A 576,716-nucleotide genomic window follows, 5' to 3' on the forward strand; every position below is an offset into this window, starting at 1 on the left:
GAAGGTCATTGTGCCACTCCAACCTAGAATCATGATTGTCCTTGATGAACTCCTCAATGAGGCCTGTGAGGTGCTGGGAGCGCAATACATTCGTGGCCGATGTGGCCGATGTGCTTGGCAGGCTTGGTATTGGGCCTGCAGGCCTTTCCGGAGTGTCTGCAAAGGAAGTGGATTCAGGACAGGCAGGCTGTAATCCTTGCCCTGTGAGCCCTGGGGTGTCACTCTCCCCGGAGTCGCTGTGTGCGACCTGGCTGTATGATGGTGTGTCAGGGGTATGGGCAATGTCATTGGTATCCTCCGCGTTGGCTCTGGAAATTGATGGTGGGCTGTCTGGCACATCGAGGAGGCACATGGCTGCATGCTCCCCAGCCACACTTGACTCCTCTGAGTGCAGCGTGGGGCACGTGTCCAGCGGCACTGCAGGCATGGGTAGCGGTGCAGGTGGGGGTTGTGCACCCTCCATGGGGGTTGCAGGAGCAGGTGGTGTTGCTTGTGTTTTTCTCCTGCTTGCAGGTATAAGTTGGCCCCTGCCTCTGCCCTTGGAGGTACTGGCCCGGGTGCTTTCCTGGTCCTCGCTGTCATGTCCGCTGCCTGTGGGGGGGGGAGAGAGAGACGGCATGAGCAATGATTTGGGTGTCAGCATTTGTACATGCCTATGGTAGCACAATGGGATTGCAGCGTTTTGTGGACATTTGGGTGGTGAGTGGGACAGTGATCTGGGCTTGGATGCTAAATGCATGCAGATGTCTGGGTCACTCATGTTGGCGGCGTACTGTGATGACTCACATTCACAGTGTTTACAATCACTGCCCCGTGTGCCTCACAGATTCGGCCTCTTTGTGTGGTATGGGCCATATGGGTTACAGCCTTGCACCTGACATCAGACTGGGTCCCACTTGTTACGGCATGATTTCATGGGGGGGGTTGCCCAACCATGACTTGACACCTTGCCCAGCCCTTGGCAGTGACTTACATTAGGAATGCATGTTCTGTCTTGAATCATGACACTCACCTCCATCAGCGGATGACGCTGCACCGCACTCCATTTCGCCAACCCCTTCTATGGCTTCTGTGCCCATCAAGACCGCGCACGTTTCCTCCCACGTCATCATTTTGATGGGGGAACCTGGCCCTCCTCCTGTCTCCAGGGCCTGACTTCGGTTTGCCGAGAGGATGGCCCGCACCCGGAGACAGAGGTCATCCCACCGTTTCCGGCAATCCTTGGTGGTGCGGGGGGTGTTTCCTACGGCACTCACCCTCGGTGCTACCAAGGCCCAGATCTCTTTCTTCCTGACGACGGTGGGCCTACGCATATCACTGCTGAATACAGTGTCTGCATGTCCGTGCAGGGTGTCCACCAGTATCTGGAGCTCATCCTGGGTAAAACGCTCCTTTCTTATGCGTGCGGCCCCCTTTTTTAGTGCTTTAGGCATGATGCTGGTGTCGAATGCCAATTTCTCTCTTCAGTATATGCCTCCGGGTCCTGTATGGAGAGGATGGCAATGGATTGTGATTTTAAAGATGGCCGCCGTGCTCCTTCCCGTTCCTGTGCGGTGACGTTTTTTCCGGTTCCGTTCTTTACCGGTGACCGTAAATAGCGGGGACCGCTATTTACGGTCACCGCTGATTACTCCATGTCGGTAGTGTTATATACGGTGCATTTGTTGGCGGTAAGGGCTTTGGGGGCACTTTTGCGGCATGGCGCTAACGTTCATTACCGGCGTGTCATAATAGGTGGATTTTTACGGTCTAGTGCCAGCACGGAAAAGCTCTTAACGCCATGCCGGTATTCCCCTATACTTACCGCCCAACTCGGAATGACCCCCTTTGTGTGTAAAGCGTTTTACTAAACAGAGGGCAGGAGGTCGATCACTTTCCTTAGCTGGCTCCCTCCTATGGAACAAAATCCTGCTCCTTCTGGCATTGAGCAGGACTTTCTTAAATTCCGGAAGCTCCTCAAGACTTTCCTTTTTACCTCCTCCTTCCCACCTTCTCTCCTCTGCTAATCTCACAGTTGCTGTGATTGGTGTACGGGGCCCTTATGCATCCTTGGGGCCCCTGACTTACCACACCAATTGCCCCAGATTCTGTCTACACTCAGTACTTGTCTCGACACACCCTGGAGGCTCGGACTTACACACAGTGCAGCCCCAGGCCGTGTGGCACTCACCATACAATGCACTTCAGCTGCTGCTCACCCACGAGCACAGACATTCAAGTACCTACCGCCTCTGCCCTCTCCCTTGCTGCACTTGCATGTTCTGAATACTCACAAGACATAGTAGGTTTGTCCTTTTTCCTTTACCCCTCCACAGTTTTATAATATTTTGTGTTTTTTATTGTGTTTCACTCCCTTGTTCCCTCCCTTTGCCCTGTGGGTGCTTTAAAACAGTATGTACTTGCAGTATAAGTGCCTTACAAGCGAACAGTAAATAAATAAATAAATAAATATAGTAAAACCCTTAAAATTCAGTGAAAATTCATCACTTGCATTTCAATCAAGTCCTCCTCAGACAAGAAAATGCATCACACAAACAGTGATAGGGGTAATGACAGGAGAGGGCCAGGGAGCAAAAAAGCGTTATTGGGGGAATATCGGGGAACCCCAGTGGAATGAGTAGTTAAATGACACTGTATGTTTAGTTTGTTGCCATTACCAGGGGTATATATCGGGGGAATAGCGTGGGAATGGGGAAAGAGTGAAAACAAATAATTTTACACCTGCAGTGATCACATCTCCTAAGGGGGGGTCATAATAGGTCTATGGTCATGGCAAGAGGGCCCCAAAGAAGCCTATTGGTGCAACATGATCAGTAGACAGGGTTGATGGCCATGGCCACTGGCCATGACCAAGGGACTTGAAGAAATGTATTGGTGCAACATGTACAGTGTCGGGATCACTGGCCAGGGCAAAGGCCATGGGTAGTGGGCCCAAAGAAACCTATTGTTGCAACCTGGACAGTGGCCATGGCCAGAAGCCATGACTAGTGGGCCAGAAGAAACGCATTGGTGCAACATGTACAGTGTTCACGGTTGAAACCCGAGGCCACTGGCCACTGTAAAAGGCCATGGCTAGTGGGCCCCCAAAAAAACTATTGGTGCACCATGTAAAGTGGCCACTGCCGAAGGCCATGACTATTGAGACCTGAAGAAACTGTAGTATAATAAAACCCTTGAAATTCAGCGAATACACTTTAGTTAGGTGAGAGTGAAGGTGATAAGATTTCACTTGAAAAATACAGAACAAAACCTTTGTTAAGGTGATCAGATTTAGTGCAAAATCCCTGAAATTCAGCAATTGCATTTCAAACAAGTCCACCTTAACTATGCACCCCCTCTTACTCAGCGTATGACCAAAATGATGACATCACTGAAACCTCACTGAGGACTTCAGTAATTGCATAACTCTCAATAGTGGAGCACAAACCCCTAGGCTGTGTCCATGGCAGCTTTTCCACACTGCACCAGAGGCAGGCAGGGACTTTCTTTTTCCATCTCCTAATCTCCCCTACAACATCTAGAGTATCAAGTCGAGAGTTCTCATGTCCTCTTTATATTTATTTATGCGGATTTGTAAAGCGCGCAGCAGCCCAAGGGCATTGTGGCTCTTGTTACATACATATCTTAGTTACATATACATGATCATACAATGGTTACAGGCAAGGTGATATTGTACATATTTACAGGAAAGGTTTGAAGATAGTTACATTTTACTGCGTAAGGAGTGAGATCTTGAGTTTCCTACGAAATGCAGGGGGTGAGTTTTCAGCTCTGATGTCTGTGGGTAGTGCGTTCCAGGATTTGGCAGCAATATATGGGAAGCCTAAACCACCGGCTTTAGCTCTATTGATACGTGGGATGTGTAGTTGGTTAGTGTATTGTGTCCTGGTGGGACATATAGAGGAGAATTTGGAGATAGTTTCAGATAGGTAAGAAGGTGCAGAGAGAGTGAGGAATTTTTGTGTGAGGGTGAGGATTTTGAATGTGATACGCTCTTTGAACGGGAGCCAATGAGCAGATTGTCTGGCCTGAGAGATGTGCTCCCTTCTTGGAATGCTTAGGGCAGCAGGGAGAGCATTGTTCTGTGTGACTTGTAGTCTGTTTAGGTTTTTTTCCAATGTGCCTGCCAGAACGGCATTGCAATAGTCTAGTTTGGCTCCAATGGTTGCTCTAGCTATTGATAGGCAGTTGGGTTTGGATAAGTATGGTTTTATGGCGTTAATTAGTTTGGTGGTATGTGCAGAGGAGGACGTGATCACGCTAACCTGCCTGGTCATGGTTAATAAGGAGTCTAAGTATACTCTCAGGTCTTGATGGCTGTAGATACGGGGATGATGGAGTTGTCAATGGTAAAGTTGGCGTACGATTTATCAAGTGTGGCTAAGGTGTTCTTTTGGCCTAGTATCATGATTTCTATCTTGTCCCCATTGAAGCAGAGGCCATTTACCGCCATCCAATGGTGGAGTAGATCGTATGGAGTGCCTTGGCGTCTTCGTAGTATGAACCTGAGAGAGGTAGAAATACTTGTGTATCGTCAGCGTAATTTGCATATGTGATACAATGTGAGTCAAGCTTGTCGAAGAGGGGCTTTGTGAACAAGTTGTTTAGTGTGGGTGCTGTGCAAGATCCCGGAGGGACTCGACAGTGGATTGTGGTGGGTGTAGCGTTTGCTATATCCAAGAAGACTTTCATGGCTCTTCCTTCGAGGAAGGAGGTGACCCAGAGAGCTGCTTCTTTGGAAAAGTTAGCTGAAGATGTAAGATGTGATGTGAGAGTCTTATAGTCAACCAGGTCGAAGGTGGCTCAGAGATCTAAGAGAAGCAGCAAGGCTGGATTTCCTTTGTCCATGATTTGGGTGATCTGATTCTTTAGATCCACCAGAGCTGTTTCGGTGCCGTGTCCTTTCCGGAAACCAGATTGCCTGGTCCCTAGGATGGAGTGGGTTTCCAGGAAGTGTTGGATTTGGCTATTAGCGGCTTCGTGCAGTAATTTCAGGAGGAAAGGCTTCATGGTTTTTTATCTGTAGTTGTTAGGTGTAGAGGGTCGGGAGTCGGTTTTTGGGCGGTCCCACGCATCTTTGAGGCTGGCCGGGATAATGCCTGATTCAAAGGAAGCATTGATGAAAGCCGTGAAAAGTGGAGCGAAATGGTCTGCACAGTCCTTGATGAGCTTAGGTGGGCATATGTCCCCTTTGCAGGGGGAGGGTTTAATGTTGTTGAGTATGTTTATAACTTCTTGTTCAGTGATGTCCCTGAAGGACAAAACAGGTTTGGTAGAGTTCATTGAGGCGGGAGTTGAGTTGGTAGGTTTGGACCCCATCTGCGGTGGTCGTGCTTTGCAGTGGTCCTTGATTTTCATTTGGAGGAGGTCAATTTTGTGCAACATGGCAGATTGGATACTAGCACACCATGCTTTGTCTTTGACTATGTCATCAGGTGTGTTGGGTGGGGAAATGAGCTCATTGAAAATGGAGAAGGTTTCTTTAGAGTGCGATTTAGCATTGGGGATGAGTGTGTTGAAAGCGTTAGCTTTGGCTATGGTGATGGCTGCTTTGTATTGGTGGGAGATTAGGTTGAAGTCATTTTTGGCACTGTCACTTGGATTGGTTTGCCAGTTTTTCAGGGCTACTCTTTTGCACGAGCGCAGTGACTGAAGTTCTTCAGTGAACCAGGAGTTGGAGTGTAGTGATTTCTTTTCTTTTTTGCATTCAAGTGGTGCTATTTCGTTAATGGCTTTAGTGATAATATCCTTGTAAATGTCGGCTTGGGTGTTAGGGTCGTTGGCGAAGGGGGGGTGCTAGTTCAGGGATATTGAGGTAAGGGCGCAGGTTATCCTCGTTGAGCTTCTTAGAGCTTCTCACTTGTGCTGCGGTAGCAGGGGTGAGAGTTTTGTGGCTTTTGGCAAAGGGTATAGTGAATTCGATGCAGTTGTGATCGTCCATGGCAAGGTGGTGTTAGAGGTGATAGAGGTGAGGCAGTTATGGTCTGCGAACCAATCTAGGATGCGGCCTTTGGAGTGTGTGGGATTTAATACTTTTTGGGTGAATCCTAAGTCATTAAGTTCCTTGGTGAATGTATCAGCAGGTTTGTCTTTCTCATCATTGAATCCCCAGTTGAGGTCTCCTAATAGAAGGGTCTTGGTGGAACTTTTGATGTTATTACTGAGTATATGGATGAGGTGTTCTTGAGAGACTAGGGGGTGGCATGGGGGGCGGTACAGTACGTGGATGTTGATGGTGGTGTTTATAAGTATATATACATATACATTCGGTGTACAGCGTGCCCATGTGTGTTTTTGTATAGCCTGTAAGTTCCATTGACAATAATCAGAACTCGCCTTTCCTGTCACTTTGTAAAAGCCAGTGCCCGTTATGTATGAAGACCTCCTGAAAAGACAATGACAAACAATGCATTTGCATAAGATCTAGCATTTAAAAAGGATTGTATAACAATATTTGACAGAAAATATGACAAGGTAATGATAATTAAAAGCGATGCTTATGTTTTCAGAAGTACATTGTTGCTCTATCAAAAATTGAATATCGCCTGACGATCCACACGACGAGAGCAAGACGAGAATTTATTGAAATTCGCATGTTCCAAAAAGATACATTTTTTGCGCTTTAAGAATCTAAAATCCGTCGCCTCTTATTGCAGAAGAAAGCAATTTATGGAAATATGTTGACAGCAATGCAAATTTAGGTCAGGCCTTTATGGTATTTGTCTGTCTCTCCTCAGACTTCCCTGCGCATTTATGCAGGGCAGAGGTTCCTTGCTGTACATGTCATTGCAAGAATGATAGCCCAGTTTAGCATATATACATAACATCTGCATAGCTAATAAAACTGACAGACATTGTCATCATTACGCTGCTCTCTTCAGTGGGAGAATTATGGGCCGGCATGTGGAAATCCCATGCACAAGCGGTTGCAGAGCGCAGTATGCTGAGAAGATAAAGATGCTCGCCTGCATGTGTGATGCCCAAGTGCAATGTTGCTATTTAAAGTAGCTCACTGATGCTTGCTTCTGGGACACAGCTCGAGCGCACTAAATCCAAATGAAACAGTTTGCAGAACTTCAAGGAAAGATTATCTGTACACTGCATGTAAAGATGTTTCTATTGCAGTTGAACATTAATCAATATCCCATAAAGATGAATAAACAACACAGTCAGGAAGGATAATGCAGAGAAGAAATTCGAGTTTTTCTAGAGATATCAGGTATGTTTGCTGCAGTAGACCCTCTGTTTCACCCATTTGCGTCTTTGCGTTAAGGGATATTAAACCAGAGATTACCCAGTTTGTGTTAATCACTGGCGTCTATTTTTTTGGTCGCTGCAGAGAGTCATGAATTGAACGGAAATAGAGGTAGCTTCCCTCTCACCTCTTGAAAGATTTCAGATAAATTGGAATGACAGAGTTGCAAACCTTACACTTCCATTAGTGTAAGGATTTTGGCCACCATCCGGGCTCATATTACAACAATTACGGCAGAAGCACAACGACACGTGTGCCTGTTTCAGTAGCCTTGTGGCCAAGTTACTGGAAAAAAAAAACGTGCAGTGCAAATGTTTTTTTGCTCATTCGCAAATGGCAATTGTGCACGCGTTGTTGGATGTGCACTGATCCGATTTTTTGTGGAAATCCAACCTGACGTGTTTTGGAATTAACATAAACGTGTGATATTACATACTTTTGCAATCAAGCTGCATTGATGGGTGTTGCTTATTTGCACCTCACACCAGACAAGTCTCTGAGCGCACAAACTCGGCACATGCCTGCGCCCATTGCTGGGTGATACACCCTAACTTTTTACAAAACACACAAAACAAATGCTATTTTATTGTATTGTGCACGGCTAAGGCTATGAACATGTGACTGGATAGCGTTGACAATGACTGGATAGCGTTGACAAAAAATGTGTGTTCTGATTAAACATTGGGCTGATTCATGGAATTATTTGCGCCGAAAAACGGGGATTTGTGTGCCATTGTGCCCGCAAATCCCTGTTTAACAAATGGGGATTTGCGGCCAGAATGGCGCACAAATCCCCGTCTTTCGGCGCATATAATTCCATGAATGTTATATTCACAGAAATCCATAGAGTTTTGATGTTCAGTACAGCAGCATGTGAGTATTGTGCCTTCATCTATTTGGGGTAAATACTGCTCATGTGCAAGAATTAAAGTCGTGATGCGTATTGATAAGCTGAGGTGTGTGATAGAATGATCAGCATTCAAGTAGAAAGCTCAGTGTGTCAGAGTGTTAAGCACTTGTTGCAGAGATGTGTATTTGCATTGAGAAATCCTGACTGAATGCGTGCCCACTCATGATTTGCTTGAGAGCAATAGCTGACATACACAGAAAACAATTGGTAATGTCTTGTCAGATGTTTTAGCACACTGAAGGAACAGCACACATCTTTGGTGTTGCGCTGGTTGATTGAATGCCTTACTCAAGAATAACTTAATCGAGGCCAGTAACTGACACACAGATGAATTCGAAGTTCTTTTCAAACGTATTAACACACTTTCTGGTGAGGGCAATTCCCTTTCGAGAGTTCCGTTAGATGGATGCGCACTAATGCACAACATTGTTTAGTGTAGAGCTGACATGGGGGAGCATTTGAATTTCTTCTAAAATGTAGCATTCCTAGAGGAAGAGGAAGATTGCTCTTAAAGCATCGTTTTCAGTGTCTTGCAGTTGATGACGTGTGCAAGCTCTCACAGCAGAAAACTAGCGAGTTTTAAAAGAGTAGTCAGGGATGTCAATGTCTTTGTTTGTGTGTAGCCATAATCAACAACAAATAAGATTCCCTCCAAAGAAACTGCCACTATTGGGAAGGGTTACGGAAGGCATGGAAATGTTGCTCTGTTTGTAGCATAACCAGCTGATTCTGCAATAGTTTGAGTGTAGGAATCATGGGTATAGCATAGTGCAGACACAAGTAGAAACACGAAGAAGAACGTGGAACATGGGTTCATCTACTCATGGGCTTGAAACACTGGTTGATGTGACTTCTAGTGCTTTCTCTGTCATTATTGGCTAGGCTGTGTCTGAAACGTCAACGTTACCAACTGAAAGCCGACCTCCTCTAACATCTAAAACAAGTGGGAATTTGTTCATCAAAGAAAACTTTGCTTTAAGGTTAATGTGGCTCCATTCCATGCTGTGGAACGAACGCGTTGAAAATACACATTTCAAATGGTCAAAACTGCACAAGAGTGTTATTTAAAAATACATTTGCTTGAAGATGAGAGGGAGGAATGAATGACAGACACTGGTTAGTTAGCCCCAACAGTCAGTCTGAAATCTGGCACATTGTAGCCCCTCTTAAAAAGTGCTACTGAATCAGGTACAGTGGATCCTCATGTAGCATGTGTTTATTTCCGGGGCCACTTGCTGATACTGCATTCTTAACATGCGAGCGAGGTTGTAAAATCTCTAGCAGTAGCAGAGGCACTAGTCCACAGATGGTGGAGGCATTTCAGAGTGACACATGCCGGCTAAGTAAGGTCAATGACACATTAAAGTATGTCTGCTGTGATGCTGCAAATGCCTTTCGGAGGGACAGGTCCCTGTACTACCACTTCTCGGTGTGTGCTCTCTTTATGTACTCTCCCACTGAGTTCCAGCCTGGACCTTTGGTAGTGAATCTCTTCATGTTTTTCTTTTGGTGAACAATATCCAGGGGATATCCATAATCCATCCATGGGTGGGGGTACACCGGTTTACCCCTTATGTGTGTTTTTGGGCCACTGTGTGTTGCCCACCCAGCATGCTGGTGACAGCTACATGCTGACTTGGCAGTGGCTCTGTGTGTCCTCCCTTTTTGTGACACCAAGACCCTGCATCAGAATCAATGAATTCCCGAAGAAAGGCAAGATGTTCTGCTGTAGCCTCTTGGTTTCTATTGAATTTACACCTTGTTTCCCAAAGTTTTGGGAATCCCTGACCCTGTCCCCTCCCCTGACTGGCTTTTGAGTGGATATACCATATGTGATTCTGGGGCTGCCTCCTTTCAGACTGACTGCAGCCTTCCCAGGGCTGTGTGTTGTGGGTAATTGTAATAGTAATGGGTTATTTATAATGTGCTTAATACCCAGAGGTTTCTAAACGCGTACCCGGGGATTAAACCTGTATTACTCCAAGTCGTATTGCTTCCAAGACAAGCTCGTTGTCCCTGAGCTATCCTCTGAGCTAGACATTCCCTTGGGGTGGGACCTGTATGAATGGACATTAATGGAAAATAGTGGGTATATGACTTGTCACTCTTTGCCGCCAGGTTGGTAGGAAATCTCTCTCGTGTTGCCTGTCGCTCTTTGGGGATGCCTTAAGGAATACAGATTCCTTAGGAGAAACAATGCAGTTTGAAATTGCACCCTGAGCAGTGAGTAATATATCCCTTTTGTCATGCAGCTCAATTAGTAATAAGTCCAATATAGCAGATTACCTGTATGAATGGAGTCTCCAGTGAACTCACATTCTCTGTTGTGGATGTCTGGTTTTGGCTGTATGACACCATTTTTAGCATGTAGTTAATGTCTGAATGGGAGCTATCAGAGTCAAAGTCGCCATGGTACATGTTGATGGAGGAGGAACTGTAGTTGTTGGTTGTGAAGTCAGCCCAGTCACTGTGGAAGTTGGATTATATTTTGGGAACTGTAAATGAAGTGGAAAAAGATGAGGTGTGAGTTTGATGGAGGGGAGAAATTACAGAGAGAGTGCTTAACAAATGTCTGAGGGTATGTGGAGTTGCAAAGTGTGAGTGAGTCTTTATATAAGATGGAAATGTCACCACCTTGTTTGTGTGGGTGATCTCTTTGTTCGATTAGAGATAGTGCCGGTGAAGCATGCCAGGATTAATAGGTGTTTGTTGGGGTGTGTGCCATGTTTCTATAAGCAAGAATATATATGGGAAGTGTGTGCTAATGAGTTAATTGATTTCCTGTATGTTAACAGGTGCAAAGTGGCAGCTGAGAAGAAGGCAGGTGTATGCAATTTTTTTTTTAATGGAGTGTGGTGTTGGATTTAAATTTAAATGTTTGTTTTGTGCTTTGTGTGAGGCATGTTTTGTGGCACTCTGTGGCAAAAATGGGCTAAGAGGGAACAACCAATGACAAAAGGGAAAAGATAATCACAAATACCCTTAGCTCTCTCAGCCCTTTGCTCTGAGCACCTGGGTGATTGGACATCATGTGGGGTGCATTTAAGGCCCTTAACAGAAATCCCCTCCACCTGAAACATCGCATTTAAACCCTATCACTGAAAACAGCAGTGCTTTGCTTTCCCTGTCACCTGAATGACATGAAGTTGAACACTGCATCCAAACACGGCCCTGCATGCTTTTATTTCATCTGAATGACAAGAAGTTATACACTGCATCCAAAAATGGCCCTGCGTTGTTTTATTTCACCTGAATGACAAGAAGTATGAACTGCATCTAAAAACGGCCCTGCTTTGTTTTGTTTTCGCTAAATGACATGAAGTTATGCACTGCATCCCAAAAACGGCACTGTGATGCTTTTATTTCATATAAGGGGCAAGGATTTCAACATTACAACCCGACACAGCTTTTGCTTTCCATTTCATTTGAACAGCAGCCCTTGAAACACTGAAAACAAAGAAAAACAAACAGCTTTCTCATGTGTGAACAAGAACAATTACTTTGAAAAGCCACTGTGAAAGGAAAACTTTGCTCGCAAAGAAATGCCAGGGAAATATGCTGTGCGGGGGTTGACTAAGCAATGTACATTATGTTTCCACCCAAAAAACTTCAATAACCTTGGAAGTAGCTCATTATACCGGAAAAAATTGTTTTGGGCTCAGGCAAGAAACTTCTGAATTGAAAGCCCTGCTTCCCACTGGAGGTTGCACCTACTAATGAATCATCCCACAATGACATGTGATGTACTGAGGGTGTTATAACTCCCTGCTCTGCCAGACTTGAGGGCAGGGGTTCAGGGATTTCAAGGAGAGCAAGTGTGGCTGAAACGTGACTGGGAGGTGTGAGCTCCTTCCTGCACCAACTACCAAGAACAAAAAACTGACAACTTCAAAACAAATAAAAACTTCAAAGTTGGTCATCAAAATCTCTGGTCACCAGCTGTGGGAGAAAAAGCGCACCACCCACAGAATGGGACAGATCTTCCCAATTGACATTAAAGGACTGATTACATTTTTAGGCATTTTTGCTGCAATTAGAATGAAAAATAATGTTGTTTTATGCTATGTTTTTATGTAATTTCCAGGCGGTGCATTTTCCTAGGACTTTGGGGACTGAAATGGCCAGTTAAGACTTGTTTCTGGCTGCTCGGAAGATGTGACTATTATGAGATTTGATGGAAAGATGGAAAGATGGAAGGTGAAATTAGGAACATGCTTGATCATTTGCAGAGTCATAACTGTTATACATTTTATGAAAATGACAAAAATGTGCCAAAGGGCCATGCTACCTCATATGAAGATGGCGATAAGCTTACCTAATTCCCTATGACCCACTAAAACTGCATCTCTAATGCATATGTCAGGGGCAGAATAGTGAAGTTAGGAGACATAACTGTTTTTTGTCAAAAAGTGGCCAAGAGAACAAAGAAGGGTAATAAATGCAAATAGACAGATGGTGCTCTCTTTCCTTGAACCAATCATGCCAGGGAGCAGAGAGAGGAATGGTAAACTGTCCTATCCGAGATATAGGGGTAATTATAGAGTACTCCCCGTAGATTGTAAAGGGCGTGATGTCATGTGTGCTATATAAGGGGGGCTGTACTAGGTATAGGACACAGGACAATCCGGGGAGACAGGAGAAGGAGGATGGAGAGGAGGCAGCTGAACCATGCCATCTTTGAAAGTGCAGTGACCAGACCCCTTGCCTAGCTGTCCACAGTGTCCTGAGATCCAGCTGGCTTTCCAGAATCCCAAATCAAGGCAGATGCAGTGACAGACCCCTTTGCTGCTGTACTTGTGTCCTGAAGATCCAGCTGGCTTTAGAGATCATAAACCAAGGCTTACTTTGTAAGTAGCAATTTTGATAATCAGAAACCAAGCTTACTTTAAAAGCAAATTCAGCCTTCCTTTTTGTAGCATTGCACACAGTGAAACCCATTGGAAAACTAATTGAAAACCCAGTTGAAAACCCCACATTGCTAGTGTAATTCAGTCACCTTCCCATAGAAGAAACTGTGTTTAGCTTGTGTATGTTTGCATATTCGCTTTGGTAAATCTCTCAATGAGGGTCATTCCGACCTTGGCGGTAGGGGGTTAATGGCACCGGTAAGCATGCTGGTGCCGTTAACCCCCTATCTCCCTATTACGAGGTCCCTTAGTGGGTCCCATGTGGACTGGCTGTTTTTACCAGTCTGTTTTAGCGGGACCCATTAAGGGACCATGGAGCTAATAACGGGCCCACAAATTGCGGGCCCGTTATTAGCTCCTTCCCCATTCCATTGAACCCTATGGGGCTCAATTGGGAATGGGGAATGGTTTTCTGAATGGGGATTTACCGGGTCCTCCAAGGTTGGAATGACCCGGTAAGTCCCCATTCAGTGAACCCGGACACGGGTTTGGAGGCAGCCATGGTGCTATTTGCACCATGGCTACCTCCAAACTTGTAATGACCCCCAGTGTCTCTGTAAATCCTTAGCCTATCTTTAAGTAAATCAATTAATTCTCCATTGAAATTCACAGTTTGGTAAATTGGTTAAAATTTGAAATTAACCACCTTGTCCCTGGTGTCTTTCTTTAATAATTATAGTTATTAAAGTGTTTACTCAAAAGAATTACCTCCTTGTAACTGAAAACCGAGTTTGTCAGTGTATTGTGTGCATTACCCCACAACTTCCTATCTGCATCTGTTCTGTTAAAAGCCCAAACCATAGTCCTATTGAGAGCAATTCCTTTTGCCCACAAATCTATCTTTTATGTGTCCCTGTCCTTATCATTGAAAACCAATTTTCATATTCTGAGCTGTATCCCTTCCCTGAGATGCCTGCCATTGTAAATCCAGAGTAAAAAGAATTCCATTTGCCATTGTATTTTTCCTTTTGCATTTGCTTTCTCCCCAAACTGATTTTCCTACTTTATTTCTATGTTTCCCATGTGTTCTGATTAGTAGTCTCTAAGCTTCCCTATCTCCTCAAGTGTAGCAACACGAATTTCCCTTCATTATGTCCCTCAGTAATAATCAAAATTCCATTCTGCCATTTTGCTGCAAAAACGGGTTTTCACTTTCTTTGCTGACTTCCCATTTGGGGGTGGTGGGCTATGATCCAAATCCGATTTTCTCTCTCTATCCCTAGTCCTTGCCACTGCCTTCCATTAAAAGGAATCAAGTTAGCTAATGTTTGTGGGGGTTGAGTGTTGCGGGGGGAGAGTGCTAAACTGTTGGTGTTATCTCTTTCTAAAATTGCTCTTTTCTGTGATGCCATTAAAGATTGTGAAAAATGTAACACTATACCTTAACCTAATTGTTTTGTAGAGATTAGTGCACTGTGTTACTACATTATTGGCTGTGAAATTGTTTGATTTTCCTTTTTCATTAAATAATACATTAATACATATCTTATTGATACACAGCGGCCTGATTCCTGGTCCATTGTGACAAGGAGTGTTTGTGGAGGTTGGGTGCGAGACTGGTTGGAAGCCTACTTAACCAGAAATAACCTGTTGTTTATTAAAAATAAAAAGCGCTTTATTGTAAGCCACATTCATTGTCAGGGAAGGAGTCCCTGGTTGGAGTGTGCTTTGTATTAAAACCGAGACAACCCTAAGGAAATCGCTTACATTCTAAAAGTAACCCAGAAGTACTAAGATCCATTGCATTCAGTGATTTTGTCCATTGGGTAGGCTGAGCGTAACTGCACAGGCCTAGCTTGGAGCTGTAAAGACTGCTTTGTTCGCAAGTTCATTCTACATGTGGCTGATTAACTTGATCATGCTGATTTTATTTGTGACTCAAAATGTGTAAAACCCTATTAAAAACTGTGGTTTTTGGAGTCCATGTGATTCTTTTTACTCTGCCACTTTCCTAGACGCCCTTTGAAGTGATTGAGGGGTGACAGATGAAACTGCCACTGCCTGCAAATGAATAGCATAGAGCTCTTTGAGTCACCTGTGAAAAGCTCAACTCGCTCAAACCCAGTCGCAGCACTTTCTGCTTCAAACTACTATTTGTGCCATTGAAGAAATTACAAGTAGACTGGCCAGCACTATCGAACCCGTACAAAAGACAATGGACTAGCCCCTAAAAGGATTAGCTACGTTCACACTATGGGACATCATTGCCTACTTTAAGAAGACATGTCTGTGTAACTATTGTTTCATGTGCTTGTTTTTTCTGTATGTATGCTTGTTTTTCCTCCCTACGATCATTTATGCCCAGAGTTGCCAACATATGTACATGTCTGCATTTACTTTGCAGGTACTTGCTGGAGAGCATATGGTTTAGGGACCACTGATCTCCCTTGTACATTTGCAGGGCAAAAGCCATCTCATCATAATGGTATATTTTGGATGCTGATAATCTAATCACTGTTTGAGAAAGGAACTCAGTGCTTACAGTAAGCACTTGGTACTATGTGATTCAGATAATCATTGGTGAGGCATGCAGGGCTGCATGGCATAGTTCTGCCAGTTGGTTAAAGGCTTTATTGTGGGAAGGAGTAGTTGTGACAGCAACATTTGTCTGAAGGATTATAGGAGTGGAATAATTGTGGAGAACATGGGTTTAAGTGAAGATGGCCTTTTATATGTGAATAGTAATGTGGATAGTTTGTATCCTAGTTTAATAAATAGGATGGGCTCCGGCAGTGCTTGGTGGTGACAAAGGCATTTTTCTAAATTTGGTAGGTTAAACTTATTACATTTTCTGAAAAACTGTTATGAGTACTCCACCTGTTGGCCTATTCATACATAATAATAATATGGGCAAACCAGGTTCTGATGCACCTAGGAATTGGAATGGTAAGTGAATTGTTAATCCTACTATGAATCGCTGCGTGTTGAGGTGTATTATAGGCTAAGGCCAGAGCCTATGTAATAAAGTAGCAAGAACATGTATACAACAGCACAACCGCATTTCTCTTAAAACAATCAAAATACTCACTGGCAACAGAGAGGAAAATATTGTTCTAATGTGAACAATACATATTTGTACATCTAAATACAATATTGTAACTGTACAGTTCCATTATATGGACCTCATCCTTGTCTGAGCTACAAATGAGCGTGACTTCACATCTTGTTGCAGCTCATGTGCTCATACAGTTACAAACTCTGAATCTGGACCTTGCCTAAGCCCATACAGTTACAATAACTGGCTTTGGTCCTTGCTTAAGCACATACAGTTAAAACAACTGGATCTGGTCCTTGCCTAAGCCCACACAATTACAATAACTGGCGCTGGTACTTGTCTAAGCCCATACAGTTACAATAACTTGACCTGGTCGTTACCTAAGCTCATACAGTTACAATAATTGAAGATGGCGCTTGCTTAAGCCCCTACAGTTACAATAACTGGACCTGGTCCTTGCCTAAGACCATACATTAGCAGTAACTGGATCTGGTCCTTGCCTAAGCCCATACAGTTACAATAACTGGACCTGGTCCTCGACTAAGCCCATACAGTTACAATAACTGAAGCTGGTCCTTGCCTAAGCCCATAAAGTTACAATAACTGAACCTCATCCTTGCCTTAGCCCATACAGTACAATAACTGGACCCGGTACTTGCCTAAGCCCATACTGTAACAATAACTGGATCTGTTCCTTGCATGAGCCCATACAGTTACGATAACTGAAGCTAGCTGGTCCTTGCCTAAGCCCATATATTTACAATAATTGGACCTGGTCCTTGTCTAAGCCCATACAGTACAATAACTGGACCTGGTCCTTGCATACACCCATACAGTAGCAACAACTGGATCTGGTCCTTGCATAAGCTCTTACAGTAACAATAACTGGATCTGGTGCTTGCCTAAGCCCATACAGTAACACTAACTGGGTCTGGTCCTTGCATAAGCCCAAACAGTAACAATAACTGGATCTGGTCCTTGCATGATCCCATACAGTAACAATGACTGGATCTGGTCCCTGCAGAAGCCCATACAGTTACAATAATTGGACCTAGTCCTTACCTAAGCCCATACAGTTACAATAACTGAAGCTGGTCCTTGCTAAACCCATACAGTTACAATAACTGGACCTCATCGTTGCCTTAGCCCATACAGTATAATAACGGGACCTGGTCCTTGCCTAAACCCATACTGTAACAATAACTGGATCTGGTCCTTGCATAAGCCCAGACAGTTACGATAACTGAGGCTGGTCCTTGCCTAAGCCCATACAGTTACAATAATTGGATCTGGTCCTTTTCTAAGCCCATAAAGTACATTAACTGGACCTGGTCCTTGCCTAAACCCATACAGTTACAATAATTGGATCTGGTCCTTGCCTAAGCCCATACAGTAACACTAACTGGATCTGGCCCTTGCATAAACCCAAACAGTAACAATAACTGGATCTGGTTCTTGCATGAGCCCATACAGTTACAATGACTGGATCTGGTCCTTGCATAAGCCCATACAGTTACAATAACTGGACCTAGTCCTTGCCTAAGCCAATACAGTTACAATAACTGGATCTGGCCCTTGCATAAGCCCATACATTAACAATGACTGTATCTGGCCCTTGCATAAGCCCATACAATAACAATAACTGGATCTGGTCCTTGCATAAGCCCATACAGTTACAATAACTGGACCTGGTCCTTGCCTAGGCCCATACAGTAACAATAACTAGATCTGGTCCTTGCATAAGCCAGCTAACACATGTGTTGACCCTTCTCTGTCCTTTTCAAGGCTAACATTGGTAAGTGTTATCCTTTAATTCACAGGTTACATTCCAGATAGTTAACTGGTTGTGTGCTCGCAATGTGAAATATTTCTCCTTTGGAGAAATATAATGTGGGGTCACTGCAGCCTATTGGCCACCTGCATAATGATTTCTCACGTTCAGTAAGGGTGACGTGTTATGAACACCCCTTGCCTCATTAGGCGTTCCGTGTGTTTTCATAGCCTTGGTAACAGCCCCCAGCCCTCGCCGAGGCCCTCGCTTCACTCGGGCATACCTAGGCTTGGGCTGGCAGGCTGTTTCTGGCCATATCCAACCCTCACCCACAGCGCGGGTGAAAGCCAAATTGTATATTGCTGGTACCTCATCTGTGCAGAATCAGCCTCTATAATGAATGTGGCAATATAGGGAATGTGCCATTAATCTACCATTGTCCATATATATTTTTCTATCTTGAAGCAATAGAAAGTTAAATGTTATACAATTGTTTTCATTTAACACCATAAAAAGTTATTTTGTCACTTTTGGGGCCAAAAAACCTATTTTGTGTTACCAGGAAATAGCCACTGTCACACAACCTGCATCATCTCCAACAGATTTTATACCATATTCCAACTTCGAAGCAAACACAAAACTGTATACTGCAACTTGTTAATTAAAAATATGGCGCTGCTATAATTAACAAACTGAGTACAACATAAATGTTGCACATCTTAATCCCAACACATTCCTTGAAGCTATACTTGAGGAGGCTTCTATCTAAATGGATCAGATGTATGAGTCAGTTAAATGGGTCACTCCATTACTGAAAAAGAGTACCCAGCATCCAATACTGTCAAAAAACTACTAGCCCATAACAAACATCCCAGTCTTGTTCAAAATCCTAGCTAGAATGGCATATAAACAACCACAGGTATTCAGAGAAAATAACATCCTAGCCACCTGACAATTCGGTTTCAGAGCCAGGCATGGGACGAAAACGGCCCTGCTGGATCCTAAGTCTATTCTTATAGGCATAGTGGAATGAGGGCATCCTGCCTTGCCAATGTTATTGGACCTCTGAGCAGCCTTCAATATTGTTGATCAAACCGTTCTGGTGGACAGACTAAAACACCTACCCTGCTGCTCTGATGTAGCAGCACAATGAATTGCCTCTTTCTTGAGCCATTGAACATCTAAAGTGGTGATAGAGACCGCTCAATCATTACCAACCATCATCACTTGTGGAGTGCCGCATGGATCATGCATAGCACCCACCCTGTTAAAGATATATATCAGACGATCACTTGATCTTTTGTATTTCCTGGGTGAATAATATATACAAACTATGCGGATCACACCCAGCTTCTCCTCGAATAGTCAGGTAATTACACACATGATTCTAAGACCCTGAACGTGGTGTATGCCATCCAATCTTGGATGACTTCAAACTACCTGGCACTCAACAACGAAAACACTGAGCTGCTCATTGTTGCTTCAGGGCACCGGCTAAAGAAACTGGGTCCCGCGTATGACTGTTTTAGCACTGCAGGCACTGAGATCACTGTGGCTAGATGTGTAAAGCCTCTGGGCGTTCACTTGGACACGGAACTATCGACGAAGTCTCAGCTCTCTTACATCCCATCTTCTTGTGGTTACATCATCAAGCTTCTGAATCAAATAAGGCCTTACTTATTCATCAGTAATAGATCGCTCCTGGCCACTGCTCTAGTTAACACAAGGCTTGATAACTGTAATAGCCTCCTTACCAGAGGCGTGCAAGCGAATCTCCACTCCTTGCAATCATTCAAAATGGCACTGTGCGTGCCATTGACGGTCTATCCAAATGAGATCATGTAACAACAGCCAGAAGGGCCTTAAACTGGTTGCTGGTCAAGCACACGATTACACACAAGCTCCTGTCAATCTCTTAAAAATGCTGGACATCCATTGCCCCCCAACATCTCACAGACTGCCTGAGTGTAAATTAGCCAAGCCATAACTTGCACTTCAATGACAACCACAAATGGGGGGGGGGGGCACGTTTAAATTTGACCAAATTTGTGGGAGTAAGCTTTGATGTACAAGCACTGAAAGAGTGGAATACTCTACCACTCATGCTCAGAGAATCCCGATCTCTGTCAGAATTCAAGAGATCCGCAAACCCACTTGTTTAACCTCAAACCAGGTTGAGGAGAACCCACTTTTATAGCCTTCCTCCCCCCTGCTCTGACTCACTGATTTTACTCTGTCTTTGTCTTGTCTATGTCCCAGATTGCTATCTGTGCACACTGATGCCCATGGGCATGTAGCGCTTTACAATAAATAAATAAATAATAATAATAATAACAATAATAATAATAATAATAATAATAATAATAATAATAATAATAATAATAATAATAATAATAATAATAATGACGATATTAACAATGTTCATTTTGTAATCATAACAGTACAACTATTTTGAACTTACTATAAACATATACTTATTAGTTTAATACACAAAAGTAGTGCTAATGCTGTTGTAGAAATATCTATTCCAACAAATGGGAATCATTAAGTATGTGGTTGCAGTAGTATTGTGGTAGCGAGTTGTCATTTTGCCGCTTACACCTTTTTTTCACTGTCCGGTCCATGGTCATGGATATTTTCCAAAAACTTGGTACCGGATCTTCATTGTAGAATTTCATGTGGATTTATATGTAATGTTGCCAACTGAAAACCTGTGTATTGCAATAAGGTGATGCTGTGAAAGTATGGCGTGACTGCATGTACAAAACCAATATGCTGTTTTATTTCTCACTATGTTCAGAAAGGCCTGTGCCTTGTTTTTAGGAAGGGATGAGTGCCATTTGAGGAAGAACAATCTGGGAGTACAATTATAAAGTGAAAATAAGTCACACAGTCCCATGCACTAGGGCAGGGCTCTGCAATCTTTGTCCCTTCAAATGTTTGGACTTCAACTCCCTTCAACGCTAGCCAGCATATTCAATAGTGAAGGATCCTGGTCCAAAACATATGGGGGCCACACGATGCAGCTGGCTATAGGGCTGGTTAAGGACAAGAAAAGGGTCATTTGTGAAGGCACCTGTATTGGGCGAGAGAGAGTAGTGTGGGAGAGTACTGAGAACAATGGGCAGCATTCCGAGGTGGGCGGTAAGGGGTTAGAGGCACCGGTAAGGGTGCCGGTGCCGTTAACCGCTTACCACTGTATTACGGGGCTGGTTTTACCAGGCGCCCTTAGTGGGAGCCGCTAAAGGACCAGCATGCTAATAACGGGCCCGTTATTAATGGGCCCGTTGTTAGCATGGTCCCCATTCCCAATGAGCCCTATGGGGGCTCGAATGGGAATGGGGATGGGTTCCCTGAATGGAGAAATACCGGGTCCTCCAATGTTGGAATGGCCCGGTAATTCTCCATTCAGGGAACCCGGACCCTGTATGGGGTAAGGGAGTAGCCATGGCTCTAATAGCACCATTGGCTACTTCCAACCTCAGAATGAGGCCCAATGTGTATGATGTAAATCAACAATGCCATTGCAGAAATGTGCTTGGGCACTAAGATGTGGATGCTGAAAAGTAAAACTTCTGTTGTCACAGAGAAGATATGTAGGCCGCTAACTCATGGGCCCTCATTAGGACCCAGGCGTTAAGGGGTTTACGGCGCCGTAAACGGCGCCAACCCTTAACGCCTGATTCCAAGGTCCCTTTGCGGGATGGTGATTTTAACGCCTGCTTTTTGCAGGCGTTAAAACCCATGCCGCAAAGGGACCTTGGTGCTAATTACGCCACCGTAATTTATGGTGGCGTAATTAGCGCCTTTCCCCATTCCCATTATGCCCTATGGGGCAAAAATGGAAATGGGGAAGGGTAAAATGGGAAATGGGGATTTACCGCCCCACTCACCTTGGAATAGGGCGGTAAATCAGCCAACCACCATGGCGTAAACATAGTTTACGCCATGGTGGTAAGGGGACGACCCAGGCGGTAACTTACCGCCTGGGTCGTAATGAGGGCCATGGAGATCAGTGAAGAGGTTGAGTACTAGTGGAGTCTGCCTTCTCTGCAGCAGTGATATGCAGTGCTTTTGATAGTTATTTGAAATATGAGCTGATTCACAGTGGACCCTCTTGCTTGGACCACCTTGTTTGGACACATGTGGCGGAGAAGAGTCCAGACATTCTAATTGTTTAGGAGCCTGGAAAGCTCACTTTGCTTGTTTAATGGTACGATCTGGATCAAAGTGTAACTTTCTCCTTGGCCTCTTTGTAAGGCAGAGGTCCAGAAGCACATGCTGCGGTAAAACACAGAATCAATCTTTTGCTATTATGGCGCAGCACTTGATCTCTACTGGTTGCAGTTCCACAAAGAAGATGGTGCGTGGCATGGGTTTTTCTTAGTTTTGGTCAGCACTGGGTCTTTATGTGTTAGTGGGTGCCAGTCAACAACATAATATTAAAAGAGGAGTATTAGGTTCGAGTCCACTTCCTGCAAAGAAATTAATGCTCTCTCTGTGTCTATGTCCATAATTTGTATAATGCAAAATATTGTTTAAAACCCATTTAGTAATGGTTGTTTGTAATAACTTACTTGAAGTGCCCTCCCCCACAACTAAGGTTTACAATCAATAATATCTCTAGAGCATAGAATCTTGACAGAGACAAAATATCGAATTGACCAGTGAAGAAGGCAAAGCAAGCAATCTGTACTCTCAAAAGTACAGGGAAAATACAAACCTTCCCCAGTGATCAAACGAGAATATCGTGCTATAATGCCAGCAGTTTGTGCCACCTCTGTTCTGGAGAAGAGTGATCCATTAAGCACACATTATGAAACCCTCAATCACGTGACTAAGATTATGATTGATCAGAAGGTTCGCCGCTCAGCCAATGTGGCACAACCACTGTCTGTAAAGGCAACGAAAGAGACATTCTTCTGCCCATTATTCCCAATGACAAGGTTTCGTGTCACACCTTTATTGGCTAGAATGTGCTCAACTACTCTCTTCAAATTGGACTGAGAGCTCTTTAGTTAGACCAACCCATTTGAAGGATGTAAATGTTTTGGAGGGGGCAGTGGGAGATTTGAGCAGTTTTGGCGTAGAATGTACCAATTGGGATGGAACAGAAGCGCAAAATGCATAGCCTGTAAATGAATCATAGTTTAGAAATGCCCTGGCTCACTGTGAGGAAGAGTAAATGGTTGACCACAGAGAAGACAGTAGTTGCTTCCTGTGTGGACACTTATAAAAATGACATTTATTTGAAGTATTGTAAAACCAATTTTTAGCCACTGACACTATAACCTGTACTTGTGCTTTGGTTCACATTTGGAAAGTTTGACACAACTCCTCTTACAAGCTGGCCATACAAACTTTCTTAAATATGTACACAGTCACCTTGCCTTACATTTTCCAAGCTGATGCTTTGTTGTAACAAACTGTGAAATCAGTGTTTTTTTCACTGGAAGTACTCCGCGAAGAATGCAGGGCTGCAGGAAGCCATGACCTAACTGCTCTTGAGAGGAAATGTGTTCACAAGCCACTAATCGGCTTTCAGAAAACAGTCTTCACTCTTCTTTATGTTATGAAGTAATTGTAAAGGTTGTATAGTGTCTGTGCCACCTGCAAATTCCCCTCTTATCATTGAGTCTGAACTTTCGGAAAATAATCAGTGAACAATCAGCAGCATTCCGGAAATAGGTTGGTCGCATGTGTTAACGAGTCCGCTATTGTTTCATTCCCAGATGACAATGTAGACCTACTTAAAAAGTGCTTTACCAATGCAAGGTCTTGGTGCATTTTTAGTTTACTGAGATATAAAAAAAACACTGCCATGATGCTGAAGTCTGGGAGAGATAATCCTATGCTCTGTGCGCGCGCATTCTATTTTATCTTTAAATGAAAGTTCGGATTTTGCATATTTAAGATTCAGAGCTATGTGAAAAAAACTGTGAGATTTACACCGAGGACCATGCACATAAATCTCCTTGTTTAGATTAGGTCGCGTTTGAAATGGCTTTTTACCAGTAATTAATCATTCCTGTGAGTTTATATATCTGTGGGTATTTCAAATAAATTTGATTAGCTACCGGTAATTATACTTCAGAACGAGCATCCGCGGAAATAGTAAAATATATTCCTTTGTGATGTGAAGAGTGAAAAGGTTTCTGGAAAGCGTGGCGGATGCTCGGCACTACACATCCGCCTCTTTCAGTTTTATTGAATCTTTCTCATCGCTGATGCTGAGGTGACATTAGCAGAAATAATTAGAATCTGCAGTTAGAGTACAGCATGATGCCAGCGAAAACGGGGCTCTGGCACGAGGCAAGCGAAAGATATGCGCAGCGTGCAGCATTGTTATGTGAGGCTTTCATATCATTTAATAAGAGGTCTCTCTCCATGCCAAGGGATACTAATAACTGCTGAGATGCCCCTGCAGTGTCCATTCATTGCCCTTCCGGCTTTCTATTAAAAGTATAAGGTCTCTTTCGGCCTCCTCCTATGAGTCTCCACACACTCAGAGGCGGGTACTACGTCTCCCATTCCCATCTTTAACTGTATTTATTTTATATCAACAAGGACACAGGTATTGGCTTAGCGGGAGCATCTCAGCCCTCTCCCTGACAAAAGTCGGAAGTCAGGGTGAGGGCTGCACTTCAGCTGACTACTGTGTGGAAAGGGAGTGCTCCACTGCTGGCTATCCACCACATGTCAGGCAGGAACTAGGAAGCTATCCCTGCTTCCTGTCTATGTGTACTGCGGCAGCTGGCGGCCTGGAGTGAAAACAGCCTGGAGCACAAAGTGCATGGGAAACATGTAAGAACGCTTTTTTATAATAAATTTGTGTATTTCTGTCTGTGTGTGCGTGCTTTTCTGTGTGTTGGATGTTATTGCGTATGTATGCATGTAATCAGTAGGAGTGTACCGAACTTCGGCTTCGAGTAAGTATTCAGCCGAATTCTGGCTGAAAAAAAGCTATTCGGCTCTGGCCGAATAGTTTCTTGCTATTCGGCTCTTGCCGAATACTTTGACATTCTCATTTGAAGACAATGCAACATGAACTCAGAAAGGCAAACATAGACTTCAATTTGCAAAACTGAATAGAATGAGATCAGACAAATTGCTATCACAAAGCTGAAAAACATCTTATGGGCCTCATCATGAGTTGGACGGTAACGCTGGCGCTAATAGCGCTGGCGCTATCTGCCCTACCGCCAAACCCACCGGCGCTATTGGAATTCCCCATTGAGCCCATTCGGGAATGCCCCATTCCCCATTGGGCTCAATGGAGAAATTTCGCGCTCATACCGCCGGTGGATTTCCCGCTGGTGGTATGAGTGCGAATTCTCAGCAGATTTCCCCCCAGCTCAGAGCTGGGGAGAAACCCGCCAAGGCCATGATCTGGCAGACCCTTAAATGCGGCGGTAATAGCACAACCGCCGCATTTAAGGGTTACCGCCAGACTCGTGATGAAGCCCATATATTGTAATCTGCTCTTTAGGGCATGTTGTTTTCCAGATTATTAGACATAAAAGGTGCTCATCTTTTATACTTACCCTGCAACAATACAGGACCATCTTTTCTTTTGGCAAATGTTAATATGCAATGGGCACTTTTTTTAGTTGGATAAAAGCAAACTGAAAGAAATGTGCATAGATACTTTCAGTTCCTGTCATGTCACTCCCCATTGCGTACGTCATAGTCCCCCTTTTCTTTTTTTTAAGGACTTGAGTCCGGAGTTTAACATTATCTGATATTTTATCAGGAATGATAAGTTGCATATGTTTGTGTATTGGCGAGAAGGAGTGGCTAGGATAAGTGAAAAGTGAGCAGCATTTGTTTGGGTGGGGTGAATAGTTGTGAGATGGAGGTTCCGCATTTCAGATTTCCTCTTGTGTCCTGCTTGAGCCAACATGAACCATTTTATACATTTCTATGTGAGCTGCAAAGAAGTTTTGAAACTCGACCTGCAACTGGACAGAGAATGAAATGCATCTGATTCACAAAGGCAGTTCTTTTGCATTTATGAAGCCTCCTGCTTTAACTGGCACTGAATATGCAACAATCTTCTGTACATTTGGTCCTTTCATTTTGGTTGAATCTGATTGATTTCTGGCTTTTATACTTTAAATAAAGATGCTACATTGATTCCAAAGAACAGAAATAAAAAGTATAGAATGCATTTAAAATTGTGCTTTGTTTTTCTAATAAGTGTGTTTTTGAAGTTTGGAACATGATATATTAAATAAAGCAACTATTCGGTTTCATATTCGTCTTCGGCCAAATAGTTGACCAACTATTCGGTATTCGGCCGAATACTAAATATGCTATTCAGTACAGCCCTAGTAATAAGGCGCACAACGCAATGGAGCTAATCCCCACCACGAAATGTGAGCTGAGGGGTGGGGCTGAAGCACAATTAGCTCAATGACGTTTCACGCCATACTTTTTTGTTAATCAGAGAGGGGGAAAAAGCCTTTCCTGAAACAGGCAACTTTAAATTTATTTGCACAAACTCAGCAACACTTTAAAGCTGCTAGTTTCAAGAAAGGCATCCCTCACCCCTCTGCCTAACAAAAATCAATGGACACATCACCCCCGTCCTCACGGATGTGTACCAACATTATATGTTCTTTCACATCTGAGGGGAAGGGTCTGATGTGCACACTTGCTTCTTGTTAGGGAGAGACATGAGGAAAGCCTTTTCGGAAACTAGCAGTGCATATTAGCTCATTGTGTATGTATGTATGCATGTGTGCAAGGAGTGTGTATTTAATGGTTTGTATGCATGTGTGCAAGGAGTGTGTATGCAATGTATGTGTGAATGAGTGAGTGTGTGTGAATTAATATATGATATAAGGGGGGTTGGGTGTGCATGTATTAAGTTTACATATATGCCAACCCTGTCGATTTAGGTGGGAGACTCCGGAATTTTTGATGAAAAATATTGCTATTTTTTTGCTTTCTCTTGCCTAAAATAATTAAATCCCCAATGCAATCCTAAGGGGAAATTCCTGTCTCCCGCTTCCTGTTTCAAAATCTCCTTCCCAGCTATTCGACAATGATGGTATGTATGTTTTAAATGAGTGAGTGAATGTGTAATTGTGTGTGTGTGTGCCTATGTGTAATGCGGGCTGCTACAATTTGATACTTGGGCCCCACACCAGACAACCCTTAGCGTAGAATAAATGGGGTGGAGCCTCCAAGTTTGCCACACACATTTTCTAAAGTGGCCCCTCCCATCGCCAGTTAGCGCCCCTCAAAATGTAGGTTTTGCTGTGCCCCAGTATGTAATGAATGTATGTATATATATGAGTGTGTGCATGTGAATGGTGTGAGTGCACATATCGTATCACTGAGAATGCAGTGCGTTTGACTGTTCTAGGTGCGTATGTGGAGAATGAAGTGTGAATGTTCTGGGCAGTCTGCACATATGACAGAAGGTGTATGGGGGTGAGTGACTGGTGGGTGAATGGATATGAATATGGGTGTGCATGTGTTCGTGAGTGTATATGAAGCGCTGGATGGAGGGCTCAGGGGCCAGGCATGACATTTTCTACTGGGCATCTATGATAAAGCAAGTAGGAGATAGCAAGCATGGTAAGTGTTATTATGTTCCTTGACTGGCATTTTTGTGTAGCCAGTTTAGCCATTTCTTACTGTGGCATGGCAATTATTTCCAGACATTTATGGTAAAACATGCAGTTGGACATGTTTTCGTATTGTCACATGGCATGTTTAATGGCAAAGTCAAAAGGAGTATGTTTTTACGTGAGCTTACTGGCATATATTGATAGATCCAGCTTGGATGTGATTTTTATACTGTCATTAATGGATCATTACTGACAAAGATGAATATGTTTGTATATGGTATACTGTCATATATTGGTGCAGCCAGGATGGAAATGTATGGGCACAACCAGCATGTGTTTTATGCTGAAATATATTGTGTAGTAACGAATCATGAAAATGCTTTGGAAAGTGCTTCTCTGTACTGTGGGCAACGTGCATTTATTGGAATTTTTTATGAGTTATACTACAAAACATATTGTAACTGTCAGGCCTTTTACCCTCTGTTGCACAGCAAGTGTTCTGTATAAAGCACCACTTAAATACATTATTCAAAATGTTTCTCGGGAAGTGAAACCCCACACAATACACCCCCCCAATAAAAACAAAAATCAACATACACCAGTTGTGGTGGGTTCATTTGGGTGCCAGGGGCCAGGCACTTCCCCCTTGTTTCTACTCTGGCATGACCATCATGGGCATTGCTCATATGTGGTGATCCACGCTGGCCCAGAGTGTGGGACAGCCCCTGAAAAATTGAGGTGCTTGCGGGGAGGGGCCCTAAGAATGGCTTGCATGTGGGGCCCCCATATTTTGTATTATGCCACTGCGCAAAGTCAGGGGAAAAATGGTGGGTGCAACACCAGCGACTTAAACCTCTTTCCTCAAAAGGTATTGTAAGGTTGAACTCTAATGGTGGAGGGAGATGGTTAAAAGACTGTGGGTATTTATTTAATTAATAAAAAAAACACCTGAAGGGGATGAAAGGGAATTCACGACACCTGGTACTTTACAAATATATGTCAAATGTATAAAGGAATGGCACCCACATGAAGGTGTGGGAGGGTGACAGTATTGCATATATTTTGTGAGTCATTTAGTTTAAAGAGAATGAGAAGGGGAGTGATGACGTAGATGAGGAGGTTGGGAGTAATTTTCTATTTGAATCAGTTGAGATAGGCCATAAATGAAGGAGCGATCGAATGGGACAGAGATAGCGAGAGATGGGCCTCATTACAACTATTGCGAAATGCGTTTAACGGCGCTGGTAATGGTGCCGGTGCCATTAAACGCATTCTGCAATATTACGAGGTTCCCTCGCGGCACCCGCTCTGGACGTCTGGTTTTACCAGACGTCCAGACCGGGTCCCGCAAGGGGACCAGGGAGCTAACAACGGGCCAATCATAATCGGCCCATTGTTAGCTCCCGCACCGGGTCCGGGCCCGGGTTCCCTGAAGGAGGAATTTCCGAGCCCTCCAAACTTGGCATGGCCTGGTAATTCCCCATTCAGGTAACCCGGACACGGTTTTGGAGGCAGCCATGCCCTTATTAAGGGCATGACTGCCTCCAAAGTCGCAATGAGGCCCATAGCCCCAATGCAGGAAGACAGGTAACTTGTTATTATTTTGGCAAAAACTGTTGTGTTTATGTCCCCTTGGTTTCCTTTTGCACCCTTACAAAACATACCTGTGAACACAGCTTGAGGGGAGAAACGAAAACAGGCTTGTGGGGGGGATAAAGGCAGGGGAGAGAGGACAAACGTACAAAAACTGTTGATAGCTAGTTCTCAAGCCATTTTTATTATACCCCGAGATACTGAGTAACATTATAAGGCAATTTGACCTTTGCTCCGATTGCAGTTCTTTAGTGGTAAACATCCCCACAGTTTATAACTATCTATTGATGCATTCCGCCCTTCCACTATTGCTTCTTCAGCCAACAGTTACACCTGGCAACATCTACAACTGACAGAGCATTCCACATTAAGAGTCCAGACCTTACACAAACTGCCTCTTACTAAACACAATCTGTAGTTGTGTATACCATAAATCTCACTAATGACATCCCCACGGAGTACATTGACATCATATGCATCACTGAAACCTGGCATTTTGCGTACTGATACCATTTCCTTTCTGACCAAGCCTCCTGCCCCCATGCTTCTACATCCTGTGCACTGTAAGGAATTCCCCTTCAGGTGGATGTGGTGCTATCACCCATGACTGATCATTATCCAAAACAAGATTTACTTCAATGACTGCCCCTTCTACAGATAACACTGTACATCATGTCACCACAATATTAATGACTGCTGCAATGTTCTTCTCATCTTCCCCTTACCCAATGTTGCTTTGTTAATGGCCTGGCCACTCTCATCACCCCACATAATGTAGCTTCATCGAACACATGGTGATGAGCAACATGACTATATGTGGGGAACCAGCTCCAACATTCCTCTTCCCATGACGAATCACTCAGCATAGATTCCCATTTTATATCATGGCTGGCATACTCATACTCCCACAGCCTGGGCCACAACATTGATGCACTATTCGCCAACAATGAGAATGTCTCTGTCAACAATTCCAGCACTATTGACTAATCAGATTACAACCCCTCTACACCTATCCTATTCCAAATCCCATGTCAGAAACCCTACTATCAACCATCTCAGTTGAGAACTATTATCACAAAAGACATAATTGAAAACCTTCAGTGAAATTCCTATACCATTGAAGAACCGTAACTCCTATAATTATCTCTGCCTTTTGCCATTTTACCACAGACAATGCCCACCTATTATCACTTGTTTTGCTTGGAGACAAGCATTTTATTGCTCACTGGGTAAATCCCAGCCTGCAAGACCTCCAAAGGAGGAAAAGGATGGAAAAGGATGAACACTGGAAAATCTTACTGATGATACAAGACAAAGCAGCACACTTGTGCAGACCTCTTCTGTGTCTATCAAACGTCTGAATGTAAGTAATATTAGTGCAATAAAATCATTGAGGTCAAAAACAATAGGCAATGGTCTTGAACTAAATGTTACACCTTTGAAAACCTGTGGATGCCAACAAAACATGTCCCTTCCCAAAGGTTGTATGACAATTTACTAGTATTCACCACTCTATTATCTGAACTATTTTGTAGAATATCTCAAGCAACATCTCATCTCCCGCATGTCTTCCACTTCCCCAACAAGCCACAATTCCTGCTTATTTACATGTACTCCTCTCCCTGTCTGCTTGCCATCACTTTCAGAAGTCAACTTCAGAAGTCAACTGCATTCAGACAACTAGAGTAAAAAGGCTGTCAGTCTGTGATCGCTTGTCTTCATATTTCAATGGGCTTTCATGAAGCAGGATGCTACAAATTAGCAGGACACAAATGCATTCCACTATGGACCAAAGACAACTGTTTAGTGGAATTTCAAGGAGCGAAAAAGTTGGTGTTCTAGCATGGCACTTTTTTCTGAGGTGCAACACAAATAGAAAAAAAGGTGACACCGTAGATTTGTTTGGTGTGGCTTGCTGTAAAATGTCATCTTGCTTAAAAACGTGATAAATAGGTACCCATAACGTAGTATGTTGCTATCACTGGCACTGTTATATGGAAGGTTGTGATTTCTTCTATTCGAAGATGTAGAAAGCCCATTTAGAAAATGGTGTATGATTGGATGGATGTCAGACCCTTTAGCTGATGAACATATGAATAATCTGATATAATTCCCACTTTTGTTGGGCCAATGAAAGCCAAGGATGAGATCAAACTTAATCATAACCTACAATTTCCAGAGATATCTAAGATTCACTTAGCCAAGAAAAGTATCCAGGAGATAAGCATCAGGCCAGTTGGCATTGAGGGCAATTGAATAACAGAACCAGGAGATACTTTGCAAAAGATTGTACTCAATTAACTTTCTATTAACTTTCTACTTGCTCCTTGTGATTGAAGAGCCCTGCAATTCTTGCCATTGGAGCTAGTGAGTTTGATCTCTTTGCTGTTACTTCCAAGTTTTGCCTTGCAGTGTCCCATGACCTTGTGTGCGAGTTATGGAAAGTCAGTCTAGTGAAGATCATTCATTACATGATTGTTTGTTGCACTGGTAGATTTACCACAACTCAATTAATTGGCCTGTCAAATCTAATGTGATTCACAAGGATGAACTTGCTCTTGGCCCAGGCAACCCTTAGATTCTTTAATGCATCCATCCTTTATAGAGATCAGGATTCAGTGCAACTTGTTAAGATGGATTTCTCAAATCTGTCCTGGTGAACAGATTGCATGAGGCCACCCTAGTATAGTGAACAGGGGATCTCTGAGAGGTTAGCCAAACCCAATTAAGTTAAGCATGGAGGTTGGTCAGAGCTTAGTCTCAGGAGTGGCGAATGAGGTCAGGGGTACCCAATGAGTCCAAACTGTGAATATACAAGCATACTATTTTATAGGCCCAAAATCCCACTAGGAAAATTAATCAAGCAGGTAATATTTTCACACAAAACTCTGAATATAAAACATATATACAGTCAGGTTATAGAATCACACACAATTCAACTATATACCTGAAAGGGAAGGGAAGTAATTATGCAAAGAGAGAACCGGTCCACAAGACTAGAAGGATTCCTTTTATGAGTCCAATTCCTAAGTGGAATGAGGTCTTTTTCCCAAAAGTCACAACGTTCTTTTAGGAGAGGGAACAAAGGCGGATGATTTCTTGTGGTGGTGAGAAGTGTTCCAGAAGACTTCACAAGGAATTTACAGTTAAGTAAAGTACTTTTTCTATCAGTTAGAACAGCTTTTTAAAGAAATGTTTAAAAAAGCAAAAGAATAGAATAAATCCAGTAAGGATTGTGACTACTCACCATCCCTACTCCGATTGGCCGATGGAAGGTCATATTGGGGGTCACTGTAGGTAGGTTTTCTTGCTGTTGGATCCAATAGAAGATGCTTTGGAGCTGTGGGTGCAAGAAAGATTCCAGTCATGTCCAGGAGCTGGGTTCAACCCTTTCCAAAGAAGAAATTCAGCAAGCACCAACAAGGCTCTTCAGTAAAAGCTAACATATGGGGAGAGGGCCATCTCCAGCGACAAACACCGCACAAGAGCGACATCAGCGGTCTCTCCATTCAAGAAAAAGACCAACTTCCAGGACATAATCCCTTCGTGCTGGAAAGCTGACCCTTGGCATGATGATGACTTGTAGGACTAGCTGGAGAATACCGAATTACCAGATAAAAACATGGAACTGCAACACTTTTGGTACAGCAGCCCAAGTCAGTCCACTGGGTGGTCCATGGACACTTCTGAAGGCTCCAGGCTACCTGATCATGAGCAGGCATCAAGAGTGTTGGGTCCCATCAGTCCAAGGGGCTATGTACCGATGAGGACCTTCTGGGATCACGTAGTTCAGCAGGGCTTCACCAGGACAGTTGAAGAAAAGGTCATCATGTTTCTTCAGAAGTTGTCCTTGGGTCTTCAGTCGGCTGCACAACTACCCAGGATACTTGGCTCTGTTTCTGATCTGCAGGAATCCTGCAAGGAATACTCTCCTTATCCCCAGATGATTGAGCAAACTGAGCATAGAAAGGATCTGAAACACTCACTCAGCCAGGAGTGGTACAATCAGGGACCACTGTGGATTTCTTTCGTGCATGCACACTAGACTCACTGGCACCAGTTTGTGGATTGGGACCATACAGTCCCAACACCCTTCCTGGGTCCACACACAGCATTAGCAGCATGCAAGCTGAAGGTGTCATATTTGTCACAATTGTCAATCGTCAAACCTAATTAAAAGGAGATACATTATGGGCGGTATTAAATGTATCACCGCTGATTGTGAGATGCCTGTTTTGTATATATGTAACTGATGTAAAATTCTCGCTCTCTTGCGTCCCTCGGGGTCTGGAAACACACGTTGTGGGGCGTGAGACCCAGTTGGCCAACTGAGACTATTTGGTTTGCAATAAACCCTAGCTTTTGGGAATACAACCTCGTGTCTGGCGTATCAGTTCGTGTGTGGTGATTGTGCCTTGTTTCCATACGCGAGGGTCCCCTAGGGGCCCCTTCAACCTGAGGTGTGAGCTGCCAGCTGCCTGCCTATTCCTGAAAGATGGTCTGAAATCCAGCTGGCCTCTTGAGCTAAGAACAGAGATCTCCCATGTAAGTAGATCTATCCCAAAGCTATCAATTGTGTGGGGAGCTACCTGCCTCAATCCATTTCCATTAGTGGGTGGGGGAAGGGCAAAACTGGGTAGACCCTGACCACATTTGACTAAAAATATATCTCAATTAATTCCTCATAGAAAAAGCCCTTATCCATTTAAATTGAATTGTGCTGGGAACTACCTGCCTTAATCATGTCCATGTAATTGTGGGTGTGGGGGGGGGACTGTGTAGACCCTTCACACATTTAATTAAAGTTAATTCAATTAATTCCCATATAGAAAATACCACGGGATGAGTTTTGTTACCATTTGAATCTAGCACATTTCATACCAAATGTGTTATAGCCATCATTGTGAATAAACTACTTGAATGACTCTATCTTTCAGAAACCCTTGACTTCCTTACAGAAGGGGTGTCTATAATCCCAAAATAAGTAAAACTCTGCCATTCAAGTTCCTTTCCCAAACCGTGCCTTTCTAATAAAAAGCCAAAACGATTTTCCTACTGTATTCCCAGCCCCTGTACCTTGCCGTCAAACTAAGGGGTCATATATAACTGATGCCTGGGGATGAGGGTTGCTGGGATTGTGATAATCTAAGCAATCACTGTGGGCTTTTCTTTTAAAACTATCTTTTAATGTGCAAGGATATTTTATGTGTGTTTTGATTTTAAGTGTTCAAATTCAACCTGTGTTTGTTGTGGTAGCTGAAAGTCTATTAAGAAATACATGTCAGTCAATTAATGCGAGTAATTTGCATTTGTGATTATTGTGTTGTGCCACAGAGTTGCTGCTGGTGCTCTCGTGTTTGTGTGTATATAAATATACACTGTTATTTCTATACACCGGCCTGATTTCTATCTTATTGGTATTACAGATGGAATTATTATGTGTATGCGCATTATAAATGCCATATCATATCACATCATATCATATATCTGCTGAATGAGGTTATTCAGGTTGGAGGCCTAACAACATTTTAATCTGCTAAGCGCTTTTTTGCCTGACACCTTCATCAGGGTGGGGGACTCCCTGAGTTGAAAGTGACATCCCAATTAACCGTGACAGTATCCAAACATGGCAAACGTGAATAAGCATACTAAAAATAGAGAAAACATTTTAAAAATGTATCTCCTGCCATTCCATGTGTAAGAGTCAAAGGTGATATGGCATTTGTAACGCGCCTATACACAAGTGTTGCATTGTAAGATGCTGTGTACAATGTTATAAAGTTACCAAAGAAGGAAAAAATGTGGAATGACAAAAGATAAACATAGTTTGTTTCCCAGTACTGACAGTCCGAAGGACTAGTCCTTTTCCCCATGCTAAAAGATTAAAAAGGCCAGGAAAGTGACTTCTCTGTAAAAGTCAGGAAAGATCAAAAACAAAAGCAAAACGCTCGGGAGTGGGTGGCATAAAATATTGAGGAAAAGTTGACTAAAACAGAAATCTTTCCTAACACAACCTTTCAGTGAAAAAGGAGGAATATTTTCATGCAGCATTGAAACTCACTGTGTAGAAAAACAAGGTGCCATTCACCTAACTAAATTCCCCCAGGAGGCGATTTTGTTTGCCATAAACTTAATTTTACTGGGTTGAGCGAGGGGGCAGGAAACAAAACAGATGGACTTTGTCAGATAAAGCATCTAACGCATCCCACATTTGTCAGAAAACAAGGGACCTTCAAGTATGAGACAAACAACAAATTTCGAATTGCTCATGGGACAGTACATGGAATTTAGCGATTCATGGTTTCTCTAGGGGATCTTTTGCAGAGACCACTGTCTCTAAGCGTCATAGATGCCCTACCAGCCACCACTGTCTCTCATATTTATAAACTCCATACCAAACGATTTTCATTCCCCTTTTTAAGGATTCAAAAATGGCATCGGTGCAGCCCGAGATCCCGATTGTGATGGCTGTCAGAAAGGACAACTGTGCAATTTCACTGCGTCACAGATTAAGGTTTCCATCACACATAATGGCACCTTGAAATTTGGCAGATGTCATTTGAGTTATTGAGGAATACTCGTCAGATGTTTGAAGATCTTCGTGTTCACTTATTATGGTCCACATTATAGCCGGTCAAGTGGCACAGCGAGTAGAGCGCTCGCTTTGACATTTGTGCAGAGCCTGCTAACGCAGGTTCGAATCGTGGCGGGCTGATTTCATCCTTCCGAGGTCGATAAATGAGCACCACACACCGTGGGTAATAATAAGCAGCGCTCAGATACCTGAGGTTTCGTAGCGCTATATAAATGCCAAATTATTAGATGATTCTCGCCAGCATTTCTGGTAAAATTTAGTTAAACTGTATTTATTTCCCAAAAATGCAGCCAAAGCTTATGCGTTAGCGAGTGCATGCTCTAAATTGTGTTGCCCTGAATGTATGTTCACCTCAAAGGCTCATACTGCATATTTAGACAAATATAACATTAAGCCCATTGCTAAGTGTATCCTGACAACTGTAAGGAATTGATGGTGAAGGTCACTTCAGCAGTAGTGATGCAGGTCGTGCTGCTTTCTGACCAATTTCTAGCTTTCAAAGGATTCCATGACATTTCATTTTAGGTTTCTAAACATGAGTTGGGAGATGTCCTCACCTAGGGAGAAGGCAAAGTCCAGTGACAATACCTTTACAGTGTTGGTGAAAAACATACTACAGCATGAAACACTGCTGTTATTAGCCAAAGCACATCGCGCTCTTCACCAAGTAAAATCACCTATTTATGAAGGATTTCTTCAGATGTTAAATGAAGTGTTAACAATCAGACGAACAACTGATGACTGTAAAAATTGCACCTTTGAATTACATGGACGTTAAAGTACATTTGAAAGACGTGCGTGTAGTGTTATCATATGAACCAAACAGCAATCTAGATGAAAGAAAAGTCATTGATATCATGAATCCGAGTAGCCTGGCAACCTAGGAAACATAGGATTTCCTGATGTTGTGTTAGATTTCACACAATACATATAACATTGGTAAAGTATTGACTGGCAACCCACAAACACAAATTGCTGCACTTGATAACGTTGGCCATCATAACAGATTCAGGGTGTGACGGATGTAGAGCTCTGATCCCATTCCAAAATCCCGCTTCCCTCTGGCCTAGTCAAAACATGGGGATCCAAAAGGTCGGAAGTGAGAGGGTCCACCGAGCCAGGCCCATTTCAATTGGACCAACTTTCCTGTTCCCTAAAGGAACACGCCAAGGCAAACCAATACACAGTCAAATCTCCCCTGACGCCGACAGAGAATGAGAGACCACTATTCCCTCCTCCCTCTCACTCCAGAGTATCCAACAACAGCCATTGCAATAAGACCACTTTCCCTGTTTGCTGGGACAGAGGTCAAGAAAACCAAAGACCTAGTAGGACCATGTGGGAGCATCATCCCTGCAAAACCTATCCTTTAGATACAGTAGCTGCAAGAAGAAAACTGTCTCTACCCCACACATAAAGACAGAAGAGAAATCAAAGAGAAGAACACCTTTGCGCTGCATTTAGCAGCAAGGCTTGCTTCCAGCACCACTTCCACTGCTGTCCAAACTAACCAGGAACCCCAGGGCGAATGTCTCAGGGAAACAAATAAAGAAAAGGCCCATGCCATGTAAAACAGTGCAGCATCAAACCCACTGAACCAGCAGGTTCTTTAAGACATTGTAACACTCTAAAGGGTGGATGGGGATGAGGAAATTACTTAAACATCAATAATAAAACTGACTCAGGATGTTGGCAAAGATGTTAGCTGTTTTCATAACAATTATCTAAAACAGGGAGTACAATGGACATCATCGGATGTCATGCAGTAAGATCTCAACATATTTCATAAGAAACACACTTATATGCTAAAAACTTGTTATCAATGACGTCATACTGTGTGGCAAACTAGGAAAACATATATTGGACTGTGATTGGGTAAAGGGAAACATCTAGGTACACTTTCTATGAGAGTTGGTGTTGTAATTGGGTCTCTACTGTCAGGTGGACAACTCTGCCCACTCCTAGTGCAGGTCATTGTGCACGTCATCAAATACACAATGTCTTATTGGATCTCTAAACTATAGGGCTCTTTGATACGTGGCCATATATAATTGGTTGGCAAGCTTGTACCCTTCTGGAATATTCCACTCATTAGCAGCATGCAAGCTGGTACCCCAGGTACTGGTGGGTCAGACTTGACCATGCATCCTGTTGGGTATTTTGTATAGATCTGGGGCCTAGCGGCATGTTCTTACCGCCAAAATGAAAATAATTCAGTAATAATCGCTCTTTGCATTCAGATTAGATTTGGTATATAGTACTGTAGTATACATACATTATTTAAGCACACTGATACATTTAGTTGTATACATTATGTTGGTATGCGTTATTGTTGGTATTTATGGGTGAGCATAAATCCTTTGTTTTATATATGTGCCCACAGTATCCAGAACCCCTTATTTTTGTTTAGTTTGTTCGTGTGATCACTAGAGAGACCTCAGGCTTGCATTTCAGAAACACCACATTTCCAATTGGAGTTCCACCATGGGCTGTTCTCACTGACTTATCTACGACAGCAAGCTATATGTGGTATTTATCACCAACTTATTTACGTTTGGTGAGCTATGTCCAGGGCCTCTCTTTCTGCCGACTCATAGACCTTCGGCAGCAGGCTATTTCATTTTGTTATTATTATGTTCCATTTAGAAAACACACACACACTCATATACTGAATGGATTCATGCACACAGCTACCGCCATGTCTTATCTTTTAGCAACTTTTAAAAATGACAATTGCACTGTGCAAAGATCTTCCCATATTACCAGTGTTATAATGATAGATGCACAAAAGACAAGATAAAAATGAAACACACTTCCCGCCTGCTTTCAGATAATTTTTTTGTATTATAAAACCTGCATTTCAGCACGAGCTTACTCTTTTTTTACAGAAATAAATGGAAAACTCACAGTAACAACATTATCTGTAACAAAATGAAAGGAGAGTGGCGAGGAACAAGAATTCAATTTGCAACATTAACATGTTGTTAAAACACAGGAATCTCCTCTCCTACTCTGACTGAATATTTTCGCACACATACACAGCCCCCACACTTCAGCGAGATAATTACCAGGCTTGTTCAGCATGTAACTTCTTTGGCTGGTCGCCTTCTGGAGGGGTTCACCCAGCAAGGACAAGCATTTGTTGTCGCTCAAACTGGGGCTTGTTGACTGGAAATCCCAGTCTCTGTAGCAGTATTGATTCTGCTTTAGGAATCAGGCATCCCCAGCTATCAACCCAGTACTTCTCCGAGCTGTGTCAAGATGTTGTCCCCTCGCTTCTTTCCCGAGATTATACATGAAAACTCTGGTTACCTCCTACCAAAGGATCCTAACCAATAAAATTCTATCATGTCCTATCCACCCTCTGCACACAATATAAATCTTTTAAAGTAAGCAACTGTAACAAAACTGATTTCCTGCTATTCGAATCATTGCTTCCTGCAAATACTGTGGACAAAGCAGCACAGAAAAACAAGAAGAAAACAAAATCTGCCCACAGTCTGAAATGAGTTTCAGCCTGCCTCATTTTGCAGTGGAGAACACATTATATTATTAAGAAGTTAGAATCATGTTAGTACGGTTAATTATATTAGTTCATTAATCTTCAAATGTGTCTCTTGCAACATAGGCATTTCAGATGAAAAGAAAAAAAGAATTGTGTGCATTTTGAATATGAAAAATAAAATGCGCTTTTAAATGAGAAAATGTTTTTTTTTAACCTGTGTAGCCTGTCTTCATTTACATATCCATATGTTGCACTGGCAACACATAGCTTGAAGCAATTGCATCAAACCCATGCAGTGGCGCTGCATAAAAAAAAATGCTCAATAACACATGTCTTGCTGTACCACATTGTAGCAATGCACCAAACCCATGCAGTGGTGCTGCATGAAAAAAATGCTATACATTGATCCTGTGTAGTGGCGCTGTACTCCAAAAACACACCAAACAATCCTACAATCCCCACCCAATTAGCCCATCATCTATCATCATTCAAGCTGTCTGCCATGAGAATAGTCTTTTGAACTTGGCCTTGTGAGTATCACTGCTGCTGGGAATAACAGGGAGCGTGAGCATGGCTTTATCTTCTGGTCTCTGTGTAGCTTGCCCAAAGTCTATTTCATCTGACCATGTGACTGGAGACGTTTTGAGCTCCTTCGTTGTATTTAATACCATTAAATGAATACAACTGGCACTCATTGTCCTTCCGCCACACCTTAACAGGACCTCAGTTCTCGCCTTCTCGCTCATAGTATCTTTCCACAATAGATAACCAGTTTCTTGGTTGCCCCAATCCTTGTCACTGGACCAGGGAAACCTTTTCGATTCCCCTTACATCTCCAGCCAAGCTTATTCTGCTGTGCCACACTTCAAGTCTTTCCATTCAGAGGGTTTTCAGTTTTCTAAAACACGATGTGGAACTTCCAGATTCCTATGCATATATATATATTTTTTTATTCTTACATTTGTAAAGCGCCACACAGCCCAGAGGCATCGGGGCACTGTTGCAAGATAATGACTTAGTTTTGGTGCAAGGAGGGGTAGATAGAGGAGGTTACATCAAGATCGTATCTACCCCTAGCCTGGGAAAAAAAGGACGTTTGACATTACATCGGTTGTACAGTTGACAGGGCCCAAGAGGGGTTTATACAAACAGCATCGTTTTTATTGCTTTCCTGAAACACAGGTGGGATTTGATACCTCTAATCTCGGCAGGTAATAAGTTCCAGTTGGTGGCGGCGAGGACTGGGAAGCTAGTGCCACCTGCTCTGGTTGTGAGGCTTTTTGGAATTGCTAGGCGGTTGGTGTGGCTAGATCTAGTTGGTCTGTTGGAGGGGGGATCAGAGAATCTCTGCGCAAGGTAGCGTGGTGCTGTGTCCTGTCGGCATCTGTGGGTGAGTGCCAGTGATTTGAAAAGGATTCATTCCTTAACTGGAAGCCAGTGGACGGATTTTCTGGTGGCTGAAATGTGGTCTCTTTTCGAGATTCCTGTTGCAAGGTATATATACCTTGGCGGCACCGCCTTCACTATTCACTATGTATGGCCAACATTATGATTACTTTGTCTACTTGCGTTACTCCATCTGTACAATTATAAAATGGTTTTCATTTCCTTCCGTGCTTTTCACGTGCAATCTTTTTTCACATATGTAAGTTTGTCATCAGATTCTATATGGTCTATCCACCATCTTTCTTATCACCTCTTATTAGGCAGGAGTCTTTTCATTCATCTGTCTTCACATGCTCTTCAGTGATCCTTCCCAAGAGACTGTCAGCTTTTTGTGGATACATAAAGAATGGTTTTCTTAATGGATATTTTGCTTCAAAGGCTGCTCGTGTTATAGGCATTATTACAATTGTTGCCTTTATCAACATTTCTGGTTCCCAATAGATAGGCAAGTCAGGGGTGGGACTTCCGGTAGTGGCTTTTGGCTCCTCCTCTACACCACTTACACAAAACATGTCAGAAAACGAGAAATACAAGGGAAATAATCACAGAAAGTGCATGGTGAAAAATCCAAATTAGCCATCAGGCCTTTTGAAGACTCCTTCCCCCGTCTGGAACTGCAAAGCTTCATGTTCATTGACATACATCAATGGCAAGGAATAGCTGACCCGTAGAGCCAATTAGGGAGTCTCTATCTTGCCCATGCACTATAAAAAAGGGTCTGTCCACTTATTGGGTGATACAGGAAGTAGGAGTGAAGGTGAATGTTGAAGGAGGTTGAGATAAAGGAGTGGAAGGACTTGAGACCTGGACTACCAGAGCGGGCTGAAGGGTTCAAGCCACTGGATGGGCCAGCGACAGTTTAGGAGCCATAGATAGCAGATGTGCCAGAGGGTGCTGATAGTCCTATCAGAGCTGGGGGACCGTGAAAAGCTAAGGGCCATGGGTGAGATGGGGGACCTGAAAAAGCTCCTAGCCAGATAGTGGTGATGGGTCTTAGAGAGTTGTTGTAGAGAGCTCAGGGGGGCAGTACAACTGAGTGCCACCGGAGAGCTGATTGGCTGGAAGAGGTAATAAAGCGAGATCCACAGATTGCGAAGAGGCCTAGAGAAACTTTAGATCCATAGGAATCTGAGGAACCTTATACTCTTTAAAGAGAGTTTAGCAGAATAACCTGCCCCAAGGTTGGGATCTGAACACAGGGTGAGAAAAGCTGTAACTGTGAAAGCATGCTGTGCACTATACCCATGCAAAGTGAAATGGGTACTACATCCATTAGAAGTGATTGCGTCAGTATTTCCTTTAGAAGTCAGTTTGGCACTATATCCCCTACAAGTGTGCTTTTCACCACATCCATGGAAGCTGAAGCAATTGAGACAGGCACTGTAACACTGGGAGGATTACAAGAAGCAACATGTGGGCCTTATGCCTGAGGAAGTCATTTGAGTGAAGAAGTTGTCAGTGCGCTATATAGCTCTGACCATGATTTGGAAGCAAAGAAGAGTGCTGGACATTATAATTCAGACACTGTGTAGTAGTTAAGATTTCCTAAGAGTGACCAGTATCGCAATTGGATAGAGCCTTGTTACCGTTTATCCCAACCCCATTTTGTAAAATGTTAATGTAGTTTTTGAAATGTACTGCATCCGACACAAGGAACACAATGATTGTTATTGTCACATTTGCAGGAAATTACTTGTGGACTGTCAGAGAAAGAAGGGGACCTGTATGACTATAAGGTAATTTTGAAGTGCAGTAATACAGGTTCAGAGTCATATTCGATGAATGGGGCAGAAATACATTGCAGTGAATCATATAATTGTACAACAAATAATGCTTTACAGTCAATTTCTTACAACATGCGTTCTTTAATATAGAGACGAGATGGGTATTAGCCAATGCATTTCGGACCATAAAAAGTTCTTCAGAGACAAAACATCTTTCAAATAGTTTCTTTTCTTCTTTTTTATTTTTTTATTTATTGCTGGTTCGGTGTTTATTTGACATGGTTTGCATTTGAAGATGTTTTGTCCCTGAAGAAGGACTTTTTATGGTCTGAAGTCCATTGCACAATACCCATCTAGTCTCTATAATAAAGAACAAATGTATTAAGAAATTGACTGTAAAGCATTACTCATGAATGCTAATGGGTTTTTAGGAGACATCAGTATAAACTTTTGATGCTGACGCAGTTGATTGCAAGACTGCAAGGGACCACCCTGCACCTGGGGGCTTTGCCCCCTGGTCATTTTTGTTGTACGAGTTTTGTTCCACTGAGTACGACAGTGGTTCCCGTCTGGTCTAAATACCTTGATTTCGCTACAGATTACAGTGTATTAACGTGAGGTGGTGCCCGCCTACCCAGTGTGTAAGTCAATAACATAATGCAAGAAAATCTTACAATAATAAAATAATATAAATCTCTCAATATTTATAAGCCAGTTTGATAGTTACATTGAATTTGAGCACCATTATGTCTTTGGAGGCCTCATATCTGAAGGTGTGCCCTTTACGGTGTCTGTAGCTCATCCAGTTAGGGGCATCAGTATAAAATACATGCCATCTACAGAAAGTGGACAGTAATTCACCCGACTGGGTGGTAAAGCTTGGCCTCAGTGGGGATTCACGAGGTAAGACCACCCCTCTTTAATGGGTGGTACAAATGGCCTAGTGCCCATTTTGCACAGCTGAGCTTTTTCTGCCAAAGATAAATGCAACTAACAGGGATGCACGCCATATGGATCCTCTCCATGGAGGGGGCATTTTTGACTTCCTTGCAGGTGTGGGGAAGAGTCCCTCTGGACTCCAACATGCCACACATCTCCTCAAGGCCCACAGGGATCCTCAGAAAGCATGCCCAATTTGAGAGCAGCTACTTGGCAGGTTTGATTAATTTGATGCTGGCTTTATTAAGTAGAGACTGCATTTCAACCTGGCAAAACTGGGGGTGGTGCCAAATTAACATGAGGGTGACCCATGCCTATGCAGCCCCACCCACTTCACAGCCAATGGCAGTACCAGTAGTATTTCTAGATCCTGCAAGAGAAAGCCTCTGCCCGATAACACTAGACTTGTGCTATGGGCAGTAGTGGACTGCCCAGCATTAGCAGGGTTACACCCTGGTGGGCCACAGCTGCCCATTTCTGTACTGAGAGCCCAGTGCAGGACCTGACAACGGGGTTATCTGATTGCTCTGTAAAGATAGTCAAAAATCTCCCAGCACATCAAATACAACCCCGAGAGATGGTTTAATGGCCCAGAATGTCGAAATGATTAGGAATATTTCCTTATTGTCATATTTAGGATTGTCATGGCACTGAGGTTAAGCTTTCTGCTCGACTCTGTTCAAGGTTAATGAGTTTAATTGTTAGCACAGCATGGCTATCTCCATAAACATACATGCATTGCAATACCTAAAAGCTCCTCAAATCTACAACAGCATGTACAAACGAATAACATGGGGAGCATGAGAAATCAGATGACTGCAATTGGGCTATGCAAAGGCTGTAATTTGCATACCCCACAGTAAGTACAAGTGAGTTTGTTTGTTTGTTTGTTTTATTATTTATAATGCGCGATCATACCCTAGGGTAACAGGGCGCAACAGTTACATGAATGTGCGAAGCTTAGTTACAACAATGTTAATATTTACAAACAGGTATTAAATACAGGTATATACAGAATAGGTCCTGTTGCAGATGGAAGGTAGAGGTATAAGAGCAATATAATGATACATATGGTTTGTTGACAACAGCAATATATACAGGTGGAAGTGATAATGAGGTGAATGAGTACAGAAGTTCAGTAAAGTGGAGGGGGGTTCAGGTTGCAAGGCTGCTTTTTAGGTTTAGTGATTATTCGCTTTCAGCCACATGATGGTGTTGGTGCTGAAATGTTGATAGGGAAGATCAATTCTCAGTGTGGGAGGTAAAGAGTTCCACAATGTGGCTGCTTTCACCGGGAAGCTATTACCACCGATGGTGGAGCAGTTGAAATAAGGAATAGAAAGTCAGTCTTTGTATGCTGTTCTGGAGGGTCTCAGGGAGGTCTGTCTGTGGAATCTGTTGACCAAGTAGATAGGCGCAGCGTTGTTGAGGGATTTGTGTGTGAGTGACAGGGTTTCTAAGAGTATTTTGTCATTGGTAGGAAGCCAATTGTTCTGTCGGCTACTCTCAGAGATGTGGTCTCTCTTAGCGATGCCTAATGCCACTCTAAGGGCATTGTTTTGTAGGGTTTGGATTTTTCTGATGATGGCTTTGGTGGACCCTAGATAGAGGATGTTGCAATAGTCGAGGCACGATAGGATGAGGGCTCTGGCCAAGGTAGTGCAACTAGTATCAGATAGGAATGGCTTGGCTGTGCGGATCAATTTGCACGTGTAGGCCGTGGAGGATGCTAGAGAGTTAACCTGTTTAGCAAAGGAGAGGATTGCGTCTAGGTAGAAGCCTAGCGTTTTTACCTCTTTTCCTACTTTGATGCAGTTGCCATCGATAATGAATGAGGAGTAGTAAGGTACTAGTTTTTTTTATGCTAGAGGTGGTGCCCAGGATGATGAGTTTCGTTTTATCATCATTCAGGCCATCCATGCCTGGATGATGATGTACACTCTATTCACCAAGGCCAAATCTGTTTCATAATCCCCAGAAGGTGGGAGGATGATCTTGGTATCATCTGCGTAATTAGTGTAGCTGATACCGAGATGATCCAAATCATCGAAAAGGGGCATGGTAAAAATATTGTACAATGTGGGCGAGACACAAGAACCCTGGGGCACACCATAGGTGATTGGTATGGGGTCGGCTGCTGCTGTGGGCGAGAAGACCCTCATGGTTCTACCATTTAGGAAGAATCAAATCCAGGTAACAGCTTCATCGGAAAAGTGGGCAGCTGTGTGAAGGTGATTGCATAAAATAGTAAGGTCGACCAGGTCGAATGCTGCTGATAGGTGTAGGATGAGGCAAAGGGCAGCTTTGCCGGTGGCTCTAAGGTCATCGACTTGGGTCTGAAGATCGATGAGTGCTGTCTCAGTTCCGTGTTGAGGACGGAAGCCTGATTGTCTGGATCCTAACAGGTGGTATACTTCCAAGTGTTTCTGAATTTGTACATAAGCAACCTTATCCAGAATTTTTAGGAGAAAAGGTACTGTCGTGATTGGTCTTTAGTTGGTCGGGTGGATCGGTCGAGAGTGGGTTTTTTCAAGAGTAGAAGTACCCAAGATTGATTGCCTGATTGCCTGGGTGTGATATTTTCTGTGTGAAGAATCCATTCGACCTCTGCATGGAAAGGGCTATGGAAACCAACATCTTTCCCACAAAGCTAATCTTCTCTGTCATGGCTGTCCCAAAAAGATAAAACAATGCGGGGTGGGAGGCACTAGCGCGTAAATATTTAACTTGCTAATATTTCTTTTTAAAGACAAGGGATATTCAAAAACAACTTAGAGTTCTGAATTAACTTCAGGTGCAGAGGGGTAAAAGCCACAAGGCCACTCGGGGCAAATTTAGACACTAGACAAACAAAACCATGAGTTTCCACACGGTAACCCCATATGCGCTCCTCACGGGATAATATCCCTTAGGTAATTAGAGCAATTCACTATGTCATAAATAATTAATATGCATAGCTCTCAAGTAGAGAGCAGGTGCTCAATCATAGTAAACTTGAAGTACTGGCAATGGAGCCAATATGGTAACTCCAAAAATGTTCCAAACAAAGCTATAAACATAGCTTTTTTTGTTTTAATACAACAAGAATAGCGATTTTCCAAAACACGACAAAATTCACCAAATGTTTTCAAATAAATATACAAGTAACTAGTGTTTACATCATTCACACTAGCGTTTTTATGAACTCATTAAAGTCTCTGAAACACATTCCAAATAGCACCATTAGATTCAATCATTTGCCAACACGTTTCGGATTATCACAGAATCCATCCTCAGGGCTAAGGTAACTATTTGTTCCCGTTCTTCATAATGTTTCACAGTTCAGATCTCTAGAAAGTAACAACAAGATATAATCACTAATAATTAACATACTGGACCTTAATTCAATCACTAGCAATAAAGGCTAGAACACCAACCTTATAATCCATCAACAATAGGTGTTGTCAATTCGTAGAACCAAACTTTACGGGACCTCAGTGCACGACTGGGACCAGTAGCAGGTAAGCGTGGGACTCTGAGTATTCCAGTATCCTACGGGGAGGGAGAAAGTATGCATATATTAAATAGGGAGAACCTAACTTCATGCGTAGTGAATACCTCACTACAAACTCAAAGCGACTCCTAGCACAACATAAAGACAAATAGGGTACAGGATTTAATTAAATCAAACCTACAGAGGGGCATCTAACCAACTACGTCTCATCCCCAGAGTGAACAGTCAAGGCTGTGCAACACAGAGGGGCATATAAACTTTTGCATGGAGCGGCCAGGTTCCACCTAACCTGGGTCCGGAGACGTGCAGCCGAGTAGCGTAATGGGATTTAGCTCGATTTGAAACTGGTATCCACCGGTGTTCCAAAAAAGTAACGGGCGTTCCGAGACGCTCGGATCTGGGCGTGAATATAGACCCATCCGACAATGACAACACTATGGACAAAAACGTCCGTGTGTGTACTCACCTCGTAGCGAGTGCGATGTATACCAAAAAGACCAGCCATCCAGCGCATTCGCAGGGGGCTGTCTGTGCCTGTTGTTTGTAGGTTTCCACGACGACGCCACGCATGCGCAGCAGTGTGACTGGCCGCCATCTTAGAGTGGGCATATCCCCAGCCGTATACAACCGAGTGTGTGCACCATCAGAATTATAAAGCATAAATATTCGGGGCGATGCGATTGATCAAAACGGCATCAGATAACGTTGATACCGGGTTAGTGCCACTTCTTAAGGGATAATTATTGGGGCCGGAAGGAACCCTTAACCAGCCCATAGTGTATGTAATTGGACGGCACTTAGGAGTGGGCAACAAGGAAGGACGCAGAAAAAAATCTGCTCGGGTCCTCGTAGCCACAAAGTTAAGCCGGGCATAAGCCCGGAGTCTATGTTAGGCAAAAGTGCCTATCAGGGTAATAAGGTGGGCATGGGGAAATGCAGAACAAGATCTGCCAAAGACCTCATGTCCGCCGGGTTCTATGGAAAAAACCCTGGCAACGAAGTTAATCTAGACAAACGGCACTTAAGGGTGGGCAACAAGGGAGAGTACAGAGTAAAGTCTGCTCATGTCCTTGTGGCCATCAAATAGAGCTGTGCTTAGGCCGGGAGCATATGCTGGGCAAAATGCCCGATAAGATGGTAAGGTGGGCAGGTGGGCATAGGGAGATGCTAAGCAATCTCAATGCCAAGGCTTGTAGAGGTAAAGTCCAAGTGAGTAATAACGACCCAAGAAAAGAAAATAGAGGAGATCCCTATTAGGGGGTAGAGTCCAGATACACTGCCGGTTCGGGAGCACCAGAAATGGCGCAACCCCGCCGTTCACACTCTAGAAGTTGAGGATCCGCATACCACTTACTCAAAGTTGATCAAATTCCTACAATTATCTCAATGTTCTGAAATTTTCGTAGACAATCAGATAAGGTATTACATAGGCAAAAGACAATTCTGTCCGTAGTCTGCCCCACTTGTGTCCCCCACTACAGATGTCCAAGAGGTTCACAATCTGATCAATCCAATCAACCGCCTTACATTGTATTACAGAGCACAGCATATCTCATGATTAAACCGGAAATAATTATTGAGTGCAATTCCCCAATGTTGATATATGTTTGCATAGTTCAGTTTCAACCAACCATAATTTTGAAGAAGCTCCTAATCTGAAGCTTAACAAGATCTGCCAAAGACAATATCCAAAGAGATACTTTACTTACCCCTAAACCCCGGAAGACCAATGAGACTCTCGTATATGTCACTACACACTCTACGCAGAGTAAGAGGATTAAGAAGATCATACAGAAACATTGGGCAATGCTACAAATGGACCCGAAATTGCAAACACTCTTTCCTCAAACCCCCACGTTTGCATATAAGAATAATAAGGCGCTACGCAATAGCCTTATTAAAGCAGAAATACAGAATCAGGGATCAGACAAGAGCACATTTAGGGGCACGACACCCTGTCTGAACTGTCAACATTGTGCTAATGTTATTAAGGGAAACAGTGTAAGGCATCCACACTCAGGGAAACCCATTTGGCTAAAGCATTCCTGCACTTGTGATGCTATGAATGTAGTCTATGGCCTCAAATGTCCCTGCGGTCTTTAGTATGTTGGGATGACCACGAGGAAGGCTAAGATACGTTGGACGGAGCATAAATCCAATATCCGCACCAAGAGTCCAAAATCACCGGTAGCAACACACTTTACAGAAGCTAGACACACATTGGCCCAATTGAAATGTGTCATATTGGAGCAGGTTTAATTGGGGCCAAGGGGTGGTGACATCACAAGGAAACTTCAACATAGAGAGATCTTATGGATTGAGCTGCTTGACTGTCTTAGTCCAAGGGGCATGAACCTTGAATTCAATCTAATGTGTTTTGTTTAACTACCTGAAGCTTCAGATTAGGAGCTTCTTCAAAATTATGGTTGGTTGAAACTGAACTATGCAAACATATATCGACATTGGGGAATTGCACTCAATAATTATTTCCGGTTTAATCATGAGATATGCTGTGCTCTGTAATACAATGTAAGGCGGTTGATTGGATTGATCAGATTGTGAACCTCTTGGACATCTGTCGTGGGGGACACAAGTGGGGCAGACTACGGACAGAATTGTCTTTTGCCTATGTAATACCTTATCTGATTGTCTACGAAAATGTCAGAACATTGAGATAATTGTGGAACATAAGTGGGTTAGACTACGGACAGAATTGTCTTTTGCCTATGTGATACATTATCTGATTGTCTTTGTTAATGTCAGAACATTGAGATAATTGTGGGAATTTGATCAACTTTGAGTAAGTGGTATGAGGATCCTCAACTTCTAGAGTGTGAACGGCGGGGTTGCAACATTTCTGGTGCTCCCGAACCGGCAGTGTATCTGGACTCTACCCCCTAATAGGGATCTCCTCTATTTTCTTTTCTTGGGTCGTTATTACTCACTTGGACTTTACCTCTACAAGCCTTGGCATTCAGATTGCTTAGCATCTCCCTATGCCCACCTGCCCACCTTACCATCTTATCGGGCATTTTGCCCAGCATATGCTCCCGGCCTAAGCACAGCTCTATTTGATGGCCACAAGGACACGAGCGGACTTTACTCTGCACTCTTCCTTGTTGCCCACCCTTAAGTGCCGTTTGTCTAGATTAGCTTCGTTACCAGGGGTTTTTCCCTAGAACCCGGCGGACATGAGGTCTTTGGCAGATCTTGTTCTGCATTTCCCCATGCCCACCTTATTACCCTGATAGGCACTTTTGCCTAACATAGACTCCAGGCTTATGCCCATCTTAACTTTGTGGCTACGAGGACCCGAGCAGATTTTTTTCTGCGTCCTTCCTTGTTGCCCACTCCTAAGTGCCGTCCGATTACATACACTATGGGCTGGATAAGGGTTCCTTCCGGCCCCAATAATTATCCCTTAAGAAGTGGCACTAACCCGGTATCAACGTTATCTGATGCCGTTTTGATCAATCGCATCGCCCCGAATATTTATGCTTTAGAATTCTGATGGTGCACACACTCGGTTGTATACGGCTGGGGATATGCCCACTCTAAGATGGTGGCCAGTCACACTGCTGCGCATGCGTGGCATCGCCGTGGAAACCTACAAACAACAGTCACAGACAGCCCCCTGTGAATGCACTGGACGGCTGGTCTTTTTGGTATACGTTCGCACTCGCTACGAGGTGAGTACACACACAGACGTTTTGTCCATAGTGTTGTCATTGTTGGATGGGTCTATATTCACGTCCAGATCCGAGCGTCTCGGAACGCCCGTTACTTTTTTGGAACGCCGGTGGATACCTGTTTGAAATCGAGCTAAATCCCATTACGCTACTCGGCTGCACGTCTCCGGACCCAGGTTAGGTGGAACCTGGCCGCTCCATGCAAAAGTTTATATGCCCCTCTGTGTTGCACAGCCTTGATTGTTCACTCTGGGGATGAGACGTAGTTGGTTAGATGCCCCTCTGTAGGTTTGATTTAATTAAATCCTGTACCCTATTTTAAGGTGTCTTTATGTTGTGCTAGGAGTCGCTTTGAGTTTGTAATGAGGTATTCACTACGCATGAAGTTAGGTTCTCCCTATTTAATATATGCATACTTTCTCCCTCCCCGTAGGATACTGGAATACTCAGAGTCCCACGATTACCTGCTACTGGTCCCAGTCGTGCACTGAGGTCCCGTAAAGTTTGGTTCTACGAATTGACAACACCTATTGTTGATGGATTATAAGGTTGGTGTTCTAGCCTTTATTGCTAGTGATTGAATTAAGGTCCAGTATGTTAATTATTAGTGATGATATCTTTTTGTTACTTTCTAGAGATCTGAACTGTGAAACATTATGAAGAATGGGAACAAATAGTTACCTTAGCCCTGAGGATGGATTCTGTGATAATCCAAAACGCGTTGGCAAATGATTGAATCTAATGGTGCTATTTGGAAAGTGTTTCAGAGACTTTAATGAGTTCATAAAAACGCTAGTGTGAATGATATAAACACTAGTTACTTGCATATTTATTTGAAAACATTTGAATTTTGTCGTGTTTTGGAAAATCGCTATTCTTGTATTAAAACAAAAAAACCTATGTTTATAGCTTTGTTGGAACATTTTTGGAGTTACCATATTGTCTCCATTGCCCGTACTTCAAGTTTACTATGATTGAGCACCTGCTCTCTACTTGAGAGCTATGCATATTAATTACTTATGACATAGTGAATTGCTCTAATTACCTAAGGGATATTATCCCGTGAGGAGTGCATATGGGGTTACCGTGTGGAAACTCACGGTTTTGTTTGTCTAGTGTCCCAAAAAAGATAACCTTGTCTGGAAAGCCAGATAAATAGTAAATGATCCCAACAAAAAGAGAGAGATCACCTGTTTATATGCATAACAGAGGTGGAAATCGGCAGAGGACAGGGATCAGGAAAGCCAGAACATAACCAATCAGCACCAGTAAAACCTAGTGAATTGGTAAAAGAAAGGGAGGTGTGCCTATCCCTGACTCCCACCCTCTTCGTCCCCACGAGGTGGCTTGCAACCCAAGCTCAATACTGGCAGTTATTGGCCATATTTCACAGAGCCTGAACCACTCAAACTTTTGAGTCACTATGATTGGTGAAATTAGATCCTTTTGCATTATCTGGGTGTGGGCCAATTGAAATCTTTGGACAAATATCTGGCTGGAAGTGAATCTGAAATGACTTCTCTGCAGTTGAAACCCACCAAATGGGTGTGACTTCGGATGTATAGGGCTCGATTCAGAGACGCGTTTCAGAATGGCGCAATCCCATAGGAAACGCTCTGTGAATCAGACCCATAGTCTTCATGCCCAAAACTTAACTTCATAGGTTGCAATGCTTCACAATGGAGAGCTGCTGCTGCTGCAGTAGGAAACAGACTCCATCCACTGTTATTCCTCATTGTAGGACATTATATCGAGCAACTGCCCATTAATATAACTGCGGCATGCCCAGGCCACAATAGCTGCCACAGTTTAAGACATCTTTATTATTACTGCTAAAATAAATCAATCTAAAATGGCTGCCCTCGCATTGGCACATCTGAGCGTTGCTTAGGGATTGGCAGGAGATCAGAGCCATCGGGCTGTAATAACATTTTGACAGCGTGTGCCTTCCACGGTTGCTCGAAATGTTCAGTGCATGTAAATGGTAAAACATTAGGCAACTGATAGCAGACTTTTTTTTTGAGTGTTTGATACTATTTCAAGGGCCATCTTACATGCAGCGTTATGCTTTTTTTTTAACGTGGGTACATTTAGGTGTCCAGCTCTGATTTACGAGGGGAAAAAAATCAAAAGAGAGGTCTCACAAATGTTTGCGCAGTAAGAGTCATCCATCTCGTTGCCCAAGAAATTAATTGAGACCAGGCCAGGGAAACAAAATAAATCTGTGCTCTGAATATGAGTGGAAGGAAACTTAACAAATCAATAAGTAGTGGAACATGTAGAAGGAGCCATTTATCATGGTCACGTGAGTCCAGCCAGCTGGCTGGGGAGAGTCTGCTGGAGAGAAGTCAAGTGCTTTTGGTAAAGCAGGCCTCGCTGCAAAATTCGATGCTTCACTTGAGTCGCAAACTATTTTAGAAATGAAGCCTTCCCTTTTTATTTGAGAACATTAAAGAAAACAACTTTTCATTACATTTGATAGGCTATCATAGCAAACAATTCACACTGATGACAAGTAGAGGCCTGCAGACTTCTAGACATAATTATTGTAAACATGTATGTCCAAGTTGGCAGGGTGTCTGGTCAAAGTTTCGACTCAAAAGGGTCGAATGACAAAAGGGTCGAGTCAATTCGACCGAAAACAAAAGGATTGATTTTTTTTAAAAGTATAGCAAAAAAAAGGTGTTTTTACACCAAAAACTGGGTTTTGGGGGGGGGGGGCAAAAAAAAAAAATTCAACCCTTTTTTTCGGTCGAATTGACTCGACCCTTTTGTCATTCGACCCTTTTGAGTCAAAACTTTGACCTATAACTAGTTGACAGTTTAGAGAAGATAGAATTTGCACAAGTTTTAATGCATTAGTTATTTTTTGTGAAGGCTTACAGAGTTACTGAAAAAACCATGGGAAAAAAGCATGGGGCCCTAAGATTTACTGGCATGCAAGAGAAGTGAAGCAGCCAATGGGGTGGCTCAAAGCATGGCCTGAATCTACCGCTACAAGGCAGGTTCGTTGTAAGTTGTGCACTGTGAGAGCGCAGAGCCCCATAGTGTTTCATGTAGTGTACCGCTGCGATAGCGTGTGCGTGCACCAAAATTCACGCCTGCAAACATACACTTCGTGACCGAAAAAGCATCACTATGCTCAATGCATAGTGCCGGCCGCCACGCACATGATAGCTGTGCGACAGCTCAAGTAGTCAGTTATGAGCAGCGGAGATGCTAGTGTGCATGTGGGAGGGCACAAGCCTGCCTAGCAGTCAATAGCAGTGACCATGTGCCCAGGCCCCATTACCAGGAAGACTCGGCGGGATGGTTGGGTCAGATGAAGTTGTGGCCCCACAGATGCCTCACACAGCAAGTAAGATGGGAGTATCATCCATACCCATATCATTGAGACCAAATGGACCTTATGGACAGAAAGACTGGGGCTATATTTGGATACTACTCATGACTTTGAGGCTGACGGTAGGGGGTGCATAAAATATTTAAAAAATTCAGCCCTGGTGACGCTTCATACCAAGAAACCAGGTGGGTGCTAAATGAATACTTCCAGCCAGGCAGGTGCCACTGGAACCCATTCTTGCTCGGGGTGCCTGACTCCGACAGTTGGCCTTGACAGCCGTTAATGTGGCCCATTCCCCACACAGGTGGAATTCATGGGCGAGCAATGTTAATGCCTAGCATTCAGAGGGAGTAGCGGGACCAAACATGTTAATGCCTGGAACATCTCGATAGTCAAGGGGTTGACCACCATATAGTGGCAGTAAATGATAGCTATCTACTCACACGAAAGTAAAGTCATACACGCCTCACCCGAAAGCTCTGTGTTCATCTACTTCAAGCATTCATGGAAATACACACAGCTACTGAAACACTTAATGCTGTGCATATTTTTTTAACCTAAAATAGAGGAAAAATCTGGAAACAATATTTGTGGCAAAGTTCCAAAGGCCACGTCTTGAATATTCTGTTAGTTCTAGAACCTTCAGATGGATAATGTATCTAACTATGAAGGGAGCAAATGAAGTACCATGCTTGGTTCAGCTGCTTGCTTCTGGAGTTTTATGATTCGCACAATGTTGCTTATAGTTCCCTATGATGGATGTAAGATTTTAATATTGGTACAATTCATGGAGTTTCAATCAAAAATACCATACACAAGATCATAAAAATGGTCAAAACAAACCCATGGGTGCGTTCACAATTGGGAATTAGTAGTAGATTGTAGTCAGTCAGTGATGTAGATCACAATGAGACAAATAACTGGGGGGAACAAGACACGCCTGTTAGAATTATGTACAATAGATATATGATTAAATGTATTGTAACATGGCTCTGCAAGAAAGGAGGGCAGGTTGTGTTAGTTGGATAGCAAGAAGGGAGATGCAGAAACATTTGGTGCTGATGGATGCAGGGCAGAAGTACATGTGTTCCGATATGAAAATCTCTATGTTGGTTGTAGTGGTTACCGACTGGGCAGATTAGACATATAGGTAGCCCCCGGATTGTGGAGTGCAAACATTGACACCATAGTTGTTGATAGAAGATGAATAGGGGCTGAATATGTTAAGTACACTAAGAAGTCTGGGAGGTGTAAGGATACAAGATGTTGGTAGTGAGGAGTTAGTCGAGGAATGAGTGGGGTGAAGAAGGGGGCAGTGAGTGTGTTATTGCTTTCTAGCCCCAGGTTGTAGATTTCACTAATATTAAGTTACGGGCCAGTATCACACAGCACAGGGTCCATGAATCAATTTGGTTTCCCACAGATGGCAGTTCCAACTGTTTAGAACATTGCTCGTCATAAATTAGCCCACATTTGGGTGCAACATTTTTAGTCATTTGCTATTATTTTTTCATTTCTTTCACTTGGGTTGGTTGAAAAGCCAAGGCTTAAGCTGTTTCCTGAAGGTCTGGTGGTTCACTTATAGTTTGCGTAGGGTGTTGCACAGTTTTCTGGCCAGAACTCAAAAGGAGAATTCTGCTTGCCATTTCTTGTTGATGTTGTGTACTAGTACAAGTGCATCTTTGCTGGACCTAAGTTCTATAGTCTCGGGAGGATAGCTCAGGGGCAACGTGCTCTCCTTGGGAACAAGATGACACGGAGCACATCAGGTTCAATCCCTGGGTCAGCGCTTAGAAACCTCTGGGTATTAAGCGCATTATAAATAACATATCATAGAGGGAGTGTAATGGTGAAACTTAATTCTAAAGGATAAAGGGCCCTCTCTGGGGTATCAACAGCGGGCGAAGCACACGTTTTTGTAATGACCCTTTTTGAGGGGAAGTCAGTGGAGAATACGTAATGATGGCATGATATGTTCAAATTGCTTGATTTTAAGAAGTAGTCTTGGTTTTGCATTTCAAACTCTTTGAAGTTTCCTCATTAGGTAATCAGATCATATGGAGTGAAAAGGTCTTTATCATTTTTGCAAATATGAAAATGACAAATTTAGAAAGACTGCTCTGAGAACGCTCATCTTAACTGTCATGCCCCTGATGCGCACGAGTGTGCGCAGGAACTGACAGCCAAACCGGGATGGTCAGGGGAAGGAAAGTGTTTGTTTGCGTGCCTGTGTGTGTGTTATGGGGTAGTGTTTGTAGTGGGGAGGGGCAGGGGAGAAGGTGCGTGGCTGCATGTGTGTATATTTGTGTGTATTTGTTTGCGAGTCAGGGTGCTGGGAAAAGGTGTGTATGTGTGCATGTGTGTATTTGTTTGTGAGGCAGGGTTTGGGCAGGGGAACAGGTTAAATGGGGGGTCAGGGGTGAAAACCCCTGGATTTCATAGGTGAGGGGGTGATGTATTTTGAATATTAAAGGCTGCACCAAATCATCTGAAATAAAACAGGCTTTTTTGTGTCCAGCCTTTAATATTTGTGATTATCACATAGAACCAAACAGAGAGACCAAAATAGAGGATTTTTGCATAGTCTAGTTTAGATAGCATTAGAGATATTCTAGTCATGCCCCTGTGGGTGAATGTTAAGTAAGGTAAGATGAAGTGTAGCATGCTAATTCGGGAGAAACAGGTTCTGGTGATAGTTCGGACCTCTGGATCAAGAGTGAGGCTTTTGTCCATTGTTGTACCAAGATTATTTACTATGGCCGATGGGTTTGTAGTAGGACTATCCTCATACAGTCAATAGTTTTATGTGCAGCTGAGGAAGCAAGGTCCCAGGCGGTAGGAAGTATGCCCTATTTCAGGCATATGCACGTGAAAGGAGGTGTTATTTAGTGGAAGGTTGGAATGACGTTATAATTGTGATTTTCTTGATGTTGATTGGATAGTCAGTAGGCAACATGAAGGATGAAGGAGCAGAGGTAAGTGGTAGCACAGGATGTGTGGGGGACATAGAGAATAAAAAGAGCATTGGAGTGCAGGTCACGAGATGGGAACTATGAGAAACATAACAAGGAAGATAAGGATGTGGGACAAGCTATTGTACAGCTCTGAAGACTAGGTTTAGAGATTTGAAAATAGATATGTGGTGCATACGTATTGGTGGTGGTGTGGGGAGATGTGATGTGACATGTTAAGGATGGGGACCCTTAATGCAAAAGGGGGTGGTGTTTTGAGCATCTATATGAATGCTGTCATTATGGTGATACACTTGAAGTTGCCGGTAGGGAGTTCCATTGATAAGAAAAAGAAAGATGAAGCAGCGGAAGTGCGAGCCAACACAAGGTGGGTATGTAATGGGTGGAGTGACTAAGCAGGGCAGTGTAGTGCAGAGAGAGAGATGAGGAATATTGAGAAATAGGGTTATCCAGATATGGGAGAAATCTGAAGACAGGTTGATGATGCATGGAGATTCACTGGAAGCAGAGAACATTTGAAAGAAAGGGATGAGGATGTTATACAACAGCGTTAGTTACCAAGTTGATACTTTTATTTAGGCAGCAAAGGAGTAGAGGGAAAGACTCAGTATAAAGCTAAAACAGTAGCATATGGCTGTGGAGCACAAGAGAAGGGATGATAATTTTAGTAGAGTGGTAGATGAGGTTGGGGCTACTCACGTAAGGATTTGGTGGAGCTTTAGTTGTGAACTACAAGGCTGCAAGACATAGGAGCAAATTAGAACAATTTTGTAGAAAGGAATATAGGAAAGAGGTTTGAGGAGACGTTCAGGGTTAGTGTTTTAGAGGTACATGATTTTGATTTTGTAGGATATGAAACTCAGACATAGAAGTATCCATCACTATCGGATGGCAGAACGGCAATTTGAAATATGTGGTGAAAGTTCAGTGTTGAATGATGGCATGAAAGCACAATCTGGGTGTCCTCAACAAAAAGGTGGTAGGCGGCCCAAAGGAGATGATGAGGTATGGAAGGAAAACAGTAGCATTCAAAGAAGAGATACTTCTCTATGACGGTAGGTGGACTTGCAGGTGCTTGTGTTTCACTGATGGGTATGATACGTAAGAAGTGTTCTAGGCAAGAGCAGAGCCCGCAGAGCAACACCGAAGATGGTTTGGTGGAGAAACTGGTGGTTGACAGTTCCAACATGTTTCAGAAATATCATGATTGAAGAGCACCTTGAGAAACAAGTATTAGTGAGAAAGTTGAAGACATAGATTTACAGCGTTTGATTCTGTTGAGTATTGGTTGATGAAACATCCTGTGGGGGGGTGCAAAGTGAACTACCACTAAATAGTTGGTGAACTGTTTGAACAGCACACATTCCACAATATTTGCATAGTGGAGAGAACGAGGGAGAGGGAAAGAGAGAGGAGAGGGGGAGAAGGAGGAGAGAGAGAGAGAGAGAGAAAGAGAGATCGAGAGAGAGAGATTATATTTGGCAGGGATTTCGGTTTTGAATGCAGCAAATGGCTTTGTAAGTTGGGTACAAAACAGATATTTAGAATCAGATGGGAAAGATCATAGTCACATGAGAGAAATTCGGAAAGGTGGGTAGGTAGGAGCTGATAAGATGTGCAAACTCAGTTATTAGGTCTGGTGAAAAATGAGGCACAGATGCACTGGGAATGCCTGGTTGAAAAGTACCAGCTTAGTGGAGAAGGAGGCGGGCAGGTAGGGTATCTCTTAGCTTGGAGACCTTGTATGAAAAGTGGAGAGAAGTGAAAGAGTGGGAGATTGAATATGTTTGGAGGGGGTGTGGTATGAAAGGTAGTGGAGAGTTTCCTTGGTTGAGAGCATAGTTTTGAATAGTTATTGGACCTAACAATTTCAAATGCTATGTAGAGAGCTACAAGGTAGTTCTTGTTGGAGGCATGGAGTACCACAAAGCAACCCACAAACGTGGAGTGGCATAGGTGGTTCATGCTGATGAATCTCAGGAGTGATCCGTGTTCGGGGGCAACATAGAGTCGAAGTGCAAGCTGGATAAAGGTGTTCAAATGGAGATTTAGAGCAGAGTTTAAACCATAGAAGTCCAGAGTACCTGGCTTTGGCTAGATAGTGATTCATGGAATCAGAATGTAATGTCTAATTTGTAAGTGGGGATGAAAGTTAGAGAGTGAGAGAAGAGGGAACAACGGCATGCAGAATAGAGTTGTTTCATGGGGAGGGACCAAACACGTTTTTATGTGAAGTGAGGGGAGGTGATAAGACAATATTTCCCAGAGAGTGCTCTGTCATGTATGTGTTTGCTGTGTAGGGTGGCCTATAGATGGTCATAGAGGATGGAGTCCATTTAAAGGCAGGGATCAAATGAGATTATATTAACATTGTTATCTCTCATCAAGGTGCTGGTGGACTTAATGGGCGGGGAGGCAATAAAGGTTTTCATGGGGTGATGAGGCACAATGAGGTGAGAGTGGCAAGCTCAATGGCAGTTAAGTGCTGTGAACAATACCATGGGTCCAGCTATCTAGATTTTGAAACACTGCTAAAGGTGAATAGAACCTTTCATTTTAAACAAGTGCCACATTTGTTCCTGAAAAGGAGTTTTGTAAGTATTTGGTGTAGCGATGTGGCACACTTCCTATGAGTTTCATCTTTGTTTGATGAAGAAAGTTCATGCACATTTCATAACAGTGGTATATTCTGTTGAAGAAGGGTGAAAGCCATTCACAATCCAGGGTTTATCCAGGGTGCAAATGTTGTTTTTTTTCCTCTGGAGATTGGCTGCACAAGCAACACCAATCTTGGGGTGGGCTGGTGGGGGGGAGATGTCCGCAACTGAAGGGAAAAGAGACTAAGTCCCTTTTCCATTTCTGTGGTGGCCAGGAGCGGGAGGAACACCGGGGCCGAACTCAAAGCACTGGTCCAGCATGTAAGTGGGAGAGAGGTTCGGATAGTTTGGTGTACTGGACAGGTTACCCACCCCACATTAAAACATAAATAGTGCCAGGGGTCTGGAAACAGTGGGCAGAGATTGTGTATTTTTGCAGCTGTTTCCAGCCACCTGATTGGCTCATCGCACTTCTGCAGGTGCAAATATAATTTTCAGATGAGACATAGAAGTGGAAAAAATGTACTGGATGAGCCCTACAGATCGAGAGAGAGTGGCTCATGTGTGTTCATTTTTAAAACGTATTTATTATATTTTATTTGGTAAAATTCATACCATTTTCCAGCATCAGGCACTTCAGTAGCTGTTTGTGAGAGGATGGGTGCACTTGTCGATATGGAGGGGAGCATGACTGGATGGGTGTGATTGTGTATATAAATAAGTTTGGATAATGGAATTTGCAGCAATGTAATTTACGTTCAACTGTAGGATCCATTTTATATGACCAATGTTGAGGGAGATTTACTGGATCCTTGTTAAATTATCCTAAGGGTGTTTTGTCCTCATGGTGGAGTGTGCAAAATTTGCAGTATCCCGTTATTTATTTCAGGTATAGTTTATATAAATAGTACATTTTCTAAAAAGGTTTAGATTGGACAGGTGATCAGCTTGGGGATACGTGTTCTGCACATATTCCTCTTATCTGTAAAAGATATGGAAACTATTGTGAGGCAGGTTGTGCAGGGATTGATTGGAATAGAGTCTTCCAAGCTATTGATATTGTTGCTTATCTTGGTCAACTCATTTATTAGAAGAGAATGCAAGTAGGGATCACTGAAATGTTAACAGTTCTTTAAGTTGTGCTAAGGACATCCAATTTGATCCTGGCACTTAAGAACACATGGTGCTAATCATTGAATACACAATATGCACTCCTATTTGTCCATTCTGCAACTTTGTCCAAGACTTCATTTTGAGAGGTCATATTTCTGAATGGACTTCAATCCCTTGGATCATAAAACAAGGGTTGTCAGTTAAATGTAAGTATTAAATTGCAAAGAGAAGCCCATGTCCATTTCCATTTAATTGCAAAAGGTCCCGTCCATCCAATTTCTATTGTTTACCCCACATAGTGAAAATGAAAGGCACAATCACCATTTTTAAATGTTTCATGCAATAAAGGTGTGCCAGGAGGCATTTTGATGCATTCATATGGATGGTACCTGCTATTACCAGGTGGTAACATCTAGCGAATTCCACAAAAACTCTCTGCATTAACATTTAAGAGACTGGCTTGTCAATTTGTAGAACTGTGCCACTTGACTTCATTTATCACAAAATATGTTTACAGGTTACAGTAGCAAAAGCCAGGAACTATAAAAATATATTAATAAAACATTGGCATCTGCTAACAATGGATGACGCACTCAATACTTATATCTCAGCAAAACTCAAAAATAGGACTCTGACCCTAGGCAATGTTGAGTTAGGCGTTTTAGGTCCCAAAATGGGAAGGAGGTTCACACTACATAATTTATAGTAAGCCATAGTGCAGCTGGGTTAGATGAATGTTGCAACTAAATATGTGTTCAAAGTGGAAGAATTGAAATGAGTCCTACTTTGTGTTTTAGTTGGACGCATTTTAGAGTCACAGTAAGCAGCAACATTAGTTGCAGTAGCATGGATACAATGTATTTTGCAAAGTACAATTTGTAGCACTGAGAAGTATGTAGTGGGGAGCTTTATGCATGCAAGAGAGGAGTTCATTGAAGGGGAAACTAACCTGTGGGAATTCAACAATGGTTTAGACAACAGACACATTTAAGGTTTTAGGAAATATGGGGTTCATTGTGGGAACATGAAGACATCGCACAAGGCAGGTATTACCTACTTGGAAGTCTTAGTAGGCCGCAGAGCCCCTGATTCACAGTATGGGTATTTGGTTGGTTTGGAGAGCTGGATGACCTAGGTCACGGAAGGGGGTAGGAAACAAACCGCATATGGGCCCTTGTGATAAAATCGCAATGGACTGAAGGTGAGAACAGAATAGAAAGCCATTTGTTAGATTTGTATGGCAGGATTGGGTTCTTAGATGCAAAGTGTTTTCCCTGGGAGCATGAAGGCTTGTTTTTTGATGGCTAGAAAGGTCTGATTACATAGAGGGTTACATTGAGAGCTAGTGGTTTATGGGCTTTCAGGTAAATAAGTAGAATATATGCTAAAGGCTGTATGACCTGAGATGGCAGTCACAAATAGGATTACATGAAAGAATGTGGGAAAAATGGTATGAGGTGCCTGGAGAGTCTGGGAGGATAAGGATGTTTACTGCTTGTTCAAAGGCATGCTTCTTTATTTCTATCCCTAGCCTTGCACAACCACCATTTGGGTTAATGTGTTTCTGTTAGATGGTCTGAATAATAAACTGAGATATTCATGAATGATAAATGTATTACGTGGAGTACATCATAACTGGCTATGAGAGAAGATCACATGTCAAAGGGGTTGTACTTTGTGAATGTATCCAATAGGGTGTTAGAGCTATGTGGATTCAATTACTTTGTATTAGAGTTAGCCAATGGAAAGTTGGTGGATGACATTGTAACACAATATTTGTGATCATGTAAATTGTCTAACTGGGTATACAAACTGTAACTTTGTTGTAATTCCTAGAGAATTAAATTTGTTTTCTGCTCCAAGGAACTATCTAGCCACTCCTTATCGTTAGCATGCAATAAACTTGCTTTACTGGCAAAAGCGCATTTGTTTCTTTGCGGAAGCCATTTGTTTCGCATTGGAATGTTGAGACACTTCCTTTCATCAACAAACTATGCCCTAGTCATATGAAAACAACAGAACATGCAAGAAACTGGTTAGAGTCGGTGCAACAAACACAGGGTTTCAACAAATGTGGGCACTGCAGCATGTTCCTATAAGCACTTGACAAAACACAAAACTACGTTGTGATGAATTTCTATACAATACACATTAAACCATCTTGAAACTGTTGGAGTAAATTTGTAATCTATGCCATTATTTGTGTATGTAGGAAAATGTATTTGGGTACCATAATCCAGGAACTACATGTCATAATATGAGATCACGTAAGCATGTTGTGCACTACCACTCTTGCAGCACTGGAATTAAATGCACCAAAATGAATGCAAAAAAAGACATTACATGTCTGCCAATTGACCATGTTAAACAATCTACAAGAAGTGGCAAGCTAACTAACCGTAAGGATATTGGAAGCCAAATATATCTATAATTCCACTCTTCAACTCTGGAGCTCAACAAGGACAGTGACGTTTATGTTTTTCTTTAACATTACAAAATCCCCCATTATTTGAGATATGTTTGTGCATATGTGTTCCTTTCTGTCATCAACCAAAAATATGCATTATTTTTCCACCACTGACTAAATGTCTTTTATCACTCTGAACCAGGCAATTAGGATAACTAGGATCCTTAAAATAGGACATCAGCATAGTTATTTCTAAGGAAATGTAAACTGTTGCCCTTCGAACAAGGTACAATATATCATACCAAATAGAGATTTCATCCACAAAAAATACAAAATATATTTGCTATATAATACTATAATGTCTAGAACACTCTAAAATATATGTTTTTGTTCATGATAGCATCACTTCAGGAGGAATAATCCAATCAGCAATAATTGTTTAGTCTAACAGACTAAAAGGTGTTGGTAATTTACAATTCGCAATTGTGTTAACATATATTATTAATGTGCACTTGTGAGCCTTGATTTGAAACAGTGATTGATATACATTCAGCTGTCTATAAGTAACTATATATTTTGTGGAAAAAGTGGGTGGGCAAACCAAACCTAAAGTAGAACGATGCGCTTGCACCATAAATTAGGTAAACGGGAGGCTGCAGTGGACTGGGTATTGAGGATACCTTGCCCAGGTATACCACTGTAAAATACGAAACAAAGAAAACACCACCTGGTCTAAACTCTTCACTGAAGAGATTTCCGCAACAGCGAAGCTATAGAATTAATAAGAAATAACACTTGCAAGCCAAGGTTTTGCCTAAACAACCTTAAGCCTCAGATGAAGAGCAAGAATCGCTCGAAACACGTGTCAGGCTGTTTTCAAACCACAATAAACCTGCAATTGGAGCAGTTTGTAGTATCTTTTGGTGTTGGCGCAGCAAGACTGGAAAACCCCCCTTCTTTGTTCTATATATTTTGTGTTCTCATTATGGACCAAAATCACTGACAATTTGAGTGAGAGTAATTGTCTAAAGACTTTGTTTACACAAGACTTCAAAGACAGCATGTGATGATGTCATGCTTGGTGTATAAGATGGTTCTCAAAATGGCATCATGAACAAACACGCAGAACTCCAAGGGTAGGAGTACACGGCCAGATGAAACATCATCCACTTACATATACAAAATGAGTAAGTACTCTACAAAGCTCTCCCCTAATTTACTATTTTTTCATATCTTAATACTTAGTATTCCAACTCACTAAGCCTTACTAATCATTTATATAGGAGAGAGTTAAGCCATCTTGAGCAGAATTACAACGCATGAATGTGCCGAGAACAGCATATCTTTATAGATAAGGACTCAAACGTGACTAAATAATATTTCCCAACAATTCCATTGCTAAACAAGACTCTATATACTATAAAGATCATCTCTTACTATCTAAACATTGAATAAATAACAAAGAACAGAAATAGATGTCTGAAAACTGAAAGTCCTTTGCTTACTACTCACAAAGACCACAGATGAAACATAGTCATATTTGGGTGAGCAGATATACTTGAGAATGGCGTCAATCAATCATTTCAAACCAATGCCGCACAAATAGTTTACTAATCTGTTTTATTTTTATGTTATTAAGAGGGTAATTTATGGCATAATTGTGCGCCGAAATTTGTGGTGCAAGCTGGCGTATGCATGAAAAAGCTAGCGCATGCGTGCAAATCGCACGTGTGCAATTCATGTAAGGCCCTACACGTATTTTTCCTGGGGTGTGCACCAAATCCACGCTTACCTTACATATCATTGCGACTTTCCAAACGCGTGCGCGAGAGGAACGGGGAAAGCGCACAACTTCTCGCGCACACACCTGAAAAAGGGGAATAACATGGGGAATGGGGAACCACGTGTGAAAATGTAGGCGTAACGTGGGAAGTACCGCTGGGAAAATCACGCAACGCCCACACTCTAGTGAACAACACCTATTCATGGAATCGAATAGGGAAAACCTGCACACGTCAAAACACAGGCACACGCACAAATACGTCTGCCACGTGAAAGCAGGCGGAAGCACCCCCGTCCAGCATAAAAGTGCACACAAACAACAAACAAGCATATACAGCTACGATAAATGTCCCATTCCTCGCAGCAGTGATCGTGGGACACCGCAGGAGGAGGAGAATAGCCAGGACCCACATTTTTATTAACAGGACCAGCCTTTTTGGGATGCCTAGTGACAAGGTCTATGGCAGGTATAGGTTTCCACCTCATATCATCCTAGAGCAGGTCACTGAGTGGGAGGATGAACTCACATCACCCATCCTGTGCTCCCAAGCATTGAGCCCCTTGGAGAAGGTGCTCAATGTACTGCATTTTTTGGCCAATGGGTCATTTCAGCAGACAACTGCCATAGTGGGGGGCATCTCACAGCCCACACAGTCATGTTGCCTACACCAGGTGTTGGCAATCATCACTGCGCACCTCTCAGTCCGCAGGCACATATACATGCCCAGAACACCCGCAGAAAGGCAGGCTGTGGTCCTGGACTTCTACAGGTTGACACACTTCCCCAAAGTGCTCGGTGCCATAGATTGCACCCATGTGGCCCTAGGTCCACCTAGGGCTACTGAAAACTTCTACCACAACCGCAAGCACTGGCATTCCATCAATGCGCAGGTTGTATGCAATGCCAAGGGAATCATCACCTCTGTCTATGCAAACTATTTAGGGTCCACCCATGACAGTTTCATATAAAGACTGTCCACCCTGAGCCGGGCCCTGGAAGCTGCAAAGCATGGCAACACATGGCTCATACGTGAGTACAAATGCATGTGCACATGCATGCATGTCACACACAGACAAATACACAAGCCCAACTAATGACAACTATTATCACCTTACCAGGGGACAGTGCCTACTCTCTGAGCACCTACATGATGACACCAATATGTAACCCCACCACACCACCGCAGGTAAGATACAACGCAACCCATATTGCAACCAGGGGCATAGTGGAGCGCACATTCGGAGTGCTCAAGTCACGCTTCCGCTCCCTTCACCACTCTGGTGGACAGCTACTATATGCACCCCAGTAGTGTGCAGGATCATTGTGGCAGCATGTGTCCTGCACAACGTTGCAACATGGCAGGGCGTACCAGTGGACATGGTGGTGCTCCCACATCCCCAACCACATGCACGGCTGCTGCGCATGGGAGGGGACAGGGCATGTAGCGAGGCAGCCCGTAACCAGCTTGTGGCCACATTTTTCACCTAAACTCCAACCCCTGCGGAGTGCACACAGGCCTGGCATATACCAGGTGACAATTGATGGTGAGAAAGGGACAGTTAACTGTCACAACCCTACCACCCTGGGAATGTGTCCTCGGAAGTGCCACATTGTGTGCATCCCTAGCTACATAAACACAACCAATCCTATGTGACCAAAAGGAACACATGCAAGGTGAATATCCCCCCCACCGCAAAACAGGGCATGAAAGTACTGGCATGCCACCCAAATCCTCTCAACTCCCATGACCCCCCTCTGCCACACCATACCATGGTATGCAACAGCAAAACATCAAACCATATGCACAACACATGACAGAATAGTCATGAAGTGCCACGTGAGAAATGTAAATAGGCACCAGACAATTACACCTGACATGGAATCTGAAGAAATGACTGACCAAAACCTCACACCCTGAAAATTGTGCCACAAATGCATGCCACCAGTGGTGCAAACAGCAAAAGTCAGAATACCTGTTGCCATGCACAATAGACAGTAGCAAAGTGGCATTACAAACACTGTGTGCTTCGTGTGTGTCCCCTGCAACACATCGCTCACCGGACAGCACAGTGAGTGTGCATTGCATTGGGAAAACCCCTTGAGCATCATGAAAAATAAGTACAATCAACCAAATAGTACATACACTGTCATGCATGTACACGATCAATGAATTGGAAGTGAACATGGATTGTAGGCACACAGCATGCCTGAGAATGCAATCTGGGTGCACGTGTGTGCATGGTGTCGCCATAGTTGGTGTGGGGGTGGTGTTGCCTAAGTGTTTGTGTCAGTAAGGACAAGCATCAAATACACGCATGTGAAATGAAGTGAGCCTTAGTGTCCTGTACACAGCACATGTGAACATTGCACTCAAGGACACCCCCTGTGTGTTAAACCACACCGATCCCCTGACACCTCAAAATCAAAACCAACGCGCGGAGTCTGCTGCAGAGTCTTTTGGTTGCGGTTGCGAGAGGACTCTACAGCTTTTGCTCCTGAACCCTGTGAGGACCTGCTTCTTGTCCTATTTTTGTTTCACCTGCTTCCACCTGGTGCCTTTAAAATACCCAGAAGACCGCGGAGCGGCCGCGGAGTCTGCTGCAGAGTCTTTTGGTCTTTAGGCTCTGCAGGCTCCGCGGCACCCCCCCAGAAAAGCCACCTACTGAATCATTCAAAGACATCTAAAACCTCGCAGATGACCTGCCTCTCATCACGAGCTGAACGAGCTGAACAGATTGTCCCGCTGTCTTTGGCGGCAACCCACTGCTGAACAAGACACAAACATCTGATCCCAACCCCTCTTTCCAACAACCATCGATACAGATTGTCACATACACCCAAAACACTGCTGCCTGCCCCGCGGGAATTCAATGCCGTGACAGGCTCCCCGACTCCCACTTACCCACGCTCTCCATCACTGACGCCGAACTTGCTGATCGACTCTCTACTTGAGCCCCGTCGCGACCGCTGACAGCTGCGCTGTCCCCTCGTGTGCCCGCATCGGCTGGCCTGGAGCTGCGCCACTCCCCTTTGACGCCGGAGCCTGCTCGTGCCTGGCGTACACGCGCCTCCACTCCACCTGACACCGAACAGAGTCCTCTGCTGCTCGTGCTTTTGCGGCCCCGCCCCTGCCACTCAACGTGCTGTCTCCCGGCGCCCGCAGCTGTACAGCAGCCCCATAACGCCCTATACCAGCTCGTCAGGACTCCGACGAAGAAAGAAATAGCACAACCGACCTCGGCTGAACGCCACAAAGAGCAATCTGAAAGCAGCACCCGCCCCAGAAAACAGGCAAACGCGCGGCGCAGCAGATACTTGTCCTCCTACCCAATTTCGCAGCAAATGCTGCCCTAAAAATGCTTTTATCCAAAATCCCCTCCTTTTAACTATATAAAAAGCGGGGGAGAAAAAAAAAAAAAATCTCCCCGCCTCACCCCCTAGACCCCGAACATTACAGCACCAAAAGAACAGTCCCAACAGAACAGAAAGAATATACGCCAACGCCCCAGTCGACTAATCGAAATCTACAACAGACAAACTGTAACTCGACCTACTGCAGAAAACCGTCAGGAACAAACATCTATCTACGCCTACCGATCAGGAGACCGAAAAGGTTCGACCCTTGGATCCTGATCTGATCTCTACCGACTAACTGAAGTCTGTAATAGACTACCTCCAACTCTACCTACCGCAGAAAATCGTAAAGAGCAAACATCTCCCTACCTCCGCTGATCAGGAGACCGAAAGGGTTCGTCCCTTGGATCCTGAAACCTCAACCCTAACCGCTCGAGAGAAACAAAACGATCATACAACCTCGTACCATTCGCCGATCAGAAAACCGAAAGGGTCCCGCCCTTGGATCCTGAAAGCGCAACTTGATCCTCTTCAGAAGACCGAAACGAGGATACACCAGCGCAGCCTCGCTGATCAGGAGACCGAAAGGGTTCGGCCCTTGGATCCTGAAAGCGCAACTTGATCCACTACAGAAGAGCGAAACGAAGATACACCTGCGCAGCCTCGCCGATCAGGAGACCGAAAGGGTTCGACCCTTGGATCCTGAAAGCGAACTCCAAAAAAAAAAAAAATAAAAAAAATAAATCGCGGAAGACCGCAACGAACATACATCTGTGCACCCTCATCGATCGGGAGACCGACAGGATACGACCCTTGAATCTCAGACGACACACCATCTAACCCAGCTCAATCTACTACAGTAAGCTGCATAGAACCCTGCTCTCGGCCCCAAAACAACTTGACCGCACCAAATATCAAAACGTTTGAATTAGACAAAGACAACAGCAGCAAGCCCTAAGCAGGGGGCCAGTACTCTGAGAAACCAAATAGGAACCTCCCAAAACTTAAGTTTAGCAAACTACAACCGGGAAATAATGACAACAATTCGCACCAATAAACAACACCCAACTCAACGCCCAAAAACAAGACAAACAACCAAGACCGTGATCGCTAACACCACGGAACAAGATTCACTACAGCTAACACTGGAGCAATCCTTCAAGAAAGTGACATTGTACAAAGAAATCCCAAAGTCCCTGACACAGAATTCTCATTCTAAACAGAACTCGGAAGACATCAGAGACCAAAATCTAGAAACGGTTAATCCCACTGTGACATCCCCCCGACTATTAGTGGAGTCACACAGTACAGTAGAAAATCAGCAAACTATCTCAACTGGGCTAAATAGCCCGGACATTAAACCTCAAGCTCAGAATCCAGCTACAGAAACTGGACAACCCACCATGTCTGTACCATCATTACCGGCTCTCCAACTCGAACTTGAACAGCAACTGATCAATCCTTCAATTGTTCTGAACACAAACCACCAGCCCACAACACAAGGTCCTTCAAACAACATGATACAAGACACCCTGACAAATCTTATAACCAGCAACAAAGAACCCATGGAACTTACAATCAAACAGCTGCAGACAACCACAAAACAGGAACTAACACCGGACAAACAAATCCGAAATCAGCAATCCATGGAATCGAAGAAACCACACGAAATAGATAGCAATCCTCAGGAAATTGTTAATAATCAAGAACCAAAACACACAGCTGACCCTGTCGGCTCCAAGCCAACCTCAAACTGCCAACAAACTGAACAAACACAAGACTTAACTACAAAACCAGCAGCTCCAACACCAGACCAACAGAAGCAAAAAGAAAAAGCAAGATTAGCACGACTTGCGTGGCTTAAAACCCACAACTCCGTTAAATCCACCAGCACAGTGGAACCAACAACATCCAAAACAAGAAACAAACTGGCAAAACTATCACTGGACATTACCGAAATTGAGTCAATCATGACTACTGCAGAAAAAATAAAAGAAGTATTTGGAGACCTAACAGAAGCAAATCAAATGCAATCAACATCAACACCATGTATCCCCTATGGAAACCAAAACAAGCAGATGAAAAAAGAACGGCAATCAGAATTGGATGAACGCAAAACTGCCCCATCACGGTTCAACTTTGACTCGGATGAATCCTACTATACCCCAGACCCAATAATCAAGAACCAAAAACCAAAAGACCCCCAACAGAAAAACGACAACCACGAACAATCTGAAGAAGATACACACCCAAGAATCCCAACAACAATGTTAGATTTGCAAAATATGCTCATCGCAACACTTTCCCAGTCGATGATCCCCTTCTTGAAACTACATGAAGATTTGAAAGATTCAATAAAAGATCAAGCGACCCTTCTAGCGCTAATCCATTCAAAACAGATACACATCGAACATTTTGTCTCGACAGTGGAATCAAGACTGACAATAGAAGCAGACGAGACACACCGGTGGCAACAAAGACTAGCTGAGATCGCAAGAGGAGACCGACAAGAGAAAACAAAACTTACAGGAGAACTATTGCAGATGCTCAAAGAACACCATCATCAGCAAGCAACCAGACCGAACGACCAACGCCTACAAAGCCCGCCGTTTCTAAAATCGCCACAATTTCCAACTCAGACACAACAACTACCTGAAACCACCTCGGACCTTGCCCAACAAATACCAAAAGAATCAAGTCAAAATATTACTAACAAAAAAACAGAAATCATTACCCCAAGCAACATAACAAAGAAGCCAAATGAAAACTTTCAGATTTTCGAAAAAGAAAAAACAACAAATGAAATAAAATGCACCCAACAGAAAAATAACAAAAAACGACAAACGGGCTCGCGAGCGTTTCCAAGAAATATAAACCAGAACACCCAAATTGCTCAACAATCAAAGAAGAAACTACCAGTTGCCAACACACAAAGTATTCAAGTTCAGCTAGCCCAGACAAAACTCAAATTAGCGCAACCTATCCCGCCACAAGCGCCGATCGACGAGGAATTGCTTAACATGACCACCCATGAAGAACAACCATCAGAAAACAATCAACAGTCTTCGCAATCAATAATCCAGACGAGTTACATAATAATCGACGAATACGCCTCAATCCTTGACCAACAATCGAAACAAAATCGAGACAACTCTACTGTACTCTCCCTAGAAGAAATCTCAATGATCTCAATGGAAAACATCTCAACAACCACAACCAGAGATGAAGCCTACGACCCCATCTCGTCGATCTCGATAACAACAACACCACAAGACTCCAGTCGACACAGCCAGATTCGACCAACATTTGTCAATCCACTACGACAAAATGAAATATATGAAATCCACATTGAAAATGCAAATAAAAACCTGGAACCGGTAATTCTAAATAGAACAAACCTACTACGCCTTTTTGGCGTAATACCTCGGCTGAATAAACTCATAACAAAAGACATTGCTCTGATAACCTTTAAAGACGATCGGAACTTGGACAAGATCGTCATAGAGCTCCCGGACCCCAATAACCAAGAACTCATCATATCAACACGAAGACAATTACACAAATTGGGCTTCTCATGCTGGGCCTCAACATTCACAAGAATACCAAGCAAACTAAAATATAAAGCAACAGCAAGTTACGAAGGAAAAAACATTGTCCAAAGGAAACAAAAACAGGCAACTGACGATAGATACTCAAATCGTGCCTCAGAAGAAGCAGACTCAAACAGAAATAACAAACCCAACAGAACAAGCTTTGAAACTCCTTCACCAGACATTGCATCTATAGAAGACTCAATAAAAAGCCAACGACCAGACAGAGATGCCCACGCAATTAAAAGAATCTATGACTTCGAAAACACCTTTTCAGAAACAGAATCTACAGAATACTCAATGAACTCAAACTCATAACAATTAACAAACTATGGATTTATGTGGTCATTGTGCTCGTGGAACACCAGGGAAACCTACATCTATTCACGGACACAGCCGCTGAAATAGAGCAATACCAATTCATATGCCTCCAAGAAACCTGGCTCAGCGATCCACCGGCATGCGATGGTTTTATCACATTCCTAAACCCAGCTATCGTACAAAAACAAGGAAGACCAGCTTCAGGCTTACTCACCCTAATCAAGATAAACCCTCACAGCACAGCAATACTCTCCGAGAATATAAACCCTTGGATTCAACTGACCACAATAATATGTACAAAAAACCAGCAAAAGCGAGAAGACAAAAACAATTCAACAATCCTAATCCTAAACCTCTATTGGAACCCACTAGCAATATCAACAGATACGTTCCTAGACGGAGTTTTCATCTCAATCGATGAGGCCACAACTAAATACCCGTCATTGGAAATAATAATATGTGGCGATCTGAACATCAAGTTATATGATAACAACGGTGGCCTCTTAAAGCACTCAGATTTATCGGCAAATGCAAAGAGATGGATAAAAGAAACCACGATACGCAACCTACTCCTTCTAAGTCAAGGGAACACTTCGAAATCCTATACACCAACATGGAGCAGAGGTTCATCCCATGCAATCATCGATTATATATTTTTATCTGAAAAACTTCACCAATCAGTCACAAACGCGCAGACGATATTAACAGACAGGAGCGACCACAATCAACTTACCGCCCACTCTGAAGCGACATTGGAAAAAAAAGAGTCAGTATTACCATCTCCTCTATTAGAACTAAACGGAACAACAACAAGACTGAGAATCCCACAAGCATCCCTAGCCTCATTACCGGAAAAGTTTCTACAGGCAAGTCTGACAAATGCTCTAAAAATCGACTACGAATGGATCCTAATTCCGTTCCGACAAACCAGTAAAAATCGCCCGCAGAAAGACCATCGACATTCCTACAACCAAGAAAGTGCCGAAAGGAAAAAAGCCTTAAACCGAACAATAAGACAGTTAAAGAAAACTCCAGCGCTCGATACCTCAAACCAGATTAAAATTCTGAAAAACAACCATCGAAACTGGACTAAATCACAAAAAAGTCTCATTTAGCAAGCAGATGCAGAAAACATATTGAAAATCCACAAATCCCACAATACAAAAGAACTTTGGAACTTACTCAATGACAATCATCAAAAACAGCACAAGCTTACAGCTAATGTAACCCAAGAATAATGGATAACGCACTTTACTACCATTTACGCACCACGAGAAACAGATCAACAGAATACACATCCCACAACAGACCCAACATGGAAAGTACACGCAGAATTTGAAGATTTCATCCTCCTGATTAACAAACTCAATACTTCTAGAGCACCAGGCCCAGATGGACTATCCAATGCCATAATCAAAGAAGATCCTAACGCTTGGGCAAGCCTCCTATGCCACATCACAAAACTGATCAATAAACTGCACAGAATACCAAACTCCTGGAGAACAGCAGTAATTGTACCAATCCATAAACAAGGCCCTAGAGAAGACCCCCAAAACTTCCGACCGATCGCTCTGCTCGATCCGCTAGGAAAACTATTCGCAGCAGTACTTCTAAACCAACTCACCGCGTGGGCCATAAAAAACAATAAATTCTCGACCAGACAAACAGGATTCACGGCCAATGTTGGAACAAACCTCAACTTGATATTACTACAGGTAATTAAACATGAAGCTATTAACTCCAACTCGACAATCTATGCAGCATTTATTGACCTAAAAATGGCTTTTGACGCAATCTCACGCGAAAAACTATGGTCGAAACTTAGAACATGGAACTGTCCACCTGATATCCTAGAACCGATTATTCTGCTGTATTCAAAAACCACGATAAAAGTTAGATTGTCGAGACAAGGAGCTACAACATCTGCCATGCCAACAGAAAATGGACTCAAACAAGGCTGTCCTCTCGCAGCGACACTCTACAACTTGTTCACTGCTGATATCGAAGAACATCTAAAATCACATAAAACCAATCCCCCTAAAATCAACTCGATCCCAGTCCCAGTCATGGCATACGCCGATGACATTGTGTTACTAGACAAAACACCGACTGGGTTACAAACGACACTGGCAGACCTAAGCCATTACATGAAAAAAAACGAACTAACGATCAATACGGAAAAAACAAAGACAATGACTCTCACCAAACCATCAAAAAAAAGAACAAACCAGCGTATCTTTACGATCAATAATGTCGAAATAGAAAATGTTACTTCGTTCAAATACCTATGGATCACAATAAACCAGTCAAAATCAGAAGAGCAGTGGATAGACAAAATCGAACAAACATCTCAAACGCTATCAAGACAAGGCTGCCTCCTTCACAGAAAATACGGCAAGTTCTCCTTCAAGCCAATTATCTCCTACTACAGACACAAGTACATTCCGATTCTGACCTACGGCACTGAAGCAATGTTGAACGCTCAGAGAGTCAACTGGACAAAATATGAAGCGGTTTTCTGGCGCAAAGTCCTTCGACTCCTGCAAACATTTCCAATGCCAAGAATACGCTAAGAATTGGCAACTCAATCAATTGAATCAGTCGTACAATGGAAAAGACTAGATATTTTTCGCAAAATACTGACAGACGGGAAAACTCCAGCAATTCAAATACTGCGACATAAAGAAAACACCTTCAACACGACAATATTGCAAAAATGGAAAGATACAATGAGAAAAGAAATGGATAGTGAAAATATCACAGAAGAACTGCTTATACTTCGTCCACAAAACGCAAAAACAAAACTGCTGCACAACGACTGGATAAAGACCATCCAACAAAAAAATACCTACAAACAGAATCTACATTGCACAAAAGACAATAGGAGAATCCACGAACCACCAGCCTACCTGCAAACCTTTCCAGACCAAACCATTCGAACAACATTTCTAAAAATTCGCCTAAACATTCTTCCTACAAAAGCATACCTATCTACAAAAAGACAGATCAAGCACGAAGACAACTACTGCAGGTTCTGCAAAGACCAAAAAATCGAGGAAACCATATTCCACCTCGTCATGGAATGTAATGAACTCGCCTCACAACGCAAAGAATTCGGTGCTTTTTTTCAACTTTCATCGACACAAATGTGTACGCAAGAAAGATGGACCGCTCTCCTCAGCGGCCACAACAACAAGTATACTTACACAATTGCTCTCTTCCTATCTTCCATACTCGAACTAAACAAACAAAATTAAAAAAGCCAATCCAACTCAAGCAAAGGATGAAAAAGTTTTCAAATAAACTATAGCATCAAAAAAAAAATAAAAAAAATAAAAACCAACATAGGATCAGCCATTGACCAGGAGAACATATCATGTACAGAGTACCCCACATCGACAATGGCAGACAGTGAGCAATCACTGATTCATTGAAAATCCTTATAGTGCCTACACACAAAGTGCACCAAAGCGCCTCAGGGAGGTAGGGAACAAGGGAGAATAACAGTACCTTCCTACAAGTCTTTCAAACAGTCCAGAATGTGGAAATGAACAATAATATCAAAGTACATAGGACAAGTACTTGTAACAATAAGGGAGAGTATAGGGAGGGAATGTGGTAAAACAAAACTAGCATCAACATTGCTATGCCTGACGGCAATAGTTGCAGTGCAGGAGTCACATAAGGAGGGTGTGTGAGGGAAGAGGAGGGAAGAGTTGAGGAGAGTAACAAAACAAGTGACAAACTATGGAAGGTTAATGAATAATCAAGATAGTGCTGGGGAGGGAGAGAAGAAACACAGAAGGGAAAGGGGGAATAGACGACCTGTAATCAGTGGTGGAGGGACTGATGATAAAAGTAAGTGCCAAAATAAAACTCAAAAAGGTAAAGGTGTGGGGTGGATGAACGGAGGCAGAGTGGGAAGTATCTGCAAAGAACAAGTGGCTATGCATCACCATGCCTGATGGCAATTGGGGTAGTGAAGGAAAAAGACAGACAGAGGACAAGGAGGAGGGGAAAGGCTGGTGGAGAGGGAGAGAGATGAGAGAAGGGAGGAGGGGGCCAAGGTGTAAAGGCAGGAAGGGGGAGAGGGGGAAAGAAAGCAAAGGAGACAGAGGCAGACTGGCTGGCGGCAGGTGGAGACAGGCAGGGAGTGGGGGAAAAAAGTGGCAGGGGGCAGGTGAAGACAGGTGGGGGCAGGGGAGACAGGGGGACAATCCAGGGACCCAGAATGGTGGTCATCAGGGGTGGACAGGGGTAGACAGGGCCTCCATTGTAGGCCTTTGCTAGTGGTAGCAGGCTCCAGCCTCCTGGTTGGCCGGACTGTCACAATGGTCAAGTGCAACCAATGGGGTAGCAGGTCCAGGCCACAAACATGACAGTCAAGTCAAAAGCAATGCCGCCATATTTCAAATGTCACAACAAAACACCAGGCAGGGCTGCAAGGGAAGTATCTGCAAAGAACAAGCAGCTACGTATCACCATGCCTGACGGCAATTGGGGTAGTGAAGGGAAAAGACAGAAAGAGGACAAGGAGGAGGGGAAAGGCTGGTGGAGAGGGAGAGAGAGGAGAGAAGGGAGGAGGGGCCAAGGTGTAAAGGCAGGAAGGGGGAGAGGGGGAAAGAAATACACACAGGTGGCAGAGGGAAAAAAGACAGTGCAGAAGGGGAGGGGTGTGATGGTGAAGGGGGAGACAGAGGGAGACTAGCGGGGGGCAAGAGACACAGGAGGAGACTGGCAGGGGCAGGTGGAGACTGGTGGGGGGCAAGGGAGACAGACGGAGACTGGCAGGGGGCAGGTGGAGACAGGCAGGGTGCAGGGGAGACAGGGGGAGACTGGCAGGGGGCAGGTGGAACAGGCAGGGGGCAGGGGAGACAGGGGGACAATCCAGGGACCCAGAAGGGTGGTCAACAGGGGTGGACAGGGGTAGACAGGGCCTCCATTGTGGACCTTTGGTAGTTGTAGCAGGCTCCAGCCTCCTGGTTGGCCAGATTGTCACAATGGTCAAGTGCAACCAATGGGAGGGGGTAGCAGGTCCAGGACACAAACATGACAGTCAAGTCAAAAGCAATGCGGCCATATTTCATATGTCATAACAAAACACCAGGCAGGGCTGCAAGATGTCCAAAGCAGGGGAAGCAAGGAATTGGGGGTCGTTGAAACGTGTGGTGACAAGGATAACTCAGCGTGCAGCGTTCATATGGCATATCAAAATCACTGTAGGGCAAGTGTCCCAATGCAACATTGTCAGCACACAGACCCCTCCCACCATAAGTGTGTGTTACACAGCAAAAGGGTGCATGGTACCGCCTACAGCAGGAAGTGCATGAACATAGACAGTCAATTCATAAGAAAATCATAAGCAATATGATGAAATGCACAGTCAACAGAATACTCACCAAAATGAAGTGCAGACATGCATTGGAGAAGCCATCCGTAATACCCACTAGGGGTGTACACACAAGTAGGACTGCAGTCAGGCCACAGATATGACAGATGCCCAATTCCCCTGTGTGAGATGCTGTCACACCGAGCCATCCTTGCGAGCCCATGGAAAGGGGAAGCAGGAGTAGCATATGTGTCAGGACCCCAAGCAAAACACATACATAAGACAAGCCTGAATGGGCCCTGCTGGAACACACAGTAGATGCCTTCAAATGCCATAAAGCACCACACAGTCACATGAATGCACAATAGACAAAATAAAATAAAAAATCACTTGCAGGAAACCAAAAAAAGAAAAAAAAATCACAAATGCCCACATATGGCCCATGGGTGTGGGGTGCACCCAGGAGGGGGGAGTTACAGGGTACACCTCAACACCCACATGTGGAGATGTTGAGATTTAAAAAAATCACTTTGCTCAGCGCCTGCACGGCCCGACCTATGTGGGAGATAGGTTGTCATCGTCACCCTCTGTGTGGAAATTAGAAGGTGGACACGGTACAGTTGCCTCACCACGCCTATCCGTGCCTTGCCCCTCAGCGGCAGCAAGCATGCGGGTCTGGTAAGCCAGGTCCTGCATGGCAATGACACGTAGGTTTGCATGCATTACCTCACGAGTCACACGTGCTTCCTCCTGCAAGGACTCACGTGTAAAACAGAGTTCTGCCTGCATGGCCTCACATGACATACGGAGTACCTCCGGGCTTGCATGGAGTTCAGCTAAAATGGTTCTTTCAAGCTGCTCCATCCTGTCTTCTGCCCGCCTACTGTCGTCCATCATGACAGCACCCAGAGTAGAACGGAGGGTTTGGTGTTCAACCCTCAAGACTCACGGTGTGCCTCTGCCTGAGCAGAAATTGCTTGACGCAGAGCCACCATTTCAGCCCGGCCCGTCCTGTCAGAGGCCACCCTGCCCAGACTGAGTGAGGGGCACATGGACCACATAGCCTGCTGCTGGAGCTGCACTTGCCTTTCAGGGCAGAGGATGGAACGGGCCACACTTTCCATACCTTGAGCCATCACCTCAACTGCTCCCCCCTGTTGCTGTGCTATGGCAATAATGGCATGCTCCCAATCAGTTGACACTGGTAGCGCACGGCCACCGCATTACCAGAATCGACACCTGCTGGGCCCAAGGAGCCGTGGTCCTTGCTGGGTTGGTGCCACCCGCGGCTGCAGGACTGCATCCCTTCGTTGACCTGATGCCCCAGGAACATGGCCAACTGGTGTGGAGTTGACCCTGCACCCGTAATCCATCACAGGCGGACATTCCAACCCTGCTTGGCCCCCTACTGCAGGTGTCATGGACAGAAGATCATCCAACATAAGATCACTTACCAGCGACGAAACGTCATGATGCATATCTGGCTCAACACAGTGGTCAGAGGGTACATCAGAGCCTAACGCAGAGTCCGCTCTGGACACAATGGCCTGGAGCACCAGTGGGTTCTCATGGGCTGTCACCCCACGACCACCAGTGATGCCTGGATGGCCTTGTGAACTGACCACTGCGTCTGGGATCACATCTTCATCTTCTGCCTCCAGTTCTTCATCACTTGCAACATAAACAAAACAAAACAACAACATGCATGTCAGTAGCACATATCACACACATACAGATCACAACATTGACAGCAAACACATGAAACAGACATGTCACATGCAACTCAAAGCCCAACATGCATCCAGTGGCATTGCAATTCAAGGGTATCCCGAAAGCAGAACAGGATGTGTGCAAAATGTGAAGCCTACACATGCATTGCATGCTGCCCATCACCTGCATCACACACAACCTCTAGCAGGCACATATCCAAGGCAGAAATGAGAGATGGCAACAAAGAGATAGCACGTATCATAAGCCCGTGGGAACACACAAATAGCCACAGCTGGCAATCATACCAAACACATCATGACACATGTAACATGCATGTTTACGTGCAGCACTCAACAACCATTGACTATGCAGAGCCATGTGTCACAGGAGGCACCTACGCTACTGTGTTTCGATACAGTGAAAGGAGGGACATGGGTACATGCATGGCAGGTCACTCTCACACAGCAGCATTGTGTTGACATGTTGAAGGGCTGAACTTGGCACAGGAGTGGGTTTGTGCAGTGCAGTACATTTGTAACCCCTCAACTTCCAACATCAACACGTACGTAGTGATGTCAATCTCCAAACATGACAGCAGTGTAAGGGCAATTTCAGCCATCATGTGCAAATGGCATGCACCATGTTGCATGGATACTGTGAAATACCCACCCTCTGGGCAATAGCAGGGAGGCATGGCAATGAAATGTTTACCACAGAACTGTGCATTGGCAGAAAGTGTTTGCATGCGTCTATTGCATGTCGTCAGTCAAATGTCACTACAGAGAAGTAGACATGATGCAGGACAGATGAGGAACCATCATTAGTACACCCAAGCATGAAGAAAACACAACACCAGTTGAAAAGAGGCAGGGGGCCTGCAACAGGGGGAGCCATGTGCATAAAACAGATGTGGACACCCTAAAGTCGTGCGTGATGACACACAGACCCACAGTGAGCATGAAATGACTGTCCGAATAACATGACACTTGGATCATCCTGGAGACATGCTACAATGAGCAGGTGGTCAAGGACACCTAGGGGCATACATGGAATGCACATGGAGCATGAATGTGCACACATGTGCATGGGGAGCCACTGCCATCAGCACAGTCAGAGTGAGACACACTGCACCAAGGACAAAGGATGTATATGACATGATATGACATCTCATCAAGATTGCCCTCATACACAAGTGGCTCAGAGCGCAACCAAAGGGAGGGGAAAAAGGGAAAACAAGGAAATGAAAACAACAATCATACTGGGCACAGTGACATTTAGAACATGCAAGTGCACGGAGAAGGGATAAAGGGCTGAAGTTGCTGGAAGGGGTAGAAGTGGAACATGCCAAACAGAGGAGACCAAATAATGAAAATTAAGTCCAAAGATAGAATATGCATTCAAAAGTGGTAGTGCAGCCAGCAAGTGGCAAGATCATTTGGATAGGGCAAATTTGATGAGTGCAGAAGAAGAGTGGGGGACTGTATGGATACACATATAGGACACATTGCAATTGGAGGCCTGGAGGCAGTGCAGCAGGGAGGCACAGTGAGCAGGTTCTTGTGCCCGAAGGACAGAGGGTGTCGAGGTGCACAGTGCCAAGAGAGGAAACAGTTCAGCTGGGGAGAAGAAGGGCTAATGCAGGAGCAAATAGGAAGGTCTTGAGGTGCTTCCAAAAGTAGAGATGTTTCTCCTCAAATTTCAACGTGGCAGGTAGGCTGTTCCAAAGGGAGGTCCCAGCCGTAGACACAGATCTGCCCCCAGCTTGTTTCTTCAGAACACGACTGACCCAGAGGGAGTGTGAGGCAGAGGACCAAATGACTCAAGAGGGGAGGTATTGGCAGAGGGATAGTTGAAGGTATTTTGGACCCAGGCCCCAGAAATCCTTGTGCACAATGCAAAGGGTCTAAAATTTCATCCTTGCATCCACTGATAGCCAATGAAGGGATTTCAGAGCTGGAGAGATAGGATCCCAGGGCTTGAGGCCAAGGACAAGTCTTGCAGTCCTGTACTGGATTAATGATAGAGGGCGGAGTGTGGAGGCCGATAGAATTTTGAAAGAGCCCATCACAGTAGTCCAACCTTGAGACAACCAGAGCTTGAGAGACAGTGAGCTTGTAGTTGAAGGAGAGGAAAGGCACAGTACCCCTGAGTAGGTTAAGCAAGAACTTAATATATCTCAAGAGAAGTCAGAAATGTGTACGGAGAAGGAATGTGTGGAGTCAAAGGGGACCCCGAGATTGTTGGCCCTGCAGGTGGGGGTAGGAGGAGGTCCTAGGGAGGCCGGTCAGTGAGTGAGGGGAAAGGATGGTGAAGGTGTACCGATGAGACAGAGATCATTGGCAGTGTACCAATTTCAAATGGCAATGAGGCTATCAGAAATAAGGGAGGGAGAAGAGGTGGCCGAGAGCAGCCTGAAAATGAGTTGAGTGTCATCAGCATAGCACAGGAAGTTGTAGCAGGAAACGAAAATTAAAATGCAGTAGGCGAGAGCTGCCAGGTGCTGTTTGGAAAGCCAGGCTGAGAGGTAACACCCCTGGTGAACACCACAGGTAGAGAGTGACATTCATGAAAGGAAGGACCCAAGTTGTAGTTTGGAGGGTCACACACGCCTAACACACATGTCATTGAGTAACATGCATCTATGCTCACTGGAAGATGCATCATAATCCATCCTCTCTCCCACTCCACGGATTTGTACTTCTAGGATGAACTCTGCAGCAATCTCTTCGTGCTGAGTGAGTTCTTCCTCCTCTGGTGCTGGCCCACCACCAGTCACCTGAGACATGGAATAATTGGAGGCACACTTTTGTTTTGCACAGCGTCGGAGGTCATTGCAACACTTGTAGCAGTCCTGAGTCGGGCGCACCTTGAATCCAATGTCTGTCACACCATCTGCAACATGCTGCCAGTGGACCCGACGCTGGGGAGACATTGAATGGCACTGCGGGCCCACAAGCATATCGCGTCTGTGTGCCGACACGTAGTCCACAAGGAAGTCCAGTTCCTGCTTGCCAAAAGGCTTCTTCCTCGACATGCTGGAGGCTGGAGCCGTGTCTATGGTCTCAACCTCTTGCGCAGGAGCACGCTTCCTCCTTTTGTGCGGTGGTGCTGACCCTGAGTGGCCAATGTGGCCCTGATCAGTGGGGGCAGCATTACTGGTGGACTGGACCAAGGGAGTGGGTGTTTAAATGAGGATGGAAGGTCTGGCTTGGGTCTGACTCAATGCCGGGGTGGTGTTGGCTTTATCTGCCCATGCAGTTACCACCACCCGGCTGCTTGGGGCAGCAGATGTCATAACTGCCCCAGAAACATGTGCCACGGTCACAGCTACACTGGACACACGTGACCCGCACCTCCTGACAAGATGGAAATTGTCCAGGGAGTCCTCATCGCGCAACGCAACATGCGCTGCCAGACCCCGAGCCAGGGTGGTGGTCTCCACAGCTGCACCTGCAGCTACCACCACCGGTGGGCCCGTGACAGCAGATGGAAGTTCCCATTGGTTCATATGGGCGCCAGGTTTTGATGCAACAGCTGCATCTCCAGGAGCCACAGGAGGTGGTGGCATGTCTGCACCAGCATGTGGCTGGGCATCCTGCCCCAGTGGGGAACCCCTGCCTCTTCCCCCTCTGTATCCACTCTTGCCACCCTGCACTCCCTGTCCCCCCTGGTCTCTGTGCCCATGTCCCAACCATGCCCAGCCCTGGGAGGACACCCAGCTTTGTCACACTTAGCCTTTGGTGGCCTCACAACCATGGCACAGATGGTAAATAGCCAATGGGAGGTGCACTCAACAATTGTCCTGGGCAATTGGGTTGAAGGGGGCAGGGTAGTGGATGTAATAGGTACCCCTGTGCTCCTCCAAGGCTGTCTGTTACCCCTGGGGAAAAATGACAGGTCATGCAACTCTCAGAACCCTACCCCAAAAATAAATAAATAAATAAATAAATAATAATTTGAAAAAATAAAATATAAAAAAATAGTCCAATTTCAAAAGAAAAATGTGCACGCGACCCTGGTAGCCCACGTGCATGGATTTTACCTCCAGCAGTACAGTGTGGCACCCAGGGACACTAAAAACACATACCCGTGGAACACGCGGGTTACTATGACCTCAAAAACGGTATGCGATGCACAGGTGGAACCACAGTGGGTAAAATAGAGTATGTGACTCACTGCCTGCCTTGCGTGGAAAAAAAAGAAAAACACATGCGTTTGTGCGCATAGGCAACACCCCGCCAAAGGAAGAGGTACGAACTTCAAACGCTGTGAAGTGTCCGCGTGTGAATCCAGAAGAGTAAACAGATGCGTCCGTCTCCACAAACAGCACGTACAGTGGACTGCTTCCCTGCTGGACCTTTAACCGGTGCTGAAGGCAACGCCCGCGCGCGTAACGTCACTGGCGCGCTTACATGCTAAGGCCCTTTCCTCGAATTACATGCATTCAAACGTGGATGTGCTGTTTTTGCACGTGCGGATTCACTATGCATCCGTACCAAGGGACACGCCCATGCGCATCACGTCACTTATGCGCTTACGCACTAAGGCCCTTTCCTCGGATTACATGCTGACGTGCTGTTTTTTCACGTGCGGACTCACCCTACATCAAGCTGGCCACGCGACAACACACGGAAGACCATGCTCCGGCCCAGAAGGCATTTTCCTGCACCCAAAGCCCCGGGGAGCCTCCTACGAGCCATCTGCTGCTGCCTGCTGCCAACAGTGCCCTGCCATTTGGTGTCTGCACATCAGTCATCTGCAGGGGTCCAGTTGCTGTGACCACCCCTTCTGGAACAGAAGACTCCCGACTGGTGTTCCATCACTCCACAGCCCAGCCCCAGGACCCAGTTGCCTACTCACCCCTGCCTCGGGGGTTGCCATGTCCGACACAACACCATCCGTCACCAGTGGCAACCCCCCAGCACAGAGGCAAAGGGCTGCCAGCTTCACTGACAATGAAGTTGGCATCCTGGTGGAGCAAGTGCTGGAGTATTATGATGCCCTCTTCACACCATCGCGCGCCGACAAGGAAGGAGGGAAGAGGATCTGGAAGGACATAGTGGGTGCCATCAACGCGGAGAGGGTGGCACCCCGTGACATCAAACACGTCCAGAAGCGCTGGGAGGACTACAAGTCCAGGACTCTCAAGAAGGGCCAGCGCCTCTTGGACGCAGCAGATGCAGTGGTGTACCAGGTCCACCTTACCACCCAGCAGATGAAGGTCCTGAAGCGCATTCGCCCACTCCTTCATCACCAGATCCTCAGGATGCAGGCCCGTCTGGAGTCGAGCGGTAAGTGCCCATGCATTCCCGTTTAAAACACCAAAGGAAGAGGGAAAACATGCTCTCTTGCCTTCTGATCAAGAGGGATGTAAATGACTGGAAATTAATAAATAAAAAAGAGACCTTCCAGACTGCAGTTCAATCTAATCCTATATCCGAGCAAGTTGCAGTGTGGTGGTAGTTAGCTACTTGGCTGTATGTGTGACATGGGTCATGTATGGATGCGTGTGTGCAGGGACATGATGGTGCTGCATGTGAGTCCATTCAGGCGTGACCCACATGGATGGTGCATGTGTGAAAATGCATCATGCGCAGCAGAATGCGGAATTCACACATGTATGCATGCCTGTGTCTCTACTTGGACATTTTTGGGGTGTGAGAGATGGGTGCTGCTTTCATGGACATGCATGGTGTACATGTCCGTGTGTCTGAGTAGTGTGTGAGTGACTGGTAAATGCCATGGATGCATGACACATGTTTATGACGATGTGTTGATTCACTGATACAGCCTAGTCATCCGGGATATACGGGGCCAGATGCATGACCCTCCAGTGATGTGTGTGCATGTGATCAGCATTTCCCATGATGCATGTGAGTTTCAGCCCACCATTGGATGTTTCTACGGTGCCTTGGACATGGATGCAAATGTTTGTTGCATGTGCCACGCCTGTTCCTGCATGTGTGTTGCCTGCACTGACCCATGTGTTGTGGAGGGACATGATGGAAGTGAAGTTTGACAGTGCCACTCATGTGTTATTGCTTTGTGTCTAGGGGACTATTGTACAGTACCCTGATGCTTGTGTTCAATGTCTACACAGCGGCGAGTGAAGAAGAGGGCGCTGTGGAGGAAAGAGGCAGGGATGCTTCCACCAGCTGGCGTCGCAAGGCCCAGTCACTCTTCCAGGTAATTCTATCATCCAGGAGCGAGGAGACTGGTTCCGCGTCCGCCACTACGGCTGCAGCGAAAGGGGTGGTTGAGCCCCACAGGGACTGGCGATGGCGGAAGATGGTGCAGTGCCCTCCAGGTTGGTGGTGTGTATGGAGGAGGAGGAGGCTGCTTCAGAGCCGCACATGGGGCCTGGTGGGGGTGGTTCCACTGGTGCAAGTGGTGCAGTCCAGGGACAGGGACAGGAGGCAGCACAGGTCGCCACGGATGGGCCTGTGCATGTCACTGTCCCTGACACTGTGACTGCATCACCATGCACCAGCAGGGATGCCCTGCCCCAGGCCCGTCCGCAGGTAGGGGGGAGGTACACATCATTTGGCACTCCTCTACCTGTGGACGTGGGGACCTGTGACAGGATTGAGTCCATCCTGATTGGTGTCGCGTTGTGCACACGTGACATTCGTGATGACGTGCGTGCTTCCTGGAGCGACCACGCACGTCATCACAAACAGATGTGTGCCAACGTGACCCAGCTGGGAGGGCTCATGGCCGGGGGTTGCCTCCATGTGTCGCACTCTCTTGCGGCCCTCTACTCCTCTGTGCACATTATACGCCAGTCGTTCTCCATGCGTCTTCCAGCCCATATGCCACCAAGGCCCCCTGTGGACCTGCCCCAACCAACGCAGCCAGGCTGGTGGAGATCCCATCCCTGCCACAGTCGGGAGTCAGAGCTCCAGCACAGGTTGTCACCCCATCAACTGGACCCCTGGCAACGAACAATGTTCAGGCACATACAAGCAGGGCACCTGCACGACAGCCCCGGGTGTTGCCATCTACCCGGAGGCATTCATGGTGGTGGCGGCAGGCAGAAGAAAGGCAGCGGCAGGCTAGGCGTAGGAGGCATGATGCTTCGGGGCCCTCTACATCATCGGGGCAGGCATTGGCCAGCAGGCAGGAGGACCCAGCATTGGGAGTGTCTTCCATGTGGCAGCGGTTGGGCCAGCGAATAGATGCAGAGCGGTGGCGGGGGCAGAGAGGGCACGGCTCACAATGGTCAGGGCGGAGAACTCCATGCACTGGGCTCTGAGGCGGGCTGAGTGCCTCGAGTCAACTCGCAGGGAGTTGGAGCAGTCCATGGCTGCATCCCTGCGAGACCTTGGGGCCAGGGATCAGGCCGCCTATGGAACATCGACATGGAGTTCAATGATGCCCTGGCCCGGGACATCAATGAGTGAGCTGTCAGACTAGCCCACCGCCTTTGTATATAGTTATTTAGGTTTAGGTTTCATTAGGTTTTTATTGTGATTTGGAGTCCACTGACTTTGCTCCACTTTTTGTATATAGTTGTATTTTAGATAGGGTTTTAGGTAGGTTTTCTTTTGTTTTGGCATAATGGACCCTTCAGACTTTCATTTACAATTTTTCCGGACATGTACCTACTTTCTTTTTTAGATGTTAACATGGATTAATGTTTGTTTATGCTTTTCAATTTATGATTTTTTTCTATGGACTTTGGGTATGAACCACTTATATTTTTTCATGTTTTTGATTTGTTTTCTTTCCTTGAATTTGACTTTCTTTTTCTTATTGCACTAATTATTTCTTCATTTGCATGTGTGGTTTTCATTTTGTCATTTGTTTTACTTTTTAATACATTTCATAATTGAACATTATTGGTGTGGTGTACTATGAGTTTTTTTGTGCATTTGTCCATGAGCATTGGCTAAGTCATGTGTTGCCACTGTGTGGCTCTGTAGGACATTTGTTTATGGGCATGTTGCATCTTTTCAGACTATCATGGAATAGGTAATTTACTAGGGAGTGGGTGCAATGGATCGTTGGGTGTTTGGACTGGGGGTGGGGGTGCGGGATTTCGGTTGGCATTAGGGCCATGGGTCTGTATAGTTATGACGTGGTGTTTGGGGGGACATGAGTCGGGCCTGCTGGCAGGTGCTTGTCAATGGGGGGGGCATGAGTCGGGGCCTGCTGGCAGGTGCCCGTCAATGGGAGGGGCATGAGTCAGGGCTCCCAAGTGCATGGCGCATTGTGGCTTGCCTGCAGGGCATGGGGAGGGTGGATGGACTGCCTGCAGGGCATGGTCAGAGTGGATGTGCTGCCTGCGGGGCATGCTCAGGGTGGATAGGCTCCCTGTGGGGCATGAGGAGGGTGGATGGGCTGCCTGTGGGGCATGGTCAGGGTGGATGGGCTCCCTGTGGGGCATGGGGAGGGAGATGGGCTGCCTGCGGGGTATGGGGAGGGTGGATGGGCTGCCTGTGGGGCATGGGGATGGTGGATGGGCTGCCTGCGGGGTTGGTCAGGGTGGATGGGCTGCCTGCGGGGCATGATCAGGGTGGCTGGGCTCCCTGCGGGGCATGGGGAGGGTGGATGGACTGGCTGCCTGTGCGGCATGGGGAGGGTGGATAGGCTGCCTGCGGGCATGGGGAGTGTGAATGGGCTGCCTGTGGAGCATGGGGAGGGTGGATGGGCTGCCTATGGGGTATGGGGAGAGGTGATGGGCTGCCTGTGGGGCATGGGTAGGGGTGTAGGGTGGACCCCTTTGGCGTGGTCTGACAGCAGGGGGTGCATGTGGGTCCTCACCACACAGCTGCGTGAATCTGGGGGTACGGGAGTGAGAATTACACGCAATTCCGCTTTCACGAGCAGGGTACACGTATTCCGAGGGGTGCGCTGGGAGCTTTAGACACAATTTCGCTGGCACAAGCGGGATACGCGTATTCCGAGGGGTGCGCAGGGAGTTTTACACACGATTGGCCTGGCGCGAGTGGGCTACGTGTATTCCGAGGGGTGCGCAGGGAGTTTTACACGTGATTTCGCTAGTACGAGCGGGGTGCGCATATTCCGAGGGGTGCGCGGGGGGTTTTACACACTATTTTGCTGGCTCGAGCGGGGTATGCATATTCTGAAGGGTGCGCGGGGAGTTTTACACGTGATTTTGCTGGCGCGAGCGGGGTACGCCTATTCCGAGGGGTGCGCAGGGAGTTTTGCACTCGATTTTGCTGCCGAGAGCAGGTGTACGTGCATTCCGAGGGGTGTGCAGGGAGTTTTACACATGATTGGGTTGTCGCATGAGGGCTGAGTGACGTTTTTAGCGCATTTTCATGGTTGGGGGCTGTATGGTGGTTCACTGGCCTTTTCGCCATGTAGGGGATTTGTGCAATGTTTTTGGCACACGGGGCGGGGTTGGGGCCGTAACTGTTGCTGCTGCAGGGTGGCTGCACCACGCTGCACCACGGCTGGTTATGGATGTTTAAATCCATGAATACGCAGTGCGTCAAATGGGTTTTGGGGCACGCGGCTGGCGCAAGATGGCACACGGTCCCTCTGTGCGCCAGCCGCATGCGCCACTTTTTGCTTGATACCATGAATTACCCCATTTGTCTTTTGTCATTTGCTTCTGTTACTATCTTCTTGTTTATTGGACACACACATTTTATTTTTAATACAATCTTGGCTAAAATGTTTACTATTGCACTACTGTATAGATGAGCTATATGTTAAAGATTAATTACAGTTCAATAGGAATTTATGGACTAATTTCTTCACAATGGACTAATTGTTTTAGGGAATTTTGCAAAGCCAAATGTTTTGTATCATCCTTGATAAAGCCCAGTAGGCAATACTCGTGGCTTTTATGTCGGCGCTGTACACACATTAAGATTAGAAGGTATTAAAACGCGTTATGAATGTTCAATTATTCTTCCATTTAATATTTTACTTTCCAATTTTGGGCGCATACCTAAGAAGGCCACAGCATGTTTGTACACCCCTTCCATGGCATCACATGGTCACCATAAAGCAGCTGCATTTTTCGGTTAATTTGGTCCTGTTCCAAATCTCCACCTGATAAATTATAACAATCCCATTCATTCACCAACTTTTACCACCATTTGTATTAATTGGAGAGACCACAAACGTGACTCATACAGTGCTAAAGGTAGGCATTATACACGAAGCTTGTCTTAACACCTTTTGCTCTGATATGAGAGACATACCTTTCAGCAATGCATTCCCACTCTGCCTGCAAAAACATCCGGTTTAAGGCCTGGCTTTTGCACCTGCCCGAAGCAGGCAGATTTCACAGGAGTCCATTGCAAATGCCTCTGGCAATGGTAAATTGCGATCGGATTGTAGACTTTTTCCAAGATAAAGTGCAAAACATGTTCAATGTGGAAAACACCTTGGGCCCGCTTCATGGAATTTTTGTAACGGTTCAAAGTGACTTTGCACTGCTGAAAAATGACTTTGGACTGCCAACACAAACCCTTATTCATGGAACTGTGCAATGTGCATTTTTGCAGTGCAAAGTCACTACAAAATCATGTTTGCAGTGCAAATGCTACACACAGGCGTATATTAAAGGATTCCATTGGTTTAACGTCAGCGTGAAAATATGATTGTTGTGTGAAGCTAGGCCCTTTTGCAGGTGATAGAGAAATGCACGATGGGAACGTATGTCCCATTCTGTGACCTCAGTGGTGTTAAAAAAGACATAACACGTTTACGCCTGTCTTTAGCACAGTTTCAACCCTCGGTTGGACTGTGAAATGTGTCCCTTTCTGATCACAATTAACCAATCAGGTGGCAAACATTTAGCTGAATAGTTGCATTGTGGTTGTATCACAGGATGTTCACACAATGTGCTCTAGTTTTAGCATTTCCCACTGAATTCGGCTTAGTCATTGTTACATGGCACCCCTCCTGGGAGCATGGTAGCTCCCATGCTGGTGTAATGGGTCACATGGCAGTGGCCACGTGACCAACCTAATAAAAGTGACGAGCCGCTTCCGGCTCGTCAGTCGAGACCAGCAAGACTCCGTGGTGTGTGTGTGTTCTTGTGTTAGCGCCATGGCGGCGCCCCACCACGTGCGCTGGGCCCAAGGAAGGGGCCCAGCTCCAGGACGGTGCCCCTGCTGGGCAACGCCGTCCGGACGGTGCCCCTGCCGGGCAACACCGTCCCTGTGTGTTTCCCTGGCCCTGTGAGTCGGGCCAGGGTGGCGACCCCGGCCTGGGTGCCCCCAGAGCCGAGGCCGCGGTAAGCCGGTTGCCAGCCGGCCATGTGTGGAGATCCGGTGTCCCGGAGCGTGTGGGATGAACCCCCTCCCCTGATCTGGCGGCGTGATCGCCGCACCTGTGTATGCACCGTCGGGTGCCACCCGACCCGAGTATGGGGCTGCCCGGTGATCCGGAGCAGCCCCCAACAATGGCGACGAGGAAGTCGTGCCCCGCGTGCTCCCGAAAACGCATGCGGAGGCGGGCCCATCTCCAACTGGGCCCGCAATGGAGGAAGGCTGGCAAGCTGCCCGCCCCGTCCCCCGTGGGAGACAGAACAAGTCGGCAGCTGTGCTGCATGGAGGAGAGGTTGTGGCCTGAGGGAGGCGCAGCGGCTGCCCCCCCTCTTTTCTCCCGTGTGAAGAAGGATCTGCGGCGTCGGCCGCGGGCGCTGCTGCTCCTCCCCCATCTGAGAAGGAGGGATGCTCTGCGCCCTCAGCCGCAACGGAAAGTACAGAGGTGGCGGGCCCAAATTCAACGGGTCTCGCTAGAAGGTACAGGGGGATGGCCCAAGTCCAAATGGGGCCTCAACAAGACAACAAGGATGCGGGCCCAAATCCAACTGGGCCCGCAAAGGCAAAAAGGGAGGAGCCGCTGCCCCCAGCCTTGAGGAAGGGGATTGCCGGCAGCGTCGGCCGCACCGAGCTGGTGGAGTTGGCCGCCGGAGCTGCCCCCTCGTCCATCCGGGGGGAGGAATGCCCGCGGCCTGTGCTGCAACAGACAACAAGGATGCGGGCCCAAATCCAACTGGGCCCGCAAAGGCAAAAAGGGAGGAGCCGCTGTCCCCACCCTTGAGGAAGGGGATTGCCGGCAGCGTCGGCCGCACCGAGCTGGTGGAGTTGGCCGCCGGAGCTGCCCCCTCGTCCATCCGGAGGGAGGAATGCCCGCGGCCTGTGCTGCAACAAAGGAGGACCAACACACGCGGCGCCTGCCGCATGGAGAGGTGAGTGGCCCCTCCCCCAGCATGCCCGCTGGCCGCCCACCACAGCGCTGCTGCCCCCATCCGCCCGCAATAAAGGAACACATGAGGCAGGCCCAAATCCAACTGGGCCCGCGCGAAAAAAAAAAAGAAAATAGAAAAAAAGAGGAAAATCACTCCGCAGCGGAGCGTGTAAAAAAAAAAGGAAAAATGCGAGGATGCAGGCCCAAACCAAATGGGGTTTGCAAATGGAACAACAGGGGCGCTGCCCCTCCCTCAACCGCGACACGGAGGGGAGCTGCATGCCCCCACTCCCAACAGAAGCCGGGCCCATCCTAATCCGGGCCCACGATGATAAAAAAAAGAGTTGATGCGAGCCCACCACGAACTGGGCCTGCAATGGCAATAAGAAGGGAGCTGCTGCTCGCCCCGTGGGGGGAAGCCATCGAAATGAACATGTGGGCATGCAAGACCAAGGCGCCCTCAACCGGAGTGGCTGACTGCCCTGTGCCCCCTCCCGAGCAGCAAGGAAAAGCAGGGGCCCCAGGTACCACCCGGGCATGGTGGTGGTGGATGTGGTGCTTCCACGGGGACGGTTGCAGCTCTTTCGAGTGCTTGTGCGCCCCCTACCCGGTTGCCCACACATCCTGCCATGACATCTGCATTCCAGCGGCACTCCAGACTTGTGGACTTCACCGATGTGGCCCCTGGACTCTCCCAGGTGCGGCTTTGCCGGTCTCTCGTTGTGTGACTGGTGTGTCAGTCCAAGGCAAACACCAGCGAGGACTCAACCCGGTCTCCTACGTCGTCGAGGGGACGAAGAAGGACGGTGTCACCAACGCCCCAGGAAGACTCGGAGCCGGCAGGCCCGTACGAGCCCAAAATGACATTGTTGGCGGGATATGGAACATGGTGTTAGTAGCTCTCATAGGTGTTTTGTGATAGTAAAACCACTCACCCAGGTTAATAAAGGGTGTGAAGAATAGCAGAGTGGTTATAGTAGTATTAGTGTGGGTTTGGTTGGGACTGTGGGTTTCTCTTGTTTTGTCGTTATGGAAAAGGAGGAGTGTTACATGGCACCCCTCCTGGGAGCATGGTAGCTCCCATGCTGGTGTAATGGGTCACATGGCAGTGGCCACGTGACCAACCTAATAAAAGTGACGAGCCGCTTCCGGCTCGTCAGTCGAGACCAGCAAGACTCTGTGGTGTGTGTGTGTTCTTGTGTTAGCGCCATGGCGGCGCCCCACCACGTGCGCTGGGCCCAAGGAAGGGGCCCAGCTCCAGGACGGTGCCCCTGCCGGGCAACGCCGTCCGGACGGTGCCCCTGCCGGGCAACACCGTCCCTGTGTGTTTCCCTGGCCCTGTGAGTCGGGCCAGGGTGGCGACCCCGGCCTGGGTGCCCCCAGAGCCGGGGCCGCGGTAAGCCGGTTGCCAGCCGGCCATGTGTGGAGATCCGGTGTCCCGGAGCGGGTGGGATGAACCCCCTCCCCTGATCTGGCGGCGTGATCGCCGCACCTGTGTATGCACCGTCGGGTGCCACCCGACCCGAGTATGGGGCTGCCCGGTGATCCGGAGCAGCCCCCAACAGTCATGTGATCTATGGAGGCATAATGGAATCAGTAGTGCCAAGCTCCACCAGTAATTAATAACGTGCTGTTGTTTCTATAACGTTGTTGGTACTGACAGATGAACTACTTAACGTCCAGATAAAATGCATCACAATCAGTTGTTTACTGAAATGCCTTTGTGCATCAACATCGCACAACCAATGGTTAGCTGAGATGTTCTTGGAAAAGCATATTATCTTATGCCCATGACACCTAATAGTTGTTTTTGTGACCTGTACTGTTGGTCCGACTTTCTTTGAGCGACCCTGATAATGTGTGTCATTCGGCGCCTTGCAAATACGTGCATTCTCATCGTATGACGGAAGTAACAACATGTTCGACAAAAGGAGGAGGAAATCACAGCAAGCAAATCTGATGCTCTGCGGCCCTGTTGCCTTTTCAGAGCCGCCATTTCCTGAGACATGACCAAATCTGAAGATTGGGGACGTCCTTCCGCATCTAAATATATATGTAGTGTTTTGCTTGACATGGTTTTGAACTGGTTTATTTTCCATAAATGTGCTGCCAGAAGAGATAAACTGTTGAATCCCTGACACAGCTTTTGTTTTATTCACCTAACATCCGTTTTCTATTCAACAAATAATATCGGAATCAATACGTGTATAACACTGAGATGAGAAAAACACTGAAACAGCATACGTTTGAATGAAAACTAAATGAAAAGAGTGTTCTGAACGTCCACTTATTAATGGCGGAATTTGAACCGACGGTTTGAGTATAGGCACTAGTTTGGTAGATCGGTGTTCATTGTGAAATGTTTTTGATTAATTAAAAATAGATGAAACACTTCAAGACATGTGCCAGTGTGGAAAGGTTGAAAGGAAAACGTGTGTGAACGAAGAATTTGTGAAGAGGCAACATTTAAGTGGAAGGGCAAGCAATGCCATTTTATTGAAGCAGATTCACTTCCGTGTGTAAAACGTGTTGAGGTATTTAAGGAACATTCGAGACTTTCGCAGACGTTCTGGCTCTCCAAGCGATTTTCTTCCTCCAGTGGAAGCTAAGGAAATATGTCCTCTGTTTAATATTATTATATGTGATGTGTTTAAGTCATCCTTAAATAAAGGAACAGTACAAGACCACTGGAAAAAGTAGTGATTTGTGGGCATGTTTCATCTTGAGTGCATAGAGATCCATCAGCTTCCAACCTTTGATGACAAATAAAGATCTTGCCCAGTATGGGTTCCGGCCTGTCCCTGGTAATGATGAGTTTGATGCTACAAAAATTTTAGAACTTTTAAGAGACCTAGTGAACAACTGAGGTTTCAAGTGCGCTTGTATACCACATCAATCATCAGGGAGGCAGATCGTGTTCAGGTGTGCAAGGCTGGAGTAGAACATCACTGGACTTTGGAGCTGACTGCAGCTGGGATCCAGAGTGTACCCCACACCTCCCCAGACTTGGAAAACATGTTAAAGGGGTCTTCGGGCCTGATTCATGGAATTTTTAGCACAGTTCAAAGTGACTTTGCACTGCTGAAAAGTGACTTTGCACCATCGACACAAACACTGTTTCATGGAACTGTGCAAAGTGTATTGTTGCAGTGCAAAGTAATTTTTGCTTTACAAAATGAACTTTGCACTGTCTTTGCACTGCAGAAATACACTTTGCACCGTTCCATGAATCAGTATTTGTGTCGGAGGTGTAAAGTCACTTTTCAACAGTGCAAAGTCACTTTGAATGTGCAAGTTATTTCATGAATCGGGCCCTTGGTCTTCAGGAGGGCTGCACCCAGTTGACCTGCGACTTGTCTGAGGAGTACCCCAATGTTGGTAATTCCTCCATCCCCACTGAAGTTAAAGATGGAAAAACGATGGAGAAATTGATCCTGCCTCACTCCAAACTGCAACAAACAGAAGTCCTTGCTTTAACATCCTGGTAGTTACTAGAAGGAAGTATCCCTTCACATCGGAATCAGATCTGCCTCCCATTGATTGCTGATACAAGTGTGCTTGGATAAGAACATCACTGGACTGCGGAGTAGACTGATGCTAGAATCCAGAGTGTGCCCCTTGCCTCTGTCTATACATAGGTCTGTGTGAAACAACATTTGGAATACAAAATATCCTGTTGATAAATGGCTGAAAAACGAATTCACATAAAGAAGAGAACATCGGTATTGAGGTGTGAACTCTGCATTCTCGTTTTCTCCTGGGCACGTTCCCTAACGTTTAAAAGGTCAGATGTTTGCATGAAGAGCATGCATGTGCAGGGTTTTCAACCACTGCTGAAGGGCATGGAGACCTCTAGCAGAGGAAAGATGTACAGTGTTTCCGATGGCTGTTTTGTCTGGTATCAGAGATACTTTGGGTGTGATGTGTTGATGACAGGGCTTTTTTGAGTCATAAAATGGAGGGTACATATACATCTAACTCTCAAGTACAGTATATTGTTACTAGCTAGCATATGACATGAGTTCATCAATACTACACCATACCTAATGCATGAGTGGCACTCCTAGGTATGTAATGGATGTATAATGGTACTACTTACCTTATTGCAAAGGTAACTGTTCATGTTCCAATAATGTCCGTAACATGGAACTACATGGATTGATAGCAGCAACAGCCAATCTGATGGGTTAGGAATGTCGGGCCCACTCATAACACACTTATGAATACAATAATAATACCTGGGAAGTGGACATTTATGAGATTTCAATAAATACATTGCAAACACAAATCCTAGACCACATTAAGTATTGTGCATTTCCAGGAGGACACTCTTTGAATATTATCTCCAGTTCTTGGGTTCTCTCATGCAGGGTTCATGTGGAATATTGCATCTAGTTCTGCATGGTCATGATTCGAACATTGTGACGTATTCTGGTGGCCACATCCAGAGAATTGTGACCAGACTGTAAACATCATCTTGTCTATTGTGCTCTATTCCAGAGCCAGGTTTGGACTATTAAGACCACTTCATGTGGGGGTTGTGTCAATTCTGGTTTATGCATGTGTGTTGTTTATTTGTTGTTCGTATTAGCACTCTTTAATTGCATGTCTTAATCTAAGTAACCCCTGCAAATCAAATGGATACATAAAGCGTTGAGTGAAGTCATGGAATAAAGAACACATAAAGAGACGTAGCAGGAACTTATTGGCATCAGCAGAATTACCTCTATCCGGGTTTAGCACGTATCCACTGTATGTATCCACCTTGCAATGCATATATGGGATATTGTAATTTGTGTGTGAGACTCTGACTCTGACAAAGATCTTGGCTCACATCACATCACTACAAAACGTAATCATGCCACACAGCCCCAGGCACTATGCCCATGCAGACTGACCCAAAACATATATTTCTGTATAACAAATGACAAACTATCACTTTTAAATCATTCTTTGCACCAACAAACACACAGCTAAGCCTCTGTCTGTCCACACATGCATCCGTTCATCCAAACAACCATACAACCACACACATAGACATATTAATGTTCATTTTATATTGTTTGTTTATTTTTGCAATTCGCTATGATTGAACTATCTTGAGCTATCTTTCAAAACCGACAGAGCTCAGGACATCATTGGGTATAAGCGCCATACATTAGGATACCAAGGGGAATAGTCATTACAATCTAGTATTTATGAGTAACATACCCTTTAGTTGCCATTTACAATTTCCATTTACAGTTAGTGTGTAACAACTAACAGTGCTTAAAGAGGGGGAGGAGGTGAAACAGGGAAATGGCTTTATAGGGTGGTTGTCAGGAGGCATACGGGGCATGTTGAGTTCAGGAGATACAGCCTGCATTACCAGGCAAGAATATATTTCTGTTTGAAAGGAAGGACTTGATTTATTTTTGAAATTGCCAGAGGGTGAGGGAAAGTATGATGATGATGGGTAGAATGTTCCACAATCTGCAGGGTAGATCAAGAATGGGGTTACTTGGTTCCTTGTCTTTTATTTGTCTGCTACTATTCTCTGGCTGGGGACTGGCTTCTGGTGTTAATCTGACCAACAATGATGACTTGTTCTACCAAGTAGGAGGAGAGATGCATAGTGACAGCATAGTATATGATGCCGTTGGTTTTAGATGTGTGACGAATCCTAGGATGTTGTCCCTGCTTCCTTAAGGTGAGCCCATTTTCATGAGGCTGTTAGGTAAGGCCACTACCCAGTAGTCCCCCGGAGGGTGGTACTCGGCAGGTGGTAAGGGACCCATCCTGTCTGACTAGGGGCGACTGTTCTGGGAGTACGTGGTACACTCAAAATCAATCCACACATCCTTCACTCTCATAACCTACACCAAGGCATGTAGTCCCCAAAACCTCCATATACTCCTGGAGGGTAGAAGACTGGCCACCACAGACAGTACTGGGATGAAGAAGAGTAGGGACCATCTATGTGAAGCATGTATAAAAATGGAGATGAAGACGATCACAAGAAACCCACTTGGAAATAAAGCCACTAATACTAGGACAAGGAGGAGGTGTGGAGCAATGCAAAGTACTCTTTAGAAACAACTTGAGCAGTCCAGACAATATGAAACCAGCCAACAAATACAGAGAATAAAAAGGGAAGAAGGACTTGGTAAGCACTCAGTCCCTCCCCTGGAGGAACCGCAAGTCAGAAGGTTCTTCGGCTTGGAGTAGGGGGGAGAACGCTGTCCGGGACGTAATAGTTGCTGCTAAAACATCTCTAATCGGTCTGCAGTCTGCAAAGGGACGAGAGAACTGTAGGAGTGGGAGCAAGGTGAGAGAAAGTCACCTGACCACGCAGGGATGGAGAAAGCCTCCAGGCACTCAGCCTGCTTCGCTGTGGAACTGCCACTGCATGTGCAGACCATGCGAGGGAAGGCAACTGCAGGGGAGAAAACGAAACAGCAGAGGTGACCCGTGCTCATACCTGAGACCGAATGAAAGTCAGAAGGTACAAGGGACATTCGGGAAGCCACAGGACGAAAAAGGAACTGGGACTCGGACCCATATGAGAACCCAGGAGGCCCAGGAAGCCATAGAAACTGAATTAGGTACCTGAATGAAAGCCAGAGAGGCCCAGGAAGCCCACAAAGAAGGGTCTGGAACCCACTATTCAGAGATGAGGATGCCACTAACGTTCTACCTCATCACAGTGTCTTGCAGGTTGGTGAACCAAAACTGTTAGCCTAAGAAGGCCAAGGGAAGAGCCATACCCTTTGACATTGTGAATTGCAAAAGCCTAAGGAGGCCAAGGGAAGAGCTGTACCACTTGGCATTGTACATTGTGAAAACCTAAGAAGGCCAAGGGTGGAGACATACACCTTGGTATTGTGAATTGTGAAAGACTAAGAAGCCCAAGGGACGAGCAATACCACCTGGCATTGTGAATTCTGAAAGCCTAATAAGTCCCAGGGAAGAGGCATACCCCCTGACATTGTGATTTGTGCAATGCAAAGAGAGACCAGGAGAAGGCAGTCAATCCCCCTGATGTTTGTGAACACTGTGATAGAAAACCAAGAGAAGGGAGGTATTTTCTTGGTGACCAGGCTTCAAGTTGAAACTGTTGCTTTATCTGGGAACAGAGACTTTTTATTTGCTAACCTGGAACTTTGTGTGCATGATATTCTGCTACTCAGAAGACGAGTGGCAATATTCTGTGTTAAGAAGACTCACCAAACTTTGGCCCTCATTCCGAGTTTGGAGGTAAGGTAAAAACGATGCCGGTAAAGGATTACCGGCATCGTCTACTGCTACGCGCTATTCTGACCAGCCAGACCGCTATTAACGGCATTGTTAAGTACAATGCTGTAAATAGCGGTCTGGGCGCATGGATGCGACACACCATGCCGGCATTAACGGTATGCCGTAAACTGGAGAAGATCCCAAGTGAGGCGGACATGCAAATAATGGCCTCATGAAGGCGGAAAAAGTGCATACCGGCATGGTGTAAATACCGGCATCGCCGACCAGGCGTAAAGAGCCCTGAGCAGTTTTTCCAAGTGCCACAGGTGCACACAATCAGCACAGGTGGAGGCAATGGAGTCAGGACAAGTACAAAAGGAGCACACCCACACACCACACCCCCTCCCACACCAAGATGATACCAATAGTAGTAGCATTACTGGAGCTGGAGGCCCTGCTTGCAATGCCTCAACATCAACAACAACAGCTGCCACCACAGAGGAGACGCAGGAGGAGAGGAGGGTGAGACACGCTCAGCATACCCCACCAGTGCAGCCACCGTTACCACCCCGGCAGCCCACAAACCCTTGCATCAGAGTCAGTCCATTCAATCTAACCCCTGAGCAGATCCACACCCTGTACCGGCTTAACAGGGACACCATCACCACCATAGTGGACCTGATACACAATGACATAATGAACCTCATAGAAATATGCACTGCCATCCCCCCCTCTATTGAAGGTAGTGTCTGTGCTCCACTTCCTTGCCACAGGCCCATGCCAGCACACAGTGGGGCACATGCATGGCATATCACAACCCTTATTTTCCCGGATTCTGAACCACGTGCTGGATGCCCTCCTCAAGCACACAAGGGACTACATATCCCTACCACAGACTCCCCAGGAGATATACGATACAAAAGATGCCTTACATGCACTGGCAGGCATGCCAAATTGTGTAGGTGCCCTCGACTTCACCCACGTGGAGTTGGTGGTCCCGCATGCCATGGAGGTGGTGTATCGCAACTGCAAGCAATATCACTCCATCAATGTGCAGATGGTATGCAACGCCAGCAAGATCATCACACATTGCTGTGCCCTATATCCCGGATCAACTCATGACTCCATGGTCCTGCGGAACTCCACTCTACCACGCTTCATGGAGCGACATGCTGGACGACGTGCCTGGCTGCTTGGTGAGTTGCCTGTCTGGGCCATGGCAGTGCATCAGGGTTGTGAGGTGGGTGGATGCATACTCCACCTGGGTGGGAAGGGGGTATGCATGCTCCACCTGGGTGGGAAGAGGGGGGGTGCATACTCCACCTGGGTTGGACGGGGGGATGCATACTCCACCTGGGTGGGAAGGGGGATGCATACTCCACCTGGATGGGAAGGGGGTGTGCATACTCCAGCTGGGTGGGAATGTTGATGTCAGTGCACGATGTGCACATCACCGAACACTGTGCCCCAAATCATCAGAAATGGTACATGACACCCAAATCCCACAGTGATGAAGCAAGGCCGACACCTATCACTACATGACTAACTGGTAACCAGCCCACATCCCACAACACATGCACCACTCATCAGTGGCCCTCACACATTGCAAGGCCATCCTGCACCATGTAGTGCATATGCACTATGTTGCTGTCTCCAGCATATCACCACACAGGACAATCATCCCTGGGAGTGCATTGAACTGAGCCAACCATGGATTCCACAGTGTGTCACTGGTTCGGCACACCGATACGAGTGCTGCATGGAACCATGGAAATGATCAGTGCAGAATGGCCAATATTGTACAGACTACAGCCAACGCTCCCTACTACTAAATCTCACAGAACACAACACATCACAAATGTTACTCCAACACTGCTGTATGCATATACGATGCACGTGCAACAAGATGTCAGTGCACACCAGGAATCATCTTGAAGATGCAACCCACACAAGTAGTCCATTGCACAGGACACATAGCGGGACCTGAAATGGGGTCAATGTATCCAGGGACATGTGCATGTGGGCACAAATTACCTGCAGCCATGTGAGACTAGTACAGTTGTCCAACATGAATGTGCAAATATTTACCTTCATTCCCCTCTCATGCAGGTGATGGTGGCTATCCCTTGAAGCCGTGGCTCCTGACCCCTGTCCGAAACCGACAGAACAGGCACAAGGAGGACTACAATCGTTCCTATACCTGTACACGTGTGGCAATTGAGCAGACCTTTGGCCTGTTGAAGGCACGATTTCGCTACCTCAGCCGGTCGGGTGGGCTCCTCTACAGGCAAGAGAAGGTGGCCAAGATCACCATGGCATGTGTAATGCTGCACAATATGTCCATCCGCCGGAACGTGCCCCTGCCCCTGACATGGAACACCTACCACCTGATGAAGAAGAAGGGGATGATGAAGATGTGGCAGGACCTCACGGTGGCGATGCACAGGAGGGACGTGCTGTGCACCAGTCAGTGATTGCGCAATATTTCTGACTTACATGTCAGCAGAGGGTGACATAATGGTAGGACATAGTGCACTGGGTGTGGGGGTACATGTACACTATGCACTGTGCAAGATTAAATGACACATGCACAATGATGAATGTCCACTCTGGTTCTTTTTTTGTAACACAACGGGTGTATTGAAAGTGATAATATAAACGTGAATAACAAACCCTCCACCACTCTCACCCCCTGCCCTCTCCTCCCACAACTCCCCTACACACCCTTACCCCCTTGCCCCTCCCCCCACATCTCCCCCACTCATTCTCACCCCCACCCCCTCTCCCCACAACTCCCCCACACACCCTCACCCCTCTCCCCTCCCCCACAACTCCCCCACACACCCTCACCCCCCACCGCCTCCCCCAAAACTCCCCCACACAAGTCCCATAGGGTCCACAGAGCCCACATGAGGCTGCCAGTACAGTCACTCAGCACTCACGGAACCAGGAGGAGGCATGTCCCGTCGGCGCAGTGCATGGAGTGACCGGCGGAGCGGGCTGGTCTGTGTAGAGTTACATGTGGACAGTGTGTCCTCATGCTGAGGCTGTTGGCTGGGAAGAGCTGCCTCCAAAGCATCGGCTATGTGGCCGAGCACCTCGCAGAGGTGGTTTGTGTTTTCAGTGATGGACTGGCCCAGTGCCCTCAAATCCGCACGCAACTCCTCCCTGGCCTGCTGATTGTCCTGCACAAATTCCAAAATTAGGGCAGAGAGCTGGTCAGCCCGCTGTGCTCCTGCGGCTGCACCAGTGGCCCTGCTGTGGATCTGGCTGGCATGCCCACCCTGTTCATCCTCGCCGGGACTGTTTACGGGGCTGATATGTCCCTGGGTCTGTTCTTGCCCAGACTGCTCCGGTGTGTTGGTATCTACAGTGTCAATCATGGATACCTGGGGGGATGCCAATTGTGCTGGGGTGTGTACAACATCCACTGAGTCATCCTCAATGGTGCCCCAGATGTCATTGGGGCTGTCTTGGACTGTGAGGGGGGCCGTGGCTGCCACCTCCCCAGCCACACTGGACTCCTTCGAATGTGGCGTTGGACAGGTGTCTGCAGGCAGTGCAGTGAGAGGTGGGAGTGGGTATGGTGTGCCCTCCATGGGCCTTGTTGTTGCTGGTGGCATGTGTCCCTGTGTTGGCTTCCTTTCTGGGACCCCGCCCCCTGGCTTGGCCCCTGGATGTGGAGGGACGGTTGCTGTCCTGTGCAGGAGTGGTGTCCTTCTCCTCACTGTCATGCTCACTGCCTGTGGGGGTGAACGAGAGGGACGGCATGAGTGATGTTTGGATAGGCATCATACATACATTGGTACGATTGCACATCCACACAATTGTGGGTAATAGGCATTTGGGTTGGGAACGGCACATCATTCCGTACAAGGGTGATAAATGCTGCCATATGTTGGTGTCACTCATGTTGGCGAGGTACTGTGCTATCTGACATGCTCACAATTTAGGTCATGCACGGTGTGTGCCTCATGGGATTTCCTAGTTTGTGTGGTATGTGTCATGTGCATTACGGCCTTGCACCAGGCATCAGCATGTGTCTCACTTGCTTCGGCATACTTTACAGGGAGTGTGTGTGTGGCCAACCATGGTGTCACTCTTAGGACAGACATTGGCATTGACTTTCATCACATTTGGCTTAGTAGTTTTTACTTTGGACACTCACCTCCATCAGCAGAAGACGTGGCGCCACACTCCATCTCTCCGATGCCTTCGATGGATTCTGGGCCTATCATGCTTGCATATGTTTCCTCCCACGGTGTGAGCTTAATTGTAGAACTTGGTCCTCCTCCGGTCTCCAAGGCCTGGGCATGGTTTGCCGAAAGAATGTTCTGCACCCTCAGCCGCAAGTCATCCCACCTTTTGCGGCAATCCTTGACTGTGCGGGGGGTGTTGCCCACTGCACTGACCTTCTGCCCGACTAGTGCCCACATTTATTTTTTCCGCAACACTGCCTCCCTCCTCATGTTGCTATTGAACACTGTCCCTGCGTGCTCATGCAGGGTGTCTACGAGCATCTGTAGTTCATCCGGGCTGAAGCGCTCCTTTCGGAGGTGGGCAGGTCCCTTCTTGGGTGCTTTTGGCATTGTTGGAAGGTAGGATGTGCTTTTTGGAAGTTCACCAGAGTCCCAGGGGTCATGTGGTGAGGATGGCAATGGATTGTGTTTTTAAAGATGGCCGCCGTGCACCTTGCCTTTCCTCCATGATGACGCTATTTCCGGTTCTGCTATTTAACGGTGACCGTAAATAGCGGTGACCGCTAATTACGGTCACCGCTATTTACGGTCACCGCTAATTCCGCTTTGGACTATGGTGGTAGTGTTATCTACGGTGCGCTTCATGCCGGTAAGGGCTTTTTAGAGGCCCTTTTGCAGCATGGCGCTAGGTACCTTACCAGCATGGCACAAAGCTTGTGCCCGCAAAGTCATAAAAGTCCGCTATTAGCAGGCTGCTGCCAGCTCGGACACGCTATTTGCGCCATGCCGGTAAGGGACGGTACTTACCTCCAAACTCGGAATGAGGGCTTTTGTGTTGTTTAGTTAGAAGTGAAAGGAATGGAAATAGGTTTGACACAGAATGAGGGACTTTATTTTGATTTCAGACTACCTGACACATCCTTATTTTAAGTTGAGGCAGGGAAACCACCTCTTAGGAAGGTATTACCCAAATTGACCTTTTACAATTGACCTTTTGAACAATTTACCTAATTATAATGGTCCTAATTGACCTTCTGCACAATTGACCTTCATATTATTTTATATATGTATTGGGTTAGTTTTGGATTATAAATAATATAAGGGGATTGGGTGGGGAGTTACAGGGGGTTTTGTATTGGGCGGAGGGCTGCGGGGGTTCCCCCCCGCATATATGTCCTAATTGACCTTCTAAATTAGGTCAATTCTCCAGAGGTCAATTCTCTCGAGGTAAATTGTGAAAAGGTCAATTAGTATACAACCCTTAGGAATAGGGCAAGAAAGGGCTTTTCTTTGCTTTCATTGAAAATAAAATTCTATTGCCAGGACTATATCTCTCCTGTGTCAGTCTTCTACTTCCACACCCTTACAGAGGCCATGCATGAGTGTAGGGCTAGAAAGTGAAATGTGATGATAGCATGATGTGTTCATATTTGTGAGGACCTTTGATGATACAAGCCTAATGATGCTAGAGTTGTGGCGGGTCCGACAAAGAGCAGTTAATTTCCTCCATACAAGAGAAGTATGATTAGGGCTTGTATGTCAGGTCTGAAGCTGGTGTCTGGTAAGAAGAGTTTGATTTTTTGGTGGGAGGGATAGTCAGTACTGCAGAGGAGCAGACGTGTATGTCATTGATAGACTCCGCCCCCTCGCCTCTGCCATACTGAATGAAGGACACGAAGACACTGTGTATGGCGCCAGGTATAATTCCAATACTGCGTTGTGTGTGTGAGAAACGGTATGCCCTTGGACAACATACCAAATGTACCCTCACACTGAAGTGGTAGCAGGCGATTTGCATACACCACTGAATATCGAAGTGCTGTAAAGGAAATCTGACTGCAAAGTGATGTCATCAGGAGAAGATACGTTGACATACCAAAACAATATGATAATACTTAAAGAATGAAGAAGCAAAGTAAACATGTATACGAGTGAGAATAAATGATATATACAAAGAAGATATATAACCAGACGAGTAGTAAATGTATATACGTAGAAATGCAAGGTAGATGAGTTACATAGAAGCTTGCTGCAGTAGAAAATATAACACAGGTAAATCGGCCATGTTTGAAAAGATGGATTTCGGCTCTGAATGAAAGTAAGCAAAGAGCTCAAAGGAGAGAGGCCAGGGCTGCAGAGATGACAGACGCTGGAAATACACTTTTGTGCATGAACAAAGAATAGCTGTTGGCCAAAAATCAAGGATGTCACAGCAAGAAGTAATTGTAGGATACAAAGGGAGTCAACAAGGGTAAGCAATGTATGCAGGACACATTTCTCTTAGATTAAGTAAATGAGCGAACAGTTGTGAATGCCAAGTATTGACAATTGAAGATGGAGAAAGCATATGTGAGACGGAGCAACCAAGTCTCCAGAGGCCAAAGAGAGTCATGGCACCCATGATACATTGAATCAAATAGCACTAAATAGAAGGTGAAATGGACAAAATCATCATCTCCTCTCACGTGGTTCAAGACCTGAAAACAAGGCCTATTCATAAGCCTCGGGTGAAGTTAAATCCCCTTAAAGATCCAGAGAAGAGAACATTAAGCATGGTCAAGTACAAAGGAGAAGACTTGGCTGAATTGAGATGGTAGAATAATTTGGCAGGTGGGTAGTATTCTGATGTAGTTCTCTGAACCTGGTTTTTGTTTTGCGTATGTGCTGCTAATGAGCCGAATGTCCAAGATTGCGAGAGGATGCCAACCTATCATGAGGGCCCATGCAATGATGAGCATACAATGTTGCAGGGGCCAATCCGCTGCTGTTATGTTGTTATAATCTGTGTTATACGTAGTCAGAGGGAAGTTCGAGGTTTATTTGCCAGATGTGGGGCAGCCAATGATGTTATTAACACTAATAGAACCTATAAGTAGATATGTTCTCCTAACCAATCCCTCCGTCCGATAGGTTTTATTATTTGCCATGTAGGAAGACATCATAGCTGACGAACATCAAGGTATAAAGCCTTTGTGCACCTGAAATGTAACTGAGAATGTGTAGACTATAATGTTTTGTTCGCCAGATTTCCCTACTTTATTAAGCGGATAATAAAGTAGTATTTTGACGTATTCTTTGAGTCTGTCCGGTTGGTCATGATAATTTATTATGGTAATCCCATTCTGCGCATAAGTACGCTCTAAAGTGCTACTGCACAGTACGATGCTGTCTGAGATTTTTTTTCTATGTGCTATGGTAATAGGCTGACAATCAGATATTGTGACTTTTTCTACCAAGAAGGGAATAACATGCATAGTGACAGCTTAGTATATGGTGCAACTGGCTTTGATGGAGATGCATGATTGTAGGGCAGGTGGATGAAATTTGATGAGAGTGGGTATAATATGGTCGTATTTGTGGAGACCTGTGATGATACAAGCATTGGCTTAGATGATGCATGTCACTGATGCCAGGGAGGTGTTGTTTCAGCCAGAGAGCAATTTATTTCTCACATCCACTAGAGGTATAACTAGGGCATGCACAGTGGTTCCAAAGCTGGCGCCTGCTAATAAGGGTTTTATTTATTTTTATTTGAAGGGAGGGGGTAGTCAGTAGCATTCTGTCTGAGCTTGAGCTTTCTTTGCTATGTGTGTTTTCAAGGATAGATGGCTCACTGTGAAATCCCACAGACTTGGAACATAGTGTAAACTGAATGATGACGCACTCGAATTTCATGGGAGACAGAGCTGTATATGGGGTGTTCGGTGATGATGGTGAGGAGTCTTGCTAGTATTCAGGTTAAGCTACGGACTGATCACTAGGAAACATTATGATATCCCTAAATAAACAACAGCCAAGTCTTCCACTTGTTTAGCCAATTCTGAGGACTATGTATACTTCTGTAAACTCACATGTTATACTGTTCACATTCAATCAGGTTCATCTAAAATATCACTCTAACTTAGTGTAATAAACATCTTTACCAGACAAGTATCATATTTGTGTCAGGTTCACAAGGTACCACACCAAATAGGGTTAACACTCATAGTAAGTGCACTATCATACTCACTTTAACAAACAGATCTAATAGTCTTAACAAGTGCACTATATATAAGTACAGTAATCCTCTTCAACAAATAACACACCTTTAGAAAGTGCACTATCTCTCCTGACCAAACAAACAACACACCGAACGAAGGATAGCACAGGGGCAACTCGGTGGTTTTGGTTGCAAGATCACACAGAACAAGAGAGGTTCAAATACTGGATCTGCACCTAAAATTCAAATTCAGGTACAGTATTAGGAGTGTTATAAAAAGACAATTAAATAAACAAAAATAAAATAAACTGAACGTTAAAGCACTCCCACTCGTTGCACAAACAACTTTATAATAATATGAACAATGTTGAATTCCAGACTTATTTGTTTTGTCATTGCTTTTTATAGGGGGTTTTATTGAAATGTCAATATCCCTACGGCTGTCCCTCTACATTTCATCTCAATGCACCAACTTCCTAACCCATATTTCCTTAGCCCCAGCTTATTATATAGTGATTGTTTCACCCCATGTACACCAATCATTTAGTAGATGGGCTGCAATGGCCTTATCTCACTAAACTCCCTCAGGGACCTCCTAACTTCCACTGTTCTACATGTTGTTAGTGTCTAAGGGGACATGGGATTGTGCCCTAAAGTCACTCTACTTGATTCAGTCTTTTCCTTACATCGTCACTATCTCCTTTTCCTCTCCTCGATTTTCTTTTACACTGTATTACATAGTCCACCTACCTGTAATGTATTCCTCCTCTGTCCCTCATGTGTCTTTCCTACTTTCAAGGCCTCACCTCCAGCCTTTAATGTTACTCATTCTTGCTCCTAACTACTACTCACTCTCCACACTACTGCTCCACCCTCCAAGATACTACTCCTCCCTCCATAATTAATATGCCTCCCTCCACACTACCAATTCTTCCTTTAAACTACTACTCCCCTATCCACACTACTACTCCTCACTCCACTCTACTCCTCTGCCCTTCAAACTACTACTACCTCCTCTACTTTCTTACAACTCCATCGTCCATACCACTACTCTTACTCCCCTAACCACACTTGCTGCACTTTCACTCCCACTCACAATGCAGTAACACTTTCACTCACTAGTCGATACCTCTCATTATACAGACATAGTATCCACACTACGTGTCTCCTGGTCTTCCACCTTCTTCTCCGCTTACTTCATCCGAATCACCCACAATTCTGGCCCCCTGTTGTCTCTTTTTATCCACCTTTGCCTCTTTGGATTGTTTCTCTGTCTCTGGCCAACCTGTAATCCCCACCCAGGAGGCATAGGAAGACGTTAATGTAAAAGTAGCAGGCTAAATCCTGTCCACTTCCTCTGCATGGGCCTGCCACAGAAAAGCAATGGCGGCCAGGGAAATGTAATGTCATTGGTTATTTTAGGAGGCCTTGTTCCTGGTGCCCCCTAGGTAAGCTACACATTTGTGAGGATTTGGGTATGCCAAATTAGTACCTGGTCATCTAGGATGCTCAGTGGTGGCAGTGCACGTTTGGTGCTATTACATGGCAGCATTGCATGCCTTCTCTGGCCATCCCATGTGGATATTGTTGCTGCACTCTTCTATGTCAGTCAATCATGTTCTGTTGACTGGTGGATTGAAATAGACTGGGGAGCTGTTTGCTGGTGGTCGGGACTCGATTATTCTGCAACTGGTGTGCTGCACTGGATACGGTTTCTGATATTGCGGTTTATTGAGTTTTTTCGTTTTTATGGTTTTTCACTAGGAAAAACACAAAAACACTGGCTTGCATTTTGTCGAGGAGGAGCAACATGAGACAAACGTGAACTTCTGAGAAACAAACTGTCACTAGAGGTGGGGGGCGGGGGGTCAGGAATGTGGGCACACTCCATTGCCACTGTCCATCTCAGGGGAGGGCTGGCTCTGGATTTCTCCCTGTTCAGCCCTACCCCTGGCTGAGACAGGTTCCTGTCTCCTCTTGACAAGGCTAGGGCATTTAGCACAATTAAAGTCAATGCAAACATGAGCACATGTGGTTTTCTTAAAATACTTTAATGGAAACACAAAGAATTGTTTTCTGCAAGCCTGTCTTCATCAGGTATGATGTAAAACGGGTGGATTTCTGACTGCGTTGAATACAACTGCTTGTTGTGAACATTCCTTAATTGTGCATGCTCTGTGCAGATATCAGCTCACAAAACACAAATCCGAGGCTTAACATGTTATCATCCTAACAAGATGCACATCTAGGCAATGTTTAGTCGTTTGTTCGCCTAACTTAAATACAATCTGAAGTCATTTGGACTATTCGAAACTCTAGATTCAGGTTTACTCATCAGAAAATCATACATGTTGGAAGTGATCTTCAGCAACCACCCAGCTAGATCCTCCAGAGGAATCCCAATGTGTTGGGCATGAAGCAGTGTAAATGTCAGAGTCTCTAACTGTGGAAGGGGTATCACCTAAAGTTATAGAGCTAGTACCGACAAAAGCAGAACCACCGTATGGTCTATTATAAAGTAATTGTCGACAGCAGACCATCATGGGCAAGCTCTACTGCCTTCCAGATCATTCTTCACAGAGGGTTGTCGGGTATAACTATGATTAGTAGACCATGATTCTTCTGATAAGACAATGAAGCAGGTCTTGATTCTTGCTCTAGAGCAAACTGAGCCTCAGGCGGGGGAAGAAAAATGTCCAAAAAAAATATGAATTGCACGAAATCATCACTATAGCTTTATGAATGTGTATGCGTTGCTAATCTCCCTACTCTGCCAAAGAATATAACCATCATTAAAATCCTCAATTGAAATATCAGAGCCTATTAACACATTCAACAGCTTGTGGCTGGTGGCTGATGGTGAACATATGTCTGCTCGGGTGCTCTCTAAAGTCACTCTACGGCAGATATCCTTGAAACGTCATAAGCGGTATCATCATGAGTGACATGATGACCAGGTACAGTTACAGGGCCGCATCACGCCCATTGTTAAGGTCTTAAAGGTGTTAGAAGATCTGTGAAGTGTTAGAGAACAGGATGGTCACCTCAAAGTACGTTCGACCACCATTGCATTTAAACAGGATAACAATGACACTCAGAAAACAGTGACCAATTACCAAAGAAGCATCCAGGTAAATCCCACAATGTTACAAAACAAGCATTGGCAATGTCAATATTTTTGGTGTTTACTGTTGTTCTTTGCATTTTGCATTTATAGTAACCAGGGTGCAAGGAGGAGGGTGCAAAGTTTTAAAGGTGGATGCGATAGGGGGTGCAGGTGGCAATGGAATGAGAAGGGGACTAGACCAATGGAGTGGCTCCATAGTTTAGTGAACCCCACATTGACCACCCATGGCCCTGCTGTTCGCTATGGGCATTCTCACCAACTACCTGCCTCTCGTCACCTAAACACATCTCCCAGAGCTCTCTTTGAGTCTGGGTTTGTGATTTCTGAGCAGACCTTTGAAAGCTGATTGCTCCTGGTGTGATCAAATTGTGTTAAACAGGTGTGTTTGTGTATTGCCAGTGTTTGGCCTCCTTTATTAGCATACTTAATGGCATGCCTCCACTCTTGGCCCCACCCATCGCATGCAACAATCCATCAGCAGATATGCGTTCTTAATTTCCAGCGCTGTATTCCGACTACCATTTTAAATTGGGTTAGATGTTGTCCTCATCTGCATGCAATTCATTGATCCAAAATCAATATACTTAGAACTTAGCCACGGCAGGCTGGGTGCAAACCCCCAACCGTACAGCTACCAGCCACACTTATTAACTGATTGCACCACCGAGAACAGTTGAGAAACACATGGACATCAAGTCATGTAATATGTATGGCAAACTTCCTTTTTATTGGTATGCTCATATCCACAGTCGAAACCATGCAATTTATATGCAAAAGCAGTGCTGGACATACTGTAAGATGGAGGGGGTGGAGGTGGTGGAGTTTGAGGGGTTAGGGATGCTGGGTTGGTGGACGCACTGTGAAGGAGGTACTTCTTTTATGTTGAAGGCCATCCCAGATTTTCATGTTGAAAATCTGATAGCCCTAACTCAGTTACTTCTGTTTTTGCTTTGCATTAAAGTACTTGCAGTTCAGGGTTTCCCGTTATAAATCCAGGACTGCAAGTCCCATAATGCAAAATTAAAAAAAAGAAAAAAAACTGACAGAGCATCTCTGGAATGACATGGCACATGTTGGTATGTGTAACGGCCACTGATAAATGGATTTTGCATAGCAGTGAAGGCGGAATATAGGTGAAAGGTGTGGGCAGCAGGTTAGGGCTTGAGGGGTGGACAGTTCACTAATCTTGCCACGTTTCATTAAAAGTTCCAGGGTGACCCGGGTTCCTCTGGGTGCATTAGGGCTGTGGTAAGATACCCTTGCTTCTCCCCTACCTCTCTAATGGGCACTTCAAAAGGGAAATTTACCATCACCTCCTCTCTATATAGAGAGAGCGTGTGCCAATTGACAGGGCTACAGGTCACCGATATGAAGTCCTACATAGGACTCGCCCCGCGTTCTGCCCAGGCTACTGTCCGTATCCCAGCCCGCTTCTTTGGGCTTCTCCTGTAAAGTAACCCTCACTTCGAAAATGCTAACATGAAAGTCATACTCTATAATGTGCAGTGAGAAATTAAATGTACTCCACTCTTACCACCCTCTCCGATCCTAATCCCAACTCTTTGCCCTACTCTCCCACCCAAATCTGGAAAGACGTTTCGAGGGACATCATAGAAAAGAAGAGCTAAGGCCTCCCTTTAATGCATCACAACATTTGCTAAAATATCAGTGAGATTCCCAGCTTTTGTGATAGGGGAACTGTATGCTCCTTTATGCATTTCAGTGAAAAGTGGATTCACCAACGTTGTTTTGTCGATTCCTGGTATAGCGCTTTATGTCGTTTTCAGGCTGCTTCAAATCGCTAATGGTGTAGATGATACAAGGTGGGTAAATTGCGGGAGAAGGTTGTAGAGAGAGAGGGAAGCAGACACCATAATCTTATCTCGGTTGCATGCATAGTGCTTTAAACTGCCAGTCAATTTCCAAGTGCTACGTTTGAGGAAAGATGTATTTCTTTCAGTCTCGATGCGGGTGAACCTTTTCAGGGCTGGGGGAATAGCAGTTTACCGGTAGTATTTGGGGCAGTGGGCGAGATTTAGGCATGTGTTTTGTTATTCATTGGAGATAGTGTCTGTTGTGTAACCTTATTAAAAAAAGGTATTGCCTAAAAACAACACTGCATTTATCTAGGCTAAGATGTATTTTGAAAAGTTAACCCCTGACATCCCTTTAAAAGTGCACTCTTCTGAGGTTATATTCACAATGCCAAGATACCGCCATATGCTAACACAGTTATCAGCACTAGGTCCGGCAGTATTACTGCTGGATTTAGAGTGCCGGTAAGGGTTGCCAATCCCCATTCCATGGAGTCTCATAGGACTCAATGGAGGGATTTGCAGGTATTAATGGCACCAGTAATACTGGCTATTTTGGCCAGTAGGGTGGCAGAATTAGTTTCAGCTCTTAGCTGCAGATAATTCCTCCACACCCACCGGGAGACTTGTACTTTGCCGGTGCAGAAACGTGCTGGTATACAGGAATACTGGCATGTTAATTCCCCACCGGCAAAGTTATAATGAGTCCCTATATCTTTATCATCACTTGGATGGATGTTGGGAATTTCAAAGTTCCTAAAAATCACTCTAGTGTCCGTTGACCATGTGGAAATTAATTGAATTATTAATTAACACTAAGGATCTAATTCTGTATTCCCACCCCAAATAAGTGGAACATATTAATTCAAACTGATCCCCACCAGTACTTTGTTCTGTTGGACAAGGTTACTCACTTAGAACCTCTCTGTGTGCTGTACTCAGGACAAGTCATACAGCTTCCTGGGTCATCTTGTGGGAAGCATAGGGACCTTGTCAGACTCCAGACTGACTTAATTATAGAAAGCCTCCAGCATCAATCCCTCTGTTTGTTTCTCCTATTCGTTATGGATGGCCCTGCCTCTGCCTCTTTTCTGGTTTCCTCCAGATCTTAGTGTACCTTTCTCCCTTGTCTCACCCACCTTCTTGTGTCTCCCTTGCAATTTTGGTTCTCTGCCAGAACTCCCCTTTTCCACTGTGTGTCTACATTTAAACCCATAGTCACACCCCAAAATATCAGAATTATGCGGTGTCAGCTTATTGGCTCCTGATTTGGATTGAAACCCTATCGTTCTCCCCCTTGAAAAAAGTGTAGCCCCTTTGCAATGATTGGTTCCTTTAATTACTAGGCTCCATGCCTGGGAGTTATACCGTCACCCATTTTGAATGGCTTATCTGAACACTTAGATATGAAGTTAAAAATAAATCTTCAACATGACACTTTCCTTTAATTTACAGGTAAGGGTCATAAACTATATATTTCTAAATTGGTCTTATAATGCCAGTCGTAATACACTGTGTCTCATGTCGGAATGTGGTTGCAGTCGTGAATGGCAGATTTGTGTGATTTCCACAAAAAGGATACACATTAGAATCCTGAGATTTTACAGACAAGTATATCGTTCTATCAGCTACACTGCCCCTTTCTCTTTAATCTGTTATGTATTCTGGGGAGTTGCAATCATTTTGAGCTGATAACTCTTGTTTGCAAGTTTGAATTGTGATGGGAGTTGTATCATCAGATGGGGCCTTCCATAAGCTTTTCTGGAATATTTGAACCATTTTTGTAAGTGTCATGTTTCTCAAGTTAATGGACAAAATATGATTCTCTGTATAAACCTATAGCATCCTATTAATTGCATATGTATTATTAGTTCAATCAAACAGCACATTTTTCGTCCCATGATCTGGATGTAGGCCTGGCCTTTTTTGTTGACCCAAGCCTGCAATAAAACACTTAACATGTCTGCTACCAAGGTTAATGTCCATCTGTGTCCTTATCTTCCTTGAGCAGTGGGAAAACTCTGCCCCCTGACTCATGTAACATTCTCCTGGTACATGTCAATTGTCATCATCTCAGGGCTTCAACACAAAATCGAATTTATTTTTGACAATTTCTTTTAGCGTTCACCATCCATTAGCAGCATTGTTGTTTATTCAATGTTTTTATTCATCCCAATAAAACCTCTTCCCAGTCTCAAGCTCCAGCTTCAAAGATTTGACCAAATGTCTGGTACAAATAGGAGAAGGTGAACAGTTCTTGATATTGAATCTGATTTGGGGGAACACTTCTTTGGGCTTAAACACATGTTTTCGGGGTTCTGAGGAACCATAATGAGTACTTTTAAAATGAATTTTCATGTCCATGAGGTTTATTTCCATTTCATGTTTTTTTATTAGCCATCACTTTCCTTAATGTATGCCTTTGAATTTACTCCTGCAGGGTAGTTTCATCTGTAATCTAGTCATTTCCCTCCAAGCTTCAAAATTAACACATTTTCATGGCACCTTTCTGTACTTTTGGGTATTGGTCCCATGTATTTGAAATTAGGCTGCATGCTTTTTAGGCCTAGTCATTCACATACAGGCCACAATGCATATTTACTTTCCTGAAATCAGCCCTTTCATGTTCACTAGTTGACAGATACCTGCTGCCCTTGGGATCTGGCAGCCAACAATGCACTTTTGTGCTTAACGTAAGCCATATGCAGTTTCTTTATATCTGGAGGTTAAAATACCACCGACTCCCTCCCCTTTGACTTGGAGGATCAGTGATGCTCTCTCACCTGGGCCTAAAAACCATCACTCACAAAGAGCACAAGTTCCCCCCCTCCTCATCCATCATGGTGGAATCGCCTCCTCCCAATCCTTCTTTCCTTCCCCTCCCAGAATCACCATGACAACTACAAATGGCAAATCTGTAAGCCATGTTTGTTTGCTCTATCTGAGTTAGAACCCAACAGTGTATGGCCCAGATAACCAGGGAGAACCAGAGTACAACTTCAAATAAACCCCAACGAGTAAACACACAAAGGATCAAACAAGGGTACTCCTATAAAACTTTAATTAAAACTAAGGCACTACTCAATAATAGTAATGTAATACTTTACAAAACAGTACACGGCAAACACACGGAGGGGAAAGTGCAACCAATTGTTTTGGATATTTGTGCTTTCGTGGAAATATTAGGAATCTTGTTTGCCCTTTAAAATCTTAACAGGAGACACAAAAATGAAAAAAAAAACATTTTCTTTTTTATATTGTTTAACTAATATAATACACTACCACACACTGAGCAAACAATACAACAAATGCATACAAGTATGTGGCTTTGAAACGTGCATTAAACAGCTACAAATGACAAAAATGATCAACAGGATACACATTGATATCTCTACAATCGTGGCAGATTTACACCTGTGCTGGAAAATCCTGCTGTGCAGGAAAATCCTGTGTCCCTCCCAACTCATAATGAGGTCCCTTAAATAGTATTTCAAAGCAGTTGAACTTGAGCACAGCACCAGTATGGATACATTTAATTGAAAATAGTAGTCGGGGAAAAACTCAAAAATGTCAAAAATCACAAAAAGCTCCACTCCAAATTCAATGCTTTCATCTAACCTTTCTTATATGGTTCCAAAGTGTTTAACAATTTTCAGAAACATGCACATCCTTACCATTATATAATTGTCAGAAAGAGTTTCTGAAATATTCATCATTACTACACTGGTCTCATTTGTCTCTTTGGAGGCATTTTAGGGAACATCTATTGCGTGCATGGTAAGCAGTGTTCTCAATAACAATTTAACGCTGTCCTACATGCAGGCATGTCTATCAGCATTTAATTATAGTTGTGAGTGCTTCTTGCCATGTGAGCATGGCAAATCGCGCCAACAATTAAGTAAATGCTCCCTCGCATCCAAGCATGCTAAACAGCGTTTACTCACTTTGCACGGCGGAGTGCAAACATACAGGGCGAAAGGCATTGTACAAATGTGTACACCGGCTTTTGCCCTGCACATTTGCACTCTGCCATGCAAATGTTGAAAATGCGGCAGTGAGGAGATGCCTAAGGGTATGTCAACACAAGATGACTCACCACTGCCAAATTACTCATGTAAACAAAATGAGCTCCAATGTAGTTTTAATTGCACTGCCCAGATGGGCTGACACAGCTTTCTTTATTTACTTTACAGTAGTTTGTGTAACTGAGTGCAGTAAATTAATTGAGGGTTGCAAAATAAATGTGTATCTGCTGTTCGTTGAAGACTCATATTCCCTCTCTTATACTGAAAATGTTTCCTGTTAAGGTTTAGTAAATGAGTTAGGGCAATTCTCGAACACTTGAAATGTGTGGGTTTGAGGTCGACACACTTTCAAAACGTTTTCAGAGATTACTCAGGAGAAGTTCAAATGTATTCAAGCTTAAAATCAATATGCTTTCCAGGAGAGGCAGGCCCCTGCTGTTCATAGCATGCTGCCATACTCGGGCTTCCAGATCCCCACATGGCATTGCAGCAAGTTAAGCTTGTTTTTCAATTTCCAGGATTATGGGGAGCAATGTCTGAGTTTGGGATTGCTGGTTCTCAGCCCACAAATTAACTCAAGAAATGTTACAGGTCACCAAACTTTGGAAATCTAACCATGATATGTTGGAGGTTTGCACACTCGTACTCCCAATTCAGTACTAATCAGGATTTATTATCTGGAAATCAAGTTTTATGAATTAATTCACTCTGTGGTCGTTATGTGCAAAGCTTCACGTGGGGTGTAGTAGTCGCAATGAACCAGGAGTCACCTCTGTGACACCAACACTCTTCCGGGGCACCGGGGGACACTTAAACTATTGTTTCCATTTTTATTTTGTTTCATTGTATGTGTCAATTTGATCAACAGGTTGCAATGTTGTTGACATACCAAATGTCGTACTTGATTAAAATATCTTGCCATGGATCATTTAAAAACAGTCAGGTGGCTCTTCAATCCATGAACTATAATACTTTTTTTAATTAGGTGATTAATTTCACCGACTGACCATACATATGTTTTAGAGCATAAACCATGACATGCCACACACAATGACTATTTTCAAACTACACATATGTCAAAACAATTGAATGGGCTTGCTGGTACGAAGGTTTTGAAATCAATGTGATCATGAACTGTAGTATTATTTACCCATTCCATCACTGAGTGAATCTATATGCATCTTCGATGACAAATAGGATATTTAGATTAATCAGGCACAAAAGCAAGCATTGTGCATGGCTTTGTAATCATCAGATATGCAATGCTTCATTCTTGTTGTACATTTCTAAATATACTACAACATGTCTGGTTATCCCTCATATATATAACTCAATGCTTTGTGTTAAAATCTGCATACATATGTCAGTATTGACATTGAAAGGGACAAACACACTAGCATGTTGTACAAGTGTTATCTCCTTAGATTGTTATGTACATTAGGCCAATAGTAAAAAAGTAGAGGGATAAAATACCATTTCCTTAGGAATGTGTTTGTTGTTTTCGAGGTAGGTCCATTGGCACTATAATGCCATGTCAATTATTTTTCCCACAAGGACCTAATGATCCGAAAATACCTTTATTGAAGAATAATGGCAGAGCAGAAAAATGCCTCCTGTGTATGTCTTGTGGTGATAAAGGTCTCATTATTAGGACGACACACTCTGCCCTCCAAATAAAAAGCTAGGAAATGAGCTAGCTCCGGAAAGCAAGGGCGGGATGTGTTGAGAGAACTTCCCTTAGTCATTTAAACCTCAATTAATATAAAGGGAAAATAAATCTGTATCCTTCCTCAGCAAGGTTTCCCTTATTCTCCAAAAGAGGACTGGTTACTTACCAACCATATTGCATTCTGATGCTTCCATCCCCTTCATCAATATAACCTGTGCCAACTCTCATTGAATAGTAACTGAAAACGAAGACCAGGCACTATTTTTTGAGATGGCCAGTGACACTGTTATTGCTTCCTTTCATGTGTTCATTCAAACTATACCTTTGTGCAGCTCGCACAAAAGCAAACATATATAGGTGTGCGCATCTCGCCCCAAACTTTCTTGTTGCACTTGGAACACCCTGGACAACACCTTTTTCAAAAAGGCAGTTTGGTATACAACTTGATGAAGAACATCAGAACAAGTTCCAATTGTCAATAGACAAAATGCAAACCGGAAAGAAGCCAATGAAAATATTGTAACATGGGACCCTAAAGTATTTAGGAATCAGAGTGACAAATGTATGGGTCCGACCACTCAAGGGTGCACTATTACCACCTAAGAACAATGTAACGGACATAGTATATCATTCGATGCTATGAATGTGAGATCAATGGGAGGGATGTATGTATTTCCCAGTCTGTATATGGCCATAATTTCTACTGAATGAATATCCTTGCCACAATTTACGAGTGGGCTCTATGATGAATTATATAATTCTATATTCTCCCATCACACAATGCAATCGACACCCACAGGACTAGAAATGGGAAGGCCCAGGGTTACCCTAGTGGGATCATTTGGGCTGATGAGACTGACACACAACAATTGGGATGGCACACAGAATGGATCATCCTAATTGGGTAAGGTCACTTATCAATGAAGATGCATGAGCCTTTTTTTATAACTTGCATTATAAGCAGGTGAATTTTCTGAAAGTATTGTGAATGGTAACAAGGGATACATTAGGATAATGCAGAATAACCGATCAAGGCAGTACAGCAACCCAATGAAGTATGGTGGCAGCAAGTTCTATAATGTGCACTGCATGCAGGATCTGAACCCATTGATTAGGATCACATATACTCATTTGAGGAAAGATTAGATTCAAAATATATTAATGCACCTAAGGCCTGCTCAATCCAGGGGCATTTGATTTCTTGTTTCTGGATCAGGTTCGAACATATTAAATATTGAGGACAAATGTTTTGGTTACTTTTAGGTACTACTGGCAGGACAGAAATTCCAATTTTTTCTGGGGATTAACTCTTTACTTCTGGGAACTTGCATAGACAAGCATATTCTGGGGTTTTCCATACTTAATCGGCGCACCATAATAATGTTAAGCATATAGAAAGAATAAACAGGTTATATATCAACCTTATATGGACATTACATTATGAGAGTATTACACGTATGTATGTGTATCTCTTTATGTGTCCAGGAATGACAGAATTACCAATCCAGTCAAAAGGTGAGTCTGGTTTATGAATTCACGTAGTGCAAATCTTTGGGTTACAGGTCACAACATGGTGAGCAGCCAGCAGGCATAATGAAGGAGTCTTTTATCACTAGAGAAGTCATCTGATTATACATATGACAACACATGATAACATCCCAATGAACTATATACTGTCTTTGCACTATCATCCACACATGAATCACGATTTACTTATATCCTAACCCAATCAACAGAGGGAACTGCTTTAATGGTCATGACAGACGTGTTATATTGCATACCAACTCCCGATACATATTTGTGCACAGATTAAGGTATGATATATTGGAACAATTATGATTTACTGCTTTTGTCTGTATTTCTTCGATTCTGCATACCACTCCGACTGGGACATGACATTTGATATGTAACCGGTTGCTTTACTTTTTGCTATTGTTAATTGGTTATTCTATTTTTGTTACAACATTGGTAACACATGTATATATACCTTTTGTACATTTGTCAATACCTGACCATTATTGTTATGGTCACTGTATCAGCCTTGAGGACGACTTAGGTCGAAACACGTGTCGGTTGACTCTATGAAAATAAACCATTACCAGCTGAAGATTTGTTAAAGACTTTATTCAGTCATTTAAACATTCAAATATTTATCTTGCTAAATAAACACTATTGAGGCAGAATAAAATTAGACTTTACCAACTTTTCATTTATTTAGGAATCACGCTGGCTGCCTCAAAGGCGTTGTTAATTTAATAAAACTGAAACCAGATGCCACCACCATAATGTCCAAAGTAAGAGCAATTCTATTGGTTTTAAGGGCAGAGGTTGAAAAAGCAATAGACAGAATGCTAAGTGAAGATATTGCTATTAATATCTTTATTATTGTATTTATTGCACGCAGGCATAGCTTCGAGAAGCAATGGAGCACTTTACAGAGGTATACAAAAGTACAGATGCATAACAGAGCACTTTTGAGAGGTAACAACAGAACAGATATACAGCGGTGGTAGGCTACAGAGGGCCACAGAGATCATTGAGCCTGCAGATGCCTCCGAGTGCGTGTGCCCCACTGTAGTAGCACTTAAGAACACTAGCACTGTCAGAACATGCATCAGTTTAAGAGAGCTTAACCAGAACATGGTGACAGAAACCTTTCCACTACCAAAAATCAATACATTAATAGCATAAATCACAGGTGATGAAATGTTTTCCTTTGTTTATTTGTGGTCAAGTGAAACTACATCCTAAATTGATGGATGTTACAGCGTTCTTTACTTGTGAATGTATAGATGTAAAAGGATGCCTTTTAGATTAGTATTCGCAGCCTTCGTTTTTCAGAAAAGCATGTATCAATTAATGAGTGGATTGGAAGGGATTACATGTTATAACAACGATATTCTGATATATGGAGGGAGAATGCTCCAACATGTATTCAAAACCAAACTAAAAGCTTACTTCTCATCTACAATCTAGTTAATATGTTTCCTTTGCCTCTATCCTGGATCTGTCTCTCTTTTTCTGCCTCCACTCATCCATCATGTTCACATCCTTAACACAACTAGCCGTACCCCTATCTGCACTTGAAATGTCTAATGTTGGTTGTCCTTGATCGATGTATGTCCACCCATGTATTGTCCCTGATGACTCTTCCATTTACTCCCCTCCATAACCTTGTCAGAATGTCACTCGAAGTCAACCCATTGCAAGAAGCTCACTGTTTCCTATCAAATTTGAATTCAAATCTATTGTCCATTCTTTTGTAATCAAAAGTACATGGTTCCTCCCTATAAATAAATAAATACATAGATGCACATCCACCTCAGGTTCTGGACATTTTAGGTGGTGCAGGTCTTACCTCTGCACCAGAAAAATGCAAAAATAGAGAGAAGAATGTTTTTTATTTAGGTCAGGAACTGAAGGCAGGTTGAGTGAAACCTGAGCATGATGTAGTTGAATTCATTGTGGCTATGCCAAGACCAAACAATTAATCTGAACTGTCCACTTTTTTAGGGATGATAGAGTACCATGGGAGGTTTATAAAGCATTTCTTCAACAAGACCAACAGGTGGAGGGCAAATACTCGTGAAATTGTCAGGTTTGAATGGAAGGACATGAATTTCATAACATTGAACAGGAGACAGTGGGGGAACCAGTGTTTTGATGTTTCAAGGACCTCTTACATCCTGTGTTGTATACAGATGCAAGTGAAGAAGGTGCAGTGTTAATGCAAACTAATGGAAAGGATCAGACAGTTGCTTTTGATTATAGAAAATTAAGGGATCCAGAAAGAAGAAATTCTATTGTAGAGCATGAGGCATTAGCCTGTAGGTGGGTGTTGGCTACATTTAAAACATTTTTATGGCATAGGAAGTTTACAGTGATTAGTGATCATAATCCAATGGTAGCAATTTTCAATAGGAAGTGGTTGGATTAAGCATCATGCAGAATAGTGATTGTGCATGTTGAAGGGGAAAAGAGGGGTGTGGCAGATGGCCTATCACTTTACCACACTTAGAGGTTGAGGGCAATTTCATACAATCACAAGCAAACCCTCAATCAAAGGGAATCCACCCTTTAGAAATTGAATAACAACGGGCTTGTGATTTCAGGCTGTTTCAGTGGGGAAGACACTACCTAGATCATCACGTTTCAAACAATGTTGAATGAAACATCACTTCCAAAATGTAGATAAATACATATTTTAATAGTTATTTAACAATTTCTAAAAAAGTGGCATAGTACAGTATTCTATGAAGCAATCCTGCATCTCATCATCCCAGTGAACACACTGGATTATGAGCCAGTTCATTCAAACACCATATATTAAGAGCAAACTCCTTTCATAGCTTGATCTTTAAAGTGACTTGTGCTGTGCAAACTCACACTGGACATACCATATTCTTCACTCATCCCCTTAAGCACATTCTTACCATACACATACTCAATTACTCGTGTTCATACGCAATACATCAAACATAAAACCAAAAAATTCAAGGCCCAACATGTTTCTTTCCTAATTTTGTCACGGTTTCATTCCTCGGAAATTGATCAGGGGCTAAAAAAATGATTGTGGTATCTGTACACGATGCAGGTTTATGGTCATATTCGTTAACTGGACCTTCCGACAATGACTAATATAGTGCCATGGTTAATCAGTCAGATCTTCAATTCCTGAAGGATGGTAGCTGTAGCTACACTAGGTGTCTTCCCCTATGATAAAACAGCATGGAAAAATGGAAAGTCAATGTCCATTTCAGACTGAACTCAATCATACTATTTTTTACAATGTATCCTAAACAATAGTCGTGCTTATTATTAGCATTTAACATCTCCAAATCCCATCATTACGCTACACTCATAATGTCTTCAAATGGTAAGACCAAAAGTCATAGCGTGAATAACCTCCCACCTATTCATTAATGTTTCCAGAGGAAAATTCTGGAGAAAAATTCTATTGTTCACCCTGCTCATGGGCCTAATGTTTCTAAACACCTTAGTGGTCCATTGGGGGTCTTATTGTGCCTCGGCGGGACCTCCACTTCAACCTACCGATGTTTATATCTAGAGTAAGTTGTGGTCAGTGCCGGGTGCCTTAAGCGGCAAGGGTAAACTACATCAATTAGCTTCTATAACATTGGTATTGGAGGCTAAACGGGCCCCTTAAGATTCAACAGTAGCGTTTTGGATATAGCTTCTTATATTTTAATCACTCACCTCAATTATGGGGTTTGTGTCTGTCTGGGCTTATAGGTTAGTTTCTGTGCGATCCAATGCTAGGTTTGGCATTGTTTAGCAGCTGGACTGTCATAAATGAAGTGTTCGGCAGTCTTTAGCTGGAGAAAGGGGGTGGAAAGCGCAAGCCAACATTGGTTAGATTCTCATCGTATTCTTTTACAAATTACGATGGTGTGCCAGATTCTACGCGTGGTCAGCTTACCTAATGAGTTTCAATCTGGGTCACCTCCAGTAAAGTCCAACGTCAATCTCGTGTGTTTTTCATGTCACCACTTTCGCCAATATTGTCATCGCGCATGAGGGTCCATTCGGTAAAGACCAGTTCAACAAATAACGGTGAGTGGCTCCAGACTGAATGGCAAATGCGATTTCAAAACATAAATGTAATGTTTGTTATATAATTGCCACGTTGTGAGTTCCCTATGGGAAACTCGAGTACCTGTTGTGCAAATCTCTGTCAGGGCAGTGGGAGATTAGTGGCTGAATGGGTCCATACAGTGATGTAATGGTCGCAAGGCAAGCCGTATCCGATTAGTACGGGTGAGTTGAGAACAATTAAATTGCTTACCCGTGTTTTGTCGGTTACCAAACGTTTCATACGAGCTCAAAGAGATATTAGCAAATCTGGCAATCCATCATGGTATGTTATGGTTAGTCCCAGTCGCATCTAGCTCCACATTGTCCCGTAAAATAGGGTATTTATTTATGCAGATGGCCTATCACCTAGTGCAGTGTGTGTATGTGAAGAGTCAATTTTAGATCTAGAAAATGAACATGAAATTAAGAAAATATTTCACGCTTTAGAATTGATCAGAATGAAAGAATGAATGGGATGAGAGATTCCAACAGGAGGAAATATATAACAATGACTATGAGTATGTATGAGGAATTTGAGAGGCGGGGGGCATAGGAGACTCTTTGAAGATGCACAAAAGAGTCTAAGTTGAGTTGGGTGTTCAGGGTAGGTTTTTGGTACGAGGACATCGCTTAGTGGTGCCAGTGGGCATGCAAGAAAAAGTGATTGATTTGGGGTATTGGACAAATGTATAGGGGTGAGGTTCGGAGAGTGTCATGAATGTCTAAAAAGTGACAAGGTGTTGATAACGAGGATTCCATAACGAGTCTAAGCTATTTACAACAAATTGTTCACGAAAGACAATGGTTATGTAAACCTGACGAATATTTTAAATGTGGAAAATGTGTAATACGTCCACATACATTAGACAAATCAAAAATGATTACTGAATGGACAAAAGAGAGAATAATTAAATCATTTGTCAACTGTGATGCCAAATGTGTGATTTATGGAGTAAAATGCATCTGTTCTACCAATGTACATTGGTAGTACAATACGGAAATTAAAAGAACGTTAAAAGAACATCTGAGAGGGATAGGCCAGATAGCCAAAAGTTAACAACCTCAACCCAACATACCTAGTTGACCTCTATACCAACACCCTCAAGTCAGCCTTAGACATTGTCGCACCTCCCAAACTCAGGAAACCTAAGCCCCAAGCACACCTTAACAAATGGTTTACTCCCGAGTTGAAAAACCTCAGAACCTTAAAAAGAGCCGCCGAAATCATCTGCCGAAAATCACCCTCTACCTCTAATAGAACAGCGTTCACGCTAGCATCTGCGACTTACAAAACAGCCATCCTGTCAGCCAAAAAACATCCCTACGATACTAGAATCCAAAAAACGCCAACTCCAGAACCAAAGAATTATTTAGCATCCTAAAAGAGCTAGAGTCCCCAGCACCACCCACCCAAGACTGTATCAAAAATGCAGAATGTTGTACCAAAATACTACAAGCTCTAGCAGACAAAATCACCCTCCTCCAAAACAAAATCAAAGCTAAAAAGGCTAACCTTCAAAAGGACCGCCAATCTGCCAACCTCAACTACGACAGAACAACCCCCCCTTGTCCACCTTTCTCCTTCTCCCAAGTAACACCTAAGGAAGTCGAAAACATTATTAAAAGCCTAAAACCCTTACATTGCCAAGGTGATGTCTGCCCAGCCACCATCATTAAGGATGGAGCTAAAATCCTAGCCCCCTTCATAACCACTGTGATCAATTCCTCATTCGCCTCCAATCAGGTACCCCAAAATCTTAAGGAAGCCTGGGTCATGCCACTACTAAAGAAAGCCAACCTGGACCCGAACATTCCCACTAACTATAGGCCTATCACCACGGTCCCCTTTCTCCTAAAGATCCTGGACCGGGTGGTATACCTGCAAATCCAGAAACACTTAGTTGATAATAACCTCCTCGGCTTTAGACAATCCGGATTTAGACCTAGACATGGGACTGAGACTGCTCTCCTAGACCTAAAGATTCAAATGGACGAGGCAAAGGATAAAGGCCAACTTGCAATCCTCCTATTACTAGACATATCTGCAGCCTTTGACCTCGTCGACCACCAAATCCTGGCCAAACACCACTCCAATGCCGCAGCTTTTTCCCCTAATGCATCTGATTGGTTCAAATCCTTCCTAGCAGACCACACTACCAGAGTCTTTTCACCCTCAGCCTCCGCAGACCCAACTCCAATTCTGTGCGGCATCCCGCAAGGCTCCTGCGTGTCACCCACTTTATACAATATCTTTACGAAGCTCCTCTTCGACCGCCTTGACAACTTGGGTGTCGTCTATACTAACTACGCTTACGACACCCAAGTCCTCATCCACCTCACTGGCTGCTATGACCATGATTCCAAATTACTCAACAGTATCTATCTCAAAATCCAAGCCTGGATGGCTGACAACGGTCTTTGTCTCAATGACGACAAGACAGAGCTGATGATCGTAGGCTCTCCGGCACGCCTGAGCAAACTCGACCGCAGTTACTCATCATTCGTCATCGACAACAACACAATTAGCGTCTCCAAAGAGATAAAAACCCTGAGGGTTTACCTCGACTCAACCCTCTCCCTCAGAAAACAGGTCAACAGCATTGTATCCACCACAGCCTACACAAACAAACTAATATACAGTTACAAATCTTTCCTATCCACAAGTAGCTGCTTAACGCTAGCCAGAGCACTCGCCTTCTCCAAAATTTACTACTGTAATACACTATTCCTCGGCACCTCGGAACTTAACCTCAACAAATTCCAGGTGCTCCAGAATAACTCACTACGAGTAGCACTTAGGATCCCGAGATCCTGCCACATCACCACACACAGACAAAACTCTAACTGGCTGCCCATCCGGGACAAAATTACCCTTCGTACCCTGGCCATCACACACAAATGCATCACCAATTCGGGCCCGAAATATCTTGCAGATAAACTCTGCCTCCACCAACCCACCCGCATCACCAGATCTTCAAACTCTTCAAACCTAATGATCCCAAGATACAACCTAAAATCAGTAGGCGGCGCCAGCTTCCCAGTTCAAGCAGCCAAACGCTGGAACGCCATCCCCACCACCCTCAAACAGGAACCATCTTTCCTTACCTTCAAAGCTGGCATAAAAACATGGCTAAACAACAACCCTTCTCATTAGAGACCAGCCACCTCACTTACAGATCCCATTGTAACCAGCGTCCACCACTGCATTATCACCCGTGTATCTTGTAATCGACCCAACTGTAATCAGGGTCACTGTATCTCATAATCGACCCAACTGTAACCTGGGTTACTCCTTCTGTTATTTATTTGTATAACCTGCATACCTGCTACAACCAGTAACCTATATTCTCAAGCGCCCAGTTACCCTTGGGTTTGGCGCGCGATACAAGTAATAAACAAATACAAAAAAAAAATACCCTCTACTGCTAAAATACTGGGTCCTGCTGAATGTCCATCAGCAAAAGTCTCTGCTTCAGCCTAGGTGACATGGTCCATTCCAGGTTCTTTCAATGATGAATGTGGCTTTAAAGTGCGTGGAGTCCCAGCTTGGATCCATTCGGCGTATTGCTGCAAAGTCATTGCCCCAGTTGATGACCTCATCTCAGCAGAGACTGATCCTCCTCAGCTTCGCTCCAGTTCACTACGACCACCGGCTCCTCCACTAGTGACATCACCAGTCGTTTGCTAATGTCAAACTCTTCCAGTGTTGCTGGAATGGAACATCCATTACCAGAAGGCAAGGGAGCCACCCCGATCAGCCAATATGTTCATGTGCTGAATCAAAATCTGCAGCTCTTGAATCTTTTCCACACAATGAGGTCCCTGCAGGAGCAATTGCTAAGTCTCCTTCATTAGTCAGTCAAAGTTCCAGAAGAAATAAACCTGATACAGACCTCGCTGTGTACTATCTTCAGTGTCTGATCCTTCTGGACCTCAGATTCAAACCTCCAAAAGGTACGCTTTGCGATCACTTGGAAGAGTTCCTGAGAGTCAATAGTTCTAAACAAAATGGCAATTGGCCAAGTCACTTGCCACTGGACGTGTCCCCTCAATGACAATGTATCCCTTTCAGAAGGTGCACTGGAAGCAAGTTGAGGCCATTACTGTTGATTCACTGACATCTGCAAGTTATGGCCCCTGTTGGTATCTTGGTCATTCTTTTAGTTACAATGACCCTCACATGCACATGGATTAGGTACCTCGGATACTTGTAGTTTGGACTTTTAGCTGGAACCTTCGATCCTAAACCAAGGATTCCTGGTGGAACCTTTGAATGTTGATATGTACTTTTCAGTATCTTCACAGAGGCTATAAACTTTGAACTGGAGGTTTCGGTCTGGTGAACATATTTGGTTTGTGTCTTGCACCTTACCTGCTTTGTTCCACTAAATAGAGCTATGTCTTCAAGCCACAAACATGTGTACTGGCATCACAATCTGTTTCCTGAACTTGGACACACATGTATTGGACCTGGTGTGCATCATGTCTGACTATATTTCTGCTATTTTTGTTAAAGTCAGAATATTGATATATTTTTGCTTCACTGTGACAAATGATTTCTGCACCACCTGCCATGATAATAACAAGCAAAGCAAAAACACTTACTGGCATCTTTCTTGATAATCCTTCAGGTTCCCTATCTCATCCATCCCCTTTCAATGGGGAGACATCTGTTTGGGTCTCAGGTTGGTTACTCAGTGCCAAGTCCCAGGACCGAGTAGGGACACACATTAGCACTTGTGCTTTACCAGTTCTCCAAATTATCCCCCCCCCCCAGACCAAGAACATACTAAGCCATCAGCACTCTGCCTTTCCTCCCAAGCAATTGGTCTCCTATGCAACACCAACCCAGGTCCTGTGTTTATGAGAACTAGCAAATGCCATTATTACTGGTCCACTGATTCTAGTGCAGTGATCAATAATGTAACATTTGCTTTTTACTGTAATTTCTCATTTTCCCAGTATGGGTACGCTACATATTCTGGAACATATTTTACCTGTGGAACAAACCTTATCCCTAGCTACCCATCAATTGGGATGGTGAATCGTACTACGATTTTTCCAGCCAGTCCTTTCTCAGAATAAGTACTGCCCAGGAATACTTTTTTGCAGGGGTGGGATATTTAATAAAAGCCCTTGGTATTAAGATAATTAGAGACTGTGTCACGATTAGTGTTGGATATTGCAAATACCACTGAATATGTAATGTCTCTACTATCCTGTGAACAGGTAGCCATATGAAAGATGGTGCTTCAGAATCATATAGCTCTAGACATTGTTCTGGTCTCACAAGGAGGTGTCTGTGCAAGAGTGAGTGCTATACTTTCATACCAAGCTCCTCAAGAAATATTACTGACATCGTCACCCACATTTGTCACACTGTAAGCCTCCTTCATACCAGTTTGCAGGCTTCCTGAACCTTTAGGTTTTGGGTTGACGGTCTATTGGGTCATCTGGGTGTGTCTTTTGGGCACAACTTGCAAATAGCACTAGTCATAATTCTAAGTCGGTCCTATCTGACAATGATTTGTAAGTGTCTCTATTATCAGCCATGCAACACCTGTTCTGAAGTTTCACAAACTGCTCAAGTGCTTTACTGTCACAATACTGAAAAGTTCATCTGTTTGATATGCCTAGATGTGCTGTTGTCAGGGACTTCAGGGCAGAGACGTGCCCAGAAAGCCAAAGGGAGAAAGTAGGTGCATGAGGGGTGTAAGGAGTCCTGCAGACAAGAAAGGATAGGCAATAACTACAGACAGGCAACAAAGGCAGTGAACAGAATGGGGCAAGGAGTACAAGTAAGACAAACACGTTAAGTTCCCACCTGGGGTGCATGCAGAATGGGGGATGAGTTTCCCACAGGGTCACGGGAAACTCTAGCCTTCTGAGCTGGTTATTTTTATAGGGCCCCTCTCTAAATGCTCATGGAAAGGAGTAGCAGGAGTTTGGTGTCTGTGTCTGGACCCTAAGGTACAAACAAGGAAACAGTACTCACACGAGTGAAAGCCTATTTGGCACCAGCAGGAACTGAACAGTGACTGCCTCCTGCAACAGGAAGCAGTACACTGTTAACAAAAAGGCACTTGACTCAATACTGAAACATGACAGGAAAGGGGGCAGAGATTGCCTGATGGAAACCTAGAAGCCACAATTTGAACAAAGGAAATACACAAGCACAAGTGAGGACAAGAACACTAACACAAATGTTGAGGGAAAGAATAAGAAGTGAGCAAGGTTCAGGACAGAGAACAGGAAGAAAGAACAACAGCAAGAAGACAAGAATCTAAGTCCAAGGGTACAGGAGACTGGAACTGCAGACTAGAAACTAAGGACCTGAATCAAGGAACAACAGACTGGACTATAGATCAGGAACAAGAAAACTCAGGGCCGAAACTCTGGACTAGGATAACAAAGACTGAACTGCAGACTGGTAACAAAGAACTGTAGCTATGGACTAGAATAACTAGAACAGGATTGCAGACAGATAACAAGGAAACTCAGGACTGGAATCTAAGAAGCTACGGACAGGCAACATGGGCTATGGGCAGAACAAGGAACTGCAAGCAGGGAACAAGATAATTGGTGCTATAGCCCAAGGAACTGCAGACAAGTATTAGAGAACTGCAAGCAGCAGTGCAGTAAGCTCAGAGGTGCAGGGCAGAAGGACGGGAATGCTGGCAGTGTAGCAGGACTGCAAGGCAGGGAGCACAGGTCAGTGGAACAGGATCAGGTTCTGGAAACAGCAGCAACAGGAAACAGCACACATCTAAGGTAATCTGCTTCCTCCCTCTCTGGTCCTGGAAAGTGAAAGCAGCACTGATTTTTAAGGCTTATGGAGATTGTAGTTCTAACACTGCTGCATAGGCATAGCCAGGTAATAAGACCTGCCACAAGTTGCATTATGGGATATATAGTATCTTAAATGAAATAAGGATGACCAAAGTTTTGTAAGCGGAAAGTAAAGACAAAAATATGAATAGGTATTGTGTTAGGAGAATCATGGTGATGAATGAGTCCCAAATAGTCCACAATGGGTGCCAGTTGGTGTTCCAGTGGCACAGTCATGACAGATATTTGTTTTCCTAGAGATGTTTCTAATGAGCCTGGAGTGAAGGGCTCATTTTAGAGGATTGTGGGGGAAAGTTTGGAATTGAACATTTAATGTACTCCCTGTAAGGGTTGCATGGTATCACAAGTATGACACTGATACAAAAAGTAAAATTTGTAAAACTTTTATTACAGTGTCTGAGTTTGGAAAAAGTCTTCCTTTGCCCTATAACTCGGACGTGAGTAGTCTCTACCATCAAATAATAAATAGAAATCGTGCCTTGAAACACTTGTGTATAGGCACGCTATAAATGTCTTACCATATCAAAACAGTCCTAGTTGAGTCTGTCAAATCAAAATGGACTCTACTAACAATACCTAATGCCTGCCCTATCTCTTGTACAAAAAGTGTGTAAAGGAAAATATGTATGGAAAGGGAATTCCATGTTCAAATATAAAGAATAATGTGGCTGAGTCAGCTCTCCTCCCCACGTTAGACACTACGGAGTAAGGTGGTCATGTAGGCAGGATGACACACTCTGGCTCAGGTTCTTAACACAAAGGCAGTTCAAAATCTGGATTGAAGCCCACCAGACCTTCCACGTTAAAGTCTCTCTTTCCAGCTTTCAAAACATAGTTCAGCAAACAGTTCATGCTGATCCCCCTCTGTTGGGCTCAGACCTCTCAAAGCAAAGGTTCAAAACACTTGCATGGGTTCCCTTCTCCAAGCTTAATTCACATCCTTTCAGGGTTTCCTTCCCCTAACTAATTACACTTCCGGTCTCCGTCAGTCGGGCTAGGACCGTTTCCTGATGTTGAAGACTTTCAAATGTGCGTGGCTTTTACTACACTCTTGTGTTATTTGCCCCAGTGCTTCTTGGTCTGGGTAGTTGAATGTCATAAGCACCAAAGTTCAACGTTCACCTTTTTAATCTGGACTTTTCTCGGGGTTCATTTTTATCACTTCGCTTTTACAGTTAATTCACTTTATCGCTACACCTTTCACTGAGACTTTCGAGTGGGATGCTTCCTTTCGCTGGACCAGTCCATTACTCAGAATTTCTGGTTTCACAGCTATCGTTACTTTAAAGTTCATTTGCAGGTCTGCCTTTATTCGTGTCTCATCCATACATGTGCAACCTTCAATTGTGTGATATAATTTTTGCAACTTCAATTTTTCTTAACACACATCAGTCTTTCATGTTGCTTGCCAATTCACCGGCTTTGTGCGTTTCTTTCTTGTCTTTAGAGTTTTTCAATTCACGAGTCAAGGTTGTACCACAGGCTTGGTCTCACCTCCCCAACTATGGTGTTCACCCGGGAGGGTTGCTGGTGTCCTTGCAACAGAATGCAGCCTTCTTGTTTGGGATCTGGCCTTCTCCACCTGACTTTTGCAGCCTTTTGGAGGCAACAACCTCCTGCATGGAGCTTCTGGGGTTCTCCACCCTGTCCTCTTGTCTGTCGGTCTGTTGCTCTGCTTCAGTAGGTTCACCTTTGCCCTGGAATTTGCTCTTGCTCATGTTCCACCTTGCTCAGAGTGTGCCTCTATGTTCTGCCTGTTATCCGTGTGAGGAGGGGTAATTGGTATCAGATGTATGCAATTAAAGTCAAGTGCCTGACTTTTGCCTGCTCCGATGAGCAGGACATGTCCAATGCAAAATGTAAGGGTTAGCCTCTTTACTCTCAGTCACCCTCTTCCTCTTCCCAGTGTTTGGGTGGAAAGGGGGGGAGTTGGGACATTGGAGAATCATATGAAATTGGATCGGTCATGGATATGGGAAAGGAGGAACGCACCTCACCCCCACTCCCCGAAGACCCCTCACGCACTCTCCATCCTCACGGTCTGGATCAAAAGGTGATGGCCGTGCCCTGGCCACCTGAGAGAGAGATCCCTGGGGACTAGTAGGTGAGATACCCCTTGGTTTCTCACATTCCCTAGTATACTGTTGCATTATGATATTTAATAGATACCTGTAAACTGCCATGTTTAAACACTGTCATGTGAGGCAAGTCTTTAGGCTTTACTGTGTAATTAAGGCACTACACCTAGTGTGTAAAAATGTTTGCTTTCATGTCTCTGACTTCTGATGGCTTTCTTTCGTGCCATATGTAAGTGCCTTTAGGCTCCTGCTTTCTTAGGAATATCAGCATTAGTAGATGGAATTCATCATACTGCAAGTGTTCTCACTTGCTTCAGAGTGTGTGTGAATCTTTGAGGAGTATATTCACCTTCACCAAATGGATCACATTATGCTGTGCTCACTGATAACACTAACATATAAGAACAGAGCTGGTATCAAAGACTTTCATAGTGGGACTTTTTTCACTTCTTGCAACTTCGTTTCAGTATGATTTCTTGCCCTGTCTGGACAACCCTATCTATTGAAATGCATGTGTTCCTGTGGGTATAAGAGAATGGTTAACGGAGGTATGGGGACGGTTCTCACTGCTGTTGGTTTGTTTTGACCTGTTTTTTGCTTTTTACTAATAAATTGATCACCAATCCACCAAAATAGTCAGTGGTCATTTTGTCTAGGACAGTAGCAATGAAAGTAGAGGAGTGGTTCTATATTCTTAAACAATGTGTTAACCCCTGACTTCTTCAAAATTGAAAATAGCCATCCCATGCATTACTCCCACTTATCAGCTCCCAAATATTTTAACACAGGTACAGCCTCATCAGAAATAAGAATATATCCCCAAAATAACCAATGCGGATGATGGGGCTTTGGTTCACAGTGTTGTCTACTCTGCTCTCCATATGCCAGCTGCAATCAATAAAGGCTTAAGCCACAGTCATCTATTTACCCCATTTAATAGCTTTAGAAAAGGAAACAGATCACTTGTCTCAAGGGAGGTGCCATCAAAAGAACAGAAACTAACCATCTTCCTGACATAATCAATAGGATTAACCTGACATCCCATGGCAAAATTCCATATATAGATAATGTATATTCACGCCTGTAAATCTGTCTAAGAATATCCCCCTGCCCATAGTGTACTTTCAACCTAAAGTAATTGACTAGTCTGGGATATCAGAGATTTTTCCGGTGTACCCCTGAGCATCAAATGCTCTTAATATTCCAGGAAAAACTGAACACGGTTGATGAGTAAAGTTTATGAGTTGATCACAACCACTGGCATTGTTTAGGGTAACCATTCGAACATGACTTGCTCAACCTGCCATGCAATTACAGAAGAGGACTTTCCATAGAGAAGTGAAGTGGGCCACCGCAAAATACCTCTTGTGCCAGAACTGCTAGTTCATATTCCTGAACCACTAGATATCAAGCAATCTGACATACTTCAGTCTCATTGGGCAACTTCAGGGCAGCTTTGGACACTAGACACAGCAAGAATCCAAACACACACCTGGTTATACAAGTCACATATACAGTAATTGATGCAAAACTGAAGAATGATGGAACCTGAAGCGCTAACATTGCTCTGCGTAACCATCAAAGATTTTTTTTTTGTTCAGCTTTCCGTGGGATTACAGTGGTGGTAAATTAAATGTGAACATAAAAAAAATGTATTTGAAAAAACAACACACATTATTAATAATGTATCACTAGGTTAATTGGGGTGTGACCTAAATGAGATTGCACTATTCCCCCTAAATTACGAACTTTGTAGCCAACTCAAGGCCCCCAATAGGGCAGAGAAACCTTTATGTAGCAAAATGTAGTAGGTTGTAAAACCGCGCAAGGACTTCAAATAAGTGTTGTAGATCTTTAAGTATGGGTACTGATACCTGCATCTCCAATCAAAGGGGATAAAGCCCCATTAGCCTTCCGGAAGGCTAATGGAAAGATCTACAACATTGGGGCTACGAACACAATTGGTGTTGAAACTGAATTGCGGCGCTGATCTATTTTGACTGCATTTTGCATGCGCCTACGAGAAGTTTGGAATTTTTTGGATAACTCGACATTGCTTGACACACTTTAAGGACTGAATCGAGTTTAAAACTGAATTGGGAAATTCGAAACACATGTCGGCTGATACAATAAAGTGGATGTGTTGGACACATGACTAATTTGGATCATGACTATTTGAATTGTTCATAAGAACTGTACACTTATTCGGAGTCCTTCGTGCAATCTTACAACCTAATACATTTTGCCTCATTATTAATAAGACACCCAGAGAGAAATGTAGAATTCTCACAGCCAAACGAGATGCAAAGCTTACAGGTAAGAAGCGCAGACAAGTCCTTGGATGTACATTTTACCTGAACTAATGCTATGCTGATTAATTTCTTTGGTCATGTCCAAAGCTTTTCAGTCTGAAGGATACTCAACCAAAATGCCATAACTCGGGGAGGCTATATACCCGATCAATACACCATTTCTCATTTAAATGCTTTTTATAAATTGACTAAGTGACAGTCTAGAACAGCCCAATCGAGGATATACAAGATTTTAAGTAGAATGTGTTTTCCTTTTTGATTAAAACCCAATTCATCTTGCACTATGAACCGAAGAAGCGCATGTGTGCAGATACAGTTGACCTTTGAGGAACGCTTTCTCTGCCACCCTTAATGTTCAATTGTTAACATGTCCTCCCAATTCACTGATGCAAATCCCAGTTTCTATAGCTTTGGTACTGCATGCCTCTTTTGGGATTTCACTGAGCAGTGAGTGATTCGACTGTAAAAGTAACTTATAGCACCAGCAACCAGGGTTGTGTTTCCACCTGTGCTTGCCATGAGCAAGACAATTTGAAACTGACCTTCAAATAATCAAATGAAATTGCATCTTACAATACAACCCCAACACAATGGAGGTTTTGCGTAAATGGCAAGTGTGTTACTGTCTGTCTCTATCATGAAGTGATGGATAGGCTCATGTATGTTAAGGGATCAGCTGAAGAGGCTTGCAAGTGGCAATGGAAGTTGCCGGGTTAAGGAGCAATGATGGCAAAGCTTGACAACGTGAAGCTGAAATTCAAATAATGAAATTAAGCTACAACTTTAACAGGCTCATACCATAGCCATGTGTTATCGGTGAGTGTCATGTGACACCCACATCCATTATCTTGCTGTTAGCAGTATCACGTACAAGGTGTTTAGCAGAACTTTGCAAACCTTTGATCATAAATACTAGGCTGTTATCAGTGCATATCATTATTACAACATTGTCTGTAAGTCTCAGACTTAGAATTCTGTGTTTGCCCATCCGTATGGTATTGGGATGCACTAGCAGCAACCAAGACCAACATTGTTAACTCAAAGGTTAAAAAGTTGGTACCAATACACAGTCCTGCACAAAAGATGTGGGTTCAAACTCAGGTGCTTGACCAATAATTCCTTGGTAAACGTGGCATTCCATATAAACCCTGATATTAGCCATCTTATTATCCCACAATCAAATCCCAAGACACCAGCAGATCTACAGAATTGAATTGTGCCTTAAGGTCAATACAGTATGCACATGCAGGGCCCCTGAACAGATATAAACACTTCATGTGTACAGCCTGATGTTACGGCAACTGGCTGCAGCCCCTCACAACTAAGCCACTTCTGTGTACAGCCTGATATTGCTGCGATTGGCTGCAGCCACTCACAATTAAGCCAATCATGGAACCGCAGGTGAACGCTGACTCCCACCAAAGACCCACTTCTAAGGCCCCTATCTTTGCCTGTCCTTCTCTCTTCACCTTGGCCGGCATTGGAGGCCGGCTGCACAGTGCCAGCTGCTTGCTGCAGAACCTCACCTTGCACCATGAGGCTCCAGGGAGCAGTATGAACATCAAGCTACATCAAAACTTTAGATAAGCCCATTTGGGCTCAGCACAGATTGGGGGGTGCGTTTTCATGAAATAGAACATATTTTGCCTTTTTCACCAGCTAACAGAATTTGGTTGTGCAAATCAACCGGGTATTTCTGAAGCAATTTTTAAAGCCCGCCAGCCATACCTCTTTCTAGGCTATTTATTACTCCAAAATGGCCACCCCACACAATAGCACTGGAGTGTTTCTGTGTACAGCCTGAGGTTGTCACGATTGGCTGCAGCCCCTTACAACTAAGCCAATTAGGAGATAGCAGGCGAACGCCTGCCCCCACCAAATGCCCACTCTTAAGGCCCCTCTACATGCCTGTCCAGACCATGGGAGGGCTCGGAGGGCATTCCATCGCCTACCTCGCAACAGTTCATGATCCACCACCTCTCACCTTTATGGAGCAGTTCCAGCAGCATGCTGCCAACTACTCCATGACTCCATGAACTTGTGCCTCACCTGGAGCTTAGTTTACCCATCCTACAGTACCTGTGACTCATGTTCTGGACTACCTGATGCCTATTCACTAACTCACAAATTTTGAACCAAGTTGTGCTGTAAGCCAATTTCTGATGTTTTTCCCACGCCTTACTATACCCCTTTTTCTGCATGTGTGTGCTTTTTGGTAAATTTTGAACCTAGGTGTGTTTTTACAACTCTACACCCCCATTTTGCATTGCATTTGTATGCTTTTTGGTAAATTCTGAACCTAGATGTGTTTTACAACTCTACACCACCCATTTTGTACCCATGTATTTCCACTGCATCTGTTTGCTCTCTCTTGGCCACCTGGTGGGTTTGCGCTCAGCCGTGCAGTCTTGCCTTCTATCCTCCATCCTTATCTCTCTGCCACCCCTTTGGCACTCACCATCTCATCTATCTATTCTAGCTGTTTTACTATCACCTTTCAGCCTTCTCTCATGAAGCCTGGAAGGAAATGGTTTCAAAAAGACTTCTTGACCTGTAACCCTGGTCTACTCATTGCAGACACCTACGTCAGCGCATCTTCCAGACAGATTGTCACTGATGTCCTCTTTTCTGTCCGCTCTCCAACTCTCGGACTTCTCATCTTATCTCTACTCACTCTCCTTTCTTATCCTCACCCATTAATGGTGGCACTAGATGGGAGGTACTCTTGGCTGGCTTCTCATCATCCAGGTGTATCATTAATGTCTATCGCAATGGCACTATCACGGCTCAAGGTCTTCAACCCAACTGCCTCCTCTTTGACCTGCGCTTGTCGTCTGTCATCAACTTCCTTCCTGTACCTGTTAATCCTTCTTCCTCTCTTTCTGTCCCTCTTCCTCTGACCCTGACTTGTGTACCATGCCCCTGTATCCTTCCTCAGAGAACCTTTAAAGGCAGAGACCTGCTTCGTTTAGCCAGGTTTACTGCTTGCTCTGTGAGCAAACCCTCTGCTGACATCTGCCTCCTCCTCAAAGACTTGGACCTCGACATCCTTGCTCTTACTGAGACGTGGTATGCCAGCCCAGTCACTGCTTTTGACTCTCTTCTCCTGGTGGCTATAAGATCATCTCTAAACCTCACCCTAATCTTGCTGGTGTTGGGATTGCCTTGATCTTCCCTGATTAGGTTCCTTCTCCCCTCATACTCACCCAGCTATACTCCTCCTTAGAAAGCCTGGTCTGTAAGATGTTCATTTCTCCTACCTCCTCCCTGCCAGCTGGCTGTATCACCCTGCTCCTCTCAGAATGGACTGATTTCTCCTCCTCTCTCCTGACATCTTCCTCTAACCTCCTTCTAGTAGGCAACTTCAACATCCACATTAACTCCTCAATCATGGCATCCACTCTATTCTGTGACCTCTGCACCTCACTCTCCATTCTCCCCTCTGGTCCTACCCACTCAGCTTGTCATACTCTCAATGGCTTTTTCCACACTTATCTTTTGCTCGTATCACCACTGACCAGCCAACTCTCCTGGTCAGACCTCCTCTCCTCTCTCCTGGGTCCTTTCGGCCCTCTGAATGCACCTCGCACAGCTATGCCAACTTCGTTCATGGACATCCGCCCGATGAAACGAGTTTCAGTTGCTGCCTTCTAATCCACCTCCATCCCCCCTCTCCTCCACTGCATACTCTATATCTGATTCTGCCCTCAGCAACGTTCATCTCACCATCACTAACACTACCGACATTCTTGCCCCAGTCATGAGGATCCGCTTGAAAACACACCACCAAGCATAACACTTGGTACAAATCTGATCATGCAGCCTTGAAAGAAAAATGTAGAGTTGTGTAACATAAGTGGCAGACCTCAAGCTCATCTTCTGGATGTAGCCCATGCTGATTTCTGCAATCACTCTCTTGCTACCGGGTCTTCCCCTCTTCCCTCATGCACTCTCATGCACTCTTGTGTGCACCCCCTCCTGTCCAGGTAACTGCCGCCCCATCTATATCACTTCTTTCCTTAGGAAACTCCTGGAGAAGCTGGTCTTTCCCCAATTGACCCAGCACACGGAACTCGTTGGCTGCTTGTATGACAAACAATCTGGATTCCAAGCATCCTGAGGCATGCCAACTGCTCTTCTGAACACCCGTGAAGAACTGCTCACATCTATTGACTCTAACTCTCCTGCTGTTCACATTGTACTTGATCTCTCCTCTGTATGTGATACAGTCAACCACTCCATCATCATAAAACGGCTCTATGATACCCTTATTTTCACTTTATCCCCTCACTTCCAGTGTTATGCACATGATACCAAGTTCTTCTTTAAACTTCCTTCTGATCCTCTCCCTACTTCCTCTACCATTCCCAAATTCCTATCTGCTCTCAAGTCCTGGTCTGTCTCTGCCTCAATGCCAAAAAGACTCAGATCCTTCCTATATGGACTCCAGCACCCTCTTTGCTCTCTTCACTCAGGCCATCCACTATGGGTTTTCCCCCTTCTTCTTCATCTGAAGTCATAAACCTTGGAGTCATCTTTTACTCCATCTCTCTCTTTCTCCCCTCACATCCTGGACCTTTCCAAGAAGGCCCATTTTCAATGCCACTTCCTCAGAGGTATCCTTTCTTTCCTCACTTTTCCCCCAGAAGCTCAATTTCTATAGAGCTCTGGTACTCTCTAGGCTGGACTATTGCATCAGCCTATTCCTTAATCTATCCTCTTCCTCTCGCCTCTCCCTCCAGCGTATTCAGAATAAGGCTGCAAGACTTGGCTCCCGGTTGCCACAAGGATCAAATGAAAATCCCTCTGCATCATCCATAAGGCCATCTGGGGCTGGGGATCATGCTATCTACAATTTGCTCTCACCAAATACTCTCCATCCAGATCTTTACGCTCCTCTGACGCCAACTCTCTGCATGTCAAACGTTTTGTCAAATGTTTTGCTACGCAGCAAGGTGGTGGCCGATATCTTTCCTCAGCTGGCTCCGTTCTCTGGAACAGCCTTCCCCTTCCTCTCCGTCTTGAGCTGGATCTCCTCAAATTCCAGAAGCTCCTAAAGGCTTTCCTCTTCCCTCCTCCTTCCCCCTCTCCTTCTTGTGCTAAACCCCACAGTTTCTGAGATTGGTGACCTGGGCCCTTATGTGCCCTTCTGTGTCCTGGCCTTCTGCCCAATTGCTTTCAGCTTTCATACGTCTGCTAGCACTTGCCTTTGGGCACCCACCAGCCTGTGTTGTCTCACAGGCCTGCACTTATTTTATTGGCAGGTGACCACTCCTTAACAAGTGATCTCTGCAAGGCACTTTAACTGTTGCTTGCGACTGACTCCCTGGCACTTACCTCTGTGGAATTCCTAGCACTTACCCCCTTCCCTTGTCCCTTCTCTCTCTCTGCACTTGCACATTCTGAATGCTCACAAGGCCTAGTAAGACCGCCTCTTTCTTGTTCATCAGTTTTACCCTATTTGCCTTTTATTCCCATGTTCCCTCCTCTTTACCTTTGGGCACTTTGAAACACAATTTCTTGATGGATAAGCGCCTTAAAAATGCACAATAAAATAAATTAATAAATGACCACAATGTGACTAAAATGATGCTCAATATTTCCAATACCCTTACTTAATTCACTCTGGTTATAAATAAATACCCTCATACTGTCAGCTCATGTCTCTGCAAAAGATTTTACAAATGAAAACTGACCAGTGTATTAGGCAATTTACAGAGGCGTGCTTATCTCCAATTTTAAAAGCTAATACAATTTCTGCCAATATCTAATAGGCGGGACGGTAACCTGAAGACAGAACTACAGTAAAAAAATGGTTATAGGTCAAAGGTTCGACTGAAAAGGATCGAATGACAAAAGGGTTGAATCAAAAGGACCGAAAACAAAAGGGACAATTTTTTTATTTTTTTGGGGGGCTCCCCCCCCAAAACCCCTTTTTTGTGCTAAAAAACACTTTTTTTTCCTATACGAAAACCCCCCCAAAAAATATATATTTAAAAAAAAAAATTCGACCCTTTTGTTTTAGGTCCTATTGACTCGACCCTATGACATTCGATCCTTTTGGATTCGAACCTTTGACCGGACACCAAAAGAAACAACATTAGGATGGGTCCCTGCATTTTTACAAAATGAAGGACTAGAAGACTCTGGTCGTTTCCACAACTGGCTTCTTCATAAAGTTTTAGACTGTAAAAAGAAGAAATGGCTCAGCTACAATACAAATTCACATATAGTTCTGATTCTCCTCGACAAATGCCTTAATCCCCCAGCACAACGGCTCAAAATAGCGTTGCCTTAATATAGCCTTGCTAATATCATTAATGGCCTTTTGGCATACTCTTGGTTCACCAAATATCCAGCTGCCAGAAAGCCTGGTATCTTTAATCAACATATCCCTTATCAGAGAATACCCTTTTCCCTCCCCCTTCTTCCTTCAAACGAGCTACTTGAAAGAGCCTCTCAATACCCTCACTCTAATCGGGTCAGGCAACATATGGATTTCTTAGCTGCTTTTGAAAGTCTCCAGTTCAGTGTCAAAAGCACCATATTTAGGTTTTGGGCAAGGACTTTAGGTATTAAGGCCGGTGGCTCTGCCAGCATGTGTAGCCGATAGGATAGGCAAAGGCATGCTAATGCTCCTGAACATCTCATTGTCTGTGTTCATTATGGAATCAGTATTGTCCTCCAATATCAAGGAAACCTACACATGACCCATTATAGAAACATAGGTGCAAAGATCTTGGTTGGTGGGATTCACTGCCCAAAGCAGCCCAATATAATGGGCCACCTTTGGCTACCATACACCAAAAAGATTATCTGTTCAACTGTTCCTCATCATTTTCAATTGCCCCCTCTTGGAGCAGGGGCAATACCAGAAAACACACAGCTGTGAAGTGTTTTACCCCCTTCGTTTAGTCCAGCAACTTTAGATATTTGTAGGTGAGCTGGTATATGCTTAGGATTTTGAGTACTAGATTCTGCACACTTTGAGTTATGGTGTTTTCAAATGTGTTACAATTGCCCTAATAATTGTCTAGTAATATACAATGCCCGCCCACCCTCCTCAACAATTCCCTTCCTAAATAGTCATAGGGGTCACTATTGCTGTTCTGCCAACCTCTTGAAAATTCCACTTCAACCCCTGGTTGCCCCAAAGTTCCATAATTGGGTGGTCATCACTCCTGCCAAGTAAGGCAAAACATATGTTACGTTGACGAGCTTAGAGAGCATGGTCCTATGTTTTGCATAGGATAGGGTTTTAGCCTAGATGCATCATCCAGTCTGCCATCTCCCAGTGATCCCTGTATAGTATTATTTACTGTCCTTTGTTGCAAACCCTAAATGCATCCATCTTAGAATAACAGTATTTTCTTTGATTCCTCTCTGAAAATGGAGATCTAGAAAAAGATTGTGAAAATGAGTTCAAAGAAGGCTCGAAACATGCAACAAATGTAGTAGAGGTTGGAGAACAGGAGGGATGCACGGGCGCCTTAATACATTAGGCTGAACAATGAAAACTGAAGCATGCCTGGATAAGTGAAAGGAACGTGGCAAAGTAGTGCAGGAATATTTGAGGACTGGCTGCAATGAGATATATAGTCAATGGGTCACACCAAAGCATCTAGAGCACTGCACTTCCTGGGCACCTCCTGTTTTACAAACTCTAGAGAAAGAGCGTTGTATCTATGGTTGGGATCTAGGGTCACATGTGTAGGAGGGATAGCTCTGGATCAATGCCCCCCAGGTTGAAGATCTTCACCCTGGATAGTAAAGGCTTGAGAGTGGCCTCGCCATGGTTAATCTCAAGATGGTGCAGTTTATATGGTGTCAGCACAGCTCTGCGTATGCTAACCCTTAACTCAAAATAGTTTGTAAAGTATGCAACATGCGCCAGACACCAGAACAGCTTTCTGATGAGTCCAGGTGCAGTGTCTCCATTCCTCAACAGGCACCAAATCCAAAACATGGTTCCCCAAATGGAGTCAATCTGTGGTCATGCCACATTTGACCAATGGGGGATTAATGTGCTTCTTCGTTCAGCATGTGTGCCATGGCACATTACATGATGCAAAGGCTTGGTACTTTGGGTTTTGCCTTACATCAATGAACTGTCTCTTATCTCGTTTTTTCACAGAATTTCAAAGGCTGTGTTATGGTCTAAGTTATACACCTCTTGAACTGATCATTCATGGCCAAGGAACTTAGGATAAAAGACTATGGAGTACTGACCATGGCTTTTGGCAATGGTCAGTGTTCCCTTAAAAAGTAAATAACCATGGGCCACTGGCCATGTACTTTGCCCATGGCCAAACCTACTTTGCACAAATTAGGATACAATAATGTGCTCCTTCAGCTGTGATTTCGAGCCACTTTGCAACAATTAGGATACAATTTCATGTGTCTCTGGCCTTTGGCCTTGGCCAGTGGCCACCCTGCCACATTTAATGTTAAGGAGTGTTGTCCACCGCCCTGAGTTTTAATTGTGTACCCCTATTTCATTCTTGCAAGATTTTCCTCTGAGAATTTGCCACAGCAATACTCTTCAGTAACCACTCAGCCATGGGCCATTTCGGGTAGAATGACTTTTGCAGAATCACATTGCCGAAAGACAAAAATGGGATAAACTTAAAATCTCTTCCAAGCCGAGGTCCAACTCTTAGTTTGAGCTCCTCCTCATTTGTTGGTCTTCCCACATCCCAACTGAAGTCAAATGGGCCGAGCCTCTCTCCTAATATCCCCCACTATCCCTCCGTTTTTTGTTGTGATGCACTTGAAATTCCTGTGGCAATCTCATTAAATTTCAGTGAAAAGACAAAAACAATATGACTAAAATAGGATCTTTGAAACTCACAAAATGTACAACTCACTAACTTGTTCTCTTTTATCCTCCCACATCTGCCCAATTGTGAAATCCTCCCTGCCACCTCCAAATATCATTTGTAACACTTTTCTTTTTTTCTGTTCCTGCAGGATTCTCAAGGAACCAACTTGAGCAACCCTTTTATTTAAAAAAAAAGGTGTATTTTCATTTCTGGAAAGTCTCCCTGATGCAATACACCATGGCAGAAACATAAAGGTTTTCTTGGGATGGGGCACAACATTGTCAAATATAAAAATATGACTACACAAATGTACACCAAAACATCAAGGGGAGACATCTGCACTACTTATTGTCAATCTTGATTATTATTCGTCATGCCATTTTCATTGTGTGCCTTTTCAAATGATGCATCTCTTTACCTATGGGAAAATGAATGGGATGTGTAAAAACAACATTTTTGTCCCAACAATTAATCACTTAACAAACATTTGACAAATTTGCCCAAAATCTTTAAAATCATTGGGGTCCAGCCAGACTTTATATTTGTGAAACCTCAGACACATATGTCAAATGAGTCAAACCATATAAGCAATATTTTCGCACTAGTCAGTGGTTTGCAAGTTTCACCTTACCTATAGGGTCATGTCTGTGGTCCTATGAAATACGTTATAAGGCAACGCTAGTTGCCCTATACTTAAGATTAATTCTTTTTCTAATAACTTTTGTGCCGTATGATCGATCAGCATGAACTTCCGAAAAACAAAACCTGTCGCCTGGGCTCCCCAAAACAGTAAAATTAAATGCAAATCCAGATGTCGGTTCAAAACATATGAAAGCTTAAAAGAAGGGTGTGTTTTTAACTTTACCATTAATTTTCCTTTATGGAAAATGGCACATTTTTGCTCAACTGCATAGCCCAAACCACTAGACAGATTTGAGCCAAAGAAGAAACAAGTCGGGCACAAAGTGCTCGAAGGAAATCCTTTGTTGGTTTGGATAAATCTGTCCAGTCGTTTTTTTATTTTTTTTATTTGGCGTACAATGGTGTGCCCTATGAGATCTCAATTTGTTTTAGGAAATTGCTTTAAAATGATATGTGTTGTAAGTAGGGTAGTTTTGCTGCTAGGGAACATGTAGACAGGGTAGGAAAGGGTGATTTGTGAACTATAATATATTGAGATGTGGCAAGTGATTGCTAGATAGGGGAGGAGGAGTATTTTAAGTAAATTTAGGAAGCCATCTGTATTTTTAATATAAAAAGAAAAAATACAGGGATTGTTTCCTAAATTAACTTAACATATGTGAGGGCAATTTTAGGGGGCCATTAGCGTTTGGGATTAAAAGCTTGTATTTGTTTAATTACATTGAAATAAAAGTGTGCAACATCAGATGCTTGTTTACTATATCTTTTATTTTGATATGGCAGGTTTTACACCTGACTTAACAGTGAAGATCTCAATTTTCTCCTGACATTAGTAGCCAAGATCTCTACATTGTCGCACCTCCCTTTTCATCACAGTACCTAATTATGAATCCTACCTAAACCACCATATCCCTCTTCCTCAGCCCAGTATCCAATAATAAATGTATCTTTACCCCCATCGTCATCCCAGTTCCCAATGGTAATCTACCCTTTACCCCAACATGCATTTTTCTCATCACAGTCCCAAACTACCCTACCTCACTCGCCCTTGTCACAGTCCCCAACTACTCCACCTCACTCTTCCTCATTGCAGTCCCCCAATAACCCAACCTCACTCTTCCTTGTCACTGTTTCCCACTAACCCAACCTCTGTCTTCGACATCAAAGTCCCTGACACCCACTCTCACACTTCCTCATCACAGCCCCCACAATCCAACTCCACTCTTCCTCATCACAGTCACCCACTACACCCACCTCACTCTTCCTCATCGCAGTGCCCCACTATTCCCACCTCCCTCTTCCCCATCACTGCCCCCATTTACCCACCACACTCTTTTTCATCACAGACCCCCACTACCACACCTCACTCTTCTTCCTCACATTCCCCACTACCCTCACCATGCTCTTCCTTGTCACAGTGGCCCAGTACTCCCACCTCCCTATTCCCTGTCAGAGTCTACCACTACCCACTTCAGTCTTCATCATCACAGTCCCCCGCTACACACACCTCACTCTTCCTCATTACAGTACAACAATCATTTTCAACAGCACGACCCCCACAATCCTCTTCCTCTTCCTCTTCCCAGTACCAAATAAAGTACTCTACCTTTGCCATCACCCCCTCATACTAGTTCCAGTACCCAATAACAATCCATGTCATTACCCGCACTACCCTCTTCCTCATCCCAATACCCAATGGTAATCTTACCTTTAACCCCACATTCATCTTCCGAGTCCCAGTAGTAAATGGTAATCTTACCTTTACACCACATCCCTCTTCCCCATCCCAGTACCCATTAGTAGTCTTCATTTATTGACACACCCCTCTTCCTCATTACAGTCTCCCACTACCCCATTTCTCTCTTCTTCGTCATAGTCCCCAACTACCCCACCTCAATTTTCCTCATCACAGTCCCCCACTACATCACCTCAAACTTTCTCATCACAATCCCTCACTACAACCACCCCACTCGTTCTCATCACAGTCCCACACCACCCCAACATCCCACTTTCTCCTGACAGTCTCCTGTAAACCATACCTCCCGCTTCCTCCTTACAGTCCCCCACTACCCCACCTCCCTCTTCCTCCCTACAGTCCCCCACTACTCCACCTCACTCTTCCTCCTCGCACTCCCTCACTACACTGAGATCACTCTTCATCATCACAGTACCCCACTGTCCTCACCTCACACTTCCTCTTCACAGTCATCTGCTACCTGAACTCACTCTTCCCCGTCACTGTCCCCCACAACTCCACCACACTCTTCCTCATCACAGTCTCCCAATACACACTTTTCACTCTTCATCATCATTGTACCCCAATAGTAATCACTAGCATTTCTGAACTGGACCTTCCAGCCCTTAAGATGAGATAGCAATACCCTTGAGATAGATGGGGATGTAGAATGGTATTCCAACATCAATAAATGAAACAACTCAGGTAGTTGGGAAAAGGATAACTGTTTTAATATCAATTATCTAAAACAGAGAGTACAACAGACATCAGTGGACAGACATCAGTGGATGTCTCTCATCATGATCTCAAAGAAGTTCATAAAAAATCACACTTTTGTAGTAAATATGTGTCATTTATGACATTAACCTGCATATCACTAACGTCATCCTACGTGGCAAAACTTAAAAACGTATGGGTGAACGTTATAGGGTCTAAACGGATCATCTAAGTGTATGATCCATACTCATTTGTCCTATGAAATAAAGTGATAGGCTTCTAAACATCAGGTGGGGCAACTAAGCCCTTCCCTAAAATATGTCACTATGAATGTCACTAAATATATGATGTCTAATTGAATACACAACTATAGGACCCTTAATCATGCGGTCCTCTATCATTGGTTTCTTTCTAACCTCCTTCAGTACCCTCCCAGCTTACGTTAGCAGCATGCAGGCTGAGTTTTCGGGTGCAGATAAGCCACTCTTAACCATAGCTTCCCACCAATTAGCATGACCAACCATCGTCACCTCAGTGGTCTGCTGTCAATTAGGGCTTTGAACTTGTCCCTGGAAATGTTCCTTGCTACTGAAGAATTCAGGGGAGTGAAGGCACACTCTGCCCTCCTGCGTAGGTGGGACCATCATGCTCATCCGACTTCTCCTCCCCATGTGACTAAAGGCCACAAATTGCAGCTTTCAGTGTATTAAAATGCTATTTTCCAATTGACCTCTGATGTCTTCTTGTTCTCGTTCAGGCTTTCTGAACAGGAAGCTTCGCTCTTTCACACAATTTGTATCCAATGTCAGCTCACCCCAGTCTGATAAGGCTTTGGTTTCTTGGCTCATCCAACCTCGCCTTTCTCAGTTTTCACCTGTAATTCATTTGTTTTCTAACTGTGCCATAATTGGAAACTGGCCAAAACGGCCTTCCTTCTTCTCCTCAGCACTGCTATCGTACGTAGTGGGAACATCCATGTTCTACTGACTCCAATATATATATCTATATATATATATTGAGACAAAAAGAGGAAAGAATGAACCGCACTCTCCGCGGTCAATTGAAAGACCATAGTCAATGAAAAAATAGCACGGCTCACAACACAGTATGGTTCTGAAGGTATTTAATGTTACCAGAAAAGCAAAAAGTACAAAAATACGGCTGAAAGCAGTGGTAAAAATAGAGGCAGGACGCCCGTGAGCACAACCCGCACACAACGTGTTTCGCGCTCAACTGAGTGCTTGATCACGTAAAGAGAAGAAGGACTGGAGCACATTAATAGTTTGACAAATGTAGTCCTTTTGCTGTTTCACTGGAGCTCGGTGGGAGAATGGACAAATGGGAAGAGCGGCGGCCATGATGGAATGGAAAGGGAAAAATAGGCAGTACTGTGAGCCAAGTGGCGCTACAGTAATTAAAGCACTGTAAGCATGTTTATGGCAATAATGACCATGTTGCATACTCTGTTGCACACATTCCATGCCAGGCGAACCCACGGTTCCATGTTGCCACCAATGTAGTTTACAATATTAATAAAAGATGATAGTTCATAATAAAAAAGACACAGTTAAATGAGTAAAATAACCACCCACAATAAAAGAAACCCATCTAGTAAATTAGATGGTAATATAGCAACCGTCTTACGGCCACACAAGAAAACATATGATAAATATCTTGATCATCTTAAAATACAGGTATAGATTTCAAATACCAATAAACTAAGATAAAGTGCATGTTCAGGCATTTATAGCAGCAAATTAATGTGCACAAATGCGAGACCAAAGTGACAATAGCAATATATGTACAAGATGCAATTTGCAACATTATGGCGAATGAAATAAAGTGCAAGTGCACGCACTAGTAGCAGCATAATGGAGCGCGAATGCACAAGACCAAGGTTGCAATATAGAAGTCTATAAAAGTGCATAGTACAACATTATGGCCCCATTAAAAGATGAAATAAAGTGCAAGTGCATAGCAGCATAATAGTGTGCAAATATGCCGGACCATAATAACAGAATCAATAATAGCAAGAATTGCGAAGTATCAGCATCATTAAAAGAAGGTATAGCAGCCTCAAAAATGTGCAAACTTGCAAAAGCCAAAATGGCGGCATTTGACATATATAAAAAGGCATGGTCCATAGCTAACCAGAGAAGATGATATAAAATATACCAGTAATCATGGATCTAACATAGGCTAGGAAAGCACAGAATACCTAATATTAACAGAAAGTAGGAACGGTTATTAATACTAATGACAACTGTGAAACTACATGAAAAAGAAGGTGGAGCTACCAGAATAGGAAAAGCAAAAGGACAGCAAAAAATATTTACAATAAACAAAAACAATGAGGAGCTCAAGTCCCATCCAATCATGCTGCAGCAGATAAAAAAGTTAGACAGAGGAAAGTCTGGAAAATAAAAACACCAATGAAGTAAGGTATAAAGTAATACAGACAGACCACGGATACAATATATGTAGAGAATATGGCAACAGAAAGCACCTACACCAAAAGAAAATCAAGATGCATTAACAAGAAAAAGGACATCACAGAAATTAACCATATCAACCAGACTTAAGCCCCCAAAAACGTATACATCTCCTCATCGAAATTATGTTTATTGGGAAACTTGGTATCAAAGTCCAGAATAAAACGTGTTTCCAATTGTCAGAGTTTTAAAACACAGACTCCACCCCTGGGATGAATGGGAATGTGTGCCACTGTAAAAAACGTAAGCAAATTGGAGTCATTCTCATGTTCCTGCTGAAAGTGTTTAGCCATGGGGTACGCGGGATCTAAATTTTTATATATATATGTGTACATGTTGGCGCATGGCACACTCTATTTACTATAAAGCTAGCTTCAAGAATACTTCATCTGCTTGCGTTTCTTTGCATATTTACACATTTGAAATTGCTTGATATCTTCATCGTTTCTGCAGCATACATTTCTTCAACTTGATCCCGAGATGTCATTCATCTTGATACTTTCTTGATGCCTTATAGAATTTGTCTACAATCTCTGGTTTCTGCATCCCTTCTCTATATACGTCAGCTTTGCATTTGTATGACAGAATTATTTCTCTTTGTTTCTTCAATTTGTCCTGCTTTCTTCTGAACTATCACTCAGATAGCCATCATACTGTCTCATATGCGGGTATGGTTGTCTCAATCGAAACCTTGCTTCCAGGATTCTCCTTGGTATCTGTAGTTCAAAGGGTTGTGTACGTGTGTCACATTCTGGTGTCCAGCAGTTAGGCAATATGGGTGAAGTGATTGAGGTGGGGGTACTTAGCTCCTTCTCTACACCACCTACACATTCCTCTTCCTTGCAATCCATTCTTATCTAGAAGACACAAAAAAGATGAAATACTTGATTAACCTGATGTTGCGTAGCTTAAGAACAGATATTGTTAACAAATTGTATGGCATCCGTTATGTTATAGGACAAAAAGGCAGAATTACAGCTGGTGCAAGGCAAAGCATAACAAAATCTTCAAATTCAGTAAAAACTACATTAGTAATGAGACAGTTAAGGTGAATATGTTCAGTGCAACAATCTCTTGAAATTCAGAGAAATAAATCTCGTTAAAGTGATGCTAGGGTGCCGATTGAATGCAAACAAAAAAACTGGAATTCTGAAGGTTTTGGAAGCTACGTCACCTTAACTATGAGGCCCCCCTTCCCCAGCCCCTAAACACACTGATGAAACCACAAATGACATCAATAATGGCCTCACTAATGACATCACATATGGCATCAATTTGAACATGCCAGTAGCCATTAGTGATTACTTCATATCAGAAATTACTTAGGACACCATATATGACCTTGTCAATGACCTTACTGGTAACTACCAACTATAGGGACATTGTGTGGCTGTATATGAAGATAAATAGCACATTCTAGCACAGACGCAATATGCCATATCTTTTATGGACGCCCAAAAACATGTGTCAAGCCTTGCAAAACATAGGAGGATTACTAAAGAGATTTGGTCTTGCACATAGCAATCTCCAATTTCAGATGCAATACAGCGGGAGCCTGCGATGTTTGGATCCCCACAGGTTTTACATTGCAACTTCCACTAGCCCAACCCAGCATAGGAAAAAGTGAGGGATCATGGAATTCATAGTCCAAAACATGTAGCGAAATGCAGGCTTTAAACCCTGGCAGTAAAAAAGATTAAAATCTTCTTCCATTCAATGCATACATTACTCGAGTCTTGATTACCATGTTCCCTTGCGACATGAAAGTGTTTTTCAACATGGTTTAACTTTGCAGGCCATCAGTTCTAACCTTTACCGTTTGACATGGTCAAGGCATACCTTTTGATTTAAGTAAGTTGTCTGATATATGAAATACATTGACTCGGAAACTGTTCCTTTTCATGAATGTTGTATTGGTTGGTATTCTGATGCAAAGGTGTATTTGTACTACCCAAATGTCTTTTTTGCGCATGGAGTTGATTTTAGAACAGCGGGATACAGTTATGAGAGCATCTCGTCATAGTAAATGCTCATTCATCACAGATCACCTCTGGTGTGTAAGAATATCATGGTTTAAATGGACAGTAGTTTTAAATGTAACGCCAATCAAGCTTTGCATTTGAATCCAGCCTCATATGCAGTAAAATGCTTTTTATATGTTGTATATCTCTAACTTGCACCAGTGAATGGCTCTACCAGTGAAGTCATTGATGATGCGATACGTGGTGTCATATATGATGTCATCATTGATTTAATTTGTGATGTCATTGATGGAATTAGGAGCTGCACAGTGGGGGCTTCATTTTAAAGGTTCCGTATCTTCTAACATTGCCAAATTTCAGTGATTTTGTTGCATTAAATCGGCACCTTAGCATCACTTAAACTAAAGTTTTTCTCAGAATATATTGTATACATACATATTTCTACAAATAATCTGTTATGATGTTCTTTCATTATGCTACCTCTTTGGGTACTGACTAGTATAGTGTGTTGTGGGCTTTGAACAAAGGTTCAATATAAATAACTGTAAAAAAGAAACATAAATAAAATATATATATATACATTATGTAGTCCCATTTCTCAAACCCCATAAACTATAACTGGATCTAGCAGAAACCAATTATTGAAGTCTACTAGGATGAGCTGCTCACTAACTGCATGGAACCACTGATATCCAGGGTCGAAGTGGGCGGGAATGTTGGGAGCAGTGCTCCTCTACTTTTTTTAAATTACATTTGAATGTTCTTATACCTTTATTTTCAAAAGACTTGATTGCTTTTGTTTTTAAATAAAAGTGTAGGAAGAGGCCGAAACGTGCACTTCACTGCGTAGGGGGCAGGCGTGTTTGCATTTTGTATTTGTTGTATTGGGGATTTAAACCCCGGACTTGACGAATCTTCTCCAACCTCACATCACAGTGCGCTATCACCTTTTTGGGACAAAGCCCATACCTAGCCCCATCATAGCCCTGCTCCCCCATTAATACCATGTATTCTTTTGCATTTAAACAACTTAATGTAAAGCTACTTCCAGCACAGTTATACGTGCAGTTAATGGGTAGGTGGGAGTGGTGGCTTTAATCTTTAGCTTGTCCCTTTAGAGGTGCGAATGGTGGGTGATAAGAAAGGGGTAGGTGTGGGGGACAATGAATGAAGGTAATAGGGGTTGTTTAAAATGCATTTTGCATTTTCTTTCACTGTGTTTCTTTCAGCCTTTACAAGGTGGTGGGCGTGGAATGGAGGAAAGGCAGGATCTGGGTAATGGGTTTGTAAAGAGCGTGGGAGGGGGTGTGGCAATGGGGTCTGTGTGGAGCAGGGACGGTCAGCAGGGAACATAGTTCCATTACTATTGTTTTTGTACACTTCAACCACTACGGATACCGTACCATTGTTATTACCAAATGTGCTGTCTTAAGTGTTCTACACGAAGGCAGGATACATTTTATAAACCGTTTTGAGTAAAGGTTCAGTGCTGATTTCTGTCTTCCGCTGTGCAACGCACAAGCGTCCCCCTCACTTTGTTGGTGCATCTGCAGAGAGTGAAGAGGGAGCTCCAGTTTTCCCCTCCCATTTTGCCCCTCGTTACTTTACTGTTCATCGCTCCTCCTTCCCTCTGTACCTCCCTTTTCCTCTCTCCTCACCAGCGAAAACTTTGGCCATTGCCAAGATGTGTTTCTGCCTGTGACTCCACTCTAGCATTAATGCCTGTTTGGTTCAGTGCAATTCTCTAGGGTGTTTCCCCCATACAAAATGCAATTAAAGCGGCACACCGGGTAAATGATCGCCCCTGTGCAAAGACAAATCTAAGTGATTTGACCGCGGCTGAAAGTATTGTGTGCAAAACGTTTGCATGAGAAAGGTGCGAACTACCAAAAAACCAAAAATGTGAACCTCTCTCATGCGAACACACATACATTCTCACACCCACACACCCAACACACCAACAACACCCCCCACCCACACCCACACCCCAACATAAACAAACCCCACTTGCCTTCATCTTCACGCTGGTTCCCTGCAGCGCCAGTTTCCTTTCACTTCCCTGACCGGGAACCGGCGCTGCAGGGTACTTTTCTTTTCTCTTTTTTTTTTTAGTTTTTAACGGAAGGCTGTGGGGGTGTCCCCCGCAACCCCTGCTCACTATACCATAAAGTATAGTGAGCGAGGCGATGCAGGGGACACCCCCGCAGCCCCCATTTTTTTTAAATAATGCTACCACCAAAGGTTCGAACTTTTGGTGTTCGAACCTCTGGTGGTAGCATTTTTAGAACTTTAGGTTGTTGCAACAATTCTTTTTCAGTACAATTGTCCTAAACCTGCAAATACCATGCACGGTTGGGCGTCTGCCAAAGAAATGTATGAGTAATATGTCCGTTTTTAGTCTGCAAACCAAACGGTCACAAGGCAAACAGTGTTTTACGCAAATAAAGAATACAAAATGCACAGGGCACTTATAAATGTATTCTTCAAGCATTTCGGGACGCCGCTGTGCGTAGCAGACTGGAGCCAAATGGAACAATGTCTTCCTATTTTCGAAGCACTGATAATGCGAAGTCCCTTATCTGCTGAGGTCGCCGTCGCTGTGCATTATCTTCTCAGCTGGAGGAAAACATTACATTTCAATTCAATCCTCAGGGCCACTCTTCAGAACAGGAGATGGCGGCGCTGCTCCGCCTGTTTAGTTATCCATTCGAACACAATATCATATCCGTGGCATGAAGAGACTGGGAGCTTGCTGAACTGCACCGCGTGACCCCGTGTCAGGCGAGCTGCCACCGTTTGACAATGATTTAGCTGTTTACATTTTTGTATATCTTTGTTGTCGACATGAACATCGAAAAGTGACTACTGTCGCCTGTTCCCACACAGGATCCTCTCGCAAGAGAGTGTAATGCTAGGTATTCTAGTTACCAATCGTTGACAACAGTCTCAGTTACTGGCGCTCATATGAACATAAATATAGATGAAAAATTAGCATTTGTGAATAGTGTCCCCCGGTACACCAACAAAGGCACATATACATCGGCATAGAAGGCTTTTGGCAAAGCGAGTACGTCACCTGTTTTAAGCATTGGCATTCCATATCATGTAGATAGCGTGGGTGGGTGCTTTATGTTGGTGCGTTGTGTTTGGGTTTTAATGTCTACGTGTGTGCATGTATACGTGGTTGGAGAAGGAGTGCATAAAGTGGTGCACCGTTATTGTAGCATATTGTGCCATGCCTCACGGTTACATGGCGAGGTACTGTGCTTATATGGCATACATTCGAATGATATGCTCATGTCCTGCAGATACCAATATCATATATCAAACATTGTCATCCTTGGACTAGGGAGTATCATTTATTGACTTTGTCGGATGCTCACAATATATCTCACCGATTGACATCACATGCCAAGTTAGTGCCATATTATTCCTTAATACACTGGTCATATGCTTTGTACTGTCATGCTATTGTCATGCATGCATCATGTGCCACCTACTGCCACGTATGCTCAGGTAAACAGAACCATGTGCCTTTGTGTTGTCAAATGTCCTGGCCCTCTTCTCATAATGACCGCTATTTCCATCTTGTGGCAAGCCATTAACACCACACGCCCACGGTTTGCCCCCATATTCCTTGATCTGCAGTCATTTCACTTACATGGCAATTGGATCAGCGTGTCAAAAGAGATAGGGGGAGAAGGAGTGGAGGGGAGAGAGAAAGGTGGGAAGGGTGCACAGGATTGCAAGGTGTAACGGTGGGATGTGCCATTAAAAGAAAGGAGAACATAAGGCAATGTTGAAAATGTCTCCACCAAACACTCTGCATTCCGGTTTTGGAAGAGAATCAACCTAAGACCATATTCCACATATTGGCATGGTCCAGGAACTCTGCCATACACACAAATGCACTCCTACTCATTCACTGTACAGAAATACACTCACATGTAGACAGAAGCAGGCACACATGAATGCTCCCTCATGCACTGACACGTATACTCACATGTGCATGTATATACTCACAAACACACTTACAAATGCATTTCAACAGTCACATAGAAAAGTCACAGATACATGTATTCCCTGATAAATGCAACTTAACATGAATCCAACCAACTTGATTCGTATATGTTGTAGTAATGTTGCATTCATGAAATATTTCATAACACTGAAGACTGCAATATAATTCTAAAGGTAAATTCGGGTCTTAAAGTGAGCAATAACCTGACTTTTCCAATATTACGTCATGTAATCAGGTATGTAAGGTGACCAATGTGTACTACACTTTAAACACTGGTAAAGACAGGAGAGTACTGTTTATGGGATACAGGTAAGTGAATTTATGTTTTCTTTTATATTGCCTAATTGCTTAAACTAGGACATAGACATAAATTGTTGGCTTGTTTAAAGAAATGTCAAGTTAATGGGCACTAAAGAATATAGGGCATGAACCAGAATTCCTCACATCTTTGAAATATTCTATGTTCATGAACAGTACTCGTGCGTAAGCCTGTATGAATCGTATGCAAATTTACCTGGCGGGTAACAACAATCTTGTCTTTGGTTGATTCACTGAATAGTCATCCTATTTCATCCAGCTATAGTGGTAGCTGGTATCTCCTAAAGGAACTCCAACCCCTATATTAGGCCATGCTTCTTAATTTCCTGTGTGGATTTTTCTAGTCATGGCCATGGCCAGTGACATGATAGGCATATGGGACTCCCATCTATGTAGAAACCAGGGCAGACCCCTCTTAGCTTCAAAGTGAGGAAGCAGATGGTCCCCTCAGGCCATGTTGCATAATAAATGAGCAGCCATGGGTATTTGGCCAGGATGTGGTAAGAGAGTTTGCAATCCTGAACATTGGTGCAATTATTTCCCCATGATTATGGTTGCTTTTCGGGGCTTAAGTGAAGGAGAATAACCAGAATCCTTTGAGACTGAAATTGAAAAAGGTAATTAGCAACACCTGAAAAGGAACACAGCTAACACAGCCTCCCTGATGAGAGTTTGAGACTTGAAAGTACTTGGAGGAGTAGAACTAACTATTGTACTTTGGAACTGTAGCAGTTGGGATTTAACCCTGGTAATTTTTGAACATTGTTGGGACTATTTGCATCTGGGATTCAGCCCTGTTATTATTTTTTGAACTGTGTTGGGATTCAACCCTGTTATTACTTACATCAGGATTGAATGACTTGGAACCAGAGTGCGCGCCTGACCTTCTTCTTCTTTTTCTACTTAATCTTACAAATAGAAACCTACACTATTTTATAAGCACTGCCATCAGAGTACGTGTAGTGCCAAAATAGTACATCTGCTCTGACCAAGCTCCATTTACCAGTATTGTAGAAATGTTTTGCAAATGATGTGTCCTTGCTTGTATATAAGGTACATTCCTCTTCCATTCCTCTTAAAAATACTGGACAGAGTCACCTACCTCCAAATTCAAGAATACCTGGAATCCAATCAACTGCTAGGATTACGTCAGTCTGGCTTTAGACCTCAACATGGTACAGAAACTGCCCTTGTTGATCTTAAAAGCCAGATTGATGAAATGAAAGACAAAGGCAAGACGGCACTCCTTCTCCTCTTAGACCTCTCAGCAGCCTTTGACTTGGTCGACCACAATATCCTCTGCAATCACCTGGCCACCGCAGCTCACTTCTCCTCCCCCGCCATCGCTTGGATACAATCATTTCTGGCGAACAGAACCATGCGAGTCTTCTCCACAACAGCTGCAGCAGACCCTATACCTATCTCATGCGGGGTCCCACAAGGCTCCTGTGCCTCCCCCACTTTGTACAACATATTTACAAAGCCACTCTTTGATCAACTGGACCGCCTGGGTGTCAACTACACGAATTACGCAGATGACACCCAGATACTCCTCACTATCACAGGCAACTACCACACAGACGTCACCCGGATTAACGAATTATTCTCCATCATTCAGGCATGGATGGCCTCTCATGACCTCTGCCTGAATGGTGAGAAGACGGAGCTCCTCCTTGTCGGCTCTCCCAGCAAACTGTCCAAACTTAACCCCAACTATAACAATATCACGATCGATGGTCACACCATCCCTATCGCCAAAAATGTGAAAACCCTTGGCTTTTATCTTGATGCCAACTCTAACCTTCACAAACAAACCAACATGATCGCCTCTGCCGCCGCCTACACCGGCAAGCTTATTAGGTCCAGTAGACCCTTCCTTTCCAACAACAGCTGCCTCACGCTTGCCAGAGCCCTCATACAGTCTAAACTAGACTACTGAAATAGTCTGTACCTTGGTGCTAACCAAACCATAATTAAAAAAACTACAGGTACTACAAAACAACGCTCTTCGCGCAGCACTCAACATTCCGAGACAAGAGCACATTTCCAATACTAGTAAATCATGCAAATGGCTCTCCATTCAACAAAAAATAGACCTGAAAACCATCTGCCTTACATATAAGGCTCTAAACCACCTAGCCCCCCCATCTCTCCAACAAATTTACCTTAAAACCTGCCACAAGAACCACCAGATCATCCAACACCCTATGCTTAACAGTACCCAGATTCTCATTAAAAAGAGTGGGAGGAACCAGTTTCACAGTACTTGCCTCCCAACTCCGGAACATCCTACCCCTTAACATAAAAACCATTGGGTCCTTCCAGGTTTTTAGGAAAAATGTTATCGGTTGGCTCCTGAGCAAAGAGTAATACCCAGTTAGGAAGGCACACATCCCTTTACCTAACCATGTCCACAAAATTTGCTCTGCAAATTGTTTACTTCACAACTGTATATATCACAATATGTAACTGCTGTATCCTGATGTTCTTAAATTGTTTTATTTTGCAATTGTATACTTCAAAATGTAACCTTCTTCTTTAAGCGCCCTTCTACCCCCGGGTCTGGAGCGCTATACAAATAAATAAACAAACAAACAAACAAATGGTGGGGCTCCTAATTCACCTATGCAATGTATTAATGTCTACTAAAATGCTGCTAAAAAATAAAATTGAAAAAGAACAGCATTCATATTAAACTATTTCCCCTTTTCTACGCATGGTACTGAGGTTAAAGATGTGTTTGCTTGCACTTGACCTAAACCTTCCATGCACCTCCACCATGAATTACCTCCAGCTGTCTGCAGTTTTGTGCAATATCTTCTGTGGAACATGGCATCTCTGTGAATCAATTGTGACATCTGCAGCAGAAAACGTTGCACTGCTTCAGATCCGGTTTGGGCAGCATTAGGGGAGAGTGGGTATCGGTGGTGGCCGTAGAAGGTACAGTGATGGAGGTGGATGGTGCAAATGTTGCATTGGTGGTTGTTGGTGCAGAAGTTGACACCACGGCAGCTGTTGGCAGTAGTTAGAAGAAAAGGCATTGAAGAAAAATAAGAGAGTTGTCTGACAAACTGTATGGGCTTTTTCAATCCACCTTGTTTTTTTCTCCAACTACCCAATGATTCATATTTGTGAAGACAACAGTGTACTATGCGCAAATGTTGTATGAAAGATAGTGCCTATGATGTGCTACTTATGAATGTCCAATAAAATAAACATATGTGTACAGAGGTAACCCATTGTATTTCATAGCGCATGTTCTCTAAATATATTTCTGTTTTTTACAGACTGAAAAGTGCAAATGATGAAATAATGTCTGTGCACATATTACTGTGGCTCTGGCTAGTGTCTCTACCTATGCACACCTACTGTATCCCACCTTCTCTACATCCACTCAACTGGCCCCATCCTGTCTACCCCATCAACCCATCATACTCCTCCCTCTTTATTCTCTCACATCTTACCTAAATCTGACTAACCCCACATACTCACCCTTCTTACATATTTTGTACCACTATCGTATTCCCACTATGTATTTACCCACCTGCTCTACTGTTAGAGAATCTATTCATGCTTCTGTACCATTCTCCCATCATGCCATTTTACACACTTATATACACATTCAAGGAAAACACTTTAGTTGCAGGGGCGTTAAGGTGAGACTTAACGCACCAAAACCCCTGAAATTCAGCTAAAGCCAACTTAACTCCACACCCCTACTGCGCATCCTATGACTATAATGATGAAATCTCAGATGATATCAATGATGACATCACTAATTATAATGCAGCAGTAACCAGCACAAGGCATGGCCTTCAGCCATTGTCAGTGTGCATAGCCAAATATATTTTAAAACTTTAATGGGCCAGTAGTGATAGTCTTTGGCCATGGACACTGACCACAGCCTTCAGCCGTGCTCACTGTATATTTTAAAACACTAATAGGCCACCAACCACAGCCTTTGGCCTTCACCAGTGGCTATGACTTTCAGCCGTGTACTGTGTATATTATATACACTAACCAGCCACTAGCCATGGCCTTCAGCACTATTCTGGCCAGTGACCACGACCTTTGTCCATTCCCACTCTATATTCTAACATATGAATGGGCCACTGGCCATGACCTTTGACCATGGCCAGTAGATGCTTCCTTTGGCCATGCCTTGTGTATATTTTAAAATCCTAACATGCCACTGGCTATGGCTTTTGGCTGTGCCCTCTGTATATTATACAACACTAACCAACCACTAGCTGTGGCCTTCGAGATTTCATCTTTCATGTCCTAGGTGCTAGTCTTAGCAGTGCATGGAGGTGGCATGAATTATGATGCTTAGCTTACCATAACTGGCGAATTTCTGGGGGTTTTCAGTTTTACTTGTAACCATAACGTCCCTTTAAGAATGCTTTTTCAGAGGTTTTTATTAGAGCAACTTAACAATAACGTCCCTTTAACACATTTTTCTCAGTGAATTTCATAGGTTTTTATTAGTGCAAATTTCCAAAACTTCCCTTTAACAATGTTTTTTCAGTGAATTTCATAGATTTTTATTAGTGAAACTTAACCAAAACGTCCCTTTCACAAAGTTTTTTTCAGTGAATTTGATGGCTTTTTACCAGTGCATGCAACTTTCCTACAACTTAGAAATATCATACTTAACCCAATATAGCAACATTTTTGTCCAATTTGCAAATTTTCACATTTGTGATGTCATCTTTCATGTCCTGGGTGTTAGTTTTAGCAGTGCACGGGGGTGGCAGATGATATGATGCTCAGCTTACCATAACTAGCGAATTTCCAGGGGGTTTCGGTTTTACTTGTAACCATAATGTCCTTTTAACAACATTTTTTCATTGAATTTCAGAGGTTTTTATTAGTGCAATTTACCAATTAAGTCCCTTTAACAAAGTTTTTTCAGTGAATTTCATGGCTTTTTACCAGAGCATGCACATTTCCTACAACTTAGAAATATCATACTTACGCCAATATAGAAAAACTTTTTTGCCAATTTGTAAGGTTTCACCCTAAAACTCTGCCATTTCCCACCTTCGAGCATAATTTCTAACAATTCTATACACTTTTTCCACTGTTTCTGTGTTCGTAGACGTACACAAATGTCTGACATCATTGCAGAGTTTCTGGGCAGTGCCATGTAACCACGCGCTCGTGCGCAGCATGATGAATTGTCAGCAAACGCGTCCGCGCTACGCAAATGGGTCTGTGCTTCCTGAACAGTTCGGAACTGCATTTTCAGCTCATCTAGGAACTTTGAAGCTCAAAATGTACCCTTGCACAGCTCCTGTACCTATTCTTACTCATTAAACATTAGCAATCTAGCACACAGCACATACTTGGAAGAATATTAGCTAAACTGCTATTTATTTTTAAAATGGTATCAGCTATTGCCATCCCTCCTCCCCAAGAGCCACCATCACCAGCTGGAGGACCTACACAACAAAAGAAGAACAGTACTTCAAAAAACAACAGAGGACCAAGAAGATGAGGTAGAGGAAGTGCCTACCTCTAGCACCCAGAGAGAATTGGTGTGGCAGTTATTTACCACTGTTGAGAATGAACCAAATGCTAAAGATACCAAAGTGAAATGCACTGAGTGCAACATTGTACTCAGTCGCGGACTACCTGGACAGTTCCCCTACGGAACCACCTCCATGCACTGCCACACCAAATCCAACCACTGCAATGCTTTAAGAAAAGTTGTTCCTTTTTAGCAAATAGTAGGCTGTTTTCCTAAACATCCCCTTCCTCAACCAATACTGTAACCACAATGCCTACTTCTGTGAGACACAAAATCCCACCAGCTCCCTTGCAAGTGATAAAAGAGGCTGCTGCTACATATCTTTCGAAAACAACAGTACTCTGTATATACTACAGGGGGGAGCAATTTTGAAGTGCTTTTGAAGCTGTAATCAAGGAGCATGAGAAACACTGCACCCTACCTTAGATCTAATACACATTCAACATCTTCCCCTGTCCACCTGCCCCTCCATATTAGTGTTTGATGCCTCTTCCCTCATTTACCGCCCCATCATACTTTTTGAACTCTCCTGTAAAAAAAATGAAATGAAAAAGGTTCCTTTAGGTACCACCTTTCACAATTAAAAAATAGAACTACAGAATATAATCTTAGATACTCCATCTACTTTATATTTCTCAGTAAAGTAGACAGACTCAATAAGATTTTCCAGCATTTCAATTATTTTGTGTTATGCAAATAGGAATAATGTGGAGTTTATCCACCATTGCAGGGGCTGGAACGGGGAATAACAGCCCAGCAGCCCAAGTTATCTGCCCAAGTGAAGCGAGGGAAGATAACAAGGACTGTTGACCGTTATCCCCCGTTCCTGCACCTGCAACAAGGGATGAAGTCCATTAGCACCCCGGATTGTCAAAGTGGTTACCCGGGGTGCTAAAAAAAAGGATTTTCCTTTCTACAGCAGGACGTGTGTGGTGTCTCACAGTGGGAGGGAAAATCCTTTTCCAAGATGGCCACCATGGAAAGGGAAGAGGGGCTCCATATGGAGCCCCTCTTCCCTTTCCATGGCAGCCTGCTTGAGGCAAAGTGAAGGAGAGAAAGTGGCGGTGGCACCCACTTCTGCCTAAATAAGGTAAGTAGAGGGAGTGGGGGTGAACAAATAAATAGAATGGGACAGAGGGTGGGTAGGAAGATGGCAGCGGGGAGAGCCGGCCATCAGGCAGCTTGGAATGCGGGCTTGTACCAGCAATTCATTCCTGCATTCCTAGCCACCTGATTGGCTGGCTTCCCAGAGTGCTAATGTACAATTGTATATTAGAGAAAAATATAAAATGACAGAAACAAATTTCTATCCCAAAAACATTTCTCTAGCATACAACAAGGACCATAATCGATTGACCTTTATAACTCTCCACAGTCCCCTTTCCACATCATGGATCATCAAAACACCTGAACCATGTGTACAACATCGCACAGGGAAGCCCTTCTACTCTTTTTAATTTTATATTTGCAACACTCCCTCAATGCCTGCTTTCAAACAGTCACACTTCCATCCACGAGTCACTTCCAAGAACTGTACGTATAATCCTATGACCATATTAAGCTTCCACACACCAACCGCCACTTAACAATTTTTTACAAATCTTTTGCATCTGCATTTCCCTTACTTATACAAACAAATTCTACAGAATGCTACTATAAATGCACATATGCATAGTTTAGTGAGAGAAGTGCATAAATAGAAGGGGCACTAATGATGGACAAGTGCTCATGAAAACCCAGGATGCAAACACCAAGGTGGGGCGCCACTGGATAACTACTAGAGCAGAGGAGTCCCAAGGGTGAGATGCATCTTAACAATAACATCTCTTTAACAAAAAATGTTTTGTCAATTTAATACGTTTTTCATAAGTGAAAACGTTTCATGGTGTTACATCACGCGATAAAAGTTATTAATAATTCCTCTTTTCATATATATGTATGCACTATTAAGACATATTTTTTGCAAAACATATGTATGTCTGTCGTTATCAGCAGTGCATGCTTGGGATGGAAAACATTGTTCAATTGCCTACGTCACATGGCTCCAGCATGACACGAGCTGAACCAAACCACCCCTATTATTCAGTGCACCTACCCTGCATCCTAGCTCAGTGGCCAGTGTACCCTAATAATGTAATCAATGGCCAGTGCTCATGGCTTGCAACCATGGGCAGTCTCCGAATCCATGGGGCATAGGTTGCGGCCGTGCTGCATTCCCCAACGAGAGAATGAGAGTACACATTTGCATTTGCCGAGGGCTAGGCCCACTACCCAGACACCAAATTTACATCACTAGTTTTTCTACTTACATTCTTACACTTTCAAAAAATAAAACATAGTCATATTTCTAAAATCATGCTTTCAGGTCATTGCTAATGCCAATCGCGCATGATTTTTGTAATCTAGTCCATCACTTCAGGCTGTAACCACAAGCACAATATTTGTTCCCATTCAAACCTACCGCTTTGGCCATGCCGCATGATCCCATACGCAAATTATAGTACACATTTCTCCTTGTTCACGGCCAGGCCCACTGCCCAGACACCAATGTTATATCACTGTGTTGTGTACTTACATTTTACACTTAAAAAAAAGCACAAGACATAGTTGCAAAACCATGCTTTTCAGTTCTTGCTGACCCTCCTCGTTCATATTTGCTGCAATCCTGTCCAGCACTTCAACCTGTACCCAAAAGCAAATGTTCTTTTCCCCTTTCAAACCTATACCAATTTCTAAAAACTTTACCACATAGTCAGTCCCTGGTGGCCATGCCCACTTTAACCCCATTGCTGGTCCCTCATAGTCATGGCCAGTAGCCAGATTGTACAGTTCATGGCCTCAGTCACCAAAGGTATATCACAATTATTCCTACCTATATTCTGACACTTTTCAAAAAATAAAACACGGACATGTTTGCGAAACCACGCTTTCATGTGCTTGCCAATGGTCCTTACACACGTTTGCTGCACATCCACCCATGTTTTTTTCAAACGTTTAAAAATTTACATAACTGAGCGCACACTTGACAAAATCCATTCAGACTTTGCACAAAGATTCAAGGTTGGCTCTATAATCTTTCTGAAAACTTTTTTCCACATTCGTCAAACGGCACCAAAGTTATAAGCCATATATAAATGTTGAGACCCTCCTCTAATTTTGATAAAATCCCACCAAACTGCAAAAACATTCATATATAGATCTAAAATCCTTATGCAAACTTTTGTGCAGATTCATCAAATGTCACCACATTTATAAGACTTTACAATATGTTGAGACCCCCCTCTAATTTTGTTCCCTCTTAACAAAACAGCACAAAACTTTGCAAAACCATTCAGAATCAGGTCTACAATGAAATTCCAAAATGTCATGCAGTTTCATTGAGTGGCGCAAAAGTCATAAATCATCAAAAAACTGCTTTTCACCAAACCTGTAATGCAGAAATAGGGATAGATGTCCCCGAACATCTCAGATGTTCGCGAACATCACAGGAATGCCCTGGACATCGGAGAAGAAAAAGACCAGGTTTTGGGCTTTTTAAGGCCATTTCCCATCCCATCCTCATCATCCCTCACCTCTCATTCGTTTGCCAAGTTCTGTTTTTTTAATATGTAAAAAAGGGGGGGTGAGGCGCGCACTCCAATTCCTGGGCAATATACTACCTGAAGAAAGAAAAAATATATATAACTGGGTTAAATCCCAAAAGTGTCCAATTCACAGGGTTAGATCACAATTGTTGCCAAAATATTTAAAGGGTTGGACACTTTTGGGATTTAACCCAGTTATATATTTTTTCTTTCTTCAGGTAGTATATTGGCCAGGAATTGGAGTGCGCGCCTCACCCACCTTTTTTTACATGTGATCTATGGAGATCCGGACTCCAGAGGCTGCAGCACAGGGGATATTTTTCCCTACAGTGGAGAACCATAGTTATGGTTTTTCCCCCTCCCCTGGTAAGACTTGTGCTCCTGGAGGGGAGTCTTTCCTTGGTCACCTGAACTGAACAGCATTTTTTCACTACTTCACTACAGCTCCCATAATCCTTAGAGACTGCATTAGCAATTTAATTGGATTCACCTGAAAAGCAAGGCAACACAGCCTCCCTGAAGAGTGTTGGGACACGAAAGCGCTTGGAGGAGGAGAACAGCAACAGAAATGCAGCAGAATTGATCCAACCCTGTGAATATTTTGGCAGCAATTGGGATCTAACCCAGTGAATTGGACACTTTTGGGATTTAACCCAGTTATATATTTTTTCTTTCTTCAGGTAGTATATTGGCCAGGAATTGGAGTGCGCGCCTCACCCACCTTTTTTACCTGTTTGTTTATATATTTTTACTGCATTGTTCATGCCACTGTCCGTGAATTCAACATGACAGGCATTTCCGAAAAAAATCTGACACACCGCACACTTTTCACCATCCAATGAGTGGGTGTGTCCAATGTCCGTGGACCACACGCCGCCTTTGTGGCCAATCAGAGGCCTGTCTGTGAACCAAACAGGGAAGTAAGTCTGCGGACCGTACCCAGAAATCTAAATCTACCTACTTTTTGATTTAATAAAAACAATAAAAAGGACTGGACGGATTTACACCAGATTTAGAAAAGCCCGCATTCGGGACAAAGCTGCAGCTCTTGCCGCATTTTTGGTGAACAACCATCCAGCGGTTTGGGCTGTAGGCATGAGCAAACGTTTTTTCCATTGTGTCTATCGGAAAAACCATGCATTTTGGGACCCCCTTTTGACTTTGCCCACCCTTAACGAAACCTCACCTGGCCATATATTTTATTTCCGAAATTTTGTGAGGGTTCGTCCAGGGGGGGGAAATGTTATAATGCGCCCAAAAAGTGCTCTTCATATGGGTTGAGCAACTTAACCATAACTACAGGGCCACTGCAGCAGACTCTCTAATAGATTAAAAACAGAAAGCAAGTTAGTTTCAACAGAAATAGACATCATCATAGTTTTAATGAAAACACAGATTAACTATTAAGATGGCAAATATACCAGGACATACTGTGTCACACTCAACCGTAGAGCCATTGATTAGGTGGAAGAAATGGAAGGAAGGTTTATTGAAGTATGTACTTGTAGTGTATGGAGTCAACTACTTTCCTGAGATAAAAGATGATTTGAAGTTTCATTGCCAGAGCTGGCAGTACAAAGTGTTGAATAAACATTAAGTTCCTTTGCAGCCAATTGAAATAAAGTGGTACCAGAAACCAACACCCGGACCAGCAGGTAAGTTACTTGTAGGTTTATTGGTAGATATATGCCAGGAAGACACCGGCACGTCCCTCCATGCCAGCTTACACTCTCCAACTGTAACTGTTTTAACCCCTGTTCAGAACATAACACATATCTCTCTACACTCACTGACATCACAACATTCAAGGGTCAGTGATGTCACCAGCACTCAGAGATACACTACAACACTTCTCCCTCCTCACATTTCTGAAACAGGAAGGATTGTACAACTCTAATACTTCCACCCAGAACAATCCCCCACATGTATGTGTGGCCAGCATGTACATGCACCAACACACCAGAGCCCAAATGGACACCACTAATATACCTAGAAGACACTGCCCATCTGGAGCTCTCTCACAACCCCAAAACCAACACAACATAATACTAAAAGAACGGATGACAACCAACCTAAAACAACACTAAAGACCCTGCACCTCACTTAACACCAAAACCATGACGCAACCATAAACCTACTAGGCACCTCAAGAATCTGCACCTTAACCGTGCCAATAAATGAAATGGTACACAAGAACCTGCATTCTACTCATGCCGAAGAAGAATACACTCAAACTCCACTCGTCCCCACAAGACCACGACATATGAGGAACCCATCGAAGTAGAATAAGGGCTACAACTCCCCTTAAACTTGAACTGGAAACACTTGAGGAACAAAAATAAAAAAAACATGCACTACACCTGTTTCAAGCTGCCCCTTGAAACCTAGGGCTTGCCAAGCCTCATCGTTCCTCAAAAGTGCATTACACTAACACCCTCAACCTTTCCGTGCACCAACAACCTTCCACCCTAGTCTGCAGGGTCTGCCAACCGGGGCTGCCAACCCCAGGCACTATCCCAGCTCAAACAGAGAGCAACAACAAGCACATCACCACTAAACATTAGTCCACAACAGCTCTCACACTGAGCACACTCACACACACAAACTCCATCAGAAACCACGGTCAACCTCAATAGCGCCACACACACACCTTAAACCACAACACCATGAGACCCCAGGTCCCTGCCAACTGCCCACAGCAGTACATCAACCACCTGGGACCCCAAGTCCCTGCCAAAATGCACACCTCAGTGCATTACTGCCACAGCTGCAACTGCAGTACACCTCTACACACCCAGGACCCCTACCCCAGCCAAAATGTCACCATCAAACACAACCACAGGACACCTTGCCCCGAAAAGACTGCCCACTAGGGAACAATTACCAGATATGGGACCCTTGGCACAAACCAAGCTTCCATAACCAGTACCAACAACACACAACCACTTTTCACTACAGTATCCTAAGACTGCATCCAAACTATTTTACGCCAACTCCTCAGGGGCCCCATCCCAAGCCCCTTCTGGACTGCACCAACCGCAGTTCAAACTCACAATACTGGACTTCTGGTCACAACCACACTGCACACAACGTATGGGACCACCAGAGCAGGCCAAGCTACCATACAAAGATGTGGAACACCTGGTCATTTAATGTAAACATCACACCAGAACCTGGGTAGGTATCACAACGCCCATGCCACTCATGAGACAGATGACACATATGAGCATAGCACAAAACTTTGGTATTGATATGAAAATACTTGCAATAAGTGCAATCTCACTGAATGACAAAAAGCTGCACTGCAAAATTGTTTCAGAATTTATTTAACAACGCTGCCGTTAACCACGTAATAAAACCCACAAGTTCAACCCACCCACGAGTCCAGGTCGAGAAGACCAATTCGGCCCCACCTGCAAAGTAAATCATTAAACAACACAATAATAACTGGAACCCACAACCCACGAGTCCAACCATCCATAGTTTTAGCCCAACTGCAAGAAAAACAGGTAACTCAACAAAATACAATCCATATTCCGAAACGTATTTAATTTAAAATGACATTTGATTGAAATCAAATCAAGGCCACAACAAAAACACTTGCAGCCATACTGGCCCGTGACACAGATACACCAGTACTAAAACATATATGCAGGCCACAACACATAGACGAGACATCATACAAACCGACCTGACACACTACTAACAACGTTCCACTAGAACAAGAACCGGAACGTCCTCCTCACATAGGGCGGCCACAGTCAAAATCCAAGTCCGGCTGGACCCCGGAAACAGTAGTGCTGCATCCGCACCTACCATGGTAAACTCCCTCTACTGCCACGGCACACAAGCAACACGTTGTCCATGATTTCCACACTACTGCCTGCTCCTGTGGGAAATCCACTGAGTCCACAGTACCCTGCAATGTTACAACCAATTCTAGGGTCCCTTCTAACATCTCCTCCCAAGTCCACGCTGACTGTGGAAACCTCCCCTTTGCCGCCTCGGATAGTGACAAAACGGTTTCCATCCGGCAACAAGGACGCAACGTCATTCTGTTGCAACCACACAACACATGCAGTGTGCTTCAAATTCTCCATGCGTTCCAGCCGGTCACGCTGGAACACCTCCTGATGACCCGTGAATGTCATAATTTTTCCTTTGGTGTCACAGAGGTCACATCGCTGTTGCGCCTCCACTTCAGCAATCTCTTGGAGACCATGACGCCGGGGAACCACCACCCCAGCGCCCTCCGCTGATGCTGACACCCGATGGCAGCCAGGACGCAGCTGCTACGTCTTCTCCTCCAGACTCCACCCGACCCTGCTCCACACAGCCCAGGGGAAATGCTCCTCCGCGCTCCCCTCCACAGGCGAGAACCCAACTGTGGAGCCCTCAGGAAACAGCACCAAAAAACCTCCTTACGCGCTGCCTGACAGAAGCCGTCCTCATACAGTCCAACAGAGATAGAGCACGCACAGAGCCGCAGTCTCAGCTCTTTTGCCTACCCGGAATCCAGCTGTTCATTGCTCACGTGCACCGAGGTAGACGTCCTTTCAGCACCACCCGGCCTGCTGAAACAGGAATCAGCTCCCAGATCGACACTACTAGAGCACACCTTACAGCTGGAGTACCCCACCTAGGGCACGCTCATCCTCCGCACACCGAAACTGTGTGCCGTGCAACTCCCCTTCCTTGGGGGCAAAATGAACTACACCCTGAGCACCACAGAGACTAAAGAAAGTACCTTCTCCACGGTATCCTCCTCCTCTGCCGTCTACAGACCAGAAGACCAAAAGCTGACATAGCTGGCATCACCATGGGACGTGAGCACACAGAGGGTGATGTTCCTGGACTCAACTTCTGCCCACTCCTCGACAGCATCCCATTTTCATCACCAGTGAAATAACGTGATAGCAGAAACCAACACCCGGACCAGCAGGTAAGTTACTTGTAGGTTTATTGGTAGATATATGCCAGGAAGACATCTGCACGTCCCTTCATGCCAGCTTACACTCTCCAACTGTAACTGTTGGAACCCCTGTTCAGAACATAACATAACACATAGCACTCTACAATGACTACAATGACGGACATCACAGCATTTCAGGGTCAGTGATGTCACCAGTACTCAGAGATACACTACAACATTAATTTAACTCTAGTTCCTTTGAAGCCAATCTAGTGAAACTGGATAACTGGATACACATTATTAGGTCAAGAAAAAAAAATAAGATATTTGAAAAATATCACTTTTGTATGTGGGAAAAAAAGAATGGGGAAAGTATAGAATAGTTGATGACAGCATTGCAAGACCTGGCAATGAATTGTGACTTCAATTACTGTCAAGCAAGAGAAACATTTCTGAAACCTGTTGATGATAAAGAGAATTCATGACAAAATTAGAGAGGAAATATGAAAGGAGAGGAAGCCCTTGTGAGACAGAGCCATGGAAGTTTCAAAAACATTGAAACATATGGAAAATAGCAGCAGGGCAGTAGACACTGACTCTAATAAAAGGACAGGAGAATCCAGTGTGACCATAAGGAAGGGCGGTCTTGAAAGAAATATGGAGGAAGGAGTCATATGCAAAACAGTGGAATGATATAACTCTCAGGGGGGAAAAGAGGGATCCCACAGATGCCATTCTGGTGGCTGCAAGTATGATACACACTTGTGGGTAGACCAAAAGAAAAAGGTTGCATTCCTAATCCCAGTAGATGTTTTGGATGTTTCGATACTCGACACATAGCCACTGACCGAGAGTGCATGGCAATATACACAATTTGTGGAGAATGTGGAAAGCAGGGCCTTTTAGGATGATGTTGTAGAATCAACAATGATAATATTAGAGTAATACAGAGAGAAATCTAGTGACCCACAGGGACAGGATTCTACAAATGGTTATACAGAAGTGTGTATTATAGAGCAGACAAAGACTCAGTGAAGCGGAAGAAACCAAATGCTGCTGTTAGTTTTGATGGAATTGAAACAGATGTATTGATGCTGTATGATGACGGAAACTGGTGTATGGGAAAATGCATACAGAGAGTGGCCTACAAAAATAGTGGTTGAGTTTGAGGCAGAGTTAAGATTCTGTAGACGAAAGACGCAATATACATCATGGAAAATGGAGGAAGATCAAGATGGACTACAAATCAAAGTAGATGCCAATAGGCCTGGCAAGATTTTGGCAGAAGAGGAACAATTGGAGGAGTATGAACAGAACACCTCAAAATAAATATCCACCTGCTCCCAATGGTTTTTCAGAATTAAATGTGATTTTTGGGAGGTTTTCTTCACCAACTCAAACTGAAGAAAAATTAGCAATCACCCACTGTCAAGTTCAGGCAAATTCCGCTTGCACTCAAATTTGAAGTGGACAATGGACTAAAGAGGTTGGAATGTGAAGGGATAATTGAGCATGTGGGTGCTGCAGAATGGTTCAGCCCCATGTGGCAGTACATAAACACAATGGTTCCATTCAATTATGTGCAGATTTCAGAGAGTTAAATCGAAATGTGACTGCTGAGAGGTGCCCAATTCCAAACATTTCATAACTGGTTTTAGAGATCATCGATGCAATGATTTTTTTGCTTTTGGATCTCAAATCGTCGTAACATGAAGTTCACCAACACCATCAATCAGTGCAGCTCACGACAATCATCTCTCCGTTTGTGCCTTATTAAGGTCAAGAGAATTCTTTTCGGGTTGCTGTCAGTTGCTAGCATATTTCTGAAGGTAATGCATAAAGTGCTGTGAAAGATCAAGGGAGTCAAGTGTTATCAGGAGGATTTTTGGTGAGGAGTGGAAGTGAAAAGGAAGCTGTGGCAACATTTGAAAATTTTAGGTGATGCAGGCATCACAATCACTAAGAAAAAATGCACATTTTGGCAAGATAAAGTTCACTTTTTGGGACATGAACTGTCACCTCAAGGAGTTACATTGTTGAGGTGATTGTATGTATGCCAACAACAAAATGTAAAGATGAATGGGCATCATTCCTTGGGTTAATTGAGTTTTATGTTAAATTTGTTAGGAACTTGGTGGACAAAACCAAAGTGCTGAAACATCTCACAAAGAATGGTATACAATTTCAGTGATCCTGAGAATGCTGTAAATAATTTGAAGGTGTAAACATTAAAATAGTGGATGCCATTTGTAATGAGAAGGGACTTGATGGGACTCCCAAGAGAATGATAAAATGGATCAGTGGCTTACTAGGGCTGAATTGCTGTGTGTCAACTTGTAGTGGGATGCAAGAATGTGGTGGTGAATGCTCTGTCAAGAAATGCTGTTCCAGAGTGCGTGGGGACAGTAAGAAAAAATATAGCAGCCAGACTGGTGATACTGTGTGTGAGATAGTTTAAGTAAACCATTTGGTCAAGACAGGTGAAAGGGATTTATCATGTTTGGGGAGCAAAGAGTATGGAGTAATCATAAGGTATGCTGAGAAGGATTATCTGATTGATGTGATAGATACAGTTATCAAAATATACAAGAAGGTGAATGATGAAGTAGGTCAACAAGAAGATTATTTATGCAGGGGCTTTAGGCTGGTTGTACCTGGTGATATGTGTGGCACAGTGGAGGATTTAGGACATCAAGGACATTTTGGGAATCAGCAGACAAAGGGAATAATTTGCATGGACTTTTGGTACCCAGAAATGGATAAGCTCATTGAGCATGCCATCAGAGAATGTAGGGAGTGTGCGAGGCTGATACATTTCTGCAGACAAGAACTCCCCAATGATGCAACCCCTAGTACCTGAGGTTCCATTGGGCAGGATTGAGATAGAACTGGTGGGCCCTCTTAGTTTTAGGGGAGCCTGTGATACATAAGTATTGGTGGTTGTGGATTTGCTCTCTAAGTGGCCGAAGGTATAGAGGGAAGGGTCTCAGATGTGTCCCAATTAGTGTCTAGACTTTCTGGAGAATTATTGGATTGTTGACGTGAACCCATCTTTATATTACCTGAAACCCAATGGTTGAGTTGAGCACCTCAATTGCACGTTGATGGATGCAATCAGAAGTGAGGTGGTACTATACTGAATAGCCTTGCCCTCTGCCATGGGTGAGCCAATATTGGAGTTGCAAGAGAGACCCAAACCCAAAACTCAGCTATGTCCAGTCTGGATGGGTAGTTCTAATAAGTGTAAGGGTGCAGAAGTACTGGTCTGACATAATGGTGGCATGGTGGTTGGCAAAGACTTTCATTCAGGCAAAAATAAAGAGGAGAACTATCTCTCACTAACTCTAAGCGGGGTTTTGCTGCGTCTACTAAGGAACTAAAGAATTGGTCAGAATGTCCAGGTAAATAAAAAGAGTCCACCATTGTGTCAAAATGACTACTTCTATCCCTAACATTTGTAATTAATAAGGAAAAGATAGTGGATCTTCCTGGTACAGAAGAACGACTCCATACTTCTGGACAATGAGCCAAAGTTCCAATCGTATGGGGGAATGGCTCCCTCTTCAGGTCTCAGTTCCTTTCCCAGGAAACAAACACAGTTCCAGTTTGTGGTTCTGTAAAGTTTCAGTTCCAATTCGGAAGAAAAAGTTCCAACTCAAACATCATTCCTTATTTACCATAGTTTTGCTTTCCTATTAGGTTGCTGGAGAATGTCTCCCTTCTGCAGGTTTTTGGGTTCTCAATGCTTTGTCAGGGGAATAGCTACCTTCCTCTGGCCTTTTTTTCTTTAACTTCACGATATATCCTACCAGAGGCTAGTGCTTCCTTCCACTGATCTCTTGACTTTATGGGGTCAGACGCCAGGAGGTATTGCTTCCTTCTCCTGACGTCTCTTGGCACAACAGTTCACAGAGGCTGGGTGGAATGACTCCCTTCCCAAAGTTCTTCTCAGACTTTATTATGCAGTTTACACTGCCTGCAGGAATGTCTCCCTTTCCTTGGCTTCTTTGCCCCTTTTACTTTCACAATTTACAGTTCAATATTACCCATGGCAGAACCTCCCTTGCCCTGACTTGGGTTGCACTTAAAAAGTTCACAATTCAAATGAGCTGACAATCTTATAGGTCTGTTCGGGGACCCTTGTATTTGCCTTGTGTTTGTGCAGTAATCCTGGTTCACTATCCTGTCAGATGCTGTGCCTATGAAGACGACTTGGGTTTCTGTTCATGAATGGGTGCAGGTCCCAGACCGGTGGGATTCTCCCCTTTTAGTGCTGCAGGCCTGGTTCATTATCCTGCCAGGTACTGTAACTATGAAGAAGACTTAGGCTACTCTCCATAAAATGGTGTGGGTCCCTGACCATGTTCAGACTCTTGCCAGCCCTTCTGAAGGCCCACCAACCATTCCGGCAACCCAGGCACCTGAAAGGGGCTTGCCAGTGTTCATTGGTCTGTCACAGGCTCTCCTCTGTGTCCTTTCGGGCCTCTCGCGGCCCCTGCTGCTTTCTGGAATTCTGCGGCTGCTCCGCAGCATTTGGTTTCTTGCGAGTTGCACATCTCCTATCGACCGGACGTTCAAGCTGCTTCTTTTGCCTGGATGCCTGTTTCTCCACGGTTCTGGTCGGTCTCTTCTAGGTGGACCAGATGGGGACAGTTCCGCCTGCACTGAAGCATCCCCAGCAAAAACCTTTTCATTGTTGGTATGAAATGACAACCCCCCAAACGAGAGAGACAGGACACATTAAGGAAATCCCTATAGTATGGACTATGGGCCTGTTAAAATGTTAGTGGCCTTAGTTACAAGTACACACTTCCTACTGTATGTGAGCAGCAAGGGGTATAGACAGATGTCTGATAGCACTCCATGAATAAATGTAGGGCAACAAACACCTACTATAGCTCATGTGACATAATGCAGCAGGCAAATAGTGTGCAGTAATTTGTTAGGTTTGAAAAACATTCATAAGCAGAGAAAGGTTCACAGGGCACCACAATTAGTTGGAAAAGCCTCCTTTTGTAATGTCACGGGTATTAGCATTAAAGCACAGAACTGATATGCTTTACAGCCCATTAACTGCATAGAATGTAGAATGGACATATACAAAATAGTGCCGATTGCAGAAGCAGCTCCTTGGGCCATTTGAGATTATTAGGCAACAGTGACATAGATTCTTTCCTGCAGCAAAATATACATTATTCATGTTCACGGACAAGGCCAGTGTACTCGGAGTTAGGGTGAAGAGCCACGCAGGGATTGGTTAGGAAAGAAGAGCTCAGCGAGTTCTCAGGCCTCGACCAAGGAACATCAGTACAAGTAAATGTTGCAACTAAGAGCTGAAGTTTAAGCAGGTGAAGGACACAGGTGGGTGAGAATACAGTAATTCTGAGTCAGAACCAGAAAGAACAGATCAGGTTGTGAACACACTCTGTCCCCTGGCAAAAAATGGTCACTTCAGGTAGAACGATAGGTGGGCAGTTCAGCACTCGGTTGACAGATAAACAATGGAACTAGGAAACATGAGAGCAAAGAGAAATACGTATATAAGCGAGGAAAATAAAGGTAAATTAAAGCACACACATACACAGGATAAATATCTGATTCACCAAACAAGTGTTGTTGAGTAGTGTTCATTAGGAGATCATTTATTCCCATGGGAAGAAAGAAGATGGTGCACCACGTGTACCAAGATACGTTGCAAATGAAACTGTTAGTGGTGCAGTTACAAGACTGAGAACTATCAGGGGATGCCAAGATTCTGGTTGCGTGGGAAAAGGAAGAGGTATTCATTTCTTAGATTTCACAATACCTGCACCTCATAGAGATTGGTCAAGAATGAGGGTTGAAGCACACCATGAGACACCACAACTAGTGGACAAGGGCCTCACGAATAGCAAAATGTATCACCCAAGTTAACCAATAGGAATGAAGACTTTAACTAATGTAATTTTCTGACTGGTCTGGTCACGAGGGAAAGCATTGAGGCAATGGGGCACATCAATGTATAGGATTATGTAGGGGACTTAAATTGTCAATCAATGCCATGTGCCGATTAATTAAAATATTAAACACTGTACGAGGAATGGATCAACTAAGTCACCAGTGGCCTGAGAATTTAACAACACTTGTATTAATATGAGATATAATCATGGTAAAAGCTGAGTAAACTAATTCAAAACATGGTCTTCTTGCACGTGCCCTATAACTGGAAGACACTGTTTATTCATTAGGTCTAGCCACAAATAGGCACCTGCCTCAACTCCCCACAAATTCCCATAACAGAGATGCCTGACTGGGCCAAGTACATAGCTAGATGCCCTGGCTCTTGCCTATGAAATAAGGGATGTTGTCTTATTTAATTAGAAGAAGCCGTTCCTGGGTTTCGCTCCCTCTACCCCTATTTTTGCTCATGTGCTGATGACGTGACAAGTGCTCAAGGTTGGTAAAACAGATGCCAACCAACGAAACTCTCCATGTGATGCCGCCCTGTTACTATTGCATTAGCCAATTACCTATTGCTGAGATTATGTCTTTCGTACATTTATCAATTTAGGGTGGTCTAAAATGGGGCCAACAGATAGTTATATCCAATCAAAAGACTAACCACTATACATTGTATTTGTATGCAATTCCCCTAATCAGTTCCCACAACCCTGTAGGTTTCTGCAGCTAGGATTGTGGTATTACATCAGATTTGATGTCTTTTTCATTTATAATTCATTGTTCTAAATTGAAACCTTTGAGAGCTCTTAAGACCTGTGTGCTTACTGCTGTCCCTGCTTTATTTGGATTGCTAATAAAGCAGGCTCTGCCATTTATTTTGACTATTTCCGTTATTTAGGTGCAGGATTTCCCAGCCTGTCTGTTCCGCTTGCGCTGGGGCTTCCCGGCGGCCCTTTCCAAAGTCTTTTCCTCTACATTGGAAAACACAAGAATATCAGATGATGTTTCTCAGTGGATAGTATATAAATTCACAAAATAGATATTGTCTTAATATATTAGCAACTTTTAGAGCAATGGGGGCATGTCAGAATGTAAATGGATCAAAGAGAACCTTTCAATTTTGCAAAACAATAGTTTGTGTCTAAACACTTAAACATCTCTGTATTGAATGTGACATTTTAGATGGAATGTGATTATTTTAAACACTATCAAAATTAGTTTTCATATTGATATATTGTGACATTTTAGAATAGTCTCTGTGATGGTAAGCAAACATGTATTATTTTATGTATATGGTTAAGGAGTTGGTGAGTTAAGTTATTTGATTGTTATGTTTTGTGAACGTTTTATGATAAACCATCACATAAATAAATAAATAAATCCATATATTTATTAAGGCTGTGATGTAGTTCTGCTTTTAATACGATGATATTGTTAAGAGCTAATGTTCCCTCTCATATTGTGGTTACAAAATATTATCTCATTGCAATTTGCCATCTCATGAATTTTCCAAGCAGTGTCCCTCCTCTCTCTTGAAGACACATGGTTAATTATAATTTCACTAAGTTCCCTTATATTATTGTTGGGAGGTGAGTTTGTTTTAAAAGTTCATATTTCATGCTTGTTTTTACTACTGATATTACTACTGGGCGATGCCTTACACATCGTTGTGTATGGGAATTGCCCATCAAAGTTGTGGCCTGAAAAACTATTTGCCAACTATAGGAAACATTCGATTTTTAAAATCATCTACAGTTCTATATGATCACTCACGTTTGTAGCAGTGTATCAATAAAACCTGCTCTTATTTGGCGTTGAGTCCCCTGATGACACCAGGGTGCTGTGCTAAAGTGGAAAAGTGATTGCAGGGAATCTCAAGGCTCCAATTAAAGACTAATGCAAAATTCATAATGGAGGATCTGAGTAGACACGTGTGGTACAGAACCGAGACAACTATCAGAATAATATCGATATAGGGACTCAATACAAGTACGGCGGAGCAGGAAAAAAGTGGCGGTAACAGAATTACCGCCAATGTTCACGCTCCACCATACTATGAGTAATGCTGTGGAGGGGAGGATTTACTGCCAAGGCTTTTTAAGCCCTCCATTCCTTTGTTGCTGATTGCTAGAGCTCAATATGCAAACAAAGATGAGTTAAGGGGTATTTTTTTAAACATGAATGCTCAGTACTGTAAATGGTGATCAGAAGAGTAGTCTCCTCCTACTTAACCTATTTACATTATTACACTGATTTACATAGATTGGGAAGGTCCTGGACTAAGACAATGGTGCTTCCCCATCTGGCAAATGCCCCCCTTCATGGGGCCATTGAGTTAGGCAAACATTAACAGACCTGTAGACTCTTCAGAGGTAGTTACAGTCAATTAAATTGTGGTAGTAGGCAAGGCAACAGTGAATAGAGGCTTCACTGTAGCCTTTTATAGGAACTATAATCACCTCTTGGCATCCTACCTGCCACAGACCACTGAGCATGTTCTGACTGCACATTAATACAAACTATTGCAAAGCTATTATATCAGAGGCACACCTAAAAAATAAAATATGCTAGGTTTTGCGAATCCTCTACAGTTCTGTCCCTGCTAAATGTTCTTGAAAAGATTTCTGCCAGGATTGTAATGATTAGAGCTAAGAAGAACCTTTTGAAACTCAATGATAGAGACACAGGTTTGTCAGAGGTAAAAAAGGTCGATATGTGGATAATAGTGGATCTCATTTTCAAGTACAATGGAGACAGACAAAGAAAATGACTACAATTCTCTTGAATATCCCTTTCTCCAATGCCCTTCAGTCATAGTTACAGTTTAGTCGTAGTTGGTCCACCCTTTCATTCACGATTAAGCCTTTTATAAAGACTCTGTTTTGTGGGTGGTTGCTAATGGTGTCAGATTGAGAGAATTTATTTCAGTAGAGGGAAACATGATAACTGGTGGCTATTGCCACCACACTCTGCCCCACACTAATGTTTGTCATGACTATGGAGCTTGTAGCGTTGCGACCAACTCAGTAATTCCTATCTCATGTTATTCTATATTTGGGTTCTTCGTCATCATTCCTAAATGAAGTAATGGAGAAAATAAAGTGATACTCGGTCAGTTTTGTCTTAAATGGCAACTAGATATCTTCCTACAATGCTCATAGAAATGCTGTGCTTAAGACAGGCCGAGGTGTTGTTTGCCTATTTTGGGGGAGAAGTACAGCTTTAAAATATCTGCAACTGGGTACATCTACTTACTGGGTTGGTCATCAGTCCTCAGGTGAGATGAACGTGATCTCTAAAGACATTTCGTTTTGCTTCATTGCTTCAATCTTAACATGACATGTGCACCTTTATTTCAGTACTCATTTGTTATGCGCAGTAAAATAATTCTTGCTCTTCCCAAAGATGTGTGGGGCTGTATAGTCTCCATGATTTTCCAATATGTTACTATAGATACAGTTAATGATCTACCGCCAGATTTCCAATTGTGATCGGCACTGAATAGAAATCCAGAGACCTTAGCAGACGTACGAACTTGATTATTTTATGATTCTAGAGAGACCCACCTATAATTAGAGTTCTTTTTAGGAATGGTGCACGCATGCACTGTCCTTGCATTAAACCATGTTGCAAAGAATATCTTCACTTATTTCCAGTTAAAGTGTAAGCATGGACATACAAATTGGGGGAACAAAATTGATGGAAAATCACTCTTCTCTTGTCTTAATGTTGACAAAGAGACAAACGCTTGGTTTCCAGAATAATAAAACACTAATCTCTTAAACAGCAAGCACACTCTGCAATCTAAATGATTGGGACACATTCTTAGGTAAAACAAAAGAGGAGGAGCATTCAAAATGATCAATGTATGCAATGCCCCACTGATTTCTAGAACTGCACTTTATAGTATTGAACATTTAAAATCATTGATAGAAGGTACATTGGCCCGCATTCCAAGTTTGCCGGTCCAGAAAAAAGTTCTGGTTACAATTGTTACCGGCACCTTTTCTGGACCGGCAAACTACAAGTCTGCCGGTAGGAGCTGTGAACTACCTGCAGGCCTGAACTGCCGGTAGTGCGGGCCCCTACTGGCAGATTTTTCACAGAAGCACCGGCACTGTTACTAACAGTGCCGATGCTTCAGTGTTCCCATGTCCATGGAGTCCTATGGGACTTCATGTAAATGGGAATTTATGGCTTTCCGCCACCTGTAATAACCCGGTGTTGCTGTGATATTATGTTCCGGAATTGGTAAGGTGAGTCTGCCAGTAACCCGCCGGTAGCATGGACAGGTTACGGGCAGACTTATAATGAGGGCCATTATTTCCAAACACCTGTCCACAATTTACACCATGGTTGCTGACTGATGCAGGCAGATATTTTGTGATGGGGCACAATTTTATACATCTCGTGATCAGATTCCCTGGTACAAATATATTTAAAAGATATGACAAGTGATATCAAAGACTTAACAGATATTGCCTTTCCGCTTTTACCAGAGTTTCTACTTCTGATTTTGGCCCAAACAGGTTGATTCTATCTGCATATTTTCCTTAGTTTACTTGGATTAGTTGGACTAGGTCCGCCATTTATATGGAAGGTTTTGTAGATTCCTACAAACTAGGAATGGATTAACCCTGATGTTTTCTCTCTTGGGTACAAATGAAGGGTCAAAATGATGCATTATTAGCTATAAAAAAAATGCATAAGTCAGGGGTGGCTAAAGTAGTAAAAACAACAAGTCCCTAGTATCTTACGAAAAGCCCCTGTTACCTTCTCTGACAATGCCTAACATAGCTAAATACTGAATTACTGAATTTGGCCTGTGGGTTCGTGCACTATGTGAGAGGAATTTCAGGGTGGTAGGAGATACTTGGGTGGACTTCCGGGAGAAATGACGATTGATTATGGCCTCTGCCCCAACACATGCCTGGCATACAATGTCTGGTGCCCCAATGGGTGTTGGCCTGACGGGAAACGGTCCTAACAGGCCACTGAGCACCGCATCCAGTTAGGTTTGACATGGCACCCAGCATGTGAACCTATCCAATAAAGAAGTTGAAATTGTTGCCTGGGCTTCCCATATCTCAACCAGCCTATTATTTGAACCGAATGTTCTTGACTCCAATATACCTTATCACCTAACTGATGGTAATGAGTGGAGTCTTCAGACTGCCATCTCCATCATCAGCCTCTGTCAATTCCTGGACCCTTATGGCACATAGGTAACATTTTATTTTATTTATTGTATTGTATATAATTCTATCAAGAACTTTACAATGTGTCCATAGGTAAAATATATCAATGTCTAAAGCAAGAGGGAGAAACAGAGGGAGAGAGAGAGAGAGATGTAAAGAGTCAGAGAGAGAGAGAAATCGAGCTCTGACAGTAGCAATGTGAGCAAGTGAAATATCACATGTCTGTAAGAGGCCAGTGATAAGAGCATGGTGAGGACACACATTTGTAAAGAGTTTCTTGTATGCTTCCATAACGCCTAATGATTTGTGATGATGATCATGCCTTTTTCATGCCTTGCTCTGCGGTTTTCTGTTCCATTTCCATTTTCATTTCCATTTTCATTTCCATTTTCTGTTAGCATCTCACTGCTCGCTGCACTAACAGACTATGGGCCCGATTCATGGAAATATTTGCACGGTGCAAAGTGAAGTTTTACTTCTGAAAACTGATTTTGCACTGCCAACAAACACCCTGATTGATGGAACAGTGCAACGTGTATTTTTTCTGTGCTTTGCACTGTTCCATGAATCAGGCCCTAAATGCTCTATTGCATTAGACACTGCATACCAATACCAACTATGCCTCGTACAAATGGCAATTCAACACCGCCACCAACAGACATCAAACATCAGAACACTTCACAGTGGCATAGAGAGGCCGTGGCCTGAGAAGAAATGCCCGCCCTCATGTCCCCAGGTCCCAACCTGCCACATAACATCATAACATGACGGAAAGGGGGTGAGTGTGAAGAGTGATGCTCCTGCTATTAATGGGTTAAAGAAAAACCGCTCAGCCAAAGCGACTAACCTACTTAAAATGGACCGACACAATCTCACAAGGAAAAGCAGACAGAAGGAAAAGGTACACTGGGAGTCAGATCAGTTCTCACATATGTCTGTACCTTCCATGGATGGAAATGGAGCTTGTATTCTGCAAATATTAAGTGAGCACAGAAGCTGCAACTCTATATTAAGAATTCGTTCACACATGGAGCCCTCTGTGTTTTGCTACATGTAGTCCTGCATCTGTTATGTGTACACACATGGAAAATGGCATGCACTATAGACTCCAAGATATATTGTTTTAGCATATTTTCAAAGAACAGTAATGTACATAAGAGAGTGATTTTAGGTGAGAAAGTGGATACTGTTTGCATTAATAACTTTATAATGCTTTTGAATGTCATATTCAGCAGTTACTTTGCATGCATTTTACTATTCTGTGGCAGAAGAGAAGAGATCTAAATTCTGTTTGGGCCATTTTCTCTCTTACACAATTGATAAACTGATTAGCATCTATTTTGTTATTATTAATATACAGCATTTAAAATGTTGTACATCTAGTTGTATTCACTTTTATGCAGGAATGCTTATTAATTTGACTGTGACAATTGGTCCTAGTAAGTGGGAATGTGGAATTGCATTACAAGAGTCATTACAATCCTGACGGTAACAGTGCCTGTAAAACAGGCACGGCTGCCTCCGGTATTCATTTTTTTCCAGCGCCCAGAAATGGACAATTACTGGGTCATTACGGCTTTGCCAGACCCGGTATTTGCCCAATCCTGTGTGTCGGAAAAAATTCTTCCCCATTCCCATTTGAGCTCCATATGGGAATGAGGAAGTCAACGGTGCCTGTGCATCCGAAATGCTCTGCTCGCGGGGTGCCGGTCCGGGCGGCCACAATTTCACCCGCAAGCAGAACTCGTATTTGCCGGTCCGGGAACTACAGTATCGGTATGGTTACCGGTACCGTAGTTCCCGGACAGGCAACTTTATAATGAGGCCCAATAATGGGTGCATTTGGACTCAAAGTGTATACTCTTGTTAGCAATCCAATAGTTCAAGACAACAAATTGAATCACAAAGTAAACCCCTTGTCCTTTTTTCAAACGCTATAGTTTATTTCGGTAATATCTGCTTGTTATGCATGAAAAGGTTTTTCTTTTTTGTATCACCCCAGCTCTGGTTTCACAACACACATAACAAAAAGAGGCATGCCTTCAAAAACAATAACTACAGCACCTACAAGCAGAAGCACGTATCAGACAGCTTATGTTCTTGTCTTTCTTCAATGTACAGTTGCGAAACTCTGAATGTATTTGGACATACATAGTTTGCTTTAATAGTCACTGGAAGGAGACAGCTGTTTATTTAAATGTATATAATAACCTGTACGAGATTGGCCAAGTTCACATGAGCGCGCTACCGAAAATGTGCTGATGAAATGACTATATATTGTTTAGTTGCATGGACCCCAGCCCAAGGCCCATATATATTCTGTGCAGGCATGCCTTGTCATGAAACTCTGGCTACACCACTAACATTACACCTCTAAAACAAATTCCCATACCCAACATTGGGCCATTGCATCTTAGCATCATGGGAACACAAGGCTCTCCCTTGGACACACCGGCCTCTATGTTCTCAAGACCGAACACCTAAAAATGACCCCACGGTGGAGCATAGGGTACCTCTGGTATGCATCTATAAACACAACAGCAAAGCTTTCTTGCATTTCCCCTCTCGCCCCACTAACCTCACCCAGCCACCTCACTTTCAGATCTGATAGAGGACCTGGAGACCATGCGAAGAGCAGCAGAGTGTGGCAGGAATCCCAATAATATCAAATATCATTGGTGGATGCATTAAGATGCCATTGTCTTTGTGTGCAATGTTCCCAGCTCACTTGTCTTTCTCTGAATGTGTTGTGCCCAGAGATCTAGGGCCCGATTCATAGAATCGTTTGCACAGTTCAAAGTGACTTCGCACTGCTGAAAAGTGCTGCCGCTGCCCACACACACCCTGATTCATGGAACTCTGCAAAGTGTATTTAATAGAATTTGTTCAGAAACACAAGCGACAGAAATCTCTCAAATCTAAATTGTTTTACCCACCAGAAAAGCTGTAAACAATGGTAAATGAGCATCTGATTTCCCTATCGCATATGGTATGGCAAGTTGAAGGGTGAAGTGAAATTCAAGGAAGGCCTCAGGTCAGCACTTGCTAATTGATCAATAGAGTGTGAAGTAACAGTGTAATGCAATATGCAGAACGGAATCGCACATATGTTCTGACATGGTGTATTGCTACAATGCACACCTCCATCCGTATATAGTACTCTGATAATTATTACTAATGTTTACATGATGACTTATTAACGTTTGGCTGTCAAGTCTTTGGTCGATTACCTGGACAGAGCTCAGTTGATCCTGAGCTTGGTTTGCTCTCCTAAAAATACACTAATAATATGAATCTTAATGCAGAACGATTGGTCTGATCATGCTGTGTGGCTTCGCTGGTTCAACAACATGAGTGAATATTCTGACTTAGAAATGTGTGAAGATGAACATAGACAATATTTAAATGAAATGTCAGTACTAAGATCCAATACAGCTGTTAGAAGAGCGAGGTGGACGCCCACAAAACCCAGCATATGTTGCTCCCAGTGGCCTTCTGGGAACCGGAGCACATGCTAGCATTGAAGAAGAAGAAGAAGAAGAAGAAGAAGAAGAAGAAGAAGAAGAAGAAGAAGAAGAAGAAGAAGAAGAAGAAGAAGAAGAAGAAGAAGAAGAAGAAGAAGAAGAAGAAGAAGAAGGAAAAACAACATGCTGCTGCCTATTATTATATATCTTTTTTTTAATGCGGTGCATAAGTTCCAGTGACTTTGTAAACTGTTTTCTCTGAACACATCGGAGCTGAGCCACAGTGTGCATCTCTGAGCAAAACTGTTCATTGTGGGTTAATTATGTTTCTTCTTCCTGGCATCCCTCCCAGTCTAAATCAAGCCTGCTTCATCTCGTATGGCTATGAAAGACAAACTGTACAGATTGAAAACATCTGTAGCCTGAGTGAATGAAGCACATGGCAGCAGCGTCGTGCCGAGCTCTGCGTTAAAGGGCCCTCTTTTGTTTGCCTTTTGACGACGAGTGCAAGCAAATACGGTAGAATTGGCTTAAACAAAGGCATCCTTGATCAATACAGGTTTAATGCTCGTGACCTTGAACTTAGAAAATATAAAGGCCAAGACCCACAAGTCTCCAGGCAATTACAATTTAATGTAATCTTCTACATGACTAATGGGTCACTTAATTTGACATTTCAATGTTTTAAAAACTGTGTTATTTTAAAGGGGAAATACAAAAAAGACACACAGCATTCGTTGCAATCTCTTTGTATGACGCTAGATTGCTTTGTACGCAGAAACATGTTAGATATTGAACAAACCAGTACAATTCTTATCAATGTCAACGGTCATTTCTGGGATAAATGTGCATTTTAACAGAATGTGCCCATTTATTTGGACTTTACTTATAAATAGCATGTTAATTGGAAAACATAGAATGCACGTGCATCTTCAGGGACCGAGTATATATGTGCATAAGGAAAACTGTCCCTGCATTCAAATACACTGGTCCAAGGTGGATATATTTGTTTAGAATAGAGACATGTTGTTGCATAGGATATGGTTCTAGTATAATGAATATGAACATATGTGCAAAGAGCGGATTCTTTCTTTTTCAATATATTGATTAGGGTGCATCATGCAAAAACGCATTTCTAAGACAATATAGTGTCTTTTCCTAGCTAATAGTAGTCTGATTTTTTTTTTATGTCTCTACATTTTGTCATTAGCTAAGAACAGACAGCTTCATACACCTGAGTAAATGACTGTCTGCATCATGTGCCGGTGATCATTGAAAGTTACCAGTACACGTCCTACATAACAACATAAACCACTCCATGGTAGTAGGATCACCAGTAACCCCAAGGCTGGAATACACATTCAAATCAGAAGGCTACAAAAAATCCAGAGTGCAGCAGGTGGTAGCTTATTTGGCTTAAAGAAAGTCCAGCCATTCACACAAATACTCAACACATATATTATTCTATAACATCATGAGTTTGCCTACAACTGCCTAGAATTCTACCCAACACGCTAGCCACAAGAAAAGATGTCAGCATACCGACCCATCAGAAATGTATGTTCCACAAAGATTAAATACTGTCTAATCCTTAAAATGCTCTGCAAGACCCACATGGACAGAAAATGTGCTGCAATCCCACCCTGCCCTTTGAATACCCTTGATTAAGACATAAATGTCACAATAATCGAATATCCTGTTCTGGAGCATGGGGAGGGTGAGATATATGGTCACCGGTGCATTCCCCTACACATTGCTGGGCTGCCACTTCCACTTTAATACAAAATTGCATGTAGGAATGTTTGGCATGACAGCAGGTAAGGCTTAAACCAGTCACTTAGAAACCAACGAAAGACCCCAACCGGACACCCCACTTGTTGCTCCTGCACTGCTTCCTGATACTGAATCCTGCTGCCTGGACCGGAGAAAAGCTTGCCCCATGAATATGTACATTTAAAAAAAGGGTTGAATTCATGTCTATTTGAATCTAAAGCTGTGTATGTATGTGTATGTTTATGTGTGTATGTTGTGTTTGAATTTGCGACCAAGAGTGTATGTGTGTCCATTTCTTTATATGTGTGTGGTGCCAGTGTGTGTGCGTGTTTTTGTGCGTGTGTGTGCATGTCTGTGTATGTTTGTGAAATTGCAATGCCAGCATGTGTTTGTTTGACAGTTTATGGAAACTGCATCAAGGGCTATATTTATTTATTTTGTATCATTGTTATAGCTTAATAATCAACTTTACAATAGAGTTATGATAGGAATATACAATTATACAACTGCATCAAGGGCTATATTTAAAGTAGCAGAATGCTGGCACACATTATTTGCAAAGCCTAATCCAAGTGAATTACTGCAGTAATGCTGGCATATATTGTGACTCCAGCTTCATGAAAGTCATATACAGAGCACTGGTGGCATCTATTGTGGTGCAGCATCATAACACATGTTATACAATGGCAATGCTGACATAGATAGTTGCACAGCATTGTGAAAGTCATTTGTAATGACAATGCTCTTATATTGTGGGCAAAGTTTCATGAAAGTGATTTACAGTAAAAGTGCTGCATTTATTGTATGACTGACATAAAAGAGACTTACAACAGGAATGGTGACATACATTGTGTGTACAGTATCATGAAAGTAATATACAGCAGCAGTGTTGTCCTATATACTGTGGTGCCAGCATCACTAATGCGATATACCTGAACAATGCTTACATTTTGCCAACTTCATGAAAGTGATTAAGAGAAAGCCAGTTATTGTAGATGTTCTGGCATATCTCGTGGGCACAGCATCAGGAAAGTGGTATGCAGTGTCAATGCTGGCATAGATCATGCACATAGGAATCATGAAAGGGTTAAAAATGTTCCTGTCCACTATTGGTGACCTAGCATCAATTGGAAATTTTAATGTGGCCCCCTAAAGAACCAATTGTAAAATGTAAAGCATTTTACTACATTTTACTAAAATAAATCCAAGAAAGGGCACCATTTAAACCCATTCATTTGAAAATAATCTCATTGGGGGAAGACCTCCTTAAATTGTTTAGGGCTCTCTTACTACACCCCATCACTCACGCTAATTAGGCAGAGATGGTAATATGCCTGTTAGATATGTTCCCTGGCACTTTCCTTGTTCTACAGTTTAGGCTAGACACTAGTACACTTAGTACTGCGCCGGCACACACCAGATTCTTGCAACACTATATACCATAAATTGAAAAGACCACACAATAATAAACCACCACACATGATCACCATTTTGACTCTTTTATATAAAAAGGTTTAAACTTCATAGCAAGAAAAAAACACACATTTCAGTCTTCCGTATTTGTGATGTGCATGAACAAGCAACACATAATTTCATCAGTGCATAGTATTGGAGAGAAGCAAAAATAAACATGCAATTATACATTGACAGTTCTTTAAGTCTGGAACGGTCATGATATTCATTAATAATAATGAGTATACCACAGCCTTAGTTGTACCCACCCCTGCTTACTATTAAGTTAAGGAAGAGATTAACAGATACCCTATGACTATAAAGGAGTGAATGCACTATAGATTCAGCTTCAATCTTGATATACTCTGTGTCCTTTAGTGTGAGATTGGATATAATGGACTCTACTGCATAGCAGAACCATCCCCATAACCAATTTCGATTCAGCCAACTACCTTCATCCCCGGGTACTTTAGGAATAAAGGCAGTGATGCCTTTTGGGTCATTTTGACCTGGCCAAATCACCCCTGCAAGAGAGTCCCAGCTAATATTGTCCCTATTAATACTTGCTTCACTTCACTTGAGAATTTGGTAAACCCAGCCCTTCTTATCTGTCTACAGACTGGACTCCAGTCAGCAGCAGCCCCCACATTCCTTACAGTTGCCAGGATCCCTCAACACTGCGCTGATCAGAACCTTGTTGTGCTGCAAGCTATCCAGATAAATCAACTCAAAGATAGCTCCCATCGAGTTCCAAGGCCTTTGATTGTGCTCTGAGCTAAAGGAGCCGACCCAGCTTCCTCACATGATGCAAACAGAAACTTGCAAATGCTGTCTGGCAAGCCCCAGAGTCTGCTAAATCTCAGCCTAGTTTTCTGGTTTCAACAAGCCAAAACCAGCCGCAAATCCCATCATAACTCATCCAGAAAAAGCCCCAAAGACCATAGAGAAAAACTCAGGTCCACAAGTTGTGTAGCAAAACACCATCTCTTTCTCCCATATCACATATCAATTATCACCATTTTTACCCACCTATCTAATGACATCAGCTGCTAGCTCCTTCAAAATCTTTCTTGTGTCAATCCTCACTTCTACACATGACAGAGCCTTCGAGAATCTACCAGCCCTTCTTGCACCCATCTCGTGTTATTTTCCCAAGTGACTTTTGGGCAGCATTTGCATATCACCTGATAATGTGATATATTCCTTCCTTCCTCTTTTCCACTCAGAACAATGAGCATTTATTTTCCTAGGTGCCTTTTTCTCAACCTCACTGCACCAGTTCTGATCCTCACCTGCAAATGCTGTTTTCAATTTTCGCTTTATTCTCTGAATTGGCAAATAACAGCCAGTGTATTTCTTCATGCACCTGCCACAATGTTAATATTTTAGTGCCTGCAACCCACAAATATAACCCCTGCTGGTTTATCCTCAATACTACACATATACTAATACTAATATACTAAATCACATACAGCAAATGCTGCAATGTTGGTATATGTTGAGATTATTGGCACACAATCTCCCTTCATCTATTTACTGAAATTAATCACAAGTCACTGCTTAGTCTGCATCATTTAGAAAGCCAGTGCACCCAACAAATGGTGTAATGCAGCTGAACTGTGAAGAAATACCAACTGATGAAGATGAGATAGGCAAGCTTTTTCAATGTTTAATACATGCAATGATGTGGGTAATCATCCTTAGAAATTGTGTTAATCTAATCAGCCTTTCAAATGTAAGAATCCAAGAACAAGCGGTCACGTACCTATCCTGGAATTTGTCAATCACTGTTTACTTGATTAGGATAGCCAAGACATCATTCTTCAATTGCACATCAATTTATTCCATATAAATTTTGATTTTTATTTAAGAACCCATGCAAAGGTATATCACACCCATATATTTCATATATACACATACATTTTTCTGAATACACATAACAATTTGATGCCAAAATGAATATATAACGCATAGATTCAATTTTCTCGGCAGCATATCACATGTATAATTTCTTTCTTCAATAAAGAATGAAGATATGAAATGTATTGAAAAATAGTAGTAGAAACAACCACCTATTCACCAAAATGTCAATGATTTAAAAAACTGTGGAGGTGTAACCCACATATAGATGTCAAGTTCTAAATCTGAAACTCATATTTTCTCTTAATGCAAAAAACTCAGCGATATGTGACGCTGTTCACTTATCCAATCTGTCCTCCAACTTGTTTCTGTCTATATGAAAAAATGCAGACATTCTTCAAGGAGCAAAACTGATCTTCTTTGCAAAATGGAATTTCGTGCTGCAAAAGAACTTTCATTTCTGATTTAGAATTTTAAGATATATATATATATCTAATGCTTTATTAACAACATTAGTTACATTTTTAGAAAGCTGGTGTCCAAGTGTATCCTATACTACAATGATGCACTGTGGGCCAAATGTGCTTGGAAATCATTGTGGTTGTAGGCTTATAGAGCTGGAAAAGTCTTAGTTCAATGTACTGCAAGATAAACATGTGATGACCCCAAGCCAAGGAGAATGAAACCAAGTCCCTGGAGGATGCAATTAAAGTGATGAAATATGAAAATGATGCAGTGTTGCAGCTACTTCCAGTGCTGCGATTTCTGTCGTGTTAGCCCATGTGCTGCTTGCATAGGCCTGGCATTTTGGAAAAGGTAATTTGCTATGTTGGGCAAACCTAGGTTGAATATGCTACCAACTGCCACCCTTTTCATGAGATTCAATGCTTAAGATAAGATGTGCTTTTTCAGAGAAAATGTTCTGGTGGAAAGAAACCCAGCTTGTTCTGCTGAATCAAAAGAAGGGAAAACATGTGTGGTTCAGGTTTGAAGTATTGATTGTGAAGAGCCCAGTAGTGTCTCATCTTAGCTGCAGATTCAGGAGAGATGCTTTAGACAATCTTGCATCATTCTCCTTGTGTGGACTCTGATTCAGATGCTTCACGGTGGTTCCCAGTGATTGACAGAGGTATGGTGCAGAAACCTCTATCTTTATTGCATTCTTCTGAGGTTGATTCACTTCCAGCTTCCAGTCACACCCACTGCACCACTCACCCAATCAGGGATGGCAATCCAATTCAAACCTTCCTGGGCATTTTCTTAGGCAAGCACATCAGATGTTGATTCACAGTGCCCCAAACCAGGTCTATAAAGAATACCATGACCTTATGTGGTCATTATATTTGTCTTCCATGCTAACAGGGGAAATGCTTTGTGAAGCCCCAATGGACCTCGAAAACCTACTCAGCATTGTAAGAGGTCATGCAGGTAAAACGTCACAGACTTCTAGGACCAGTTAACATATTCAACATGTTGAGGAGGGTGACTTGGCCATGGAATAACCCATAAAAGGTACTTTTGAGTCACCCTGCACCAGGATTAAGGCAAATGCACAAGGGCCTATTAAACAGAATTAGATTGCATGTGATGGGGGGACACTGTGGGAAAATGAGGTTGGTAACAAACCGGGGCAGTAAGACAAATGGGGGACCCATTTACAATTACAGGATATTGCATTCAACCTAACAATGATCCTCCACTTCCCTTTGTCGTCCTGTCTGCTCTTCATTGGTTTTTCATCCCTCGTTGACTGTACCACGGCTACCTTTTGATTGAGTTGTTGAATACACTCATAGTCCACAATCTTCTTTTCCAAACTGTCCCACACCAGGTCTCCTATCTGCAATCATAACCCTCAAAGTTCCAGATCCTTGGTTACTGCTGTACTTAAACTATCTGATACATGTACATATTAAACCATTATCTGACCTTTTAGCATACTAATTCATAAACCCTGAATCCGAACTCCAGCACACAAAAACATACAAATCCAAACATCCATCTACTCCACAACTCTACATTGATTTATGCAGCACATAACACATACACTTAAAACAAGCGAGACACATGGGAATGCCCATATTTATCATTACACTTACTACACAAAGTAGGACAACAGTCTTTTTCAGACTGCCACTCTAGATGATCAATTTTTCTTAGTGAGCACATAGGTGTTCCTTGATGAAATAAAGACATAATTAAATGACAAGAGAAGATGTTATACTGACTATGTTCTACTAATTAATTACAATAGAGCAGTCATATTGCAGGATAATTCCCTACACAAATTATCACCCCAAACAAAAGTCAACAGCATTAGTTGGAAATGGCAGTAATCCCATATGCCACTTACCACTTCATTAGTCTCTAATGATAGGATAACACTGTGCTTTATAGCACTTGCGATGACCGCCATTCCACACTTTGTGACGGTCGATTTCAAACATCACCATATGTGATAATAGGGTACTAAAGGTGTAGAGCAGTTGCCATTTCCAATGTACTTTCTCTTTTGGCATAACATAGAATGCTAAAATGTGAATGTGGAACTCCTGAGGCATTTACAGCTCCTACAATAAGCTATTTTGGCTTGTGTTTGTTTTCAGCTGAGTACACATTTCATTTTTGGCAAAAGTATAGCTAGCAGGTTTGGTGTCTTCTTGCTGTTGTGTGTCTGGGAGCCCCTCTACTGAGAACGAACATTGGTCATTACCCTGTTCTATGGAATTTCTTCCATTCAGGAGGGTCTACACCACGTGTTAGCTCACTGCACCCTTCACAGAGGAGAAATTACTGTTTGCATATCAGTTTTTGTCCAGCCCACAAGGGCAGTCCAGCAATTAAATGCTAGTCAAATCTCCTCTGAACAAGAGTACCATCAGCAACCCCAGACACGTGTTTTGGCCTAGTTGGACCTCATTAGTGAGGTGAAGATGAGCCTCTCTAAGACACAGTAAGAAAGGGGTCCATGTCTGGATTACCCTGGGTTACTTAGGGTGAACCCCAAGTGTAACAAAGTTATATAGGAGTGTGCGAGCCCCTCTGTTGAGAACGAAGCTGGGTCAAATACCCTGTTCTATTGATTTTCCTTCACTCAGGAGGGTCTACAACCACGTTTCTGCTCACTGCACCCTTCACAACGGAGAAATAGCCATTTGCATATCAGTCTTTGTCCCACCTACAAGGGCAGTCCAGCACCGAAATGCTAATCAAAATTCCTCAAGAGGACCATCAGCAAACCCAGACACGTGTTTCGACCTAGTCGGGCCTCATCATATTTTTTAACAACTCTTTCCCAAAATTTGCAAAACCTAACTACATTTAAAATAAAGTTTTTTATCAGTGAATTTAAAGGGTTTTGTTATAGCATAGTTTTTTATGAGCCACTAGCCATGGACTTCAGCCATGGCCAGTCTCCACGGCTTTCAGCCGTGTTCACTGTCCATGTTTCCCCAATATCTTTGATACAGCCCTATCTAACCTTCATCTTTCTATCGCTAACACTCTTGATGTTCTTGCCCCTGTCATGCCGACCCGCTTAAAGCCCAAATCCAAATGCAACTCTTGGTACGACTCTGGCCTCGTCACCCACAAACATAAATGCAGGGCGGTTGAGAGGAAGTGGAGGGCATCAGACACATCCTCTGACAAACTGCCCTGCTGCCTGCTCCAAAGTCAATACAGACTCTCTGTCCTTGCCAAGAAGAGAACCCAAATCCAAGCTCGCGTCTCTGTGGCATCTAACAACTTGGCCAAACTCTTCAAAATCTGCAAGGAGCTGGTCAATCATGATGCAGTCTCCACCTCTCCTGTTCCCTCCCAGGCCCTCACTTCATCACTAAAACTCAGGACATCCTGTCCACCCTCTCTTCCTCTTCTTCATCCTCCTCCACTCCTGGCCCGCCTGTGGCCGTCCCTCCTCATCCCTTCTCTTCCTTTCCTTTGTCCACCCCTGACAATGTTTCTGGACAAGTCTGATCTATGAAAATCTTGTCAAAACAGGTTCTCCCCTGTTCATCCAGAACCGTCATGGACCACATCAACACCCTTGCTCCAGCCTTGGCCGATTTCTGTAATCATGTCTTTGCCACTGGAACCTTCCCTTCCTCCCTTAAGCACTCCCTTGTGCACCCCTGCTAAAGAAGCCATCTGCTGATTCTTCCTCTATGGCTAACTATCTCCTAATCTCCATCACCCCTTTTCTGTGCAAATTCTTGGAAAAGCTGCCCATCCCCCAGATTAATCTGCACACTGAATCTGTTGGTTGTCTCCACGAGCACCAGTCTGGCTCCAGAGCTGCCAGAAGCATGTAAACTGGTCTCCTGAAGATCCCGAAAGATCTGCTCTCTAAGCTTGATTCTAACCTTACGTCTGTCCTCATTCTCCTCGATCATTCTTCTGCCTTTGATATGGTCAACCATGCGATCCTGCTCAATCGCCTCTGTGATAACCTAGATATCACTGATCAGGCACTGGCATGGCTGACCTCCTTTCTCACTGACCAACCCTCCCACGTCCAACTGCCGTCTTTCCTCTCTTCTATCTCTCTCTCCACTTGTGGTGTTCTCCAGAGGTCTAATCTCTCTTCCTAGCTGTTCAACCAATACCTGGCAGCTCTTGCCCATCGCATTGCTTACTTATGTTTCAACGTTCAGTGTTATGCAGATGACACCCAGCTTTCCTTCAGGCTCTCCTCAGCCCACTCTTCTCCTTCTCTCATTCCAGATTGTCAGAGTCAGTTGCTTTTCCAAGTAGAGATTTGGGCACAGAACTCTATCCTCGGCTTGCGCCTCCCTCTGGAATAGCCTCCCTGCCTCTCTCAAACTTGAGCAGAAACATCTCTGGTTCTGGAAGCAACTCAATACCTTCCTCTTCACTTCCGCTTTCTCTCTTCCTCTCCCCTGCTGATTCCCGACTGCTCCACGCACTGGCCACCTGGCTACCCTCTGAACTTGGGCCTAGGCTGCTGCATGTCCAGTTGCACCACGCACTGCCCCCGGCTCCCCTTTCACTTGTGGTCTGTATCTGCAACCCTACAGTCCATTCTCCCTGCACTTATGAGCCACCCGTTGGCTGCACTTCTTGATTCATCTGCACTGAGCCACACGCTGGCTGCACTTTTGAGTTAGCTGCTCTCCTCCCTCACCCCCCCTCAGCATTTCTCCCATTCAACTTCCCTGCACTTGCGTGATCTGAATGACAGAGGGCATAGTGAGATGGTTGTTTTGTCCTCCCTATGTTTCCCCCTCCTTGTCTTGTCGCACCTAGAAACACTTGTGTACAGGCACGTTATAAATGCCATATCATATCATATCATTTCTTCCTATTGGACCCACTGGATGGCTACGGGACCTGGCCATGGCCACTATACATGTCTTTTTGGCCCACTAGCCAGGACCTTCAGGTGTGCCCTCTGTATCCTTTAAACACTACCTTTCATTTTCTTTGCCCATGACCACTAGCCCCAACCTTCAGCTGTGGCCCCTTTACATGTTGCCCCAATATCTTTCTTCCGTTCCCACTTGTCATGCTATTCGGCCATGCTCAGTGCCCACAGCCTTTGTCCATTGCCATTATACCTATTGCTCCAATAGGTTTCCTAAACAGGCCCTCTAGCACCCCAGCCTTTGGCTGTGGCCACATCATTCGCTTTCTTTTGGTACAATAGCCATTGCCTTTGGCCATGTCTCTTTGACATGTTGGCCACTAGGTGCTGTGCCCACTGTACATGTTCCCCAATATCTTTCTTTCGAACTGAGTAGGTGGCCTCGGACACCTATACATGTCTTTTGGGCCCACTAACATGGGGCAATCTTGTAAAATACTACCTTTCTTTCCTGCTCACAAGCCATGACCTTTGCCCATAATCATTGGCCCCGGCCTTCGGCCGTAGCCACTCTGCATATTGCTCCAATAGATTTCTTAAATGGGCCCACAAGCCAAGGCCTTTGGCCATGACCAATGGCCCTGGTCTTCGGCTGTGGTCACACCACTCGATTTCTTTTAGTCACACTATCCATGGCCTTTCTCTGTGGTACCTTGACATGTTGTCCACTAAGTTTTGTTGGGGTCCACTTGCTATGGCCTTTGGCCATTGCCATTTTCCATATTGCACCATTCGGTTCCTTAAAGTAACCCAGTAGCCATAGCCTTTAACCACACCCATTACCAACCACCTCACTGTAGCTGTAAAACTCCACTTTTTTGTCTTAATCTCATTTGTTTTACTCCCTCTGGTTAAAAAAGACATTTTCTCCATAACCGCGGTTATCAATGTACTACAGATAACCTCAGTAATCCCTAAATTCACACTGTTATCCGTCAAAAGCAAGCAAGGTCCCAAAACCCTTCACTGCCCTCTCAGTCACTCACCAAGTGCCCTCTCCTCATGCGTTATTCCCTTCACACCGCTTAAGTTCTTTTTCCCTCAGTAGACCTCTCCCTTTCCCACCAACACTTGCCCCTTTCCTTGACACACTTTCTTTCCTGATCTAGTTTTCTTTCATAACCGCGCGTATCCCAAAGGTTTTGTGGTTATGTGAAAACGTTCAACCCCCTCCTAGTCTCCAATTTCAACTGATGTCTCCTTTCCCCTCCCAACATCTAGCCTCATGCCATTTCATCCTATTTCCTCCTCTTTTCCCCCTTTTCATTTTCGGCTAAGCCCAGTTATAACCGTTATAACAGTGGTTATCTCTCGCATCGAGCAAAATAAAAATGGCGGCTTTTTAATTTCTGAAAAGCCTCACTGATGCATTATGGGTCACATATTTAGCTATAATTTTGGGACAAGGAAGCACCCCTTCTCTGTCAAATATTTTGACAACTACTGGACCGAATAACCCAGACCCATCCTGGATATTTTATTTGCCTCTCTCAGCCTCTCTGCAGCAAAGCACCAAGACCGATATAAAAGTAATAAGGAGCAGGGGGGCACCCTGTTCTCTGTTGAATATTTTAAAAACTACTGGATGGATTTACTCCAAACTAGCCAAGGAAATTAAGTCAATTCTTTGTGGCCAGATTGATTTTTATTTGACACAAATCTTCCAAGCGGTTTTCACGCTATGGTTGAACATAAACAGCACCTTTTCTCTATGGGAAAACAAATGAGAGGAGGCTGAATACTATGATTTTATCTCTTCTTAATAACTTTTTAATTTTCTGACAAATTGTTTACACAATTTCCCGTTTTTGGTTGGAGAAACCTCTCCCCTGGTTTAGAACATTTCCTCCAAATCCATCCAGGACTTCAAAAGTTATAAGCCTCTCTGAGCCTCTGTGCTGCACATCACCAAGACCTATATACAGTTTATAAGGCGCAGGAGGCAACCCATTATCTGTCGAATATTTTAAAAACTACTGTGTGGATTTACCCCAAATGAGTCAAGGAAATTACCTCAACACTTTGAGCCCAAATTGTTTCTTATTTGGTCCAAACTAAGCAGTTTTCACACTACAGATGCACTTTTTCTTAATGGGAATATAAATGTGCTAAAATAGTCTGAAAACAATGTTTTTATGTTTTCTTTCAAACTTTTTTCATTGTCTAACACATTGTTCCCCCATTTTCCAGTCTAGTGGGGCTCTGATAAACTGTTTATTTGGGAAAGTTCATCCAAATCCATCCAGCAATTCAAATGTTATTTGTCTCTCTTAGCCTCTCTGCCGTAAAAGCACCAGGGCCGATATGATATGATATGATATGGCCTATACACAAGTGTTTCAAGGAGCTGGGGGCACCCCCTTCTCTGTCAAATATTTTGAAAACTACTGGGTGGATTTACCCCAAACCAGTTAAGAAATTTAAGTCAACACTTTTGTGCCCAGGTTGCTTCTTATTTGATTAAAACTATGGTGTTTTGTTTTCTTAATAACTTTTTCATTTTATGATTTGTTCCCAAAATGTGCAGTTTCAGTTGGGGTGGGAGGAGGCAGGATGCTTGAGAAACTCTTTCCTTTGAAAATGTCATCTAAATCCATCCAGCAAGTCAAAAGTTGTTACCAACAGATTTTATTTTTAAGAATAGCTGCTTTTTCATTTCTGATAGGCCTGTTAGCCTATCTGCTGCAAAGCACCATGGGAGACATAGCTATAATTTTGGAAGAAGAGAGCACCCCCTACCCTGTCAAATATTTAAAAAAATACTGGATGCAAAACCCCAGATCCGCCCAACTCCACCAGAAATTGAGTCAAGGCTTAATGCCCAAGTTTGTTTTGTACCTGGTCCAATTTGTTCCTGCAGTTTTGGCTGTGCCCTGGAGCAAGATTTGAACTTTTTCGCTGTGGGAAAAGTTTTGGGGACTAAGTCAAAACAGGCTTTTTTTAACTTTCTTAATTACATTTATATTTTTTAATGGATCTTTCCCAAAATCCAGCATGAGTAGCGGCAGGGGGTGGGGGGTCCCTGTGACAATGTTTTTGTTTGCAAAATTTCTGCCACTTCCATCATGCGAGTAAAAAAAAAAGTTATTAGCAATTCATTCAACCCCCTGAAGCTGGGCTAGTTGCAACCTTAGTCGGATACATTTTCCATGAACCAAGAGTAGTTTCTGACTTCTTTGCCGCGTGGGGACACAAGTCAGGGAAGATAAGAAATGTCTTATCTCCTTGTATTTTGCATTTCTTCTTGGCTGCCATGGCTGGTTCATATTCTACTTCTCTGGGTCCCTCATCTCCCACTGTTCTGCCTCACCTTTGACAGCCCCTGCTCGGCCTCTAGTAGGCAGGCTGTAGCCCTTAGGTTTCGAATCCTAACACATCACTCCATTTTGCAACCCTGTCCTCTTAGTTGGAATCATCTTTAGGTTTTGATGCCTGCTGCTTCTGGTCCATCTGGTCTGTCTGCCACTTTGATTTATCGTTACATTTAACTAACAGCAAGAGGTAGGTGTTTTGCTGCTGTCAAACATCGGATTGTACAGGTGTTCTCCATTTGAGCACCAGTAGCTATTCCCCAGTAAACCGTGTTGAGCCAGGCCACTGCTCAAGCTCGCACACCACCTTAGGCCCTACCTTTTAATTTCACCAAAGCATATTGCCTGCCTGCACTCCTATGGTCACACAAACCTGCTTCCCTCTGCGGGACTCATAGCAGTAGAGCACCAGGTACCCACTTCCTGTGGTAATCATGGGCCACGTGCAGAGGGTGAGACATGAGTCTACCATACGGTTGGCAGTTAGTATCCTCTTATGGTCACTGAGCTTCACAATTTCATCCCCTGCTGAACCCCAGCAGCAATGCTACACATTCCATCACTAAATTACGCAAATGGCCATTGGGCAGCTCATTTATTGGAGCTTACAATGGAGTGCCAGGAGAGAGGAAATGCCATCTTAGACCTAGATTGGCACTTCCCCTATATATATATTTTATTCATGTACTTACTCAGTTATTGCTTTTACAGTAGTTGTACTATCTTTGTGTAATATAAGTTGTCTTGTATAGTGCCATTTTGCCGATATCAGTGGGTCTATAAGAAAAAAGGTTGATGGTCATTAATGGGACAGTGGGAGAGGCAAGTGTGAAACCTGAGATTTTGAGATTTGATGGGTGCAGGTCGGATGTACTCAGTTTCTATGTACAAGTCTGCTTTCAATGGGTTGGGCGGAGAAACTTGGGGGTATGTTATTTATAGGTAAGAGTCTAAGATCTGATAGACTATAGTATGGTGGGTTTGGTTATACGCTGATGTGAGAGAGTGTGATGACTCTAAAGGATAAAGCTTTGTCATGGAGCAGTAAGTGTTAATGCACTAATCGCTATGCATGGCTATAATGGCTATGCGTGTTGTGGGTGTCTTAACAGGGTTCATGTGTGCAGTGTTAGGTGTTAGGAGAGTTTAGATGTGAATTGGTTAGTCAGTGGTATGGAGAAAAGGTCTTACAAGCTAATACAATCTGCAATACTGCACTGCTACCACTGGCCTCTTGCAGACAGGTCCCTTTTCACCAGTTTACACTGCCACTGTCAATCCAACTCACACTTACTCCCTCTGTCGAGTTGGCAGATGAGGGAAAGGTGCAGTTAGGAAGCTCAATAAGCAACATCATTATGATTATGGAAGGCAAAACCTTTTGGTTCAGAGAAAGGGCTCCTAGGAATTTGAGGACCACAGCCACCCATTCCAACTTCTCATTATTTTTTGTTGTCAGGCTCAGAGATGTCTCAAACCTCAATAAAACATGTTCAGGTGCTGTGTTTAGTGGCCTACTGGGGGGTTTGCCTATTGAGGGAGGGGAAATCCCTTTGTCAGATATTCATCAGGCAATCAGGACAGGGCCTGCAGATGGAATCCTTGCTCCTTTCTCACAAAGGTCTTCTGCTGTCTTCCCACATCTCCAAACTCTACTCTTTCAGGTAGCTCCAGGACTTGAGGATGATACTGAAACCCTGCAAAAGGGGACGGGCGTGTCTTTACAATCAATCTACGAGCAGAAACAATAAAAGGTATAGAGGATGGATTCCTCAAAAGTGCAGGACTCAGCCCTTACATTAGTGGTGTCAGTTGCAGGATGGTGGTGTTCAGTATGGTTTTGGTGGAATGGGACATGTGGACTAGTTGTCATCCAGATTAAGTATCTTCATTACTAGTTACTGAATTATTTTCTTCACAAAAAATCCCATTATCATGTCGCCCATGGCTTTTCATTAATGTCATCCTTATGTTGTTTCTTTGATGAATGGCTGATATCAGATTACCTATATTTTATGTAAATTATAAAAGTGATGTTTGTCATTTGACTTCCCATATCATGTCTTACCATTACACTGGCTGCTTGGGTTATTCATATCTAATTCATATCCTCTCACTTCTTTTTAGTTCTTTTGCTGTGATTATCAACCTAAAACAATATTGCATTTTTGTTTTAAAGAAAACACGTGGGAAAGGGGGCAGGGGGAGATATCATCATTTAAAATCCATTTACAGTCACTGGAAAACATCCCCTTTGATCACTTTCCCATTCCTTTGCTTAAACTCCTCTAGGATATGAATATACAACAATTGAGGGAGGGGAAATCCCTTTGTCAGATATTCATCAGGCAATCAGGCAATATACAACAATTGAGGGAGGGGAAATCCCTTTGTCAGATATTCATCAGGCAATCAGGCAATATACAACTATTGAGGGAGGGGAAATCCCTTTGTCAAATATTCATCAGGCAATCAGGACAGGGCCTGCAGATGGAATCCTTGCTCCTTTCTCACAAAGGTCTTCTGCTGTCTTCCCACATCTCCAAACTCTACTCTTTCAGGTAGCTCCAGGACTTGAGGATGATACTGAAACCCTGCAAAAGGGGACGGGCGTGTCTTTACAATCAATCTACGAGCAGAAACAATAAAAGGTATAGAGGATGGATTCCTCAAAAGTGCAGGACTCAGCCCTTACATTAGTGGTGTCAGTTGCAGGATGGTGGTGTTCAGTATGGTTTTGGTGGAATGGGACATGTGGACTAGTTGTCATCCAGATTAAGTATCTTCATTACTAGTTACTGAATTATTTTCTTCACAAAAAATCCCATTATCATGTCGCCCATGGCTTTTCATTAATGTCATCCTTATGTTGTTTCTTTGATGAATGGCTGATATCAGATTACCTATATTTTATGTAAATTATAAAAGTGATGTTTGTCATTTGACTTCCCATATCATGTCTTACCATTACACTGGCTGCTTGGGTTATTCATATCTAATTCATATCCTCTCACTTCTTTTTAGTTCTTTTGCTGTGATTATCAACCTAAAACAATATTGCATTTTTGTTTTAAAGAAAACACGTGGGAAAGGGGGCAGGGGGAGATATCATCATTTAAAATCCATTTACAGTCACTGGAAAACATCCCCTTTGATCACTTTCCCATTCCTTTGCTTAAACTCCTCTAGGATATGAATATACAACAAGTTGGGAAAGGTTATCAATGTATGAATTCATCTAAGTACTAGATCATTATGTGTATATGCTACAGTGCGATGATGTGCATGTTAAAAAATGTATATTCCTTATTTTGTATATATTGTTTTCTGAAGTACTATGACATACGATATGTACATCCTGAAAGGCCACAAAAAACAACACATTCAAAGCAGCGGATCAAATAGATATTAAATGGCAGGAATACATTCATACGCAGAGAAGGTCTGAGATTATCATAGATAATTTAAAGAGGAGTATTTCAGTTTAATTTTAGGTAGGGAAGACAACTGACTGTAAATTTCTATTTTTGGGGAACTACAGTGAATAATTCTGACCCCAGTCTAGGACAGTACAATCTGAAATTGGGTCCCATTCAGGCACGTGGATCCTTTTGAATAACTTCAAGTTTGGACTTACCGAGACAAGAACCTTATTGTGAAGAGGTACACAATGCTTCTATCCAGAAAGTTGCGGGATGTAGGTAATGATGAGGGCGCTCTTGTTCTGGGTATGGTTAGTCAGCTTAGTGCCAACTAATTTAGGCATATGGCCATTGTGCCTTAAGAGAATATTAAACTGACTAGACAGATTTTCAAGGGTGAGAGGTGAGGCAGCAAAGCATTTAGAATTATGGTTAGCTCCAGGATGTGACATAGTAGATATTGCCTCTATTTGGAGGACTGTTCTAGAAGGTATGGTGGTAGTAATAGTTGTAAAGCTATTGATAAGGGTTGATGCAGTGCTCATGTTTTTTGGGTGTTCCTGCTGCTGGCTGTTTTATTTTGTAGTGTAAATGCTGGATGAGAGTTATATTTGATTAAGGCAAGATGAAGTGTATATTTTAACTTTTCAATGCCCACTCTCTGGTTTGAGGTGATAAGTTCTGAATGGGACAGTATGGATGTGATGGGTACAAAGGACAGTGTTGCCTCTATCTGGTGGATAGGTCTTTTATCAATGAGGCCAGCCACTAATGTATTTAGGTTAGCTCCTAGATAGCTATTGTTATCTTGCAGAGTAGATAAATCAAAGCAGGGCATATCCCAATGACGATATGTATTTATTTATTTATTGGATATTTGTAAGGTGGCCATACAGCAAAAGGTGTTTCGAGGTGTGTAGGGTATTTTGTATAAACTTGGGGCTTGCCGGTATTTTCTTACCGCCAAAAACAATGGTAATTTGACAGTGACTATTCCTTGCATTCAGATTGGGTTTGGCTTTATAGTGGAATACATTTTGTTGGTGGTATTTTGGTGAGCATAATTTCTTTGTTTTATTTGTGGCCCCAACATACAAAACCCCTTTCTTTTGTTTAGACTGTTCTTGTGATCTCTAGAGGCCTCAGACTTCTACATTATTCAGAAACACCACATTATTATATGAGTGCCACCTATGGCTGTTATCACTAATTTATTTACATTAGTGAGACTATGTTTCCATGGAGTATTCACAATAACATGTGGTATTATCATTAATTTATTTACATTAGTGAGACTATGTTTCTATAGGCCTCTCTCTGGTGATTCATATACGCTCAGCAGACTATTGCATTATATTCCACTCAGAAGCCACACACACATATCATGAGTGGAATCACGCACACAACTGTTTATAATGGCTCATGACATTGCTTCATCTGTATAAGAAACTTGGCACATTAAACATCATTCCCTCCCCTACAGAGTATATATATTTTTTTTTTACAGGCACCAAATGAAGAACAGAAGCAAGAATACTCTCAGGCAGACTGTGTTATCACAATTTCATTTCAAAATGATACATTACCATTCTGGTGAGACAATTCTTTCTGAAATAAACATAAGAGAAACAAATGCAATAATACCACAAATTTCATTTCATGTTTGCAACAAGCAAAAGAGAGATTATATCATGTGTCTTGCAACATTTTAACGTGGCAGTTAATAGATAATTCGTCCGGCAGTCACAGCAATCTCACTCCATTTGTATATTTACCAACTATTTGTAGCTTTTCAGCACGCAAAATCTCCTGGCTTGTCGTCTTTGAGCAGTGACCCAGGGCTCTCTTTTTTTTCCTTCTTTAAAGCACCCAGCGAGAACATGCGGTTCAATCTGCAATCTGCAGTTCTCAAGCCGGTGCCAGGTGACTAGGAAACCCCAGTCTCTGAAGGTCAGTGGTCCAGCTCCTCACAGCAGCAGAACGAAGGCAACCTCACTGCAACTCCGCAAAATGTCTTCTCCCTGTAATTCTGTCCGAGACACTACAAAAAAACTCTGTTACCTCTCCTAAATCTACATAGATTATTGCGTCCTCCTTCCCCAACAATAGCTCACTTTAACAGAAAGCAACTGTATCTAACTGATTTCCAGGCATTCAAATTTTTCTTCCTGCAAAGACAGTGAACAGGGCAAAGAAAAATTGCCCATTTAAAATGAATCTCAGCCTGCCCCATTTTGCACATGGAGAACACATTATAATGTTAAGTAGTTAGAATCGTGTTAGTATTTGTTAGTTAAGTTAATTAATCAAGTATCTAATGTGTCTCCTGTGAGGCATTTCAAGTGAAGAAAAATAATGATGTGCTTTTAAATAGGTATTGAGAAAAAATGAGAAAAAAAAATGGGGTGCTTTTAAAAATAGATAGCCTGTCTTCATATAGTGCTTTTAAAATAGATAGCCTGTCTTCATATACATGTCCATATGTTACCCTGGCAACACATGGCTTGCTGTACCACAGCACAGTAATAATGTGATCTCATGCAGTGGCGCTGCACTCCAAAACACGCTAAATTATACTACATATCCCCTCCTTTTTCTGAGAATTTGGCCATGGTCCAAGCCACAATTGGAAGAAACCCAACTTGCTCTCTTTCTTCTTTTAAAATGTATGCGTATCCAACAAAATCAATATTCATATGTGAAAAACGAAAGTTGAAAAATTACTGTTCAATCATCATAATATCAAAATTCATCTCTGAGTCCATCAGTTCTTATAAAATATTTTACATATTTCTTCCCAATGGAAGTGTCCATAGTCCAGAGTCTTACTTTTATACTTGAAGTCAATCACAAAACAATAAAATAAAACAAATAGTTAAAATAAAGAATTAATATAACAGATTAAAATAATTAAATAAAATAATAAATACGTGGAACTCTATACTCCAGGACACTTGTCTGCCTCTGATATGTCCCGACCAGCGATGTCACATCATTTGGTTCATTCGGGTACTCTTTCATCCTGGCACTCTTGGATCCTTTTTCCATAGGAGTCATCTCTTTTTGGCATTCCGGTTACTTTGTCTTCACCTCCACCCGGAGGCAGGCATCATTTGATCTTCATCCAGTGGACTCCAGGACTCCATCTTCTCCCGCACCCTACGGTCCCATGACCGCCGACCCAAAATACGTTAGTATTCTAAATCAAAATAGAAAAGGAACAAATTAAGTACATAGCACAATACTAACGAGCAGAGTTTGAAAAAGAGATTAGGCGCCATTTTTCTCCTTTCCAGTCATTGCAGGAGGCAAAGAAAGTCGCTTACACAATCACTGCTGGGCCTAATACATCCCCTCGCCAGTTTTTACAAGACTTAAAAAGAGCATTTTCTCGCTGAGATGTATCTTTTGACCCCAATTCTAATGAGTTTAAAACTGCATACTTCTATGGGTTACAGAAAGACATTATATCACAATTGGTCTGTGAATTTGACCGTGACAAGTTCCTTGAATGGATTGTACACCAAAGCACAAAACTATAAGAGGTACTTTATTGGCAGGGTAGAGAAAGTGATAAAATGAAAGACACTAGACCAAAATCTAAAGAACCCTCAGCAACAGTGATGGAAATCTGGTCAGCCAAAATGTCCCTTGAGTCTGCTCAAAGTCCAAGTAAAAATAACTTGGCACCTGAACAAAGGGGTAATCAACAAAGGCCATCACACCCTGCACCAATGTTTCATTCACATGATCCGAGTAATAGGGAGAGCTACATCAGCCCCAGGTACTTAGGAGATAGGCCCCGGGCAGGCTATCGGCCTGATATGTCAGGTATGAACAATAACCAGAGACAAAATCAGGATCAAAGAAATGATGGTCCCTATCAGACATTGGGGACACAGAGCAGATTGGACCCCAATACCATGATATATGATAATCAAGATATACCCTGATATGTGGATCGATTTGCTGATAATGGGAATCAACATAGGGGCCAGTACCCACAACCTGAGAGACAGGACATGAGGCAGAACATGAACTACACTCCACGTCAGTACAATGATTCCCCACCAGGGGACTACAATCAAAGGATGGGTGCACCCCGCTCCCCTGAACAAATGAATCAAGAGTTCAGGAACCATCCCAATAGAAATCACTCACCTGAGAGGTATCAGAATAGATCCAATCAGGGGGAAAACAACCAATATCGATCTAGCCCACAGAGAGAGGATTCTAGAGAGATGGAAAGGTTCCAGTGCCTCGAGGCCCAAGTGAAAATGTTAGCTGAGCAAATAGGAAAGCTCTGTACAGCGTCATCCAAGGAGGGGGCAGAAGGCCCTAGCAATGACCGGGGGGTTTCTGAACATGTAACAGAAAGTGCAAGTACTTCTAAAAGAGAAGTTCGGTTTAACCTAGAACTAAATCAGACATCAGAGATTTGTACAAATGAAAAAGAAACACCTGAAATTCCAAAGGAACAAAGAGACATATTTAAGAAAAATGACTCATGCGTGGGGAATACCAGTGAACAGGGAGTAAGTAGCGATGATATGACACCTTCCCTGGGCAATCAGAACAATAACTAACCACAGGCAGTAAAAAGAAATACTCAAAAGGAGGGTACATGTCAATCACCTGAAGAATTCTTTGAGCCACATATTTTTGAAGAGGTTAAAAGGGCTGGTACTACACTAAATGATCACAAATGCACAGAATTAGACAATGACAAATTGCCAAGTGATGTTGTTACACATGTTCAGTTGGAGGGGTGTAATGTGGTCTCTGATGATACCTGGATGGATGGGCGAACGGAGGCCACACTCCAAAAAACCTCTGAAAATGGGGAAATTAATAAAGTCTCTCACACAGAAATGGGCAAAAAGAAGGGAAAAATGTCTTTCCATTTACCAATGTGCTTAGCCAAAAGTGAAAAAGGCCTGAGAAAGGTGAGCCCTGAAATCAGTAAGAATTCACACTTCTTATGTGTGTTAGAGGAAGTTGAAGACAGGTATTATGCTCCCATCACTGTAGAAGAAAAATGCAATACATTTGCAATAATTGACACTGGCGCACAGGCCACAATTATGTCTAAAGAATTGGTAAAGAGTATCAATGAAGGGAGATCCCCACAGAATCAGATCACAGTGAAGGAAAATGAAGGTCCAGTGCATAATTTTAATGGGGAGGAGGTGCCTATTATAGGCGTCACCGAGGTTGACATAAAGATATGTAAACACAGAATGAAACAGGAGGTATTGGTCACACCCATTTGTGATATTCCATTTCTGTTGGGAACAGATTGCCTGAAAAGATTGTCTCCTCTCATAGATGGGGTGAATGGAGTACTGTGGTCCTTAACCAAAAAACCATTGAGACCTAAGAAATTAAAATCACAAAACATCATTATAAGTGAATGTTACACAGTTGCCAAAACAAATGATGCAGTAGAGGTATATCTCCGGAATAGCTGTATACCTAGCGTCACTGTTATATTATTGTGTCAGGATAAAATACAGAGTGAAGATGAGAAACAATCTGTACAGATATCCTTGGACCCAAGGAAAAGATAGCAAACTGCCATAGATGAGCACACATTGCGCTTTTATTTAAAAGAGAAAACGTGCAAACAGAATACTGTTCCTAAAACAAATGCAGAAAAACACATTACCACTCTTGCTGAAATACACATGGAAGATGAGCAACCATGGGTTCACATTGGTATAAATAACTATTCTAAAACAACAAAAGCCACTTTAGCACTTGAACAGGAAAGGAGTTTCATTAATGAGAAATTATTGCAAAAAATAATGGAGAGGGAGGAGATCTGAAATTTAGAATTAAAAACCAATATGTCACTGGCTTGGACAGTCCAGACTCTGAAAACCGAATTGCAGGAAGATGCATGCTAAAAATTAGCATTGGGCAGAAAACAATTTACCATAATATTTGGATAGTCAGTGGGACACAAAATGACTTTTACATGGGCAATGATATCATGCACAGAATGTGTATGGTGCTAGATTTCCTTAATCAAAAAATATGGTCACACCTAGGTGGGCCTGCACCTGAATTTGAAGACCAAAGAAGGGCTTATCATTGCGCACAACTGGTCCCATATGCAATTGAATTACAGCTGAGGAAGGATACTATTATCCCTGCATTCACCAAACAGGTTGCAATAACACTGAAATGCAAGAATGGACAGCAGATGAAAGATTCTGATGCATTTGTGTGCCTGAATGAATCCATAAAACAGCAAGGCCTGGATTATGAATACATTCCATTGGTAGATATTGGTGGAGGGTCTGTTAAAATCATGGAGAATAATAAAGGTTGTCAAGAAATTCATTTAGAGGAAAACTCCTCATTAGGGATGGCCATACAAAAATCACATTATACTGCAGATCTGAATAACATGGTGATTGGAAATATACCTGAAAAGTATGTAGATGCCAAGGGTGAGTTGACAGAACACCTGAATTCTCAGCCCAAAGGAATATTCAAAATTAATTCTGTGTACCCTTATGATTCAGATGAGACAGTGTGCTGTCATCAAGAGGATTGCTAACATTTAAATTAAATGATAATGAAATAGAAAATCAGCCCATTGAAGTGGAAGCTGATATGCCAAAACATTTAAAAGTGGCAGCTTTACAGAGAGACACAGCCACACAGTTAGAGGAAAGCGCCGAGATTCCCCTTCCAGAACATTTTCCAGAATTCTCCAAAATGGTAGAGGAGCAGATTTTATCAGTGGATGCAAGTGACAGCGAAGAGGATAGAAATTAACTGAGGAAGATATTTATGGAGTTTAAAGATGTATTTGCAAAAGACGCTTATGATTGCGGGCTAACTGATTTACATGTGGCCACGCTACCGGAAGGGTGCAGCAGAAGCCCAGTATTTGTGCGCCAGTATAGATTACCACTGGCATGTTTAGAGTCATTGGCAGAGATTATTAAATATTTGGAGTCTCGGGGAATCATCAGGCCCATTCATAGCGCATCCAACACACCTATTTTAGGTGTGCTGAAGCCAAATGGTCAATGGCGGCTATGTGCAGATTTGAGGGAGTTAAATTAAAGAATGCCAGTATCCATATGGCCACTGCCATTCATTGATCAGGGCCTAGCTCAGGTACATGGTTCAAAAGTGTTTACCACGTTAGATCTCACCTCTGGATATTGGTGCGTGCCATTGGCAGAGGAGATTCAGAATTTATTTTCATTTTCATTTGATAAGACTCAATACGCGTGGGTTAGAGTTCCATTTGGGTATGTCAATAGTGGGAGTGAATTCGGAATATTTTTGAGAAAGGCCATGCCTGATGCAGCTGAAAGAGTTACCATAGTTTATGTGGATGATGTACTGATAAAAAATGAAAGCTTGAAAAACCATTTTGATGAAATAAGACATGTTCTTGGCCAATTGCAGAAAGCAGGCGCCAAAGTATCTTTACAAAACGCACAATGGTGCAAGAAAAAGGTGAATTTTCTAGGCCATGAAGTGACTGAACATGGATTAAACCCACAAAAGAAGAAAGTGGAGGCTATACAAAAACTAAAAGACCCTAAAAATGTGAAAGGGGTAAAATGTTTATTAGGAATGACGGGCTATAACAGGAAGTTCATTGAAAATTTTGCTGAAATTACTAAACCATTAACTAAGCTGTTAAAGCTGAATACACCCTGGAAATGAGATAAAGAGCAGTCTGAGGCAGGGGCTAAATTAAAGGAATGTCTTGTAAAGGCACCATGTTTGGCATACCCCATAAAGGATAGGGATTTCTTTATAGAAATAGGTTTCTCTGAACAGTGTATGTCAGCAGTGCTATCACAAAAACATGATCCAAGTTGAAATTAAATTCAGTGAATGTGAAAAGGCCCTTTTGACCATGTGTGGGCGCTACAGCATTTCCGCCCCATTGTTCAGGGAGAAAAGGTAAATATTGAGACCAATCATCAACCATTGCAGTTTTTAGAAAGTAAAAGAATCAGGTCAGGTAACCTAGCACAGTCCAGAATCACTTCATGGACGCTAGCATTACAGGGTTTTCCTGTAGAAGTGAGATATGGCCAAAATAAAAAAAAAGCCCAGTTGCTCAAGGTTTAGCAGATCTACATGCCTGTGCAGCTGAACATGTATCAAACAAAGTAGAAGTGGAATGTAGTTTTCAGGATTTTGGGCAATCGCCACACAAAGCTTTTGATGAAAAGACATGCAAGGATTTGCCACTTGTATATGTTGATGGTTGTGCTTTTCACATTGAAAATGACAGTAATAAACAATTAGTGTCAGGAATAGGAAATTTCTGGTTGAAGTGTGAAGGCGTCCCCAGTAATGAGAATTGGAGCTAGGACCAGTCAAGTAGCGGAATTGGCAGCCATTTATAAAGCAATTGCTACTGCAGTTGATAATAAATGTAGTGAAATTGTCCTGGTGACTGATTCTGACTATGCACGAAATAGCTTTGTGGAATATTTACCTGGCTGGAAAGCAAGAGGCATGATTACATACAACAAAAAGCCACTTAAACATGGAAAAATGATACAAGCCATAGACGAATTGGGGGGTAATTCATAGAATTCAGCGCACAAGTGGCGCACGCGGCTGGCGCACAGTGTGCGCGTGCGAATCCCTGCGCCAGCCACGTGCGCTAAAATACATTTCCGCGCACAGCGTATTCATGGATTCCAGCCACCAAAACCAGCCGTGGCGTACAGTGGCACAGCGACCCTGCAGCAGCGCCAGTTACGCCCCCAAGAACGCCCCTTGTGCAAGGAAAAGCCATCAAAATCCCCAATCTAGCGCAAAGGGCTGCGCTAACCCTGTACCAGCACGGCAAGCAGGGTACGTGTAATTCAGGGGTGCCCAGGAAGTTTTACACGCAAATTCAGCAGGGTATGTGTATTTCAGGGGCGCGCGGGAAGTTTCACACACAATTCCATCAGGGTACGTGTATTTCAGGGGTGCGCGGGAAGTTCCACACGCGAATGTCCTGTGTACGTGTATTTCGGGGTGCGCAGGAAGTTTTGCACGCAAATTCAGCAGGGTACGTGTATTTCAGGGGTGCGCGGAAAGTTCTACACGCCATACCATCAGGGTACGTGTATTTCAGGGGTGCGCGGGAAGTTCCACACGCGAATGTCCTGTGTACGTGTATTTCGGGGTGCGTGGGAAGTTTCACACGCAAATTCAGCCGGGTACGTGTATTTCAGGGGTGCGCGGGAAGTTCCACGCGCGAATGTCCTGTGTACGTGTATTTCGGGGTGCGCGGGAAGTTTCACATGCAAATTCAGCAGGGTACGTGTATTTCAGGGGTGCGCGGAAAGTTCCACACGCGATTCCATCAGGGTATGTGTATTTCAGGGGTGCGCGGGAACTTCCACATGCGAATGTCCTGGGTACGTGTATTTCGGGGTGCGCGGGAAGTCTCACACGCGAATGTCCTGGGTACGTGTATTTCGGGGTGCGCGGGAAGTTCCACACGCGATTCCATCAGGGTACGTGTATTTCAGGGGTGCGCGGGAAGTTCCACACGCGAATGTCCTGGGTACGTGTATTCCTGCGGTGTGCGGGAAGTTTCACAAGAGAATTCAGCAGGGTATGTGTATTTCAGGGGTGCGCGGGAAGTTCCACACGCGAATGTCCTGGGTACGTGTATTTCGGGGTGCGCGGGAAGTCTCACACACGAATGTCCTGTGTACGTGTATTTTGGGGTGTGCGGGAAGTTTCACACGCAAATTCAGCAGGGTACGTGTATTTCAGGGGTGCGCGGGAAGTTCCACACGCGATTCCATCAGGGTACGTGTATTTCAGGGGTGCGCGGGAAGTTCCACACGCGAATGTCCTGGGTACGTGTATTCCTGGGGTGTGTGGGAAGTTTCACAAGCAAATTCAGCAGGGTACATGTATTTCAGGGGTGCACGGGAAGTTCCATACGCGAATTTCCTGGGTATGTGTATTTCGGGGTGCGCGGGAACTTTCACACGCGAATGCACTGGGTACGTGTATTTTGGGGTGCGCGGGAAGTTCCACACGCGATTCCATCAGGGTACGTGTATTTCAGGGGTGCGCAGGAAGTTCCACACGCGAATGTCCTGGGTACGTGTATCCCTGGGGTGTGCGGGAAGTTTCACAAGCGAATTCAGTAGGGTACGTGTATTTCAGAGGTGTGCGGGAAGTTCCACACGCGAATGTCCTGGGTACGTGTATTTCAGGGTGCGCGGGAAGTCTCACATGCGAATGTCCTGGGTACGTGTATTTCGGGGTGCGCGGGAAGTTTCACACGCGATTTCAGCAGGGTACGTGTATTTCAGGGGTTCCGGGGAGTACTTCACGTGAATTGGCTGTGTGGGTCCTCCCAGGTGTTCGCTCTACAACCTCCACGGCCCCTGCAGGCAGCCCACACTATGGGGGACTACCCTGCACCCCTGCTCATGTCCCGCAGGCAGCCCATCCACCATGGGCATGCCCCCCAGCCAAGCCACATGTCACCTTGCACTACTGATCAACAACGCATGTCTCCCTGCACCCCCACCCCCCACCAGTCAGGGGCACCCTCCACCAGGGCCCCACACATGTCCCCCTGCACCCCCACCACCCAGCACTGTGGGGCACCTGCCAGCAGGCCCCCACTCATGTCCAACTCATGTCCCCCTGCACCCCCACCCCCCAGCACTGTGGGACACCCTCCACCAGCCCCCCACACATGTCTCCCAGCACCCCTACCCCCAGCAGTGCAGGGCACCCTCCACCAGGCCCCCACACATGTCTCCCAGCACCCCCATCCCCCAGCAGTGCAGGGCATCCTCCACCAGGCCCCCACACATGTCTCCCAGCACCCCCACCCCCCAGCATCCAGGGGCACCCTCCACCAGGCCCACACTCATGTCTCCCAGCACCCCCACCCCCCAGCAGTGCAGGGCACCCTCCACCAGACCCCCACACATGTCTCCCAGCACCCCCATCCCCCAGCAGTGCAGGGCACCCTCCACCAGGCCCCCACACATGTCTCCCAGCACCCCCACCCCCCAGCATCCAGGGGCACCCTCCACCAGGCCCACATTCATGTCTCCCAGCACCCCCACCCCCAGCAGTGCAGAGCACCCTCCACCAGGCCCCCACTCCTGTCTCCCAGCCCCCCCACCCCCAGCACTGCAGGGCACCCTCCACCAGGCCCCCACACATGTCTCCCAGCACCCCCACCCCCCAGCATCCAGGGGCACCCTCCATCAGGCTCACACTCATGTCTCCCAGCACCCCCACCCCCCAGCAGTGCAGGGCACCCTCCACCAGGCCCCCACTCCTGTCTCCGTGCACCCCCACCAGTCAGGGGCACCCTCCACCAGGCCCCCACACATGTCTCCCAGCACCCCCACCCCCCAGCACTGTGGGGCACCCTCCACCAGGCCCTCACTCCTGTCTCCCTGCACCCCCACCCCCCACCAGTCAGGGGCACCCTCCACCAGGCCCCCACACATGTCCCCCTGCACCCCCATCCCCCAGCACTGTGGGGCACCTGCCAGCAGGCCCCCACCCATGTCCAACTCATGTCCCCCTGCACTCCCACCCCCCAGCACTGTGGGGCACCCTCCACCAGGCCCCCACACATGTCTCCCAGCACCCCCACTCCCCAGCAGTGCAGGGCACCCTCCACCAGGCCCCCACACATGTCTCCCAGCACCCCCACCCCCCAGCATCCAGGAGCACCCTCCACCAGGCCCACACTCATGTCTCCCAGCACCCCCAACCCCCAACATCCAGGGGCACCCTCCACCAGGCCCACACTCATGTCTCCCAGCACCCCCACCCCCCAGCAGTGCAGGGCACCCTCCACCAGGCCCCCACTCCTGTCTCCCGGCACCCCCACCCCCCACCAGTCAGGGGCACCCTCCACCAGGCCCCCACACATGTCCCACTGCACCCCCACCCCCCAGCACTGTGGGGCACCTGCCAGCAGGCCCCCACTCATGTCCAACTCATGTCCCCCTGCACCCCCACCCCCCAGCACTGTGGGGCACCCTCCACCAGTCCCCCACACATGTCTCCCAGCACCCCCACCCTCCAGCAGTGCAGGGCACCCTCCACCAGGCCCCCACACATGTCTCCCAGCACCCCCACCCCCCAGCAGTGCAGGGCACCCTCCACCAGGCCCCCACACATGTCTCCCAGCACCCCACCCCCCAGCATCCAGGGGCACCCTCCACAAGGCCCACACTCATGTCTCCCAGAACCCCCACCCCCCAGCAGTGCAGGGCACCCTCCACCAGGCCCCCACTCCTGTCTCCCAGCACCCCCACCCCCCAGCAGTGCAGGGCACCCTCCACCAGGCCCCCACACATGTCCCACTCATGTCCCACTGCACCCCCACCCCCCAGCATTGTGAGGCACCTGCCAGCAGGCCCCCACTAATGTCCCACTCATGTCCCCCTGCACCCCCACCCCCCAGCATTGCGAGGCACCTGCCAGCAGGCCCCCACTCATGTCCAACTCATGTCCCCCTGCACCCCCACCCCCCAGCAGTGCAGGGCACCCTCCACCAGGCCCTCACACATGTCTCCCAGCACCCCCACCCCCCAGCATCCAGGGGCACCCTCCACCAGGCCCACACTCATGTCTCCCAGCACCCCCAACCCCCACCAGTCAGGGGCACCCTCCACCAGGCCCCCACACATGTCTCCCAGCAGCCCCACCCCCCAGCACTGTGGGGCACCCTCCACCAGGCCCCCACTCCTGTCTCCCTGCACCCCCACCCCCCACCAGTCAGGGGCACCCTCCACCAGGCCCCCACACATGTCCCCCTGCACCCCCACCCCCCAGCACTGTGGGGCACCTGCCAGCAGGCCCCCACTCATGTCCAACTCATGTCCCCCTGCACCCCCACCCCCCAGCACTGTGGGGCACCCTCCACCAGGCCCCCACACATGTCTCCCAGCACCCCCACTCCCCAGCAGTGCAGGGCACCCTCCAACAGGCCCCCACACATGTCTCCCAGCACCCCCACCCCCCAGCAGTGCAGGGCACCCTCCACCAGGCCCCCACACATGTCTCCCAGCACCCCCTCCCCCCAGCAGTGCAGGGCACCCTCCACCAGGCCCCCACACATGTCTCCCAGCACCCCCACCCCCCAGCATCCAGGGGCACCTCCATCAGGCCCACACTCATGTCTCCCAGCACCCCCACCCCCCAGCAGTGCAGGGCACCCTCCACCAGGCCCACACTCATGTCTCCCAGCACCCCCACCCCCCAGCAGTGCAGGGCACCCTCCACCAGGCCCCCACTCCTGTCTCCCAGCACCCCCACCCCCCAACAGTGCAGGGCACCCTCCACCAGGCCCCCACACATGTCCCACTCATGTCCCCCTGCACCCCCACCCCCCAGCATTGCGAGGCACCTGCCAGCAGGTCCTGACACATGACCCCCAGCCAACACGTCATCACAATCTAGATCCATGGCCCTTATGGGCAGCCTCCACATGCCAAACACCCACCCAAGTATTGCATCCGCCCACTCAGAATTGCCAATTACATGATACAACCCCAATGGCAAGTATGTAAATGGACACATGTCCCTCACATACACACAATGGGTGTAAGTGAATGTCAAAACCCATATCATGACATGCATGAAACCAATGATATGATACTACACATTGACGTTTGATGAAAAAAATGTATTAAAAGCAACATAAATGGGATTAAAAATAAACACACGACAATGGGAATTAAAAACAAAAAAGCAGCATTTCCGTAAAATAATGAAAAACCACAAATCATAATCCAAAGGAAAGGTGTCCAAAATCACAGTTCAAAAAAGTACATCAAAGGGAAAAACAAAACCAAAAACCATTGCTCCATGGGTAAATCAAAAATAAAAACATAATCCAACAGTCAACTATATACAGATAAACAATCCAGGGTCCATGATCCCAACTGAAGAAATTAAATCTATCTAAAAATACTACGTAATAAAGAAACTATATACAAAAATGTTGGCCATTGTCCAAAAGGTCCAAAATCAAGAAAAAAGCAAAGGAAACCTAACACTAACTACATTACTATTTACAAGGGCAGCGGGCTAGTCCAACGGCTCACTGGATGTTGTCATGGGCCAGGGCATCATCGAACTCCTGTTCAATGGCTTGGAGGCAGGCATGTTCCCTGGCCCCGAGGTCTCGCAGGGATAAAGCAGTGTCCAGCTCCAACTCCCTGCGAAGACCCTCGAGGCACTCAGCCCGCCTCAGCGCCCTCTACGCCCTGACCATTGCGAGCCGTTCCTCCTCTGCCCGCTGCCGCTCCGCACCTATCTGCTGGCCCAACCGCTCCCACACGGAAGCCACTCCTATTCCAGGGTTCTCCTGCCCTCCGGCCGATGCCTGCACCCCTGATGTTGATGGCCCCGAGCCATGATGCCTCCCACGTCGAGCCTTCCGCTGCCTCCGACACAACTGCCTGTGCCAGCACGATGGCATCCAGGCTGATGGAATCCACCGACGCCGTCGTGCACGTGCCCTGCCCGATGATGCCGTCACATCCTCCATCTGCTGGGGTCCAGTTGCTGGTGTGTCCACCCCTGCTGGACCTCCGACTCCCGACTGTGGCAGGGATGGGATCCCCACCGAGTTGGCTGCATTGGTCGGGGCAGGTCCACAGGGGGCCCTGGTGGCATCTGGGCCGGAAGACGGCATGGAGAACGACTGGCGCATAGCCTCCACAGAGGAGGAGAGGGTCGCCAAAGTGCCCGACACATGTACGAGACCCCCGACCATGACCGCTCCCAACTGGGCCATGTTGGCACGGTGCTCTTCGTGATGACGTGCGTGCTCCCCCCGGGAAGCACGCACCTCATCACGAATGACACCCGTGCGCAATGCAACACCAATCAGGACCTTCTCCATACGGCCAGGGGTCCCCTCGTCCGCAGGTGGAGGGGAGTCAGATGACATGGACAATTTCCCCATACCTGCAGACAGGCCTGGGATGGGGCATCCCTGTTGGTGCATGGTGGTGCAGTCACAGTGTCAGGGACAGTGACATGCACAGGCACCTCCACAGCGACCTGTGCTGCCTCCTGCCCCTGCCCCTGGACTGCATCACTTGCACCAGCAGGGATGCCCCCACCAGGCCCCATGTGCGGCTCAGTAGCGGCCTCCTCCTCCTCTGTGGAAACCACCAACCTGGATGGCTCCACTGTGTCTTCTGCCATTGCAAGCCCCTGTGGGGGCTCACCCACCCCTTTCGCTGCAGCCATGGTGGCATCCCCGTCGCTTTGCTCCACAGCGCCATCTCCGCCCTCTTCTTCACTTTGCGCTGTGTAGAGGGAGACATAGAAGACAAGCATAAGGGTACTGTACAATGGTCCCCTAGACAGGAAGCAATAGCAGATGAGTGGCACTGTCAAAGATCACTTCCATCATGTCCCTCCACAACACATGGGTCAGTGCAGGCAAAACACATGCAGTAACAGGCATGGTGCATGCTATGGACATAAGCAAACATGTCCAAGGGACTCTTGAAACATACAATGTTGTTTTTGAACTCACATGCATCATGGGTCATGCCTATCACATTCACACACTTCACCGTACTTTCATCCATCTGGACTCGTACACCCAGGACACAGTGGATGCAAGGATAGCTAGGCTGCATCAGTGGATCTGAACATTGACACAGACATGTGTCATGCATCTATGGCATTAACAAGTCACAGACACGCAGGTCAGACACACAGACATGGAAACCATACATGTACATGCCATCATCACCCACTGGCATGCTCTCATGTGTCCATTCCGCATAGGGCTCCCCATGTAGCATTTAAACACATACACCAACCGTGTGCTTCACACATTACTGGTCTCACATGCATGACCATGATATCCCTGCACACACACACGCGTACATGGCCTATGTCACACATACAGGCAAGTATCAGCCAACCAGCACACTGCAACATGCCCTGTCTCACACAGCAATGCCTGGCCACTTACTGCTCGACTCCAGACAGGTCTGCCTCTCAAGGACCTGGACGTGGAGCCCTGGGGATATGCGTTCCAGGACCCTCATCTGATCTTCCGACAAGTGGCCTCGGCGCCCCTTAGCATCCGCTGCCTTCAAGAGGTGCCGGGCCTTGTTGAGGGTCCTGGACCTGAAGTCCTCCCAGCGCATCTTGACATGATGTAATAGTCGGACTGCCACCCCCTCCGCGTTGATGGCAGTCACGATGTCCGTCCAGATCCTGTCCCGTCCATCCTTGTTGGCACGTGATGATCCGAAGAGGGCATCATAATGCCCCAGGACATGCTCCACCAGGACACCAACTTCCTTCTGACTGAAGCTGGTGGCCCTCTGCCTCTCTGGCTGGGAGTCGCCAGTGGTCTCGGATGGTGTTTGCCCCGACATGGCGACCCCCGAGGCAGGCGTGGGTGGGCAACTGGGTCCTGGGGCTGGGCTGTGGAGCGATGGTATCCCAGTCGTGAGTCTTCTGTTGCAGCAGGGGTGGACACAGCAACTGAACCCCTGCAGATGGCTGATGTGCAGGCACCAAATGGCAGGGCATGGTGGCAGCAGGCAGGCAGGCAGCAGCAGATGGCTCGTGGGAGGCTGCTCGGGGCTCTGGGGGGCAGTAATTCAGCTTTTTGGGCAGGAGCGTGGTCTTCCGTGTGCTTACGCGTGGCCAGCTTGATACGGAGTGATTTGGCACGTGTAAATTCTGCACGTCAGCGTATAATTTGAGGAAAGGCCCTTAACGCGTAAGCACGCCTGCACGCATACACGATTTCATTGGACAGAAGGCCCTTCAAGCGCAAGCGCCTCTGTGACGTGACGCGCGCAGGCATGCATGGGCGTTTCAGAGCGCGTGAAAAACTGCACGTCCGCATGGGAATGCGTGTAATCCGAGGAAAGGGCCCATGCGCGTAAGTGACGTGACGTGCGCGGGCATTTCCCCCAGCACGGGTTAAAGGTGAGCGGGGGCAGCAGTTCGCTGTACGTGCCTATGTGGAGACCGACGTGTGTTGCTGCTTCCTGTTGTTTCGCGCGCCATCACAACTTCACAGCTATCAAGGACGTATCTCATCTTTTGGCGGGGCATTGGCTACGCGTGTTTTTCTGCATCGCGCTAGTCAGACGGTGAGTTGCACACGTTATTTTTCCCACTGCGGGTGCCCCTGTGTATCGCACCATTTCCATTGTCCCACGCGTATGCGTTATTCGTGTTACTGGGTGCCACCGCGTACTGCGGGAGGTTGATTCCACGCACGTAGGCTGCAGGGTTGCGTGCACGGTTTTACTGCAGTTTTGGGGTGCCTGAGCGTTGCGTGACCCGTCACTACATCACCGGGGTCACATACAGCCTTGCAGGTGCAGGGGGGCTGTTAACATCTTGCTTCCCAACCCCTTCACCCCAATTGCCCAGGTCAATTGTGGTGTACACCTCCCATTGGCACTACTCCATCTGTGCCGGCACTACTACATCTGTGCCATGGTTGGGAGGACACCAAAGGTGAGGGGCGCCTCAGCTGGGCGTACTCTTCGTGGCGGGCGTGGTCGGGGACGTGGCCATGGTGACCAGGGAGTAGGGGGACTCCATGGTGTCCAGGGCAGCCACAGAGGGGGAAGAGGCAGGGGTGCGCCACTTGAGCACAATTTTGTGCCATGTGTCGGTGCAGTCATGCCACCACCCCCTTTGGTTCTGGGGGATGTAGTTTCTGCATCTGGAACTGTCACCCGTGTGACCCGGCAGTCCGTTCCATCGACTGCCACGGGCCCAAGGGTAGTGGTAGCTGCAGGTGCAGCTGTGGACACCGCCACCCAGGCTCAGGGTCTGCCAGGGCTGGCTGCGTTGGCACTTGAGGAGCCCTTGGTAGATTTCCAACAGGCCAGGAGGGAAACCATAGGGGCAGGCAGGGCTGCTCAGACCAAGACACGTGTCCCTGGGGCAGTTATGTCATCTGCTGCCCCGAAAAGCCGGGTGTTGGCAAGTGCAGGGGCAGATGCACCCAACAACACCCCGGTTGTGAGTCTGCCAACCAGGACCGTTGCGGTCAATGACCCTGCCACAGCGGATGTTGCTGCACATGGTCCATTAGAGGGCACCCAGATGCCACTGACACAAGTCAGGCCTTTGGTCGTCCCTCCACCTGCCACTCCCTTGGCTCAATCCACCGAACCCACTGGCCATACTGGTCAGGGCGGCATTAGCCAGCCAGGGTCTGCGCCACAGTCCAAGAGGAGGAAGGTTGCACCTGCAGCACAGGCTGGGACCCCACACACAGCCACGACCTCCTGCACGTCGAGGAAGAAGCCTTTCTGCAAGCAGGAACTGGACTTCCTTGTGGGCTACGTGCGGGGCCACAGCCATGACATGCTAGTGTGTGCCAATAGTCAGACTACGGCCGCCCAACGTGACACCAACTGGAAGCATGTTGCGGAACATGTCAGTTCATTCGGCCATGAGGTGCGCACGGCGCAAGAGTGCAAAAAGCGTTGGAATGACATCAAACGCAGCACTAAGGCTAAGCGTGCCTCTAATTACAACTTGACTCTGGTGACTGGCGGTGGGCCTGCACCAGAGGAGGAAGAGCTCACTCCGCATGAGGCACTCGTTGCGGAGTTCATACAACCTGAATTGGTCGAAGGAGTGGGAGAGATGCTGGACTTTGATGCCCAGTCCAGTGAGTGTTGATGCGTGTTTGTTGAGGACGTGTGTGTTTCACTTGTGGGATGTGTTGTGCATGATTGCCACTACATGTGACGTGTACATGGTTCTGATGTGTAAGTAATGCAATGCTTCCGTGATGCATGTCTGCTCTGCTGGATGGTGGACATGTGGAGCAGACGCGGACTGTCCGCATCACCACTATTGCACCCTACTGACATGCTGGTTACAAGTATGCCCCTCCGGTCCATGTTCCAGCTCACTGGCCCTTTTGCATGTGGCGTGGGGTGACCTTCCTCTCAGCCCAGGCACAATGTATTTGCATGACTGACGTGCATGTCTCCTCTGCCTGCATGCGGGGACTCCATGTAGGCATGCTCCCTTGCCCCTCCTCCGCCACTCTGCACCCCAGTTCCACCTTTGCACTGGTCTGCTTCAATCTTGCCAATGTGTAATTTCCTGTTCATGCATCCTGTGTAGATGCTAACTTCCAGCGTACAATCTGCCAGACATATGCTGTGTGGTACAGCCTTAGTACTTGATGCAGGGTATCTCACTTGTACTGTGCATAGGGCAGATGTCCCGCAGGGACATGAGTGCCCATTCATGCTCCATGTGCATTGCACGCATGCCCCGATGTGTCCTTGACTGGATGATCACTGTAATACAAGTCCTGGGTGACATACATTGCATGGCATCTCATCTGCCTTCCCATGTCAACTGTGGGTCAGTACTGCGTTGCACACATGTTTAGGGTCTGACAATCTGTGTGGCTCACAGGCCTCAGCCTGTTTAATTGCCAATGACTCTGTCCAACTGTTGTAGTGTCTTCTTCTCACGTGGGCGGCCTCCAGAGTTTTCATCATGTGTCCTGCTTACTGTCCCATCATCATTTGCAGTGTTGTCACTTGAATCACATTAAGCTGTTGATGCCAGTCAACACTGCCTGTCAATACACTGGTCTATGGTCAGCCTTTTGATACCATGCTAGGCATCCCTGCTTTTGTACTTGGGTGGAGGGGTGCTTGGCTTCTAGATATGGTACACATTGAATGCACAATGCACGTGATGCCTGAATTTGTCCTTGCACTGCCTTCACATTTCCTGACACACACCATGGAGTCCTTGTACATGTAGGTAGTGAGTGGCGTACACATTTTCTGCACTGCATAGACCCACTTCCATGGAAACTGCCACCTTTCAACAGGTCTGATCACAGAAGCAATTCAAAGTTGACCCAGCATGCATGCCAGGTTATATGTTGTGTGTCACATGTCTGCCTGATGCGTTTGTTGTCGGTGTGTGTGTGTGTTGTGTGCTTCTGACATGTGTAGTGACCTTTTTTCTCTCTATTTTTCAGGTGATGACGCAATGGAGGCAGAGGATGGTGTTGCCATGCCAGACACAGGGTTGTTACCACTACATCAACCTAGCACAAGTGGGGGTCGTGGGGTGGTAGGCCACGAAAACCCCCAAGTGCTACAGTCCATCTTGTCTCTGGCTGCCTATGAGTCCAGCCTTGATGACGACTCTGATGTCCATGTCGAGTTGGATGAGCATCAAGTCCATGTGTCAGGGGTGAGTGATTCTGATGTGGACACTCCTCTGTCCGCGACACCTGCACTGAGGGATCAGACAGTCTTGGTTCCTCCGCCCATGGTGGATCGGGACGCAGGGTCACCCTCCACACCAGTCACTGATGTGCCTGGGACATCACGTCGACGGGGGCATGTAGTCGTGCAGCTGCGGGCGGGGCCAGCACAGCAAGGACACCCAGTCCTTGGGTCCCGCATGGGTCAAGCCCAGCAACGCGGTCGCCGCACGCAACTGCAGTATACTGAGTGGGAGCAAGACATGACTGCCGATTCAGAACGGCAGGGGGCAGCAATGGAGAACATCGCTGAGAGCATGGAGCGTGTGGCCCAAACTGTGCTCCACACTGCTAGGCAGGTGCTTCTCCAGCAGCAGGCGGCACGGTCCACGGCCCACTCGCTCAGGCTGGGCATGGCGGCCTCAGACAGGGCAGGCCAGGCTGAAATGTCGTCTCTGCGTCAAGCAATTGCTGCTCACTCAGAGGCGCACATGGATGCCCTGAGGGAGGAGTATGCTTCCCTCAAATCCACTCTGGGTGTCCTTATGATGTCCCAGAGGCAGCGGGCAGAGGAGAGGTTTGCACAGCTTGAGCGTACCATCTCGGCTGAGCTACAGGCTTGCCGGGAGGTGCAGGGGTTGTCCAGCCAGGCCTTGCAGGAGGAACTCTGTGTTACACGTGCTACCTTGCAAGAGGAAGCACGTGTATCACGTGAGGTTCTGCATGCAGACCTACGTCACATCGCCACACAGAACCAGGCTCACCCGTCCGGCAGACTTGCTGCCGACGAGGGGCAAGCTGCGGCTAGGCGTGGCCAGGCTACTGTGCCACGTCCTCCTTTCCAGGATGAGCCAGACTCGGACGACCATCTATCTCCCACATAGGTCGGGCTGTGCAGGCGTTGACCCCATGGAGGTTTTTTTTTTGGCTCAGCATCATTGCATGTGGGTGTTGAGCAGCACCCTGTACCTCCCCCCTGCTGGGTGCCTCCCCTCCCCCCCAGGTCATATGTGGCCATTTTTGATTTTTCTTTTACTTTAGTTAGTTAAGTTTCTGTTTGATAGTTAGTTTAATTGGGTAATGTAGGTTTTTCATAGTTAGTGTAATTAGTTAATATAGTTTAAAATTGCTTGTCTATTGTGCTTTCATGTGACGGTGTGGTGCTTTGTGGCTTTTGAAGGCATCCACTGTCTGTTCCAGCTGGGCCCTTCAGGCTTGTCTTGTATATGTGTTTGCTGCTTGGGGTCCTTGACTCACATATGCCACTCCTGCCTCCCTTATCCATGGGCTCGCAAGGATGGTTCGGTGTGACAGCCTATTACACAAGGGCTTTGGACTGTCATATCTGTGGCATGTCTGGTGCTGTGTAACTTGTGTTGACACCCCTAGTGGGGATGATTGCGGTGTTATTGTCCACTGTTCAGCTTTTGCTAGATGGGGTGTTTCATGATTAATGTGTACATTCATTGCTATGCATTGTGTAGTATGTTTCTTATCTTTACTGTACACGTGCTTGTTGCAATTCATGCCGTAGATAGTGTGTTCCACACTTTGGATGTGAAAGACGGACTGATGGTGTGATTTCTGATGTAAGTCTCTGACATGGTCCAGTAATGAGATGCCTGAAGAGACACACACAGATGACTTTAAAGCATTAATCATGTGTTTCATGCCCTTTCTGCAGGGGGGTGAGCCTCCAGACCACCTTTGCCAGCAGACATGGCCCATTGGATGTCTGAATTCTGGACACGTTTGTTGGTGCCCACATGCACATGTGTGCACAAGCAGAGGCACAGGGATTGCAGACCTACATCCTAGAACTGTTGACGTGTTCCAAGGAACTCCAGGCAAGGTGAGCATCACAGGAGGGCCACAACACAGCAAAGCTTGCACCAGGCGAGTTGCACATGCAGGCTTAGAAACAGCACTGAGGGTGAGCTTGGACGAATATTGGTGTTGAAGCACACAATACAGCTCAGATGTGTTGGTGGACTGATGGCTGTTGATTGTAAGGTTGTCTGGGGCACCTGCAGGGGCAGTGGCACATACCCTCCGACACACCAAGGTCCATTGAGGCAATTGTATCAACCATGTAGCCTTCTGAGACATGGAAAGGGGCAGCTCACAGGGACATACAGCAAGGGACATACTCGGGTGCAGTGCATTTCATTTCCATGTACATTTTGAAACATGCACTGCCTACTTTGTTTTGGTCATGGTGGAACACGACTTGTTCTGCCTTGCTATATGGGTCTGTCTTCTTACCCAGGGAACATTGCATGTTGTGTGAATTGTGACACATTGGTGTTCCATATGCCACGCACCCACCGGCGGCTGACTTACTGCATTGACTGTGTATGACCCATCACAGGGGTAATGTTACATATGGGTACGAAGCATCTACACCAGATTGTCTGTTTGTAGAGTAGTTTGTTGCTATGGGGCATATTTGGTGGTGTGTTTTTGTGTTATGGGCATGGACAGATTATTAACTGTGGCTCTCTTTGCAGCATTGAAGTGCTCCTGTAACCGGACCTGAGAGTGCGCAGGCAGGAGGCCAGCACTCAAAACCAGAGCTAAGTGTCTTGTTGTTTTTCTTTCAAACTGCTCTGCATAGGCTTGCTGGGGGGTGCACTAATGCATGGATGAATGTGTAATTCAATTTGGTATGTTTGTTTTCCCCTAATCACCCGGAGTCCTACCAATTTTAAACCCTGTACCCTCTACCCGGTGTTCCTGCTTCCCGTACCTATCCAAGCAATGTTCCCTAACCCTCTTTCCACGCTGGGGTTGTGGATGCCTGTGTAAGCCCCAACCTTGCAGGCGCTAAAACCCTAGAGGGGGTGGTTGGTTCGTGCCACTCCTAAGCCTGGACTACAGAAGGCCATGACAATGATGTCCAAGTTTGTTCGGATTGTGTATGTGTTCATGCAGGAAGTACATTTTCGTGCATTCCCTACTTTCATGTGTCATTCCTCCTCCCCTCTCCTGCCACTCATTCCAGTTATCCAGTGTGCCAACACCTGTCCAGACTGCATATCCCTGACTCTCCTTCCCCACCAGGGTCTCAGAGGCCTGTGTGAGTTTGACCTTGCAGGCACCCGGGCCACGGTGGGGGTGGTTGTTTGGTGCCACTCCTGCGCCTGTACACCGGACCTGTGACAGTACACATCCGTTCATGGTGCATCATTCTATGTTATGTACCACACATGGTTCAGATCCTGTTGTGACATTGTTTTACTGTGCTACCTTGGTTGTTACATCATTGTGGTAGTACTTGGCCCTTGTGAGGTACTGCTACGTCAAGTCATCTACTGGAGGGTGTTCTGGTTCGTTTTTCTGGCTTGGATTTTGTGATTTTGCAAATGAGGGTGGACTCTGAGGGTGCAGGCACCTTTTTACACACAAGGTGGGAGATGGTGACGAAGGGGAAGGGTGATCCTGTGGCCAGGTGAAATTGAGGGTTGAAGGCTCCATGACCCAGGTGCAGTTGTTCAGTGTGTCATGGTCATTTGTGAGGGAGGGGTGGTGTTTTGTTGTTGATAGCTGCCTTGCCCTGCAGTGTGATGGGAACCCTGACATTGTAATTGTGGTATCCTATGTACATGTTGTGTTCTGCTGATCAATGCCTGTTCATGTGTTGTGTTTACCTTTCAGGTGTGAGGTTGGGGTGTACACATGGTGAATGTTCACATGTGATGTGTAGAGGACACTGATGGTCACTTGATTGCACATGCATATGTTGAGTGCATGTCCTTACTGACCCACACACTTGCACTATGATGCACTACATGTACAACCACCCTTGGATATCCACGTGTACACTCTGTTTGCCTTCTGGTGCCCACTGTGTCCCTGCAGCACATGTTCTGTGACCAATTATGGATCCTGTACATGCCTAATTTGCTTTTTGATGTGGTTTGTCGCTTAGATGTGATGCTCAGGGTGTGCATCACACACAATAGCTGTTCACTGTGCTGTGCGCTGAGCAGTGCGTTGCAGGAGTTGGACACAGCACACAGAAGCTGCAGTGTTGATTTTGCAATGCACAATGTGCATGTAGACAGGCATTCATTGTTATGTTACGTCTATAACTTTTGTAATGCATTTGGGAATGACTTATTTTGGGTGGGAGGTTGTTGGTCAGTCATTTCATCTGATTCCATGTCAGGCATCATTGTCTGATGCCACTGTACATTTTTGACATGGCAATGTGTACCTTATTGGTACTGTGTTGGTGTATGGCTATTGCTTGCCATGTCATGTTGTGGTTTGGGAGGGTTTGAGTGACATAACAGTGATGGTCATGGCCTGTTTTGCAGGTGTGTGTGATTCACACCTTGCATGTCAGGGTCATCCGCTTCTCAAAGCAACTAGCTGAGGGTAGATCTCTCTCCGCGGCAGGGGCCTCCCTCTGGAACAGCCTTCCTGCCTCACTGGAACTTGAGGAGAACCATCTCCGGTTCCGGAAGCACCTCAAGACCTTCCTCTTTGCTTCTGCTTTCTCTCTCCCTCTCCCTTGCTAAATTCTTCACTGGAACTGCACTGGATCTGCAACTGGGCCACTCTCACCGACCCCGGTCCCTGGCCCAGCCACTCTCCACTTGCACTGCCTCCCTGGCAACCCCTGCACTGCGGGACTGTCTCTCTATCCCTACAGCCCCCCCTTCCCAGCACTTGTCTGCACTTACCTTTGCAGTTGCCACCAGCTGGCCTATTTATTTGTTTTTTGTTCTACTTACCCTGTACTGCACTCCCCCCTCCCCTTCCCCTTGCACTTTTCCCTTCCCCCTACCCCTGCACTTGCGCAATCTAAATGACACCTGGCCTAGTAGTATCGTTGTCTGTCTTCCCTTGTTCCCCCTCCCTGCCTCGTCGCACCTTGAAACACTTGTGTATAGGCACGTTACAAATGCCATATCATGTCATGTCATATGTGTGCCTTTTGGTCACACAGGATAGCTTTTGTTTAAGTAGCTAGGGATGCAGACAATGTGGCACTTCCATGGCAACTATCTCAGGGTGGTAGGGTTGTGACAGTCGACTGTCTCTTTGTCATCATCGATTGTCACCTGGTATGTGCCAGGCCTGTGTGCACTCCGCAGGGGTGGGTGTTTAGGTGAAAAATGTGGCCACAAGCTGGGTCCGGGCTTCCTCGCCACGTCCCCTGTCCCCTCCCATGGGCAGCGCCTGTGCCTGTGGTTGGGGATGTGGGGGCACCACCATGTCCACCGGTACGCCCTGCCGTGTTGCAACATTGTGCAGGACACATGCTGCCACAATGATCCTGCACACTACTGGGGGTGCATAGAGTAGCTGCCCGCCAGAGCGGTCAAGGGAGCGGAAACGTGACTTGAGCAGTCCGAATGTGTGCTCCACTATGGCCCTGGTTGCAATATGGGCGTCGTTGTATCTTACCTGGGGTGGTGTGGTGGGGTTCCGGATTGGCGTCATCATGTGGTTGCTCAGAGGGTAGGCACTGTCCCCTGGGGAGGTGTAAATGGTTGTGATTATTGGGGTTTATGTATTTGTGTGTGTGTGTGACATGCATGCATGTGCAAGGGCATTTGTACTCACCTAGGAGCCAGGTGTCGCCATGCTGCCCAGCTTCCAGGGCCCGGCTCAGGGCGGACATTCTGTATATGAAACTGTCATGGGTGGAGCCAGGGTAGTTTGCATAGACAGAGGTGATGATTCCCTTTGCATCGCATACCACCTGTACATTGATGGAATGCCAGTGCTTGCGGTTTCAGTAGATGTGCTCAGTGGCCCTAGGTGGACGTAGGGCCACATGGGTGCAATCTATGGTACCGAGCACTTTGGGGAAGTGTGTCACCCTGAAAAAATCCAGGACAACGGCCTGCCTTTCTGAGGGTGTTCTGGGCATGTATATGTGCCTGCGGACTGAGGGGCGCGCTGTCATGATTGCCAGTACCTGGTGTAGGCAGCGTGACTGCGTGGCCTGTGAGACCCCCCCCCACTATGGCAGTAGTCCGCTGAAATGACCCAGTGGCCAAGAAATGCAGGACATTAAGCACCTTCTCCAAGGGGCTCAATGCTTGGGAGCAAAGGGTGGGGGATGTAAGGTCATCTTCCCACTCCCTGACCAGGTCTAGGATGATATGGGGTGGAAACCTATACCTGCCGTAGACCTGGTCGTCAGGCATCCCAAAAAGGCTTGTCCGTGGTGCAAAAATGCGTGCCCTGGCTATTCTCCTCCTCCTGCGGTGTCCCACGATCAGTGCTGCAACAAATGGGGCATTCATCGTAGCTGTATATACGTGTTTGTTGTTTACGTGCACTTTTATACTGTGCGCTGGGACGCTTCCGCCTGCCTTCGTGTGGCGGACGCGTTGATGCCTGTGTGCGTCGTTTGCCGTGCGCGGGTTTCACGTATTAGAATCCATGAATACGGGTTGTTCGCGTGCGTGTGGGCGTTCCGTGTAGTTCCCTGCAGTACTTCCCCAGTTACGCCTTCTTTTTCACATGTTATTCCCCATTCCGAGTGTTACGCCCACTGTTCCGCCCACTTTGGTTATGAGCGCCGCGCTATGTGCGTAGCGCATGCCGTATGTGCCCGCGTATGCCATGGCAGGATTTGGCGCATGGACAGCGGGAAACACGCGCAGCGTCTTCCATGAATCGCACGTGTGCGCGTGCGCTGGGTTTCACACGCTTGCACCACCTTGCGCATGCCTGCGCTGGGATTTTCGGCGCACGTTTGCTCCATGAATCGACCCCTTGGTGTCAGAGAATGATTTAACAATATACTGGAGGAAAATTTGTGGGCATGTAAAAACTTCAGGAGAGGATAAGGAGGGAAATGATAAGGCAGATCAGCTGGCTAAAATTGGGGCTGTGATGGGAGAATTGCTACCCATTGAACATCTACTTGGTGAAATACAAATTGATGCAGTAACACGTTCTAAAGCTCCAAAGGAGATAGATCAGCCAGTAGTACAATGGAGTTATGATACACCAGATCATGATCTAATTGAGGCACAAAAGGATGATCAAATTCTGGGAATCTATTATAATCATTTGATAGATCCTGAACAAAACCATTTAACAGAAAATGATTCTATGGGAAAATAAGGGTTGAGGGTGCTATTAAAGAATAAAAAACGAATTAGACTACAGGATGGACTCATGATTAGATAGTCCATAACAGGACAGATATAGTGGGTGGTACCCCTTTCATTCAGAGGGCTAATGCTACACCATGCACATGATGCAATAACTGCAGGCCATAGAGGTTCACAAAAAACATTGGAAATACTAAAAGATTATGCTTACTGGACACATATGTGCCAAGATGTGGAATTATATACTAGAGGATGTCAAGTATGTGCCCAATTTAAACCTGCTTCACCAATGCATAGAGCGCCATTAATGAAAAGAGGCTTAACTCTTCCATGGTCAGATTTGCAAATAGACTATGTAGGGCCTGTAAAGAGATCGAGCAGGGGGAACCGTTATGTTTTGAGTGTGGGGTGTTTGATGTCGAAATGGATTGAGTGTATTCCTGCATCAGATTGTAGTGCGCAAACAGCAGCTACAATACTGGTGAATCATATGTTTTCAAGGTTTGGATTACCACAAAGAATAGAATCAGACAGAGGGAGTCATTTCACAAGTGCTCTAATGAGTAAGGTATGGCAAATACTGGGTGTGAAAAGAAAATTACATATTGCATATCGAGCTGCTTCTTCTGCGGGAGTTGAACGCTGTAATAGGTCTGTTGTGGACATATTAAAGAAATTTGTAGCAGAAGCAGGTTACAGCTGGGATTTACGTTTACCTTTGGTTCTAATGGCAATCAGATCAACTCCTGCCAAAGCAACAGGTGTTAGCCCACATGAGGTTTTTACAGGTAGGAAAATGGTATTACCACAACACCTGCTATACAGAACACATGAGCAGACACTTGTGAGCGCATCAACAGTTCATGAATACATTGATGAACTGAGGAAGAATTTACAACATGCATTTGCTTTTGTACAGCGAAATCTAGAAAGAGCTGCTGACAGTGCAAAGTCATATTATGATAAAACGACATCAGTGAAAGAGTATTGTGTGGGCGATCAGGTGTATAAATTTCATTTTGGAAAAGGTAAACAGAAAAATTCCAAATTTCTAGCAGCCTGGCAGGGGCCATTTTGAATTATAGATAAGGTCTCTCCTGTGGTTTATAAAATTTTGAAAACTGAAGGTGAAACAGCAACAGAACAGTTTGTTCATGTAAACCAAATTAAACCATGGCACCCCAGACATGAAATTAAAAGGCTTGAGTGTGTAGAAACAGATAAAGTCCCTTGAATAAATAAAAGAAGGTAAGGTGAATGGGTTTAGTCAAAGGGCAACAGCAGAGAAATAAAATAGAGGTGATTGATTATTATATATATATATATATAGGTAAAAGAAAATGGTGTGCTTTTAAAAATAGATAGTCTGTCTTCATATAGTGCTTTTAAAATAGATAGCCTGTCTTCATATACATGTCCATATGTTACCCTGGCAACACATGGCTTGCTGTACCACAGCCCAGTAATAATGTGATCTCATGCAGTGGCGCTGCACTCCAAAACACGCTAAATTATACTACAGGTGCCACAGGACAAAAAAGGAGGGGGAGGGAACAAGGAAGAAAAACAACAATAAGGGTCTCAGAGGATGTGCATGATGCCTGCCACTTCTGCTCAGCAACTCTGCACTTGTGTTTCAGAGAGGCTTGGTCACAGTCGTACCAGATCTTGCGCTTGGAGTCAGGCACCATGTGGTTCCTCATGCCAGGGGCAAGCATGTCAAGGGTGTTGGTAATAGATAGGTGAAGACTAGCAAGGGCAGAGTCAGTGTGGGAGTCTGTGGCAGCAGTGGGAGCGGGAATGCAAGTGGCTGCAAAAGCAGCAACTGACACTTGCTTATTCGGTCGAATGACGGAGAAGGAGACTGGCAGTGCAGGCAGAGGCTTAGCCGGGAGCCATAAGAGATTCAGGTGAGAGGACATGAGAGCATGGTCAGACTAGGAAAGAGGGGTACTGAGGGGGTTGCAAGTGGGGATATCTGCTGAGCTGAGAGCATCCCAAGTATGTCTGGCTGAGTGTGTTGGACCGAAGGTGTTTCTTCTTTCCTCAGCGTCTCTTTGAAATGTGCCCACAATAGATTATATCCATTCTTCACTTCTCAATAACATGATGGAAAGGAAATCAGGAATCTCCACATAGGTGCAGCTGGGGGTACTTCCATCCAAAGAAACGTTATCAATCCCACTAGTTTTATTTCTTAAAATCCTCGGGGTCCCAGATTCTCAAAACGTATAAATGCAAGAAATGAAATGCGCAAACACATCTCATCACTTGCGCCCAAATAAAGAGCAGCCCAATCCACAAGGGACACTTGAATGGGCATGTTTTAATAAAATGTGCCCATTCAGGTGTCCCTTGTGGATTTGAGTAAATCGGGGGCGTTTCTGCCAATTTAAAAGCGCATCCTAAATTTCCACACAAGATGCACTTTTAAATGTGCAGAAATTGTAGGCAACCCTACGCGCACGGGAGCTGGGGGTGCCACTGCATGACAGGGGGCCTCATTACAAGTCCGGCGGTAGCAGTGCCGGTAAAAACAGCACAGCTGGCGCCGGAGTCATACTTTTCTGGCAGTCCCTTGGCCAGATGCTGTAAAAAAGAAAATCCCCATTCCCATTGAATCCTATTGGACTCGATGGGAATGGGGGGAACGGATGCACCGGCACTGTGTGCAACAGTGCTGGTGCATCCGTCAAGTTCTGCGAGCGGTGCCGTTCCACCCGCCAGGTCACAATTGGTGGGCTGAAAGGCACCCACTCGCAGAACTCATAGTTTGCCGGTCCGGAAACAACAGTAGCGGCAAGTTTACTTGTACCATTGTTTCCGGACCGGCAACCTCATAATGACCCCCAGGGTCTTTCCTGACCCGGTCATACATTTATTTAAGGTATGAACCACTGATATGTCGCTTGTATTTCTGTTCCTCAAACAGGATAGAAACGTGTTTTCTGGGTCGCATTTTACATTGGACGCGCTGGGAGCTTGCAGAACACAGTTGGGAGAGCATTTCTATTAAAAAAACTACCCATTTTGACCGCCAAAAATCGATCAAATGGTACAATTTGACCTATTTTGCCAGTACCATTCGATCGATTTTTATAAATACCGAACATGTGGAGCGGGGGTGTCACCCGCTACTTATGTTCAGTATTTCGGCCTTGGGGGTTGCAGGGGTGTCCCCCGCTTTCACAAAATTGGAGGTGGGGGACTGGAAACAAAAACAAAAAAAAACTAAAAACGGACCCTGCGGCATCGGATCCATCCTGCATTAGAGGGACTGATCTGACACCGCAGGGTTGGAGGGGAAGCAGCAGCGACCAAGCAGTTAACTAGGGGAGGGGGTGAGTTGGTGGTGAAAGGTACATTTTGGGTTGTTTGGCTGAAGTGCAAATCTATTCGCTGCAAAATTGAACAACGGTTCTGCCAAGCCAGAGACATGCGGGATTCTTCCTATTAAATTAATACAAAAGATACATAATAATGACACCCTGACTCTCTTTCAGCCTTGCATTCTGCCTCTTTCCTACAATGTGGCAATCTAACACCTTCCAGATAATACAAAATGTCCCAAAAAAATGCCGCAATAAATAAAGGTTTGTGCCTTAAAATTTGCCATTTCATGCCGCAAAATTTGCCATTTCATGCCGCAAAATCCTGGAAGGTCTGAGTGGAGGACTTAATGGCAGACTCAGTCTTCCTATACACTACAGGCTTCACCTCCAGACTCTGTTTGAAACTGTTGCTCTGCTCACAGTTGGGAAGTGTCCAAAAACTATAATTGTGTGACTATGTTCTTTCTCTTTCACTCTTGCAATTGATTTGGGGTATATGATTTGGTGATAGGCTAGAAGGCTGAACGAAGGGAGGGAGGGGAACAAGCCCTTCCCCGCACAGAACTTTAATTGACCTGCATTATCCACACAAAATCTTATGTTGAACCACCCTGTTTAATGTTGCCAGAGTAAACTAGAAAACAGCAATGCAACCATTTCATTATATCGAAGCAGAGATAGGAGTCATCAAGGGTAACGGGACCAGCAGCAACAGTAGAGGATGGCACACAAGATGAACAGCATACAAAACACCTCCATCAGCATTAACACAGAATGGCCGCCAACAGCCATGGAACTGCAGGCACAGAGGCAGAATGAGTAGAACGTGGGATTGGGAAGGATGTCCAAAGTAGTCTGTTGTAGAGGCAGAGTAGCACAGAAGAACAGTGCACCGGCTTGGATGCCAAACCACTGAACACTATAGCAAATCACCAGCTTTCTCAGGGCAGGACAAGGAGAGTCATCCATTCAGACACAGTCTACAGGCCCCGGCTGCATGCTTGAGATGCACGCACATGCATGGGAGGATGCTTCTGTCTCTCCTCTGGATTAATCAGTTTCAGGTTGTGCCTTTTTCAATTCTTTAAGAGAGTGTCTTTATGAGGAGCAAGAACGTATAGTCACATCTCTGCCTGAAACGTGTAACCGTTTCACCATTGTTGTGAGACACAATTTGAGTTTTGCATTCCTAGCAATAACCTATCAGGAATGCAACAGAGCATTCTGCAAAGCAGACACGCCCATTGGGCTAATATTAGGGTGCCGGGATAGCTTAGCAGATTAGTAGGGGAGAGCCAGTGGAGGTTGGCACATGTACATGTATTGGCATGTGATGATTAGCCGTTTAACACACAAGAACATCTCTTGATGTAAGAAACATAAAAGATAATTGCAAAACTGAACATCCAATGAAGGAATAACAAATACAGAATTAAGAATACAAACTATACAGTTCAAACGTTTATCAGTTTGTGCTTTGTGGCTACTAAACAGTCCCTTCGTACAGGAAGAATTTTCCTATTCACTCTTTTTTAGGGGAGAGGGGAGAAAGGAACCCAAGTAGGGAAGAAGTAGAGTTGATTAGTGGGCTCAGTGATTGTCAAGGTGTTCTTTGAAGGTTCTTCAAGTCCTTGCTGAAGTGTGGGTCTGAGGGAGCAGTTTTATATGTGTTAGTAACATGTTCCAAAGACAGAACTCATAGCAGGAAAAGGTCCCTTTCCCGTTTTCCCCCTCTAGCAATTGTTTGATTCCAGCCTGCTGATGTTCTGCCTTCTGTGGTGCACTGACATCCAGAGATGTTGAGTGTTTCTGACAAGTAATGTGTTCGTGTGTTTGTGACTTTGTAGGTGATGGGGTAGTCTTAAACAAGATGCATGCTTATTTGGGGTCGTCATTGCAGATCCTTGAGGATGGGGTTATGTGGTTGAATGTTCTTACTCCTGTAATGAGTCATGCTACAGGGTGCTGGACAGCTTAGGACCAAGGCAGCATCTCGGTCTTCCGAGAGTAGTGTGTTGCCACCATCCACATGGGAAAGACAAAGGCTTGGACAACTGTTCGGAAACTCCGCTTTTGGATGAAAAGCTTTACTTCACGGAGCAGTGCAGGCATGTGCTATGCAGCGTGGGCCATCTTGCTGATGATTTTTTTGGAACGAGAGAACACAGTAATTGGTGAAAATCCGGCTGCTATACTTTGTACTCTGTGTGACTTTAAGTTGGTCCATTATGAGCCACTAGAAAGCGGATTCCATATCGGCCAAATGTGATCTTAAAAATACCTTGGAAGACATTGTGGCACAAGATTTTGATAGAAATGTATGAGCTTGGAACAATAGCATTAATAAAAAAACGTGGCAATTAAAAATGGCATTGGCTTGTGAGGATCTGAATAAAGTAGTGCTGAAGATGACTCCTTGTAATTTAACATTTTCTTGAGTATTACTCTTAGACTAGGAGACAGGAATAGATGTAGAGTATTATTTTCACCTGCAGGTGGTCAGTGTCAAGTAGAAGACATGAAATATTTGTTCGATTTAGACTAAGCCAGCGGTCCCTCATCCAGGCCACCATGATGTCAAACCATGAGACTCAAATTCTCACTAGTGCTTTACGGAGGGTACAACACAATTTGTGTAGGTTATTGTAGCTGTGATCTGAAATGTAGGCATTGAAGAGGCTTAATATAAATGTTTAAAATGATGAGATCCCAAGTTTTTGAATCTAAGCTCTCCAATACAATCTGATAGATGACTGTATCCAAGACAGTGGCGCTACTCGCAACGTTCGGATAAGACAGAGGCAAACATGTACCTTTATTAGATCTTTTGGGAAAGGCAAGTCAGTAGTCATGTGATGTTACTTCAGCAAATGCAAACTTGCAAAATGTTGTAGCTAAAACCTTTAAAAAAAAGTCATATGGCTACCAAAATGGACAATATAAAATAGAATCGAAGGCCATTGAAAAATAAAATAAAACACTGTTGACAAATATGAACTATCCATCTTCTCGATCGCCCTCTTTAATGCATCCAGTGTCCATGTGAGATTCAGTCCAAGATGAAGGAAAGATTTTTTAAACACGTTCCACAACTTGTCTTTGTGTATCTGAAACACAGAGCATAGCACAGAGCATAGCTGCCTTCTGCCGCCATGGGTGGACTCATTTGTTGCGCTAGGCTCTGTAAGACAAAAAGGGTGGGGAGTCATTAGTGGGATAGTGGGAGCCGCAGATGTGACGCCTGGTATGTTGATGGGTGCAGGTCAAAAATATCCGGTTCCTATGTGCCAGTCTGCTTTTTATGGGTTTTGAATAGAAACTTGTGAGTATGTTATCCAAATGAAAGCGCCCAAAATGTACTATACTAGAGTTTGGGGTCTGGTTAGCTGCTGATGTGGGAGAGTGTGATAGAGCTAAAGAGCAGTACTTAGTCATGATTCATTTAGTGTTCATTTGCCAATGGTCGTGGCTGTCTGCAAAGGGGGGTATTTATTTATTTATTTTATTGTTCATTTATAACACGCTTAATACAGGGAGTGGTTTCTAAGCACGAGATTGGGATTCGAACCTGTGTTGCGCCGCGTTTTCTTGCTTCCAAAAGAAACTTGTTGCCTCTGGGCTATCCTTCCTCTAACATATCCTCTGTGTATGTAGTATAAGGTGGTAGCTGATCTTAAAGGTGAGGCAGTCTGGGGAACAGGGGAGTAGGCCCTAACAAGGCAAACCCTGTAACTCTGCAAACCTACCACTGACTCTTTGCATACAGGCCAAATTTCACTAGCTCTCATTGCCACTGTCAGTCCCTCTCACTCTTTCTCTCACATTTTATTCCATGTGCAACAATAAACTAGGAATCTGTAAACTCCACTTAATTACCACGTAATGACCATGCACTACAGCTAAGGCTTATGGGCGGTAAGAACCTTTGAGACAGAGAAAGGGCTACCTGAAATGTGGGGCCACAGTCACCCATATTGCGTTGCTTGGTTTACTACATGGCATGCGGATAGACTCCTCAAAGAGCACTCTAGCATGCTCAGGTGCTGTACTCAGTGTCCTTTTGGGAATTTTGCCCATGAAGTGTAGGGATTGTCTTGGGCATGGCAAAATGGCGTTTTTCATGTGTTCGTGGGGCAGTGGACAGAATCCCTGGTCGTTCCTCCTCGTGCTCTACCCTTCCGTCTAACACAAGCCTCTGAACACCTCACATAGACCAAAATGAAAGTCCCCCATGAGACCCCAGCAGCAACAACTCACCTGGTTTTGAACCAGAACCAGGACAGCAGACTGAGAGTGATGCTAGAACTCTGCATGGGGTTCTTCATGAGGAAGCAAGGATCAGAAAAGATAAAAGGTGAAATGCGGAGGCCTCAAATTTGCAGCACTTTGACCTAAAGGGGGTGCAGCGGCATCAGGAAGGTGAAGAGTATCATGCTGGCAGTGACAGAAAGAAGTGTGGTTTGGGCAAAGGGAGCGAGTGGGAATAGGGTGTATATTCTAATAATACTGAAATCTAGAGTTTGCAGTCTCCCTGCCTCATTGCTAGGTAAGGGTCTCCGGGCTGACGTTTCTGCAGTTCTGTAGTACAACTAAATGCCAGCATTACTATCAGTCAAAGATGGCTATGGACATTATTTTAACCTATCAATTGATAAAGGCAGCAATTCAGTGAACAGGAGCAACATTCATTATTGCTGCTTAATTGGTTTCAATGAGGGGTTCATTACATATGGAAAATAGCAAAACAGTAATAGGTGATAGGATGTACCTGAGTGAGAAAAGGCTGTCTACTTGGGTTTTCATATTCAGCTCTTGGTCCAGGGTAACTTTAAGGTCTTAACTTTAGCTTGGGTTATAATGGCACATCATGTAATGACAAAACTCTGATATTCTCGGCCTAGCTTCCGAAGCTACGAAGCTGCACCCATGAGCTCTGTCTTGGAGTCGTTGAGCTCAAGCCATTGACGTACATCCAGGTTTGAAACCGGCCCTAAATGGGGTTGATGGTAAGGGGTTCAGTGACATCATTCCCAGTGTGGAGGATAAGACATTGCGTGTTGTCTGCGTAGTTGGCATACACTATACCTTCTGTGTCTAGTTGTTCAAATAGAGGTAACATAAAAATATTGAATAGTGTTAGCAACACACATGAGCCCTGCGGGATCTCGCATGTCACTGAAAACTCCTCAGATATGGTCTCTTTAATAAACATCTTGGCCTTGCGGTCAGAGAGGAAAGATTTTAACCACGTTGTTGCAGACAATGAAAAAGCGGCTGTATTCTGCAGTCTGTCCACCAATATGGAATGGTCCACCAAATTGAATGCTGCATGCAGATCCTGCAGCATGAGCTGTGCTGTATTGCCTTTCTCAAAAGAGTTGATGATGTTAGTTTTCAGGTCTAATAAGGTAGACTCAGTACTCTGTGCACGTTTGGAACCAAATTGTTTCTGTCCCAGGATTTTGTGATTGATAAGAAACTCCTTGATTTGTAGGTGAGCCACCTCATCAAGAATTTTCAATAGATAGGGAACATTAGTAATGGGCAAGTAGTTGCCCGGCACATTAGGGTCCAAGGAAGGCTTTTTAATCAGGGTTAAATCCATGCCTGTATGACAAATGAGGGTATGCAGTTCTCTCTACAGGAGGCATTAACACATTTTGTGATTAACAGAATTAACTGGTGAGCACATGACTTCAACGTAAGCACGGGGGAGATGTCTCCTTTGCAATTCGTGGGCTTAAATTGCCTTACTACCTATGTCAATTCTTGCTCTCTAACTGTTTGAAACTCAAATTTGCGAAAAATCACCTTAGTCCCCATGGGAGCTTGGTTACCTTTAGGCTTGTCTCCTGCAGCATACTTGGCTGCAATGTCTGTCTTAATATTTTTTAACTTATCTGTAAAATCATTTTGGTGGGCCGTACACCAGTTTGAGTCTTTAATCACCTGTGATCGTCAGGGGCATGGGTTCTCCAGGTCTTTCAAAATTCTAAAGAGCTCCTCAGAAATGGCGGCTGCTCTGGAGATAGATTCTGTGGTCATAATGTGATTTTCTTTGCATCACAAATGGCTAGTTTATATGCTTTAGGAGCAAGGGAATAGATAGTATTGTTCTCCGGGAATTTATTTTTTTTCAACTGCTTCATAGCTTTGGTTTTAGCTTTTTTAAGAATATGCATGTTGGCTGAGTACCAGCTTTTATTGGGCTGTGTTCTCAGCAAGCGAGACTTTACTCGAACCAGGCTGGGGACAGCATTCTAAAGCATGTTTTGATATGCTTCTGCTAACTCTTTGGCCGAATTTAGACTGGGTAGATTCTATGGCTTGCCATTTCACTAACTGTAGGACATTTAACTCTATCTCCTCCACCTTGTGCGAATTACACTGGCACCCCATCCTGCCAGTATTTCGTTCAAAACTGCATGCCTCACCTAGAATTCAACTACTGCAGGTATGCTGGCGTCGCTGATGGCCAAACTAAAAACATCAGATGGCACATGATCTTCTTGCAGTAAGACCATCAGCAGATTACAAACTAGACTGGCCTGCAAGGAGAAAACTAGAAAAACGTAATTTTCATGCTATCCTCTGTCCCAATGACAATATGGACTGCTCCAAGACTCCTTCAGTTTAGAAAGGACTTAAGACCTTGCTCTCCCAACACCTAGCAGTAAACTACATTTTAGCTATCTTGTGCACACCCCATTCTTATATTGTACTGTGATAATTATTATTGCTGTTCACTTGATTATATTCTCGCCACCAATATTTTGGACTATGATCAGTACAGTACTCTGTTTCTCCCAAACCAGGTTTATGCTATAAAAAATGTATCAATAATAATAAATGCATAACTATATTGTAAACATATTAATTATGTTAGCCAGATTTTAAGAGATCAGATTTCAATAACATATTTCTTTAGTTTTTTTCCCCATGTTGCCAAGTATAAGTGTTTTTCGTTATCACTTAGACTTACTGGGCCTGATTTACAGAAGCCTTTCCCTATGGGAAATCCCCATTGGAAAACGATTTGTAAATCATGCTCACTGAGTTTCATATTGATTAGCACCCTGGCAGGGGGAGCAAGCCAATCAGGTGACTAGGAACACATTCTAGAACTACCAGTGAAAGCCTGTGTTCCATCCCACCTGACAGCCGGTTCCCCCTGCCGCCATCTTTCCCCCACCCTCCATCCCGATATTTTTTATTTTTTATTTGTCTTTTTCCACCAACCCACTTTCCTTATTTCTGTGGCGGCGGTACTCCCCGTCGCCACCGCTCCTTCCTCTCCGCTCCTGCAGGCCGCCATGGAATGGGAAGCGGGCTCCCTACGGAGACTCACTTCCCTTTCCATGGTGGCCAAATTGAGAAAGTATTTTCCTTCGTTCAACGGGACGCTGCGCGCATCCCGTTGAACGAAGTAAAATACATTTTTTTGCACCGTGGGTTGAATAAAGTAAAATACATTTTTTTGCACCGTGGGTTACCGCTTTCGTAGCCAGGGGTGCTAATAGCTTTAAGCTCCCATTCCTAATGCCGGAACGGATGTTAACGGCCCAGATCCCTCGTTAATAGCCTTTGCTTCACTTGCGTCGTTCACTTTGGCAGCTGGATCGTGAACCCCCATTCCAGCCCTTGGAATGGGGGCTTAACGACACATTAGTAACTGGAAAGGGGGAACCAGAATGCAACAAGCATTCTGATTGGCCCTCACCAGGGAATTAGCAGGCTGGGAATCCCTTGCACCTACTACGTGCCTTTTGTTCCTGGCAGGGGGCGTTGTGGCCCCTTAGCCAATGAGGAGGCTCGAAACGGGGCAATCCCCACACCGAGCCTCCCCATGGCTGGAGGCTGCCTTCGTCCCCCGCCGGGGACTCAGATAATTTTTTTTTTCCTCCACCCCCTCCCTTACAAACTATCCCCTCCCCACCCTCCCAACCCTAACCTTCTTTTTTCTTCTTTTATGACTATAAAATACGCTCGGGCCTGTAACTACGGGCCCCGGGGCATTGACTGGGGCTGTATTGGCCCACTGTCTTGGGGCTTATTGCCACATTAATGATATAATGTGATATACTGTGACCAGGAATATGACCCTTAAGAATTACGGACTGTGAAACACGTGTTGACTGAATCGTTCTTTTGTTTAGAAGTTAAACCAAGGAAGAGAGAGGAAACTACTTTTGTCAGTGTGCTTTAAATACAAGTATGTTTACAGTAAAAAATATAGTATGCAGTTATAGCTACTTGTGGCTATCTTTCATTAGCGCACATAGCGTGAGCCAGAACATACATCACCTTGTATTGCTTAGTCTGCAGTCTATGATCTTAGCTTTATTTTATTATGTTGGTTACAAAATTATTGAAATCTTCAGTGTTGTTGCCAAGTGTAACCATGTTTCTTACCTTGACATAATAAACCAAATATTAAATGTGATCTCATCACAACAAACTGTAATGCATCACAATAAAGTCCAGAATCCATCCGTCCTTCAATCCACCCACCCCTCCCCCTCCCATTATTAATGTATTCATACACGCCCCCATTCCTGCAGTCATACCTCCATTAAGGTAAGCATTCATTCATGGAGTCAGGCTTTCATTCAAACATTTGCCAAAGAAAGTAAAGCTCTCTAAATGCAATCTCCTCTAAAATCATATCTCTCTGCTCAGATATTGAGATGTTAAAACTGCAAAAACACACCCGGCATAAGAACCCTGCTCCCTCTTCATAAATTAAATAAGGAACTATGTACGCACTGGAGAGCCCAGGAGAGAGAGAATTATTCTGGCATCTCGATTCAGGTTACTGTGTTTCAGACCACCAGGAAAATGATCCATGAATGCCTGGCGCGCGCCCGGTGCCTGTTCCGAGGTGAAGCATTCTCCTCCGGAGTTACACGGCGCTGAGGAGAAGGGAGACACACTGGGACGAGCATAGCAGATGTTCTGTTGGCATGCTATACCCAAGCTGCTGCTTTGGCTCAGTGCTTAGGTAATTAGAGATCTCGTCTGCAGCAGGACATCTCTCGGTGCCACTGATTGCATAATGGTATCAGTGCTTTATGAAATATGAGATCAGCTAGACAAACTGTAACGCAGTTTAGTGCCCTCGATGTTTTAATATACAGATACATCAAACCCACTTAACGAAACATCTAGAGACTTCAATAAACCAGTTTACTAGTGTGCTTTCTTGATATTTTGCTTCGGAAAGACAAAATGCAGAATTAGCAAGTCGGTGGTAGCCATGGTGCTATGTGAGGTGGAATCCTGCCTAAATCGTTAAGTGTTCAAAGCCGACAAACACCGGGATTATTTCTCTTACATGCTGGCAAAAAAAACAACACGTGCATTTTGTGACAAAAGATTGTGGCCAATATTAGCTAAAGATTGCTGCGCTGTATATAATGCACGGCGATATGTGCTGTTTATTCGAGTGCAAACACTAAGGGCCTGCTTTAGAAACATGTTTTCAAAGCGACTTTTCCATGTTATAACATTTGTGTAAATCAGGTCCTATGTGTGTTTTTTGTGTGAAAACCTGCAGTATTACAGAAACTTTTAACCAGTGCAAGCACAATTAGCACGAGGGCAAATGTTCAAAAATCACATATGTTGGCCAGCAAGACAATATTTCCCCTCTTACTAGCAGTAGTGGGAAGGGCAACAATTAATTGAAAAGATACGTTTTTTGAAAAAGGGCGTTTTTTCCCAAAGTGAAAATTGCACTTGCACTGTTGCAAAGTTTATGTTATATGGTATATTCTTGTAATGCATGTATGTACCAGGATATTGTTTACCCTAGTCCAAGTCATTTACTCTTGTGCAACATACATTTAAAGCATATGCATTTTCCCCACATTGCTCTTGTGCTAATTGCGATTGCACCAATGCAAAGTTTCTGTAATGTGGACCAATGGTTGAAACAGCATCCAAGGGCAATATCACAGACACGTTGCACCAGTGAAAGCATAATTAGCAATAGGGCAAACATATCACTAGTACACAACCATTATTTAAATGCATTTTTGCACCCAGGAAAAAAGACTAGGATTTGGACAACATCGCCCTGATGGAAAAATGTATAGCCCTTGTCATTGTACAGACCCACATTAATAGCACTCAATGGGCCTCATTCCGAGTTCGGAGGTAACCACGCCGATATTTGCGGCATGGCTGCCTCCGAACTCGTCCAAACTCCGGCCTGGTAAATGGAGTAATTACTGGTCCATTCCGAGGTCGGAGGGACCGGTAATTCCCATTCACCAGGGCCATTCCCCATTCCCATTTGAGCCCCCATAGGGCTCAATGGGAAGGTGGCAATAACGGTACCGTAAATTACGGTACCGTTATTGACCATGGAGTCCCTTTGCGGGTCCTTCCTTAACGCCTGCTAAAAGCAGGCGTTAAGGAAGGACCCGCAAAGGGAACTCGTAGTAGGGCAGTAAGGGTTTAACGGCACCGGTCTCGTTACCGGTGACCGCTAACCCTTACCACCCTACTCGGAATGAGGCCCAATATAATTCAACACCACATTAATAGAACATACTTATTTATGGTGTTAATGTGACTAAATGACTACTGCTCTGCAGCAGAAGGGTGAATAGTGACTAAATACCCACTTAACCCTCACACTACTACAAACCAGCAGTGATCCCATGCATAAAGAGAATGATGCACAGTCAAGAGAGGCACCTCCCCTGCCTTTTGTGGTAACGTGAGCCGAGGGCACGCTGTGCACTTAAGAGGGTTGTGAATGTGATAACAGTAGCAACCCAAACAGCAATAGTATTAGATTCCAAAGTAAAACAATGTCCATTCAAGGTCCTATAACAATATATAGGGCCTCATTACGACCCCGGCGCTAAACCATGGTGCTATTAGCACCATGGTCCATGCCGGTAAATTACCGACTCCGCCATGGAGAAAGGGGGAATTACCGCCCCATTACAAGGTTGGCTGGGCAGTAATTCCCCCTTCCTCCATGGCCCTTCCCCATTCCCATTTTTGCCCCATAGGGCTCAATGGGAATGGGGAAGGCGCTAAGTACGGTGCCGCAAATTGCGGCACCGTAATTAGCACCAAGGTCCCTTTGCGGCTCCCTACTTTAACGGCTGGTCTACACCAGCCGTTAAGGTCGGGTCCCGCAAAGGGACCTCGTAATTAGGCGCTAATAGGTTAACGGCGCTGCAGCCTTTTACGGCGCCGTTAACCCATTAGCGCCTGGGTCGTAATGAGACCCATAGACTTTAATTAAGCACACCAACAGGCATTATAACTAGCTATATTAATACTAGCAAAAAACTACCACTCAGAAGAAAACAGAAAGTGCAGAATGTGGATGTAGCAAGCACTCTAGTTACTGCAGCTGGGATGAAATGCAAGACAAATTGTGACAATGTCACCTAAATAGAAATGTCTTGTTAGGAAAAGGTGCAAAAGGTTGGCTTATTAGTCTCTATCAACTGTAATGGGTTTGAAGTTGGCGAGTTATGCTGGGCTAGGCAATGAGTCGGCATCAAGGCAATTTTAAACCAGAATTTCATGTGGTTCAAAAGGCAGTATTTGAGCCCTGCATGGTTGGTTCAAAGGTCGAGCTGGCCCAAATTGGTGGTTACCACTGTGTTGAGTCAACAAGTGAGTCAAGGCTTCCAGAGGTTTGAGTCACAGTCCAGATTGGTTCAATGTGGAAATCACTGTAGTATGATGGATTGTCTGTGAGACTCAATCCAGGGACTCACGGACAAGATTAGTCCTTTTCCTTTTCACACCTGGTCCTCGGAGGGTAGCTGGAACTTCCAGGGGTCCTTCAACTCCAGTGTGGAGTATAGGTACTGGCATAGCTGGAAGAAGGTGCAGGTCTTAGTCCAACAGCAGTCACCCTCAATGTTCCCTGCGGATGGGTAGGGACAGAGCTTTTCTTTGCCTTGGACCCCCTGCCTTCACCTCTGGCAGAGGCCTTTGGACTGCCCTCCCAAATTACCTCTTCTATCCTTAAGAGTCCAGGATGAATCAAAGAAGCTGTAAGAGACCCCTTCCTTGTAAAGGCATTGAGTAAAATAAAGGCATTGAGTAAAATAAAACCTGCTTCTGGACCAATCAAAGTGAATGAGCAAATTGACTTTTGCCTTCTTTTACATAGCCTAAGTGCTTTGTTCAGTAGGAAGTGAAGGAGAGGGAAAGGAATGAGAAGCCCGCATAAAGCCAAGGTGGAATAACCCTTCTTCCAGTCCCTTCCGTTCAGACTCCCTGTCCTAACTCTCCCATCTTCCTAAGCCAGAAGCTTCAAAGGAACTTTGCTATGCAACACCATGGTGTGCGGCTGCCTTTTTGTTGTGGGTGTGAGTTTTGAACCTTGGTTCCCAGGAGTCATCCTGCTGATAGCTTATTGTGCTGGAAAGGTATTACTCAACCTCTGAATGGATCAAAGAGAGACAGCTTTCCTGCCTATTGTCGTGTAAGGCAAGACCCTTTTGTATCAATAAAAATGTATCCAGCGCGCCAACAAATGTGATGCACAGGATATGAGAAAAACAAAAATCTATTAAACTGCCAAGGCAGGGAAACATCTACCTGATATTCACATTAATTCTTGAAAATGGCTGGTTATATAGCAATTACAGAAAAAGAAAACACATCTTTTGAACTTCTTCCTTGTTCATTGGCTAATATAGGTGCTTCCATACATGTTACAACTTCATTGGCCTATTACAACCACGTGATAAAGATGATGTGCTTGCTAGTTAGCTCATGTGTAATAAAATCATTTTCATTCTCACGCGTTTCTATTGGACAGTGATCATTGAAACATGTATTAGTCAGAACTGGTTTACAATTGGCTGCTCCAAGAGGAGTAGAAGTGGAATGAGTAAGTACAGAAATCTCTACCAATCATTGTGTGAGATGTGACAGTGTGATACATAAAACATAACATTTTAAATCTTTTCATATTTACCTCAGCAGTTGGATCCATTGTATTGTTCCCATCCTTAAAAACCTCTTACCATCAGGTAATTTGCATCCCCATTGTTGGAAAGAATACCTGCATTCCCTTCCTGTTTCTCATGATTTCATCTGTCCAGTCTCTGACCTTATGCACCAGGGACCTAGCTGCTTGCCAACATCATTCTTTCTTAATGGCAAAATGTGTATGTGTTTGTGTAATGTTCATTGTCATAATATTGTCTGTATTCAATTTCATTCAAACTATGTGAATTTGGTGTGGGCCATTGGACTGGCCATTGGTTCCTACTTAATTTTATTGTACGGGCAACAGTGCTCATGTAAGGTGTGGTTTCTTGAGTTGTGTCTATCACTGTTGTATTCCTGCAGTGTGAGTTATGTGCAAACTTCTGTATTGCTCACTAATTCCTAATTGGGGCTAAATTGTGGAACATGATGTTTTGCATAATTGTTTATTTGGCAAGGAAGGACAAGTTGAAGGATAAGATGTGTAGAGAGAGATAGTGGAGATGTAGGGACACTACATATGAAAGGCAGTAAGTGGGACATGACATTACTTTCAGTGGAGGTAGTAAACTGAATGCAAAATGCAAACAGCAAATGAGAATGCACATTAAGCACGTTTAAAATGATTCACTTCAGAGTGAATAGATCATCTGTCCAGCTTGCACGGTATACACCTATTAACACAATTAACAGTCAACTAACACTGCCCAGTAACTGATAATTAACCCTTAAGCAAGAAATGCAAAATGTGGCAGATGAAATGTCAAAATAATGTGCTGTTTTAACGTGAGGCAATTTGCTGCCTGTGATTCAGTGTACAAACTATGAAAGGAGATACATGCTCTGTACTGTCTTATTGTTCAGAGGAAGTGTTGTTGCAATCATTTCTTTATGATGCCATGCTTATAGAGAAATCAGCTTGGATGATATGTAAACATCACAAGAATGGGAGGATTTAGTTTGAGGGGCACAGCTAACATATAAATTTAGCAGGCTGAAGAGGTGGGTCAGTCTTCCTCTCCAGAGTAGAACAGGAGGGTGGTTGGCTGTCAGCAGCTGGGAAGCAGAGCCGTGCAGTGAAGAGAGGCAAGATTCTCCCAGGCAGGAGACTAAGAAGACGGGTGGGAGGGAGGTTGCAGCCTTCTATCTGAGTTGTCTGAGTGTGGGAGTTGTGGCACTGCTGTATTCTGGCCAGACAACAAATAACCTTGCTCAAATTTGATGTGAGTATATTTGTGATAATTGAGGTGCACATGTGCGAATGGACCCTGGCATAGTCAGGAAAGTGTTATTTTTTTGTAAAATATTTCAGCACCTTTCAAATGTCATTTGGGGAAATTGTATTTCATGCTAAACGTGGCTCTTGCCAAATATTCACAACCCAAGGTCAAAGTGGGTGAAACGTACATTGTGTCATTGAGCTGAGTTCGTATTGAAATTTCTCTCTTGCTGTTTATTTTTGCTGAATTGTATTCCCTTGATTATTGGTGTCACTGTTCAATGTTGCTGTTTTTCAATCGGTAAGTTCAATTATAAATGCACATTCTAAAAGTGACCATGTGTATTGATACATTATTCACAGTACCCAGGTTATGTCATTTGTTTACTGTGAGTTTATAGATAGACAGATTGTGTGAGTGTGATGTCTCCGCTGTGCATGCTGACAGCTGAGCAGATCTGTGAAAGACAGTAGTCCAGTCTCGTAGATAAGTGACTGGAATGATAGTTAGCGCTGTTGTGACCCTGCAGGTACAAAGTTTGCTATCTTGCGCTTACAGTTGACCCTAAGCAGAATACAGATATTAGAGGGGAGTCTTGTCACATCATATAGGGCATCACTATAGATATGCTGTGCCACCACATTGCCACTATTTCACCACTATTTTACCATGGTTCTAAAATACCACCCAAATTATGTAATAGCCCTCTGACAAAATCCATAACATATTTTGGTGCGTTTGCCTTGTGGGAACAAACTGTAAAGCAGTTAATGGGCATAGCAAGTGTGTTCAGCACAGCCATTTGGTGCACTTAAAATGGAACTAATAATGTGAGGTGATAGTGTGGCACTTTGTGCCAAATTGAAGCAACATTTTCTGAGCTGCTGATCTACCTGGAGGCAAAGCTATTTGCCCATGGGGTGTGGTCATCAGAAAATGCCATTTTATGGCAAGATCGCATAGGTGGTGAGGTGCAAAAAAGGAGTCATCACATGCCATTTTTGAAGAAGGCAGTATTGTCCAAGTTTGCCTATTAAGACTTTTCAGGGCTTCAGACAAAAATGCCGAAAAAGATTGCTTAGTAAGGTTGATTTCTTTACAATCAGACTTTAAGACTACAGGAGAATGATGTTGAAGTAATTAATAAACTACAGATCAGTTTGGAGGAGGCAGGTGAACAGGGAAAGAGTTTAAATTAGAATTAGAGTAATGTAACATAGAGATGCAATCTAAAAGTAGTGTGTTGGATAAACAGCTATCTCAGAAAAAAATACATTTTGCGGAGAGTGAACAGGAACTGGTATGGTTAAAAGGAGTCATAGATGCAAATAGACAAGACAAATATGACACCATTTTGGAGATGCAGATGCTTCAAAAGAATAACATGGATAGAGAAAACGAATTTCATACTATTCATACTATTGAACAAGAAATGGTCAAAATGCTACAGGAAAATGACAAGAAGGATGTAGAGCTTAAGCAGTGCCAAATGCAAATAAATTAAATGGAAGCCGTAATTAATAAGATTACTGGTGAGAACTATAACTGTTGTCAGGAGGTAGGCTGACTTCATAAAAAGGTGCACAGATTTGCAACAGCATCTGGTGTTAAATCTCAGAAAAAAAAACAAGGGACAACATTTAATGGAATTGAGATTAGCCCCAACTCCAACATGTACAAGCGAGCAATGCACCAATGTCTATAGCTGTGGCTAGGCCTGATTGTCAAATCAAAATCAAAGACTCAATGGCCCATACAATTTGGGGGGTTTTATTCACCTGCTGCTGGTTACCATCAACCCTGTCCACCTAAGAAAAGGAATGAGCGACAGAATAATGCACTCCCAAATATTGCACCAAGTAGCCCCATCAAAATAATGAAATCCATCAAAACCTTGATTAAACCATTCAAAAAATGAGGTGATTGTTGCATAGAAGAGCACTCAGAAACAGTGCATGATATATTTAAAGTTCTTCAAATACCTAGGGAACAGTATACACAACGCTTGATTCTGCAACTGCACATATTTTTAAGGGCCTTAATGAACAAGAAAACCTGTCATGGGCAGACTTTGAAAAAGAGATTAGACACCCTTTCTCACCTTACCAGTCAATGCAAGATGCCAAGAAGGCAGTGTATACAATAACCGCAAAGCCAAATGTGCTGCCTCGCTAGTTCCACCAGGATTTAAAAAGAGCATTCTCCCATTTTAATCTATCTTTTAGCCCTAATACTGCAGAATTTAAGACTACATAGTTTTATGGACTTCAAAAAGACATTATATCACAGTTAATTTGTGAATTTAACTGGGAAAAATCGCTAGGGTGGATTGTAGAACAGGGGACTAAAGTGTATGAGGTAATCAATTGTCAAAGTAAGGAGAGGTGTAGAAATAAGGAAGTAAAATCAAAATCTAGAGACTCTACATCAACGGCAATGGAGATAAGATTTGCAAAAAAGATTTGCAAAAATGCTGCTTGCAGGCAGGGAAAAATATGACACATGACCAGAATAACACGCCACCACAGAGGACACCACCCCAAACTTCTGTGTTCCAATCACATGACATGAACAATAGAGATAATTACATTAGTCCTAGATATTTGAGTGACAGACCTAGAGCGGGATACTGGCCCAATATGTCAGCTATGAATAACAATCAAAATGAAAGACACAATGGCCCATTCCAGACGCTGGGGGCACAGAGCAGATTTGACCCCAACACTATGGTGTATGGCAATCAAGACTGACCACGGTATGTGGATAGATGTATTGAAAATGGAAATCAACATAGGGGACAGTTCCCATCAAATGAAAGACAAAATGTGAACTATGCCCCACGCCATTATAATCAGTCACCACCTCCGGTCGACCACAGCCAAAGGATGGTCACACCACATTCTCCACCTCCTACAAACCAAGAATTCATAAAATAACTCAAATAGGACTCAATCTCCTGAGAGATACCAAAATAGGTCCAGTCAGGGTGAATTTAACCAATCCTGGCCTCTGCCGCAAAGAGAGGAATCCAAGGAAATTGACATATTTCAATGCCCTGAGGCCCAAGTTAAAATGTTGTCTGATCAAATAGGAAAACTTTGTGCAGTCCAAAAACAGCCGCCAAGTGAGGGTGCAGAAGTTCACAGGATGATCTTGTGTGTTCTGACAACTTGTGACTATGTAATAGCCTCTGCAATGGTAAAAGTACAGAATTCCATGAACCAGTATTGTGTAAAGGTCCTGAATTGTTTGCTGATTCAAACATGAAAATACGCACCACTGAAAGTGAAGCAAGTGGTACACAACCACACAAAAAGGGAGTGTGGTTGAATTTAGAGATGAACCAAACTATCAAAGTGTGTGCAGATGAAAAACAAAAAGGAGAAAATAAACAAAAACCTAAAGAACAGAGAGACACATTTATAAAGGAAATGTTATGTGACAATAAAGCATCTGATAAAGAGGTAGGATTAGTTGTTAAAATATCCTCTCTTGATAGTCGGAATATTGATGGAGCACAGACAGGAAAAATGGTTGCTCAAAAGGAGGGTGCAGGCAGATCACCTGAAGAGTACTTTGAGCCACACCCATTTCAAGACACCAAGAAGACAGGCACCATGCAAAATGTAAATAGGTGTTCTGAGCCAGAAAAGGACAGACCACCACGTGATTGTTATGAGAATGTTCAGTGAAAAAACGGCAGGGTGAACACTGATGGTCCCAGATCAGAGGGGCAGATTGTGGCTACACTCCAAATGGGTTCTGAACATGGAAAAATAGACAAAGATTCCCAAAATGAAATGGGCAAAAAGGAGGGAAAGATATCATGTCACTTGCCCATGTGTTTGGCAAAAAGTGAAAAGGGACTGAGAATAGTAAGTCCTCAAATCAGCAAGAATTCACACTTTTTGTGTGCATTGGAAGAAGTGGAGGACAGGTATTATGCGTCCATCACGGTGGAAGAGAAATGCATTTGCAATGATTGAAAAGTGAAAAGTATCAATGAAGGGAGATCCCCACAACATCATATCAAAGTGAGACAAAATGAGGCCCGGTACACAATTTTAATGGTGAAGAGATACCTATCGAAGGTGTCACTGAGGTTGACATAAAGATAGGAAAACACAGGATGAGACAGGAAGTATTGATTACATCCATCAGTGCAATTCCATTTCTGATGGGGACAGATTGCCTGAAGAGATTGTCGCCCCTCATTGATGGGGTAATTGGGGTTTTATTGTCTCTAGCCAAAAAACCATTGAGGCCTAAGAATATGAGGTCACAAAAAACAGTATAAAAGAATGCCACAGAGTGACTAAATCAGATGATGCAGTGGAAGTGTATCTTGAGAATGGCTGTGTGTCTAGTGTCACTGGCATTCTAATGTGTCAGTGTGAAATGCGAGGTGAAGAAGAGAAGCAGTCTCTAGAGATTTGGACCCCAAGAAAAAGTGGCAAACAGAAATAGATGAAAACACGTTATGCTTTTTCTTAAAAGAAGACAAATACAAGCCCCCTGTCACTCCAGAGATGAACACAGAGATACACATTTCAGCCCTTTCTGAAATACAAATGGGAGACAGGCAGCCATGGATCCCTATCCGTGTAAGTGGTCATTCTGAAATGATAGAAGCCACTTTAGCACTGGAGCAGGAAAGAAGTTTCATTAATGAGAACATACGCCAACGAATAATTGACAGGGAGGAGATCCCAAAATTCAGAATAAAAATCCCAACACATTTATGGGTTGGATAATCCAGACTCTGGAAGAAGAGTTGTAGCAAGATGCATGTTAAAAATTACCATGGACCCGAAAACTATCTGTCACAATGTGTGGATAGTGAGTGTGATGCAGAATAACTTTTATTTAGGAAATGACATTATGCACAGAATGTGTATGGTGTTAGACGTCCTTAATCACAAGATGTGGTCCAGGTTAGGTGGACCTGCACCAGAGTTTGAAGACATGAGGCAAGCTTACCATTGTGCACAGATGGTACCAATGGTACCATATGCGATTGAATTACAGGTGAAAAAGGATGTCACTATTCCTGCATTCACAAGGCAAGTTACAGTAATGCTGAAAAACAGAAAGGGACAGCAGATGAGGAATTCTGATGCATTTGTGTGCCTTAGTCAATCCATGAGGTAACAAGGGCTAGAATGTGAATATACGCCACTGGTAGGGATTAGGAATGGACCCATTAAAATCCTGGTGGACAATAGCAGCCGCCAGGATGTTCATTTAAAAGAGAATTCTGCATTAGGAATGGCGATACAAAAATCTCATTATAATGCAGATTTCAGTAATTCAGTGATTGGGAATATCCCTGAAAGATATGTGAATGTGCAGGGTGAGTTGACAGAATTTTTAGACTCTCAACATAAAGCAATATTTAAAGTTCAGTCTGTATATCCTTATAAATCAAGTGAGACAGTGTGCTGTCACCAAGGTAATTGCATGTTATTTAATTTAAGCATAAATAAGACGGAAAAGCAGCATGTTGAAATGGTAGTCAAGATTCCAAAATATTTAAATCTGTCTGCTCTCCAAAGAGATACAGCCACACGGTTAGAGGAGAGCACAGAGGTTCCTCCATTGGAAGATTTCCCAGAATTTAAAAAAATGGTAGAGGAACAGGTTCAAGCTGAAGATGCATGCACAAATGAGGAGGAAACAAATGAGTTGAGAAAAGTATTCATGGAGTTTAAAGAGGTTTTTGCCAAAGACACGTCTGATTGCGGCCTGACGGATCTGCATGCTGCCACATTGCCAGAGGGATATGGTAGGGATCCAGTATTTGTGCGCCAATATCGGTTGCCACTGGCATGTTTGGAATCATTAGCTGAGATAATTAAAAATGTAGAATCCAGAGGGATTATTGGGCCCATTCATAGCACATCAAATACTCCCATTTTGTGTGCGTTAAAACCTAATGGCCAATAGTGTTTGTGTGCAGACTTCCGAGAATTAAACAAGAGGGTGCCCGTTTCCAGGTGGCCACTTCTATTTATTGATCAGGGTTTCACACAAGTACACGGGTCAAAGGTGTTTACCACATTGGATCTTACAGCTGGATTTTGGTGTATGCCACTGGATGAAGACATACAACATTTGTTTGCTTTTTCATTCGACAAATCCCAATATGCATGGTCCCGAACACCCTTTGGGTATGTCAATAGAGGGAGTGAATTTGGAATATTTTTGAGGAAAGCGCTCCCCGATGCAGCAGAGAGTTGGACAATAGTTTATGTAGATGATGTGCTGATTAAAAATGAGAATCTGAAGAGTCTTTTTATGAGATTAGACATATGCTTGGCCAATTACAGAAGGTAGGAGCCAAAGTATCTTTACAGAAAGCACAATGATGTAAAAAGAAAGTGAACTTCTTAGGCCACAAGGTGACCGAGAATGCGTTCAATTCACAAAAGAAAAAGGTGAAGGCAATACAAAAGTTGAAAGATCCTACTAATTTGAAAGGATTAAAGAGTTGATTAGGAATGACTGGATATAACAGAAAATGAACAATCCCCACACAAAGCTTTCAATGAAGATGAATGTAGGGGTTTACCAACAGTGCATGTTGATGGGTGCGCATATCATGTGGAAAATAATGCAGAAAGGAACTGGTGGCAGGAATAGGAAATGTCTAGTTTAAATGTGACAACATTGCAAGAGTGAGTATGAGAATTGGATCTAGGAGTAGTGAAATAGCAGAGTTAGCTGCCATTTACAAGGCAGTTTCCACTGCAGTTGAAAATAAATTCAAAGAGATAGTTTAAGTGACTAACTCTGATTATGCGCGAAATAGTTTTGTGGAATATTTACCTGGCTGGAAGGCAAAAGGTATGCTCACATATAACAAAAAGCCTCTTAAAAATGGGAAAATGAGCCAAGCCATAGACAAACTAGTGTCAGAAAATGACTTAATAATACACTCGAGAAAGATCTGTGGCCATTTAATGACACCAGGTGAGGACAAGGACAGGAATGACAAAGCAGATCAATTAGCCAAAAATAGAGCTGTAATGGGAGAGTTATTTCCCATTGAACACCTGCTTGGCGAAATACAGGTAGATTCGATCACACGCTCCAAATCTCCAAAATAAATTGAACAGCCTGTAGTGCAATGGAGTTATGATACACCAGATGAGGATCTGATCAAAGCACAAAAAGAAAACCACATTTTAGGCCTATTTTATAATCACTTAGTAGATGATGAACAAAAGCCTCTGTCTGAAAACGATTGCAAAGGGAAAGAGGAGTTGAGGGTACTGTTGAAGAATAAAAAGAGAATGACGTTACAAGATGGATTAATGATTAGAGAATCTGTCGTGGGGCAAATCCAATGGGTGGTACATCTGCCATTTTGGGGACTGATGAAACATCATGCACATGATGCAATAACTGCAGGTCACAGGGGTTCACAAAAAATTGTGGAGATTTAAAAGGAATATGCTTATTTTCCACATATGTCCCAAGATGTTGAACTATACACCAGCGAGTGTCTAGGATATGCACAATTTCTGCCAGCTTCAGCTATGCATAGAGCTCCATTACTGAAAGGAGGTGTGACCCTTTCCTGGTCTGATTTGCAAATCGACTATGTTTGGCCTGTAGAAATATCAGCCAGGGGAAATAAATATTTATTAACAGTGGTTTGTCTAATGTCCAAGTGGGTGGAATTCATTCCCCCACCGGATTGCAGTGCGCAAACAGCAGCCACATTACTGGTGAATCAAATATTTTTTAAGATTTGGGTTACCCCAGAGGATAGAATCAGACTGGGGAAGTCATTTCAGTAGTGCCTTGATGACTAAAGTAAGTTTGGCAAATATTGGGTTTGCAAAGGAAACTGCACATCTCATATTGGCCTTCTTCTTCAGGTGGGGTGGAAAGGAAGAATAGGTCCATTGTTGACATGTTAAAGACATTTGTGGGTGAGGCGGGTTCTAGTTGGGATCTTCGGCTGCCCTTAGTATTGATGGCTATTAAATCGACCCCTCCTAAATCATCAAACCTCAGGCCTCATGAAATACTGACAGGTAGAAAGATGGTGTTGCCACAACTTTTATTGTAGAGGGCCCATGAGCAACCACTTGTAAATGCCTCCACCATTCACAAATATGTGGACGAGTTGAGCAAGCACTTGCAAAATGTATTTGTGTTTGTGCAGCAGAATCTAGAGAGGGCTGTGGATAGTGCAAAAATGTGTTATGACAGGAAGACATTTGTAAGGGAGCACAAAGTGGGAGATCAGGTATATAAGTTCCATTTTGGGAGGAATAAACATAAAAACTCTATGTTTCTTGCAGCATGGCAAGGGTTATATGAAATCATAGACAAGGTCTCCCCTGTAGTATACAAAATAATTTAAAAGGACATACATGCCTTTCAGTGAAATAAGGTTCTGAGATAAACAGATATATTCTATAAAATGAATGTTGATGAAAGTGTTATTGATACGTTTTTGATTTGTGTGATAATAAACTTATTTGTAGGTGTTCCTGTGTGGCAAGTAAACCCCATGGAGCCACCATAAGGGTAACAATAATTCCAATTTTATTTTCAGGCATTGCAACAGAGAAGGGATGGGATGGAAAATTGTGTTATGCTAGTTACTTAATTAGTTTTATTTCTTTTACTTTAGATGTATAATCCCTTGCCCCGGCAGGCTGGATCCTTGGCACGCTGGACCCTTGGAGGATGCCACGGGATCAGAGGCCCTGGGAAAGGCCCCCAGACCGGGAGTTAAGACCACAAATGCATGTGTTGTAATAGAACCCGGAACAGGATCTGGAATTATGGTGCTGGAGGCCCCGGGTTTATCCTGAGCAATAGAAGATTGGTTTACATAACCCTAAACCCTGATCCTATTGTCGAGAAGTTTGTGAATGAAACCACCATTTGCAATCGCATAAGGTGAGAGACTGGATAGAACTGTGAAAGGAGGATGCTCATAAATCAATCAGAGATATTGCCATGCAGTTAGAAAAAACTTTTGTAAGTTCATCTGTTATGAAAATAAGTAGGGGGAAGCGGGTAGCAGGTTTGCTCGTGGCCTCCATTGTAATGATTATTATTGGGGCTCTGATGGGCACGACAATCTCTAAATCTAATGTTATATCTGTGGGTACATTAAGTGCTAAAGCAGAGCAGTTAACCCACGATTTGGACACAACACAGCAAACATTAGATGGAATTAGAGGGGGACTGAATGAGCATATCAAATATGTAAATGAGACTATTGTCATATTTAATGGAACAGGCTAAATTTTGTTAAACATGATAAATTGCTGAATGATCTTATAAATGTGATCAACCCATTTGAAAGGTTACTCAGGAAATAACAGGGGGAAGATCAAAATGCAATATCCCATTGCTGACCACCTCCTCTTTCGACGGACATTAAACACACTGCTATTCTAGAACTTCTTCTGCTGTTCTCTACTTCTTGGTTCCTCATAGTGCCATGAGGCCCTTGAGCGTGCGTGCGCTCTATGAATTCTACTAACATAACATAACATAACATAACATAACATAACATAACAATTAATTCAGGGGCATATACCTTTGTACTTTGTGTCATCTGATATCATCCGTCAAATGATAGCATGGATCACACAAAGAGAAGTGGAAATGGTACAGGTGAAAATAGCTTTTGAAATGGGGAGTGCTTTGCCTCTATCTATAAAGATAGAAAGAATGGAAGTACGGTTTTTGTTGTGCATCCCAAACATTGCTCCCGAGTTAATATACCAGACCAAATTGGTGCACAATGTATGATTTTGGCAGAATGGTAAATATGTCAAAATGAAAACCCCAGAGATAGTAACGTTTCAATTCTGGGAACCTGATGTTTATTTGATTCCAAATTGAAATACCTGTCTAAAATTCAAAGAGCAGAACAACATGTGCCCAGACAAGCCATTTGTTCCTGATGCGGCAGATGCTATTTGCGGGTTGAACCCAGATCCCGACGTGTCTGGAAGATGTTGGTCCCAATTCTGACAACAATGGGGAAGGAGAGATGCCCTGTGGTGCATGCATTCTGAAAAGGTTGTCCTGTTTCTCCTGCAGTGATATCTCAGGTGATCCCAGCATGAGAAAAAGGAGGGAATGAAGGATGAGATGTGAAGGGAGAGATAGTGGAGATGTAGTGACACTATATATAAAAGGCAGTAAGTGGGACATGACATTACTTTCAGTGGAGGCAGTAAACTGAATGCAAAATGCAGCCAGCAAATGGGAATGCACATTAAGCATGTTTAAAATGACTCACTTCAGGGTGAATAGATCATCTGTCCAGCTTGCACTGTATATACCTATTAACATAATTAACAGTCAACTAACATTGCCCAGTAACTGATAATTAGCCCTTAACCAAGCAGTGTAAAATGTGGCAGATGAAATGTCAAAATAATGTGCTGTTTTAACGTGAGGCAATTTGCTGCCTGTGATTCAGTGCACAAACTATGAAAGGAGATATGTGCACTGAACAGTCTCATTGTTCAGAGGAAGTGTTGTTGCAAAAAAAAGTTTATGAAGCCATGCTTATAGAGACATCAGCTCAGATGATATTTAGACATCAGGAGAACGGGCAGGAATTAGTTTGAGTGGCACAGCTAACATATACATTTAGCAGCCAGAAGAGGTGGGTCAGTCATTCTGTCCGGAGGTGAACAGGTGGTTGGCTGACTGTCAGCAGCTGTGGAGAAGAGCCATGCAGTCCAGAGAGGCAAGATTCTCACAGGGAACAGACTGAGAATACGAGTTGGAGGGAGGTTGTGGCATACTATCTGAGTTGTCTGAGTGCGAGAGTTGCGGCACTACTGTATGCTGGCAGGACAAACAAAGAAAACTGCTCATATTTGATGTGAGTATATTTGTGATAATTGAGGCGCACATATGCGAATGGACCCTGAGAGTCAGGAAAGTGTTATTTTTATGTTAAAGATTTCAGCACATTTCAATGTCATTTGGGGAAACTGAATTTCATATTAAACGTGGCTCTTGCCAAATATTCATGACACAAAGTCGAAGTGGGTAAAACTTACATTGTGTCATTGAGCTGAGTTCATGTTGAAATTTCTCTCTTGCTGTTTATTTTTGCTGAATTGTATTCCCATGAATATTTGTGTCACTTTTCAATGTTGCTGTTTTTCAATCGGTAAATTCAATTATAAATGTACAATCTAAAAGTGGCCGCGTGTCTTCATACATTATTCACGGTACCCGGGTTATGTCATTTGTTTACTGTGGGTTTATAGATAAACAGATTGTAGGAGTGAGATGTTTCGCCTCTGCATGCTGACAGCTGAGCAGATCTGTAAAAGACAGTAGGCCAGTCTTGTAGATAAGTGACTGGAATGACAGTTAGCGCTGTCGTGTCCCTGCAGGTACAAAGTCTGCTATCTTGGCTTACAGTTGACCCTTAGCAGAATACAGATATTAGAGGGGAGTCTTATCACATCATATAGGGCATCACTTTAGATGTGCTGTACCACCACATTACCACTATTTTACCACAGTACTAAAATACCATCCAAATTATGTAATAGACATCTTGTTTATCTATACAACCATGGTTCTCCATATCTTGCTGCTCAACTCCTGCCAACATGTGACCTTCATTAAGTTATGTTTGGTTGTTCTACCTACGGACATAAATTGTTATAACTCTCTGGAACATGGCTGTGGGAACTCGGCACACCTGATGTGTTTTAACCAATCAGTGTACAGTGTCTTCTATTTAACTTCAGGGTCTGGTATCTTTTCTGTTGCTTTTATGACTTCACTAACACAGACTAATCCGTGGGAAAGCATCCCCCCTTTGCATTATCCAATCAATATGCAGCCTTCAGCCTTAGGTTGTTTGAGTGTGACAATTTGGAATATGTGTTCCTTTCAGCAACCGTCTGGATACTGTTCTCTGCTGTTAGGTGAAGGGGAGTTTTTCATGCTTCAGGAAAGTCTGACTGAATCTTTATGCCTACATGTATTGTGTTCAGCTAATGGAGATCACTTCCTCATCACTATAATTCCTGTTCTTATTATTAACGAACTAAAACCAAATGATGCTGGATCTGGTTATGTCTACTTGGTTCTGTCCGCATATAAGGTGTATATGTCATCCCCTACTGAAACCATGGTTATTGGTGTCTTGTTGTGCCTACACAGGAAGCCTTTACTAAATGGGGCTAATCGCTTCATTGCATGCAAGGGGTCACCAGAGGAAGATCCTGTCCTTTTGTTTCCCCCTCCCCAGGTCAACAAGGCGTCTTTAACTCTCTGCGATCCTGGGGACTTCGTGACACATTTCGAGATTTAGGAAAGATTGTTTGAAAAGAACACAATTCAATCCATCTTTTATGAAACTTTGCTGATGGACAAAGACGCCTTTGTCCGTAGTCAAAGCTGTAAACAAGATGGATTGAATTGTGTACTTTTCAAGTCATATTTTATAAACCTCGAATAATGTTACATATTACTGTTTAAAAAAGAAGGCTAGAAAAGTGCACAAACCATAGTAAGGCACGCAAGGCACACGTATATAAATGTAAACATGTATATATGTATGTGCGCAGCTTACTATGGTTTGTGTACTTTTCAAGCCATCTTTTATAAACATAGAAATATACAGCATATTTCTATATTTATAAAGGATGCCTTGCAAAGTACACAAACCATAGTAAGGTACGCACACACATATATAAATGCTATATTATCTGCGCACTTACTATGGTTTGTGTACTTTTCAAGCCATCTTTTATAAATATAGAAATATGACATCATTAATAAACATTGAGATATTCAACATGTACTTTTCAGGCCCTGGCCATCATGCACAACACGTCCCTAACGAGCCCCCCCGCCTTCAATATTTTCCCCCACTTAAAGCCCTGGTTGCCTCTTTTGACTGATATTCATCCAACACACAAAAAGGCGCGTTTGAAGTGTTCTTAGAAGAAAACATCTAGCAGTAAATTGAAATGGTTTCAGTGTTTTGGGGGGAAATTCTTCCTTAATAGATGTAGGTTTCTACCGATGACGTTCATTGCTATAAAGATTAATGTCACATCGAGGATATCTTTATGATAGCAATTATGACAGCGACTGGGATTTTTGTGAAGAGAACTATTACAACAGTGTAAAGGGGGACCTAATGCTACAATACATGTAATAATCCAGGGGACCACAGGGTGAAGTAGAGAGACAATTATCCAATTTAATCTCTGTTGCTATTTACAAAATAATGACACATTTATTAATATGCTTATCAAAAACAAATTAATATCATTTAAAAATACAAGCAAGTGATGTAAATAGTTTTCTTATAATGGATACCTGTTCAAAACGCTAAAACTTGAAATCATACATTCAACAAGATTTTAAACAGAAGATAAATTAAGGCAGAGACAATATTGCACATAATATATATATATATTTTTTTTATATCAGTGCTGCAATTAATCATTCAATGTAGTCTTTTAGTTAAAGGCACATCTTAACCCAAGAAGAGGACCATTACAATGTTCACCATGCTATTGATGTCAGTCAATAATGTTTTAATAAAGTTGGATTTGTTGGAATGTGTGATTGTGGTAAGAAAGCTATAACTCAATGGGTTGAACACTAGCTGCTGAGATCTGTGTATGAGGACTTAATCCGATCAAGGCCAACGCGGCCGTTCATGCTTCTGAGGTTGTTAAATGAGTGCCAACTTTAGTTAGGCAATACTAATTGGATGCAAACATTTTCAAACTACAGTACTTTCGCAAAAGACATTATTATCATTATTATTATTATTATTATTATTATTATCATTATTATTATTATTATTATTATTATTATTATTATTATTATTATTATTATTTGTCAGATCAGCAACAAAAGGTTCCAGGTATTTACATTTTGTGCATATTATTTGCGCACTTTGGATGTTTCAGGGGCCACTATATCAACGTGTTTGTTGGTCTCAATATACAAATGGGCAGTGAAAAATGTGAACAGTGCTTGATTTCCTTTAACATAGACCAATACATATTGTGTCCCTGAGGAGTGTTGTGGCACTCCCCGATTGGCCACTTTCCGGGCTATACCTGCTGGAATGGCTCGCGAAATCAGTATAGCCTGGAAACTGGCCAATGAAGAAAGCCTCGCCATTCTCCCAGTCACTGCGCTGACTACATCTCAGCGTGGTGCTCCCTTTCATCACAGCAGCCAGCACTGCATGAATCTCAGCGCTGTGCTCCCATGATGAGAGGGAGCACCACAGTGATGCCATTGCCGCATGGCTTTCAGCGCGCTGCTCTTGTGATGAGAGGTAGCCCTGCACTGAGATCCATGCTACCAGTGCCGTCTGAGTCACAGTGCAACTTAACTCTCATCATGGGAGCACAAGGCTGACAACCATGAGGCCATGGCTCTCAGTGCAGTATTCATTCTCTACACGGGAGTATAGTGTGGACAGCCATGCTGTCAATACCGCTCTCCACCTTACCTGGCCCTCACGTGGCAATTGCGACCCAATCAACACAAATATGCCTCTTCCCCCTTGGCTCTTCCCATTATTAGGTAGGGGCAGCAATCTGCCCCCCCACCGCCCTTGCTGACTGCAGTCCTCACTGGGTCACACCTAGCAGATGCAGGCTGACTTTGCCAAGCCTTGCCCCTTCCTTCTCAACACATTTGTACGTGGTTGCTGTGAACTCACAGGTTCCCAGCAGCCACTGCAGGCACAATGCCTTTTTGTTTGTTATTCTTTTGGACTAATAGCTTCATAGCCTTTGCCCTCGAGCTGTACCTTATGGTCCATGGAGTCATTACGAGGGACGAAGAGCTGCCGGCCCCATTAACCCCTTACCGCCTGATTACGAGTTCCACTCGCAGGACCCGCTAAGGACGCCTGGTTTTACCAGGCGTCCTTAGCGGGTCCTTTGAGCGGTCCAGCATGCTAACAACGGGCCCATTATTAACAGGCCCGTTGTTAGCATGCTCCCCATTCCCATTGAGCCCTATGGGGGCTCGAATGGGAATGGGGATGGGTTCCTGGAATGGGGAAATATCGGGCCCTCCAATGTCGAAATGGCCCGGTATTTCCCCATTCCAGGAACCCGGACCTGGTACCCGGAATAGGGGTAGCCATGCCGCAAATAGCGGCATGGCTACCTCCAAGGTCGTAATGACCTCCATTGTCATATGCCCTTGCTGCCCTGGGGCATTTAACCTGGTCTCCAGGGGACATTACTCCCGGTAAGGCCCTCGTGCTAATTCTATAACGCTTAATGATCACAAGCTGTGACCTGATTACAGTCTACCATACTGAAACAATGTTTCCTTCGTATTTAAGTTTGTGTGCCCTATCAAACAAAAGAACCGTGCTGCATGGTGGTGTTTCAGAATCTTGTGAAAAGGAGGGCAAACCTGAGCAATGGGATGGATAGGACAAGAACCTGTAAAAGGGATTTCATCATCTTCGAACTGTGGTTTTGTATTTTTAGGACCGTAGTTAATTAATGTTGAGTCCTTTTGGATTGTCATGTGTTAGTCATTGAAGAATCATGTACTATTGTTATGTCTATAATACTCCTAAATGCTTATTTTAAGTAAGAAAAGTCGCCAACATCGTCTCCAATTGGAAAATCAGATTTTATTTTAAATCATGGGCAATCAAAACTATGTAGTAATAAGCTGCATATTGTGTGTACGAGTGCTCAAATATTTTGAATGTTTAAGGTTATAAATATTGATCAAGCAACCAATTTAGGATGTGTTGGGCAGATTAAAATAGAAACCTTGGTCATCTAGAAATATCAGGACTAATCTACCTCCGCTTTTAAAGTTAATAACTACCAGACATGGACTTTATTTACCAGTGTGTCAACACAATTAGCATGCATTTCTCATAAAAGTATCTGTACTCCTCCCATAGGTCAGCATCCCTTCCCCGTTAGTCTTTCCAAATCCCCACAGACAACCTGCTAGTCAGGCAATTCACCCACACCATTCTCACCCTTATTCCATATATCCCTACTTAACTACGTTTCAGATCTTCGTTTTCAATAGGATGCACGCGATCAACATAGATCGAAGTTTAGACACTTTGTATTGATAATTTCTCCAGATTAGAGAGCTGGTTCGGCAGTCATGCTCTACTTTTACATCCATTAAGCATTGCTCATTTCTTTCAGTTGTATCCGGTCATTGCTAGTTCTCTCTACGCTACCACCGGTGGCAACTGCCAGAATCTCTTATAGTATTTATTGCAGTCTTGTATTTGCCTGCGAAAATTGAATCACTGTTTTACATTTACCAATCCAATATTAATTAGCGTATCACCTTATCACGCCTGCATTCAAAGTATTGTTTTCTTTTCCTACATTTCAGAACATTAAGTAGGTTTGTCTAATTGACGGCTATTGATTTTTTGTTTAATTTTTATAAGGGTCAAATACACTGTAAGTATTTATTTGATGTGCAGTAATGAGATTTTTATGTTTAATGACATTGCCTGGGCCATTACACATGTCCTGCTCCACTGGGCATCAATAACAATCACATCCCATGTCCTTCCCCTGATTGCCCCTACTTGCTTTATCAGTGGTATCAATACATTCTTCAATGGTCCTGTACAGGTTGGCTTTTCTATAGGTGTTCATGGTTAGACAGATATCAGATCCTTTATTGGTTCTCTCAGCTCCAAGTATCACAATATGTCCTTTAGTGCAAAGTCACAAGTCTTTTTCAATGTGCCTGATTTACACAAGCATTTTTCAGTGACAAAATCCCATTGAAAAAAGGTTAGTAAATCAGGCCCAATCTCTCTTATTAGGGTTTTTTGCAAAAGTCAGTGGGCCTCATCACTTTTAGCGCCAGTGGTATCCCAGCGGAATACCGCCGGGATACCACTGGCGCTAAAAGTGCTACTGCCACCCGGTCTGGCGCTATTAACGCCGGATCGCGGGTTTGGTGGAACTGTCCTTCCGCATTCCCCATTGGGCCCATTCGGAAATTCCCTATTGGACCCAATAGGGAATTTTCAGGACGGTAATCGTTGGTATTACTGTGCGGTAATAGTGCCAAAAATCAGCACATTCCCGGCAGATTTTCCCCCAGCTCTGACCTGGGGGTCAATACTTCCATACCCGTGATTTGTCGGACCCTTAAATGCAGCGGTAATAGCGTTACTGCTGCATTTAAGGGTTACCGCCCAACTCGTGATGACCTCGACTGTGTGTGACAGCATTTAGGAAAGACCAGCTTGAGTGAACAGGTTTACACCTCTTACAATCAACCTGAACTACCCAAGGGTATGATGGAGTGGTGAGCAGCCAGGCGTAGTCTAAGGAGGGAGGAGGGTTGTTGTTAGGTACAATTATCTCAGAGCATAACATGGTTCAAGAAAACACTTACACACTGAAGAGTTATATACTACAAGGCACACTGTTGTAACTCCAAGTTCAGGTAAGTACTACAAATCAAATATATATACAGTATAGGACCACATGCAATATTAGAATAGATTTTACAATAACAAATAGCATAGTAAACCAACCAGCAACATATATCCAAACTTTCCAAACTCTGACAAACATTTTATAACTTCAAACCAATCCTATCTTAATAGTCAAACCCTACGGGTCTCTCAAAGTCCTGATGAGCCACTGGGCCACCAGTGGCTGGGGGTCGACAAGAAAAAGGCAGAAAGAGGCAAAACACAGTGTTCAGAGTGATAGGTTCCAGATGGATCCTCTAAAGCTGCAGGTAAATATGTCAGTGGTTACAAATAGGCTTGGGGAGGTTATGATGACCTCCTGAATGGGTGCCCCAAGAACCATTGTCTGAGGGCAGGCAGTTTTACCTCTAAGAGTACAAAAGGTTCTCCCCCCAATGTTACCCTATGATAACCTGAAGGGTAGTGAGATACAAGCCATCTGCAGCCCCGTGCCACAAAATGACACAAGCAGTCCCATATAGTTTATACCGGGATGAACAGTACCTTGAAGTGAAGAAGTTGTTGCTGTAGGGTGTTTCCAGTGGTCTCATGTTCTTTAGTCCTGGTGCTGGGGAGAAGGTGACCTTGGTGGATCTGGTGACATCACTCATACATGGGGACGCCCTGTGACAGATCTTCTTGGTGCCTTCTGCAGGCTTGTGGACAGTAGTTTGTTGTGGCCGTCAACTCAACTACATTTCTTGGTCCTCATCGCTGGTGAGGGGACTCTCTGGAGATGACTCAAGCTGATGCAGGCCTAAAAGAATGCCCACACAGTTTTAGGAGATACTGCACTTCCAGGGACATTGCACAGATATGCAGAGAGGGACCCCAGGTATTGGAGGTTTGCAGGCTATGGTGGTTGGATCTCTTCTGGGGAGGGTGCACATTGTAGCTTGTCTCAAGACTGATTAGACCAACCAGTCTATGGGAGGAAGTCATGTTTTTAAGGTCTGCCCTGTTGATTGAAGTGACAAGGTCCGGACAGCAGCTGTGCCTCAGCAGGATATGGAGGTTGTTGGAAGTGCTGGTGGAATTGCTGGTGCCGGTTGGCATTCTTTGTCCTCCACTTCAGAATCTTTGTGTTCCAGTGGTCGATTTTTGGTTTCTGCTCCCGGACCTCAGAATGTAGCCAGACCCACCGGCTGAATAGACCAAACATTTCCGATGCAACATTCAAACTTGGGGGTGTCGGTCCAATTAGGACAGCCAGCGTCCCAGTCTCAACTGGTGTCAGCCAGGCATACTGCAGGGTGAGAGGCAGGGGAGTTTCTGTTGACCTCCCCCACTTCCTGTCCTGTCAGGCATTCAGGGAACCTTTGCAGGCTTTACAATGGAACCCCATCAAAGACAAAGGGACAAGGGGACCCTCCCCCACCTAGCAAGGTTGAGCAAGTGTCCAGAAAGGACATGTCATCTTCTTCAGTGCTTAGAAAAGTAAAGTAAAGCAACCATGTGTGACATGGGGTGACCTATGTACCTTATAAGAGCTCTGTAGACAGCCTCTGATAAAAAGTATGAACAAGGTTGTGCAAAAGGTACATTGCCACAAGCCTGAACAGATGGGCTTGTCACAGTAACAAAAATGTACTGGCCAGGTGAGAAGAGTGATGCACGGTACCCCCTCAGCACTCCACATACAGTGGAAAGGATCAAAAGTATCCCCCCTCACAACACTCTCCCCCCCACCCGGCCCTGGTTACTGCAAGAGGTAGTCAGGGAAAGAAAATAAACAATGAAGTAGAAGCTCTAGGAAATTCTGACAACACTGCACAAAAAGTGCTGTGTGTTGCTTCAATAAAAAGCAGATACCTACATATCGGAGGAAAGCAAGGCTCTGAACAGAAATCCCAAAAAGGGGCCAAAAGGTTTGTTACACCAGAGTATAAGGAGGGGTGAGTGCGGAAAAAGTTTCCAACTCACCCAGGAGAATTAATTTAAAAATCCAGATGTCCAGCAAAAAGTGCTCGGGGACTCAAAAAAGAGTGGTGATTTCACACAAAAAGAGAAATCTATCCTAACATCTCTAAACTCGGAAAGTTATCCTGCTCTACTAGGTTAAACAAGACTTCTCACACTAACTCTGTTAAGCATTCTAGATGTCTTTTATTCAAATGGAAACCCATACTACTTGCAGTTTGTAATTATGGTGCACGTCTCTTCCATATCTAACTTTTAAGCACAATTTGTGCATATTGGTTTCAAACAGGCTGCTTGGTGTTGTAGCAGAGATACCATTAGTAAGGATGCATTTTCAAGACTGCCAATATATCCTTTTCTCATTTGCAACTCATCATCTCTGGTTTAACCGTGGGTATCTCCCACTTCCACAGTAAGACTCAGTGCAATCCATGCACAGTTGGAAAATGATTGCCTAGCAATAGAAGATGGGCAGAATGCAAATTACATGGACGCGGTAGCGTCCATGTAGTTATGGTTAAGTTGGTGTTTCCATAGGAAGAGCACTTTTTGGGTGGCTTATAACTTCACTCCCTCTGGACGAATCCTCACCAAACTTTGCAAAAAAAGGTATATGGCCCACTCTGATTTTTTTGCAAAGTTTGGAGAGGTTTGGTCCAGGGGGGCAAAGTTATAGGGGGATCCCAAAACTTTTGTTTTTTCCTATAGACATAATGGGAAAAAACTTGGGGCACGGCTACAGCCCAAACCGCTGGACGGATTTACATCAAATTTGCGGCAGGAGCGGCGGCTTGGTCCAGAAAGCCTGCTTTTGCAAATTTGGAGTAAATCCATCCAGTAGTTTTTAAAAAAAATGACCAAAATGTAAGGCGAAAAAATTAGTGATATCTGTGTTCGCTTCGCGGACGGACTTCCCTGTTCGCTCCACGGACAGCACCCCGATTGGCCCATGGACTTGCGTCATGTCCGCGGACATGCAACGGGTTCACTGATTGGGCAGTGTGGTGCGTGATGCGCATCAGATTTTCTGTCGCGCCCGCCATCTTGCTTTCGCCGACGACTGCGGACAGCACGGTGAAACTTGAATTAAAAATAGTATTTAGTGGCGTGTGTTGGTGTGTTTGGGGAGGGTGGGGGAGTATGAGATAGGTTCAATGTTGTATTTTTTTTATGTGCTAGACGCTTTTGTTGTGTTCGATTTGTCTGCGGACAACATGGCTGTTCTGGAATGTTCGTAAATAAACAGAATGGATTCGGTGTGAAGTTGATAGTGTTCTAAGAACACTTGTGGGGTCTTGGAATGTTAGCAGGGGGTGTCCTGGAGACGTTGTGTGTGTTGTTCGTTGGCAAGCTCAAAGTGTTCTGAGAACACTCGCGGTGTCCTGAAATGTTTGTGCACAAAGAAAATGGGGGTGTCTTGAGGACGCTGTCCGTATTGTCCTCTGGCAAGTTGAATGTGTTTAGGACCTTCCTTGTGTCCGAGGACATTAAAATGGTTGCAATGCTTGAATCTATGGGTGTGATATGCTGTGGTGGTTGTGGCCAGGGTATAGAATGTTGGGTGCATGGCCATTTGGCCACGTACCCAACACTCTATGGCCTGGCCACAACCACCGCTGCATATCACAGTCATATGCCATGCACCCAAGAGTCTATGCCCTGGCTAGAAGTATCGAAGCATATCACAGTCATATGTCATGCACCCAAGAGTCTATGCCCTGGCCACAACTATAGCAGCATATCACACTCATAGTGGCTAAGAACACTCGTGAGGTGTTGGAATGTTCGCAGGGGGTGTCCTGGAGATGTTGTCTGTATTGTTCGTTGGCAAGCTGAAAGTGTTCTAAGAACAGTCGCGGTGTCCTGAAATGTTCGTACACAAAGAAAATGGGGGTGTCCTGAGGACGCTGTCCGTATTGTCCTCTGGCAAGTTCAATGTGCTCTAGGACCTTCCTTGTGTCCGCGGACATTAAAATGGTTGCAATGCTTGAATCTATGGGTGTGACCTAGTCATATGCCATGCACCCAAGAGTCTATGCCCTGGCCAGAAGCTCTGCAGCATATCACAGTCATATGCCAAGCACCCAAGAGTGTATGCCCTGGCCACAAGCACCGCTGCATATCACACTCAGAGTGGCTTATAACTTTGGGACAAAAAAAAATTAATAAGGAACAATGTTATAAGCCAGTATGGGTGTGATATGCTGCGATGGTTGTATTTATGATGTTATACTTACTATTTGGTTTAGTAACGGGAGTCCATGTTTTTCTTGTTTATTTCTGTGAAAAAAGAAAATAGCATGTTAGCATTAGTATTTTATAAAGAGTTATTACATTGTACAATCAACATTTTTTTTTACCCTTATATTTAGTCGATGACAAACGAGAGTACTGTGCAATTTGCTCAGTTTCTGTGTTTGTTGCTAAAATCATTGGGTCTGTGGGAGAAAAAAAAATCCATGTTGGATTAAAAAAAAACCTTTTTCTGTTATGCTACTGTTTATTTGTTTGTTTGTTTTCAGTGTTTACTTGTTGTTTATGGCTAATGCTTTATACATTGGATTGTTCCAGTTTTTGGGAGCAGTAAGATATTAGGTATTTGTTTGGATATTGTACAGTTTTGGAGCAGTTAGATGCCAGTAGGCGTATTCTAACTGTTTATTTTTTTATATAATTTCGTGGTATTGATTTATCTGTTTGAATATTTCTAAATTTTGGGACAGTTAGATACCAATTGGTGTATTCTAACTGTCTATTTTTTGATTTATTTGAGTAGTCCTAATTTATCTGTTTAGTTGTTTTAGCATCTTTGGGCAGTTAGATGTCTTTTGGAATATTGTGACAGTTTATATTTTTTTTACTACAAGTGTACTTAAGGTTTAAGTACAGTTTAGTTATCAAATTTTGGTTTTAAGAACATTAAATAAGCGTTTGTAAGATTTGCTGGCAATCTCTGCTTTAGAGTAACGGTACTATCATTACATTCAAACCATCCACATTTCTTTTTTATATATGCAGTGTAGGGTCCTGAGTTGGTTGTGGCTCCTGTGTGGTAGATGATACCTATTGTTGTGAAGGTTTTCCTACCAAGTGATGTTTGACCATGTGTGAATCCAGTCAGCTTGCAGTTGTTTTTGGTACCATCTGCATTGTAACGTAGAAGCATTAGTATTACGTATTTACTATTTGTTTGTATTACTAACGTGGAGCGATTATCTGAATTGCAGGTGGAACATAATCTACTGTGGTTTGCATTTTTTACGAATTGCTGAAATGGAACGGATTCACAATTAGGTATTGATATATACACAAAGCGCTCATTGGGGATCTGTTCTTGTGTCACATTGTTGCAGAGAGTGCATGTATGTTTCCACATGTATGAAATCTGGAAGATTTCATTTATAGGTATGTTTTTGTTTTCCAGTACTTGTAGTAAGTACATTAGAAATTCTTGTGGATCTTCCTGTGAGTTTATAGTGAATTTCACCATTCCAGCACAGTAGTCCAATTGTTGTCTTATCCCATAAACACTATACGTGTTGTCATGATTTTTTGCTGCATTTCTGTGAAGTACTAACATTTGCAAACACAATGGGTCTGCACTGTGTAAGTAAATGTTCTCAACAATTGGTGGTAATTGAAATAGAATATTAATTGCTACATTTGCGTAGCAACTTACACCAACTATATTTGAGAGTTTAAATGGACCATGTAGTTCTGTATCTGACTGCTTTTTTGGAGTTTGTCTTCCTTCTTTGAAGAAGTACCTGGTTTACTTTCCCTAATTGATTCTTTTTTGATTGTGGTACTTGATGAAGTTTTAGTTTCTTTTACTCTTTTTGGAGGATTTGCAGTGACATCCTGTTGCATTTCTGTTTGATTTAGTTTTCTTTTAAAACATTTTCCTTTTTGTGGAACAGGATATGTTTGTAGATGGGGGGTGTATAGTGAACAAAGTCTATTGTATTCTAAAATGCAAGGAATATCAGCGTTTATTTTACTTGCATCAAAGTTGATTAGAAATAGACCATCAAGTGTACATAAGCGTGATAGTGCTACGTAACTCATGCCTTCTTTAAAGACTGTGTTACCAATGTCTATCATTGCTTTGTCTAAGGTAAGACCTTGTGATTTATGAATGGTGACTGCGTATGCAAGAGTTAGAGAAAATTGTTCTCTGCGTACATATATGTCTTTGAAGAGAAGGAATCGAGCTGTTGAGCGGCCTATTCTTTTAACTTCTGAAAGTTTGTCAAAGAAAATATTGACAAACTGAATTTTGTTGTCACGTGGGTATGTTTGAAAGCCAACAACTGTACCCAGTGCTCCATTAACTAGTCCTTGGTCTACGTCAAGGTTACGTTTCAGCATTACTCTGCAGTTTAAGGATAATTTTAATATCTTTTCCAAGCCTGCTGTGTTTGAGATTGATTTTTCTAAACTGTTTAGTCTTGCTGTGGTTTGGTCACACATGGGTAATGTCATTCCATGTACATCTAGTTTGTCTGTGGCGCTAATTTCCATTATTGGTTGCATTTCTTTACTTAACATGATTTCATTGAATGGGAAACAGCTTGCAAGAGTTGGCATTAAGGCCATACAATTGACATTGTTGTGGGCTAATTGTTCCATAAAATCTGTAGCACATGTATTATCACCATAAAGTGCATGAATGCGCCGGGTTTTCAATATTGCTTCTGCTTCTCTAGAAAGTATACCAACTCTGATACTTGTAAGATGTTGGCATAAGTGAGATCTGCAGATTGGCGCATGTTTTGTGTTAATTTTCTGTATTGGAAATGTTGCCAAAGGTTGACATTTCCAATGCTGCCAACAGTTTTATGACAGAGTTTGTGTCCTAATGTTTTAAAAATAGGCTCACCTTTTACAGGTATCAATTGAAGATCTCTGAAAACAATAATGTGTTTTCCTGCAAAGAGCTCTTCATAGTTTGTTTTGAGTACTTCCTGTAATCTGAGGTGAATCAAAGCCAACATTAGGTTGGACACCATGCTCACTTCATCTATTAGTAGCATTTATTTTCATTTGTTTTAATACTCTGCATAGTTCATTGCAGATTCTTCAGAAAGTTTGTAATAATCTAATTTGTTTTGGTGTTCTACTGGCAGGAGTAGTAATCGGTGTAAAGTGACACCAACTATGTTGTAGGCAGCTAAACCTGTGGGGGCAGTGACAATTGCTGACAGTTTGTTGTTTGTGAATTGTTGAAGGAACTTACTGATGATTTTGATTAGGAATGTTTTGCCAGAACCAGCTTCACCACTGACATTCAATAGTATAGGTTTGTAATTTTGACAGGTGCATTCTTTGTTTTCATGTTGTACACCATGTACAATTTCTTTTGTTACTTCTTGAAAAATGCTAAGTTGCTCATTGTTTAGCTTTGATTCTAGTATAGTTAAGTCTTCTTTATCTTCATACTGACACATGGCGTTTTGTACTTCTATCATAGCTAATTCTGCCTCATTTGTTATTAGTGGGTCTCCCAGTGGTTCTTGGCTTCCTGTGACAGATGGTTGCATGTCAGGAGTGCCCTTGTCTAGTTGGGACTGGAGTTCTTCTTCGTGTTGCTGTTCATTGTGCAACATTGTTTTGTACTGTGCAAAGTTTACATCAGTTATACTGCTTTCATTTGCTATGAAAGCGTCTTCATATGAGTCATAGTTATCTCGTATTTCTTCTTCTTTTCTCCTTGGCTTAAAGAGTTGTAGCAGGGACATGTAATATACTTCTTTATGTTGAGGAGTCTTTAATGACAATTTGATATGATTAATTAAATTTGGTTTGGTGAGTTTTACTAAGCTGCCTTCACAGTTTGTCACTTTGTATTTACGGTTTTGTTCATCAGGTTTTATATTATTTTTGTATGTGTAGTTTTGGGCTATGTGGTATAGACTCATGGTTTCCAAAGTGGTACTCCTGTTTGGGTAGTATGTGTCCAATAAATTGTTTTTTAAAATGTCTTGGCTGTTGGGATCATGTTTGGCTATTGTTTCTATATCTTCGTATGATTTTAGAACTCTTTTTCTAGATTTAGCTGGACCAAGACTTAGCCATACTATATTTGCAGATTTACCATACAATGCAGTACCAGTTAATCGATCAGCTGCGTCATATGATCCACATTCTCTATGGGACAGCATTTTTATGCCCAAGCTGTATAATTTCTGAGACACTGTTTTATCTGATGACAGGTCATTCCAGAGGTCTTGGAGCTCTGTCTTTTCTGATTTGGTTAAGTATGCTGTGACATATTGTGCAACTGCAGTAGAATTGTCTGCAATGTAATGCACGTCTATGTGTGCATTCCATAAGTAGGCAATGATTGCATTGTAATCATTGATATATTTTTCTTCTTCTTTTCTTTTTATGCAATATGTATTTTTAGGTGACTTACCTTTAACACTATGTCTAGCTGAAGACATGAGGTTGTTCACTTGACCTGTATTTGTGACTGGTCTAGGGAAACCAAATTGGCATTTGGTGTAGTATTTCCCTTTGTTTTTGTATTTGCAATGACAATATTTGCCACATTTGTGTCTTTGGAATTGTAAAATCTTTGCATTAAGATCACTATTTGTGGATTCTGATGGAATTTCACAAGTGACATATTTTTCAATAAACTGTAAAACAGTGGCATCACTGTCTTGACCAAATTTAGGAGCATCTTCAATCCATAAAAGCATGTGGATATGTGGTGCTCCTCTGGCTTGGTATTCTTTTCTCCAAAAGAAGTGTTGCACTTCTCCAAGGGGAGGAACAGTTTTGTTACAAATAAAATGTAGCATAGCAATGAAGCAATGGTGAAAATATCGTGAAACATTAACAGGATCCTGTGAACAAACTTCTCCAGGTGTTAGTATATCTATGTTTGTTTTGTTTTCGTTTGATATGCATAGGAAAGCATGTAAATCTTCCCATGCATATTCTGCGCAACTTAATGTAACAAACCAAGTGGGTGGGCCAAGGTTTCTGATCATACAAAGTACATCTCCATGACGTTGAAACCAGTACTCTTTAGTACCACGCATATTTGCTAATAGATTTGTAAGATTTGCTTGTAAAGCCTCATCTTTTTGTTGAACTTTTTGTAATAATTGTGTAGCTGTCATATTTTGAAAGTGTGATCCTGATTTTAATATGTGTGCAACTCCGTAACATAAAGTTGCTAGTTCACTTTCAAAGAGTAGGTGGAATATGTATTCCATATTTTGTCGAAATCTGTGATCTTCAGAATACATTCGTAATGAGCGATATTCTGATGCTGATATTTGAATAGGTCTATCATCGTATCTTCCTCCTTTGCCAGTACGAAAGAGTAGAGGAAAAGCATGTGCTTCTATACTTTTTTCCCATATGCTGATTGGTGATCCTTTTTCTTTGACGCATTTGGTAAGTTTCCAGTGCATCTTCTATGGTGTCATTAGAGTGCAATGGATGAATTGTATAATGGTCTAAAGTGTTTGATATTGTAGCAGGATCTACGAGCTCAAATTGACCAGCTTCTTGTGTCTGTTCAATTATTTCACTTGTATCTTGCGAGTTTTCTTCAATATTAACTTCTTTGTAATATTCATTGTTCTATTTAAGATATTGCAGGGCTTCTCTAACTTTATGTAAATCTACCAGTTTTTGCCAATTTTTTTTGTCTTTTGTAGGTACTCCATTTACCAAGATAATTAAATATTGCTGCATTGGACATTGCACTCCGAGAGTGTGCACATTTTCTTTTAGATCTAATGGTAAATACACTACTTTTCCACGAATACCTTTCACTAATTCAGAGGGAGGTAATTTTGCAGTTTTTGGTTGAAGGCGTATTATTGCTTGAAATGGGTGCATTGTTTGAATTATGATGCTCTCATATAAATTAAGTTGTTGAAGGGGTTTTGGTAGTGGATACAATTCCAAGTTATTTGTGATAGCACGTGAAGGAGTTTGGTTGTTGTCAAGTTTTGAAATGCAGTAACTGCAAAGTATTATGGGGTCAGTTATTTCGTATTTGTTTTCTGCTATAAGGTAGAGAGCTAATTCAAACCATTTAGAATCTTCATTGTCTTCTATTTTGTATGATAGGTCTATAGTTTTTGTGCTACTTTTATATAAAGTTCTGCAGCAACATACACTCACGTGGTTTGGTACTTCAGCTGAAGTACTTTCAAATTTTAGTATTTCTTTTTTGTATGTCTGTAGTGAAAGGTTGCCATGTGCAGAATTGTTACGAAGTTGGTTGACAGCTAATTCATTTTGTGAGTGGGTTTCACTTCCAAAACATTTTGTCTGGATATAGTCGATTTCTTCTAGGAGGTCTTTTGCTGTACCATGTAGAAGAATGTTATTTAAATTGGCTAGTACTAAAGCAGGACTTTTAGCATAGTACAGTTTATAAACTAGATTTCTAATACTTGCATGATGTGTTGATATCCTTTTGATATCATGGAAGGGTGTTTTGCAAGTAGGTCCTGTAATGCAGGCCAAGGAATGTCCTTGTAGTCCTGTGTACTTGCGTATTGGACAAGCATCCATATTTTGCAGTAGTTTAATTTTGATTTTGTCTTTGCTTTTCACATATTGATTGAGGAATTGGCGTAAAGACTTGAACATTTTTTTGGGAATGTTACACATTGACGTGCATGGCCATTTGTACACTAGATGTTCTGATTCAGTTGAATGGAGGGGTAAATCTATGTTTTCAGGGCATATTTTTGTAAGGAGTTCTTCTTGTTCCATTATGGTATATTAACTTTTTCATAACCTCGACCACTGCTATGTATGGCAATTGTATGTGTTAGCTTTTGTTTGCAGGCTTCTTCATTAAAGTATGGTTCTGTGGTTGTAGTGTGACTCCATTCACCTCCACAGATATTTAAGAAGTTATTTCTGTTGACATTTTGTTTATTGAGAAGTCTTTTTTGTAATTTAGTTATTATTTTTGTTAGTGGTTTCATTCTGTTTAACACTAAAATAAATAACTTTGTTTTGAGAAGAAGTGCACTGTCTATCAACGCTTCTAAGATTACTTTCCTATGATAGGTTTGAAGTCTTGAATCTGGTTTCTCTCCTGTTTTCATAAGATTTTGAAGGACTTTGTGACGGAATATTTTGGCTAAAATACTTTTCTTGGTATGCTTACTTTGTACTATATCAAGATTTATAGAAGAAGTTTTATTTGTAGTGATAGTTGATTTTCTGTTAATTGTTTTTTGGGTTGTTTTACTTTTTGATAGAGGAGGGAAAGTTTTTGTACTAGAAACTTCTTCTTTTTCACTACATGACTGTATTAGCTGTTGTGTTTCAACTTTTTTTTTTACAAATTCTGCTATAGATGGATGTTTATGTTGGAGACTTTTCTTTTCATTTGCTCTACTTCTGCGTCCCTTTCTACGGAGTTGCTTTTTGGTAGGCATTCTTTAGGGTTTGTTGAAAAAAATACAGAAGGTATGGGTTGGGGTGTTCTGCAATGCATGTGTGGTGTGTGCATGAGTGTTTGAGTAAGGTGATAAAGATGTATGTAATGGTGTGCGATTGTGCATTGGGAAGTACATTCCAAGGTGAGTGGGCCGGTAATTCCCCATTCACCATTTGCCCTTCCCCTTTCCCATTTTTGACCCATAGGGCTAATTACAGCACCGTAAAATACGGTGCCTGCAAAAAGCAGGCGTTAAAGTGTGAATCAGGCGTTAAGGGTTTAACGGCGCCGACGCTCTTTACGGCGCCGTTAACCCCTTAACGCCTGACTTGTAATGAGGGCCAATATATTTTATTTGAAAAAGATTAGTTTAACATTATTTGCGTGAGTGTGTGTGTACGAAGAAACTAAATGGTATAAAGGTTTGTAAGTCACAGTTCATTTTAGGATCATGAAAAAATGATTGTAGATTCATTTTACAGATTATACAAGGTAAAAGTCGGTTAGAAAATGTGTTCATGTACTGTATAGAAAATATGCATACCTGTAGTTTGTGTTCATGCATATGGATATGGACCAAGCTGCAAGTAGAAATCTTGTAGATTTGTCTAGTATTTCTCGTAGATCGTGCTTGCCAATGGCATGAGACTTGTAGTCTGAGAGATTCACCGTACATTTGAAGTGCTGATCTATGATGATGCAGTTACATGTAGAGGTCGTGGATTTGATTGGTGGATGGTCATGTGATTTTTTAGCTACATCCAATGAGGGAATGGCACAGAGAGTGAAGTGGAAATGGTAGAAGGGCTGTCCATGTTACGATACGTTCGCGGACATGGCGGTAGTTCCAGGACACCATGTATTACATCCGGGGAATTTGGGGTGGGGAGGCATGCAAATGAGATTGAATGTAGCAAGGGATTGGTCAGTAAAGTTTAGTGAGTGTGTTGTGCTAGGAGAGGTTTTCTCTGATATTCTTTTTGGTGAGAGAAGAACAGATAGCTATGACTGAGTGTTTCAAAAAACAGATTGTGTGGATTTTGGGAGACTCGTGGATACATTGGTTGAAGGTGCATGCAGAAAGCTGTGGAGTATCTATAGATCTTGGATTCCCACATGTGGAAGTGCACTGGCATGGAGTACGTGGAATGAAGTGGCTGGACTTGCTACCTCTCTGTGAAACTTTGAAGATAGAGGAACATCCAGACATAATTGTAATTCATTGTGTAGGGAACAGTTTAGGACATGTGTCTGGAATTTCTTTGCAATTTGCAATGAAAGAAGGACTTCAGAAGATCATGGATATGTTTCCAAACGCCAAAGTAATTTTTTCACGGATTGCACAGAGACAAATGTGGCTTCGTTCTTTTTCATGTGGTCCACAAATGGAGAAAGCAAGGCGTAATGTCAATAAGGCTGTTTGTGCTTTCCGAAGAGATTTTGGCATGTTCTCTTTTCACAATGAAAATATTATGTTTCGTAGTACATACATTTTTCGCAGAGATGGAGTCCATCTTACTTATGCTGGGAATCAGATTTTTCTGAGAAATGTACAAAATGCATTGCAACCTTTTTTAGAAATGCAGCATCTATTTTGAAGTAGGTGTTAAGTATTTATAATTTTTGACATACAAACACCTCCCAAAGGCTCTTTTCAGAGCCACCACTTCCTCCCAGAGAAAAAAGCAATGGTTACAATAGGGCAGCACCCCAATTTGTTTTATTTTCGCGAACTGTCCGCAGACTTTCAAGAAATAGAAAGGGCCCTGCATTCTTTATCGTTACTTCTATTTTTTAACTGTGAAAGGCTGCTCTCAAAAGAGCCTTATTTTTTTTTTTTGATTTTTGTTATTTTGTATTTTTTTGGTTTTTTACACACGACACACTAGGAGAGGAGGGGAAAGGAGGGTAAAGGGGGGACACCAACCACAGGGATAAGAAAGGGCGAGCTGAGAGAGGAAGATGTACAGTGGGTTTTATTTGGGTAGTGAGCACGTCTTCTCGTGCTCTGCGACGATAGTCTCAAAAGCACTCCGAAGTCGCTCCCCCCTACAGAGTACTGTGTCGCAGTACATACATACAACTGTGACCCTCAAAAGGTAAGGGTGATCAGAATTCTGTATGGCCTGTGAGGCAGCTTGAGGAAGACGCTGTCCCACAGAGGTGTTCCTTGTGGTGACAGGATCAGAAACGGAGGATGAAGTAAAGGCAATCAAGCTACTACGCTCTTCGCAAGGTACAACCTTGCGAATGGCCCCAGTGTGGAATGAGTTCAGGTGTCGCTTCATGGTCGTAGTCCCAAAGCTATACGAACCATGCCTCCCGTGACTGAGCACCATTTTGCACTTGTTGTAGGTGACACGGTTCGCACGAGCCTTAGGACCATTCCCATGAACGGTAAACAACCGCCACACCCAAGAATCACGCTTCGGGCGGCTAGTAGGGATTTCCTCTACCTCATTCTCATCATCCTCTTCTTCCTCCTCTGTATCCTCACTCCTGTTCCCCTCTTCAGGCCCTTGGGGAAATGGTGGTGGTGGAGGGGGTGGGGGTAGTGCTGAGGCAGATGTAGCACCATGTGGTAATAGTCGAGCCATGGATGTCATAGGCTTGGAGATGGAAATCTCAAAATCTGCAAAGTATGCAGCAAAATGCAGTGTGCTCTGTGGAATAGTCAGAAACACAATGAGAATGCGCTCTAGGGCGTGGTCTTATATAGGGGTGCTTGTGCGCAGGTCGCAGACATGCGCAACGTCCGCAAGACAGATCTAACATCAAAAAAGGTTCAAAAAGTCACAAAAACTATGTGGAAAGTTAGGATTAGTATGTGGGATTTGTGGTATGGTGATTTATTAATGGGAAATATTGTGGATTACTTGGAAATGTACTTTTAAACTGTTCAGGGACGCGAACAGTGTCCGCATTTAGAGCACGAGATGAGCATGGGCGCGGTCACATGATTGTTTTGTGTGCATGTTCGCTAAGATAGCGGCCGTCCACAGGACACCCAATGTACGGACATTGTTTTGTGCATGCGTGTTGATGTTCTACGGACAGTGTTCGGGTCCTGAACTAATTAAAAGTGGTTCACATGTAAAATGAACAGTTACGGACAGCCGTTTGTTCTTAGCACAGTTTCATTTATTTGCTAACAGTGCGGACAGACAGCGTTTCAAGCACACCTCCATTTTCATTTATTTACGAACAATTCAGGACACCACAAGTTTTCTTAGAACAGTTTCTGCTTGCTAGCGAACACTAAAAACAGGCATAGTGTTCTTAAGGACACCTCCATTTTCGTTTATTTACGAACATTTCAGGACACTACGAGTGTTCTTAGAACATTTTCAACTTGCATGAGAACATTACGGACAGATATAGTGTCCTTAGGACAGTTACATTTTCGTTTCTTTATGAACATTTCCGAACAACCGCGCTGTCCGTGGACACCTAAATTGGTTTCATCACATAGAACTGAAAGTAATTACAACAGAATATAAGAAAAGTAACTTTATTGAATATATATATACAATTATGACTGGGAAGGTGGGGCAGAAACGGAAACAAAAACAGGAGAATTAGGGATTTCTACATAACTGGGATCAGGTGAAGAAGGGAAGGAAAGCTCATCAAAACGCTTTGACAGGGTTTGGGGTTAACTGAGTGGGATAGGGTGAGGGGGGACAAGTGCAGGTTGGACAATGGTGTGCTGTTGGTGGTTTCACATGATTTTCCACAAAGTTTTTCAAATCCATAAAATTTTGCATAAGGTCGTCCATTTTTTGATTAATCTGTTGTAGAGTCATATCCTCTGATTGTTGTTGTGAGATGCTTGGAATTTTTGTATGGTCTGTAATAAAAAATATGTATGTGTTAAATGTATACAAAATAATATTTATTAATTGGTTTATATAATAAAGTGTGTACCATTAGGTGGACTATCTTCTAAAATTTCCTCTTGTGGGAAATGCTCCTCTAGCCATTCGAGAGTACAACACATTTCTGTGAGAAAACAAAAAAGTAATATGTTTTTTTTTCTAATATAGAAAGTTTATAAATATATGAGTAAAAAGAAGTGCACTTACTATGTCTGGTGAGAAATGTAATCAGTAGTCTATACGTCTGGTCTTGCTGTTGGTTGTGGAGCGTCTGTGAGGTAATTATGGTGGAAGCCACTTTATATTCTTTTGATATATTCCATTTTAAACATATTGTATTTAAGTGAATGGTTAGTGTGTTACATATATGGGTTACATTTTTTAAGTATTACTACATATACTTTTTATGTGTGTTGTTTTGTGAATTTGTTAAATGTTATTATGTTATGATATAACTATTACACATAGCCCCCCAGAGTTTTTAGGTGGTGGTACTGTTATCCGAACATGTCTGCCGACCGTCAAATTCAGTAGAAAGGGTTCAGTATGTTCCATATTATATGTACATAAAGTCAAAGTTATTATTGTTAAGTTGTGCTACTAACAAACTATGAAATTCAGTAAAAAAACATTGTTAAAGGGACGTTATGGTTAAGTTGCGCTACTAAAAACCTATGAAATTCAGTGAAAAAACTTTGTTAAAGGGACGTTATGGTTAAGTTGCACTACCAAAAACCTATGAAATTCAGTAAAAAAAAGTTGTTAAAGGGACGTTATGGTTCAAAGTAAAACCGAAAAACCACTGAAATTCGGCAGTTATGGTAAGATAAGCAACCATAACTCGCGCCACCGTGCACTGCTAACACTAACACCCAGGACATCAAAGATGACATCACAAATGTCATTTATGACATCACTGATGACATCACATGTGCATTTACTTTTCATGAAAACTCTGTACAAGGGATTCTTATAATGCTGACCAAAAACTGTCAAGGATCATTGGGATAAATATCAAGAGCTAATTAGTGCATTAAGCAATGCATTGATATAAATAGCATTCTGTTATGAAGTTCTATACAGTGTACTAAGCTACTTGTGCAGAAACAATGGCAGTGTGTGCAGCATACATGATGAAGGTGCAATATTCATAATCTTGTCATGTTGAATAGTGAAATGATAACGGCTTTCTTATTAGAGTTTTGCGTACTGTGAAACATGTAATAAGTAGATAATAAAACCCACTTAATACATAATTATTACAGACAAAACACAAAGAGACAACAACACATACAAATATGAGTATATACAGGGACAGTGAAGTAAACAAAAAGCAGAAGTAGTAGCAGAAAGAGTTCATAACCTACCTGATTGGGCCTCATTACGACCCAGGCGCTGGACCATGGTGCTATTAGCACCATGGTCCATGCCGGTCTCCGGCATGGTGGATGGCGGAATTACCGCCCCCATCACAAGGTCGGCGGGGGCGGTAATTCCCAATTCATCATTTGCCCTTCCCCATTCCCATTTTGCCCCATAGGGCATAATGGGGATGGGGAAGGCGCTAATTACGGCACCGTAAATTACGGTTGCCGTAATTAGCTCCAAGGTCCCTTAGCGGGTTGGATTTTAATGCCTGCAAAAAGCAGGCGTTAAAGCCTCCAACCCGCTAAGGGACCTTGTAATCAGGCGTTAATGGTTTTACGGCGCCAACGCTCTTTACGGCGCTGTTAAACCATTAGCGCCAGGGTCGTAATGAGGCCAATTGTCTTTATGCAGAGAAACTATTGCTCTGTTTCAAAGCTGCTACTTACCATATGTATGTGTATCACATGATGTGACTGCACCCAGAGGAAAGGAGAGTGAGTACAATGTATACAAATATGAGCATATAAAGGGAAGGTAGAGTAATAAAAATAAAACTATGAGAAAGTGCTGATAAACCTAATGATTATCTTCATGCACAGAAAAGATTGCTCTCTTTCAAGCCTGTGTCTTCCGCTATGTATATGTTTCATATGATGTGACTTGACCCTAAGTCTACAAATATAGTACCTTTTCAATTTTTACTTCCTGACTGTTACTGAAGAAAACTATGTGGCCTAGATATGTCAGTAAAGGGAAAAAAGGGAGAGCCAGACATGTGATGTCATCAGTGATGTCATCAATGACATTTGTGATGTCATCTTTGATGTCCTGGGTGTTAGTGTTAGCAGTGCACAGTGGCGCGAGTTATGGTTGCTTATCTTACCATAACTGCCGAATTTCAGGGGTTTTTCGGTTTTACTTTGAACCATAACGTCCCTTTAACAACGTTTTTTTACTGAATTTCATAGATTTTTCGTAGTGTAACTTAACCATAACGTCCCTTTAACAAAGTTTTTTCACTGAATATATATATAAATGCGTAGCAAGCACGACCATTTCCGGAATACTATTCTCAACTATCTTCCACTGTCAGTGGAAACCTGTGTATACTTGTTTCTGTACTTTCACATTGTAGTTTCTGTAATGTGTTTTCCAGTGCATGTGACGCCATCCCTTGGATCCCAGTCTGTCGTAGGTACACACACATCCAGGTAGTTTAGTCCCTGAGTGGTGTTTTAGAGCCTTAGGTTTTCTAGTGTATATTCCTATAGGTAAAAGTTCACATTTTTGTAAAGAGCTCATGAATGTACTATCAGAGTACTTGTAATGCCTATATGTGTTCTGTATTGAGTGTATAATTATCTCACCAGTGCAGCTAATGGATGCAGCATATATAAATGTATAAGCCGTAAAGGCTTCCTTTCCTCCTCTCCCAATTTACTGCAAATGGTAGTAGCTATAAAGATGCACTTCTCAAAAATATGGAATTTACAAATATCTCAGAGGATGCTTGTTTTTAGATGTCCCATGTATGGAAATGTGTGAATTGGTCCGATGTAGCCAAAGGGGAAAATGAATGTTATGCCTGAGACAGTCACGATAAAACTGCATGGAACGTGGAAGGTGGTGTGAGCACACAGCCGGATAGGAACACGCAGGAAGAAAGTTGTTGCAGTGCAGTGGGGTTTGAAGGTGAGGAGGGAAGCAGGAAGGAGTTGGTGTGGTGGGCAATTAAAAATGGGAGGTGAGGAGTGGCTGTGAGTCTTCCCCACGCAACAGAGTATTAATGTGGCACAGTGAGAAAGCTCAAGTGCACCGAGAACAGGGGCTTTGCGGGTTTCACCTGTAGTCACCAAATGTGTACAAACAAAGTGGGATTGATGGAATGAAACACACTGCATATTGGACAGTGCTCACAGGCCTGCATTTTGAAGTCCTGGAAAACAGCTTATTTGACAATGGGGACCACTTTAAAACAAATAAATAAATAAATCAAAACAAATGTATTCGACCATGAGGCCATCAAAGTGCATCCTATTACAAAAACGAAGTAAACAAAATCATAATACATCACATCATGCCATGGGAAGAAATAAAGAGGGGAAACAACAGTAGACAAAAGATCAGTCCCATTCAAATTTGCGCCAAGTCATGGCAGTCCATCGATGTTGGGCCCCAGTTGTCGTCCTAGAGGAATGAGGTTCAAACCAGTTAGGGGAGCGTTAGATGAGGGGCTCCAAACGGCCATTGGCACCTTGCTGGGGATACTGGCTGGTTGAGAAACCACCCTTGGCCTTGTGACCATCCTACCCTGATCTTCCCAAAACCCCCTTAGCCACTCTCCAGTTCCAGAAAGCCAGTTTAACCGAGTCATAGGGGCTCAAGCCATTGTTTCGCATTCTGGAGCATCCCACCATAGATTCTCTTGATACAAAAACACATCCTTTCACAGTCCGTAACCAGTGCAGGCATTTGTTCATTATGGCATCCCTTGGTTAGTTCTTGCTCTCTGCCAGTTTTGGAACCCCATGTAGGTAAAGTATGGAGGGACCAGACCCACCCTTAACATAGCACCCAGACATGCTCCCCATGAGGTGAGGACCAAATACACCAGGATCATTTGCACTCTGACCTTTTGTCGGACATAGTGGTTGCCCCGCAACTGAAGAGGATGTTGACTCGGGATAAGACACTCTACTGTACTCTTGGGGCTTGGTTCTTGATTCTCAAGGGGCATTGATGTGGGGCAGACTCCTGGGTACTCTGCTGTGAGAGGCAACATGTTCTATGGGTGTAACTGGTTTCACAAAGTCTAGATCCATGGCGCACTCAGGGGGTAGGTTGCCAGGTCTCTTAACTCCGTGACAGGCAATGGGAGGCTCCCCTTGTGCCATTACACTTCCCCTGGTTTCCTACTAGGACCGTGAGCAGTTTCCCAATGGCTGTCAGCACGACAAGCACCTGGTCACACTTGCACCCTTTGGTGGAGCAGGCCCCCTCAATTGACTTATTATTGATCGAATTGGAGCCATAAGCACCACATGCTCAATAGAGTTGGGAGCTCTAAGCGGGGTCAGGTGTAGAAAGGAGCTACCCCCAGGGCTTGTAGAAGAAAGATACTCAATCCAGGCACTACTGGAAGAACCCAGGGTGCTGAAGGTACTGGAAGCGGGTTAGCTATGGCTGCACAGGGTGCTATATCGGCTGGATCCATGGGTCTTGGGGCTTTGGTACACATAGGATGGGCATTGGGGACTATGCATGATGCAGGAACAAGAGATGGGGCAGTGTGTTGAAGTGAGTTTTCTGGAATTTTCCACAAACTATTTGCTACGCCCCCAGAAATCCCAAATGTCAGGAATGCTATGAGAGGGATGGTGTCAAAGGGTCCGCATGTTAACTACCCTGGGTTTAGCAAGTGCGTTGTCTTGTGCAAGAAATGGGGATTAGATATTACTCAGTTTATGGTGGGCGCCAAGAATAAACAACAGCTAAAAAAAAAAAGTTAGGGAGTTGGAATTTAGCCAGGCCATGCAGGGTATTACATTGTTGTGCTCACCGAGATATCTAGCTGCTGTATACAACTCAACTTAAGTAAACACCACAATAAGCACAATAAGATAACCTGCCCAAAGGCACATTGTGGCAATGGTCAGGTGTAATACTCTACCCTTAAAGGATTGTATGTCATGGCTTTTAAAGAACAAGCACGGTTCCTGCAGTAGTGCGGCTATTGAGGATTTACCTCATTTTCTGTTAATTTGGAGTATACTATTGGATCTAAGGAGGCAGTAGCTGTTTGGTCATTTCATACCTAACAATGTTAGATCGGTTTCTGAGACAATGATGTTCATCTAGTCTTGTGTTTATAGGTGTTTTATCTCTGATCTCTGTGAATATGGAAATGCCTCTTTTAAACACTTAGGAAGACAATTTTAACTTAGCCGTACATGGCAAGTTGTATGTGTCTAAATGAGGCAACCTGCGCATTTAAGTTGTTGCACAGATCTGTATGTATATTAGTTTATTTTACATTCTGTATATGTATATGTATGATATGCTTGAAACAAGCATGTAAGAAACATGCTTGTTTCTTATTTCTCTGTAAATGGTGTAAGACGAATAAAACAGTTACTACATTCTCACACCATCACCAGCCTTCTCCATGAGCAAATGTGAGGAAAATGGATTCTGTCAAATTGTCGGTAGACATTTCATTTGCATGCATGGAATTCTAGCATATTATGACACCAAGGCTAGCATGCATTTCTGTTTTGTTTATTTTGCATCCTTGAGAAACTACCTGTGGCATGAATCATGTGTTGGGTGTTTTATCATTAACTTCTAAGTTGACAATGTGCATTGTCACTGGAGTGTTACTGGAGTGATCTTAAGGAATGTGCTGCATGATTAGAAATAGGTCCTAATGAACACAGCAGCGTGAAAAGAGTGCTCAGACATTATTTCGCCTGTAAATTCATCAGATTTGTCTTTGCTTTGTTAGATGCCGGCAGATGACTCGTAATATTCATCTTAGACTCTGCATGTCTGAATAATAATATAATCTGTGTAATTACAGGAAGTAGTGGACCGCTCATGTCGTCTCTTCTGCTTTTTTTTCTAATAACTTTGGTTCATCACAGTCATGCCCCTGTTACTTATACATGGCTCTAATTTTCATAATTGTGTACCTCTTTTTGTAATTGTTGAGGTGTTTGTCACGATGCCAGGTGACTTCTCCAGCCACCCCACATCGTTATGTGGGTGACTCTGAGTTCAGGTTGTAAGAGTTTCTAAGATACTGTGGGCTAGGGAGGAGGGCGGGGCTCGAGGGTCACAGGGTTTGGAAGGCTCAGAAGTTAGCCATTATGTTGTGAGAGAATAAAGACGTAATTTCCCCCATCTCTGCGTGTGCGTGTTCTGTGGCCTTATGTGAGCCTGCACACAGCGTTGAGACCAGGACCCTTGCAACAAGTGCCTGAGGGTCCGGACAGTGTTCATCATGAATTTTAGAAAGGGGCCAAAATCTATGCTTTTTTCTCCAGAATCTGCCGAGGTTAATTGGAGTACCTTATCAATTGGAAAGGTTTCGGCCCCTGTGAAAAAACTTGGGAGAAAGCCAAGGATGTTCACGCTCCTCGCTTAGTGAAACAGTTCCACCCCAGCATTCCAGGAATGCCTGCCCCCCCCCCCGGATCTGGTAGGGGGCATGATGTCAGAATTCACCTGTGCCGATCTATCGACCACAGATAATGACATCCACAAACCGGAAGCACTGCCTTCCCGGTCGATTCACTTTAAATTAGCACTGGTAAGCTTGCGTGTCACAACTTTCTTCCTTCATTGCACTGGCACTGCTAGTTTTCCTTGTCCTACCTTGCCCTTCGCTTAGGCTCTTGTTGCTCTGTGCTCTTCCTGCTACTAACGCTTCCTCTGACATTTCTGCCCACTTTGAACTCCAGTCCTTGCTCTCCTGTGTCCGCAGTGAACCATCCGGTGTGGAGTCCCTTCTGAATTGCTGTACCTACCTTGCCTTCACTGGAATTCAGTGTTCCTGAAAGGATTCTATCTGAAGGGTTTTACCTATTAATTGAGGATTTCCCCAGTTGGGCTGTTCTCCAGAGGAGCCTCTTTGTTTTTTCTGTGTCTCCAGACTACAGGATGGCTGCCCGGCAGCACAGACCCTATCTCTACCCTGAGAGGGCAACAAAAGGCAAAGGGGTACGACTCAAGTTGATACATTGGCTGAAGCCTAGGAGTGCAACACATAGTGAAAAGCAAATTGACAAAGTATTATTAACAGTACAGGGGCATGGCCAATCATTTTATCTGACTCATACTCAGTGGGAGCTAGAGAAATATTAGTTAAAAACCAAAATATAACTGTGTGTTGAGACAGATATAGACAGTGCCTCTTTTGGTGAGCTTGCGGTGGTTCAGGGTGTGGTCTGTCAAGGGCATTTGTTGTACACAAAAAAGGCAAAGCACCATTAAGCCAGGGACTAAGATGAAATTATACAATATACTAAAAAAGAGGGAAGGGGACTTTTGTGTTTTTTCTAAAAACATTTTCTAAAAACGATATACTATTCAAATGTATGACACATTGAACATCGATGCATCACTCAATAACATCAAGGCAGGATAAGGACAATTTTCTAATGCAACATTGTTAGACTTTTTTGACTAATTTCTTTTTTGCACAATGAAAACACATTTGTTGCTGTATATTAAATCGCAATTAAATATGTACGAAAGATACAAATATCATAGGCAAAGTTTAGCAATAAAAACATTATATACAAAACCATCTTTGTACATTGAAAAAATATGTATAAAACTAAATTACTCCTAGCACTATAAATAATTAATTAACAATATGATGTATGAGAAAAATATTTACTTTGTTTGAAAACATACATTATTCCATTACTTCATTCTATTACTCAAACAAATAACAGGGAGGAGTGATATGCATTGGCAAATTCTTCTTTTAAATGTCGAATGGTCTAAAAGTTGGATGTCAATGCATACGTATTGATGACTGCAATTATTTATAGTGCCTTCATCAGGACCTGGAACTCCTGGAAGTGAAGATGGACATTTCTGAATGAACAGTTACATAATTTAGTGCCAACCTTTCAAGAATCATAGATTATAGATATTCACTCCTCATTAAGATTGTCACTTGAACCAGTGTATGCACGGGGATACATATTATTCTTTTATTTGTATATGAGGAAGCCCATTAAAAGGCACAAAGTGAGATTAGGGTGTATATATCATGTTGTTAAAGTTTGTCTCTTAAAATCTGAATACATAAGCAATAAAATGCTATTAATACATGTTTAAATTAGGATTAGCCAGTTCTCATGTTTAGTTGTATATCTTCTTTTTCAACGCAGATGCAATTTATGGTATTTCTTTATTTTCTTCTAGTTTAACATTTACGTGAAAGATGGATGAATAAGTCAAATGAAAGGTAATTTTCATTAATTGTGATTATTGCATTGTGCAATAGAGCACTTTGAAAAAGTTAGACATCAAATGCTCACATACATCATATGTATAGTAGTATTTTATTGACTTACTAATAATCAATACTAAACTTAGGTGGGTTCTTTATTGCAAAGGCATATTAATACCTTCAAAGGGGGCAAAGCGGAGGGAGCTTGAGTGTTCATGTCGTTTTTTTACGGATCTATTTCAATATCTATAATTCAAATTCAACATGCAAAACAGATATAAATTCACCAAGACTTACCGTATTCTTACACTGAATTCACCAGTGGGTACCACACACTCCAAAGAGAAAGATGTTACATGAGGCATCATCTTTGTTTTTTATGTACCGGTCATGTCATGTATGCCGTGGACTATTGTGAATCATAACTGCATCACATATCTGTGTGCAAGTATGAGTTTTCATACAATGATATCATATCAATTGGCTTTTGTGTCCTGTCACTCACAATGAAGACACCCACATATTTTGGCAACCATGTTTTAAAGAAAGACTGCCTCAAAATATCAAATGCAGCCTACAAGCTTAACTCCCAATTTTAGTCACAGGGATCAATTTGGCCTCCTGATTTCATGCCATTACCTGTAGACTCTGAGGCATTAGTTCAAGCAGTTGGACGTAATGTTGGACGTAATGCAGCTCACGTGACTGATTGTGGTGGGCATAACTGTTTTTTAAACTTCTCAAGGCAACATGGGGAGCCGTTGAGAGGGCTCTTGATTAATTCCAGGTCTGCTGTGCCGCAACACAATCACATTCATTTCCTGTTCTAGCTCCTGATATACTGTGTCTGAGCCGTGGTTTACACCTTCCTCTGGTCCCAACATTGCTCAGGTGTTGCCTCCCCAATACAGTATTGTGCAGGGGATAGGTCTACTCCCTTGGCTGGTGTTGGGCTTGCCCTTGTTTTCTTGTCATCAATAAATTGTATTGTCATCCCCCTAACTCATAATCTGCACTGTGAACTCTTATTGGCTAGATTCTACCTTTCGCCCAATATCTCAGTGCATCTGCTGCTGGTATATCAGCCACCATCTCAACCTAATGTAATTGAGTGTCAGATTATGCCTAATTGGTGGAAGATTTGTCTTTGGTTCATCAAAAACCTGTTCTTGTGGGTGATTTTAACTTTCGGCCCAATAATCCTTCTGACCTTTCTGCTAAGAATTTAGTATTCCGTCTTGCTGATTCTTCATTTCATTTAAGAAATCACCTCACCATTTAGGCAAGACTGTTTCTGAAATGTATGCCATTCAAACTTTCAAGCCCCTCCCTGTCCTGTGGTCTGACTATCATTTGCTGCCTTTTATTCCTTTGCTTGGAACGCCGCGCCTTACTGTTAGAAAGCCAACTCACCGTAGACGTCATTGGGCTGGATTGGCCCTACACCATTGCGACCTTGCTGATACCCAAACCCCTTTGAAACTATCTACTAGGTGTGTGAAACCCGCGACCGGTGGTATTCTGACACTCTTACGGTGCTTAAGCAACCCTCCGCCACGCAGAACGCAAATGGCATTTGGACTTTGAGCTTAGTGCCAAACAGCTATATAAACTATTTTGTGTCAGAATATCAAGCTACTATTAAATGTGCTCAAGCTCTTTTTCTTGCAAATCGTATCATGGTAACTTCCTGTTCAGTCCAAGAACGTTTTCGGGTAGCAAGGGAACTCTCAGCACCAGTGCGGTTGGGGGATGAGGCTCTGCATACACAAGCTCAATGTGACCTAATCGGGTCGTTTCTTGGTGAACAGATTAACAAGATCTGACAGGCCATTGTGGCTTCCCATCCTGTTTCTTTGAAAAGTAGTGATTTAGTCTTGTCCGCCATCAAGAATAACTTAGCTAGTTATTTTTTATTCTCACCAGTCAATACAAGTATTGTTTTGGCTGCTCTGGCCAAAGTCAAGTCTGACTCCCCTATTTATGTCATTCCTTTATCTATTGTCCAGGCCCATCCTGCTGAGGCTATTTCCTTATTCACAGCAGCTTTACACCATTCCCTTTTGAAAGGGTTAATTTTAAAGCACTTACATTATGTAATTGTATCATCACTACTTAAGAAGACCCACCTCGACCCTTCTCTGGTGGAGAATTATCAACCCAGTTCTCATGAAGGTGATGGAGGCTATTTTCATGCCTCAATGCCCTCAATCGCTTGAGGACCATTTCCACCTTCACCCGTTTCAGTCTGGAGACAGCCCCCTTATGGGGACAGAGACTGTGATGATTTCCATCCTTGATGACATTGCGTTGCTCCAGGACTGTGGAGATGCCGGAGTTTTGACTCTCTGTGACATTTCCATTGCTTTTCACACTGTTGATCATGGGATACCGTTACAGAGTTTGGAAGGGATTGGTATTACTGGTTCCCCCTTCTATGGTACTCATCATTCTTGACTGACCGATTCCAGACTGTATCACTTCCTCCATTTAAATCCCCACCGTTGGCTCTTACTTGCCGGGTCCATAGGGGTCGTCTCTGTGCTCCCAGCTGTTTAATCTTTATTTGTGCTCCCTGTCCTACCTTATTTCTGGCCATGGAGTGACCTTTTACACCCACACTGATGACACGCAGATTATTTTCCGTCTATATGCCCCGGCAGTGGACCCTCCTTCTAAGTTGAGGAACTGGAGACTGGAGGGCCAGGAATTGGCTAAAGCTCAATGGTGATAAAACTGATATCCTTGTGGTTGGTTCTCCTCCCAGTGGAGCTTCATAGAGTATCGACTATTGCCTGTGTCTTTAGGGCTTTGTCCTGAGCTGGTACAGGTGGTCAAGAGTATAGGAGTGAAGCTGCTTGCTTCCAGATCTAGGGAAGCTCAAATCTCCTCTGTGTGTCAACTTGGCTTCATAAAGCTGAAAGTATCAGGGAAAGTTCTCCCTTTTCGTCCATCCGAGTTTCAGACCATGGTGGTTACCTCCTTGATTATGAGCTCCATTGACTACTGTAATGGTATTTATTTGGGGTAACCTGCTATGCTGCTTCAGTGCTTGCAGATTTTACAAAATGCGTCAGCTAGATTGGCTCTCAGAGCTCTGAGGTTTTCAAATTCTTTGGAGCTGCTCCGTCAGCTGCATTGGCTTCCGATTGATAAACAGATCAAGTTTAAAATTCTCTGTTTGGTACACTGCGCCATTCATGGCACTGGCGCGGAATGCCTTCGCTCCAAATGTACTGTTTATCAGCCGGCGAGATTACTTCAGTCTCCCTCTCAAACTCTGCTTAGTACTCCAAGCAGGAGGATGATCTTTTTCCGTATTGGCTCAGACAATGTTTAACTCTCTCCCGATGGATCTTCGTGATACTGTTGATCATCTTCAGTTTCGTAGGAAGTTGAAGACATTTCTCTTTGAGTCTTGAATGAGCTGCTTCTCTCCCCTAACAGTTATGTGCCAGCGGTTTGGTGCCTACAGGTCATAGGTGTGCTCTATAAATGTTTATACATACAGGGATCATGAGATCACAGAGAGCATCAGTCAGATTGTGGTTGTGCCCTCAAAGAACCTATCATATTCCCCATTGCTAAATTAACCATTGCCAATTTAGTCCCTTATGGATATGATAGTTAGGATAATAATGGCAAATCCCTTATACCAAATGTTATAATTAGGGCAGGTATGATTAAACAGTAATAGAGTCACCATCCAGATGATCTTGCCTTAAACACACTCAGGAATTTAGCGTTCTTTTCTTTGAGATACAGCTGTTTCAAACCCTAATATAAATTATGTTTTTAGCAGATGCATTTATAGGAGGTACATGTCTGGCTTAATAATATTATTCATGCCAGCAATGTTCCCCATTCACATTGATCATCCTTGAGACCTTGTATGTGTGTCTGTATTTGATAGCTCCACTCCTTTTCTTTATATGCCAGGTGCATTTCTTGTTTCCTTTGCCATTAATTACTGCATACTACTTCTGGCCTTGTCCTGGTTTACCCACCACAGAATGTCATCGCCACAATGATTTAATGTGATGAATTGCTGGACAACGGCACTGTTATATTGCCACATCTGTCTTATGAACTATGTCCAGTGATTCTGTTACTTTCTGTCCTCTAATGCGCTTACCCGTGTATCTCGCACACACAGGCATTTGATGTAGTATAAACACGATTTGTTCTGGCAATTGGTCAGATTCTTCTGTTGGCAATTCTTAAATCAAGATTATCAAATATTCCCAATGGGTCATGGCCAGCAGAGATATCTGTACACCGCAGCCAGGCAAGGCTAATTGGGCATGATGTGATATGATATGATATGGTATTTATAACGCGCCTATACACAAGTGTTTCAAGGCGCAACGAGGCAATGGAAGGGGAACAAAGGGAAGACAGTCAACGATCCTACTAGGCCAGGTGACATTCAGATCGCGCAAGTGCATGGGAAGGGGAAAGGGAGAAGTGTGGGGGGAAAGGGAGAGGGGGAAGTGCAGTACAAGGGATAGTACAATAAAATAAGATAAATAAAATGGCCAGCAGGTGGCAGTGTATGGTAAGTGTAGAACATAAGTGCTGGTAAGGGGGGCTGTAAGGATACAGAAAAACAGTCTCGAGGTGCAGGGGTTGCCAGGGAGACAGTGCAGGTGGGCAACTGGCGGGCCTGGCCCAAGATCTGAAGGGAGGCCAGGTATCCAGTGCAGTATCTGTAGGGAAAATCAACAGGGGAGAGGGGGAGTGAAAGCAGAAGCAAAGAGGAAGCTTTTGAGGTGCTTCTGGAACCGGAGATGGTTCTCCTCAAGTTTCAGGGAGGCAGGAAGGCTGTTCCAGAGGGAGGCCCCTGCCGAAGAGAGAGATCTACCACCAACTCGTTGCTTGGAGAAGCGACTGACCCTGAGGGAGTTGGAGCAGGAAGAGCACAGAGGTCGAGAAGGAAGATATTTAGGAAGAGAGAGTTAAAGATATTTTGGACCCAGGCCCCAGAAGGCCTTGTGGACAATGCAGAGGGTTTTGAACTTAATCCTCGCAGCCACTGGGAGCCAGTGCAGAGATTTCAGTCCTGGAGAGATACGATCCTTGGGCTTGAGGCCAAGGACAAGTCTTGCAGTCCTGTTCTGGATAAGTTGCAGAGGGCGGAGAGTAGAAGCAGGCAGATTTAGATAGAGGCTGTTACAATAGTCCAATTTAGAGAGAACCAGGGCTCTGGAGACAGTGAGCTTCTAGGGGAAGGAGAGGAAAGGAAGAATACCTCTAAGGAGGTGCAGCTCGTAATTAGACTTCTTAGAGACATCAGAGATGTGAGGAGAGAAGGAGAGTGTGGAATCGAAGATGACCCTGAGGTTTTTAGCCATGCAGGTGGGTGCGGGATGAGGGCCAAGGGAGGCCGGCCAGAGAGCTGCAGGGAAGGAGGGAGTGGATGTGCTGATGAGCAGAATCTCAGTCTTACTGGCATTAAGGCAGAGGTCATTGGCGGCACACCACTCCTGGATGGCAGACAGACAGTCAGAGATGAGGGAAGGAGAGGCGGAGGCCGAGGGTAGCCTGAAAATTAGCTGAGTATTGTCCGCATAGCACTGAAAGTTGGGGCAGAGAGTGGTAATGCGGTGAGCAAGGAGTGCCAGGTATTGGTTAGACCAGGTAGAGAGGTTAGATCCCTGGGGGACACCACAGGTAGAGCCAAAGATATCGGAGTGGAAAGACCCCAGCTGAACCTGGGAGGGTCGGTCGGAGAGGAAGGAAGTCAGCCACGCCAGAGCCTGACCAGTGATACCCAGGTTATCACATAGACGGTTGAGCAGGATTGCATGGTTGACAGTGTCAAAGGCAGAGAAGAGATCAAGTAATATGAGAACATAAGGGTTGTTAGAGTCAAGGTTGGATAGCAGGTCTTCACGAAAGTTCAGGAGAGCAGTTTCCGTGCTTCTGGCAGCTCTGAAGCCAGACTGATGGTCATGAAGACAACCAACAGATTCAATGTGTAGATTGAGCCGGGAGATGGACAGTTTCTCCAGGAGCTTGCCTAGGAAAGGGGTGATGGAGATTGGGCGATAGTTAGCTGGGCAGGAGGGGTCGGCGGAGGGTTTCTTAAGAAGAGGGTGCACAAGGGACTGCTTCAGGGGGGATGGGAAAACTCCAGTGGTGAAGGAGTGATTGCAGAAATCAGCCAGGGCAGGAGCCAGGGAGTCGATATGGTCCTTGATAGTTTTGGAGGAACAGGGGTGAACCTGTTTCGACGACACTTTCATAGATCAGACTTGTCTAGAAACCTCGTCTGCGGAGAACAGGGGAAAGGCAGAGAAGCAGGGAGGTGAGGTGGCTGCAGAGAGGCCAGGGGAGGAGCAGAGAATGGGGGGAGGCAGGGGATAGGAGGAGAGAGAGGACAGGATGTCCTGAGTTTTAGAGATGAAGTGAGAAGACAGTGCCGTACAGTGGGCCTGGGAGGGGACAGGGCAGGTAGAGACTGCGGCAGGATTAGCCAGTTCCTTGCAGATTTTAAAGAGTTTGGCCGAGTTGTTTGATGCCTCAGAGATGCGGGCTTGGATATGGGCTCTCTTCTTGGTTAGGACAGAGAGCCGGTATTGTCTTTGGAGCAGGCGGCAGGCCAGTTTGTCAGAGGATGAACACGAAGCACGCCATTTCCTCTCGGCCACCCTGCACTTGCGTTTTAGGGTGACGAGGTCCGAGTCGTACCATGAGTTGCACTTGGCTTTGGACTTCAGGCAGATTCTCATGATAGGGGCATGGATATCAAGAGTATCAGATATAGCAGAGTGGAGCATTGAGAGGGCTGTGTCAGGGTGAGAGTCAGCCAAAGGGGGAGGAGGAGGTGGAAGGTGGCGGCAAAAGCCTCAACTGACACGTGCTTCATGGGTCGAATGACCGAGAAGGTGGGTGGCAATGCTGGCGGTGGCTTGGCATGGAGGGTAGGGAGGGTGAGGTGGGAGGAGAGGAGAAAATGATCACTCCAGGAGAGAGGAGTGGAGAGAGGGACAGAGAGGGGAAGGTCTGAGGAGATCAGGACATCCAGAGTGTGTCCTGCAGAATGAGTTGGGCCAGATGGGAGAATAGTGAGTGAGAGAGAGTCGCAAAGGTCGCGAAAGAGTCCAGAGGGAGGACAGGGGGCATCTAGGTGGATGTTGAAGTCTCCAAGAAGGAGGAGTTGAGTGGTTGAGGCCAGGAGTGAGGAGGAGAGGTCCGCCCAATCAGAGAGGAAGGAGGAGATCTGACCAGGTGGCCGAATGATAGTAGCCACAGTAAGGGAATGGCTAGGGGAGAGAGAGAGCCTGCAGACGAGGCATTCAAAGGAGGAATAGACCTGCGTGGGAGTGACAGAGGCAGGAATCCACTCGGGGAAGATCAGGGCTACACCCCCCGCGGGCGGTTGGGCCTAGGTGCGGAGAGGATCTTGTAGCCAAGAGGTAGGAGCGTGTCAAAGCTAGTGACAGAACTGGTCGTAAACCATGTCTCAGTGAGACTGAGGACATCGAGGTCAAGTTCTTCCAGGAGGCGGCAGATATCAGAGGAGTGTTTGACAGCAGAGCAAGAGTTTAGAGTGGCAAGATGGAGAAGGTTGCCATCCTTGAAGGACTTCCGAAGAGGGGTATAGCTCAGAGGTACGTCCTTCGGAGGTGTAGAAGGCAAGGTATCCAAGCGGGAGGCAGAAGAGGGAGGCGAGGTAGCCACAGAAAGGGAGGAGGGGACAGCAGGAGAAGAAAGGAAATTGATGAGGTGCGGAAAGCTTCGATCAAAGAGGTGAAGGTTGGCCTGAGGGCCTTGGTCCAAGACGGTCCCATTCAAGTAAACATTAATGATGACCTTAGAGGAGTGGAAGGGCGCCAGAAGGGCGTCCCAACGGGTGCAACCATTAATGGGAGAAGAGGAGAAAGGGGAGAGCACAGAGACCATATGAAGGGTCTATTGTTCTGGCAAAGGAACGACAAAGAGGATGTCGGTGAGAGTTTCCTTAGAGGAGGCACTGGGGTAGGTGTCGGCGATAGGGAGGCCTGGGTTGGAGACCAGGATGTCCTTTTTAAATTTCTTCCTACCATATTGGGTGAGGAGGGCAGGATAGTCAATAGAGAAGCAGTTAGAGAAGATAGGAGAGACAGAGAGCACATAGAGTAGGTGGGAAGGAGAGAGGTGGAGGTACTGGAGGGACGCTAGCGTCGGCAAGTCGGGAGTGAGAGGCAGGGCGTTGAGCAGTGTGCCAGGATGCCAGCACTCAGATTTATGTAGCTAAAGACAGGTGAAATCCCACCTAGGTTTGAGAGTCCTGAATAGAGGGAGAAAGGCCTAGGTTTCATTTTTTTAAATACAGTGGCAGTGCTTTTTAAAAACAGGTGAAATCCCACCTAGGTTTGAGAGTCCTGAATAGAGGGAGAAAGGCCTAGGTTTCACAGAGCAATTATTATTATTATTATTTTTTTAAATACGGTGACAGTGCTTTTTAAAAACGGGTGAAATCCCACCTAGGTTTGAGTGTCCTGAATAGAGGGAGAAAGGCCTAGGTTTCACAGAGCAATTATAAAAATGCGGTACTGGTACATAATTGCAACGGGTGAGATCACAGAAAGGTTAGCTGGTCGAACTAGATGGACACAGGAACCTCAACCGTAGAGAAGGGTGGCAACTGGCAACAGGCGTCCCCTGCGGACACCTGCAGACACCGCCAGTCAGGGAGCCGCACTTTGCCTAGGGGCCCTTAGCCGAAAGGGGCTGCCGGGCAGGGGGCTGCCCAGGGACGGTCAATTAAGAGCGTCAGGCAACCAATCAGGGCAGGGAGGGGGCAGGCTGGGAGGCGGGAGGGAACACGGAAGTGGCTCGGGGCCTGGGGGGAGGGAGGGCAACGCACTCCGAGCGCACAATTTAAACAAAGAAAAATGAAAATGAAAACACCTGGAACCCAAGGCAGACGAGTCCTCCTCCTGCAGGTGGAAAAGGCAGGAAAGGACCACGGTCCGCTGCTATCTCTGCTCTGCCGACAATGAGGCGAGCGGGGAGAGCAGTGACCGTATGGCACAACCCACAGCCGCCAAACAACCAATCAGGGAAGGGATGGGGCAGGCTGGGAGGCGGGAGGGAAGAGGGAACAAGGAAGTGGCTGAGGGGGTGGGAGGAGGGAGGGCAACGCGCTCCGAGCGCTCCGAGTGCACAAATTAAACAAAGAAAAATGAAAATGAAAACACCTGGAGCCCAAGGCAGACGAGTCCTCCTCCTGCAGGTGGAAAAGGCAGGAAAGGACCATGGTCCACTGCTACCTCCGCTCTGCCAACAATGAGATTGTCATCTCTGGGTTGTTGGAGGGAAAGAGGGTACTTCTGTGTGCTTTCTTCTCAATGCCTTTTTGATGTTCTGTTCCATCTCTCCATCCATTATGGATGAGCAATACCTGCTTTTAGGAGACTGTGTCATGGTTTGCTCCCTTTGCTCTCTTTCCTGCCACTTGGGGCTGATTTGGGATATATTCCCAAATAGACTTTTCTTCCAAACCTTATGACATAGTGCTTTGGTGATTTGGGAGCTCTAAAATCACATTTTCAATTTCACTTCTCTTCCAGATCCATTACAGTTTTCTGCCAGCCATTAGGCTTCTTTATTAAAAAGACTATCCTTCCCAGAACGTCTGGCTCACTCCTTCATCTTCAACTTAGCAGCAAGAGATTGGGTTAGGATAAGGAACACCTGTAGCTGGCAGGTACAAGCAAGCATCACACCTGAGGCACGTGATTGTTAGCAAGCTTTAAAAGCCTCAGTTTGCTGCAGTCCAGCACTAGCCATTGTTGCAATGTTCCTGTTTGTGGCCAGTCCCTTCTTCCTAGTTATTATTATTTTCAGTGTTTAGTTTCTGGCTCCTGGTTGCTTGTGCTTAGATTGCAGGATTTCAAATTCAGTGTGCTTATCAGTTTTTTTATGCTTACCGGATTCTGTGGGCTTCGTTTAAAGGTCCCAAACAAATGTCCCTTTCTCATGAATGGCAGGATTTTAAACAATGAAACAACAACGGCCTAGCCTTTGTTGTTGCTTTTCAAGTAAAATTAAAGAGAAATGTGGAAAGGGACCTACCTGTCATTGCCAATGGATAAGCAGCATTTGAATTTAAAAAAGAAGGAGGAATCAAAGATCCCTGTCACATGGAAACAGGATTTTTAAACATTGAAAAGAAAATTGGCATGCACAGGTGTGTACAAATTAAAACAGTTTTGAAAAGTGAAAAAGTATCACTGCTCTCAAAAAAAGTGAGGAAATCAAAACATGATGTGTGGGTTGACAAAAAGTAATGTATATTATGTTTCACCCACAAAACTCCAGTGAAATTTGAAGAGCCACTTTGTCTTTATGAACAAAATGTCAGCCCAAGGCATACCCTTTTGCTGGCTGTGAGCAAAACTTCACAGGGCAATCTCCCTCTCCCAGCCTGGATGTCACATCTCTTATTTAATGACCAATGGCAATAAAGCATCCTCCTAAAGGTGCCACAATTTAGTGTTCTCCCGACCTGCTGGCTCTGAAAGCATTGGCTACAAGAAAAGTTACCCTTGGCTGGAGCCTGACGAATGTGTGTGAAAATGGGGGCATTCGATTCAAAGAGCAAGCTTCCAACAGAAAGGAGACTGATGAGCAAGCTTCAAACACAAAGGAGACTGATGAAAAAAACTCTGTGTACAGGCTGACCCAGTGAAAATAAATGGCCGGAAGGTAGAAGGAGGGCCATTTGTCTCACATGGAGATTCACAATTAATTTTAAAGGACTATTATCCTTTAGGCCTTTTACTCAGCCATCATAAAGCGGGTAGATTTCATCTATGTACCATTTTTAATGTAATTTCCAAGTGATTTTGGGGACATAAAATTCATCTACCTGTGACTCAGGGAACTGTAATGGCCAGTTAAACTAGGTTTCTGGATGAACATGTTCCAAATGTGAGAGCTGGTGAGCGGGTGGAAAATGAAATTAGGGACACACTTAATAATTTACATAGTCATATCTGTTGCTTTTTATGGAAACAGCAGAGCAGTGTCACATAGCCGTGCTACATGGTACGGATTTGGTGGTTGACTTATCTAATTCTCCATGATTAGCTGAATCAGAAAATATGTTTAGTATAGCAGTTGCTAGTAAAATTATGAAATTGTGATACATAACCAGTTTTTGAAAAAAAGTTGAAGGGAGAACAAAGAGCGATTACAAATGGGAATTGACATATGTTGCTCCAGACCACTAAACCAATCCTGACTTGGAGCCTGGGTTTGGGAGGAGAGAGAAGGCTATTGCTGAGAGTACATCTGGGTGGAGCTGTCTATTCCTAGGAAGGCCTCAAAGCTGACTGGGTCCTATGGTGAAGAGCAGTCGGCCATCTTTGAGAGTGGAGTGACCAGAACCCTGCCCTATCTTCCCAGAGTGTCCTGCGATGCAGCTGGCCTTCCTGAGCCTTAAATATAGACTTGCTATGTAAGTAGAACTGAAACCTGGGAAACCAAAACATGGGGGAGTCCACTTGCCTTGAATCCTTTCCCTTTATAGTGGGCTGGGGGCCAAATGTGTAGATCCTTAGCCTATTTAACCAAAAATATTATTTTAATTAATTCCCCATTTGGCAGAACACTACGTGGTGAATTGTGTTAAAATTCAAACTTAACAAAGCTCACTTCCCAGTGTGCGCTGAAAACTATAGCCTATAATTTAACTGGGTACTCATGTTTGTCCTGCTGACCCTGATTTCTTTAAGGAAGAGGGCGTGCCTTGGTTCATAAATCATTTTTTCACTATCTTCTCCAACACAGGCCTTTCAGTAAGGAGGTCTGAAATCCAAAATACCCCACATCGTTCCAATTTTTCTGTCTGACTTCCCAACATAGACCAAAGCAAAGGGGGTCTGAAAAACAAACTGCTGTGTTTATTTTAAACCACAAGTGTGGGCAAAATCATAACTGCCATATGTATGTGTACCAATCTTGAATTCCTACTGCTAGCCTTTTAAGCCTGCAGGAAAATCAAAATCACACAACATTACATGATAAGTGCCTTCGTTATTGATCAGTGTAATTATTGCAGAAAGTGAAGAACTGTGATTGTGTTCTTTTTAACTCACTTTTGTGATTTATTTATGCTGATAGAAGTTGATTGTGTTGTGCCATGGATAAAGTGGTGTTTGACATGTTCGTGCTTATTTCTTTTACCTTTAATTTAAATAAATATCATTATATTTCCCGTACACCAGCCTGGTTCTTGGCTCATTGTTAGCTCAGGGGAGAGGGATTCAAGGGGCATGATATGTGTCTGAGATAGGGCTAAAAAACAATCTGGTAAACAGTTTGTTGCATAACCACTTGGATGGGGTGGGAAGGAACTCCCCGTGTTGAGGCAGGCTTCTCAGTAAATCGTTACAATTCCCTTTCTGACTTCCTCTGTTTTGCAGTCAGCACTTTCCAGCACATTCATTTTCGTGCAGCCTACTTGGTCTGTGTTCTTTATATGTTTGACCTTGCTCTCATGTGCAGTGTAAACTTGATCTGTTAGGCAACCCTTCCTAATTGTGCACTGCTTTCCTCCCCTTGGTGGGGAGGGATGGAGATTTTGGGCCTGTAATTTGTTTTTACTGTCCTGTTCCATGAGATCCTCTTGGAGTCTGTTCCTAGTTTTCCCTTGCACTTCTCTCTTGGTTGCCTATTGATAGATAGGTGTGGTGTGCCATTGTGTCCAGCTGCTCTGTGAATGTCTATGTTTCTCACTATCCTGTAGGCAATATTCCTACTTGTCCCCTGTCATGAGTTTTATGTATTAAGTTATCCTCCCTTTGCTGTTGTAGTCCTTATGGGTCTGAACAACAGTTTTCATAGGCTAATCCTGCATTCCAGGTGGTGTTTCGCTTCATCATTATTATTGTCCTTAAGTTACCCTTTATAGACCATCAAGTGTGTCCGCTCACAGACTGTCATTTCTTGTCCTGTACGTGGTCTTAGCGTGGGTGTTACTTGTAACAGCAATTGTGGTTAAGGAACTTGCAGACTTCCCTTGTAATCATAAATAGCTTCTAAGTGCTAAGCACACATCCCTTTTCATATATTTCTGTATCACATTCTACTTGTACATCCAGGGTGTTAGCATACGTGTATCATGGTTTCAGGGAGCATGTTGTTTTCTACATGTATACTCACTCTGTGATCTTGTGCACATTTCCCTAGCCATATGTTCTGCCCTTTGCCTTCTCATGACAGACTGCAAAGCAGTAGAAATGTGTATGAAGACAACACAGCATACAATCTGTGCTGTCCATAAGAAGTAGAAATCATTATGAAGAGGTAGTTTGCTTTCAAAGCAGGGGTTTGCAACCTTTGTCTCTTGGGGTGCTTAGTACTACAACTCCCATCAACTCTGGCCAGCATAGTCAATTGTGAGAGACTATGGGAGTCATAGTACAAAACATCTGGTGAGAGGCCAGTTACAAACCCCTGTTCTAATTGATGTTCCAATATTGACATTGCCTCAATAGCCTCAAAGCAGACAATGTGCATTGTATCCGTCACTGCTTCCTTTCATTTGGCTATAATCACTGGTATTTCCCTCATTGCTTGCACAAAAATGGTATGTCTTGGCTGGCAACAACCTCACCTGTGATCTACAAGTTATAGCAGTCTCCATTGATGAGCCTTATCAGGCTTTCTTGCTATCAGAAGGCCCTGTATTGCAGGAGAATAACTGCAGCCTCTGTGTTACGGTACTGGTCAACTCCCTTTTAACAATTACAAATCAAAATGTTGTTGCAGCAGCTTGGGTGGCTTCCACTCTGGCGCACAATTCCATATCTTAATAGCAGTGCCTCCTCTGGCTATGACCACTCTAGGGAGGCCTACATTATTGGTGATAGTGTACCCATTATATTCAGAACTGCTTTCCGATTGTGTAATTTGTCAAGTAAGCTCCATTACATCGTTTTGTGCTTTCCAAGTATTGTAAAAATATGCATGCGCTGCAACTTAAACTCGTTATCTGTGTAATGTTGTCAATGTCAACTTCAGAGTCTTATGAAACTCCAAACACTCATCCCATCTCCTGAAATGTATTGATATTGGAAAGAAATTAGAAATATTTATATCTGTAGATCTGTTGTGTACATTATAGGGACATTAAAGGGGCCCATGCAGTCTTCTGGGCAGATTACAGAAACGTTGCACTGGTGCAAGTGTAAAGTTGCACGGTACTAGCAGGACAAACTTTGCCCTGGTACAAAAATCATCAAAAAGATATCTTTTTTGCACTAGAGCAATTGTTGCCATGGTGGTTATAACATGCCAAACTGCACTTGGCATGATGCAATGGTTTTCGAATATGTCCCAGTGTTTTTTTAAAAAAAAAAAAAATAGAGCACACACACTGCAAAGTTTCTGTTATCTGGACCCTGGTTCCCTATTCACAAGAGTGACCTGCGTAATTAGGCAGAGCAGGCGCTGGGCAGGAAGTGCAGTGATGTACATTCCAGCCTCCAGGAGCATGCATTGGCTCATAAGATCCGCATATAGCGCACATAACGCACAGTTCATCATGAAGGATAATAATAGCGTTGCATGCTGTCAAGCTAAAATTTCAGAATCAGTAAAGAATATGTGCTTTTGACAGAGTGCTAAGAATGCATTATTCTCAAGCGGCAGAGAATGCACCTCTGTGCATTAAACATTCCCCTGTATCTGTGGGGAAGAGTTGAGCATTTCCGTGTGCATTCCGATCATGAATACCGGGTACACCTAACAAATGCATGAATCATCTGGTACGTTTTCCCACGGCGAGTGCCGCCATTGCAGTTGGCAGCGAGTGCAGGCGATTTCAGAGATGCAAAGCAGCAAGGAAGGTTTCACCTCGATCCTGGCGCTTAAAGGTGCGCGTCACGGAACTGCATCATAGGAAGACACCTAGATGGATGTGCTACTTTTCAAGGGTGCAACAGACAAGATCCGGAAGCCCCAGGCAGTAATCGTTTATGAGGTTTGCAACTATCTGTATAAAACACAGCCTGCGCCATTTTAGTTATAAAGCAAAGATAAACCACTCGCATGATGGTGTGAATGTTATTGCGGTTAATAGTCTTCTTAAGCTTTTATCATAAAATTCAACAAGAACAGGGAAACAAAGATAACCTAATATGTTATGATGCCATATTTTACCATTTTACACTTTAACTTAAACTTAGAAGCAATATATACGAATTGGTGCAATATTATTATAAGGTCCTTGAGAATCACCCAAGCATGGAGTGACGGTCTCTTAAGCCCTACATTTTTTTTTTGTATTGTCAAATTTAGCATTTTAAACACACGATCTGGCGCACAGTAGTTCATAACTTTTCCTGTATTCTTGAAAACGCTTCTTTCAAGTAATCCAAGAGAGCGAGTGTCAGAGATTCTTTTCCATTGTAGCAACAAGCACCGCCATTCCTCAATTGATCCCGTCGCAAACTGTAGGCAATTTTTGCCCAGCCATCGTCTTCTTTCTTAAACTAGTTCTGGCCAATTCATAGTATAGTGTCTCTCTCTCACTTTTGCAAAGCCGACATGTATAATTTCTCTCTGGTGCTGCTTTTCTTACTTCTAATAGTTATTTTGTTGCCATCAACTTCATACGAAATCTCATAAAATCCGTTCTGCATTGGTAGCATGGGAATCTTTTCAGATATTGGCATGGATCCCCTCTTGCTCAGGTGCGAAATCTTTCTGAGCATAAAGTTTTAAACTTCAAACCTTTTCTCTGGTCGAGATCCAGTCCTGGTAAAAAAAAAAAAATCTTTTCGCTTTGTCGGGGCATGTCATCAGCAATTCCTCTGTGACACTCGCTTCTTCCAAGATGTTTAAACATGATGTTCTCCAATTTATAATCACTTATCTACCAGAGCTTTATTCAAAGTTTTAAACCCTCCTTCCAAATTTCCTAATAGGCATTTACAAAAGAAGGAGACGGACTTCCATTGCACAGTTGCATGGAGTGAGGTTAGCCCCATCTCTTCTCGAATTAGAGCGATGGGAGAAGCTGTTGGAAGTATCAGCACCTGTCTCCAAAACAATCCTTCTAATTTAGGCCATATCTCTTTAGAAATGAGGGTTGTAGATGCTGACCCATACGTAATTACGGGGACGATTTTCATTTTTATAAAAGTCGATTATACGTTGCAATGGTCATTTGCAAAATAAATGTATACATATTTTTCCCTCTGAGTACAGATTTCTCATTTTCGATTTTAGCCTCAATACTTGGGGTGCTTCTATTGTGCTGTTGTTGATGCATATCGCCAAGTATATCAGGCTGGTTACTTCTGGGTGTTCTCTGTTTTTAAATGCCATACTTGTTTTGTAGATGTTTTATGTGCAATTTTCCCGTCCAATGTCAGGATTTTAGATTTTGATGCAATGGCGGTCAGACCGTTTTCTTCCAGTTATTTTGTAGTTGCATCTAGATGTCTTTGTAATCCGATTATTGTCTGGTCTAGCAGCATTAGGTCGTCTGCATATAGCAGACGCCCAACTGCTTCCCCTGCAAGTCTCGGAGGAAACATTCTGATATTATCAAAAGCGTTTGGAATGTCTGAAATAAACTGACTAAGCATTGTTGGCGCCAATGTGCATTCTTGATTGAGGCCTATTGTTGTTTGGATTGGGCTTGTGAGAAGTCCTTTTTTATCCAACTTTACTTTTATGCTGGTATTTGTATGCAGTACTATCAGGACTTCTCTCAAATCGTTGGGACAGTTCCAAAGCTTCAATTTTTCACACAGTTTGGTTCTTTCAATAAGTTCAAATGCTTTGGCTAGATCGATTGACATCAATTAGACCCTACTCCCAGGCTTGGCTTTTGTAACAGCTTTAATATGGTTAATTATGAAAAGATTTAGAGATGTGCCCATGCCCTTCTCGAAACCGGCCTGCCATATGTCAAAGTGACCTGTGCTCTTTCTCCAGGTATTGAGTTCTCTAATGATTAAGGCTCCAAAATTCTTCTCATAACATCAAGAGAGCAACAGGTCTTTAGTTTGCTGGTTCCAACCTGTCACCCTTCTTGAACATGGGTAAAATTATTGATGATGTCCATTTTGGAGGAATCCGTTTTCGATTTTTTTATTTCATTAAATAAGTCAAACATCACATTGGTCCAACCATCCGGGTCCTCTTTGAGTCTGTAATTTGTCAGGCCATCAGGCCCTGGTGCCCTCGAATTGCTAGCAGCTAATATCAAGGCTTTGATGTCATCTCTTTTTATCGAAAAGGACCATGCTGTGTCGGTTAAGTGATGGGCATTTTCCATCACGTGGTCTGATTTGAAAAGGGTTTGAAATTATATCTCCAGCGTTCAGCTGACACTCCATTAGAAATGAAGGAACTTTGAGGTGCACTTAGGGTGTTTATTATTCTCCATGTACCCATAGTATTTTTCGTGCTGATCAGTTTTAGCATCTCCTCAGCGTCATGCTGGTAAAGGAGCCATTTGTGGCTTTTTAACCAGTTTTTCTACCATTCTTTCAGTTTTTTAATTATCAACAGTCCCTTTTCATCTTTCTTTGCCCAACACAACTCCAATTTAAGAATCTTCTTTTTTCTCAATATCGCTGTGTCGAACACGTGATTTTTCTTAAACCCTCCCTTTGAGGTTCCAGTAATTGTAGCCCTGAATGTCTCAAGATTTGAGTCTGATATAGATGTTTCCTTCGCACCGGAGCAGATTTGGATTCTATTACGTCCTTGCTCAGCATTAAGCTTGGTGTTATCCTCCATCAAGTTACAGTGTGTCCAATTTCCGATGGAAACAGTCAAGATATCATGATCACTTCTGTCTGATTCCTTTATCTTCAGATCTGTTAGATTTGCATACAGTTTTTCAGAATCAAACAGGTAATCAAGGGTTTGCCGTTCATTCCCTCTTCTCCAAGTAGCCTTTGGAGGGATGTCCCCCTGTATGGACCTGTTGCCCATATGGATGTTTCTCTCCTCCATTTCCTCTCTCCATAGGAGGCCTCTCAAGCCTTGTGAGGTTGAATTTATGCAGTGATTTGTAATAATAATGCCATTGGTGTCAAAACAATGAATATTCAAATTGCCTCATATAAGAATCTCTAAATATGCTCTTAGCCCAGTAGCATCGTCCATGGTCTATGAAATAATGTCCACAAACTCTTTTTCTGTTATTACTGCCGAATTCCAATATCGATTAAAGAGTAGGAGGGACGCAATTTGGTTCGGAATTTCAGTCTTGATTTCAAACAGGAGGGCTTGGATCAAGGGACATGGGCAGTATTCTTTAGTCACCTTGATTTTAATGTTCTTTTTTAAAGCCGTTAGTAGCCCCTGCAGTCGGGTAGCCACTTATACGCTTTACTGCAGGATTAATATCCCTCCAATAATGGGCATTCCCCCAACCAGGTCTCCTGGAGGCATATTATTCCAAAGTTTTCAAAGTGTAGTTCACCTGGGCAAAACAAATGAGCAAAGCCACGTGTTTTCCAGGAAGCCTATAATATTTGCGGACTCTGTTTTAGACACCGCCCCACTTCTTCATTTATTAATGGCTATGAACTAGGCTTCTCATTCACCAAAGATCCAGCCAGCCATGACCAGTTTCATCAATAGCCTTCTTTTTTCGTCAAATACCCTCCTTTCTGGTAAGGCATTAAGTCTTCTGTTGTATTGCACCGTTACTTGCAAGAAACTGGCCTCATCATCATAAACGCCTTGCCATCTTTCATTGATATCACAATGGAGTTCAATGTCTTGAACTTGGTATCTGTCACTACTTTGTTGTCGGTAGTTTCTTTTTTGTTGTGTCCCTTGCTTCTCCTCTAGTGATTCATCGTTGTCATAGGCACATAGTCTAAAACCCATAGTGAGCAGATTTTGTGCTGCTTTCAGGATCTGATTTTTCTTTTCTTTGGAAGCGACAGAGATGATTACTTTCTCCAGTCTTTCATCCTCTGGAAATTCAATCAGGTGAAGATCTGTAGTTTTGATATTCTTTAATGACGGAATGCAGTGCAATAAACGCAAGCTGTTTGCGGATTCACCACCAAATCGTCATTTATCCTAAGCACTCTCTCTAATAGAAGGCGATAAGTACTGGTATCTTTGTTTTTTAAACCAGACGATGCTCTGTCCCTTTCCAAACTTTTGTCTAGATGGTCATATGTATTTACTTTCCTATTTGATTTGGACTGTATCATCATTCTTTTTTCATCCAGCGTTAAGAATGCACTTTTTTTTAGTTCACCTTATTACTTTCAAAGGTACAAATTTGGGAGGGAGTATCTCCTCATCCATATCAGATTCCATGAAATTGTGGTTTCTTTTATCTGTTGTTCTTTTCAAATTAATATCTTGTTGAGTTGATTTCAGCTCCTTCAGTGATTTAAATGCCACAGTTTTTGTGACCATAGATGACTCAACTTGTTTCTCTACTGGGCTTTTATCCTGATTTCTTCTGTAGAGTGCACTTTGTTTCTCTGAATTTCTACCCGACCTTCTCCTTTCTAGAGTCACAAATTGTCTATATGAGGTTGAGCGCTGTGGTGCTATCTCATTATCTGTTTCCTCCTCTTCAGTTGAGGGCCCCTTATGTTGATCACTTTCCCCCTCCTGCAACTCGACTACATTTTCCGAGTCCAAATTAGAATCTTCCTCTTCTAAAATTGTGTAGGTCGATAAATCCATGAGCGTTTGCCTTTGTTCTTCCTCTGTCTTTTCCTTTTGTGCATCTATTTATTGACAGATATGTTCTGCTTTGCAGTACTCTTCTCATCCTTGTTAATAATTAGTTCTGGTACTGGAGAGTCTCTTTCACCTTTTCGTGATATAGTAACTGTGCTTGCTTGTGCCAAGCTTTTACTAAAGTGTAAACCTGTTTGTTTGCTGTTGATCCTGTTTAGTTAATCAGTTATCTCTGCTTGAGTTATTTTCAGTTTTTTTTCATTCAGCAGAGCTACTTTTAACATTTCTTTTTTAGTGTTAGGTGATTTTAGTTTTTGATCCGCAGCCTTCGATTTAGAAAAAATGCCATTCTTTCGTTTGCTCAGAGGACCATTATCCAGATCATTATCTTCCTCCATTATGGATACACTTTCCCTCTTAATGCTCGTGGACGCAATTTGTTCATTGAGCAACACATCCCCTTTGCTTTTTTATCCTCATAGCTCTGAATTCTCGGAGACAATGGCGCTATCTCCACTAATCTTTCCTTAGTTGCCACCAATGGAGATTATTCAACATTAGAGCTGGTTCGGATGGTTTTTACAGCTTCAGGTCTCTGTTTAGTTCGTTCCTGCATGATCGGGTCTATTATACTATGCAGGAAGTTGGTTATCTCTTCTGTGCTTTTTCTAAATGGGTTTGAATGGCCGTAACATAGCCCTCAATGAAAATCAATTTAGAATGAAGCATGGCAACTAGAGTCGATTGATCTGTAATTTGATTGTTTCATGACTCATGCAGTTTCATGTAGGGTGTTAAAGTTATTGTTAATGCCGCTATTAAGTCAGCATCAACGCTTCATTTTTTAGAGGGTAGGTTGTCTGCAATGGGCAAATCACTAACCATTGATTCTTTGGCTAGAGGATTATCAGTAGTAGGCAGTTTGATAGCCGCCAATAACTCCTCATTATTAGGAGGTGGGTCAACTAGTTGTTTCACACACCTTGGTCCAATTGGTTTATTCAAGGGATCAGGCTTCTGCTGCTTCTTACATTGACCCTCCACAGCAACAACCACTGGTCTTGTTTTATTTAACTCAGCTGGCTCTTTATTATTGTTCATTATTTTCTTTTATAGAAGAGAATTGTCCTGCACCACAGGTAACTTAGATCTATGCAATGTTACATTAATTGAGGGGAGGTTGGAAGAGTACTCCTGGGCTAGCTCCCTGTTTGCAGTAGGGGCCAGCTCAGATTTTCGAAAGAAAAATCTTTGCCTAGACGCCAGGATTTCAGAAGTTTCAGAAGTCCGGCCCCTCTGCCTCTAAATACTGATGTATTTTTTACTAATGATTCTAAAGAACTGTTTCTACTTCCAAATGTATATACGTTTGGGGAAGAGGCCCCTAAAAATGACAAGCATAGATCATCCGATGGACCACCCAAATCAGTGCACCTTTATCCTCCTCATCTACTGGTGTAATAGGAGGGTCTAATAGGTCAATAGGGGCATGGTCGATAGAACTGGGCGTGTATCTTTTGTAGTATCAGGGGAAGCAGCTATGTCTATCTCTAATGTATTCCCAGATGAAATGGTTGAGGAACCAATCTCTACCCTGATGTCAATTGGGCAAATATTTAAGCCCTCCCTTTGGTCCTGTACCCCACTAAATTCGCTGGGCACATCTACTTAGCTCGATGAGTTCAAGGATGATTGCAGGATCTCATGCCTTGATCGATCCGCGTCTCGTGTGGCTTGATCCACTCTTGTCATAGGTTTTTCATTCACTTCTGGCACCTGTCTCAAGTCGCCCATTGCCTGTGTGAGATTGATGTTAAATTGACCCGCAGCTATTATAAGGTGACACTGCCGCCACAAGCAACTTTATTTGTTGTTTATTGAAGTTAGAAGGAACGCTAGCTCAAAATTAAGATCTTCAGTACTATTGTTTCAAATGTAGCAATGTGAGTTTGTTAAGCCCAGGATCAAAGGGGACTAACCCCCTCAGTCTCCCATGCAGTTGTAAATATGTGAGGTGCTAAGCGGTGCTAGCTGGGACGCTAGCTTGAAGTCAGTCGCTTAACCTCGTCGTAGTTCAGCAGCGCGGTTTTGAAAGATTTGAAAGTTCTGGATCAGTGAAACCTGTTGAAATTGAAGGACCGCTAACTCAAAATTAAGATCTTCAGTACTGTTATTACAAATATAGCAAAGTGAATCTGTTAAGCCCAGGATCAAAGGGGACTATCCCCCCACAGTCTCCTGAGTAATTATAAGCTTGTGAGGTGCTAAGCAGCGCTAGTAGGAGCGCTAGCTTGAAGTCAGTCAGTTACCCTCGTCGTATTTCACCGGCACAGTTTTGAATATTTTGAAACGTTCTTATTAAGTGAAATCCGTTGAAATTGGATACCATCGCACAACGGTCACAGGTGGGCAGACTGGATGTGCAGCAGGATCCCGAAGCAAACCGTCGGCGAACCTACGGCCGAAAACTCGGCCCAAAAACACTCCGAAACACTCCGCACACGCTCCGCTGTAGGCAAGTGTTATAAGGCTGCTGCTCCACCTCCTTAGCAACGTCCATAGCAACCTGGACCCTAGAAGGACAGCAAAGCTGGGCAGTAGCACACCAACACAGCCAAGGATTTCTCACAGAATGAACGTTGGCCCAACACTCGGCCCAACACTCCACCCTTCTTCATGACGAACATCTCTTTTTCTGAATATCAAAAAAGGATTCCCTTTTTTAGCTCTCTTTCTTTCTATGGACATGAAAATAATTGTTTGCCTCTTTTTAGAGACATATTGGCCATATTTGGCTATTTTCTCAAAATACTGTTTTGAAAAAAAATGCATGCCAATGTCATCTCTGTGCTATAAAGGATCGTTCGGCATTGGTACATAGAGTTGGATTTATCCTGCACTCGGTGTGACTGACACCATTGGGTTTCACTTCCACAGTCATTATAGAGACATAGGTCCTGATTTACACAAGTGTTTTTCAATGAGAAAATCCCATTGAAACACGCAGTGTAAATATGGCTTATAGACATTCAATGGCTACTAAGCTGGGAAAAATAACTGAATAACACAATTGACAACAGTAACATAGTTGAAGATGCACTTGCTTGATATTTTAAAAGTTGTAAGTTTACCAGAATCGCCAATTGTTGTGAAGAAGTGCCATCCTCCTTCTCAAACTATTTACTCAGGATATTTTCTTGATTTATAATATAGCTAAGCACTCTTTAGATTGTCACATCCAAGTAAACAGTGGGTTAAAATAAACAATTAAGAAACTGTTAGTTCAGCATCATTGTAGCCAAGTTCAATGAAAAGGCTCAAATGACCTCGTCTTCAACAAAAGTTACAACCACATAAGTAGTAGTTAATGGCTGAGTCCCCATCCATTCCCAGAGGGAAATTCAACAACGCAGCCCAGCCAGAGCTCCAGGATTGTCGGTGATAATGTTCCAGTTCTTGGGCACCCGTCTCCCATATGGGGTAACCATCCCCAAGTGCAGCAGCTGTCCCAGGGAACCCCTCCAGGGACCCCTTCCCTTCCCAGATGGAAATTCTGTAACATGGCCCAACCAGTGCTCCAGGATGATTGGGCGTGATGTCCCTGGCCTTGGGTGGCTGTCTCCCATGTGGGTTGACCGTCCGCAAGCCCAGGCTGCACCTATGGCAGGGCTGCCTTACATTCTCCCTCCCAGAAAAGACCGGGACCCTGCCAGGGCTTCCTGAAACTGCAATGGCATGGGGATGGTCAACCCACATGGGAGACAGCCGCCCAAGGCCAGGGACATCACCCTCCCCATCCTGGAGTTCTGGCTGGCCTGTGTTATAGCTTCTCCCTCCAGGGATGGACGCAGACCCTGCCTGGGCTCCCTGGGACTTCTACTGTGCTTGGGGACGGTAGACCCTCATGCAAAATGTATGCCCAAGGCTGGGGATATCACCCCTAACCGTCCTGGGGTTCTGGCTGGGCTGAATTACAGCATTTCTCCACCAGGTAGACCTGGCAGTGTGCCAATCCCTCCCCGTAAGAAAAAGCTGTAACACAGCCCAGCCAGAACTTCAGGACGGTTAGGGGTGATGTCCCCGGCCTTGGTCATTCATGTTCCATGTGGGTCTACCATCCCCAAGCACAGAAGCAGTCCCAGGGAGCCCCGGCAGGGTCCCCATCCCTTCCCGGAGGGAAATTCTATATTACGTAGCCCAGCCAAAGGTACAACATGGGCTTGCGGACGGTCAGCCCACATGAGAGACAGCTGCCCAAGGCCAGGGCCATCACCCCTGACATTTCATGGAGTGCTGGCTGGGCTGCGTTAGAGAATTTCCCTCTGGGAAAGGTTTGGACCCTGGCTGGGCTCCCTGGAACCACTGCTGGGTTTGGGGGCGGTCAAACCACATGAAAGCCAGCTGCCCAATGTCAGGGAAATCACACCTGATGATCCTGGAGCGCTGGCTTGGCTGCATTACATAATTTCCTTTGGGGAAACCCCATATGGGAGACAGCTGACCAAGGCCCGGGACATTACCCCCCAACTATCCTGGAGCTCTGGCTGGCCTGCGTTACAGCTTCTCCCTCCAGGAAAGGTCAGCACCCTGCCAGGGCACCCTGGGATTCCTTCTGTGCTTGGAGACGGTAGACCCACATGGTTGACGGGTGCCCAAGGCCAGTGACATCACCTCCAACCGTCCTAGAGTTCTTGCTGGCCTGTGTTGGAGCTTTTCCCCACCAGGGAGCCCCGGCAGTGTGCCAATAACTCCCCAGAGGAAAAAGCTGTAACAGACTCCAGCCAGCCAGAACTCCAGGAAGGTTGGAGGTGATGTCCCCGGCATTGGGCATCCATCTCTCATGTGGGTCTACCGTCTCCAAGCACAGCAGTAGTCGCAGGGATCCCCGGCAGGAGAGCATCTTTTCCTAGATTGAGAAGCTGTACCGCAGGTCAGCCAGAGCTCCAGGATAGTTGGGGTGAGGTCCCCGGCCTTGATCGGCTGTCTCCCATGTGGGTTGACTATCCCCAAGTGCAGCAGCATTTGCAGGGAGCACTGGCAGGGTCCCCATCCCTTCCCGGAGGGACATTCTGTAATGCAGCCAAGCCAGAGCTCCAAGATGGTTGGGGGTGATGTCCCTGGCCTTGGGCAGATGACTCCCATGTGGGCTGACCGTCCACCAGTCGAGCAGTGGATCCAGGGAGCCTCAGCAGGGTCTCATTCCTTTCCCAGAGGGAGAAGCTGTAATGCAACCAAGACAGAGCTCAGACCTTTCCGTGCTTGTGGATAATAAACTCTAGGGTGATTCGCATAATACAGATGTCTGTGGATTGCCATGGGTGTCTTCTTTACAGAAATGCATGGGGTTCCCTGTTTTCCTTAGTAGCTGCGATACACCAGGCCCAAATCTGTATGCTGTCCACAAGAGGAAATTCCTGCAAATGCGCTCTCCCGAACACTTGGGGTTACCAGTGGTTTAGCCTTTTCCCTTTCCGCCTAGGTAGGTGCACCCACACATGTGAGGTAGCATGTATGTCGGGACGCCTGTGCGAATGCTGGAAGGTAGGACAAGTGTTGTTGGAAGTGTTGTTGGAAGTGTGTTTCGGTGGTCTCCATGTGTGAAATGTCAGGAAATTGTGTTTCTTTCCCTAAATTTCAGACTTTTCCAGGGCTTGTGGGTAATACCTTCTAGGGCGATTCATGCAATTCAGACCTTTGTGGAACGCAACGGGGGTCTTCTTTTCAGAAATGCATGGGGTTCCCTGTTTTCCTTGTTGGCTGCCACACCCTTGGGCCAAATCTGTAGGTTGTCCACATGAGCAAATTCCTGCAAAATCTGCTCTCCTGAAACACTTGGGGTTACCAGTGGTTTAGCCTTTTCCCTTTCCGCCCAGGTAGGTGTACCTACACATGCAAGGTACTGTTTTTGTCGGGACACCGGTGGGAACACGGGGAGGTAGAACATGTGTTGTTGGCAGCGTGTTTCTGTGGTTTCCATTTCAGACTTTGCCGGGGCTTACGGGTAATACATTCTAGGGCGATTTGTGCAAGTCAGACCTCTGTGGATTCCCATGAGTGTCTTCTTTTCAGAAATGCATGGGATTTCCTGTTTTCCTTGGTGGCTGTGACACCCCAGTCGCATTTCTGTAGGTTGTCCTCAAGTGCAAATTCCTGCAAAATCTGCTCTCCAGACACACTTTGGGATATCAGTGATTTAGCCTTTTCCCTTTCAGCCCAGGTAAATGCAGCCACACATGTGAGGTATTTTTTACATCAGACACCTGTGGGAGTGCGGCAAGGTAGGACATGTGGAGTTGGCGGAGTGGTTCGGTGGTTTCCAGGTGGGAAATGTCTGCACATTTTTCCTAAATATTGGACTTTGCCAGGGATTGTGGGTAATACATTCTAGGGCGAATTGCACAAGTCTGACCTCTGTGGATTCCCACGGGTGTCTTCTTTTTAGAAATGCTTGGGGTTCCCTGTTTTCCTTGGCGGCTGTGACACCCCAGGCCCAAATCTGTAGGTTGTCCACAAGAGCAAATTCCTGCAAAATATGCTCTCCCAACTCACTTGGGGTTACCAGTGGTCTGGCCTTTTCCCTTTCCACCCAGGTAGGTGCACCCACACATGTGATCTACCATTTGCGATTCGTGCAAGTCAGACCTCTGTGGATTCCCACGCGTGTCTTCTTTTCAGAAATGCATGGGGTTCTCTGTTTTCCATGGTGGCTGCAACACCTCAGGCACAAATCTGTAGGTTTTTCTCAAGTGCAAATTGATTCATATCTGCTCTCATCAACTACCAATTATCTGCACAAGAAACTGTGATACTCCGCAAAGGTCAGAGTTGTGTACCAACTGCCCAAGCAAATAAATTTGAGACCAAAATTGAACTGAGAAAGTTCTTTTGGACAATATGTTTAAGATTTTTCTTCTCACAAACACCAGAGTCAGCCACACCTAAGAAAGGGAACACCACTGGTCTTAAACTCCCTTGACTTTTTTACCTACATCTAATATGGTAAGCCCAGCCATTGTGGCTTTTGAAAACAAGATTCTGTCTTAATCTAAAGCCCTACTTCATTCCCAGCATTTCCATCAGGATAATTTGACAAAAGAGGAAAGACAAGCACTGAAACAACGTCAACAAATCTCAGATTTTGTGATAAAGCCAGCAAATAAGTTGGAGGGGTCATTTTATGGTCACGCGAAACTTATACAGCCGAAGCCAGAAAACATCTAGACAATCAGGTATTCTACAGACAACTAGAAAAGGACCCCACCCCAAGACTAAAGGAAGAAATACGCAGCCTTGTCTCTCCTGCTTTCATTCAAGGATGGATAGATGACGAAGAACAAATATACCTTACAAGATCACACCCAACCATTCCTGCTTTCTGTTTACTACCAACAATTCATAAAAACAGTACCACACCAATAGGCAGACCAATCGTATCAGAAATAGGCTCTATCTTAGAGCCTCTGTCGATTTATATTTAGACTTTTTTCTGAGACCTTTTGTAAGAACAATGCGGTCTTTCATCAAAGACACAACAGAAATCCTAAATATCCAGGCAAAACTAGCAATCAGCACACATGATTTCTTAGTATCTCTGAATGTGGAAGCCCTCTACCCTAGCATCCCACAAATGGAAAGTGTAAATGTAATGAAGAAACTTCTTGATCGCTGTACTACATGTACCAACCGTGTGCCAACAGAATTCATCCTGGAATGCATCCGAATAGCACTCACAGAAAATTATGTTCTCTCCAACGGGTCTTTTTACAATCAAAAACATGTAACCAGCATGGGTTCCATCTTTGCACCAGATATAGCCAATCTGTACATGGAACATTTTGATTCAAGAAGAATCTACCATAATGACAACCCTTTCACCATGAACATTAGCACACGGCACAGATACATTTATGATGTGTTGATGATTTGGTCTGGAAATGAAGTGGGATTGAACAGCTTTCTTGGATGGCTGAACACCCAAGACCCCAACATAACATTTACCATGAGCTATGATCAAAAACAAATGGCCTTTCTGGACTTACTTATTATAAAATCTCACACAGGAATATTAGAAACATCCTTATTCCGCAAAGCAAGCTATAAAAACACCCTTCTTACATTTGACAGTTTCCACCCATTAAGCCTGAGAAGCAATCTCCCTAAGGGTCAGTTCCAAAGAGTTAGAAGAAACTATAGATCAGATGAGTAATTCGAGAAACACTGCAAAGAACTCAGCACACGACAAAAGCAAAGAGGCTATCCTCCAAAAATAATCTGAAATGGCTGCAAACGAGCAAATCACACTGCAAGGGCAGAATGTCTAATGTGGAGGGTGTTCAGTATACCCACTCAATCAGAAAATGAAGCAAATGGACATATACGGGCGCATGTGGAAACTAAGATCTTTCTGAAACTGCAAAAGCAAATGGGCGATCTATGAAATGAAGTGCCCTTGCAATTTAGTTTACATCGGAAAAACAAAAGGGAAAGTGTGACAACAGATATGCGAGCATCGCTCGTGTCTCGAGAATAAATTAATTGACAAACCTATGGTAGCCAATTTCAATCAATAAACATAAACCCAAAGTCATGACATGGTTCATTATTCAAATAATTTAACCTTTGCCAAGGGATGGAGACTGAGATGCACAACTTAGAAAAGCCGAACAAAAATGGATTTTCAAGCTGTATACAGTCAACCACGGTTTGAATACCAGCATTGAATGGGGCCTTTTTGTACGCAAGAGATAAGAGCTGCTATCATCCTCTTAAATAATTGTCTTGATATTGATGCTAAAAAGATAAGAATTGCCAGCTTCCTCTTTAATCATTGTTTAGACAATTGACAAAAAAATATTTTCACCATGCGGTGAGTGGTACAATGGTCTTTTCAAAAATCCTAACTGCCTTTACATTTATCCACATAGACAAGAGCTTCTAACATCCTCTTTGTGTTGCGCCAACAAATAATACACATGTAATTAGATCGGAAATTATTCCATAATCCAACACTTGTTACCATGGCTACACTAAGAACCCAAAATAACCAGTATCATCTGACCCAAGATGGCATGCACCATCCCCTCCAAGCCTCATTTTCATAACAAGGTTTGGTTTTTTCAGCTTGGTAACAAGTATAACAAGAAAGACGCGCAGGATTTTCATGCCGCGTCCATTGCAACAGAGGAGCAAATCACTCCAGCCAACAACCATTGTCTGAGGTAAGCCTCCGGTTACACGACATCCAACTATATTTTACCAGGATTAGGCAGTGGCTTCCTTCCCTGTGTTACCGCTATCAGTGAATTGGACTAATTTTCTATGTAAGCTCTATTTTGGCCACACTTACTCACGGGTACATTATTTTAAAGCTAGATCAGGAGCCCACCAGCTTGAGATAAGGCTTGCAGTGACAAATAGGTGCACATATACCGTGAATAACACACGTGACACAGACTTTTTTTCAAAGTGAACAAAAAACTGTGATGCAATAAATGTAACAAAAAATAACATTTTAACACAATAGGAAACAATCCATGGGTAATCATTACTGGTCTTTTATCTCTTACAGATCCATTCCTGCATTGGGCTTTATAAAGGAAAAGGCTTCAGCACTGCATAACAACCCTCCCATGAAAACCAAGTAAAGACTCTGGGTAGGCTTAAGCATGTAACTGCAGACATCGCACTTTTGTATACATATGATTCTCTAGTTAGAATGCAGGAAGAACCCTGCCAATTAGGTTTTTGTTTGTATCTCTGTAGAAGAAAGCAGATGCTCCTGCTAGTGGAAATTGAGCATAACCAAGTACTCTGAATGGAGTACTCTAAATGGAAACAATCACTCTAACAAATCCCTGTGTCACCTGCCTTAATGTAAGGTAGTACACTGTTGTTAATTGCTGAGATGGTATCATATAAATCAAGAGGCGTGCTGCCTTGACTTACGAGGAAGGCTGCGTGCATTCGCAGGGGTGCAGCCTTGACTTGCGAGGAAGTTCTCGCAGGGGGTTCCACATTGACTTACGTGGAAGGCTGCGTGCTTATGCAGGGGTGCAGCCTCGACTTGCAAGGAAGCTCTCACACTTTCGCCGGGAGTTCCACATTGACTTATGTGGAAGGCCGCATGTTTTTGCAGGAGTGCTGCCTCAATTTACGAGGAAGGCCATGTGCATTTGCAGGGAGGCAGCATCAACTTGCGAGGAAGCTCTTACATTTTCGCAGAGGGTTGCGCATTGACTTATGTGGAAGGACACGTGCTTACGCAAGGGTGCAGCCTTGACTTGTGAGGAAGCTCCCACGTTTTCTCAATGTGTCACCAATGGTTCCGCATTGACTTACAAGGAAGGCTGTGCGCATTCGCAGGGGTGCAGCCCGACTTGCGGGGAAGTTCTCGCAGGGGGTTCCACGTTGACATTCGTGGAAGGCCGCATGTTTTCACAGGGGTGCTGCCACGACTTGTGAGGAAGCTCTCGATTTGTCGCCGGGAGTTCCGCATTGCCTTACATGGAAAGCTGCACGCTTACGCAGGGGTGCAACTTCGACTTGTGATGAAACTCTCACGTTTTCACAGGGGGTTCCGCATTAACCTACGAGGAAGTACACACTTTTTCACAGGCGTGCTGCCTCGACTTACAAGGAGATAGACTTAACAAAGCTAACGGTAGAGGTGCACTCCTTATGATTCAACTGAGAATAAAAAGCAATTTTAAAAGATGTACCAATAACTTTAACAAATCCCAGGTGCTCCCTAGTGGGTCTGTGCTACCAGGCCATAGAAAATGTGCAAAGAGAGATGCCCTGAAATAACAGGGTATAACTAGGGGCACACACAAAAACTAACCAGTTCAATATTTTAGTTAGTCAAATATGCCATAAACAATGTTCAAGAAAAAATACTTTTCAGTTATTCAATACGTAATGGATAATCAAGCATTTGTGTCACTTAAGGGTAAGTATCAGTCTGTTTTCCAGACACTTTTAATTTCAACCAAAAAAAAAATCACATATATATATATAGGATTCCACAACTCTGGGAATGCTTACGTAAACATTTCATACATTCTTCTTAAAAAAAATCAGAACATAAAAGTTTATATTCACAGATGAACAAGTTACATCATTTCTCAACACTTTTTGTATATGTCTATGTGTATGGATCTCCAGGACAACAGACAGGTGGTGTTGTTCTATACCTATCTGTCTATCTACTACGCGTTTCGGGCCAATCTAGCCCTTCTTCAGGTAAAGGAATATCCAAAATTAAATCATTCAATAGGGTATATTGTATCCCAAACTTTGACAAAAAATGTTGGCAAAACAATGTTTTACATATTCATTAACAGTCATGAACAAATCAAAGAAATGCTGCTCTGTTCATCAGCCTTTACTGGGAGCGAGCCTTTGGGCAAAATCTGCCACTATGAAGGTCTTGTGTGTAGTCTCCTTCTTCTCAAAAGGACCCTGTGAGAAGACATCACTATATTACTACCTTTGATAGTATTCCTTAATACAATCATCATTGGAGTTTGTGTGGGAACAGGCGCAACAATATGCGCTGGGTCCCACTCCAAACTCCGAGTAACTTAGATTTGAGTGACTTGTTCTACTGTTACAAGTATACTCACTTAAAGCGTTCGTTTATCTGCTCCGAAAAAATGATATCTGCAGATTCCCTTGGGCTGCCCTGTCTGTAATGAGATACCCGAATCACCATTAGTGTGCTTAAGATTAGCAGTCTACGTGTCTCTAGTGACTTGAAGAGAGTAAGTAGGCATACCTGTGGCACCGTAGTCCCTTCAAAGACGTGATAATGATCTCCTTTTGAGTTGGTAAAGCAGCTCTCACTGTTGCACTGTGGTTCGTGTAGCCAGGAATACTATTATAATAGGCTCCTTCGTGGTAAGGCAGCTCCTATTTTAGGTAATAAAAACCAAAATTATGATCCCGCTGGGCTACAGCTGTGTGAATTACTTTGGAGCAAATTTATATGTTAAACATACCTCACGCGGGCATACCGCATGCAGCACGGAGCATGAAATGCAACCGGCTGATACGCGGGGATCGCAATAGCGTTCTCCTACTTCTTTCGTGGGCGGAGAGCCTGTTGGATGGAACCGCTGTACGAAAATCACCTCACTATTGTAACCGAGTGGTGGGAACTGCGAGTGAACGTAGTTCCTGCTGTTCACTCTCTCTAGTCTGCGCTGGCATGTATAGCGCGGTACTCTACCATTCCTATTTTGTCACCCTCCATCTTGGACGAGCATCAGAGTACTCACCCAAGATGGCATTTACTATGAAATGTAAACGCGTAGTGAGTGTGTTGTAGTCACGTGATGTATCTTCAAAATAGATGTAAATCTCTTAAACATCCATTTAAGTACACAAATCATATGCAAATACTTATTGTATTTATTTTAATGCTGATTATATTCAGCTAAACCTTATATTCATAACCTGATCTGTGTATTTAGGTGTTTAGGTGCGATTGTAATGTGACTCAGCCCTCAGTAAATATTTCTAACAAATCGCTCCAGTAGAAACCTGGTGGATATGTGTATCATACTAAATCACTTGTTTGTGATCTAGTCTTGGCGTGTCAAATGCAACCAACACGGAATTCATATACGCTTTTTGTTGATTTGCAATTTCATAAAGAACCTGCCTATTACTTAAAACTACACAGCATTAACCCTTCTTGCTAGAAAGTCACCTTATCTTTTTAACACATACATTGATATAACTAATTACTGTTTTAGTAGCACCATATCGTTTTTTTGGGGATGGCTCATTAGACAAAGGCAATCCATTTCTAACAGTTGACAGTACATTTGATCTACATGTACATTTTCTTTACCATTAGTCCTTATTAAATAGGGAGCAAATCATTTGATGGTTAAGCAATGAGACACAACTTAATGCATTACAGGTAACAGGACAAATCCCAATCCAAGTTCATCCCCCGGGGGCACATTGTGTCGAGCTTGTCTATCCAATACACTTCTCTCTGTTGTAGCAACTTCATTTTATCACCACCCCTTCTGGGTAGAGACACATGTTCCAGGATTATGAACTTAACTTGTGCAACTGTATGTTTGTATTTTTTAAAGTGCATAGCAACTGGGGATTTTGGTGAAGACTGTCTGATGTTTGACTTATGTTCTCCCCAACTGATTTTGGCCTTCCTGCTCGTGTGTCCAACATAGAAAAAGCCACATGGACATTTCAAACCGTAAATTACATTCATGGTATCACATGTGGATGTGTGTTTTAATGGTATTGTAAGTCCTTTGTGTGGGTGATTTACTTGGTTGCCTTGGATCACATTATGACAACAACTGCAATTGTTGCATGGCAACGTTCCTTTATAGATCTTTGATGTATCTTTCTTGTGACTGAAGTCTGATTTGATTAAGAAATCACAAATACTTCTACTCTTGCTGTAAGCAAAGAGTGGTGTCGTTGGGAAGAGTCTTGCAAGATTCGGGTCAAGGGATAACAGTCCCCAATTCCTCTTTAGTATTTTTTCACTTGACTACTCTGTTGTGAATAGGTGGTAACATACACTAATTCTGTACTTGATTTCGTAGTGCTTGGTTCTAATGCTGTTTCTCTCGTCATTCTCTTGACAACGTCTACCTTTGATTGTAATTTTTGAGAATCATATCCTCTTCCCAGAAATTTCTTGGTAAGATCCACCGATTTTCTTTCAAATTCTTCCTCTTCCGAAATAATTCACCTATATCTGAGAAGTTGGCTCAATGGAATGCTCTCAATGGTGTTCTTAGGGTGAAAGCTTGATGCCAGTAGTATACTGTTCCTGTCGGTACTTTTTGTATATACTGTGGTTTCTAGGCGATTCTCTTTGTAATACAAAAGAACATCAAGGAATTCAAGTTGTTTTTTACTTGATTTGTGTGTGAATTTAATCCTTGGTGATAACGTATTCATCCAGTCAAAGAAATTATTTAATTCTTCGCTTGTACCTCTCCATATACCAAAGAGGTCATCGATGTATCTCACAAAGAATTGTAGTTTGCCGTTCCATATGGTACTGTTTAGGATTTGGGTTTCTTCTATGTGTGCCATATAGATGTTTGCGTAACTTGGGGCCATGGCGGCCCCCATTGACGTCCCAGAGGTTTGTAGGAAGTAACGATCTTCAAATTTAAAGAAATTGTTGTTCAGGATAATCTTTAGATGTTTCAAAACAAAAACTTTTGTCGGATTGTACTTTTTGTTTGGTATTCAAAAGCATCCATTCCACTGCTTCTAGATCACTCTGATGTGTAATGTTAGTATATAAACTTGCCACATCCATAGTAAACAAGATATCAGTTTCTTCAATGAAAGTGGAAGCACTGAGTTTCCTCAGAAAGTCGTTTGTGTCTTTAATATAGTTGGTGATCGTCGGCACCAATGTTTGTAAGATCTTATCCACATACTGTGCTAGAGTTTCAAGTAAGCTATTGGAGGCAGCTATGATTTGCATTCCGACTTACAAGGAGGCCATGTGCATTCAAAGGGGGGGCAGCGTCAACTTGTGAGGAAACGCTTGCATTTTTTGCAGAGGGTTCTGCATTGTCTTATGTGGAAGGACACGTGCTTATGCAGGGGTGCAGCCTCAACTTGCGAGGAAGCTCTCACGTTTTCTCAATTTGTCGCCAATGGCTCCGCATTGACTAACAAGGAAGGCTGCGCCCATTCACAGGGGTGCAGCTCTGACTTGAGAGGAAGTTCGTGCAGGGGGTTCTGCATTGACTTACGTGGAAGGCCGCATGTTTTTGCAGGAGTACTGCCACGACTTGTGATGAAGCTCTCTATTTGTCACCTGTGGATTCGCATTGACTTATGTGGAAGGCTGCGTGCTTACGCAGGGGTGCAGCCTCGACTTGCAATGAAACCTTCACGTTTTCTCAGGGGGTTCTGCAATAACTTATGAGGAATGCTGCACTTTTTCACAGGTATGCTGCATTGACTTACGAGGAAGGCTGCACGGATTTGCAGGGGTGCAACATTGACTTGCAAGGAAGGCTGCATGTTTTCAGCGTGGTGCTGCCTCGACTTGTGAGGCAGCTCACAATTTGTTGCCAGGGATTCTGCTTTGACTTACGTGGAAGGTCCATGTTTTCACAGAGGTGCTGCCTCAATATACGAGGAAGGGAGCACACATTCTCAAGGGTGCAGCCACGACTAACGAGGAAGCTCTCATGTTTTCGCAATGGGTTGTGCATAGACTTATGATGGAGCGTGCGCATTTTCGGAGGGGGGCTGGATGGTGGATCAGGGGAGGACACAAAGGTTTGCGCTTAGGTTGGGATATGGCTTTGTTTTTGTCTTGCATGTTTTGTGTTGTGGGCATTCCTCGAGCAGTTTGTTTTAATTTGCGGGTCTGCTGGATATGTGCGTTTGGATGAATATGCAGAGTTCGCAGATTTATTGATGCATGCAGGTTCGCGCAGTGTCGTACCATCCAAGAAGCAAAGGGAGCAGCACATACAAGGCCATATACGAATATGCCGATGCAGGATCTGCAGGCTGCGGCGTCGTCATAGACCGACAGTGTGCCGCATCACCTAGGACAGAAAATAGTCGCGCGGAAATTACAATGACGTTGAAATCAATCAAGTCCAAAGCGAAGCCATCATCAATGGACACATTCGCCAAACTGGCACAGATGGTGGGAGCAAAGACAATGGACCAGGATATACAAGGAGATTACGCGCCCAAGCGAAGTGACCAACAAATCCTGGATGCCATAGCTGAACTGAAATCGTCACGGGAATTCAGTATAGACGCAATCAGTATCGATGTGAATCTCCTAAAACAGGATGTCAGAGCATTGGCGGAGCGCACAGGAGTACTGGAGAAGGAGGTGAAGGCTAATGCAAGCAGTTGTAACACAAACTCCCAAGATGTTACCACGCTACAACAACTGGTGCGCAACATAGAGAACAGGTCCTGAAGAGACGGAGGGTCGGGCCAACATATAAAACGTACGCATCGTTGGGCTCCCAGAAGAAGAAGAAGGCTCAGAGCCGACAAGCTTGATTGAAAACATGTTTCTGCAAGAGATAGGGGTAGAGTCTCTTACCCAGGAATTCACGGTTGAAAGAGCGCATAGGGCTCTGACGAGAAAACAACCAGCCGGAGGCCCACCTCAGCCAATTATCGCCAAGATATTGAACAATAAAGACAGGGAGAGGATCTTGGAACATTTTCAGAAAGACAGAACGATAAGCAGAGCATTAGTGACTATCACGGGATACCCAGAATACACCTTCCTTGTGCAGAAACAGAGATTCAGCTATGTGGCGGTCAAGAGGAGATTATGCACGGCTGCCTTGAAATACATGCTGCTGTACCCGGCAAAGATGAAGGTATTAGACAAAGACGGAGTGATTTTCTTTGAGACACCAGACGATGTGAGTGCATGGATGGACACTTTGAATTTCCCTTTGGAGTCAGAAGACCAGATGAAGAGCGGAAGTGATAAGTGACCTGCGCTCCCAAGGTGCTGTATAAGTGAAAAGTGAACTGTCAGAGACTACTGGTTATTGAAGGAGCTATAGACACAAAAATAGAAATTGCATAGTGATTTATTTTTGACAAAATGCAGGAGCACGGGTGCTGCCCAGATTTGGATGGCACAGAACCACACTATTACCCCCATTAGATTAGGTTAGGTGGGATACTAATAGCTTAGTATCCACCCACTGCACTACGAATTCTGAAGTAAGCCAGATTCGGGCCGAGATGCAGGGATGCCTGAGCTTCAGATTTGAAGCTGGGCAAATGTTGGGAACTGTTGGGGAGCGGGGAAAGTTGGGGTAGTTAATAAAGGGTTATCCTACGGACAAGCACGACAGTGGAAGGGAGGGGGAGGCGATGGGACGAGGACGCTGGATGACTATAAAGATGGGTGAATTTAGGATTGTAACTTGGAACGTTACGGGGATGAATAGCCACATCAAGCGGAACAGAGTAATGGTATATCTGAAACACCTGAAAACAGATGTAGCCCTATTGCAAAAGATACATTTAACCAGACACAGACAAGACACCCTGGCACGGAAATGGGGAGGGGTGACTCTGTACTCGGCATATGCCAGGGGGGGTATTGATATGGGTGGCACCGATCGTCCCATTCAAGGTGTTCCAGACCCAACTAAATACAGAGGGTAGGATGATAATACTGCGAGGGAGGCTGGAGAACAGAGACATATGCGTTATTAACACATATGCTCCGAATCATGACACAGAAGCATATTTCAGGTCCTTATATGCCAAGATAAGCCCATATATAGATGGGAGACTAGTGTGGGTGGGGAGGGATTTTAATTGCACGCTGAACCCGGTGATAGACAGGTTAGATTGGAAATTTGCTTGCCCAGCCTGAGCAGCGAAGGCCTTGAACACGTTGATACACACGTTTCAGACTCAGAGTGGAGGAACTTAGAGAAACCGGGTTTAGAGAGAACCTGAGGAAGGAAATGAAGGACTATTTTCAGCACAACACGGGCAGTGTGCCATCAGCAGGCGCAATGTGGGAGGCATCTAACTTAGTTGTGAGGGGGTGACCATGTCACAGTCAAGGGGAATGCAGGAGGTTATCTTACAGGATTTGCGGGGGCGGAAGACACGTTGGAAGCTATAGCGCAAGGGGGGAGAGGTCCCTAGAGGAGGCACATGAAGTGAACCGACTGCATCGGGAATGCCGGATGCACTGGGACAGGTTGAGTGACTTAAGTTACAAAAGATATATTGAGAGGCAGCATGTGGAGGGAGACAAACCGGGGCGATTGTTAGCTTGGGTTCACAAAGGCGAGATGAAATGGGAACCAATAAGAGCGGTGGTGGGAACGGATGGAGAGGTGCACAAAACACAAGAAGCTGTCAAGCAATGCTTTTAAGAATATTACAAGTGATTATAAGAGGAAACCTCAGAGAGTGATGTGGTGGAGATACGGGAAGCCCTGCCCGAGATTAGGTTGCCTAGATTAAGTACAGAAGACTGAGATAGATTTGAAGCCCCTAATACTATTGAGGAACTAGAGGGGGTAATCAAAGAGCTGCCGACCGGCAAAGCCCCAGGGGTAGATGGACTATGAAGCAAATGTTATAAAGACTATAAGACTGTCCTCCTGGCGCCACTGCTAGGAATGCTTAATGAATCAATAGACATGGGTAGGTTCCTTAAGAGAATTGCTGATAGTCCCCCTGTTGAAACCATATAAGCCAGATACAGATTGTGGTTCGTATAGACCCCTGTCATTGTTGAATCAAGATGGGAAGATACTTACAGCTTTGATGGCACGCAGGCTCAGACCGAATATAGCCAAGCTTGTACATTCTGACCAGACAAGATATGTCCCACATAGAAATATTGCCATAAACTTGCGCAGACTGCACCATGTGATAGATTGTACTCAGCGGGCTGCTCAACAATGTGTGGTGGCGTCACTAGATGCAGTCAAGGCATTCGATTTGGTCCGGTAGACATGGCTGGTGGTGGTATTGGAAGGGTTCGGTATGGGCCCGACATACATTAAGTGGGTGCGGTTACTATATAATGAACCAGTGGCTAGGGTGAAAACCGCATCAACAATTTCAGACCCAAGGCAGTTGAGTAAAGGTATGAGACAAGGGTGCCCATGGTCTCTGCTGCTTTTTATACTGGCACTAGTGCCGCTGGTGATCTATCTGCGGGATAAATATGGGGAGGCAGGGATTGAAAAGCCAGGAGGGAGACATCTGATATCACTGTATGAACCAGCGTCTCCCTCTGTCAGGCCGATTCAAACCTTACAAATTCATTATATACAACAATTTTCCAGAGCCCCTCTCTCCATTCCTGCTTCTTCATCCTTGGGGCACCTTTGGGTCAAGTTACTATCCAAATCACATTTTCTGTCCACCTGATTCCAGCTTGAAGATTCTCGCCGCGTCTTAGACAGTTAGGCCTCTTCCCGCTCAACTCCTAGAGTGGGCGCGCCTGCTTTCCTCCTGCCGTGCCTGGATCATCCTGACCTCCTCCTGCTGCACCTGGATTATCCCTCCTGCCTACTCCACCCCTGACGTGGCCCACTGTCAACACCAGGGCCTTCCTTTGGTCAACACCGGTCCTTTCAACATCTACCTTCGTAGATTTGCAGCGGCCGGAGATTGCCTCTGCTCCGGTACTTCTGGTGAGTCGCCACTGGGCCTGGTGAGGCAGTACCTCGCCCCTTCTGCCTCTCAGGTGGACGCACTCTGGCCATGCTGGACCCCTTTCTCCTGCTTTGGTCCTCCTGCAAGGCGACTCCCCATCTTCTCTGGACTTGCTGGTGTGGGCTGTGCTCAACTGGACAGCGCCCCTACCTCCAGCCCCCGTCTCCTCCGCTGCAGCGCACCTGCTCACCACTGGGCCCGGTCAGATGGTACCTAGCCCCTTCTACTTCCCAGGCGGACGCACCGCAGCCATGCTGGTCTACTTCCCCGGAGTCTTCTCTTGTTCTGGTCCTCTTCTGGGGTGACCCCACACCTCCTCTGGTCCTGTTGGTGCGGGCTGTGCCCAACTTGCCTGCGCACCTACCTCCAGCCCCCGCCTCCTCCGCTGCCACTCACCTGCTCATCTGCAGTGATCTGGCCTCTGCAAACCCATCCACCCTGGTTTGCCTCCTCCTGACTGCTCTTCTCCTCCATTACTGGCTCAAAGGGCTCGGATCTACGCAGGCCTTCTCCTTGGAGCTCCCCTCCTTCTAAGACCGCTTTTTCCTCCAGCGTGTGTCTTTTGTTCGGAGGCTTGTGCCTGCCCTGACTGCATCATCGACCCTCCTGCTCCTCATCTCCTATCCTCTTGTGTGTTACTCTCCCGGGCTGAGCCTTTACCTTCTAGACCCCGACCACGTCAATTACTGCACACCTGCCTGTCCACAGATTCGGACCTCCTCTGACCCTCTCCACCCTGGTCTGCCTCCTCCCACTCTACTGACTATTCTTCTTTTTTTTGCTGGATCAAGGCGTCCTGTTCTCCGCAAGCCCTCTCACTGGATCTGCCCTCCTCCTACGATCTGCTTTTTTCAACGTGGGACCTTCTGTCGGTCGTTTGTGCATGCCTGGACTACAGTACTACTCCTCCTGCAACTGACTATCATGCTGGCTCCAAGTTAATTATCAATGCTGACTGCAAGTTAACTTTCACTGCTGGAACTGGATCTATTTGGACCCTCTCCTTCGTTAGTCTGCCTGCCTCTTGTAGCCTGCCTCTTCAACATTGTGCGTCTTGCCAGTATAGCACTTGTGCCCAGGCCTTAGCGCTATCCTTCTTCCTATTGACTTCCTCCTCTACTGACACTTTCACGTTCCCAGGAGCACCCGGATCTCATTAGGTCCCCTCTTCCCTGGGCTTGCCACCATAAGCGCCCTGCCTCTTTACCTGCTTGGTCCTCCCGGCCTACCATTTGTTTTCACCTGAGGCACTGGTATTGCCTTGGCTGGTCCTTTTTGCCCCTAACTCTACCAGCTCCCTGCCCCTCCTCCCACAACACCTCCTTCTCTTCCATACCCAACAGCTCCTCAGTGTTCTCACCTCCTGAGAACCCCTAATTCCCTTCTCCCCCATTCTTCCCCTTACCCCAGCGCTCCTTCTCTCCACTCTCCCCTCCCCTCTTTAGCCTCCAACACCAGTACTCTCACCATACCTCCCGGTCCATCACTTTCTCCTCCCCCCTCTTAACATGCCTGTTTCCAGATACCACTCTCCTCTCCTGCCTTACTCTTTGCTCTATTCCCCCTCTTCTCACCCTTACTTCTGGCCCCTTCTCTTTTCCCTCTCCCTTATCCCCATGACCATCCCTACGCTCAACCTCTTCCCCTGTTCACGCCATCCCCCTTCTACCCTGCCTCATCCTCCCAACCTCATCTATCCTCCCATCGTTGAACCCTCCAGCCTCATCAATATCGCCCTCTGGAACGCAAGATCTCTCTGCAATAAGACCACAGCTGTTCTGGACATGTTCTTGTGACTTAACCTTCAATTCCTCTGTATAACCGAAATTTGGATCCCCCTTCACAACTCTACTGTACCTGATTCCCTCACCACCTCCTCCTCCTCCTTCTCTCATGTCTCCCGCCGCTCTGATCGCGGTGGCGGCATCGGTCTCCTCTATCACCCTAAATGTCTATTCTCCCCCTTTACAATGCCTCTTCCTACCTTCCCTTCCTTTGAATACCTGTACAAATCCTTAACTTCACTTTACGCTATTTCCTTTCTAATTGCCCATAGACCGCCTGGCCCCCTTTCCTCCTTCTATTATGACCTGGACCACCTTCTCTCTCTTATATCCCCCTCTCCCCTTACTGTACTCAGCGACTTCAACCTTCCTCTCTTCTTTCCATTCTTGACCTCAACCTCCTCACTCCCCTCCCTACTTCTCCTACTCACCCCTCTGGCTCCACTCTTGACCTTATCTTTATCTCAACCTTCTCCTCCTGCCAGTTTCTACCCTCCCCAACTATCTTTCTGACTATGCATTACTCTCTTTCTCCCTCTCTCCCCCTCTCCCTCTGGCCACTCCCTCCTCTTCCCCCATTTCTTTCTCTCGACGGGACCTTCGTAACTTTAGCCCTTCTCTCTTCCTTGACACCTGCTCTTCCTCCCTTCCCCTCTTCCTCCCTCCCCCTCTTTCTGACTTCTCTTCTCTCTCTGCCAACAAAGCTTTATCCTCTCTGTCCTCTATCTATCTATCTATCTATCTATCTATCTATCTATCTATCTATCTATCTATCTATCTACCTATCTATCTATCTATCTATCTATCTATCTATCTATCTATCTATCTATCTATCTATCTATCTATCTACCTATCTATCTATCTATCTATCTATCTATCTATCTCTTCCAGTTTCTTCTAGTTTCAATCAACTTTACCCCCCTCCCTCGTTCCTCCCTACCCGTAAACCCTCTCAACCCTTGCTCTCCACTCACCTTCTGTCTATGCGTCGCCTCCTCCTATGGCTTGAGCGACGCTGGCTCAAGCTCCGCTCTTCTACTAATCAAGCCTCCTATTTCTCATACCACTCTCTTTATAACTCCTGCCTCAGTTTAGCTAAACGCACCTAATACTCTAACCTTCTCCAATCCCAAACTCCCATCCTTGTTGTATCTTTCAGATCCTATCCCGTCTTCTCTCCATGCCTACTCCTGACCTCTCTACTACTTCTTCCCTCTCCCCTTCTGACTTCACCGACTTTTTCTCTTCCAAAATACTCTCTCTGTGCCAAAACATTCTTTGCTCCCCTTCCTACTCACCTTCTCCTCTTCTCTCACCACCCTTTACTCTGACTTCTCTGACTGCTCTCCTGTTACTCCTTCCGATGTTTCCCTCCTCCTGTCCAAAACTTACCCTACTGCTGCCCCCTATGATCCCCTCATCACCCCTCTGATTCTCATTCACTACCTCACCTCCTTCTTCAATATCTGTCTCTCCTCTGCCACCTTCGCTTCGCCTTTAAACACGCCACTATCATTCATATTTTGAAGAAACACTCTGCTAATCGCCTCCTTGTATCCAACTTTCGTCCATTCTCGCTTCTACCATTCCTCTCTAAGCTTCTAAAATGTTTAGTCTACTCTCAACTCTCAATCTTTGTAACCAATCTCTCTCTTTTTCCCCCCTCTCAATCTGGATTCCGCCCAAAACACTCTATTGAACCTGCCCTCACCTATGTTCTCAACTCCCTCCTTACTGCTCGCTACTCTAAGCAATCCTCTGTCCTCGTCCTCCTTGATCTCTCTGCAGCCTTTGATACCGTTGATCACCCCTTACTTCTCAACACGCTTTCTTCCTTTGGATTCAATGGCTCTTTTCTCAATTGGCTCTCCTCTTACCAATCCAACCTTTCTTTTGCTGTTTCCTGGGGCGGTCGTACCTCTTCTACTCTCCCCCTGGACTTCAGCGTTCCCCAAAGCTCTGTACTGAGCCCTTTCCTTTTTTCACTTTAAACTTCCCTTCTTGTCCCCATCATCTCTTCTTTTGGCATATCTCACCATTTCTACGCAGATGACACCCAGCTCTACCCCTCCTTCTCTTCTTTCACTCTTGAACTCCACCTTAATCTTTCTTCCTGTCTAACTGCCATCAAAAACTGGATGTCATCCCACTTTCTCTCCCTCAACACTGATAAGACTGAAGTCTTATTCTTCCCTTCCAACAGGCTTCCTCCTCCATCTCTCCCTTCTTTTATTCTCTTTCCCCCTACTAACCTCCCTATCTCTGCCTCTGCTCACTATCTAGGCCTCTACCTCGACTCTACCCTCTCCTTTACCCATCACATTTCTTTTACCTTCCGCACCTGTCGCTACCACCTATTCAATGTTTGCAAATCTGTTCCTCCCTCACCTTCCATGCTCCTAAACTCTTGATCTCTTCCCTCATCTTCTCCCGTCTTTTCTATTGTTCTTCTCTCCTCTTTGGACTCCCTGCCTCTCATCTTGCTCCCCTCAAATCCCTTTACCACTCAGCCATTCGTACCCTTTGTCTTCTTGCTCCTCATGATTCCATCTCCTCTTCGCTTTCTTATCTTGGCTGGCTTCCCTTTCACTCCCAACTTAAATGTAACTTCCTCTGTCTCTTCATGATCTTGCCCCCCCTACCTTTCCTCTCCCCTTTCTTTCTATGCTCCTTCTTGCTCCATCTGATCTGCTGATCTCTTCTTACTCACTGTTCCTCCATCTCCTTGTGCCTCTTCTCGTTTCCGATCCTTTCAGCTCCTTGCCCTCCTACACTGGAACTCTCTACCTCTCTTTATCCGCTCCATTTCCTCTTACTGCTCCTTCTGCGCCTCCTTGAAATCTCTTCTTCTTCACCCCCTGTCCTGGCTTCCCTCCTTACTCCCCCTACTTCTCTCCTACATCCCTCATTCTTTCCCTCCTTCTTACATCCCCCTATCTTCCCCATTCTCTCTTATACCTCCCTCCCGTCCCCCTTGAATCTCTTCTTCCCCCGTCCTGACTTCCCTCACTAATTCCCTCTTTCCTTCCTCTGCCCTATTTCTCTTTTATTGGCCTAGGTAAATTGTTCTACATACTTTTTTTGATGGGTTGTCTCATGTTTTGACATTTTATGCTTCTATTTTATTCTAATGTATTATTGTTGTTGTAATGTAAAGCGCTTTGGCGTAAAGTGCTATATAAACTCAATAAATACAAATATAAATACTATATGCTGATGATATGTTAATCTACATGCAACACCCAGAGACAAATCTGCAATATATTTTGGACGTGGTGGAGCAATATGCGGCCGTGTCGGGCATAACGATAAGCCCACAGAAGTCGAGACTGTTCCCATTAGGAGAATACGTTGGGAAGCCCGCGAGATGGCTACCGATGCTGGTGATCAAATGAGAAATAAGCATGTTCTGCTATTTGGGAGTGGATATTTATCATGATCCACAGTTGGAGTATACACACAACACTATGAGGGCCCTGAATAGGATCAAAAACTCCATATAATTCTGGGTTAGACTACCGCTGTCCATGATGGGAAGAGCAGCAGTGTTGAAAATGGTGGTGCTCCCAAGATTACTCCACTTTTTCACGAATATCCTGTTTGAAATCGCAAGATTGTTTTTTAATAAATTACATAGCATATGCAGGGACTTCTTCAAGATGCAGGGTGGCTCTTTGGAAACTTCAGAATGCGTATGACTCTGGGGGCATTCAGCTACCCAACTTTGAGGTATATTTCGTTGCCAGCCAGCTGCAATTTGTAGCCAAGTGGTTGTCGGATGAGCAAACACACGACTCACGTTTGTTACACACTACAGGGGAGCAGTTTTACTTGAAAGAAATCATATGGATGGCAGACTCTTGCACAATTTGCTTACCCGGGTTAATGAGATTGGGGTGTGTAATGTGGCGTAGGGCCTGTCAACTGATTGGCAGCAGGAAACCATATTCCCTGCAGATCCCATTAGTGGCACTGGAGGGGGGAACGACCAATTGCTGTTGAATGTTCGGAAATACTGGTAACTGAATTGGATAGCTACGGTACCAACCAATATACCGCTACAGCCGGACGACACAGTCGAGAAATTTTACGATGTGTCAGATGGTGGGCACAAGGTTTCAATGTTGTACGGGTTGATCATTTCTAAAGTGGGGAAGGGGTTGAGCTAAACGAGAAAATTATGGGAGGCAGACCTAGGAGAACCAATGTCAGATGCTATGTGGAGCAGAGCCAAGATGTATCACAAGAAGGTGTCAGATTCAGATTGTCAGATTCAGATTCTGAGAAGAAGCAGCTCAGGCACTAGCGAAAGCAGATATCACATTGGATATAGGATCCCCTTTAGCTTCTTTATTGGGAGGGTTTGCAAGCCCCAAAAGAGCTAAACACATGAGTAAACTGAATGGTCTAGCATATATATATTAGCGAAACGTAGGTTAGCGACGGGCTGGAGAGCACAGACATGGCCTCTAGTGCAGTGTGTTGGAAGGATTTGCTCAAATGGGCGAATGCAGTAACGGTGGCATGGCATGAAGCGGCAGGCAGGTCACTAGATCAGGGAGGGGGTGGAGTGGAAGCTTGGAGACAATTGATTGAGGACTTGGACATCTCTGCAAGGGTAGTCAATGAACCGGAACGCAGCCCCGCACAACCTAGTGCCGATGTTAGAGAGGATGCGTAGAACAAATAATTAAGTGATTGATTGGTGTGACATCTAGTAGGCTGGGTTGAGGGTGGGAGGATTTGGGGGGGTGACGGGGAATAATCGGACAAAGTTGTTGATGTAACATGATGCACAAGTAATACAATGGGCCTCATTACGAGTTTGGTGGAAGCCGTGCCCTTAATAAGGGCACGGCTACCGCCAAGCTTGCTAACGTCACCCGTGAATGGGCCATTACCGGCCCATTACGAGTTGAATGGACCGGTAATTGCCCATTTGAGGGTGCTGGTATGGCCAGGCTCCCCATCCCCATTCTGCCCATAGGTCAGAATGGGGGTGGGGAGCATGGTTGCACCAGTATAACGGTGCCAGTTCTGCTCACATTGCCGCTCTGCACATCTGGTCTAATTAGGCGTGCAGAGCGGCACCCGCGAGCAGAACTCGTAATGTGGCGGTATGGTAACAACAGCGCTGGTATCACTTCCCGGCGCCGTTGTTGCCTTACCGCCACTTTCGTAATGAGGCCCAATGTCTGCATGGTTTCCGGTTATGTTGAAAATAAAAATTGTTTAAAAAAAACAACTTAGGGTGGTTCAGTCGGGTAGCTGTGCAAGGGTTTACAACTGGTGGCACTGCAGATACTCTGGACTATGAATCCCATGATTCCTAACCTTTCACTATTCTGACTAAGGCTGCTGAGAGTTGTAGTCCAAAACATTGGGAGCACCAAAGTTTTCACCCCCCTGCTCTAGAGGATACTGGGCTTGAAAGTCATACTGGCATAACAAAAGGCAAATATGGAAAAATATCAGAGAAAGTTCCTCTAACACTTTAAAGATGCCAAAGTGCACTCAGGAGCCATGCAGCAAAAAATAAATAAGAGCTCTGGATGTGAAACTCCATCCTAACTGGAGAGCACCTGTAAAGCTATCAATTTTTTTAAAAGTTTGGAATGCTCAAATATTTTGACATTGATTAACTGCACTCCATTTGACCAATATCACTCTTAAGTATCTTGTTATACATGCTGGTGCTTTATAAAACAACAACTCCGAAATAAATAATAAATAGAATTTTCTGTCACATGTAGTATATATGTCATGAGTGGATGATCTTGTCATTTTGGACCATACATTCTTGAGTATGTCTAGGTCTGTAAAAGCGTTGTGGGATTATGCTAAAAAACATTCTCTGAAATTAACATGGACAAAACTAAAATAATGCAATTTGCTAACAGATCCTCTCCATGCCCCGAGATGATCGCTCCTGAAGGCCTAATAGGATATTATGAAAGTTATTGTACCTGGGGTTGGAGATCAGTTGTGCGAAAGGGTATTATGAGATTATCAGCTCCGGAAGGAAAGCATTAACTCTCAAGCTGTTGCTCTATAAGTTTATCAAGTGTACGACGGGCTATTCCCTGGAGGTTATCATTAGGCTGTACAAACAATGTTTTTGCACTTCAATCTTATAAAGTCTTGAAGCCTTGTCCTTAAAACAATTACACTTGTTGAAGGTGCTGCAAGGTAAATTCTGGAGAAAAATCTTGAGACTTCCTCAAGCAGTACCCATTGAAATAGTGAGGTTGCAGTTGCAACAAATCACCATGTGGGCAATGGTTTTTTAAAAAAAAAAAAACAGGGGATATTAAAGCAATGACTAAGCCTAAATGCCCTTTGTTGACCCAGTTAGGGATCATTATGAATCAAAAAGCTGAGAAGGGTGTTAAAGACTCTGCTGGAAAATTGTTTGATGCACTAGGTTGGAAGCCTGATTGGGATGATCATTTCTTTGCATTCGAACGTTTGTAAAAAATAACTTGAACAATGGGATTGCAACTGTAACTATGATCATTTAGCAATGTTGAAAACATATAAAGAAATACTGCTTGTTATTCATAGCTACAAGAAAACCCAACCTTACCTATTGGTATGCCCTTCTTCATTGGTACAAAGATTCCTGTTATTGTTACATATTGATCAACTTCCAGTATTAGCAAATCATGACCCTCAGTTGAACCTTTCTGATACTGACAGATATTTTAGAATTTGTAAAGTAGAAACAATTCTGGAAACTGCTAGGCATGTCATGACGCAAAGTCAGGTAATGGGAATGGCATATATGTGCCTACTGGGAAAATGTGTTGAGATGATATGAGAAGAAGCTGTGCGTTGTGGCAATATTGCCTAAACACAGGGTCTAGCTAATAGTTTCAAAAGACGTTTAGTGTGTGATGTTTATTGTGTGAACATTTTAAATGTGTGTTTCGATAATGAATGTTTTGATGGATCATTGATTGTATTTCTACCTTTTAATAATGTTTTTGTTGAACTTAATTTCAATAATAGGTTTATGTATGTGATTTGACGATGTATATAATGTGAAGGAATCGTTTAATGTGAAAGGTTTCTTTTAAACTATCTAAATTAAATCAAATAAATAAATAGAAGGTTCAATCATGTGCAAAACGGAGATAAAGATTTACTAACCATACTGTGAGAAGTCAAAACTTGTGGGCTCATTATCCAGTAAGTAATAATGAAATGAGAAGGCAATGCTAACCTCTAGAGGAATACTCATACTATGTTGATCTTCATAAGAGGTGTTATGCCAAAACTCCAAAAATACTGTACGTTGCTTTTTGAATATCAGATATTTCCTCTGCATTGGAAATGGTGATCATAGAGTTCTGTCATGGGGTTGGGGGTACAATAAAGATGCATATATGTTTGATGATGAAAACTGCATGAAGTAATAAGATTACAAGTCATGTTTTACTAGATGCCGACAGTACTGTAAAGGTGGCAACGGCTTTCAAATATCTACAAAATCAATAAACCCCAATCCTGCACTGGTAATAGCCATGCATGCAAAATGACAGCAGTAGATGGAAGAGGAAATGTAGCCATGAGTACAAGGTGCAACCTGGTGACCAAGAGGTGATCATCTAGGTGAAGAAGGTGGCCATTGAGGAGCCAGGATTGTTTGGCCACCACAATTCTAAGATCCTTAGAAGAAGGAAACACTGTAGCTGAGCGCTTGTGACTGGATCAATGCAGTCTTCATCCATATCAGGAGATCAGGAGACGTGAAGAGATGAACACGCTGTGGAACAACCTTAACAGCCTTTGAGACATATTGTGGAGACAACCATCAGAGATTGGGGACACAGATAAGGCACAACATGACTATGTCGCCCAAGGTTTAGTTGGACACAAAAAACAACCAAATTGGATTAGGAATGTCATCGTGCTGTTATGCGAAAATTCAGTTTACTAATCAAATCATGCAATTGTATCATGTATATGAGATGAGCATTTGATGTTGAATGGATTCAAGAGCATCAAAGAACCAATGCATGGGCTCAGTCCCCACTTCAGGATTTAACTTTTTATTTTTATTGATTTAGCTGATTTAATCAACTTTACAATTTGATTTTACGAAAATTATAATAATTGCACATGTAGTATGAATAAAATGAAACACATAAAAATGATTTGATAAAAATAAAAGAAAAAAAACATAATTTCCTAATTGTCCAACATAAATATACATTTTCTCTTCAAATAATATGTTTTACATAAACCAAAGGTTGAAACAAACTCGAAATGCACCTAGTAATTTTCACAATCCAGTGCAATGGTGATTGTTATCTATTCAAAATTCCATTTAAAATTCTACTAATCCAATTGCAAAAAATGTAAAAAAACTAAGAACAGCAATTCTCATTGAAGTCAGTTTTCCAGAGAAGATGATTTGCGACAACAAATCAGGTGTAATTGCTTGAAAGTCTTGTAACTGCTTTTTTCTAAAAAATTTAAATGCAAATATGTTGCAGCATGTTACAATCAATTAATAAATGACACAGAGTTTCTTTGATATTAGGAATTCGATAAAAACGACAGAGATTCTCTAATTTAGGAATTATCCCTCGCCTTGCTTGAATTTCTCTGGTAGACCAAATATTAAATCTCATACGTAGAAAGTCCAGTCCATGAGATGGTGAGGGAGATTTGAGCATGTAAGATTCAACCACTTTCTAAGTAAGCACAAACATTAGACAAAAACAGCAAAGATAAGTGACTGGCTAGGGTAACTAAATTGATTGAGATTGGGTTATGGGATACACAAAGCAAAGTGACTAAAATGCAGAAAGTATACACATATAAATGTGATGTTTTTTTGGTTCCACAAACAAGCAGGATGGAACGTTTGTTGTATTTTTGATTTTGCTTGGTTAAAAGCAAGATAAGGGAAACATGAATACCTCACACAAGGCATAATAGGGCAAACAAACAACCAAATGGGATTAAGGATACAATAGGAACGGAGAAGCCTGTTTGTTCATTTATTTTTACTTTGCATAAAGGGAAGTAAGGAAGTAAAGGTAAAAAGCAAAAAAAGAGACTTTAAATACACAAATAAGAAAGGGGGACGATGAATAGAAAATAAAATAAAAAACAAATCCTAGAAAACACAAATTATGGGCCAGTATTGTAAACAGCCTATTAAGAATCACTTCCGGAGAGATTTCTTTTCTCTGACAAGACTCCCGTTGGGTCCCCTGCATGCAATTTTAAAAATGTGCATGACTGACTGTAAACGTGAATAGTAAAACTAGGCAAAATTGCAGTTAAACTTCACTTTTATTCTCTGTCTTGTGAAAAAGTAATTGCTGCCTACATATGACACTTTGCAGATGGCATTTACTAATGGATTTCTATGTTATCCGTCTGCTTTTATCAGGTGCTGAAAGGAGGAAGATTCTGAAGATGGGTAGAACTCTGTGTTGGCCCACATGGATCTTCATCCGTCCAAAGTACCAATTCTGCCATAGATTTGTGTATGCATTCATATATAAAAATGTATTGCTCCAAAAAAGAAAAAAAGGTAATACCTTCGGATTACTTCATCAGGCGAAATAGAAATGAGGCTCTTGGAATACCAGGACAACTCAAGGATACACGTCTGGAATGTTGTATCTATTAGTGTTTTCTTGTGATGTGTTTCCTTCATTAAGATCCTTAGACTTCAGAGGTTCCCCCATGCATTCCAGTTACACAGATTTAGATACCTGTCTGTTTTTTCTGCCAAAGGATAACTTGTGATCAAGCAAAACACCTATGCTGTTGCCTTCATTTGTTAGGGCTGGTGAGGGACAATATCTGTTTGTGTCATTCTGGGCACACCATGCTACATACAGGGATGATATTTCATATCAATGCAAAGGGTAGCGTAAGTGACATCTCAAACCAGATGACATAACAGGAAGTGATGCATATAATATTTGACCCTGATAACATCACAAGAAATAATATCTCATTGACATTTAACTCCAATGACATCACCTGAAGTGACTGGTGGGAGTAAACATGTACATCAGCAGAGATTTCATAAATACCAAACCAGTACTAAAGCATACATACAACTATTTTAAATACCAACCACCTTTTAACTAGGGAGCTGCCTTGATATGCCATGAAGGGGGTTGTGTTATGACAGGGTAGCCCAGTTCAAACCAACATCATGGGCAAGGGATACTGTCATGCTCATTCCAGTGCAGCGTCATATGACCATTTACTGCCACCTTACAACAATTATAGCTGCACATGTCAGGTCTAGTAATATTGTGCCAAGTAAAGCCCCACATTCCCAGGTGCCGCAACAATACAGTATGCCAAATGTAAAATATTGAAGGATGTTGTCTCTATAGCCTTACAGTCTAGGTAGAGTCAACATATACCATGTACAGCTTTATATATCCAGTTGCTTCTATCACATGCCAAGTGCATCCTCAATTGCATTATAATGCCTTGCACAACTGGTATGGTCACCATTTGTAAGGGAGAGCCTCGAATGTTGAATTGCTTCCATTAAATGCCCCATTAATGCTATGCAGTGACATTTATGCATGATATGAGATACCTATTGTGCAGCCTCACATGTAATTGATTCCACCAGGTGTCAAGCTCATCCTTAAATGATCCATAAACACAACATAATTGCTTATGGGCCTGTCTCTGTGAAATGCTTGAAAAAAATGCTTTACCATCCGACGTGGTAGTGCATCTCATCACATGTGTTAAAGAAAAGATTTGAGAATCTGACCCAGAGATATTATTCTGATCTCATGCTTGGATTTATAGATGCTAACACTTATGCATTTATAATAATCCATCACTTACATAGCACTTTCACCAAAGCACTTTACATAAAACACTCTTATATAACATTATTTTACCTGGCAACCAAAATTAATGCTAATTTGTCTACCTCAAAAGGATGAAAGGATGAGTAGACATTGCTAGCATTCAAACCTGTGGCCTGCAGAACATTCATAGGTATCAGCAGTGAGCACATAACCATATGCACTATCTTAGCAATCATTTCTTCTTAAATGTGCACGCCACATAATTTGGTAATGCATTGGCTCTGGGGGTTACATTTCATATTAGCATAAAACTTATTACGGTGCTGAGAAGCAGGGGAAATATGTCTTGGCTCACTAGTAAACCTGATGATAGTAGCGTTTTATTTTAAAAAGGACTGGAGGGAGACCGGAGAGGGTGGTGTGTATATATCCTAATGAATGCTCATTAGAGTAATTGATTAATCAGTATACTGTGTCATAAATGGATAGCTCAGCGAAATAAAAGCTTGACTGTGACATGTGCCTATCTGCCCTTTCCAAATTCATATTTCAGCAGGGCTTATTCAGCCTTCATCCTTCTGAGGTTGATAAATTAAGTACCACCACATGTCAGAGTGATAACACTATTTTTACAGAGCTTAGAAGCAGGAGGAGTAAGACAGAAAGTCTTGTCCATAAAATATGATTTAATGCTAACTATGTTACCTTGATATGGAAAATTAAGGCCACAATGTCATCAAAACATTAAGGGCTCGATTCATGTAATTATTTGCATGGGAAATAGGGAACTTGCACGCAAAACTGCGTGCGAAATTCTGTATGCCGATTGATGGAATCGAATGTACAGGACTTTTCCTGGATTTGCATGGAATTTATGCAGGCTTGGCATGTCTCTGCGAGCCATCCAGTGCCTTCCACGAGACACCATGCAGATTGTGGGAATGGCTTGCGCAGAGGGCTGAGAAGGGGACAGAACACAGAAAATGGCAGTCACTCACATGCCCACAAATGAGCCAAGCGACACATATTCATAGAACCACTCGTGCAACCTCTCAGCAGAAATGGCCACACAAATCCCTCGATCACTACGCCACCCAAAGGCAGGCATAAAGACACTTGCGCATAGGAACGCAGCGCAGAGGTGGGATAATAGCATGTCAAGTTTAAGGTTCCAATCTAACTTAGGGGTGCGCGTACGCAGTGTAGCGGGGGAAGGAACGGGTTTGTACGCATATTTCTGAGTTTAACCCGAGTTAAGAATTATCATATGAATGTTGTCGGGGTGCCGACAACAGTTACTGGTGACCCTGGGCAGGTACCTCGAAATACAGGCCTGCTTGTGGGGGACACCACACACTATTTGAAGGGTGCACGTATTTGTGCCCGTGGGAGGTTGTTTAGGCTTTGCCTGGGGGCGTGTCAGGGGTGTATCGGGCGCGACTTGCAAACACAGTTACTTTGCGCTGTCCATTCCATGAATATGCGGGGTGGTAATTTTTTAATCTGCATGCAGGCTTGCTCCATGTCATTTTCGGCGCACAACAATTGCGGGAGAAATGCACACTTTTCCATGAATCAGGGACCAAGTGTTTTTGTACAAAATCACAGGCCTCAAAAACAGAAAACTTTGGGTCTGGAGTATCCAGTCGGCTTTGCCTATATAGACAAATATGAATCTCCAGCTGCAGCTTTGCGTATATGTCACATAAGAGAAAGACAACCTTCACAGGGTGAGTTCCGAAATTAAAGAGGGCTCTAAGAACCCACTATATTTTAGTTTTCACACTGTCTCTGCAATCCTCGAATAGGGATAGCAGAGGCAGTGGCAGAGGTTGAAAGGAAGTCCACAAAGGACAGAGCAGCGATCCCTGGTATCCCCCAAATGACACCCGTTGCTGCCTAAACTATTGATAAAGATAACATTTCATACATGGCCGCTACAATCAAGACATCCACAAGCATGACTTTCTATTTTATCGCCTGACGGCTGAAAGATTCTGAGTGGTTTGCGTATGTTATTGGGGCGTTTCTATAACTCAAAGTACTGGGGTGCTTTGTCAAAAATGAAAATTGACGGTCATAACTGTAGGGCTACATTATTCGAGATTATCAATTGAAATGCCAGATAGAAATACCTTTACTTCTCATCATATACGTGGCTGCTAATCAGGTTATTATGCCACCCTGACAAATGTCACCACCCACAGACACTGAATATTGAATTATATGGGTGAAGGACATTTTGAATAAGGAATGATGTATGGAGTATTCACATTCCATAATGGGCACGCCTAATGTGATAGTGAGCTTGCAGAGTGCACGAGGGGCTGTGCACCATATCGTATGTTTAGACTAACCTTTATTTATTCCAAACTCTCAATCCTTGCAACAGATCCATGTCTATTGGTTAGGTTGCATGTTTTGAGGCTGCAGTTCATATGCTATAACCATTCCAATTCTCATTTGGCAGAGCTTATTAAATATGTCCCCATGATTTTCATTGATGCTCGATCTGACACATTTGCAGGATTTCAAATGTAGCTATATGATCTGCACACATTTTGAAGTTTCCCCATTCTTGTCCGGCCCTAGGATCCCGTAATACTGGCATTCTGCTGGTGAGAAAAGATATACTCCTGCCAATTAGTGATACATGTAGACTGTCCAGAAAGCCCAACCTGATCTTAACTTGTTTATCCATAACTTTACACGGACTCCTCTGAGATGTTGCCTCATCAATACAGATGCTACAACCTATTCCCCTCTGTAAGGTCAGCTGAAAGTTATAATCAAGCGCCAGGTAATAGACCCGCTGCCTTGCCATCTTGCTGGATAAACCAAATCCCCACGTTGGATGTGTGTGTTCCTCAAGATCTCAGTGGACTATCCAGGAGATCAAGCAGTGCCCAAGCGTCCTCACAGAATTTGGCAACTGGATCCCTCAGCAAGATTGGGTGTGCTCTAGGTTGTTCATATGCCCTAAAAAAGGGCCATCTCACTTTCAATTTCTCCCTGTGTCTTTTATTAAGCTGTAACATTAGCTGTTTACAGGACTGACTCATAATGTGATGTTGTGGGCATTTCGGTGGTCCTTTTTTACAGTGTTTCTGGTGTTACAGCTTTTTGATCTCTTATTATCTCATTCTGTATATTTTTGCATTTATTAGACACCGTTGGTTAACTTTCCGTTTGAACTTCACTGACGAACCTTCCTTGATAGAATGTTAAAAATTCACCACAAAATGGTTCCCTGTCCTCCCCACAAAAATGAAATAGAATGAAAAATCGAAAACACTCCTATTGTATTCTTATATTCCTAATCCCGTAACTTGTTTGTTTGCTCTACTAGGCCTTGTGAAACATATTAATGTTTTCCCTCATCTTTCTTTTAACCCCCCCCCCCCACAAAAAAAATACACTTTTGCATTCCTGCTTGCTTGTGAAACAAAAAAGTCAAATCTTTTTGTAAAACAGAGTATCCTGTCTGCATTTTAGACACCTCGGATTGTGCCAGATAACTCCAGCTGAATCGATGTGTTCACCCTACTCTGTCACTTGTCATTGTTGTTTTCATCTAATGTTACTTCTTTTTTAGAAAGGAATTGAAATCATGAAGTGGGGGGAGCTTTTTTGGGCCTGATTCATGGAAGCATTTTATAATGGCGCAATCCCATAGGAAAAGTTCTGTGAATCAGGCCCTTAGTCTAGAGAGAGGTCTCAAATCGGTTAACAATGATTTAATTACCATGTCAAAGTTTTGGAGTATAATTGTGTCCCTTACATGGCTGTACGTCTTCCGAGTGCAACACAGGGCATTCTGGGAATCTCTCTACTGGCCTCAGTTACCAGGGAGTCTCAACCAAATTGTTTAGCTCACTATACTTTTCACAGAAGAGAAATATCCACAACATATCAGTCTTTGTCCTGTCCAAGGGCAGTCTACCACTGAAATGCTAGGCAATTCTCTTCTGAACAAGAATACCAACAGCAACCCCCAGCCACGTGTTTCAGCCTGGCTGGGCGTCATCAGTGAGGTGGAGCTGTGCCACTCTAAGAACATTGAGCAAGGGGTCCACGTCTGGATTAGCCTAGTAACTTAGAGTGAGACCCAAAATTACTTTTTAATATGAAAAACAGCGGGTTCTGGGAGTCTCTCTACCAGCCTCAGTGTGGAGGATTGTCAACCAGATTTTTTGGGTTGCTATCCCTTTCATCGAAGACAAATATCCACAACATATCAGTCTTTGTCCTGCCCAAAGGCAGTCCAGCAACGAAATGCTAGGCAATTCTATTGTCACAGATTTTCACAGTCATGGGAGGTTTTGCCTGGTGTGAGAGAATGACTTGGTGGTGGCTCTAGAGGAGGTAACAATGTTTACAAGGAATTAACAAAAGATTTGTGTAAGGACTAACAATGTAAACTTGTTTGTAGCTCGTCGCTACAAGGAAAATGGCCATTCCATTACCCAGATGAGATTCCAGGTCCTGCAAGTCATTGAGAAACAGCATTTTAAGTGCAACATTTGGAAGAGACTGGAACAAAAAATATGCAATCTGTTTTTAAAAAAAAACAATTCAGAATTTTCCAAAACTAGAATATACATAAGAACATCAATAAACCAATACATTTCATACGCCCCTCCCCTCAAAACGTACAATCATCCAAGAACCAACAAACCCCCATGAACAAGTATCTACAATATGAAGAACAAATCAACAGAGAAGTAACGCAATGGAGAAAAAAAATGCAATCTGGATAAATAGATGAAACTGTCTTATACCCAGTGACGTGAATGAGGACGTTAATCTACATTGGTTTCTCTGAACAAGCAGTGATAATATTAATTGACTTTTTCTCTGTATGCAATCATTTTTGCAACTCTGGTGCTAAATAGTTTGTATTGTCACAATGATGTTGTGATGCTGATGTTTTTACCTCACATGTATCTTACCTACTTGAGTAGCACTCATGGAAATTGTGTAACCATTGGCTCATTTCTCTTTATGCAACCATTCTTGTACCATATGTCATGTTATGTTGATTTATACCGGACACTGCTATCACCCAAGGGCAGTCTCCAGGCGCTGCATGGTTGTTATAAAGCTGGAGTTGCTGAAATGTTGTGTTGGTATGATATATATTTACTCTACTTGCACCTGTACATGTCCATACCTCTTTGCTATTACTTTTTTTCTTTTGGTGACTAACTTTAATTTTCTGTTGTTTTCTAGTGCTTCTCAAGCTTCTCAGTTTCACACAGTTATTTTCCTGTATTTTGAAGACTTTGTTTCTGACCCATCTGGGGATTGTCATAGTTTTTGTATTTTCTTATTTGTGTGATTGTTTTAGAGCAGTTCTTTTATACCTGAAGACGTTTCTTCACTCCTCTAGATTATGTTGTTTTTATTTCAATGTATCAGGATGTTTTCATATTCTTTAGGACAGCTGTGACGGTCCAATTGTATATTTCTTTCCACGTCATTGCGCAACATAACAATGACATCATCATGCTTCCCAGATGCCTTATTAGCATATGTAGCTGTACATGTCTTCGCGTTCAGTGAACTTGGTTCACTTCACAGCACAGATCTGTAGTTGTGATTGGCTACGAGGTTGCAAGCACAGTGCAGAGGTAAGTGCCATGGAGTTTCTCAGAATGTTCACTGTGAGGCGTATATTGTGCTCATGAGTGTTTTATACTTTATCCTATTTAGGTTTACATATGCTTTTAGTAACCCTGCTACTGGTGCTCAAATTCTCGCAGCCTTCACTTTGACCTGACAAGTGTTCTGACATGTTTCATGCATGCTCTTAAGATTTGTTTGAGTTCTTATACTTTCTGGTGCATACCGTTTTTGGCTACCTAACATAGGACCTTCTTTGAAGTCTCTTTTTCAATCCGTTTTTTAGATCACAGGATGGTCCAGTGTAGATTGGTGTTTTTTTCGTTTATGTCAATGGCCGGTACAGTTTCTACAACCTTTTGACTTTCTAACCACACATTTAAATACAAGAACTTCATTATTCATTTTCTGTTCTTGTTTTTCTTTTTTCCTATTTACTACACTGACTACGCCCTGATGACGAACCATCAGGGGTCTGAAATGTATTGGTCTTTGTTGTCTGCCTGTACACTTGCTAAATAATTGTTTTCAACATTTGCTGTCAATTGCACTTTTTGTGATTCTGCAAGGTTATGCTTTTTTGACACTGCAATTATGCATTGTTGAAAATGATCGAATGTTGAACTATCTGTAAGAGTACAGCCATCACTGTGCACTAATCCTTCAGTCCTTCTTCTAGTTGACAAGGGTGACTTAGCACTGCCAAGGGGAAGGAATCGAATGAGAGGAGGATGCAGGGCCTTCAGAGAGGGCCGTGAAGGGAGTCATTGTGTCAGAGCTGGCAGAAGGAGCTGGTGAGGTGTGAGAGGTAACAGGAAGGGCCTATTTGCTTTAATGATGGAGGAAGGCATTGTAGCTCTGGATATACTGCAACAATCTTTGAACAATGCCTTAACCAACTTTGAAGTTAGAGATAAACTAGTGTTAAGTCAAGAAGAAGATAGGGCAGAGATTTCAGAGTTGTATGGATTCCCCTAGATGTATGAGGAGGTGGTGCAAATGCATTTCAATGTTGTGCCTTTCCATCAACTAATGAATATTCCCTGAACTTCTCTAGCAACCTCCTGCATCTGCCGTGGCTAAAAAGATGGATCCATGAAATTGAATCATGTATTTCCTATTTATACTGCGTTGGCAGTGTGAATGTTATTTTGAACCGCAGTGTTCTATAATTATATGTGCTCCATATTTAGGCTGTGTCGATTAAATGTATGTATTTATTTATTTATTTATATTTATATAGCGCGCAAGCAGCCCAAGGGCATTGAGGTGCTGTTACTTGCATGAGCTTAGTTACAGAGGTATGGGCGTGGTAGCAGTAAATGGCACATTATATAAGAAAAACACAAACATAGATATCATTACAGCTTGATTGGTCATTACAGTTTAAGCAGTGGGTTCTATGGTTAGTATTGATGCCGCTACAAGGGACCTTATGAGAAGAGGATAGTTTTCATTGCTTTACGGAAAGCGAGGAGGGAGGCCTCACTTCGGATAGTGGGAGCTAAGGCATTCCTTAAATGCACACTTTTCTCTGTACATGTCCCCAGTATATTATTTGGCCACACTTAACTGTTTTGTTCATTTTATTTTATCTTTTCTTCTCAATATTTTGGTGTGAGCATTGATGCCTTTATTTTTTGGGAGTTTTTATGATGCTCATTTTCTTGGTTATTTATTCGACTCTGGATTGATTTTCAAACTTGACTGACTGGGCTCAATTAAGATAGCATCAAAAATCGCCATGAGGTTTGATTTATTCATCACGCAACAAGTATCTAAACATTATTCATGTCTGCTGGAAGTTGCAAGCACTTCATTCACCAACTGAAGCTCTTCTAGCCATGTATGGGCTGAAGGTGCCTAGATTCAAGAATGTTGCATACATTCAAAGTGAGACTTAGGGCCCGATTCATAGAAAAAGTGCAAAGTGCCTTCAAACTACTTAGCGTCTTAAACATCGTTGCGCCTTCTTGCATGTATGAGTTTTTTTACATGTTCCATGTATTCATTCATTTCAAAGCACAAAGTAACATGAGGCGCAAATAAAATCGAGTTGCACCTGGAACGCCCATGCAAACGAAAAACATTGACAACTAACAACCTTTGCACCTACCATTGTACCTACCTTTGTCCCACCATTCAGCACCGGAGCAAAACTGTGTGCCATCCCCTCGTAACTCATGGGAACACTCCGGCAAAACTGTATTCGATCCCCCCATAGCTCAAGGCAGCACGCTGGCGAAACTGCTTGCTGTCACCCTGCAACTCAAGGCAACACCCCAGCAAAACTGCAGACCGTCAACCCGTAACTCATCGCACCACCCTGGTGAAACTGTGTGCCAACCCCCGCAACACAAGGCAGCACGACGGCGAAACTGCAGAACGTTACCCATAGTTTCAAGGTCCCTAAACTGCTTGCCTACACCCCTAAGTCATAGCATCCCACACAAGTCTGGACACCACCCACCCCTGACCTCAACCACAACCCCCAGACAGCCCCTTCTAGTACACCCACGCTCCCCTCACCCCCCTGACCTCTGCCACAATGCCCAGGCAGCCCCCTGCTAGTACACTACCCTCCCGTCACCCCCTGACCTCTGCCACAACCCCCAGGCAGGCCCCTACAAGTAGACTTCCTTCCCACCCGCCCCCCCTGACCTCCACCATAACCTCCAGGCAGCCCCCTGCTTGTACACCCCCTCCCCACTCACCCCTGACTTTTGCCACAACCCCCAGGCAGTCCCCTGCAAGCACACCCCCTCCCCTCAACCCTCTGCCACAACCCCTAGGCAGCCCCCTGCTAGTACACCCCCATCCCCTCACCCACTGACCTCTGCCACAACCTCCCAGGCAGCCCCCTGAAGTCCTGACACCACCCACCAACCCACAATCACCTCTGCCCACTACTTCAGGCTGCCCCTACTAGATGTTACCCCTACAAGTCTAATGGTGAACAGAAATGTACCTCAGCTCCTCTGGTCTGCCTCCAACATGAAGTATCCCTGCCACATATCCTCCTCCAACCTGAACAACTGGGAGCACTGCTGCTATATCCATGTGCGTAGCTCCCTACTGGACTCCCTAGTTCACCACACTCAGTTGCACATCAACATGACAGCATAATGTTGGACCAGCTACACTTCCATCACTCCATATATTTGTGACATAGTAGTGCAATGGAATGCAATGTTATGTATAATTGTGCCCATCTGCCATTGCAATGACCTCAAAGCACTGTAGGTGAATGCCCTTGGTGGACCCAAGTCTCAGGTATTGTGGAAGGAAAGAAGGAAGTCAAGGAGACAGAAAATGTGTACAGCCGGACATAATAATCAAACAAGTGAATATGCAGCATTTGAGTGGCAGATGATGTGCAGCTTGATATGAGAGCAGGTAGTGGGTGATTGCAGATGTGTCTGCGTGCGTAGCCATGCTTTGAGAGGGATATAGCTACCAAATATTGAGTAATGAGCATAGTCCACACATCCACAGTGAGGCCCAAAATCACGTGACAGTCATACATTAAATGCATTTGGATAACATGGAAAAGTGATTTTGCACACGCACAAAGAGACTACAAGAAGTGTGGTATCAAGATGCGTAAACTTGTATTAACAAATGTACAATATAATGATAAAAGATGGGGAAGGGTAAACATGTCCAGGGATGAAAATAAAATAAAAGTCCAAAATGAAACCTAACACTACACAACTATATACACTGGCAGCGGGCTCAAATGTCTTGCAATGTTTCTGCCAGTGCCGAGTTACTCGCCCCATCCCCTGCCGGGAGGGGGGCCTCTGTTTTTACCAGGAGGGTTTACAGCCCTTAACTATCTGCTGCTCCTCCACCTCTGTATCCCTACATGCATTCTCAAGGATGGCTGCCCGCCTCATTGTCTGCCTCTCTGCCACCTCTGCACTGGTCCTCCCAATGGTTGCTTCCCTAGCCCGCTGCCCCTCCACCATCAACTGTCTCTCATATTGTGCTCAGATGCAAACCTTCTTCCTCAGACACCTCCTTTTCTCCTGCCAGATGTTCTCCATTTGTCAACTAGTTTACCTCCTCGGGCTGGAATGGCCCTGCATTAACTGCCCCCTCACCCTCCTCATATGCTGCTGCCTGGTAGTGTGTAACTGAATTACACTTGTCCTGGAAGCACAGCACCTGCACTGCCCTGCAGTGACAGCTCTGGCTCCACTGCCTGTTTCTGTGCCGGTGGTTGGGCGGGCACAGTGACCACCTCACGTGGCATTTTTCCACCTCAGGCAAGGATGTAGGCACAACCAGACTGAGTGGTGTTGGTGGGACTGGTGCACAGAGGAGCGTAGTGGTATGTTGCATGCAAGGCTCCCTGGAGGATGACTGGGGCATATGGGAGGAAGTGCACAAAGACTACCTGAGAGCAGTGGAGTTGCCAGCTGGCCCAGAAAGTGGCTCTCTGCTCATGTTGTTGAACCAGCTCCTCGCAAGAAGCTGAAACATCCTCACAAATAGATGTGTTCCACCTCACGAGACCAGCCAGCAGGGGCTGCATAACATCTCAAAGGGCCAGTTTGGTCACACAGAGGGCCTCGTTCAGGGTGGAGGCATCCACGCAGCAGATGGCCCAGGGACAGTAGCCTGTGTGGAACTCTCCATGGTGGACTGCACATCTTCATGTCCCTGGGACAGGGTTGCAGCCTGAACACCCTACTCAAGACCCCCACCTAACTCTGTGGGGTGGTCTGCAGTGGCCTCCTCCTCCATCACTACCTCCATCAACCCAGCTGACTCAAGAGGCTCTCCTGCCCTTTATGCCCCCAGTGTCTCAGCACCCTGGTCTCAGTTGCTGTGGTGAAACCCACCACAATCACCTCCTGGGACTTACCATCAGCAGCCTTGCCTGATGGTACTTGCACTGCCCCAGCCAAGTCCCTCTCAGTAGTGGTGGTGGCAATGGGGGCTGGCTGGGGTGTGCACCTGGGTCTGATTACCCAGTCCGTGCTCTTCCGCTCCACAGCATCGCTTTGGCCTCCTTCACAAGCTTCAGCAACTGTGGAAAATGGGACAAAGAACATCGACATCAGTCATCAGTGTCAATGCATGTGTGGCATACACAACATTAACAGTCCAGTCAACCAGCAACTGACACACACACACACACATGCATGCCCATGCAATCAGCATGTCTCTGCATAGTGCTCGATAACATCAGAGGCTATTTTCCAAACTATGCAGATGACACCCAGTTGGTAATGGAGTTGAACGGCTGTTACACCAGTGATAGTACCAGGGTGGCAATGTTATATAATATCATTGAAGACTGGATGGAAAGGAATTCGATGTGCTTAAATGTGAGCAAAACAGAGCTGATGATTTTCGTCTCACACCAAGCCCGAGCCAAGTTAAGTCAAGAGTTCAAGTCATTCCACATCAAAGACTCCCCCATCCCAGTGGCAGGGATGGTGAAAACTCTGGGGATATTCTTGGAAGCTTCAATGGGCGCAGAAGCACAGGTTACGTATCTTAACAAAAATTGCCAATACTACTGCATCTTCCTAAATCCATCAGACCCTATTTGAGCAAGGAAAATAGTGCAACCATAGCAAGGCCACAATACTATCCCAGCTCGATTACTGCAATGCAGTTCTGATAGGTGCAAGCAAGGGGTGCATAGTAAGCTGTCAGACTATTCAAAACAACAATGTCAGAATAGTAAGTAATAAGACAAGGAGAGAGCACTTCACGGCTGACAGAAAGCCCCTCCACTGGCTGACTGTAGAGGACAGGATCTATTTCAAGACACTGAGCAGTGTCTTCAAATGCCACAGGTGCACACAATCAGCACAGGTGGAGGCAATGGAGTGAGGGCCAGTACAAAAGGAGCACACCCACACACCACACCCCCTCCCACACCAAGATGATACCAATAGTACTAGCATTACTGGAGCTGGAGGCCCTGCTTGCAATGCCTCAACAACAATAACAACAACAACAGCCGCCACCACAGAGGAGACGCAGGAGGAGAAGGAGGGTGAGACAGGCCCAGCATGCCCCACCAGTGCAGCCACCGTTACCACGCCGGCAGCCCCCAATCCCTCGCATCAGAGCCACCCCCTTCTACCTAACACCTGAGCAGATCCACACCCTGTACCGGCTTGACCGTGACACCATCACCACCATAGTGGACCTTATACACAACGACATAGTGAGCCTCATAGAAATACGCACTGCCATCCCCCCTCTACTGAAGGTAGTGTCTGTGCTCCACTTCCTTGCCACAGGCACCTATCAGCACACAGTGGGGCACATGCATGGCATATCACAACCCTTATTTTCCCGGATACAGAACCAAGTGCTGGATGCCCATCTCGAGCATACAAGGGGCTACATTTCCCTACCACGGACTCCCCAGGAGATATGCCAAATTGTGTAGGTGCCCTCGACTGCACCCACGTGGAGTTGGTGGTCCCGCATGCCATGGAGGTAGCGTATCGCAACCGCAAGCAATACCACTTCATCAATGTGCAGATGGTATGCGATGCCAGCAAGATCATCACACATTGCTGTGCCCAATATCCAGGATCAACTCATGACTCTTTGGTACTGCAGAACTCCACACTACCACGCTACATGGAGCGACATGCTGGACGACGTGCCTGGCTGCTTGGTGAGTTGCCTGACTGGGGCATGGCAGTGCATTGGGGTTGTGAGGTGGGTGGCTGCATACTCCACCTGGGTGGGAAGGCGGGGATGCACACTTCACCTGGGTGGAATGTTGATGTCAGTGCACACCATGACCCATCTTGAAGATACAACCCACACCATTAGTCCATTGCACAGGGCACATTGCGGGGCCAGAAATGGGGTCAATGCATCCAGGGACTTGTGCGTGTGCGCACAAATTACCTTCTTCCATGTGAGACTAATACAGTTGTCCTACACGATTGTGCAATCACTTACCTTTATTCCACTCTCATGCAGGTGATTGTTGCTATCCCTTGAAGCCATGGCTCATGACCCCTGTCCGAAACCCACAGACCAGGCACGAGAAGGACTAAAATTGTTCCTATACCTGTACACGTGTGGTGATAGAGCAGATCTTTGGCCTGTTGAAGGCACGATTTCGCGGCCTCAGCCGGTCGGGTGGGGCTTTCCTCTACAGCCATGAGAAGGTGGCCAAGATCACCATGGCATGTGTAATGCTGCACAATATGTGTATCCGTCGGAACGTGCCCCCGCCCCTGACATGGAACTGTTACCACCTGATGATGATGAAGGGGAGGAGGAAAATGTGGCAGGACTTCATCACGGTGCCGATGCACAGGAGGGACGTGCCTTGCGGCAGTCTTTGATTGCACAATATTTCTAACCCACAAGTCAGCAGAGGGTGACATATTGTTAGGACATAGGGCACTGGGTGTGGGGATACATGTACACTATGCACTGTGCAAGAATAAATGACACATGCGCAATGATGAATGTAAACTCTGGTAATTGTTTTAATGAACAACCTGTGTATTGAATTTAGAAATATCAACGTGAAAAACAAACCCTCTACCACCCTCACCCCCCTCCCCCACAACTCCCCAACACACCCTCACCCCTCTCCCCCTCTCCCACAACTCCCCAACACACCCTCACACCCCACCCCCTCCCACCACAACAACCCCACACTAGTCCCATAGGGTCCACGTAGCCCACATGTGGCTGGCAGTAAAGTCACTCTGCGCTCCCGGAGCCAGGGGGAGGCATGTCCCGGCGTCGCAGTGCATGGAGTGACTGACGGAGTGGGCTGGTCTGGGTGGAGTTTCTCGTTGAAGGGGTGTCCTCATGCTGAGGCTGTTGGCCAGGATGTGCAGCCTCCAGAGCATTGGCCATGCGGCCGAGCACCTCGCAGAGCCGGTTGGTGCTTTCCATTATGGACTGGCCCAGTGCCCTCAATTCAGCACACCACTCCTCCCTGGCCTGCCGATTGTCCTGCACAAATTCTGTAATCAGGGATGTGACTGGTCAGCCCGCTGTGCATTGGATGAAGCAGTGGCCCTGCTGGGGATCGGGCTGACATGTCCTGCCGGCGCTTCCTCAAGGGAACTGGGCACAGGACTGCCATGTGCCTGTGTTGCTCCTTGGACAGACTGCTCCTGTGTGTCGGTCTCAACCGAGTCACTAAAGGATACCTGGGGGTTTGAGTAGGCTTCAGGGGTGTGCAGGACGTCCACTGTGTCGTCCTCAGTCGCTCCCCAGATGGCATTGGGACTGTCCTCAACTTCGAGGGAGGCCGTGGCTGCCACCTACCCAGCCACACTGGACTCCTCGGAGCCTGGCGATGGGCATGTATCTGCAGCCAGTGCACGGAGGGGTGGGGGTGGTGGACCCTCCACAGGCCTTGCTGGAACTGGTGGTGTACGTCCAGGTGTTTTCTTTGTCGCTGGGAGATGGCAGCCCCTGCCCTGGCCCCTGGAAGTGCTGGGTCGGTTGCTCTCCTGCTCATCACTGTCATGCTCATTGCCAATGGGGGTGGAAGAGAGGGACGGCATGAGTGATGTTTGGAGAGCCAGCATTCATACATGGCTACGATAGCACATTCAGACAATTGTGGGTAATCAGCATTTGTGTGGCGAACGGCACATCATTCCATACTTGGATGGTAAATGCATGCATATGTCGGTGTCACCATGTTGGCTGGGTACTGTGCTGTCTAACATGCACACTGTTTACATCAGCTACCCTGTGTGCCTCATGGATGGGCAACTTTGTGTGGTATGTGTCATATACGTTACGGCCTTGCACCTGGCACTGGCTTGGGGCTCACTTGCTTCAGAATGATTTACAGGGGGTGTGTGTGTGGCCGACCATGCCGTGACTCCTTGGCCAGACTTTGGACACTCACCTCCATCAGCAGATAACGTCGCACCACACTCCATTTCTCCGACCCCTTCAATGGATTCTGTCCCTATCATGGCCGCACATGTCTCCTCCCACGGCATGAGTTTGATTGGCGAACTTGGGCCTCCTCCGGTCTCCAAGGCCTGGTTCTGTTCACAGAGAGGATGCTCCCCACCCTCAGCCGCAGGTCGTCCCACCTTTTGCGGCAATCCTTTATGGTGCAGGTGGTGTTGCCCACAGCGCTCACATACTGGCATATTAGTGCCCAGATTTCTTTTTTTTTTTCAGCACCGCTTCCCTTCGCATGTTGCTGCTGAAAACAGTCCCAGCATGCTCGTCGAGGGTATCCACAAGCATTTGCAGCTCATCTGTGCTGAACCGCTCCTTTCGGAGGTGGGCTGCTCCCTTCTTTGGAGCTTTGGGCATTCCTCAGTAGTTGTATTTTCTTTCCGGTAGGTCAACAGTGTGCCAGGGGTGCTGTCTGGTGAGGATAGCAATGGATTGTGTTTTTAAAGATGGCCGCCGTGCTCCTTCCCGTTCCTGTGCGATGATGCTATTTCTGGTTCTGCAATTTAACGGTGAGCGTAAATAACGGTGACCGCTATTTACAGTCACCGCTAATGCCACATTGCTGTATGGTGGTAATGTTTGTACCATGTTGTCTATGGTGCGGTTTGTGCCGGTAGGGGCTTTTTTGGGCCCTTTTGCGGCATGCTGCTGCATCCATTACCGGCATGGCACAAAGCTTGTGCCCGCGAACTCGTAATAGTGCGCTTTTAGCGGTCTATTGCCAGCTCAGACACGCTATTTGCGCCATGCCGTTAATGGGCGGTACTTACCTCCAAACTCGGAATGAGGCCCTATGACTATAGCTCACAGATGTCTATTTGGGCAGGCCCCGGTCTACCTAAAAGAAGAAATCACACAGTATGTACCAAGGCACCCATTAAGATCAGAGGCATTGGGACAGATTTCATGTCCCCCGTCTAAATGGTCAAATGGCCTAGGCGGGGCATTTCTGGTGAAAGCAGCTCATAAATGGAACAGCCTACCAACAAAGCTAAGACAAGAAAATCATTACACAATGTTCAGGGAAGCCCTGAAAACAAACTTATTTAGGTGAAGGAATTAGTCCCAGAAGATATGTACCATGATTTAGGTAGACAATGGGGGTCATTACGAGTTTGGAGGCAGCCATGGTGTTATTAGCCTCCAAACTCGAGTCCGGGTCCCGGTTCCCTGAATGAGGACTTACCGGGTCATTCCAACCTTGGAAGACCCGGTAAATCCCCATTCAGAAAACCATTCCCCATTCCCATTCAAGCCCCCATAGGGCTCAATGGAAATAGGGAGGGAGCTGATAACGGGCCCGCAAACAGCGGGCCCGTTATTAGCTCCCTGGTCCCTTAGCAGCTCCCGCTAAGAGCAGTTGGTAAAACCAGCCGGCCTTAGTGGGACCCGCTAAGGGAACTCGCAATACGGCGGTAAGGGGTTAACGGAACCGGCATCCTTACCAGTGCTGTTGACACCTTACTGCCGCACTCGTAATCAGACCCAATGATGTCCTGTTCCTTTATGTAAGTCTGTGGACCTCATTCCGAGTAGGGCGGTAAGGGTTAATGGTCACTGGTAAGGAGACCGGTGCCGGTAAACCCTTACCGCCCTACTACGAGTTCCCTTTGCGAGTCCTTCCTTAACGCCTGCTTTTAGCAGGCATTAAGGACGAGACCCGCAAAGGGACTCCGGGGTCAATAACGGTACCGTAATTTACGGTACCGTTATTGCCGCCTTCCCCCTTCCCATTGAGCCCTATGGGGGCTCAAATGGGAATGGGGAATGGCCCTGGTGAATGGGGAATTACCGGTCCCTCCGACCTCGGAATGGACCGGTAATTACTCCATTCACCAGGCCGGAGTTTGGACGAGTTCAGAGGCAGCCATGCCGCAAATAGCGGCGTGGTTACCCCCGAACTCGGAATGAGGCCCTGTGTCTTTATGTGTGCGCCCGATGCCTGAGGGCTTTTGGTGCAATATAAATAAATAAATAAATAAATAAATAATCAGCGGGAATACTGACACAGGAGTGTTGGGACAATGATGACACACAGTCATGATACACACACATGTCAAACCAGCACATTGTCGTGTGGCCAAAAACACATTTAAAAGAATTATGCTCTTGGCTTCAGCACAAATATATTTCAGGGTCACAAGTCAACTCTGGCTTTTCATGCAGTGAGATGGAACATCCCCATCCCTGAGAGGTCAATGCACCAACATGACATTTGTGGACATCCATGCACATGTGGCACTCTCAGCGGATGTGTGTGGATGGCTTCACTTGCAGATGTGCAACACATAGAGCCGCCCTGCATGCATGTTCCTCATATGGCCACATCGTAACCCGGCATCCGTGCTGTTTCAGCACTTGTTCTCAAAAACTCACATTGCATGTACACGAGTGCACCAAGTCACCAAGGACAAACAGTGCATATACCAACACATTTCCAATCAACATATGTCTGCCATCACCATCGCCCTCAGCATTGGCAGGAGATTGCATGCCGCTGTGGATCACTGCAACACACATGCTTTATACAGAAGGGGGTGCCTGCAATCATGCATGCCCATGCACCAAACACATACACTGTAGAGCAGTGCACCACATGGGTACTAACCAGCAGCTTTCAGATGTCCTTGCCACTCACAGATCTGGGAATGGAGTGCTGGGTACAACTTCTCGAGGACCTGCAGCTGGTTAGGTGACATCTGGAGGCAGACGGCACAGTGCCACTGCATCAAATGTCTCCAGGTCTTGGGGTCCTCCCAGTGTTTTGTGACGGTCGTGTCCCAGCTTGCATAAAGAGGGCGTCATCATTGTCTCGGACCCACTGCACATGGATGCCAACTTCGGTGGTGGTTAAGTTGGCAGCCCTCTGCCTCGCTGACATGGGGGTACCGCTCGAAGGAGACGAGGTAGAAGGTGCAGACATGGCAAAACCCGAGGCAGGTGTGGCTTAGCTGGGTCCTGGAAATGTGCTGTGGAGCTGTGGTGGGGGTGGAAGGGAGAGGTGGAAGTCCAGAGAAGTAAAATGAGGTGGTCACAAGGCTGACACAGGAGAAGAGGCTATGTTCAGACAGTTGGCACTCCAAACCATGCTGGTGGGCAGCAGGCACTAGCACTCGATCATGCAGCAGCAGTTGGTGAGGTTGGAGGCAGTAAATGGGCATGACGAGGCACAGACAATGGCACAGAGGAAGGAGCAAGTTGTATATGAGGCAGCGCGGAAAACAGCACAAAGTGCCTTAGCGTGTAAGTTCCATGCTATGCGCTGCATGCAGCATGCCTGCACGGCGTGTGCGGTACACAGCAAAGACAGGGATATTTAAGAAGTGCAACGTGAATCAATGGTTGTGCAAGAAAAGGTACGAAGTCTGAGGTTCACCTTTTGCTAATACACATTTGGGGGTGCTTTGCGTATGTTATATTTTTCATTGGTAGACTTTCTGAGTATCGTGTATGCATTTTTTTTGCTATTGGGGTGCTTTTGCGTATCGCATGCCACATTTTTCATTTTTGGAAGCTGTGTATCGCATACACATTTCTTTGCTTTTGGGGTGCCTTTGCTTATCGCACCGCTTTTTTTGGGTTTATGCCTGCACCACGAGTAGGAAGGATCCAACAGGTAAAGGGAGAAGATGGGACGTGGTGAGGAGACATGTGCCCCAGCCCAGGAGGAGGACGTGGTGAGCCTCAGATCACAGGTGACGCGGCACCTGGATGTAGACATGGTGGGAGGCCTACAGTTGGCCCAGCAACACCAAGAGCCACTAGGGCCAAGAGGGGATGCCCTGCAGAGCAGGAGGAGGCACTGCTCAAAGATCAGGCACAGTTGAAGGACTAGGGTCCACTGACAAACTTAAAATCCTCATAACATATGTGATGAAACTGTGTAAAGCTCTACCCCTCAGCGAGCAGCACCCATACTCCGACCCATGGAACGGAGAAGTGGCAGGAGGTCACACAACACATTTACACATGTGGTGTGGAGAGGCGCACTGCTAAATAGGTCCAAAAGTGGATGAACAACCTCATTTGAAGGACCAAGCAGAAGCTGAGTGACAACCCTGTCTCTGCCCAGGATAATGGAGGTGGGTCACCAGAGGAAGTGGAGCAGACTCCATTCGAAGAGGTTGCAAGTGGACTGATCAGCAATAAGCAGGTGCAAGGCGTGGGAGGCATGGACACCTATATGGACACATCTGGTGAGTGGCATTTGTGTGTATGGTATGTGTAGACAATTATGGATGAGAAGCTCACATATGTGTTGTAGTACAGTGGGCTGCAGTTGGCAGCCATCCATGGCCAATGTATGTCCTGTCACATGAACTGTGTCTGGGAGGTGGTTGGGTGGTTTCCTTGTGTGGTACAGTACACAACTTTGTCTACAAACCTTCACAGCTGTGCCAGTATGTGTATGCAGGACAATTCCTAGCCAACTTGGTGCCCAGTGCAAAACCCTAGATTGTGCCCCCCTGACTGGCACACATCATGCCCAAGCCACACATCTGTGTCATGCAAAAAAGCATACTCAATTTCAATGAATCATTGCTAACTAATGGGGCCAGTCTCTTTGCAATGTCCATCACATACTGTACAAAGGATATCTGATGTAGAAACAATGCTGTTGCTGCTGAAGTTCATGGTTCTTCTGCCACCTACTCCTATGGAAGGCCTTGCCTGAATGCATTTCCAGCTGCTCGTTTTAACATACTGGGACTCATGATGAGGTCCGCGGTAACCACCGGTGCAACTGGTGGATTGCCGACAAACTCATGACACCGTTTCCGCCGCCTGATTTACCGGTGCCACTGGTATTAGAGGTGGTGATGGGCCGGGATGTCAGGCGGCAGAAACTGTAAATCCCCATTCCCGACTCCACAGGAATAGGTAACGGTAGGGTTTATAGTCATAATGTGGAAAAAAAAATGTCGACTTACAAAAATGTAGAAAAAAAAATGTAGAAAACAATAATGTCGAAAACCTATACATGAAGAGTCAATTTTTAGAAAAAAAAATGTCGAACAAAAAATGTCAATTAGCACTATCAATAAATAAATAAACAAGAAGAGTATCATTTACTAGGGGGGTCCCCCCCCCCAAACCCCCTCTCACCCCTCATACTCAACACATTTTAATTATATATATATTTATTTATTTTTTCCGAAAAACTTCTAAAAAATGTAGAAAAAATTCGACATTATTGTTTTTCGACATTATTGTTTTCTAAAAAAAAAATCGACATTTTGACGTTCTACATTATTGCATTCTACATTATGACTGACCACCAACGGTAGCACCGGCATGTTTGTTAACGGTACTCCGGTCAGACCTGCTGGGAGTTCCGGCCCCTGCAGGCAATCTCGTAGTCTGGAGGTCTGGAAAGGGTGCCCGAATGTTGCTACCGACACCCTTATTTCCAGCCCACCAGACCTGCAGTGAGGCCCACTGTGGTGTGACCAGACTCCCGGGGTCTGATTGCCCATGGACCACTGCCCTGTGTTGCATGCATTATGTTCAAACAACCTGACTTGAATATCACAAGCGGTGACACTAGACCAACCATTTTAATAATTTGCTGATAGCGGGTCATCTTTTCAAGGTGGACAGTCTGGTACACTCCTAGTGTATTGTCTCGAAATAACCCTATTAGAAAGGCTAAGGGAATGACTAGCACCAATTAGTGTTCCTTAATGCTTTGCCTTGAATCAACCTGCATTTGGGAATTGAAACAATGATCATCGAGCTCTATGTTCGATTCTGAAGTCTACGATGAAAAGGTTGTATGTGTGGATCAGTTAATACATGACAGACACATGGCTTGGTGCTCACATCACTATTCACAACACTTACCCTAACATTGAAATGTCTTTAACAATGAAACAGTCATACTTATCCATACGTATCCAGACATCTAAATTCATTGGATTATGGAATGAAATGGCAGCAATATTAGCCACTCATATGCGGGATAAGGGCTCTGCTGCTCCTTGTTTCAGGACAATTGCAGATGAGATGGGCTGGAACTCAGTCTGAGCATGCCCAGTAACCAACACAAAAACATATTTTGTGACTAATGTTCATAGACAGGAACAATGCCCCACAAGAAACACCCAAACAGGGGGTTTGAATGTAGGGACTTACTGCTCAAGTTACGAACATTAGTGAGCTGATGAAGGGCCTCATTACGACCCTGGCACTAAGGGCCTCATTACATGGTAGGCGGTAAGGCTTAACGGTCACCGGTAATGGTACCGGTGACCATTAACCCTTACCGCCTTACTACGAGGTCCCTTAGCGGGTTGGTACTTTAACGCCTGCTTTTAGCATTGTACCGGTATGGACCAAGGTGCTATTAGCTCCTTGGTCCATCGCCTATCGTGTAATGAGGCCCTAAGGGCCTCATTACACGGTTGGCGGTAATGGTTAACGGTCACTGTTAATGGTAACGGAGACCGTTAACCACTACTGCCTTACTATGAGGTCCCTTAGCGGGTTGGTGCTTTAACTCCTGCTTTTTGCAGGCGTTAAAAACCAACCCGCTAAGGGACCTTGGTGCTAAATACGGCACCGCAAAATTGCGGTGCCGTAATTAGCACCTTCACGATTCCCATTATGCCCTATGGGGCAAAAATGGGAAAGGGGAAGGGCAGTGGTGGAAGGGGGAATTACCGCCCCACCAACCTTGGAATGGGGCGGTAATTCCCCCTTCCACCAAGGCGGTGCCGGTATTTTACCGGCATGGACCAAGGTGCTAATAGCACCTTGGTCTATGTGCTAATACCGCCATCCGTGTAATGAGGCCCTAAGTGTTTAACGGCGCCGTAAAAAAGGCTGCAGAGCCATTAAACACTTAGCGCCTTACTACGAGGTCCCTTTGCAGGACCCGACCTTAACGGCTGGTCTACACCAGCCGTTAAAGTAGGGACCCGCAAAGGGACCTGGGTGCTAAGTACGGTACAGCAATTTGCGGTACGTACTTAGAGCCTTCCCCATTCCCATAGAGCCCTATGGGGCGAAAATGGGAATGGGGAAGGGCCATGGTTCAATGGGGAATTACCGCCCCGCCAATCTTGGAATGTGGTGGTAATTCCCCATTGATCCATGGCAGACCCGTTACAACACTGGTGCCAACCATGGTGCTAATAGCGCCATGGTTTAGCGCCGGTGTTGTAATGAGGGCCAAAGTGTTTTGCACCAAACCAGTTTCTGATACATCGTATAGGGTCCACATTTCCTAAGCCACTGCCTCATCATCATTGTGCATGCTTCAGGGGTTATTCCTGCACAAAGGAGCAGGACCATGCTTTGTCTGACAGAGCTCCCATTAGCATCCCTTATTAGTGCTAGCCTGCCGTCAGTGAATAGCATGGTATGGCGGTGTAGTAAGAGACAGGTTTTTTTTATTTTTATTATTCAATGATTTAATTTATTTTACAAAACTTTTTCATTATATCTCATCATCCATCGAATGTCCTTCTTCAAAAAAAAAGAAAAAGAAAAAAAAAATGCAATCATAACATCAGCATCAGCTCATTGGACTGTAAAAGGTAGATGTTCCCCGTTAGTTATAAATAACAGTTTTTGTTAAACCTAGTCTCTCGTGGGCCATGTAAGGGAGTCTTTCTAAGTCGGCCAGTCTTTTCCATCAAAAAATGTCAATTTCTTGTTAGTAACCAGCATCAATGTTGTCCATCTGTCTTGAGGTGATAGTATAAGTGCCTCCGAACAGTTGGCGGACCCGGTAATTGCCCTTTTCTGGGCTCTGGTAAAAATTAATCCCCATTCCCTTTTGAGCCCCATAGGGCTCAATGGGAATGGGGAGGATGCTAACAATGGACCAGTTAATGACGGGCCCGTTGTTAGCATCCTGGTCTGCTAGCGGGTCCCGCTAAGGACGGCTAGTCTGACCAGGCATTCCTTAGCAGGACCCGCTGCAGACCTCATAATAGGGTGGCTCGGAATGAACGGTGCCAGTCCCTTACCGGCACCGTCCATTCCGTGGCCGCCTGGGTCGTAATGAGACCCAATGTCATGCAAAGCATCAGTCAATGTCAGTCACTCAATTATAGACAGTCAATGGGCCTCAAACCGAGATTGGAGGTAGCCATGGCGCTAATAGCTCCATGGCTGCCTCCAATAACGGTACCAAGTCCGCACTCATTCAATGGGGACTTACCGGTCTATTCAGACCTTTGCGGGACCGGTAAGTCCCCATTGAAAATACCATTCCCCATTCCCATTTGAGCCCCCATAGGGCTCAATGGGAATGGGGAAGGTCCAAATAACGGTACAGCAATTTGCGATACCGTTATTTGCTCCCTGGACCCTTTGCGGGTCCCGCTAAGGCCGCCTGGTAAAACCAGGCGGCCTTAGCGGGACCCGCAAAGGGACCTCGGAATAGGGCGCAAAAGGATTACCGGCACTGGTGTCCTTACCGGTGCCCGTAATCCCTTTGCACCAGCCTCGGAATGAGGCCCAATGTCTGACACTTTACATGATGGTCATGTAAAGGGTGCTGCCAGCTCACAGAATGTAAAGTGACACCACCCATTCATGAATTGTGCCAGGCGAACAGCAAGGGGCTCACACCCCTGAGAAATCTCACACAGGGTGCTGGTAGATCGGGGGCCGGCACTGTGACACATCTGACAGAAACAGTCATTTGTGCTGTTACATATGGAGGCAGCACATGGACGCATTGACAAACAGGGCGGTGGCTTGGGCAGCGCACTAATCATTGCTGAACACATATCATGGCACTGATTGTGCACGGACTACGGTCTGCATAGTAGCGTGATGGATCCTGCTGTCCTAATCAAGGTGCAAAGTAACATTGATGAGCCATTTGGCAATGTTTGGCATGTTGAGAAAATTGACAGTAAATAGATGGAGAGGGGATGCATGGAGTACGTGTCCCAAATAAGCCACTAGAGCACTGTTGCAAGGATATCAGTTAACCTTCTCAGGCATGCACCATATTCAGCCATGACATGATATTCACGAAAAGTTTTAGTACGTGAACTGACAAGACATGGAAATGAAATACATTCTTTAGAATTTTTTCTGTGTGGCATGTTAATTTTCTTGTCATATTGTGTAGATGTGGTCAGCTAACTGATGCTTTATGGCGGCCTGCAAAATGAAAATGACCTATGTTCAGGACTTATCCCTGTGTTATAAATGCAATATGAGCCATCAGTTATGAATTGTCCCCACTTTAAAGGCTCTGACAACACCAATATCATGAGGGTGTGTGTATCATGAGCATCTCAGTGTCTGTGTTCTCAATATGTACCCCTTCATTTGATACATAAGAATGCATGATTCTTTACCAGCAGTGTACTCAGAGCCAGCTGTCTGGGTCAGAACCTTCCTGTGACCACCCCTGTGCGCCTTGCGCTCTGCTCCCCGGGAAGATGGCAACTCTGCATGGACCAGGAAATGGTGCAGCTTGTATGTGTGGCAATGGCATGCAACGCACATGTGACTGTACACATTCACTGTGTCGTGCATGCATATCATCCATTGGGTGTGACAATCATGAATCAAGCAGTATCACAGAATTGGGTGCTTGTTTTTACAGTCATCCATTACCTGGCCCTGGCAGCTGGTGGACATGAATTAGCAGCAATGTATGTGCTAGATGCATGAGGTCGGCCAATAGTTGTCTCTGTGTAGTACATTCCACATATGGAGTGTCAATGGAGCAGTGGCCATGCAAGCGTCCCTTTGTCAGTTCCATGTTGCAGTCTCCTCACACATGTTTGCAAGGCATGTGACTGTAACCAGCCATGTATCTTGCGGGGGCAATGTTGCAATTTTGGTTGGGGATATCATTGCAACACATATGCCTGCATGACATTTTGGGTCATCAGATGTGCAGGTCACACGTCCACATGCTGCAACAAGAAAATGTTGGGTATGGGATTACTGATGATGCGCAGACCTACATCCTTCCACTGATGTGTATAACTGCCGCTCATGTCCGGGTATATGTTTGCATACTTGCACCCGCTGACCATGCCATGTTGCACTGACTGATATGCCCAGCCATGACTGTGCATGTCATCCAATGCCAATGCCACCAAGTTACTTCAAATAATCTCCAGAAATAACCGCAAAATCACCATAGAGAACCTCAAACCTCTTCTTACACCTATCAGGAAAGCCAACCTACCCATGAAAAATAACAACCCTGCAGCCATAGTAGACCTATATAACAATACTTAAGAATCAGCCCTCAACCAGATAGCTCCTCTCAAATTACGAAAAGCCAAACCTATTGCCCACTCGAACAAATGGTTCTCAGCAGAATTAAAAGCCCTCCGCAAGATTAAAAGAACTGCAGAAACCAGCTGGAGAAAAGCCCCTTCTCTCTCCACCAAAGACAAATTCACTTCAGCTGCCTCCACCTACAAATATGCCATCTTAAATGCTAAAAAAGAGATCTATAACTTGAGAATACAAAATGCCTAATCTGGCACTAAAGAAATGTTCTCTATACTAAGAGAACTGGAATCTCCATTGCCTCCTAAAGAGGACTGCATCAAAGACAAGGCCTGGTGTAGCAATATCCAGCTCGCCCTCGCCAATAAAATTGCCCTCCTTCAAACTAAGATAGAAGCAAAAAAATTTAGCCTGGCCTCCAAACAGAACCCCAGCAGCAAAACTAACCACACTACCCCCAATTTACCCTCTTTCCACTTTTCACCAGTTACAGAAGAGGAAGTAATCAAGATAATCGCCAGCCTTAAACCGTCCAACTGCAAAGGCGACTCTTGCCCCGCCTCTGTCATCAAAGATGGCGCTAATGAGTTAGCCCCTCTCATCAACTCTCTGATCAACTCCTCCTTCAAAAACTCAGTGGTCCCCAACAATCTCAAAGAAGCGTGGGTCCTACCCCTGCTCAAAAAACCCAACCTAGATCCTAACATTCCCACGAACTACAGGCCCATCACCACAGTCCCATTACTTCTCAAAATCTTGGATAGGGTATCCTATATCCAAATACAACAACATTTGGAAGACAACAACCTCCTCGGCCTGCGACAATCCGGCTTTAGACCAAGGCACGGGACCGAAACTGCCCTCTTGGATCTAAAAATCCAAATGGATGACGCCAAAGACAAGGGAAAACTGGCCATCCTGCTCTTATTAGATCTCTCTGCTGCCTTTGATCTGGTTGACCACCAGATCCTCACACAACACCTCTCCTCGGCTGCTGCATTCTCTCAAAATGCCACTGAGTGGATCCAGTCATTTCTATCTGACAGTCGACTAGAGTCTTCGCACCCACTGCGGCTGCGGACCCTAACCCAATCATATTTGGAGTGCCCCAAGGCTACTGCATTTCTCCCACACTTTACAACATCTTCACAAAGCTCCTATTTGACCGTCTTGACGAGCTGGGTGTCAGCTACACTAACTATACAGACGACACCCAGGTCCTCATCACACTCACTGGTAGTTATGAAGAAGATGCTGCAAAACTTAATGATATCTACTCAGAAATCCAAGCCTGGATGGCTACACACAGTCATTGTCTAAACAACGATAAGACAGAACTACTTATCGTAGGATCACAGGCTCGCCTCAACAAACTGGACCAAAGGTACCAATCCTTTACCATTGATGGCAACATCATACAAGTATCCAAAGAGGTTAAAACACTAGGTGTATACCTTGACTCAACCCTGTCACTAAAAAAACAAACTAACTCTATCATCTCAGCTACCACATACACCAATAAATTGATCAATGCCTGTAGATCTTTTCTCTCCACCTCTAGTTGCCTCACCCTATCCAGAGCACTGATATTATCTAAATTAGACTATTGCAACACACTCTACTTAGGTACTACCACAAAAAACTTGAACAGGCTCCAGATCTTGCAAAATAATGCACTAAGATGTGCCCTCAAACTCCCGCGCAAGGCGCACATATCCACGGTTAGCAAAGAAGTCCACTGGCTCCCGATCCGTGACAGAATTAAGCTAAGAACTCTGGTCATCACCCACAAGTGTCTGTCACGTACTGCCCCAAGTTACCTTTCAGACAAATCTCTAGACATTGCCCCATTAGACCCACCAGAACACCTTACCTGCACCAACTAAAGATCCCTAACTACAACCTAAAAACAGCTGGAGGCTCCAGCTTCCCAGTACTCGCAGCACAATGCTGGAACACCCTCCTTGCTACAATTAGATCAGAAACCTCGTTCTGGCCTTTCAGAGCCATGGTAAAATCATGGCTACGAGCCTAGTCAACCAAGACTTTCACCGACATAATTGGATATCCTCCTCTCTCTACCCGCAGTAATGCTTACTCTATCTACAGCCGATTGAGGACTAACCTGTAACCCGGTCCTCATTCACCTCTGTAACTATCCTATGCCTATTTTCTGTACTTTATGTAAACATTTTGAATCTGTACTAATGTATGCCCGGTCTGTTGTATTATGTTGCTTGTGTAACGATATGTAACTCTGCTGTGCACATGATTATGCGCCCAGTTACCTGAGGGTTCGGACGCGCTTTATAAATAAACAAACTAAACTAAACTAAACTAATCTGTGACGTACAGCTCACAGTGTGGCCAGTTACACTGTGTGACGTATGAGTGTCTGGCCATTTTGTGTCTGTATGCCTGTTTGGCAAGGTACTCATGCTTTGAAATGTGTTGTCTGTCTATCTGCAGGTAATGATGCAGCAGATGCAGAGGTCGAGGAGGTAGAGGAGGTGGTCATATGACAGACCACCAGCAGAGGCGAGGGTGCCGAACACCATGCAAATCCAAGTACTGCAGACAATCCTCAGTCGGGTTTCCGACTCTTCTGACTCTTCATACTCTGCAAGTCAGGATGCTGAACCAGATGTGGAGGACACAGTGAGGGACATAGAGGGTGCCTCATTGGGTAGTCCAGATGGGGCGTTTGAGTCCAAGAAGGGGAGTCAGGAGTCACAGGTCCGCTCAGTGGTAAGCCCCGCAGCCCCGGTGGTTATGGCTGCAAAATTGCCTTCACCTGAGTTGGGATAAGGTTCAGGGACTGATGTCCAATGGAGGGTTGCAGACCTGCAGCCAAGGACAGGGGCCCTACTGCGACAGGCCTGTACTCAGGCATCCCACAGCCATCAGCCCGCACATGTGGTGGACCTCTGTATGCTGGAGAATCAGTGTAGGAGCAGCAGATGCTGCTAGCGACCATACGACATGGTGACATTTTGCATGACATGGCCGGCAACATGCATCATCTGGCTGAGAACATCTCAGCAGATGCCCGGGTTGCACATCATTTGGCCTCTCAGGAACATCAACAGAGACTTTTGGCCAGCCTGGCAAAGACACGGCATGCTGAGATGCAGTCCTCTATGCTCTCACACAAACTGGGCATGGAGGCCAACCTCAAGGGGCGACGGGCTGATCTGAAGTCTCTGCAGAACTCCCTTCATGAAGATACAGTGGCACATAGAGAAGCCCTAAAGTAGGAGATGTTAGCATCCAGAGACTCCAATCGCTGTGAGATGGAGAGCTTGAGGACTTCACTGCATGAGGACATTTCAGCTATATGGTCCCAGCTCCATGAGGAGATGGACGCCTTGAGACAGACACTATCACAGCAGATTGATGCATCACAAGTGAGCGCACATGCAGACTCTGTGGCCACTCAGAAGGCAGTTCATCGAGACCTCTCAGCCATTGGGATGCTAGTTCATGCATCTGTTTCATGAGAGGTCCTAGCCAATGAAGTCAAGTCTTTGGCACTGGGTGGACAGGATGCACAGCCACCCTTGCCACCATCTGAGGATCCACCAGACCACCAGAGGATGGCAGTCCCAGTCCACCCACACCACCTCTACCACCTGTGCCCTGATGTCCAAGAGCCCATGGATAGTTTTTTTTTTTTTGGAGGGGATTTGGTGTTGACTTTTTTCAATGTACTCATTTGTACATGGACATACAACCCCGCCGCCCACCACACACACCTTCCAGGGATGACATTTTATTTTTGCCCGTCAAAGATGGATTTTTTAAATTATGCCTGTATGGGATGGACTCATTTGGATTTCTTTTTTTCACCCCTGTTTAGGATGGACAGATTTAGCTTTTTTTCATTTGAACCTTGAGAGATGTGTTGTTGCCCTCTTTAAGCCTTTATTAGTGAATGACTGGACATGCAGCCACATGCAGTGGTGTGCACTTCCATGTTTCACTTGACTGAACCATGATAACACATAAAGGTGCAGATCACACTAAACATTGCTGTTCATATGTGCAGTCTGCATGAATTACTCCTGTACCTGGTGAAATCCAATGTCCCATGTTGTTGCAGGGATCCTGATTCACCCTGTAACTGCACTCCATGAGAGGTCCACCGAGCACCCTCTTACCTTCCAAGTCCCCATGCCCTCAGCTGACACTTGCCCTCCATTCACACATGCGGATGAACAGTGTATGTTGAAGGTGATGAGGGAATCACATCTGGACAGCTCTGTTGGCAGGTAAAGTTGTGTACTGTCAAACATGTGAATGGGCCTCATTCCAAGTATGGAGGTAATCATGGCGCTATTTGCGCCATGACTACCTCCCAAACCGATACCGAGTCCGACCTGGTTCAATGGGGACTTACCGGTCCATTCCGACCTTGGAGGGACGGGTAAGTCATCATTGAAAAAAACATTCTCCATTCCCATTTCAGCCCCCATAGGGCTCAATAGGAAAGGGGGAGTAGCTAATAACGGTACCGCCTTTTGCGGTACCATTGTTAGCTCTCTGGTCCATTAGCGGCTCCCGCAAAGGGCGCCTGGTAAAACCAGGCACCCATTGCGGGACCCGCTAAGGGACCTCGGAATAGGGCGCAAAGGGATTACCGGCACTGATGTCCTTAACGGTGCCCGGTATCCCTTTGCGCCCACCTCGGAATGAGGCCCAATGTCTGGATACCTGTGCACCACAATGTTGGCATGCAGTGGCACATGTAGGATTTACGTGGGTCATGCGATTTTGGGATGTTGAATGTCAGTGCAGATGCACGTTTGTCCACTTGTCTGTGTGTGTATGTCCCCTGTGCTCAGAAGTAGCAGAGACCTCTCCCATCCCAGTCCTCTTTGGGGTCGCGCAGGGAGCTAGCACATCTCCATGTCTGTCCAATATATTCATGGCCCCCTTTTTATTGCGCTAGAGGCAGAGGGCATCTTTTTCTCGAATTACGCGGACGACACACAATGTTTCGTTCCGCTTTCAGGTTGCCACACACAGGACGAAGTAGAGCTAAATAGAGTCTTTGACCTTGTAGAAAAGTGGATGCTCAACAATAACTTGGCTCTGAACAAGAGTAAAACGGAACTCGTGATTGTGGGTAGCTCAGTTGCCCTTAATAAATTGGACAACAACTTTGGCTCGTTTAGATTAGGGGTGGAACAAATCATCCCAGTCTCCAAACTCAAGATCTTGGGTGTAATTATTGATCAGAGCTGACTATGAGCCCACACATCACAAGCGTAGCATCTGCATCACTGTATTGTGTGAAACTGCTCTACCATCTTAGGCCCCATATCACACAGGCAAGCGCAGCAACTATCACCAGAGCCATAATTGGTGCTAACATGGATTATTGTGGTAGTTTGCTTATGAGCATTAGTAAACAAGATATTCACAAACTCCAGATTAAACAAAACCCGCCCATAGAAGCACGTGTCAAGTTCAGGATCCTTACCATCATTCAAGTGCAGAGACGGACTAATGCCTTTATACTTGCAGGACTATATCAGTGATAAAGTTAACGGCAGAACACTGAGATCCTGTGGTCAGAGTCTGCTACTAGTGCCTAGGAGCAGAACCTCTAAAGCTGAAAAGGGGCCCTCCAATGGGTGGACCCAAACTCTGGAATCTGTTATCGATCACTCTGAGATCCCAAAATTCCTTGGCTGTCTTTAGAAAAATCAAAAAACGTACCTGTTTGAATTAGCTAGCAGTTCTTCGTAGGTTGGTACCACAGTTTTCCACCCCCTGCGGGTTATATTTTTAGCGATAGATGTATGTTTATGTCTGAACTGTCAGCGTATTGTGTGAGCTGGCAGTGCCCTTTACATGACCATCATATAAAGTGTCAGTCAATGACTGTCTATAATTGAGTGACTGACAGTCATTGACTGACACTTTGCATGACATTGGGCCTCATCAAGACCCTGCCGGTCCGGAAAAAACGGTGGCAGTAAATCCGCTGCCACCATTGTTTTTGGACCGGTTGATTCTGAGATCTGCTGGCGGGAGGTGTCACTCCCGCCAGGTCAGACCTGGCGGGCGTAATGCCCCCTGACTGCAGGTGGAAATGGAAACACCGGCTCCGTCATAGACGGAACCAATGTTTCCATTGTCCCCATCCCCATGGCAATGGGGATTTACGGAATTCCGCCTCCGGATTTACCGGTGCACCGGGGTCGTAATGCCCCAGTGATTCCGTCAATCACAGAGGCGGAATGGTATTTCGGGTCCGGAGGCAGCCTAAAGGTTTTTCCGGCATGGCTGCTGCCAGACACGTAATGAAGCCCACTGTCATGTAAAGGGTGCTGCCAGCTCACGCAATGTAAAGTGAGACTTTACATTGTTTAAGCTGGCATTGCCCTATATTTGCGGTGGCCTTGTGTGAATGCACCATTTGATCATCCCTTGAGCTAGTGACCTGTCTGTACAATAGTGCACTGGAACTGTTGCCACATGCAGGTAGAATGAATGTGCCATACTGTCCGGAGGCCTTTATACTATCACCTGAAGACAGATGGACATCATTGATGCTGGACACTAACAAGAAATTGACATTTAGAGTTGTTCAATTTTGGACAAATTTAGCTGGAAAAGACTTGCCGACTTAGAAAGACTCCCTTACATGGCCAACGAGAGACTAGGTTTAACAAAAACTATTATTTATAACTAAAGGGGAACATATGCCTTTTACAGTCCAATGAGCTGATGCTGATATTATGATTGTATTTTTTTTTTCTTTTTCTTGTTTTTTGAAGTATTGCATTCGATGGATGATGAATGAAGAGATATAGTGAAAAAGTTTTGTAAAATAAACTAAATCATTTAATTTAAAAAAACAAGAAAGAAAATTGAGCCTTGCAACACCGCCACACCATGATATTCACTGACTGCAGGCCAGCAATAATAAGGGATGCTAATGCGAGATCTGTCTGTCAGACAATGCATGGTCCTGCTCCTTTGTGCAGGAATAACACCTGAATCATGCACAATGGTGATGAGGCAGTGGCTTGGGAAATGTGGACCCTATACGATGCATCAGAACTGGTTTTGTGCAAAACATTTTATCAGCTCACTAATGTTCTTAAATTGAGCAGTAAGTCCCTACATTTGAACCTCCTGTTTGGGGTTTTCTTGTGGGGCATCTGTTCCCGTCTATGAACATTATTCACAAAATATGTTTTTGTGTTGGTTACTGGGCATGCTCAGACTGAGACCTAGTCCATCTCATCTGCAATTCTCCTGAAACAAGGAGCAGCAGAGCCCTTATCCCCCATACCAGTGGCTAATATTGCTGCCATTTCATTCCGTTATCCAATGAATTTAGATGTCTATATACGTCTGGATAAATATATTTGTTTCATTGTTACAGACATTTCAATGTTAGGGTGAGTGCTGAACAGTGATGTGAGCACCAAGCCAAGTGTCTTTCACGTATTCACTGATTCACACATACAACCTTTTTATCGCAGACATCTGAATCGAACATAGAGCTCGATGATCATTGTTTCAATTCCCAAATGCAGTTTGATTCAAGGCAAATCATACAGCAACACTAATTGGTGCTATTCATCCCCTTACCCTTTCTCATAGGGTTATTTTCGAGACAGTACACTAGGAGTGTACCAGACTGTCCACCTTTGAAAGATGACCCGCTATCAGCAAATAATTAAAATGGTTAGTCTAGTGTCACTGCTTGTGATATTCAAGTGAGGTTGTTTGAACATAATGCATCCAATACAGGGCAGTGGTCCGTGGGCAATCAGACCCCAGGAGTCTAGTCACAACACAGTGGGCCTCATTACAGATATGGTGGTCTGGAAATAAGGGTGTCGGTAGCAATGTTCAGGCACATTTTGCCGAGCTCCAAAATACGAGGTTGACTGCAGGGTCCGGAACTCCCAGCAAGTCTGACTGGGAGTATCGGCCCCTAGAGGCATTTTTTTTCACTGAGGCACCAGCACCGTTAACAAAGGTGCCTGTGCTACTGTGTCCCTATTCCTGTGGAGTCGGGAATGGGGATTTACAGTTTCCGCCGCCTGACATCCCAGCCCGTCGCCACCTCTAACATGCCAGTGCACCGGGAAATCAGGCGGCGGAAATGGTGTTACGAGTTCGGCGGCAACCCGCCAGTAGCACTGGTGGTTACCGCCGACCTCATCATGAGTCCCAGTGTGTCAATACGAGCAGCTAGGAAATTAATTCAGGCAAGGCTCTCCCTAAGAGCATGTGGCAGAAGAACCATGCACTTCAGCAGGAACAGCATTGTTTCTACATCACATATCGATTATACAGTACGTTATGTACATTGCAAAGAGACTGGCCCCATTAGTTTATCAATAATTCATTGATATTGAGGATGCTTTTCTGCACGATACAGAGGTGTGGCTTGGGCGTGATGTGTGCCAGTCAGAGGGACACAATCTATGGTTTGCACTGGGCACCAAGTTGGCTAGGAATCGCCCTGCATACACATACTGGCACAACTGTGAAGGCCTGTAGACAGAGATGTGTACTGTACCACACAAGGAAACCACACAACCACCTCCCAGACACAGTTCATGTGACAGGGCATTCATTCGCCATGGATGACTGCCATCTGCAGCTCACTGTACTACAACACATATGTCAGCTTCTCATGCATAATTGTCTACACATGCGATACACACAAATTCCACTCACCAGATGTGTCCACATAGGCGTCCATGCCTCCCACACGTTGCACCTGCTCACTGCTGATCAGTCCACTTGCAGCCCCTTCGAGCGGAGTCAGCTCCTCCTCCTCTGGTGACCCCTCTCCATTGGCCTGGGCAGAGGCAGGGTTGTCACTCAGCTTCTGCTTGGTCCTTTCGAATGAGGTCATTCATCCGCTTTTGGACCTCTTTAGCAGTGTGTCTCCCCACACCACATGTTTAAATGTGCTGTGTGACCTCCTGTGACTTCTCCATTCTCTGGGTGGGAGTATGGGTGCTGCTCGCTGAGGGGTAGAGCTTGACACAGTGTTCTGTCACATATGTCCTGAGGATTTCAAGTTCCTCAGTGGACCCTTATCCTTCAACTGTGCTTGATCTTTGAGTTGTGCCTCTTCCTGCTCTGCAGGGTATCCCCTCTTGGCCCTAGTGGCCCGTGTGGCCCTTGGTGTTGCTGGGCCACCTGTAGGCCGCCCACCATGTCTACGTTCAGGTGCCGGGTCACCTGTGATCTGAGGCTCACCACGTCCTCCTGCTGGGCTGGGAGAGATGTCTCCTCTCCACATGCGCATCTTCTCCCTTTAACTGTTGGATCGTTCCCACTCATGATGCAGGCATAAACCACAAAAAAGTAGTGCAATACGCAAAGGCACCCAAAAGCAAAGAAACGCGTACGCGATACACAGCTTCCAAAAATGAAAAAAGCGGTATGCAATAAGCAAATGCACCCCAATAGCAAATACAATGCATACACGATACTCAGAAAGTCTCCCAATGAAAAATATAACATACGCAAAACACCCCATAATGCGTATTAGCAAAAGATGAACCTCAGTCTTCATACCTTCCCTCGCACAACCACTGATTCACGTTGCACCTCTTAAATTTCCCTGACATTGCTGTGTAGCGCGCAAGCCCCGCAGGCATGCTGAGTGCAACGCATAGCATGGAATTTACACGCTAAGGCCCTTTATGCTGTTTTCCACGCTGCCTCATATACAACTTGCTCCTTCCTCTGTGCCATTTTCTGTGCCTCCTCATGCCCTGTACTGCCTCCCACCTCACCAACTGCTGCTGCCTGGTCGAGTGCTAGTGCCTGCTGCCCACCAGAATGGTTTGGAGTGCCAGCTCTTTCAACATAGCCTCTTCTCCTGTGTCAGCCTTGTGATGCATTGGCACATAGAGAAGCCCTAAAGTAGGAGATGTTGAAATCCAGAGAATCCAATCACTGTGAGATGGAGAGCTTGAGGACTTCACTGCATGAGGACATTTCAGCTACAAGGTCCCAGCTCCATGAGGAGATGGACGCCTTGAGGCAGACACTATCACAGCAAATAGATGCATCACAAGTGAGCGCACATGCAGACTCTGTGGCCACTCGGAAGGTAGTTCATCGAGACCTCTCTGCCATTGGGATGCTAGTTCATGCATCTGTTTCACGAGTGGTCCTAGCCAATGAAGTCAAGTCTTTGGCAATGGGTGGACAGATGCACCGCCAACCTTGCCACCATCTGAGGATCCACCAGAGGATGGCAGTCCCAGTCCACCCACAAAACCTCTACCACTTGTGCCCTGATGTCCAAGAACCCATGGATAGTTTTTTTTTTTGTTTTTGTTTGGCGATTATTTGGTGTTGACTTGTTTCTATGCCCTCATTTGGACATAGACACACACACTCCCCCCCCACACATTTTTTTTATTATGCCTGTATGGGATGGACTCATTTGGATTTCTTTTTTTCACCCCTGTTCAGGATGGACACATTGAACTTATTTTGTACACCCATGTCCGGGATGGATTCATTTTTACTTTTTTTCACCCCTAACTGGGATGGACAGATTTAGCTTTTTTCATTTGAACCTTGAGAGATGTGTTGTTGCCCTCTTGAAGCCTTTATGAGTGAAGGACTGGACAAGCAGCCATGTGCAGTGGTGTACACTTCCATGTTTCACTTGAATGCAACATGATCACACATACAGGTGCAGACCACACTAAACATTGCTGTTCATATGAGCAGTCTGCATGAATTACTCCTGTAGCTGGTGAAATCCAATGTCCCATGTTGTTTCAGGGATCCTGATTCACCCTGTAACTGCACTCCATGAGAGGTCCACCGAGCACCCTCTCACCTTCCTTGTCCCCATGCCCTCAGCCGACACTTGCCCTCCATTCACACATGCGGATGAACTATGTTTGTTGAAGGTGATGAGGGAATGACATCTGGACAGCTCTGTTGGCAGGTAAAGTTGTGCACTGTCAATCATGTTAATGTCTGGATAACTGTGCACCACAATGTTGGCATGCAGTGGCAGATGCAGGATTTGCATGGGTCATGTAATTTTGGGATGTTGAATGTCAGTGCACGTTTGTCCACTTGTCTGTGTGTGTATGTCCCCTGTGCTCAGAAATAGCAGAGACCTCTCCCATCCCGGTCCTCCTTGGGGCCCCTCAGGGAGCTATCACATCTCAATGCCTGTACAATATTTTCATGACCCCCTTTTTTATTGAGCTAGAGGCAGAGGGCATCTTTTTCTCAAATTAAGCGGACGACACCCAATGTGTCATTCCGCTCTCAGGTTGCCACACACAGGACGAAGTAGAGCTAAATAGAGTCTTTGACCTTATAGAAAAGTGGATGCTCAACAATAAATTAGCGCTGAACAAGAGTAAAACAGAACTCGTGATTGTGGGTAGCTCAGCTGCCCTTAATAAATAGGACAACAACTTTGGCTCCTTTAGATTAGGGGTGGAACAAATCATCCCAGTCTCCAAACTCAAGTTCTTGGGTGTAATTCTTGATTGGACGCTGACTATGAGCCCACACATCACAAGTGTAGCATCTGCATCACTGTATTATGTGAAACTGCTCTACCATTTTAGGCCCCTTATCACACAGGCTAGTGCAGCAACTATCGCCAGAGCCATATTTGGTGCTAACATGGATTATTGTGGTAGTTTGCTTATGATGATTAGTAAACGAGATATTCATAAGCTCCAGATTATACAAAACAGGGCGGTAAGAGTGCTGCTGTGTCTGACCAGGAGATACCATGTCACAGAAGCAAGACGATCGCTTCGTTGGCTCCCCATAGAAGCACGTGTCAAGCTCAGGATCCTTACCATCATTCAAGTGCAGAGAAGGACTAATGCCTTTATACTTGCAGGACTATATCAGTGATAAAGGTAACAGCAGAACACTGAGTTCCTGTGGTCAGAGTCTGCTACTAGTGCCTAGGAGCAGAACCTCTAAAGCTGAAAATGGGCCCTCCAATGGGTGGCACCCAAACTCTGGAATCTGTTACCGATCACTCTGAGATCCCAAAGTTCCTTGGCTGTCTTTAGAAAAATCTAAAAATGTACCTGTTTGAATAAGTTAGCAGTTCCTCCTAGGCTGGTACCACCGTTTTCCACCCACTGCGGGTTATATGTTTAGCGATATATGTATATTTATGTCTCAACTGTCGGTGCATTTATGCCCCAGGGTCCACAGCATGCAATCCAAATAATGTAATGTAATGTAATGATCATCCATGAATGTGCTTTGGATTTTCTGGTTGCACTTCTGCAATGGACAGCAGACTCAAGAGGCTGTGCAGCACTCATCACCCTTAATCCATTGGCAGTCTTTGACACATTCAACAACTGCATCCTCAACCTAAGACTCCAATTTATGGGCATCATGGACTCTGCATTCTGATTGTTCACCTCTTGCCTCCCTGACCATTCTCATGTTATCTTTCTACCACCCTTCCCCCATGTCTCCTACAGGGTCTTGCAGGTGTATTCCCTGTCCACCCTACTCTTCAACCTGTGCCTTAGTCTATTCCCCACACTTATCCGTTCACATGACTGTCCTGCTACAACTACATGCATTACAAACACATCCCCTCACAGATCACCAAAACCTATGCTGAACCCCATCATGACCTTGCCTTGGGACATGCAGAATCCCAAACACTGCTTGACATCTAGCCACCTCCTCATGTATACTGTGGGGAGCGGAATCATGTTTGCAGTGACACTGCACTCTTCCACCAAGCCACCCCCTGGCTGTGCTCCCTAGTCCTCTCTCCCACGGTATCCACAACAGTGAAATAGGAGGGATGCACCATGGATTATGACTGAACATATGCACAGTGCTCATAGTCCTGTCCTCTACACCTCCACATCCTCTAATGATCCTTCCGTTGTCTATCCTACCCTCTCAGAGTCACATCAATGTTGGCAATTATCCTCTCCCGTATAGACTGCTCTTTTTCCATTTATGTGTGCAGTCCTGACTATCATCCCAGTATGCTACTATAGATCCTGAACAATGCAGCCTGCCTCATTTTTGCATTCCCCCCATGGTGCACATGACTCATGCACTGCATGTGCTCCACTGGCTTCCCATTGTCTAACACACCACCATCATGGCAATTTGCATCAACTGGGCCCTCCATGAGATGTGACTTGGGTTCGTCCAATACTGGCTCACTGCTTGATGACTCTTCAAGTGACACATCAGGCTCTGCACTACTCCTTGTGATTCCTTCCCTCAATTTAACTTGAATTTGACATGTCTCTTTCTCTGTCAAGACTCCCATACTCTGATAAACCCTCCCACCCAGCACCAGCCATGTCATGGGCCACCTTTCATCCCATAAGGCACAAGGAAACTGGTTCTTTCCTTCCCCCAGGCAGGACAAAGGCCACACCCTATGCAATGTCCCAGATAAAATGACCCTGCTGGGGGCACCCCGCCGGCCCATGGGAGTGTTTCACTGCATGTCATGGATGTCTTTGTTTCCAGGAGTCTGGATTGTTTATGCCAGCAGGGTGCCTGTCCAAGGGTGTACATAAGCTCACTTGCACACAGATGGCAGGGCATACTGGCTGTATGTCTCCTTGCACTCCACAGGACTGGTTTAGTGTACTTGGACCATTTAGGTTTGTACTGGTTTGCACACATGGACCTCTGACAGCCTGTATTCCCATACAAGTCATGTGCTGCTTATTGTGGTTTTTATGTATGTTCTCTCATCTTCAATGTATTGCATGACTTTTGCTTCCATAACTTGCTGTTCAAATACAGCACATTGAGTGGCAGCACTGTATGTGTCTGTACAGTGTGGGGACATGCATGTGAAACAGCATCTCTTCCCCACAGCTTAGGTTCATATCTTGTCCCTGCAAGTGTTTGTACTGCACCTTATGATCCCTGTTCCCTTCATGGGACTTTCTCATCCAGGGTGTGTGATCTGTTTGAGGGGGAAGCAGCAGCTGGGAGTGATGACCTGTCCGTGAACTGTGGTGTCCAATTGGGTGGGGGGGTTGGTGGGTGGGGTGCAGTCTGGAGTGGGGTTGGTACAGCCTTAATTTCATGGATATTCAGGACATGGGTTCTGGGTTGCATCCCATGGTGTGTTGACCATGTTGTTTTGCTGATGAGAAGCTGAGGAGTCCCCTTTAGCAGGTGGCCTTTGTATCCCAATCTGTCCTTCACCCTTACCCCCTATGGTCCTTCTTAACCCCCAACCTATGCTATTCTTCCATCAGGGAGTCTCCCAGGCTCTCTGCCCCTGATGCCTTCTTTCCTGTCCTTCTGTCTCTGTCTTCCTATTGTTGCCCCCTTCTCTCAGCCTGTCTCTCTCCTCATCTCACCACCAGCCAAACCTCTCCTTGCTCCCCAATCTCTCTTTCATAGATGCACATTCTTTACTCTGTCTCCTCTCTCCCTCTGGCCCTCTTTCATCCTTCACATCAGCCCTCCACTTGCACTTCTGCTCCCCAGACCTTGACTACCTCCCTTGGTGTCCCTTTCCCTCACTCAGAGGGACACAGTGAGGGGTGTTTTTTTGTTGCATTGGCCTGAGATGAGTAGGTTCAGCTGCATGGATGTGGGGGGGACATGGCGATGGTAGGCTGGTGAGTAAATGCTTCCAGTTGTTGCATGGCACTCAGGGGGTCAGGTAGTGGAGTTGTTGTGGGTGGGGATGCTGGTACTATGTGGGATGTTTGTCATTGCATTGGCCTGAGGTGAGCAGGTCTGGCTTCATGAGTGCATGTAAGACATGGTGATGGGAGGCTGGTGAGTCATTGCTTGCAGTTTTTTGCATGTGTCAGGCCTGCTGCCGGCAGCCCATTCACTGACCTTTCCTGGCATGTCTACCCATGCTGGTGCTCTGCTCCTGGGCCCTCTGCTCTGTATGGATATGTGCTCCCCAGATAACTCTACACCCAGCATGGCATTGCACAGGGTGGTCCCACCTCTGGAAACCAGACACACGCCATAGGTGCCGTTGTTTGCCATGGCAACGCGACCCATGCATGGTACACCAGCAGTTATTTAGACGTCTGTTGACAACTGCTCGGTGCATCTCAATCCTGCCTTCAGTTCCCAGCTCATTGAGCCCTGTTCAGTCCAGTCCCTCTAAGCTCTGCCTTCCCTTCCTTTTGTCTGTTTGCTGCTCCCTTTTATCTGCCAGTCGCATCGACCTCTGGTTCTTCTTCCTTTTTCTTGTCTGGTTGCCTTTTTTCAGCCTGTTTCCTCTGTGCCCTGCCTTCCTCTCTGACTGCTGCCTTTTTGCCCAGTTGCCTTCTGCAGGATCCTGACTTCACTGCAATTGCTGAGAAGTTTGCCTTCCTTCATCTTGGACATTCCATCATTTGCTCCCCTGCCAGTGTTTCCTACACTGTCCTGATGCCACATTAATCAAGGGAAGCCAAATTGGGGCATTCACAGGGCTTCCAATTAGATCCTGGGTTTCCAACATCTCTGTGATCTCTATTTGGGAGTTCTGTCAATGTAATTCTGACAACAGCCGGATCTGAAGGATCATGAAGATCCCTGGCCGGAAAAAATGGTAAAAGGGACAAGCGAGACTTGGTCCATTACAGCATGGCACTCAGAGGGGCAGGCAGACAGAGTAGGCGTTGTGGGTGGGGATTCTATCACTGTGTGGGATGTTTCTCATTGCTTTGCCCTGTGGTGATCTGGTTTGGCTGCATGGGTGCAGGGGCGACATGGTGATGGGAGGCTGGCGAGTCATTTCTTGCAGTTGTTGCATGGCACTCAGGGGAGAACAGGGTGCAGTGTATTTGGTGACAGGGATGCTATCGCTGTGTGGGGTGGTTTTCATTGCATTGGCCTGAGGTGAGCAGGTCCAACTGCATGAGTGCAGGGAAGACATGGTGATAGGAGGTTGACGAGTCATTGCTTGCCGTTGTTACATAGCACTCACAGGGCACAGGCCGCGTTGTCATTGGGTACATGGATGTGTTACCTGCTTTGAACTTGTGTTATTTTTCTCTACTGAGGCATTATGCTAGGGGAGATGGTTGCTTCTATTCAAGGACACAGGGCTATGGGACGCCTGCACGCAACTCCTCGGCAGTGTAGGCTGGTTTGGACGCCTACAGAGAGGAGCATGGATAACACTTGTGTAGGCGCGTTATAAATGCCATATCATATCACATCATATCATATCATATCATAAATGGGTACAAGTGGAGCAGGCTTGCAAGGGGAAAGATGGAGGGTTAATTGGGCATCTTTAATGAGCTGAACTTCTAATGTTCTCAGTCAGTATGACTACTTAGATGTAGTTGTGTATTGAGAGCTAAATTGTTGTCAGGGAATGGGGTGGCCACTCCATCTAAATATTGTTGTGAGACATGCCTAGGGTGGTCAAGGCAGTCCCCACAAATGTTAGTTACTGCCTATATTGTAAGCTGTGCCTTCCTTCTTGTGTTCTCATGTGTGTTGTTGGGGCATGCAGATACAATTGTTGTGGTGGGCATGTAAAAGTGGTAGGGCATTTTGATTGTGTTGTGTGCTTTTGTATGAGCAACATGTTTACTGTTGTTTCCACTTGCTATGTCAGTGGTTGGTGCAGTTTATTTTATGTCTATGCTGTGGGATGTTTTGACTGACTTTTGCTCTGCGATGCAGCATCACTGTGTTATGATGGTGTCAGAAATAGCAAAATTGCCGCAAAACCATTGTGCATGCCAAAACCTCTGAAAATCGTGCACTGCAAAGCACAAGAAGATGGTTGCCAAATCTGCCAAGCATGTTGTCAGTGGTGGAACAGAGATCTCACTCCGGAAATATGTCACTTGGCTCCACAACAAGTGAAAATGGAGTACAGAAGGAAAAAGCAGTGTTTTGCTAAAGGAAACCCCAAAATCTTTCTTGAAATCACTTTTGCTTTGTTGCTGAAACTGCAGAATCATTGTGAACTTACAATGTCCTAAAAAGCTGAAAGCATAACGGGATTTCCACAGCAAAAGTGGCCTGTTTGTGGATCTGTCACAATCTGGGTGCAGTACCCTGGGCCGCCTGAATGACAGCTGTCAGGAGCCTCCCTGATTAAACTTTAAACATGTATAAACTGAAATTAAATGTTTACAATCTAAGAGGCCTGTTATTGAGAGGAATCCATCTTGTAATTGGATTGATCACATGGTTTAAAATCTTGAATAAGTATTTAGCTGTAATTTGATCCCACAAGTTTGTTGTATGCTAAGGGAAAATTCAACAGAAGTAACAATTAATATAAGCTTGACTAAAACTACCAAACTGGAATAACAGCTTTACTCACAGAGAAAAGGCTCTCCCTGTTTCTCTCCTCCTATCAAGGCAGAGAGGAGACTTTGACCAATTACCTGTCAAAGGGGCGAGCTTTGGTTAAACCAGCACACACACACCCTTTATCATAGCATAAATAGAGATAGCTCACCACAGATAAAGACAGACAGATTCACTCACTATCCTGATGCTGGCGGAGCACCCTGCTGCTGAACTCTACATCTTCCTTGCTCCAGACTCCAGAAACTTGGCAAAGAAGAAAGGCCCATTGCATAGCTGAACCATTTTCAGCTAGGCCTCAAATTCCAGAACCAGAACCCCACAAACCTAAGGTGAAGCATCATATACAGCGGGCTGGGCTGTACTGCTTACCTGCTGAAAATAAATTCCATCATAACCAAGAAGGGCAGATCCAATCCAATCCTGTGCTGTGCTGTGACCAGAGTGCCTTGCAGATCCAATCCAGTCCGGTGCCGTGTGGTGACCAGAGTGCCTTGATGTTGCCCAATCCGAGGTGCCCAGCTGTCTGTCCTAAAACCATCCTGATGGTTCTGTTTAAAAACATATCTAGTGAGTATCTATAGGAAGAACTGTGTCACTTGCATATATACCTTGCTTAGTCTAATCCCTATCTTAAACCCATCCTATCTGGTATTCAGAACCTGTGTTATTAGAAATATGTTTGAATTGTCTGAACTATCTATCCAAACCATCCTATCTTACTCCTGTACTAGTATTGCTAAGACTATCTTTGCACTGATTTTTTTTTCATCTGAAGAAGGTGAGCTCCTCTGCAGGCAGTCATTCTGATCAAGTGGCTGTGTTCCTGTGTGGTATTTGTTTATTCATAGTCATCCCCTAGTGTGAGAAATCCTTTTTGTCATTTTAACCCCTTAAGTGCCATGGGGATTTCTCCCCAGTGCCAGGGCTTTTTTTGGTGATACGGCATGTGGCCATTCAATGGCTTGTAACTTTTTTGTTACATGAGGTATCTCGGCCAAATCTGGCTCCTTCTTTTCCCACATGTAAGCGGTCATAACGCCACCCAGGAATCCTAGGTTGCTGTAGGGGGAGGAGAGAAAATAAGCAAAAAGGGTGAAAATGTTGGGTTTTTTCAAAAAATACCAATAAAATGATGTACAAAGAAGCCTGTGGTTTTTTTCCTTGTAAGAGCTAGGAACAAATGGTTTGCTGTGCTGAATTCCCCAATTTCCTGGCTTTTGAGAACAGGTTGAGTGGAAACAAAAGAAAAATATTTTGATGTGGTTATCAACCGTTTTGTGAGCGGTAGGCGATTTTGGCCATTTTTGCCAGTTGGACATGCATGGACGAATGGAAGAAAAGGGTAGGAAAGCCGAATTGGAGGACAGAAAGGCAAGTATTTCTGAAAAGTAGACAAAATTCCAAGTTTCGTAAGGGGTGAATTGCGTAGGTCAGGCAACAACTAGGTAGGGGAAACTGCCATAGATTGGGGGAAAAGCGGGAAAATGACCGAAAAAAAGGAATGTGTTGGACATGGTTGGCTTGGTACGGCAATGGCTTCTATGAATTTTGAGAAAAGCAATGCTCCGCTATATTCCCAGAACTCTTGCACTTAGGAGAGTACACATTTTTTGTAGTGTTTTACAAAACAAGCAATACCACAAGCCAAACACTGAGCCATGGTACACACGAGTTTTACGCTCACGCCCTGAACAGACTGACTTAGCATGTATAAATCGGGAAAACCAATGTGGTGAGGAACAGCAAGCATACATTTCTTGAAAGAGCACAGGCAGACCTTTTCAAGGGTAGGTGACTTGTGCAGGTTTCAAAAGTGTATGGTGCCTAAAGCAGCAACTAAATGTAGGTCACATTTGGGAAATGAAAGGGTTGTGTGACAAAGGCCACCAGCAAATGGGTCAAAACATAATGAAAACCACACAAACACAACAAATGTTCTACCGTCCCGCGTTCCCACAGGTGTCCCGGTGAAAATGGTACCTCACATGTGTGGGTGCACCTACCTGGCCGCCAAGGGGAAAGCCTAAAACACAAGTAACCCCAAGTCTGTTTTCTGACCAGAATTTGAGACGCTCTGCCGACCGGCACAACATACAGATATGGGCCTCGGGTGTCCGAGCCACCAGGGAAAACAGGGAACCCCATGCATTTCTGAAAAGAGGACACCCGTGGGAATACGCAGAGGTATAATATGCCCAAATCGCCCCAGAATGTATTACCCAGACACCCCCGCAAAGTCCGAAATGTGGCAATAAAATGCATTTTCCGCACATTTCGCTCGGCTCACCCATCAAACCACGCCCCCAACAGCACATGGCCTACCGTCCCGCGTTCCCACAGGTGTCCCAATGAAAACAGTACCTCACATGTGTGGGTGCATCTACCTGGCCGCCAAGGGGAAAGCCTAAAACACAAGAAACCCCAAGTCTGTTTTCTGACCGGAATTTGAGACGCTCTGCCGACCGGCACAACATACAGATATGGGCCTCGGGTGTCCAAGCCACCGGGGAAAACAGGGAACCCCATGCATTTCCAAAAAAAGGACACCCGTTGGAATCCACAGAGGTGTGATATGCCCAAATCGCCCCAGAATTTATTACCCAGACACCCCCGCAAAGTCCGAAATGTGAGGAAAAAATGCATTTTCCACACATTTCGCTCAGCTCACCCATCGAAACACGCCCCCAACAGTACATGGCCTACCGTCCCGCGTTCCCACAGGTGTCCCAATGAAAACGGTACCTCACATGTGTGGGTGCACCTACCTGGCTGCCAAGGGGAAAGCCTAAAACACAAATAACCCCAAGTCTGTTTTCTGACCGGAATTTGAGATGCTCTGCCGACCGGCACAACATACAGATATGGGCCTCGGGTGTCCAAACCACCGGGGAAAACAGGGAACCCCATGCATTTCCAAAAGAGGACACCCGTGGGAATCCGCAGAGGTATGATATGCCCAAATCGACCCAGAATTTTTTATCCAGACACCCCCGCAAAGTCCAAAATGTGGGGAAAAAAACACATTTTCCCCACATTTTGCTCGGCTCACCCATCGAAACACACCCCCAACAGCACATGGAAAACTGTCCCGCGTTCCCACAGGTGTCCCGATGAAAACGGTACCTCACATGTGTGGGTGCACCTACCTAGCCGCCAAGGGGAAAGCCTAAAACACAAGTAACCCCAAGTCTGTTTTCTGACCGGAATTTGAGACGCTGTGCCGACCGGCGCAACATACAGATATGGGCCTCGGGTGTCCAAGCCACCGGGGAAAACAGGGAACCGAATGCATTTCCAAAAAAAGGACACCCGTGGGAATCTGCAGAGGTATGATATGCCCAAATCGCCCCAGAATGTATTACCCAGACACCCCCGCAAAGTCCAAAATGTGGGGAAAAAAAAATGTATTTTCTGCACATTTCGCTCGGGTCACCCATCGAAGCACGCCCCCAACAGCACATGGCCTACGGTCCCGCATTCCCACAGGTGTCCCGATAAAAACGGTACCACACATGTGTGGGTGCACCTACCTGGCCGCCAAGGGGAAAGCCTAAAGCACAAGTAACCCCAAGTCTGTTTTCTGACCGGAATTTGAGACTCTCTGCCGACCGGTGCAACATACAGATATGGGCCTCGGGTGTCCAAGCCACCGAAGAAAACAGGGAAACCCATGCATTTCCGGAAAGAGGACAGCCGTGGGAATCCACAGAGGTATGATATGCCCAAATCGCCCCAGAATGTATTACCCAGACACCCCCGAAAAAAGTCCGAAATGTGGGAAAAAAACACATTTTCCCCACATTTTGCTCGGCTCACCCATCGAAACACACCCCCAAGAGCACATGGAAAACTGTCCCGCGTTCCCACAGGTGTCCCGATGAAAACGGTACCTCACATGTGTGGGTGCACCTACCTAGCCGCCAAGGGGAAAGCCTAAAACACAAGTAACCCCAAGTCTGTTTTCTGACCGGAATTTGAGACGCTCTGCCGACCGGCACAACATACAGATATGGGCCTCGGGTGTCCAAGCCACCGGGGAAAACAGAGAACCCGAATGCACTTCTGAAAAAAGGCACCCGTGGGAATCCACAAAGGTATGATATGCCCAAATCGCCCCAGAATGTATTACCCAGACACCCCCGCAAAGTCTGTAATGCGGGGGGAAAAAAAAGCATTTTTCGCACATTTCGCTCAGCTCACCCATCGAAAAACACCCCCAACAGCACATGGCCAACTGTCCCGCATTCCAACAGGTGTCTCGATGAAAACGGTACCTCACATGTGTGGGTGCACCTACCTAGCCGCCAAGGGGAAAGCCTAAAACACAAGTAAACCCAAGTCTGTTTTCTGACCGGAATTTGAGACGCTGTGCCGACCGGTGCAACATACAGATATGGGCCTCGGGTGTCCAAGGCACCGGGGAAAACAGGGAACCGAATGCATTTCCAAAAAAAGGACACCCGTGGGAATCTGCAGAGGTATGATATGCCCAAATCGCCCCAGAATGTATTACCCAGACACCCCCGCAAAGTCCAAAATGTGGGGAAAAAAATGTATTTTCTGCACATTTCGCTCGGGTCACCCATCGAAGCACGCCCCCAACAGCACATGGCCTACGGTCCCGCATTCCCACAGGTGTCCCGATAAAAACGGTACCACACATGTGTGGGTGCACCTACCTGGCCGCCAAGGGGAAAGCCTAAAACACAAGTAACCCCAAGTCTGTTTTCTGACCGGAATTTGAGACTCTCTGCCGACCGGTGCAACATACAGTTATGGGCCTCGGGTGTCCAAGCCACCGAGGAAAACAGGGAAACCCATGCATTTCCGGAAAGAGGACAGCAGAGGTATGATATGCCAAAATCGCCCCAGAATGTATTACCCAGACTCCCCCGCAAAGTCCGAAATGTGGGAAATAAAATGCATTTTCTGCACATTTCGCTCAGCTCACCCATTGAAACACGCCCCAACAGCACATTTCCTACTGTCCCGCGTTCTCACAGGTGTCCCAATGAAAACAGTACCTCACATGTGTGGGTGCACCTACCTGGCTACCAAGGGAAAAGCCTAAAACACGAATAACCCCAAGTCTGTTTTCTGACCGCAATTTGAGACGCTCTGCCGACCGGCACAACATACATATATGGGCCTCGGGTGTCCAAGCCACCGAGGAAAACAGGGAACCCCATGCATTTCCAAAAAGAGGACACCCGTGGGAATCCACAGAGGTATGATATGCCCAAATCGCCCCAGAATTCTTTACCCAGACACCCCTGCAAAGTCCGAAATGTGGGAAATAAAATGCATTTTACGCACATTTCGCTCGGCTCACCCATTGAAACACGCCCCCAACAGCACATGGCCTACTGTCCCACGTTCCCACAGGTGTCCCGATGAAAACGGTACCTCACATATGTGGGTGCACCTACCTGGCCGCCAAGGGGAAAGCCTAAAACACAAGTAAACCCAAGTCTGTTTTCTGACCGGAATTTGAGACGCTCTGCCGACCGGCACAACATACAGATATGGGCCTCGGGTGTCCAAGCCACCGGGGAAAACAGAGAACCGAATGCATTTCTGAAAAAAGGCACCGTGGGAATCCACAAAGGTATGATATGCCCAAATCGCCCCAGAATTTATTACCCAGACACCCCCGCAAAGTGTGTAATGCAGGGGAAAAAAAAGCATTTTTCGCACATTTCGCTCAGCTCACCCATCGAAACACACCCCCAACAGCACATGGCCTACTGTCCCGCATTCCCACAGGTGTCCCGATGAAAACGGTACCTCACATGTGTGGGTGCACCTGCCTGGCCACCAAGCGGAAAGCCTAAAACACAAGTAACCCCAAGTCTGTTTTCTGACCGGAATTTGAGACGCTCTGCCTACCGGCGCAACATACAGATATGGGCCTCGGGTGTCCAAGCCACCGGGGAAAACAGGGAACTGAATGCATTTCCGAAAAAAGGACACCCGTGGGAATCCGCAGAGGTATGATATGCCCAAATCGCCCCAGAATTTATTACCCAGACACACCTGCAAAGTCCAAAATGTGGGGAAAAAAAACGCATTTTCCGCACATTTCGCTCGGGTCACCCATCGAAGCACGCCCCTAACAGCACATGGCCTACGGTCCCGCGTTCCCACAGGTGTCCCGATGAAAACGGTACCACACATGTGTGGGTGCACCTACCTGGCCGCCAAGGGGAAAGCCTAAAACACAAGTAACCCCAAGTCTGTTTTCTGACCGGAATTTGAGACGCTCTGCCGACCGCGCAACATACAGATATGGGCCTTGGGTGTCCAAGCCACCGAGGAAAACAGGGAAACCCATGCATTTCCGGAAAGAGGACAGCCGTGGGAATCCGGAGAGGTATGATATGCCCAAATCGCCCCAGAATGTATTGCCCAGACACCCCCGCAAAGTCCGAAATGTGGGAAATAAAATGCATTTTCCGCACATTTCGCTCGGCTCACCCATCGAAACACGCCCCAACAGCAAATTTTCTACCGTCCCGCGTTCCCACAGGTGTCCCGATGAAAACAGTACCTCACATGTGTGGGTGCACCTACCTGGCTGCCAAGGGGAAAGCCTTAAACACGAATAACCCCAAGTCTGTTTTCTGACCGGAATTTGAGACGCTCTGCCGACCGGCACAACATACAGATATGGGCCTCGGTTGTCCAAGCCACCGAGGAAAACAGGGAACCCCATGCATTTCCGAAAAGAGGACACCCGTGGGAATCCACAGAGGTATGATATGCCCAAATCGCCCCAGAATTTTTTACCCAGACACCCCTGCAAAGTCTGAAATGTGGGAAATAAAATGCATTTTACGCACATTTCGCTCGGTTCACCCATCGAAACACGCCCCCAACAGCACATGGCCTACTGTCCCGCATTCCCACAGGTGTCCCGATGAAAACGGTACCTCACATGTGTGGGTGCACCTGCCTGGCCACCAAGCGGAAAGCCTAAAACACAAGTAACCCCAAGTTTGTTTTCTGACCGGAATTTGAGACGCTCTGCCTACCGGCGCAACATACAGATATGGGCCTCGGGTGTCCAAGCCACCGGGGAAAACTGGGAACTGAATGCATTTCCGAAAAAAGGACACCCGTGGGAATCCGCAGAGGTATGATATGCCCAAATCGCCCCAGAATTTATTACCCAGACACCCCCGCAAAGTCCAAAATGTGGGGAAAAAAAACGCATTTTCCGCACATTTCGCTCGGGTCACCCATCGAAGCACGCCCCCAACAGCACATGGCCTACAGTCCCGCGTTCCCACAGGTGTCCCGATGAAAACGGTACCACACATGTGTGGGTGCACCTACCTGGCCGCCAAGCGGAAAGCCTAAAACACAAGTAACCCCAAGTCTGTTTTCTGACCGGAATTTGAGACGCTCTGCCGACCGGCGCAACATACAGATATGGGCCACGGGTGTCCAAGCCACTGGGGAAACAGGGAACCCCATGCATTTCCGAAAAGAGGACACCTGTGGGAATCCGCAGAGGTATGATATGCCCAAATCGCCCCAGTATTTATTACCCTGACACCCCCCCAAAGTCCGAAATGTGGGGGAAAAAATGCATTTTCCGCACATTTCACTCGGCTCACCCATCGAAACAAACCTCGAACAGCACATGGCCTACCATCCCGCGTTCCCACAGGTGTCCCGATGAAAACGGTACCTCACATGTGTGGGTGCACCTACCCCGCCGCCAAGAGGAAAGCCTAAAACACAAATAACCCCAAGTCTGTTTTCTGACCGGAATTTGAGACGCTCTGCCGACCAGCACAACATACAGATATGGGCCTCGGGTGTCCAAGCCACCATGGAAAACAGGGAACCCCATGCATTTCCAAAAAGAGGACACCCGTGGGAATCTGCAGAAGTATGATATGCCCAAATCGCCCCAGAATTTATTACCCAGACATCCCCGCAAAGTCCGAAATGTGGGAAATAAAATGCATTTTTCGCACATTTCACTCAGCTCACCCATCGAAACATGCCCCCAACAGCACAAGGCCAAATGTCCCGCATTCCAACAGGTGTCCTGATGAAAACGGTACCTCACATGTGTGGGTGCACCTACCTGGCCGCCAAGGGAAAAGCCTAAAACACAAGTAACCCCAAGTCTGTTTTCTGACCGGAATTTGAGATGCTCTGCCGACCGGCACAACATACAGATATGGGCCTCGGGTGTCCAAGCCACTGGGGAAACAGGGAACCCCATGCATTTCCGAAAAGAGGACACCTGTGGGAATCCGCAGAGGTATGATATGCCCAACTCGCCCCAGAATTTATTACCCAGACACCCCCGCAAAGTCCAAAATGTGGGGAAAAAAACTCATTTTCCGCACATTTCGCTCGGCTCACCCATCGCAACACGCCTCGAACAGCACATGGCCTACCGTCCCGTGTTCCCACAGGTGTCCCGATGAAAACGGTACCTCACATGTGTGGGTGCACCTACCTGGCCGCCAAGAGGAAAGCCTAAAACACAAATAACCCCAAGTCTGTTTTCTGACCGGAATTTGAGACGCTCTGCCGACCGGCACAACATACAGATATGGGCCTCGGGTGTCCAAGCCACCGGGGAAAACAGGGAGCCCCATGCATTTCCGAAAATCGGATACCCGTGTGAATCCACAGAGGTATGATATGCCCAAATCACCCCAGAATTTATTACTCAGACACCACCGCAAAGTCCGAAATGTGGGAAAAAAAACGCATTTTCTGCACGTTTCGCTCGACTCTCCCATCAAAACACGCCAGCAACAGCACATGGCCTACCGTCCCGCGTTTCCACAGGTGTCCCGATGAAAACGGTACCTCACATGTGTGGGTGCACCTACCTGGCCGCCAAGAGGAAAGCCTAAAACACAAATAACCCCAAGTCTGTTTTGTGACCGGAATTTGAGACGCTCTGCCGACCGGCACAACATACCGATATGGGCCTCGGGTGTCCAAACCACCGGGTAAAACAGGGAACCCCATGCATTTCCGAAAAGTGGATACCCGTGCGAATCCACAGAGGTATGATATGCCCAAATCGCCCCAGAATTTATTACCCAGACACCACCACAAAGTCCGAAATGAGGGGAAAAAAATGCATTTTCTGCACATTTCGCTCGGCTCACCCATCAAAACATGCCCCCAACAGCACATGGCCTACCGTCCCGCGTTTCCTCAGGTGTCCCGATGAAAACGGTACCTCACATGTGTGGGTGCACCTACCTGGCCGCCAAGCGGAAAGCCAAAAACACAAGTAACCCCAAGTCTGTTTTCTGACCGGAATTTGAGACGCTCTGCCGACCGGCACACCATGCAGATATGGGCCTCGGGTGTCCAAGCCACCGGGGAAAACAGGGAACCCCATGCATATCCAAAAAGCGGACACCTGTGGGAATCTGCAGAAGTATGATATGCCCAAATCGCCCCAGAATTTATTACCCAGACACCTCTGCAAAGTCCGAAATGTTTGAAAAAAAACACATTTTCCGCATATTTCGCTCAGCTCACCCATCGAAACACGCCCCCAACAACTCATGGACAACCGTCCCGTGTTCCCACAGGTGTCCCGATGAAAACGTTACCTCACATGTGTGGGTGCACCTACCTGGCCGCCAAGAGGAAAGCCTAAAACACAAATAACCCCAAGTCTGTTTTCTGACCGGAATTTGAGACGCTCTGCCGACCGGCACAACATACAGATATGGGCCTCAGGTGTCCAAACCACCGGGGAAAACAGGGAATCCCATGCATTTCCGAAAAGAGGACACCCGTGGGAATCCGCAGAGGTATGATATGCCCAAATCGACCCAGAATTTATTATCCAGACACCCCCGCAAAGTCCGAAATGTGGGAAAAAAACGCATTTTCCGCACATTTCGCTCAGCTCACCCATCGAAACACACCCCCAACAGCACATGGAAAACCGTCCCGCATTTCCAAAGGTGTCCCGATGAAAACGGTACCTCACATGTGTGGGTGCACCTACCTGGCCGCCAAGCGGAAAGCCAAAAACACAAGTAACCCCAAGTCTGTTTTCTGACCGGAATTTGAGACGCTCTGCCGACCGGCACACCATGCAGATATGGGCCTCGGGTGTCCAAGCCACCGGGGAAAACAGGGAACCCCATGCATTTCCAAAAAGCGGACACCGGTGGGAATCTGCAGAAGTATGATATGCCCAAATCGCCCCAGAATTTATTACCCAGACACCTCTGCAAAGTCCGAAATGTTGGAAAAAAAACACATTTTCCGCATATTTCGCTCGGCTCACCCATCGAAACACGCCCCCAACAACTCATGGACAACCGTCCCGTGTTCCCACAGGTGTCCCGATGAAAACGGTACCTCACATGTGTGGGTGCACCTACCTGGCCGCCAAGAGGAAAGCCTAAAACACAAATAACCCCAAGTCTGTTTTCTGACCGGAATTTGAGACGCTCTGCCGACCGGCACAACATACAGATATGGGCCTCGAGTGTCCAAACAACCAGGGAAAACAGGGAACCCCATGCATTTCCGAAAAGAGGACACCCGTGGGAATCCGCAGAGGTATGATATGCCCAAATCGACCCAGAATTTATTATCCAGACACCCCCGCAAAGTCCGAAATGTGGGGAAAAAAATGCATTTTCCGCACATTTCGCTCGGCTCACCCATCGAAACACACCCCCATCAGCACATGGAAAACCGTCCCGCGTTTCCAAAGGTGTCCCGATGAAAACGGTACCTCACATGTGTGGGTACACCTACCTAGCCACCAAGGGGAAAGCCTAAAACACAAGTAACCCCAAGTCTGTTTTCTGACCGGAATTTGAGACGCTCTGCCGACCGGCACAACATACAGATATGGGCCTCGGGTGTCCAAGCCACCGTGGAAAACAGAGTACCGAATGCATTTCTGAAAAAAGGCACCCGTGGGAATCCACAAAGGTATGATATGCCCAAATCGCCCCAGAATTTATTACCCAGACACCCTCGCAAAGTCCAAAATGTGGCGAAAAAAACGCATTTTCCGCACATTTCGCTCGGGTCACCCATCGAAGCACGCCCCCAACAGCACATGGCCTACAGTCCCGCGTTCCCACAGGTGTCCCGATGAAAACGGTGCCACACATGTGTGGGTGCACCTACCTGGCCGCCAAGCGGAAAGCCTAAAACACAAGTAACCCAAGTCTGTTTTCTGACCGGAATTTGAGACGCTCTGCTGACCGGCGCAACATACAGATATGGGCCTCGGGTGTCCAAGCCACCGAGGAAAACAGGGAAACCCATGCATTTCCGGAAAGAGGACAGCCGTGGGAATCTGCAGAGGTATGATATGACCAAATGCCCCAGAATGTATTACCCAGACAACCGCACAAAGTCTGAAATGTGGGAAATAAAATGCATTTTCCGTACATTTCGCTCGGCTCACCAATCGAAACGCGCCCCAACAGCACATTTCCTACCGTCCCGCGTTCCCACAGGTGTCCCGATGAAAACAGTACCTCACATGTGTGGTTGCACCTACCTGGCTGCCAAGGGCAAAGCCTAAAACACGAATAACCCCAAGTCTGTTTTCTGACCGGAATTTGAGACGCTCTGCCGACCGGCACAACATACAGATATGGGCCTCGGGTGTCCAAGCCACCGAGGAAAACAGGGAACCCCATGCATTTCCGAAAAGAGGACACCCGTGGGAATCCACAGAGGTATGATATGCCCAAATCACCCCAGAATTATTTACCCAGACACCCCTGCAAAGTCCGAAATGTGGGAAATAAAATGCATTTTACGCACATTTCGCTCGGCTCACCCATCGAAACACGCCCCCAACAGCACATGGCCTACTGTCCCGTGTTCCCACAGGTGTCCCGATGAAAACGGTACCTCACATATGTGGGTGCACCTACATGGCCGCCAAGGGGAAAGCCTAAAACACAAGTAACCCCAAGTCTGTTTTCTGACCGGAATTTGAGATGCTCTGCCGACCGGCACAACATACAGATATGGGCCTCGGGTGTCCAAGCCACCGGGGAAACAGGGAACCCCATGCATTTCCGAGAAAAGGACACCCGTGGGAATCCACAGAGGTATGATATGCCCAAATCGCCCCAGAATGTATTACCCAGACATCCCCGCAAAATCCGAAATGTGGGGGAATAAAATGCATTTTTCGCACATTTCACTCAGCTCACCCATCGAAACATGCCCCCAACAGCACAAGGCCAATTGTCCCGCATTCCCACAGGTGTCCTGATGAAAACGGTACCTCACATGTGTGGGTGCACCTACCTGGCCGCCAAGGGAAAAGCCTAAAACACAAGTAACCCCAAGTCTGTTTTCTGACCGGAATTTGAGACGCTCTGCCGATCGGCACAACATACAGATATGGGCCTCGGGTGTCCAAACCACCGGGGAAAACAGGGAGCCCCATGCATTTCCGAAAAGCGGATACCCGTGCGAATCCACAGCGGTATGATATGCTCAAATCGCCCCAGAATTTATTACCCAGACACCACCGCAAAGTCCGAAATGTGGGGAAAAAAACGCATTTTCTGCACGTTTCGCTCGACTCTCCCATCAAAACACACCCGCAACAGAACATGGCCTACCGTCCCGCGTTTCCACAGGTGTCCCGATGAAAACGGTACCTCACATGTGTGGGTGCACCTACCTGGCCGCCAAGAGGAAAGCCTAAAACACAAATAACCCCAAGTCTGTTTTCTGACCGGAATTTGAGACGCTCTGCCGACCGGCACAACATACAGATATGGGCCTCGGGTGTCCAAGCCACTGGGGAAACAGGGAACCCCATGCATTTTCGAAAAGAGGACACCTGTGGGAATCCGCAGAGGTATGATATGCCCAAATCGCCCCAGAATTTATTACCCAGACACCCCCGCAAACTCCGAAATGTGGGGAAAAAAACGCATTTTCCGCACATTTCGGTCGGCTCACCCATCGAAACACGCCTCGAACAGCACATGGCCTACCGTCCCGCGTTCCCACAGGTGTCCCGATGAAAACGGTACCTCACATGTGTGGGTGCACCTACCTGGCCGCCAAGAGCAAAGCCTAAAACACAAATAACCCCAAGTCTGTTTTCTGACCGGAATTTGAGACGCTCTGCCGACCGGCACAACATACAGATATGGGCCTCGGGTGTCCAAACCACCGGGTAAAACAGGGAACCCCATGCATTTCCGAAAAGTGGATACCCGTGCGAATCCACAGAGGTATGATATGCCCAAATCGCCCCAGAATTTATTACCCAGACACCACCACAAAGTCCGAAATGAGGGGAAAAAAATGCATTTTCTGCACATTTCGCTCGGCTCACCCATCAAAACATGCCCCCAACAGCACATGGCCTACCGTCCCGCGTTTCCTCAGGTGTCCCCATGAAAACGGTACCTCACATGTGTGGGTGCACCTACCTGGCCGCCAAGAGGAAAGCCTAAAACACAAATAACCACAAGTCTTTTTTCTGACCGGAATTTGAGACGCTCTGCCGACCGGCACAACATACAGATATGGGCCTTGGGTGTCCAAACCACCGGGGAAAAAAGGGAACCCCATGCATTTCCGAAAAGAGGACACCCGTGGGAATCCGCAGAGGTATGATATGCCCAAATCGACCCAGAATTTATTATCCAGACACCCCCGCAAAGTCCGAAATGTGGGGAAAAAAACGCATTTTCCGCACATTTCGCTCGGCTCACCCATCGAAACACACCCCCAACAGCACATGGAAAACCGTCCCGCGTTTCCAAAGGTGTCCCGATGAAAACGGTACCTCACATGTGTGGGTGCACCTACCTGGCCGCCAAGCGGAAAGCCAAAAACACAAGTAACCCCAAGTCTGTTTTCTGACCGGAATTTGAGACGCTCTGCCGACCGGCACACCATGCAGATATGGGCCTCGGGTGTCCAAGCCACCGGGGAAAACAGGGAACCCCATGCATTTCCAAAAAGCGGACACCTGTGGGAATCTGCAGAAGTATGATATGCCCAAATCGCCCCAGAATTTATTACCCAGACACCTCTGCAAAGTCCGAAATGTTGGAAAAAAAACACATTTTCCGCATATTTCGCTCGGCTCACCCATCGAAACACGCCCCCAACAACTCATGGACAACCGTCCCGTGTTCCCACAGGTGTCCCGATGAAAACGGTACCTCACATGTGTGGGTGCACCTACCTGGCCGCCAAGAGGAAAGCCTAAAACACAAATAACCACAAGTCTTTTTTCTGACCGGAATTTGAGACGGTCTGCCGACCGGCACAACATACAGATATGGGCCTCGGGTGTCCAAACCACCGGGGAAAACAGGGAACCCCATGCATTTCCGAAAAGAGGACACCCGTGGGAATCCGCAGAGGTATGATATGCCCAAATCGACCCAGAATTTATTATCCAGACACACCCGCAAAGTCCGAAATGTGGGGGAAAAAACGCATTTTCCGCACATTTCGCTCAGCTCACCATCGAAACACACCCCCATCAGCACATGGAAAACCGTCCCGCGTTTCCAAAGGTGTCCCGATGAAAACGGTACCTCACATGTGTGGGTGCACCTACCTAGCCACCAAGGGGAAAGCCTAAAACACAAGTAACCCCAAGTCTGTTTTCTGACCGGAATTTGAGACGCTCTGCCGACCGGCACAACATACAGATATGGGCCTCGGGTGTCCAAGCCACCGGGGAAAACAGAGTACCGAATGCATTTCTGAAAAAAGGCACCCGTGGGAATCCACAAAGGTATGATATGCCCAAATCGCCCCAGAATTTATTACCCAGACACCCCCGCAAAGTCTTTAATGAGGGGGGAAAAAAGCATTTTTCGCACATTTCACTCAGCTCACCCATCGAAACACACCCCCAACAGCACATGGCCTACTGTCCCGCATTCCCACAGGTGTCCCGATGAAAACGGTACCTCACATGTGTGGGTGCACCTACCTGGCCACCAAGCGGAAAGCCTAAAACACTAATAACCCCAAGTCTGTTTTCTGACCGGAATTTGAGACTCTCTGCCTACCGGCGTAACATACAGATATGGGCCTCGGGTGTCCAAGCCACCGGGGAAAACAGGGAACCAAATGCATTTCCAAAAAAAGGACACCCATGGGAATCCACAGAGGTATGATATGCCCAAATCGCCCCAGAATTTATTACCCAGACACCCCCGCAAAGTCCAAAATGTGGGGAAAAAAACGCATTTTCCGCACATTTTGCTCGGGTCACCCATCGAAGCACGCCCCCAACAGCACATGGCCTACGGTCCCGCGTTTCCACAGGTGTCCCGATGAAAACGGTACCACACATGTGTAGGTGCACCTACCCGGCCGCCAAGGGGAAAGCCTAAAACACAAGTAACCCCAAGTCTGTTTTCTGACCGGAATTTGAGACGCTCTGCCGACCGGCGCAACATGCAGATATGGGCCTCGGGTGTCCAAGCCACTGGGGAAACAGGGAACCCCATGCATTTTTTCGAAAAGAGGACACCTTTGGGAATCCGCAGAGGTATGATATGCCCAAATCGCCCCAGAATTTATTACCCAGACACCCCCGCAAAGTCTGAAATGTGGGAAATAAAATGCATTTTCCGCACATTTCGCTTGGCTCACCCATCGAAACACGCCCCAACAGCACATTTCCTACCGTCCCGCGTTCCCACAGGTGTCCCGATGAAAACGGTACCTCACATGTGTGGGTGCACCTACCTGGTCGCCAAGGGGAAAGCCTAAAACACAAGTAACCCCAAGTCTGTTTTCTGACCGGAATTTGAGACCTCTGCCGACCGGCACAACATACATATATGGGCCTCGGGTGTCCAAGCCATCGAGGAAAACAGGTAACCCTATGCATTTCCGAAAAGAGGACACCCGTGGGAATCCACAGAGGTATGATATGCCCAAATCGCCCCAGAATTTTTTACCCAGACACCCCTGCGAAGTCCGAAATGTGGGAAATAAAATGCATTTTACGCACATTTCGCTCGGCTCACCCATCGAAACACACCCCCAACAGCACATGGCCTACTGTCCCGCATTCCCACACGTGTCCCAATGAAAACGGTACCTCACATATGTGGGTGCACCTACCTGGCCGCCAAGGGGAAAGCCTAAAACACAAGTAACCCCAAGTCTGTGTTCTGACCGGAATTTGAGATGCTCTGCCGACTGGCACAACATACAAATATGGGCCTCGGGTGTCCAAGCCACCGGGGAAAACAGGGAACCCCATGCATTTCCGAAAAGAGGACACCCGTGGGAATCCGCAGAGGTATGATATGCCCAAATCGCCCCAGAATGTATTACCCAGACACCCCCGCAAAGTCCGAAATGTGGGGAAAAAACGCATTTTCCGCACATTTCGCTCGGCTCATCCATCGAAACACGCCTCGAACAGCACATGGCATACCGTTCCGCATTCCCACAGGTGTCCCGATGAAAACGGTACCTCACATGTGTGGGTGCACCTACCTGGCCGCCAAGAGGAAAGCCTAAAACACAAATAACCCCAAGTCTGTTTTCTGACTGGAATTTGAGACGCTCTGCCGACCGGCACAACATACAGATATGGGCCTCGGGTGTCCAAACCACCAGGGAAAACAGGAAACCCCATGCATTTCCGAAAAGCGGATACCCGTGCGAATCCAGAGAGGTATGATATGCCCAAATCGCCCCAGAATTTATTACCCGGACACCACCGCAAAGTCCGAAATGTGGGGAAAAAAACGCATTTTCTGCACATTTCGCTCGGCTCACCCATCGAAACACGCCCCCAAGAGCACATGGCCTACCGTCCCACGTTTCCTCAGGTGTCCCGATGAAAAAGGTACCTCACATGTGTGGGTGCACCTACCTGTCCACCAAGGGAAAAGCCTAAAACACAAGTAACCCCAAGTCTGTTTTCTGACCGGAATTTGAGACGCTCTGCCGACCGGCACAACATACAGATATGGGCCTCGGGTGTCCAAGCCACTGGGGAAACAGGGAACCCCATGCATTTCTGAAAAGAGAACACCTGTGGGAATCTGCAGAGGTATGATATGCCCAAATCTCCCCAGAATTTATTACCCAGACACCCCCGCAAAGTCCGAAATGTGGGGAAAAAAATGCATTTTCCGCACATTTCGCTCGGCTCACCCATCGAAACAAACATCGAACAGCACATGGCCTACCGTCCCGCGTTCCCACAGGTGTCCCGATGAAAACGGTACCTCACATGTGTGGGTGCACCTACCTGGCCGCCAAGAGGAAAGCCTAAAATACAAATAACCCCAAGTCTGTTTTCTGACCGGAATTTGAGACGCTCTGCCAACCGGCACAACATACAGATATGGGCCTCGGGTGTCCAAACCACTGGGGAAAACAGGGAACCCCATGCATTTCCGAAAAGCGGATACCCGTGCAAATCCACAGAGGTATGATATGCCCAAATCGCCCCAGAATTTATTACCCAGACACCACCGCAAAGTCTGAAATGTGGGGAAAAAAACACATTTTCTGCACATTTCGCTCGGCTCACCCATCAAAACACGCCCCCAACAGCACATGGCCTACCGTCCCGCGTTTCCACAGGTGTTCCAATGGAAACGGTACCTCACATGTGTGGGTGCACCTACCTGGCCGCCAAGGGGAAAGCCTAAAACACAAGTAACCCCAAGTCTGTTTTCTGACCGGAATTTGAGACGCTCTGCCGACCAGTGCAACATACAGATATGGGCCTCGGGAGTCCAAGCCACGGGGAAAACAGGGAACCCCATGCATTTCCGAAAAGAGGACACCCGTGGGAATCCGCAGAGGTATGAAATGCCCAAATCGCCCCAGAATTTATTACCCAGACACCCCCGCAAATTCCAAAATGTGGGAAAAAAAATGCATTTTCCACATATTTCGCTCGGCTCACCCTTCGAAACACGTCCCCAACAGCACATGGCCTACCGTCCCGCGTTCCCAAAAGTGTCCCAATGAAAACGGTACCTCACATGTGTGGGTGCACCTACCTGGCTGCCAAGGGGAAAGCCTAAAACACAAATAACCCCAAGTCTGTTTTCTGACCGGAATTTGAGACGCTCTGCCGACCGGCACAACATACAGATATGGGCCTTGGGTGTCCAAACCACCGGGGAAAACAGGGAACCCCATGCAGTTCCGAAAAGAGGACACCCGTGGGAATCCGCAGAGGTATGATATGCCCAAATCGACCCAGAATTTATTATCCAGACACCCCCGCAAAGTCCGAAATGTGGGGAAAAAAACGCATTTTCCACACTTTTCGCTCGGCTCACCATATCGAAACACACCTCCAACAGCACATGGAAAACCGTCCCGCGTTTCCACAGGTGTCCCGATGAAAACGGTACCTCACATGTGTGGGTGCACCTACCTAGCCGCCAAGGGGAAAGCCTAAAACACAATTAACCCGAAGTCTGTTTTCTGACCGGAATTTGAGACTCTCTGCCTACCGGCGCAACATACAGATATGGGCCTCGGGTGTCCAAGCCACCGGGGAAAACAGGGAACCGAATGCATTTCCGAAAAAAGGACACCCGTGGGAATCCGCAGAGGTATGATATGCCCAAATCGCCCCAGAATTTATTACCCAGACACCCCCGCAAAGTCCAAAATGTATGGAAAAAAACGCATTTTCCGCACATTTCGATCGGCTCACCCATCGAAACACGCCCCAACAGCACATTTCCTACCGTCCCGCGTTCCCGCAGGTGTCCCGATGAAAACAGTACCTCGCATGTGTGGGTACACCTACCTGGCCGCCAAGGGGAAAGCCTAAAACACAAATAACCCCAAGTCTGTTTTCTGACCGGAATTTGAGACGCTCTGCCGACCGGCACAACATACAGATATGGGCCTTGGGTGTCCAAACCACCGGGGAAAACAGGGAACCCCATGCAGTTCCGAAAAGAGGACACCCGTGGGAATCCGCAGAGGTATGATATGCCCAAATCGACCCAGAATTTATTATCCAGACACCCCCGCAAAGTCCGAAATGTGGGGAAAAAAACGCATTTTCCACACTTTTCGCTCGGCTCACCATATCGAAACACACCTCCAACAGCACATGGAAAACCGTCCCGCGTTTCCACAGGTGTCCCGATGAAAACGGTACCTCACATGTGTGGGTGCACCTACCTAGCCGCCAAGGGGAAAGCCTAAAACACAATTAACCCCAAGTCTGTTTTCTGACCGGATTTTGAGATGCTCTGCCGACCGGCACAACATACATATATGGGCCTCGGGTGTCCAAGCCACCGAGGAAAACAGGGAACCCCATGCATTTCCGAAAAGAGGACACCCGTGGGAATCCACAGAGGTATGATATGCCCAAATCGCCCCAGAATTTTTTACCCAGACACCCCTGCAAAGTCCGAAATGTGGGAAATAAAATGCATTTTACGTACATTTCGCTCGGCTCACCCATCGAAACACACCCCCAACAGCACATGGCCTACTGTCCCGCATTCCCACAGGTGTCCCAATGGAAACGGTACCTCACATATGTGGGTGCACCTACCTGGCCGCCAAGGGGAAAGCCTAAAACACAAGTAAGCCCAAGTCTGTGTTCTGACCGGAATTTGAGATGCTATGCCGACTGGCACAACATACAGATATGGGCCTCGGGTGTCCAAGCCACTGGGGAAAACAGGGAAGCCCATGCATTTCTGAAAAGAGGACACACGTGGGAATCCGCAGAGGTATGATATGCCCAAATCGACCCAGAATTTATTATCCAGATCCCCCGCAAATTCCAAAATGTGGGGAAAAAAACGCATTTTCCGCACATTTCGCTCGGCTCACCCATCGAAACACACCTCCAACAGCACATGGAAAACCGTTCCGCGTTCCCACAGGTGTCCTGATGAAAACAGTACCTCACATGTGTGGGTGCACCTACCTGGCCGCCAAGGGAAAAGCCTAAAACACAAGTAACCCCAAGTCTGTTTTCTGACCGGAATTTGAGATGCTGTGACGACCGGCACAACATACAGATATGGGCCTCGGGTGTCCAAGCCACTGGGGAAAACAGGGAACCCCATGCATTTCCAAAAAGATGACACCTGTGGGAATCTGCAGAGGTATGATATGCCCAAATCGCCCTAGAATGTATTACCCAGACACCCCCGCAAAGTCCGAAATGTGGGGGGAAAAAATGCATTTTTCGCACATTTCACTCAGCTCACCCATCGAAACATGCCCCCAACAGCACAAGGCCAATTGTCCCGCATTCCCACAGGTGTCCTGATGAAAACGGTACCTCACATGTGTGGGTGCACCTACCTGGCCGCCAAGGGAAAAGCCTAAAACACAAGTAACCCCAAGTCTGTTTTCTGACCGGAATTTGAGACGCTCTGCCGACCGGCGCAACATACAGATATGGGCCTCGGGTGTCCAAGCCACTGAGGAAAACAGGGAAACCCATGCATTTCCGGAAAGAGGACAGCCGTGGCAATCCGCAGAGGTATGATATGCCCAAATCGCCCCAGAATTTATTACCCAGACACCCCCGCAAAGTCCGAAATGTGGGAAATAAAATGCATTTTCCGCACATTTCGCTCAGCTCACCCATCTAAACATGCCCCCAACAGCACATGGCCTACCGTCCCGCGTTCCCACAGGTGTTCCGATGAAAACAGTATCTCACATGTGTGGGTGCACCTACCTGGCCACCAAGGAGAAAGCCTAAAACACAAGTAACCCCAAGTCTGTTTTCTGACCGGAATTTGAGACGCTCTGCCGACCGGCACAACATACAGATATGGGCCTCGGGTGTCCAAGCCACCGGGGAAAAAACCAGCGAACCCCTTGCATTTCCGAAAAGAGACCACCCGTGGGAATCCGCAGCGGTATGATATGCCCAAATTGCCCCAGAATGTATTACCCAGATACCAACGCAAAGTCTGAAATGTGGGGATAAAACGCATTTTCCGCACATTTCGCTCGGCACACCCATCGAAACACGCCCCCAACAACACGTGGCCTACCTTCCCACGTTCCCACAGGTGTCCCAATGAAAATGGCACCTCACATGCGTGGGTGCACCTACCTGGGCGCGAAGGAATAAGGCTAAACCACTGCTATCGCCCACAAAGGGCTTGGGGAGCCAACCTACAGATTTAGGCATGGGGTGTTAGAGCCACCAAGAACAACAGGAACCCCCATGCATTTCCAAAAAGAAGACACCCGTGGGAATCCGCAGAGGTATGATTTGCGCAAATCGCCCCAGAATGTATTACCCAGGCACCCCTGCAAAGTCCGAAATGTTGGAAAATAAATGCATTTTCCGCACATTTCGCTCGGCTCACCCATCGAAACACGCCCCCAACAGCACATGGTCTACCGTACTACGTTCCCACAGGTGTCCCGATGAAAACAGTACCTCACATGTGTGGATGCACCTACCTGGTTGCCAAGAGGAAAGCCTAAAACACAAGTAACCCCAAGTCTGTTTTCTGACCGGAATTTGAGACGTTCTGTCGACTGGCGCAACATACAGATATGGGCCTCCGGTGTCCAAGCCACAGGGTAAAACAGGGAACCCCATGCATTTCCGAAAAGAGGACACCCGTGGGAATCCGCAGAGGTATGATATGTCCAAATCGCCCCAGAGTTTATTACCCAGACACCCCCGCAAAGTCCGAAATGTGGGGAAAAAAAACATTTTCCACACATTTTGCTCGGCTCACCCATCGAAACACGCCCCCAAGAGCACATGGAAAACCGTCCCACATTCCCACAGGTGTCCCGATGAAAATGGTACCTCACATGTGTGGGTGCACCTACCTGGCCGCCAAGCGGAAAGCCAAAAACACAAGTAACCCCAAGTCTGTTTTCTGACATGAATTTGAGACGCTCTGCCGACCGGCACACCATACAGATATGGGCCTCGGGTGTCCAAGCCACCGGGGAAAACAGGGAACCCCATGCATTTCCGAAAAGAGGACACCCGTGGGAATCCGCAGAAGTATGATATGCCCAAATCGCCCCAGAATTTATTACCCAGACACCTCCGCAAAGTCCGAAATGTTGGAAAAAAAACACATTTTCCGCACATTTCGCTCGGCTCACCCATCGAAACACGCCCCCAACAACTCATGGACTACCGTCCCGTGTTCCCACAGGTGTCCCGATGAAAACGGTACCTCACATGTGTGGGTGCACCTACATGGCCGCCAAGGGGAAAGCCTAAAACACAAGTAACCCCAAGTCTGTTTTCTGACCGGAATTTGAGACGCTCTGCCGACCGGTGCAACATACAGATATGGGCCTCGGTTGTCCAATCCACCGGGGAAAACAGGGAACCCCATGCATTTCCCAAAAGAGGACACCCGCGGAAATCCGCAGAGGTATGATATGCCCAAATCGCCCTGGAATTTATTACCCAGACACCCCCGCAAAAATCCAAAATGTGGGAAAAGAAACACATTTTCCGCATATTTCACTCGGCTCACCCATCGAAACACGCCCCAAACAGCACATGGCCTACCGTACCACGTTCCCACAGGTGTCCCGATGAAAATGGTACCTCACATGTGTGGGTGCACCTACCTGGCCGCCAAGCGGAAAGCCTAAAACACAAGTAACCCCAAGTCTGTTTTCTGACATGAATTTGAGACGCTCTGCCGACCGGCACACCATACAGATATGGGCCTCGGGTGTCCAAGCCACCGGGGAAAACAGGGAACCCCATGCATTTCCGAAAAGAGGACACCCGTGGGAATCCACAGAGGTATGATATGCCCAAATTGCCCCAGAATGTATTACCCAGACACCCCCGTAAAGTCCGAAATGTGGGAAAAAAATGCATTTTCCGCACATTTCGCTTGGCTCACCCATCGAAACACACCCCCAACAACACATGGCCTACCGTCATGAGTTCCCACAGGTGTCCCGATAAAAACGGTACCTCACATGTGTGGGTGCACCTACCTGGCCGCCAAGGGGAAAGCCTAAAACACAAGTAACCCCAAGTCTGTTTTCTGACCAGAATTTGAGACTCTCTGCCGACCGGCATAACATACAGATATGGGCCTCGGGTGTCCAAGCCACCGGGGAAAACAGGGAACCGAATGCATTTCCGAAAAAAGGACACCTGTGGGAATCCGCAGAGGTATGATATGCCCAAATCGACCCAGAATTTATTACCCAGACACCCCCGCAAAGTCCAAAATGTGGGGAAAAAAACGCATTTTCCGCACATTTCGCTCGGCTCACCCATCGAAACACGCCCCAAGAGCACATTTCCTACCATCCCGCGTTCCCGCAGGTGTCCCGATGAAAACAGTACCTCGCATGTGTGGGTGCACCTACCTGGCCGCCAAGGGGAAAGCCTAAAACACAAGTAACCCCAAGTCTGTTTTCTGACCGGAATTTGAGATGCTCTGCCGACCGGCACAACATACATATATGGGCCTCGGGTGTCCAAGCCACCGAGGAAAACAGGCAACCCCATGCATTTCCGAAAAGAGGACACCCGTGGGAATCCACAGAGGTAAGATAAGCCCAAATCGCCCCAGAATTTTTTACCCAGACACCCCTGCAAAGTCCGAAATGTGGGAAATAAAATGCATTTTACGTACATTTCGCTCGGCTCACCCATCGAAACACACCCCCAACAGCACATGGCCTACTGTCCCGCATTCCTACAGGTGTCCCAATGGAAACGGTACCTCACATATGTGGGTGCACCTACCTGGCCGCCAAGGGGAAAGCCTAAAACACAAGTAACCCCAAGTCTGTGTTCTGACCGGAATTTGAGATGCTCTGCCGACTGGCACAACATACAGATATGGGCCTCGGGTGTCCAAGCCACTGGGGAAAACAGGGAACCCCATGCATTTCTGAAAAGAGGACACACGTGGGAATCCGCAGAGGTATGATATGCCCAAATCGACCCAGAATTTATTATCCAGACACCCCCGCAAATTCCAAAATGTGGGGAAAAAAACGCATTTTCCGCACATTTCGCTCGGCTCACCAATCGAAACACACCTCCAACAGCACATGGAAAACCGTCCCGCATTCCCACAGGTGTCCTGATGAAAACAGTACCTCACATGTGTGGGTGCACCTACCTGGCTGCCAAGGGAAAAGCCTAAAACACAAGTAACCCCAAGTCTGTTTTCTGACCGGAATTTGAGATGCTCTGATGACCGGCACAACATACAGATATGGGCCTCGGGTGTCCAAGCCACTGGGGAAAACAGGGAACCCCATGCATTTCCAAAAAGATGACACCTGTGGGAATCCGCAGAGGTATGATATGCCCAAATCGCCCCAGAATGTATTACCCAGACAACCCCGCAAAGTCCGAAATGTGGGGGGAAAAAATGCATTTTTTGCACATTTCACTCAGCTCACACATCGAAACATGCCCCCAACAGCACAAGGCCAATTGTCCCGCATTCCCACAGGTGTCCTGATGAAAACGGTACCTCACATGTGTGGGTGCACCTACCTGGCCGCCAAGGGAAAAGCCTAAAACACAAGTAACCCCAAGTCTGTTTTCTGACCGGAATTTGAGACGCTCTGCCGACCGGCGCAACATACAGATATGGGCCTCGGGTTCCAAGCCACTGAGGAAAACAGGGAAACCCATGCATTTCCGGAAAGAGGACAGCCGTGGCAATCCGCAGAGGTATGATATTCCCAAATCGCCCCAGAATTTATTACCCAGACACCCCCGCAAAGTCCGAAATGTGGGAAATAAAATGCATTTTCCGCACATTTCGCTCAGCTCACCCATCTAAACACGCCCCCAACAGTACATGGCCTACCGTCCCGCGTTCCCACAGGTGTTCCGATGAAAACGGTATCTCACATGTGTGGGTGCACCTACCTGGCCACCAAGGAGAAAGCCTAAAACACAAGTAACCCCAAGTCTGTTTTCTGACCGGAATTTGAGACGCTCTGCCGACCGGCACAACATACAGATATGGGCCTCGGGTGTCCAAGCCACCGGGGAAAAAAACAGGGAACCCCTTGCATTTCCGAAAAGAGACCACCCATGGGAATCCGCAGCGGTATGCTATGCCCAAATTGCCCCAGAATGTATTACCCAGATACCAACGCAAAGTCTGAAATGTGGGGATAAAACGCATTTTCCGCACATTTCGCTCGGCACACCCATCGAAACACGCCCCCAACAACACGTGGCCTACCGTCCCACGTTCCCACAGGTGTCCCAATGAAAATGGATCCTCACATGTGTGGGTGCACCTACCTGGGCGCAAAGGAATAAGGCTAAACCACTGCTATCCCCCACAAAGGGCTTGGGGAGCCAACCTACAGATTTATGCATGGGGTGTTAGAGCCACCAAGAACAACAGGAACCCCCATACATTTCCAAAAAGAAGACACCCGTGGGAATCCGCAGAGGTATGATTTGCGCAAATCGCCCCAGAATTTATTACATAGACACCCCTGCAAAGTACAAAATGTTGGAAAATAAACGCATTTTCCGCACATTTCGCTCGGCTCACCCATCGAAACACGCCCCCAACAGCACATGGTCTACCGTACTACGTTCCCACAGGTGTCCCGATGAAAACAGTACCTCACATGTGTGGATGCACCTACCTGTTTGCCAAGGGGAAAGCCTAAAACACAAGTAACCCCAAGTCTGTTTTCTGACCGGAATTTGGAACGTTCTGCCGACTGGCGCAACATACAGATATGGGCCTCCGGTGTCCAAGCCACAGGGTAAAACAGGGAACCCCATGCATTTCCGAAAAGAGGACACCCGTGGGAATCCGCAGAGGTATGATATGTCCAAATCGCCCCAGAATTTATTACCCAGACACCCCCGCAAAGTCCGAAATGTGGGGAAAAAAACGCATTTTCCGCACATTTCGCTCGGCTCACCAATCTAAACACGCCCCCAACAGCACATGGAACGCTGTCCCACGTTCCCACAGGTGTCCCGATGAAAATGGTACATCACATGTGTGGGTGCACCTACCTGGCCGCCAAGCGGAAAGCCTAAAACACAAATAACCCCAAGTCTGTTTTCTGACATGAATTTGAGACGCTCTGCCGACCGGCACATAATACAGATATGGGCCTCGGGTGTCCAAGCCACCGGGGAAAACAGGGAACCCCATGCATTTCCGAAAGGAGGACACCCGTGGGAATCCGCAGAAGTATGATATGCCCAAATCGCCCTAGAATTTATTACCCAGACACCTCCGCAAAGTCCGAAATGTTGGAAAAAAAACACATTTTCCGCACATTTCGCTCGGCTCACCCATTGAAACACGCCCCCAACAACTCATGGACTACGGTCCCGCGTTCCCACAGGTGTCCCGATGAAAACGGTACCTCACATGTGTGGGTGCACCTACCTGGGCGCGAAGGAATAAGGCTAAACCACTGCTATCCCCCACAAAGGGCTTGGGGAGCCAACCTACAGATTTAGGCATGGGGTGTTAGAGCCACCAAGAACAACAGGAACCCCCATGCATTTCCAAAAAGAAGACACCCGTGGGAATCCGCAGAGGTATGATTTGCGCAAATCGCCCCAGAATTTATTACCCAGACACCCCTGCAAAGTACAAAATGTTGGAAAATAAACGCATTTTCCGCACATTTCGCTCGGCTCACCCATCGAAACACGCCCCCAACAGCACATGGTCTACCGTACTACGTTCCCACAGGTGTCCCGATGAAAACAGTACCTCACATGTGTGGATGCACCTACCTGGTTGCCAAGGGGAAAGCCTAAAACACAAGTAACCCCAAGTCTGTTTTCTGACCGGAATTTGAGACGTTCTGCCGACTGGCGCAACATACAGATATGGGCCTCCGGTGTCCAAGCCACAGGGTAAAACAGGGAACCCCATGCATTTCCGAAAAGAGGACACCCGTGGGAATCCGCAGAGGTATGATATGTCCAAATCGCCCCAGAATTTATTACCCAGATACCCCCGCAAAGTCTGAAATAAGGGGGAAAAAAAATGCATTTTCCGCACATTTCGCTCGGCTCACCCATCGAAACACGCCCCCAACAGCAGGTGGCCTACCGTCCCACATTCCCACAGGTGTCCCAATGAAAATGGCACCTCACATGTGTGGGTGCAACTACCTGGGCATGAAGGAATAAGGCTAAACCACTGCTATCCCCCACAAAGGGTTTGGGGAGCCAACCTACAGATTTAAGCCTGGGGTGTTAGAGCCACCAATAAAAACAGGAACACCCACATTTCCGAAAAGAAGACACCCGTGGGAATCTGCAGAAGTATGATTTGCGCAAATCGCCCCCAGAATTTATCACCCAGGCACCCCTGGAAAGTCCGAAATGTTGGAAAATAAACGCATTTTCCGCACATTTCGCTCGGCTCACCCATTGAAACACGCCCCAACAACACATGGCCTACCTTCCCGCGTTCCCACAGGTGTCCCGATGAAAACGGTACCTCACATTTTTGGGTGCACCTACCTGGCGCCAAGGGGAAAGCCTAAAACACAAGTAACCCCAAGTCTGTTTTCTGACCGGAATTTGAGACGCTCTGCCGACTGGCAAAACATACAGATATGGGCCTCGGGTGTCCAAGCCACCGGGGAAAACAGGGAACCCCATGCATTTCCAAAAAGAGGAAACCCGTGGGAATCCGCAGAGGTATGATATGCCCAAATCGCCCCAGAATTTATTACCCAGACACCCCCGCAAAGTCCGAAATGTGGGGAAAAAACCGCATTTTCCGCACATTTCGCTCGGATCACCCATTGAAACACGCCCCCAACAGCACATGGAAAACCGTCCCGCGTTCCCACAGGTGTCCCGATGAAAACGGTACCTTACATGTGTGGGTGACCCTACCTGGCCGCCAAGTGGAAATCCTAAAACACAAGTAACCCCAAGTCTGTTTTCTGACCGGAATTTGAGACGCTCTACCGACTGGCAAAACATACAGATATGGGCCTCGGGTGTCCAAGCCACCGGGGAAAACAGGGAACCCCATGCATTTCCAAAAAGAGGAAACCCGTGGGAATCCGCAGAGGTATGATATGCCCAAATCGCCCCAGAATTTATTACCCAGACACCCCCGCAAAGTCCGAAATGTGGGGAAAAAAACGCATTTTCCGCACATTTCGCTCGGATCACCCATTGAAACACGCCCCCAACAGCACATGGAAAACCGTCCCGCGTTCCCACAGGTGTCCCGATGAAAACGGTACCTACATGTGTGGGTGACCCTACCTGGCCGCCAAGTGGAAATCCTAAAACACAAGTAACCCCAAGTCTGTTTTCTGACAGGAATTTGAGACGCTCTGCCGACCGGCACAACATACAGATATGGGCCTCGGATGTCCAAGCCACCGGGGAAAACAGGGAACCCCATGCATTTCCGAAAAGAGGACACGCGTGGGAATCCGCAGAGGTATGATATGCCCAAATCGCCCCAGAATGTATTACCCAGACACCCCGGCAAAGTCTGAAATGTGGGGAAAAAAACGCATTTTCTGCACATTTCGCTCGGCTCACCCATCAAAACACGCCCCCAACAGCACATGGAAAACCGTCCCGCATTCCCACACGTGTCCCGATGAAAACGGTACCTCACATGTGTGGGTGCACCTACCTGGCCGCCAAGCGGAAAGCCTAAAACACAAGTAACCCCAAGTCTGTTTTCTGACCGGAATTTGAGACGCTCTGCCAACCGGTGCAACATAAAGATATGGGCCTCGGGTGTCCAAGCCACCGGGGAAACCAGGGAACCCCATGCATTTCTGAAAAGAAGACACCCGTGGGAATCCGCAGAAGTATGATATGCCCAAATCGCCCCAGAATGTATTACCCAGAAACCTCTGCAAAGTCCAAAATGTTGGAAAAAAACACATTTTCCGCACATTTTGCTTGGCTCACCCATTGAAATACGGCCCCAACAACTCATGGACTACCTTCCCATGTTCCCACAGTTGTCCCGATGAAAACGGCACCTCACATGTGTGGGTGCACCTACATATCCGCCAAGGGGAAAGCCTAAAACACAAGTAACCCCAAGTCTGTTTTCTGACCGGAATTTGAGACGCTCTGCCAACCGGTGCCACATACAGATATGGGCCTTGGGTGTCCAAGCCACCGGGGAAAACAGCGAACCCCAAGCATTTCCGAAAAGAGGACACCCGTGGGAATCTGCAGAGGTATGATATGCCCAAATCGCCCCAGAATGTATTACCCAGACACCCCCGCAAAGTCCGAAATGTGGGAAAAAAATGCATTTTCCGCATATTTCGCTCGGCTCACCCATCGAAACACACCCCCAACAATACATGGCCTACCGTCCTGAGTTCCCACAGGTGTCCCGATAAAAACGGTACCTCACATGTGTGGGTGCACCTACATGGCTGCCAAGGGGAAAGCCTAAAACACAAGTAACCCTAAGTCTGTTTTCTGACCGGAATTTGAGACGCTCTGCCGACCGGTGCAACATACAGATATGGGCCTCGGGTGTCCAAGCCACCGGGGAAAACAGGGAACCCCATGCATTTCCCAAAAGAGGACACCCGTGGGAATCCGCAGAGGTATGATATGCCCAAATTGCCCCAGAATGTATTACCCAGACACCCCCGTAAAGTCCGAAATGTGGGAAAAAAATGCATTTTCCGCACATTTCGCTCGGCTCACCCATCGAAACACACCCCCAACAACACATGGCCTACCGTCCTGAGTTCCCACAGGTGTCCCGATAAAAACGGTACCTCACATGTGTGGGTGCACCTACCTGGCCGCCAAGGGGAAAGCCTAAAACACAAGTAACCCCAAGTCTGTTTTCTGATCGGAATTTGAGACGCTCTGCCGACCGGCATAACATACAGATATGGGCCTCGGGTGTCCAAGCCACTGGGGAAAACAGGGAATCCCATGCATTTCTGAAAGGAGGACACATGTGGGAATCCGCAGATGTATGATATGCCCAAATCGCCCCAGAATTTATTACCCAGACACCCCCGCAAAGTCCAAAATGTGGGAAAGAAATGCATTTTCTGCACATTTCGCTCGGCTCACCCATTGAAACACGCCCCCAACAGCACATGGCCTACCGTCCCATGTTCCCACAGGTGTCCCGATGAAAACGGTACCTCACATGTGTGGGTGCACCTACCTGGCCGCCAAGGGGAAAGCCTAAAACACAAGTAACCCCAAGTCTGTTTTCTGACTGGAATTTGAGACGCTCTGCCGACCGGCACAACATACAGATATGGGCCTCGGGTGTCCAAGCCACCAGGGAAAACAGGGAACCCCATGCATTTCCGAAAAGAGGACACACGTGGGAATCCGCAGAGGTATGATATGCCCAAATCGCCCCTGAATTGATTACTTAGACACCCCTGCAACGTCCGAAATGTTGGAAAAAAAACACATTTTCCGCACATTTAGCTCGGCTCACCCATCGAAAAACGCCCCCAACAACACATGGACTACCATCCCCCGTTCCCACAGGTATCGCGATGAAAACGGTACCTCACATGTGTGGGTGCACCTACCTGACCGCCAAGGGGAAAGCCTAAAACACAAGTAACCCCAAGTATGTTTTCTGACAGGAATTTGAGACGCTCTGACGACCGGCACAACATACAGATATGGGCCTCGGGTGTCCAAGCCACCGGGGAAAAAAACAGGGAACCCCATGCATTTCCGAAAAGAGAACACCTGTGGGAATCCGCAGCGGTATGATATGCCCAAATCGCCCCAGAATGTATTACCCAGATACCCCCGCAAAGTCTGAAATAAGGGGGAAAAAAATGCATTTTCCGCACATTTCGCTCGGCTCACCCATCGAAACACGCCCCCAACAGCAGGTGGCCTACCGTCCCACATTCCCACAGGTGTCCCAATGAAAATGGCACCTCACATGTGTGGGTGCACCTACCTGGGAATGAAGGAATAAGGCTAAACCACTGCTATCCCCCACAAAGGGTTTGGGGAGCCAACCTACAGATTTAGGCCTGGGGTGTTGAAGCCACCAAGAAAAACAGGAACACCCATGCATTTCCGAAAAGAAGACACCCGTGGGAATGTGCAGAAGTATGATTTGCGCAAATCGCCCCCAGAATTTATCACCCAGGCACCCCTGCAAAGTCCGAAATGTTGGAAAATAAACGCATTTTCCGCACATTTCGCTCGGCTCACCCATTGAAACACGCCCCAACAGCACATGGTCTACCTTACCACGTTCCCACAGTTGTCCTGATGAAAACAGTACATCACATGTGTGGATGCACCTACCTGGTTGCCAAGGGGAAAGCCTAAAACACAAGTAACCCCAAGTCTGTTTTCCGACCGGAATTTGAGACGTTCTGCCGACTGGCGCAACATACAGATATGGGACTCCGGTGTCAAAGCCACCGGGGAAAACAGGGAACACAGGCATTTCCGAAAAGAGGACACCCGTGGGAATCTGCAGAGGTATGATATACCCAAATCGCCCCAGAATGTATTACCCAGACACCCCCGCAAAGTCCAAAATGTGGGAAAAAAACACATTTTCCGCATATTTGGCTCGGCTCACCCATCACAACACGCCCCCAACAACACATGGCCTACCTTCCCGCGTTCCCACAGGTGTCCCGATGAAAACGGTACCTCACATTTTTGGGTGCACCTACCTGGCGCCAAGGGGAAAGCCTAAAACACAAGTAACCCCAAGTCTGTTTTCTGACCGGAATTTGAGACGCTCTGCCGACTGGCAAAACATACAGATATGTGCCTCGGGTGTCCAAGCCACCGGGGAAAACAGGGAACCCCATGCATTTCCAAAAAGAGGAAACCCGTGGGAATCCGCAGAGGTATGATATGCCCAAATCGCCCCAGAATTTATTACCCAGACACCCCCGCAAAGTCCGAAATGTGGGGAAAAAAAAGCATTTTCCGCACATTTCGCTCGGATCACCCATCGAAACACGCCCCCAACAGTACATGGAAAACCGTCCCGCGTTCCCACAGGTGTCCCGATGAAAACGGTACCTTACATGTGTGGGTGCACCTACCTGGCCGCCAAGTGGAAAGCCTAAAACACAAGTAACCCCAAGTCTGTTTTCTGACAGGAATTTGAGACGCTCTGCCGACCGGCACAACATACAGATATGGGCCTCGGATGTCCAAGCCACCGGGGAAAACAGGGAACCCCATGCATTTCCGAAAAGAGGACACGCGTGGGAATCCGCAGAGGTATGATATGCCCAAATCGCCCCAGAATGTATTACCCAGACACCCCGGCAAAGTCTGAAATGTGGGGAAAAAAACGCATTTTCTGCACATTTTGCTCGGCTCACCCATCGAAACACGCCCCCAACAGCACATGGCCTACCGTCCCATGTTCCCACAGGTGTCCCGATGAAAACGGTACCTCACATGTGTGGGTGCACCTACATATCCGCCAAGGGGAAAGCCTAAAACACAAGTAACCCCAAGTCTGTTTTCTGACCGGAATTTGAGACGCTCTGCCAACCGGTGCCACATACAGATATGGGCCTCGGGTGTCCAAGCCACCGGGGAAAACAGGAAACCCCAAGCATTTCCGAAAAGAGGACACCCGTGGGAATCTGCAGAGGTATGATATGCCCAAATCGCCCCAGAATGTATTACCCAGACACCCCCGCAAATTCCAAAATGTGGGGAAAAAAACACATTTTCTGCATATTTCGCTCGGCTCACCCATTGAAACACACCCCCAACAATACATGGCCTACCGTCCCGCGTTCCCACCGTTGTCCCGATAAAAACGGTACCTCACATGTGTGGGTGCACCTACATGTCCGCCAAGGGGAAAGCCTAAAACACAAGTAACCCCAAGTATGTTTTCTGACCGGAATTTGAGACGCTCTGCCGACCGGTGCAACATACAGATATGGGCCTCGGGTGTCCAAGCCACCGGGGAAAACAGGGAACCCCAGGCATTTCCGAAAAGAGGACACAGGTGGGAATCTGCAGAGGTATGATATGGCCAAATCGCCCCAGAATGTATTACCCAGACACTCCCGCAAAGTCCAACATGTGGGAAAAAAACGCATTTTCCGCATATTTCGCTCGGCTCACCCATCACAACACACCCCCAACAACACATGGCCTACTGTCCTGCGTTCCCACAGGTGTCCCGATAAAAACGGTACTTCACATGTGTGGGTGTACCTACCTGGCCACCAAGGGGAAAGCCTAAAACACAAGTAACCCCAAGTCTGTTTTCTGACCGGAATTTGAGACGCTCTGCCGACCGGCATAACATATAGATATGGGCTTCGGGTGTCCAAGCCACCAGGGAAAACAGGGAACCCCATGCATTTCCGAAAAGAGGACACCCGTGGGAATCCGCAGAGGTATGATATGTCCAAATCGCCTCAGAATTTATTACCCAGACACCCCTGCAAAGTCCAAAATGTGGGGAAAAAAACACATTTTCCACACATTTCGCTCGGCTCACCCATCGAAACACGCCCCCAACAACTCATGGCCTACCGTCCCGTGTTCCCACAGGTGTCCTGATGAAAACGGTACCTCACATGTGTGGGTGCACCTACATGGCCGCCAAGGGGAAAGCCTAAAACACAAGTAACCCCAAGTCTGTTTTCTGACCGGAATTTGAGACGCTCTGCCGACCGGTGCAACATACAGATATGGGCCTCGGGTGTCCAAGCCACCGGGGAAAACAGGGAACACCAGGCATTTCTGAAAAGAGGACACCCATGGGAATCCGCAGAGGTATTATATGCCCAAATCGCCCCAGAATTTATGACCCAGACACCCCCGCAAAGTCCGAAATGTGGGAAAAAAACACATTTTACGCATATTTCGCTCAGCTCACCCATCAAAACACGCCCCCAACAGCACATGGCCTACTGTCCCACGTTCCCACAGGTGTCCCGATAAAAACGGTACCTCACATGTGTGGGTGCACCTACCTGGCCGCAAAGGGGAAAGCCTAAAACACAAGTAACCCCAAGTCTGTTTTCTGACCGGAATTTGAGACGCTCTGCCGACCGGCATAACATACAGATATGGGCCTCGGGTGTCCAAGCCACCGGGGAAAACAGGGAACCCCATGCATTTCCGAAAAGAGGACACCTGTGGGAATCCGCAGAGGTATGATATGCCCAAATCGCCCCAGAATTTATTACCAGACACCCCCGCAAAGTCCGAAATGTGGGAAAAAAATGCATTTTCCGCACATTTTGCTCGGCTCACCCATCGAAACACGCCCCCAACAACACATGGCCTACCGTCCTGTGTTCCCACAGTTGTCCTGATAAAAACGGTACCTCACACGTGTGGTTGCACCTACCTGGCCGCCAAGGGGAAAGCCTAAAACACAAGTAACCCCAAGTCTGTTTTCTGACCGGAATTTGAGACGCTCTGCCGAACGGCATAACATACAGATATGGGCCTCGGGTGTCCAAGCCACCTGGGAAAACAGGGAACCCCATGCATTTCCCAAAAGAGGACACCCATGGGAATCCACAGAGGTATGATATGCCCAAATCGCCCCAGAATTTATTATCCAGACACCTCCGCAAAGTACGAAATGTGTGAAAAAAAACGCATTTTCCACACATTTCACTCGGTTCACCCATCGAAACATGCCCCCAACAGCACATGGAAAACCGTCCCGCGTTCCCACAGGTGTCCCGATGAAAACGGTACTTTACATGTGTGGGTGCACCTACCTGGCCGCCAAGTGGAAAGCCTAAAACACAAGTAACCCCAAGTCTGTTTTCTGACCGGAATTTGAGACGCTCTGCCGACCGGCACAACATACAGATATGGGCCTCGGGTGTCCAAGCCACAGGGGAAAACAGGGAACTCCATGCATTTCCAAAAAGAGGAAACCCGTGGGAATCCGCAGAAGTATGATATGCCCAAATCGCCCCAGAACGTATTACCCAGACACCCCCGCAAAGTCCAAACTTTGGGGAAGAAAAATATATTTTCCGCACATTTTTCTCAGCTCACCCATCGAAACACGCACCCAACAGCACATGGCTGACCATCCCGCGTTCCCACAAGTGTCCTGATGAAAACGGTACCTCACATGTGTGGGTGCACCTACCTGGCCACCAAGGGGAAAGCCTAAAACACAAGTAACACCAAGTCTGTTTTCTGACCGGAATTTGAGACGCTCTGCCAACCGGCACAACATACAGATATGGGCCTCGGGTGTCCAAGCCACCGGAGAAAACAGGGAACCCCATGGATTTCCGAAAAGAGGACACACGTGGGAATCCACAGAGGTATGATATACAAAATTGCCCCAGAATTGTTTTCCCAGACACCCCTGCAAAGTCCGAAATGTTGGAAAAAAACACATTTTCCGCACATTTAGATCGGCTCACCCATCAAAACACGCCCCCAACAACACATGGACTACCGTCACCCGTTCCCACAGGTGTCCCGATGAAAACGGTACATCACATGTGTGGGTGCACCTACATGGCCGCCAAGGGGAAAGCCTAAAACACAAGTAACCCCAAGTCTGTTTTCTGACCGGAATTCGAGACGCTCTGCTGACCGGCGCAACATACAGATATGGGCCTCGGGTGTCCAAGCCACCGGGGAAAACAGGGAACCCCATGCATTTCCGAAAAGAGGACACCCGTGGGAATCCGCAGAGGTATGATATGCCCAAATCGCCCCAGAATTTATTACCCAGACACCCCCGCAAATTCCAAAATGTGGGAAAAAAAATGCATTTTCCACATATTTCGCTCGGCTCACCCATCGAAACACGCCCCCAACAGCAGGTGGCCTACCGTCCCACATTCCCACAGGTGTCCCAATGAAAATGGCACCTCACATGTGTGGGTGCACCTACCTGGGAATGAAGGAATAAGGCTAAACCACTGCTATCCCCCACAAAGGGTTTGGGGAGCCAACCTACAGATTTAGGCCTGGGGTGTTGAAGCCACCAAGAAAAACAGGAACACCCATGCATTTCCGAAAAGAAGACACCCGTGGGAATGTGCAGAAGTATGATTTGCGCAAATCGCCCCCAGAATTTATCACCCAGGCACCCCTGCAAAGTCCGAAATGTTGGAAAATAAACGCATTTTCCGCACATTTCGCTCGGCTCACCCATTGAAACACGCCCCAACAGCACATGGTCTACCTTACCACGTTCCCACAGTTGTCCTGATGAAAACAGTACATCACATGTGTGGATGCACCTACCTGGTTGCCAAGGGGAAAGCCTAAAACACAAGTAACCCCAAGTCTGTTTTCCGACCGGAATTTGAGACGTTCTGCCGACTGGCGCAACATACAGATATGGGACTCCGGTGTCAAAGCCACCGGGGAAAACAGGGAACACAGGCATTTCCGAAAAGAGGACACCCGTGGGAATCTGCAGAGGTATGATATACCCAAATCGCCCCAGAATGTATTACCCAGACACCCCCGCAAAGTCCAAAATGTGGGAAAAAAACACATTTTCCGCATATTTGGCTCGGCTCACCCATCACAACACGCCCCCAACAACACATGGCCTACCTTCCCGCGTTCCCACAGGTGTCCCGATGAAAACGGTACCTCACATTTTTGGGTGCACCTACCTGGCGCCAAGGGGAAAGCCTAAAACACAAGTAACCCCAAGTCTGTTTTCTGACCGGAATTTGAGACGCTCTGCCGACTGGCAAAACATACAGATATGTGCCTCGGGTGTCCAAGCCACCGGGGAAAACAGGGAACCCCATGCATTTCCAAAAAGAGGAAACCCGTGGGAATCCGCAGAGGTATGATATGCCCAAATCGCCCCAGAATTTATTACCCAGACACCCCCGCAAAGTCCGAAATGTGGGGAAAAAAAAGCATTTTCCGCACATTTCGCTCGGATCACCCATCGAAACACGCCCCCAACAGTACATGGAAAACCGTCCCGCGTTCCCACAGGTGTCCCGATGAAAACGGTACCTTACATGTGTGGGTGCACCTACCTGGCCGCCAAGTGGAAAGCCTAAAACACAAGTAACCCCAAGTCTGTTTTCTGACAGGAATTTGAGACGCTCTGCCGACCGGCACAACATACAGATATGGGCCTCGGATGTCCAAGCCACCGGGGAAAACAGGGAACCCCATGCATTTCCGAAAAGAGGACACGCGTGGGAATCCGCAGAGGTATGATATGCCCAAATCGCCCCAGAATGTATTACCCAGACACCCCGGCAAAGTCTGAAATGTGGGGAAAAAAACGCATTTTCTGCACATTTTGCTCGGCTCACCCATCGAAACACGCCCCCAACAGCACATGGCCTACCGTCCCATGTTCCCACAGGTGTCCCGATGAAAACGGTACCTCACATGTGTGGGTGCACCTACATATCCGCCAAGGGGAAAGCCTAAAACACAAGTAACCCCAAGTCTGTTTTCTGACCGGAATTTGAGACGCTCTGCCAACCGGTGCCACATACAGATATGGGCCTCGGGTGTCCAAGCCACCGGGGAAAACAGGAAACCCCAAGCATTTCCGAAAAGAGGACACCCGTGGGAATCTGCAGAGGTATGATATGCCCAAATCGCCCCAGAATGTATTACCCAGACACCCCCGCAAATTCCAAAATGTGGGGAAAAAAACACATTTTCTGCATATTTCGCTCGGCTCACCCATCGAAACACACCCCCAACAATACATGGCCTACCGTCCCGCGTTCCCACCGTTGTCCCGATAAAAACGGTACCTCACATGTGTGGGTGCACCTACATGTCCGCCAAGGGGAAAGCCTAAAACACAAGTAACCCCAAGTATGTTTTCTGACCGGAATTTGAGACGCTCTGCCGACCGGTGCAACATACAGATATGGGCCTCGGGTGTCCAAGCCACCGGGGAAAACAGGGAACCCCAGGCATTTCCGAAAAGAGGACACAGGTGGGAATCTGCAGAGGTATGATATGCCCAAATCGCCCCAGAATGTATTACCCAGACACTCCCGCAAAGTCCAACATGTGGGAAAAAAACGCATTTTCCGCATATTTCGCTCGGCTCACCCATCACAACACACCCCCAACAACACATGGCCTACTGTCCTGCGTTCCCACAGGTGTCCCGATAAAAACGGTACTTCACATGTGTGGGTGTACCTACCTGGCCACCAAGGGGAAAGCCTAAAACACAAGTAACCCCAAGTCTGTTTTCTGACCGGAATTTGAGACGCTCTGCCGACCGGCATAACATATAGATATGGGCTTCGGGTGTCCAAGCCACCAGGGAAAACAGGGAACCCCATGCATTTCCGAAAAGAGGACACCCGTGGGAATCCGCAGAGGTATGATATGTCCAAATCGCCTCAGAATTTATTACCCAGACACCCCTGCAAAGTCCAAAATGTGGGGAAAAAAACACATTTTCCACACATTTCGCTCGGCTCACCCATCGAAACACGCCCCCAACAACTCATGGCCTACCGTCCCGTGTTCCCACAGGTGTCCTGATGAAAACGGTACCTCACATGTGTGGGTGCACCTACATGGCCGCCAAGGGGAAAGCCTAAAACACAAGTAACCCCAAGTCTGTTTTCTGACCGGAATTTGAGACGCTCTGCCGACCGGTGCAACATACAGATATGGGCCTCGGGTGTCCAAGCCACCGGGGAAAACAGGGAACACCAGGCATTTCTGAAAAGAGGACACCCATGGGAATCCGCAGAGGTATTATATGCCCAAATCGCCCCAGAATTTATGACCCAGACACCCCCGCAAAGTCCGAAATGTGGGAAAAAAACACATTTTACGCATATTTCGCTCAGCTCACCCATCAAAACACGCCCCCAACAGCACATGGCCTACTGTCCCACGTTCCCACAGGTGTCCCGATAAAAACGGTACCTCACATGTGTGGGTGCACCTACCTGGCCGCAAAGGGGAAAGCCTAAAACACAAGTAACCCCAAGTCTGTTTTCTGACCGGAATTTGAGACGCTCTGCCGACCGGCATAACATACAGATATGGGCCTCGGGTGTCCAAGCCACCGGGGAAAACAGGGAACCCCATGCATTTCCGAAAAGAGGACACCTGTGGGAATCCGCAGAGGTATGATATGCCCAAATCGCCCCAGAATTTATTACCAGACACCCCCGCAAAGTCCGAAATGTGGGAAAAAAATGCATTTTCCGCACATTTTGCTCGGCTCACCCATCGAAACACGCCCCCAACAACACATGGCCTACCGTCCTGTGTTCCCACAGTTGTCCTGATAAAAACGGTACCTCACACGTGTGGTTGCACCTACCTGGCCGCCAAGGGGAAAGCCTAAAACACAAGTAACCCCAAGTCTGTTTTCTGACCGGAATTTGAGACGCTCTGCCGAACGGCATAACATACAGATATGGGCCTCGGGTGTCCAAGCCACCTGGGAAAACAGGGAACCCCATGCATTTCCCAAAAGAGGACACCCATGGGAATCCACAGAGGTATGATATGCCCAAATCGCCCCAGAATTTATTATCCAGACACCTCCGCAAAGTACGAAATGTGTGAAAAAAAACGCATTTTCCACACATTTCACTCGGTTCACCCATCGAAACATGCCCCCAACAGCACATGGAAAACCGTCCCGCGTTCCCACAGGTGTCCCGATGAAAACGGTACTTTACATGTGTGGGTGCACCTACCTGGCCGCCAAGTGGAAAGCCTAAAACACAAGTAACCCCAAGTCTGTTTTCTGACCGGAATTTGAGACGCTCTGCCGACCGGCACAACATACAGATATGGGCCTCGGGTGTCCAAGCCACAGGGGAAAACAGGGAACTCCATGCATTTCCAAAAAGAGGAAACCCGTGGGAATCCGCAGAAGTATGATATGCCCAAATCGCCCCAGAACGTATTACCCAGACACCCCCACAAAGTCCAAACTTTGGGGAAGAAAAATATATTTTCCGCACATTTTTCTCAGCTCACCCATCGAAACACGCACCCAACAGCACATGGCTGACCATCCCGCGTTCCCACAAGTGTCCTGATGAAAACGGTACCTCACATGTGTGGGTGCACCTACCTGGCCACCAAGGGGAAAGCCTAAAACACAAGTAACACCAAGTCTGTTTTCTGACCGGAATTTGAGACGCTCTGCCAACCGGCACAACATACAGATATGGGCCTCGGGTGTCCAAGCCACCGGAGAAAACAGGGAACCCCATGGATTTCCGAAAAGAGGACACACGTGGGAATCCACAGAGGTATGATATACAAAATTGCCCCAGAATTGTTTTCCCAGACACCCCTGCAAAGTCCGAAATGTTGGAAAAAAACACATTTTCCGCACATTTAGATCGGCTCACCCATCAAAACACGCCCCCAACAACACATGGACTACCGTCACCCGTTCCCACAGGTGTCCCGATGAAAACGGTACATCACATGTGTGGGTGCACCTACATGGCCGCCAAGGGGAAAGCCTAAAACACAAGTAACCCCAAGTCTGTTTTCTGACCGGAATTCGAGACGCTCTGCTGACCGGCGCAACATACAGATATGGGCCTCGGGTGTCCAAGCCACCGGGGAAAACAGGGAACCCCATGCATTTCCGAAAAGAGGACACCCGTGGGAATCCGCAGAGGTATGATATGCCCAAATCGCCCCAGAATTTATTACCCAGACACCCCCGCAAATTCCAAAATGTGGGAAAAAAAATGCATTTTCCACATATTTCGCTCGGCTCACCCATCGAAACACGTCCCCAACAGCACATGGCCTACTGTCCCGCGTTCCCAAAAGTGTCCCAATGAAAACGGTACCTCACATGTGTGGGTGCACCTACCTGGCTGCCAAGGGGAAAGCCTAAAACACAAATAACCCCGTCTGTTTTCTGACCGGAATTTGAGACGCTCTGCCGACCGGCACAACATACAGATATGGGCCTTGGGTGTCCAAACCACCGGGGAAAACAGGGAACCCCATGCATTTCCGAAAAGAGGACACCCGTGGGAATCCGCAGAGGTATGATATGCCCAAATCGACCCAGAATTTATTATCCAGACACCCCCGCAAAGTCCGAAATGTGGGGAAAAAAACGCATTTTCCACACTTTTCGCTCGGCTCACCATATCGAAACACACCTCCAACAGCACATGGAAAACCGTCCCGCGTTTCCACAGGTGTCCCGATGAAAACGGTACCTCACATGTGTGGGTGCACCTACCTAGCCGCCAAGGGGAAAGCCTAAAACACAATTAACCCGAAGTCTGTTTTCTGACCGGAATTTGAGACTCTCTGCCTACCGGCGCAACATACAGATATGGGCCTCGGGTGTCCAAGCCACCGGGGAAAACAGGGAACCGAATGCATTTCCGAAAAAAGGACACCCGTGGGAATCCGCAGAGGTATTATATGCCCAAATCGCCCCAGAATTTATTACCCAGACACCCCCGCAAAGTCCAAAATGTGGGGAAAAAAACGCATTTTCCGCACATTTCGCTCGGCTCACCCATCGAAACACGCCCCAACAGCACATTTCCTACCGTCCCGCGTTCCCGCAGGTGTCCCGATGAAAACAGTACCTCGCATGTGTGGGTGCACCTACCTGGCTGCCAAGGGGAAAGCCTAAAACACAAGTAACCCCAAGTCTGTTTTCTGACCGGAATTTGAGATGCTCTGCCGACCGGCACAACATACATATATGGGCCTCGGGTGTCCAAGCCACCGAGGAAAACAGGGAACCCCATGCATTTCCGAAAAGAAGACACCCGTGGGAATCCGCAGAGGTATGATATGCCCAAATCGACCCAGAATTTATTATCCAGACACCCCCGCAAAGTCCGAAATGTGGGGAAAAAAACGCATTTTCCACACTTTTCGCTCGGCTCACCATATCGAAACACACCTCCAACAGCACATGGAAAACCGTCCCGCGTTTCCACAGGTGTCCCGATGAAAACGGTACCTCACATGTGTGGGTGCACCTACCTAGCCGCCAAGGGGAAAGCCTAAAACACAATTAACCCGAAGTCTGTTTTCTGACCGGAATTTGAGACTCTCTGCCTACCGGCGCAACATACAGATATGGGCCTCGGGTGTCCAAGCCACTGGGGAAAACAGGGAACCGAATGCATTTCCGAAAAAAGGACACCCGTGGGAATCCGCAGAGGTATGATATGCCCAAATCGCCCCAGAATTTATTACCCAGACACCCCCGCAAAGTCCAAAATGTGGGGAAAAAAACGCATTTTCCGCACATTTCGCTCGGCTCACCCATCGAAACACGCCCCAACAGCACATTTTCTACCGTCCCGCGTTCCCGCAGGTGTCCCGATGAAAACAGTACCTCGCATGTGTGGGTGCACCTACCTGGCCGCCAAGGGGAAAGCCTAAAACACAAGTAACCCCAAGTCTGTTTTCTGACCGGAATTTGAGATGCTCTGCCGACCGGCACAACATACATATATGGGCCTCGGGTGTCCAAGCCACCGAGGAAAACAGGGAACCCCATGCATTTCCAAAAAGAGGACACCTGTGGGAATCCACAGAGGTATGATATGCCCAAATCGCCCCAGAATTATTTACCCAGACACCCCTGCAAAGTCCGAAATGTGGGAAATAAAATGCATTTTCCGCACATTTCGCTCGGCTCACCCATCGAAACACGCCCCCAACAGCAGGTGGCCTACCGTCCCACATTCCCACAGGTGTCCCAATGAAAATGGTACCTCACATGTGTGGGTGCACCTACCTGGGCATGAAGGAATAAGGCTAAACCACTGCTATCCCCCACAAAGGGTTTGCGGAGCCAACCTACAGATTTAGGCCTGGGGTGTTGAAGCCACCAAGAAAAACAGGAACACCCACATTTCCGAAAAGAAGACACCCGTGGGAATCTGCAGAAGTATGATTTGCGCAAATCTCCCCCAGAATTTATCACCCAGGCACCCCTGCAAAGTCCGAAATGTTGGAAAATAAACGCATTTTCCGCACATTTCGCTCGGCTCACCCATTGAAACACGCCCCAACAACACATGGCCTACCTTCCCGCGTTCCCACAGGTGTCCCGATGAAAACGGTACCTCACATTTTTGGGTGCACCTACCTGGCGCCAAGGGGAAAGCCTAAAACACAAGTAAACCCAAGTCTGTTTTCTGACCGGAATTTGAGACGCTCTGCCGACTGGCAAAACATACAGATATGGGCCTCGGGTGTCCAAGCCACCGGGGAAAACAGGGAACCCCATGCATTTCCAAAAAGAGGAAACCCGTGGGAATCCGCAGAGGTATGATATGCCCAAATCGCCCCAGAATTTATTACCCAGACACCCCCGCAAAGTCCGAAATGTGGGGAAAAAAACGCATTTTCCGCACATTTCGCTCGGATCACCCATCGAAACACGCCCCCAACAGCACATGGAAAACCGTCCCGCGTTTCCACAGGTGTCCCGATGAAAACGGTACCTTACATGTGTGGGTGACCCTACCTGGCCGCCAAGTGGAAATCCTAAAACACAAGTAACCCCAAGTCTGTTTTCTGACAGGAATTTGAGACGCTCTGCCGACCGGCACAACATACAGATATGGGCCTCGGATGTCCAAGCCACCGGGGAAACCAGGGAACCCCATGCATTTCCGAAAAGAAGACACCCGTGGGAATCCGCAGAAGTATGATATGCCCAAATCGCCCCAGAATGTATTACCCAGAAACCTCTGCAAAGTCCAAAATGTTGGAAAAAAAACACATTTTCCGCACATTTCGCTTGGCTCACCCATTGAAATACGGCCCCAACAACTCATGGACTACCTTCCCATGTTCCCACAGGTGTCCCGATGAAAACGGTACCTCACATGTGTGGGTGCACCTACATATCCGCCAAGGGGAAAGCCTAAAACACAAGTAACCCCAAGTCTGTTTTCTGACCGGAATTTGAGACGCTCTGCCAACCGGTGCCACATACAGATATGGGCCTTGGGTGTCCAAGCCACCTGGGAAAACAGGGAACCCCAAGCATTTCCGAAAAGAGGACACCCGTGGGAATCTGCAGAGGTATGAAATGCCCAAATCGCCCCAGAATGTATTACCCAGACAGCCCCGCAAAGTCCGAAATGTGGGAAAAAAAACACATTTTCCGCATATTTCGCTCGGCTCACCCATCGAAACACACCCCCAACAATATATGGCCTACCGTCCTGAGTTCCCACAGGTGTCCCGATAAAAACGGTACCTCACATGTGTGGGTGCACCTACATGGCCGCCAAGGGGAAAGCCTAAAACACAAGTAACCCCAAGTCTGTTTTCTGACCGGAATTTGAGACGCTCTGCCGACCGGTGCAACATACAGATATGGGCCTCGGGTGTCCAAGCCACCGGGGAAAACAGGGAACCCCATGCATTTCCCAAAAGAGGACACCCGTGGGAATCCGCAGAGGTATGATATGCCCAAATTGCCCCAGAATGTATTACCCAGACACCCCCGTAAAGTCCGAAATGTGGGAAAGAAATGCATTTTCCGGACATTTCGCTAGGCTCACCCATCGAAACACACCCCCAACAACACATGGCCTACCGTCCTGAGTTCCCACAGGTGTCCCGATAAAAACGGTACCTCACATGTGTGGGTGCACCTACCTGGCCGCCAAGGGGAAAGCCTAAAACACAAGTAACCCCAAGTCTGTTTTCTGATCGGAATTTGAGACGCTCTGCCGACCGGCATAACATACAGATATGGGCCTCGGGTGTCCAAGCCACTGGGGAAAACAGGGAATCCCATGCATTTCTGAAAGGAGGACACATGTGGGAATCCGCAGAGGTATGATATGCCCAAATCGCCCCAGAATTTATTACCCAGACACCCCCGCAAAGTCCAAAATGTGGGAAAGAAATGCATTTTCTGCACATTTCGCTCGGCTCACCCATTGAAACACCCCCCCAACAGCACATGGCCTACCGTCCCATGTTCCCACAGGTGTCCCGATGAAAACGGTACCTCACATGTGTGGGTGCACCTACCTGGCCGCCAAGGGGAAAGCCTAAAACACAAGTAACCCCAAGTCTGTTTTCTGACTGGAATTTGAGACGCTCTGCCGACCGGCACAACATACAGATATGGGCCTCGGGTGTCCAAGCCACCAGGGAAAACAGGGAACCCCATGCATTTCCGAAAAGAGGACACACGTGGGAATCCGCAGAGGTATGATATGCCCAAATCGCCCCTGAATTGATTACCCAGACACGCCTGCAACGTCCGAAATGTTGGAAATAAACACATTTTCCGCACATTTAGCTCGGCTCACCCATCGAAAAACGCCCCCAACAACACATGGACTACCATCCCCCGTTCCCACAGGTATCGCGATGAAAACGGTACCTCACATGTGTGGGTGCACCTACCTGACCGCCAAGGGGAAAGCCTAAAACACAAGTAACCCCAAGTATGTTTTCTGACAGGAATTTGAGACGCTCTGACGACCGGCACAACATACAGATATGGGCCTCGGGTGTCCAAGCCACTGGGGAAAAAAACAGGGAACCCCATGCATTTCCGAAAAGAGAACACCTGTGGGAATCCGCAGCGGTATGATATGCCCAAATCGCCCCAGAATGTATTACCCAGATACCCCCGCAAAGTCTGAAATAAGGGGGAAAAAAATGCATTTTCCGCACATTTCGCTCGGCTCACCCATCGAAACACGCCCCCAACAGCAGGTGGCCTACCGTCCCACATTCCCACAGGTGTCCCAATGAAAATGGCACCTCACATGTGTGGGTGCACCTACCTGGGCATGAAGGAATAAGGCTAAACCACTGCTATCCCCCACAAAGGGTTTGGGGAGCCAACCTACAGATTTAGGCCTGGGGTGTTGAAGCCACCAAGAAAAACAGGAACACCCATGCATTTCCGAAAAGAAGACACCCGTGGGAATGTGCAGAAGTATGATTTGCGCAAATCGCCCCCAGAATTTATCACCCAGGAACCCCTGCAAAGTCCGAAATGTTGGAGAATAAACGCATTTTCCGCACATTTCGCTCGGCTCACCCATTGAAACACGCCCCAACAGCACATGGTCTACCTTACCACGTTCCCACAGTTGTCCTGATGAAAACAGTACATCACATGTGTGGATGCACCTACCTGGTTGCCAAGGGGAAAGCCTAAAACACAAGTAACCCCAAGTCTGTTTTCCGACCAGAATTTGAGACGTTCTGCCGACTGGCGCAACATACAGATATGGGACTCCGGTGTCCAAGCCACCGGGGAAAACAGGGAACACAGGCATTTCCGAAAAGAGGACACCCGTGGGAATCCGCAGAGGTATGATATACCCAAATCGCCCCAGAATGTATTACCCAGACACCCCCGCAAAGTCCAAAATGTGGGAAAAAAACACATTTTCCGCATATTTGGCTCGGCTCACCCATCACAACACACCCCCAACAACACATGGCCTACCTTCCCGCGTTCCCACAGGTGTCCCGATGAAAACGGTACCTCACATTTTTGGGTGCACCTACCTGGCGCCAAGGGGAAAGCCTAAAACACAAGTAACCCCAAGTCTGTTTTCTGACCGGAATTTGAGACGCTCTGCCGACTGGCAAAACATACAGATATGTGCCTCGGGTGTCCAAGCCACCGGGGAAAACAGGGAACCCCATGCATTTCCAAAAAGAGGAAACCCGTGGGAATCCGCAGAGGTATGATATGCCCAAATCGCCCCAGAATTTATTACCCAGACACCCCCGCAAAGTCCGAAATGTGGGGAAAAAAAAGCATTTTCCGCACATTTCGCTCGGATCACCCATCGAAACACGCCCCCAACAGCACATGGAAAACCGTCCCGCGTTCCCACAGGTGTCCCGATGAAAACGGTACCTTACATGTGTGGGTGCACCTACCTGGCCGCCAAGTGGAAAGCCTAAAACACAAGTAACCCCAAGTCTGTTTTCTGACAGGAATTTCAGACGCTCTGCCGACCGGCACAACATACAGATATGGGCCTCGGATGTCCAAGCCACCGGGGAAAACAGGGAACCCCATGCATTTCCGAAAAGAGGACACGCGTGGGAATCCGCAGAGGTATGATATGCCCAAATCGCCCCAGAATGTATTACCCAGACACCCCGGCAAAGTCTGAAATGTGGGGAAAAAAACGCATTTTCTGCACATTTCGCTCGGCTTTTCCATCGAAACACGCCCCCAACAGCACATGGAAAACCGTCCCGCATTCCCACAGGTGTTCCGATGAAAACGGTACCTCACATGTGTGGGTGCACCTACCTGGCCGCCAAGCGGAAAGCCTAAAACACAAGTAACCCCAAGTCTGTTTTCTGACCGGAATTTGAGACGCTCTGCCAACCGGTGCAACATACAGATATGGGCCTCGGGTGTCCAAGCCACCGGGGAAAACAGGGAACCCCATGCATTTCCGAAAAGAAGACACCCGTGGGAATCCGCAGAAGTATGATATGCCCAAATCGCCCCACAATGTATTATCCAGAAACCTCTGCAAAGTCCAAAATGTTGGAAAAAAAACACATTTTCCGCACATTTCGCTTGGCTCACCCGTTGAAATACGGCCCCAACAACTCATGGACTACCGTCCCATGTTCCCACAGGTGTCCCAATGAAAACGGTACCTCACATGTGTGGGTGCACCTACATATCCGCCAAGGGGAAAGCCTAAAACACAAGTAACCCCAAGTCTGTTTTCTGACAGGAATTTGAGACGCTCTGCCGACCGGCACAACATACAGATATGGGCCTCGGATGTCCAAGCCACCGGGGAAAACAGGGAACCCCATGCATTTCCGAAAAGAGGACACGCTTGGGAATCCGCAGAGGTATGATATGCCCAAATCGCCCCAGAATGTATTACCCAGACACCCCGGCAAAGTCTGAAATGTGGGGAAAAAAACGCATTTTCTGCACATTTCGCTCGGCTCACCCATCGAAACACGCCCCCAACAGCACATGGAAAACCGTCCCGCATTCCCACAGGTGTCCCGATGAAAACGGTACCTCACATGTGTGGGTGCACCTACCTGGCCGCCAAGCGGAAAGCCTAAAACACAAGTAACCCCAAGTCTGTTTTCTGACCGGAATTTGAGACGCTCTGCCAACCGGTGCAACATACAGATATGGGCCTCGGGTGTCCAAGCCACCGGGGAAAACAGGGAACCCCATGCATTTCCGAAAAGAAGACACCCGTGGGAATCCGCAGAAGTATGATATGCCCAAATCGCCCCACAATGTATTACCCAGAAACCTCTGCAAAATCCAAAATGTTGGAAAAAAAACACATTTTCCGCACATTTCGCTTGGCTCACCCATTGAAATACGGCCCCAACAACTCATGGACTACCGTCCCATGTTCCCACAGGTGTCCCAATGAAAACGGTACCTCACATGTGTGGGTGCACCTACATATCCGCCAAGGGGAAAGCCTAAAACACAAGTAACCCCAAGTCTGTTTTCTGACCGGAATTTGAGACGCTCTGCCAACCGGTGCCACATACAGATATGGGCCTCGGGTGTCCAAGCCACCGGGGAAAACAGGGAACCCCAAGCATTTCCGAAAAGAGGACACCCGTGGGAATCTGCAGAGGTATGATATGCCCAAATCGCCCCAGAATGTATTACCCAGACACCCCCGCAAAGTCCAAAATGTGGGGGAAAAAACACATTTTCCGCATATTTCGCTCGGCTCACCCATCGAAACACACCACCAACAATACATGGACTACCGTCCCGCGTTCCCACAGTTGTCCCGATAAAAACGGTACCTCACATGTGTGGGTGCACCTACATGTCCGCCAAGGGGAAAGCCTAAAACACAAGTAACCCCAAGTATGTTTTCTGACCGGAATTTGAGACGCTCTGCCGACCGGTGCAACATACAGATATGGGCCTCGGGTGTCCAAGCCACCGGGGAAAACAGGGAACCCCATGCATTTCCCAAAAGAGGACACCCGTGGGAATCCGCAGAGGTATGATATGCCCAAATTGCCCCAGAATTTATTACCCAGACACCCCCCCAAAGTCCGAAATGTGGGAAAAAGGCGCATTTTCCGCACATTTTGCTCGGCTCACCCATCGAAACACGCCCCCAACAGCACATGGCCTACCTTCCCGCGTTCCCACTTGTGTCCTGATGAAAACGGTACCTCACATGTGTGGGTGCACCTACCTGGCCGCCAAGGGGAAAGCCTAAAACACAAGTAACACCAAGTCTGTTTTCTGACCGGAATTTGAGACCCTCTGCCAACCGGCACAACATACAGATATGGGCCTCAGGTGTCCAAGCCACCGGGGAAAACAGGGTTCCCCATGCATTTCCGAAAAGAGGACACACGTGGGAATCCGCAGAGGTATGATATGGCCAAATGGCCCCAGAATTTATTACCCAGACACCCCCGCAAAGTCCAAAATGTGGGAAAAAAACACATTTTCCGCACATTTCGCTCGGCTCACCCATCGAAACACGCCCCCAACAGCACATGGCCTACCTTCCCGCGTTCCCACTTGTGTCCTGATGAAAACGGTACCTCACATGTGTGGGTGCACCTACCTGGCCGCCACGGGGAAAGCCTAAAACACAAGTAACACCAAGTCTGTTTTCTGACCGGAATTTGAGACCCTCTGCCAACCGGCACAACATACAGATATGGGCCTCGGATGTCCAAGCCACCGGGGAAAACAGGGAACCCCATGCATTTCCGAAAAGAGGACACGCGTGGGAATCCGCAGAGGTATGATATGCCCAAATCGCCCCAGAATGTATTACCCAGACACCCCGGCAAAGTCTGAAATGTGGGGAAAAAAACGCATTTTCTGCACATTTCGCTCGGCTCACCCATCGAAACACGCCCCCAACAGCACATGGAAAACCGTCCCGCATTCCCACAGGTGTCCCGATGAAAACGGTACCTCACATGTGTGGGTGCACCTACCTGGCCGCCAAGCGGAAAGCCTAAAACACAAGTAACCCCAAGTCTGTTTTATGACAGGAATTTGAGACGCTCTGCCGACCGGCACAACATACAGATATGGGCCTCGGATGTCCAAGCCACCGGGGAAAACAGGGAACCCCATGCATTTCCGAAAAGAGGACACGCGTGGGAATCCGCAGAGGTATGATATGCCCAAATCGCCCCAGAATGTATTACCCAGACACCCCGGCAAAGTCTGAAATGTGGGGAAAAAAACGCATTTTCTGCACATTTCGCTCGGCTCACCCATCGAAACACGCCCCCAACAGCACATGGAAAACCGTCCCGCATTCCCACAGGTGTCCCGATGAAAACGGTACCTCACATGTGTGGGTGCACCTACCTGGCCGCCAAGCGGAAAGCCTAAAACACAAGTAACCCCAAGTCTGTTTTCTGACCGGAATTTGAGACGCTCTGCCAACCGGTGCAACATACAGATATGGGCCTCGGGTGTCCAAGCCACCGGGGAAAACAGGGAACCCCATGCATTTCCGAAAAGAAGACACCCGTGGGAATCCGCAGAAGTATGATATGCCCAAATCGCCCCACAATGTATTACCCAGAAACCTCTGCAAAGTCCAAAATGTTGGAAAAAAAACACATTTTCCGCACATTTCGCTTGGCTCACCCATTGAAATACGGCCCCAACAACTCATGGACTACCGTCCCATGTTCCCACAGGTGTCCCGATGAAAACGGTACCTCACATGTGTGGGTGCACCTACATATCCGCCAAGGGGAAAGCCTAAAACACAAGTAACCCCAAGTCTGTTTTCTGACCGGAATTTGAGACGCTCTGCCAACCGGTGCCACATACAGATATGGGCCTCGGGTGTCCAAGCCACCGGGGAAAACAGGGAACCCCAAGCATTTCCGAAAAGAGGACACCCGTGGGAATCTGAAGAGGTATGATATGCCCAAATCGCCCCAGAATGTATTACCCAGACACCCCCGCAAAGTCCAAAATGTGGGGAAAAAAACACATTTTCCGCATATTTCGCTCGGCTCACCCATCGAAACACACCCCCAACAATACATGGCCTACCGTCCCGCGTTCCCACAGTTGTCCCGATAAAAACGGTACCTCACATGTGTGGGTGCACCTACATGTCCGCCAAGGGGAAAGCCTAAAACACAAGTAACCCCAAGTATGTTTTCTGACCGGAATTTGAGACGCTCTGCCGACAGGTGCAACATACAGATATGGGCCTCGGGTGTCCAAGCCACCGGGGAAAACAGGGAACCCCATGCATTTCCCAAAAGAGGACACCCGTGGGAATCCGCAGAGGTATGATATGCCCAAATTGCCCCAGAATTTATTACCCAGACACCCCCGCAAAGTCCGAAATGTGGGAAAAAGGCGCATTTTCCCCACATTTTGCTCGGCTCACCCATCGAAAAACGCCCCCAACAGCACATGGCCTACCGTCCCGCGTTCCCACTTGTGTCCTGATGAAAACGGTACCTCACATGTGTGGGTGCACCTACCTGGCCGCCAAGGGGAAAGCCTAAAACACAAGTAACACCAAGTCTGTTTTCTGACCGGAATTTGAGACCCTCTGCCAACCGGCACAACATACAGATATGGGCCTCAGGTGTCCAAGCCACCAGGAAAAACAGGGTACCCCATGCATTTCCAAAAAGAGGACACACGTGGGAATCCGCAGAGGTATGATATGCCCAAATCGCCCCAGAATTTATTACCCAGACACCCCCGCAAAGTACAAAATGTGGGAAAAAAACACATTTTCCGCACATTTCGCTCGGCTCACCCATCGAAACACGCCCCCAACAGCACATGGCCTACCGTACCGCGTTCCCACACGTGATCTGATGAAAACGGTACCTCACATGTGTGGGTGTACCTACCTGGCCACCAAGGAGAAAGCCTAAAACACAAGTAACCCCAAGTCTGTTTTCTGACTGGAATTTGTGACGCTCTGCCGACCGGTGCAACATACAGATATGGGCCTCGGGTGTCCAAGCCACCGGGGAAAACAGGGAACCCCAGGCATTTCCGAAAAGAGGACACAGGTGGGAATCTGCAGAGGTATGATATGCCCAAATCGCCCCAGAATGTATTACCCAGACACTCCCGCAAAGTCCAACATGTGGGGAAAAAACGCATTTTCCGCATATTTCGCTCGGCTCACCCATCACAACACACCCCCAACAACACATGGCCTACTGTCCTGCGTTCCCACAGGTGTCCCGATAAAAACGGTACTTCACATGTGTGGGTGCACCTACCTGGCCACCAAGGGGAAAGCCTAAAACACAAGTAACCCCAAGTCTATTTTCTGACCGGAATTTGAGACGCTCTGCCGACCGGCATAACATATAGATATGGGCTTTGGGTGTCCAAGCCACCAGGGAAAACAGGCAACCCCATGCATTTCCGAAAAGAGGACACCCGTGGGAATCCGCAGAGGTATGATATGTCCAAATCGCCCCAGAATTTATTACCCAGACACCCCTGCAAAGTCCAAAATGTGGGGAAAAAAACACATTTTCCGCACATTTCGCTCGGCTCACCCATCGAAACACGCCCCCAAGAACTCATGGACTACCGTCCCGTGTTCCCACAGGTGTCCTGATGAAAACGGTACCTCACATGTGTGGGTACACCTACATGGCCGCAAAGGGGAAAGCCTAAAACACAAGTAACCCCAAGTCTGTTTTCTGACCGGAATTTGAGACGCTCTGCCGACCGGTGCAACATACAGATATGGGCCTCGGGTGTCCAAGCCACCGGGGAAAACAGGGAACACCAGGCATTTCTGAAAAGAGGACACCCATGGGAATCCGCAGAGGTATTATATGCTCAAATCGCCCCAGAATTTATGACCCAGACACCCCCGCAAAGTCCGAAATGTGGGAAAAAAACACATTTTCCGCATATTTCGCTCAGCTCACCCATCAAAACACGCCCCCAACAGCACATGGCCTACTGTCCCACGTTCCCACAGGTGTCCCGATAAAAACGGTACCTCACATGTGTGGGTGCACCTACCTGGCCGCCAAGGGGAAAGCCTAAAACACAAGTAACCCCAAGTCTGTTTTCTGACCGGAATTTGAGACGCTCTGCCGACCGGCATAACATACAGATATGGGCCTCGGGTGTCCAAGCCACCGGGGAAAACAGGGAACCCCATGCATTTCCGAAAAGAGGACACCTGTGGGAATCCGCAGAGGTATGATATGCCCAAATCGCCCCAGAATTCATTACGCAGACACCCCCGCAAAGTCCGAAATGTGGGAAAAAAATGCATTTTCCGCACATTTTGCTCGGCTCACCCATCGAAACACACCCCCAACAACACATGGCCTACCGTCCTGTGTTCCCACAGGTGTCCTGATAAAAACGGAACCTCACACGTGTGGTTGCACCTACCTGGCCGCCAAGGGGAAAGCCTAAAACACAAGTAACCCCAAGTCTGTTTTCTGACCGGAATTTGAGACGCTCTGCCGACCGGCATAACATACAGATATGGGCCTCGGGTGTCCAAGCCACCTGGGAAAACAGGGAACCCCATGCATTTCCCAAAAGAGGACACCCATGGGAATCCACAGAGGTATGATATGCGCAAATCGCCCCAGAATTTATTATCCAGACACCTCCGCAAAGTACGAAATGTGTGAAAAAAAACGCATTTTCCACACATTTCACTCGGTTCACCCATCGAAACACGCCCCCAACAGCACATGGAAAACTGTCCCGCGTTCCCACAGGTGTCCCGATGAAAACGGTACTTTACATGTGTGGGTGCACCTACCTGGCCGCCAAGTGGAAAGCCTAAAACACAAGTAACCCCAAGTCTGTTTTCTGACCGGAATTTGAGACGCTCTGCCGACCGGCACAACATACAGATATGGGCCTCGGGTGTCCAAGCCACAGGGGAAAACAGGGAACTCCATGCATTTCCAAAAAGAGGAAACCCGTGGGAATCCGCAGAAGTATGATATGCCCAAATCGCCCCAGAACGTATTACCCAGACACCCCCGCAAAGTCCAAACTTTGGGGAAAAAAAATATATTTTCCGCACATTTTTCTCAGCTCACCCATCGAAACACGCACCCAACAGCACATGGCCGACCATCCCGCGTTCCCACAAGTGTCCTGATGAAAACGGTACCTCACATGTGTGGGTGCACCTACCTGGCCACCAAGGGGAAAGCCTAAAACACAGGTAAAACCAAGTCTGTTTTCTGACCGGAATTTGAGACGCTCTGCCAACCGGCACAACATACAGATATGGGCCTCGGGTGTCCAAGCCACCGGAGAAAACAGGGAACCCCATGCATTTCCGAAAAGAGGACACACGTGGGAATCCACAGAGGTATGATATACAAAATTGCCCCAGAATTGTTTTCCCAGACACCCCTGCAAAGTCCGAAATGTTGGAAAAAAACACATTTTCCGCACATTTAGCTCGGCTCACCCATCGAAACACGCCCCCAACAACACATGGACTACCGTCACCCATTCCCACAGGTGTCCCGATGAAAACGGTACCTCACATGTGTGGTTGCACCTACATGGCCGCCAAGGGGAAAGCCTAAAACACAAGTAACCCCAAGTCCGTTTTCTGACCGGAATTCGAGACGCTCTGCCGACCGGCGCAACATACAAATATGGGCCTCGGGTGTCCAAGCCACCGGGGAAAACAGGGAACCCCATGCATTTCCCAAAAGAGGTCACCCGTGGGAATCCGCAGAGGTATGATATGCCCAAATTGCCCCAGAATGTATTACCCAGACACCCCGCAAAGTCCAAAATGTGGGGAAAAAATGCATTTTCCGCACATTTCGCTCGGTTCACCCACCGAAACACGCCCCCAACAGAACATGGCCTACCGTCCCGCGTTCCCACAGGTGACCCGATGAAAACGGTACCTCACATGTGTGGGTGCACCTAACTGGCCACCAAGGAGATAGCCTAAAACACAAGTAACCCCAAGTCTGTTTTCTGACTGGAATTTGAGACGCTCTGCCGACCGGCACAACATACAGATATGGGCCTCATATGTCGAAGCCACCGGGGAAAACAGGGAACCCCATGCATTTCCAAAAAGAGGACACCCAGGGGAGTCCGCAGAGGTATGATATGCCAAAATCGCCCCAGAATGTATTACCCAGACACCCCCGCAAAGTCCAAAATGTGGGGAAAAAATGCATTTTCCGAACATTTTGCTCGACTCACCCATCGAAACACGCCCCCAACAGAACATGGCCTACTGTCCCGCATTCCCACAGGTGTCCTGATGAAAACGGTACCTCACATGTGTGGGTGCACCTACCTGGCCGCCAAGGGGAAAGCCTAAAACACAAGTAACCCCAAGTCTGTTTTCTGATGGGAATTTGAGACGCTCTGCCGACCGGCACAACATACAGATATGGGCCTCGGGTGTCCATGCCACCGGGGAAAACAGGGAACCCCATGCATTTCTGAAAAGAGGACACCCGTGGGAATCTGCAGAGGTATGATTTGCACACATTGCCCCAGAATGTATTACCCAGACACCCCCGCAAAGTCCATAATGTGGGGAAAAAAATGCATTTTCCGCACATTTCGCTCATCTCCCCCATCGAAACACGCCCCCAACAACACATGGACTACCGTCCCACGTTCCCACAGGTGTCCCGATAGAAACGGTACCTCACATGTGTGGGTCCACCTACCTGGCCGCCAAGAGGAAAGCCTAAAACACAAGTAACCACAAGTGTGTTTTCTGACCGGAATTTGAGACGCTCTGCCGACCGGCACAACATACATATATGGGCCTCGGGTGTCCAAGCCACCGGGGAAAACAGGGAACCACATGCATTTCCCAAACGAAGACACCCGTGGGAATCCGCAGAGGTATGATATGCCCAAATCGCCCCAGAATGTATTACCCAGACACCCCCGCAAATTCCATAATGTGGGGAAAAAAATGCATTTTCCGCACGTTTCGCTCAGCTCCCCCATCGAAACACACCCCCAACAACACATGGACTACCGTCCCACGTTCCCACAGGTGTCCCGATGAAAATGGTACCTCACATGTGTGGGTGCATCTACCTGGCCGCCAAGGGGAAAGCCTAAATCACAAGTAACCCCAAGTCTGTTTTCTGATGGGAATTTGAGACGCTCTGCCGACCGGCACAACATACAGATATGGGCCTCGGGTGTCCATGCCACCGGGGAAAACAGGGAACCCCATGCATTTCTGAAAAGAGGAAACCCGTGGGAATCTGCAGAGGTATGATTTGCACACATTGCCCCAGAATGTATTACCCAGACACCCCCGCAAAGTCCATAATGTGGGGGAAAAAATGCATTTTCCGCACATTTCGCTCAGCTCCCCCATCGAAACACGCCCCCAACAACACATGGACTACCGTCCCACGTTCCCACAGGTGTCCCGATAGAAACGGTACCTCACATGTGTGGGTCCACCTACCTGGCCGCCAAGAGGAAAGCCTAAAACACAAGTAACCACAAGTGTGTTTTCTGACCGGAATTTGAGACGCTCTGCCGACCGGCACAACATACATATATGGGCCTCGGGTGTCCAAGCCACCGGGGAAAACAGGGAACCCCATGCATTTCCCAAACGAAGACACCCGTGGGAATCCGCAGAGGTATGATATGCCCAAATCGCCCCAGAATGTATTACCCAGACACCCCCGCAAATTCCATAATGTGGGGAAAAAAATGCATTTTCCGCACATTTCGCTCAGCTCCCCCATCGAAACACACCCCCAACAACACATGGACTACCGTCCCACGTTCCCACAGGTGTCCCGATGAAAATGGTACCTCACATGTGTGGGTGCATCTACCTGGCCGCCAAGGGGAAAGCCTAAAACACAAGTAACCCCAAGTCTGTTTTCTGATGGGAATTTGAGACGCTCTGCCGACCGGCACAACATACAGATATGGGCCTCGGGTGTCCAAGCCACCAGGGAAAACAGGGAACCCCATGCATTTCCCAATCAAGGACACCCGTGGGAATCCGCAGAGGTATGATATGCCCATATTGCCCCAGAATTTATTACCCAGACACCCCCGCAAATTCAAAATTTGGGGGAAAAAAACACATTTTCCGCACATTTCGCTCAGCTCACCCATCGAAACACACCCCCAACAGCACATGGCCTACCGTCCCGCCTTCCCACAGGTGTCGTGATGAAAACGGTACTTCACATGTGTGGGTGCACCTACCTGGCCGCCAAGGGGAAAGCCTAAAACACAAGTAACCCCAAGTCTGTTTTCTCACCGGAATTTGAGACGCTCTGCCGAACGGCACAACATACAGATATGGGCCTCGGGTGTCCAAGCCACCGGGGAAAACAGGGAACCCCATGCATTTCCGAAAAGAGGACACCCGTGGGAATCCGCAGAGGTATGATATGCAAAATCGCCCCAGAATTGATTACTCAGACACCCCCGCAAAGTCCGAAATGTTGGAAAAGAAACACATTTTCCGCACATTTCGCTCGGCTCACCCATCGAAACACGCCCCCAACAACACATGGACTACTGTCCCACGTTCCCACAGGTGTCACGATGAAAACGGTACCTCACATGTGTGGGTGCACCTACCTGGCCGCCAAGGGGAAAGCCTAAAACTCAAGTAACCCCAAGTCTGTTTTCTGACCGGAATTTGAGACGCTCTGCCGACCGGCACAACATACAGATATGGGCCTCGGGTGTCCATGCCACCGGGGAAAACAGGGAACCCCATGCATTTCCGAAAAGAGGGCACTCATGGGAATCCGCAGAGGTATGTTATGCCCAAATCGCCCCAGAATTTATTACCCAGACACCCCCGTAAAGTCCGAAATGTGGGAAAAAAAATGCATTTTCTGCACATTTCGCTCGGCTCATCCATCGAAACATGCCCCCAACAACACATGGCCTACCGTCCTGCGTTCCCAAAGGTGTCCCAATTAAAACGGGCCCTCACATGTGTGGTTGCACCTACCTGGTCGCCAAGGGGAAAGCCTAAAACACAAGTGACCCAAAGTCTGTTTTCTGACCGTAATTTGAGACGCTCTGCCGACCTGCACAACATACAAATATGGGCCTCGGGTGTCCAAGCCACCGGGGAATACAGAGAACCCCATGCATTTCCGAAAAGAGGACACAGTGGGAATCCGCAGAGGTATGATATGCCCAAATCGCCCCCGAATTTATTACCCAGACACCCCCGCAAAGTCCAAAATGTGGGGAAAAAAATGCATTTTCTGCACATTTCGCTCGGCTCACCCATCGAAACACGCCCCCAACAGCACATGGCCTACTGTCCCGCGTTCCCACAGGTGTCCCGATGAAAACGGTACCTCACATGTGTGGGTGCACCTACCTGGCTGCCAAGGGGAAAGCCTAAAACCCAACTCCCCTTGGTGCAGAGAGGCGCATTGATGTGCCATTCTGGCCTCGGTGTGCCCAAACCTTACTGCCCTATTGGGGGTCCTGCCCCACCTTTTGTGGTGGCCCTCTCCTCACCCACAGCGAAAGGAGGGGGGGGCACATCATGCCGTCCTTCCTAGGAGGCTCAGGGAGGGCTGCATGAGGTGTCCCTCCCACCCATTTGGGGTGTGGGGGGAGAGGGCCACCACAAAAGGTGGGGCAGGACCCCCAATAGATGGGGCAGTAGGGTTTGGGCACCCTGGGGCCAGATTGGCACAGTAATGTGGCCATCTGTGCCAAGCGAACTTGGGTAAACAAAAACAAAAAAAAATCGTAGGCTGCTTTTTAGGGGGGGCTTAGGGGCACCCTAAATTGGCAGCGAATGTTGTACTGCAACGGGGGGCACTCTCCCCCCCACCCCAAATGGAGGTCCCCACCGCATGCATCCCTCGCTGGCGTCAGATAGGGGAGGCCCCACCTCATGCATCCCTCCCTGGGGTCATATGCCCCTTCCTAGGAGCAGATATCTGCCCCCAGGGAGGGTTGCATGAGGTGGGGCCCTCCATTTGGGGTGGGGGGATGAGTGCCACCCCCGTTGCAGTACAACATTCTCTGCCAATTTAGGGTGCCCCTCAGCCCCCCCTAAAATGCAGCCTACGATTTTGGATTTTTTTTTTGTTTACCCAAGTTCGCTTGGCGCAGATGGCCACATTAGTGTGCCAATCTGCCCCCAGGGTGCCCAAACACTACTGCCCCATCTATTGGGGGTCCTTCCCCACCTTTTGTGGTGGCCCTCTCCTCACTCACACCGAACAGAGGGGGGGCACATCATGCAGTCCTTCCTAGGAGGCTCAGGGAGGGCTGCATGAGGTGTCCCCCCAGCCATTTGGGGTGTGGGGGGAGAGTGCCACCACAAAAAGAGGGGCAGGACCCCCAATAGATGGGGCAGTAGGGTTTGGGCACCCTGGGGCCAGATTGGCACACTAATGTGGCCATCTGCGCCAAGCGAAGTTGGGTAAACAAAAAAAAAATACAAAATCGTAGGCTGCTTTTTAGGGGGGGCTGAAGGGCACCCTAAATTGGCAGCAAATGTTGTACTGCAATGGGGGGTGGCACTCCCCCCCCACCCCAAATAGAGGTCCCCACCTCATGCATCCCTCCCTGGCGTCAGATAGGGGAGGCCCCACCTCATGCATCCCTCCCTAGGGTCAGATGCCCCTTCTGAGGAGCAGATATCTGCCCCCAGGGAGGGTTACAAGGCATGCCCCCCTTTCTACTTTGGTTGGGGGGGAGGGCCACCCCCCCTTTCAATCAGTAAAACATCAACGGTGGCTAGTGGCCCCCCACCCCCACCCCTACTCCCACCCCCTTTTCCCATCATTTTTATTTTTATTTTTTACATTCCCTGGAGGCAGATGGTCAGCTATCTGCCCCCAGGGTTCATGTGCATGTGCCCCCATGCTTTGGGGCCAGGGGGGAGAGGGCTGCTTACTTGAAGCAGACCCCCTCCCCCCAACTCACAAACAAATCTATGGTGGTCCAGTGGGTTGCTGGTCACGGATCAGCGCTCTGCGCTGATCCGTGACCAGCAATGCGTCATATCAGTGGTATCCTTGTTGGAAAAGGGAGAACCTCCCCTTTCCAGGACACCACTTTTTGTCATATCCCTGGTGCTCTAGTGGGCCCCAGGGCCCCAAACCCCCTCCCACCTTTTTTTTGTTTTCACCCCTGGTAGCAGTGATCATCTGCCCCCAGGGGTCTCTGGCGCTGTGGCCCCATGCTTTGGGGCCACGGGGGGAAGGGAGTCGCTTACCTTTTAAGCAGCCCCCCACTCACCCACGTCACAAACGGATCAGTACTGATCCAGTGGCATTGCTGCCCGCGGATCGCGCACCCTGTGCCTGACCCCCGGGTAGCAATGTCACACAATGGGTATCGTTGGAAAGGGGAGGATCTCCCCTTTCCAACGATACCCACCTCGATCTCCGGCTTGCAATACAGCCAGAGATCGAAGCAGAACAATAAGGTCTCTTACCTTCTCTCTTCCCCGCAGCAGCCATTTTCGGCATTTTACGCACGCTGACGTGAAACTGAAGGTAATCCAGCCCCCTGGCAGTGAGGGGGGACCTCCCCCTCACATAGCCCGGGGGTTGGATTACAGTTTTTCTCTATCCCTGCGTTGCAGGGATCGAGCAAAACACTGCCTAAACCGAAGAGCCGGCTTGTCGGTGGCAACCTGGAGCGCTTGCCACCGAGGACCCGGCTCGTCGGTGGCACTTAAAGGGTTAAAAGTGCATTCCAGTTTTCCATTTTTGTGCCTATATAAAAAAACGACCTCCACTAAAACGTCCATAACTCCCTCCAAATCCATACGGCCCCCCCTTTATTGCGATTATCGCGTTGTGAAAAGTTTGCTGCAAATTTTCGTTTACGGAAATTCTTACACATGTAAAACAGCTTTTGATTGCTTCCGACCTACATTTTAAGATTTCAAATTGTTTCTTGGTATTAAATCATTGCTTGTGTTTGTGCACAACTATCCGAAGCGGCTCCCATAAGAATTTATAGCAATTTCAGCAATTTTGACCATATTTAGGGGGTAATTCATAGAATTCAGTGCACAAGTGGCGCACGCGGCTGGCGCACAGTGTGTGCGTGCGAATCCCTCCGCCAGCCACGTGCGCTAAAATCCATTTCTGCGCACAGCGTATTCATGGATTCCAGCCACCAAAACCAGCCGTGGCGCACAGTGGCGCAGCGACCCTGCAGCAGCGCCAGTTACGCCCCCAAGAACGCCTCTCGCGCAGGGAAAAGCCATCAATATACCCAATCCAGCGCAAAGGGCTGCGCTAACCCTGTACCAGCACAGCAAGCGGGCTAAGTGTATCACTGGGGTGCGCGGGAAGTACCTCATGCGATTCCATCAGGGTACGTGTATTTCGGGGTGCACGTGAAGTTCCACACGTGATATCAGCAGGGTATGTGTATTTCAGGGTGCAGGGGAAGTTACACACGCGATTTCCGCAGGGTACGTGTATTTCAGGGGTGCGCGTGAAGTTCCACACGCGATTGCCCTGGGCTCGTGTATTTCAGGGGTGCGCGGGAAGTTCCACACGCGAATGGCCTGGGCGCGTGTATTTCAGGGGTGCGCGGGAAGTTCCACACGCGAATGGCCTGGGCGCGTGTATTTCAGGGGTGCGTGGGAAGTTCCACACGCGAATGGCCTGGGCGCGTGTATTTCAGGGGTGCGCGGGAAGTTCCACACGCGATTGCCCTGGGCGCGTGTATTTCAGGGGTGCGCGGGAAGTTCCACACGCGATTGGCCTGGGTGCGTGTATTTCAGGGGTGCGCGGGAAGTTCCACACGCGATTGGCCTGGGTGCGTGTATTTCAGGGGTGCGCGGGAAGTTCCACACGCGATTGGCCTGGGCGCGTGTATTTCAGGGGTGCGCGGGAAGTTCCACACGCGAATGGCCTGGGCGCGTGTATTTCAGGGGTGCGCGGGAAGTTCCACACGCGATTGCCCTGGGCGCGTGTATTTCAGGGGTGCGCGGGAAGTTCCACACGCGATTGGCCTGGGCGCGTGTATTTCAGGGGTGCGCGGGAAGTTCCACACGCGATTGGCCTGGGCACGTGTATTTCAGGGGTGCGCGGGAAGTTCCACACGCGATTGCCCTGGGTGCGTGTATTTCAGGGGTGCGCGGGAAGTTCCACACGCGATTGGCCTGGGCGCGTGTATTTCAGGGGTGCGCGGGAAGTTCCACACGCGATTGGCCTGGGCGCGTGTATTTCAGGGGTGCGCGGGAAGTTCCACACGCGATTGCCCTGGGCGCGTGTATTTCAGAGGTGCGCGAGAAGTTCCACACGCGATCTGGCCTGGGGGAGCGTGTTCGTGTATACCAGGGGTGCGCGGAAAGTTTTACACGCGATTTCAGCAGGGTACGTGTATTTCAGGGGTGCCGGGGAGTCCTACATGTGATTTGCCAGTGTGGGTCCTCCCAGGTGTTCCCTGTACACCCTCCACGGCCCCTGCAGGCAGCCCACACCACAGGGGACTACCCTGCATCCCTGGTCATGTCCCGCAGGCAGCCCACCCAACAGGGGCATGCCCCCCAGCAAAGGCACATGTCTCCTTGCACTAATGATCACCAACTCATGTCCCCTTGCACCGCCACCCCCAGAATTGCGGGGCACCTGCCAGCAGGCCCCCACCCATGTCCAACTCATGTTCCCCACCACCCCCACCCCCCAGCACTGTGGGGCACCTGCCAGCAGGCCCCCACCCATGTCCAACTCATGTTCCCCACCACCCCCACCCACCAGCACTGTGGGGCACCTGCCAGCAAGCCCCCACCCATGTCCAACTCATGTCCCCCACCACCGCCACCCCCCAGCACTGTGGGGCACCTGCCAGCAGGCCCCCACCCATGTCTAACTCATGTTCCCCACCACCCCCACCCCCCAGCACTGTGGGACACCTGCCAGCAGGCCCCCACCCATGTCCAACTCATGTCCCCTTGCACCCACACCCCCAGCACTGTGGGGCACCTGCCAGCAGGCCCCCACCCATGTCCAACTCATGTCCCCCACCACCCCCAGCACTGAGGGGGCACCTGCCAGCAGGCCCCCACCCATGTCCAACTCATGTCCCCTTGCACCCCCACCCCCAGCTTTGCAGGGCACCTGCCAGCAGGCCCCCACCCATGTCCAACTGATGTTCCCCACCACCCCCACCCCCCAGCACTGTGGGGCACCTGCCACCAGGCCCCCGCCCATGTCCAACTCATGTTCCCCACCACCCCCACCCCCCAGCACTGTGGGGCACCTGCCAGCAGGCCCCCACCCATGTCTAACTCATGTTCCCCACCCCCTACCCCCCAGCAGTGCAGGGGCACCCTCCACCAGGCCCTCGCCCATGTCCCATCCATGCCCCCCTGCACCTGGGTCCCAACAATCCCCAATCATGTCCGTAATGGCCATCCTCCCCTGCCAAAAGGCCCAATCAACTATCACATCCACCCACATATCAAAGGCAATTACATGTTACACACCCAATGTAAATATTGCAATTGAACACATGTCTGTCACACACAATGGCTGCAAGTGAATGCTAAAACACCCAACATGACTTGACTGAAAGTAATGAGATGATACGACACATTGAAGGATGAAAATAAAAATGTATTGAAAATCAACTTGAATGGAAATGAAATGAGAAAAACCACAAAGCAAAACAACAAAAAGAAGATGAATGTACATGAAAAAAATCCAAAAAATCAAAAAATCCATTGAAGAACTATTTACAAGATAATCCCGGGTCCATGAGCCCAACCAAATGAAACCTAACTATGACAACTAACTAAAAACTGAACTATATACAAAAATGTGGCGCATTGTCCAATCGCAACCAAATAAAAAAAAAAGAATTTAAAGGAAACCTACCACTAACTATATAACTATATACAAAGGCAGCGGGCTAGTCCGACGGCTCACTGGTTGTTGTCATGGGCCAGGGCATCATCGAACTCCCGTTCAATGGCTTGGAGGCGGGCATGTTCCCTGGCCCCGAGGTCCCGCAGGGATAATGCAGTGTCCAGCTCCAACTCCCTGCGAAGACCCTCGAGGCACTCAGCCCGCCTCAGCGCCCTGCGCATGGAGTCCTCCGCCCTGACCATTGTGAGCCATTCCTCCTCTGCCTGCTGCCGCTCTGCACCTATCTGCTGGCACAACCGCTCCCACACGGAAGCCACTCCCATTCCAGGGTTCTCCTGCCCTCCGGCCGATGCCTGCACCCCTGATGTTGATGGCCCCGAGCCATGATGCCTCCCACGTTGAGCCTGCTGCTGCCTCCGACGCAACTGCCTGTGCCAGCACGACGGCATCCAGGCTGATGGAAACCACCGACGCCGTCGTGCACGTGCCCTACCCGATGATGCCGTCACATCCTCCATCTGCTGGGGTCCAGTTGCTGGTGTGTCCACCCCTGCTGGACCTCTGACTCCCGACTGTGACAGGGATGGGATCCACACCGAGCTGGCTGCATTGGTCAGGGCAGGTCCACAGGGGGCCCTGGTGGCATCTGGGCCGGAAGACGGCAAGGAGAACGACTGGCGTATAGTCTCCACAGAGGAGGAGAGGGCCGCCAGATTGGCCGACACATGCAGGAAACCCCCGAACATGGACGATCCCAATTGGGCCACGTCGGCACGGTGCTCTTCGTGATGACGTGCGTGCTCCTCCTGGGAAGCACGCACGGCATCACGAATCACAGCCGTGCGCATCGCGACCCCAATCAGGACCTTCTCCATACGGCCAGGGGTCCCCTCGTCCACAGGTGGAGGGGAGTCAGATGACATGGACATCCCCTCTACCTGCGGACGGGCCTGGGACGGGGCATCCCTGCTGGTGCATGGTGGTGCACCCACAGGGTCAGGGACAGCGACATGCACAGGCCCCTCCATGGTGACCTGTGCTGCCTCCTGCCCCTGCCCCTGGAGTGCACCACTTGCACCAGCAGGGATGCCCCCACCAGGCCCCTTGTGCGCCTCAGTGGCGGCCTCCTCCTCCTCTGTAGAAACCACCAACCTGGATGGCTCCTCACCGTCTTCCACCGTAGCAGGCCCCTGTGGGGGCTCACCCACCCCTTCCGCTGCAGCCGTGGGGGCATCCCCGCCGCCTTGCTCCACAGCGCCGTCTCCGCCCTCTTCTTCACTAGCCGCTGCGTAGAGGGAGACATAGAACACAAGCATCAGGGTACTGTACAATGGTCCCCTAGACAGGAAGCAATAGCAGATGAGTGCCACTGTCAAAGTACACTTCCATCATGTCCCTCCACAACACATGTGTCAGTCCAGGCAAAACACACACAGTGACAGTCATGGTGCATGCCATGGACATTTCCATACATGTCCAATGGACTCTCGAAACATACAATGTAATGGTACTCACATGCATCATGGGTTATGCCTATCACATGCACACACTTCACCTCAGTCACATCCATCTGGCCCCGTACACCCCAATCACAGTGGATACAAGGATGACTAGGCTGCATCAGTGAATCTGTACATTGTCACAGACATGTGTCATGCATCCATGGCATTCACAAGTCACAGACACGCAGGTCAGGCACACAGACATGGATACCATATATGTACCTGGCATCAGCACCCATCCCTCACCCCCACCCATGTCCAGGAACAGAGACTGCCATGCTCTCATGTGTACAATCTGCATAGGGCTCCCCATGTCGCATTTAAACACATGCAACGACCGTGCGGTTCACACATTACTGGTCGCACATGCATTACCATGATGTCCCTGCACACATACATGCGTACATGGCCTATGTCACACATACAGGCAAGTATCAGACAACCAGCACACTGCAACATGCCCTGTCTCACACAGCAATGCTTGGCCACTTACCGCTCAACTCCAGACGGGTCTCCCTCTCAAGGACCTTGGCGTGGAGCGCTGGGTGTACGCGTTCCAGGACCCTCATCTGGATGGAACTCATGCGGCCCCGGCCCCCCTCCACGAGGCGCCGGGCCTTTATGAGGGTCCTGGACCTCAAGTCTTCCCAGCGCTTCTTGACCTTCTGGATGGTGCGGGTTGCCACCCCCTCCGCGTTGATGGCAACCACACAGTCGGCCCAGATCCTCTCCCGTCCTTCCTTGTTGGCGCGGGACGATCCGAAGAGGGCATCATACTGCCCCAGGACTTGCTCCACCAGGACACCAACTTCGGTGGCAGTGAAGCTGGTGCCCCTCTGCCCCTCTGGCCGGGGGTTGCCACTGGTGCCAGATGTGGATGTGCCCGACATGGCAACCCCAGGGGCAGGAGTGGGTGGGCAACTGGGTCCTGGGGCTGGGCTGTGGAGCGATGTTATCCGAGTCGGGAGTCTTCTGTTCCAGCAGGGGTGGACACAGCAACTGGACCCCTGCAGATGGCTGATGTGCAGGCACCAAATGGCAGGGCACGGTGGCAGCAGGCAGGCAGCAGCAGATGGCACGTGGGAGGCTGCTCGGGGCACTGGGGGGCAGTAATTCGGCCTTCTGGGCAGGAGCGTGGTCTTCCGTGTGTTTTCGCGTGGCCAGCTTGATACGGAGTGATTTGGCACGTGAAAATCCTGCACGTCAGCGTGAAAATCGAGGAAAGGCCCTTAGCGCGTAAGCGCATCAGCACGCGTACGCAATTTCATTGGACCAAAGGCCCTTACAGCGTAAGCGCGTCTGTGACGTTTTGCGCACGGGCATTGCCCTGGCAGGGCTTGGACATCCCACGTGCCTTTATGTTCTGTACGTGCTTTTCGTGCGATGCGTGTGTTTTCCATCCGTTGGGGTTCACACGCTATTACTTCACAGCGGGTGTTGGCTACGCGTTCTTCTACACGCAAGGCAGACGGTGAGTGGGACCCCGCTCCCCCAGGCCCGATCGCGTGGAAAAGTTCACGCGAATCCCTGAAATACACGTAGCCCGCTCCCCCAGGCCAGATCACGTGAAAAAGTTCACGCGAACCCCTGATATACACGTAGCCCGCTCCCCCAGGCTCGATCGCGTGAAAAAGTTCACGCGAACCCCTGAAATACACATAGCCCGCTCCCCCAGGCCCGATCGCGTGAAAGAGTTCATGCACACCCCCGAAATACACGTACCCCGCTCAATCGCGTGTGTTACTTCCCGTGCACCCCCGATATACAAGTGCCCAGCTCAATCGCGTGTGTAACTTCCCGCGCACCCCCGATATACACGTGCCCCGCTCGCACAGGCCCAATTGCTGTATGTTGCCACTTTTGTAATGTGCAGGGACGCTACCGCCTGCCTTCGTGTGGTGGACGTGTTTCGGCTTGTGCGTGTCTTTCGCTGTGCGTGGCTTTGTCCTATTCGATTACATGAATACGTGTGGTTCGGGTGCGTGTGGGCGTTCCGTCTGCTTCCCTGCAGTACATCCCCAGTTACGCCCATGTTTTCGCGAGTTGTTCCCCATTCCGCGCGTTATGCCCGTGTTCCGCCCACTTTCTAGTGTATGCGCCGAGGTTGTGCGCTTTCACTGTGCGCGTCGCGCACGTCTTTCGGGATGTTGCAGTGACATGTGCGCCATGCACGGGTTTGGCGCACATCCCGAGGAAAACACGCGCAGGGACTTCCATGAATCGCACGTGTGCGCGTGCGCCTGTTTTTTTGCGCTTACGCCTGCTTGCGCCTGCTTGCACCTGCTTGCGCCTGCTTGCGCGAAGATTTTCGGCGCACGTTTGTTCCATGAATCGGCCCCTTAGTGTTTTTACCCAATCCATTCTCAAGATAACTTTAAAAGCCAGTCTGGCAGCTTGACAGCCAATTACGTTTTTCTCTTTTCTTTGCTGGGGGAAAGTGGGATTGAGATTCTGTTTGATTCTGCCATTCCTGGATACCTGCTCTCGCCTCCTATCTCTTTGCATTGTCTATTGGGGGTTGAGGGGCGTGCGGGGGAACTAGAAACCACAGTGCTATCTGATCTGAACACACACACAAAAGTTTTATTTCTGTTATGAACTGTTTTTCTCACTATTACTCCTTGTGTATTAATGAGATTATGCATTGTTACATCACCCCATTGGTGATTATTGTGTACCCATTCAAATATAGTGTGATTAAATTGCAAATACATGAATAAATATTTAACTTTGCAAACCAGCCTGATTCCTGGTTCAGAGAGACCGGGGGGACGGCGGGGTTCCAGGAGAAGGGCTTGATATGAGTGGTATATCATTCAGAATAAAGAACTTTTAGACAAAAATAAATAAGGATTTCAGCTGTGCATTACATGCCAGACGTTGACTTGGGTGGGTGCCCAATTGAAATCACTTACAGCTTGGGCTCGTCGCGGGATCCTGAAATAGACATACCACTTGTGACAGTCTAACACAGCGTGCTAACTGACAGGGTACATACACCTTGTTGGGCTACCATACTGTGCTACACTGTAAAAACACCCTTCAATAGAAATATTCCAAGGAGTTTGACCTATTTGCAAAGGTAAAAGTAACCCTGAGATAAGTCAGAAGGAAATTAATATTTCCGGAATGGCGACCCCAGTGGAAATCAATATGGCAAAAGAACACCTACTGCAGAAATTGTTTGTCTGGGGTGAATGGACGGAGCAGGATGAGAAGGTATGGCTGCAGGAAATCAAACAACAAGTCACTGCCACAGAATTAGATAGTTGGCAGGACCAGGGTCCATTACACCAGACATTTAGTGAACTGTATATGGCGCCAAGGGTAAAAGAAGAGCAATGCAAAATTTCAAAAATAGTGGCTTACCTGTACCTCCACATTGGAGTAATACAGGAAAAATATGCTGAAAACGTAGATCTGGCAAAGAGGCAAGTACAATCCCTAGAGAAACCCAAACTGATCTGGACTCTGCAGGGTAAAGGCTACAAAAGAGCCAAAATTCAGAGAGAGAAACCAGACAGTACCTGACAAAATTAAAGGAAGATCTGGATCTCCTGCAGCAAGAGAAGGTAGAGCAAGATACCAAATTACTGACACTGCAAAAAGAGTGTCAAGAAAGGTTGGACTCTTTAAAACAGAGCCAACAAAAACTGATGCAACAATTAACTTTTAATAGAGTTTGCGCAAAACAGATGGTCATCTTACAAGACCAGATAGACCAATTAAAAGAAGAAAATAATAAAATAATTCTTAAAGACCTTGAATGCCAAACAGAGTTAGATGAAGAGCACCAGAAAGCTGGTGCATTCAAAAAATAGATGGACAACCTGCCTGCACAGAGGGGCACTCTAATTCCGGAAAGGGACTCCGTAGGCCAGGAAGTCAGCCATTTAAAAACCAATGTGGAATAAAATCACCTGGCCCCTCAGGAACTGGGTGAACTCAAAATGGACTATGAAAAACTGTTAGAGCACACCAGGAGGGTGAAAGATGCTCTGGAAAAAAATAATCAGGCCAGTAATGACAGAACTCAGGTGGTGAGTCTCCTGCACCAAAAGTTGGCCCAATACTCCCAATGCAGGCAAGAAGCACAGAGAGACAATGAGGCTCCCTGTGAGAAAAATGGCAGGCTCCATAGACAAATATCCATGCATGAACAACTAATAGAAACCAGTAAGGCCTTAATAGATTAACAAAGGGTCAGATTCTTACATGCCATCTGGGAGTAGGGGCTGAGAGAGATGAGGTCAGATGGGAGAGGGAAACCCCAGAGCATAACCTCAGGAACTCTGGCACCAGAGACTTTAATCTCTTCAATTCCATGGACTCTGTCACCCCCATGTCCACTGGCACACATGGACCAAGGGCCATGGGGATGGTAGACTTCAACTCAATGGGGAATTTGGGATAATAGGTCCGCGCCTCCCAGAAATGGATGGGTGGGCACCTATTTACAGGTTCCCAAGTGCTAGGGCCATCTTCTTTGATCAGGGAGACTCCAGTGAGGGGAGAATCATAGAAATGGATCCTCAGAAATATAACTTATCAAGAGATCAGGCGGTAAAATTTGGTGGGGAATTCCATGAGACTAGGCCCACTAAGAGCATACTAAAAACCTCTTCCCAGCTAGGACAGTGTGGGGGGTACTCAGCCAATCCTGGGAGAAGACTCTTCTGAGCGCCACAGGTCCCAAAAGACTAGGCCCCCACATTCTCCCAGCCATTACCAAACTCACAGAATCCGGGAGAGTCTAGAAGATCAGACATCCACCTCTGGTAGCAGTGCCTCTGAGTCAGAGGATGAGTGGACCAGGGTGACAACGACTAAAAAGTCTACCAAAGTTAAGAGGGCTTTACTCAAGGATGCCCTGAAGCAAATAAAAGCTATTAAGAGCGTCATTGCGCCATACCACAAAAATGTAAAATATTCGGTTTGGGAGCACCTTGAATTATTTGAGCAGATGATGGAGACTTTCCATCTGAAGGACAGCCAAAGCTGTATTCAGTATGTAAAGTGGGCATTTTGTCCCGAGTACTCCAGCTTCTTTGTGGGGCTGGAGGATCAGAACCATTCCAGATGGTCCACCTATAGGGCAGCCATCCTCAAACATTTTTCCATTCATACGAACCCTCAAGAGGCCCGCAAGGCAGCCTATAACCTACAATGTGGACAAGACCAGGCCCCACAAGAATTTGTTCAGGAATTGAAACGCACCTTTACGCAGACCACTAGCAGGGTGCGCACTGACAGTAATGAATTTGTGAACACCTTCTTTCATGCTCTCCCTAAGTACACTATGACCAAGCTAGTGAGGGACTTTCATGACAAAAGATCACTAGACTGGGTCATTGAACAAGCAACGGCATCTATGAAGTACAGAAGCCGTTGGAAAATAAAAATATTAGCAAGAGCCCCAAACCAACCAACACCCCTGCTGCTGCTAAGGTGGCGGAGGTGAAGATTGTCCCCATTTTAGATCTGGAGATGGGGGGCCTAAAAACCTTCCCCCACAGAATCCGACCAACCGCAAACCCAGAAGGCCCTTGGGCCAATCCCAAACAGGGAGCCAGGGAGGTAACCCCACAAATGGGACCCCTAACTCCCCTGACTACATCAGCCCATGCTACAACAGAAATAGACCCATCCTAGCCTATATGTGGACTCCCCGGGCCCAAGGGGGGGGATCCAACCAGACAGCTGGAAACCCAGGAAACGTAAATCCTCATTTTCCCTAGGAGGGCAGTAATCCCCCAAATGCCGGACCAAATTTCTTTCCCCGGTACCCACCAAACTTCCACCCCCAAAACAACCCTTCTTTCTTTCCCCACTTTCCTGAGCCCAAACAGCCCAATCCACGAGAGGGGAGGCAAAAGGTGGAGGGGTACCCAAACTTTCATAACCAGGGGTATTATGCGAGATGAGATAGTTACCCTTCCTGGGATCAACCCAGGGTAGACCTGAGGACCCCGTACTAGCCAGAGCATGTGCCCCAACTAGAGCGCCAGGTCCAGAACATGGCACAGGATCTGGGTCGCATGCTGAGGGCTCAACAGAAACCTCAGATGAGCATGGCGGCTCAGAATTCCTCCTATCCAGGGTCTGGTGCTCCAGAACAATGACGGGGGAAGAACCCCGACAACCCACCGGTTCCCAGGGAGGAGGCACAAGGGGAGGGGGGAATGAAGCCTTGGAGGAAGCTCCCTTTGTCACTTGTGGAAAGCCCCTGGAAACCCAGGAACCGGAACCAAAATCTCCTGCCCCCAAAAGTCTGCAACCCAAGGAACAGAGGGGGAGTAGGATAAATAGAGAGCCTAAAAAGGCCCATTTTGTGGAGGAGGTGCAAATCTTCCAGTTTGAATGAGAGGGGTCCTCAGAGGATTCTGGGAAAAGGATCTTCTTCTTCAGGGATGGGGGAACTAATCCCAAAGAAAAATGGGTCCCAAAGGATCCCAATCCAGACTCGGTAGATGTGGGGACAGTGTTAAAACCGCCCATCATCAAACCCCAGAATGACAAGCACGAAAATGCCCTTGTTCAAACCCATTCTGGTGACTGCCTCCAAAAAGGGGGTGAGGTGGCAGCCCAGAATCAGAACCAGGGGAACCAAAAACGTCCCCCATATCTAGCTACCTAGCTGCCACATTTTTCTTACATGTTCCCAAGATCCCAAATAGAATCCTACCCAAATCACCTCTCTGTCAGTATCCAAAGCAAAGAAACTAACCCACCAGTTGGCCAAAAATGTGCATTATCTTTGCCCCCTTGCGGAAAAGGAGGGAAGAGTTTATGGCACTGGTGGACACTGGATCCCAAGCCACCGTTCTATCAAAAAGAGCCTTTGATCAGCTGAATTCGGGAAGGGGGGAGAAATACCAAATTCCTATCACCCCTCTTCCTGGATAACTTCAGAACTTCGATGGGAAGGAAATTCCTGTCAGGGGGACTGCGGATATAAATATTCAAATTGGGTGACACAAGGTGAAGCACCCGGTCATAGTTTTGACTCCAGAGGGCACACCTTGTTTACTAGGGAATGACATCCTGCATATTTTGTCTCCCCTCATAGATTGTGAAAACAAGGTCCTCTGGACCCAGACTAACCGACCAATAAAATTGAAACAGAGTGTCAACCATGTTAGTTTAAATGGCACCTGCCACATGGTTGAACCAAAACCTGACCAAATTGAGTTCCACTTCCAGAATAATCAAATCCCAGACGTGACAGTAATTACAGTAGGACAACAAACTGGTGATGGGGAGTCTTCTATATTTCTGAAAATCAACCTTCCTTCCAGTCTAAGGTAGCATTCCACACTGAAAGAAAACACTCTGAAATTCTATACAAATTCACAATCAGAAAATCCCATTCCTATAGTCCAAAAAGATAAGAAATCAGTTCAAAGCTTGGCTGACATTCAGAAAATTGGAGAGCAGTTGTTCATCCCTGTTCAGTTAAATGATGGGAAGGACTCTGTTCTCGCACGAATATGTGTGAACAACGGTAAGAGCTTCATCAGCTAGGCCATGTTCCGCAAACTCCCAAAAGATCCTGCCATTCCCATATTTAAATTGATAGACAAATGGGAAATGGACCTGGAAACACCCAATTCCAAACATCTCCTGCTTAGCAGGTGTATGCTCAAAATTTCCATAGGCAACAAGAGCATAGTCCATAATTGTTGGGTCGTGCGAGGTGTCCCTGCTGCATTTTATTTAGGCAGTGACATTCTCAATAGCTTTGCCATTAGTTTGGACCTAATAAACTTCAAAGCTTGGTCCCGATTAGCGGGTAATCCCATGGACCTTGATGACCCAGAGAAAGCATTTTGGTCAGCTCAACTGCTGCCATATGCAGTGAAATTCAGATTGGAGAGGAAGTCACCATCCCAGAACGGACCCGACAATTCTCACTGAAAGTAAAAATTAAAAGAGGACAGAAACTGAAAAACCCTGATGCCTATGTCCACCGCAATGCTCATTTCCAACAGCAAGGGTTGGGGGTAAACCAAACACCACTAGTCAACATAGAACACAACACCATTCCAATAGAGGTGGATAACAGCGACCTGAAGAGTATCACTCTGGGAGCAGGCACCACTATTGGAATGGCGGTTGATGAGTGACATTTTTCCATAGAACTGTTAGGACCAATCCCCAAGGACTGTTTTGACAGTGATAGCGACGATGACACAACACCAGACAGGATCTTCACCAGACATGGGGGGAATTTCCTGGTATATGGTAAGGAATGTGTGACCTGTGACTTCAGGAGGGATAAGGTCATCTTTCAAGTCCACAAGGACTTCCTTCCCCACCTGAAGGCATTAGTCCAAGTCAATACCCTGACCAGGGACTTCTCCACCCAGCTGGAGGAGACCACTGAGATAGCCAAACCAGAAGTCTTTCCAGGCTTTAGGCAGATGGTTGAAGAGAGAGTCAGCCTAATTGATGCCTGTGAGACTCTGGAGCAAAAGCAAAAATTCAAACAGGTTTTCTTAGATTTTCAAGATCTCTTTGCGGTGGACTCATATGACTGTGGTCGCACCGACATCCAAACAACAACAATTCCCACAGACCCTGGCATGACTCCAGTGTTTGTGAAGCAATATCGCTTGCCTCTCTCATCAATGGAGTCCCTTACTGAAATAATTAAGAACCTTGAGTCCTGTGGGATAATTTGTCCAGTCCACAGCACCTTCAATAATCCGGTGCTGGGGATTTTGAAACCAAACGGCCAGTGGAGACTCTGTGATGACCTAAGGGAGCTCAACAAATGGGTCCATACTTCCCGATGGCCTCTTCCCTACATTGACCAAGGGCTAGCCCAGGTCCAGGGGTCGAAGGTATTCACTGCAATTGACCTGACCAATGGGTACTGGACTGTACCTGTCAGTAGGGAGGACCAATACAAGCTGTCCTTTACCTTTGGGGCAGCAGTACATGTGGACCCGGACTCCTTTCGGATACATCAAATCCGGCAATTAATTTAACATCTTTCTACATAAGGCCTTTCCCGACCTGGGTGAAAGGGGTAACCTGGCCTATGTAGACGATGTTCTAGTCAAAAGCTCACCTGTGGAGGAACACATAGCGGAGATCCGTTATGTGCTAACACAGTTAAGGGCTCCGACGCAAAACTCTCTTTCCAAAAGGCACAGTGGTGCAGAACCCATGTCAATTTCTTGGGGCATGAGATAACTCCTCAAGGTGTCTGTCCTCAGGAAAAGAAAGTAGAAGCCCTCCAGAAAATAAAAGACCCCGCAACTCTGCGGGAACTAAGGCGCCTCCTTGGAATAACTAATTACAGCTGAAAGTTAATTGAGGATTACGCAGAGATCACAAGATCCCTGATCCATCTGTTGAAGGGGGGGTCAAGTGGGAGTGGGGTCCAGAACAAGCCGAGGCAGTAAGAAAACTCAAAAGAAGCCTCTCACATGTGCCTTGCCTAGCTTACCCTGTCAAAAACAAGGAGTTCTTCTTGGAGACAGGGTTCTCAAATACATGCTTGACGGCAGTATTATATCAAAAGCATGACAAGGTCAATAACGTAATCTCCTATGCGATTAAGACTTTATCCTCTGTGGACGAAAAATTCAACGATTGTGAGACGGCACTCCTGGCAACGGTGTGAGCATTGAAGAATTACCGCCCGTTTATCCAGGGGGAATACATCATAGTGGAGACTCCACACCAACCTTTGCAATATCTTCAAATTGACAGAATCCAGGCCGGAAATGTGAGTAATTCCCGAATTACTTCCTGTATTCTGTCAATGCAAGGCTTTCCTGTGGAGGTCAGATATGGCCAAAACAAGAAGAGTCCCCTCGCGCAAGGTCTGGCTGACTTGCCTGATTGTGCCAGAGAAAACTGTCGCAAGGTCGAAAGTCTTAAAATCAAGGACAACATGGAGGCATACCTTCATTCCCCACACAAAGTCCCTGAAGAAGACCAATTCTGTTTTTCTCTTTTGTTTGCTTGGGGAAAGCGGGATTGAGATTCTGTTTGATTCTGCTATTCCTGAATACCTGCTCTCTCCTCCTATCTCTTTGCATTGTATATTGGGGGTTGAGTGGTGTGCACGGGGAACTAGTAAGCACAGTGCTATCTGATCTGAACACACACACAAAAGTATTAGTTCTGTGCTGAACTGTTTTGCTCACTATTACTCCTTGTGTATTAAAGAGATTATTCATTGTTACATCACCCCATGGGCGATTATTGTGTACCCATTCAAATACAGTGTGATTAAATTGTAAATACATAAATAAATACTTAACTTTGCAAACCAGCCTGATTCCTGGTTCAGAGTGATGGGGGGTTCCAGGAGAAAGGCGTGATATGAGTGGTATATCGTTCAGAATAAAGAACTTTTAGACAAAAATAAATAAGGATTTTAGTTGTCCATTACATGCCAGGCATTGACTTGGGTGGGTGCCGGATTGAAATCACTTACAATGCACACACAGAGCTTGCCTCTCCCAGACACAAATTCTCAGGTTGTTGTTTTGGGCAAGGCGGATTGGCCCAGATTCATCATTGAAGGGCACCAGCGATGTGGTTTCACTGTGTGTGGTCCACAGGGGCTAGTATTTACATGAAGTAGGTTTGCATGAGCTGATTGCATGCATCCTGTCCCTGTGCCCTTTGGCCAGCCAAGGGCATGAGCCATGTCCCTCTTGCAGCTATACTGCAATGCATCGCCGTGTGGCAACATTGTGCAGGACACAAGCTGCCACAATGATTTTGCATACTATTGGTGGGGCATATAGCAACACGCCGCCAGAGTGGTCATGGGAGTAGAAATGTGACTCGAGCACCCTGAATGTATGCTCCACTATACCCCTAGTGGCTATGTGTGCTGCATTTTACCTTACCTTGGCTGGTGTGGCAGGATTCCAGAATGGCGTGAGAAGGAATGGTGGATAGGCACTGTCCCCTGCAAATGTGTAAATGGCTGTTGTTAGCATTGATTGCCATGTTCTGTTATTTAGTGTGTGCATGTGCGTGACAGTTGATACTCACCGATGAGCCAGGTCTTTGGCAGTGGTTCCTGATGCCAGGGCCCAGTATTGTGATGACTGTCACTAAATGAAGCTGTCATATGTGCTTCCAGGAAAATTTGCATTGACATAGATTATGATTCCTTATGCATCACAGATGACCTGAACATTGGTTGAATGCCAATGCTTCCGGCTGCAGCAAATGTGCTCAATCACTGGGGGTTGAGGGGCTGTAGCACTACATGTGTGCGATCAATTGCTCTCAGTACTCGTCGAAAGTGTGCTATGGCATGAAACTCCTTGTACACTCTCCCATTTGCCTGCAATGTGTGTGGCACGTATATGTGCCTACTGACAGATGATGTGATGCAGTGCAATACCAGGTGTAGACACTTGGATTGCGTGGACTGCGATATACCCACAACAATGGCAGTGGTGCACTGGGAAGAGCCCATGGCTAGGAAATGTGCTGTCAGTACCTTCTCCAGGAGTGTGAGGCATGGAGCAGATTGTGGGTGATGCAAGGCTCCCTTCCACTCCCTGACCAGGTCTAGGATGACATAGGGAGGAAATCTATACATTGCATACATTTCGTCATCTGGAATCCCCAAGAGGTTGTATGTGGGTCCAAAATCCTGTCCCTCACTATCCTCATCTTCCTCCTTCTATGAACGTATATAATTGCTATAATTATAGCTGGATTCATCCTGGTAGAGCGATGTTTGAATTGTGTGCATTGCATGTTTTAAATATGTTTCTTTTGCATGTTGGTTCCTTTGCATGTTGTAGGTTGCATCTCCTATCATCTGGTGGTAAAATCACAAGTTTGCATGTGACTTTTCCCACTTTGAAATTGCACTTTGTAATCCATTAATTAGTTTATGTGTGCTCTTTACTGGGCGTGTGATTTATTTGCGTGGCACGTCCCTCAAAACAGCCACCTTATTCTTTGTTCTTCCTCATTTAGTGTGGAAAATGGGAACTATGCATGTTCCACCCCCTATTTGTTTCTTTGCACAGGCCTATGCCATACTTTATGAGGTGTATTGTGCAAAGCGCACATCACCACGCAAAGTCGTGACTACCCACACAAAGGGGCGCAGTCACGAAAGGTTTGATCGATCAATCAGGAATAGGAATTTTGCATGTTGAAAAGTGCACTTTTTAGGTGCAAGGTCACTTTTCAGCACACAAGAAATCATATTAATTTAGCCCTTAGGGCATAATTCACAGAGCATTTTTCCATTGCAGTTTTGACATTACAAAATACGTCTGTGAATTAGGCCCAAAGAGTGGAAAATGTCCCATGAAACAATGAAACACAACGCATGGCCAAATGAAGAGATTGAAACCCACAGAGCATTTTCCAATGGGATTGCGCCATTATACAGAGACTCCAGCTCACAGCGATTTTGCGAACCTGCAATATGCTGCAAAAAAACAGTTGTGTAAAAGGAAAAGTGCAAACACAGCCTTTTTGGAAAAACACCCACAAAAAGGCTGTTTCTGCAAAACAAATTAAAAAAAAAAAATACTAAAGGAGCCATTTTCTTAACTCTTTTTTTAACACAAGAAATGACATGTGCAAGCACATCTCATCACTTGCACAAAAAAAGATCAGTCCAATCCAAAAAGGACATCTGAATGGATTATATGCACCCATTCAGATGTCCTTTTTCACCCCTTTGCATACATCAGGGGGCATTTCTGCACATTTAAAAGCACATCCCAAATTGACAAACAAGATATGCTTTTAAATGTGCAGAAATTGTAGGCAACCCTATTCACCCCCTTTGAATAGGTGCACAAGGGGTGCCACTACATTACAGGGTCTTTGCTGACCATACTGACATATGCAATACTTAAAAAATAAAAAAATAAAAATTAATGTCACAGCTGCTGTCTCACTTGCATTTCTGTTCCCCAAATGGGATAGAAATGTGTTTTTTTGGGTTGCATTTTACAGTGGCAGGACCCTTGATGGCCAGTCACGGTGAAATGCACGAGGAGCCTGTAGACCATCTAAGGGATAGAGCGCGTCCAACGCAAACGTATTCAAGGCGGCTGGCCAGCGCATCATTTGAGCTACAGTTCAGCCCCGTGGAAAAGCGCAGGTCACCTTTGAGAATAAGGTGGCCTGCTCATTTCCAAAAATAGGTTATCTAAAAACAGTATATCCTCTGCTATATTTTTAGATGCCCCATTATTTAAGGATCTGGGCCAAAATCTACTGTTTTAAAATGTTTAAAATTGTCACAATATGTGGCAGAAAGGAGGGAGAGGTTGAGTGATGTGTGAGCTGAGGAGTGGTAGGCAAGAAAGCAAAGGGAGATCACAGGGAGAGCAGCGGGTCAGAGGGCAAGCAGTGGGCAAGAGAGCAGAGCATATGCAGTGGGCAAGAAATCAGAGAAGGAGCGGAGGTACAGAAAGTGGAAGGAGTGTGGGCTCTGGGGTAGTAGTGGGCCAAAAGCAGAGAGGGGTTGGCCGGAAAGAGGCATTAAGCTGCAGAGCGGGTGAAAGCATGATGGACGAGTGTGATAGAATGGGATAAAGGATGCAAGATGCAGCATTAACACACACACATGAAGGACTGTATACTGTGGAAGGAATTGGGGAGAGTAAGGTGTGAGTTGGGAGTATGATTGGGAGTTTGGCATGGACCGGTGAGCGCATATTGTGTCTTGGCAGTGTGACAGAGCATGTGAGTATGTGTATGGCTGAGATTGAGGCTCGAAAATACAGACTGTGATGGGGAATTGGTGAAACATGTGAGGTGTGTTGTGTGAGAGAGGTGTGTGGGTGTTAGGTGGATTGGAGAACATAGAAGGGAAATATTTACAGCATCACAACTGCTCATGATTAATGTTGTTAATATTAAATAGGCATGCACATTAAACCAAAAAACCTTAGCCAATACAAACACTGTTCTGCCAAGCTAGAGACATCTAGGACTCTTCCTATTAAATTGATACAAATTGTGCATATAATTACAACCTGGCTCTCTTGTACCCTTGCACCTGGCCTCTTTCCTGCAATCTACCAATCTTGTACCCTTCAGTCAATAAAAATTCTGCTGCAAAAATGCAGCCATAAATAAAGGTTTGTGCTGCAAAATTTGCCATTTCATCCCGCAAAATTTGCCATTTAATGCCACAAAATCCTGGAGTGTCTGATTTCAAAACACTTCTGTAAATCAAGCCCAATGTGTCTCTCTTTATATGCACAGAATCAAGCAGAAGTCGGGAAAGTACTGTATGGTAATGAAGACCAGAGAACATTACTTTGCCTCACATCTGGTCCAAATATTAAGCATATCTTGCTGCGTATCATGTGCTATAGACACTTTCTTTTTTATTTCACCACTTCGTTCAGTGGAATTTTTTCCAGACTTGTGGTAAACCGCAATAGAACGCTGTTGATTTCTTGGACCATAGAACACTATGATATGTTCAGAAAAATGTGCGACACTACTGCAGCCAGATATTCTGTTTACAATGTAGGAAAACAAAGACGCGGCGTTATCTTACGTGGACTCTGAACTGCTACTTCATGCACACAAAAAATAAAAACTAGAAGGTATCGTTAGCACATCATAGACATAGAAACATGTGCCTGAAAAAGGTCATGCTTTTCCAGTATAGGTAGATGAAATAATGTATTCATGTTATTAATGTTAAAGCAATACACATAAAAACAAAGGACACCGCCATAAAAACATTTTTTAAAGTCTTCTTATTAGGGCAATGAAATGACATCTTTCAAAAATCAAAGTGCAGAATTGCCACCTGAGTGTAGTAACGTGTGGTAAAATGTCTGTTTCTTTTATTCCCTGCATGAAGCAATCCACAATGGGCTATTTAATGTACCCACTGTGAAACGACCTCCGGTGGTATAGGCCAAATAACACACTTCCTGTTTCCCGTGAAAATAGTAATTCATTGTCAAAAACTGGTGATAAATATGTATGGAGTTACACTGCCCACTGGGCTACTGTGGTTAACAATCTCACCACAGGCAGCACACTGCACGGGCATTGCAAGCATGAAACAACTCATACTGGTGGCGTTAGTAATTACAACTCCACACGAAAGCCCATCATAATAAATGATAATTGCAAGGAGATGGCAATTAGGACTCCAAATCATACCAGCTGTGAGCTTGTCTTAAAAAGGCCAGTGCTCTGATGCACCTGCTGGTCCTTGCAATAAAGACCAGTTAAAGCACTACCAACATAGAGGAAGAGTCCTGTCCCATAATTGTATATATTGTACAGAAGGCCAATGGCATGATATCAAGAGGCAGGAAAACAAGTATCCAGCAGCCATACAGTCTTCATTGACACTCACTGCCACACTTACAGCCGTTTCCAGAATACAGTCACCCAGTGTAAAAAAGGGAGTTCTTCAACGTATTCTTGAGACATCCATCACCAGTGGAGGAATACAATGAGACCATTACCAATTCTAGAGATGGAAGTGGAGAGGTAATTCCCATTCTAATTATGATCTCTTGACGAAGAGAGTTTGCTTTCGAAGGCAAGCACAGGGTGTGCTCTCCACAAAGAGCTAAGATGAACAAAATGTTAATGAAAGAGAAATGAAGAGGAAGGGAGAGAGTGAGAGTGCCCGTTGATTTGAGAGAGTGGCAGGAAAGTCACTACACCTTTGCATAGGAAAATGGGAAAATATTTTAACCGCATCCATTCCCCATATGTTGTAAAATTAGGTTGGCTATAGCCATAAAGAAACACACATGACACATTTAGCGAGGTAACAAAGATATTGGGACAGATTTACAAACTTGTTTTAACATGGGAAAGTCCCATTGAACATGTTTTGTAAAGTAAATCAGGCCCAATGATATTTTAAAAACATGCGCAAAAGAGTTTTATGTTTGCATTAGGTTTTCAATAAATACAATTAAAAATCAAGGCAAGGCACTGAACGTCGCCTTAAAAAGACGCTGGTCCACAACTAAAAAAACTGAAAATCAGACCAGTCAAAGTAACAATAATAATTTTTTAACATACTGAAAATATATGTATGCTTGGGATGTGCACAGTTGTGGCGGGTCCCCTAAAAAATCGGTGGCAACTGATAAATCATGCACACAAATCCACACTACAAGGAGTACTCCAGAAATGTAAGTGGATATGGAATGGACCACACATGTACAACATGCAAACAACGTGGTGTACTGTGTGCATGGTGACACATACAGATAACCTATGCACCCTCACACAAACACACAAAGGGGATGTTTGGAGGCACATACACAATCTGGACTACTGAAGACACGCTGAGAAACACGTATAATGCATGCACAGACTCAATTGACTCCTTTTCACATGGTGTAATGCTCACCTTGTATCCACAGCGACGCCTATGGACTGGTCTGGGACACCTCTGGCCTCTCTGCACCTTCCCCGGACTTTGTTCTGCCAGGAATCAGTTCTAGAAGATAGGGGGGGGGGTTTAGCGATTTCTCCTTCTCTCCCGTGGCCCACCTCCCAGTGTTCCCTTGCGGTTTCCCCTTGGGGCTGTACTCACCGCACTCTCCGTCCTGCCGTACTAGGCAGGGGCGCGTCGTTGTTGGTTTGATCCGCCGAGTTACTTCACTGGCGTTTGCCTGGAGTCCAGACCGGCTGCGACTCCACCTTTCAGGTAAGTCTTTTTAGTGTTTTTTGAATAAAGTCTATATTGATGAATGTCCAAGTAACCTTCTTCTCTTGTCTTGCAGAGGCTGATGGAGTTTGGTGAGGCCGACAACTGAGTTCGAGAAGGTAAGGATGCAGTAGATGCCGTGCTGAAATCGTCCTTGCAAGTTGACTGACCTGTGCTTTGTTTCTTTGCACGTCGCAGATAATTCCTGGAAGCGATGATGTATTGGGACAGAACGCCAAAGGTGATGTCCGGAATGGCAGAGGCCTTCCAGGTGAGATGGTAAGTAGCTTCTAATTCTTGCCTGTGTCGTCCTGAAGATGTAGCTGGGGACCGATGGAAAAGTCCTCAAAGTTTACTACTGTTGGAAGAGCTGGAGCTGAGCAGGTAAGGATAGCGATGTGCTTCCAAGTTGTTCGCCCGAGCAGGCCAGGATACAGAGCAGGACCCGGTGAACGTCACGCTGCTAAAGCAGAATAACGCAAGCGCGTGTCTCGGGTCGGGTGTGGTTTAAATACCCGGAAGGTATCCCAGGTGCCTTTGGGGTGGACTCCGCCCTGAAGCTAGCCTGCTCATTGCAGTTCCCCGATAATCCTTGTGGGGGCAGCCATGTTCACCCATTTTCCATTGGAAACCATACTTGCCAAGTGAACCTGGTGCCAACGGCACCAGGATTGCCTCCAAGGTACCCGCAACGGGCTAGTGTGGGTCTTTCTGGCCTTGGGACAGTACTGAGACGGGGGCCATGGTGCCCAAAACCCATAGTCTGGTTTCGAGGTCGTGACACATGGTACCCGATAAGATTCAGAACTAAACACACAGTCACACACACACACACACGCACAATGCAGGTTTTGCGATTGCTAAAGAACATGCATGTGATGTCACACTCACAAACATGCAAGTTCCTGAGGATATGATAGCAGATTAGGATAACATGTGAGCACAATGACAGGCAGCAGCACGGATCAGCAGAGCAAACATCAGAATTTGTACAAGAATACACATCTGTACTCAAGCTGATGTCTTTTGTGCCCAAGTTATCATTGCACTCCTGCAAAAACATGGCCACTCCTCCAACATTTGATCCATGTTTCTGTACTCAAAAGTAGAAGAACCACCGCATAAAGCATACATAGACTAAATGAATAAGCACACATGCATATACACACACACACACCCACACACACACCTACATACCTTTAACAAGACAACATACATTTGTAAAAACAAACTAAATATAAGGGATCACTATCTATGTGAAACAACCAGAATGAAGCACCATCATTTCCTGTCAAGCATCCTATTGCACTCTCAACACTCCCTCCCAGGGCACCTCTGAATTTCCAACTTGCAGTTAAGTAAAAACATCTTCTCCATTGTGGGATATTTTGACCCATCCCAATGTGCCCCCCTGCATCACTTACAAATGGGGAAAGAAACAGCCAAAAATGAATGGCCTAACCCCTGTGCATGCAAAAATCTGAAAAACTGTGTTTGGGTCACAACCACAAAAAGCTGCACACCCTGCCACATATAGTCAAGGGGAGGGGGTGAAACCAGAAGTATCACTGAAGGAGCATGCCAGTGGGCTTTGCCACATTCAACATGGAGCAAAACAGCGGATTGTGCTAAAAAACAAACATGCTTTTTAAAATGCAGCTTTGCAACCTTCAAAGTGCTGTTTTGGTGCTAGATCCATTAATTGTCCAGTGAATCATTGAGAGTAAAAGGGTTACAGATCATCCAGTGTGGCTCAGAGGAGCCGGGCCTTATTGACCGACAGCAGCTAAGAAATGTATCTCATGAAAAACCAGCCCAAAAACATTTGTTTTCAGTTCCACAGGAAAAATGCGGCTAAAATGGCAACATGTAACACTTTTAACTGTGCAGACAGAAACTTCAAACAAAGGCTGGATGCATATCTCCAGACTGCAAACAAATCCCAGCACTTAAGGGAATAACTGGTGCTGTATAAAATGTGTGTGCTGCAGAGGAAAATCTGATTTACAGTACTCAGTTTAAATGTGCTTTTTCAGGAATGAAGTGCAAAATCCCCTGTTTAAAACCATGTTTTGTTGAAAGGCCTAATCCTAAAAGAAATGTCAAAGGATTGCTAATGTCAAAACCCACCTATAAACTGTGTTCATTTTATATGTTTAATGAAAGATGTAGGTAACTTAAAGTTAAAACCAAGTCTTGAGTTAATTAACTATTTAATTCTGATCTGACAGCCTCAGTCTGGGAATGGTTGACACCTCACTGCTGGCAGGAAAGGACTAATTGCTGCTGGGAGGTTTTCGCATACTCATGAAAAAGAACTCATCAGACTTTTGTCTGAGTCCCAGCCAATGACAATGGCAGGCTTGAACACTCATCCCTACAGGGGAGGGGCAGGAAACTTCCCTCAAGGAAGAGGACCCCACCCTGATCAAAGGAATGTGACAGCTGTTGCCAGTTGAAAGAAAAGTAAAAAAAAACTGCTAAGGACTTTTGGTGATTAAAGGCCTATTTGTAATTAAGCTTTAAATGCTTTAAACTTTGCCACAAAAAGGAGGATAAATCTAAAAGTTGGTATTTGTAAATCTAATTTTATGCTCTTTCTTTGCAGACGTGATTGAACCCTGTGCTGCATAAGAAACCAAAGTTATACAAAAACATTATTTGCGCAAAGACTATTAATGCTGCAAATCTAATATTATATACCCATGTTCTAGGGGTGATCGCACATATATGTACTGAAGTAAGAATTGTTAGGCTAAATCTTAATGATTAAAATTAACAAAATTCCACAGAAATACAAAGCCAGGTCTCACTGACATGGGAGTTGGATGTAAAGGTAACCCACAACATATGTAATGTATGCCTCTGATTTTATTAGAGGGCATAATTATAGAAATATGTATTTGGGGGAAAGTTACGTTTTGGTACAAATGACTGTGGGAGTTCCCAAGTCACATCATAAAATATGACAGCTCTTTCTGGCCTCCAACCAGAAAAAGGCAAGTGCCTTTGGCATATCACAGCTTGTGGGTGTGGGTTGTAAGTCTGCCCCTACCATAAACTCAGTGATGTCACTTGGCATGATAAATAAGGGAACCTCACAACACACAGACACACTGCTTCCTGACTCCATCCTGAATTCCCCATGACACTCTGTTCCAGAATTCCTCATCTTGTAGCTGATTCCAGACTTCTTTGAAAAGCCAAGGCCTCAGCATTTGCTGAACTCTTTTCAGCTTGGCCCAAATCCTGAACCATTCCAAACTCAAGGGAATGAATTCTGATCCAGTCTAGCTTGCTACCATTAATGCTTGCCTGCTGAAACTCGCCATTCCACTGATCTACAATTGTCCAGTGACCAGAAGGGCCAATCCAATCCAATCAAGTCTGAGGTGCCAGTCCATTGACCAGGACCTCCCAGCTGACCATTCCGCCAGAAGTGCCTTGCTGTCTGTAGACCCGATCCATGATGACCAGAACCTGACGGTCCTATCTTAATTTAAATTGGACTGTAAGTATAAATAGGAATCGTAGTAAACCATAGCATATCTTGTCTTACCTTGTCCTAGCCCCATCTTTCAAGCTATCCCATCTTTAACTTAAGAACCTCTAATATTGTCAGAACTATTCTTGCAACCCTGTCTGTAATCCCTAGTGTTAGTGTTGATTTTCTCTCATTTGTTTTGCTAGACCATAAGCCATTAGTGATTTGGATTAAATAATGTAATTCCCATAAAAGAAAAACGGAGTAGCCGCCACGTGAAGGGTTACATTTAGCCATGCATAACTGTGGAGGTTCACGGGTGGCATTCTTCTTTTTCTTAGCATTAATATAGTTTAATTAAAACCAATCTGTCATTTTCAAACCAAATTTCTGCTTTTCTCTGTTATATTTTTCTCAAAAACGCCTCTCATTCAAACTTGCATAACTTACTCAGTTTTATAGCTAGAGACTTAATTTCAACTCTGAGTTAAACCTAATACCCTTAGCTACCTCCACACCGCATCAGTGTATTCAACCCATTTTTATTAAAAATCAGATAGTGAAAATTAGACGGAAATTTGCAACTTGGCAAACGTTTTACACATGTGTTTTCCCATTCAAAGTATTTCCAAACTTCCATTCTGATTCAAAGTTGTACTGTTGCTCAATTTGTAGCTTATGTTTGTTAGGATCTTTTCATTGTTGCTCCCATAGGAATGTATATCAATTTAAGGATTTTTGCACACTTTTCATCGTTTTCTAAGCCGTTTATCAACTGTCTTTTTAAAAGTGTAAAAGTTCCAAAATGTTTTTTTCTCTTTTTTGGGGAGGGAAGATTGCGTTCAAACCCTATACACTGTTCTATACTCCTGAATACTTGCTACTTACTTACATCTGTGTAGAATTGCTTATTTGTGAATTAAGAACTTTTAAGGGGGAAATCTTAACCTAAGTGCTATCTTTTCAACAAGCCAAAACTGTTATTTTCTCTGTGTTTTACATCTGTGTTGCTAAAAAGTGAATTCAATAGCCTTACTTACTTTCTTATTTGTATTGTCAGCACACTGGTGATTGCCGCCCCTATATATTAAAGCATATGAGTGATTTGAATTTTAAATACATAATAAATATTGCCTTTACCAACCAGCCTGATTCCTGGTCCTTAGTGACCTGGGGGGTATTTTGAGAAGGGTGTGATTTGAGTGGTATATCACTCAGAATATTGAACCTATGGACACAATAAATAAGTATGTTGTTTGTGCATTACATGCTAGGTGAGACCTTGGTTTATTGCCTGATTGAAATCCTTAACACCATGAAACAGAATCATATCAAAACAGTGATTTAAAATTTAGAAAGAAACACCTGCTGATATCCTCACACTGAAAATACACCACAGCCTAATGGTTATCCAAGGTCCTTAATCAGTATGATTGGAACACAACCATAGGTATGCTAAATGCTAAATCAAACATGGAGCTCTGGATATCCACAGTCCAGAGCCACATTGTTTGTTGTATATTCTCAATCTACATCTACAATCATTCCCTCACAAGGATAAAACATATACAGACATATGCCGTAATATAATGTTTTTATTTTTATTTATTGTGTTTTGGTTTACAGAAAACCTTCCGCAAATATGCAAAGCATGAGAAGAACTAAAACAAGAATAACAAGAAGCTAAATCTTAGTTTACACATAACATACAGTCAAATCGGAAACAAGTATAAAAGCTAGATAGCATTTCCTCAAGTTCATAGTAGATAAAAAGTAAAAAACAGTCTTCAATTCGACAACACATAAAAATAGATAATTAAAAATTAAAATCTATGCCATTCAGAAAACGCACAAGCGCAATAATCAATGGTATATTCGTTCCCCACATCAGTCTAGACCAGAACAATTCTCTGGAATATTCAGAGAAAAAACTCTGCTTTTCCTTAACAAATGCATTCAATCTATTTGTACTGAGTGCTTCACAGTCCAGTATCCAATGTTTGAGCTTTTCAGTGACATCTTGACACTTACATAAACGACACATTAGTAGGGGCCCCACTCGATGAGTGGGTATAGTCCAGTTCCTAGTTCTCTCTCTAGTGTGGAATAAGTTAAGCTTAAAGTGTAGAAAAACCTGCCGGGCCCTATGACAAGGAAAACACTTCAAATGTATAGGTAGATCCTCCCTGTTTCTGGGGAACTTGACATATTCTCTATATAAAGAATAATTAGACAGAGCCTGGATAGTCAGCCTCGAGTCCTCTTGAAATAGTTTGAATTTCTCTTTATCTGGATTCAACTTAAGTTCCATTTCTGATTAACCAATTTGTTCCAGTAGTTCCCTCATGCTAATCCTAAACAAATTCACAGAGGGAACTGTACCACATTCTGCCATAAGTTGAAAATCCACAAATAAGGAGTTAGCTTTATGCCTCAAGAACTTGGAGTAAACCAAGAGTTGTTTCCATTGCTGTTGAGCATGAAGTGATACAAGATTAAGTTCATAGCGAATTACTGCATTAGGGATTGATGATTCCACGCCCAGTAGATTCTTCCATAAAATCCCTTGCAGGGTATCAAGAACAGGCCACACATCAACATAAGCCATATCAAGCATTTACAACAAGACAGGCTCTACCTTCCCCAGGTAATATTTGAGTGCAGGTAGAAGTGAGAAACCACACACTCTCCTAACTATGCGCTTCATATGAGACCTCAAAGGGATGTGTTTGGCCTTCAACAAATCTTTCCACATCTTAACTGATGATGCATAGGTCAAATGATACCCCAGATAGTGAATTGAGCTACCCTCTCAACTAGACTGGAAGCCAGTGACCACTGCTTCACTGCCAAATTCTTGACACTAGAGAACACAACCACCTTGGACTTATCAACATTTAACCATGACAAATATTAAACCTGCTTTGGAGGCCTTGTGCTATTGTGTCAGAAATGGCAATATCATCAACAAAAGCCAACCAATGAATGTCAAGATGGCCCAGCCTCACAGGAATCAAACCATGAGCATGACAAATCTCCTCAATATCGCTTAGAGACACATTGAAGAGGGTTGGAACTAAGGTGCAACCCTGCCGAAGTCCCACCTTAGCCAATATATATCTTGTAACAGCACCATCCTTACTAAGGCGAAGTCGAAGCTTTGAATCATGATGGAGCGAAGTAATAAACTGAACAAATTTCATGGGAACCTTGAATCTAAGTAGTTTAGCCCACAGACATTGACATATTATGCAGTCAAAGGATACATCCAGGGAGGCCATATACATTTTTATCCCTTGTGTAGCTTTTACGTAGTGCATTTAGGGATATACCAATTTCTTGGTGAAAGCCCACCTGACAAGATGAAAGAGTGTTATTTTGGTTCAGGGAGTTGTTAAGATCCCTTAAAAGATGCATAGAAAACACTTTGCTTGTGGAGTCAGTCACGGCAATGTAATGTTTCGCACCCAAAACATCCACTGAGATCCTGCATCTGGAAATACACATTCATTTTAGTAATGTAAGCATGTTCTCACATATACCCTTAAACACAACCTACAACAAATATATTCACAACACATGCACATATCTCCTCAAAACTAAACCAAACCCTCACCTAAAGATAGCCCTAATCCCTTTGTACATGTGCACTCTGATATCCTCAAACAACGTCTACACCTACACACACTTCTCAAGGTACTGACCTCCCCATTTAGCAATGCAGGTTATACTAAATCACCAGGAACATGCACAAACCACCATTGCAGGATAGAAATGTGGTATCCCTAACAATACAAACACACATTTCTGACAGTACTGACATCTTTAACCTACAACTACATTGACCCTTCCTTGTAACCTACACCTTCAAAAACACACATATTCTCAAACCTTATGTACGACTACTAACACTGTACAGACATACACAACTCAAACACAATAATATATACATATTATAACCAATATGAGCTTTTATGTAATTGACCCCTAGATAGACACATCATTGCAAATAATATTTCAACATCAAAACTAGATAAATACAGAAAACCACAAGACACATGCCCATATTAAACAATGGGGAATTGTGTTATCTCAGTTTTTAAAAAATAATTGAAGGAAATACTTTATTTTTATTTATTATTTATAATGTGCCTATACAGAAAATGTGTTTCAATGAGCAAATAAAGAGGATTGCAGCAGAAAACATTTTTTTTTTCGACCAGTGTTGAAAAGGGGACTTTTCGCATGTTAGGCGAATGTGATAACTACTACACTACGGAAAGCTACTTGCAAAAACAGGAAGAACTATGGGCCTCCATACACAATGAATAATATTTGCTTTTTCTATTTCGTTGTATTCGTTCATTATGGGCCTCATTACACGGAAGGCGGTGGTCCAGGGTGCTATTAGCACCCTGGACCATACCGGTAAAATACCGGCACCGCCTTGGCGGAAAGGGGATTTACCGCCCCATTCCAAGGTTGGAGGGGCGGTAAATCCCCTTTCCGCCATTGCCCTTCCCCATTCCCATTTCTGCCCCATAGGGCTCTATGGGACTGGGGAAGGCGCTAATTACGGCCCCGCAATTTTGCGGTGCCGTAATTAGCTCCGAGGTCCCTTAGCGGGTTGGTATTTAACGCCTGCAAAAAGCAGGCGTTAAAACTCCAACCCGCTAAGGGACCTCGTAGTACGGCGGTAAGGGTTAACGGTCACCGTTGCCATTAACGGTCACCGTTAACCCTTACCGCCGTCCGTGTAATGAGGCCCTATATGTAGTTTATTATTGAGTTGAAAATAGTGAATCATTTTGTTAACTTTTAAATTAAGTTGTAACTATTTATTTTAAGCTTTCTTTTTCACCATTCTGTTTTCTTTCACGTTTTTGTACATGCATCTTGATGAATATGTTATTAAATCTGAAATAAAATATATTGACTGATTTACTGACTGAAAACAAGGTGAACTCTTTGGAAATTAAAACATCAATTTAAAACATATATGAACCCACCCAGAAATTTTACTAATCATAATGTGGGAATATTCCCAGTACGCTGACTAATAATATTCATGTCAACACCCTACATTAAGGCTGAACCCACAAGTCTGCCCTCGTCCCAGTAGCCCGACTAATCTGCACATCAACACCCGTGGCCCAGTTCACTGTGGAACACTTACCTTCTTTAACTCCTCTGGCCTGTGTCTTCCATGAACCACACCTGTTAAAAATCCTCCTCCAACATGATCACTTGGAAGCTGTACTGATGTATCCATGACAGCCACCTCTTCCATGGCGTTTCCTTGTATCACACTCAGCTGCACCACATAAGCCAATGATATTGTTCCTGCAGCTACACTTTCGACGCTTGATGTACAGGTGACATAGTCCACGTGCGATGTGTGATGCCCAGTGAATCAGAGTGAGACCACATCAATCCAGCCTGTTGCGAAATTATGAGCACATCCACATGGTCAAATAAGTCACAAAGGGCCACCTAAATGGCTGCTGTAGCATAATGTAACACTATATAGATTAATTGAAAATCTGTAGAAGTGAATGGCCAAAGGTGAATGAGCTATCACCAGATTCTTCATGTAGCCCTGCACTGGAGAACATCTGGCCAGTCACCTAAACACATGTGTACCCATCCACAACAAGAGACCGAAATCATATTTAGAATGATATCTCGCATCACAAAATGTCTAACCACATTGCCGCCTGTAGACACACTATTAAAATAATGTTCTACGACCACTGATACACCGATAGCAAACATGCAATGGCATTGCACCACAAATGACATCAGTCAACCATAGTTTTCAACACCCACTCTTGTGATGTTCCTTTCTCTATATGTCCACATGGCCATATGGGCAAGTCAGTCATAGTAATGCCACTATGCCTAATTCAAACAACCCCCACCATGAATCAACACACATGAACATATTTGCAAAGGAAATGTCATGCCAAACACAGCATAAATGTTTGACACACCTATGCAAACCATGAAAAGAAATGACCAACATGCCTACACTGCAAAGCACGGGGAAGTACCTAAGCAACAGATGTGCAAGTCCAACCATGTCATCTACCATTGTCCACATATGTAGGTTGACCATGAAGGCATCATACTAACATCACACTCACCTGAAGCATGCACATGTGTCCCCCAGCAAATAAGCCAGTGCTAATATGACCGACAGAGTGTGCTCCAAACCCATATAATAGCCATACGACATACTTACAGGCCGATTCATGGAATTAATGTGCGCCGAAAATCTCTGCGCAAGCGTGCGAAAGCTTGCGAATCGCAGCGCAAGTGCGAAAATCGCAGTGCAAGCGTGCGAAAGCCGCGCACATATATTCATGGAAGTCCGTGTGCGTGTAAATACTGGGATAAAATCCTGCGTGGTGCACGCAGGTGCACATGTCATCAAATGTCGTGCACTACATGCACAGCGAAAGCGCACATAGCGTGGCGCACACAACAAAAGGAGGAAGAACACGGGGCGTAACACGTGGAATGGGGAACAATGCGTGAAAATGTGGGTGTTACGGGGTAAGTACAGGAGCCAAATGCGCGGAATGCCCACACGCGCGCCTACAACACGTATTCATGGAATCGAACAGGGGAAACACGTGCACCAAAAAAGATGTGCTAATCCGGAAAAACGTATGCCAGCAGAAAGCAGGCGTAGGCAGACCCGCGCAGCATAAAAGTATGCGCAAACAACAAACATGCTCAGACGCTATGATGAATATACCGTTCCTCGGAGCAGTGGTCGTGGGACACCGCAGGAGGAGGAGGATAGTCAGGGCCAGAATTTTTACACCCAGGACCAGCCTTTTTGGGATGCCTGATGACCAGGTGTATGGGAGGTACAGGTTTCCACCTCACATAATACTCGACCTGGTGAGTGAGTGGGAGGATGACCTCATATCACCCACCCTGTGCTCCCAAGCACTGAGCCCCTTGGAAAAGGTGCTCAATGTACTGCACTTCTTGGCCATGGGTTCATTTCAGCGGACAAGTGCCATAGAGAGGGGGGGTGTCACAGGCCACGCAGTCACGCTGCCTACACCAGGTGTTGGCAATCATGACTGCATGGCCATCAGTCCGCAGGCACATATACCTGCCCAGAACACCTGCAGAAAGGCAGGCTGCCGTCCAGGATTTTTACAGGGTGGCACACTTCCCCAAAGTGCTAGTCAACCCTAAAGCGGGACCTAGAAGCTTGGCGGCATGGCGATACATGGCTGCTTTGTGAGTATAAATGCCTCTGCACATGCATGCATGTCAGCTACTGAGTAATGTCACAACCCCACTAATGATACCCATCCTCACCTCCCCAGGGGACAGTGCCTACCCTCTGAGCACCCACCTGATGACGCCAATTCGGAACCCCACCACACCACCCGAGGTAAGATACAGCACAGCCCATATTGCAACCCAGGGCATAGTGGAGCACACATTCGGAGTGCTCAAGTCACGCTTTCGCTCCCTTGACCGCTCTGGTGGGCAGCTGCTATACGCTGCCCCAGTAGTGTGCAGGATCATAGTGGCAGCATGTGTCCTGCACAACATTGCAACCTGCCCGGGCCTGCCGGTGGACATGGTGGTGCCCCCACATCTCCAACCACATGCACGGCCAGTGCACATGGGAGGGGAAAGGGCACGTGGTGAGGCAGCCCGTACGCAGCTGGTGGCTAATTACTTCACCTAAAATCACACTCCTGTGGAGTGAACACAGCCCTGGTACATACCAGCTGACAATCAATGATGATGATATAAGGGACAGTTAACTGTCACAACCATATCAGCCTGAGATTGATCACCTGGAAGTGTTACATTGTGTGCATCCCTACCTACCTAAAGACAACCAATGCTGTGTCACAAAAATACACACATTTATGCTGCATGAATGACTACCCCCTTGCAAAATAGAACATGAAAACAGCGCCATGTCATTCAACCACTCCCCATCTCCGCTACCCAACACACCATGGCATGTCATGCAATGTGAAAGCAAACAAAGGATTGCACAACACATGACACAAGTGTCACATAGTGCACTGTCCCAAATGGAAACAGGCCACAGACAATATGCTCCCAGTAATCAATAACAAACAGCACACATGACCAAATACTTAACAGCAACATAATACAGCAACACAGGATGAAACATTGCCAAAATATGACAGTACCAAATCAAAGTAGTGCAAGTTTTACAACCTGAATAAGCCAGCACATCCCCCCCTTCCAAATGCAGAGTGCTGATGTCAGGCAAATGTGTCAGTGTACTGCATACAACATGAACTGCATCCGCAAACGAGACGGCCTTGTGTAGACATGAAGAAGGTACCTGTGAATAAGGAGGAAGACATGGATGCACAAGCACATATCAATACACCATGCAGTGTTCAATACAACAACAATCCCCACTAGGGATGTACACACAGTTTTGACTACAGACTGCCCACACAGCTCATGGGAGCCCAATGTCACTGTGTAAGTCACTGTCACTTGGTCATACCCTTTGCAAGCCCATGGAAAGGGAAGCAGGAGGGGTGTGTGTGTCAGGAACCCAAGCATCTAACCCAAACACAGGACAAGCCTGCATGTGCCCAGCTGGAATACACAGTGGATGCCCACGGGCGCCACACAAGGCAACACACTGGAAAAAAAAAAAAAAATGCCCATGTGGGGGTTGGGGGGGAGGCCACCCAGGAGGTTCGAGGACAGGGTGCACACCAACACCCACCTACGTGGATGGTGCGGAAAAAAAATACCTCCATGGGCTCATGGCCTGCACGGCTACGCTATTGTGGAAGAACTGCTGCTGTCGCTCTCTTCACCCTCTGCTTCTGCATCAAGAGGTGGTGGTGCTATGGGAGGCAGCCCACGCAAAGCCCTGGTATGGTGCTCCATGGCAGCAAGCATGCGGGTGTTGAAGGTCTGATTCTGGAGGATGATAGTGCGGAGATCCCCATGCAGCACCTCACGGGTTGCCTGCATTTCTGAACGCATGGCCTCGCGTGATACCCGGATCTCCTCCCGAGTTGCCTGCAGCTCAGCTGAGAGTGAACGTGTGAGCTGCTCCAGCTGCTGTTCTGACCTTAAATTTCGGGAAGCCTCAAGTTTATTTAGAGTCTGCCTGAGGAACTGGAGTTCTAACCTCAGGGCTTCCCTGTGGCCCTGTGACTCTACAGAAATGGCTTCCCGCAGAGTCTCAAGTGCCGCCCGTTGGTCCCTGTTGGATGCCAACATGTCTTCCCTGTGTGATTGGCAAATGGAGTCTGTTGCCTGCTGTTGTTGCTCCATCTGCCTTTCAGGGGGGAGAATGGAAGTGGCCACCCTCTCCATTGCCTGAGCCATCATTTCAACTGATGCTCTCTGTTGTGCTGCTATACCGTACAAGGAGTTTTCCCATACAGTATTGCCTCGTGGCGCACGGCCACCGCGTCGGCGGGCACCACACCTGTTTGGGGCAAGGCGATCAGCACCTTGCTGTGCCGGCACTGCCTGAGGCTGCAGGACTGCATTCCCCCTCTGATCCAGGAACAGGATCAGATGTTGTGGAGTGTGACCCTGCATCCGTAACCGCCAAAGGCAGAGTTACCAACACTGACATCCCCACAGTGGGTTCTCCCCCTGGTGCAGGTGGGTTGGACAGAACAGAATCCCTGCCAGAAACACTCACCTGCGACAGCATATACGTCTCATCATCCGATTCAGCACCTGAATCATAGAGGTCGGGGGAGGTGCAACCAGAGACACCCCTGGACAGTATGGTCTGCAATAAGATTGTGTTTTGACCCACCACCACACCACGTCCTCCACTGGTGCCCGGTCGTGCCTGAGATTCCTCCTGGGTCAGCACCATCTGCTCAACCTCAACAGCATCAAGTGCGTCATCACCTGCAAAAACATGAAAGACAACAAATCGAAACAGGCATGAGCACCATAGCACACACATAGTCCTGACAAGCCAGAGATCCAGTACATGATTTACACATGTCCCACATGACAATAACCCTGGCATGCATGCACTGTCAATGAGTTGGAAGGGGAGGCAAAAAGCAAACACTGAGGACACCAAGATGGAAAAGCAACACATTCGCTGCATGCTGGGTAGCACTGGCATCACACATCAGCCTGTGAGTGGCATGTCCAATACACATACATGACACATGCCAGCACACAGATGGCATGTAGCCTAGCCATGGTACATTTGACAAGTACAGCCATACGTCAGTGAATGAGTACTGTCACCCATCCATGTGAGATGAACATGATGAGATGAAAAATGCTAAATAGTTTGACAAAATACGCAAGTGCCACACACTGCAACACATCCAGTGTACAATAATACAGTGATTGCAGGCAGATGTACACATCAATGGTTGGTCACTTCAACCTTAACTGGAAACAACTATCATGTTCCACATTCAAACAGGCCCCAAAAATTAATGTGATCAGGCCAATACTCGATCAGCCTGAATGCTCTAATCATTCACATAACAAGGCAACAAATGTGGGCCAATGTGGGGTGTAATCAATGACAGAAGCATGTCACATATGTGGCATTAGGGCTGAAAAATGCATTGCAAAAATGGGAGAATTGAAACAATCAGCCTGAATGAACACTGAAAAATTCAGAACAATGTCGTAGCAAGATGACAGTTCAAGGGCAACTGAAGTAATATGGCGCTAATTGGCTACTGTGGGCAGAAGGGATACTGTCATACCCAAATCCAAGGCCGGTGAATGTTTTGGAGGAAGCAGATGGGTGACCCATACCACTCAGGAGTACACACTCTCACCTAGCACTCAATCAGAACCTGTCACCCAAACAACATACACATGGATTACACACACATGCATGGGCACTCACCGGACAATGCGTCATAATCTGATAGGTCTCCCATGCCTTGGATATGTTCCTCTGTGTTGAAGGTTCCAGCAACAGACTCATGTTCAGTGAGTTGGTTGTCCTCTGGTGGAGACCCACCGCCAGTCAGTAGAGGCATGATTTGAGGCCAGCTTGTTCTTTGCTCTGCGTTTCAGGTCATTCCACCGCTTGTAGCAATCATTAGCTGTGCGCCTCATAAATCCAAGGGCAATAATGTGGTCTGTGATGGTCTGCCAGTGTGCCCTACGTTGACCAGGTGTGGTCTTGCACCCTGCAGTCATCACCATTTCGCGGCTATGTGCCGACACATAGGTCACAAGTGCATCAAGTTCGGCGTCATTAAAGCTAGGCTTCCTTGACGAGCCAGAGTGTGTAGCCGTGTCTGGGGTCTCAGCCTGTAGTGCCAGAGCACCCTTCTTCTTCTTTTTTAAAGGTGGTGCGGATCCTGCGTGGCTTACGCCGTTCTGGTCAGTAGGGGCAGAAGCGCAGGTGGACTGGGTACTAGAAGTGTACGAATGAACAATGACCATATGTCTTGGTGCAGGCATTGGCTGCAGGGTGACATTGGCAGGGCCAACATCGGTTTGATGGACCTGGACCGACACTGTCCCGGCTGGGAGACTCAGAGCTGGGGTGGATAGAGCTGCAGCTGCCCCTGCAGCCTCATCACCCTGCCTACTTGGGGCAGCAGATGACATTGCTGCCCCAGATCCACGTGGCCTGGTGACAGCAACTTGCACCGCCACACGTGGCTTAGACTTGCTGACCTGGAAGTCAGCCTGGGAGTCATCCTGTGCCGGTTCAGGTGCCAAAATGGGCTGGTCCAACAAGGGCTGAGCTGGGATGGGGTCAGCTACGTTTCCCACAACCATGGGGGGGCATGGGTGTCCCTGATTGGTCCTCCACACACAGGGGTCTAGGGGCACCCTTCAAATCCTGACCACGTCCCCTACCGCACCCACCATGACTACCTTTTGGAGGTCGGCCACCTTTGCCTCCCTTACTGCTTGGTCACCTCCCATCCATGGCACTGATGTTGTTGTGCGTATGGGAGTTGCAGTAAACAATTGTCCTGGGCAATTGGGGTGAAATGGGTAGGGTGCTAGATGGAATTCATACCCTAGTGCTCTAGCAAGGCTGTATGTGACCCCTGGGGGAAGATAATGGGTCACGCAATGCACAGGCACCCCAAAAACAAAAGCACACATGCACGCAACCCTTGGTAGACCACGTGCATGGAAAAATAAACCCGCACTACGCTGTGGCACCCAGAATTACAAAAATAAGTGTACGAAACATAAGCATACGCACGTTACACGCAGCCTACAATGACCTCTGAAGGGGTACGCAACACACGGGGGCAACCACAGTTGGAAAATACGTGCGCGACTCATTGTCGGCCTTGAAAAAGAACGTGAAAAGGACGCGCGTGTGCGTGTAGGCAACACCCCCGCCAAAAGAAGAAAAGAACACAGTCTGAGGAAACAGGGAGTACGAACAGGAAACGTTGTGAAGTATTCGCATGTGAACTGACAAGAAGTACAAGATACATCCGCTCACTCTCCACAAAAAGCACGTACCTTTTAAGCCAGCCCACACGTGAAACGTCACTTAGGTGCTTACGCGCTAAGGCCCTTTCCTCCAATAGCACGGTGATGTGCAGTTTTCTCACGTGCTGATTCACTGTGCACCTGTGTTGTGGTCAACGCCTGTGAGCCTAACGTCACTGACGCGCTTACACGCTAAGGGCCTTTCCTCGAATTACACGCTGATGTGCAATTTTTTCACATGCCAAATCACTCCGTATCAAGCTGGCCATGCGAATACACACGGAAGACCACGCTCCTGCCCAAAAGGCTATTTTCCTGCCTCCCAGAGCCCTGAGCACACTCCCACCTGCCATCTGCTGCTGCCTGACTTCCTGCTGCCCATGTGTCCTGCTATTTGCTGCCTGCACGTCAGCCAGGGCTGCAGTTGCTGTGACCACCCCTGCTGGAACTGAAGACTCCCGACTGGGATACCATCGCTCCACAGCCCAGCCCCAGGACCCAGTTGCCCACCCACACCTGCCTCTGGGGTTGCCTTGTCGGGCACAACACCATCTGACACCACTGAAAACCCCCAGCCAGAGAGGCAGAGGGCCACCAGCTTCAGTGCCAGTGAAGTTGGTGTCCTGGTGGAGCAAGTCCAGGGGCAGTATGATGCCCTCTTTGGAAGTTTGCGTGCCGACAATGAAGGAAGGACCAGGATCTGGATGGACATCGTGACTGCCATCCACGAGGAGGGGGTGGCAGTCCTCGACATCAAACATGTCCGGAAGCTCTGGGAGGACTTCAGGTCCAGGACCCTCGACAAGGCCCAGCGCCTCTTGAAGGCAGCAGATGCCAAGGGGCGCCAGGGCCACCTGTCGGACCACCAAATGAGGGTCCTGGAACAAACATGCCCAGCGCTCCACGTCCAGGTCCTTGAGAGGCAGACCCGTATGGAGTTGAGCGGTAAGTGTACATGCATACTGATTGGACACGGTGCGTGTTGTGGTGTGCCAGTAGTGTGCAGGTTGCACATGTGTTTTTGTAGGGCCATGTACGGATGTGTATATACAGGGGCGTGAGGCTGACACATGTGAGTCCTCTCATGTGTGAGACACATGGATGGTGTATGTGTTGGTAAGCATGCAGGCCAAATGCAGGTGCGGGAGCACACATGTTTGAATTGCTGTGTATGTATGTTGGCATGGTTGTGGTGTCGCACATGGATGGTGGTTCCAGCTGCATGTATCTGCACTGTGTACATGTGCATGTGTGTGCATTTGACAAATGTGCAACTGTGATGCAACATGGATGCATGTGACACTGACATGTAGAAGGCTGAATGGCAGATGAAACATGGATGGCGATCTCATCACTGTGACAGTTGGTGGAGATGTACACATGCATGTAAGTGTGGTGGCCTGTGTGCATGTGTTGTGCACTCCCCGTGTTTCATGTGACATCAGGCTCACCTTCGGCTGCTCGTGCTGTTGTTTGTGTATGGATGGTGCTGCCTGGTGGAATAATGCTGTTGAATTGCTCATGTGTGTGAGTTGAAATGACCTGTGTGTTGGGGAGTGTGATGCCATGTCTGAAGTTTGACACTGACACTCATGTACAACTGTCATGTGTGCATCAGTCCATTGTCCAGTGGCCTGATGCCTGTGTTCTATCTCTCCCTGTTCTCCCTGTCTGCAGCGTCAACTGATGAAGAGGGTGGAGAGGGTGCTGTGGAGCAGAGCGGCAGGGATCGCACCACCAGCCGGAGACGCAAGGCCCGGCTCCCCTCCCAGGTTGCCATCTTGTCGCGTCCCAGGCCGCAGCTGCCGAGGGTAGGTCCAAGAGGCGGAGGTTGGAGGTGGACTCCTCGGCAGCAGAAGGGGCAGCTGAGACCCCACAGGGTCCGACGGAGGAAGATGTCATGGAGTCATTCAGGTTGGTGGGGGTTTGGTGGAGGAGGAGGCCGTGGAAGGGACTCACACGGGGTCTGGAGGTGGGGATTCCACTGGTGCTAGTGGTGCAGTGCAGGGGCAGGGACAGGAGGCAGCACAGGCCACCGCGGAGGTGCCTGTGTGTAATCCTGTCCCCGATCCTGTGACTGCTTCATCTCGCACCAGCAGGGATGCCTACGTCCAGACCCGTTTTCAGGGAGGGGATCCGCTTACAACAACTGGCCTTCCTCTCCCTGTGGACGTGGCTATCCGGGACCGGGTTGAGCCTGTCCTGAGTGGGATGGCGCTGCGTCAACGGGGCATGCGAGGTGACCTGGAGTGTTTTCTTGAAGTCACTGCATGTCATCTTGAATGCCTCATTGACCGCGTTGACCTACTGGGACTGGTCACCAGGGCTGGATTCCTCCGTTTGCAGGACCTTGTTCCGACTCCCTCCTCACCAAAACACCCTACGCGCCAGTCGTCCTCCATGCCATCTTCCCACCCATGTATCACCTGGGTACCCTGTGGAGCTGCCTCTGACCCAGCGGCCAGGCTGCCACAGACGGGAGTCGGACGTCCAGCAGGGGTGGCCACCACGACAACTGTACCCCAGCCAGAGGAAGACGTGCAGGCAGCAAGGACAGGGGCACAGGCACAGCAGCTGCAGCAACAAGGTGGGAGCCATGATGGCTCGGGGCCATCGACATCAGAGGGGCAGGCATCGGCCAGAGGGCAGGAGGACCCAGGATTACAAGTGTCTTCCGTGTGGCAGCGGTTGGGCCATGCCATAGATGCGGAGCGGCAGCGGGTGGAAGAGGCATGGCTCACAATGGGTAGGGCTGAGAACTCCATGCGGAGGGCACTGAGGCGGGCCGAGTGCCTCGAGGCAATTCACAGGGAGTTGGAGGTCAACATGTCATTGTACCTGGGAACCCTCGGGGCCATGGAAGAGGACCGCCTCCAGGACATTGAGCGGGAGTTTGATGTTGGCCTGGCCCGGGACATCGAAAAGTTGGACTAGCCCGCTGCCATTGTAAATAGTTTTTAGTGTTAGGTTTCATTTTCATTTTCCTTTGATTTGGGATGATTGGACTATGCCCGACACATTTGTATAGAGTTTTTTTCTTAGGTAGTTTCTTAGGTAGGTTTCATTTCTTTTGTTGGGCTCATGGACCCTTGACAATGGATTGTACATAGTTTATTTGAACTTTTCATTTGGATTTGAACATGGATTAATGGATTTTTCTTTTTACGTTTCCTTTGGATTTGCTTTGGTGGAGGGAGAGTTTGGACTATTTTTCTTTTGGATTTCTTTGGATTGGTTATACTTTTCATTTACTCATCTTTTGGACATGCTTTTAATTTCATGTTTGCTATTTTTTTATGCTTTCATTTCATTGCTTTATTTTGTCCATAATACATTTTGATATTTTACTTGCATGTGTGTGATTCGCTCATTGGGTTCATGCATGTGAAAATGTGGGTTTACGCAATCAATGCCAACCAGTGTGTGTGTGTGACGGACATGTGTTGATGTACATAGTTGACTTTTGGTTTGTGTCTTGAGATAGGCATGTCAGTGTCTGGTGGATTGGGTAGTCATTGCGTCTCAAGACTGGGGTGGCGTGCTGTAGTATTTTGGTGTAGAAGTGGGCCATGATTGTGCATCTTTATGTCATGTAGGGGGGGCACATGAGTGGGGGCTTGCTGGCAGGTGCCCCTCACTGCTGGGGGTGGGGGTGCAGGGGGACATGAGTGGTGGCCTGCTGGCAGGTGCCCCTCACTGCTGGGGGGTGGGGGTTCAGGGGGACATGAATGGGGGCCTGCTGGCAGGTGCCCCTCACTGCTGAGGTGTGGGGGTGCAGGGGGACATGAGTGGGACATGAGTGGGGGCCTGCTGGCAGGTGCCCCTCACTGCTGGGGGGTGGGGGTGCAGGGGGACATGATTGGTGGCCTTCTGGCAGGTGCCCCTCACTGCTGGGGGGTGGGGGTGCAGGGGGACATGAGTGGGGGCCTGCTGGCAGGCGCCCCTCACTGCTGGGGCGTGGGGGTGCAGGGGGACATGAATGGGGGCCTGCTGGCAGGTGCCCCTCACTGCTGGGGGGTGGGGGTGCAGGGGGACATGAGTTTGTGATCACTAGTGCAAGGTGACATGTGGCCTGGCTGGGGGGCTTGCCCATGGTGGATGGGCTGCCTGCGGGACATGACCAGGGGTGCAGGGTAGTCCCCTGTGGTGTGGGCTGCCTGCAGGCCCCGTGGAGGAGTTAGAGGGCACACCTGGGAGGACCCACACTGCCAATTCATGTGTGGGACTCCCCGCGCACCCCACTGAATACACGTACCCCGCTCTGACAGCAAAATTATGTGTGAAACTTCCCACGCACCCCGAAAATACACGTACCCCACCCGCATAGGGCCAATCGCGTGTGAAACTTCCTGCACGCCCCCGAAACACACGTACCCTGCTCGCACAGGGCCAATCGCATGTGAAACTTCCCACGCACCCACAAATACACGTAGCCTGCTCACACAGGCCCAATCGCATGTGAAACTTCCCACGCACCCCCGAAATCCACGTAGCCTGCTCTCACAGGCCCTATCGCATGTGAAACTTCCCGCGCACCCCCGAAATCCACGTACCCCACTCGCATAGGGCCTACCGCATGTGAAACTCCCCGCGTACCCCCAATATACACGTAGCCTGCTTGCACAGGCCCAATCGCGTGTGAAACTCCCCGTGCACCCCCGAAATCCACATACCCCACTCGCACAGGGCCTACCACGTGTGAAACTCCCCGCGTACACCCCAAATACACATAGCCTGCTCGCACAGGCCCATTCACGTGTGAAACTCCCCGTGAACCCCCGTAATACACGTACCCCGCTCGCACAGGGCCAATCGTGTGTGAAACTTCGCGCGCACCCCCGAAAAACACGTACCACGCTCGCACAGGGCCTACCGCATGTGAAACTCCCTGCGTACCCCACAAATACACGTACCATGCTCGCACAGGGCCTACCGCATGTGAAACGCCCTGCGTACCCCACAAATACACATAGCCTGCTCACACAGGCCCAATCGCATGTGAAGCTCCCCACAAACCCCAGTAATACACGTGCCCCGCTCGCACAGACCCTACCACGTGTGAAACTCCTTGCGAACCACAATAACACACGTACCCCGCTTGTACAGGCCCTACCGTGTGTGATAATTCCAACGCACCCCAGGAATACACGTTCCCCGCTCGGTGTTTGCTGTGAAGCGGCCCTGTAAACTGGTCCAGGGTTAGCGCAGCCCTTTGCGCTGGATTGGGGATTTTGATGGCTTTTCCTTGCGCAAGGGGCGTTCTTGGGGGCGTAACTGGCGCTGCGGGATGTTCTCTGCGCCAGGGCTCTTTTTGCCTTGGGAATTTCATGAATACGCGGTGCGCCAGAATGCTGTTTAGCGCACACGGCTAGTGCACGCAGGCGCACAATCCCTCTCTGTGCTACTCGCGTGCGCTGCCTCTGCGCTGAAATCTATGAATTACCCCCTTAGTTGGAGAACATGTTCAAACAAAATGTGCACATGGACAAAGAAGCACAAAAGCACAAAGAAACATCAAACGGTGGTAGTGAATGTTAAAACATAAATCTATACAAAAGGTTGGAAAAAATATGGCATGGTGTCGATCTAGGAAAGTAGACACCCCTCGATCATAAGGCTATGTATTATGTTGGCTGAAGACCAACTGTCTCATGTATGTAGTATTAAAAATATATAGCCATAAGCTTGACTAGGGTGTGGCCATTTTAAAGCGACTGAAATCGCCATTTTGTTTTTCTCTAACATTTGCTTTTTGCCTCAAGTAAAACTGCTTTGCTGAAATGTTATTCTGCTTCACTGGTGCACAATGCAAGGCCGCGAGTGGCATGTTGAAACATAACGCAGTAACTCAGACAGAAATGCCGGTCCCCCCCTCGCATATCCTTGGAGAGTGAGCAGCAAGGCATTCTAATCAGTACAGCAGGTGCAGCTAGTCTCGGTAAGCACAGTAGAAACGCTAGAGCGAACATTGAATGACTTGAATTATGCTCTTCTTTGCGGCCCCCCCTTCCCTGTGCCCAGTATAGCCCTGGAGAGCAAGTTGACCCCCCGGCGCACAAATAGAAATTATGAGAAAGCAAGGCCTGGAATGTGTCTCTCCCTACGCACAGCTTGCTTGCAGAAAACAGAAGCATTGTGTTCTTTAAAACAAAGACTTAATGGGCTTCATTATAACTCAGGAGGTCCGGAAATAACGGTGGTGGTAAACCCGCTGCCACCATTGTTTCCGGACCGCCTGATCCCGACTCCTGCAGGCGGGAGGTGATGTTCCCGCCAGGTCTGACCTGGCGGGTTTAACACCGCCCGCCTGCAGGCGGCCGAGGAAACAATGGCAGCATTATGAGATGCTGCCGGTGTTTCCATGATCCCCATTCCCATCGAGTCACATAGGACTCGATGGGAATGGGGATTAACACTATTCCGCCTCCGTGATTCCCGGAAAACCGGGGTTGTAATGCCCCGGTAATTCTGGGAATCATGGAGGCGGAATGGTAATACGAGTCTGGCGGTAACCAGGCAGTTTTACCGCCGCGGTTACCGCCGAACTCGTAATGAGGCCCAATGTCTGTGGGCTTACAAAATTGCAAACTGTTACACAATGAATGTTTGAAGGTGTCAAACTCGTCACCATTGTCAATCATCGTGCCTAGTTCAAAGGAAATGCAATAGGGGCGGTATAAGTTGTGACACTACTGATTACTAGATGCTTGCTTTGTATATATGTAACTGTTGTATGAATTTCGCTCTCTTGCATCCCCCGAGGTCTGATAGACACACGTCGTGGGGCGTGGGACCAGTTGGCCAACTGAGACTATTTATTTTGCAATAAACCCTAGATTTTGGGAATACAACCTCATGTCTGGCATATCAGTTCGTGTGTGGTGATTGTGCCTTGTTTCCACAAACGAGGGTCCCTCAGAGGCCCCTTCAAGATGTGCCCGAATAGGGACCCTTCCCCACTTGTTCCATAGTGTATGTTGCGAGATGAGGAAGGCGAAAGAACGGGGAGGACGGAACGATCGAGCCGGGATCAAGAGGTGTTCGGGGCGGCCCTGTGTAAGCGATGAGTCTCCTATGCTGATCTGCACACATCTGATCCCTGATCGACGTGCCCGGCCAGAGAACAAGAAGGTGAGGGTCCTGAAATGAGGCAGAGTAAGCCAAGATACGCAGACAAACGTCATTGGTTGCGTCAGTATACGGACGAATTGTGTTTTGAAAAGACAACTTGACCGATTCAAAAGTGTTCCTGATATTGGTTGAGAGTTGATTTTGCAAAATCAAACACCAAGTGTAAGGTTGATTAGCCAAGGGTAAGGTTAAAACATGTCTGGGGTATAGTCCACTCTAGCAGGATTTTTCTGCTGCGGCGGACAATCTTTGGAAACTGGCCAGGTCACGCCACCGGTGGGAACGCCGGCTTAGGAGATGTATGTGAAATATGGTGTGGGAGCGATAATGTTTTGTGAGATTTGGCATAAGCAAACCAGAAAACAGGAAGATCTTCAGTGGCCGAATCATGGGAGTTTTGAGATGACGAGGATAGATCATTTGGAGAAGGTGTTAGTAAAAAAGAAAACATGCCCTGCGGTATTTGATATCCTTAGGGACTGGAGAAGGGAAGCTATGCTTCGTTGGAGAAGTAGAGAGAAACATGCGCACAGGCATACATCGAAATCGGAGAGAGCGGAAGAGAGAGAGGAGGAGGAGTGGAATAATAGTTTGAGAAAATCAAATAGACACGACCAGTTGAGTATAGAAAAAATATATCCACAATGAGAATTGCATTCATCAGATGCATTGATAGAAAAAATATTGACTGATACGAAACAAGGCCCAAGACGAGAGGCTCAAAAGACAGTGTCAGTGGATGTAGCTCAACCCCCTCCTGTTTCTCAGCTCCTCCCGACTGTTCAGATCCTACCACAGCCACAGACTGCACATGCAGCGCCTCCTGTTAACCAATCAACATCGCAACAGATACTGCCTGTTCCCATGATTCCATCAGCACCTCCCACCTTAGAGATCGTTTCTGTCCCATCTGCCCCTCCCGTAATTGAACTTGAAGTTGTTGAAACAGAAGAAGGGGCTGAACAAAGGGGATGTACGAGAGTAACTCGTAGTGCGATTAGCAAGGAGAGGAAGCGAGAGTTGCAACAACAGGCCGAAATGTATATAGATGGGAATGAGGAGACAGCAGCTATGGCTTCAATATTTGACTTCAGGAGGAGCAAAGAAAGACAGGTAGTGTTGGAATGCATGGGTGAATATTTATTGGCTAGATGGAAACAGTTGATTGGGAAGTTTCGCCACAACGATTGTTAGATTTGAATGCATTGGCACGTTGTAGAGGGAGGGATGAAGAGATGAGGGAACATGTAGACCGACTTTTTGAACTCAAGAATGAACTTGATAATGAGTATGCTGAAATGTTTGCCACACCTGGGTATAGGAGTAGATATATTAGGAGAGATAGAACTGAAGAGGTAGAGCCACATATACAGCGGCGATATTTGTTGTCATCAAGACAGACAGGTGGCCGACTAAGAGTGTGTATACGAGAGGCGTGGAAATGGATTTCAGACCCTAGTATTCCCGCAATGGAGATACATGAGATATTTGATGAGTACACCTTGCCCATGAAAAGAAAAGCATTGCAGATAATGGCTGAACATCTGATAGACAAAGATATAAGTGAGAAGAAAGCCAGCCCCCCCCCGAAATAATAACAGTATATAAGAGGGCATTTGAACGCGGAACAGGAGAATCATCCTTATCACTTGACTTGGGAATATTACTACATATGAGAGAGGGGGGAGGAACAGTGAGTGCAGTATTTCCCATGAGAGAAGTCCCACCTACTTTTGTACCGAAAGTAGAGATTCCTGCAACAGGTACCGTAGCGGCGCAGGTAACGCCAGCCCATTATCCCGCCCAATATGTACATGTCCCCTTTTCCAGACAGGAAGCGAACAACATAAAACAGATGATTACCGATATAAGAAAGAATCCCGTGGGATTTTATAAGGAAGTAGAGTCCTGCTTGCAATCATCCATGCTCACTATGGGTGACATAGATTTAATATTCCCAGTAATATTACCAGCAGATATATGGAAGCAAATAAGGAAAGTGGATGATGCAACGGCCTATGGTGCCACATGGGTGGATTTAGTACTAGAGGATAGGAATAAAGAGGTGGGAGGGAAACCGGGGCCAAATATGGTGGCATTACCAGCACGAATAACACAGAAATTGAAAGGAATTGTTCCAGAGAAAAGAATTCAATAGGACAAACCAGGGCAAGGATGAACTAGCCACGGATTATTTTAATAGATTTGAGGAAGTCTTTACAGATTTTAGTGGACAGGATGTAAGTACAGAGGCAGGAAAAAGGCTATTTGTTGATAAATATGTGAGAGGGTTAATACTTCCCATTCAAAACTTAATAATGACATCGGAAAGTGCATGGCAAGCAAAAACGTTGAATGAAATATTACATATGTCTCAATATTACGAGAAAAGAGTAAACACAGAGAAAGAGAAAGAGGTGAAGTATAGAACCAATTTAAAGACAAGGGTGCTACTCCAGCAAGTAGCGGGACACAATAGAGGTAGCGGAAACACCCAAGGCAGAGGGAATTCGAACATGCATGGAGGGCCCCTGGGATTGAATCAGTGTGCGTATTGCAGAGAGAAAGGTCACTGGCGAGCACAATGTCCACACTTGCAAAATAGAAATGGGTATGGCCAGAGAAGACAGCATAGGGGGCATCCAGGAGCAAATGGGCATAACAGAAATAACATGCAGCAGCACCAAAATAGTCAAGGGAATGGTGCCCAAAATCAGAAACAAGCTCAAAATCAGACCTCTACTCAGAATCAGAGCCAGCAAAAAATGCAAAATGGGAATAGAGGAAGGGGTGGGAACATTTTTGATACTCATGCAAATGCGTTCTATAATAGCAGCAGTGATTACACATCGGATGATGTGTTGTTTCCCCAATAGGACAGCCCAAGACAGGGGTAGGATACCATTGTCTATTCCCGTTAATAAAATGGACCCTACGTAAAAATGAAAGTCGGGGATAGTGAGCACAGATTCCTTGTGGATACGGGGGCACAAAAGTGTTCGATAGACCATCACTTGGTTCCAGAAATACCACTGTCAGGGCATAAAAATATTTCAGTAGGGTTCGCAGGTACCCCAGTGATTAATCAAGTGTCTCAACAAGTAGCAGCAACATTATGCCCATTCGCTGATTACTGTCCATTCCTTTTAACAAAGAACTGTGGGGAGAATCTGTTGGGATTGAATTTATTGAAAAAACTAAGTGCAGTTATCCACTGTACGCCAGATGGAGTATTTTTGACGATTTTTCCACAGAATGTGCCCGTATCTAAATTTTTGTCTAAACCTTTGCCAGGGGAATTAAGTGAAGTGCCAACTTGTATATGGGCGGTAAATGACAATGATGTGGGATGTTTGAAGATAGAGCCAGTGAAAATTACATTAAAGAAGGAGTAACATTACCAAGTATTCCGCAGTACAAAATCTCAGCGGAAGGAGAAAAAGGATTGAAAAGTATTGTGTCTGATTTGGTAAAATTTGGAGTGATTGAAGAAATTACAGGCAGCACGTGTAACAGTCCCATTCTCCCGGTGTATAAGAAAGGCGGTAATGAGGTACCGTACCGTTTCATAATTGATTTGCGTGCATTAAACAAAGTAGTAGATCCGCAATTTCCATTGGTCCCAGATGTTACCACAATTTTGACAATAATTCCTGCTTTAGCAGAATACTTCAGCGTTATTGATTTGAAGAATGCTTTCTTCAGTATTGCAGTACACCAAGAAAGTAGATATTTGTTGGCCTTCACATTAGGAGGACGAGCATTCACATTTTTGCGCATTCCACAAGGCTACACAGAGAGTCCGAGTATTTACAGCAGAGCATTGAAAGAACAACTAGACATGCTAGAATTACCAGCAGGTTGTGTATTATTACAATATATCGATGACCTATTAATTGCAGCAGACACAGAAGGGATTTGTAAAAAGAGTACTGTTTTACTATTAACACATTTAGCAGCACATGGCCACAAAGAATACTGAAAGAAGTTTCAGTATTGTCGAAAGGAGGTGGCTTATTTGGGTTACCTACTTTCGAGAGAAGGGAGAAGACTAATGCCAGAGCGAATAGACCGCATTTCTGGTATGCCTATTCCAAAAACACAAAAAGGAGTCAGAGCTATAATAGGCATGGTTTCTTATTGTCGGCAGTGGATAGTGAATTTCACTCTAATTGTGAAGCCAATGGTGGAGTTGACAAAGAAGGATGCTGTGATGCCTTTGCAGTGGAGTGAAGAATGTCAGAGAGCATTTGGGTTGCTCAAAACTGCGTTGTGTTCCACTCCATTTTGAGAATGACGGCTGCGCGCTGGCTGTTCTAACACGGGAACAAGGTGGAAGAAATATGCAGTGTGGCTATTTTTCTTCTGCGCTGGAACCTGTAGCGTGCACATTACCACGATGTTTGGGAGCTGTTGCAGCAGCTGCTGCATCAGTGAAACAAACAGAAGGGATGGTATTGGGGCACACCTTAATTTTGATGGTGCCACATGCCATAGACGTTCTATTAAATAGAACACAGATGCAACACCTCAGCTCTGCTAGATTGACTAGATACGAAATTGTCCTGTTCGTGCCACACATCCAGATTATGAGGTGTAGCGCTTTGAATCCTGCTGAATTAATGCCACTGCCCATGTAAAAACTTGATGGAAATGAATCACCTCCCCATGATTGCTTAATGGTTACTGAGGAAGAAACGAAGGGGAGAATTGATTTAACAGACACCCCACAAAAAGAGCCAGATGGAGAGTTGTTTTGTGACGGCTCCTGTTTTAAATTGCCGGATGGCACATCAACTGCTGCCTATGCTATCACCACATTAAAAAGTATTGTGGAGAGTAAAAGAATCCCTACAACTCTGCACAAGCGGCGGAGATAATAGCATTGACCACAGCTTGTGAGATCCCTGAAAATCTTAGTGTAAACATTTATACTGACAGCCAATTCGCCTTTGGCGTGGTTCATAACTTTGGCCGACTTTGGGCTGAGAGAGGTTTCTTAACATCACATGGGGTTAGAATACAATATGGCCCTTTGATTGTACGATTGTTGTCTGCACTTACGTGTCCGAAGCATCTGGCAATAATAAAATGCGAGGCGCCTAAAAAAGTAACATGCAAAGTGGGAGAGGGAAACGCATTTGCAGACAGGATTGCGAAACAAACTGCCACTGACCTGAATGCCAGAATGTTCACAGTACAGTCAGAGGAAGTACCTTGCATGATAGAGAATGGAATTGCCACTGTCAAAGAAATGCAGGCAGAAGCAACTGCAGATGAAATACAAGGGTGAGCTGAGTGCTCTGCTGAATTAGATCTGGAGGGTTGCTGGGTAGACAAGAAGAATAGAAATTGGATGCTGCCCAACTCCTATGTAACTGCAATGGTCAAGATGGCTCACAACCCTACTCACATTAGTGCCAAAAAGATAGTTCAACACTTAGCCACAGTATAGGAGAATGCGAACATAAAGAAAAATGCTGAGAGGTTGGTGCAAAATTGTATCATGTGTCTACAACACAATGTGGGGAAGGGAACGGTGACTCCAACAGGCAGTTTTGGTCCTCCCTCTATGCCGTTTGAGGTAATCCATTTTGAATTCATAAAGATGGAGGGATGCCAAAACTTGAAGTATGTCCTAGTGGTCATATGTGCATTTAGCAAGTGAGTGGAAGCATATCCATTGAAAGACTGCACTGCTATGAGTATGGCAAAAGTAATGTTAAAAGAATACTTTTCCCGTTTTGGCCTGCCCCGTGTCATATGGTCAGACAACGGTCCACATTTTGTGGGTGCAGTAATATTACAGATTTGTGCAGGTCTCCAGATCGATAAGCAATTCCATTGGTCTAGACACCCCAGGTCTGCCTGTCTTATTGAACGCCATAATGGTATCTTAAAATCTAAGATTAGCAAGATATGCGCAGGAAGCAAGTTAAGCTGGGTAGATACATTACCGCTAGCGTTACTGTGCATGCGCACATCTGTGCAGGCAAGAACTGTGCTCTCCCCGTATGAAATCGTTATGGGGAGACCAGCAAATGTTTGGTGTGCACCTCAGCCAAAGAGGCTGAGGGAACTGGAATATCCTGTGCTCAGTATCTATTGTAACCTGTTAATACAAAAATTAAGTTTGATTCATCAGCAGGTGCAGGAGGCATTGCCAATAAGATACACTGGCCCGGGACACGCACTGGAGCCAGGAAACTCAGTGCTAATAAAGAACTTTGAGAGAAAGACATCGTCAGCACCCAGATGGTCTGGACCCTATCTGATCCTCCTGACTACGCAAACAGCAATTCGGGTGGATGGGAGGAAGGGGTGGATACACGCCAAGAAGGTCCCACCACCGTCTGAAAAACTGACTGATCGAGACAACCAGAAAGAGACAGCGGTCCCAGCAACGAAAGACACGATGGCTAGTTCTTTGCCAAAAAATCTGCCTGATCCTGAAAGAAAGCCTGAAAAGATTGCTGTTAAAGAGGAAGGGCAAGGAGTGCCCCAACGTTGTCCAGCAGAATCTGCATCACTGCTGGCAAACACAGAACGTGTACCTCTTTGGCGCCCACTCTCTTTCGTTGTGCCGCAGCCTGAAACGAAAGCTGCATCATCACTGTGGTGCTCATCATCATCTGCTATTACGCCACAGGCTGACTCCGAGCTTGAGTCTGGAAGTGCACCTGCACTATTCGTTGATCACACAGTACCAGGAGCAAGGCGATACAATTTGCGGCCCAGGAAGAAGGAGTGATCAAACCTGCATTCCTTTTGATTTTCTCTTTGTTGCCTCTGTTTCCTATTCTCGGATGAAGTAGGAACTGAAGGCCTAGAGGAGATCGTTGTGAGGGTTGTGCAAATCGGACAGCCCAATAATCGAGACTCCTCGGAGCTAACACAAAATCCATGTGTCCTGAACCCGTACAGACAAACAGGGCGCACATGGTACGAAGGCAATTGATAACTGCTCTGGAGTTCTTTTGAGAAAATGTGCAGACGCACAGAGATCTTGCCCAACGTGTAGCAATCCAGGCTGCTAAGAACTGGCAGGATAGACTGTTGACATTATCGAACTTATTGACATTCCAACGAGTGCAACAACGAGAGACATTCACGACAAACACTGCCGAGGAAGAAGGACCATGAGAGAAAATGCCGGAACCAGCTTTTGCCTCCTCCTACACCACTGCTGATAATTAATTAAACATAGAAACTGAAAGATTACACAAAAAAGTTATCAAAAAAATGGTATCCTAATTCTAACAATAATAATGTGCATAATAATCATAATAGCCCCAGTAACGACAGCACTGGTATTATGGTACCTGGAAGAAATGCACCCCTTAGAAATTATCTTGCCCATAAGAAACGACTCCACCACTGAAATCCCTGTTCATGTAATTACTTACACTCTGTCCCCAATGGAAGAAAGACATAGAGAAGGTTATGGGAATAACACATTACTGCAAATAATGAACATGACACATTCAATTTTGAAAAAGAATAACTGTTGGGTGTGTGCTCATTTGCCACAGCATGGTGGCAAAGGAATAGGTTGGTATGTGCAGCCACTAACATTAAGTTCTGCATGCAGTGCATCTCTGAGTACATTATATTATGGAAAATGGAATAAAAGTGAAACGGGTCAATTAGATAGCAAAAACATGAATGAATTTGAGGTGATAATCATGAGACCTATAGGTTGCTCTATATTTTATAGAGCACGAATGATAATGCCAAAAACTACGCCCAATCCAATGCCACAAGATAGATTGTTTGTGCCAGAAAAAACATCAGTAATCATATTTCGTATGAGATCAGAAGGAAATAAAGATGCAGTGCCTCCCTCTTATACAGTAAACTACAGCCCACGTTCTGTTCCTTTTTGCTTAAAGAAGAAGGGCTCTTATTCAGTAGGGACATTCACTAGATGTATGAATACAGCAATTCTTACTAGGGAAGTAGAACCAGCATATGTAGGTGACCCTGGATATTTTATATGTGGAGAAAAAGCATATCCTTGGTTGTCTAGAAACTGGGGAGGTACTTGTAATTTGGGACTTTTGTTCCCAGGAGTGTTTCTTTTAAAAACAACGGATATAGCCAAACTATCTAGATCTAGGCCACGAAGGAGTAATGAAGATGGATTATTCGTAGAAGATTTAGCAAAATCATTTGTACCATTTTTGGCCCAAGCAATAAACTCCTATAATATACGACAACTATCCAGAATCTTAGAAAAAACAATAAATGGAACAACAGATATATTATACAACATGACATTAGAGGAGAAAGGGATTAGATTAATGACACTTCAGAACGTAATGGCTCTTGATGTAGTCCTGGTTGATCGTGGCAGTGTTTGCAAAATCGTGGGATCAGCGTGCTGTGTATTTGTAAACGACTCCTCTCCTACAATTTTTGAAGCGATAAGAAAGTTACACGTCTTAAGCTCTGAACTCCATACCCAAGAAGGAGGTTGGGATATAGGCTCCTGGTTCTGGGAGTTATTATATTCATGGGGATGGAAACTATTTGCGATCCTAGTAGCAGTACTAGGAATATTCATGACATGTTGGTGTTGCATACACTGCTTAGCTGTAATATGCACCGAAATTAGTAAAGGGCGTGTACAGATGATAGAAAGAAAGAGCACTATTAAATCGAGTACCCATGGTAATGAGGAAACAAAGACAGTCCAAGAGTTCATGTCCATCAATGTAGATGACAATGAGGAGGAAACTAAAAATGCACCAGATTCAGAATCAGAATCTGATTCAGAGAAGAGGATGCAATGTACGGATGAGACGTTTGGCATACAGCCAAAAGGAGGGTTTGTCAATCTAGAAAAGTAGACACCCCTCAATCATAAGGCTATGTATTATGTTGGCTGAAGACCAACCGTCTCATGCATCTAGTATTAGAAATATATAGCCATAAGCTTGACTAAGGTGCGGCCATTTTAAAGCGAATGAAATCGCCATTTTGTTTTTCTCTAACATTTGCTTTTTGCCTCATGTAAAACTGCTTTGCTAAAATGTTATTCTGCTTCACTGGTGCACAATGCAAGGCCGCGAGTGGCATGTTGAAACATAACGCAGTAACTCAGACAGAAATGCCCGGTCCCCTCCCTCGCATATCCTTGGAGAGTGAGCAGCAAGGCATTCTAATCAGTACAGCAGGTGCCAGCTATTCTCGCTAAGCACAGTAGAAACGCTAGAGCGAACATTAAATGACTTGAATTATGCTCTTCTTTGCGGCCCCCCTTCCCTGAGCCCGGTACAGCCCTGAAGAGCAAGTTGACCCCCCCGGCGCACAAATAGAAACTAGGAGATAGCAAGGCCTGGAATATGTCTCTCCCTACGCACAGCTTGCTTGCAGAAAACAGAAGCATTGTGTTGAAACACAGACTTAATGTCTGTGGGCTTACAAAATTGCAAACTGTTACACAATGAATGTTTGAAGGTGTCAAACTCGTCACCATTGTCAATCATCGTGCCTAGTTCAAAAGAAATGCAATAGGGGCGGTATAAGTTGTGACACTACTGATTACTAGATGGTTGTTTTGTATATATGTAACTGTTGTATGAATTTCGCTCTCTTGCATCCCCCGAGGTCTGATAGACACACGTCGCGGGGCGTGGGACCAGTTGGCCAACTGAGACTATGGGCCTCATTACGACCCAGGCGCTGGACCATGGTGCTATTAGCACCATGGTCCATGCCGGTCTCCGGCATGGTGGATGGCGGAATTACCGCCCCCATCACAAGGTTGGCGGGGGCGGTAATTCCCCATTCACCATTTGCCCTTCCCCATTCCCATTTTGCCCCATAGGGCATAATGGGGATGGGGAAGGCGCTAATTACGGCACCGTAAATTACGGTTGCCGTAATTAGCTCCAAGGTCCCTTAGCGGGTTGGATTTTAACGCCTGTAAAAAGCAGGCGTTAAAGCCTCCAACCCGCTAAGGGACCTTGTAATCAGGCGCTAATCGTTTAACGGCGCCGACGCTCTTTACGGCGACGTTAAACCATTAGCGCCAGGGTCGTAATGAGGCCCTATTTGTTTTGCAATAAACTCTAGATTTTGGGAATACAACCTCGTGTCTGGCGTATTAGTTCGTGTGTGGTGATTGTGCCTTATTTCCACAAACGAGGGTCCCTCAGGGGCCCCTTCAATGGAACAACCAAAATAGGCAAAAGGAAATCTACAACTAGCAAACTATGAACATCAGGCAGTGGACTATTCGATGGACATGTCTGACAATGCCTGTGCCAAGGCTGACTCTCCATCAACATCTGCCTTCTGCAGGCAGGCCTCTGTTGTTTCCAGCAGGGCTTGCAAGGCCACCCTCATCCGACACTCACTCTCCTCCGCAGCCCTGCAAGAATCTTCCAGGATATCAGACTGCATCTGCACCAACCTCTCCTCAACCTTGGCCCTGGCATTTGCCGCCTCATGTGCCTTGTGACTCTCCTCCTCTTGCTGCCTCACAAAGCCACCTGAAAGGACACCAGTGTCTGTACGCACAGTTGTGCCTCCTGTCTAACTTGCATCATGCGTGCGCCCCCTTGCCTGCTCCTGCTAGCAATGCATGCAAGGATTTGCCTCCTCACAACATAATCTCCTGTTGCCTGGCAATGTGTATGCAACACAGGCACTCCTTCCAAATGGATGACAGACTGTGTCAGGGGAGTACACCACATGCACTACCATCAAGGGCTCTCTGTTCCCCCACAGCCTGTTTCCCTGTTTGTTCTTGGGCAGGCTCAGAGACCACCTCATCTGTTATGGTATGGACTTTCACCTCCAACAGGGACACTGGCACATCCAAACTTGCCAATGACGAGCAGGGGCATAGGAGACCATTGTGGTTACTGGAATGGAAGCCTCAGTTGAGGTTGACTGGGGCATAGATGAGTAGGAGGAGGAGGGGGGCCATTGCAATGGCCTGTTCAAAGTGGCCTCTGGGAAGCAGAGCTGCTGCCAGATGGGACAAGATGTAGACCGTCTGCCCATGATGCACAGCAGGCAGCTAGCAAGATGCTTGCACAATATCACACATAGCCGCCTGCAGCCTCAAGCCACCGATCAGATGTGGCAGCACTGCATCACGGATCGCCACTTCAGCCCGCAGTGCCCGCTCTGTCTGGGTGGAGGCCTCACTGTAGGTGGGCAGTGCTGCAGCAGATGGCCCTGGGACAGAAGGTTGTGCTGACCCATCCACAGTGCACTGTTCAGCTTCCTGTCTCAGTGCCAGATCTGCACATCCCTTTCTGTACACCTCCTGACACGTGGGCAGGCCTGCAATGGCCTCCTCCTCCTTCTCTTCCTCCATCAACCCAGACCTACAATGAGGTCTCCATGGCTTGGGGCCCTCTGTGGCAACAAACATAACCACAACCCTGTACCACTACTGCAGAGGTGTCTACCAGAAAGATGGAATCCTGGGACTCCTCCTCGGCAGCATTTCCAGATGTATGAGATGTTCCCCCAGGCACACCGCCCTGAGAAGAGGTGGAAACAACAGTGTGTGCCGAGAGTCTGTGCCTGGGTCTGAAGGCCGTGTCCCGGGGTTGCAGCTCCACAGCACTGCTCATGCCCTCTTCTCCAGCTGCTGCAATTGTTGAAAAGGGACCAAAGAACATAGGAATCAATCATAAGTGGCAATGCATGTGCACACTCCTCAATAGTAGCAGTAGCATGCTGTCAGCATCAGTCAACAAGCTACTGCCTCACATACACAGGCCAATGCTCAGAAATCTGACAGATTGCAGTATCACAATGGAAGATAAAAGGATAAGTCATAATGATGAGAAATGCACATGTTAACATAGCACTTTGATGTCTGGCCACATACACATGGCAAAAAACTCATTTCACGTCATCAACACATTGAAGCAGTGACCGAAATATATACTGGAAGCAGAGTCATGGAAACCGAAACCTGGCCACATGCGTCCGTTGCACCATAGTCACATCTCCACACAACCCCATCTACCAACATGCACCCCTGGCAGTCCAACATGAAAGAAAGCAACACATACGTGCACAAGTTGCTGACAATAAAGCAGAAATGCTCTGGCTTCCAACACACACAAATTTCATGATCTCATATCATAGATTCCCCCTCATTCGGTGGCCTGATAGGTCCCTATGTAGATCTGGATAGTTAAAAGCAGTTACTTGCTCAATTCATGCATAGCCATGCAGGACATACAAAATCTGTGGAAATGTTCGCCCTGTCAGCACTCACCAGCATCTTGAACTTGTGCCCATAGGTCAAAGACCTGGGTGTGGAACTGCAGGTTTACCTCTCCAAGATCCGGAGGTGAAGGGGGACATCTGATGATGGCCTGCACGGTGCACCTCCAAGTAGCCACCTGCCTCAAGGGCTGCCTTTGCCTGTCTCCAGATCCTGAGGTCGTCACAGAGATACTTAGAATGGTACACTGTATGGACTGTCACCCCCTTTGCGTTGATGGCAGCTGTGATGTCTGCCCAGATTTGTTGATGCTCACTTGTTCCAAGCTACTTCTGTGACAGGAAGATGACATCATAAAACCCAGGATGCCAACATCTCCAGCTGAGAAGTTGACAGCCCTCAGCCTAGCCTTGGTGGTGCTTGTCGATGGAGCAGACATGGTACACCTTAGGCTAGTGGGGTGAATTTGGGCCCTGACTATGTGTACTGTGGAGCTGTGGTGGTGGTATAGAGAGGTGGGATTCCTTAGATGGCAGATGAGGTGGTCATAGAGTCTGACAGGAGTGACACAAAGGAACAGGCTTGGGGAATAGCAGGTACTCCAAGGCAGTACTAGCGGTCAGCAGCCAGTGACACACTACCAGGCAGCAGAAGATGTTGAACTTTGGAGGCAGAATAAGGCTGGAGAAGGAAAGATATGGCACGAGGCAGGAGCTACAGCAAGGCACATGTGTATCTTCTGCATGTTTGAGGCTACTGTGACAAAATCAGAGGAAGGGCCCCATGTGCAGAAATGACACGCTGCTCGCAGTGCACTTGCATACCTAATGCTGTATATAACATGTCTTCCGTTGCGTGCGTGGAGGCGGCGATAGTTAAGGGATACAATGCAGATTGTGTGCCCAAATTTGGGGGTATATTGCCATTAATGCTACTTACCATGAGTGACAGGGTTCCGCAGAGAGGACAAGGACGAGGAGGTGGAAGAGGGCCAAATAAGGGTCCATCTGCTGAACATGGCCCATGTACCACCAATGCCCAATAGGGCTAAGAGGGGACAGCCTGCAGAGCAGGAAGAGGCAGCACCACATGAAGAGGCACAGGTGGAGAATGGTTCACCAAAGAAGAAGTGTTTTTCAAATGAGGAGTTAACAATCCTCACTGATTACTTCGATGAACACTGGGTCGACCTCTACCCTTGGGCTGGCACTAATCTTCCTGTGAACCAGCAGAGGAGGATGTGCACGAGGTCACAGTCTTGATAATTGCCTGTGGGGTGTAGAGACGCATTGCAGAAGAGGTCCACAAGAGGATGCAGGACCTCATGAGATGGACCAAAGAGAAGCTAGGCAGCAATGTGGCCTCTGTCCAGTCTACCAGAGGTGGATCACCACATGCTGATGACTTGACTAACTGAGTTAGTTTGACACATTTTTCATTTAGACTAGTTGTGTGAGGTAGTCATACTTCGCATTTACCCTAATTGTGTAAGGTAGCCTTACCTTGCACTTAGTTCAACTGTGTTAGTCAGCCATATTTTGCATTTAGCCTAATTGTGTAAGGTAGCCATACTTTGCATTTACTGTCCTAAACTCATTTACAGCCTGTACTGCAGCAGCCCTGTCTGGTATGATTCTTTCCCATCTTTTGATATTAACTGTCACAAGTACAACACTTCAGCCAGGCAGTATTGTAGCTTTTCCCTATCCGCCTTGTAGCCTTTATTGGCCAACAATGTCAATAGTGTAACAGAGTCCTGCCTGCACTCATCCTTGTTTTTCCCACAGATGAATAGATCATCCACAGATTGAATGATCGTGCTCTTTGTGTCGATATTGCCTAGAACTTCATGTAAGATCCTGTTGAATATACTTGGGCTCTCACAGTACCCCTGAGGCAACCTGCAATGCTCATATCTTTTCCCTCCCAGGCTAAATGCTGTCAAATACTGTGACTCGGGGTCCAGTGGAACTGAGAATAATGCATTTTCAAATCTACCACTGTAAAACAGGATGCATCTTTGGGTATGCTGCATAAAATTGATGCAGGATTTGGGACCAGAGGGAATTCTTTTTGTATGACGTTATTAAGTGGGCATAGGTCATGTATCATCTTCCACGCCCCTCCCTTTGCTTTCTTAATACGGTAAATACAAGTGTTACAAGGCGAATTTGAGGGCACTATGATCCCCTGCACTAGCAAGGCATATATTGTTTCATTTATCCCTTCTTCTGCTTCTCGGGACAAGGGGTATTGCTTTACCCGGGGCAACGATTCCCCTGGTTTTGACGGGTGTTACCTCGCGCAACAATCCGACATCATTTGGGCCTGTAGTCCATAATTCCTGTGGTACTAGTCGCATGCCATCATCAATAAAGAGAGGTGGCGCACCTGCTACTGCCATTAGCTGTATGGGCACTTGTCTTGTTTGTATCATTATGTCGCAGGGGATTGCTATCTCCATTACAATTTCTCCATCACTATCTGAGTCAGTGAAGAGCTCTACATCAGACAGGTCCCGCAGGGCTATGTTAGCATTGATACACAGCACTGTTCGCCATTGACACCCATGTATGTCCATTCTTATTACCGCTGTTCTTTACGCGGACGCCTGTATTCCATGCAATTCTAGGGACATTACTGTTGCTGGCATTATTTCTGGGCGTGCTACGGGCCAGAACACAAATTCTGCAGACACTCTCCATTCTTGATGCTTTAACTCAGGTACAACCCGTGCTAGTGTTTTTAGTCCTTGGATGAACATGTCTGGATCAACTGGTATTCCATGCACCTCTGGTGCTGTGGCTCGTGTGTGCACTACCAACATCACTCGCATTGAACAGATCCCAAGGGTTGAACAAACTATCCCTCTTTCAGTGAAGGATATTGTCATGTTGAGTTTACTGAGGAGGTCCCTCCCCAATAGGTTAATGGGTGAATCCTCATAATACAGTAGAGGTGCTCGTACTTTCTCCCCCCCCACCGTGACGTCCAAATCCTCGGTGAATGGAACCTCGACCACCGCCCCAGAGAACCCCTGCATTTCCAATTTACGATTAGATAACGGAAACCTGCCTTCTCGTAGGCATGATTTTTCGGCTCCTGAGTCTACCATAAAAATGAATTGTTTGTTTCCTATCTCTGCCCCCACCAGTGGTTCCTCAGCTGCATCGAGGGTCGTCAACAGTACTGGACATGCAAGTGCTCTCTGTGGGCTGTCCTATGCTGAATATCTTGTGTTACCCCCATTCCCTGACAATACTGCCCCTCCCCCAAAGGGTGTGGGGGTACCATTTTCCGTTGTAACGAATGGGTTACCTTGTACATGTGTCATGTGCTCGCTGGACTGTGGTTGCTGTTGTACATTACGCGGGGTTGCTCTACGCTCATCTGTGTCATGTTGTTCTTCTCTCTCTCCACCACTCATGTGCAATCCATGTGGGCTTCCTGGGTGGGGGTGGCCACACTGCTCTTCATTATGATAATTATTCCTGGGTCTACTCCGACACTCCCTCGAGAAATGACCCCACCTCTCGCAGTTCCAACAATTCCCTTGCCCTCCTCTGCGGCCTGGTCCTCCATACCCTCCATACCCATATCCAGCCCGCCTTGAACCTCTGTACCCACATAGTCCTCCACGGTCACTCCTTACTTGCCATTTTGGCCCTCCGTACTATTCCTCATCATTCCACTGCTCCTGTCTGTTTCTTGCCCAATGTGCTGCCATTCTGGCTTGTATTGCTAGTGACCCTTCCTCCTCCTCTCATTCCCTGTCTGTGGGTAGCGCTGCTACAGCTGCTGTGACCTTCACTAGTTTCGTCTGAATTAATTTAGTGTCGTCTGCCAGTCTTTTCTATGCTATCTCTTTCTCTCTTTCTTTGATCCTTTTGTAATGATGTACTATATTGCTCTGCATTTGTTACGCTCACCTGGACCCCACAGGGTTGTCGATCGGACACGGACAGCTGCGGTCTCCTTCAACGTGATGCATAGTGCAGAGATGACTGTCTGGACTAGCCCGCCTAGTCTTGTCTGCTGGACCCGAAGAAGTATTTTCCTGCAAGTGGAGACAGGGATTAACCACCTGTGGGTTTTAGTGATGGCCTCCCAACTGTTCTCGCTCTCCTCCACTAATCACCTCCGATATCCCCTTAGTAACCTCACCTTATGTTTGTAAAAGATGAGCTCTCCATCCTGCGTGTCTTGCAGGTGCGCGTAGGTACCCGTTACTTCACTGGTTTGAAGGCATTGGGAGACTTCCGGTAAGTATTGACTCTGAAGTCCCTGGCGGGATTGGTAAGTATCAAGTTCAAAGAGTTCAATGTGCCCGATGTTCACTCTTGTCCCTTTCCTTCACTAAGTTGCGACTGAGTTTGTGAGAAGGTCTCGTAGCTACTGCTGGCGTTCAGGTAAGAGTCTGTGTTACCCAACGCTGTCCGGTAACAATTGAATGCGTTAACGTGTTGTTTTTCTCCCTCTTTACAGATGCGGCATATGAAAATGTGGAGAGTTATGGAATAATACCGCCAGTGGTAAATCAGATAAGTCTATGGTGGTAAGAGGTTGTATTTGTTGATTCCCTTAGCTCACCTTGTTTTTTCTTGTGTTCCTTTAGGTGCGGGATTACGGCGAAGAAATGATGGAGACAGTGCCGGATCGAAAGATGCTGTGAGAACTGGTGAGTATGGGCCGTGCTAGAGCTGGCGAAGCAACGCATGCAGGACTGATGTACTTTCCAGGTCCGGAGATGAAATGGTTCTGGAATTAGGTGAGGAATTTGAAATAAGTTTGTTTTCTAACATTGTCCTTTTCTTCTTCTTTATTCTAGGAGCTCCGGATTCGAGGCGGGGCATGGCAGAAGACTGGATGCTGGCTGCAGGCACGCGGGCGTGGCAGAAGACTGGATGCTGGCTGCAGGCACGGTGAGCGTCACGCTGCTGGATGCAGAATAACGCGAAGCATGTGCTGCTGTTTGGGTGTGGTTTAAATAGCCTCCAAAGTAGTTCCAGGTAAGAAGTTCCCTAGAGCCACGCCCAAGTAAAAAATAGTCCCTGTAACAAAATAGTCCCATCCAGGCCTCATGTAGGCTTGGACTCTTTTGCAGCATGGTCTGCATCAAGTAAGTAAAGTCTATGAGCGGCGCCAGGACTGATTTCTATGATGAGCCTGGCGCCTAAGGCGCCAGGACTGACCCAGACAGCCCCTAGCCGGGGCTGCTGAGGTTTAAACAAATGTCTGGATGCCTGCTCCCGGAGCTGAGGGCCTTGGTCCTGATGCCCGGGGGTAGGCATCATGACAGCACTCCCCCCCAAGGCCCCTCCTAAAGTTGTTCTTCCCCCTGGCCCGGAAGTTCTGATGGAATCTTTTCACCAACTGAGGTGCATGAACGTGGTCGCTAGGCTCCCATGATCTTTCTTGTGGTCCGTAGCCCTTCCAATCGATCAAATAAAAAAGTTTTGATTTAACCATCTTGGAGTCCAGGATATTTTTTACCTCGAATTCAGGTTCTCCATCTATCAAGTTGGGGTCAGGTGGTTTGGTTAATCTTGTCCCTGGATGAGCTGGTTTTAGAAGTGAAGCATGAAAGACAGGATGAATTTGCATATTAGAGGGTAATTCCAATTTGACGGCCACCCAGTTGATAATGGCCTTAATGGTGTAAGGTCCCAAATATCTAGGATTAAAAGTCTGAGTTCCCTTCAGAGGTATATGTTTTGTAGCCAGCCAAACTTGATCCCCAATCTGGTATTGTAGAGTTTCACTTCTATGTTGATCAGCATTTTTCTTGTATTTCTCTTTTGCTTGTTTCAAATGCTCTGTGGCTTCCTTAAAGGCTTGTGTAATAGTAGAGTGTAAATGACTAACTGCGGGCATTTCTAAGTGCTGAGGCGAATCAAGTTCTGAGGTTCGAGGGTGATGTCCATATATGGTATAACAAGGGCTTTGTCCGGTTCCTGAATGTACAGAGTCATTGTATGCATACTCGGAAATCCATAAAATATCTTTCCAATTGCTTTCGGTCTGGTGTAGCATGCAGCATAGGTACTGTTCAAGGGTCTGATTGGTCCTTTCTGTCTGACCATCGGTCTGGGGATAGTGACTTGTTGATAGCCTCATGTCGATTTGTGCCAGTTGACAACATTTCTTCCAAAAATGCGAGATAAATTGACTACCTCGGTCAGAAACCAATACGGAAGGGAATCTGTGTAATCAAACAATGTTTTCGAGGAACTCCTTGGCCAGAATCGAAGCAGAAGGTAACCCTTTTAAAGGAATAAAGTGGGCTATCTTGGAAAAAAGATCCACAATAACTAGGATGGTGTTAAATCCATTACATGGAGGTAGATCTGTAATAAAGTCTAAAGACAAGGTGTGCCATGGTGTAGGTGGAATATCCAAAGGTTGTAAAAGGCCAGCAGGTTTTTTCTTCAGGCTTTTGCTTTGGGCGCAAATGCCACAAGACATCACAAATGACTTTACATCTTTTTGCCAAGTGGGCCACCAGAACTGTCTCTTAATTTTCGCTTCAGTTTTTGCGATACCTGGGTGCCCTTCCATCATGGTGTCATGGTAATTGGAGATGACTAGTTCTTGTATTTCCTTATGTGGTAGAAATAGTCGTCCTTGATAGTAAGGTAGGTCATTGACGACTGAGTAGTCCGGGCCTTTCTTTACCCAGTCCTGCAGAGTTGCTGGATCGAAGAGTTGTTGGATTTTTGAATGAATATCTTCTAGTGTCTGTAGAGTAGTTATGCCAAGAATTCTATGCTCGGGAATTATTGGCACCGGTTCTGGGTTTGCATATGCTTCTCCCATCCCTATTCGGGATAAGGCATCTGCTTTGCCATTTTTGCAGCCTGGTCGATAAGTGATCACGAAATCGAATTCGGCAAAGAACAATGCCCATCGAAGTTGTCGCGATGATGTGGCTTTGGCTGCTTTTAAATACTGCAGGTTCCGGTGATCGGTGATTATGGTAATAGTATGCCTGGTACCAAGAAGATAGTGCCGCCAAGCCTTAAAGGCAGATTTGATGGCTAATAGCTCTTTATCGGTAACCGCATAGTTTAACTCAGGTGCTGAGAACTTTCTGGACCAAAACGCTACTGGGTGAAGTTGACCAGTTTCAGGATCCTTCTGGGACAGGACAGCTCCCATGGCTTAACTGGATGCATCAGTTTCTACTATGTATGGAAGCTCAGGGCGTGGATGCTTTAAGACAGGTGCTGATGTGAATTTCGCTTTCAGCTCTTGGAAGGCCTTTTCAGCCTTTTCGGTCTTCAAGAAGCGTTTGTTTTTTCGCAAAAGTGCTGTGATGGGGTGTACAACATGGTAGAAGTCCGGAATGAATCTGCGGTAGAAATTAGCAAATCCGAGCATGCTTTGTACCCCTTTGACTGAACTGGGTGATGGCCACTTGAGAATTGCGTCCACCTTTCGAGAGTCCATTCGGACTCCTTTTGGAGTCAGGATAAATCCCAGAAATGCAACTTCCATAGCATGAAAAACACATTTTTCCAATTTTGCATATAACTTGTGCTGGCGTAGTTTCTCAAGGACTGCACGCACGTGCTTAACATGGTCTGATTCTGAGGAGGAGTACACTAGAATATCATCTATGTATACGACGACACAGACGTCAATGAGTTCACGAAGGACATCGTTCATAAAATACTGGAAGGCTGCTAGTGCATTGCACAACCCGAAGGGCATTACCTGATATTCAAATAATCCGTACTTGGTGCGAAAGCAGTCTTCCATTCGGTGCCTTTCTTGACGCGTACCAGATGATATGCCCCTCGAAGATCTAACTTAGTGTAGATACAAGCATCCTTTACTTGGTCTAGTAATTCGGAGATCAGAGGCAATGGGTATCGTTTTTTTACCGTAATCTGATTTAATGTGCGGTAATCTTTGCACGTTCTAAGGTCACCTTCCTTTTTTGGCACGAAGAATAAAGCTGAGGATGCAGGAGACTTGGAAGGACGAATAAAGCCATTATCAAGGTATTGGTCCAAGTATTGCCGTAGGTGACGATTTTCAGGTTCCGTGAGGGAGTAGATTCTACTGCATGGGGGTTGTGCACCGGGTAGGAGGTCGATTTGACAATCGTATGATCTGTGAGGAGGTAATGTATTGGCCTGTTCTTTTTGAAAAACATCCTGAAATTCTTGGTATTCCTGAGGTAACTGCACGATTGGGTTAGCGACTGTAGCCAGGCCTTTGTTCAAAGTTTTCTCTGGGTAACAGGTGTGTGCACAATCCGGGAAGGTTATTCTCGTCTCTCGCCAATCTATACAAGGATTATGTGTTTCCAACCATGGCATCCCCAGTATTATCTGGAACTGTGGGGCTTTGTTTAGATCAAACACAATAGTCTCTCGATGCCCATCTTGACTCAACAGTGTCATCTCTGTAGTGGAATGAGTTACAGGTCCCGAGGCAATCTCAGATCCATCAACTGTGGTGATGAAATCCGAAGTGTTTTTTTTGCAAAGAGGTAGATTCATCCTTGACACCAATTCGTGGTCCATATAGTTTTCTACGGCCCCGCTATCTATGTATGCCCTTACTGCGTGCATACATGATGGCTGCCTGGGATCAAGTAGGACCATTGGGATGATCAGATGCAAGGTCTGAGTGTCCTTCTTTAAGCTCAGCAAGCGGACCTCTACACTTGTCGGGCGTGGTCGTTTCCGGAATCAGGCTCTATGTGGCTTTTATCAGCAACTCCTACCACCTTCTTGGGTGGTTTTGTAGGGCAATCCCGTAGAAAATGTCTTGAGGTTCCACAGTACAGACACAACTGCATCTGTCGTCTTCTTTCTCTTTCCTTTTGAGAGAAGGGTCCTTTAACCCCCCCGATCTGCATAGGTTCAGATGCATCTGTTCCTTTGGGGGCAACGTTGGGTTTAACCAATACCCGGTTCTCGAACTTAGCTCGATCAGTCTTTCGGTTCTGAAGTCGATGGTCTAGCTGGACCACTAAGTCTATAAATTCAGTGCAATCCTGAGGTGGGTTCACAACTTGAGCCAAGACATCTTTGAGTTCTCCCCGAAGTCCACGATTAAACAATGTAATTCGTTTTTCCTCCGGCCACCCGGTTTCCACCACCAACCTATTGAAGGTTGCAATATTGTTTAGCAGATCCTGGTTACCTTGTCGTAAGGATAAAAGTTTGTTGTCCAGGGCTTGACCCTGTGAGTGTCTGGCAAATAGTTTTTCCATGCTCCTTTGAAAACCCTGAAAATCCCAGAGAAGAGGATCATCCTGGTTGACTAATGGAATGGACCAATCCGCTGCGCTGCCACTAAGATATGACAATACAAAGGCTACTTTGGCTTGTCATTTGGAAAGGCTCCCGGTCTGCATAAAAAGTGCAAGCGGCATTGGTTCATAAACACGGAAAACCTTTTGGGGTCCCCAGCAAAGCGTTCGGGTGGAGCTAACGGAATATTTCCTGGTAAAACCACTTGCACAGGATTGCTTGATGAAACGGGGGTTGGGTTTCCCCCATATCCAGGTAGGGGCATTTGCCCAGCTTGGTTTTGCAGTAGTTGCCTAGCCAGATCATCAGTGCGCTCCTTTGAGACAATCAGTTCTCTCCTGAGGGCATTAGTCTCTTGGCGAGCGGCATGTACTTCTGCCCTAAGTTCCCCCAATAATTGGGCCAGTTGGTCAGTTTCCGAGGTTTCCATAACACCCGGGTGGGTATTTGTAGAGATGCTTCCCGTTCTGTTACGCTCACCTGGACCCCACAGGGGTGTCGATCGGACCCGAACAGCTGCGGTCTCCTTCAACGTGATGCGTAGTGCAGAGATGACTGTCTGGACTAGCCCGCCTAGTCTTGTCTGCTGGACCCGAAGAAGTATTTTCCTGCAAGTGGAGACAGGGATTAACCACCTGTGGGTTTTAGTGATGGCCTCCCAACTGTTCTCACTCTCCCGAACTAATCACCTCCGATATCTCCTTAGTAACCTCACCTTATGTTTGCAAAAGATGAGCTCTCCATCCTGCGTGTCTTGCAGGGGCGCGTAGATACCAGTTACTTCACTGGTTTGAAGGCGTTGGGAGAGTTCCGTTAAGTATTGACCCTGAAGTCCCTGGCGGGATTGGTAAGTATCAAGTTCAAAGAGTTCAATGTGCCCGATGTTCACTCTTGTCCCTTTCCTTCCTTAAATTGCAACTGAGTTTGTGTGAAGAAGGTCTCGTAGCTGCTGCTGGCGTTCAGGTAAGAGTCTGTGTTACCCAACGCTGTCCGGTAACTATTGCATTCGTTAACGTGTTGTTTTTCTCCCTCTTTACAGATGCGGCATATGAAAATGTGGAGAGTTATGGAATAATACCGCCGGTGGTAGATCAGATAAATCTATGGTGGTAAGAGGTTGTATTTGTTGATTCCCTTGGCTCACCTTGTTTTTTCTTGTGTCCCCTAGGTGCCGGATTACGGCAAAGAAATGATGGAGACAGTGCCGGATCGAAAGATGCTGTGAGAACTGGTGAGTATGGCGCCGTGCTGGAGCTGGCGAAGCAACGCGTGCCGGACTGATGTACTTTCCAGGTCCGGAGATGAAATGGTTCCGGAATTAGGTGAGGAATTTGAAATAAGTTTGTTTTCTAACCTTGTCCTTTTCTTCTTCTTTATTCTAGGAGCTCCGGATTCGAGGCAGGCGTGGCAGAAGACTGGATGCTGGCTGCAGGCATGCGGGCGTGGCAGAAGACTGGATGCTGACTGCAGGCAGGGTGAGCGTCACGCTGCTGGATGCAGAATAACGCGAAGCATGTGCTGCTGTTCGGGTGTGGTTTAAATAGCCTCCAAAGTAGTTCCAGGTAAGAAGTTCCCTAGAGCCACGCCCGAGTAAAAAATAGTCCCTGTAACAAAATAGTCCCATCCAGGCCTCATGTAGGCTTGGACTCTTTTGCAGCATGGTCTGCATCACATAAGTAAAGTCAATGAGCCTGGCGCCTATGTGCCAGGACTGATTTCTATGATGAGCCTGGCGCCTAAGGCACCAGGACTGAACCCAGGCAGCCCCTAGCCGGGGCTGCTGAGGTTTAAACAAATGTCTGGATGCCTGCTCCCGGAGCTGAGTGCCTTGGTCCTCATGCCCGGGGGTAGGCATCATGACAGCATTTCTGCCCAGCCTTTGGCCTCAATCCCAGCTATTTTATTGCGAGCTTTCTGAACTTCCTTCGGGAGGCCTCTCTTTATTATGAAGTAGAACGGGGATGTAGACTGATCCCATGCCGTGCCCGTCTCTTCTCTCCACATCTCCTGCACCCGTAAAATGAAGGCCATCGCATCTTCCTCATCACCCATTGTGCACTGCATCACTGACTGAAAATCAGGTGTGTCTGGAAACCTATCTCTTAATGCATCCCATATTCTAGTTCTCACCGTGTTAAAGGAGGCACAATCATGGCGGTTACAATTCAATGTTATTCCTGGGAAATCCGCTTTCGCCCAAACCCTGGCAGCTTGGTCAACTACTGCAGACACTAGCAAGCTTTTAACATCGCCTACTGCCAAGGGAACTGCTGCAGTGTTTTTCGCAAATGTGTATATCCATTTACTTGCTCCTCCTGAGAGCGGGGGTAATCATTTTAATAAATTTGCCTTATCTATCTGGTCCCAGGGTATGTAATTCGGCCTTCCTCCTCCCCTGTGTATTTGTGGTAATTGCAACTTCCCTTTGGTCCCCTTCCCTGTACTTACCTTCGTTCCTCTCTTCCCTAGTACTGCAATCCGCCCCATCCTATTTCTTAACCTTCCATTCCATTCTTCCTCCATTGCCCTGCCCAAGGGTGTCTGCTCCATCCTTGCTGGTGTCCCTCCTGCCACAATCCCTATTCTCCTCTCTTCTAGTTCCTGTTCTTCTATGTTGTACCAAAGTTCTTCCTCTCTTTCATAGGCCATGCCCCCTCCCATTGTTTCCCCATCGGTTATGTCTTGTCCTATCTCTATTATCCTTATTGGTGTATTGTTTATCCGAAAGAGAATTTCCCCCTTCTTCCACTCTTCTTCTGTGGGCCTGTCAAGCATCTGTGACGTGGGCGTTTGTTCATTTATGGAGATGTCTGACCCCCCTTTGTTCACATATATTTCTCAATCGGGACAGCTCACTACGGGCCATTGGTAGTCGTGAGTCTAAATCTTGTGTGACTTTTTCAATATCTATTGCCGGGGTTCTCACCTGTCCGCCCGATCTCGGACACTCGTATGGGGGAGGTGCTGTGGGTTGATGTGTTGTCGGGGCGTGGGTTTTGACACATACACGGGATCACTGTACCCTTCGGCCGGCACTGGTTTTGATAAGAGGGGATATAGTGGCACAACCTCTATTGGACTTTCCTTCTCTTCTCCCTCTTTCCCACTACTACTTGTTGCAAGGGGAGATGAGTTCTGTTCCTTTACGGGCTCCTTTCCCTTTATTGGCGGGACTTCTTCAAAAAGTCTCCACAAATCTAGTATCTCCCTTCTATTGTGGTACTGTTTGCTTTTACATTACCCAAGGCATAAAATAAGTGGTATTGCATCGCAATTTGCGATACGATACTGCTGTTTTGCTGTGTATTTACACAATCATGTCACACTAACTGCGAGATGATTTCCACAGCTACAGCTAATAAAAAAAAGATTGGATAATAAAAAAAATGGTGCGTTAAGTCTGCCTCTGTGCACAGCGTGCACTGCAGGCGAGGCAGAAGACCTTGGCTGGGCTAAAAACATTGTATCAATGTTATTAGCCCAGCCCGGATGCGGCATCATTACGTCGTGAGAGGAGGATCTCTGCCCTCCTCTCACACTCTGGCTTCCGACGAAGAGGTAAGGTGGAGAGGTGCTAGGGGAGGTTTGAGTGGGGGAGCCGGGCCCTTTTGAGGCAAATCTTTTCGGTGCTGCTGGGCCTGGGTGTAAGTTGCTGATAATAATATTTCTCCTGCCCATTTGAGCGGGAGAAATATAATTCTCAGCCACTTGCTAACAACCAGCACCCACCGTAGTAACACAGCCTGCTGCTTGTAGAAGAGGCCTTCTACGAGCAGCAGGCTGCATTATTACGGCGGGTGCTGGGTGTTAGCAAGTGGCTGAGAATAATATTTCTCCCACCCGAACGGGCAGGAGAAATATTATTGCCAGCCACTGTCTAGCACCCAGCATCCGACGTAATAATGCAGCCTGCTGCTCGTAGAAGATGCCTTCTATGAGCAGCAGGCTGCATTATTACAGTGGGTGCTGGGTGTTAGACAGTGGCTGGCAATAATATTTCCTCCACCCAAACGGGCGGGAGAAATATTATTGCCAGCCACTGTCTAACACCCAGCACCCGACGTAATAATGCAGCCTACTGCTCATAGAAGAGGCCTTCTACGAGGAGCAGGCTGCGTTATTACGGCGGGTGCTGGGTGTTAGCAAGTGGCTGAGAATAATATTCCTCCCACCCGATCGGGCGGGAGAAATATCATTGCCAGCCACTGTCTAACACCCAGCACCCGATGTAATAATGCAGCCTGCTGCTCGTAGAAGAGGCCTTCTACGAGCAGCAGGCTGCGTTATTACAGTGGGTGCTGGGTGTTAGACAGTGGCTGGCAGCCACTCTCTAACACCCAGCACCCGCTGTAATCCACTCTTTAACACCCAACCTCTATAGCAGGGGTCTGCAACCTGGGGCTATCCACATGTTTCGGACTACAACTCCAATGATCACTCAGCATTGATAATGCAAGTTAAGATCGATGAGTGTTGCAGTCCAAAACATCTTGAGAGCCAAAGGTTGCAGACCCTTGCTCTATAGCTTCCATTTAAGGCCACTGGTCAGACATGATCATGTTTTCTCCAGCCCAAGTCTCCTGCTGGCGGAGACTGAGATTTAGTGACACTTGCACAGGCATAGGTGAAGGGCTCGCCAATATTGGAGGACTTGGTGCTGAGAGATGACTTTGCACATTAGTGAGCTTTACACGCTGTGCTGTTATGAAATGGATAAAGCAGTCAAGAATGAAACAAGAAGTCTGTGCCACAAGTGAGCCTTAGTATGTTGGTGTAACCTTTGCCTAATACACAACCCATCAAACAGCACAATATGGAAAGATGTTCAAATGTTAAAAATTTATAATTCTGAATGGTATCTCAGCACCAAATTCAATGACCTAACTTTACAGAAGGTATAAATTACACAGAGCTGGTAGGCGACGTTTGCCACTGCTCTGTAGCAGCAGCCCAGGCAGTTACATATTTATTGCAAGTTGAACACTGAATGACATGGTGACTGATACCCCCCTTGGTCTGAGATGCAGATGCTGTGTGATGGTGTTACACTCTGCCACTTGACTTCACTGGTGGTTACCTAAGGGTTGTCCCGGCAAGAGTGCAAGACAGAGTCAGGTAGCTGTCAGGTGAGATCAGTGGATTGGTCTGAGCCAAATCAAAGTAATCACCTACCAGTCCACTGTACAGACAGACCAATGTGTTGCTTGCTTTATCCTGGAGCTTGCCTTAGAGTCACATTAATTACTTGCCACTGTAAAAAGCAGTAGAATCTGTCACTGAAATCTGTAGTCTGGTAGGACTGCTTAAAAAGCAGTAGCCCACTGCCTAAATCTGTAGGGTTGGTAAGTGTGCCACTCTACACCCAGCACCCACAGCAAGCAGCATCAGTCCTGGGTGAAGATGTGTGCTCCCCGGACCCCCCACTGCTGATGGTGGAAACAGTGTGGCAGGGTCGGACTGAGGCATACAGTTGTCTCGGGCACCAATGAAAAGTGCTCCAAAGTTGCAAACCAATGGGAATGAATTCCTGTGATGCTGTTTGAATAACCCAAGGGGGACGTTTTTGATCAAATGTGATGCAAATTGTACAAGAATATTCAGCAACACTGGTCAAAATAATTAGTCATAAAATTTAGTCCAGTAACTTATCAAACCGGCCCACATTGGCAGAAAAGGTGGCCCACTATGACCCAAGAAATGAGCCCACACAAGCATTTTGCGTTTTTGGTTAAGCCGTGAGCCTATTGCCCTATAGGCCAGTCCGAGCAGCCTGCAGTGGTGTATGGAGGTTAGCTGCCTAATTGATCACGAGACAGGCAGCCAGAGCCAGTAGGAAGCTTTACACTGGCCATAACCTTAATGTGAGCACTGCAAAGTGCATATTAAAAGAACAAAAATTGTGACTTTTTTGCTGTGCTTTGCGGACTGGAAACATGGGGGCAGTTGCTGGACCCCCTGCCCCCAGAGGCTCGAGGCCTCTTGTTTGTAAAGGCGAAAGGCCCCAACTCTGTCCCCGATTGATGGGCTAGGTGTTAGCAAGTGGCTGCGCTGGCATTTGTTCGGGTGGGAGAAATATAATGTTCACACCATAGCGGGTACTGAGGGGCCATGTCGATTCTCGAGGCACCCCCAGAGTGAGTGTGCATTGTTGTGGGTAAGTAATCAGTTGCTTTTTGCTTATCTTGTAGGAATTGGTCTGCAGTGTAGAGGAAGATTAGGCAGAGAGGACCTTCCCACTGTGACTTGATAACAACGGGCATGAGAGGTAAGCAAAGTCTAGCCCAACTTTTTATTCTAAAAATAACGGGAGACCATTTAGCATTAAAGCTGTCAAGAGTCCCACAATGTGTAAATTAGATACCTTAAACACCGCATTTGCACAGAAAGTGACTCAAGGCTAGCTTTTTAAAGCGGAGTTCATCCATGAGATCAAACATGGTTTTGCATTCTGAGATGTGTAGTGTTTGGTTTGGGTGGTGCAAGTACTCCAAGGAGGTTGCTTTGGGTGTACTTTGCAAATAAACTAGACCATTGTGGCTCTTGTTTAACCCAAAACAAATGTGTAATAATTAGAGCTTGGAGGTTTGTGGCAGGTAAGTTAAATTGCTGGCAATTCTGGCTTCACTGCTTAACCAAAGCATGTGATCCTGGGCAAATCATTTGACCTACCAAGTGCTGGCAAGAACAGAAATTTGAATTTTCTCCATAGGCAATGTCAGTGGACTCAGCCCTACAGATAAGGGGTGTATCAGCCCCTTGTACTCCCTTTAAAAAAGGCAAATACACCCAACAAAAAATGTGTGCCCCTGCTTTCACCCACACAGTTACATGTAGATTATGGTTGGACCAGTAGTACCACAGGAAGAAACTAGGGTTATATATGTAACTTGATATCATAAAATAAAAATTGCACTTGCACATGCACACACTATTGAGTCTTTAATTGATGTCTTGTTAACAATATGAAGGACACAGCACTGTGCTGCAACACTGACGGCATGACCCAGCCACACATCCTTGAACTTACATTTTTTTTTAGAGCTTTATTTGTTTGGCCATTCATGCAGCAAACCTTTACATTTTACAGACATTGCACTGATGTTAAACTTCAGAGGTGCATAGAAATCATTTCTGCATTCTTGCAAATTCTATATCTTGGGGTACAACTAATTCTGATGACATTAATATTAGTACAAAATTGCTAATCAAATAAGTTCATTTGCTATTCAAATAAATTTGAATTAGCAAAATCTGCTAATCAATTCTTGAAAACTAATTTATGCCTTGTATTTCATATACAGGCATGTGGCTACCATGTCTAGGCCATTCTTATCGAACAATCGCCCTTTTAGCCATGCCTGGGGTAGGCCTTCCCCATTCAACTACGTGATCCATTGATCATGGTATTTGGTAATTCTCTCTGCATAACCTGGCAGGCTTTGACAGATATGGGCCAATGGTGTTTCTGCGCCCATCCTGACCCCTCTGACCCCTTCTGTTCCCTTTCCTAGTGGGTGTTATATAAGCACAGTTCTCACTACTCCAATATTCTGTGTCGTTTTTGTATACCACTTTTACACAACAATATTCAATCGTTCTCCAAAATGTCACACTTGCGATGAACAATATTTGTAAAACAATAATGCAGTTCTCTTAGTTATTACCAAAATGCAGTAAACACAAAAGACAGGAAAAGTCCAATACGTAACATTGACCACTGGACAGGTCACATACAACATGTAACATATACCCTCCCTGCCTACTCTCAATACCATGCTGATAAGAATTCCCCCTTATCCCAATACCTTACGCCCTTTCCCCCTCAGTTACCCATATATTTTCCTGTTGATCAGAAAAGAAAAGAATAAAGCATTTCTAATTCGTATTCCGAGTCTTCCCCTTATGTGATACTCCCACTAATTCCATTTATTTTCCACTTATTCCCAGCACTAGTCGAGATAGCACTATGCAGAGCCGCCTTCTACCTCCTCGCGGAACTAGGTTCCCGAACTCCTCTGTCACCTTGTAATCACTTTAACTCATCCTAATGGCCATATGCAGAAAAACAAAAAAAATAAGAGAATATCTATTAAACCCACAAGAGCCCCTTCTCTTTATTACCCGTAGTCCTCTTTCAACTCCCCTCTACTCCATCTGACCCCGTATGCTGCTCCTATATCCTACACCCACTTCCTTTTAATGTCGCTCGCACTTGATACTCACGTGTCCGTCTTGATCCGAGACCCTCCGGACCTGGTCTGACCTCGCACCCAATGGCCGCACCCGGCTCCGGCGAGCAGTACTGTGGGTTTTGCAAAGCGGGACCCGTACCCGCCCTACTGTGTGCACACGTCTAAGTGTACCAGTTGGTGTAGGCGGGCAGCTCTCTTGAGGGGTGCACTGTGGGTCTCCGCTGTGGCCGGGGACGTCTCTTGCCAAAAGGAATGAAGGGACAAATCACGTCCCAGGGTCACCACTTGAAAGTGAGCGTCCCCCAATAATGCATTTAGAACTCCCCAGTGAGAGTCAGTAAAGGACACACCCCAGGAGGGAATGAGACCAAGACCAAGTGTGGGTGAACTCAAAAGGTAAAAGTTTATCCAAACCAAAATAGGGCAAGCAGAGAACTCTGCAAACTCTGAGAGCGCTCTGCCAAACATCAGAAAACATCTACGTTTTTTTACAAAACCCCATCACCTATGACGTGGGAACTAAGGGTTACATGAATTGGTGAGATTGGGCACTGAGGGGTGGACCATATAGGATGTGTAGGGTTGAAGTTTCAGGATTGGCGAGGCTCCACGTGGTGTCACAGTGATGCTTGTAATTCGGCTGGACTCGTCGGGGTGGAGCGATGTGTCAGACGATTGTTGGGTTGATACATCTCGGCTGCACTAACATTTGCCCTTGTGGCCACACATACTCATTCAATGTTAACTATAATTTATAGTGCCCTGTAAATCCTCCAAGTCGTTATTCTAACATCACAAGAAGAATAGCACATAACTCTGGGTGTTTGTGTTTCGTCATCCTAAAGATACTATACAATAAATGAACTGCTTCAAGGGTTCAAGTAGCTTATCAGGGGGCACATTTCAGGGGTACCTCTATCACTCTACTTCGTTAGATCTAGTTGGGGACACCTTTATAGTATGTTAGTACAAAATTAAATATATGACCATTATGGTAAGTCGGGTTGGGGTAAGCAGCGATACTACTCGGTCGGAGGGCACATAGCCGGTACATCAAAAGGCGGTTGGAAGAGAGAGTTGTTGCCCATATTTCTTTAATCTGAGCCTGGGGTCTTGGGAGGGTGGACACTTGAATCAGGCTCAGCAGGAGGGTGAGGGGTTACAATCGTATCATCACATCATCAGTGAAACTTGGATTTTACACATCAGCTCAGCCTGAGGGGGGCAGGAGGTGGGGTCTAAGCATGTGGCACTGCAGGAGAGGGGAGAGAAGTCACTGTAGCTTGCTGAGCCATATTTCGTGCCCTTTAAGGGGACTACACATGAGTCATACAAACGAGATAGTAATAGATCATTGTGTGTACAGGTACATTAGATGGTGTGCAAAGTTTTGTTTACACTATGGGGTGCATGGTTCCGTGCTCTGAGGTTATGCAAATGATACATAAGACACTACATATATAAATGCCACACATCTTAACATAACATAAGTATTTTGATACTGATTGGATATGTTGGGGATCATACATAATATTAGGAAATCATTAAATACTGGGGATCATACATAATATTAGGAAATCATTAAATATATATATATATTAAGTAAAAAAAAACTTTGTTAAAGGGATGTTATGGTTCGAAGTATAGCTTTGGGGCTACATCAATGAAATTCACCAATTATGGTCAGCTAAGCAACCATAACTAGCGCCACCACTGTGCACTGCTAAGACCCACACCCAGGACATCAAAGAAGACATCACAAATGTCATTGATGAGATCACTGATGACATCACATGTCTGTCTCCCTCTTTACTCCTTTACTGACATATCTAGGCCAGTAACAGTCAGGAACTAAAAATTCATATACTCATAATTCATATTGAAGTACTATATTTGTAGAGTTATACTTCAAATATGTTCTTACAGTAATTCACTTGGGGTTCACTCACAGCATATGAAACATATACATAGGGGAAAACACAGATTTGGAAATCAGCAATGCTTTGTGTGTGTAAAGATAATCAGTAAGTTTATCAATACTTTCTTATAGTCTGCCTTTTTTTATCACTTTACTTTCCTAGATATGCTCATATGTGTATACATTGTATGCACACTACTATCCTTAGGGTCCAGTCACATTATATAATAGTTATACATAGCAAAGTAGTAGCTTTGAAGCAGAGGGATCATTTCTGTGTATAAAGTTAATCAGTTGGGGTATGAAGATTGGCTGGTAATACTGTTGTTTACTTCATTTTCTCTGTATATGCTCATATTTGTATGTGCTGTTGTCTATTTGTGTTTTGTTTCGAATAATGCAATTATGTAGTAAGTGGGTTTTATTAGCTAGTTATTAAATGTTGCACAGAAGACAAACCTGTAATAAAAAGCATTTATCATTTTACTATTCAACATGGTAAGATTAATATTATTGCACATCCATCATGTATGTTGCACATAATGCCTATGTTTCTACATTAGTAGCTTAGTATACTGAAAAGAACCTGATAATACAATGGTATTGGTATCAATACATTACTTAATGCACTACGTACCTCATGATATTTATTCCAATAATCCTTCACACTTTTTTTTATCAACATTACTATAAGAATCTTTTGTACAGACATTTCATGAAAAGTAAACGCACATGTGATGTCATCAGTGATGTCATCAATGACATTTGTGATGTCATCTTTGAGGTCCTTGGTTTTAGTCTTAGCAGTGTACGGTGGTGGAGTGGGTTATGGTTGCTTAGCTTACCATAACTGACGAATTTCTTGGGGTTTCGTTTTTACTTCGAATCATAACCTTCCTTTAACAAAGTTTTTTTTTTAGTGAATTTCATAGGTTTTTGGTAGTGCAACTTAACCATAACGTCCCTTTAACAAAGTTTTTTCACTGGATTCATAGGTTTCTAGTAGCGGAACTTAACCATAACGTCCCTTTAACAAAGTTTTTTCACTGAATTTCATAGGTTTTTAGTAGCGCAACTTAACCATAATGTCCCTTTAACAAATATTTTCTCACTGAATATAAATATAAATAATGGAAATGTGATAAATGTTTACTAAGACTCCCTTACCTTACATTTATATAACATAGAAAATACTAAACCCCCTGTCCTGCTAGTAATTTTGATGTCCGCGGACAATACAATAAAACACCAAACATGTTCAAAAAGCACCACATAAATACATTACATTTAATAATGAATAACTGTATATGTAAGACACCAAGCATCCAAGCAGCATTTCCAATATAATGGAATATACCAAAACAAAATAAATATGCCTCCAACTGAATTACCTCACAGAAACTGCACAGCAAGAAGCAAGAGCATACTTACACAGCAGTACAGCAAATGTTTGTAAGAAAGTAGTAAGCACACATTTATTTCATATACTTATTCATTTTCTGTATTATGTACACTAAAACTATTTTTTTTTAACACAGAAGTGTCCAGTACTTTGGAATGGCTGGAAGAAAATTTCCCACGAGAGGAAATGAGTGAAGACAGTGATAATAATGTTAGACACAACATTTCTCTATATAAGCCAATTAGTAACCATTACTGTATGTGTACTTAACACATTTTTTTTAACAGACCAGACAACCAATAAAAATAATATACCAAAAGAGATATTAGAAGATCCTCTGAAACAAATGAAACTCCAAATTTATTTGTTAATGCAACACTTCAATCAACTAAAAGAGTGTGTTGTGGACCACATTAAAGAAAACATTAAATACCACTGTCCCACATGTACCTGTTCCCCCTCTCCATGTCCCAGCCAACGATACCCAAACCCTCCCCACCAAGGAAAATGGTACGATGAGACTTCCATCCCTTCCTCCCCTCCCATACATCATGTCCAAACCCTTAGTTCCCCTGTATTTGTTCAGTTTCTGCTTCCCCCTCTCTTTCCTAATTTTTCAACTGTTAAACAATAATAACATTTTAAGTGTGTTCTTAATATATGCCTGTGTCTTTTTTTTTTAAAGGCAGTCAGGGTGTCTGCGGACAGCACGGCTGTCCGGGTGTCCCCAATTGACCAACATGGTGGTGTCCTGAGGACACTATACCTATTCGTACTGTCCGTAATTAAAATGGAGGTGTCCTTAGAACACACAAGATGTCCACATGTCTGCAATTAACCAAAATGGGGGTGCCCTAAGGACAATATACCTATTCTTATGGTTAGTAATTGAAATGGCGATGTCCTCAGAACACACAATATGTCCGCTTGTCCACAATTAACCCAAATGATGGTGTCCGCAATCACCCACAATGGGGGTTTCCTAATAACACCCGTGCTGTTCGTAATGTCCGCAACCAGAATTAATATATCCGTAGAACACATATCCTGTCCGCCTGTCCGCAAAGATTTGATGCACATTAATTTTATTCAGGGACTTCAACATTGTTCGTAGAACACATGCGCATCGCACACTTGGGTCCTACCAAAATCGTGCCTCTCTGCAACTGTCCGCCGCATGTGTGTCACACTTTTAATTAGTTCGAGGACTCGAACACTGTCTGTAGAACACCCGCACGCATGCGCACAACCGTCACTACGCATTTGGTGTCCTCCGGACAGCTGTCCCAGTTGCGAACGTGTCCGTGACGTCATCATGTGACCACACCCACGCTGAGCATGTGTCCTTATTTGCGGACACTGTCCGGGCCCCCGAACATTTAAAAAGTGTGTTTTTCAGCAATCCATGGTATTTTACAGGAAAAGTTCACCATTGCACATGTCCCAGACAATGTCCCTGCCGATCTGCATACTTTTTGGAACTTTATGAGCCCATTCCCATTCCACGGACTTCTAAAATCTGTGCAGTGGTGTCCTTTCACAGCCCTTGCACTTTTCTCTGAGAGGAAGTGGTGGCTCTGAAAAGAGCCTTTTTGTGGGGGGGGTTTGTGTTTCAAAAACTTCAAATGGTCAACACCTACTGCAAAATGGATTGCTGTAATTCCAAAAAAAGTTTGCAATGCATTTTGTATATTTCGCAGAAAAATCTGGTTGCCGGCATAAGTAAGATGTACTCCATCTCGGTGAAAAATGTCTGTGCTACAAAACATAATGTTTTCATTCTGAAAAGAGGACACACCAACATCTCTCAAAAAGCCACAAACAGCCTTTTCAACATTGTTCCTTGCTTTCTCCATTTGTGGACCAAATGAAAAAGAACGCAGCCACATTTGTCTCTGCGCAATACGGGAAAAAATTACTCTGGCGTTTGGATACATGTCCATGACCTTCAGAAGTCCTTCTTTCATTGCAAATTGCAAAGAGATTCCAGACACATGTCTTAAATTGTTCCCTCCACAATGAATAATAATAATGTCTGGATGACGCTGTGTCACCAAAGTAGCACAGAGAGGTACCAAATCCTCCCACTTCATTCCACGCACTCCACGCCAGTGCACTTCCACATGAGAGAATCCAAGATGTGCAGCCACTCCACAGCGATCTGCATGCACCTCCAACCAATCTATCCACGAATCTCCCAAAATCCAAACAATCTGCTTTCTGAAACACACAGCCATAGCTTTCTGCTCTTCTCTCAGGAAAAAGACCTACTGACAAACTCTCTCCTTACACAACACAGCAAGTAAACCTTATTTACCAATACTTTGCTCAGCTCAGTCTCATTTTCATGCCTCTCAACCCCAAAATCCCACATGTAACATGCGCTGTCCACTGACAACCGCGCTGTCCATGGACAAATCGAAAAATCTGAGCGTGGGGAATGAACATTTAAATAGTGTGCCCCATTTTCCCTTTGAGGTTGTCTCTGAAAAGAGCCTTTTTTGGGGTTTCTTTTAGCAGATGCTTCAGAAACACCTTTTTTTCTTTTTTTTTCTTATGTTCCTCCAAAATTCTTTAAATTAGCTTCTCCAAAGCAATCCTTACGTTCCAAAACAGCATGGCATTTCCCATAAAAGATGAAGAAATGCCATCTTCTTTAAAATAAACAACATTCCCAGAATCAGTTCTCATTATTACAAAAGAGCACACCAGGTCTAAGCATGAAAGCAAACATATCTAGGTTGATTGCACACCTAGCAATATTTTACTGAGGACAAAAAACACAACTATTGTCCCATACTGCTCTAGGTAACAAAGCAGAAAAAATAACCTTGGCATTTGGAAGGACTTTCATGATTGCCTGCACCAAGTTTTGCAGATCTTGCAAAAAAAGTAGGGGCACTGACATAGCCCAAAAGCACAGTACCACAGTGTAGGACAGCTACATGTGGACTATGAAACCTAGCCATATCCTGACAAACTACTAGAATTGCCTGCAAATTCAAATCAGGCACAGTGCTCCACACCAGATCCACTCCTTTTGTGTCAAAATGGTTAGCCACATTCCTAGATTTAGCATACTGCTCCAAACCATTCACAAACATATCTCCAACCACCAACTTTCTGCACCTCCACCATCTTTACTACACACAGCCCCTGTCAATACGAAGCAGTTCCTCTACACCTGATTGGCTAATCCTCAAAATACACTCCCACTTCATGCTCGGAAACCCCGAATGTGGCATGTCCTGTCTGCGAACAACCACGCTGTCCGCAGAGCGCGTATGTAACACTGGGGCAGTCCTTCTACCCTTTCCACTGCACTCTCTGCACCACTTCCTCATTGGCTACTGTTCAGCATTCACACAATCATCCACCAATCACATCCAAGAACTCTACATCTAACTCTGTCATCACAGATCAGCACTTTAGATGTACTATCGATCACTCTCAGTACAATTTGGCTGTGACTGCAAAGGTAGGACTCCCAAGATTTCTACTTGGAGATTCATGCACATCCACATGCTTGAACACAGACTACAGGTATGAATATTTTCTACACAGTACATGTACACCTCTTCTAGGAATACAATACATCCCGGGAACATAGCTCAGCGGCAACGTACGTGCTTTAAAAGCAAAATGACACGAAGCAACACAGATTTGATCCCCGGGGTCGTGCTTAGAAACCTCTGGGTGTTTAACCGCATTATAAATATGCATCTAAGAGAAAATAATTACGCAACTAAAAAACAAACAATTCCTGTACCAGCACATCGATGCCCTTGGGCTGTGTAAGCGCTTTAAAAATGTAAAATTAAATAAATAAAATTGTGAAGGCAGCTTAGTGAAACTTACCAAACGCAGCTTAATTAATCATATCAAATTGTCATTAAAAACTCCTCAACATAGACTGTATTACATGTATTACATGTACCTGCTGCAACTTTTAAAACCATGGAGAAAAGAAGAAGAGTTACTGGATACATATGACTCCTATGAAGACGCTTTCAAAGCAAATGAAAGCACTATAACAGATGTAAACTTTACACAGTACCAAACAATGTTGCACAATGAAAAGCAACACGAAGAAGAACTCCAGGCCCAACTACAAGTGGACACTCCCGACAGTAGTCAACCTTCTGTAACAGGAAGCCAAGAACCACTTGGACAGCCACTCATAGCAAATGAGGCAGAATTGGCCATGATAGAAGTAGAAAAATACCATGTGTCAGTATGAACAAGCTACAGAAGACTTCGCTGTACTAAAATTACAAATGAACAATGACCAGTGTAGTATTTTCCAAGAAATAACAAAACAAATTGAACATTGTGTGGAACATGAAAATAAAAACTGTACCTGCCAAGACTACAAACCTGTATTGCTATACGTGAGTGGTGAAACTGGTCAGGCAAAACATTCTTAATCAAAATCAGCAGAAAGTTCCTTCAACAACTGACAAACAACAAATTGTCAGCTGTTGTAACTGCCCCCACAGGTTTAGCTGCCTACAACATAGGTGGTGTCACTTTACACTGATTACTACTCCTTCCAGTAGAACACCAAAACAAATTAGACTATTACAAACTTTCCACAGAAGCTGCAGTGGAACTATACAGAGTTTTCAAACAAATGAAAATGCTGCTAATAGATGAGGTGAGCATGGTTTCCAACCTAATGTTGGCTTTGATTCACCTCAGATTACAAGAGGTCCTCAAAACAGACTACGAACAGCTATTTGGAGGAAAACACATTATTGTTTTTGTAGATCTTCTTCAATTGACACCAGTGAAAGCTGAACCTATTTTTAAAACCTTAGGGCACAAACTGTGCTGTAAAACTCTTGGCAGTATAGGAAATGTCAACCTTTTGCAACATTTCCAATACAGATAATTAACAGAAAACATGCGCCAGTCTGCAGACCTCACATACGCCAACATTTTAAAAATATTAGAGTTGGTGTACTATCTCAAGAAGCACAAGCAAAAACCAGGCACATCCATGCACTCTATGGCCATAAACCATGTGCTACTGATGTCATGGAACACTTAGCACACAAAAATGTCAATTGTTTGTCCTTGATGCCAACTCTTGCAAGCTGTTCAAAATTCAATGAAACAATGTGGAAAAAAGAAATGCAACCACCAATTGAAATTTGCTCCACAGATAAACTGGACGTACATGGTATGACACTACCAATGTGTCAACAAGCCACAAAAAGACTAAATATCCTAGAAAACTCTATCCCCAACACAGCTGGTTTGGAGAAAATATTAAAATTATCTTTAAACTGTAGAGTAAGGCTTAAACGTAACCGTGAAGTGGAGCAAGGACTAGTTAATGGAGCACTTGGTACAGTTGTTGATTTTCAAACATACCCACGTGACAACAACATTCAATTTGTCAATATTCTCTTTGACACACTATCAGAAGTTAAAAGCATAGGACGCTGAACAGCCCGCTTCCTTCTTTTCAAAGACATGTATGTACGCAGAGAACTCTAGCACTAACTCTAGCATACGCAGTTGCCATTCACAAATCACAAGGTTTTACCCTAGATAAAGCATTAATAGATATTGGTAGCACAGTCTTTAAAGAAGCCATGCACTATGTAGCACTATCACGCTTACTTACACTTGACAGGCTATTTCTAATCAACTTTGATGCAAGTAAAGTAAATGCAGATATTCCTTGCATTCTAGAATAGAATAGGCTGTGTTCACTCCACACCCCATCTACAAACCTATCCTGTTCCACAAAAAACAAAATGTTGCAAAAGGAAAACTACTTCAAACTGAAATGATACAGGATATCACTACAATTCCTCCAAAGAAAAAAAAAAGAAACTAATACTTCATCAAGTACCACAACCAAAGAAGTATCTACTGGTCAAAGTAACTCAACTACTTCTTCAAAGAAGCAACACACACTCCGAACAAATGAGTTTGACACAGAACTGTCAGGTCCATTCAAATTTTCAAATATAACTGCTATAAATTGCTACGCAAATGTAGCAATACATATTCTATTCCAATTGCCACCAATTATTGAGAACATTTACTTACACAGTACAGACCAATTGTGTTTTCAAATGCTAGTCCTTCATAGAAATGCAACCAACAATCCTGACAACACTTAGAGGGGCCGATTCATGGAACAAATGTGCGCCGAAAATCTTGGCGCAAGCTGGCGCAAGGATGAAAAAGCAAGCGCACGCGTATAATACATGGAAGGCCCTGCGCGCGTTTTCCCCGGGATGTGCACCAAATCCGTGCGTGGCGCACATAGGCGCACACGTCACTGCAACATCCAGAACGATGTGCGTGATACACACAGCGTAAGCGCACAATGTCAGCGCACACACCAAAAAGGTGGCGGAACACGGGGCGGAACACGCGGAATGGGGAACAAAGCGTGAAAAAGAAGGTGTAACTGGGGAAGTACTGCAGGGAAATACACAGAACGCCCACACACAGACGGACAACACATATTCATGGAATCATATATGGGAAAACCGCGAACGCCAAAAGACTCGCACAGGCGTCAACACGTCCGCCACACAAAGGCAGGCAGAAGCGTCCCCACGCGCAGTATAAAAGTGCGCGCAAACAACAAACACGTATATAAAGCTACAATGAATGCCCCATTTGTCGCAGCACTGATGGTGGGACACCACAGGAGGAGGTGAATAGCCAGGCCCTGCACTTTTTGCCCCAGACCAGCCTTTCTGGGATGCCTGATGACCAGGTCTGTGGCAGGTATAGGTTTCCACCTCGTATCATCCTCGACCTGGTCAGGGATTGGGAAATTGGGAAGATGACCTTATGTCACCCACCCTGTGCTCCCAAGCATTGAGCCCCTTGGAGAAGGTGCTCAATGTCCTGCATTTTTTGGCCAGTGGGTCATTTCAGCAGACAACTGCCATAGTCGGGGTGTCTCATAGGCCACGCAGTCACACTGCCTACACCAGGTGTTGGCAATCATGACTGCACGCCCCTCAGTCTGCAGGCGCATATACATGCCCAGAACACCTGCAGAAATGCAGGCCGTTGTCCAGGATTTTTACAGGGTGGCACACTTCCCCAAAGTGCTTGGTGCCATAGATTGCACCGATGTGGCCCTATGTCCACCTAGGGCCACTGAGCACATCTATTGAAACCGCAAGCACTGGCATTCCATCAACGTACAGGTTGTATGCGATGCCCATGGAATCATCGCCTCTGTCTATGCAAACTATCCTGGGCCTACCCATGACAGTTTCATTTACAGAATGTCTGCCCTGAACCGCCACCTGGAAGCTGGGAAGCATGGTGACACATGGCTCATTGGTGAGTACAAATGTCTGTGCACATGCATGCATGTCACACACAGACAAATACCCAAACCCAACTAATGACAACCATCCTAACCTCCCTAGGGGACAGTACCTACTCTCTGAGCAACCAAATGATGACGCCAATACGGAACCCCACCACACCACCCCAGGTAAGATACAACGCTGCCCATATTGCAACCAGGGGCATAGTGGAGCGCACATTCGGAGTGCTCAAGTCACGCTTTCGCTCCCTTGACCGCTCTGGCGGCCAGCTACTATATGCACCCCCAGTAGTGTGCAGGATCATTGTGGCAGCATGTGTCCTGCACAATGTTGCAACACGGTGGGACGTACCGGTGGACATGGTGGTGCCTCCACATGCCCAACCACAGGCACACGCGCTGCCCATGGGAGGGGAAATGTCACATGGCGAGGCAGCCCGGACCCAGCTTGTGGCCACATTTTTCACCTAAACTCCCACCCCTGTGGAGTGCACACAGGCCTGGCAAATAACAGGTGACAATCAATGATGATAAAGAGACAGTCAACTGTCACAACCTTACCACTCTGAGAATGTTGCCACGGAATTGTGTGCAGCCTAGCTACTTAAACATAACCAATCCTATGTGACCAAAAGGAACACATGCAAGGTGTGTATCACACCCCCCTGCAAAACAGACCATGACAATCACTGGTATGTCACCCAAACCCTCCCAACCCACATCAACCTTGTCTGCCACACCATGACATGGCATGCAACAGCAAAAGCCCAAAACATGACCAATTAGATACAAAGTGACATGTGATAAATGGAAAGAGGCCTGAGACAATCACACCTGACATGGAATCAGATGAAATGACTGACCAACAACCTCCCACAGATACAAAGTCATACACAAATGCATGCCACCAGTGATACCATCAACAAAAGACTGAATGCCTGTTCTCATGCACATTGGCCAAGCCAAATCCGCTAATCCCTAACCCGTGTGCTGTGTGTGTCTCCTGCAAAACACTGCACAGCACGCAGCCATTGTGCTGGGGATACACCTTGAGCATCACATAAAAAGGACAAGCAGCAAAAATAACGTATTGACGCATGTACACCATCCCCAAATGGTAAGTGATCATGCGCTGCAGGGACACAGCATGCCAGAGAAGGCAATCTGTGTGCACGTGTGGGCACAGAAGGGTGGTTGTATGTGTGGTGGAGCATTGTTTAAGTGTGTGTGTCATTAGGGACATGCACTCAATACATGCATGTGAAATCAAGTGACCCTCAATGTCCTGTACACATCACATGTGAAAATTGCCAAAGTAAACACAACACAGGAACAGCCATTGACCAGCAGAACACATCATGTACATAGTACCCCACAATGACAATGTCAGAGAGTGCCCAAAAAATGGAGCCCAAGCGTACTGTCCAACTACAAAAGGCCCTCCCTCATTGACACATTACCATAACCTTCTGAAGAACTGTGTCTGGGGTCCGTTGCCTTCTTCCTTCTAGTCTACTTGGGTTCAGGATCCCCCTACCCCTTGGTTTCCATGTTTTACCTTGCGTGTAAATAGGGTCCAGCCCCCTCAGAGGCCACCATCAAACCAGGGAAACAGCCTATAGCCACCAAAGAACCCTGGAAGAGTCTCCAGTAGATGACTTGAAGTCGTTAAAAACGGCCAAGCACATGTCAAAGCAGAATGATATAACAACCAAGGTAGCACAGTTCAACAATGGTTTAACAGGACGGGTAGCATTTTCAGTACACAATAATCAATGAGGATGAAACAACTGATGGGTAGTGTCACAGCTCCGGTCTCCAGGCGCAGGAGTGGCACGAACCAACCACCCGCTCTGCGGTCTGGGCGCCTGCAAGGTAAAACTTACACAGGCCGGCAGAGAAAGAGGGTCAGGGATCCATTGTTTGGATAGGCATTGGTATTCAGGATAACCGGAAAGAGGGTCAGGCGAAGGGAGGTGGATGGGCAAGGGAAAGTAGGCAAAAGACAAAATAAAACTATTGACAATAACACACACTGAATCAGAGAAACCATGTTCTTCATGCACATTGTACAAAATGGGTCAAATGCAAGCCAAACAGAGACTTATCTCTGGGGTGAGTGATGGCCTCCTGCCTGCGCACTCTCAGGTCCGGTAACAGGAGCCATTCAATGCTGCTAAGAGAGCGTGAGTTACTATTCTGTGTTTGTTTTCACCAGACACACAACACCATTCATGCCTCAAACTTAGTGTCTTCTCCCCAAACAAACACTCTAACCTGCTGCTTTGTTCGTATACTTTTGCTTGCCTCTGTGATGTTTCATACACTGTCAATGTGGTAAGGGAGCCGCACGTGGCCTTGCGGTAAATGGAAGACGAATGTGTTAAGAATCACACATGATAGAATGGTCCTTGGGTGAGCTGCTAGACGTGTGTGGTGAGGTGCGACTTCAGACTTCAGTACAAGTCGTGTTCTGCCAGCCGCGGATTTCAATAGGTAGCGTACGTGGCCATTTGCATATGCAAATGATATGCACTACACTCAAGTCTGTGCATCGCTGGGTGCCCCCGTGCGCTGTATTAGTTTCTGGCCAGGAACGCTACTGTGCTAATAACTCAGCTTCTATGGAGCAGGGGGGACTTGAGGATGGATATGGCCGACGCCCCATGCGTGTGCCCCTGACAACTTGTAAAGCTACTTGGCTATTTGTTCCTCAACGCTGCTTAGCTGTACTGTGCGCTTCTTCCCCAATGCCTGGGCAAGCTCCCCAGCTCTGGCGCTCCTTAGCATGCATGTGCGAGGGGCCTGAAGGAAGGTCGGATGCAGTGTGGACCCTCGTGCTGCTCACCTTGCTTGGAGCTCCTGGAAACACGTCTGCTTCTGTTGGACATCTGAGCACAAGCCCTGTGCTTCTGCTTGTGCACGTATGCGCATGTGTGCACCACCCAACGTGGCCAGGTTTCTGTAGTTCTTGACCCCGTGTCTGCTGGAAAGGTAGCCTGGAGTCTCATTTTCCTGCAGAAAGGGCATACAAGCTTTCATGCTGGTTGTCACTGGGCCATGTCTGAGACCTACATCCGACCTCCTCCCACCATCAGTGTTACTTTGACAGCCAAAGGGTGCAGGCTACTGTCTACAGCATGAAGTGCATCAAGCACATATGCAGGCAAGAAAAGAACATACATCAACATCAATAAATGGACATATCAATTATGTACTCACCAAAATTGATTGCAGACATGCCGTGGAGAAAACATACATAATCCCCACTAGGGGTGTTAACACAAGTAGTACAGCAGCAGACAGGCCACGGATATGAAGAATGTCCAATGCCCTTGTGTAAATGGTTGTAACACCAAACCATTCTTGCGAGCCCATGGATAGGGGAAGCAGGAGTGGCATATGTAAGTCAGGACCCCAAGCTGCAAACACATACAGGAGACAAGCTAGAAGGGCCTAGCTGGAACAGACAGTGGATGCTTTCAAAAGCCACAAAGCACCACACCGTCACATGAAGGCACAATAGACAAGCAATTTTAAACTATATTAACTAATTAAACTAACCATAAAAATCATAAATGGCCACATACGACCTGGTGGGGAGGCACCCAGGAGGGGGGAGGTACAGGGTGCACCTCAACACCCACATGCGATGATGTTGAGATCACAAAAAAAACCTCCATGGGCTGAACGCCTGCACGGCCCGACCTGTGTGGGAGATAAGTCGTCCAACCTCTCCTCTGTCCGCTGCCTCTGGGACATCAAGAGCACACCCAGAGTAGATTGGAGGGATTGATGGTCATCCCTCAGGGCCTCCCTGTGTGCCTCTACATGAGCAGCAATTGCTTGACACAGAGACAACATTTCACCCCAGCGTGCCCTGTCTGAGGCCGCCATGCCCAGCCTGAGCGTGTGGGCCGTGGACTGTGCCACCTGCTGCTGGAGATCCACCTGCCTAGCAGGGGGGAGCGCGATTTGGGCCACACATTCCATGCTCTGAGCGATATTATCAATTGATGCCCCCTGGTGTTTGGAATTGGCAACCATGGCTTTCTCCCACTCAGTATACCCTGGTGGCGCACGGCCACCGCATTGCTGGGCTTGACACCCGTGGGGCCCAAGGAGCTGTGGTCCTTGTTGGGTTGGCACCACCCGCGGCTGAAGGACTATATACCTCCCCAGGCACATCAGCAACTGGTGTGGAGTGTGATCGATCCACCACAGGCAGAGGTCCCACCACCGTCTGGCCCCTCAGTGCAGGTGTCGCGGACAGAGGATCGTCCACATCAGAATCACTCGCCGTTGACGAATGGACATGATGCGCATCCAACTCGACATTGTCGTCAGAGAGATCATCTGGGCTAGACTCATTGCCAGCCCTAGACACGATGGTCTGGAGCACAAGTGGGTTCTCATGGTCTATCTCCCCACAACCCCCGCTTGTGCCCCAACCATGTGTCTGGCCTGATATCACCATCCTCCGGCTCCATTGCGTTATCATCTGAAAAGTGGAAAAAACAAACATGAGTACACGTGTCAGAAGCACATAACCCACACACTCATAGACATCACATCGACAGCCAACACATGAAGCAGACATGTCACACACAAATGAGAACCTGGCATGCATCCAGTTGCATTGATATACAAACACACCCCAAAAGCAGAAATGGATGTGTCTAATTAGCAAAGCCTACACAAGTAGAAAATGTAGTATAAAACTTCCATCAGACACCACCTCGGTCAGGCACATGTCACAGGCAGAAAGGACAGATGGCAACAAAGAGATGGCACATACCATAAGCATGTTTGAACTGCAAATTGACGACAGCTGCAAGTGAATCCAAACACACAATGACACACGTTATATGCATGTACACATGCATCACTAAACCATCATCACCAATATAGCTTCATCCATCTGCAGCTCGGCCCGTACTGGGTGTCATGGGCCATGTAGATATAGTGAATGTCCTGAGCAAAGCAAGTGCCTGCAACCAGGCATGAGGGACCATAATGCCCTGTACGGTCTGAGCTGCAGGCCATGAAGCCTCGAGAACACCCCTCAGGGTCTGATTGAGCACATTGTGCTATGAATGTGCCCTTTCCATTATTCCGTGTGTAAATTCTTCACGGCCAGGCCCCACCATATTAGCTAAGTGGGCCTGGGCGTAAACATACTGCACAATAGTGCACCTTCACGATTATGCCAGTTCAACATGACGGCGCAATGCTGAAATCTCACCAGCATTAACGTCCATCAACAACATATTAGTCAGTCAACAAAAAAGCTGCAGAAAACACATGTGTAAATGAACACTTTCACACACACATAAGTGAGTAGCCGCAATGTTGCACTAAACAACCTTGAAGCTGCTTGCATATGTACATGTGAAAGTGTTCAAAAACACCCCTTTCCCCATACAACTGTATTGTGAACATGAACAGCATCCAATACAGCAAAGGAAGCAGCTACAACGCTGCTTGCTTTGATGCATGTGAAAGTCTACACATACACACATGAAGGCAGCTCCACAGTCATTACAACCCGATTGGCAGGCTTTATTCAATCTGCGCCCTATACCAGTTGGTATAGGCCACAGATTGACCAATCGAATTTGCTAAACACCCACTAGGGAGTTCCAATACTGAGTACATGTGTCACAGGATGCACCTGAGCCCATGGCATTCATGACAGAGAAGGGATGCAAATCTGACCATACATGCCAGGTCACTTTCACATTGCCGTAGTGAGTAGGCATGTAGAACGGTATAACACGGCTCAGAAGTGGGTTGATGCAGTGCAGAACATGTGTACGTTACCCATTATCTACATGAACAAGTACATTATGATGTCAATCAATAAACTTGAAGGCAGTGTAAGGGCAAGTTCGGGCATCACATGCAATGTGCATGCAATAGGTTGCATGGCTACAGGCAAACCCCCCTCCCCCTAAGTGCAAATGCAGGGAGGCATTGCATGGCAGGGAAAGGGTGACCACAGACCTGAGTATTGGCAGACAGTGTTGACTAGCGTCAATTGTATCATCTGAGTCAACTGACAACACAGCAGATGAGAATGGGGCAGTAAGCAGGACAAATGAGGAACCCTCATTAGTACACCCATGTGTGCAGAAGCCACTACACCAGTTGAACAGAGTCAGGGGGCCTGAAACAGGGGGAGGCCTGTGCCCCACACAGACTGTGACACCCTAAATATGTGTGTGATGCAGGACTGAGCCAGAGCGGGCATAGAATGGATGATCAAATGCCATTAAATGTATGTCATCCTGGACACGCACTACAATGATCATCTGGGCAAGGACACATAGGGGCATGCATTGAATGCACATGGAGCATGAATGGATACTCATGTCCCTGCGCAGCATCTGCCATCTACACAGTCCGAGTGAGAAACCCTGCATCAAGGACAAATGATGTACACCACTGTATGTGTCTGGCAGGTTGGCAGGGGGAAGTGTGCATGTACACAGGAGCGTTGAACAGGCCAGTGCAGTACTCCAACATGATCACACCAGTGCCATGGTGAAATTAGGGGCCAGGGGGGCAGAAATCATCCGGGGACTCTTCAGATGCCAAAGCAGCATGCGCTGGCGGACCCTGAGCCTGGGTGGTGGTGTCCACAGCTGCACCTGCAGCTACCACTACCCTTGGGCCCGTGGCAGTCAATGAAACAGACTGCCGGGTCACATGGGTGCCAGTGCCAGATGCAAGCGATGCATCTCCCGTAACCACAGGGGGTGGTGGCATGACTGCACCAACACGTGGCACACCATCGTGCCGAAGTGGCACACCCCTGCCTCTACCCCTCTGCGGCCACCCTGGAGTCCCCCTACTCCCTGGTCATCCTGGCCATGTCCCTGACCACGCCCACCACATGGAGGATGCCCAGCTGCGGCGCCCCTCACCTTTCGTGGCCTCCTAACCATGGCACAGATGGAGTAGTGCCGGCACAGATGTAGTAGTGCCAATGGGAGGTATACACCACAATTGTCCGGGGCAATTGGGGTAAAAGGGATGGGATACAAGATGTTAACATCACCCCTCTGAACCTGCAAGGCTGTATGTGACCCCGTTGATAAAGTGACGGGTCACGCAGTAAAACTGTGCACGCAACCCCCGGTAGCCCACGTGTGTAGAATTAACCTGCCGCAGTACGCAGTGGCACCCAGGGACACAAAAAACATATACGCGTGGGACACGCAGGCTACTATGACCTTGAAAACGGGTACGCGATACACAGGGGCACCGGCAGTGGGAAAAATAGCATGCGCGACTCACTGTCTGACTAGCATGATAATGAAAAACACACATAGCCAATACCCCCGCCAAAAGAAGAAATACGTCCTTGATTCGCTGTGAAGTTGTGATGGCGCACGAAACAACCAGAAGTAGCAACACACGTCAGTCTCCACGAAAGACACGTACAGCAAACTGCTGGCCCCGCTCACCTTTAACCCATGCTGAGGAAAACACCCTTGCATGTCACGTCACTTACACGCTTAGGCCTTTTCCTCGAATTACACGCATTAACACGCGGACGTGCTGTCTTTTCACGTGCTGAATCACTATGCACCCATGATGAGGGGAACGCCCGCGCGTTTTACGTCACAGAAGCGCTTACGCGCTAAGGGCCTTTCCTCGAATTACATGCTGACGTGCTGTTTTTTCACGTGCCAAATCACTCCGTATCAAGCTGGCCACGCGAAAACACACGGAAGACCACACTCCTGCCCAGAAGGCCAAATTAGTGCCCCCCAGAAGCTGACTCCCACCAGCCGTCTGCTGCTGCCTGCCTGCCTGCTGGCCACGTGCCCTGCTATTTGGTGCATGCACGTCAGCCATCTGCAGGGGTCCAGTTGCTGTGACCACCCCTGCTGGAACAGTAGACTTCCGACTGAAGTTCCATCGCTCCACAGCCCAGCACCAGGACCCAGTTGCCAACCCACACCTGCCTCGGGGGTTGCCATGTCGGGGCAAACACCATCAGAGACCACTGGCAACCCCCAGCCAGAGAGACAGAGGGCTACCAGCTTCAGTGCCGCAGAAGTTGGTATCCTGGTGGAGCAAGTCCTGGTGCATTATGATGCCCTCTTCGGAAGACCACCCTCTGACAATGATGGACGGAAGAGGATCTGGAAGGACATTGATGCTGCCATCAACGTGGAGGGGGTGGCAGCCCGCGACATACGACACATCCGAAGCGCTGGGAGGATTCAGGTCCAGGACCCTCAGGAAGGCCCGGCGCCTCTTGGAGGCAGCGGATGCAGAGGGGTGCCGGGTCTGCCTTACCGACGACCAGATGAGGATCCTGGAATGTATACACCCAGCGCTTCACCTCCAGGTCCTTGAGAGGCAGACCCGTCCAGAGTCGAGCAGTAAGTGTCCATGTGTACTGCTTGGACGCAGTGCATGTTGAGGTGTGCCAGGTGTGTGCAGCTTGGACATATGTCTTGAAAGGCCCATGTATGGATGTGTATGTGCAGGGACATGACCCTGCCGCATGTGAATCCAGTCATGTGTGAGGCACATCAATGGTGTATGTGTTCAAATTACGGTGGCGTAATTAACACCAAGGTCCCATAGCGCCATGGATTTTTACGCCCGCAAAAAGCGGGCGGAAAAATGACCATGGCGCTCTGGGAACTCGGAATTGGCGGTAAGGGGTCGGCGCAGCTAACGCTAGCGTAAACCCCTTACCGCCAGGGTCGTAATGAGGGCCAATGAAAGTAATATATTATACCACAACATAGAAGTTTCTTTTTTTAATCCAGCATGGATTTTTTTCCCCACATACCCAATGATTTAGAAAACGAACACAGAAACTGAGCAAATTTGCACAGTACACTGGTTTGAGCTATAGTACTTGTAAAGTACTAAATATGAGGGTAAAAAAAATACAGAAATGTCTATTATGCAATGCAATATCTCATTATGAACAACCTGCTCTAACATATGATCATTTCTTTTATCACAGATTTCGAAAAAGTATGTCTGGTCCAGTTACCCATGTCATGAAAAAACTACATACAACCACAAAAAACTCAACCACTAAGTATACAATAAATAAACTCAGAAACACTGCACTCATTGTTACAAACTCTACAATCTTAACTGCATAACCTAGCCAAAACTTCACATACACACTCTACAAATGAAACAGTACACACATTTGGGTTGTGGATATTTGATGGGTGTTTAATTCTATGGGTGCGTTATGCTGCGGCCATGCACCCAAGACTCTAGGCCCTGGCCACAACCACCACAGCATAACACACCTATATTACCAAACATTTTGACTGTGGTATGTGGGCTGCTTATAGGGGATATGAATTACAATCAATCCTCTACTAACAACCCAAAACCAACATCATACTGAAGTAAAATAGCCAGTAGTGCATTTATTATGTCCGCGGACAGCCGCGAAGACCGCAGACATGGCAAACACATCAGGGGCACCTGCCACCTAATGAAATATAGTATTTTACCCATCTCTTACTCCCCAAGCACTTCTGCACACCAACACACTCCCCACAATTGCATTTTGCCTTTGTTCGCCGCCGTGCTGTCGGCAATCCAAGATGGCGGATGCATCAAAACAATGTGACGCACCTCATGCCTCATCCCAGCCAATCAGAGAACACGTTGCATGTCCGCGGACATGACACAAGCCGATTAGCCAATTGTGTCCGCAGAGCACACATAGATATCTCAATTTTGATTGCCTTGCATTTTGGCCATTTAAAAAAAAAACTACTGGATGAATTTACACGAAATTAACAAAAGCACGCTTTCGGGACTAAGCCACCTCTCTTGCCGCACATTTGGTGGAAATCTGTCCTGCGGTTTGAGATGTAGGCGTGCTCAAAGTTTTTTTCCCATTATGTCTATGGACCAAACCTCACTAAATGTGCATAAAATTGAGAGTGGGCCATATACTTTTTTTTGCAAAGTTTTTTGAGGATTCGTCCAGGGGGAGCGAAGTTATTAGCCGCCCAAAAAGTGCTCTTCCTATGGGATTAACTACTGTGGCTGTATAATACTGATGTTATACGTTGCATTGAGTAGTTTGTAACAAAGAATAATTCTTGACCGATGGTGAAAAGTCTAAACTTACACTTCATAGACTTGTGTGCAGTCGGAGATGGGTAAGGGTCACCCTATTTCATTATATACAATAAATATCTTGGCATACGACAACAGAAATGGACAACACAGATGGATTTATAACCTCTCCAGAAGGATTAGCTGCATAGGTGAAACAGAGTGGCACACAGGCTTGGCATACGTATCTGGTACTTCAAACGGGAAATCGGGTTGGGGGTTATCCACAGCATATGTCATAAATGTAGGGTCTGCAAGGGGACGTGACAAGTTTATGGAGATAACTTATTTTTCTCAACCCCACTTTCGACCCGGTCATTTGCAGGTCAATGATGGACTGTGGAAGGTGAAAGATACAATGTTTGTCATGTAGCTTGTTTGCACCTAGTCTCCCGTGACAACAGGCCCACTGCAGGGACGCGGAGGGGAGGAGGGTGAGGGAAGTGACTGGCTCGCTGTGCGCGATCAGGAGGGGAGAGCTGCAGCTCTGTGGGCCGCTCGTGTTCATGAGGCCGGAGTTGGCATGTACAAAATGGAGTCTAAGTGTGGCACAGAAATGGAGTTTGGTATTATCCTGCTGGCTGGGTGTTGCAGCCATATGGGTTGACGCGCAGCCATCCCGCATCCCTGGCCACAGGTGCATGGGTGGCTGCTGGACGAGTCACAGTCCGCATGTTGGTAAGAATGGAGGGGAGGGGGGCCTTTGAAGACCTTTCCTCCCATAAAGAAAGAAGAAAGTTGGGAAGACTGTAAGGACACAAAGGACGAGGGAGAGCACAGTGTGACCCTTGAGCACCCAAAAAGATCTTATAAAGACTCTCCAATAACTCACAACTGGGGTGGGTAAGCGAATATACACATTTGAAAAGCACAAAGCTGGGACTACGCTGGCTATACGGGATCTGAAAAGCTTGTTTGTGTTGATACTGAGAGTTCAGGATGACAAGATATGGGTTAAAACAGGGTATCCAGGTGCGAAGTTGGGGGATGACAGTCATGACAGAGTGCATTTTAATGACATTAGGCCCCCAGTATGGGCAGTGTTACGGTGGGCGTGTGATATGCCTGATATTCAGTCGATTATGCAACAAACAACGCGTGACGATGAGGATCCAACTCAATGCATATTATACATACAAGAGATGTAGTGGGCGGAAAGAGGGGATTCATGGGATCAAGAGATTCTATTTTTCTATTTTGTGGTTAAAAGAGTTCTCCCGAAAGAGGTACAGATGGCACTCAATAAGATAATGGGGATTGAGGCTAAGGGTTGGGCAGAATTCAGTCTATTATTTTTCACTACTGTAAACGGTTGAAAGAAAAGGAGAAGAAAACAGCACTCTGAGCATAAGCAGTGGAAGCGAAACTGGTTCAAAAGAAGTTAGCAAAGTGTAGAGGTGGAGCTAAGTACCCCCACCCAAAGCTCCTCTCCCATGTTGCCTATATTTTGGGAGCCAGAGTGTGAGACACGTGCAATGCCAGTGAGAATCCCAATACCATCACAGAAGTAAGATTCTCATTGAGTTAACCACATATGCATTCACGACAATATGATGGCCATTTGAATGAAATCCCGGAAGAGGCGTGAAAACTGAGTAAAAGATAAGATTGGTGACATCATGAAGAACAGAGCTGACGCACCCAGAAGAGATGCAGAGACGAGAGAACGTAAACACTCTATAGGCACTCTAAAGAGGAGTTGCCAAAGATGAACAACATCTCGGGCTCGAGATGATGATTTTCAAGCTACAGAAATAATGAAGAAGATATCAAGTTGTTTTATAATTGTACAGATGCAGTAACGCAAGTAGACAAAGGGCCCTTTTACGAGTTTGGAGGCAGACATGCCCTTAATAAGTACAAAGCTTAATTGACTGTCAGACTGCAAGGGTGATGATAGATGAACAGACTGATTGGTGGGATTCTATGTTTATGACCAGCCCACCAGCACCTGGATGTTACCCTGGGTGCTGCTTATGTAGGTGGAATATTACAGAGGGATACAAGGGTGCCAACCAATTATAGAGGGCCACGTAATAGAGAGCCCTATAGTTTGTATAACCAGTGGGAGGTTGTGTATTTGATGACGTTCGTAGTGACCTGCACTAAGGGAGGGCTTAGTTGCCCCACCTGATGTTAGAGACCCAATCACCTTCCTAACAAGTATGGAACGTATACCTAGATGTTCCCTGTAATCCTATTGCCTTCCCAAATAGGTTTTTGTAGTTTGCAATGTAGGTTGACGTCATTGATGACGAGTTATTAGTATAAAAGTTGTTTTTTTCATGACATGCGTTGAATGTGAAGATCGAGCAAATTCATTGATGTTCTTTGTAACTCCCTGTTTTAGATAATGGATATTAAAACAGTTACACTTTGCCAACTTCCTGAGTTAATTTGATTATTGATGTTTGAGTATATTCTGCATCTCTATTCAACTCAAAATATTTCTACCTCATCTCAAATGGCTGGGTTGGACACCCCAGTTGACGCGGTAGCAGAGAGATGATGGTTAAAATCCATCGACGTAGTAAGCTTCGTAGTCCCTGAAACATCGGACGTCCTCCACCATTTAGCTGGAGGAACATGAATCTCCTTGTAGATAGCAGCCATTAGTTTAAAATAAAACTTGCAAGTACAGGTGGGACGGGTCCCTCATTTTCAAGTGAAATCCCCTCCCGACTTCTACAGGAAGCTGAACGAACCGAAGGTTGAAGCAGCTGGTTGAGGAGGAGACGATCCCAAGGGTCGGAAGTTGAAAACACGAATGGTGAGTAGGCTGAGTGAGGTGACAAACTGAATGAGTACTGAGTGGGGGAGAGTGATAACGAGGATAGATTAACGGAGGGTTGGTTGATTGGGGTAATTTATTTTTTGGATTATGATGAAGAGCATCATGGGTTAAGACAAAGAGTGTCATAGTGTGAGATGATTAGCATCACAGTTTAAAGTATGCAGATGAGGAGCGATCTTTATAATAAGCCCAGAATCCTACGTCAAGGACGAATAGAAGGAGCTTGTCCCAAAGTCCAAGTGGACGTATCTAGGCTACAAATAATCAAGGATTGTTAAAGGGGACAGCTCATACTCCGATCAGAGTCATTATTAGGGGCAGGGATGGTCACAAGGAGTGCTGATGGAAATATATGTGGGCTGGCCAGTCTATCAGTTTGTCTGTTCGTCTGTATATTTTATATGGTGTATGTGGCAAAGAAAAGAAATATTGAAAAACGAGAAAGAAATAGACTGCAGTGGAAACATTAAGATTTGAAATGTTATGATTCATTTATATAGTTGACTGATAATGTTCAGTGCATAAGTAGATTGAAGCCAACATGACACAGAGGTTTGGTGCACTCTCACATTTTATTATTTTTCTGAATAGCATTTGTTTGTGTAAAATAAAATAATGTTGTGACAGTCAACTGTGACTGAGTATCATGGCCACTGGACAAGGGGCCAGTCCTTCCTCATCCCCAGGGTCCAATTGTACCCAGTCCTGGCACCTCTGGCCTCTGGCGCCAGGCTCATATAAAAGTGTACCTTGCATACTCTGTGCCAAGGGCATGTGCAGCTGGGCCGGGCATGGCCGTAGAACAGCATTGGAAGGCACGTGCCAGAGTCCCAGGGAAGAGCAAGGTGGGGTCAGTGGGCAGGCTAAAGGGAGGGACCCGAGCCAGCCTATATAAGGCCAACCCATCCACATGCCTTTGCTTTGCGTTATTCTGCTTTCAGCAGCGTACCGCTCTCTGCTGTGCTTACCTGTGCATCACTGGATTCCTGCAGCTCCATTCCTGAAGACATCTCTGTGGGTGCTCCTTACCTGCTGCCAGCTGCTACATTGCTGTGTGCACCTCTTACCTGAATCTGGCTACTCCATCGCTGAGGGCGCTCCTTACCTGCTGCCAGCCACTACATCGCTGTGTGCACCTCTTACCTGAATCTGGCTACTCCATCGCTGAGGGCGCTCCTTACCTGCTGCCAGCCGCTACATTGCTGTGCACTCCCCTTACCTGAATCCAGCTACTCCATCGCTGAGGGCGCTCCTTACTTGCTGCCAGCCGCTAATCGCTGTGGGCACATCTTACCTGCAATCCACGCGGCCGGAGTCGGAGTGTTCATTTTACCTAATCCGGGAGCCCAGTTACCCGTAGCTCCTCTTCTCTCCATTTTCTCCGCATTATCTTCATCCTGCAAACGCAAATCTTCATCGAGCATCCGGATGCCATTCTTCACCGTCAGCCTGCACCTGCGAGGAAGGAAAGAACACAACAGGTTAGAACTCATGCAAATAACGAACGCTTGGCTGTGCCACACAAGAGACTAGAGTTTCCTTATAAAGACCAATTTACCTGTCACTGTTGAAACTCCATCAGTCTCTAGTGACTTCCCGGACCGTCCTCTGCTCCAATTTACTTCTTCGTACCTATGGGAATGGAATGAGACATTGCAAGAATTATCATTAGACAAAATACAGACAGTCTAATCGAACAATAGTCATAACTAAAAGATTTACCTTCTAAGTGGATTGGTCGCAGCTGGTCTGGATCAACACTTCAACAGACCAGTGAAGCAACTCAGTCCATTCTACGTGCACCTGCTAGGATAAACAGTACGGATAGCTGAACATTACAAAACAACAGTTGAGCTTGTATGAGAAAGAGCTTGCACACTGTATTTTGGCACAAAATGGTTGGGGGAAGTCACGATAGCCCCACTCCATTTTCATTGCCTCTCATCTTCACTCACGGGCAACACCAGTATCTCGAGCAGCAGGCCCAACAGCAACCTGGAGGTGGAGACGATTCCGAGGAGTCAAGTCAAGGGAGGGCTCCAACCATGCCCCAACGCTCCCGTGGAGACCAGGTGAGCGTAACAGAACACAAAGCCTCTCCAAATCTCTGTCTGGGTGTTATGGAAACTTCTAAACCAACCAGTTAGCCCAACTATTGGGGGAGCTACGTGCTGAGGTGCATGCCTCAAGACAAGAGACTTATTCCCTGAGGAGAGACCTTATTATAGCCCGAGAACGAACAGATGATCTGGCAAGGCAAATGCTCCAGGCACACGCAGGACAAGTCCCGTTACCCGGAATTACACCAACCCCTTTGCCACAGCCCTCACCACCAGAGCAGGTGGAACTCCCAGGGGCGGTTCACCTTGCTCCACCCGAACGCTTCTTTGGCGACCCAAACAAATACACTGTGTTCATGAACCAGTGCCACCTCCACGTTTTGTGCCGACCAGGAGCCTTCCCTAACGACAGTGCAATGGTTGCCTGTGTGCTTTCTTATTTGGGAGGCTGTGCAGCTGATTGGTCTATATCATTAGTGGCCCAGGATGATCCAATACTTCGGAACTTTGCAGAATTCCAATGGGAATTGGAAAAACTGTTCGCCAGACACACCCAAAGACAAGCATTAGACAACAAACTACTATCCCTGAGACAAGGAAACCATGACTTATTGACTTATATTGCCACCTTCAACTGCCTTTTAGCACCGACCAACTGGCTGGAGGAGAAACGGTCCACACTTTTTTACCGGGGGCTTTGTGGTGAGTTAAAGGACGTATTAGCTCAAGTTATTAATCCACCCGAATGCTTTGCAGACTATATCAACCTAACTATGCATATGGACCACCGATTACAAGACTGAAAAATGGACCGCACTAGGGTGGAAGGGGGATCAGTCTATATAAGGCCTCGGGACACTCAGGCCAGGGCTCATGAAACCCCTGAACCTATGCAATTAGGGGGATTACGAGCTCCCATTTCTAAGGCTGTAAGAGAAAAAGGAGGGAAAAACGGCTTTGTTTATATTGCAGAAAGGATGGACATTTATTACGAGATTGCCCTACTAAACCCCCCAAGAAGGTGGTAGGTGCCATGGACAATGAAAACGAAGTCAAGGAACAGAAGCCGGAAAACTTGGACGCCTGGCAAGTGTAGAGGTCTACTTGTCGAGCGGAATCAAGAAAGTTGTAACGACCTCACACCTGGTCATTCCGGTATCAATAGCCCATCACCAACAATCATCAAGAGTACATGCTCTAGAAGCCTACATTGATAGTGGTGCGGTGGGAAATTACATTGATCAGGGGTTGGCTGCACGGATAGGCATCCCACTTCAGCAAAAACCACACTCGGAAAATGTCACTGCTGTGGATGGCTCTCAGCTGTCTTCTGGGCCAGTAACTCAACACACCGACGCGGTAATGCCGACATGTCAGGATGGTCATCGGGAAAGCATTTCATTTGATCTCATAGGGGCCCCCAAGTTCCAAATGATCCTAGGAATGCCATGGCTTGAAACCCATAACCCAAGGATCGACTGGCGCACAAGTAAGCTGACCTTTCCCCGAGAATGTGCCAAGAGCTGCCACCTTAAGGATGTGAGGAAACTACAACACAAGGAGAAGCCCATCCTGGGAATGTCGGGTTCATTGCCTTCCGAATATTAAGACTTTGCAAACGTGTTCTAAAAGGAACAAGCCAACACCCTGCCACCACACAGAACTTACGATTGCCAAATCGATCTGGTCCCTGGAGCACACGTTCCCTGCAGCAGAATCAGTGCCCTGACTGAGCAAGAAAATCAGCATCTACGGACATACCTCAATCAGTACCTAGCTGATGGGTTCATCCGCCCATCCAAGTCTCCAGCCTCCTCAGCTTTCTTCTTCGTACCAAAGAAGGAAGGGGACCTCAGGACCTGTATATATTATAGGACGTTAAACCAGATTATCGTGAAAAATAGGTATCCTCTGCCACTCATTCCTGAACTACTCGACCAAGTAAAGAATGCTCAAATCTATACAAAGTTAGGTCTACGAGGAGCTTACCATCTGGTCAGAGCGAAAAAAGGCGACGAATGGAAGACAGCGTTCCGAACCAAATACAGGCTTTTTGAGTACCAGGTAATGCCCTTTGGGCTATGCAACACACCAGCTGTATTCCAGTTCTTTATGAAAGACGTACTCCACGAACTGCTGGACGTCTGTGTCCTTCTTTATATCGACGATATCCTCATCTATTCGGCATCCAAGGAGGAGCATGTGGGCCATGTAAGAGGCGTTTTGGAAAAACTCTGTAAGAACCGATTATTCGCCAAACTGGAAAAATGTTTTTTCCACGTTACGGAAGTCGAGCTCTTGGGCTTTATGCTTACCCCACGAGGGGTACACCTGGACACTCATAAAGTGGAAGCTATTCTTCAATGGTCATCCCCAACATCTACCAAAGGAGTACAGAGTGTACTCAGGTTTGCCAATTTCTACCAGCGATTCATCCCAGGTTTTTCTCAAATCATCCACCCTATCACCCCTTTGCTAAGAAAGAATAAAAAGTTTTCTTGGACCCCCGACGCTGAAAAAGCATTCCAGGAATTGAAATCGGCTTTCACTTCAGCCCCTGTTCTCCGGCATCCTCGACCTGACCTACCTTACGTGGTTGAGACCGAAGCCTCCAGCGTGGCCATGGGGGCAGTGTTATCACAGAGAGATCCAGACACCGGACAGTTACATCCTATAGCCTTTTGGTCCCGTACGTTTACAGCACCACAAAAGAACTATGCCATAACTGACAAAGAACTGTTGGCGATCGAAGGAGCCCTTAAAAACTGGAGACACTACCTCTTGGGGGATAGGCATTCTGTCACTGTTATCACAGACCATCGCAATTTGCAGTATTTAAAGACAGCCAGGGCCCAATCTTCTCGTCAGCTTCGCTGGGCTCTCTTCTTCATGGAGTATGATTTCATAATCACGTACCGACCAGGAGTGCGGAACGGAAAAGCTGACGCTCTGTCACGAATATGCGATAACAAAGACACATTTATATCATCAGCACCAGTACCCATTATTCCGATGGAACGAATTCAGAACCAGATCGCAGTAACCGCCTGTTGGGAAGAATTAAAGGTCGACCTCCAATCTCAAATGGATCAAACCGCCCAACAAAAATGGTTGAATAAGGGAGAACAGTACTCCGTCACGGACAACTTACCCTATTTTCAGGGGAGACTATACATTCGGGATAAAGAAACTCAAGACAAGATTATAGCCAACTACCACGAATCATTAGTGGAGGGACACCCCGGGATTACTAAAACACGGGCCAAGATCAGGAAGAATTATTGGTGGCCAACTTGGAGAAAGGATGTGGCCCAATTTAATGTGACCTGCAGAGTTTGAGCACAGCAGAAATCCCAAAAGCCAGCCCCGCAGGATTAGTACATCCCCTAAGCATACCACCGGTCCCTTGGCATACATTATCCATGGACTTCATTACAGACTTGCCTCCCTGTGACGGCTTCAAAACAATTTTAGCGATGGTGGATTTATTCTCTAAAATGGCACACTTTATTCCACTAAAAGGACTTTCTACTGCTGGAACCCTGGCCACCGTATTCCTAGAGCAAGTAGTCAAATTAAATGGCTTCCCTTCAGTACTTATCTCTGATCGGGGGACACAATTCGTCTCAGCCTTCTGGAGGAGTTGTTGCAAGATAGCGCAAATTGATCTTCGCCTCTCTACCAGTCACCACCCCTAGACCGCTGGTCAAACTGAAAGGACTAATCAGACGCTAGAGCAATACCTGAGAGGCATGCTGCAGGAGACTGAAGGATCCTGGAAGGATGTTCTTTGGTTAACTGAATTTGCTTACAATAGCTCTATCCACACTAGCACAGGACAGACCCCATTCTATATCATGAATGGTCGGCAACCTCGGACATCTTCATTTGACCCACTTGATGAGCTAGAAATGCTGGCAATCACCTACCTACATAAGACTATTACCCAAACCCTCAAGGAAGCAACCAAGAGCTTAACTAAAGCCAAAGAACAACAAAAGAAGTTTGCTGACAGGCATAGAAGGGAAGTTCCACATTACCAAATCAGAGATAAATTATGGTTGGCTGCCAGAAATATACCACTAAAAGGGCCTCAGGTCTTCCGCCCCAGGTATCTTGGGCCCTATCCCATCAAAGCCATCATCAACCCAGCCGCGGTAAAGCTAGATCTACCCAACAATATGCAAATTCATCCGGTATTTCACGTTTGCCTCTTAAAGCCTGTGAAGCCTGAGACTAGGATAAAAAAACCACCGGAACCTGAAATCATCGAAGGAGAACCCGAGTATGAGGTTAAGGACATCTTAGATTCTAAAATGGTACGGTCAAAACTGTACTACTTAATTGACTGGGAGGGTTATGGACCTCAAGATCGCACTTGGGAGCCTATGGAATTTGTCCATGCGCCTTGACTAATCAGGCGGTTTCATCGTAACAATCCCACCAAGCCTGGACCAGGGAGAGGATCGCCCATGAGAGGGCCCTTGCAGGGGAGTGCTGTCATGGCCACTGGATGGGGGCTTGTCCTTCCTCATCCCCAGGGTCCAATTTTACCCTGTCCTGGCACCTCTGGTGCCAGGCTCATATAAAAGTGTGCCTTGCACACTCTGTGCCAAGGGCATGTGCAGCTGGGCCGGGTGTGGCTGTAGAACAGCATTGGAAGGCACGTGCCAGAGTCCCAGGGAAGAGCAAGGAGGAGTCAGTAGGTGGGGCTAAAGGGAGGGGCCTCTTACCTGATCCGACTGCCCCATCGCTGAGGGTGCTCCTTGCCTGCTGCCAGCCGCTACATCACTGCGTGCACCTCTTACCTGAATCCAGCTACTCCATCGCTGAGGGCGCTCCTTAACTCCTGCCAGCCGCTACATCGCTGTGCGCGCATCTTACCAGCATTCCATCATGGCCGGAGTCGGAGTCTTCCCGGAGCTCCTCTTCTCTCCATTTTCTCTGCAGTATCTTCATGCTGCAACTGAGAATCTTCAACGAGCATCCGGATGCCATTCTCCACCGTCTGCCTGCACCTGCGAGGAAAGAAAGAACACAACAGGTTAGAACTCACACGAATAACGAACGCTTAGCCGCCATACAAGAGACTAGAGTTTCCTTATAAAGACCAACTTACCTGTCACTGTTGAAACTCCATCAGTCTCTAGGGACTTCCCAGACCCTCCTCGGCTCTGATTTACTTCTTCATACCCATGGGAATGGAATGAGACATTGAAAGAATTATTATTAGACAAAATACAGACAGTCTAATCGAACAATAGTCATAGATAAAAGATTTACCTTCTAAGTGCATTGGTCGCAGCTGGTCTGGATCAACACTTCCACGGACCAGTGAAGCAACTCTGTCCGTTCTACGCACCCCTGCTAGGATAAGCAGGATGGATAGCTCAACATTACAAAACAACAGGTGAGCTTGAATGGGAAAGCGCTTGCACACTGTATTTCGGCACAAAAGGGTTGGGGGAAGTCACGATATCCCCACTCCATTTTCATTGCCTCTCATCTTCACTCACAGGCAACACCAGTATCTTGAGCAGCAGGCCCAGCAGCAACCTGGAGGGGGAGAAGATTCCGAGGAGTCAAGTCAAGGGAGGGCTCCAACCATGCTCCAACACCCCCGCGGAGACCAGTTGAGCGTCACACTGAGTCGTGGTGGAGGATGTTACTCCGCTCATGCACCTGTGCAAACAGCTGCCAAAACACACACCCACGCTTAAGCAATACAGAGCAGAATGGGTTAAGAGCACAGAAGATAAAATGTTCATGCCATGGCCACAAGGGGGATCACTGTCTAAAGCAGTTTTGCAACATATGACAACATATTTGCATGCAGCATTTACAGGAAAGAAGTTAGAAAAGAGGTTAGCTAGCTTAGAACTTTGGATGATGGACTCGGAGGAAAGGGAAGACCCGCTTCGTGAAGTCTGGATGCCTAACCAGTGTAAAGAGGGGGGTCAAGAGCCTTCTGCTATCCGTACCATGCCTGAAACAAATGGCAATAGTATGAAAGATGAAGGATTATATCTTTTAAGAGAGCTTAAGGCAGCGACAGGGTATAGCAACCCAATGTATAAGTCGTCTGCATGTAGCGGCAATGACAGTCCCGAAACACTTGATTTTTTACCAACCTTTCATGGTTAATGTGTTATTGGATTATTAAAGACACAAATACATTTGAACAAAGATTGCATTTGTATCTATCTAGCTCCTTGTCATTGGATTTCGACACGCACTATGTATTTTATATGTAATATTCCTGAGCATTGCAGCATGTTGCTAACATTTGATGTTTCAGGACATGCTAGAGTAAAGGAGAAAGTCAAGCATCTGCATGCCTTAAGATAATAGGAAAAAACAAACAATTGATAGAAAGTACAATATAGGGTGGCTTACAAGTAGGCCAGGCACCAACAGTAGTGAGTCATAGGAATCAGAGTGTGATATGTACGCACAGTGCGTGATCCTAAAGAAATTATTGCAACATTACTCACCTATGGTGTCTCTACTTGTGTTGTTTTAATATAATGTATATATTTTATGTACTATGATCATTTTTATGATTGTTTTATGAAATGTATTGAATCTTAATCAAATTTGTGATAATTGATTCCACTTGATGTGGGAAGAGTGTTTAGTGACACCTATTTAAATATTGGACTTTCTTTTTGTATATAAAAGTGTATGCTCCCAGAGCAAGAAGTCTGTTTATCCCTACCTGCGACCCAGAACCGTTTTGAGAATAGACCAACAGTAGTAGTGCCACATTCTACATAAACATACAGTTACATCTCCCAAATAATGAGATGTATCCTCTCTGTCTCTCACTTTATAATTAACATGTTCCATAGTAGACACTTTGTGCATTTTCTCCACTTAATAGCCTGTTCCAAAGATGTTATGTGATTTGAAATCCATATTTCTGCGATTTTAGGGCAGAAGATACAAATATGCGTTTAAAAGCCCTTGTACACACTGTATACCCAACACTGGGCAGACATTCACAGTATCATCTCGACAATCTTTTCAGGTGGAGAATGCAGTATTTACAAGTTGTTTAACTGATTCAAATGGTCTTCCTTTTGGATATTAACTCTTGGGCTATCTGCAATTAGTTAACTGCACCTTTCCTCATTTAAGTCTGTGACTCAATCCTTCCCCCTTTTTTAAAGAGCCTCATGTTACCTTGAGCAAACTACTGGATAATGGTTGCAGCTGAAAAAGTGTTTGGGCCTCATTGCATGTTTGGCAGTGTGGACACCAAGTGGTGGTAATTCCGTGTTGATTAGAAAGTTGTCAGGCTCCTTCAAGTGCTAACCCATTATAACACAATTCACTATCATCCTTCTAATGAGATAGAACTAAAGATTAAATAATTGAGTGACATTGGTGTACAGTAAGGGTATTTATCCCTGAAAGAATATGAATTCATTAATACATCTGAAGGTAGAATACTCTATTCAATATCCTCCCAAAAGTGCATACAAATGCCACAAACCCCTGTGGGCATCCCATTGTGTCCACTTGTGAGTTCATCTTGGAACCTCTATCCAATTATGTTTTTGTTTTTATTAAATCTCTTGCCACTGCCATTCCGACCTTCCTGTTGGACACTTGGGTGGTCATCAATCTTGTTGAACATACTTGTTTTTGTCCTGTGACACAATTATTCGTCACAATGGACATTGAAGCATTATATACAAATCTCCCCCAAGATAAAGATATCCGTAGCCTTGCAATACTGCTCAATCGACGTTCAACTTCACACAATGTGGCAACTGAATTTCTTACAACTTGTTCTGAGTTGGTCTTGAAGAACAACTTTGTCAAGTTTAGAAATGATTTCTTTTTTCAATGCAAGGGGACGGCCATGGGCTGTATCTTTGAACACAACTTGGCAATTTAACAAATGGCCCTTTTTGAAGAAACACATATTTTGAATATTGACAATCCATTTGTTAATGGACTTTCTATGTACCATAGTTACATCAATAATATTTTCTTTATTTGGAATGGTACAGTTAAAAGACTGCTTCAGTTTGTTATGTGGGTTAATAACTTGGATCCTTATTTACATTTTACATATGAATACTCTGTGGTTTCAATACCATTTATTGATTTTAGGATTTTTCACAATGAGGGATTCTTGGAGACCGAATGTGTTTGAAAAACCACTGAGCATAACACGACCCTGCATTTTTCCAGCAAGCACCCAAAAAGTCTGTTAGAGAATGTTCTGCACAGCATGTTCCTGTGTTTACGGCGGATTTGTACTACATTGCTGAATTTAACAAACATGCAGCAATCTTACGAAACAGGTTAGCTTTGAGGGGGTATCCAAAAAGCATGGTGGGTCACTGTCACTGTATGAAAAGAGCAAGACATGTGAATCTTGATATTTTGCTAGTACCTGACCAAAAAGAGAGGAATGTGAATAAACTAGTTTGTGCCACTACTATTTGCCAGTAAAGCACAGCAATTTGTGGGTCCATACTTAAAAACTGGAGAATTTTGAACACCTTGAATAAAAACCTTAATAAACCATTGTTTACCTTTAAGAAAGGTAAAAGCTTAAAACAAAAACGTACAAAGGCCAGCAGAAAGGTTAATGTTGGTAAATCCAACATTTTGGATGCATATAATAGACCAGTAGTAGTCCATTACCCATGTGCCAGCTGTGTAGCTTGTCAGTCATCTTTAAAGATTCAATCCTTTGTGAATAGGTGAAACCTGGCAATTGCATTTTCACCACATGTAAAAGCAAAAATGTGGTGTACACCGTCTGTTGCCCATGTCAGTATGTGGGTAAAACTTCCCGTGAAGTGCATTTAAGGATTAATGAGGATCGCTCTAAAATTCGAACCAGAACTTTGAATCCCCCCTTGGTTCTGCATTTTGTGGAACTAGGACACAGAGTAGAGGACATTAAGTGGTTCTGTATCGAAAAAGTACAAGATTCAAATGCTGATAGAACAGCTAGGAAACCTGCTTATAAAGAACAACTCTGGATTTTTCTGCTTAGAAATATTGAATGTGACCTAAATTCTGCTGACAAATGGGAGTATACTTGGAGCTGTTAATATATATTCTTCTGTTCCATATATATACTTTCTTTCCCTGTACATGCAGATATTAATTCTCCCTTCTTTTCCCATCTGAGTAGCTATCATTTATTTGAATTTGTTTTTAACATCTGTGATTGTTTTATGCCATTGAGGCTGGTAAAGGCCCACAGCTGTGACACTCCTTGATCCTGCTATGCCTTCGTTTAGAGACCTTAGTCCATTCCAACATGGCAGCTTTTTTCTGCATTGCATTTCTCACTTTGGGAACTGACTTTTCTCCTAGCAGTCCCTTCTTTATTTCTTAGGACTGCACGGATCCCGTTGGCCAGTTGATTGCTATTTCTATGTCATCCCCAGTCTGAGATTGCATAATGGTACACTCAGGAGTTTTAGAAATATGAGTCTGTGGACCGGCTGGTTTTGCCGCTGCTGCTGTTGCTCTAATTTGGCATTTATTGCCTTCTTAAAGTTTGTCCTTTGGGTCCAAAAAGTGTTATGTGAAAAAACACACTTTTTGAATTCTATCTACTTGGACAGCTGACCATGTCACGTTGTTGTGTGCTTACTGTCCCGTGAATTACATGCTTCGGCTTGCTTGCAGTGCCTTTTCGGTGAGTTCCAGTGGATTCTGTAGACTCATTTACCTTGCAGGGTTGTCTATTACATTTATGCTTTCATCCATGCTGCTTTCATATATATCCTATTTCATGACATTCCATCGATTCCACTGCTCATTGTTTGACACATATATTGGTATTTGCAATCCACATGATACCTATGGGTAATTATGGGTAATGACATGTATGTATTCCACAGCCCCCTGGTATTTCGAGGACCTCTTCAAGCACCATCTACCGTGGTTGCCAATGGGCTATTGGTTTTCCATGCATGACTTATTAAGGTAATGCCCTGTGTGCACAAAGACGAAGAGCGTTTGGCTTTTATTATTTCCTCTGGATTTTTCACTGGGCTCTGACTTTCTACCCTATTTTTTTCTCCACCCCACAGTTTCAATTACTGTTTGGCATGCATGGCTTGGAGAGGTTGCTTTTAATGTGTGACACCACATTATGTCAGGTTTCCTCATTTTGTATATGGTGTCCTGACTATTTCAGACCCTTTTGACTGGTGTGGCTGATATTGATTTGTGAGTATGTTTTATTAAAAAATTGTTTTAGCATGCCAATGTACATAAGATATGCATTTTTTTAGGATACTGTTCCCCCCTGATGAAGACGTGCTATAATTAATGATGACGTTGAAACCGGTCCGGTTTGTTGCCATTAGCTGGAAGATGGAAATAACAGTCTATTAACCATCTCTTTCCTTCATTACTGTTTTTTGCGTATGTTTTTCAAGTGTTCCTTTTGTGTGAATTATGTGAAATTTGTATGCACTTTTGTAGATTTTAATGACAATGGATGTTGATGATGATATATGTGGTATGATGTTGTGTGTTATATGAATGAGGCATTTCAGTGCTTGTCCATGATCGCTGAATGCTTAATTTGTGTTGCATTGAAGAATTTTTTCAAAATGTATGTATTGATTTATTCTTTTTATATTCAATATTAAAATTCTTGTTTGAATCTTTTGTTCCAGATACATTTTTTAGTTTCTGAGTTTTTTGTTCCCCTAATCTGGAAGACAGAGACCCCTGTTTTTCTGTTTAGTGGTAATTCCATTACCAACACTATTTTGGAGGTAAGATAATTACTGCCATTTTCCAGCACTACCAAATTATAATTTCTGGTGGATTAACTGCTGGAGAAATTACTGCATGGTAAATTCACATATTTTCTGCGTAAAAGTGGCTGTTTTACCTCTAGCTTGTTGCTGGATATAAGTCCTCCACTTTACATCCAAAAATCAGCAGATCTACTTTGCAGTCATTCCGCCTGCTATAAATCTGCCATAAATCTTCAAGGAGTCACATAATGGTTTATTACAAGTTTGTTGGTATTCCGACAGTAAATCCAATGAAATATCACCAAATGGAATTATAGTTACGACCACCTCGTGCTGCCATCTAGTGATGGAAGTCCTCCGTATCAACATAGACCCAGAGGTTCTACGAACCAAGACTGTAATCAGAGAGGTAATGGTCGGAACTCAAGAAACAGCCGTAATACGGTTGACATTAATCAAGGCAGCTCGGGTCCTCAGTTGCCCAAACAACAGCAGCCTTTTTTAGAACAAGATCCACCAGACAATTGGGATTACGCCCCGAGGCAGACACGCAGCCACCAGACCTATTAGTTAATCTATCTACGTACATACCTAATAGTGAGGAAGTGGTTGTGTTGAGTAGAGGATTAGGTTTTGTTCCTAGTGTGAATTATGACACGTTCAAAACAAGAGTGGCGATCCAGCAACTATTACGTAAGATCCACCGTCAACAGTTTTTCTATCACAAAGAATATGAACAACAACAAAACGAGAGCGGTTTATGTAATCGGTCTTGATTTTGTCCTCCTACTACTAGCCACTCCCCGGAAGCCATGGCCTTTGCTTAAAGGGCCTGGCATGATTTGCATCAATTGGAACACCTGAATTAGAAACACTTTCAAAATCTAATTAATTCAGCATGTGCCACGGTTAAAAGTCTAGCTAGCACCAAGATGTGATATTACGTAAAGCTGATAAAGGTGGTGCTATAGTTTTGTTGGATTGATAGTTTTACATCAATGAATGCAATCGACAGTTGGAGGACACTACATTCTATACTGAAATCTTTATAGATCTGACTGATCGTTTGTCCACCTTGATTCAGAATAAGGTCAGCAAAGCACTGTCAAGAGGATGGATTTGCCAACAAGAGCATGGTTATTTGATTGATTCTAACCCCACAGTACCCAAATTCTACATCCTTCCAAAAATCCATAAATCCTTGAGTAATCCCCCAGGTCGCCCTATTGTGTTTGTGTACAGCTCTTTACTCTAACCATTGTCGACATTTGCTGACCATTACCTGAAACCATTTGTCACTGGGATGTTTTCCTTTGTCCAAGATACTACAGAAGTAATTAATATCATTGAGGAAACAGCTTTTGACCATATAACAAAGCTTTTGATTAGTTCGGATATTGTCTCTTTGTATACATGTATTCTGCAGGTAGCCACTCTGGCTTTGTTGGTGTAACGCTCACCTGACTTCCACGGAGGCGCTGGCCTGGTTCGCGCTGCTGCGACCTCTTCTAAGGTGATGCGCAGGGTTCGGAAGACGGACTGGACCGGGCCCCCAAATCTGGCTTGTCTGGCTCGCAGAAGTATCCTTCTGTAGGCGAAAATAGGGGATTAACTGTCTGCGGGGTAGTGCAATCGGCCTCCCACTTTCCCCTCTCACCCTCCTCGAAACCCTTCTGTGATTCCCCGTAGCATCTCACCTTAGGGTCTGGAAGGACGAGCTCTCCATCCTGCTTCTGATGCAGGAGCGCGTTGGTATCCAGTTACTTCACTGGATTTTCGGATTGGTGAGAACCAAACTTGCTTGGCTTCCAGGTAAGTTTTTGATAAGAGGTTCCCCTTGTGTCCATGCATTAATGTACTAATGCTAGTGTCTTGTTCCCCATAGGGGCCGGGGTACGGAATGCCGGGGAACAGGCACCGACCCGAGATGAGAGGTGAAATCCTTGTAGAAATCAGGTAAGTCTTTAATGAGCGTTTTTTGGTAATGTCTTTTAAATCGCTCATTAACGCTGATGTCTCTTTTTCCCCTTAGGGGCCGGGGCCCGGAAATGCCAGGATGCGGCGCGGACCCAAAATGAAGAAGGAATGAATCAACAGGTAAGTCTTAACATGGAGATTTAGCTTTCCTTATTCCCTTCTCTCTCTCACCTTTTGTTCTTGTCTTTTTCTCCCTAGGCACTGGGGCGTGACTGCGAATCCGGATGATCGCTGCTGAACATGGAGGCGCCCTGCAAAGGTGAGTGGAATGCGGCGCTGCAGCGATCGACGTGATGAGCTTTTAAATAAAAGTCTTCCTTTTCAGGATTGTCGGCGAGATGTCTCCGGGATGCGGATTTAGCAGGTAAGGACTTTTCCTTCTTCTGTTCTCTTCTTCTCTTCCTTTGCAGGTGATCCAGGATGCTGGCAGGCGTGGCAGAAGTCAGGATGCAGGAGCAGACACAGTGAGCGTCCAGCTGCTAGATGCAGAACAACACGGAGCACGTGTGGCTGTTCGGGTGGGGTTTAAATAGCCTTGGAAGAAGTTCCAGGTATGTATCCTTCCTCCAATCAGGTATGTATCCTTCCCCGACCACGCCCGGATGGTAAATTAGTCCCACAGGTAAAGTAGTTCCTTTCAGGCCTCAAGGAGGCCGGGATCCTGCAGCATGGTCTGCATCAGGTAAGTGCACCCAAGCACTCTCATAATGAGCCTGGCGCCTATGGCGCCAGGACTGATGTCTTTTATGAGCCTGGCGCCATAGGCGCTGTTGGGTGTTCTGACCCACGTTTGGACTATTATGCTACAACATTTGGTGCTGTGGGCTTAGGAAATCCAAGATGGCCGAAAAAGCCCACATGTGCGCCAGAATCTATGAAAACCGCGCAGTTTGTGCGCACACCAAAATGGTCACCTGACTTGCCACCCCCTGGTGCTGGTGTGCTCGGTCAGAAGAGCCATGAGTGAAATGGGGTGCCAAAGAGAAAAACAGCAGTGCCTGTTCGCTAGAAAGCACTTTAAAAATCACCCTTTGTTTCTCTGAAGGCAAGCTCAGAATGCCCATTTCAAACATTGCAGAATATCCAACAATCTCACTGAACACCAGCAGACATTTGACAGAATAAAGTCTTGTGGGCATACAAAATCTGGAAAGAGGATGAGCCTAAAATAATGTTCATAGCAAAACTGGCTGAGCTGTGGATTTCAGCAGTTTAAGTAAATTTGGACTGAAAGACACTAAAAACCTAAATGTTTAAAAGAAATGAGTGACCTACTTTTGAGTGTCACATAGGTTTCAATTGTTTAAATGTCATAGTTTTAAACTTAGAATCAGCATTCTAGCTGCATGTGTAAAAATTGTTAGTTTATTTGAATGCAGAAAACTGGGTAACTAGAAGTGACATTAGCTGGGGCCTGGCTTAAGGAACTGAATTCTGCCTGACATCTACCCCCACAGGAATTAAAACCTGCTCAGCCACTCTTCTCCTTGCCAAAAGGAGTTGTCACCTCTCTGATTAGATTAGGGGTGGAGCAGCTGCAGGGAGTTGAACAAAGGCCTGTCCTGGGCCCAGGCAGATGGTTTATTAGGGTAGTCGTAAATGGCTTCCTTTTGAACAATGGGCCTTCCAGGGCCCAGGCAGATGGTTTATTAGGGGGACCGTAAAATAGCTTCCTCTTGGCAGAAGCTGGGAGGGGCAGGGTCTCTGAGCTTGGCAGAAACTGGATAAACTGGTTTCTACACCATGTGACCTGGGAAACCACACCCTTTGGGGCCAGAACATAAATCTAAAAAGATGGATCATTCATAGAGCGGACTTGTGAAAATTTTATAAGTGATATCATTATTCTTGTGATTTTTCTGTGCACATTTGAAGACGTGTTAGGACCCGGTGGTATGTTCAGGGGGGTTTTTAGCGGAAAAGAGGATATTACTCTAAATGTATGTATGTTAAAAATCTGACACTCCACCACCTAATGCCCACATGCTTTGCGAACATTTGTGTAAATGCGGGGACAAATCCAATATTGGTAACCCGACCAAAAAGTGAAATATGTTGCAATTTTTGAACCCAAGCTCCTAGAAACGACAGAATTGGAACAGGGGCTACCATCAGTAAATGTGATGGGTGCATGTCATTTCAAACCACTGTGTATCTATGAAATATGTCTTTAGGTCAAATATAGATTGTGTGTAAGGTTGACAGGGGTGGGTTCTCTGTATCATAAACAGACCTCATCATGATGACACTTCATTTCATTCCCCCAATCAAGGGGAAGAGGAGGAAGTGGCCAATGACAAGTGGAGAGGGGTAGGGCCTAGAAAGCTAACCTCTCCACTGACTTTCAAAACACATAAAAGCAGACAGTCAGGACAGATAAGGATTCTATTCCACCTGCTGCGGGACGCTCTGCCGGGAAAATCCATACTTTACCTCCATCAACCTCCAGAGAGCCAACATAGAGACTTCAATCTATCCACCTTCAGAGACCAAGACTTTACTTCAGAATTTGTAGCAGAGAGGTCAACTACAAGCTAAATCCATCTTTAGCAGGCCTCAAATCATTGCCACTATTCACAGCCAGGCGAGCTGTTTGAATTCTTTGCAAGAACTCTTGCCATTTGCCAGAGAGCAGTGTTGTATCCAGAGAGAGACCAGCTGAACCGGAGACCGCTGTATCCGGACCCACAGACCTGATCAGAACCAGAGACCCAGACCAGACCAGCAGAGTAGAGCTGACCCAGACGCTGTGCGCAGAAACCGTCCGTGGCGAGTGAAGAAAACCTGTTGACCAGATCCGTGGCGAGGCCCATTCCTTTTAAAATTATATTGTGAGTACCTAGCAGAACTGTGCAGAACCAATCTCTTAGTTAAAATAATATAATTCAATCTATTTTAATCTAACCAGAACTGCCTCCTAACTGTCACCTGTCATTTGCAAAGCTGTCACTTGTCATTTTCTAGCTGCAAGCTGTAACCTGTCGCTTTGAACTTTTAAAATTTCAAATCCGAAAAACTACCTTCATTTAATCGTCCGTATCTCTGGAACCGTTTGGGAACTTGGTTTAACTTTCCTCTGAAAGCTTAGAATCTCAGCTTTTCAACAAGCCTAGAACCGACTTCCTACTCCTCATACTTTTGCCGTAATCACGATTCTCGCACTCGCGAATTTTACCGCGATTTGAAATTTGGTTAAAAATCCAGCCACGTGTGAAAACAGCAGCTTCATTGCTTTCCTTTGCCAAAAATTAGTTTAACCTGCTAGTTACTCCTAGATCCTTGCTAAAGTGAGCCTGAACTCATCCCAAGTATATTTCACTCACCCTGAACCTCCTAAAGGGAATTAAAACCATTTTCAGCATATTTCTCACTGCATTGTCACCATATTCAAAGCATTTTGCCTGTGTTTCAAAACTCCTATCTGTTGTATAAGCTGTTTGGGGGGAATTGAACTGAATTCTATTTGATTGCATTCCTAAGAACTGTGTCATCTTCATCTCCCTACAGTGCATAAAAGGGGGGGGTGAATTGTCCAAGAAAGTGATTACATTGGCCCTCATTACGACCCTGGCGGAAATCGAAAAACGATGGCGGAAATGCAATACCGCCATCGAATAGCGCTCGGTGCGATTATGACCCGTCACCGTAAAGTACGATGCCATTAGCGACACCGTAGTGAACGCCAACGCTAACTGCACCAAGTACGCGCACGCGCGCCATGCGAAACCGTAATTACCACCATGGCGCAACGGTACGCGAATTCTGACCCTAGCGGACATTTACCTAACGCCATCAAGCATGGCGGAAAGTACCATTCCGCCATGGTGAGAAGTACGGCATCGCGAACCAACCGTAAATGGCCCTACTGAGTGCCTGTACACCACTCCCTGGCCACATTGCACAACTCCTCGTAGGTGCAATGAAGTCACACAATGCAACCAGTGAAATGTACAAGTCACCCATGCATGCCAACGAACAAATGAATGTAGGGGCTCCAAGTGCCTTGTGAGTGGCCATCCATATTTGCCAAGGCACCATTGCCGTACTGATGCAGCACAGGCATGTGAAGGTTCAAGTACAGCAACATGAACAGAAATATGAGACAAACAAAAACAGGCCCCCCATCGCTTGACACCAGTGTAAGGCAACATTTAAAGCAGTATCCTGAGTGAGACTGCACCAGCCCTGTACTCCTGCCAGTAAACAAACCAACCATCAGCATAAGCATGTACCACACAAGTTGGCAGAGTGACTGAGCAGCCAGGCTCATCTCAAGAGGGGCCAATGGGAGCTGCAGGGCACAGATGGCACGAATACAGAAGCTATTCCAATGGACATGACCTCAAGTCTCCCTCCAAGAAACGCACGCAAACACAGGCACCTGTGACCAGCCATATTCTGATAATCACATCATTCCACCAATCCACCTGGCTGACCGGCATCTGTTACACAAAAGCTAATCCCCCGCCCCTGAGCATGACAACATCAAAACAGTCATAATGGCAGCCCCTATCCCTGACCTCACTGGGCTTCGTAGGCAAACGCGGCCAGTACAGTACCACGCAACTATACTCAGAAGCCGGAACCCAATGCAGATCTTCTCACAATACATCGCTCCACAAATAGGAATATGCTACATTACTTGCAAAGAATAACGCTACACGGTCAATATCAGAATAGAAATTTAATGCACAACAAAATCACCAAGTCCATACAGCTATTAGGTCATGAACTCCAAAATATATTTCATTATTGTGGGCTGCATCCGCAATAAATGACCAGCTTCTTCTTGTGTGATGCCCTGTTCCTTCATGGTACACAGGGGCTACATTGACGTTCAAAAAGGCAACATGGAAGTGCCTACAACCGCAGGGCCGTCCCATTAGGTAGGCACTAGTCCAGCTGAAAGGTCGATATGTTGCTCCTAGCCACTAGTACTGCGTAAGGGCATGTGGCCCATTGGCGATCGTCCCATAAGATCGTAATGGTGCTCCACTGATTAACACGAAGCAGCAGGTGTCGGGAGTAAAAGCCATCTGCAGGAGTGGCATACAGATGGCAGCGGCAAAAGGGGAGGAGATACCTGTCACCCAAATGAAATGAAAAAGAATAGTATGGGCATCAGAACTTCATTTGAATTACTCACTTCAATGATCACACTAAATCCACAGCCATATGCATGCTAGCCCACTCAAAAGGATTATTCCCACCCAAAAATCACTTGCGAATCATAACTATATAAATCGAGGTGAAAACACTATTACAAACGAGTCTTTGTGTGCATGCGTCTGTTAAAACAGAATCCATTAGATGGGATTAGTAACGTGCATAGACACAAGTGTTTGAAGGCGCGTCGAGACAGGGAGGGTTCAACAAGGGCAGATAGACGATGGTCCCACTATGGCAGCCCTGCATCACATAGCGCAGGGGAAGTGGATAGATTCCAAAAAGCCCTGTACATGGCAAACTCTCTATTAAATCATCTGTCCATGCATCCATACATCATTCCCTCATCCCGGTATGAAAACGCCTGATTATTTACTCACATAACATGTGAAATTTCCATTGAGTCTGTGCGTAATGCAGTCTGCAAAATCCACTGTGCTCCAGCCCGGAATTCCAGTGTTGTGAAGTAACATGTATTTGGGAACGTCCTGCCTTATCGTCCACTACGCTATTGCGCATCCCATACTATTCATATCAATCATTGCATTCTCGCCATGGCCCCGGTCCGAAGGACATTAAACAATAGAACTTTATATCTGCAGTCAGACCTGTGGGCGTCTCCTCGCCGCTAGCTGAAAACCGAAAGCGCTGTCCTTCGAATTCCTCATTTGCAACATCACGTCGAAAAGGCATCTGTGACCGCTTGAAATCACAAATCCATCCATGTAGTGCGGCAGTGTGTGAAAATGGCAACTGGCTTCACTCACAAATGGGACGCCCCGCCCGTCGGTGAACCTCGGTACAGTGCTGCATGAGGGTCCACCGTTAATCGAGTACTACATTCCACTGACCCTTCACAAGTTTGTTCGCGACTGCAAAGATAGTATGTGAAACAATGGGACCATAGCAGAATGAACATATGAACCAATATTTCACTGCCATCGGGAATAAATACATGATTGTAATAGCAAGATGCCATGCGTCGAATTGCAGCGTTGTGTGCGGGACGTGCTCGCCCAAAGGGGATTGCAGCTTGCACAGGTGGAATGAATCACCACAGGTGGAGGCTATACAGCCTGAAAACACATAAATTGCACACCCAACCCCCTCCCACAACCACACCCACTCCAAAATGCTACCGGCAGGACTAGCGATGTTGGCCCTGGGGGACCTGATAGCACTGCAAGTACTCCAACTTCAAGAAGAAGACGAACACCAACTACTACAACAACCGGCCGCACAGAGGAGACGCAGGAGGAGGAGGAGGGCAAGGCAGGGCCAGCAAGGCCCACCAGCACAGCCACTACCACCACGCAGGCAGCCCGCAATCCCACACCTCCGAGCACATCCGTTCAACCTCACTGATGAGCAGATCCACACCCTCTACCGTTTGGACCGGGACACCATAACCGCCATTGTGGACATGACACAGGCTGACCTTGTCAGCATGATAGATAGCCCAACCGCCATCCCACCCCTACTGAAGGTGGTGTCTGTACTCCACTTCCTGGCCACAGGCACCTACCAGCACACAGTCGGACAGTTGCATGGCATTTCACAGCCACTGTTGTCACGGACACTATTGCAAGTGCTCGATGCCCTCCTGAAGCACGCAGACGACTACATCTCTCTACCACGCTCGGAGCAGGAAATTACGAACACAAAAGTGGGATTCCATGCACTTGCCGGCATACCGGGTTGCATTGGTGCCATCGACTGCACCCATGTGGAATTGGTTGTCCCACATGCCATGGAGGCCCAGTACCGCAACCGAAAACAATATCATTCTCTTAATGTACAAATGGTGTGTGACTCCAACAGGATCTTTACACATTGTTGTGCCCGATTTCCTGGATCAACCCATGATTCTATGGTCTTGAGGAACTCTACAATACCACGCTACATGGAGCGACACGCAGGGAACAGATCCTGGCTACTCGGTGAGTCTCATTTCATGCATGATAATGTGGGGTATGTGATGCGGCAATGACCTGGCAGGAAGGGGGGGGGGATGCGTACGTAGCAATGTCATTCCACAAACATCCTTTATTGTCCACATACAGGTGATGCCGGGTATCCACTGAAGAGATGGCTCCTTACACCACTCCGGAACCCACAGAACCAGCATGAGGAGGACTACAACCATGCCCACTCACGTACCCGTGTAGTCATAGAACAGGCATTCGGCCTACTGAAGGCTCGTTTCCGCTGCCTCAGCAGGTCTGGTGGGGCACTCCTGTACCGCCATGAGAAGGTTGCAAAGATGGTCATGGCATGTGTCATGCTACACAACATGTGCGTACGTAGAAATGTGCCCATGCCCCCTGACGCAGAACTGCAAGCACCTGAAGATGGTCATGATGAGGGTGGGGATGTGGCAGCACCTCAAGGAGTCCGCGAGGCACAGGAGGGCCGTGAAATTCGTCAGATTCTCATAGATTCATGCTTCTAGCACTCACGCCTGGTGGCTGATACATGGACACGGGACTTGTGGCACTGTGTGTGTCTGGAACATGCACAATATGGACTGTACGCCTATAAAGGCCTCGTACACAAAGATCAATGTCCACACATCACATTGGATGATTGTGAAATGTTTATAGCATATGTGAAATTATGTTACACACCCCATCGACCCGCCACCCAAGTAAGCCCAACACACCCCCTCCACCCTCCTACCTCCCCCCCGAACACCAGTGTCCAAAGATGCTCACTGTCAGTGGGCAGACGCTATTGCAAGCCCCCTCTCCGGGTATCAGGGGCACCCCTGCCTGTGGAGCGCAGGTTCCTCCCAGATCTACGTTGGGGGCTGCCCTGGACGGAACTTGCAACGGATGATGTCTCTGCCTGCTCACGTCCATGCATGTCCCTAAGGGTTTGTGAGAGCTCAGTGAGCACACGGCGCACAGCGGCAAGTTCAGCACATACGTCTTTGGACGTCGCATGCAGTTCCCCCCTCAGGCTCTCGGTGCTTCTCTCCATTTGTACTCTCAGGCTCTCGGTGCTTCTCTCCATTTGTGCCCTTAGTGTCTCTGTACTTCTCTCCATTTCTGCCCTAAGTGTCTCAGTAGATGTTTCTATGGCTGCCTTAGTACCCCCACATTCATCAGCATGGTCCTTGAGGAGCGTGGCCAGTTGCTGCTGTTGCACGATCACCTGGTCGAGGGACTGTTGCCTCTGCTGTGCCATGGCCATTTGCGGTGGTGTCACAGAGGGGCTGATCACCTCATGTTGCCTTGCCACAGGGCTTGTGGGGGGGATGGCCAGTCGTCGTCTTGTGTGTGCCCCTGCGTGGTATCCTCATAGTGTACGGGATGAAGCAAACAGGGGGATTGAGACAGGTCATGGATGGATCCTACATCGACATCACCGTTTTCTGTGTCGGAGCATGCTGCCATTAATGCAGTGTCACCTATGGTGCTGCTGCCACCAGAAGCAGTGCCTTCTGTGGCATCCATTGGGGGGACCTGTGGTGGTGCTGTTGTGGGCATGCTGGCTGCTGGGGTGCCTGTTGAAGTCCCCTCCTGTGTGCTGCAACTTGATTTGTGCTGCTGCCGTGTCTTGATCCGTGCAGCTGAGGTGGAGGGTCTTTGGCCGTTGGTCTTGGCCCTCTTTGCAGGTGTGCTGGTAGGGGTGTCCTGGAGCTCGTTGTTTGAATCGGACCCTGTGGTGGAGTAAAGGAGGGCGAGCGTTATTGATGGGTCTGTGGAAATTGGAATGGCAATGTATCACATGCATTGGGGTGGTACCTGAGGGTGATTTGGGTCAGGGCCTTGGAGGTGGTTTCATTTTTGTGTGGATTGAGGATGCAGTTGTTTTGCAGCCTGCAGTTAGGGTGTGCCTGCTGCACGTGTAGAGGGTGTTTTTAGGATTTTTAATTATTTATGTATTTAATGTGACTTTTAAAGTGCGCTATCAGGCCAATGTATGTGGACGTTCTCCTGGACATGTGTTTCTGTTGCACTATGTGGACACATGGTACTTCACATGATTGGACATTGTGGATTTAGCATTGTTTTCTTTGGCAACCTACCTGATTCTTCGGATGTCTGCACTCCTTTCTCCATCCCTCCGACTCCCTCTATACTCTCCATTCCAATGGTGGAGGCACAGATTTCTTCCCAGGGGGTCAACTTGATGGGTGATTCCGATCCTCCCCCGGTAGCTGTGGCAATGTTACGGTTGGCGGATAGTATGCTCCGTACGCGTATCCGCAAGTCGTCCCATCGCTTTCTGCATTGCTGTGGGTTGCAGGGTGCGGTCCCCACCGCACTTACCCGCTGTGCCACCAGGGCCCATATGGCCTTCTTGTTCGCAAGTGCCGTCCTGGTCATTTGCGTCGAGAAGACGACGGCAGCATTCTCCTGGAGGGTCTCTGTGAGCACGGTGAGTTCCTCACGGGAGAAGTGGACCTGCCGCTTGCGGTCGCACGCTTTTTTCGCTACTTTTCCCATTTTTATTGTTTTCACTAGGGTGGATGACGGGTTGGGATGTGTCTCGGTAGTATTTTTAATGGTTGTGTGGGAATTCTGATTTTATAGGTGTACGGCGTGCTGTTTCCCGTTCCGGGACCATGTTTTTACTTCCGTTTCCGTATATTTACGGTCACCGTATTTTCCGATTGCCGCTCATTACGGTGACCGCTATGATGGGTGGCGGAATTGCACCTAGGGCGCCGTACGACGGCGGTGAGGGGCGTTTTGGGGACATTTCCGCCATCGCAGACTTTGCACTTCCGCCATGGCGTAGTGCTCGTGCCCGATGGGTCGGAATTAGCCGCACTTTACTCCGTCGTGCAATGGCGGAAACGCTATTTACGCTATGGCGGTCAGGTCAGTTACTTTCCGCCAGGGTCGTAATGAGGGCCATTGTCTTTTGCTGAAATCCTATCAAGTTATTTTCTGTACTGCATTTCATTCCACATTGCATCCATTTGAAACCATAAAAGTATTGTTGCTATCGTATCCATCCTATAACCACTCATCATTGATTATAAAGAAGTGTGCTAGTGCCGGTCTATCCATTATTGATTACTGCTCAGATTAAGTGTGATATTCAATTATTAATTTATTATAAAGTGTGATATATATATATATATATATATATTGTTTAAATTATCAAATAAACCGTTTAAACTTGCAAAACAGAACTACTTCGTGGATCAGTGGGGTCAGGGGGATTCCAAGAGAGGGGTGTTATATAGGGGTAGTCATCCAGAACGCATGAACTGGACGTAAAGATATATCAATAAGGGTTTCCATTCAGTATCCCAGACTAGGCATTGACTTAGCTGTAGTGTTGAATTGAATCCTCTTACAAATTGGGGGCTCGAGCCGGACGTTTTGGTTAGATCTATCACTTGTGCAGATTAATACAGCGTGCCAGCTGACCAGATACACATATCCGGTCGGATCACCACGCTGTGTTACGCTGTAAAGCACTCCTCAAAGGAACGCTCTAAGGAAAAGGTCTGTTTTGCAAAAATAAAATACAAACTTCTGTAAGTCAGGACAGAGACCAATCTCTAGAATGACGACCTTGGTATATATGAAAATAGCCAGAGAACACTTCTTACATAAGCTATTTGTGAGAGGTGAGTGGTCTCATCAGGACCAAACGGTCTGGTTGCAGGCAATCGCGCAACAGGTCACTGAAACACGGTCAGATTAATGGGGAGATCAGGGTCCCCTACATGTGGCCCTGAGTGAACTATACATGGCCCCGAAGGCCAAGGATGAGCACCACAAGATTGCCAGGGTAGCGGCATATTTATATTTACATATGGGAACCATGCAGGACAAATGTGCTGAAGGCCAAGATCTGGCGAGTAGGCAACTGCTGGCATTACAGAAGGCCCAATCTGATCTGGACTCTTCTGAGCAGAGGCTGCTCAGGAGCCAGGAGTCAGAAAATGACAGCAGACGGTACATCACTAAAATAAAGGAGGATATGGATGTGCTGCAACAGGAAAAGGCGGACCAGGATACCAGATTTCTGGCCTTGCAGAAGGAGTACCAAGAAGGTTTGGACTCCCTACTGCAGAGCCAGAAAAAGCTGGAGCAACAGTTAGACTTCAATAGGGCATGTGCTGAGCAGGTAGTCACCCTGCAAAGCCACCTAGATAGGGAGAAGGCAGAGAGCAATAAACTGATTTTGAAAGACCTGGATACCCAGGCAGAGTTTGACCAGAAGCGCCAGAAAACTGGTGCCTTCCAAAGGCAAAGGGACGACCTGGCGGCACATATGCAGGCTCTTAGTCAGGAAAGGGATACCTTAGGCCAGGAAGTCTGCCACTTAAAAAGGAAAATGGAAGAAAATCACCTGGCCCTCCAGGGACTGGGTGACCTCCAAAAAGAACACCATAACTTGTTAGAGCACACCAGGAAGGTGGAGGATGCTCTGGCAAGAAAGGAGCAGGCCAATAGGGACACAGCTCAGGAGGTAACCCTCCTGCAGCAAAGACTGGCCCAGTGCTCCAGGACCAATCAGGAAACGCAGAGAGAGAATGAGGCTCTCTGCCAGCACAATGATAGGCTCCAACAACAGGTAGCGATGCAGGAGAGACTGATAGAGTCTAGTAAGGCCTTAACTGAGGAACTGAAGGCGCAGGCTCTTGCATTGCAATAGGGAGCAGGGGCGGATAGAGACCAGGTTCGCTGGGAAAGGGAAACTCCTGAGCATAACCTCAGGAGCCCTAGTACCAGAGGCCTTTATCTCTCTCAGTCCCTGGACTCTGCCACCCCCCTGTCCCCTGGCGCACATGAGCACCCGGCCACAGGGATGGCAGATTACTATCCAGCCAGAAGCATGGGGCTCATAGGCCAGTACCTCCCAGGAATGGATGGGCGGGCATCCGGGTATGGGCACCCAAGCACAGTGCAATTTAGTGGGGAACCCCAGGAGAATAGGCCCATTAAGGGCATCCTAAAAACTTCTGCCCAGTTAGGTCAGTGGGGGGGGGTACCCATCAAATCCTGGCAGCAAGGAGGAATCTGAAGACTCCTCTGAACGGCGCAGGACACAGGAGACCAGGTCCCCACATTCTGCCAGCCATTCCCAGGCTCGCAGAATCCGGGAAAACCTGGAAGATCAGACAGGAACCTCTGGGAGCAGTGCCTCTGAGTCAGAGGATGAATGGACCAGGGTTACCCGAACCAAAAAGGCCAATAAGGCAAAAAGGGCCTTGCTTAAGGACCCATTGAAACAGATTAAGGCAATAAGGAGTGTCATCACGCCTTATCACAAGAACGCCAAGTATTCTGTTTGGGAACACTTGGAGCTCTATGAGCAAATGATGGAGACTTTCCATTTGAAGGACAGCAGTAGCTGCATCCAGTACGTCAAATGGACATTCTCCCCAGAATACTCCAGTTTCTTTGCGGGGCTGGAGGACCAAAATCATTTAAGATGGTCCACCTATAAGGGGGCCATCTTGAAACATTTTTCTGTTCACAGAAATCCTCAAGAGGCTTGCAAGGCAGCCTACAATTTGCAATGTGGGGAGGATCAGGCCCCACAAGAATTTGTGCAAGAACTGAAACGTGCCTTTGCGCAGACCACCAGAAGGGTGCGCACAGACAGCAGAGAATTTGTCAATACATTTTTCCATGCCTTGCCCAAATACATAATGACCCAGCTCGTGAGAGATTTTCATGAGAAAAGATCTTTAGAATGGGTCATTGAACAAGCCACCCGCATCTACGAGGTGCAGAAACCGGTGGAAAACAAAAACCAGCCCAAAAACCCCAAAACCAACAGCACCCCTGCTGCTGCCAAGGTGGCAGAGGTAAAGGTTGCCCCCGTTTTGGATTTGGAGATGGGGGGGCCTAAAAAACCTACCTGCACCTAATAATGCTAGGCCCAGAAGGCCCTCGGGCCAGTCACAGACAGGGAGTCGAGGAGGTAGCCCCACAAATGGGGTCCCCTGCTCCCCTGACTATGTAAGTCCCCGCTACAAGGGAAACCGACCAATCCTGGGTTATGTGTGGACGCCTCCAGCCCAAGGGGGGGGATCCGGCCAAGCACCTAACCCAGGGAACTTCCCTCCCAACTTCCCACAGGAGGGCAGAAATTCTCCAAATCCTGGGCAGAACTTTTTCCCCAGGTATCCGCCCAATTTCCAGCCCCAAAATCATCCATCCTTCTTTCCCCAATTCCCTGAGCCCAGACAACCTAATCCGGGAGAGGGGAGGCCAAGGGTGGAGGGGTACCAAAATCTTCCCAACCAGGGGTACTACCAAAGAAGGGATAGCTAACCTTCCCGGGATCAGCCCAGGGGAGAAAATAGAGCCCCGTATCAGCCTGAGCGGGTTTCACAACTTGAGCGCCAGGTCCAAAACATGGCACGAGATCTGGGTCACATACTGAGGGCTCAACAGAACCCTCAGATGAGCATGCCACCGCAGGATGCCCCAAACTCTGGATCTGGTGCTCCAGAACAATGACGGGGGCAGCACCCCGATAACACACCGGTTCCCAGGGAGGAGGCACAAGGGGAAGGGGGGTGTAAGGCCTTGGAGGAAGCTTCCTTCCCAACTTGTAAACAGCCCCTGGAAAACCAGGAACCGGAAACAAAATCTCCTGCCCCTGAAAGCCCGCCTCCCAAGGAGCAGAGGGGGGGTAGGAGAAACAAAGGACCCAAACAGACCCACTTTGTGGAGGAGGTACAGGTCTTCCAATTTGAGGGAGAGGGATCCTCAGAGGATCCTGGGGAAAGGACCTTCTCCTTCAGAGATGGGGGAACTCCTCCCAAGGAAAAATGGGTCCCAAAGGAATGCCAATTCAGACTGGGGAGATATGGAGACTGAGCTACCGCCGCCCATCAGCTCATCCCAGAACCCACAATACCAAAATCCCCTGGTTCAAACCCATCCTGATGACTGCCTCCAAAAAGGGGGGGGCGGCCCAGAACCGGAGCCAGGGGAACCCACAATGGCTCTGATCTCCAGTTGCCAACTTTTTCTTTCAGATTCCCAAGGCTCTCCACAGAATTCTGCCCAAATTTCTTCTCTTGCAATGTCCAAAACCAGAAAGTTAGCCCACCAGTTGTCCAAAAATGTGCATTATCTGTGCCCCCTTGAGGAGAAGGAGGGAAGATATTATGCCCCGGTACAAGTACAGGGGCAGGGTACGATTTCAGCGCTGGTGGACACGGGATCCCAAGCTACCCTTCTGTCCAGAAGGGCCTTTGATGAACTGAATGCAGGAAGGGGAGGGAATTACCAAATTCCTCTCACCTCACTTCCTGGACAACTCCAGAACTTTGACGGGAAGGAAATTCCCGTCGAGGGGACGGCAGATTTGGACATTAAAATTGGGCGACACAAGTTGAAACACCCGGTCATAGTTGTGACTCCAGAGGGCACCCCTTGCTTACTAGGGAATGACCTCCTGAGAAGGTTGTCACCCCTAATAGATTGCGTAAACAAGGTCCTCTGCACCCAGACTAGCCGACCCATAAAATTAAAACAGAGTGTCAACCATGTTAGTTTAAACGGCACATGCCACATGGTTGAACAAAAATCTGACCAAGTAGAATTCCACTTCCAGAATAACCAAATTCCAGACGTGACAGTAATAGCAGTAGGACAACAGACTGGTGATGGGGGGTCCTCTCTATTTCTGAAAATCAACCTTCCTTCCAGTCTAAAGTGGTATTCCACGCTGGAAGGAAACACTCTGAAATTCTATACTAATCCACAATCAGAAACTCCCACTCCTATAGTCCAGAAAGATGTGAAATCAGCTCAGAGCCTGGCTGATATTCAGCAAATTGGAGAGCAGTTGTTCATCCCTGTTCAGTTAAATGATGGGAAGGACTCTGTTCTCGCCTGAGTGTGTGTGAGCAACGGTAAGAGCTTCATCAGCGAAGCCATGTTCCGCCAACTCCCAAAATATCCACCCATTCCCACATTCAAACTGATAGACAAACGGGAAATGGACCTGGAAGCGCCTAATTCCAAACATCTCCTGCCAAGCAGGTGTATGCTCAAAATCTCCATTGGCAACAAGAGCATAGTCCATAATTGTTGGGTCGTGCGAGACGTCACTGCCGCCTTTTACTTAGGCAGTGACATTCTCAATCGCTTTGCCATTAGTTTGGACCTAATAAACTTCAAAGCTTGGTCCCGATTAGCGGATAATCCCATGGGCTTTGATGATCCAGAAAAAGCATTTAGGTCAGCTCAATTGCTACCTTATGCTGTTGAGATTCAGATCAAAGGGGAAGTCACCATCCCAGAAAGGACCCGACAATTCTCCTTGGAAGTGAAAGTTAAAAGAGGACAACATTTGAAAAACCCTGATGCTTACATACATCTAAACGCTTCTCTCCAACAGCAAGGGTTGGGGGTAAACCCAACTCCATTAGTCAACATAGAACATGACACCATTCTAATAGAGGTGGATAACAGCGACTTAAAGAGTATTACTCTAGCCGCAGGCACCATTATTGGAATGGCGGTTGATGACCGACATTTTTCCATCGATTTAGGAAATGAACTGTTAGGACCAATCCCCAAGAACTGTTTTGACAGTGACAGTGAGGACAATACAACACCAGATGGGATTTTTACCCGCCATGGGGGGAACTTCCTGGTGTACACTTCTTGCCCTTATGGTAAGGAAGATGTGACTTGTGACTTCAGGAGGGATGAGGTGATTTTCCAGGTCCATGAGGGCTGCCTTTCACACCTGAAGCCTCCAGTCCAAATCAGCACTCTGAGCAGGGACTTCTCCACCCAGCTGGAGGAGGCCACTGAAATAGCCAAACCAGAAGTCTTTCCAGGCTTCAGGCAGATGGTGGAAGAGAGAGTCAACCTAGCTGATGCCTGTGTGACTCTGGAACAAAAGCAAAAGTTGAAACAAGTTTTCTTGGATTTCCAAGATCTCTTTGCGGTAGACTCATATGACTGTGGCCGCACCGACATCCACACAACAATTTCCACGGACCCTGGCATGACTCCAGTGTTTGTGAAGCAATATTGTTTGCCTCTCGCATCCATGGAGTCCCTTACTGAAATAATTAAGAACCTTGAGTCCCGGGGAATAATTCGTCCAATACACAGCACCTTCAATAATCCGGTGCTGGGAATATTGAAGCCAAACGGCCAGTGGAGACTCTGTGCCGACCTCAGGGAGCTCAACAAACGGGTCCATACTTCCCGATGGCCTCTGCCCTACATTGACCAAGGGCTGGCCCAGATCCAGGGGTCACAGGTATTCACTGCAATAGACCTGACCAATGGATACTGGACTGTGCCTGTCAGTAGGGAGGACCAATACAAACTGGCTTTTACCTTTGGGGGCCAGCAGTACACATGGACCCGGACTCCCTTCGGATACCTCAACTCCGGCAATGAATTCAACATTTTCCTACATAAGGCCATGCCCGACCTGGGTGCGAGGGGTAACCTGGCTTATGTAGATGATGTCCTCATCAAAAGTTCATCTGTGGAGGAACACATAGCGGAGATCCGTTATGTTCTGACCCAGTTGAGGGCCGCCGGAGCAAAACTTTCCTTTCAGAAAGCACAGTGGTGTAGAACCCGTGTTAATTTCTTGGGGCATGAGATTACTCCTCAGGGTCTCTGTCCCCAGGAAAAGAAAGTGGAAGCACTTCAGAAACTGAAAGACCCCGCAACTCTGCGGGAACTAAGGAGCCTCCTTGGACTGACTAATTACAGCAGAAAGTTCATTGAGGGCTACGCAGAGATCACCAGACCCCTGATTCATCTCCTGAAGGGGGGGTCAAGTGGGAATGGGGTCCAGAACAAGCCGATGCGGTAAAACAACTCAAGAGAAGCCTCTCACAAGCGCCTTGCCTAGCTTACCCTGTCAGAAACAAGGAGTTCTTCCTGGAGACTGGGTTCTCTAATACGTGCTTGACGGCAGTATTATACCAAAAGCATGACAAGGTCAATAAAGTAATCTCCTATGCGAGCAAAACTTTATCCTCTGTGGAGGAAAAATTCAACGATTGTGAGAAGGCACTCCTGGCAACGGTGTGGGCAATGAAGAATTACCGCCCGTTTATCCATGGGGAACATATCATAGTGGAGACTCCACACCAGCCTCTGCAATATCTCCAAAGTGACAGAATCCGGGCCGGAAATGTGAGTAATTCCCGAATTACTTCCTGGATTCTGTCAATGCAAGGCTTTCCTGTGGAGGTCAGATATGGCCAAAACAAGAAGAGTCCCCTCGCGCAAGGTCTGGCTGACTTGCATGATTGTGCCAGAGAAAACTGTCTCGAGGACGAAAGTCTAAAAATCAAGGACAACACGGAGGCATACCTTAATTCCCCACACAAAGTCTTTGAAGAGGACAAGTGTGAGGGAATGCCCACTGTCTATGTGGATGGATGCTCGTACCATGTTGACAACGACGGGGAGAAAGAACTGGTGGCTGGCGTAGGGAATGCATGGGTGAAGGAGTTCCCAGAACCCTCCACTGGATACAAAATTGGTCCCCGAAGTAGTCAGGTGGCAGAATTGATGGCTGTGCATCAGGCCATCCTCACTGCTGTCCAGCTTCAACTCCACGAACTGGTCATAATCACAGATTCAGATTATGTACGTAACGGTTTCGTGGAGCACCTGGTTAATTGGAAAACCAGAGGCATGTTATGTGCTAATAACAAACCCTTGAAACATGGGAAGTTGATCCAAAACATTGATGATCTGGTCACCTCGAATGAGATGACCATCTATTGGAAAAAGATCAAGGGTCATTCCAAAGTAGAGGGACCAGACAAAACTGGAAATGACTTAGCTGATCAGCTGGCCAAAACCGGGGCCATCCAAGGGGATCTAATAGAAATAGAGTCCCTGTTGCGGGAAATCCAGGTCACTGCTATCACTAGGTCCCAGACAAATGCTCACAATGATCTGTCAACTGCCCAATGGAGCAAGGAGACCCCTGATGCTGATTTGATTACCGCTCAGAAGGGGGATCCAATAATTGGTAAATTTTACCAACACATTGAGGACCCTGAGAACTTTCCCCTGACGGATACCGATTACAACGGGAAAGAGGACCTTAGAGTGTTGATGAAATGTCCAAAAATGTTCCGAATCAAAGACGATTTGTTGGTAAGGAAATCCAAAGCTGGCCACGATCAGTGGGTGGTTCCTACCTCATTCCGAAGCCTGATGTTAAGTCACGCCCATGATGCGGCCACCGCCGGTCATAGGGAGTTTCATACAACACTGGAAATCTTAAGAGAGGTTGCATACTGGCCACACATGGGCCAGGACCTCAACCAATACTTGAAGGGTTGTCTTGTGTGTGCACAATTTCAGCCAACATCCCTCACACACCGGGCGCCTCTCCAAAAGAGGGGGATGACACTGCCATGGTCAGATTTACAAATCGACTTCGTAGGCCCTGTGATTCGCTCGTCTAGAGGAAATAAGTACATGTTGACTGTGACATGCTTGTTTACCAAGTGGGTGGAATGTTTCCCAGCCCCAAATTGCAAGGCAGAAACAGCAGCTGCCCTGATGATTAACCACATCTTTTCCCGTTTTGGTCTACCTCAAAGGATTGAGTCAGACAGAGGTAGCCACTTCACCAGTGAAGTAATGACAAAGATGTGGGAGATACTAGGGGTCAAGAGAAAGCTACACATTGCTTACAGGCCAGCTTCTTCTGGAGCAGTAGAGAGATACAACCGAACCATTGTGAGCATATTAAAGAAGTTTGTGGCAGATTCTGGGCCAAGTTGGGATATCCGATTACCTCTGGTCCTAATGGCCATCAGATCTACCCCTTCATCTGCAACCAAAATGTCACCATTTGAGTTGATGACTGGACGCAAGATGGTGCTTCCTCAGCATTTGCTCTACAGAACCCAAGAGCAAACGTTGATAAATGCCTCCACAACTCATGAGTATGTGGAGAATTTAAGGAAACACCTTCAGCATGCTTTTGCCTATGCTCAGCGGAATCTAGAAAGATCAGCTGAGAGTATGAAGACCCACTATGACCTGAAAACTTCCCGGAAGGAATATCAGGTGGGGGACCGGGTCTATCTATACAATTTCCAAAGGAACCAGGCCAAGCAGCGAAAAGTTTTGCCTACATGGAAGGGACCCTATGAGATTATAGACAAGATCTCCCCTGTGGCCTACAAGATCCGCATCCCCAAAGGCGGTTTGGCAGAGGGGGAAGACAAGTGGGTCCACATAAACCAGTTGAAGTGTTGCCATCCCAGGCACACTTTGCAGCAACTGGAGGAGTCCTCGGTAATCCCAGAGGGTACCGCTCCAGAGTAATTCAATTCCAACCCTAAAAGATCCTACCTATAGCCTATCAAATTCTGTGTTTCTCAAGTTTATGTGTTCCTGTCTCTTAATTAAAAAAAAATGTGCATGTTCATATCTGTTGAGTTCTAAAATATATATGCCACCCCACTATATCAATGGTGGGGGAGAAATGTCCATGAATAGGTATTGCCGCTCTTCCTTTGTCGTCCTAGGAGAAAGAAAACCTGGAGACTGGCCAAGGAGGACGATCCGGAGACCGGGAGCAGAGACGCAAGGGGCCCAGTGTACCGCCCAATACTCCCATCAGGACCGGCGAGGAGAACCGACTGATCCACCCCTGATGGAGGAAAGGATGCTGAACTTTGTCATCTGCGGAATTGGAAGAAGATGATGCGGACCTCTGAGCACGTGGGTCAACATCCTTAGCACCCGACATCCCCTCGACTCAATCCAAGTGCAGTCGGGCGGGGGGGTTTGTTGGGTGTTCTGACCCACGTTTGGACTATTATGCTACAACATTTGGTGATGTGGGCTTAGGAAATCCAAGATGGCCGAAAAAGCCCAAATGTGCGCCAGAATCTATGAAAACCACGCAGTTTGTGCGCACACCAAAATGGTCGCCTGACTTGCCACCCCCCGCTGCGCGTGTGCTGGGTCAGAAGAGCCATGAGTGAAATGGGGTGCCAAAGAGAAAAACAGCAGTGCCTGTTCGCTAGAAAGCACTTTAAAAATCACCCTTTGTTTCTCTGAAGGCAAGCTCAGAATACCCATTTCAAACATTGCAGAATATCCAACAATCTCACTGAACACCAGCAGACATTTGACAGAATAAAGTCTTGTGGGCATACAAAATCTGGAAAGAGGATGAGCCTAAAATAATGTTCATAGCAAAACTGGCTGAGCTGTGGATTTCAGCAGTTTAAGTAAATTTGGACTGAAAGACACTAAAAATCTAAATGTTTAAAAGAAATGAGTGACCTACTTTTGAGTGTCACATAGGTTTCAATTGTTTAAATGTCATAGTTTTAAACTTAGAATCAGCATTCTAGCTGCATGTGTAAAAATTGTTAGTTTATTTGAATGCAGAAAACTGGGTAACTAGAAGTGACATTAGCTGGGGCCTGGCTTAAGGAACTGAATTCTGCCTGACATCTACCCCCACAGGAGTTAAAACCTGCTCAGCCACTCTTCTCCTTGCCAAAAGGAGTTGTCACCTCTCTGATTAGATTGGGGTGGAGCAGCTGCAGGGAGTTGAACAAAGGCCTGTCCTGGGCCCAGGCAGATGGTTTATTAGGGTAGTCGTAAATGGCTTCCTTTTGAACAATGGGCCTTCCAGGGCCCAGGCAGATGGTTTATTAGGGGGACCGTAAAATAGCTTCCTCTTGGCAGAAGCTGGGAGGGGCAGGGTCTCTGAGCTTGGCAGAAACTGGATAAACTGGTTTCTACACCATGTGACCTGGGAAACCACACCCCTTTGGGGCCAGAACATAAATCTAAAAAGGTGGATCATTCATAGAGCGGACTTGTGAAAATTTTATAAGTGATATCATTATTCTTGTGATTTTTCTGTGCACATTTGAAGACGTGTTAGGACCCGGTGGTATGTTCAGGGGGGTTTTTAGCGGAAAAGAGGATATTACTCTAAATGTATGTATGTTAAAAATCTGACACTCCACCACCTAATGCCCACATGCTTTGCGATTATTTGTGTAAATGCGGGGACAAATCCAATATTGGTAACCCGACCAAAAAGTGAAATATGTTGCCATTTTTGAACCCAAGCTCCTAGAAACGACAGAATTGGAACAGGGGCTACCATCAGTAAATGTGATGGGTGCATGTAATTTCAAACCACTGTGTATCTATGAAATATGTCTTTAGGTCAAATATAGATTGTGTGTAAAGTTGACAGGGGTGGGTTCTCTGTATCATAAACAGACCTCATCATGATGACACTTCATTTCATTCCCCCAATCAAGGGGAAGAGGAGGAAGTGGCCAATGACAAGTGGAGAGGGGTAGGGCCTAGAAAGCTAACCTCTCCACCCACTTTCAAAACACAATAAAGCAGACAGTCAGGACAGATAAGGATTCTATTCCACCTGCTGCGGGACGCTCTGCCGGGAAAATCCATACTTTACCTCCATCAACCTCCAGAGAGCCAACATGGAGACTTCAATCTATCCACCTTCAGAGACCAAGACTTTACTTCAGAATTTGTAGCAGAGAGGTCAACTACAAGCTAAATCGCTCTTTAGCAGGCCTCAAATCATTGCCACTATTCACAGCCAGGCGAGCTGTTTGAATTCTTTGCAAGAACTCTTGCCATTTGCCAGAGAGCAGTGTTGTATCCAGAGAGAGACCAGCTGAACCGGAGACCGCTGTATCCGGACCCACAGACCTGATCAGAACCAGAGACCCAGACCAGACCAGCAGAGTAGAGCTGACCCAGACGCTGTGCGCAGAAACCGTCCGTGGCGAGTGAAGAAAACCTGTTGACCAGATCCGTGGCGAGGCCCATTCCTTTTAAAATGATATTGTGAGTACCTAGCAGAACTGTGCAGAACCAATCTCTTAGTTAAAATAATATAATTCAATCTATTTTAATCTAACCAGAACTGCCTCCTAACTGTCACCTGTCATTTGCAAAGCTGTCACTTGTCATTTTCTAGCTGCAAGCTGTAACCTGTCGCTTTGAACTTTTAAAATTTAAAATCCGAAAAACTACCTTTATTTAATCGTCTGTATCTCTGGAACCGTTTGGGAACTTGGTTTAACTTTCCTCTGAAAGCTTAGAATCTCAGCTTTTCAACAAGCCTAGAACCGACGTCCTACTCCTCATACTTTTGCCGTAATCACGATTCTCGCACTTGCGAATTTTACCGCGATTTGCAATTTGGTTAAAAATCCAGCCACGTGTGAAAACAGCAGCTTCATTGCTTTCCTTTGCCAAAAATTCGATTAACCTGCTAGTTACTCCTAGATCCTTGCTAAAGTGAGCCTGAACTCATCCCAAGTATATTTCACTCACCCTGAACCTCCTAAAGGGAATTAAAACCATTTTCAGCATATTTCTCACTGCATTGTCACCATATTCAAAGCATTTTGCCTGTGTTTCAAAACTCCTATCTGTTGTATAAGCTGTTGGGGGGGAATTGAACTGAATTCTATTTGATTGCATTCCTAAGAACTGTGTCATCTTCATCTCCTTACAGTGCATAAAAGGGGGGGGTGAATTTTCCAAGAAAGTGATTACATTGTCTTTTGCTGAAATCCTATCAAGTTATTTTCTGTACTGCATTTCATTCCACATTATCCATTTGAAACCATAAAAGTATTGTTGCTATCGTATCCATCCTATAACCACTCATCATTGATTATAAAGAAGTGTGCTAACTATATAGTTATATATATAGTTATATATATAGTTATATAGGGGTAGTCATCCAGAACGCATGAACTGGACGTAAAGATATATCAATAAGGGTTTCCATTCAGTATCCCAGACTAGGCATTGACTTAGCTGTAGTGTTGAATTGAATCCTCTTACAGCGCCAGGACACTGTCCAAAGGGCCCCTATATGGGGTTGCTGGGTCCTTCCTTGGGGACTGGATGTCCGCTTTCGGGGACGCAGGGCTTGAACCGGCTCCCCGGGAGCGGGCATCATGACAGCACTCCCCCCCAAGGCCCCTCCCAAGGTTGTTCCTTCCGGGGGTTTTGGTTTGTCTGGGAAGAGTCGGTGGAATTTCCTGACTAATCGAGGTGCATGCACATGGTTGCTGGGTTCCCACAACCTCTCCTGAGGTCCGTACCCCTTCCAATCAATTAGGTAGAACAGTTTTGAGCTAGACATTTTTGAGTCTAAAATGTTCTTCACTTCGAATTCGGGCTCCCCATCTATTAGAATAGGTTCTGGAGGTTTGAGTAGTCGGGTTCCGGGTACCACTGGTTTCAGAAGTGACACATGAAAAACAGGGTGAATTCGCATACTAGCTGGTAAATCAAGTTTAACAGCCACTGGGTTAATTATTGCCGTAATAGAATAAGGTCCCAGATATTTTGAGTTAAAAGTTCGAGGCCCTTTGAGTGGTAAATGTCTGGTAGCTAACCACACTTGATCCCCAATCTGATACGGAGGTGCTTCACTCCGATGTAGATCAGCATTCTCCTTGTATTTTCTCTTGGCTTGTTGTAAATGCGTAGTTGCCTCTTTGAAGGCTTGGGTAATTGTAGAATGCAGATGTTCTACTGCAGGCA

Source organism: Ambystoma mexicanum, chromosome 1p (assembly GCF_040938575.1).
Source record: "Ambystoma mexicanum isolate Mex_15411 chromosome 1p, UKY_AmexF1_1, whole genome shotgun sequence".
Lineage (NCBI taxonomy): Eukaryota > Metazoa > Chordata > Amphibia > Caudata > Ambystomatidae > Ambystoma > Ambystoma mexicanum.